General features: G+C 43.2%; 1 protein-coding gene across 9 annotated transcripts; it reads left to right on the top strand.

Moving 5' to 3' along the window:
• Window positions 1-39777: 39777 nt before the first annotated feature.
• Window positions 39778-400999, top strand: fbxw7 (F-box and WD repeat domain containing 7). Of its 9 annotated transcripts, none has more exons than XM_080192746.1 (13): window positions 39778-40363; window positions 50681-50716; window positions 252816-253316; window positions 368342-368424; window positions 371010-371151; window positions 379575-379709; window positions 380085-380208; window positions 380456-380592; window positions 381274-381390; window positions 386424-386605; window positions 386777-387002; window positions 389865-390075; window positions 399167-400999. In XM_080192746.1, the coding sequence occupies exons 1-13, from the start codon at window positions 40187-40189 to the stop codon at window positions 399433-399435; spliced, it is 2340 nt and encodes a 779-aa protein (XP_080048872.1). In that variant the 5' UTR covers window positions 39778-40186; the 3' UTR covers window positions 399436-400999. The 9 variants fall into 9 exon arrangements, with proteins under 9 accessions (XP_080048872.1, XP_080048891.1, XP_080048883.1 ...); XM_080192757.1 differs by having other exon boundaries at window positions 39779-40363; window positions 381277-381390; XM_080192765.1 differs by lacking the exon at window positions 50681-50716.
• The last annotated feature ends 175717 nt before the right edge of the window (window positions 401000-576716 follow it).

Here is a 576716-nt window from a genome sequence, read left to right on the forward strand (position 1 = left end):
TCGTGCAAAGAATAGGAATCATATTGTTTGTGGACTAACAGTACTGGGAAACAGCACTTCAAAACGCTGGAAGCTGTTAATCAAGAAATGGCTGAACTGAGATTATATGCACAACAACCACGATACACAGTAGATTACCAGTTAGCACAACAAGGAAAAGTGTGTACTATTGTAGGCAATAAATGCATAACCCATGTCACAGACGAGTCTTATAACATTACACAAGTCATCAATGACATCAGAAAACAACTTGATAGCTTTAGACAGGGACCCAAGAAAGGAGGTAACTGGCTGGAATGGCAGGTGTGGGGGGATGGGGGGGGTCCTGGGAATCTTATTTATTACATGGATTGGTCATACTCATTTCAATTGTAATTGTCTGTTGTCTGATTGTTGGATGCCTAAAGGTCTGCTGCCAGGTTATGATAACCAGAATTGCGCCGGGAGCCAGTGTATACATTGAAGAAGAAACCACAATGAAGATCCTTGAAGACCTCCAAAGGAACGAAGGAAAAAAGAAGGAAAACCACCTATATATGTGAATTTGCAGCTGTTAGTCTAGAGATTATTAAGAAAGGTAATCCGACTAGAGGGGACTGTAGTGGGAAAAAAACCATAAAGATGGATACCTGGCATAAAATTGGCTGCCCGGCACATGAAGGGTTAAAAGACATTAAGCAGGCACTGACTTTCAATGCAGACAACTACTCAAAATTTAAACCACAGGACAGAAAGTTATTTGAATTAAACATACAGGAAACAAATACTGCAGGGAGCCAGGCATCTTAAAAGATAAAGATCGTCCTAGGACAATGGGGTCTGATAGGCAGATTAGCCACAAGTAGGAACAGGAATACATAAATGCAAGAAAACCAATTACTCTATGAATAAACCGAAACGATATTGAAATGATCATGTCTGTACCTGTCCATAGCGATGTGTTAAATGATGTCCCTGGAGGGAGTGCAGAGGAGGTTTACTAGGCTGATACCGGAGTTGAGGGGGTTGAGCTATGAGGAGAGGCTGAATAAACTAGGCTTGTACTCGTTAGAGTTTAGAAGAATGAGGGGAGATCTCATTGAGACGTATAAGATGATGAATGGGATGGATAGGATAGAGGTGGAGAGACTCTTCCCGCTCAAAAAAGACAGTAGGACTAGGGGGCACAGCCTCAAGATAAGGGGGAGGCGGTTTAGAACGGAGTTGAGGAGGAACTTCTTCACTCAAAGGGTGGTGAATCTCTGGAATTCTCTGCCCATTGAAGTGGTGGAGGCTGCCTCGCTAAATATTTTTAAGAAGCGGGTTGATGGGTTCTTGATAAGAGAGGGGATTAAGGGTTATGGGGAGAGGGCGGGAAAGTGGAACTGAGCCACGACAGATCAGCCATGATCTTATTGAATGGCGGGGCAGGCTCAAAGGGCTAGATGGCCTACTCCTGCTCCTATTTCTTATGTTCTTACGTTCTTATTTGATTACAACAATGTGTTAATGGTGTCCAATCCACCTATTGTGTAAAAGGTATAAAGATGGACCGCTCCTATTGTATCGTTGAGAGAAGGTAGCTGCCCAGCACTGTGGAGTGCCAGTGTCTTTTCTCTACAAAGCTTCGTTAAATAAAACTATGTTGTTGCACCCCCAGTCTGACTCCGAAGTGGTAATTTTCCCACAACACATGACAATAATAAATTAAATCAATTCAATTCAAATGAAATCAAATCAAGAAAGTCACTGATTCAATCCCTTGTCTCACTAAATTAACTGATTTCAGTCTGAATTGCAGTAAAGAGACTACAATTAACTCCACATCCCTACACTGGGAGACTGGAGGAAAATTAACTCCATTCAGATTCCACATCATTATCCCATGACAAAATGTATGGATACATTCCTGTTGGATCAGGTTTGGCTTCAAGATTCCCCCTTCTCCCCCACCCCAACCACCCCTCACAATCCCAACAACCCCGCCACTCCCCCCACTTTATTTTATTTTTATTTAAGTCATTTGTCAACACTTGTTGTGAAGATTCATATAAATTGTAATCCAACAGGATAAGATTGTCTGAGGGCAGTTCCCAAGCCGATGGAACAATAAACTAGCAACAAGTGATTTCAGATTAAATATGGGAAAGGTAAAAAAGCAAATAATTTATTTCTCATCCTTCCATTTTTAGAACAGGATCACAGCTTGCATTCAAATCTAATCCTTGGATTCTGTTTGTGTTACTACAGAGTGATAACCAGTGCCATCAAAGTTTGGGTGCAATGTCAATTTTACAGGTTTTCGTACCTCGTAAGAGTTCTTACAGAAACTGAAGGATGTTACATTTGTCTAATAATGTGTTTGATTTGTTTTATTTTGACATACACACTTGAATGTGGTTCAATTATTTCCAGAACAAAAAAAAAATGCATTGCAAAATAACTGTCATTCAAATCTTTCTCTTTTACAAGCATTTGGGTGCCACAAAAGTGCTCTTATGTGTGGATCGCCTTAGGTATTTCTTTCCAGAGTAAAAGGTAACAAACAATTCTGAGGATCTTCTCATGAAAAATAGATGTTCATGTGAAAATGATTCAACTATTGGAAGGGGAGGAATGCAGCTTATGGAACAATAATTTTACCTTGATAGTAAGTGACTTGACTCTTTTCAGGAGAATGAATGCTTGTTAACTGCTGGCATTACTTAGCATTAAATGCAACGGAATACACAATATAAATACACAAGGAAATTCCTTTGTGCTGTATAAATAGTTTTACATACAATACAAAAAGGAAATAAAAGAAATAAAATTACAAAGGCTGATAAATTGATAATACCTCTCTCTCCAAGGCTGAACACAGAATCACGTTGATCATGAATTCTGAGAGATCTTTTCTCTGATCCTCATTTGGAGTTTGATAGACATCAGTTGCTCTTTGGAGGCTTGCTCAAAGGACCATTTAACAAAATGTCTCTTTTTTCTCTGCTATGTTTCTCCTTTCTTCTACTGACAGTCCTGACACCTCAGCTAAAGCAATCAAATGACAGGAAATAGGTAGCCTTCATCAACCAAATGATTATTAATAATGTGTGAGATTTTACAGTTGGAGCAGACTCACAGTTACCCGAAGCTCAAATAATCCAATGAAAAGACTCAAAGGCTTTGCAAAATATCCTTTCTCCAATGTGGATGGATTTTTGAAATTTTGCTGCTCTTTCTGTGTGATATTTGCCTAGAGAGTGGCTTCTTATGGTGAGAACTGATTTCAGGTAATTGGGAAATCTCTTGGGTTCGGATCTAGTTAGCGTGCTGCTTAAACCAAATATACTATACCACAAGAAATGGGAAATGCATTAGTACACAGGATTTTCACTTACAAATTTTGATAGAGTTCCATGAATTTATATTGTACTGTGAACAGCTGTTTCATTTTCAGATCCAGTTAAATGCAAACTTTTTGTTTAATATTAACAGGTTATTTTTTTTTGTTATTTTCCATCTGCTCTCTTTGAAACACTTCAATAGCCAACATTGTTGAACATCTCCAAGATATGATAAGCAGCTACCCAGAAGATTGTTGCCTTGTTGGATGTTCGAGAAGAAGGGGCCATTTCCGTTTTAAATCTAACACCCCTTAAAACTACGGCCCCTTCTTCTCGAAAGTCCAACAAGGCAACAATCTTCTGGGTAGCTGCTTATCATATCTTGGAGATGTTCAACAATGAGGAGAAATTACTTCACTCAAAAGGTTATGAATCTGTGGATTTCTCTATCTCAGAGTACAGTGGATGATGGAACACAAAGTGCAAAATCATACCAAAAATGGTAGAGTGTACGTTCCAGCAAGAAAATGGCCTGCCTCTCTTCAGATAAACACACTGGTTTTCTCTCCAAATCTTACCACACTCTATCACAAAGAGACAGTGGGTGTGTTTCACACAGTCATATTGGGGTTCAGGAGCTCAACACACCGGCAAAGCCTGGCTGCACTGAGATCAGGGCATCAATTTTAAGGGTGCCCTGATGAGACCAGAAAGTAACCTCCCCCTCTCAACTTCACCTTGGAGGTCTCAGGGTTCACCTCCACCACTATCCCCTCCCTGAATAGCCATTGCTGGCATTCCCACCTCCCATGTTCGCTCCCCCCACAATCACAAATAAAAGAATCAATCATCCCTCCCCATTGAGTGTCCCCCTGGGGTCCACCCCGGCACTGCCTCAGCACAGATGGGCACTGTCTGGTTGATATGGTGTTAACCTGTGCCAAGGAGCAATGTGGAGATGCTGGCGTTAGACTGGGGTAAACACAGTGAGAAGTCTCACAACACCAGGTTAAAGTCCAACAAGTTTATTTGGCAGCAAAAGCCACTAGCTTTCGGGCCTCTAACCCTTCATCAGGTGAGTATGGAGTTCTAATCACAAACAGGGGATGTAAAGACACTCTGTTTACAAAATACTGATTTGGATGCGGGTTTTTACAGCTAATCAAATCTTAAAGGTGCAGACAACGTGAGTGGAGATAGCAATAAGCATAGGTTAAAGAAAGGACAGTAAGTGAGATGTTGCAAGCCCAGGCAAGTCATGGGGGTTACAAATAGTGTGACATGAACCCAAGATCCTGGTTGAGGCTGTCCTCATGTGTGCAGAACTTGGCTATCAGTCTCTGCTCAGCAACTCTGCGTCATGAAGGTCGTGAAGGCCGCCTTGGAGAATGCTTAACCTGAAGATCAGAGGTCAAATGCCTGTGACGGCTGAAGTGTTCCCCAACAGGAAGAGAACAGTCTTGCCTGGTGATTGTCAAGCAGTGTTCATTCATTCGTTGTCATAGCACCTGCATGGTCTCCCCAATGTACCATGCCTTGGGACATCCTTTCCTACAGCATATCAGGTAAACAACGTTGGCCAAGTTGCAAAGTATGTACCGTGTACCTGGTAGATGGTGTTCTCATGTGAGATGATGGCATCCATGTCGATGATCCGGCCTGTCCTGCATTGATGAAGATGAACATCTCGCCAAGGCCATCCCCACACCCCCACTTCTTGCCTTCAAACAAACGCACAACCCCAAACAGCTCATTGTCTGCAGCAAACTACCCAGCCTTCAGGAGAACAGTGACCACAACACCACACAACCCTGCCACAGCAACCTCTGCAAGACATGCTGGATCATTGACTCGGTTGCCATTATCTCTCCTGAGAACACCATCCATCAGGTACATGGTAAATACTCTTGCAACTCAGCCAACATTGTCTACCTGATACGCAGCAGGAAAGGATGTCCTGAGGCATGGTACATTGGGGAGACCATGCAGATGCTACAACAACGGATGAATGAACACTGCTTAACAATCACCAGGCAAGAGTGTTCTCTTCCTGTTGGGGAACACTTCAGTGGTCACGGGCATTTGGCTTCTGATCTTCGGGTAAGCGTTCTCCAAGGTGGCCTTCATGACGCACGACAGTGCAGAGTCACTGAGCAGAGACTGATAGCCAAGTGCCACACGCGTGAGGATGGCCTCAACTGGGACCTTGGGTTCATGTCACGCTATTTGTAACCCCCATGACTTGCCTGGGCTTGCAACATCTCACTTACTGTCCTGTCTGGAGACAATACATATCTCTTTAACCTATGCTTAATGCTATCTCCACTCACATTGTCTGCACCTTTAAGACTTGATTAGCTGTAAAGACTCGCATTCTAATCTAAACTGAGTGTGTGCCTTTATATGCCCTGTTTGTGATCAGAAATACCCTCTCACCTGACAAAGGCGCAGAGCCTCAAAAGCTAGTGGCATTTGCTCCCAATAAAACTTGTCCGACTTTAACCTGGTGTTGTGAGACTTCTTACCAAGAAGCAATGCCGGGGGCATTGGCAGGGCACTAGCTAGCCATATCCCTCTTCCCAGGGGCTATACTCACCTTTACAGTTCTGGGGGGTCCTTACAACAGATTCAAGTCTGGGTGTGTAAACCTGTTGTAAACCACACCTGCATGATGGTTTGAAAATCTGTTTTGGGCTCACAATGCGGCAAAGGAGGTGTTTAATTATATGGTATTGTATGGATAAGTATTGAAATTCTTGTGGATGTGAACCTGATTACATTGCCAGCAAGGAAGCTGCGATCTTGCCAGCAAGATTAATGCCTTCTGGGTTTCGTTGGACCTTGAGCCCCCACCACAATTCATGAATGGGAGGCTCAAGATCACACCCTAACAAGTTCAAGGAGGAGATAGATAGGTTTTAATTACTTGTGGGATGAAGGGTTATGGGGAGCAGGAAGGAAGGAGGAGTTGAGACTGAGATAAGATCAGCGATGACGTATTGAATGGTGGAGCAGTCTCAAGGGACAGAGTTGCCTTCTCTGGCTCTGAGTTCTTACATTCTTATAAGATTGAGATAATTTGCCTTGTGCTTGTTCACGGCATGGTTCACCACTACAGTTAACAAACTGTGGCAGGCAATCATCAGTAAAAATATGAATTAAGCCAATCTGTGGGATATGTTGGAACTCCCTGGTGTTGCCCTATCAGATTCAAATTTTGAAAAATGATTGCTTCTGGACGCGTGGAATTCCAGCAGACTGAATTATTGCTAGTATTCCTATTATACAGAATTCCTGGTCCAAACATAGCATTTCCCACATTCCTCCCACAGGGATCATTTTTAGTTTGGATTTTTAACTATTTAAAAACCTGCCAAAATGTGTTTTAAAAATGAAGTGAATATTTTGATCTACTTGCAGAATGACAGTCATCGACAATTGCTGCCATGTTTGAGGGCTTAGTGTATTCCGGATCTATGATTCACAGTAGAGGAAGAGGTCAGCATGCCATACATCCTAAGGAAGCTATTACTGAATCAGGGACAGGAACTCAACAAAATTAACATAAGCAAAATAACAGTAATGAAGAAATGAATGGCACTAAGGAGCAACAAATCCCCAGAACCAGCATTTTAAAGGAAGTAGATGAGAACATCCTTCCAAAGTTTGCTTGATTCAGAAACCATTCCTTTAGATTAGAAAATTGCACATGTTATTCTACTATTTAAGAATGATAACAGAAGGAAATGAGGGAATTAAAGCCAGTTACCCTAACAACTGCTGTCAGGAAATTACTAGAGATTACAGTTAAGGGTAAGGTGACTGAACACTTTGAAAATGTTCAGCTGACCAGCAAGGGCCACATTGATTTGTAAAGAGTCGGTCATACCTGACAAACCTGATTGAATGTGACTAACATAGTGCACAGGAAAATGGCTATGGTTGTTATTCATTTGGACTTTCAAAAGGCATTTGATAAAGTCCCTCATAGGAGATTGCTAGTTCAATCGAAGCTCATGAAGCTGAAGTAAATTACTGAACTGACTGGGAAATCGGCAGGACAGGACAGAAGTACATTGCTCACTAAAACTTCATGAACAAGTACCAAACAAGATCAAAAAAACTAGCAGGAAACAAACTACTGCTCAAGATAATGCCCAGTCTCAGCCTCAGAGACAGGAGAGGACCACAAGATGGTCATGCCCTTGACATCTTCTGTCATCATAACATAAACACCACTTAGAAAATTCACACGAAAGAAAAGTTTGAATAACTTCTAGAAGAATTCATTCTATGAAAATGTGTTAATTGCCATGAAGTTGAATAGATTACTCCAAAATAGAACAATGTAAATCGCTGTATGAATAATAATTATTTTAGCTAAGATTGAATATGTCTATTTAAGATGTGGAGATGCCAGCGTTGGACTGGGGTGGGCACAGTAAGAAGTCAGGTGATGAAGGAGCAGTGGTCTGAAAGTTCATGATTCCAAATAAACCTATTGGATTTAACCTGATGTTGTGAGACTTCTTACTGTGTCTGTTTAAGAACTGTTGAAATGCTCTGTGTTTAAAGGTGTTGGATACATACACACATTATGCTTGCTCAAGAAAAATGAATGACCATTCCATAAAACTTTGAGTACTTACAGGTCATAGGACTGTGTGCAACTAGCCACTCCCAAACAGGATGTGAAGAGGATGTTTCATCTTGTCAGAGGATCTACAATTGGCAGGGAGGGAGGAAGGTCACTGTTTGAAAATGAGGGATCCCGCCCCTTTAAGACATAGAACAGGAGAATTGTTTTTCTGTTTACAGAGGGTAGTGAGTCTTTGAAACTCCCCTCCTTAAAAGGCAGTGCAAGAAGAGTTTTTGAAAGATTTCAAGGCAGAGGTAGATAGATTCTCGATAAACAAAAAGGTGAAAGGTCATCGGGTAGGTACAGTGAGATCAGCCGTGATCTTACTGAATGGCAGAGCAAGCTTGAAGGCCTACTCCTGCTCCTAATTCATATCTTTTTATGTACTTATGTTCATATTTCTTAAAGTAGCCATAAGTCTTTTCCAATTGTGAAAGAGCATTGGCATGATGTGAAATTCTTCAACTCTTAAACGCGATTAATCACTTTTATGGACAGTCCAAACAAGGAACTATTACTGTAACCAAAAGTGCTTATGTTGTAGGGATTTAATGTTAAATAAATCAAGATGAGTTATAAACTACCTTGTGATATTTTTATTATTTTGTGGCCAAACTAGGCATCAAGATAATAATCCTCTTTCTTTGACAGGTCAATATGTTGAAAAAGTAATAATACCTTAACATGCCCGTAGTTAGTTGCTTGAAGGTATCAGATCAGAGTATTGTGGAATAAAAGAAACATTCTGTTGAAACTTGTCAGGAAAGATCTATGAATACTAAATTTCAAAAGCAATTTATACTGCATGAGAAAAGGGTGCATTTGGTTGGTAGCAGGACTCTGAATGGTCGAGACATGGCCATCAAGAATGCACCAGGGAACCATTATCCCCAAAGCTTTTGTTTAAATTCAAAAAAGGCAAGTTCACTCAGATCAACTGAGGTGTTGCCGAGGGGGAATGCACCAGGGAACCATTGCACCCTCACCCCAATGCTTTTGTTCAATTGAAAAAGGCACAATGCCTGGATATATTCTATTCGGAGAAGACAGAGCTCTACATATGAATGTACAACACTTCTAGCAAGTGCAAGTGAACCACCTTACTTGTCCAAATCCTAAACTTAAATTTGTTGTTCATGAATTCTGAGCACATTTGGAATTATTCAGTAGGTGCTGTCCAATCATAAAATCACATTGCATGTTGGACATTATTACCAGAATTTGACTGCCTTGCCAGCCCCAGAATCAGGGTGGCGCAGCTTGCAGAACAGAATTTTCCACTGGCCTCGGGTGGGATTTTACGAGGCCTTGTCCAAGCAAGGCCGTAAAATACTGGCTTATGGTTGGGATTGAATCAATTGGTACAAGTTCTCAGACTTGTATATCTTTCTCCCTATGGAAGAAGCTGGAAGAGAGAATGTCCAGGTTGATTATGCTGGCTGCTTTGCCGAGGCAGCGGGAAGAATCAACAGTAGATGGATGGAGGCTGGTTTGTGTGGTGGACTGGGCTCCATTCACGACCTTTTGTAGTTTCTTGCGGTCTTGGACAGAGCAGGAGCCATACCAAACTGTGATACAATCAGAAAGGATGTTTTCTCTGGTGCATCTGTAAAAATTGGTGAGAGTCGCATTAGATATGTCAACGTTCCTAGGTGTTTCTCGTAGCTTCAGTCACTGCACAATTTACCATGACTCACCTGGGATTCAGAACAAAGGCAGCAAACTATGAAAAAAATTACCTATACACATGAGGCGGGTCACTCTGTAATGAAATGTTAATTGTGAATATACATTATAACTTATCATAGAATGTCTACTGTGTGGAAGGCAGCCATTCGGCCCATCAAGCCTGCATCGAAAACAATCTCACCCAGGCCCTATCCCTATCAACTCATATATTTACCCTGCTAATCCCCCTGACACTTAAGGGGCACTTTAGCATAGCTAATCAACTTAACCCACATATAGGAGAGAGAAGAACTCCAAGTGGGTCATAGTCAATTGTGACTGAAGCCAGGAGAAACACACAGGAACATTGGCATGTCCGCTATGACTCTCACCAGTTTTTACAGCTACACCATAGAAAGGGAGAACCAGTTGGTGTAGTATATTTGGACTTTCGGAAAGCATTTGATAAAGTCCCGCAAAAGAGATTATTATGCAAGATTGGGATTGGGGGAAGTGTATTGAGATAGATAGAAAACTGGTTGACAGAGAGGAAACAATAAGTGCTTTTCAATAATAGGTGCTTTTCAAATTGGCAGGCAGTAACTGGTGGGGTACCGCAGGGATCAGTGCTGGGGCGCCAGCTATTCACAATATATATTAATGATTTGAATGAAGGAACAAAATGTAACAGCTCAAAGTGTGCAGATGATACCAAGTTGGGTGGGAGGGTGAACTGTGATGAGGATGCAAAGATTCTTCAGAATGATCCGGACAGGTTGGGTGAGTGGGCAAATCAATGGCAGATGCAGTATAATTTGGATAAATGTGAGGTTATTCACTTTGGAAGCAAAAACAAGGTGGCAGATTACTACCTGAATGGCTGTAAATTGGGAGAGGGGAGTGAGCAGCAGGACCTGGGGGTCCTTGTGCACCAGTCACTGAAGGTAAGCATGTAAGTGCAGCAGATAGTAAAGAAGGCAAATGGTATGTTGGCCTTCATTGCGAGAAGCTTTGAAAACAGGAGCAGGGATATGCTGTTGCATTTTATACAGATCCTTAGTGAGACTACACCTAGAGTAGTGTGTGCAGTTTCGGTCTCCTTTTCTGAGGAAGGGTGCTCTTGCTCCAGAGGGAGTGCAACGAAGGTTTACTCGGCTGATTCCAGGACGGTGGGACTGATGAATGTGGAGAAATTGACTAGGTTAGGATGGTTTTTGCTGGAGTTTAGACGAATGAGGGGGGATCATAGAGACTTATAAAATTCTAATAGGACTAGACAGAGTAGATGCAGGGAGGGTGTTCCCAATGTGGGGTGAGTCCAGAACCAGGGGTCACAGTCTGAGGATCCACTTAAGACAGAGGTAAACAGACATTTCTTCACCCAAAGAGTGGTGAGCCTATGGAATTCATTACCACAGGAAGCAGCTGATGTCAAAACATTGAATGTATTCAAGAGGCAGTTAGATATAGCACTTAGGGCAAATGGGATCAAAGGCTATGGGGAGAAAGCAGGATTAGGCTACTGAGTTGGACAATCAACTATGATCATAATGAATGATGGAGCAGACTCAAAGGGCCAAATTTCTGAAAGAAATGGTGGAGGTGATAGTGGATGCCTTGGTGGTTATTTTCCAGACGTCGCTGGATTCCGGGGAAGTGCCGGATGATTGGAAAACGGCTAATGTTACGCCGTTGTTTAAGAAGGGTGCCAGGCAAAAGGCAGGGAATTATAGGCCGGTTAGTTTAACGTCTGTGGTAGGTAAAATGTTAGAACCTGTCATTAAGGAGGAAATTGCGAGGCATCTTGAAGGGAATTGCTTGATAGAGCAGACGCAGCACAGTTTCATTAAAGGGAAGTCGTGTCTGACAAATTTACTGGAGTTCTATGAGGATGTGTCTAGGGCGGTGGATAGAGGAGAGCCGGTGGATGTGGTCTTTCTAGATTTTCAGAAGGCGTTTGACAAAGTACCTCACAAGAGGTTATTGCAGAAGGTCGAGGGACATGGAGTTGGGGGTAGGGTGTTAGCGTGGATAGAGGATTGGTTGTCAAATAGGAGGCAGAGAGTGGGGGTCAACGGGTGCTATTCGGATTGGCGGATGGTGACTAGTGGAGTGCCCCAGGGGTCGGTGCTGGGGCCTCAGCTTTTTACCATTTATATAGATGATCTGGAGGAGGGAACCGAGTGTAGGGTGTCGAAATTTGCTGATGACACCAAGATTGGGGGAACGGCAAATTGTGCGGAGGGTGTGGAGAGTCTGCAGAAGGATCTAGATAGGCTGGGCGAATGGGCCAGGAAATGGCAAATGGAATTTAATGTTGGCAAGTGTGAGGTGGTCCACTTTGGTAGGAAGAATGGTAGGAAGGACTATTACTTACGTGGCGAAAAACTGCAGCAGGCGACGGTGCAGAGGGACCTCGGGGTCCTTGTGCATGAGTCGCAAAAACCCAGCTTGCAGGTGCAGCAGGTGGTCAGGAAGGCGAATGGGATGCTGGCCTTCATAGCGAGGGGGATTGAATATAAAAGTAGGGAGGTCTTGCTGCAGCTGTATAGGGCACTGGTGAGGCTGCAGCTGGAGTACTGTGTGCAGTTTTGGGCGCTGCACCTGCGCAAGGGTATTTTGGCCTTGGAGGGAGTGCAGAGGAGGTTTACTAGGCTGATACCGGAGTTGAGGGGATTAAGCTATGAGGAGAGGCTGAATAAACTGGGCTTGTACTCGTTAGAGTTTAGAAGAATGAGGGGAGATCTCATTGAGATGTATAAGATGATGAATGGGATGGATAGGATAGAGGTGGAGAGACTCTTCCCGCTCAAAAAAGACAGTAGGACTAGGGGGTACAGCCTCAAGATAAAGGGGGGGCGGTTTAGAACGGAGTTGAGGAGGAACTTCTTCACTCAAAGGGTGGTGAATCTCTGGAATTCTCTGCCCGTTGAAGTGGTGGAGGCTGCCTCGCTAAATATTTTTAAGACGCGGGTTGATGGGTTCTTGATAAGAGAGGGGATTAAGGGTTATGGGGAGAGGGCGGGAAAGTGGAACTGAGCAGCGACAGATCAGCCATGATCTTATTGAATGGCGGGGCAGGCTCGAAGGGCTAGATGGCCTACTCCTGCTCCTATTTCTTATGTTCTTATGTTCAAATGACCTCTCCCTGCTCCTATCTTCTATGTTTCTATCTATGGAATGTGGGAGTAAACTGGGGCATCCGGAAGAAACCCACATAGACATGGGGAGAATATGCAAACTCTACACAGACGGTGACGCGAGACCGGAATTAAACCCAGTTCCCTGGCACTGTGAGACAGCAGTGCTAATCACTGTGCTACCCTTATGTGAAAAAGTAGTTTATTTGAACTACTTTCTCCCTCAGTCTGAGGACTATTGTTTCTTAAATGAGAAGGAAATGGGTTATTAAAATTAGTTTGAGAAAACAAAACCTATGAACCAGAAACATTAGATAAGGCAACACTGGTGTTTTCTTTTACAAATTGTGCGCTGATACTTAAAAGCATAGAGACCAGCATTTAACAAATGCAAGAATAAACAAAACATATAGAATTGTTCCAGAATAACTAATATCAGCTCAATAACTGGAGGGGAAGCACTGAAAACTGAGCAAATGAAAGAGAAAAACAGGAATGTGGTGAACGTGGAGAGGATTTCCTTCCAGCTGGGATAGAAGGGAGGGTGAGTTGAGGAGATTGAGGTCCCCAATTAAAACATTTGAAAATTGAGCAAAATATTAATGAGCCAATTAATCCTTCCTAACTAGTGGATTAGATGGGAAAGAAAAAGAAACTTTATTCACCTATAGAGTTCACCTCTCCGCGTGTAGCTGTATTTCTTGAGTGAAGTCAATGGTATCAAGTTAACAATAATTTTAGTCTGAGAGCAGTCTGAACACAAGGCATGAATTCCATGCTTCCAGGCCCCCCACAGCTAGTTCTGCGGTGATGAGGGATATTTTGAATGGGCAGGACTTCCCCTGGGAACCCACTTGCCCAATCCTGGATGCAATTTCACACCTGGGCAGGCAGGAATGGTTGGGGGGAAGGTGGAATCATGGACATCTACACTTTTCCTCATAAGAGTGCGAGGGGGGGGAGGGAGGGGTATCTCCTGGTGAAGGTTTACTCAGAGTTGGGGAGCCCTCCCCTCCCCAGGATAATGGAGCTCCAGGACTCCCTGGCCTACTCCCTGGTTCTGCAATCGCCACCCGCTTCCCCCCTGGACCTGTGGGATTTATCTTTTCAAAGTGTCTGGGACTGCAGCGTTGTGCCATTTTGGGCCACTGCAGCGCTGTGCCTAGCTGGGTTGAAGAATCTGATAGGCCGACAGTCTTCTGTTCAAGGGCAGATGGAAGTGCTGCCCACTGCTAAACAACGCTCTGTGTAGTTAGAGAGTCAGTGACGGCATGTCAAGCACAGACTCTTGGAATGGCAAGTGCCACCCACTCGCCATCCTTAAACAAGTACCCCTGCAGTGTGTACAAAGGTGCATCTTCTCAATTCTCAATGGTGTGGTTTTACAACATTTTAAAAGAGAAATACTGGAGACGATTTTCCCAAAGCAAGTCTGAAAATGGGAGTGTTCCACACTGTATTTTGGGGCAAATTTGGTACTGCAATCTTCCTGCACTCTGTCAGTTTTTCTGACAGCTGGGAGATTTGCATTAGTGGCAAGGGATGTGGAGCCTCACTGTGGGAACTGGCTTCAGAGTGATCAGGCACCATTGCCCAGGGCGCCCCGATCTCTCAGAGAACTGGGATACTTCTTCCCCCCAACCCCTGCCCCTCATCATAGCCCCATCCCCACTCAGGCCCCATCCCCACTTAGGCCACACACCATTGGCACTACCCCAGGCACACTTATAGTACACTGGGCACTGCCAGGGTGCTAGGTGGGCACTGCCAAGATGCTGGTTAGACACTGCCTGGACATGCCCCACAACATCAATGGGCTTCAATGGCCTCTGATCTCCAACCCCTGACACTGGGCTGGCATGGCCATCATGCCTGCTCTCTGCTGGTAGAGACTAGCTGTGATTCTCAGTTAGAGGGGTAGGGGGAGAAGAAGGGTACAAGAAGCTGGAAACAGCTGAGCCGAATGCGCGAATAGGATTGAAGTGAAGTCAATTCTATGTAAATTGACTTTGCGTACTTTTTGGGCATGAAGCTGATTGCACTGGAAAAACAGAGCCAGGAACATTGCGTGTGATGTCATACTGGTTCATGTGTGGAGCGAACCAGATTTTTGGCCTTGCATGCAATCTTACTGGTTCACCACATCAATCACTGCATCAATTGACAAGTGCAGCAAGCACTGAAGCAGTGCTAGCCACTGTCTTCTTTTTGAAAGGGATGCTGACACTGATATCATTGCTTAGCTGGAACTTGAACCAGAACCATTGTCTTGGTTTATTTCAAATCGTCTATCCAAATTTTACCTTGTTGAGAGCCATGACTGTAGCCTCGTGTTAGCATAGTTAAAAACTACAATTTAGGAGTAAAACTAGAATACTACAAATACTGTCTGGGAGAGGCCTATACAAGGGATATTATAGTTGAAAAAAGACAGTCTGGAAACAGAAATATTGGTAAGGGTTACTGTACTGGGTTGGGAAATGTAGTAACAACTAACCTTTTTGTTAGCTGCTGAGGAATTTGAAACTGGAATGCTTCCAATAAAGAGTAATGTGTGGTTAAATAGTAAAACTTGGAAACAGTTAAACAGAGAATTGTTATTAATAGAATGACCAGACAGTTATAAGCACCCCAACAATGGTCACAAATACAGATGGTCAAATAATTCTGAAATGTTACAACAATCTGCGATCTCTACATGTGGCATAAGCTTTGATTTAGGAGTTTGATGATATCAGGTTAATTAATTAATTTGATTTGGATTTAAAGACATTAAAATTTGTGTTCGTAAATTGCTACTTAAATTTTAAGTGCCACTCATCCATTCTCTTTAATGGGATAATATTATCTTTCATCATCTCCACTTTAAATGAATCCGAATGCCTTTCTACAGCAATCTGGAAGCAAAACAAGTAGTGTGGAAATGCCATCATTCTTACATTGATTGTTTTGAAATTTTATGGGATATTGAAATCCTCCTGTAGTCCTCAGAGGCTTCATAAATGATTTGCACATAATTTACCACCCAAAAGTTGAAACTTCACATCCCAAGGCATCTTGTCTGCTTATGAGCTATGACTGCAATGAATTTGTCAGCTCTTCACTGGCCTTCGTAGTAGACTTTTCCACCTTAAAAGGAGAAAAACCTGCCAATGTACACATAAACCCATTCATGGTCATTGAGGAGCCTGTTGCCTGGACACCACAATTTCCTGTTAAATAAGGTCAAGTGGGAATGGGAAAAGTTTTTTTTTGGAAATATCAGACCTGCCATTTTCAGCTGAAAGAGTATCTGTCGCAGCAAATTTTAGTGCTTGATTAATTATCATTACATAGTTTAAAATTAATGTTTGTTTTTCTGTGTCAGTATCAACACTGCAATTATAAATAGCAAAATAATTACTTTATCAACAATAAAAATAACAAATGTGTATAGACACGGCATAATTGAAGAGAAATAGGTTTAAACATCAAAATGTTTCACTGACTTGTGGTACTGACCATAATTCAATCAATTATGGCTTAGAACTTCCAATGTTCTTACGTTGGATTAATCCGTTTTTCTGCAGACTGACACAATTTCTGAGCAAACTGTTATTGATCATTTCACACAGTTTCCTTAGCCTAAACAAAATAGATTTTTACAGTGCTTCAGGTAAAATCTGATAACTCTTTCCAACTCCAGATAACTTATCGTTCTTTGAGGGAACAGGAGGGGTTCCTAGTGGATCACAGAAACTCTGGTTGCACACTGAGGTTTTTCAGGCAATGATCTCGAATCCATGGAAAACACTGAATAAACTGCAACTCTGTGGAGAGAAGATGCACCTGTGGAGAGAAGATGCAGCTAGGCCTACTGAGTTTATCCAGTGTTTTCTGTGTTTGTTTCAGATTTACAGCATCTGCATTATTTTGCTTTTATCTCTGATCCATCACTGATTTAAACCAATGGGACTCAGCAGCTGGCACAATCAGTCTCAGTGCCTCCTGAGTACAGGAAGAAAAAAATGAGATTATGATGCAGTAGGCACTGTTGAAAGGGCACATGTAGATGTTAGAACATAGAACATTACAGCGCAGAACAGGCCCTTCGGCCCACGATGTTGCGCCGACCAGTTAAAAAACAATGACCCTCTAACCTAAACCAATCCCTTTTCATCCATAAACCTATCCACAGATCTCTTAAACGCCCCCAAACTAGGCGCATTTACAACGGCAGCAGGCAGGGCATTCCAATCTCTCACCACCCTCTGGGTAAAGAACCTACCCCTGACATCCGTCTTACAACTACCTCCCCTTAATTTAAAGCCATGCCCCCTCGTGCTAGCTTTCTCCATCCGAGGAAAAAGGCTATCACTATCCACCCTATCTAAACCTCTAATCATCTTATATGTTTCAATAAGATCCCCTCTTAGCCGCCTTCTTTCTAGTGAAAACAACCCCAAATCCCTCAGTCTCTCCTCATAGGACCTCCCCTCCATACCAGGCAACATCCTGGTAAACCTCCTCTGCACCCTCTCCAAAGCCTCCACATCCTTCCTATAATGTGGGGACCAGAACTGCACACAATACTCCAAGTGCGGCCACACCAGAGTTGGGTACAGTTGCAACATGACGCTGCGACTCCTAAATTCAATCCCCCTACCAATAAACGCCAAAACACCGTATGCCTTCTTAACAACCTTATCTACTTGATTCCCTACTTTCAGGGATCTATGTACACATACACCTAGATCCCTCTGTTCATCCACACTATTCAGAGTCCTCCCGTTAGCCCTATACTCAACACATCTGTTATTCCTACCAAAGTGAATTACCTCACACTTCTCCGCATTAAACTCCATCCGCCACCTCTCGGCCCAGCTCTGCAACCTGTCCAAGTCTCCCTGCAAACTATGACACCCTTCCTCACAATCTACCACACCTCCGACTTTGGTGTCATCAGCAAATTTACTAATCCACCCAACTAAACCCTCATCCAGATCATTAATAAAAATTACAAACAGCAGTGGCCCCAAAACAGATCCCTGAGGCACACCACTCATAACTGAACTCCATGACGAATATTTACCATCAACCACCACCCTCTGTCTCCTATCTGCTAGCCAATTCCTGATCCAATTTCCTAGATTACCCCCAATCCCATACATCTGCATTTTCTGCAGAAGCCTTCCATGGTGAACCTTATCAAATGCCTTACTAAAATCCATATATACCACATCAACTGCCTTACCCCCATCCACCTCTTTGGTCACTTTCTCAAAAAACTCAATAAGGTTAGTAAGGCACGACCTACCCGCTACAAAACCATGCTGACTATCTCCAATCAATTCATTTCTCTCCAAATAACTATAAATCCTATCCCTAATAATTTTTTCTAAAACCTTGCCCACAACAGAAGTAAGACTCACTGGTCTATAATTCCCGGGGAAGTCTCTGTTCCCCTTCTTAAACAACGGGACAAACATTCGCTATCCTCCAATCTTCCGGTACTATACCTGAGACCAACGACGACCTGAAGATCAGAGCCAGAGGCTCTGCAATCACCTCTCTTGCCTCCCAGAGAATCCTAGGGTAAATCCCGTCCGGACCAGGGGACTTATCTATTTTCAAACCCTCAAGAATATCCAGCACATCCCCCTTATCAACTGCAATACTGTCTAGTTTACACCCCTGCAACCCAGTGTTCTCCTCAGCTACATTCATGTCCCCCTGCGTGAACACCGAAGAGAAATATTGGTTCAATGCCTCTCCAGTCTCTTCCGGTTCCACACACAACTTCCCTCTGCTGTCTGTAACTGGCCCTAATCTTGCCCTAACCAACCTTCTGTTCTTAACATACCTATAGAACGCCTTAGGATTCTCCTTAATCCTATCAGCCAAAGTCTTCTCATGTCCTCTTTTAGCCCTTCTTAATTCACTCTTCAACTCCCTCCTAGCCAATCTAAAGCTTTCTAGTGCACTACCTGAGCCCTCAAGTCTCATCCGAACATAAGCCTCCTTTTTCTTTTTAACCAACGAATCAACTTTTTTAGTGCACCACGGTTCCCTAGCTCTACCAATTCCTCCTTGCCTGACAGGGACATACCTATCAAGGACTGACAGTAGCTGCTCCTTGAAAAAACTCCACATTTCGGACGTTCCCAGTCCCTGTAGTCTCCTAGTCCAACCTATGCTTCCTAATTCTCTCCTAATAGCCTCATAATTACCCTTCCCCCAGCTAAAACTACTGACCCGAGATTCATGCCTATCCCTTTCCATCACTAAGGTGAACGTAACCGAATTGTGGTCACTATCACCAAAATGCACACCAACTTCCAAGTCCAGCACCTGGTCTGGCTCATTTCCCAGCACCAAATCCAATATAGCCTCACCTCTAGTTGGCCTATCAACATACTGAGTCAAAAAACCTTCCTGCATGCTTTGTACAAAAACTGACCCCTCTAACGAGCTAGAGCTATAGCAATTCCAATCAATATAAGTAAAGTTAAAGTCCCCCATAACAATTACCCTATTACTTTCACTCCTAACCAGGATCGTCTCCGCAATCCTTTCCTCAACCTCTCTAGAACTTTTAGGAGGTCTATAAAAGACTCCCAACAGGGTGACCTCTCCTCTCCTATTTCTAATCTCCGCCCATACTACCTCAACAGACAAGTCCTCATCAAACTTCCTCTCTGACACTGTGACACAGTCCTTGACTAATAATGCTACCCCTCCCCCCCTTCTACCTCCTTCTCTACTCCGACTGAAGCATTTGAACCCCGGAACCTGCAACAACCATTCCTGACCCTGCTCTATCCACGTCTCTGAAATGGCCACAACATCAAAGTCCCAGGTTCTGATCCACGCTGCAAGTTCATCTACTTTATTGCGAATACTCCTCGCATTAAAGTATACACATTTCAAACCCTGCTCCGCCCCACCCCCGCGATGCCGTGCATTGCAGTCCCCATCTATGCCCCCCTCACTTTCACCCCCACTACTCAGGATCCCACCCCTCCTCCGAATCAGTTTAAACCTCCCTGCATAGCCTTTGCAAATTTACCCCCCAGGATATTGGTTCCCTTCCGATTCAGGTGCAGACCATCACTCTTATAGAGGTCCCACCTTCCCCAGAATGAGCCCCAATTGCTCAAGTACCCGAACCCCTCCCTCCTGCACCATCCCCTCAGCCACGAGTTCAAACTTTCCCTCTCTCTATTGCTCTCTAAACTATCCCGTGGCACAGGCAACAGTCCGGAGATAACCACTCTTTCTGACTTGGCCTTTAGTTTCCACCCCAACTCCATAAATCTCTGCTTAATGTCCCCTTCCCTTAACTTCCCTATGTCATGCGTCCCCACATGAACTATAACTTGGGGTTGATCTCCCTCTCCCCTAAGAGTCCTGAATAACCTTTCCGATACATCCCGGACCCCAGCCCCTGGTAGGCAACACACCAGCCCTGAGTCCCTACCATTACTTCCGACTCTCCTATCCGTCCCCCTAATTGTGGAGTCCCCAATCACTAGGCCCAATCTTTTACATTCCCTAACCACCTGAGCTTTCACAATAGGCTCACCTCCAGAGACCTGCTCCCTTTGGCTGTCCCCAGTTGATTCCTCCTCAACTGTAGCCTCCAGGACCGAAAACCTATTTTGGAGGGGAACAGCCCCAGGGGATTGTCCCCCCAATTGCTTCTTTCCCCTCTTCCTGGCATTTACCCAAGACTCATTTCTAGGAGTGACTATCTCCTTATAACTCCTATCGATGTCCGCCTCCGCCTCCCGAATTATGCGGAGTTCCTCTAATTCCACCTCCAGCTCCTTTACACGCTCCTCCAGAAGCTGCAATCGAACACACTTCCTACAAGTAAAATCACCTGAAACACTACTGGAGTCCCTCACCACATACATCCCACAGGAGATGCAGCTTACTGCCTGAACTGCTATCCCTGAAACAATTACCAGCAGGAAAAAAACAAAAGAAAAAAAAACTTCCCACACACTTATAATTAGGTTAGAGGAGGTGGGAGGGTGGGATTCTCTACCAGTGTAGAGGATCGGGTATCCCCTCTGCTCTAATTTATAGGGTCAGGGACCCAAGGAAAAAAAACTACAACTACCGGTAAGTGTCCTAGTGACGACTTCCGGCTTCTAACTAATTTAAAAAAAAAACCGCCGATACTCGCGACTTTAGACTAGAAATAAAAAGTTAAAAAATATAAACAGAAAATGTACCTTTCTTGCTGTCTCCTCACACGCCCAAAAATCGCTGCCTCTCGATGCTGCTCCTCAGGAACAATGTTGGATGAAGTGATCAGAGGACAAGTACCAGCTTTGATATATCAATGTTTGAACAGCTCACATTTGAACAATGGTCTCTGAGGGTGAGGAGAGAGCACCAAGTTGCTGTGAACCAGAATCCCAGGAAGGTGTCAACACATTTTGGGTGGAATACATTTAACCAGTTTTTAGAATCTAGGCAGTTTTACTTTCAACCCTCATATGTGGATTAATTGGCATATGGATTACTTTGTTTCCTTCTCTTATCTGTGTTAAAAAATAATCTTCATGTATTATTACAGGGACATACAGCTGCTTTACTTACTTTGTCGCTCACTAGTCAATACTTTAATTCCTTAAATCAGTTTTGGATCTCTGCTTAGTTAGCATTTTACAAAAAAAAGCCCAATTTAAAGTGATTTACCTTTTCGAGGCAAATATTACAAATGTTTATCTAACAGGTAATGGTGCTTTGAATATGTCTGTATTCTAAATCCCATTTAGTCATTGCCACTCTGCTTGTTGGCCTACATTAGTTTTTGAACCAACAAAACCTCGACTTCAACGTTTTCCTCCTGTTTTCAAATTCCAAGGAGGCCACAGCCCTCCCTGACTCTCTGATGTCCTCCAACCGAACAACCCTCTAAATCTTTGCTTTCCTGCAATCTGGCATCAACTATCTCTAAATTTTATCTCTGCACCATTGATGTCCACGTCATTAGCTGCCCAGGCCCTAATCTCTGAAACTGTTACTGAAGCAATCCATAGCCAAATGCAGCAAGATGTGGATAATATCCTGGCTTGGACTGGCCAAACATTCATGCCACACAAGTGCCATGCAATGACCATATCCAACAAGAGAGAATCTAAGCATCACTCCTTGACATTCAAAGGAATTACCCTGGTTGAATTCCAACATCCTGGGGGTTACCATTGACCAGAAATTGAATTGGATTGGCTATATTAATACTGTGGCTACAAGAGCAGGTCAGAGGCTGGGAATTCTGTGATGAGTAACTCACCTTCTGACTCCCCAAAGTCTGTCCATCTTCTATAAGGCTCAAGATAGGAAGTGGTGGAATACTCTCTGCTTGCTTGGACGAGTTCAGCTCCAAAACTTCACAAAGAACATAAGAACATAAGAACATAAGAAATAGGGGCAGGAGTAGGCCATCTAGCCCTAAGAGCCTGCCCCGCCATTCAATAAGATCATGGCTGATCTGTCGCTGCTCAGTTCCACTTTCCCGCCCTCTCCCCATAACCCTTAATCCCCTCTCTTATCAAAAACCCATCAACCCGCGTCTTAAAAATACTTAAAATATTAAAAATATTTAAATATTTAAAAAATATTTAAAAATAAAGCTTAACACCATCCAGGACAAAGCAGCCTGCTCAATTGGCACACCATCCACACCTTAAGCATCCACTCCGTTCACCACCAATACAAAATAACAATTGAGTGTGTGATCTACAGAATGCAAAGGAGAATCTTACCAAGTCTCCTTCGATATCACCTTCCAAACTTGTGAAGTCTACCACTAACAAGGACAATGGCAGCAAATACATGGGAACACCACCACCTGTATGTCTCCTTCAAACTGTGCACCATCTTGACTTGGAACTATATCGCCTTTTCTTCAATGTCACTGGAAACAAAATCCTGGAACTGCCTCCTTAACATCACTATGGGTGTACTTACATCACATGGACTACAAGAAAGCAGGTCACCATCATCTTCTCAAGGGTGATTAGAAATGGGCAATAAATGTTGGCCTTGTTAATGATGCCCAAATCCCAAGAAAGTTTTTTATTTAAAATCCTTTCCCGAACCTCTACATTGCTATACCTCTTTCTCCTCCTTTCATAAACCTCTCATTTTAACCAACCTGTTTGACTTAGCTTTGAGTCATCTGTCTTAATATCTCCTTAGAGTCTGAGTTTCAATTTTTGTTTGATTATGCGCTTGTCAAGTGCCTTGGGAAGTTTTACTACATTAAAGGTGCTATACAAATGAAAGTTGTTGTTGTAGTAGTGAAGGTAGAAGCAAATTGATTTGCAATGCAATCGATAATGAATAATGTTCAGTCATTAATAAGCTGGGTCACAAGGTTTAGGAGCCATTTGCAGTTTATCTCTTCTTCACCTGTGGCCCTTATTGTAAATGCCTTTCAGCATTCATTCACAGATTAATCGACCGTGACCATCAGCGAGCAGACATTCAGGGATGTCACCACGCTTTTTCTTGTTCTCTGATAAAATAGGGCAAAGGGAACATTGGCGGAAGCAGGTTTAGCTGAACTTATACAAGAGAAACAAAGCAGTTAAAACGGAGTTACTGCTTTGATCATTTATTTGTTTTCTTTGGGAAGTGCTTGTTTGTCATTTGGCAATTGGCCAAGGGGCTATGACTGAAATCAGAAGCTGACTAGGCTGGGAACCGTTAACCCTGAACCATGTCCAATCACTCCATTCCCGATAGAGATCCTGCAGCAGGATGCTGATTGAGATCCTGGCCATTGGCCAAAGGTCAATGAACAAAACTCCCTGAAAACTATAAAATCAAATTTCAACTTCAAAACTGATTTAAATTAATTTCAAGTTAATGCAGTTATAGTGCATTTTATAAATAATTTACTGCTCTGTTAATTTGAGACATATATATGCGAAAGCAACTGTGATATATGGCAATTACTTGTGAAAAAATTATTGACAGAGAATCTTGCTATCAAATCTGTTTCTGTAGTGAGAGAAATTATTCCCACTGTCTGGGAGGATATGTGTGCTGGTTTATCATGTTAAAGTGTATCACGCCATACTGTTCACATTAGCACAACGGAGGCTCCAAGTTTAAACACCGTTCTCTTCTGCAAAAGGTTATAGTTTATTTATTCAGAATAAGGTTCTTCTGCCATATCCATGTGGTCATCATTACGTAAAGGTAGCAGTAGCACTATAGCCCAGATGTTTGCCACAACAGAGAGCGTCTCCATCGTGGGGAAAACTACATAACTGCCTGAGAATTCTAACTCCTAACCCCAAGCATGGCATTTTTCATTTTTGTGGGGGCAGGACACATTTTCATAGAATCATAGAAACCCTGCAGTGTAGAAAAGGCCATTCAGCCCATGAGATCAGCAGCAAACCTCTGAAAGAGCACCGTCTCTAGGCCCAATGCCCACCAGAACCTCATAGCTCCGTGCATTGCTCATGGCCAGTCCACTTAACTCGCACATCTTTGGGCAATAAGGGGCAGCTTAGCTTGGCCAATTCACCTAACCTGCACATATTTTGACAGTGAGAGGAAACTGGAGCACCCGGAGGAAACCCACACAGGCATGGGGAGAACTTGCAGACGCCGCAGTCACCCAAGGCTGGAATCGAACCTGGGTCCCTGGCACTGTGAGGTAGCAGTACTAACCACTGTGCCTGTGCATTTTACATATTTAAATTGGCAGATGCCTCCACTGGAATCTGATTTTGGCAGTCTTGGAGTGTGGATCCTGCAGTATGTGAAGTAGGCCTGGTAAGAACAGATCTGAACTTGGTGTGTTTCTCTGGATAGCCTTTGGAGAGGTAGGGCACCCCTGTGGAATGTACTTTAAAATTTTATTCACAATCCCAAAAATGACAGAACACATATTCCATTTGTCTCCCTTAAACTAAGTCTCATGGGACAACTATTTTTGTCTCGACTGGCTCATGCACCCAAGTGTCAGGACAGGTTTGTGTTGCAGAAGGGCACATTATGTTTAATGCAAAGATGGGTGTGGCACCATCACTTATAGATGCCAAAGAATCCAGTTGCCTTGTACAGCTGGAGACCAGAGTCAGAGCACACATCAGGAGGAACAGGCTGCTACACACACACCAAGAAGGATGAAGACTACCAGGTACTATCCGATGAGAAGGACATACAGACTGTGGACATCCTTCCTCAATGCAACAGTGAACCAGTGTCAAAGGAGATCGAGGCTAGTCGACGAAGTGGTGACAGACGTATATCACATGGTGCAGCAGCAACTCAGGATACAGACACCCAGGTCCTGCCAAAGGCTGGGAAGGTAACCACTGCTCTTCCAGAATCTTTTCCTGGCAGTTGCCACAGCTCCTTCATACTCAGGAGTTCCAAAATCCTTCAATTCTTCAGCCAGCTATGAAGACCCATGCTTGGCCTCCAAGGGACAAGGGTCACCCGAAAGAAGCTGGAAAATGAGCCCCTTTAGGTGCTCTTAAAGAGTCAGAGTGCAACTACAACAGCAACCATATTGTCAGCAGGAGTACCATCGAGAAGACAATTAACATTTTAAACATGTTCTTCAGGTGCCATGATCATCCAGGTTGAAGCTCTGTGATATTCCCCAGCAAGGGTTTCAAGAATAGTGGTGGTGAGCTGCATGCTGCACAACATTGCAAAGCACAGGGACATATTAATCAATCACCACAGCCATGAGCAGTGCTCCAACCTGTGAGGAGCAGAAGGACCGACTGAAGAAAGAGTTTGGGATCAGCTTAAGTGATTGATGTACCAGACAGGTCAAATTCACTTTGGTGATAATAAAAATAGCAGAATATCTTTTAAAAGGTGAGAAACTTGTAAGCATTAATCTACAAAGATGCTGATACAAGGAAGACAGAATTCTCACAAGTTTGCATGTAGATACAGCAAGCAACTAGGAAGACAAATGACATATTGACCTTTATTGCAAGGGGATAAGAGTATAAGAATAAAAGAGTCTACCTACAGCCATGCAGTGTTTTTTTGAGATCACATCTGGAATATAGGGGGGTGATTGTCCCAGCCTGCCATGCTGCTCTAGCAGTGCAACAGGCCAGCAGACATAAGCGAAGGTTGTTTTGCGGGCTCCCTGTTGGGTGCCATGGTCTCCACATGTCTCCAGACACCGGATTTCCAACATAGTCAGTTCTGCGCCAGAAATCAGTGGAACTGATTTAAATATGGTAATCTCAATTTTAATATCATTAGCGGGTTAGGGACTGAAGTCTCCAGGCACGCTAGCCTCTCCCCTGCTCCCGCCAGGAGTAATTCACTCCAGTGGGGTTTACAACAGCTCCCCATTAACTGGGAGCTGGTGGCCTGAAATGAAGGAAGGACATGGAGACCCCCCAGGAGATTGGAGCAAAGGAGGGTGTCCCTGAGGCATTGCCAACCTAGCCCACTGCACTGCTCAAGGGGCACCTTGGCACTGCCCACCAGATACCAAGGGGAAAGGGCCAGAGAGGATGTGGCCATTGGATGGGCGGGGCCTATAGGGGACAATTGATGGGGGTGGGTCCCACCGCCACTCTGCAAAAGGATTGCAGACAGAGGGAGGGGAGAGGGTGATCAGGGCTGGCCACCCAGGTTGGGGGGGAGGGCTCATGGCTGCTATATTGGGTGGGGGGGGGGTTGAATCGGGGAGATCAGGACTGGTGGGGTGGGGGTGGGGGGCTGAGACACTGGGGCTTGCCCGAAGAGGTCTGGGTGGCCAGCAAATGGTGAGGGGGGGTGGGGGGGGAGCGGTCAGAGGGGCACCAATGCGTTTTGCAGGACTGGCCAGTGTGTGTCTCCAGTCACCAGGTTTCTGGCGTCATCAGATCATCTGATCAAAATATTTAAATCACATTTCCCTATCATTAGTGGGCCCGGGACTGAAGTCTCTGAGCCCACGAGCCTCTTCCCCCCACCCCCCATCAGGAGTGTTTTACTCCAGCGGATTTACAACAGCTCCCCACTTATGGGAAGCTGGCAGCCTGATCTGGCTGGAGTGAAGGGAGGCCATATATGCCACCCTGGAAGTTGGGGGTAACGGAGATATCCCCTGGACACTGCCCAAGGGGCAAAGTGGTAATGCCCAGGGGGCACTTTGGCACTGCCCAGCAGGCATCGGGCAGTGTCAAAGGGGGGGGGGCATGGGGGAGCAGGGCCTAATGGGGGACTCTGGGGCAATTGGTGACAGACAGAGGGAAGAGTTGATCGTGGCTGGCCATTGGGGTGGGGGGGGTTGGCCTGCCTATTGGTTTGATGCTGTGGATGTGGTGAAGTGGGAGGGGTTCGTTGGGGCTGCAGGGGGTTCAGGGTTGGCCTGGACTTGTCCAGAAGGTCAGCAAGCTGTGGGGGCCAGCGATGTGGAGTTGCATGTCTGGCCAGCAGTCGTGAGGCTGCTCACTTGCTGTTCTCAGCGCTGATATTGGCGCATGTGCAGTGGCCCACCCAGCACTACATTGCTGGCTTCTCCATCGTGAATAGGCCCCACCCACATCTTATCATCATGGTTCATGCTCGGGCACACTGTGATGCAAAGTGTGGAAGATTATTTTGGAAATCCTGCTGAAAAAACCAGCGGGATTTACTCCAGTTCTTACGTGAATTTGGCACTTTGAATTTTTTTGGGAGAATTCCGGCCACTGTGTGCAGTTTTAGTCTCCACCTTTAAGGATATACTTGCATTGGAGGCGATACAGCAAAGTTTCACTAAATTATTCCCTGGGATGAAGAGGTTGTCCTAGGATGACAGACTGAGTGACTGGATTTAGAATCTCTGGAGTTCTGAAAAATGAGAGCTGAACTTATTGAAACCCACAAAATTCTGAAGGGGCTTGATGGGTGAACGCTGAGAGATTGGGGGCGATTCTCCCATTGCGACCCGCAACCTTTTGGTGGGTCGGACTGGGAGATGCGCATTGTCGGCCTTTTTCCTGGATTTGTGCATGCACCAGGAACGCATGCGCATCTCCCAGAGCTGGAGGACAGTCGGAGTCCAGACCACGCTGGAAATTGGCAGGAAGACAGGTAAGTCATTTGAATCTTTTTTTCATGTAGTTTAAATATGTTTAGCATTTCATTATTGGGGACTTGCTGGTCTGACTGAATCTCCCACTCCGCCAGGAGTACTTCATTCCGGCGGGGTTTAAGAGTAGCTCCCAATGTTTGGGGAATTAGTGGGAGATCCTACCAGAATGAAGGGGGGGGGACAACTTAGACCTCCTCCCCCCCCACCCCGGGGGGATCAGACATTGGGGAATGGTGTCCCCTGGGCATTGGGACTCTGGAACTGCCCAAGGGCCAAAATGCCCATGCAACTTGGCACTGCCCATCAGGCATCGGGCAGTGCCTATTGTGGATGGGGCCCAAGGGCAATTGGTGGGGATGGGAAATCCTGCTGTCAGTCTGCATGGCGATTGGTCTGGGCTGGAGGGAGGCAGTGATTGGAGTGGGCTGGTGGGGGTTGGTCTCTGGGGGGGGCCTGCCTCCAGGGGAAGGTCTGACCCGGGGGGGAGGTGTCAGCAGGGGGATTGAGGTCTGCTAGGGTGAGGGGGTGGGGGATTGCCACTGCTGTGTGCGGGGAGGCTGGACATTGCAGCGTTCCGAGGCCGAGGGAGGGGGTCAGGGCTGGCCTGTGAATTGTTGTGGGGGATGCGATCGGGCCATGGGGGGGCCTGGAGGGGAAACACTGCTGGGGTCCGTGGCTGACCAGCGACCCAGCTAACCAGCGAACAGGAAGTCTGACAGATCAGGACCACTGTGCATGCACAGAGTTCCAGAACTGTCAAACTCCGGCATCAATAGGCCCTACCCCGCTGGGTTTTTAATGGTATTCTCAGCTGTGACCCTTGTATTGCACAGAGTGGGGAGATTCGAGTGTGAAGTTGAACTGAGAGAACAGTCGTGATCTAGAACAGTTTCTCCGCCAATTCAGCACTTTTGGGAGAATCGACCCCATTGTTTCCGTTGCTGGGAAATCTAAAACACCAAGGGCACAATCTCAGGGTAAGGGATTGATCATTTAACATTGTGGGAAGAAATTTCTTCACTCAAAGGATTGTGAATCCTTGGAATTCTCTATCCTGAGAGGGTTGCGAATGCTCCACTGTTGAATACATTTAAGGCACATTTATGGTCTCTCAGAGTTAAGGGACATGGGGAGCAGGTAGCAAAATGGAGCTAAAGCCAAAGATCAACCACAGTTGTGGTGAATGGCAGACCAGGCTCGATGGGTCATGTGGTCTACTCCTGTCCTTACTAGTTATGTTCTTATATAATACAATAAGTAGTAAATAAAATTAACTTGATTGTCTTTTCCCATCCATGTTGTTAATCATATCCAAATTTATAATCATTTTTAATCTCATTCATTATAACAGATATACTGTAACGTTCCAGCCAAAGTATTTCATTTTCCCTCCGCTGAGTAGTGGATACACAGGAAAAACATCCAACAAATCAAGTTGCTGAAGGGCTGATTTAACTCCAACAATAGAAATCAAATAACATTGTGTTAAGAAAGGGATTAAAGTGCAGAATTTTCCAGGACCCTTGGAAGAGGGATGAAATAGGATTTTTTCTGGCTCATTCTGTTCTGTACTGGTCTGTGCTGCAGTCATGTCATTGGCTGATTTTTCCATCTTGTCCTCTCTCGGAGGCCAAACCTTGGTGACTTCCAAATAAGAGGCAAAGGTCCCGCCTTCAGTCAATTGACATGAGTTGGAGCATTAAGTGGCTGCAGGGCTTGTCATACTGGCAAGGGATATGTTTCCCAACAATTCCTCAGATGGCAGGAAGGGAAATCCCACCATCTGTATAAATCTTGGCCTCTGATTTATCAAACACATCCTTGAAATAACATTTGTGTGAATTTGTCATGTATCTTATCCCACTAAGAGTAGATTGCATTTCCATCACGTAAATAGCATCAATAACTAAATCAGAAACTGCGCATCAAATAATCCCACTGTCATATACACCTCTGAATGTAACACTTTATTGTAACATTAAGATACTGAGCGTAATAAATGTAAATATTTCTTGATCATTTAATACAGTGATGGACAATCAAAGCTAGTGAATGGGCTACATGAACTTCATCTCAGTGGGCTGCAAGATTGAAATCAGGTTTGTTCACTAACCATGACCCCATGAATAAGATTAAACACACTTAATACATGATGAATATTTCATAATAAGTTATAGAAAATGCTTAATCATTTATAGATTAGTAGAACTATCATCAACTTCAAATGGTAAAAACAAAATAAATATTTCCACTTTGGACAAAGAGGGAGCATACGGCATCCACCTCACTTCACTTGCTTTAGATGCACATCAACTCAGTCAAAGCAGTAGGAAAAAAACTTCGCACATAGAAATCATTGGAATATGGCAGTCCTGTGTGTGGGCAGCGGTCAACAAAATGTCTCGTAGGCCACACTCAGGACCCAGATGGTCCGCAGGTTCTATTAATTAAATAGATGGCACTTGGAATAAAGAGGTAGGTCCTACCTAAACCAGCAGACACACACCTTAAACTGACAGTCTGGACTGACCAAAAATTACTTATTATAACTATAGAACGTTTGAAAGATTACAGTGCAGAAAGAGGCTATTCAACCATTTGTGTCAGCATCACCCAAAAAGGAAAGAAGAGAAACTAGCTGTTCATTTTAATCCCACTTTCCAACATTGGTTCATAGCCTTGCAATGTTCAGATGCAGATCCAGGTAACTTTTAAATGAATTGAGTGTTTCAGCCTCAATCACCAGCTTGGGCAGAGAATTTCAGACACCCACCACCCTCTGGATGAAAATGCTTTTCCTTATGTCCTCCAATCCAGGCAACATCCTTGTAAATCTCCTCTGCACCCTTTCAATGGCTTCCACATCCTTCCTGTAATGAGGTGACCAAAACTGAGCAGAGTACTCCAAGTGGGGTCTGACCAGGGTCTTATACAGCTGCAACATTATCTCCTGAGTCCTAAACTCAATTCCTTGATTGATGAAGGCCAGTGTACCATACACCTTCTTAACCACATCCTCTACCTGCGAAGCCGATTTGAGAGTCCTATGAACCCGGACCTCAAGATCCTTCTGATCTTCCACACTGCTAAGAGTCTAACCCTTAATATTGTATTCCTTCATCCCATTTGACCTGCCAAAATGAACCACTGCACACTTATCTGGATTGAAGTCCATCTGCCACTTCTCTGCCCAGTCTTGCATCCTATCTATGTCTCGCTACAACTTCTGACATCCCTCCGAACTATCCACAACACCTGCAGCCTTCATGTCATCGGCAAACTTGCCGACCCTTCCTTCCACTTCCAGGTCATTTACAAAAATCACAAAATGATGGGCCGAAAGACCTCTTTCTGTGCTGTAAAACACTATGGCCAGAATGTTACCACCATTCACACTGGTGGATTTTCTATCCCAGTGCAGTGAGCGGAGATTTAGCAGTTCTCCAACATTGCTGCAGTGGGAGCGTGGCATGAACGGCTGGTAAGATCGCACCCTATGACTCCATGCATCAAATTCCCCAAGAGCGGTACTCTGTGAAATGAGACCCATTGCTATTTACTCAACCTGTAAAAAATTGTTTGTATTTATGCCAACAAATAATTGCAAAGACCTGAGTCAGCCCATTAACAGTAATTAACAGTTCTAAATGGACTATTGCCACCAGCTGGCAGTGGCTAACACCATGAAAGAACTTACAAGTTAAATTTAAAGTTAAATGCTATGCAAAATGAGACCCAAGTTTTCAGTGGCACAATGTTAACACAGTTGCCTCAAAGGCCAAGGGCCCAGGTTCAATTCCAGCCCTGGGTGACTGTTTATGTGGAGTTTGCAAGTTCTCCCGGTATCTGTGTGGGTTTCCTCTAGGCGCTACAGTTTCCTTCCACATTCCAAAGAAGTGCAGGTTAGTTGGATTGCCCCCAAGTGTCCCAAGACGTGTAGGTTAGATGGATTAGCTAGGTCAATATGTAGGTTAGAGGGATAAGGCAGGGGAAAGGGCCTGGGTAAGATACCCTGTAAGAAGTCTCACCACACCGGGTTAAAGTCCAACAGGTTTATTTGGTAGCACAAACCACTAGCTTTCGGAGCGCTGCCCCTTCTTAAAGTGGCCCCCGTAAGAAGGGGCAGCGCTCCAAAAGCTAGTGGCTTGTGCTACCAAATAAACCAGTTGGACTTTAACCTGGTGTGGTGAGACTTCTTACTGTGTTTACCCCAGTCGAACATCATAAGATACTTTGACAGAGAAGCAGTGCAGACATGATGGGCTGATTGTCTTCTTCTGCACTGTAGTGATTCTGTGATGATTTACAGAGATCAACCCACAACTTCTCTTACTCACCAAATTTGCTAAGTTTAGCACTCTGTTGAAGCGGTATTCTGTACTCACTGAATTCCCTGAGTTTAGCTGCATCTCCAGGAATTTGGGAACAATGGGTGAACCTGAGCTGGAACTGGCCTGATCCACATGGCGAGTGATGCTCAAACCGTCCACGCAGCCTCACACAAGCCACTATACACAGCAGAACACAACTCTTTGGCATGGCACTCGTTTCCACATGTCAAATCAATTAATGTCCAGCTAAATTCTGTAATGAGAATTATCAGTGGTGCACTTTTATTGGCACGAAAACCCTCACTTCCTGACTTTGTAAACATTGCACTGTCACACTTACAGAACCAATATGCAATCTACAAAGAATAAAGTCACTATGCCAGCAAAGACATGTTGATCCAAATCAACTTGACTAAGCTACCACCAACGTACCTCAAATTTACATGACCAAGTTGGAGAATTGCTGAAATCTTTCAACGATCTTCCTCAACCTTGATGACTGCATGATGCTTGGAAGAACTGCCATATATCACATGGATTTCTTGCAAATGACCAAACATGGAAGGATCAAGGAACCCAAAGGGTCAAGTCTTCTCAAACAATTCCCTCATTTCCAGTCAGTATCACCTTCTCCAAAGATGAAAGATTAAAACATTTCCATTATGTGCTTGAAGTGCTCCTAGTCAGACTCAAGGGTACATCACCAAATGCTGCCTTCAGAGAAACTCATACACAGCCTACAGGATATCCACAGTCATTCTGAAAACTCTTACCTGACTTAGATATTGATACTTGATTTGTTTTTTTTTGCTATTAACATATAAAAGATGAAGATGATTGCATTTTAAAATTCTCAGCTGCCAAAATATTAGCACCCTCCCCGCAACCCCCTCACATCAATATTTTTTGCTATTAACATATGAAAGATGAAGTGATTGCATTTTTAAATTCTCAGCTGCCAAAATATTACCACCCTCCCCCCAACCCCATCAATATTTTTGAAGCTAGTGGTTTGCTCCCTAATTGCTTCATCTCTGACTCAGATGCTCCTGTGTCTTGCAAAAGTCTTCTTGTTACTTATTCGAGTTGTTTTCCCTACTATGATGTCCATGTTTGCGCCCTAATGTCCAAATCAGTGCCAAATGAATTCAACCATCCATTGACACAAATTCCACAAGGCTGTCACTCCCCTGCCAAATGACCCATTGTTTGATCATCGTGGTGAGCAAAGATATCCACAAACTTCTTTTCTGAACTATGAACTGCATCCTTGGCATCTCTCCTACCTTTGCCATTCTTACATCTACAGGTGTTTAGTTCATGGATAATTTTGTGATCAAGTTATCTCTGCTGGTTTCCTCATGCACCTTGCCTATCTAATCCAGCCATAGCTCTGAAATTCCACATCTCTTTTGTCACCATTCCATGCCCTCTCCAGTTCATATTTTTCTAAAGAAGCATATGTTATCTAAATGGTGAGAAATTGCAGAACAGTGAGATGCAGAGGGATCTGGATGTTCCTGTGCATAAATCACAAAAGGTTAGTATGCAGGTACAACAAGAAATTAGGGAAACTAACAGAATGGTATTGTTCATTGTGAAGGGAATTAAATACAAAGTAAGGAGGTTATGCTTCAGTCATATAGAGCATTGGTGTGGCCATATCTGGAGTACTGTGTACAATATTTTTCCTTACTTAAGATAGGTTTACTCAATTATTACCTGGAAATGGGCAGGTTGTTTAATAGCAAAGGCTGGACCAGCTAGGCTTGTCTCTACTGGCATTTAGAAGAGTAAGAGGCAGCTTGATTGAAATGTATAAGGTCCTAAGTGATGTTGACAAGTTGGATATGGAAAGGATGTTATTTATCGTGGGAAAATTTAGAACTAGGGAGTCACTATTTAAATATAAGGGATCACCCGTTTAAGACAGACATGAGGAGGAATATTTTCTTTCAAATGGTTGTGAATCTTTAGAACGCTCTCAAAAGGCTGTGGAAGTCGAATCTTTGAATATCTTTAAGGAGAGGACGATTGACTCTTGATAAATAAAGCGGTGAAAAGTTATTGGGATGGACAGAAAGGTGGTGTTGAAGTTAAAATTAGATGAGCCATGATCTTAAAGAATGGTGGAGTAGGTTTGAGGGGCCAAGTGGCCTATTCCTTTGTATTGTTGAGAAATTGGATAAAATAATTGCAGACTGGTGTTTGTAAAATGCTAGGGAAAGAATTGTATGCTCCCTTTAAAAGATGGTACATTTTCTGTGCTTAGAGAATTTTTAAAAAATCCAAGTACATAGGGAGCCCCAATAACCACATTTGTATTGAAAGGCCAAGCAGCAGCTTTTATCAAGACACCAGGCTTTTGAATGTAGCCAATCAATTTGAATCAGATACCAAGAATTTATTACATTTTAATCTGATGGTTTTGACAACTTAGGACCAATCCTATTGTGGGAAATATTGATATGTCATCACAGGTATAAAGAAGGGGAAAGTGGGACAAAAACCAAGAACAATGCCACCTGCCAGAGGTAACAACTCAGTGGTCACCCTCTCTCAGAGGGAGCAGTCAGAGAGAGAGAATTGCTGGCTCTCATAGCTTCATCTATGTCTTTGAGAAAGCACCATCTAGATAGAAAAGTTAATAGAGAAAAAAGAAGTTCCAGACAGAAGAATCAACAGAGAAAGCCTAGGATATTCCGGAAGACACAAAACCTGGTTGTAATCTAGAGCGTGACTAAATTTTATTCTGTTAATGAGTGGGAATTGTTTGAACAGCATACTATTAGAATCCTGTTTTATTCTGTAATAGTTAGAAGGGATTTATTCAGTTTGTTAACAGTTTAATTAATTTATTCACTTTTAGTTAGATAAATAAATTGATACGTGTTGATTTTAGAGCATGCCTCAGGGACTTATTTAGTGTTTAACCACTAGCAGTTGCTGGAGAGCAGGTCACACCACTTCACACACGCTTTTTACAGGCTATAGGGCAAGGTACTCCTCTTTGGGTGCTTCGGTGTTAGTTCTCAGGGGGGATCAACCTCTGCCTTGTAACAATATTTTTATCTTGTCCATGATGCTGCTCTTCTCCTCATACTGCTCCTTCCACCCATTTGCACTAATTTGCTGAACACAGAACTTCCCTTCCTGGTCGCTTTGGCAGTTAAAATTTTAAAGAGTTCCCTCTCCTGACTGTGTTATTTTGAACTGGGGGGGAAACAATCAGTTTCTTTCTCAAAAAACACAGTGCATTCCTCTTTCCAACTGGTTATCAACCATCCCTAACCTCCCTTCTCTCTTCAGAGACCTTACTGTCTCTCAGATTTATGCCTATCCATCCTCCAAGGAAAGATTAGGAGAAATTAGAACAGAAAAAAAAGCTAGCTAGAAATATATAAACAGATTAGAAGAGTTCCTACAGATATTTAAAGAAGAGTAACTCAGATGAGCATTGGTCCTCTAAAGATTGAGTCAGGGAATTAATAATGGAATATGAGTAAATGTGGATGAATTGGACAGATTCCTCTTTCTCCACTGCAGAAGGTACAAATGAATCCTAGAAATAACTGTGAATCAAGAGGTGAAAGGGAGAATTTATAACAATTACAATTACCAGGCAAAGGATACTGTGAAAATTATTCGAACTAAAAGCTGACAAATCCCAGGTCCTGATGGACTTCATCCTAGCATCTTAAAAGAGGCTGCGGAAATAGAAAATCCATTGGTTTTGATTTTATGAAATTCTGGAAAGGTCCCATTAGACTGGAAAATAATGAATGTAACTCCTCTATTTAAAGAAGAAGGAAAGCAGAAAGCAGAAACCTATAGGCCACTTATCTTAACATCTATCACAGGAAAAAGGCTGGAATCTATTAAGGTGATTATATCTGGGTACCGAGAAAATCTCAATGCAAACAGGCAGATTCAACATGGTTTTGTGAAGGTTTGACTAATCTATTAGAGTTCTTTGAGGAAGTAACAAGCAATGTGGATAAAGGAGAACCTGTTGATGTATATTTAGATTTTTAGAAATGATTTTGCAAGGAGCCTTATCAAAGAAATTAAGATCTCATGGTGTATGGGATAATATATTGATATGAAATCAAGATTGGACAGCTAACAGGAAACAGAGAATCAGCAAAACAAAGGTAATTTTCAGGATTGCAAGATGTTACAAGTGAGTGCCATGGGAAACTAGAGCAATTTAGGATCTCTAGCAATGATTTGGATGAAGGAATCAAATGTAATTCTTAAATTTGTTGGTGACAATTGCACAAAGATGGGTAGGAAAGTAAGTTGTGAATAGGACATAAGAACTACTGATAGGTTAAGTGAGTGGGCAAAAGTTTGACAAATGGAGTTTAATGCGGGGAAAATGTGAATTTGTTCACTTTTGCAGGAAGAATAGAGAAACAGCACATTAGTTAAAGAGAGATTGCAGAGCTCTGAGATACAGAGGGATCAGAGTGTCTAGTTGTATGAATCACAAAAAGTTAGTCTTTAGGTGCAGCAAGTAATTAGGAAGGCAATTGAAATGTTGTCATTTATTGCAAGAAGAATGGAAAGTAAAAGTGAAGTTTTGATACAGTTGTATGGGACATTGGCGGGACCACACCTTGAGTACTATGTATAGTTTTTTTGCATTAGAAGCAGTTCAGAGAAGTTACTGAGACGAATTTCTGGGATGAGGGCGTTATTACATGAGGGAAGGTTGGACAAGCTGGGCCTGTATCTGTTGGATTTTAGAAGAATAAGAGGTGATCTTATTGAAACAAACAAGATTTTTGGGGACTTGACTAGGTGGATTGTGGGATAGACCAAAGGGACGCAGTTTAAGAATAAGGGATCTTCCATCCAAGGTGGAGATGAAGAGAAATTGCTTCTCCCAGAGAGTTGTTATTTTGGGATTCTTTCTCTCAGAGAGCATTGATATATGTAAATGACTGAATTCTTAGAGATTTTTGATCTACAAGGTTACAGAAAGCATGCAGGAAAGTGGAGTTAAGGCTACATTCAGATCAGACATTATCTAATTGAATGTCAAAGAAAGCTTGAGTGGCTGAATAGCCTACTCCTAATTCATATATAGGTATGTAATCCAAGGGGCGGCGTGGCAGTGCAGTGGTCAGTGCTGTTACCTCCCAGGGACCCAGGTTTGGTTCTGACCTTACAGGTGGGATTTTACAGCCTTGCTTGACCCAAGACCAGAAAATAATGCAAAAGGTCAACAGACATTTCCATTGACCACCCCGCACCTGCTCTGATTTCATGGGGGGCAGGGTGGTAGAATTTCAGCCTAGATGTCAGTCTGTGTGGAGTTTTGATGTTCTCTCTTTATCTTTGTGTGTTTTTTGCCAGGTGCTTTAGTTTCCTCCCACAGTCGAAAGATGTGTGGGTTAGGTGAATTAGCCATGCTAAATTGCCCCCCAGTTTTTGTCTGTGAATGTGTGCTCTGTGATAGACTGGCATCCAGTCCTGGGTGCATCCTGCCTAGCACTCAGGGATAGCATCAATTCCCCGCAACCCTGAATTGGAGTAAGCAGTCAAGTGAAGTGAATTATGTAATCCATCAGCATTTTTGTAACTTTTGGTCTGCAGTACTTGTTTTGCAAACTTAAACATTTTTCCGTCTTCGAAATGGCCTCTGCCAAAATACAGGTACCATTTTGGTTCAGAACTTCTATGTTCAATTGCACTTTTCCCAGAACTAGTTTGAATGGACAAGACATCCAAAACCTTTTCTTCTCATGGAGTAAATGAATTTTCTTTACTAGGAATAGAACGAGAAACCTGTCACAGCACAATCTGATCTCATTTCTCTGAGTTATGTTGAACTTTGAACTTGACATAAAACAAGTGGCACCATTGAATCTTCTTGAGGGCTGTAGCCCTCTCCTGGGTATTGGAGCATCCCGATACTGAACCTCCTTGAAAGCACATCTCCATACTGAGTCAGTGAGAGATTTACTCCACTCCCCGGGGTTGGGACATCTCCACACTGAATCAGTGAGAGATTTACTCCCCTCCTGGGGTTGGAACATCTCCATACTGAATCAGTGAGAGATTTACCCCTCTCCCCACGGTTGGAGCATCTCCATACTGAATCAGTGAGAGATTTACCTCTCTCCCCACGGTTGGAGCATCTCCATACTGAATCAGTGAGAGATTTACCTCTCTCCCCACGGTTGGAGCATCTCCATACTGAATCAGTGAGAGATTTACCTCTCTCCCCAGGGTTGGAGCATCTCCATACTGAATCAGTGAGAGATTTACCCCTCTCCCTCAGGTTGGAACATCTCCATACTGAATCAGTGAGAGATTTACCTCTCTCCCCAGGGTTGGAGCATCTCCATACTGAATCAGTGAGAGATTTACCCCTCTCCCCACGGTTGGAGCATCTCCATACTGAATCAGTGAGAGATTTACCTCTCTCCCCAGGGTTGGAACATCTCCATACTGAATCAGTGAGAGATTTACCTCTCTCCCCAGGGTTGGAGCATCTCCATACTGAATCAGTGAGAGATTTACCTCTCTCCCCACGGTTGGAGCATCTCCATACTGAATCAGTGAGAGATTTACCTCTCTCCCCAGGGTTGGAACATCTCCATACTGAATCAGTGAGAGATTTACCTCTCTCCCCAGGGTTGGAGCATCTCCATACTGAATCAGTGAGAGATTTACTCCCCTCCTGGGGTTGGAACATCTCCATACTGAATCAGTGAGAGATTTACCCCTCTCCCCACGGTTGGAGCATCTCCATACTGAATCAGTGAGAGATTTACCTCTCTCCCCACGGTTGGAGCATCTCCATACTGAATCAGTGAGAGATTTACCTCTCTCCCCAGGGTTGGAGCATCTCCATACTGAATCAGTGAGAGATTTACCCCTCTCCCTCGGGTTGGAACATCTCCATACTGAATCAGTGAGAGATTTACCTCTCTCCCCAGGGTTGGAGCATCTCCATACTGAATCAGTGAGAGATTTACCCCTCTCCCCACGGTTGGAGCATCTCCATACTGAATCAGTGAGAGATTTACCTCTCTCCCCAGGGTTGGAACATCTCCATACTGAATCAGTGAGAGATTTACCTCTCTCCCCAGGGTTGGAGCATCTCCATACTGAATCAGTGAGAGATTTACCTCTCTCCCCACGGTTGCAGCATCTCCATACTGAATCAGTGAGAGATTTACCTCTCTCCCCAGGGTTGGAACATCTCCATACTGAATCAGTGAGAGATTTACCTCTCTCCCCAGGGTTGGAGCATCTCCATACTGAATCAGTGAGAGATTTACCCCTCTCCCTCGGGTTGGAACATCTCCATACTGAATCAGTGAGAGATTTACCTCTCTCCCTGGGGTTACAGCATCTCTGTGCTTCCTTCTCTCTCTGACACAGCCGGCCCGGGCTGATGTCATTTCCCCGCGCCGTCAGTGCGAAGGGGTGACTCCCGCTCGCGCTCTCCGGCCCCGCCCCCGCTCTCCCCTTCGCCGCTGCCCGGCCCCGCCCCCTCCCCCCCCCGCAGTCGCTGGCCCCGCCCCTCTCCCCCTCCTCTCCCCTCCCCCACCCACACACCCACACACACACACACACTCTCTCTCTCTCAGCCTGAAGTTCAGTGGAAGGCTCCAGAACAGAGCGTCCGGCTCGCGAGCTCGCTCCAGACACACACAGACAGAGAGCTCGAGCGAGCGAGCAGAGTGCGCCTGCCCGGTGCAGAGTCAGGGCTCCCGTTTCCCCCCCCACCCCCCCTCCTCTCCCCATCCTCTCAATAACACGGCGGCAACAAGCCCTGGTGTGAGGGAGGACACTCACTCTGCCAGCCTGAGGAGGGGGCACCGTGCAGGGAAAGTTTAGAGAGAGCCCGGGCTGCGGTGGGAAGGGAGGCCGCGGACAGGGTCTGCACTACAAAGAGGTGGACTGTGTGTGAACCGGGGGGGAGGCCGGGGTTGGGGGGAGGGGGGTGATGGGGGAGACGGGCATTGCCCCGGACTAGAGCGGGGGACACCCCCCCTCCCCCCGGGACCACTTTTGTTAAACTGATGAGTAGCAACCCCGCCCGCTCTCCCCTGGGCAAAGTCCTGACACCGAGCGGGACCCCCACCCCACCGATCCGATCCCATTGCCGGCTTAGTGCGGGGAGTGGTGGTGAGGAGTCCCGGAGCCGCTGGGAGCTGCATTTCATCTGGAGTCAAAGCGTGTCTCATCCTCCCGCTCGGGTGAGTTACTCATTCACACACATTGTGCTGTTAGCTACAGAGAGAGAGAGGGGGCGGGGGATCCCCCTCACTGTGTATTGGAGTGGAAAGGAGTGAGATCAGTAAATAATGAACACCAAGAGCAGAAAAAAACGCACATCAATCCTGCTCTCGTCCTTCTCCTTTCAGGGGGTTGGCCAGCGCAGTGATCCCATTAGAAGTTAATCCACATGATTGTCTGATTGTCAAGTTCAGATAACGAAATCAATCGGTACCTTTTTAAGTCAAAGTATGATTGGTTTATTGAAATGCCCGTACACCCCTAGAAAAGTAATTCATACTATATCTGAAGATCCAAAGCTTAAATATAATATTTTTGATCCGTTTGTAGAGTGTTTCAAAGCCAATTTGATGTTTACAATCAAGCGTGAGCAGGTTTGTTTCTTCCAATCACCAATGCGAAGTGAGATTTCCAATGTACCGTAACGTTTGATGCCAAGATGATATAATCTCCCAGCTGCTTTCAGTTCTTCAGCTGAAAGTTCATTTTAAGTATTTTTATTGAATGCAGTTATCTGATCTTGTATATATATGATCATGTTGATTCATAGTCTCATGGTATTACGCAGGTGCCGACCATGGATATGTTATGGGTTACGCTGATATTTCTAATTAGTGAATGTCTTTGAGTTCATTGGTTTTTCAGAGTAGATACGGAGGGCTGTCAGGATTATATCTTTCGAAGGGATGTTTCTTTTAGCTTGCATTTTTTGCTGCACTGAGTGGTTATGCTGTGTTGATGAATTGGCAACACAAAAACTAAATTTTATCTCCAAGTGCTGTGCTTTGTTTGGCTTCATGTTTGCAGTATGAATCTTCATTTAAATTTTATTAGAACAGCTCAACATCCTAGTTTTTTCTTAACAATTTGAAAAGTCCTCATATTGCAGCTGGATCTTCCTTGACTTACTTCCATTAGTACTACATATATTTGTAAAGCACAATATTTAGCCTGATGAATATAAAGAAACAGCACAGCTCTGCATTATCTGCTTTCACTGCCTCAACATGTACTTGCAGGTACCTTCGATGTAATGGCTGTATAAAATTATTATCTATAAACTTATATTGCCTAAATTAGATTTGATTGACTTAGCTACCTGAGAGAAAAATGAATTAAATTGTAAATATCAAATTTACCTATTGCCCACTTCGTAAAAACAGCAAACCTGCTAGGTGTACGTGTATTTCATTGAAACCATCCACAACCAATTGGTTGGTATGAGAGCTTTTTTGCAACAAGAGAAGTAGGAATAGGGGGATACACAGAGGAGACCATACTGGAGTAGGATATGGACAATGTGTAGTTGGGATTTTGGTTCAGGTAGTGAGTTCTGGTAAGTTTTATCTCAATTTAAATTTATATTAAGGGTGGTGTGCCATGACTGCAGTATGTGGGAATCTGTGGAATGCATTGTAATCCCAGACAACCACATCAGTAGTAAGTGTCTGCAGTTTAGGCAATCTTGACTCTGAGTTGCTGAAACTATGGGACATCAGGGAGAGAGAGTTGCGCAGACACTTTGATTCAGGAGGCAGTCCTTCGAGCAGAGAGAACTTTAGAGTTATTTCATGAATGACCAGAGATAGGGAGGGTGCGCTGGTGAGCCAGGCAGGTATGGAAAATCAGCTTGTAGAGAAGCCTTAGCCTATGACTTTGTCTAACATATACATAGTGCTTACTATCTGTGTGAATGAGAAAATGTGAGTGCCATTCAAGTGGGAGGAGTGAATAGAAATGTGATCGCCTCCTTAGCGTCCCTGTGTCAAGAGACAATGGGTGCATGTCAGTGGGTTGCTGGAGTAACCTCTCCATGGCATGTGTCTGGGCGAGATATATATACATGGGAGTTGTGGGCTGCCCAAGCATTAGAGCCCCCATATTGACCTTACTGGTGATGTCCAGAGGAGTGCAAAGCTTAACACCTTACACCAGTTTGGCTGCGGGAACATGCACCTTTCCAGGTTGCGCACGTGCACACCTGCCCACACACAAACTATGGGACATCTACGGACACTTTAACTTACACATTTTTGGACTGTGGAAGAAAACCAGAGCACTCAGTGAAAACCCACACAAACACTGGGAGAACATGCAAACTCTATACAAACGCCTGAGGCTGGAAATGAACCTTGGTCCTTGGAGCTGTGAGGTAGTAGTGCCAACCACTATGTAAGTCTGACAGTGATACGACAAAGCACAGTCATGGGATAGATATTGTTTTCTACAGCCTTGAGCAGGAGCCCTGAAGGTTATATTGTCTCCCTGGTGCCAGGGTTAAGATGTGGAGATGCTGGCATTGGATTGGGGTAAACACATTGAGAAGTCTCACAACACCAGGTTAAAGTCTAACAGGTTTATTTGGTAGCAAACGCCACTACTTTTCAGGGCTTTCCCCTTCGTCAGGTGAGTGGGGAGTTCTGACCACAAACAGACCATTTAAAGGCACACGCTCAGTTTACAGAATACTGATTAGAATGCAAGTCTTTACATCTATACGAGTCTTAAAGGTGCAGAGAATATGAGTGGAGATAGCATTAAGCATAGGTTAAAGAGTTGTCTATTGTCTCCAGACAGGACAATAAGTGAGATGTTGCAAACCCAGGCACGTCATGGGCGTTACAAAGAGTGTAACATGAACCCAAGATCTCAGTTGAGGCCGTCCTTGTGTGTGGAACTTGGCTATCAGTCTCTGCTCAGCGACTCTGCATTGTTATGTGCCGTGAAGGCCGCTTTGGAGAATGCTTACCCAAAGATCAGAGGCCGAATGCCCATGACCACTGAAGTGTTCTCCAATAGGAATTCCTGTATGGAGACAACACACATCTCTTTAACGTGTGCTTATTGCTCTCTCCACTTGCACTGTCTGTACCTTTTAAGACTTGATTATCTGTAAAGACTCGCATTCCAACCATTATTTTGTAAATTCAGTTTGTGTTTTTATATGCCTTGTTTATGAACAGAACTCCCACTTGCCTGATCAAGTAGCAGCGCTCCAAAAGCTTTTGCTACCAGATAAACCTGTTGGACTTTAACATGGTGTTGTGAGACTTCTTACTGCCAGGGTTAAGGTCAGTTTATGGCTGGAGAAGTGGGGTGGGTGGATTCAGTTGTCAGGGTCCACATGGAAACCATTGACATAGGTAGAACCAATCCACTAAGAGAATTTGAGGTGGTAAGATCCAAGTTAAAAAGCACACACAAAAAGTAATAATCTCTACATTGTTATCTGAGCTACCTGTCAAATGGCATTGGGATTAGAGAATTAAACATGTGCCTCGAGAGTGGTGTGGTGAGAAGTGTTTTGAATCATGGCACTCTGGCATCAGTACTCGGAGAAGAGGGAGCTAATCCATTCAGATGGGCTGCACCAGAGCCAGGATGGAACAAGTCTCCTGTTCAATTATACAACTAGAGCTATGGAAAGAGTGGAGACCGGGGTTTAGGTGAAGAGAGATTAAGAAATCCAAAGAGATAAGTCAAGACATTGGAACAGTATAATGATACCAGTAAAGACCAGCCGGAAGGGATAGAATTTTAAGAAAAAAAATTGAATAGAAGTTAAAAGATAAAATTAAAAGTCTGAATGCAAAAAGCATTTGCGATGAGATAGATGAATTGTTGGCACAAGTTAGGTAAATGATATAAATGAGCTGCTCCTAACCTTTTTCTTTATATGAACCACTAGGTCATCATCAAAAATTTTTGCGTACGCAAGGCATTTTAAACTATTTTTGCATAGTCTATGGTGGTGGGAGTCAATCTTGTATATCAACAGATATTAAAAATGCAGCTATTTCTAATAATTTACAAATACATTGCACTGATCACAGCACATTCATTTGTAGTAGGCCTACCAGTGGAAACAGATAACACTTCATTTATGAGAAGGCAGATGTTGTTTTGCAGATGTCAAACTCTGGAGGTCAGGTTCCAGGGATGGCCGTCTCAATTGCAGATTAGTTTATTTATTAGTGTCACAAGTAGGCTTACATTAACACTGCAATGCAATTATTGTGAAAATCCCTTAGTCGCCACACTCTGGCGCCTGTCTGGGTACACTGAGGGAGAATTTAGCATGGCCAATGCACCTAACCAGCACGTCTTTAAAACAGTGGGAAGAAACTGGAGCACCCGGAGGTGAAACATGCAGATATGGGGAGAATGTGCAAATTTCGCGTAGACAGTGAACCAAGTTGAGAATCGAATCCAGGTCCCTGGTGCTGTGAGGCATCAGTGCTAACCACCAGATTTGGTTCAGCCTTGACTTTACTCCGATTATTTGGTCTTCAATGCGATAAGCCCTAAAAATCTAATTTCACAAAGGTTGTAGGAAAAGGGATCAGAAATGTTACTGGTTTGTTGGACATTTCTAGGTATTCTGTAACAGCTTTAAGCCAAAGATCAGTCAGGTAGTTATGAGAAAAATCCAGCTTTAAAACACTGTCATAACACAGTTCCACAAGGTTGTCTTGCTCTGGCGAGGATGTCATCATTAAGGCTCACAAATGGGATTTTGTACCCAGTTGAACTTTTGTATGGGGAACAGGGAAGAACTCGCATAGCTGTTTTCAAACTTTGTAGGCGCTCATCGTTGTCATGTTTCACACTGGAAGCTGCGTTTCTGCCGTGGCCAAAAGATCTGAGATTAGCAAACAAGTCATAGTTCAACTGTTCAAGTTATTTGGCCCACATCTCTCTTTTCTTGATCATTGTTTCTATTTTGTATTGCACATGAAATGAAAGACTGTCACTGATTTCCCCTGAAGACTCAGATTGAGACCATTTAAGTGATGGAAAATATCTGCCATATTCAATTTGGCTAGCCACTGAAGCATTGAGAGTTCAAACTGAGTCAAGTAACAAATAAAAATTAACTTCTTCATGCAAAATGTTGCAAAAAAACAGTAGCAAGCCTACTGGAAGTGTTTTAGAAACCAGCCAAGGGTCACCAAAAAGTTGATGAGGGGAAACAAAAGAATAAACTGGTGAGTAATATAAAACAGATTGTAAGATCTTTTATAGGTATATAAAACAGAAGACTGTAACTAAAGTAAGTATTACTTCCTTAGAAGCAGAGACAAGAGAAATTATTATGGCGAATGAGGAAATGATAGGTATTCAACAAATATTTTGTCTGTCTTCACAATAGAATTTGTGGAAGAGTAAAAATAGTCAAAAACTTCTCAGCCTTTTGAGAGTAGGTACAGAGGAGATATCAGGGGTAAGTTTTTCACTGAGGGTGGTGGGTGAGTGGAATCGGCTGCCATCGGTGGTGGTGGAGGCAAATTTGATAGGGTCTTTCAAGACACTTCTGGATGAGTACATGGAACTTAATAGAATTGAAGGTTATAGGTAAGCCGAGTAGGTATGGATATCATCGGCGCAACTTGTGGGCCGAAGGACCTGCTTGTGCTGTAGTTTTTAAATGTTCTAAGATCAGGTGTAGTATCGACATGCTGTGCTTGGTTGAAGTCATTAGGTTACATTTCAGCTTCATTTGAAGCAATTTTTAAAGCGGCATCTTGGCCTTTTGGCTAAGATGCAAATGAGATCAAGCCTTGGAGAAGGAGCTACACCTACTCCAATCAGCTTGGATCACATAGATCAAGCCCAAGACAGGAGGTGAGAGCCCTGTCTTGTCAGCTTGGATTGGGAATGTCTCAACTTGTTGAGACTCTGAATTGGACTTGATTGGATTGAATTTGAATAAAAACAAAACAAAAATTGGTGTGTTGGCACATTCCTGACTTTGATCTAACGTCAGTTTCTCTGAAAATCTTATCCAAGCCCCTGCTACCTCTATTCTAATGTGATTCTGGATGGCCTCCCACATTCTAACCGCTTGTAAGCTTGAAGTCTCCAAAACTCTGCTGTCCGTGTCCTTCCTTAGAAGTCCCATTCATCCATTGCTCCTGTACTTGGTGACTTTTGGTTTCCAATCAAGAAATTTTTAAAATTCTCATCTTTCTTTTCAAATCCCACCATGATCTTGCCCTCCCTCTTTCTGATTTTAATTGCTCTACTATTGGCTTTTTTCTTTAATTGTCCAGACTCTAATTGTCATAATTTCCTCCCTCTGCATATCTACCTCTTTATTTTGCTTTCCTCCTTTAAGACACTCCTTAAAACTTAGCTCATTGACTAAGCTTACAGCCAGTTGCTATAACATTTCTTTAAGTGGCTTGCTGTCAAATTTTGCTTTATATCTCTCTTGCAAAGATCTGTGGATTATTTTATTGCATTAAAGACACAGTATAAATGTGTGATGATTGTCCCGTTAAGGACCACATATTCCGTGGAACCAACTGGGGAGCAGGGTGGACGATCACCCTGGTGGTATGTGCAGTCTTCTGTACTCGGTCATCTCGGGAGCTGATTTGCAGCCTCTACAGTTTTAACCTGTTAATAAACGAGTTGAACGAGCATCTTTACAAAATGGGAGTTGTATGTGCTGGGAAAATGTATAAGTGTGCTCAAATGATGTCAGGCACATGTTTCATTTGTATTGCTTCTAGTGTTAAATCCAGGGGTAATCCTTTAATTTCAAACCTTTGCTAATCAGTTTTCTCTCAACTATGAAATCTTAGAAGAAAATATAATGTAGAAACTATAGGAACTTAGCCACAGGAGTATGTTGTGGCTAAGTTCCTCCTTACATTTAGCTCATGGCTGACTTGTATTTTAACTCCCAGTTATCAAATTGATTCCATATCCCTTCATGTCCTTGCCTAACACGAGTAAGGTGGTGGAAGCAGGCACGCTAGGGTTGTTTAAGAGTCACTTAGACAGCCATATGAGCGGGCTACATATAGGGGGATATAGTAGGCCTTACTAAACATTGTAGGCTTGGGAATACGTTTTGCCTCAGGGATGTTAGTCTTTGCCTGTTTAATAATGAATTTTTTTGTCTCCACAGGCATTTAAGTCCAGCAAGGGGCATGCATGCGGCAGGTTGTAGTGGGCTGCTCTTGGACGTTGCTTCGGGAGTTGCCTATTGCTTCATGTCGTTAGTGTGCTTAAACTGGACCATCTCGAGGGCAACATGACAGCTCAGAGACTATCTCTGTTGCTGTGCAGACACATGGATTTGGGCCTGTGTCTGTGGGAGTTTGCACGTTCTCCCCGTGGTTGCGTGGGTTTCCTCCGGGTGCTCCGGTTTCCTCCCACATCCCCAAAGATGTGCTTTTAGGCTGATTGATTGGGTACTAAATTGTCCCTAAATTGGACCTCCCTGATCCTCGCACGTTAGGCGTAGACTAAAATCATGAATAGGTCACTGAGACAGTGGGACGGCGGCGCGGGCTCGTTGGGCCGAAGGGCCTGTTTCCCGTGCTGTGTTGTTCTTTGTTCTTTGTTCTTTGTAACTCACTTGGTCTTGGCCTCAACAGATTTTTTAGGGGAAAGTTCCAGATTCCTTGAAGTGCTTCCTAAATTCACTCCTGAATGGCCAAGCACTAATTTTCTGGATTCTTTGATCAGAGCAAATATCAAACCTTTAATTATCTTAAACATCTCAATTAGATCAGCCCTTCCCCTTCTATACTCAGGATAATACAAGTCGATTTAACCTATGCAACCTGTCTCGGCTGTGTTCTGGTAAATCAGCACATCATCAGATAGCTATCCAAAATAGCTATATTTGCACTCCCTATCCTGTTTGTTTAGTCTTTTGCATTAAGCTAAGGGTCGGTAATCTATTTAAATACTAAAGGTCTTTGCTATCCATCTCAAGATTAATTGTAATTTCTAATTCTTAGATCTCAACACCCTCTGTTAGGCATATAATTCTGACACAATGTTGCACATTACTGATTAAAGAAGATGCTTGTGTGTCTATCAACAGTGATTATATTGTGTTTCTGATAGCTTTGACATTTATTGTCAAAACAGTAGTTTGTGATTAAAATCTCTGATAGGTGGCTACAATTTTTCACTTAAGTTGATGAAATCCATATTTATTTACTAACGATATCAAGCAATATAGCTGTTATTTCAAACTGAACTTAAATCAATTACTTTAGTGCAAAGGAATTAATTAGAATTGTATCAGAGTTTACATCACATAAAAGAAAATCCATACTTTACAATTAAATTGTACAAGAATATTAGCAATGAAGTGGGAGTGTGAGACATTAATCACTGCTTATGTATTTAAGTTCCACATTGCATTTAGACTGCTGAAACCAGTCACATGTTTCTGTGGTTTGTTTACACTGAGTGGCTTGAACTTTGAATTTTTCAGCAGTCTATTATTTCCATGTTAAGTCACCCTCTGAGCTGTTGAAATTTAAATATTGAAGCATGCAAGTAAGATTTTCTAAACACTTAAAGCCAGATGGTATAAACTTACTCGAGTGGATACTTTTAAATGAGTTTGCTACTGTAGTAGAATTATATCCTATGCAGCATCAGACTTGGTTTATATCTGACCATCTGCAGCAGGATGTCTGTACAACAATGCAACGGATGTGACATAAATCCAAAGAGCATATGTTAAAGGTTGATGTACAGTTGAACTCTTAGTTAACCACATGCTCTTTAAAAGTGGTTAATTGATGCTTTCAGCAAAATATACTCTTGATCAGTAATGTATTAAATTACAGCATTTACAAATGATTATAGTAAGTTTGACTTGGTGGCCCTCTGCTAATTGATACTCCCCAGGAGGTGGCTGATTGTGAAAGCTACTAATTGAAAGTAGTAATATGTTAAGTGAACAAAATTCTGAGGAACCAGGAACAAAATTGTCAGTTGGGTTCCTATTGTATTATGTGACTTGTATAAATATGAAGTGCAAAATTATGACAGCTTGCATACAGTATCATTGTGCATTGCAGAATTTCCTTTGTTTCCCTAAAAGGAAAATCCTGGTGTTTGTGATGTGTTAGATCTCACACCTTGGTGCACTAATTAGTTGCGATGTAGTTCTGTTAATTTTGTATCTTTTCTGTTGTATCTTTAACAGAAGAAAATCCTGCTATGTTCCAAACTCTAAAAGCACATGTCTTCTCTAACACCCTTCATTTATTTAGGACCTTTTTAATTTGGAAAATCTCCTGAAGCTTTAATGAGAAAAATACCAAAAGCCATAGCCAAGTCATCATGGTAGCCAGGAGATGTAATAACAATTGAATAAACTTTTCAAAGCTGGAAGGAACAGGTAGAGGATTTTAGGGAGAGATAAAGTTACAGAGAATGGTGCTGCATGCAGAGATAATGTAGCAATTAGCAACAGAGATGTTATGATGGCTGGAGGAGGAGGAGAAAAACATTTGAAAGTTTGAGTAAATTTGCAGGGAACGGGAAAGGGATTTTTTTTAGGTAGAAATAGAGAAGGGAGAGAACTTGAAAACGTCTGTTGAGCTTACACCAACAATCATTGCTGTAAGCCAGACTCGTGAATGTTTGTGCTATGAAATCCATTGCAATGGTTAAGAAAGCAAGTTGAGAAGAACACAGTACACAAAGGGATATAGATGGTTAAGTGATTGGGCCAAAATTTGGCAGGTGGACAAAATGTGAAGTTGCCCAATTTGGTGGGAAGAACAGGAAAGAACAATTTTATTTAAATGGTGTGAGATTGCAGAATGTTGCAGTATGGAGGGATCAGGGTGTCGTTATATGCTCACTGGATTGAGAAGAAAGAGAGGTGATCTTATTGAAATAGTTAAGATTCTGAGGGGGCTTGATAGGGTAGATGCTGAGAGGATGTTTCCCCTTTTGGGGGAATCGAGAACTAGGGAGTACAATTTCAAAATAAGGGGCTTCCCATTTAAAATGGAAATGAGGAATTTCTTTCCTGAGGGTCAATAATCTTTTTCTACCCCAGAGAGCAATGGACGCTGGGTAAATGAATGTATTCAAGGCTGGGTGAGACAGATTTTTGATCTACAAGGGAGTCAGTTACAGGAGACAGTCAGGAAAGTGGTGTTAAGGCCATATTCAAGTCATCCATGATCTTATTGAATGGTAGGAACAACATCAAGGGACTAAATGACCTACTCCAGCTCCTATTTCTTGTTATGTTACTTGGAAAAATAGAAAATAAAAGCAGGAGTAGGCTACTCAGCCCTTTGAGCCTGCTCCACCATTCATTTTAACCATGGCTGATCATCAAACTTGATTTTCTAATCCTGTCTGCAAGCCCCCATCCTGCCCCGCTCCTTCATCCCCACCCTCATATCCCTTGACCCCTTTAGTCCCAAGAGCCATATCTGATTTCTTTTTGATTCATAATAGCTTGCATACTCAAGCAAGTATATTCTTTCCCCCAGGTTTCTGCTGCCACCACCCGCGCTCCTGCTGCTAAGGTATTTCTTCATACTGTTGAATGTATTGGTGCTAACAACTTTTTGGTTTCTTACCCATCCTCACATTTAAGCTACAACAATGGGTACAAACTATTTACTCATGGAAAGTAATGAGCTTAATTCTGATCTGTTATTCAGCACTGGGCTGGAAGCAAAGATCAGTGTCAACCAGGAGTTTTTCTGCTAGCTTTGCTCCTCAAGATATTGATTATGGTGCTGGGCAGTCATTGGTACATTTCCCAAAGGACCCTTTTCCATGTCTCAGTTGGTTATTCCCCATCACAAGTATCAATCCTCTCCTTTATCTTTTCACAAGATCTAGATTGAAAATGGCAACTTTGGATTCCCCCTTTGTTTTCTCCTCCCCATTAGTGCTGGGGTTAATTATGATGTCCCAGTTCCTTTCTTGATTGAGATGAGCAAATACATCAAATTAAATTTAGGACCTTTTACTCCATTTAGCTTTGGTGCATTTAATCCTAGGGCTAATGGGGAACATTTAGGCAAAACCTTAAGTTTAAGCAATGCTTTAGCCTCAGTTATTTGCAATATTCATTAACAACTTAGAAAATGGTGTAAGTCATTTGTGGATGACATAAAATTGGGCAGCGTTGTAGATAGTGTTGAGGGCAGCATAAAGTAACAGCAAGAGTGTTGATTGGGTGAAAGCTGTGGCAAATGGATTTTAATATAAACAAATGTGAGGTTACCCATTTCAAATCAAAAAAGGATAGATCAGGGTATTTTTGAGAAGGTGCAAAGTTAAATTCGGTGGATGTCCACCGGGATTTGGGGGTTCAGGTTCAAAACTCCTTAATGTCATAAACAGGTGCAGAAGATGGTCAAGAAGCCAAAAGCACGCTGGCCTTCAAATCTAAAGGGCCAGAATATAGGAATGCAGATGTTATGCAGCAGTTGCACAAAGCTGTAGTTAGACCCACTCAGATTATTGTGGGAGTTATGGGCATCACACCTTAGGAAGGATGTTTTGGCCCTGGAAGGAGTTAAACGCAGGTTTACAAGAATAATACCTGGACTTCAGGGACTAAACTATGAGGAGAGATTAGACAAATTAGGCCTTTATTCTGTCAAATTCAGAAGATTGAGGGATGATATGACACAAATCTATAAAATATTTACAGGGAAAGAGGACTGAATGGATAAGGATGAACTGTTTCCACTATTTGAAGATTCTAGAACCAGGCCTTAATCTAAAAATTAGGGCCAAGCATTCAGGAGAGACGTAGAAGTGATTTCTAACACGCGGAGAGTAGTGGAGGTTTGGAACTGTTCCTCAAGTGATGGTGGATGCTGGTTCAATTATTGGTTGCTTTAAGTCCAAAATAGACAATTTTTTGTTGAGCAGGGCTACCAAGGGCCTAGGGCAGGTACATGGAGCTAGGCCACAAATCAGCCATGATCTTATTGAATGGCAGAGTGGGCCCGAGGGGCTGAGTGGCCTAATCCTGTTCTTATGTTCACCAGCTGTAGCACACACACTACGGCTAAGCTTAAAAAATTGATGTGTAAACATGATCCTGCACAATCAGGACTAACTTTTCTATTTTGGATCTAATTTATTAGCAAGGTTTTTTTTGTAGCTTGTTCCTTTACACAGTTAGATTTAATTATGTTTGTTTTAGTCTGTATGTGAAAATGTGATTGGCTCAGTATTATGTTTGTTAATTACCTTTTGCAAGGGTAAGCTTGATGCACCATGAATGTGCTATACCCAGAATAAAATAACAAAATGTAATTTACTGATGTGAGAAAGGAAAGTTACTATATTGTAGTATGCAAAATATTTATCAATGCATTCTGATAGAATTTAAACTATTCTGCGTCTTTGACGTCTTTTCTATTCTAGTTCATTTAAAGTCATTTTTTAAACATTTCAAAACAAATGTGAATCTAAATGTCATGCTCATCTCTTGGCTTCAAAGTGTTGTTTTTTGCTTGGAGCTCTAGCCCGTGACAGCAAGAAATTCTGTTTACTTTCTAGCAACCTTGAGAGAAAAACCCTCATAGCTTAAAATGTAATGGCAAAATATATCTCCAGTATGAGTACTAAAGATTTATTTAATGCTCAAATATATTTTTAGTGACCGGAATTTTTGCATTCCAGTGATCAAAAGTGTGGTTGGTGCTAGATACTTAAAATTCATTATTAGAATATGAATCTGATGGGTGCGAGTCGCCTTGCAGCTTTAAACTTCCATGGAATTTTGAGGGTAAAATATGATTCAAATGTGTATTTAACAAATATCAGTACTTTTGCATTTATTCAATATTATTTGAAAATCATCTTATTTTCACTGTCTATGTGCTAAATAGAACCTACTCATAGTTTGGCTATCCTATATGTGATTGCTGAATTTGCATATATGTCTTGATGTTAAATCCTGGTATGCTTTTTGATTTTAATGGTTCATCATAGCCAACCCCAATCCAATCTACACCCAGTATCCACAGATGCATATTGCTGGCAGTAGTTGCTTGGTAGTGCTCAGAAATGGCATTTGCAGTTGGACTTCTTTTCCTTTTTCTCCAGCCTAGGAGAGCTAAAACTAATTGTTTTGCTTGTATCAGCCAACTAAACACAGATCAGCAATTAAACCTGGCATCTTCTAATCTTTATGACTCAGTTATAAATTTCTCAATACATCAAGGGAGTCACTTTCTTTGATTAAAGCAGTTCAGCTACTTTGAAATAGTTTAAATTCAATAATTCTTTAGAAGCTGAGCCTATGGCTGATACCTATTCCATTTAATTTTCTTTCTGAAGGTATCAATGTGCATAAATCTCTGTTTTTTGAGTTAATCTGGTAATCCTATTAACACTTATTTTGCACCCTTGTTTGATGGATGATTTGCTATGAATATTACCCCCTTTGTGTATCTTTAATTGATCCTTATTTTGAACATTTCAACAATTCATTGGCACAGTAAACCGTTTTTCCTATATCTGTAGAAAAACGGCTCCAAGCCCCATTGTTGATGCATCAGCTACCACTATTGTCGGCAGTTTGTGGGTATAATGTGCAAACACATTCAGAAAGATGGTTCTTTTGCTTGACACTCCTGTAGCATTATTGATCTTAGAAGGACTTGTAAATGTTCACTGATAGCAGAGAAATATGGGATGAATTTCCCCAACTGATTGACCATAGCTAAAGATCATTGTAGTCAGCAACAGTCCTGGGTTGTGGAAATTTTTTAGTTGCCTTGGCCTTTTGGCATCTGTTGTTATTCACTTTTGATGTATAATATGCCCAAAACCTCTGGTGGTCTTCCTAAGCCTGCATTTTTAAGAATGAGATCTGTTTGTTCAACAACTTTCAAACCTTCTGGACTTTGATCACAGTCTTCTTTGGTAGCACCACAGATGAACAGAACAGATTTTCCAAATGGCAAATAATGCCTTCTGTACCTTTGAGGACGTTGTACAAAATGTGTTGAAAGGTTTCTGGCATTGAGGATTTTTCCAAAGAGAAGATGACAAACAAAAACCACTGCAAAAAGTGATAAACTAAATAATCTTGATTCTTGGTTAAGGAGAATCAGCCAAAAATGGCTGAGAGCACCCAGCTTTGTAAAAAGAGTAGTTTTGGGTAGCTTCAACGGACTCATCATTAGAAGATGATGGCTGTATTTCTCTTTGAATGGTGTTATTTAGCTGTGCCAACTCAACACAAGGACTTGGGAGCTCTCACTAGACCTGTGCACTATTTTGTTGGCACCATAACAGGAGAGAAGACCCCTTGATGCAGCACCCTGTCAGTTTGCTCTGACTTTCTCAATCAGCAGGTGTGGTACTGACCTGGGGATAAAGAAGCAGATTGGATTTGCATCTAAGAGTAGACAGTATTGTAATACTCACTTTTGAGCCTTCCCAGTCCATGGAACAACCTAGGAGATTCATAGCCAAATAAGGCATCGCTGTCATCCTGTGTTAGCCCTTCAACTCTTTGTAGAAGACCAAACCCTGAACACAGTGATCTGTTAAACTAAGAAGGCTGCTAATCTTTTAGAATATAAAGAGTTTCATTAACTTATTTATGTCTAATCGTTATTGTGGTCTGGCTCTTCATTTTGAGGTCTGTGTTCCTGGCCCTTGAAGCATTATTTTTATTGTCTGGATCTTAAAATTATTAAGCCAGTCCAATTTGTCAGATGGGTGGGGCAATCAATTTTAGACCCGCATACGGGAAAGACCCCTCCCAAGCCTCAATATCTTCCTGACGTACACTCAGTTCTGTTATTCAACTCAGCCTGCCTTGCAAGTTGTTTGGCTTTCTCTACCATTAAATCCTCTTTAGTTTACAGAATGTCTGACAGCGTGTTGCCGAGCATGCTGACTGCTCTGCAGTCATGAATTGACCCATGCGAATCTTTACACCTAACCTGCTGTTCAAGTCCTAAAGTGCTCCTTCCACACACATTGTCAGCCACTTTAGGACCTGAACAGCAGGTTAGGTGTAAAGATTCGCATTCTAATCAGTAATCTCTAAACTGTCTGTGCTTTATATGCTCTGTCCGACGCCAGAACTCTCCATTCACCTGACGAAGAGGGAGTCCCCTCGAAAGCTTGTGAGTTTACTATCAAATAAATCGGTTGGACTAAAACCTGGTGTTGTCAGACTTTTTACTGTGTTTATCCCAGTCCAACGCTGGCACATCCACATCATGACTGACCTCCAGCCAGAAAAGGACCCTTCCACTACTACTCTGTCTCCTATTGCCCAGCCAGTTTTCAATCCATCTAGCTACCTGTCCTTGTATCCCATGTGCCTTAACCTTTTCTACCAGCCTACCGTGAAGGACTTTGTCAAACGCCTTACTGAAATCCATATAGATGACATCAATGGCTCGCCCATCGTCAACCGTTTTTGTCACCTCCTCAAAAAATTCTACCAGATTCGTAAGGCAAGATCTCCCCTGAACAAAGCCATGTTGCGTATCCCTAATCAGATCGCAACGCTCCAAATGCTTATATATCCTATCCCTAAGAATTTTTTCCAATAATTTTCCTACCACCGATGACAAACTCACTGGTCTATAATTACCAGGGTTGTCCCTACTACCCTTTTTAAACAGCGGTACCACATTAGCTACCCTCCAGTCCTCTGGGACCTCACCTGTGTCCAAAGAAGAGACAAAGATTTGCGTCAGAGGCCCAGCAATTTCGTCTTTCACCTCCCTAAGCGGCCTGGGATAAATACCATCAGGTCCTGGAGCTTTATCTGTTTTTATGCTACATAAAAACCCTAGCACTTCCTCCCTCGTAATGGATATTTCCTTCCACTGATCTACAGCTCCCTCCAAGACATTACACGACACCAAACCCCTCTCCTTTGTGAATACCGACGCAAAGTATTCATTCAGGATCTCCCCCATTCCCTCAGACTCGATGCATAGCTCCCCTTCTTTGTCCCTAAGAGGACCAATTTTCCCTCTAACCACTCTCTTGCTCCTAATATAAGAGTAAAATGCCTTTGGATTTTCCTTAATCCTATCAGCCAAAGCCATTTCATGCCCTCTTTTCGCCCTTCTAACTCCCCTTTTAAGCTCCCTCCTACTCTCTCTATTATTCCTCCAGTGCACTCTCCGTTCCCAGTTGTTTCGACCTAACATATGCCTCCCTCTTCTTCCTGATCAAGTCTTCGATACCCCCTGTAATCCACGGCTCTCTAATCCTGCCTTTCCCATCCTTCCTCTTTGCCGGCACATGCCTTTCCTGCAACATTATCAGTTTGCCCTTGAAAGCCTCCCACTTACCAACCGTGGACTTGCCAGCTAACAACCCCTCCCAATCAGTGTCCTTCAGCTCCCTCCTAATCCGGCTATAGCTCGCCTTCCCCCAGTTCAGCACCCTCCCCTTTCCATTTTTATCCTAAAGTAGACAGACTTGTGGTCACTGTTAGCCACATGTTCGCCTACCTCAACCTCAACCACCTGCCCCGGCTCATTACCCAACACTAAATCCAGTATAGCCCTCTCCCTAGTCGGGCTAGTTACGTACTGCTGCAAGGACCCTTCCAACACACATTTTACAAACTCCTCCCCATCCGTACCCCCAGCTCTAGGCACCTTCCAATCCACTCCAGGAAGATTAAAGTCACCCACTACAACCACCTTATTCTTTCTGCACCTATCTAAAATGCCTCTGCAAATACTTTCCTCCACTGCCCTTGGGCTGTTGGGTGGCCTATAGTATACCCCTAGCATCGTAATCTCTCCCTTTTTATTCCTCAACTCCACCTACAGCGACTCAATCCCTAACTCCTCCATATTGTCCTCCCTCTGCACTGCTGTGATGTGCTCCTTTACTAACAGCGCCACCCCACCACCCCTCTTCAACCCTCCTCTGTCACACCTAAAACACTTATACCCAGGAACATTCAGCTGCCAGTCCTGCCCTTCCTTTAACCACGTCTCCATTACTGCCACCACATCTAACTTCCTCACAAACATCAAGGCCCTAAGCTCATCCGTTTTACCCGTCACACTCCTCGCATTGAAACAGACGCAGTCTAACCCACCAGGGCCACTCAGAACCTCCTTCCCCCTGATAATTTTCCTATCACCCAACTCACTCCCGACCCCAGTGTCTAATGAGCTATCAGTCTCATCCCCACCCCCCCCCCCCAATTAGTTTAAACCCTGCCTAAACACTCCAGCTAACCTCCCTGCTAAGACATTTGTCCCTCTCCCTTTCAAATTTTCCCCATCCCTCCTGTACAGTTGCCCTTCTCTCATAAATACTTCCCAGTGGTCTACAAAAGTAAAGCCCTCTACCTTGCACTAATCCCTCAGCCGTGTGTTCAGCTGCATGATCTCTTTATTCCTAGCCCTGCTTGTACTAGGCAGCAGCCCAGAGAATGCCGCCCTGGAGGTCCTGCTCTTCAGTTTGGACCCCAACTCCCTAAATTGCCTGTGTACATCTGCCCTACTCTGCCTTCCTACGTCCCTCTCACCTACGTGTATTATTACTTCTGCCTGGGTCCCCTCCCCTTTCAAAATTCCCTCTATCCTCTCTGATATGTCCCGTACCCCTGCTCCAGGGAGGCAGACTACCATCCTGGAGTCACGCTTTTGCCCACAGAACCTCCTGTCAATTCCTTTGACCCTCCCATCCCCCAGCACTATCACATTGCCAGCCCCCTTCCTTCCCTCTGAGTCATTCTGGCCCTCCTGTCTTTCCTTTTGTACCCCTGTCGATACCTTTTGGGGGGCCACTGGGGTGGTCTTTGGACCAGGACTATTCTTCTTCTTCCTCTTCTTCCTCTTAACAGTTGTCCACCCATCCTGTTCCTCAGCCCCTGGGACCTCCACTTGTTCATGGGTCCTAGCCATTAACTCCTCATTCTCCCTGACCAGAAATGCATCCTCTAAACGCACCTCTAGTTGCCTGACCCGGGCCCTCAAGCGCTGCAGCTCTAAACACTTGACGCAGATGTGGGCCTTCGGGAGACGTGATGCCTCCAAGAACTCCCACATGTGGCACCTAACACAGCTAACGCTCCTCCCCATAGCCCCTGCCATGTCCCAACCTCACTTGGGTTTGTATGTGCCGAAATGCAACACGGGAAAGATAGAAACTGCAACTCACCTTGTCTAAGTCTGCTCTCGCCTAAGCCCAGCGAGCCAAAGCCCTTATACTTCTCACTCAGCTCCCCACTCACTCCACTGCCCGCTCCCGACGCTGCCCGCTGTCTATCACTGCCTTCTTTTTATACCCCCTGCTCTCCCTTCCCGACTAGCCCCTCGCCTAACTTCCGGAACGGAAGTAAAAAGCACACACAGAAACCCCGCGAACTGGAAATGCAGTTTGGAAATGGTCAATATGTATTTTTAATGAAACTATTTATTTACGCTGTTTACAAAGACCTTATGGTAAGTACATGGTTCTATGGACAGACTGTTTTTTATGTCTTGCCCTCTGAAGTCTCCAGGTCATTTGACCCTGATGTCATACTTGCCTCATTGTGCAAGTAGACTATCCATTAACCTTTTACAGGTAGAGATACTGATACCTGTAAGGAAGTTTGCATCTTTGATTTGGCTTCTGCTGCTTCTACTCCATAGGTCTGATTTTGCTAATTAACATTGCTTTATGAACCATTGTGAGCAAGAACAGACTTTGCTATTTAAAAAAAAAGTTACTCTATTTTTAAAGTTACAAAGCCCATGTGCAAGGTGAACTGGGCAGGCCCAAATCCATCTCCTTGCTTGCTCCAAAAACTAATTCAAATTCATATTGAATCTAGGTAAGAAGTCTCTCAACACTAGATTAAAGTCCAGCAGATTTAATTGGTATCATGAGCTTTCGGAGTGTTGCTCCTTCATCAAGTGAGTCACATATTGAATCTAATTCGTGGTCCACTGTGAGAGAACTGACGCAGTTATACGTGCTCCGGAAGTGTCAAACTGGAAATCTGTAATAAAACAGAAAATGCTGGAAGTATTCAGCAGATCTGGCAACATTTGTGGAGAGAGAAACAGTTAATATTTTAGGTTGATGACCTTTCACGAGAACTGGGGAAGATTAGAACTAAGTTTTAAGCAAATAGGAAATGTTGGGAGAAAACGAAAAGGGAGTTCTGTGAAGGTGAAGAGGCAGAAGAGATTGAATGATAAAGGGTTAGTGGGACACAGCCAAAGGGAGTAGTAATGGGACAAATAAACAAAAGATGTGTGTGGAGGAGGTGTGAGTGGCAAAAGGATGAACAGCTGCCCCAGAGCAAAGAGTGAAAAATCTAGACCCGCAGAGAAAGAGAAAACAATGGGGGCCAAGGTTACAGTTATGAATTGTTGAACTGTTGAATTGAATGTTATCTGAAAGACTTGAAACTAAATAGCATGTATGTAATTTGTGACTTTTTAAAAAAATCCTGAATTCTTAAAAGTTCCAATCATTTGGGAATCATACCAACGTAAATCACAAGACTAGCACAATAAACAGTTCTGGTTTGTAATTCAAACAGCATGTATTTTGATGTAATTTATACACAAGAAATGTTCCCTGAATTTTAAGTTTTGAATTTCATTTTGAAACACTCTTTTCATAGAATGTATTTGCCATGATATCTCTGCGTTCTGGGACAAACTTAAAGAAAAACACACTTTCTTCACTTAAATTGATACATTTGACTGAATTCATTGAATTTTTGAAAAAGCATCATTGGCAAGGCCAGCATCTTTAGTTGTTCCTCAGTGGCGAAGTTAGGAAGAGAGATATTTATTGGATAATTTTCAATCCCCCAATCCCTTGACCTCTTCTCTGATGTACTGTGCAAATGAACGTATGAATTAGGGGCAGAAATAGGCCATTCTGCCCCTTGAGCCTGCTCTGCCATTCAGTAAAATCATGATTGATCTAATTGTGGCCCCAATTACACATTCTGTCTTCCCTTGATAACCTTTGACTCACTTGTTGGTCAAGAATCTATCTGCCTCTGCCTTAAAAATATTCAATGACCCTGTCTCCACTGCTCTTTGGGAAGAATTCCAAAGATTTATGGCCCAGAGAGAAAATTTCTTCATTTCCCATCTCATCTTAAATGGGAGACCCTTTATGCTGTTTTCCCCTACCGTTAGCCTCTCACAAGGGGAAATGTCCTTTCAGCAGCCACCTAAAAACTGGACACCATTATAATATGCTATGCATCAATTTAACTGAGTGGCATTAAAAAAAATGGCTGGATGCTGTACTGGGTAGCATAGCTCCAGATCAGTTATTTTTTAAATTCCAATTCAAACAAATCAAGTCCAATTCAGAGTTTCAACGAGTTGAGACATTCCTGATCCAAGATGACAAGACAGGGCTCTCACCTCCTGTCTTGGGCTTGATCTACATGATCCAAGCTGATTGGAGCAGGCAAAGCTCCTCCTCCAAGGATTGATCTCATTTGCATCTTAGTCAAAGGGCCGAGATGCCGCTTTTAAAATTTGCTTTGGATGAAGCTAAAATGTAACCTAATGACTTCAACCAAGCTCATCTTGACAATATTGGCCGTGATGATTCATGCATTGCTCCAAGCAACCCTTGGTCAACCCATTCGACCTAATTTGACCTGAACCATTTGACCTGAAATCTGGCATGGTATTGATCTCAAGGTTGCCGGATTTGGGAAAATCTAAGAATTTTTTTCAAAATGTATTATTTTTAAGGATATTGTTTTTCAATCAGATACATAGTTACAAAAAACAGTAAAATTACAGCACAGGAACAGGCCCTTTGGCCTTCCCAGACTGCACCGATCATGCTGCCTGATTGAACTAAAACCCCCTACTTTTCTAGGGACCATATCCCTGTATTCCCGTCCTTAATATATATTTGTCAGGACGCCCCTTAAAAGTCACTATTATATCTGCTTCCATTACCTCCCCCAGCAGCGAGTTCCAGGCACCTACCACCCTGTGTTTAAAAAAAACTTGCCTCGTACATCTCCTTTAAATCTTGCCCCTCACACCTTAAACCTATGCTCCCTAGTAATTGACTATCCACTCTGTCTATGCCCCTTATAATCTTGTAGACTTCTGTCAGGTTGGCCCTCAACCTTCGTTCCACTGGGAACAAACTAAGTTTCTTCAATCTCTGTTCGTAGCTAATGCCTTCCATAACAGCTAACATCCTGGTAAATCTTTTCTGTACCCTCTCCAAAGCTCCACATGCTTCTGGTAGTGTGGCAACCAGAATTGAACACTATATCCCAAGTGTGGCCCAACTAAGGTTCTATAAAGCTGCAACATGACTTGCTAATTTTTAAACTCAGTGCCTGGCTGATGAAGGCAAGCATGTCATATGCCTTCTTGACTACCTTCTCCACCTGAGTTGCCACTTCAAGTGACCTGTGTATCTGTGCACTCGCATCCCTCTGCCTATCAATAGTCTTTAGGGTTCTGCCATTTACTATATTTCCCATCTGTATTTGAACTTGCAAAATACATTACCTCACATTTGTCCAGGTTAAGCTCCAGCTGAATGACTTTTACTAGTTTCATTTCTGAAGATAACAGCCTTCTGGTGGATTCACTCTATGTATAATTGTACATTAGTTTCTACTTCACGGTTTCATTAAACTTGTGGATAGCAATCAGTTGTCATAGAGGTTTACAGCATGGAAACAGGACACTTGGCCCAATCTGTCCGTGTCACCCTTTTTTTTAAATCCCTAAACTAATTCCAGTTGCCCGTATTTGGCCCATATTATTCTATATTCATGTTATCCATGTAACTATCTAAACGCTTTTTAAAAGACAAAATTGTACTCGTTTCTACTATCTCTGGCAACTTGTTCCAGACACTCGCTACCGTCTGTGAAAAAAATTGTCTCTCAGGACACTTTTGTATCTCTCCCCTCTCACCTTGAATCTATGCCCTCTAGTTTTAGACTCCCCTACTTTTGGGAAAAGATATTGACTATCTAGCTGATCTGTGCCCCTCAGTTTTTATAGACCTCAATAAGATCACCCCTCAGCCTCCTAAACTCCAGAGAAAGAAGTCCCAGTTTATCCAGCCTCCCCTTATAACTCAAACCATCAAGTCCCAGAAGCATCCTAGTAAATCTTTTTTGCACTCTTTCTAGTTTAACTTTTTACAATAGGATGACTAGAACTGCACACAGTATTTCAAGTATGGCCTTACTAATATCTTGTACAACTTCAACAAGACGTCCCAACGTTGTCAAAGGCCATATTGACTGAAGCGAAGTGGAGTCTGTTTTAGGTCACTCCTCTTTACTCTCATTGGGCTATGACTCCAGTTCAGACTGCACTTTCTATATAACCATAAGTGTTGGTGCAAAGCCAAAGTATTGTTCACTGATTTTATAGCCATAATCTGAACACAGCAATTAATAGCAACTGGGGATCAAGAAGTAATTGTGATAAACAAATAATGGAAAGTAATGATCCATTAAAGAGCTGTAGTTCAAAAAAACAACTTCAACCATATTGTAATAGAGAATTGTTAACAATTTGAACCACTATAATGTACTAATCTTTATATAAGGATAATGGTGGGAAGGCTGCATTTATTGACTTGAGAATGTAATTGGCGGGCTGTTCTCTAGCTCATTATTGGATAAATGTACCCTAGCCTCTTTGGCTCAACTGCTTAAAGCAATGAGACACTGTTCTATACATTCCAGGTAGGTCCCAGGTTTTGTTCTTGACCTCTGCTGATTTTGATTTGAGTAACAGGCCTGCAGCAATTGCTATGGGTTAGAGAGGGCAAAATTGGCTCAGGTTCCTGGCTGTTAGCCCAGAAACCTTGCTCGAATTGCTTTTGAGGGAGTTGAGATAACAGGATTTGTCTTGCTTCGACAATAGAAAAATAACTTGTAGGGCAGGTATTGTTTATGGACCTGTACCCAAACAATCCATCCCGTAGGAGAAAGAATGGTGGAACTGATGGCAAAGAAAAGGATGGAAACTACCAAGTGTCCTGCAAGTTAGCTGAATTTGAAAGAAGTTACCATCCTATTAATGTTCAGTGAAATGGAACAGAGGAAGTAGAGAAGTCATTATTACAGGTGCTTCCATAGTGACAGGAAATTACATAATTGCATTGTTAACTTTACAGTGTGTATAATACTAAAGGTGCATTGCTTCTAGACAATCTTCAATCTAGACTTCAATTTTGTTTCCACAAAAATGATTTACAGTAATGTTTTCGAAGTAGATTTGAATACAGTTTTATGTGCACTTTATTGAAGAAAATGATAACTATCATTGATATATAGGTTCCTTGCTTTATCTTGCTTGCTATCTATGTTTTAGTTGTTTACCTCTGAAATGCTACCTGCCTATCTTTTTGTTTGCATAAGAGTGGCTTTTAAACCAAGAATCAAAATGGTAATTTGTGAAAAGACATAAGGTAGAAGAGGAGAATGTAAAATGGCAACACACAAAGAAAACAAAGAAAGTAAGAGGACAGAAGACTGTCGGACAAAATAAATGCCAGTTTTAAAAAAAACCTTTTTTTTAACTGAGAGGAAATCTGAACTTTGATTTTTCACCTTTGTGGTTATGCTAATTGCCTGTAATTGCATGTTGCATGCTAACTGTGCTCTTACTGCAATCATTTTCAAAAATCATGACGTATGTGTAAACTATATTAGGGGTTCTGGGTTTTAAACAGAAACTTAAAGATGTAGTTTGCGCATGTAGATTCAAACTCTAGCACAGAACAGAAAATGAAACTTAACAGCAGTCTATGAAACATTCTGACGACATCACCATCAAATTATGTGATCAGCTCTTAAAACAATAATGCAACCACTTACATAAATAGGACAATGAATACGATTTCTTTTGACCTGACGATTCTTTGACATAAGCTGTATTTGTCTCACTACAATGATGTTGAATAAGATGCAAATTAAATATGTTCAGTTGAGCACTGAAGGAAGTTGTAGAGCAGATAGACAAAAATAATTTTTCCTGAACTCTGGTGTATTGTGCAGCATAGGAAAGGGGGATAATCAAGGAAGTTATACTAATCTTCTTGTTCAACCACAATGCAGATGACAGAAGATGTTTACGAAAGTTGGGTTAATCAAAAAGAACTGTTGTGGTTATGCTTGACTAATTCAAGATGTTGTGAAGAAACAAAAGTAAGACCAGGTATTTTGTCAGAAGGCATGAACCAATTGCTATATAATCATATTGGTGAAATTGAGATCAATGGTATCCCTGTGAGATAGCTCCTAAAAAAATTGATTTATTTTCTTCTTGGTACAATGACATCTGATGTCCTAGCACTCCTGATTGAGATCAGATGACTCAACACAGATGTGTTCAACCTGAAGCCTTGAATAGAAAGAAAAGGTGCTTCAGCCAATGCTGACCTGTCATTTAAGTATTCCATTGGAGGCTTAGCAATTTTAAAAAGCCTCTCAGAAAATGCAAATTATGCCCAGTAAGTAGATATTGTGTATGGATATCTGGTCACAGGCCAAAGTGGCTCCTTGCTCCACAATGGAGCAGTGTTACTGAACAAAACTTAACGTCAGGAGTCATATAGACTTGAAACGTTTTCCTTGCCACCGATGCTGCCAACCTGCTGAGCTTTTCCAGTATTTTCTGTTTTTATTACAATTCTGAACCCAAGCATGATCCATGAAGAGTTGTGATAAAGAAGCGATCCAGTGGATAATTTTCATTCCAAAGCTGCCTGATCCACCCTAGTAACACTGTCTATCTATATGGACAGTCTTTGATTGAAGGAATGTTTTCCTACTATCTATTAATTTGGATGCATCACTGTCAGAATAAAGTTGAAGTAACTTCAAATCATAAATGGGCAATGTGCCAACACATGTTTTACTTAATCTTTTCACCGAGGCTTCCTTCTCTTGATGACAAGTAACTCCACTTTCTGTCCAATACTCAGTGATGAATGTTTCCTCGTGGCACTCCTGCTAGCCACAGGACTTCTTGCTGGTTATTTTGATATGAAACCAGGGCAAATAAAAACTAGAATTGCAGAGTGACACTTGTTCAAACTGTGTGATTGACCTGGGAATTGGTGATGTAATCAAATAAAGTGGCAGCTCGTGAAATACTTAAGTGCCAAATTCAGATTGCTACTCGGCACAATCGTAGACCTAGTTTTTGGGTCTTTCAGGATATCAGATAAGGGGTCTGGTAACTGTGCCCAAAATCATTTGGGGTCTGAATCGGGTAGTTGGGGAGAATATTTCCATTGGTAGAATTATAGGCAGCATGGCACAGATTTAAGATGGTACAAATGCAAGGTTTTACAAGATGGTTATGTTTTAAAGTTTATTTATTAGTTACAAGTAACGCTTACTTAACACTGCGATGGAGTTACTGTAAAATTTCCCTAGTCCGGTGCCTGTCTGGGTCAATGCACCAAACCAGTCTTTCGGAATGTGGGAGGAAACCAGAGCACCTGGAGGAAACCCATACAGTGACCCAAGCCAGGAATCAAACCTGGGTCCCTGTCGCTGTGAAGCAACAGTGCTAATCATTATGCCACCGTACTGCCCACTGTCACTTTTAATTTAAGGTAATACTGGGTGTTCAGAAGAGGGGAATAGTAATTATCCTGAACTCTGCCTGGAGACAGGCCTATGTGATTTGGGTGCCGGGGAAGAGGATCAGGTCAAAACTGTTAAAGTGCCGGTTTTCATACTATGTCACGAAATAGGGAAGTTGGTCTTCAGACACAAGCTCTTCAGCTCTCGGCAGAGGGGGAGAGAAAGAGCTGCAGTAGAGAGTGATCATTGCATGGTGGAGTTTCTGTTGCAGATGGAGGAGGAGAAAGTGGGTTCCCGGACACGCGTCCTTTGTTTTAATAGAGGGGAGTATGGTAGGATGAGAGAAGAATTGGCGAATGTGGACTGGGGGAGCGCGTTGGAAGGTAGGTCTGCTGAGGAGCAGTGGAGGATCTTTAAGGAGATCTTTCTTGGTGCTCAGCAGAAATTTATTCCGATGGTCAAAAAGGACAGTAGGAGGAGAGGTAATAAGCCGTGGATAACGAAGGAGGTGAAGGAAAGTGTTAAATTAAAAGCGGAGGAATTTAGAGTAGCTAAGAGCAGTGGGCGAGAAGAGGATTGGGAAAGGTTTAAATGTCAACAAAGATTGACAAAGAAGTTGATAAAGGAGGGTAGGAGAAGCTATGAAGCTGGGCTAGCACTTAATATAAAAAAGGATAGCAAGAGTTTTTATAAATATATAAAAAGGAAGAGGCTGGCTAGGGTGAACGTTGGTCCTTTAGAGGATGAGAAAGGGGAGCTAGTGGTAGGGGATGGGGATATGGCTAAGGTCTTGAATAACTTTTTTGTTTCTGTCTTCACGGAGGAGGACGTGAATAATTTGCCGGGTGTTAGCGATGGAAAGGTGGTAGGACTGGAGGGTCTTAATGACATTACTGTTACTAGAGAGGTGGTGCTCGACAGACTGGAGGGGCTGATTGTGGACAAGTCCCCAGGACCGGATGGAATGCATCCGAGGGTTCTGAAAGAAATGGCGGAGGTGATAGTGGATGCCTTGGTGGTTATTTTCCAGACGTCGCTGGATTCCGGGGAAGTGCCGGAAGATTGGAAAACGGCTAATGTTACGCCGTTGTTTAAGAAGGGTGCCAGGCAAAAGGCAGGGAATTATAGGCCGGTTAGTTTAACGTCTGTGGTAGGTAAAATGTTAGAATCCGTCATTAAGGAGGAAATTGCGAGGCATCTTGAAGGGAATTGCTTGATAGGGCAGACGCAACATGGTTTCGTTAAAGGGAAGTCGTGTCTGACAAATTTACTGGAGTTCTATGAGGATGTGTCTAGGGCTGTGGATAGAGGAGAGCCGGTGGATGTGGTCTTTCTGGATTTTCAGAAGGCGTTTGACAAGGTACCTCACAAGAGGTTATTGCAGAAGGTCAGGGGACATGGAGTTGGGGGTAGGGTGTTAGCGTGGATAGAGGATTGGTTGTCAAATAGGAGGCAGAGAGTGGGGGTCAATGGGTGCTATTCAGATTGGCGGTTGGTGACTAGTGGGGTGCCCCAGGGGTCGGTGCTGGGGCCTCAGCTATTTACCATTTATATAGATGATCTGGAGGAGGGAACCGAGTGTAGGGTGTCGAAATTTGCTGATGACACCAAGATTGGGGGAAAGGCAAATTGTGCGGAGGGTGTGGAGAGTCTGCAGAAGGATCTAGATAGGCTGGGCGAATGGGCCAGGAAATGGCAAATGGAATTTAATGTTGGCAAGTGTGAGGTGGTCCACTTTGGTAGGAAGAATGGTAGGAAGGACTATTACTTACGTGGCGAAAAACTGCAGCAGGCGACGGTGCAGAGGGACCTCGGGGTCCTTGTGCATGAGTCGCAAAAACCCAGCTTGCAGGTGCAGCAGGTGGTCAGGAAGGCGAATGGGATGCTGGCCTTCATAGCGAGGGGGATTGAATATAAAAGTAGGGAGGTCTTGCTGCAGCTGTATAGGGCATTGGTGAGGCCGCAGCTGGAGTACTGTGTGCAGTTTTGGGCGCCGCACCTGCACAAGGATATTTTGGCCCTGGAGGGAGTGCAGAGGAGGTTTACTAGGCTGATACCGGAGTTGAGGGGATTGAGCTATGAGGAGAGGCTGAATAAACTAGGCTTGTACTCGTTAGAGTTTAGAAGAATGAGGGGAGATCTCATTGAGACGTATAAGATGATGAATGGGATGGATAGGATAGAGGTGGAGAGACTCTTCCCGCTCAAAAAAGACAGTAGGACTAGGGGGCACAGCCTCAAGATAAAGGGGAGGCGGTTTAGAACGGAGTTGAGGAGGAACTTCTTCACTCAAAGGGTGGTGAATCTCTGGAATTCTCTGCCCGTTGAAGTGGTGGAGGCTGCCTCGCTAAATATTTTTAAGAAGCGGGTTGATGGGTTCTTGATAAGAGAGGGGATTAAGGGTTATGGGGAGAGGGCGGGAAAGTGGAACTGAGCCATGACAGATCAGCCATGATCTTATTGAATGGCGGGGCAGGCTCGAAGGGCTAGATGGCCTACTCCTGCTCCTATTTCTTATGTTCTTAAAAGCAGAGAGGAAAAGATTGTTTTGTTAACCCCAAGCAGAATGTTACTGTGGGATCCTCTGTTTGAAGAAGCAGAACTCAAGGAGATTAAGAACCAAAGAGTTGCTCTCCCACTGAAACGTCAGTCACTTAGCCAGGCTCATTTGCAAATACTAGGTCCAGTATTGCCCCTCTGCCCCTCTTTTAGTTGGGCTATCCACAGTGTTTCAACTGACTTGTGATGATCAGGAATGCGCAGCCTGAGTGTACTGGGGGAAGATACAATTGTGGCATTCAAAAGGAAAATGGATCATTATTTGAAAAGAAGTGTTGGGCTATGGGGAAAAAACAGGGGAATAGCACCAGCTGAAATGCCTTGCAGAGAGCCTCTACAGGATGATGGGCTGAACGATCATCTGTTCTGTAATCATTCTGTGAAGTATTTATCGAATTCCCTTTTGAATGTCCTATTAAAGCTGTTTCCATCTTTTAAGGCTGTACGTTCCAGATCATCACTCAATGCGGACAACAAGTTTTCTCATTTCCCATTTTTGTTCATTTGCGAATTATCTTAAATCTATGTGCCCAAGCTACCAGCGCACTTAGAAGTGGAAATCACTTCACTTCTCCCATTCACTTGATCAAAACCTCTCAGTTTTGAATATCTTGACAAAATCTTCCCTTCCTCCAATTTAAAAAGAATAATTTCGACTCTAATCTGTTTGTGTGACTGAAGTTCCTCATTTGTGAGGCATTCTTGTTCGCCTCTTCTGCATCCTAGTTAAGACCGTTACATATTTCTTGAAGTCCAGTGACCAGATTTGGACTCTCTATTCCATCCTAGCCACTAATTTATAAAAGTTAATTATTCCTTCTTTGTTTTTGTACTCATATTTCCTTTTATGGAAGTAAAAATTCCATCTGTTGTTTGCCATTGATTTGTCCTGCCATCTTCCAAAATTTGTGGTCTCTGTTCCTGCATCCCTTTTAAAATTATGAAATTTAGTTTATATAGCTGCTTCCCTTCTTCCCAGAATGCATTCTTCGCATTTGGTTGCATTAAATTTGCTAAGTGTCTGCACGTTTGTCTGTGCCCTCCTGAAGACTATTACTAACCTCGTCATTGGTTGATACATGAGTTTTTTCTTGCATGTGAACTCAGAAATGATGTCCTGTATATTCAAGACCAGATTCTTACCATATATCAAAAAGATCTGTGGGCCTAATATCCCCTCTCCTCCCTCCCGCCCAACCAATACTCTGCTCTCTGTTGCTCATTCAATTTCTTATCCGTCCTGCCAATGCTCAATTTTTATCCCCTGACCTTCAGTTTTGGTTCATTTTCCATTTTTTGCTACTTTATCAAATGCCTTTCGAAAGTTCTTATGTACATCAACCACACTTCAGCGTTCTTTGTTACTTCATGCAATAATTGTTGGACGTGATTTGTCTTTTTTTTAAATCATGCTGGCTGTCCTATTACAACCTACATCTTTCCAGTTTTATTTTGTTCTGAATTATTATTTCACTAAAGACTTTCCCTCACCACTGTGTTTGATACTGGCTTTGGATGGCTTTCCTTTTATCCCTTAGAAGAATATGTCGAGTATGTACCTAAAGTATCTCCTCTTTTCAAAGCCTCCCATTGCTCCACCATTTTTCCTGCTTACCTTTATTTCCAGTGCAGTGTGGCCAGATCCCTTTTCAGCTCACTAAAATTAGCCACTTTCAGCTGAGTCTCAAACCTTTGAACCTTGTCTCTTTCCATAATTACTCTATATATTTTAATTTTGTTCCACATTAGGGACTGCTGGCTTCATTCATACTTATTTTTGGGTACATTTATTTTGCATATTTAATATAGCTTCATATGTTTTCCATTTTCCTCGGTCAGACTAGTTGTTAGGCATGTGTTCCACTTGGATACTTTTAGCTCGTACCGTGTTCCACTTGTTAGCATTAATGATACCATAAATTTCTGTTTTGATACTTGCTGGCAATGTTTGCCAGTTCATATCAAATCTTGTGATTCCTTATCCATGGGGATTTGACAACTTCTACAAAGTGGTGCTGTCCTAATGCCTTTGAAGAACTAGTTTAAGTTCGCTGGAGTGGGCGGAGTGAAGGAGCACTGAGTAAGGTAAGCGATTACCTTTTAAAATCTAAAATCATTTTCGCGGGCTTTTTCGTGTTTACTGCTTTAAAACTACAAAGGGAGTGGCTCGCGGGGATTTGTGGGTAAGGAGTTTTTCAAACGGCGCTATGTTTAAAAGGAGGCCTGCTGTAGACAGCGGGCAGCGTCGGAGTGGGCAGCGGAGTGAGAGGGAAGCAGAGTGAGCTGTTAAGGCTTAGGATCAAAGGGCTGGGGAGAAAAGGGCCAGGTAAGTCTGACTTGTGCACTGTGTTCAGGATTACTAAAGGGGTATAATGGAAGGGCATGTGATGTGCCGTTTCTGTATGATGTGGGAGCTGGTGGACCCCAGGGTCCCTCCCAGTGACCATGTCTGCAGTAAGTGCAGGTTGCTGGAGGAGCTACAGCTCAAAGTAGATGAGCTGGCCTCTGAGCTTCAGACACTGAGGCTCAACAGGGTGAGGGAGGGTGCCATTGATAATGGGGTGCAAGAGACATCCACTCCCCCTGGACTAGCTCACTCTAAGGGTCTGGAACAAGAGGGGGCTGCTGAGAGGAGAAAGGAGGGTGGGGACCGGAGGAAGGAGGGTGGGGACCGAATGCCTCAGCCTCTCAATCTGCACAACAGGTTTGAGGTTCTTGCTTCCATTGTGGACGAGAACGAGGGCTGTGAGGTAGGTGAGCAAACTGCACACAGTACAGTGATGCAGACACAGAACATTGACAAAGAGAACGTGAAAAGTAATGTAGTGGTAATTGGGGATAGTGTGGTTAATGGTATTGACACTGTCCTTTGTCACAATGACAAAGAGCACAGAAGGGTGTGTTGTCTGCCTGATGCTCAGGTCCAGGACGTCGCACCTGGAGTGGGAGGGTGAGAATCCGGTCATTGTGGTGCATGTGGGTGCCAACAACATAGGTAAAATGCGAACTGAGGATCTGGAGAGGGAGTATGAAAAGCTGGGATTGGAATTAAAAAGTAGAACCGACAAGGTGGTTATCTCTGGATTACTGCCTGAACCGCATGCAGATGGACGTAGGGTAGATAGGATTAAAGAGGTGAATGGGTGGCTCAGGGATTGGTGTGGGAGGAATGGGTTTGAATTTATGGGGCATTGGCACCAGTATTGGGGTAGGTGGGACCTGTTCAGGTGGGATGGTGTTGGTCTGAACCGTGCTGGGACCAGAGTCCTGGCAAATCGTGTAAATAGGACTGTAGATAGGGCTTTAAACTAATTTGGGAGGGGGGGGTGCGAGGGTAGGTGAAATTACGGGGTCTAAAGTAAAGGAGAGGGTACAGGTACAAGAAGAGGCCAAGGATGTCCCAATAATAAAGGGAGTAGGGGGCGTGAGTAAGGTTGGTAGCGTTCCCGGCAAATAGGGTACAGGTGAAGGCTGGGATGAAGACACTTTATCTGAATGTTCCGAATGCTTCGTGCAAAGTGAATGAGCTGGTGGCGCAGATCAGCACAAATGGATATGATCTGGTGGCCATTACAGAGACGTGGTTGCAAGGTGACAGGGACTGGGAGCTGAATGTCCAGGGGTATCAAGTGTTTAGGAAGGATAGATGGGAGGAAAAAGTGGGGAGGGGGTAGCTCTGCTGATTAAGGATAGCATCAGGGTGGTAGTAAGGGAAGATATAGGAGCCAAAGAGCAGAATGTGGAATCGTTGTGGGTGGAGATTAGGAACAGCAAGGGAAGGAAGATGCTGGTGGGTGTCATCTATAGGCCCCCAAATAATGATCTGGAGGTGGGGCAGGCTATTAACGCGCAAATAAATGCGGCGTGCAGGAATGGAACGGCGATAATTATGGGGGATTTCAATCTACATATTGATTGGTCGACCTATGTTGGACGCGGTGGGCTTGAGGAAGAGTTCTTGGAATGCTGCCAGGATAGTTTCCTTGAACAGTGTGTGTTGGAGCCGACGAGGGAGTGAGCTATCTTGGATCTGGTGTTATGTAATGATGATGTGGGTATGCCGGCGTTGGACTGGCGTAAACACAGTAAAAAGTCTGACAACACCAGGTTTTAGTCCAACCTATTTATTTGATAATATACTCGCAAGCTTTCGGGTTAGCCCCTTCGTCAGGTGAATGGAGAGTTCTGGCCTCAGACAGAGCATATAAAGCACAGACAGTTTAGAGAGTAATCTCTAAACTGTCTGTGCTTTATATGCTCTGTCTGAGGCCAGAACTCTCCATTCACCTGACGAAGGGGCTAACCCGAAAGCTTGCGAGTATATTATCAAATAAATAGGTTGGACTAAAACCTGGTGTTGTCAGACTTTTTACTGTGTTATGTAATGAGGCAGGTAGAATTAGGGACCTTGTGGTGAAGGATCCTTTTGGGAAGAGTGATCATTGTATGGTGGAGTTTCTGATGCAGATGGAGGAGGAGAAAGTGGGTTCCCGGACCTGTGTCCTTTGTTTGAACAGAGGGGAGTACAATAGGATGAGAGAGGAATTGGCAAATGTTGACTGGGGGAGCAGATTGGAAGGTAGGTCTGCTGAGGAACAGTGGAGGATCTTTAAGGAGATCTTTCTTGGTGCTCAGCAGAAATTTATTCCGATGCTTAAAAAGGATCGTAGGAGAGATAATCAGCCGTGGACAACAAAGGAGGTAAAGGAGAGTGTTAAATTAAAAGCTGATGCGTTTAGAGTGGTGAAGAGTAGTGGGCGAGAAGAGGATTGGGAGAGGTTTAAATATCAACAAAGAATGACGAAGAAGTTGATAAAGAAAGGAAGGATAAACTATGAAGCTGGGCTAGCGCTAAATATAAAAAAGGATAGTAAGAGTTTTTATAAATATATGAAAAGGAGGAGGCTGGCTAGGGTGCACGTTGGACCCTTAGAGGATGAGGAAATGGCTGAGGCCTTGAATAACTTTTTTGCTTCGGTCTTCACAGAGGAGGACGTGAATAGTTTGCCGGGTGTTAACGATGGAAACATGGTAGGAGTGGAGGGCCTGAATGACATTATTGTTACTCCGAGGGACTGACGGTGGACAAATCCCCAGGACCGGATGGAATGCATCCAAGGGTTCTGAAAGAAATGGCAGAGGTGATAGTGGATGCCTTGATGATTATATTCCAAACCTCGCTGGATTCCAGGGAAGTGCTGGAAGATTGGAAAACGGCTAATGTTATGCCGTTGTTTAAAAAGGGTAGTAGGCAAAAGGCAGGGAATTATAGGCCGGTTAGTTTAATGTCTGTTGTAGGTAAAATGCTTGAATCCGTAATTAAGGAGAAAATAGCGAAGCACCTTGAGGAGAATTGTTTGATAGAGCAGACGCAGCACGGTTTCGTTAAGGGGAAGTCGTGTCTGACGAATTTATTGGAATGTGTCTAGTGCGGTGGATAGAGGGGAACCGGTAGATGTGGTGTTTCTTGATTTTCAGAAGGCGTTTGATAAGGTGCTGCACAAGAGGTTGTTACAGAAGATTAGGGGGCATGGAGTTGGGGGTAGGGTGTTAGCGTGGATAGGGGATTGGCTGCCAAAAGGAGGCAGAGAGTGGGGGTCAATGGGGTGCTATTTGGATTGGCGGTTGGTGACTAGTGGAGTGCCCCAGGGATCGGTGCTGGGGCCTCAGCTATTTACCATTTATATAGATGATCTGGAGGGGGGAACCGAGTGTAAGGTGTCGAAATATGCTGATGACACCAAGATTGGTGGAACAGCAAATTGTGCGAAGGGTGTGGAAAGTCTGCAGAGGGATCTAGATAGGCTGGGCGATTGGGCGAGGAACTGGCAAATGGAATTTAATGTTGGCAAGTGTGAGGTTGTCCACTTTGGTAGGAATAATGTTAGGAAGGACTACTACTTACATGGCGCAAAGCTGCAGTGTGTCACGGTGCAGAGGGCCTTCAGGGCCCTTGTGCATGAGTCACAAAAACCCAGCCTGCAGGTGCAGCAGGTGGTCAGGAAGGCGAATGGGATGCTGGCCTTCATAGCGAGGGGAATTGAATATAAAAGTGGGGAGGTCTTGCTGCAACTGTACAGGGCACTGGTGAGGCCGCAGCTGGAGTATTGTGTGCAGTTTTGGTCGCCGCACTTACGCAAGGATATTTTGGTCTTGGAGGGAGTGCAGAGGAGGTGCACTAGGCTGATACCGGAGTTGAGGGGGTTGAGCTATGAGGAGAGGTTGAATAAACTAGGCTTGTACTCGTTAGAGTTTAGAAGGATGAGGGGAGATCTCATTGAGATGTACAAGATGGCGAATGGGATGGATAGGGTGGGGATGGATAGGGTAGAGGCGGAGAGGCTCTTCCTGCTCAGAAAGGACAGTAGGACTAGAGGGCACAGCCTCAAGATAAGGGGGGGGGGGCAGTTTAGAATGGATTTGAGGAGGAACTTCTTCACTCAAAGGGTGGTGAATCTGTGGAATTCTCTGCCCGTTGAAGTGGTGGAGGCTGCCTTGCTAAATATATTTAAGACGCGGGTAGATAGGTTTTTGATAGGCAAGGGGATTAAGGGTTATGGGGAGAAGGCGGGAAAGTGAAACTGAGCCACTTCAGATCAGCCATGATCTTATTGAATAGCGGGGCAGGCTCGAAGGGCTAGATGGCCTACTCCTATTCCTATTTCTTATGTTCTCATACTCTTGTAGTGAGGTAATTAACACTGAACGACCTGGATATCCCTGTAGTGGTAGGATTGCTGACCTAGAAATGTATATTTTACAGTCTTGTGCACACAGATGTTGCTGTTGCTAACTTGCTTGTTATTCCACTCGTTTTCTAACTGGAATATTTTGCAAAGAAAGTAGCAGCAAATTAGATGCAGAATATACATAATGGCCGTTGAATTGTTATTTTGGAATCGGAGTCATCGAAATATACAGCACTGAAACAGACCCTTCAGCCCAACTCATCCATGCTCACCAGGTATCCTAAACTGAACAGATGTCATTTAGACACCTGAAATGTGGAGTTTGATGATTTAACATGGCAATGAAATGGGAATGCTGGATAGAGTCATAGAGATATAGTACATGGAAGCTGGCCCTTCAGCCCAACGTCCATGCCAACCATGTTTCCTGAACTGAACTAATCCCATTTGCTGGCATTTGGCCCATATCCCTCTGAACCTTTCCTATCCTGGGAAGGCAATGGCCGAGTGTTATTATCACTAGACTATGAATCCAGAAACTCAACTAATGTTCTGGGGACCTGGGTTCAGTTCCTGCAACAGATGGTGGAATTTGAATTCAATAAAAAAAGTCTGGAATTAAGAATCTACTGATGACCATGACACCATTGTTGATTGTCATAAAAACCCATCTGGTTCACACATGCCCTTCAGGGAAGGAAATCTGCCATTCTTGCCTGATCTGGCCAATATGTGACTCCAGAGCTTCAGCAATATGGAGGCCTCTCAACTGCAGTCTGAACAAGGGCAGCTAGGGATGGCCAATAAATGCTGGCCAGCCAGCAACACACACAACAAAAAAAGCTGTGCAAATGTTGTAATTGTACCCATCTTTACCATCACCTCTGGCTGCTAATTCCATTTTATTTGTGAAAAAGTTGCTCCTCAAGTCCCTTTTAAATCTTTCTCCTCACCTTAAACCGCTGCCCTCTAGTTTTGGACAACTCTACGCTGGGAAAAAGACCTTGGCTATTCACCTGATCTGTGCCTTCATGATTTTATAAACCTCTACAAGGTCATACTTCATCCTCCTACGCTCCAGGGAAAAATGCCCCAGCCTCTCCTTATAATTCAAATCATCCAGTCCTGGTAGCATCCTTGTAAATCTTTTTTGCACCTTTTTCTCACATCCTCCTATAGCAGGGCAACCAGTACTCCAAATGTGGCCTTACCAATGTCTTGTATTGTTGTAACATAATGTCCCAATGTACTCAATGGTCTCTGCCTGAAAGCAAGTATGCCAAATGCTGCCTTCGTCACCATAGAATAAATCCTACTAGTTTGTGTAACATAACCTTTTTGCTTCAGTTTCTATTTGTTCATTTAGTTTGTAACCTTTCTTTAAACAAGTGTTACGCCATATATTTTGATACTTATTAACAAGTTTCCTTTTAAAGGCCATTTTCCTTTTAAACCTAGAATTGTAGTTTCAAATTTATTTAGGAAATGTTTCTGTTTAAGATTTTCATGCACACGTTACTAGAAGATGAATTGCAGGATCAGTGGTTGAAAATGAGCTTTGTTAATGCATGAAAGGTCAGGATTTTTACGAAGGCTAAGCTGGACAAACCTAATGAAATTGATTATAGGTCTACAAACTGTGGGGCTGCACAGCTTCAAGTTAATTCTTCTTATTGGTTACCAGTTCTAATGCTGTATTACTTAATTTAATAAGTCGCATCACAGTTTTAAAATTGATTTAATTGAGGAAAGCAGTAAATCCTACACCAGCCACCAGCTATGCAATACTACAGAAGGCATACTGTTCCAAATGTTCATTGCAGTACCGTGTGCATTTAACACTTATAATGTGGTGCTGTGTTCAGATTTATTGTAGTACCTTGCAAATGTTTAACGTAGTACTCTAAAGGCTGTATGTATCGCTCTGTACAGATACATTTAGCACTGTAGTCTATAATGCTTAACATAGTGCCAAACAAATATGCACAAAATACTGGATAAAAGCAAATCTGAAACAAAAAGGGAAAATGCTGGAAAATCTCAACAGGTCTGGCAGCATCTGTAGGGAAAGAAAAGAGCTGATGTTTTGAGTCCAGATGACCCTTTGTCAAAGATTGAGAGGAGAAGTCAGGGTTAAGTTTTTCACTCAGTGGTGGTTGCGTGGAATGGGCTTCCGGCAATGTTGGTGGAGGCGGATTCGATAGGGTCTTTTAAGAGACTTTTAGATAAGTACGTGGAACTTGGTAAGATGGCGGGTTATAGGTAAGCCTAGTAATCTCTAAAATAGGGACATGTTCGGCTCAACTTTGTGGGTTGAAGGGCCTGTATTGTGCTGTAGCTTTTCTACGTTTCTATGTTCTGTGTTTCTATGTAAGATTACGATGGTAGATTTGGGGAAAAGGTGTGCAGTAGTTCAGCTGGAACATAAAGATTGGATTGGACTGGTTGGGTCGATTGGTGTTTTTCTGCGCTGTAATTAGTTTATTTATTAGTGTCACAAGTTGGCTTACATGAACACTGCAATGATGTTATTGTGAAAATCCCCTAGTCGCCACACTCCAGCGCCTGTTCAGGTATACTGAGGGAGGATTTACCATGGCCAGTGCAACTAACTAGCGCATCTTTCAGATAGTGCGAGGAAACTGGAGCATTGGAGGACACCCACATAGACATGAGGAGAACATGCAGACTCTGCACAAACAGTAACCTAAGTGCTAGCTGCTGTGAACCGTGCCACTCATGCAGCTTGCAAAGAATTTATTTCATACAATTTGATAAATGATGCATTTAAAACTTTGTCAGTCTAACCATTTGCAATGAATTATGTTGTTTAGACCAAGTTATTTTCCCCCCCAGAAATGCTCAGATTGTGCCTTTGTAAATGGAAGTAATTGATAGTTAATTGAATTAGATAATCCAAGGAGCTAGGTCAAGAGGATGCTAACAGGCTGTTAACCTAAAATGAATGAATAGCACCAGAAGTGGTGCTCCCTGCAAGTTTCTAATGGTCTTGCATTGTGCAAAACCAATTCCTTGGAGAGTTTTGGCAACCTTTTTTGTCATTTGTGTTGTTTTTGCCATGCTCCAAAAAAAGGTTGTGAGAAATTTGATAACGTATGCTCTTCATCTTGATCGTTTGAGTTATATCTTGTACTAAATATAGCAGGCAGTCAATTGGACAACCTTTAATTGTACAACCTATTAAAGAATGCAAAGGGATCTCCATAGGAAGTTTAAAAACAAAATTAAGTGCATTTTAATCAGTTGTCATTCACTTATAGTTTTCACCATCCTCTCAATGTTACAGTGAACCTTGACACTTGGATACTGCAAACAAAATCACAATGCAGTCCTCCCAATCTGGTCTTGAATGTTCTGAATGGAATCTTGGCACTGCTTGATAAAGGAATAGAACATGAAAGTTGTGAAGTGTTGCTGCTACTGTATAAAACCTTAGTAAGATTGCACTTAGAATATTATGTATAGTTTTCGTCCCCTTACTCGAGGAGGGATGTGGCTGCATTGGAGGTGGTTTAAGGAGGTTCACGAGATTGATTTCAGAGAAAAGGGGTTTGTCTTGCGAAGAGAGATTGGGCAGTTTCGTCCTACACTCCCTGGAGTTTAAAAGAATGAGAGATCTAATTGAGATGTGAATTACCAAGTAGACGTGGAGAGGATGTTTCCTCTTGCAGGCCAATTTAGAGCAGGAGATCATAGTTTTAGGATAAGGGGCGACAGACTTCAGAGATGAAGAACAATTGCTTCTTTCAAAGGTTTGTGAGTCTGTGGAATTCCCATTTGTTATGTAATACTTTGTGATGCTTAAGGATACTAATGGCTCAACACACAATTTTACATGACTGTCCCTTGCTCCCCAAAACAAATTACCTGAACTTTTGTGACACCCCTTTTCCCAGATGACATCCAACATATTAAGTAAGCCGAGTTAAATCCAGCAAATAATTATCATACATTAAGGTGACCACATCTGGGAAATAGGTTCTCGTTCAGCAAAGGTGAAAAATGGCTGCTTTTGGAAGATTGCTTGCTGCAATTCTGAAGTTAGCCCCTCTTTTTCTTGGTGTTATACAGTTGTGCCATTTCATTTCCCCTTTGATTTTTTTATCCCCCTGTGGAGTTGGCTTTTGCCAGCTATCTGTCAGTTTCCTTTCTATCCACTTTGAAGTTATGACTTTTGCAGTCACATACGTAAAACATTTGTTGCCAATTCACATCTTATTTTTTCTCCAGCTACCAGCCTCTAATCAACGTTCTGCTTTTACTTTATAAATCTTAATTTTTCCCGATTCTTAACATGAAGGAAAAGTCATTTAGCTTTTTATTTGTAAGTGGGGTCACCTGCTTGGAAAATGAGGGAAAGTCCATGGATAGGCCAAGCAATATATCAAACAGCCACCATAGTTTCCCCAAGGAGTTCATGCTTAGAATTTAGGGGAGAGGTGGTGGTATAGTGGTAATGTCACAGAAATGATATGCTTTGGGGATATCATTTCATGCCCCACCATGGCAGCTGGCATTAGTTAAGTTCAATTAATCAATCCAGAACTGCAAAGCTAGTTTCAGTAAGAGTGACTATGAAATTATCAATTGTGGTAAAAAACCCATATGGTTCACTAATGCCCTTTAGGGAAGGAAAACTGCTATCCTTAGCTGCTGTAGCCTCCTTGGTGAATCAGTACTCCATGCTGAGCACCAGTTGGAAGACCAAAGAAGGTTTCAAGGGCACAGAATATACTTTCAATGTCCATTGTTAAGAGTGGCTTAGTAGCACCACCATTGACTGAGCTGGCAAGTTCTGAAGGACACATCAGCAAACTGGATTTTTGGCAGGTGTTGAAGGAACCAGCAAGAGAGAAAAATCTACATAACCTCGCCAATCTACCTGTTGCGGATGCATAGATTTCAAACAGATCTGGCAACTCAAAATTGGGCATCCATTTGCGCTGTGGGCCATCAGCAGCAACAGAATTGAACTCAACCACGATCTGTAACCAAATATCCTCCACTCTACCATTACAATCAAGTTGGGGGGTCAAGCCTTGTTTAATTATGACTGCAGGAGGCCATGCCAAGAGGAGCACCCAGGCACACTTAAAAATGAAATGCCAACCTCTCAAAACTAGAATGCATTAGACAGAGCTAAGTGATCCCACAATCAACAGATCGGACCTAAGCTCTACAGTTCTGCTACATCCAGTTGTGAATGATGATGGATAATTGAACAACTAACAGGAGGAAGATTCTCCAATAATAGCCACATTCCCAATGATGGGGAAGCCCAAAATATCTGGATATTGCAAAGGCTATTACTCTAGATTTGCCTGAATGAGTGGAGATCCAACAACAGTCAAGAAGCTCTCCACCACCCAGAACAAGGCAATCCAATTTATTGGCACCTCATCCACCATATTAAACATTTATTCTTCCCTCCACCTCCTCAAAGTTGTAGCAGCATGTCCTACCTAAATGATGCACTGCAGTAATTCACCAAGCCCCAATCACCAGTATCTTCCAAACCCCTGACCTTTACTGTCTAGCAGGATAAGGGCATTAGATTCAAAGGAACACCACCACCTGCAAGTTCCCATCCAGGCCACACACCATCTTCACATGGAAGTAAAAATATGGTTCCTTCACTGTTCCTGGGTCAAACTCCTGGAACTCCCCTCTTTGCAGCACTAAGGGCATACCAACACCCTGTAGACTGCACCAGTTCAAGAAAGCAGCTTGTCATCTTTTCAAGGGCATTAAATAATAAATAACTGGCTTAGCCACATCTGGGTAATGAATAAATAAAATTTGTCAGCAACAGCTACTTGTGTTTATATAATGCTTTTAATATAATAAAATATCCCACGGTGTTTCAAACAAACATTAGAAAACAAAAAAATTACACTGAGCAGTTTAAAGATTAAGTCAAATGACCAAAAGCTTAGACATGAAAGTTTGAAGAAGTACCTTAAACAAGAAAAGCAAAATAATGAACCATAATGATGTACGGAAAGAATTTCATTGCAGCTGAAAGCACGACCCCAGAGATGGGGTACTTAAAATTGGGATGCTCATAGAGCTAGAATTAGATGAGTACAGGTATCTTGGAGAGTTGGACTGGAGGATGTTAGGGAGGATATTGTAAACAAGGATGTTTATTTTAAAATCAAGGTGATGTTTGGGTGAACCAGTGAGGTGAACGGGATTTGGTAGGAGTAAGGATACTGAGCAGCAGAGCTCAACCAGGATGCAAGTCTGGTTTTGGTAGAGCTCCTTATATTCTGTAACTAGTTAACTGAGATCTGTTTTGACGTAGCAACAATAAAAGTGCTGCAGGGATGGCCTTGATATGTTTAGGAACCTATAAACTGATCCAGTGTATACCTTATTTCCATTTTCATAGCTTGAAATATGTGAATAACACATTGAATATGGCAATGTATGAGAGTGGTTGATATAAATGTAAGTTCTGTATTATTCCATTGTAGGCCTTCCTTTTTCTGTTCTAAACCTGAGATTATTGTCGACCCTTATTGACAGTGACATGAAATTGCTAATTTGTGCTCATTTGGGAGCATGAAAGACAAATTTTCACCATATTCTTGATTTTTATAACGCTGAAATTTTAAGATTATGATTATGTATATTGAAGCAAGAATATGACATGCCACAAAATGTTTCCTGCATTCCGTGTTCAGTGTCATGACTGAAGGGACGAAAAGCAAATAGGCAAAGAATTGGAGGAATATTGGTTTCAAGCAACTTGCATTGGTTATGAATTATCACTGATTAGGGAAGTTGGAGATGAATGTTTGAGTGGGGAAAGTGGAGGTAGTCAGGAAGAGAGACTGCAGAATAAAATTATAAATCCCAACTTGAAAATTGTTTTTGAAACTCTTGTCGAGGTAGGCAAATGGTGCACAAGCTACTCTGGAGCTCAGTACTTCTGGTTCATTTGTATGTAGTCCATGGCACATCAAGTATGGTACTAAAGCACACAATGAAAGAGCTGCATGAAGTCAGCTAATGAAGTATTAAACTGGAGACAGTCTTTTTTACACACTTTTATAAGCATTTATTTACGTAGATATTCACTGCAAGCATGTATCTCCTTGCCCTACCACTAAAGTCTGTCTATTCCTATACACAGAGATGCAAGTGAACCCCCAATTAATAATTGCCACCTGCATGCAATCAATAGATTCCCTTCTGTCACTTCTTTAAAATTTTGTACAACCAAAATTATAAAACAATTTAAATCAAAGGCCTCCATATTGTCGACAAAGCATTTCATTGCAAGATACTTCCGTCAACGGTCCCCGTTCTTTTCATGCATGTATTTCTTTCTTGAACAACTTCTCATGGTTAATAATATGAATCGGCCAACTTACTTGAGATTTTCTTCTGCTCAGTGTTTGTTTCAAGCCTGCAAGGTAAATCTTTTCATATAATTTATTATCCCACAATGAACAGTTATCTACATAACACTCTGGGTTTATCATCTTCAGTACACCAGTTGTACAGTATCTCAATTAACATATTTGACATTGCATCCCATATACCTTACCTCCACAAGAGCCACTGTTTCAGTATCCAATGTACTTCATTTTTGTTTTTAGTTTCCAAAGTTAAAGGACAATATTTCTCATTTCATCCTTTAGAAATATGAAACTAACTACGCTGGAATCTCTATTAGGACAGTTGGCGCTGGAAGCATTGCTAAAAATGGATTGCTTTATGCTCTTTTGATGACGTAAAGATGGGAACTTATGTATTCATTTCTCTATTTTGTTTGCCCTCAAAACATTTTCTAATCTTAAGGTGTTCCATTGTATTAATTCCAACTCTCCAAAACTAGTCTTGAGTGTACAACCGATTCAACTGATGAATCAAGCTTTGCAATTGTTCAGTCTCTTTAGATGTACTATCTTCTCGTAATGACCCATTACAAATTAATACAATGTGAATAGCTTGCTCTAAGTAAGAATATTGCTATAAAGTTAGTCCACGCCTGCTTTGCTCCAGAAGCCTGGCTCCCAGTTTTAAATTTTATTCTAATTTCATTCGTGTAACATTTTTCACATTTGATAGTACCAACCCCCCAAGAAATCAGCAGCATGCATTGTGAAAATATCTAACTCCTTTTATGGTATCAATAAAACATTGTAGGATCTTATTTTTAGTTGAACACACTTGATTTTCAGCAAAACAAATCTCACTGAAAAATATCAGACTCTGGAAACATCTTTCAGAATGTAGCCACAGCAACTAAGTAAATGCAGCATTTCTTCTGCACCTGCTGCCTCTTTTTCTGGGGGGTTCCAGAAGCACTTCCGGAGCGCACAACATCCTGTAGCAGTGTGGCTTTTATGTCAATTGATCCTTCTATGAATATGTGACCAAAAGAGTTAAAATGAATTAGAAGATTAATTTTCCAGCTGTAGGAGCAACCACACTAACATCTGAATCACACAGTCACTGTACCCCAGCAGCTCGTCTCAATTTAGTCCCATTCGCAAGGACTTTGAGTACAAACCCGTGAAAGTGATGTGTTGTGAACTTTGACTCCCCTCCAACTATCAAGCTTCCTTTGTTTTACCTCTTATTAATCTCTCCTTCAGTTTATTGGCAACCATCAAGACATGAGGACTTCCAGTTCTGCTCCAGGACTGTTCTGTGGCCTTTGTTTCATCATCTAATCCATACAAATTACAGCAGTCGTTTCCAGACTGTGGGTTGTGGAGCTGCAAAGGATAATATATATTATAGAGGTTAATATGTATATCGAAGTGAGAAAAGTTCTTTCTCAATCTCCGGAAATGCCACGTAGGTAACTGGACCAAAGTTTCAAGAAACAGTACAGGGCCTAGCTTGATCTCCATGGCACCATTATTTCCACGAAACTCATCTTGAAACTCCGTGGCCTGGGCTTGGGCACCTCCCTCTGTGACTGGATCCTGAACTTCCTAACTCACGGACAGCAATCAGTGAGGATAGGCAGCAGCACCTCCTCCACGATCATTCTCAACACTGGTGCCCCACAAAAATGTGTTCTCAGCCCCCTACTATACTCTTTATACACCTATGATTGTGTGGCCAAATTCCCCTCCAATTCGATTTTCAAGTTTGCTGACAACATCACCGTAGTGGGTTGGATCTCAAACAGTGAAGAGAGAGAGAGAATCTGGTGAACTGGTATGGCAACAATAATCTCCCATAATGTCAACAAAACGAAGGAAACAATACTTTTCACTGGTATGTTAATACATGTGACAATAACAAATCAAATCCAAGCAAATTTGCAGCCACCACCTCTGAGTAGTTGCTGTGACTTGTTTCAAGCATGTGATCGTATGGTATGAGAGAGCTGTTGGAACCAGGAGAACTGCTTCTGTGGCTAGGTTAGTACTCACCTGAGTGATTAGGGGCTAGTGGATACCTCTAATGGGGTCCATGCTCTACGAGGGGCAGGTTACCAGTAGGACATGTGCTTCACCTTGGTGCTGAAGTGGGCCATCCACACACCTTGGTTACCCTTAGTGGCATTGACCAGATTGGCTGCCCCTCACAAACAACTGGTGTCTCACGGAACAGCCTCAATGCCACATACACACACCCCTTCCCCAGCAATGAACGAGCAGCATCTTTGCTTTTGGACCATCAGAAAGGCAAGACGCCAGGAGGTAATCTTCCGACCTGCCAGTCTGTAGTCTGAAGGATCACATTCCAGAAGGGCAAAGCTTGTGCAATGATGTGAATGTGGCATTGATTAGACAGGAAAGTGCATCCTAATTGTAACCCATAGCAACAGTTTGTGCAATGTCATTAAGCACTTTGAGGACATGTCAGGCACTACAATTGTTGAACTCCAGCTGCCGATGTATATTCCAATTCTTTATGAGCTGCATGCAATTCTGAAGCCCACCAAACTATGAAGCTCTTGGCGGAGATGAGGAACCCATAAAGGCAGCCATGGAGGCTGGAGTTTTGAAAAGTCAAGAATTGAGGCAGAGAACATTTCTTCAGGCTTTTGGATGAAGAAAACTAACTGAAGCTACTACAGATAAAGTCCACAAACATTTCTGTGCCCACTGTCATATCAAGATTTATAAAAAAATTATCATGAAGAAATGTTAAATTAAATGTATGAAAAAGATGTTTTTTCCTTTCCTCTTCAATGTATTTTGTTATCTCTTGATGGTATTGGCCAGCATGGGACATGGCTGTAAAATAAAAAAATTCCTATAACATGAGTGAATCATTGTCTTTCTTGTAGGTGTTCAATTTGTAGTGGGCATTTATCAAGAATTCAAAAAGGTAGAAGATAAAACACTGAAGTTGGGAATGACATTAATCACTTCATAACAAAGTAATGTAAATATGAGACACAGGCCAAACTGTGCTGATTCTGCAACCTGGACCAGCACAGAGGCCAGGTTTCCGGCCCTGCCCTGCACTTTAATCGGTCTGTCTGAATTGTGAAGTCTGGTACCAACCTTGAATCCGGCAATGATGCCTCCATGTGGCTTGTCTGAGCCCAACCCTGGTTTTACAGAATGACATGGGCTTTTGCATCAACCACTTTTAGACCCTCAATTGCACCTGCACTATGTCTGGCCGAAGTCTGTGGAGCAAAAGAGCAAAGATGGTGAATTAATAAAATAACGTGAACAGGGTAGTCACAATACATACCTTCTTCTGTGTTAACATTGTTACTTTCTGAGGCTTTCCCCTGCGTGGTTGATGATCTGAAACTATAAACTGAAAAATAAATATTTTTATTAAGAGCTTTTGTTTTACTGAGGACCAATACACAACTAACAACCTGCTCTGAACTCTGCTCACATTTTGACAGCTGTGACAAATGTCACTGCAACAACTGAGACTATCCACCCCCAAACATTCTAAAGAAAATAACACAGCGTTCTTTAAAAAAAGTCAAATTGTCTCATCTCCCAATGTTAATGGGTCCTTAAAAAAAAATTCTGGCATCTGGATCCACATTGTTATTCCAAGTTTGCTGACGACATGAAACCTGGCGAGAATGAGTGGTGAGGAGGATGTTGAAAGGCTTCAAAGTTGTTTAGACAAGTTCAACAAGTGGACAAATCCATGGCAGATTCAGTATAACATGGATAATGTAAACTTATCTACTTCGGAAGGAAAAACAGAATGGCAGTATTATTATTTTAATGGTGATAGACTGATAAATGTTGATGTGCAAAGGACATAAGTGTCCTTGTATACCAATAACTGAAAGCAAGCATGCAGGTATAGCAAACAGTTAAAGTAAATGGTATTTTTATATATTGGCTTTCATTGTCAGAGAATTTTTGGAGGAAAGTTTAAAGTTTGTTTGAGTGTCACGAGTAGGCTTACATTAACACTGCAATGAAATTACTGTGATAATCCCCTAACTGCCACACTTTGGCACCTGTTTGGAAGGAAAAGGGATGTCTTACTGTATCTACACAAGGCCTTAATGAGACCATGCCTGGATTTTTGTGTGCAGTTTTGGTCTCGTAGTAAGGGGTCGATTTTTCAGAGACTCACTTAAGTTTGAAGTTGTACTCTGGATGTAACAGAAATGAGCGACTATGAAGAGTATTGTGTTTAAACAACTATTTTATTGAATAATAGTACGACAATTATAATCTATATATAAAGAATATATAAGATAATGGATGAAAAGGAAGAAATATAGCTTTATTGGAAGGAGAAAGCACTTGATAATCACAGACAATAAGCCCCAATTTGGCCTGTGCCATGACCGCTTCCCGAAATTGGTCTACATGTTACCATCCTCAGTACGTACATTATCAAGCTGCTGAGTAACCCAAGGGTGAGCACCAAGGTCATCAACTGAGCTTCTGTCATGTGTAATCTGGCTGCAGCCCTGCATCTCCAAGGCATTGTCTTTTTAAACTGGATTTTTGGCTTTATTCCAGTCTCTGCAAGCCTGTTACATAAAGTGCTTCCCAAAACAAATCTCAGCCCTTATCATTTCTCCTCACAGGGACCGCAAGATTAAGCAGACTTTGCAATAGTCAAGTTGTTTGGGTTGCTCTTGATGATGGTTTCTCATCTGCCATCAATTGGGTGCCAGGCCCACCAATTATTTCATCTTCTGATGTTTCAGGTGACCACAGAGATAAGATTACTCAGCAATTCGGTCTGTAGTCCAAGGGTAACAATGCAATACAACAGTACCTTTAATATATAAACCTTACTTTTGTGTTACTGTTTGAAAAAGTGAAAAGCAAAAACTTAGCCTGAACCACAGCTGTGCGGCCAGTACAGATCTGGAAAAACACGTCATTACGATTAATATTGATTAATCAAAGCACAATCGAGTGGAAAAAATACAAAATCACTTTAAATGTTAAAAATCAAGAAGAGTAGAAATAAAATGCAAAATACAAAATAATAAGAAAGGATATACGTGCCATGGAGGGAATGCAGTGAAGGTTCACCAGGCTGGTTCTTGGGAAGGTAGGATTGTTGTACGAGGGGAAATAGGGTCAAATAGACAACAAGGCCTGAATTTGCTGGAGTTCAGGAGAATGAGAGGCGATCTCCTTGAAATGTAAAAGCATTCTGACGGTGCTGGGCAGACTGAATGCAGGAATGTTATTTCCCTGGGCTGGGAGAGGTCTAGAACAAAGGGTGACAGTCTCAGGATATAGTGTAGCCATTTAGGATTGAGATGAGAAACTTCTTCATTCAGAAGGCTGTGAGCTTGTGGAATTCTCTATCACAGGCTGTAAGGGCTAAGTCATTGAATATATTTAAGGAGGAAATAGATTTCTAGACTCTGAAGATTTCATAGAATCCCTACAGTGCAGAAGGAGGCCATTTGTACTATTTGAGTCTGCACCACCCAGGCCCTATTCCCATAACCCCATGTATTTACATTACTAATTCCTCTGACTCGAAGGGGCAGTTTAGCGTGGCCAGCCAACCAACCTAACCCGCACATCTTTGGAGTGTGGGAGGAAATTGGAGCATAGGGAGGAAACTCACGCAGACACTAGGAAAATGTGCAAACTCCACACAGACAGTCACCCAAGGCCAGAACTGAACCCGGGTTCCTGACGCTGTGAGGCAGCAGTGCTAACTACTGGGCTTTGGGTATGGGAGTAATGTGGGTGAATGGTGTTGTAAAAGGCTTTGAAAGGCTGAATGACCTTCTGCTGCTTCTATTTTCTGTTTCAATGTTGTCGTCAAAAACTTAATAATTTCTTCCTTGGGCCATGCCTATTCTATGTATAAAGTTTTGATGAAATCCATCCATTAGCTTTTGAAATTCTGGACAATTTGCTTTTTGATGTGATAGCTTTGCCATTCTTGTCTTGATCACTCATATTGGCATTATCCAGCCTTTAATTTCTACTGCATTTTGTTCTTCAGGATGTCCATCACTAAACATACGAACACTTGAGGTGCAAGGTGCCGACTGTCAGCTGTCCACAAGTTTCCTACCATCAGCTGCCCAGAATCTGAGATTTTGTGATTAATTTTGACTAATTGTGATGAACAAACCTGAGTTGTTGAATTGTCATGGTGAATGAATATTGTTGCACCATCATGGCCTATTTCCATTCCCTATGACCTTTTCGTAGTACGCTGAATGCCCTTAAGACCTTATATAATGACTGTGTGCTGTCTGAATTTTCTGAACCACAGTCTTGATGAAAGTTTGTCTCCCATGCAGGTAAAGCATTCAAATATGCAAAAAAAAATTAACTAGCTGTTTTATTTCTTGGTGATACCAAAGTGATCGTCAGCTTCTGGCTTATCAGCTATTTTATGTAGCATTTCAATGGTCACTGCATGATTCCTTTCACAAATTCCATTTCTGCTGTGGTATTCATGATCATGATGTTCAGATGTTTGCACATGTCTGAACTCTTGGCAAATTCCACTCCACTATCAGAAACCCACTGGTGTTCTAAAGCTGGTTGTTCCCTAGAATTTCCTCCATGATTTTGCCTATTATAACTCTTTGCTCTTTCTTGTTCATATGATGTGGGTGTAGCTGGCTGCCCATCCCTAATTGCCTTTGAGGAGATGATGGTGAGCCACTGCCTCGAACTGCTGCTGAGCATGTGATGTAGATACAGCCACATGCTGTCAGAAGGGGAATTCCAAGATTTTGACCCAGGAATAGTGATATAGTTTCAGCTCAAGTTGGTGTATGGCTTGGAGTGGAACTTGAAGACAGGAAGCGTGGATAGAGGATTGGCTGTCAAATGGGAGGCAGAGAGTGGGGGGTCAATGGGTGCTATTCGGATTGGCGGTTGGTGACTAGTGGAGTGCCCCAGGGGTCGGTGCTGGGGCCTCAGCTATTCACCATTTATATAGATGATCTGGAGGAGGGAACCGAGTGTAAGGTGTCGAAATTTGCTGATGACACCAAGATTGGTGGAACGGCAAATTGTGCGGAGGGTGTGGAGAGTCTGCAGAAGGATCTAGATAGGCTGGGCGAATGGGCCAGGAACTGACAAATGGAATTTAATGTTGACAAATGTGAGGTTGTCCACTTTGGTAGGAATGATGGTAGGAAGGACTATTACTTACGTGGCGAAAAACTGCAGCATGCGACGGTGCAGAGGGACCTCGGGGTCCTTGTACATGAGTCGCAAAAACCCAGCCTGCAGGTGCAGCAGGTGGTTAGAAAGGCGAATGGGATGCTGGCCTTCATAGCGAGGGGGATTGAATATAAAAGTAGGGAGGTCTTGCTGCAGCTGTATAGGGCACTGGTGAGGCCGCAGCTGGAGTACTGTGTGCAGTTTTGGTCGCCGCACTTACGCAAGGATATTTTGGCCTTGGAGGGAGTGCAGAGGAGGTTTACTAGGCTGATTCTGGAGTTGAGGGGGTTGAACTATGAGGAGAGGCTGAATAAACTAGGCTTGTACTTGTTAGAGTTTAGAAGAATGAGGGGAGATCTCATTGAGACGTACAAGATGTTGAATGGGATTGATAGGATAGAGGTGGAGAGGCTCTTCCTGCTCAGAAAGGACAGTAGGACTAGAGGGCACAGCCTCAAGATAAAGGGGGGGGACAGTTTAGAACGGAGTTGAGGAGGAACTTCTTCACTCAAAGGGTGGTGAATCTCTGGAATTCTCTGCCCGTTGAAGTGGTGGAGGCTGCCTCGCTCAATATTTTTAAGATGCGGGTTGATAGGTTTTTGATAGGCAAGGGGATTAAGGGTTATGGGGAGAGGGTGGGAATGTGGAACTGAGCCACGACAGATCAGCCATGATCTTATTGAATGGCGGGGCAGGCTCGAGGGGCTTGATGGCCTACTCCTGCTCCTATTTCTTGTGTTCTTATGTTCAGGGTTGGTGTTCCCATGCATCTGCTGCCTTTGTCCTTCGAGGTGTTTGAGATCATAGGTTTGGAAGGTGTTGTTGAAGTAGCCTTAGTGATTTGCTGCAGTGCATCTTGTGGACAATACAGATACAAGGAAAATACTGCAGATGCTGCGATCTGAAACAAAAACAGAAAATGCTGGAGAAACTCAGGTCTGACAGCACCTGTGGAGAGAGAATAAAACCAATTCAAGATGACCTTTTGTCAGAACCCTCAGAGCTGTGAGGCAGCAGTGCCAACCACTGTGTCCGCCCATGGGGAATTCAGTTATACTCTGACTGGGATAACTGCAGATGCAATGACTTTGCAGGAATGATTGTTGTAATGCTCCATGTCAGATTTCATTTGCCCCTTTTTGGAGGAGGTTTGGTGTACAGCATAGATCTTAGTTAAGGGAAGCCACTATGGATTTTTTAAGGGCATTTAATAGAATCATGAAAGTTTACAGCATGGAAACAGGCCCTTCGTACAACTTGTCCACACCATCAGTTTTTATTACTAAGCTAGTCCCAATTGCCTGCGTTTGGTTTATACGCCTCTATGCCAATCTTGCCCATGTAACCATCTAAATGCTTTTTAAAAGACAAAATTGCCTCTACTAGTATGTCTGGCAACCCGTTCCAGGCATTCGCCACCCTCTGTGTGAAAATATCGGCCTTCTGGACCCTTTTGTGTCTTTTCCCTCTCATCTTAAACCTATACGCCCTCTAGTTTTTGACTGCCCTACCTTTGGCAAAGATGTTGACTATCTACTTTATCTATGCCCCTCATTATTTTATAGACCCCCATAAGATCACCTCTAAGCTTCCTATGCTTCAGGGAAAAAAGTCCCTGTCTACCCAGCTTCTCCTTATAACTCAAGCAATCAAGCCCTGGTAGCATCCTTGTAAATTTTTTCTGCATCCTTTCTAATTTAATAGTGTCCTTTCTATGATATGGTGACTAGAATTGTACACAGCGTTCCAAATGTGGCCTTACCAATGACTTGTACAACTTCAACAAGATGTCTCAACTCCTGCATTCAGTGTTCTGACCAGTGAAACCAAGCATGCCGAATGCCTTCACTACTTGTGACTCCATTTTCAAGGAGCTATGAGCCTGGATCCCAAGATTTCTGTTCTATAACTCTCCCCAGTGTATTGCCATTCACTGAATAAGTCCTGACTTGGTTTGATCTATCAAAATGCATCACCTCACATTTATCTAAATGAAACTCCATTTGCCGTTTATCAACTCACTGGCCCAATTGATCAAGATCCCATTGCAATCCTAGATAACCTTCTTCACTGTCCAGTGTGCCACCAATCTTGGTTTCATGTGCAAACTTAGTAACCATGTTTCCTAACTTCTCACTCAAATCATTAATATAAATGACAAATAACAGTGGACCGAGCACTGATCCCTGAGGCACACTGCTGATCGCAGGCCTCCAGTTTGAAAAACAACCCTCTTCAACCACCTTCTGGCTTCTGTCGTCAAGCCAATTTTGTATCCAATTGGCTACCTCACCCTGGATCCCGTGAGATTTAACTTTATGCAACAATTTACCATGCAGTACCTTGTCAAAGGTCTTGCTAAAGTCCATTTGGACAATGTTGATTGCACTGACCCCATCTACCTTCTTGGTTACCCCTTCAAAAAACTCAGTCTAATTCGTGAGATGTCATTTTCCCACTCTCAAAGCCATGCTGACTGTCTGTAATCAGTCCTTGTGTCTCGAAATGCCTGTAGATCCTGCCTCTCAAGACCTTTTAACACCTTACCCACTACAGACGTTAGGCTCGCCGGCCTGGAGTTCTCAGGCTTTTCCCTGCAACCCTTCTAAACAAAGACACAGCATTTGCTACCCTCCTATATTCAGGCACTTCACCTGTGGCTGTCGATTATTCAAACATCTCAGCAAAGAGACCTGCAATTTCCTTGCTAGCCTCCCACGAAGTGCTGGGACACATTTCATCAGGTCCGGGGATTTATCTATCTTTAAGGTTTAAGACTTTCAGCACCTCCTTCTCTATAATATGTACAGTCCTCAAGACATCACTATTTATTTCCCCAAGCTCCCTAACATCCATGCCTTTCTCAATCATAAATACTGATGAGAAATATTCATTTAGGATCTCACCCATTTCTTGTGAATCCACACACAGATTACCTTGTTCAGTCTTAATTTAGTTTAATTTGACTGAGTTTTTGTAATAGGGATTGATGAGTATGTTGTGGTTGGTGTGTATATGGCCTTCCAATAGACATTTGATAAAATGTAACATAATTGGCTTCTCAGCAAAGTTCAAGTCCCAAGGAATAGAAAAGAACAGCAGCAGCCTTAAGAACATAAGAACATAAGAAATAGGAGCAGGAGTAGGCCATCTAGCCCCTCAAGCCTGCCCCGCCATTCAATAAGATCATGGCTGATCTGTCGTGTCTCAGTTCCACATTCCCGCCCTCTCCCCATAACCCTTAATCCCCTTGCCTGTTTAAAGACCTTGTACTTAAATGCACACATATTCATGAATTTGATGAACTGAAAGCACAAATAGTGGCAAACGGGGATGACTGAAACATGGGTACAAGCGGAAGGGCAGATGACAAGGAGTAGCAGGTGGAGTTGCTTTGTTGCTTCAGGGTGATATCAAGTCTGTATTCAGAAATGATTTTTGGCAATGGAAACCAGAATGTTGAGTCAGTCTGGGTAGAAGTAAGAAGGAAGGAAAGAAAGGCATTGCTCGGAATAATTTAGAGGCCCCCAAGTAGTACTTTAGAAGTAGGGCATAGTATAAATCAGCAATGAGGAAAGCTTGTGAAAAGGGCACAGTGGTAATTATGGATCACTTTAACATGCATATTGACTGGATTAACCAACTTGGCAAGGGTAGCCTTGAGGCAAGGTTCATAGAGTGTATGAGGGACTGTTTTTAGACCAGTATGTTATGGAGGCAACCAGAGTACTGGTTACTTTAGATATGGTATTATCTAATGAGGAAGGATTGATTAATGGCTTTGTAGTTAAGGATCCACATGGAAGGAATAATCACAGCATGATAGGATTTCAAATTCAGATTTGAAGCAAGAGGATAGAAACACATAATCGAGTTTTAGCTTTGGGCAAGGGTAATTATGCAGGCCTAAGGAAAGCATTGGCCCAAGTGGACTGGGCAAGCGTATTGAAGAGTAGGACTGTAGAAGAACAGTAGCAGTTGTTGAGGGGGATATTAAAGACATCTCAACTAAGGTACATCCCTGACAGGAAGAGGAACTGCAAAAACGTGAAAAAATCATCCATGGCTTAATGAAGAAATCAAAGATAACGTAAGGGCAAAAATGAGAGCATATTATGCTGCAAAAGTAGTGGCAGTGTGGAGGATTGGGAGAACTTCAAATGTCAACAAAAGGTGACTAAATACTATATCTAAAATGGACTATGAAAGAAGCTAGCTGAAAACACTGACACCAAAAGTTTCTATAAGTATATAAAGAGGAGGAGAATAGTGAAGGTAGTTGTTAGCCCTTTAGAGGATGGAAATGATGGGGTAATAATGGGTAGCTTGAAGATGGCAGAGGCACTAAACCAATACTTTCTCTCATCACAGTAGAGCTGCAGTGGAATTTGGTGAAATTACTATAATCAGGGAGAAGGTATTCAGTAAAGTGTTTAAAAGTAGGTAAGTCCCCAGGACCTGATGGCTTACACCCTAGAATGTAAAAGGAGGTGACAGCAGAGATAGTGGATGCTTTAGTTACCTTTCCAGAATCAAGGGAACCATACCAGTGGATTGGAAACATGCAAATGTGATGCCTTTATTCAAGAAAGAGAGGGACAAAAAGTGGGAAACAATAGACCAGTTAGCTTGTCTGGTAGGAAACGTACTGGTGTATATCATTAAGGAGGAGGTGACTGAGCATCTGGAAAAGCAAAGATCAATTCACCAGTGTCAGCATGGTTTTGTGAAGGGTAAGTCTTGTTTGACCAACCTGCTAGAGTTCTTTGAGGATTTATTCAGCAAGGTAGATAATAGAAATCCTGTGGATGTGATCAGTCTGGACTTCCAGAAGGCATTTGATAAGGTGCCACACAAGAGACTGATCCAGAAGGTTGGATCCCAAGGAGTTGGGAGTAGTGGCTTAGATTGAGGATTGGCTGACTGAGGGTTGGGATAAATGGATCCTTCTCCAGTTGGCAATCTGTAAGTAGTGGAGTCCTACAGGGCTCGGTTCTGAGATCACAACTACTTAAAATCTATACCAGTGACCTACAAGCAGGTACAGAGTGTAACATATTGAAATTTGCTGACTACACGAAAATAGGTGGGAAAGCGGGCTGTAATGAGGAGATAAAAAGCTAACAAATGGATATTAATAGGCTCGGGGAATGGGCCAGAATCCGGCATGTGGAGTATAATGTGAATAAATGCAAGGTTATCCGTTTATCAAATACTCAGTGGTATTGATAAAGTAAATGTTAACCAAATGTTTCCCCTTCTAAAACAGTCTAGGACAAGAGATCACTCTTGTAGAGTAAGAGGGGGAGATTCAAGACAGAGATAAGGAGAAACTACTTCTCACAGAGGGTTGTAAATCTATGGAACTCTACCCCAGGATGTTTTCATTCTTTGTGATGTGGAGATGCTGGCGTTAGACTGGGGTAAACACAATAAGAAGTCCCACAACACCAGGTTAAAGTCCAACAGATTTTTTTGGTAGCAAATGCCACTAGCTTTCAGGGCTTTGCCCCTTCATCAGGTGATGGGGAGTTCTGATCACAAATGGGCATATAAAGACACAATCTCAGTTTACAGAATACTGATTAAAATGCGAGTCTTTACAGCTAATCAAGTCTTAAAGGTGCAAACAATGTGAGTGGAGATAGTATTAAGCATGGGTTAAAGAAATGTGTATTGTCTCCAGATAGAACAGTAAGTGAGATGTTGCAAGCCCAGACAAGTCGTGGGGATTACAAACAGTGTGACATGAACGCAAGATCCCAGTTGAGGCCGTCCTCGTGTGCGGAACTTGGCTATCAGTCTCTGCTCAGTGACTCTGCACTGTCGTATGTTGTGAAGGCCGCCTTGGAGAACACTTACCCAAATATCAGGGGCTGGATGCCCTAGGCCACTGAAGTGTTTGCCAACAGGAAGAGAACAGTCTTGCCTGGTGATTGTCCAGTGGCGTTCATTCATTTGTTGTAGCATCTGCATGGTCTCCCCAATGTATCATGCCACTGGACATCCTTCCCTGCAGCATATCAGGTTGACAACGTTGGCAGAGTTGCAAGAATATGTACCATGTACCTGGTGGACGGTGTTCTTACATGAGATGATAGCATCCATGTCGATGACCCGGCATGTCTTACAGAGGTTGCTGTGGCAGGGTTGTGTGGTGTCGTTGTCATTGTCCTCCTGAAGGTTGGGTAATTTGCTGCAGGCAATGGTCTGTTTGAAGTTGTGCGGTTGTTTGAAGGCAAAAAGTGGGGATGACCTAGGCGAGATGTTTGTCTTCATCAGTGACATGTTGAAGACTCGGGAGAAGATGTCGTAGCTTCTCTGCTGCAGGGAAGTACTGGATGACGAAGGGTACTCTGTCCACCTTGTCCCGTGTTTGTCTTCTGAGGAGGCCGGTGCGGTTTTTTGCTGTAGTGCGTCGGAACTGTTGATCGATGAGTCGAGCGCTATATCCTGTTCTTATGAGGGCATCTTTCAGCGTCTGGAGGTGTCTGTTGCAGTCCTCCTCATCTGAGCAGATCCTGTGTATACAGAGGGCTTGTCCGTAGGGGATGGCTTCTTTAACATGTTTAGAGTGGAAGCTGGAGAAGTGGAGCATCGTGAGGTTATCTGTGGGCTTGCAGTGCTGAGGTGACTGCCCTTAATGGAAATACATGTGTGCAAGAATGCAACTGATTCCGGAGAATAGTCCATGGTGAGTCTGATGGTGGGATGGAACTTGTTGATGTCATCATATAGTTGTTTCAGTGATTATTCACCATGAGCCCAACAGAAGAAAATGTCATTGATGTATCTAGTGTATAGCATCAGTTGAAGGTCTTGTGCGGTGAAGACGTCTTGTTCGAACCTGTGCATGAAGATGTTGGCATATTGAAGTGTGAATTTGGTCCCCATGGCTGTTCCATGTGTCTGGATGAAGAACTGGTTGTTGAAGGTGAAGACATTGTGGTCCAAGATGAAGCAGATGAGTTGTAAAATTGCATCTGGAAATTGGCAGTTGTCGGCTTTGAGTACTGAGGCAGTTGCAGCAATGCCATTGTGCGGGATTCTGGTGTAGAGCGCCGAGACATCCATTGTGATGAGAAATGTTCCTGATTAAACTGCTCCATGTGTGCTGAGTTTCTGCAGGAAGTCCGTAGTGTCGCGACAGAAGCTAGGGGCTCTTTGTACAATGGGTTTCAGGATGCCCTCGACGTAGCCGGAGAGATTCCCGCACAGGGTTGCATTGCCCGATAGGATGGGCCAACATTATCTACCTGATACGCTGCAGGAAAGGATGTCCCCAGGCATAGTACACTGGGGAGACCATACAGACGCTATGGCAATGCATGAATGAACACCGCTTGACAATCACCAGGCAGGACTGTTCTCTTCCTGTTGGGGAACACTTCAGTGATCACAGGCATTTGGCCTTTGATCTTTGGATAAATGTTCTCCAAGGCGCCCTTCATGACAGCGCAGAGACTGATAGCCAAGTTCTGCACGCATGAGGATGGCCTGAACCGGGATCTTGGGTTCATGTCATGCTATTTGTAACCTACATGACTTGCCTCGGCTTGCAACATCTCACTTACTGTCCTGTCTGGAGACAATACACATCTCTTTAACCTAAGCTTCATGCTATCTCCACTCACATTGTCTGCACCTTTAAGACTTGATTAGCTGTAAAGGCTCGCATTCTAATTAGTATTCTGTAAACTGCATGTGTGCCTTCGTATGCTCTGTTTGTGATCAGAACTCCCCACTCACCTGACGAAGGGGCAAAGCCTTGAAAGCTAGTGGTGTTTGCTATCAAATAGACTTGTTGGACTTTAACCTACAGTTGTGAGACTTCTTACTCCATTCTTTGTACCAGCCCTAGAATAAGCTAAAGTAAGAAAATCGTTCACCCTGTGTCTATTATACAATGAGTGCAATCCCCTGTGGTTGAATCCTTGGGGCAGCACGGTGGCACAGTGGTTAGCACCGATTCCCGGCATGGGTCACTATCTGTGTGGAGTCTCCCTGTATCTGCTTGGGCTGCCTCCGGCTGCTCCGGTTTCCCCCTATAATTGGTCATGCTAAAATTGCCCCTTAGTTTCACGGGTAGTAGTTAGGGTAAATGCATGTGGTTGTGGGGATAAGGCCTGTGTGCAGTTGTGGTTGGTGCGGACTTGATGGGCAGAATGGCTGCCTCCTGCACTGTAGGATTTAATGGTTCTATGTTTCTAGTGGTCGAACTAAGAAAAATATGTATTTGAAGACAAGGGGATAGGACAAGTTTCTTCATAACTTTTTAAAACTAGCTTACAGGATGGATTCTGCCATTTTCTTTGTTTCAAGCTTTTCTGTTATAAATAGTTCAGTAATTATCACAAATCTTGGTTGGTTTAAATCCAGGGACAGCTACAAATCTTGATTTTTCTTATACATTTGAAGTTGCATATTTGAACTAATCGAGATGCTAATTAGTTGAGGTTCTTACTGCCAGTGTTGCACTGGCTCCGTTGACAGGTTGTACACTTTAATGTCAGTGTAATATAAATATGGGGAAGCAACCTAATCAGCGATGACAAAAATTGCTGTACAGTAGCTATCAGTTTTAATTGCCTAATCCTGCTGGAAACTAAAATGGGGATATCATATTTTAAATGACTGCTTTGCTCTTCTTAAAATCCATCTTCAAGATCAAATTAGTAAGCATTTTAAAATGCTTAGGTTAATTAAGGAAAGTATGAAAAGGCAGCTATTTTTAATGACTTGTAAATTTTGAAAAGGCATTTGAAAAAGTTCCTCAGAAAACTTAGAAACCTACCAAAACTTCTTGACAGCACCTTCCAAGCCTGTACCTCTACCACTGAGAAGAACAATGGCATGAACTGGTGCACGGGAACAGGGCCATTTTCATGGTTCCTCCAAATCCATGTCATCTGACTTGGAACTGTGTTATTGTTCCTTTGCTGTCACTGGATCAAAATCCTGGAACCTGGTGCCTAACAGCAGTGTGAGTTGCATATACACCACGTGGATTGCAACAGTTTACCACCACCACCTCAGGCAATTGGAGATAGCAACAAATGTTGGCCTTGCCAGTGATGCCCACATGCCAGGAAAGAATAAAAAGAAAGGCAGAAAACAGGATTAATATAAATTTATGCAGCAACAGTGGAGATTAAAGCAAAACTAATTGACTCTGCAGGTGCTGCCTGAGTTCGTGAGTATTTCCAGCATTTTCTGTTATTTTCAGACAAACTGGATGACCCATCCCATGTCCAGGAAATAGGAGCCTGAGTGTTAAAAATATGTTTTAAATAAAAATGAAGAACATTTCTCCACATTGATTTTGGGTGGCAAGGTGGCACAGTGGTTAGCACTGCTGCCTCACAGCACCAGGGACCTGGATTCAATTCCGGCTGTGTGCAGTTTGCACTTTCTCCCTGTGTCTGCGTAGGTTTCCTCTGGGCGCTCCTGTTTCCTCCCATAGTCCAAAGATGTGCGGGTTAGATTGATTGGTCTTGCTAAATTGACCCTAGTGTTAGGCTGATTAGCAGAATAAATGAGGGTTATGGGAAAAGGACCTGGATGTGATTATAGTTGCTATAGTCTCGATGGACTGAATGGCCCCCTTCTGTACTGTGGGGATTCTATGATTCTATGAATATCTTTTCAATAAATTGAGATAAATGCCCTTCAGGCTTATGAATTGAATGGATGGGTAATTTAAAGCTGAAAATCAGAACACACAAATATTTCTGTTAAGTAATTTGAAACATTCGTTAGACCCAACCATTTCATTTAACATGACTTCATTACGTTGCACACAATTATTTTAATAATTTTAATCCCATAAACATGAAACACAACTAAATTCACTGTTATAATTCAAAGAATTTTGATTTGTTAAAGTTAATTTACTTTTTGCTTGACAGCTCTAGCTTAATCAGATTAACAATTTTTATTATGATTTCTAATAATCAACCTTAATATCACCCTCCAAAAACTACAGCTGTGCCTTTCTCCCCAATGTTAGTTTTCTGAATATTAAAGCCAATATCTGTATCATTTCCTATATTTTCAGTATCACTGTCTGCAATTTCAGTGTTTTCTTTTTGGATTCTTTCATGGAATGTGGGTGTCGCTGGCTAGGCCAGCATTTATTGGCCATTTGTAATTGCTCCTGAGAAGGTGGTGTGAGTTGCCATTTAGATCTGCTGCAATCCATCTGATGTAGGTACATCCACTCTGTTGTTAGGGAAAAAGTTCCAGGATTTTGACTTAGCAACTAAAGGAATGGTGATATAGTTCCAAATCACATGGTGTGTGGCTTGGAGGGAGCATGCAGATGGTGGTGTCCCCATACATCTGCTACCTTGTCTCCAAGATGGTAAAGGTTGTGGGTTTGGAAGGTGCTGCTGAAGAAACCTTGGTGAGATGCTGTAGTGCATCTTGTAGATGTTACACACTGTTGCCACTGTGTGTCGGTAGTGGATGGGGTGCTAATCAAGCTAGCTGCTTTGTCTTGGATGGTGTCAAGCTTCTTGTGTCGTTCGAAGTGCATTCATCTGGGCAAGTGGAGAGTATTCAATCACACTCCTGACTTACCTTGCAGAGATGATGGACAGGTTTTGGGCAGTCAGGCGGTGTATTTATTTTTGCAGAATCCTCAGCCTCTGACCTGCTGTTGTAGTCATGATGTGGAGATGCCAGCGTTGGACTGGGGTAAACACAGTAAGAAGTCTCAACACCAGGTTAAAGTCCAACAGCTTTATTTGGTAGCAAACACCACTAGCTTTCAGGGCTCTGCCCCTTTGTCAGCTGAGTGGTGATTTCTGATCATAAATGGGCGTATAAAGGCACACACTCATTTTTCAGAATTCTGGTTAGAATGCGAGTCTTTATAGCTAATCAAGTCTTAAAGGTAAAGACAATGTGAGTGGAGATAGCATTAAAGAGATGTGTATTGTCTCCAGACAGGACAGTAAGTGAGATGTTGCAAGCCCAGGCAAGTCATGGGGCTTGTGTGACATGAACCCAAGATCCTGACTGAGGTCGTCGTCATGTGTGCAGAACTTGGCTGTCAGTTTCTGCTCAGCGACTCTGCGCTGTCGTGTGTCGTGAAGGCCACCTTGGAGAATGCTTCCCGAAGATCAGAGGCCGAATGCCCGTGACTGCTGAAGTGTTCGCCAAAGTGCCACAGGGAAAATACTGCACCGACTTCCTCAGAAGACAAACACGAACACGGTGGATGGAGTACCCTTCATCATCCAGCACTTCCCTGGAGCAGAGACGGTATGACATCTTCTCAGGAGTCTTCAGTATGTCACGGATGAAGACGAGCATCTCGCCAAGGCCATCCCCACACTTCCACTTCTTGCCTTCAAACAACCGCACAGTCTCAAACAGACCATTTTCAACAAACTGCCCAACCTTCAGGAGAACAGTGACCACAACACCACACAACCCTGCCACAGCAGCCTCTGCAGGACATGCTGGATCATCAACACGGCTGCCATCATCTCTCCTGAGAACACCATCCACCAGGTACACGGGACATACTCTTGCAACTCGGCCAACATTGTCAACCTGATACGCTGCAGGAAAGGATGTCCCGAAGCATGGTACATTAGGGAGACCGTGCAGATGCTACAACAATGAATGAATGAACACCGCTTGACAATCACCAGGCAAGACTGTTCTCTTCCTGTTGGGGAACACTTCAGCGGTCACGGTCATTTGGCCTCTGATTTTTGGGTAAGCGTTCACCAAGGCGGCCTTCAAGACACGCGACAGCGCAGAGTTGCTGAGCAGAGACTGATAGCCAAGGTCTGCACGCGTGAGGATGGCCTCAACCAGGATCTTGGGTTTATGTCACACTATTTGTAACCCCCATGACTTGCCTGGGCTTGCAACATCTCATTTACTGTGCTGTCCAGAGATAATACACATCTCTTTAACCTATGCTTAATGCTATCTCCACTCACATTGTCTGCACCTTTAAGACTTGATTAGCTGTAAAGGTTCTCATTCTAATCAGTATTCTGTAAACTGAGTGTGTGCCTTTATATGCCCATTTGTGATCAGAACTCCCCACTCACCTGACGAAGGGGCAGTGCTCCGAGAGCTAGTGGCGTTTGCTACTACGTAAAGCTGGATCTTAACCTGATGTTGTGAGACATCCTATTCAGATTGGTTTTCACCAGATGGTTAACACCAGTGATTGTGGGGGATTCAGCAATGATATTGCGTGTGGAGAGGTGATTGGTTTGCCTGTTGTTGGCTATGATTATTGCCTAGTACTTGTGTGGCACAAATATTGCCTACTCGACGTCCCTACTTGACATAATAGGAGGAAGGTTATTGATGAAACTGGACACTAACTTGAGGTGTAAACGTTATATATGAATAATTAGGTAGAATTCAAATGTAGTTAGGATATCTCAATTTAAAACTGAGAGATTGGACGCAATCAAGTATAGCCATTTTTCCCAGAAGTGTTAAAACAGTTGCTGACGGCTTTGTTTTCAATGGGTGTTAAATCAACCCCATCCATGCTAATGCATAACGTAACACCAGGGCCTTTCAAATTCTTTTCTAAGCAAGAAAAAACTTTAAAGTCATTTTCAAAGGAAAGTTAGAAGCTTTTATAATAGTATTACCTATCCTTATTTACTCAGGGCTCATTCTTGAGGCTTGCCTCAGCAAATTAGAAAAATAGACTTTAAGAAATCAATTCTTCTATGAGTGTTTAAAATCACTTCCAGAGAAAATTAAAAACAATTGGTGATAACAGCAAAGATATGAAGGGCATATTTTAGAACATGATCATACTGGTTGAATAATAAAACTGTTGTAACAAATAAGTAATAGCGAATAATAAGGACACATCTAAGGGGAAGAGTTAATCAAAGTGGCAATGCCCATTGTTGCTGAATAATCTAATTTAGTTTAGGCAGGCACAACTGTTCCTGTTTCCTTTTGGAACACAGCAAGAAGTCTCACAACACCAGGTTAAAGTCCAACAGATTTATTTGATAGTGAACGCTGTTCTTTCGTCAAGTGAGTGGAGAGTTCTACTCACAAACAGAACTCTCACCTGATGAAGGAACAGCGTTCCAAAAGCTTGTGGCGTTTACTATCAAATAAATCTGTTGGACTTTAACATGGTGTGTGAGACTTCTTACTGTGTTTACCCCAGTCCAACGCGGGCATCTCCACATCATGATTCCTTTCGGAACAACAGACATTGTAAAATAGGACTGGGGAACTCCTTCAATGTTTCTCTGGTTGTCAAGGGATTGGATATCGTAAAGTTATTCTTTTTAGCTGCTGCAACAACTGACTTACCTGGGATTCATGTAAAGTGTACTTTGAATATTGATGGGTACAGTTAAATTAATATTGGTTGTGACATTTTTATTGGATTTATCGTAGAACTAAGACTGACTTATTGTTTGTAGTCATTAATGTTGCAGTGTATTACATGTTAAATAGTTTTGTAATAAACTTGTAAATAAGTTGATAAAGTATAATGTCTCTTGTTATCTTCTGCATTTGCAGTATAAGAACCCTTCTCTTGTGTTTTCTGAAAGTGGGAAGATACAATTTTTGAACAAAGACCCTGGACCCTTATAATATCTGGGTAATTATAACTTCGTAAGAAGTCTCATAACACCAGGTTAAAGTCCAACAGGTTTATTTGGTAGCAAAAGCCTCTAGCTTTAACTCCCACTCACTTGACAAAGGGGCAGCAAGCGTTCCAAAAGCTAGTTGCTTTTGCTACCAAATAAACCTTTTGACCTTAACCTGGTGTTGTGAGACTTCATACTGTGTTTACTCCAGTCCAATGCTGGCATCTCCATGTCATAATTATAACTTCGCCAACAATTTTTTTAACGGACTATCTGGGAAGAGATAATACTTTTAATAGTCACCTTCCTTGTGGGAGACATGGTTAACTTTCTCAGACCCAAAAAAAATTTTTGTGTGGAGTTGCTGTCTAGAATTTAGGTGAGGGTAGTTGATGAGTGAGTGCTCCCAATCTATATTTGGGACAACAGTTGCAATCTATTACACAGGAATTCCTGCAGTGAAACCCTGGGATTGAAATGATTGATCTCTAACAACCACAGTCATCTTCCTTTGTGCTAGGTATAACTCTAACCTGTGACAAATTCCCTCCCTCCCAATTACCATTGACTCCAATTTTGCTAGGACTCCTGGATACCACACTACTGCCATGATGTTAGGGGTAGTCTTCCTTGCCTCACTCTGGAGTTTAGCTGTTTTTCTCCATGTTTGGAGTGGGCCTGGCAGAACCAAGACTGAGCTGGTTATTGTTGAGCAGGTGCTGCTTGATCGCAGAGTTGATGACACCTTCATAATAATTAAAGCAAAATATGCAGATGCTGTAAATCTGAAGTAAAAAACAAAATGCTGGAAACACTCAGCAGATTTGGCAGTATTCATGGAAAAATAAACAGAGTTAAAGTTTTAGTCCAGTCGGACACTTTTGAAGAAGCATCCTATTGGACTCAATGTTGATATCTTCCATCATTTTGCTAATGATCAAGAGTAGACAGATGTGGTGGTAATTGGCCAGGTGGAATTTGACCTGCTTTTTGTGGATAGGGCATAACTGGGTAATTGTCCACATTGCCAAATAGATGCCAGTGTTGTAGCTGTACTGGAGCAGCTTGGCTCGGGTCTTAGTTAGTTCTGGTGCATCAGCCTTCAGTACTCTTGCCGAAATGCAGTCAGGGCCAAATCATTTGCAAATCCAGTGTCTTCAGCTGTTTGTTGATATTGCATGGAGTGAATCGGACTGGCTGAAAACTGGCATTTGTGATGCTGGGGACTTCAAGAGGAGGCAGAGATGGATCATCCACTTGGTACTTTTGGCTAAAGATTGTTGCAAAATCCTAAGCCTTGTCCTTTGTGCTGAAGTGTTGGGCTCCCCTATCATTAAGGATGGGGATATTTGTGGAACCGCCTCAGATACCAGCATCCGCAGTATATTGCCTTTATCCTCCTCCAGTTAATTGCCCACACCATGGCAGGACTGCAGAGCTTAGAACTGATCTGTTGGTTGAGGGATCACTTATCTTTGTCTGGCATGTGCTGCTTTCACTGTTTGATATGTAAGTATCCTTGTAATTTCAGGTTGACTCTTCATTTTTAGTATGCCTTGCGCTGCTCCTGACATCCCTCCTGCAGTCTTCACTGAACCAAGGTCTAGCCTCTGGCTTGATGGTAATGGTAGAGTCGAGGAATATGTCAGGCCATGAGACTACAAGTCTGCTGCTGCTGCTGATAGCCCACAGTACCTCATGGATGTTAGATCTGTGTGAAATGTATCCCAACTAGCGTTGCGTGGAAGGTATCTTCAGCATGAAGACGGGTTTCCATGGGTATGCAGGGAGGTGATGGTTGGTAACCAACAGGAAATTCCTTGCCTATGTTTGACCTGAAGTCATGAAACTTCATGTTGGGTGAACTGTCATGTTTCATTCCTTTTTGTGGATTTTGTAGTAGTTTAATACAATTGAGTGGCTTGCATGGCCATTTCAGAGGGTACTTAAGAATCAGCCACATTGTTGTCAGGCTGGAGTCACAAGAAATAAGAAATCTCTCAACACCAAGTTAAAGTCCAACAGGTTTATTTGGTAGCACAAGTTTTCGGAGTGTTGCTCCTTCTTAAGGTGAGTGAGGAGTTTTGTTCACAAACAGGGCATATATAGACACAAACTCAATTTACAAGATAATGATTGGAATGTGAATCTTTACAGATAATCAAGTCTTAAAGTTACAGACAATGCAAGTGGAGAGAAGGTGAAGCGCAGGTTAAAGAGGTGTGTATTGTCCCCAGCCAGGACAGTTAGTGAGATTTTGCAAGCCCAGGCAAGTCGTGGAAGTTACAGATAGTGTGACATGAACCCAAGATCCCAGTTGAGGCCGTCCTCATGTGTGCAGAACTTGGCTATCAGTTTCTGCTCTACAATTCTGTGTTGTCATGTGTCGTAAAGGCTGCCTTGGAGAACGCTTACCTGAAGATCAGAGGCTGAACGTTCGTGACTGCTGAAGTGTTCTCCAACAGGAAGGGAATGCTCCTGCCTGGTGATTGTCGAGCGGTGTTCATTCATCCATTGTTGTAGTGTCTGCATGGTGTCCCCAATGCACTGTGCCTTGGGACAATCTTGCCTGCAGCGTATCAGATAGACAACGTTGGCCAAGTTGCAAGTCTATGTACCATGTACCTGCTGAATGATGATCTCGTGTGAGATGATGGCATCCATGTCAATGATCTGGCACGTCTTGCAGAGGTTGCTGTAGCAGGGTTGTGTGGTGTGGTGGTCACTGTTCTTCTGAAGGCTGGGTAGTTTGCTGCGAAAATGGTCTGAGGTTGTTTGAAGGCAAGAAATGCAGGTGTGGGAATGGGCTTGGCATGTTATATGCCTTCAATGACATGTTGAAGGCTCTGGAGAAGGTGTAGCTTCTCCGCTCTGGGGAAGTATTGGATGACTAAAGATACTCTGTCTGTTGTGTCCTGTGTTTGTTTTCTGAGGAGAACCGTGCGGTTTTTTCTGTGGTGCGTTGGAACTGTCGATCGACGAGCCGAGTGCTATTGCCTGCTCTTATGAGGGTGTCTTTCAGTGTCTGTTGCAGTCCTCCTCATCTGAGCAGATCCTGTGTATATGAAGGGCTTGTCTGTAGGGGATGGCTTCTTCATGTTTAGGGTGGAAGCTGGAGAAGTGGAGCATCGTGAGGTTATCCATGGGCTTGCGGTACAGTGAAGTGCTGAGGTGAGCATCCTTGATGAAGATACATGTATCCAAGAATGCAAACAATTCCGGAGAATAGTCCATGGTGAGTCTGATGATGGGATGGAACTTGTTGATGTCATCATATAGTTGTTTCAGTGATTGTTTGCCATGAGCCCAAAGGAAGAAAATGTCATCAATGTATCTAGTGTATAGCATCGGTTGAAGATCCTGTGTGGTGAAGAGGTCTTGTTCAAACATATGCATGAAGATGTTAGCGTATTGAGGTGTGAATTTGGTCCCCATAGCTATTCCATGTGCCTGGATGAAGAACTGGTTGTTGAAGGTGAAGATATTGTGGTCCAGGATGAAGCGAATGAGTTGAAGAATTGCATCTGGAGATTGGCAGTTGTCGGCGTTGAGTACTGAGGAAGTTGCACCAATGCCATTATTGTGGGGAATGCTGGTGTGGAGTGCCGAGACATCCATTGTGATGAGGAGTGCTCTTGGTTCAACTGCTCCATGTGTGTTTCTGCAGGAAGTCATAGCGTCACGACAGAAGCTGGGGGTTCTTTGTACAATGGGTTTCAGGATGCCCTTGATGTAGCCAATGAGATTCTCACACAGGGTCCCATTGCCTGATACGATGGGATGGCCGGGTGTGTTGGCCTTGTGGATGAATGAACACCGGTGTTCATTCGTCTGTCATGAAATGATAGGAATGGACACCGCTCGAAAATCACAGGCAGGAGTGTTCCCTTTCTGACAGGGAACATTTCAGCAGTCACGGGCATTCAGCCTCTAATCTTTGGGTAAGCATTCTCCAAGGCAGCTTTCACAACACATGACAATGCAAAGTCACTGAGCGGAGACTGATAGCCAAGTTCAGCACACGTGAGGATGGCCTCATCCGGGATCTTGGGTTCATGTCACATTATTTGTAACCCCCACGACTTGCCTGGGCTTGCACAATCTCACTAACTGTCTTGGCTAGAGACAATACACGCCTCTTTAACCTGTGCTTAACCCCCTCTCCACTCACATTGTCTGCACCTGTAAAGACTTGATTATTTGTAAAGATTCGCATTCCAATCGTTATCTTGTAAGTTGAGTTTGTGACTATATATGCCCTGTTTGTGAGCCGATCTCCTCACTCTTCTGAAGAAGGAGCGACATTCTGAAAGCTTGTGCTACCAAATAAACCTTGTTGGATTTTAACCTGGTGTCGTGAGACTTCTTACTGTGTTTACCCCAGTCCAACACATCGCCACATCATGGTCACATGAAGGCCAGACCAGGTAAAGATGACAAATTTCCTTTCCGTAAGGATTTTAACGAACTGGATGGGTTTTACAATTAACAATGGTTTTATGGTTACTATTACCAGGACTAGCTTTTAACCCTCCTATCATTTCATGACAGACCACATTAAATGTCTAAGCTTCTTAGCTGTCTTATCTTGTCTGTCCACTATCAAAGACTTTATAGCAGAACATTTTGAAAGCAGTCACAGGATCAGAAGAGTCAGCATGGATTTATGAAGAGGAAATGATGCTTGACAAAGCTGTTGGAATTCTTTGAAGATGTAACTAGTAGAGTTGATCAGGGCAAACTAGTCCATGTGGTATATTTGGACTTTGAGAAAGCGTTTGACAAAGTCCTGTACAAGAGGTTATTGTGCAGGATTGAAGTGCATGAGACTGGGGGGAGTGCATTGAGATGGATAGAAAACTGGTTGGCAGAGAGGAAATGAAGAATAGGAATTAATGGATGCTTTTCAAATTAGCAGACAGTACCGAATGGGGTGCCATAGGGATCGGTGCTTGGACCCCAGCTGTTGCAATATATATTAAGGATTTGGATGAGGGAACAAAATGTAACATCTCAAAATTTGCAGACGATACCAAGTTGGGTGGGAGCATGAACTGTGATGAGGATGCAGAGGTCCTTTAGAATGCTCCGGACAGGTTGGTAAATCAATGGAGTATAATTTGGATAAATGTGAGGTTATTCACTTTGGAAGCAAAAACAAGAAGGCAGATTGCTTACTACCTGAATGGCTGGCTGGAAATTGAGGGAGGGGAGTGTGCAGCCGGACCTGGGTGCCCTTGGCACCAGTCACTGAAGGTAAGCGTGCAGGTGCAGCAAGCGGTGAAGAAGGCAAATGGTATGTTGGCCTTCATTGTGAGAAGTTCCGAGTACAAGAGCAGGGATGTATTGTTGCAATTATTCAGGGCCTTGGTGAGGCCACACAAAGAGTAGTGTGTGCAGTTTTGGTCTCCTTTTCTGAGGAAGGATGTTCTTGCTCTCAAGGGAGCGATGCAAAGGTTTACCAGGCTGTTTTTGGGGATGGCAGGACTGATGTATGAGGAGAGATTGACTAGGTTGGGATTGTTTTCGCTGGAGTTCAGACAAATGAGGGGGAACCGCATAGAGACATAAAATTCTAACAAGACTAGACGCGATAGATGCAGGGAGGATATTCCTAATGGTGGGGATGTCCAGAACCAGAGGTGACAGTCTGAGGGTTCAGGTTAGACCATTTAGGACAGAGGTGAAGAGACGTTTCTTCACCCAAAGAGTGATGAGCCCTTGGAATTCATTACCACAGGAAGTAGTTGATGCGAAAACGTTGAATGTATTCAAGAGACGGCTACATATAGCACTTGGGACGAATAGGATCAAAGGCTATAGGGAGAAAGGTTATTATGGCGTTGGATAATCAGCCATGACCATAATGACTGGCAGAGCATGCTTGAAGGGCCAAATGGCCTCCTCCTGCTCCTATATTCTGTGTTTTTTGAAGCCAAAATAGAGATTTCTTGGCAATCCCAGTCTGTTGTTAATTTGCTGATGTTTTTCAAGCAGATTTGGTTCTGTGGGTCAGGTCAGGTGACTCTCTTGAGTGACAATTGTACTTTACCATTGACACATTGAAGGCATCTCTTGTTTCTACTTTTCCACCACAATATTCACACATTCTGATCTACTGCCGGTATCATTTTCTGGGTCTGATCCATAATTATGATGAAAATTTGCAAATTTGAAGTGATCAAGAGTGAAGGGTGAACATGGAATGCTTCACCAGAGTGAGGCAGATGGCACTGCTTTTAAATGAACATTGGATAAATATTTGTAATGGCAAAGGATATGATCTATGGGACTAGAACAGGACTTGTAGGATGAGTGTTTTGGTGCTAGTTCTTTGGAGCAATGGGTAACACTGTCAAGTTCAGTGGTTCTTTGCTACTTGCATTGCGATGCTGAAAGTAAAATTTGATGAATTAATTGACAGGATTGTTTTGAATAAGTGTACACTTAATGGCATGTTCCATTTTAGAGTCATAGAAGTTTACAGCACGGAAATAGGCTCTTGGGCCCAACTTATCCATGAAGCCTTTTTTTTAAAACCCCTAAGTTAATCCTGTTTGCCTGCATTTGGCCTATATCCCTCTATAACCATTTTACCCGTGTAACTGTCTGAATGCTTTTTAGAAGACAAAATTGTAGCCGTCTCTACTACTACCTCCTGGCAGCTTGTTTAAGGCACTCACCACCCTGGATACATTTAAAGAAAGTTAGTGTTTAGTGGAGAAAGTTGTTTGCACCAAGTAAGTTTCATTGAATTATTGTCCTATTTTATAGCTCATTGCACAATAACTGGACTGATTGTGTGTTTAATGCAATATTGTTAGTAAACTTGAGCTATTTCATAATCTAGCTGTACTGTAGCATTGCTGAGACCAGTGTAATGCTAAAGCTGAATATGGTTTCTTGAATTTGGTATGGCTACATTCAGTTTCTATAATTTAACAATTTGCCAAAATTAAGATTAGAGCGCAAATGCAAGTAATCATCATAAAATAATAAAGTAATTGTCATATTTCTTGATTTTGGTGTCAAATAATGAGAAATTGTAAAGTATTTAACATGGTTGGCAAATGTCTAGGACAGACGTGTTATAATTAGTTAACTTGTTTATTGAAAATTTTTGGAGAGAATATTTACAAATGGGGACAAAGCCATTACTTCTGCCCACCTTAAGTCGTGGAGGTAAGTTAATGCTTAGACCCAAGCGTGAAGTGGAGAAAACGCCATTGATGCTAAGCTTCTTAAATTATCCACCCAAAGCCATTTATTCCCCCTTAAGAATGACGCACCTAATAGTCATACCCCAAATGACATATTCTAGCACAAATATTATTTTCGGGCAGAAACCTAGCTGGTTTGTACTTGAATGAAAAATATTATCTGCTTTCATTAGCACCTGAGGGAGTCTTTTCCAGAGATTGACCCTTGCTCGCTGAAGTAATAACCTGGGTTTTGCAGTTGTAATGTTGGCAAAAGTGTGATATTGTTTTCCGTCATTACAGCTGTGAAACTGACAGCAGCTTATCCTATCAGTTCAAACACAAATGTACAACTTCCTGTCAGTAGTTTCTTGCTCCTCCACTTGGTGCTCTGTTAAGGCCACTGCATACTGTGATTTCAAAAATAGTTGAAGTGACGAGAACTTTCTTTTTTATCCTGTAATATTATTTATATAAATCCCTGAAAGAATATGCCTTGTTAATGAAGTATAACTGAGTTTTAAATGGGTTAGTAGGTCAAAACTGCAACTGAACAAACTCTCTAGCTTTATATTTGTTGGAATTTTTCATTACGGTTTGTCATTTCTGAATATATTTTTAAACTTTGTTTGATATTTCAGCTTCTTAAGTGCATGTCCTAATAAATTATTTCATTTTTTGAAAGTTACAAAAAATTATGACTATTTGGTGCATTTTTCTACCTGGTTTGCAGACTGGGTATGATTGGTTGCTTGAAACTAGCACTGTTGCTGGATAGCTCATGATCCCCTTAACTTGGTGTCAGATTCAAGTGAGCATCAGGAAAAGTGAAATCTATTTCATAGAGATCACTAGATCTTTGTGGGCAGTTTTCTTTAAGGTCTTAAAGTCGCTGAGTATTAAAATCCAGATCAGTGTTTCTGTAGATTTGTTTTGAATATAATTCCCTTTCAAATACAGATTGTGCCCAATGCTTCTACGGTTCCAGTCAAAGTTAACCAACTTGTCAAGGTCTACATTATTGAGACAACTTAGAATCATTAAAATAGCAAGCATATTACCCCTTACCCCTTTGCAATAAATACATGCCCAGTTTAGATAATTATTCCTCTCAATCAAATCATGCAATCCTGTCAATCACTCTTGTTTTTCTCTTTTGTGTACTTTCTATCATTGGAATAGCCTTTTTCTCCTTGAGTGATCAGAACTACATAGATCATTCTAAGTTTGGTGTGCCAGTGATTGGTGAAGTGATAGTAATACTTCACTATTTTGGCTCAACGTTGGCGTTTTAGCAGTGTGACATTAAATGAGTTTTACTTGCTGCCTCCAAGCACTTTTGTGATGGCTTCAATTTATTGTTGATCAGAACTTCTGCATCTTATTAATTTTCTGTTCACATCATTTTCTTGTTCTAAAGCAGTGATGGACAAACTAGGCTTGTGAGGGGGCTACCTGAATGGCCCTCCTTCATCTCAGTGAGCTGCAAGACTGAAATCAGGTTTGTTCGCTAACTATGACTACCTGAATAATATTAAACAGATTTAATACATGTTGAATATTTCATAACGAGTTATAGAAAATGCTTAACCATTTATATGTTAATAGAGCTGCCATCAACTTCAAATGGTAAAAACAAAATAAATGTTTCCACTTTGGACGCAGAAGGAACATATGGCTCTCTGTCAACGTGAGCAATCAACATGCACATCATTGCACCTGCCCCTGCTTTATGTGTGAACCACTTCAGTCTTGGCAGTAAGGAAAGAAACTACATGTACGGAAATCAACCCAAATATGGCAACCCTGTATGTGGGCAATGATCAACAAAACATCTCGTGGGCTTCACTCAGAATCCAGATGGGTCACGTGGCCCCCGGGATGCACATTGCGCAGCACTGTTCTAAGATTTGTTTGGTGCTTCACTGAGAGGTCTGAAAGTTTGTATGTTTAAGTATAAACCATTTACTCATAACTATAAATATACCCATTGTACTGCCAGGCATAGGTGCTGCCTCCATGCCGGTGCCTTCCAGACTCATACTCCATAGACAGCCTGCTATTATGTGACTCTTTACATCACCCTGGATGCCACTGTACTCCAGTGTCACATGCACCCTGACTCTGCCAAGCACTTTTATTCTACTACTCTCCCAATTCCTTATCCAAGTACATGTGCAATGCAATTTTTACTTGCCATCCCCTTTTCTTTCCTTTCCCCACATTCCCACCACCTCCCTCCAAGACTCTGACTTCATAAATTCAAGACAGTCTGAAGACTTAACAATTATTTCAGATCTCTCTTACATATGGAGGAATGGTAGTCTCAGTTGCTTCAAATCGACTTTGTTAGTTTGGCATTGAAATTGTTGTGTTCTGTTCTTGGTACTTGGATATCTTTATTTAATTTGCTTTTTATGCTTCTTTGAGTTGCATTTCTCTATTGACAACCCATCTGCTGTTTTCGGACACCATGAGTTTGAGCATTAGGGAATTTGCTGTACGTTCATAGTGGACTTGGATTTTCTTTTTTCGTGGGGTCAGTCATGATCTTGCTGAATGTTGAAGTTTCAAAAATGGAACCTTCATTTCTGTGTTTCAGCTATTTAATTTTTGACAACCCGTGGTTCTTGGTAAGTTTGAGGCATCCAGTGCTTTTTCTTCTAGTTCTTTGAGCTTCAGCATCGAAGAACAAAGAACAGTACAGCACAGGAACAGGCCCTCCGGCCCACCAAGCCTGCGCCGATCACGTTTACCTATGTAAACCAACTACTTTTAGCCTTCTATTCTCCATTTGTTCATATGCCTGTCAAGATAAGTCTCAAATGTGGCTAACGTAACTGCACCAGTCATCTCACTTGGCAGTGCATTCCAGGCCCCCACTCCTATCTGTGTATAAAAAAAAAGCTTCCCCTGCATAGCCTTATATTTTCCAATCTTATTTCTGTTTTTTTTTGACTGCAGCTAAGTTTGGTCCTTGTCCTTCATTTTGGTTTCTCTGTTAGCCAGGTCAGTCGCCGACAGTTTCAGTTCTGCAAGTGTGCTACTCATGGCTTCATTAACTGTTTGCAGCTTGGAAAGTTCAATAATGGCTTTTTCTTTCAATGCCAAGCCTTTTTTCCGTTCAGTTGGTACTGATCTTCTGCTTCTTTCTTGTACCTCCTGGAATATTGAACACTGAATTTCTGAATTTTGGAAGGCAGTTAGGTACATAGGTGAGGCATGAATTGAAGTCTTGCAATCAAATTTACATGTTATTTGGAGAAAATGTCCCAGGGCTTTACAGACACTGTTGTTGAAATGGGCAAAAAACTTAACTTGGACATTGTACCAGGGGATGTTGATGAGTTGCTGGCATCACATTCTGAAAACTTCACTAATGAAGAGCAACAAATGGCAGAAGAAGAAAATGCACCTCCCGGTGAAGAAATTCATCCTCGTAAAGCCTTTTAACTTTGCACATGTTTGACTGAGACATTACAATATTTGGAAGCTGCCATGTCCCTGTTTGAGGAACATGACCTCAACATTGAATGCAGTGCATCAGTGAATAGGATCGTGTGCAACATGTACAGCTGCCACTGAGAAATTTACAAGGAAAAAAGAGCATCTGTCCACATGTCTTTGGATACTTTAAGAAAGCAGAGCAGACTCCAGAAAAACCTAAAGCCAAGAATCTGAAGAAGACTCCAGCCAGCGTCCGTTCAAAATCCCCAACTGAAGTCTAAACCCACCATGAGTCCAGGAATGAAGAAGACAAATTGCTGTCAGGTGATAAAATTTTATTATGTTTGAAGCCCCCGCCCCCCCCGCGCCTGAGGTCAATGGTAGTAAACTAACTGGAATTGTTTATTCACGTCTGTATCCCAGCACATTTAGCACAAGACTGGCTAGGCAAGTTCCACGCAGTGTGGAGCTCGAGTCTTGGGTCACCTGACCTGCTCTCTTAGAGGGAATGCCCCAATACGCACAACAAATTTGTTTGTGCTTTTTCGATAATTTGTAGGTAATATATAGTGGACAGTACCGTTAGAGATATATCTGTACATTGCTATCATTTTTAATGTCTAATAGGTTACTGTTTATTGTCTATAATTGAATGCGAAATTTTGTGTTTTTAATGTTGAAAATAAGGTATTGGGCTTAGTTCAAGGACTCGCCCTCATCTGTAACATTGTTTCGTAAGTCGAAACTCAGAACTGATTTTCCCATAAGATGTGGTTTTCAGTAACCAATTGTTTTCTAAGTTAGAGGACTGCCTGTATTTGCAGCATTGGCATTGAACAGAACAGCAAAGAGTGATGAATGTCCATCTTCTGAAAATTCTATTTTGTCAATGTTTAACACCATTTCACAATCACTACATTGATAAAGGCCTACTTTGAGTTTTTATCATGGTCTCAGATTGCTACTTCCAAGTATTTCTGCAAAACCAGCTGCCATAAAATCTGCTAAAATTACTTCTACCCCTTGCTATGCTCTCACCAAATCGTGCATTTTTCATTGGAAGACAAGTTGTTGAGTTGATCTCAAACAGTGTAAGCTACCATTGATATTGTCTCAAGTATCTGTGGATACTTGCCAAACAAGTAATTTGAAGTCTTAACATTCTATTAAGTCTTTTGGACATATTGGTGAACTATTGATTCTAATTGATGGTGATTTATTTAAACATAAGTTGTTTGATCAAAGTGTGATGTAAGTTTTAAATTTGCACAGGTGACAGAGATGTTTGTGTTCTTTCTTGATCTGTGTGAATTCCATGTCTGCCATTAATGCCCTTGATACCTATGCACATGATTGTTAATTCTGTATCATTACCGCTGCAAACGGATGCATCACACTATTGAGTGACTGCTTCCTTCCTTGAGGTTATAATACTTACGAGGAAAAGAAATTGCTTTGATTGCTTCATTTAAGTCAAGCGTGCCTGTTTTTGTGATCCCAAAATCATTGTGTCTTTCTGCATTAAATCTCTTGATGGCTTTATTATGTCTGACAAATGTGGAAGAAAACTACTCTAATATTGAGAAAGTTCAATCATTCACTGGATCAGTTAACAAAGAACAAAGAACAACCCAGCACGGGAAACAGGCCCTTCGGCCCAACAAGCCCGCGCCGCCGCATCACCCTACACCTATTCTACCCTGCGTGACTACGAATAGAACCCCTGACTTAGCCAGATTCAGGGGAGAATAGTGTCAATTTGGTAAAACCAATCAGCCTAAGAGCACATCTTTGGGGTGTGGGAGGAAACCGGAGCGCCCGGAGGAAACCCACGCATCCACAGGGAGAATGCACAAACTCCCAAAGACACAGGCCCAAATCCATGTATCTGCACAGCTAGCAGTGCTAGTCACCGAGCTGTTGCGGCGCCTGTCTACCGGTCCAGGATCAAGCACACACACCGACACGAAGTACTAGGCCACTCCTGGAACCTCCAAGAGTAGCCCACGCACGACCCACCGTGTGCATGCCCCTCGTTTGACAACGAGGTGGACCTCCACCTGCGGAATAAAAGACAAAAATGTTAATCACAAGCCTGCCTTTCCGGTGTCTCCCGAGGTTCTAACCCTTACTTAATAACCCCTACATAACCCTCCATCCTCGTTTCACTCATGTGCCTATCTAACTGAACCTTAAACAAGTCCAACGTTCCCGCCTCCACCACCCTACTCGGTAGCGCGTTCCATACCCCCACAACTCTCTGCGTAAAGAACCTTCCTCTCATATCCAAATTATATCTCTCCCCCCCTCACCCTTAAATCATGTCCTCTTGTATTTGTAACCAATCTAGGGAGCAGTCTCTCACTATTGACTCTGTCTATTCCCTTCAGTATCTTATATACCTCTATCATGCCCCCCCTCAATCTCCGTTGGTGCAGACATCTCCAAAACCACTTAAAATTTGGCTGGATCTGCACCTTGCTCTTTTCCCACGCAATTTGTCCAGTAAAAGGAACTTTTACAAAACCACTGCATGACGAAGACCCCTTCTCAGTTTATGTCATGGTCCCAAATTGCTATTTCCAAGTGTTTCTGTAAAACCCAGCTGCCATAAATCTGCTGAAATTACTTCTACCCCTTGCTGTGCTATCACCAAATCGTGCATTTTTGTTGGAAGACTTCAGGTGCTGAATTGGCCCCAAGCAGCATGCAGTGCCAGTGATATTGTCCACAGTTCAGTGTGGATTTTTTTAAACAGTCTGACATCTGCGTATGGAGAATTATGTTCCAATACCCATTTTGTATGTTGAGAACTGTAAAATTTTAGCATCGTGTGGTTACATATTTAATCATTGGTGGAGGGTAATGCTCTTTCTGTCCTTGTCAAAGTAACCAGGTGCATAGTGCACCATCCTTCGTGGGAACAAGTATGATCAAACTGATCAATGTGGTTGGTCATTGTAGGATGAGCAATAATGAACATGCAGAGTTTCTACAGTTTATCTCTTAAATTTATGTACACAGAATGGGATGTGTTGGGACTGGATCTACTGCCTTGATATTCTCCCTCAACTTGTCCTATCTTATTAAATAAATGAGCAATTTCAGTGTGAAATGCTCCTTGGTGAGCGGCTTATAATCATTTATCACTAATGTCTGTAATCCAGTAAATGGTGTCACCATTATCTACAATTGCAAGCTCAAGTGATTCAATTTTTGCGCATCTAAAATTTCTTGGGTTTCTTTTACCCTGCAGCCTTACCTATTTTAAAACTTGGGTAGTTCCCTGACTCCAGCTTAAGTTTAATACCGTGTTGAGTCAATCAAACCAATAGGACAGATTTCATTGACAAAGATTCTTTTATTCTTGTTTCTTTGTCCTTCGCTTTAGCTATCCATCTGGCAGCAGGTGATTATTTTACATGGCATTTTATTGCAAAATGATTGTTCCCTCAAAATTTATCACATCGCTTCCAAATACTGGGCAAAGTTCTCCCTTGCGGAACTCATTTCTTCCTACAATTCTCCAAGTCTGGCAAATTCATTCACAATGACGAGAAGCTTGCCTTTGTGTTATGGTTTCATGAGGCTTGAAAATTCTCCTTTTCGCTCTGTTTCTTCAACTCCCTGATCACCTTAAATTGCTGCACAACGGTCTCAGCTGCATGATTGTATCCACCTTTGATCAGATGAGCTGAACCTCTCGAAGTAATCTATCTCTCTCTCTCTCTCTCTCTCTCGCATCTTTGAATCCACAGGAGTTAGAGTTGAACTTTCACACTTCCAGTGAAGTGTTGCAGTGCTGTACAATACTGGACATACATTTTACCAGCATCCTGAATTTTGCTGTTAATTTTTTATTTCTCTTATGGAACATTCTTGGCTGGTGGTACTGAGAAATATTTCATCAGTATCAGCTCTACTGTTTCATTGTTCTTGGCCCAGTCAGACATTTACTGGATTTCAAGACCCTTAGGTGGTGACGGAGGGCCCCCACTGCCACACTGCATGTTTACAGCCAACGTGTCTCTCACATTGCAGTCGCAAAAACTCTGTAGGGCAGATAGTAGCTGGAGGGTGAGAAATAGAATTGAGTTTCCAGCTCAATGATCTTTTGTCAAACTTTGAAGATGTTTGAGTTTGAACAGATTTTAAACAAATACAGAACGAGGGAACACAATCTGACTATGGGTGAATGAAACTAGAGCAGGCTGAGATTTATTAGCTACTGAAAGCTGATTTTAAAAGAAAACACATCAATTATTTGCCATTTCTAACATCTGGGCTAATCAAAGGTTCAGTGATGTGTTTTCATGTCACCAAGTCACATGCCTTTCTCACTGGTGTGCCTTTGTGCTTGACATTTTGTATGTGGTATTAGCTTAATTGTTTCAGGACTGCTTGCAATCTTCTAACCAAGCTCTCGTATATATTGTGCAAAACTGCTCATTGATATAAGAATTAGTCATTTAACCTCTGAGTAAATGTTCTGATTTCAATTTGGTTAGGTGGCATACGTTTAAAAAATAGATTCTCATGCTTTAATAGTGACTTGCTGTGTAACTGAGTGTGATAACATGCGACCTCTTGAAATCTCAACCTGCTTACATTCACTAATGGAAGTAACCTTCAAGTTCTTCCATGAAGCATATAAACTGAATCTCCAGCAAAAACATTTGGTCTGTACATTCTCTCTTAACTGCTCAATGGTAAAAGCATTGTTTTCATTTCAGCAATGCTAGTCACTAGGAAAGATGTTTAAGTGTGCGCTCAGACTCAAATGTTAGGCTGGGAACCAGACATGAAATTATACACTTGCCATAGTTATGCTGAGAGGGCTAGTATTTTAATGTTAGTATATGATAATCAGAATTTTTTTTTAAAAAACATGAAATTTAGCATAGTCTGAGTTACCATGTTTTCCAACTTCTAAGGCACAAGGTATTTAATGGGATTGTAATCATGACAGACCCTGGTCAATTATTTTCTCCCTTTTTCGTTCTTAGCCACACCTTCCTGTCTCCCACATGCAAGATTGTTATAATATGAAGAGCTATAATTCAAACAGTTGTTAAATGCCTCTCTAAATCTTTTATGCGCATGATGTGCATATTGCATTTTCTAGGAGTACGTGTGAGTGTGATCACAGTGAGAACAATTGTAATACGTGAAGTTGCCACGGCTGAGATGAGCTAATTCACTGTGGACTCTGGTTGGAATGAGTTTCTACACCATGTGGTCCATTTCCAATTTGGACCATTGGGGGAAAATTCATTAAATATTTTCCATGTAAATTGCGGACAGATTTTACATTAGTATGCAATAAAAGTAAAATATTGTGGATGCCGGGTATCTGAAATGACAACACAAAATGCTGGAAAACAGTGAGAAACAGAATCAACATTTCAAGTCTGTCTGACTCTTCAGAGCTAAAGAGGGGGAGAAATGTGATGTATTACGTACTGGGAATGGACCAATGTAGAAGGTCAGTAGTAGGTGAGAGCTAGGAGAAACAGCAATAAAGATGGAATAAATAATGCAATAACGATGCAATAAATAAGGCACAAGATAGTGGAAGTATTAGTGGAAGTGTGAAGGACAATGGTATCTGCTGATAGTGGCATTGAGGTAACGTGTTACTATGAGAACAAAGCTCAGTGCTCATTGGAAGCAAAACTTAAGAGCATATAACAGATGGGGTGCACTGGGAGAATGATTTTTAATTTGCTGTTCCCACGGTGTCGAGTGCCTCCCGTTACTTGTCTGGAGTGTGGCCAGATGGGCGCTGTCTCTGCCTTTACACGCAGCATGTTTGTTGGGAACGTGATGCTAAGATGTTCGTAGACGACCTGATTCTGGCTCAGGGTTTCGTAAGTAGCAGAGCAGCTATCTCGCTGCGATCTATTGAAAGTCATCCCTCTGCAGTGGGGAAACCAAATTCAGACTAGGTGACTGCTTTGCAGAACACCTTCACTTAGTCCACAAGCATGACCCCAACCCTCCTGTTGCTTGCCATTTCATCACGGCATCTTTCTATTATGCTTGTTCTTGGCCAGCTGTTATGTTCCAGTGAAGCCTGACACAAACTGGAGGAGCAGCACCTCATCTGATTTGGCACAGTACAGCTTTTGGTACTCAGCATTGAGCTCAACAACTTTTTATTGTGACCTTTCTTCTCAACTTTTGATTCCCTTTTAGTTTCCCCCCCAGTGCACTTCCCCATCCCCCCCGCCCCCACTCAGCCATCTATCATTTGCTCTTAAGTTTTACTTTCACTGAGCACCAAACTTTGAACTCCTATTAACGCATTCTACTATCTTAATGACACTATCAGCACCTTCCTAATTTTTCACACTGCCATTTGCACTTCCTTTGTCTTGTGCCTACACATCTTTGTTGCAGTCTCTCCAAGCTCCCACCTATTATTGATCTTCTACTTTGCTCCACCTACTCCATCCACTCCACCCATTTTATACGGTATGTAATCCATCATATTTCTCCCGATTTTGCTCTGAAGTCGTACAGACTAAAATGTTTAGTGTGTTTCCCACCATAGATGCTGCCAGACCTGCTGAATTTTTCCAGTATTTCCTATTATTATATTCGTATGTACTTCTTGAGTCAACATACATAAATCGTGTCTGAGCACTTGCTTGAAAAATCATGTTTTATTTTCCCACCCTATTGTCGATGCTGCTTGTTTCTTATTTCCAGAAATGCCTTTAAAGAGTGCTGTGAGAACATTGTATAACAGGAATTAACTGACTTTTTTCCAGCCAGTCACATTTTAGAATTCCTGTATCACCACAATTACATAAAGTATGATAGTGTCAACTTTATTTGATCCAATATCTACAGTTATTAACAAATGTAATGGAAAGCAACAAAATACCAGAATCTGATTAAGTAGTCTTGCATTGTGGAACTGAGGCATATGTATCTTTTCATTTGGCGTATCAGCAGAATGCTGAAATTGAATCTAGGGGAATAGAAAAGGCTTTTAACTTTAGACAGATAAAATAAGTATTGGCTACCGTTCACATAGGTCTATAGTCCTCTTTTTTAGAGATATGCAGTGATATGTAAAACTTAAGGGGCCCCACTCTACAGGAAGGAGCAAAGCAAGGAGGTAGGCCTCCATGAGCTGCCACAACTAGTATGCTGATAAGTAGTATTATGCTCTAGCCATTGATCTAACTGACACTGCCCTCCCCTTCCCCAGACAGATAGTAAATGGGGTAGTTGTTGAAAATGTGTCAAAATACACGTACTCCACAATTAATTATGTAAGGTGTCAGTGATAGACCTTTCACCTCTGTGGCAAAAGATCATGGGTTCAAGCCAAAAATGTGAGCACATAAGCTAGGCTGGCATTTCAGTGGAATACTGAGCGCGTGGCACTGACAGATGCATTCCTTCTGGAATAAGGATTAAATATAGACTCCAATTCCCATCTAGTATGAATTTAAAAGATCCTGTGGCCTCTTTTTGAAGAGCAACAAGGTGGTCAACACTCAACCAACAAAATAAATTACCATTTTGTTTCATTACTGCTTGTGAGATCCTGCTGTGTGAAGTTGGTTAACATGTTTCCCCACAATAAAGCTGAGAGTTCACGTCAAGGATAATTAGTTGTGAAAGTCCTTTTCTTTATTGTATTCCTTATGCATGTAAATTTTGTCTTAGGCTTGCTGTATGTCCTGTTGTGGGTGGGCAAACCTGTTTTAATTGTGATGGCTCAACCAGCTCAAATTTGTGAAGGACAACCAAGCTGAGGTATGTAGATTAGCCATTTTGATTTACTTTCTCAGCAGTGTAGAATGCCTGTTTCAGTTAGATCATTCAACAGGTTTTATGCAATGACCCTCCTTTGCTTCATACTCCTATTTTGATTTGAGTGACAGACTTCAAGACTATTTTAATATGGATGTGGCTCATCCATATTCAAGTATGACCTGATCAAAAACGAAGGAATGTTTTTGTTGCATGCATGCAGCTGTGCTACGCTTTTATCATGTTGTGAACTCTTTCATTGAACTGTTGTGTAATAAATTGACCTTAATTCAACCTTAATGAAACTGTTGGAAAAGCAGTCAGTTCAGAAATTGGTTGGTGGTTAAAAGTTTCCTCTCCCTTATTAGTGGAACATTTTATAGTGTAAATCATGGTGTTATTTGAATCAGAGTGATTGCTTAAATATATTCCGTAGTGGATCTTTTTCTAATATGGTTCTGAAGATAGCTATTTACCAGACAAATCTATGGAATAAAATGAGCCTGCCAAGTATTTCCAGACTTTTCTGTTATTGAAAGAACTATAAAGCTCCATGACACCTGGAGAGGCAAAGGGGTAGTGAAGGAGAGTGAATTGTGAAATTATAATATGCCTTTAAGGGATAGCAGCATATCATCACTAGAAGGGAAGTGTGTCGTATGATCCAGTTTTAGTTTGAATTTGATCTGTGAACAGAACACAGCTCTACTGTTGATGTCTTCATGTTTTCTATCCATGTAAATAAGTTCTTTATATGCTTAATCTAAATGAACCCACAATGCGTTTATCCAATCCCTTACGAGTCATTTGGTGTTTTTATTTCATTATAAAAACAACAGAGTGTTCAGAGGTGTCAGCAAAATTAAGTACAGATATGACATGGTGATTGACCTTAGATCATGCTATGTGTCATGAGATGACCCTTCAAATTCCTGTCAGACTGTGACAAAGCCACAGCATCAGAAAGTGTTGAAATAGCAGCATTGCAACTGGACAGAAAAGAGACAATGCAGAGATAGTGTAAGTGAAAAGCCTGTCAGCAGACTGAACGCTCTTTGTGAGACTGCAGCACGTTACCTATCAGTTCAGTGAGCAAGTGGATCAGCTCTGGCTTAGCTCAGTTGGGAAAAGCCAGGGTGTGGGCCAGATTGATGGCAAGAGAGTCAAGCAATACAAAAAAAACAATTAAAGTCCCCATAAAATTGGGCCAGAGAAGGTTGTGATGATAACTGGTGGCATCGGCAGTTGCTGGATAATAAACTGAATGAAACAAGGAGGAAGGTCAAAAGGATATTGTCAGAATGTCCACAAAATTTTCCAGTTTGAATTGGAAGCAGCTGACTACTACTAACTGAATGCAAATTGTTAAATGGCAAATAGAGCTATGTTTTCTTGATTCAGGTGGACTTGAACCAGGCAAGCAAATCATAAAAATTTGCTTAACAATTGAGAACGAAGGTCTACACATGCTGAAAATGTCAGGATTAACAGCAGAAAAGTTAAAGCATCCCCTAATGATATGAACTACATTGGAAGGCCTGTTTAGAATCAGGTTAAACTTCTGTATTCATCAACTAGAGTTCATGTCATTTTGACAACCGCCTGTGGAATCCATGAACCACTTCAGCAGATGCCAAGAAAAGGGTACATACTTTGATTTTTCAAACGATGCTGACTGACAGCATTTGTGAGTTTGTGATTGCATCCACTCCCAAGGAAGTGTTCCAGAAAGATCATCTTGACAAATTCAAAGCATAAAAAGTTGAAGAGCTTTAAGAATGGTTGCAAGTACGCAGTGATCATCGTAGGTCAATAAAGCTTACAAATCCTAAGTACAAACATAGTTGCAGCTACACTAGAATACCCAAACTGCACAGGATATCTAAGATATGGCCATCAACATGCACTAAGGAAATACCCAACTTTCATGAAGAATGACACTGAAGTCATTCTCAAGAAGTGCGAGACTAGGCTGATACCGGAGATGAGGTGGTTAGCCTATGAAGAGAGACTAAATAGACTGATCTGTACTCGTTGGAGTTTAGAAGGCTGAGGGGGGATGTTATAGAGACGTGTAAGATAATGTTAGCAAGTGTGAGGTTATCCACTTTGGCAGGAATAATAGTAGGAGGGATTACTATTTAAAGGGCAAAAAGCTGCAGCATGCTACGGTGCAGAGGGGCCTGGGGGTCCTTGTGCATGAGTCACAAAAACCCAGCCTACAGGTCCAGCAGGTGATCAGGAAGGCAAATGGGATGCTGGCCTTCACAGCGAGGGGGATTGAATATAAAAGCAGGGAGGTCTTGCTGCAAGTGTACAGGGCACTGGTGAGGCCGCAGCTGGAGTACTGTGTGCAGTTTTGGTCGCCGCACTTGCGCAAGGATATTTTGGCCTTGGAGGGAGTGCAGAGGAGGTTCACTAGGCTGATACCGGAGTTGAGGGGGTTAAACTATGAAGAGAGGCTGAATGGACTGGGCTTATACTCGTTGGAGTTTAGAAGGATGAGGGGGGATCTTATAGAGACGTATATGATGATGAAGGGGATGGATAGGGTAGAGGTAGAGAGATTCTTCCCACTCAAAGGACAGCAGGACTAGAGGGCACAGCCTCAAGATAAGGGGGGGGGGGGAGCAGTTTAGAACAGAGTTGAGGAGGAACTTCTTCACTCAAAGGGCGGTGAATCTCTGGAATTCTCTGCCTGTTGAAGTGGTGGAGGCTACCTCGCTAAATATATTTAAGACATGGGTAGATAGGTTTTTGGTAGGCAAGGGGATTAAGGGTTATGGGGAGAAAGCGCGAAAGTGGAACTGATCCACTTCAGATCAGCCATGATCTTATTGAATGGCGGGGCAGGCTCGAGGGGCTAGATGGCCTACTCCTGCTCCTATTTCTTATGTTCTTATGAAGGGGATAGATAGGGTAGGGGTAGAGAGATTCTTCCTGCTTAGAAAGGATAGCAGTCGAGAGGGCACAGCCTCAAGATAAGGGGTGGGAGGGGGGTGCAGTTTAGATCAGAATTGAGGAGGAACTTCTTCATTCAAAGGGTGGTGAATCTCATTCTCTGCCTGTTGAAGTGGTAGAGGCTACCTTGCTGAACATATTTAAGTCACGGGTGGATAAGTTTCTGATAGACAGGGGAATTAAGGGTTATGGGGAGAAAGCAGGAAAGTGGAAGTAATCCACTTCAGATCAGCCATGATCTTATTGAATGGCGGGGAAGGCTCAAAGGGCTAGATGGCCTACTCCTACTCCTATTTCTTATGTTCTTATGAGACATGTCAAAAGCATTTACGTCAACACACAGCACTGATGCCACATGAAGTTCCTACCTATCCTTGGTCCCGAATTTCATCAGACCTCTTTCATGTCCATAGTACTGACTTCATTGTCGTCATCATCTACTACTTTAGCAAGTACCTCATTATTCAACATTTACGAAGTACATCAAACAAAACTGTCGCTATACTCTTAAATGCCATTTTCAGTTTACTTTTTTACTTGGTGTGCCTCGAGAGATCATTATGGATAATGGTCTGTAATTTATTGGTAAGCTATTTTGGCATATGAGAGCAAAGCAGAATATTGACCACACTACAACTATACCTCTGGTCTTCCTGCTCCTTGGAGATTTGTGGCTGCCAAGCGATTGCTGAAGAAAACATTTACACTGGGCTCACAGCAGCATTCAAACATCTGGGCCCGCCACACACCTATTACCTCCTCTCTCCCCCTTGTTCTCTTCACCACCACACTCCTGCTCTGGATCCACCTCCCCAGCTCTCCTCAGTACCACACTCCCACTCCCAGTTTTTTTTCTTTATCTTTTTTGGGTTCCTGCACTGCTAACTGTTTGAAACCTGCAGCAGGCCATGGCGGCATAGCGGTTGGGAACTACTGTTCTAGACTTAGCTGAACGAATGATTTGCACTGTGAAATCCCTATTCATCAAATGTAGACTGATTAAGCAAGATCTACATATCACAATGCTACATCTGAAAGCAATATCTTTCAAGTGCAAATATTCATCACTGGCAGATCTCATGTTCAGCAGACAATGTGTACCAATTTATCTACTCATAGCCATTGTGCTTTCTCGGACACTAACAACTTTAACAACTGTGAGTGAAGATGACCAACTTTCATGATAAAAATGCAGATATAGAATTTGCAAATTTAGAGTTGGGACAACAAATTCACTTCCAGAATCCCACAGAAGATACTTGACAACCAGGTGAAATGACAAGCATTTGTTTGAAAGCAAGGTCTGAGTGAAGTCATTACATACAAAGGCACAGTGGGGTGAGACATAGCTGAGGACTAATCTGATCCAAACAACCATATAAATTAGGAACATGAGTAGATCATTTTGCTCTTCAAGCCAGATTTACGATTCAATAAGATAGCTGAACTGATTGTAACCTCCTGCCTGATAAACAATGGAGTAAAAGATTGTCAGCAATCTATCTACCTCTTAAAAATATTCAAAGACTCTGCTTCTTCCGCCTTTTTGTGGAAGGGAGTTCCAAAGATACTTAGCCCGAGAGAAAAATATCTTATCGGTCTTAAATGGGTCGCCCCTTATTTTTCAGTAATGACTCCCTAGATCGAGATTATTCCTTAAAAGGAAACATTTTCACATCCGTTGTGTCAAGACTCCTCAAGATCTTGTATGGTTCAATTGAGTCATTTCTTTCTCTTCTAAACTCCACCAGATAGAAGCCTAGCATGTTCAACTTTGCCTCAAGACAACCCATCCATTCAAGGTACGAGCCTAGTAAATGTTCTCTGAACTACAAATACTTCCTTAAGTAAGGAAACCAATATCATACGCACTATTCCAGATGTGGTCTCAGTGTCCTGTATACACAAAATATAACCTCCCTACCTTGATATTCAATTCCTCTTGCTTTAAAAAACATTCTATTAACTTTACTACAGTTACCACAGTAACTTAATTGCAGTGGTAATGTAAGCCTACTTGTAACTAATAAATAAACTTTTACTTTTAACTTTTTACTATTTACTTGCTGCACCTGCACCTGTCTTTTGTGAGTCATGCAGTGAATCAGGACACCTCGATCCCTCTGAATCTGAGCTCTACAATCTCATGATTCAGACAGTATGCTTTTTAATTGTTCCTGCTCTCCATTCCAACTCTTTCAATCACCATGCAGTCCTATGTGTCCCAAGCAAGATTCCAAATGCATTCTATAACATCCAGCAATGCCAGCGCCACAGATCACTGAGCAATTAAAGAGACCCCCAGACAAGGTTACCGTTACTTTTATTATAGCATTACAAGCTATGGATGATCAACAGATTACCTCTTTATTGCTTTAGAGACGCATAGCTGCATCAGTTCTACACAGTTATGTTCATGTTTAGTTACCATTACATGTATTGTAAATAGTTGCACATCTTTGGAAGGGGGAAAGTATATTTAAAAAGAAAGGTGGATGTTGTGTTTTGCCTTTAAGGGATAGCTGCATGCCATCACTAGAAGGGAAGTGTTATCCAGTTTTAGTTTCATTTTGATCTGTGAGCAGAACACAGCACTTCTCTGATGTCTTCAAGCTTGCTATCCATGTATATATGTTCTTATGTGCCTTGTCTATGTAAATAAACCCACAACATGGTTTACCCAATCCTCTTTGAGTGATTAGTGTTTTTCTATCATTATAAAAACATGACAGCAATAAGGTCTGAGAAGTTTTGTCAGAAATGTCATGGCCATATGAAGTTGATAACTTTTCTCATTGAAATAATTTATAAGAAAGAAGCATGACGAATTGAAACCCGAATTGCAGTCATGACTTTTTTAATTAGGGGTTGTTTCTGAAGATTTATCCAACTTTTGCAAAACAAGCTTTCTGTTCATTGAAAGCATCAGATATAGAGGATTACTAAAAGTAAACAGAATATTTCAGGTGTTAGAAACATTGATCTTTCCCATTCTGACCATGAATGATCTCTTTTTCTCTATAAGCCCAACTTCATTCTCCTGCTTCTGGAGATCTTCACTGCATGGTCTCCAACCATGGACTGTCAACAATTCAGAGCCCGCTTCTATTGTCTGCCCAAGATTCACAAATGAGATTACCCTGTTAGACAAATCATTTCTGTCTTTGACACCAAACCTATTCTGTGTACTAAACCTGCTTCCACGTGTGACTCCTCTAACCTCAGGCATTTTAATATTACAGTTGTCTGGTTCTAAGCATTCTTTTCACTAGGGATATTCAACCCCTGTATGCCTGCATCCCTTAGCAGACGCTTGATTTTCTTTGATCAGTAGGCCAAACATTTCCTGCCCCACTCATGGGAGAGCAAGAAGTAGCATGTCAGGTTGCTGACCCTTCATTAAGCTTTGTCTAATGGGGAAATCACTGTCTGAAATGCCCCCCCTCCCCAAATCTATGCATACATTTAGAAATTTAGTTTGCTTCAGATTTCTATCCTTCCCTCACTGTTACTGCTGAATCTTTTCTTCCCTTACAGTTCACCATCCTGACTTGGAACTATATTACCATCCCTTCATGGTTGCTGTGCAAAATCCTGGGAGCTGTCCCTACCAGCAGAGGATGAACCGACAACATTTGGAAGGCAGCAGTAATGACTGCTCGTCACCACTTACTCGAGGGCAATTAGGAAGGGCAAATGCTGACCTTGCCAGCAATACTCTCAGCCCACAATGAATAAAAAATTCTGGGAATAGGTGACCCATTGTCATGTATTAAAAACCTTCTAACTCTTTGCTTCTGAGGTCAAGCTTGACCAATTGATAGCCTGCAGCTGCATTGCAGCCACTAAGCCCTCTAGATTCACCCACCAAAGTTGCTGGACATTGAATTGACTTGCATTAAAAAAATGCTGCAAAGTTGTTTGATCACAGGCTGGTTTCTTCCTGCATTTGCTGATGGGGATATTTGATAAAGTACTGCACAACAGATTTGTGAGCCAAGTTCTAGATCATGGAAAAATTGAATGGAAACTGGAGCACCTGGAGAAAACCCATGCAGACATGGGGAGAAAGTGCAAACTCCACACAGGCAGTGACCCGAGGCTGGAATTGAACCTGGGACCCTGGTGCTGTGAGGGAGCTAACCGTTGCGCCACTGTGACGCCCATGGAATGAAAGTCAAAGTAGCAAAATGGATATGAAATTTGTTCAGTTACAAGAAATGGAGAGTAGCGATTAATCAGTGTTTTTCAGGCTGGAGGAAGGTTCTAACTGAGTTCCTCAGAGGTTAATGTTGGGACCCTTGCTTTATCTGATACATGTTAATGACCTGGACTTTGGTATATAGTGCACCATTTCAAAATTTGCAGCTGATACATAACTTTGAAACATTGTGAACGCAGGAGGATTGTGTAGAACTTTAAAAGAACAGACACAGGAACTCTACAGTGCTGAAGAAGGCTATTTGGCTCATCGAGTCTGCATTGACAACAATTCCATCTGGGCCTTATCCCTGTAACCCCACATAATTACCCTGCTAATCCCTCTAACCTATGCATCCCAGGACACTAAGGGGCAATTTAGCATAGCCATCTGTTCATCTTTGGACTGTGGGAGGAAACCGGAACACCGGAAAAAATCCACTCAGGGATGGGGAGAATGTGCAAACTCCACACAGATTCAAGCTGGGAATTGAACCCAGGTCCCTGGAGCTGTGAGGCAGCAGTGCTAACCACTGTACCGCCGTGCTGCCCAAATAGTGGAATGGGCAGACGCTGGCAGATGAAGTTCAATGCAAAGAAACGTGAAATGATTCATTTTGGTAGGAAGAACATGAAGAGACAATACAAAATAAGAGTACATTTCTAAGGGGGTGAAGGAGCAGAGGGATCTGGGTGTATGTGGGAATAATTCATTAAAGGTATCAAAACAGATTGAGAAAGTTTTTTTTTAATTCATTCTTGGGACATGGGCATCGCTGGCTGGCCAGCATTTGTTGTCTACCCTTAATTGCTCAAGAGCAATTGAGAGTCAACCACATTGCTGTGGCTTTGGAGTCACATGTAGGCCAGACCAAGTAAAATGGCAGATTTCCTTCCCAAAAGGACAGATGGGTTTTTCTGAGAATCAACAATAGTTTCATGGTCATCAGTTGACTCTTGGTTCCAGATTTTTTTTTATTGAATTCAAATTCCTTCACTTGCCATGGAGAGATTCAAACCCAGGTCCCCAGAACAATAGCTACGTTTCTGGATTAATAGCCTAGCAATAATACCACTAGGCCATCGCGTCCCTCAAATGCATACAGAGACCTAGGCTTCATAGGGCATAGAATACAAGAGAAAGGAGATTATGTTGAGATTAAGACACTAGTTCGGCATCAGCTGGAATTCAGTTCTTGACATCGTACTTTAGGCAAGATGTCAAGGCTTTGGAGAGGGTGCAGGAAAGATTCACAATAATGGTTCCAAGGATCAGGAACTTCAGTCAAAAAGACAGATTGGATTCGCCTTGGGTGACTATGTGGAGTTTGCAAGTTCTCCCCGTGTCTGCATGTATTTCCTCCCAGGTGCTCTGGTTCCCTCCCACAGTCTGAAAATGTGCAGGTTAGATTGGCCATGCTAAATGTGTGAATTGGATGGTAGTGGTGGGGGAGTGGGGCGGTTGCCTGGGTAAGATCTTTTGGAGAGTTGGTGCAGACTCAGTGGGTCGAATTGCTGCCTCCTGCACTGTAGGGATTCTGTGGTTCTAAGTAGCAAGTGTTTTTCTTGACGGAAGGAAGACTTGAGATGAGATTTCATTGCAGTATTCAAAATCATGGAGTCTGAACAGACAAGATCGAGAGAAACTGTTCCCACCTATAAAGGGATCGACAATGGGAGAGCACAGTAATTTGCAAAGTAGCAGAACCGAAATGGGAAAAATCTTTTTCATACAGTGAGTAGTTAATATCTGAGATGCACCGACTGACAGTGGTGGGAGACCAGATCAATCAAGAGACTCTGAAATTAATTGAAACATCATTTGATAAGCAAGCATGTTCAGGGTTATGGGTAGAAAGGCACTAAGTAAATCATTCATTAGGAGAGCTGGTGTAGACATGATAGGTCAAATGGACTCATCCTCCACTCAAACAATTCTGAGATTCTATGCCTGGGTTGAGTGCAGCTCCAACAACACAGCTTGATGTCATCCATGAAAAAATAGCCCACTTAATAGGTACCCCATCCATCACCTTAAACATTTACTCCCTCTAGCATTGATGCACAATTACAGCAGTGTGTACCATCTACAAGATGCACTACAGCAATTGACTAAGCCTCCTACAGTATGTTTTAAACTAACAACCCCTCATGATTTAAAGGACGAAGGCAGCTAATGCATGGAAGCACTGCCACCTGCAGTTTCATCTCCAAGGCCTACACCATCCTGACTTGGAACTATATTGATGTTACTTCGTGTTTAACAGCATTGTGGACATACCTACACCTCGTGGATTGAAATGGTTCAAGAAGCCTGCTCACCACTTGCTTCCCAAGGGCAATTAGGGCTGGCTTGCCTTGTCACTGACATCCACATCCTTAGAGCAAATTTAAAAAAAATACTTCTTGCTGGACTTCATTTCCTCCTCCCAATTTCTCTTTTCTGTCATATCAGCTCATATGATTACCAGTAGAGATGGTGATTACCTTTTTTCATCTGATGGTGATTCTCCTCTACCACAGTTAAGAATTCATAGACAAATTCTCATTCGCAAATGTCCCCCCCTCCACCCTTCACCCCACCCCACCTAGGACATCCCTTGTCCTCACACTAGGGGAGGGGGATCACCTGCAGTCGATAGAGACTGCATCTTCCATCATTTCCGCCACCTCCACTGTGACCCCTCCATCAAAAAACATATCTTCTCTCTCAGCATTTCCAATGGATCATTCATTCAAAAGCACCTGTTCAATCTTTAAATGTCTCCATTGACTACTTGTTTTCTTGCACTTTCCTATGCAGATATTGAGATGCAACATCTGCCCAAAGATGCATCCTCATGCCATTGTCCAGGCCCTAACCTGTCTTGAGTGAAACAATCTACATATCCTCCTTCAATTGAATATATAAAAACGTTGCACGCTGTAGCCTCTTTTACAGTGGATAGGTGATCACTTTGCTTAACACCTTCATTCGGTTCAGAAGTGCACCTTTCACAAGTACAACTCAATGGCTTGCCATTTCAATTTTCAATCCTACTCCCACCTCTGTCATTGGCCTTCATTGTTCCAGTGAAACTGAGCCGAAATTCGGCGAACAACACCTTGCTTTTTGGTTAGCCCTTTGCCACCCTTGCCTTCTTTGTGACTTTAACAACTTCACACCTCAACTGAATGTTCCATTTTCTCTTCAGTGCAGCTAATGCAGGAAGTGTGTGCTGTTATTCCTGGAGAATGTGGTATTTGGGGATGGCAGAGTGCTGTCCAGTTTTTCATGTTTCTCTTTCTATATATAGCTCTTCAGATTAGTGCCTTGTATAGAATCATGGGATAGCTACAGCAAAGGAGTCCTTCAAGGAGTTTCTACAAAGACAAGTTAGCTAGTTCCTCTTCACCCAATGGAACCCTCCAAATGTTCTCTCTTCAGGTGCTTATCAAATTTCCTTGAGTTGAGGCCAGCATATTGTTTAGTTCTTGAGTTATCTCATTATGCTGCCTTTTAATTTTTGCTAACATCATGTCTATCTTCATCTCCTGATTCATTTCAGATTATTTTCCAGCGTGCATACATTTTTTTCTTCCTTCCACTTTGTATTTTTCAGAAATACTTTTTCTAATATCTCTGTCTTAAGAAAAGATTTAAGACTTGAAACATGGACTGCAGTTTTTCTATAGATTTTGCCTGATCAGCTGAGTGTTTCCAGCTTTTTTTTCCACTAGGTGCTGATTCAATTGAAGGCTACGTGATCCCTACAATTGAGTTCTATGCCAGCTTTCTCAGTATAATAGAGTTCTTTGCAATGCAGCAATACTGATAAATCCTTTTGAAAACCTGAAGGAAAAGATCTGTGGAGGGTTTTTTAAAATTCTGTCTACAGAGCAATTTTGTTGGAAGTTTTTTTTGTATAATACAACTCAGATGGTGAGATAAAACCAAATGAAAAGAAAACAACTGTGCTAGTTGTACGTGGTGTTGTCATTTTGTTATAAATGTCCTGTTGTACCAGAATCAATGATACATTCTATATATTGTTGCATGATTCACTGTACTCTGTATAATAAACCCTATAATTCTTTCATGTACTACTAAGGTTCCAGTTGCCTTTTCTTGCAGATTACCATATCACAAGAAAATGGTGAAATAACGGAGTATTGAAAATCAAATTTCTCAAATGATTAAGGGTTACTTTGGCATGATGGTATCAACCTAAACCATGTGTGTTTATCTGTTTATTTGCTTTTGCTAATTTTGACAAATCAGGGATTAGTTGAATTACTATTAGGCTTATGGTAGCCCATTATTTTAATAAGTGTTCTGAATGTTGAAAGATGTGCAACAAAGGAAGCTTTTGTTCCCTACAAATTTTATCTTGACGTGTCAAAACTGTGATAGCCACAAGTTTAATTTACTTTCTATATTTTTTGGCTTTTTTTTAATAGTCTCTTTCTTTTCAATACAAATGAGGCTATCTATTCAGCTTGCCAAGAATTTTTGTTGTTGTCTGTAAGCTAACTAATCAATCAAGTAATACATTATTCTTTTCTAATTCAGTTTTCCCATGCAGATCAACATCATCAGCTGAGAGGTTGCCCAAGAGCAGCAAGGGTTGCTTGCATATTATATTGTTACACATGAGGTCTCATTCTGTATTGTCTCTTGAGAGCATAGCCAAGATTAGAAATGTATGGTGGTAGTGAGACTGGTGTAAATGTGTCTGATCACTGGCAAAATGTGGTGAAATACCTTTTGTTTGTTCATACAGTTTGTAGTGAAGCTTTAAACATGCCTTCCTTTTGTTGGTATTCTTTTCAATATAAGGGAAAGCTGGCCCTAATTGTACAGTTTACAGATAGTCATTTTGACCTATTTCCTTATTTTGCATTAACTTAGTTTTCTTGCACTGCAGGATTGTTGGAGCAGGCCTTGAAATCATTGCATAGTAATTGTAAATGTTGCTTTGTGTTGGGAGTGCCATTGTTGTCATTTTTGTTCTGTCTTTGTGCTTACCCAAGTTCTCTAAGTTATCTGAATATATAAATTAGGTTGATGAAGCTGCATTTTTGATTGGAGTCCAATTTAGACATATAAAAAAATACATGTAGATGAATTGGCAAAATAGATGTTTTTGTAAGGTGTTGCAGAAGTTTTGTATATACATTATCTTGCCAGGATTGCAACTAAAAAGGGAAGCATTCAAATGAACGTACATATTTTATTTGAAACTTGTCCAAATTTCGTTACTGCTAGCAAGGAAATTTAATGCAGAAAGATCAAGTTAAGGTTTTGCCTTGTTTCTTGTCCTGCCTCATTGTGATTTTGTTCTTTTATCCTCAATCACTGTAATAACAGTCTCCTGATTCTTAAGCTATGTAACATATAGGTTACTGTGCACCTGTAAAATTTGATGCTTGCCTACAATATGGAAATTATCATTACTATTACTTACGTGGCGAAAAACTGCAGCAGGCGACGGTGCAGAGGGACCTCAGGGTCCTTGTGCATGAGTCGCAAAAACCCAGCCTGCAGGTGCAGCAGGTGGTCAGGAAGGCGAATGGGATGCTGGCCTTCATAGCGAGGGGGATTGAATATAAAAGTAGGGAGGTCTTGCTGCAGCTGTGTAGGGCATTGGTGAGGCCGCAGCTGGAGTACTGTGTGCAGTTTTGGTTGCCGTACTTAACGCAAAGATATTTTGGCCTTGGAAGGAGTGCAGAGGAGGTTTACTAGGCTGATACCGGAGTTGAGGGGGTTGAACTATGAGGAGAGGCTGAATAAACTAGGCTTGTACTCGTTAGAGTTTAGAAGAATGAGGGGAGATCTCATTGAGACATATAAGATGATGAACGGGATGGATAGGATAGAAGTGGAGAGACTCTTCCCGCTCAGAAAGGACAGTAGGACTAGGGGGCACAGCCTCAAGATAAAGGGGGGGGGGGCGGTTTAGAACGGAGTTGAGGAGGAACTTCTTCACTCAAAGGGTGGTGAATCTCTGGAATTCTCTGCCCGTTGAAGTGGTGGAGGCTGCCTCGCTAAGTATTTTTAAGACGCGGGTTGATGGGTTTTTGATAAGCGAGGGGATTAAGGGTTATGGGGAGAGGGCGGGAATGTGGAACTGAGCCACGACAGATCAGCCATGATCTTATTGAATGGCGGGGCAGGCTCGAAGGGCTAGATGGCCTACTCCTGCTCCTATTTCTTATGTTCTTATGTTCTTATGTGCACTAATGTCATAGTTGAGCACATAACCCATTCTTTATCTTTCACTTCCACGTACCAGGCAAGTGATTGCAGTTGTCACCCATACCAGTGACAGATTTTGCCCTGCACCACCTCTAATAACACGGCTCATTGATCACCACAGAATGCTGTCAAATGCTGCCTGTATTTACTTTGGTTGAGTTCATCATCAGCCAGTGGCAAAACTTCTGTATATTGTGGTTGGAAGTTATAGTAGCAATATCACAACTCAGCATTTCAGTTTTTTGTGTATGACTTGGTCTGAGTCTGGCTAGACCACAGAAGTTGAAAGAACAAAATAACATTTTTCCTTCCTGATTTATTTTTAACTAACATCTAAATCAATTTCCAAGTTTCATTGCTGGTAATTTGGCATACTTGCCAGAAGTTCTGCTGCAGATTGGCATAGGACAAATAAGGTTAGATAAATGAATGAGTGGCTAGTCTGGGGGAAGTGGGTTCCATTTCGTGGGGCACTGACACCTGTGCTGGGGAAAGTGGGATCTATACATTTGGGATGCTCTCTACCTGGACCATGGTTGGACTGAAGTTCTAGTGAGCTGTATAACTAGGGAATTAGAACTGAATAGTAGGGCACAGGATCAAATTTGGAAAGATGTGGCCTACCAGAAAGAGGCAAGGCAAGTGAGGAAGTTAGTATGGGAAATGATAAATAGGCAGTGACAAGAAGGGGCAAAGAGTGCAAATTAAGAATAAATCAGATGAGGCTGGATGTGACAAAAATAATAAAAGGGCAAAACTAAAGGCTCTGCACCTAAATGCACATAGCATTTGAACAAAACAGATGAACTCAATGCAAAAAGAAATTAATAAATATGATCTTATAGCTATTATAGAGACATGGCTACAAGATGACATAAATTGGGACCTCAATATTGAATGGTATGTGACATTTGAGAAGGACAAGACGGTAAGGAATGGTGGAGGGGTGGCTGTATTAATTAATGATGGTATTAGCATAATAGGGATGATTTAAGTTTAGGAAATCAGCGTGTAGAAGCAGTTTGGATTGAGATGAGAGATGAGAAATGACAAACCCAAGTCGTCACTTAAGAGTGATGAGACAAGGCCCCCTCATTGTAACTACGCAGTAGCACATTGTATAAAAGAGATGATGGCAACTGATCAGACTGTCATGGAAAATGTTAATCTACGTAAATATATATGACCAGGAAGCAGGCTTTACTGGATCTGTTATTGTGCAATGAGGTAGCATAAATTGATAACCACATAGTGAAGGCACCCCCAGACAGCAGTGATCATAATATGATTGAATTTTGCATTCAATTTAAGGGAGAAGAGTGCATCCAATACTAGTATTTTAAACTTAAATAAGGGTAATTATGATAGTGTGAAAGCGTAGTTAGCTAAAATGAACTGGCAAATGTGCTTGGGGATAGACCAGTAGAGGTTCAGTGTCAGACATATCAAGGAATATTTCAGAATATACAGAAAATACACATTTCAATGACAGAAAAATTCCAAGGGTCCTGTCATTCATGGTTAACAGTAAAGATGAGTAAAGTTGAATGGTAGGTCAAAAAATTGGAAAGAATAAGGAACATCAAAGAATGACAAAAAGATTGAGGAAGGGAAAGATAGAGTATGAGAAAAAGATAGAATCATAGAATCCTACCGTGCAGAAGGAGGCCACTTGGCCCATCGAGTCTGCACCGACCACAATCCCACCCAGGTCCTATCCCCACAGCCCCATGCATTTACCCTAGCTAGCCCCCCTGATACTAAGGGGAAATTTAGCATGGCCAATCCACCTAACCTGCACATCTTTGGATTGTGGGAGGAAACCAGAGCACCTGGAGGAAACGCATGCAGACACAGGAAGAATGTGCAAACTCCACACAGACAGTGATCCAAACAGAGAAAAACTTGATTGGTAATATAAAGATGGATAGCAAGAGTTCTATAGATATTTAAATAGAGAAAAAAATAACACAGTGCAACTGGGAAATGAATCGTGGAAAATAGGGCTATGGCAGATGAATTAAACAGGTACTTTGCACTGATTTTCATTATAAAGGGTCCAAGTAACATGCCAGAAATATTTGTAAATCAGGAAATGGAAAGGAGGGAGGAAATCGGGGAAAATTATCATAATCAGGAAAGTCGTATAGCAAATTGTTGAGGCTGACAAATCCCTGAGTCCAGATGAATTACTTCTTCCAAGATTTTGAAAGAAATGGCTAATGAGATAATTGGTGCATTGGTTTGATTTTTCAAAATTCCCTGGATTCGATTAGGGTCCATTAGATTGTAAAATAAGAAATGTAACTCCTTTCTTAAAAAAGGGAGGGAGATGGAAAGTAGGAAATTACAGGTCAGTCAGCTTAATGTTTGTCATAGGGAAAACGTTAGAAGCCATAGCAGGCCACTTGGAAAATAATCAGGCAGTCAGGCAAAGTCAACATGATTTTGTGAAAGAGAAATCATTTTTAACCAACTTATTGGAATTCTTTTGAAGATGTAGGGTGAATGTTGGTCCTTTATAGGATGAGAAAGGGGACCTAGTGGTAGGGGATGAGGATATGGCTAAGGTATTGAATAACTTTTTTGTTTCTGTCTTCACAGAGGAGGACGTGAATTATTTGCCAGGTGTTAGCGATGGAAAGGTGGTAGGACTGGAGGGTCTTAATGACATTACTGTTACTAGAGAGGCGGTGCTCGACAGACTGGAGGGGCTGATTGTGGACAAGTCCCCAGGACCAGATGGAATGCCTCCGAGGGTTCTGAAAGAAATGGCGGAGGTGATAGTGGATGCCTTGGTGGTTATTTTCCAGACGTCGCTGGATTGTCTAGGGCGGTGGATAGAGGAGAGCCGGTGGATGTGGTCTTTCTAGATTTTCAGAAGGCGTTTGACAAAGTACCTCACAAGAGGTTATTGCAGAAGGTCGAGGGATATGGAGTTGGGGGTAGGGTGTTAGCGTGGATAGAGGATTGGTTGTCAAATAGGAGGCAGAGAGTGGGGGTCAACGGGTGCTATTCAGATTGGCGGATGGTGACTAGTGGAGTGCCCCAGGGGTCGGTGCTGGGGCCTCAGCTTTTTACCATTTATATAGATGATCTGGAGGAGGGAACCGAGTGTAGGGTGTCGAAATTTGCTGATGACACCAAGATTGGGGGAACGGCAAATTGTGCGGAGGGTGTGGAGAGTCTGCAGAAGGATCTAGATAGGCTGGGCGAATGGGCCAGGAAATGGCAAATGGAATTTAATGTTGGCAAGTGTGAGGTGGTCCACTTTGGTAGGAAGAATGGTAGGAAGGACTATTACTTACGGGGCGAAAAACTGCAGCAGGCGACGGTGCAGAGGGACCTCGGGGTCCTTGTGCATGAGTCGCAAAAACCCAGCTTGCAGGTGCAGCAGGTGGTCAGGAAGGCGAATGGGATGCTGGCCTTCATAGCGAGGGGGATTGAATATAAAAGTAGGGAGGTCTTGCTGCAGCTGTATAGGGCATTGGTGAGGCCGCAGCTGGAGTACTGTGTGCAGTTTTGGGCGCCGCACCTGCGCAAAGATATTTTGGCCTTGGAGGGAGTGCAGAGGAGGTTTACTAGGCTGATACCGGAGTTGAGGGGGTTGAGCTATGAGGAGAGGCTGAATAAACTAGGCTTGTACTCATTAGAGTTTAGAAGAATGAGGGGAGATCTCATTGAGACGTATAAGATGATGAATGGGATGGATAGGATAGAGGTGGAGAGACTCTTCCCGCTCAAAAAAGACAGTAGGACTAGGGGGCACAGCCTCAAGATAAAAGGGGGGCGGTTTAGAACGGAGTTGAGGAGAAACTTCTTCACTCAAAGGGTGGTGAATCTCTGGAATTCTCTGCCCGTTGAAGTGGTGGAGGCTGCCTCGCTAAATATTTTTAAGACGCGGGTTGATGGGTTTTTGATAAGAGAGGGGATTAAGGGTTATGGGGAGAGGGCGGGAAAGTGGAACTGAGCAGCGACAGATCAGCCATGATCTTATTGAATGGCGGGGCAGGCTCGAAGGGCTAGATGGCCTACTCCTGCTCCTATTTCTTATGTTATGTTCTTATGTCATGTGCTGAGGATAAAAGGGAGCTATTGGATGTACTGTACATAATTTTCTAGAAGGCATTTGATACGGTGCCACATCAAAGATTATTGTGGAAAATAAAAGTGTAGGTGTAACTTTGCCATGTATTGAAGATTGGCGAACTAACAGAAAAGAGAGTTAGCATAAATTATTCTTTTTCTCGTTGGCAGGATGTGGCGAGTGGTGTCACAGCAGGGTCCATTTGGGGCCTCGAGTTTATGTAAGTGACTTGCATGAAGGACTGGAAGTATGGTTGCTAAATTTGTTGACAACACAAAGATAGATATGGAAGTATGTTGTGAAGAGGATGAATGGAGGCTACAAAGGGACATAGATTAAGTGAGTGGGCCAAAATGTGGTAAGTGGAGTATAATGTGAACAAATGTGAAATTGTCCATTTTGGCAGGATGAATAAAAAGGATCTTATTATCTAAATAGTGAGCGATTGAAGAGCTCTAAGATGCAGAGGGATCTTGATGCCCTCATGCATGAATCACAAATAGATAATGTACAGATATAGCAAGTAATTAGGAAAGCCAATGGAATGTTATCATTTATTGTGAGGGGAATTGATTACAGAAGTAGGAAGGTAATGTTTCAGTTGTACAGGGCATTGGTGAGACCTCATTTGGAGTATTATGAACAGTATTTATCTCCTTGTTTAAGGAAAGATGTAAATGAGTTAAAAGCAGTTCAGAAAAGGTTTACCAGGTCTGGGCAGGTTGTCTAATGAGGTTTGGAGAGGTTAGGTTTGTATCCAGCAGAGCTTAAAAGAGTAAGAAGCAACTTGTTTGAAACCTTTGAGACTGAGGGGTATTGGCAGATTCAATACTACTTCTTGTTGGAGAATCTTGATTAAGGGGTCTCTCATTTAAGATGGAAATTAGGAGATTTTCTGAAGGCCATGAATCTGTGGATTTCTTTCTCAAAAAAGGTAGTGGAAGCAGACTCTTTAAATATTTTTAAGGCAGAGCCTGATAAATTATTGATTAACAAAAGCATGAAAGGTTAAGAGGTTAGGAATGTGGGGTCTGAGGTTGCAGTAAGATCATAGCTCTCTCTGTGCGTGTGTCTCTCCCCCTGTCTCTGTGCGTGTGTCTCTCCCCCTGTCTCTGTGCGTGTGTCTCTCCCCCTGTCTCTGTGCGTGTGTCTCTCCCCCTGTCTCTGTGCGTGTGTCTCTCCCCCTGTCTCTGTGCGTGTGTCTCTCCCCCTGTCTCTGTGCGTGTGTCTCTCCCCCTGTCTCTGTGCGTGTGTCTCTCCCCCTGTCTCTGTGCGTGTGTCTCTCCCCCTGTCTCTGTGCGTGTGTCTCTCCCCCTCGGGCCCACGCGCCCGCACCCCTCCCTCTCCCTGTCACCCCTCCCCCATTCATCCCAGCTCTGTTTTACTGGCGAAATCAGCTTTGTGGCAGAAAGGGCACAGAGCCGATTTCAATATAAGTAACTTCATTAGCATGTCATTAGTGAGCCCTGGACCTTATTGTCCAGGCTCTCTTGCCCTTTACCTTCTCAGTGGTCGAGATTCTTTCCAGCGAGAATTGCAAATGATCTCCACCAGCGGGACACCAGATGTGATGGCCTTGCTGGGGGGATCAGAAGCTATTGAAGCCTACAGTCCAATGCCAGCATCGCCACATCATGATGGCCCTCACAGGTCAGGGGCATGGCTGGACAGTGCCCATGGTGGGAGGAGGAAAAGGGAACTCTGCCGGGGTGGGTGGGAGGGAACTCTGCACCCTGCTGGGGTGGCGATTGGAGTGGAGGGAGATTCCCCCTCGTTTTCTTGCTTGTTCAACACTTGGTTTTTTTTTGGAAAGATCTTGGTGTCTGACTTTCCCATTGTTAAGATAGTTTCACTTGTATTTTCTGCATCAACGGTGGAAACCTGTCCTCGAACATGTCGTTGCCTGAGAATTGTCTGTATTGGGGCAGTGAGATGCTTTGGAACTTGAAGCAAAAGACAGCATTGATGGATGCTCAGTATATTGAGGGGAAAAATACCATTGCATTCTGAAGATTCGTGCAATAAGTTGATAGATGTGCTGCATTTTGTGTTGTTTCTTTACTGTTCTTACTTAAAAAGAGACTTTATCTGTTGGCTGTTTGGTATGATTGCAAGAATTCTGCATTTTACGTAAAAGGTCAAAGGAAAATTTAAATGTTTATACACCCTTCAATTTGTATACATAGTAAAATATCAATTTTTTATAGTTGTGTGGAATGTTGATCTGACCATGTTCTTCAGAAATATTGCCTTAAACCAACTGGAACCTGTTCAAAAATTGAAAAACTGTAAAAGTTTAATTCCGTACCTACCTGCTTAAAATTCAACTTCATTTCTTTAGGATGTGTGCATGTCAGATTCATAATTGGTACTGAAGTATGATCTGTGATACTATAATTAATAAGTATTAGATCAGATAATGCATCAATGCGGAATAAATACTGAAATATAACATTTATTATATATATATATATTTGATTTCTTTCTTTCTGACAGTCTGTCTGAAACAGTTCCTTTCATTGCATTCCAATCTGAAGTTTTAGGTAAGCTTCTGAGTATTGTTGTTACGAATGATTTTGGCTGTACAGTATCTAAAAATAAAATTGTAGCTACGTTTTATACAGTGAGGCTACTATTGATTCTGAAGACTAAGTTAAATGCAACATTGAAAAAATGCTTTTGTAATAGTCCAGCTTTTGTTCACTTTCTTTCATTGTTTTATTAATTGATCACGTAAATTATCTAAACATGTTTGAACTATTAATTGCATCACATATGATGGTTGTGCATCTACTGATTTATTTTCAAACCAACAATGCCTATAAAGTATTTAAATTATTTTTAAACCGTTTATGGGGCATTTGCCACCGAAGACATGATTCATCAGGCAGTCCGCCATAATATTTTGTTGTATAATCCAAAAACTAATGTGATTTTGCTAGCAGTGCGTGGTAAAAAAGGGAAATGACCTGAATCTAGTCCAAAAAGATTGACCTCCAAGTTCTGTTACATTGCTTGGCAGACTTCTGCAGATGGAGTTGCCAAGCAGCAGGATTGTGCTTCGCTCAAATTAAGTCTGCTCAATTAACCCTTGATGTGCTAGATATTACCTCTGGCAGCTTTCAAGGTTCTCAATATTTTGGTTGCAACTGCTGTGAAGAGAATGTTTTTGCAAACCGTTTGATCATGCAGTACATGCCTACCTTTGTTCCCGTCTGATTCTAGGGATCACTGGATAGAGTAGGACTGCTGCATGATTTGATTTCCGCTTTGGGGCCTGTCTGACACCACTTGCCCTTGTTCCAGTTCAGATTACTGGTTTCTGCACTTCAGTTCTGTGGTCATTCCATGTGTGTTCACTGAGTTATAGGGAACCTGGTTTTACTGATTGGTTTAAAGGTATTCAGAAGAAATGTGAGAATTGCTGTATGGACTGTCACTTGATGAATAATCCTATTTTTCGAAAGCCACATGTAAGCCAGAGCAGGTAAGGATGGTAGATTTCCTTCCTTAAAAGGAAACTAGTGAACTAGATGTGTTTTTACAACAATTGGTTACAATTTTATAGTCACTATTATATGCCAGAAAGTTGGTTCAAAAGCTTGCAGTAAAAGAAATGCTGGAAATACTCAGGATGTGGAGACACCGGCGTTGGACTGGGATAAACACAGTAAGAGGTCTCGCAGCACCAAGTTAAAGTCTAACAGGTTTATTTGGGAGCACAAGCCACTAGCTTTCAGAGCGCTGCTCCTTCATCGTGTGAGTTCTGTTCACAAACAGGGCATATAAAGACACAAACTCAATTTACAAAATAATGGTTGGAGTGAGTTGATTACCTGTAAAGACTCGCAGTCTCTGAAAACTAAAGTAAGAGGGAAGCCAAAACATGAAAAAAAGAAAATGAGACAGAGATTATGCTTTGAATTTGTTCAATTCAGTGCTGACTCCAGAAGGCTCCAAAGTGTTTGATCAAAAGATGAGATGCTGTTCCTTAGCTTCACTGGAATAGTACAGTAGGCCGAGGGTAGAAGTTTCAGCATGAGAACATGGTCGGGAATTAAAACAGCAGGTCATTAGAAGCTGGTACTCAGGCTAGTAGACTGAATGAAAGTATTCTGCAAAATGGTCACCCAACCTGTGTTTGGTCTCCCCAGTGTAGTGAAGATTGCACTGAGAGTTGTGAGTATATTACATTAAATTGAAAGATATACTTGTAAATCATTACTTTAGCTGAGTAAATGTTTGGGGTCTTGGATAGTAAGAAGAGAGAGAGATAAAAGGTGCTTTGAATGGAATGTGCTGTGGAAAGCAGATGGGCTGTAGGTATGAATGAGGAGTGCCACAAGGATTTATGGAGGGAATGCTGAAAAAGGAGGGAAGAGGAAGATATTTGGGGTGGCACCATGCTGGAGGTGATGGAAGTGGTAGAAAATGATTTATTGAATATGGGGGCTGGTGGGGTGGAATGTGAAAGCAAATGGGAATCCTGTTGTGGGAGGGAGGAGAGAGCAAAAGTGTGGGAAATGAGTCCAATACAATTGAGGTTAAGGAAAAGAAGTCATATTAAAAGAATGATGCGGAAAGCTGCAACACTGGAACAGATGTGATGGAGAAACTTGGAGAATGGAATCCTTACAGGTTGTAGGATGTGGGGAAATGTAGTCAAGATTGCTGGCCATGGACTTATAATGAATGTTTGTTGTTTGTTCATCCCCAGAAATGGAGACATAATTTGAGGAAGAATCAGAGCAACCATGAGAAAGTAAGAGAACGGTGGAAATTGGAAGCAGTGTAAAAACCGGGTTCCAGGTTGGACAAAGCAGGAAACTGCACTGAAACAGTCATCAGTGTACTGAAAAAAGAGTAGGAGGAGGGAACCTGAGTAGGACTGGAACAAGGAATATGCCTCATATTCCACAAAAAGAGAGGCATGACTAGGACCCATGCAGATATCCACACCTATTATTGGAAGATATAAGATTAATTAAACAAAAAGTTGTTCAATGAGTTCAGCTAGGCAGAGGAAGATGGAAGTTGATGGAAACTGGTTGGGTTCCCATTCAGGGAAGAAACAAAGGGCCCTCAAACTGTCCTCGTTTGGATTGGATGAGGAAGAGGTTGGATGTTCATGGTGAAGCTGGTGATTGTTTGGGTTCAGAAATTGAAAATTGTTAGTAATGAAGGGAATCAGAAGAATCATCAATGAAGGTAGGGAGAAACTGGACGAAGGGAGAAAATAAGAGTTAATAAGATGAAATCAGTTCATTGGGATAGAAACAGGAAAAAGTCTTTCAGAGCAGCCCTGTTTGTGGACCTCGTGAAGAAGGTAGATGTGGGCCATGTAGGGTCGGCAGACTGAGGTGAGAAGCCAAGGAGAGAAGATCTCCTGAGCGACAAGATCAGTGACTGTCCTGGAAACAATGGTTTGATGTTCAGGGTCATAAGCCAGGGGAACAAATGTAGAATACTTCTTAAAAGGCGTGAAATTTATAAATCTTCATGCACAGAGAGACTTGTACAATGAATATAAAATTAGTATATAGGTAATAGCAGTTAATTAGGAAGACAGATTGCATGTTGTCCTGTATTGGAGTGGATTGCAGTACAAGAAAAAGGAAGTCTTGTTACAAATGTTGCAGGGTTTTGGGAAAACACCTGGAAAACAATGCACAGTTTTGGACTCCATATCTAAGGAAGGATATACTTGCATTGGAAATGGTACAGCCAAGGTTCATTAGATTTGTTCCTGGGACTAGAGGGTTATTTTATGTTGAGAGGCTGAGTAAATTGGAGCTATTCTCTCTGGAGTTTAAAAGAATAGGAAATGATCTCTTTGAAACATACAAGATTCAACACAGTGACACAGTGGTTAGCACTGCTTCCTCACAGTACCAGGGACCTGGGTTTAATTGTGGCCTCGGGTCACTGCCTATGTGGAGTTTGCACTTTCTCCCCATGTCTGAGTGGGTTTCCTTCCACATTCCAAAGATGTTAATTAGGTTGGCCATGCTAAATTGCCCCTTAGTGTCAGGAGGTTAGCAGGGTAAATACGTGGGGTTATGGGGATAGGGCCTGGGTGGGATTGTTGTCTGTGCAGGCCCGATGAGCCGAACAGCTTCTTTCTGTAGAGAGTGTGTGATTCTGAAAGGCTTGATAGGATAGATGCAGAGGTGATTTTTCTCTTGCCTGGAGACCCAATCAGACTTGCACAATCTCAAGGCTAGGGCTTGATCATTTCAGACTGAGGTGAGGAGAAATTTCTTCTCGCAAAGTATTGTGGATCTTCGGAATTTTCTACTCCAAAGGCTTCTGGTTCTCCATTTTTGGTTATACAGCACTGAGATAAACAGATATTTAGGGTCTCGAGGAATCTAGGGATGTGGAGATCAGGCAAGGAGTTGAAGCATATGATTGAACATGATCAGATTGAATGACAGAAGCAGGGTCAGTGGACTGTATAGTATATTCCTATTGCTTATGTTCTTGAGCTCTTCTGAGCTTGACTTTCATTATGGAGGCAGTCTGCTATTAAAGTGACCATATCCCAGCTTGAGGTGCTGCTTTTATAAGGAGGATGGGTAAAAAATGAGTGTAGCACAGTTTCAATTGAAAAGAATGTGATTTTGATATAGGGCTGCTATAAATCCTTCCATCTCAAACCATTTGAAACTTATTTTGAGTCATCTAAGCATGTAGATGGCGTTCAGTTATACCCTGCAGGAGAATTATCAATGAACAAAATCCCATAGATTGGCATTTGTTTCATTTTGAATGCTGATCAGATGATATCTGAGCCGGGAAGGTTGGTGCCAGTAGACTATCCCAGCTGGTACTGAATTTTCTTGGCTCAGTTGTGTCCTGATTAGCTTCTAAGAATGGAGAACCTGCCAAAAAGTGGAATATCTTGTAGATTTTCTTGTTGACATTCCTGTAACTGAAATTAGTGGAGCAGCTCAATGTGGAGAAAAGGGAGGGGGTGGGGTGGCTTAAAGAAATAATGAAGATAAAAATGAATGCCTCAGCAGATATCGTTCACTTCAATTGATTATTTTGAGGCAAATGATTTTATGAGAGGGACAAGACACCTTAAGTTATCTTTTGTATCCATGTCAGATGGATGCTATATGTTTCTCCCAGCTGAGGAAGGCTATACTATAAAATTGCCCATAATGTAGTGAGTTGAGTTGGTTTAATTTATTCAGCAGTGTTTTAAGGTACAATTTGTTTGTAAAATGGGAAGGAATTGTGCTACAATAAGGAATGCTCTTTGGAGCTCATTTACTGTACATTTTTAACTATGAACTTCATCTCAATATTATTCCTACCCTAGGCATGCAGCTAGATACAAAAGGAAAAGATGCTTTACTATCCGAGCATTATCATTACAAATAATATTTTATACTGATGTGCTTTTGCACCCCCACTTAGATTTTTGTTTATTTTTAGCGCAAATCTAACTCAATGATGTGGATTCAAATCCACTTTACAGCTGACCCCTTTGTGTCACATTTGTCACTGCATTATAATTACTTAAATGCCTCCATTTGTGATTGGATATATTGTTCACACACGTGCTGTGGATTTCTAGTTTTGCATCTTCTGTCAACACCATTTGTGAAAGCACTGCATTGATCAATAGTGAATTATGGGACTGACGTTGGCCAGAAACACAGATTTATGTAACTACTTCAGTGCTGCTTTACTGTTACTAGTGATTTGATACTTTCAAATGAGGCCCTATTTATGTAGAAAAAAAATCACTGCTGTTTTTAAGGGTATTTCTGTATGACAATATGGTCGTGGAGCTTTTGTAAATGCTCTTTAAAATAGGTTGATTTCCTATGAAGCACATCAGTCCTGCTGTAATGTAGCTAAAATGCATTTGTAGCAAAAATTGCCAGAATACCTGAAAACCTCCAAATACATGTATGCCTGCTGTTAATGAACATTTTCTGGGAGCTGCTGTCAATTTAGGCTATATGTTTTTCTTTAGCATTGCACAGTGGCTGCTTGAATGTGATGTTGCATAGATGTGCTAGGTGTTCTGTTCTGGGAGGTGGTTTGCAGTAATGAAGCTGGTGACCAGAATCATATAAAATTAGCAATTTTTCCCTCAAATTTTACATTACATCACAGGTATGTGTTTTGATAAAATTAATTGAATCACAGCTAAGACATCTGATTCGTGTCTGCAGATTAAGGCATAGAATTCTAGGCAACATACAGTCAGCATACTAGCAAAAGGTTAAATCATTTTCCTCTTTATATTCACACTGTTAGTGTGGTGTTTTAAATAGATGGAGTAAAGGTGCCATTTGCAGTTTATTGAAAGCAGGCTGAATCTTGGTTTTGGAGAGAGGTAAAGACAGTGCTGGAAATTGGCCTGAGGACAAAGTTGCATGTTTTTAGTGCTTTTGCTATTTGGGCTACTGTTCACTAGAATGCAGTGTTTTTAAACAATGTTTGCCTTTAAACTGAGATAACCACTATATAAGCTTAATCATAATATTACTAAAATAACTATGATGGGTTTCTGTTGTAACAGAGCTTTAAGGAGTTCTGCATGGAGAGCACTAGTTATTTAAAATCAGGTTATCTACAGAGTAATCGGGTTAAGTGTCTGAGGCGAGATGAAGGCTCTAGCTGTTGTGAATTTCTAGGGTGGGGTGAAAGAATCACTTGAAACCTGAACAACATTGATTTGTGTGACCTATTGTTAAAAGACAGTTTAAAAGATCTCTGTGTAAGCTTTTCTTTTTTAATGTGTTCATGCATTCTGAGTAATTTCAATGAGCTGTGTACAGAGTAAATTTGATTAGTTGTGAATTGTAACTTATTAATTGCAAAGTAGCCATGTAACTAGGTTTGTTTTATTGAAGGTTAATTTTTTTTGTTGAAATACAAGCTGTTTCAACACAGATTCTAAGGTGGAACCATATATCTTGTCTGGTTCTGGCTCTGATTGACAGTTGTTCAAAGGGTAATGTCAGGAAGAGGTGCTTTGGCTGGGGGAGGGGAGGGAGGTTAATATATTCAGTGTTTTCCTGTTGCTTCAAGGACTGCAGCAGCAATTCTCTTTAAGATATCGAGCTGACTCTGGGTAGGGGACAGAGGGGTGTGGCCTATTTCGATTGAATGTTGAGAATAGTAAGAGTCCAGTGACTGAGGGAAGTGGTTAGGTTAACTGTGCTGGAGGAGCAGACAGCTGGTGAGGAAGCTTTTGTTAAGGGCAGTGTTGATCATCGACAGTAGCTGGAAAGAGCACTCTTGACTTTCAAAGTCTTCAAATTAATTCTAGCAACAGATCTTCAGCTTTTGTTTCCTGATTGCAGTGTTGGAGAGAGCCAACACCACTTTGCCTCCCCCAGCTGTGATTAGCCAATCCATTTTTACTGACAGTTAAATTGACAATGAGATTACGGCTGCTACCTTTCCTGGAACTGTGGGGTTTTCTCTTTGTCAGCTATGATTTAAGCTGGAAAGCCGTGGAACGAGGCACTTGGCCATTTTATGCGCGTGGGATGAAACTGATGCTGATTTACTGAATATCTGGCCAGGGTTGCCTGCATGAGTAAGTCGATGTGTGGCTGTGGCTGCAGTATAATCTCTTCTCTAATGAAGAAGCTGGGGCGCTCAACCTGCTGTAAAGATCTTCTGTCTTGCAGCTTTACATCAGGACAACTGGAAAGACTTTCCAATGGATTGTCTACGCAACAAAAGGTAACTGCATGAAAGTTCATTAAATCTCCTCAGTGATTTCCAATATATTCAGTGTAGGATGAAATGAAACAAGTTTATTAAGGGATACATTCCAGTGCCCTCTGACCTTGCTTGTCGCTGTCCAGTATCATATTTGACCATGATTAGTCTATGAGCAATGGAAATATACTGAGTAATTGATTTTGTAATAGGATCAGGTGATTTATTGACCTTCCGCACGTATTCTTCCTGCTGGAATTATGCATCACCATATTGGATTCTGTGATTTGATATCACATTGTTATTGTTCAGAAATGTGATATGAGTTAAATTTCTGAAAGTTCAGATTTGTTTCATTTTGTGTAGCCTATAGTATTTTCTTATGTTAATATGTGTTTGAAATGAACTCAGCTGTCATGTTTGTTTTTTGAATGAACTGTGATTAAATTAACTTTCTCAATGTCTAACAGAGTATAAAAGTTGAGGTATTTTCAGCTGGAATGATAGTAAGGCTACCAATGATTGGTAGTATTACAGAGTAATCTTGACATCTTCCAGTGTCAACATGTGTAATTAAATTTGAAATCATAAGTAGCTCTTCTGCAAGCTTATCTTGCTGAAAAACATGGCTTTTAAACACACAAGTTTGTGAAATTGCAAAACTGACTCACTTAACTACCAGAAAGTTTTTCAGGTTGTCCATTTAAGTGCAGGTGAATTTGTAATGGTATGTTTAGTCTCAGTTGCTATCAACCAACCTCTCTGGCACTGAAAATTAACTTTTATATGTGTGACAGCCCAATCCTTCAGATTTTGATATTGGGGATGCTATAAAAAAAATTTTTGTAATTTTTCTATATATCTCAAAAGGAGGAAGGACATGGGAATTTGCTTTCTGTACAAGATTTAACGTCGCAACTATTCTAACTTAAATTATTTTTTAGTTTACACTTTGCAAGCCTGAGTAGGTATTTTTAAGTCTGATTCAGGGGATATGCTGTTGCTTGCCAACTCTGACAGACGCCTGCAAAAGTAGATCCCTTGCAAATGATATTGTGTTTAAATGGATCAAATTACCATAAAGTTTATTTATTAGTGCCACAAGTAGGCTTACATTAATACTGCAATGAAGTTACTGTGAAAATCATTAATCACCACATTCCGGCGCTGGTTTGGGTACACTGAGGGAGAATTTAACATGGCAAATGCACTTAACCAGCTTGTCTTTTAGACTATGGGAGGAAACCCACACAGACACAGGGAGAATGTGCAAACTTTGCACAGATAGCAACCCAAGCCAGGAATTGAACTTGGGTCCCTGGCACTGAGAGGTAGCAGGGCTAACCACTGGACCACTTCAAAAGCTTTGCTAAAACAGCTATAGGTCAGTGGAAAGTTGTAAGCATAATGAATGATGACTCCTGTTTATTTGCTGCTGATGACAAATCCTGGACCAATAGGTTGTTTTGTTGCACCAGACTGAGGAACTTCTTTTGCAAAATTATTTCCATCTATTGTATATGAACACAGAGGCATCAGATTTAACCTTGGTAGCAGCAACAATGGATATTGCTGAAATTTGGAATTAATTCACATTCTTTCACTTAATTTGTGTACATGTATGTATATTTAAAAATGGCTGTGGTTGTTGCATGTAGTGGATGTTATTGAAGTTTAAACCCAGCCATAGTTGCTACAAATAAAAACAACTTGTAAAACAGCATTAGCCCCTATGTAAAAACAATTATGACGAGTAACTGATTCTAACAAAGTTGTCATTGTCAAATAGGTATCTCTTGCATCTACAATTTTTTGTTAATTCCTTGGCAGAAGTTATAACTTCTGAGTTGAAGAGAAAAGGTACTAGTTGTGTATGCATAGCTGTCATTGTTGGGCCATTTCTCATCTGCATAGGAAGCTGAGGTGTCCTGTCAGCTGCACTATTGACTAAGTAACTATTTCTGAATGTAGCAGGAGCTATTTTCAGGGTGATTGGGGGTAGAGAGATTTGGATGTACAGTTTGTGTATTTTGTTATATTTCCCCACATCAGGTGTACCAAACACCATTGAAGTATATAGTTGCATTCACTCACCTGATGAAGGAACAGCGCTACAAAAACTTGATTCCAAATAAATCTGTTGGACTTTAACCTGGTGTTGTGAGACTTCTTACTATATAGTAGCAATTAAATTTACCTTTAAATTTACATTTCTCTGTGGGTCTCCTTCCAATTCTGCAGGTGGCAATATTTTGAAATTAAAGGTTGTAACTTGCTTCCCTCTGGGGGTGAAATGGGAAGGAATAATTCTGCCTCAGAATATTCCCCAACCCCTTAGCATGACTAAAGGGTCCAGAAACTTTTGCCTCAGTATAGGTGTGTCTTGAGCCTTTTCATTCGTAACATCAGTTGGGATGGTAACAAATGGACAGTTAGATTCCAGACCAGCTTGTCAAATCCTAACTTTATTTTTTGCGGATGAATGGATTCATAGGATTGCTCATGAACTTTTACAAAAGAATAAAATATATTTATTAAACAAAAAACTATAATTCACCACTCCATTACCTAGTTATTCCTTCAGATTTGTAAGGATAACACGAGTTGCAAAATATACCTTGCTGTCAGTAAGTACACTTTCCATGTAAACCAATAACTGAAATGTAGTCAGACACACGACGTGGTCTGAAACCAAGCGACAGGTACCACCCGATATAATTTCTTATCAAATGCCTCCCAGATGCTTGTGACATTGGGCTAGCAAGACTCACTGAAACTATGATTCCCATATAAGGGTTTCCAAACTGCACATTCAGAACACGTATGGAATCTTCCCTAACTAATGCTTTTTTTCAGATGCTTTCACGAAGGACCCCATCTCCAGGTTTTCAACCTCTTGTTTTGTTATTCCTCTGCCTTAGGTTGCCACTTGCATTCAAGCTTCCATGCAGGTACCCAGTCATGCTAACAGAACACTACTGCTTCACAGGCTGTATTAAGGTGTCACCAACCTTGGAATTACTTCAGATGCTTGGCTTTTCAGCTAATACCACTAGTTCTGCACTTTGCAGCTCTCTCTCTAACTGATATCACTCTCTTTAACCTCAGTGAACAGCATTTTAATTCGATTCAGCTTCCTTGTCCCTTTGACTGCAGTCTTCCTCTTTTCAACATTCCCCGATTTCTGATTGTTCTTTAGCTTCTGGAACTTGCTTTCTGCCCAATTCTCTCTTGTCCTGCCTATACCACCATTTTCTCCGTTACCTGATTCCAGCTGAATTCAAATGCTTCTATTTCAGTGTGGGCCTTTGGTCGTCAAGCATCAGCTTCATTTCTTTTACCCATGTAATTGTTTACAAATTGTAAAACCTCAGTTACAATGCATGTAAAGTTTTAAGTGAATCTAAAACCTCAAGTTGTGCAGACAGCTTTGTTTAACATGAAGCTAAAGTTTTAACCTTCAACACACAATTACAAAAACACTTAAGATTAAACACAAAACTTGTACCTTAGTTTTAATGCATGTAATACAAATATAAATTATTTAAACCATCTCGATTTCATAACACACTGAAATAGACCTGTCTACTAATAGCATTTTTTTGCTGGAAGACTATAGTATTGAGTTCCCCAACATCAACTAGGAATCAATTAAGTATATCTTCCAATGCCTTTGTGCGCTGTGGCTTAACTCTTACAGATTTCTTCTCATATCCGTCTTTTTTGAGATTTTGTTACTGTTGATGACAGCATTAAATAATGATCAGTCATACTTCATGATGCACAAAACCCATTTGATTTCTAGATTAAATTACACATTGCACAATTAATCTGTTACAAACTTGCAAAAACAGAAACATGATCACTCATGGGGTAGGCAAATCAAAAATGTCAACAGAGATGCTGTATTCTCTTTGGATCCAATTTTAGTGGCAGGCAAGCTGTGCTCCTGCTGCAGCAAAGTTGGATGATCTGGCATCCAGCCTAATCTCTGTTCACTGCAGCAAGTGAATAGATTCACTTGAGGTGTGCAGTGGGCTACTGGCATTGCCATTGAGGGAAGTTCAAGGCATTCTGTTGGGATGGGCTTCACTTAAACCAGGCTGGGAATGATGTCCTAGTCAATGGTTGAATAGGGCTTAAAACTAACACATTTATAGAAATATTGAAATACATGGATTCAGACCTGGAGGTAACTAGTTACACAGGTCTTTTGGGCTGAAACAGAAACCACACTAGCCAATGGCCTCACTTGCGCTCATTTACACATGCTCAATCCACTAAAGACATCAATATATACATCCTAATAGGAAGATGCTTACCATGACATGATAACAAAAGTAACTAAATGAACAGGATTAGAGTAAACAAGCAAGTAATCACAGAGGCCCAGTTCTTGTAACAAATGATTTTATGCTATAGAATCTATTTTGACAACATTATACACCTTTACATAAGAATTTAGCATACTTTCAATTCTTGTCTACGTTGGCCATTATAAACATAAGAGTAGCAGGAGTAGACCACACAGTCCGTTAACTCTGCTCTACCACTCAACATGATCATGGTTGATCTTTTATTTCAACTCCATTTTTTTGCCCACTCCCCATATTCTTTAATTCTGAGACCCCAAAAATATCACAGTCTCACCCTTAAATGTATTCAGCAATGGAGCATCCACATCCCTCTGGCATGGAGGGTTCCAAAGATTCAGAACATTTTGAGTAAAGAAATGTCTCTGTACTAAAAGATCAACCCCTTACCCTGAGACCGTGCCCTAGTGTTTTAGATTTCCCACCAATGGAAACAATCTTTCAGCATCCAGCCCAGCAAGCTCCTTCAGAATTTTGTAGGTTTCAATAAGTTTGGCACTTGTTTTTCTAAACTCCGGAGAATATTAGTCCAGTTTGCTCAATCTCTCATTATAGGATAACCCCCTCAAGCCAAGGATCAATTCAGTGAACCATTGTTGTACTGCCTCCAATGCAAGTATATCCTTCTTAAATGCAAAACCAAAAAGGCACACATTACTCTCACCAAAACTCTCCACAACTGTAGCAAGAATTATTTGTTCTTGTATTCCAATCCTGTTACAAAGGCCAACGTGCCATTTGCCTTCCTAATTGCTTGCTTCCTCTGCATGCCAGCTTTCTGTGTTCTTTGTACCAGCACACCCCAAGTATCTCTGAACATCAACATCATCTTTTAAAAAATATTCTGCTTTTTCTCTTAGTTTGGCGTCAGCATTAAACTATGATACATCACGAGACAGTGTGTAATGTTAGTCATTAATGTAGGTCATAAATAGCTGAAGCTCCTACAATGATCCTTACTCCATTATTTACTGCCTGCCAACTTAAAAAACCCATTAATGCCCAGTATTATCTATCCATTAACCAATCCTCTTTTCATGTCAATATATTATTCAAGTCCATGAGCCCTTATTTGGCCTACTAACCTTCTGTGCTGCATCTTTTCGGATGCCTTCTTGGAAATCCAGTTATACCACATCTACTGATTCTCCTTAATCTAACGTACTCATCAGATCCTCAAAAAAAATCCTAAATAAATTTGGTAAACAGGGCCTTTCTTTAATCAAACCACATTGTCTTGTCAAGTGCATTGTTAAGACTTCCTTAATAATAGATTCCACCATTTTCCCAACAACTAATGTTAGGCTTTTGTTCCTTCTTGAAAAGCAGTACAACGTTTGCTAACGTCCAGTCTGGTGGGATTGTTCCTGAATACAAGGAATTTTGGAAAATCATAGCTAGCACATCCATATCTCTGCAGCTATCTCTTTTAGAATACTAGTGTGTCGGCCATCAGGTCTCAGAAATTTATTGGATTTTAGTCCCTTAGGTTTCTTGAATTTACCTCTGTTGGTATTAATTTCATTCATTTCCTCATTGTTTTTAGCCCATGAAGGTAAACCAAAATTATTATTCCATGTCTGTACCAGGTTCTCATTCCCCATGATGATTTCCCTTGTCTGCTTCAAAGGGACCAATGTTTGCTTCAGCTACTCTCCCTTTTCACAGAATTGTAAAAGCTCAGTCTGTTTTTATATTTCTGGTTGGTTTACTCTTTCATTTTTTTCCCTCATCAACTTTTTGGTGGCCCTTTGCTGATCCAAAATACTCCCTATCCTCAAACATGCTACTGTTGGTTGCAGCCTTTCAAGTCTCTTTCTATAATCTAATACTATCATTTAGTTCCAGAATGAGCCACAGACAGGGATCTTTCTGGCTTTTTTTTATTCTACAATAGTATGATGACATGTATTTTTGTTGAACATTTTGAATTACATTTAAATATTTCCCACTGTTCATTTACTTCATCGAATCATAGAATCCTTACAGGACAAAAAAAAGTGCCATTCAGCCATCGAGCCTGGACAACAGTCCCACCCAGGCCCTGTTCCCATTACCCCTACTAATTTCCCTGATACTAAGGGTCAATTTACCATCAAACTAGCTCGCACATCTTTGGCTTGTGGGAGGAAGCTGGAGCACCCAGAGGAAACCCACACAGACACAGTGAGAAAACTCCATAAAGGTAGTTACCCAAGGTCGGAATTGAACTCGGGTCCCTGATGCTGTGATGCAGGAGTGCTCACCACTGTGCAACCCTTCTATACCTTGTAGTCTATTTACCTAACTAACTTTACCAGTTCTCCCCTCTTGCCCATATAATTGACTTTATGTTTAAAAAATGTATTTGTGATTGTATTATATCATTTTCAAATTTAACATGAAAGTGAATAGTACCCTGGTCATTATTTCCCAGTGGATCTTTACCAGTGAGATTACTAATTAACCCTGCTTTAGTCTAGTCGATTCCACTGCATGTTTTGCCAGGAAACAGTCACAAAAAATTCTACAAACCCACCTTCCAGAACATTCTAGCCAATTTGATCATCTCAGTCTATATAAGATTAAATCCCCACAATTATTGCATTTCCTTTGGCACAAACTCCAGTAAATTCTTTTTCAATCTCAGCCCAAATGGGAACTATAAACTACTCTCACCAGTGTTTTTCAAAGGCTAATGGTGGTGCACAGTCGTGTGCAATTCACCATAGAAACATAAGATAGGAGGAGGCCATTTGGCCCTTCAAGCCTGCTCCACCATTCATCATAATCATGGTTGATCATCCAACTCATCACACTAATCCTGCTTTCTCCTTATAACCTTTGATCCCATTCACCCCAACTGCTATATCTAGCTGTCCCTTAAATACATTCAATGTTTTAGCATCAACTACTTCCTGTGGTATTGAATTCCACAGGCTCACCACTCTTTGGGTTAAGAAATGTCTCTTCATCTCCGTCCTAAATGGTCTATCCCGAATCTTCAGATTGCGATCCCCTGGTTCTGGACTCGCCCATCATTGGGAACATCCTCCCTGCACCTACCCTATCTAGTCCTGTTAAAATTTTGTAAGTCTCTATGAGATCGCCTTCATTCATGTGAGCTCCTGAGAAAACAATCCTAACCTTGTCAATCTCTCCTCATATCTTAGTCCTGCCATCCCTGGAATCAGCCTGGTCGTGTAAAGAAAGGCTGCAAATAAAAAGCTAAAAACAGTGAAATGTCTCAGGTGTGGAGGGACACACTATGCAAATCATTGAAAATTTACGTTGTCACCATTGCAACAGAAGTGGTAATTAAACTAAGAAGTGCAGGGATGCTAAAACCAAATCAAAGATTGATCAGAGAAATTCAAATTTTAAAAAGTCTCAATCAGGCACATGTCCTGAAAAGCTCAGCAAGCAGAGGAGCACAAGGTGTTTAATGTGCATGAAGGTGCGTGGAGCCTATCTATATTCAGTGCAGGTTTATGGAAAAGCAATCAAAATGGAGGTGGGCATGGAGTTTTTGCATCTGTAATCAGTGAGGAGAGCTACAGGAAGATTTGGAGCTCAGTAGGCACTTGCCCTTAATCAGGCAGGGATCCAATTTTGGATCTACATCGTAGAAGAAGCTAGACCATTTCTTGGGATGTTAGAGGTGGACATTGCATACAACAGTCATAGTCATTGAGGTTTACAGCACGAAACAGGCTCTTCGGCTCAACTTGTCCATGCTGCCCAGTTTTTACCGTTTAAGATGGCCCATATTCCTCTCTACCAATCTTAGCCATGTAACTATCTAAACGCTTTTAAAAGACAAAATTGTACCCACTCTACTACTCATTTCAGACACGCTCAACAGTCTGTGTGTAAGAATTGCCCCTTTGGATCCTTTTATATCCCTCCCCTCTTGCCTTAAACTTATGCCCTGTAGTTTTAGACTCCGCTACCATTGGGAAAAGGTGTTGACTAATATCTACCTTATCTATGCCCCTCACTTCATAGACCTCTATAAGATCATCTCGAAGTCTCCTATGCTGCAACGAAAAAGGTCTCAGTCAAGAAGCAAAAGCATGGCTCCTGGTGGTAAAAGGGAAAGGGCCTGGTGTACTAGGGAATGACTGGCTCAGTAAAATTCTTTTGAACTGGAGTGAGATTATGAGGTGATTAAGAGTCATTCAGAAATATCCCAAGGTTTTCAAAAGAGGAACTGATTACATTGTGTGCCATTACAGTTAAGTTGTTTGAAGATCCTTGGGCTATTTACTCTTTCAAGCCCAGAATGTGCCCTATGCCATAAAAGGCAAAATGGAGGAGGAGTTGGAGCAGCTGCAGAGGCTTGGAATAAATGAGTTCATTCAATTCTCACAGTGGGCAGCTCCAGTTGTTCTTGTTCTTGAAAGTGATGGTACTGTGCGAATATGCGGGGATTACAAACTTGCTATTAATCAGGCCACCAAGCTGGATGCTTACCTGTTGCTGTGGTTGGAAGATCTGTTTTCAATCCGTGCTGGAGGCTAGATATTTCCAAAACTTGACATGAGTCACGCCTATCAGCAGTTTTTGTTAGAGGGTGACTCGAAACAATGTGTCGCAGTCAGCACTACAAGGGTTTGTTCAAATACAACAACCTAGTTTTTGGGGTATCTTCCAGTCAGCAATCTTTCATAGGGCAATGGACGATCTGTTGCAGGTGATTCCTCATATAGCAGTTTACTTGGATGACATTCTGATCACAGGGAAAACTGAGGAGGAGCACGTCCGCAACCTCGATCAAATGTTAGAGAGATTTTTAGAGGCAGAGCTATGCCTGATGTGTAGCCAATGCATCTTCCAGGTACAGAGTGTGGGATATTTGGGTCACAGAATCACAGTGCAGGGTCTATCCCCTGTGGAAAACACAAAATCAGAGCTATGAAGGAAGCTCCAAACGCCAGAAGTGTTTTTGAGCTTAGGTCATTTTTGGCTTGGCAAATTAATACAGGAAGTTTCTGCCAGTCCTTTCAACAGTGTTGGCGTCACTGTATCTCCTCTTCACAAGAAACAAAATGGAAATGGGGGCTCGTGCAAAAGAAAGCTTTCAAGGACATAAGTGCTGCTACAGTCAACTGTTAGAGCAATGTGCTGGCACAGTGGTTGGCACAGTGGTTAGCACTGCTGCCTCACAGCGCTAGGGATCCACATTTGACTCCTGGCTTGGGTCACTGTCTGTGGGAACTCTGCATGTTCTCCCCGTATCTGCGTGGGTTTTCTCTGGGTGCTCTGGCTTCCTCCCACAGTCCGAATGATGTGCTGGTTAGGTGCATTGGCCATGCTAAAATCCTGTCCCAGTGTACCCGAGCTGGCACCAGAGGGTGCCAACTAGGGAATTTGCACAGTGATTCAATTGCAGTGTTAATGTAAGCCTACTTGTGACAATAATAAACTTTAAAGTAAAAAAACTTTGATCTGCTGGTTTACTCTAATCAACACAGAACTCATTCTGTCATACAATGCCTCACCCTACATTGTTGGGGCAGAACACACACTTGATGGAGGATGGTTGAGAAAATTTATTAGTTTTGCATCACTTACACTGACACCAACTGAGAGGGGATATTCGCAGTTAAACAAGACAAGAAGTGTTTCGAAAGGCTAGTCATGGCATGAATCAATTCCAGCCTCCCAGACTACCTGGATCCACTACAGTTTGCTTATTGCCGCAACAGGCCCTCAGCAGACGCCATTTCTCTGGTCATGCACTCAACCCTGGGATACCTAGGTAACTAGAACACCAATGTTAGACTCCTATTTATTGACTATATCTCAGCTTTCGACACTATTATCCCCACGAAACTCATCTCCAAACTCCGTGGCCTGGACCGGCACCTCCCTCTGCGACTGGATCCTGAACTTCCTAACTCACAGACCACAATCAGTAAGGATGGGCAACAACACCTCCTCCATGATCACCCTCAACACCAGTGCCCCACAAGGCTGTGTTCTCAGTCCCCTATTATCTTCCTTATATACCTATTACTGTAAGGCCAAATTCCCCTCCAATTCGATTTTCAAGTTTGCTGACAATACAAAGAACAACACAGCACAGGAAACAGGCCCTTCGGCCCAACAAGCCCGCACCACCATTTTAAGATTGTGAGTGCCCTCTTCTACCTATGACCTTTGTCTACGCCTATTGGACTCCACAATAAAGGAATTATAACCAGATTGAGGGACACCTAATTTAGGGACAATTTGTTAACACCAATCAGCCTAAGAGCACGTTTTTGGGGTGTGGGAGGAAACCGGAGCGCCCAGAGAAAACCCATGCAAGCGCAGGGAGAATGTGCAAACTCCCACAGACACTGGCCCAAATCCATGGATCTGCACAGCACAGTGATAGTCACTGAGCTGTCATGTTGCCCGTCAGCTGGTCCAGTTTAAGCGTACACTAACAACGTGAAGCACTAGGCGACTCTCAAAGCAACATCCAAGAGCAGCCCTCGCATGACCCACCGTGTATATGCCCCTTGTTGGACAACAAGGCGGACCGAATCACCTGTGGATGTAGAAAAAAAAGACATCAATAAACATACACAACTTATACAGACATTCACGGAATCCCCAGAAGCTCAAACGTAAGACAGGTGAGCCATAAAATATGTTGGACGGTCCATAGCAATCTATTGATTCTCAGGAACGTCCTGAGGCCCTTGATCCTTATTTAGGACAATCTTTTGTATCCCTCCATCTCTAGTCTGTTCATATGCCTATCTAGGTAAGCCTTAAACAACTCTAGCGTGCCTGCCTCCACCACCCTACTTGGCAGTGCATTCCAGGCCCCCACAACCCTCTGGGTGAAAAACCTCCCTCTAACATTTGAATTATACCTTGCCCCTCCCACCCTAAGCCTGTGGCCCCTTGTAATTTTCGTATCCAACCTGGGAAAAAGCTTACCACTGTTCACTCTATCTATACCCTTCATAACCTTATACACCTCTATTAGATCTCCCCTCATTCTCCGTCTTTCCAGGGAGAACAGCCCCAATTTGCCCAATCTCTCCTCATAGCTAAGACCTTCCATACCAGGCAGCATCCTGGTAAACCTCCTCTGCACTCTCTCCAGGGTCACCACGTCCTACCCGTAGTACGGCGACCAGAACTGTACGCAGTACTCCACATGCGGTCTAACCAACGTTCTATACAACTACAACTGCAACATTAGACGCCAGCTTTTATACTCTATACCCCTTCCTATAAAGGCAAGCATACCATAAGCCTCCTTCGCCACTTTCTCCACCTGTACTGCCACCTTCAAGGACTTGTGTACTTGCACACCTAGGTCCCTCTGCGTTTCTGTACTCTTAATAGCCCTACCATTTATCGCACAACTCCCCCCTACATTATTTCTTCCAAAATGCATCACCTCACATTTATCTGGATTAAATTCCATCTGCCGTTTCTCTGCCCAATATACCAGCCTATCTATATCCTGCTGTATTGCCTGACACTGCTCATTACTATCAGCGTCCAGCCATCTTTGTGTCATCTGCAAACTTGCTGATCACACCAGTTACTCTCTCTTCCAAGTCATTTATGTATATTACAAATGGCAAAGGCCCCAGTACTGAGCCCTGCGGCACACCACCAGTCACAGACCTTCAGCTAGAAAAACACCCTTCCACTACTACCCTCTGTCTCCTGTTACCAAGCCAGTTCTCAATCCATCTAGCCACCTGTCCTTGTATCCCATGAGCCTTAACCTTTTCCACCAACCTACCATGAGGGTCGAATCTCAAACAATGACGAGACAGAGTAAGAAATGAGATGGAGAATCTGGTCAACAAAACGAAGGGGATTGTCATCTCCAGCCTCCCATCCATTGACTCTGTCTACACTTTCCACTGCCTCGGCAAAGCAGTCGGTATAATTAAGGACTCCATGCACCCTGGATGTTCTCTTCCACTTTCTTCCTTCGGAGAAAAAGGTACAAAAGGCTGAGGTCACGTACCAACCAACTCGAGAACAGCTTCTTCCCTCCTGCTGTCAGACTTTTGAAGAGACTTGCCTTGTATTAAGTTGATCTTTCTCTACATCCTAGCTATGATCGTAACACGACATTCTATACACTGTTGTTTCCTTCTCTATGAATGGTATGTTTTTGTCAGTATGGCACACAAGAAACAATACTTTTCACTATGTTAATACATGTGACAATAATAAACCAAGCCAAATCAAAAGGTCGAGCCATCATCTTTTCTGTGAAATGGTTTCATCAGTACCTTTATGGTTTTTCATTCATTATGTGTACCAATCACAAGGCATTGATGAGTCTATTTAGTGAATGCAAGGATATTTCTCCCATGGCCTCAGCACTGGGCTCTCATATTGTCAGCTTACAGGTATAACATTATGTATGGTGCAGTGAAGGGCAATGCAGATCTGCTGAGTCATCTTTCTTTATCAGACATGTGAACCAAGAATTTTTTTTGTCCAGAGACAGTTTTCTTGCTTGAGAGACTTCCACATTCTCCAGTGAAACCGTTTGAGCAGTTGATGGATGGGGATCTTGTCCAATTTTCTGGTGAAGCGATTTCTTATGCAGGAATGACCTGCTGTTACAGAGGATGATGTATTGAGATCATATGCATTGCGGGATGATGAGCTGAGTGTGTAGAATGGCTGTATCCTTTGGGGCCTAGAGTCATCCATCCCACCCCCTGCTCATTCAGAAATCTTGGATGATATTCAAAAAGCTCAGCTGGGTGCCTCCCAAATGAAAGGTTTAGCCAGGTTGTATGTTTTGCGGCCTAATTTCGTGGGTCATGTGTGTCTTGTCATCGTGGATGAGCATTCTGAGTGGTTAGAGGTACATATCATGAACAACTTTACAGCTCCCATTATGATAGAAGCTATGCCAAGATTTTGCAACTAGTTGGTTACTGGATTCTCTTGTTTCTGGTAAGGGTAGAATGTTTACAAGTGATTTGTTCCAAGAGTTCATGCAAGGCTATGAAATACAATCTGTGCTGCTCTTTTTCACCCATCTTCAAATGATTCAGCAGACCAAGCTGTTTAGACACTGACAAAAGGATTTGGGAGAACGGGAACCAAGCTCACATGGTCCTTGTTCCACTATTATATCACGCCACAAACAGGGCTAGCACCAATTTGATTACTGATGGATAGAAAGCCAAAATCTTAGCCGGATCTCCTACATCCAGATGTCAAAGCAAGAGTGAGACAGGAAAAGCAGTAGGAAAGACATGACTATCATGCTAAAGAGAAACATTTCAACCTGAATACCAGAACACTCCACATGGAGAGACAGTAACCAATGATAGCTGCTGGGAGTTATTCTTCACCAAAGTGGTCCAGTATCTATTAGTATTGAAACTGGCCAGTGAAAGAGTTGTTTGCAGACAGCCGGATCATTTTCATAGACCCCTTGGCTCTGAGACATCAAAATTACCAGATAATATGATAGAAGGAAATACTGTTGTTGACATTTGGCAGGAAGTGGTTGCCATTGTACAAGAACTTTCAGTGGACTCTACTGCGTAGGATGAGGGACATGTATGCACAAATACCTAACCTACTCTTGTACCCACAAGTCCAGCTCCACTGAAACAAACCTTGCCAGTGTCTACTGAGTCACCAAGGGTACTGCGCAGGTCACAGCGTAGTTGTGAAGTTCCTGAAAGACTGGCATGTTGTTGAGATGAGTTTTATCCTTACGGAGGATTGAAATTAAGTGGAAGAGAAGTGTTATAGTAAGCGTCTTACTAATTGTATGTATGTACTGATGTTTTTAGCGAGTATGAGCATGTGCAAGTGATGTCATTAGTAGTGTGGGCGTTCGCATGTTTAGTCATACCATGAAGCACTTAAGTAACTAGCCACCTCCAGATTTGAGTTCATGCTGTATTGTTCTTCAATATTTTTAGAAGATGATTGCATATCCCAAAGTATTTGGCTACCTTCTTGTGGACAAGTTACCACATTTTTATCCTTTAAATTTTGTTTGTAGAAATGTATATGCTTTGTTGTGCAGGTCTTGAAGTGTTCTATGCTTTAAAACTCACCTTTTCCAAATAATTAATATGCTCTCTGACAGCTTCTATTAATGGAGGGATAAGATACAACAGTGGCAAGTGAGGGAGTTTGGACTCTTTCTACAGACTTGAACCCAGTGGGCCAACAAAACAAATGGAATTGACTGAAAATAAGTTAAGAATATGTGTTGGAATATGCACTGCAATATACATATAATCACTTGCATACCTCCACTTTTACCATACAGTTACTGTGGTTGTTGTTTTTAGAACAGTTGTTTTTTTTTTCCTTTGCATTCTTGACCCTGAAGAGAAGTGATTCACCAATTTTCTCCTGAGGTGCCAATGGCTTGCTGAAATTTCAGTTTTTGGTTCCTCACTCGAATTGGCACTTGGTCTGTTAAATTTCTCATCCTTGCTTTTCAGATCTGTCCATGGACTCGGCTCTCCTTCCTGCAGCTTTACATCCTCTGGAATCTTTGCACTCCTCCGATCACTGATTTTCTTTGCTTCACTATCGATAGCCATGCCATCTGTTACCTGAGCTCTAAGCTCTGGAATTTGCTTCCTAAGCTTCTCCACCTCTGTCTTTTGCTCCCTTCCTCTTAAGGTGCTCTTTAAAACTTCCTCTTTGACCAAGTTTTTGTTCACTTGATGTGGTGTCTCATAATGTGGCTCATTGTCAACATTTACTTGATATTTTGGCAAAGGGCTTTGGGACATTTTTACTACATTACATAGAACATAGAACACTACAGCACAAACAGGCCCTTCGGCCCACGAGTTGCGCCGATCACATCAACACCTATCTATAACCCCCAATCCCATAAAACCCCATATACTCATCCAGAAGTCTTTTAAAAGACCCCAGCGAGTTCGCCTCCACCACCACTGACGGCAGCCGATTCCATTCACTCACCACCCTCTGAGTGAAAAACTTACCCCTAACATCACTTCTGTACTTTCCTCCCCGCACCTTAAACCTGTGTCCTCGCGTAGCGACCATTTCAACCCGGGGAAATAGCCTCTGAGAATCCACCCTATCTATTCCTCTCAACATTTTATAAACCTCTATCAGGTCGCCTCTCAACCTACGTCTCTCCAGGGAAAAGAGACCCAGTTCCCTCAACCTAACTTCATAAGGCATGCCTCCCAGTCCAGGCAACATCCTTGTAAATCTCCTCTGTACCCTTTCAATAGCTTCTACGTCTTTCCTATAGTGAGGCGACCAGAACTGCGCACAGTACTCCAAATGAGGCCTGACAAGGGTCTTATAAAGTTGCAGCATTACCTCCCGACTCCTAAACTCAATCCCTCAATTTATGAAGGCCAGTACACCATACGCCTTCTTGACCACCTCTTCCACCTGCGAGGCCAATTTAAGAGTCCTGTGGACCCGGACCCCAAGATCCTTCTGCTCCTCAACACTACCAAGACTCCTGCCCTTGATAGTGTACTCATTCATCCCGTTGGTTCTGCCAAAATGGACAACTACGCATTTATCCGCATTGAAGTCCATCTGCCACTTCTCCGCCCAGTCCTGCATCCTATTTATGTCCTGCTGCAACTTTTGCCATCCTTCCAGACCATCCACAACACCACCGACCTTCGTGTCATCAGCGAACTTACTTACCCATCCTTCCACTTCCTCATCCAGGTCATTTATGAAAATGACAAACAGCAAGGGCCCTAGAACAGATCCCTGGGGCACTCCACTGGTGACTGACCTCCATTCAGAAAAAGACCCATCCACAACCACTCTCTGCCTTCTGCAGGCAAGCCAGTTCTTGATCCACAAGGCCAAAGGCCCTCGGATCCCATGCCCTCTCACCTTACTAGGCACTATATAAATACAAGTTGTTGTATTGTATTCATGTATAACTCTCATTGGGGAGGATAATCATGAACGAATCACAGCTTAGTCCAAACCTGTTGTCACCTGATACCTGCAAATGTGTGCATCTCTAGACAGTACCTCGAGTGAGATATTTTTACCCCCTTTGCTTAAAACGATTACTGCCAGAGATGATCTGTGTTTTACTTAAGACATGACTTCTCTGTTGTGTCTCGTGTCAATTTATTGTCTAATTGGTATTTTCCAGGGTGCAATCCATGGATCAGATGTGTCATATGCATTTCTTTAATCCAGTCCACAACACCATGGCTAGTTCCCTCTTTGTACTATTGTCAAAGCCAACTAAAACCATCAAGTCATTTAAAATGAATGGGAGTAGGAAACAGGAAAATAATTTAAAAGGAGTGTCCCCAGCGACACATCCACAAAGGTGGTTTCATTCGAAATGCATCCTATGTCATTTTAAACCATATATGTATGCTTCCTGCAAGAGCATTATAATGATGCACACTACAGATATTGTCAGGAACACAAATGGTATTTATTAACCATTTGACACTGCTGCTTCACTAGCATCAGGTTCAATTCCAGCCTCTGGTCACTGTCTGTGTGGAGTCTGCAAGTTCTCCCTGTGTGCGTGGGTTTCCTCTGGGTGCTGCAGTTTGCTCCCACACTCTAAAGATGTGCAGGTTAGGTGGATTGGTCGTGCTAAATTGTTCCTTAGTGTCGGGGGATTAGCAGGGTAAATGGGCCTGGATGGGATTATGATCGATGCAGACTTAATGGACCGTAGGGATTTTATAAACAAAGGAAAAATTGTACGGAAGTCAGCACCCACTCTCTGCCCTGGAGCTGCCCGCTGGATGCTTCAGTCCCGACATGCCCTCTGTGTGTCTTCTAGATATCCTCTGCCTCAGAGGACTCCACCCGCTGTGTGATTACCCAGTCTGTCCCAATTGGTGTCTCAAGCCATGTGACCCTCTTCTGCTGTGCTTTCCTTAAAGGGACAATCACCACAAGCACACAACAATGAAGAACATTAAAGTAGTACAAAGTGAGCACTACTGGAGGTAATGATGTCAAACTGCCAAAACTTTTACTCCATGTGCACTGTAAGTTTAATGCTTAATAGGACTGTAAAATAGCACTCCATTTTTATAGATGCTAACTTGTGCAACTGAAAATGAAGTGCTTCTCTTGGATTGTATAGGTGATAGCCTGGGATTGCTCAGACCTCCTTCGATCTTTTGTTAGACAAGAACTATTTTTATGTCTTGAACACTGTTGCAGCTATATTTTGTTGTTCTTTAAAACACCATTTACTTTCCTATTGTAAACCAGCCATAGCTTGAAAGTAGTCCACTCCAAACATTTGAGATCTAATCTCTTGGGTAAATGTTTTTAAAGAACAACAGGGGAGTTCTAGTTTGCTGGCTACTATTTATCCCTCAACCAACAACATAGAGACAGTGGGTGACAGAAGTGACAAATCACAAGCAGCTGTTAGGAGAAAAATAATCGGTAATTAATACTAAAGAAACCCACAGAGTTATTGGCTGTGCTGAGAAATTGCCCCTTAGTGTCCAGGGATGTGTAGGTTAGAGGGACTAGTAGGTGGGATATGGGGGTAGGGCCTGGGTGGGATTGTGTTCGGTGCAGACTTGATGGGCCGAATGGCCTCTTTCTGCACTGTAGGCTTCTATGATCAAATATTGAATTTGTTTGGTTGATTCTTTAAAAAGTTTTGCTTTGTTGGGGGAGATTATGGGAGGCAAAAGAATCAGAGTTTATCAAGGATAGATGAGGAATGTGGAACTCAACACATGATGTGGATGTGCCGGCGTTGGACTGGGTAAACACAGTAAAACGTCTGACAACACCAGGTTTTAGTCCAACCGATTGGACTAAAACCTGGTGTTGCCAGACTTTTTACTGAACTCAACACAAACAGACCAATCATAATCTTATTGAATAGTGGAGCAGGCTCGACAAGTCAGATATCCAATTTTACTCCTATTTTGTATGGTTGTATGTAACACTTTTTTAAAAAATATCTGGTTGTTGCTGTTTGTGGTTCCTTGATGTGTGTACACATCAAGGCACCACATCATACCCTCAATGCCTATACCTCAGAAGTATTTCATTGGTTGTAAGTACTTGGGGGCCTCCTGAGATAATGGAAGGTCTTTCTTAAAAGGGATTAATTACATGTGCATGAGAAGATTAACTACCAACAGTAAAGGATACCCAAAAATCTTGCATAAAAGTATAAACTGGTGGAAAAATAGTCTAAAGGAAGTGTACAGCTGATTAAGAACCAATAAATAAATGATCTTGGAAATAGTGGGCATGCCTGTGTATTAAATGAGTACTTTGCAACGCTCTGCATAAAACAAGAGGGTGCTGCCAATATCAAAATAAAGGAGGAGATTGAGAAACATAACAGCTTAAAAATAAGACAGGCTTAAAATTTAGGCGAAACTCAAAAGTAGAAAACTCACCTGGACCAGATGGGACGTGTCCAGGGCTGCTCAGGAAAGTAAGGATGAAAATATAGAGGCTTAGGCTGCAGTTTTCCAGTACTCCTTGGATATAGGAGTGGTACCAGAAGACTGGAAGATTGAAAATATTATATTACTACTGAAATAATGGAGAGAGATAAACATAGCAATTTTAGGCCAGTCAGCCTAATGTCAGTGGTGGGGTAAGTTTGAGACAACAATCCCAAATGAAATATGGATGAATAAATGAAAGCCAGAATGGATTTGTTAAAGGCAATATTAATGTTTGATTACCTTGATCGTGTTCTTTGAAATAACAGAGGACCAGTGAAGGTAACATGGTTATTGTAGTTTTTGTGGATTTTCAAAAGGTATTTGATAAAGTATCACAATATGCTGGTCAGCAGAATTGGAGTCTAATGGGAAATATAATTGATTAAGGAGTAGAAAGCAAAGATTAGTGGTAAATGGTGGTTCTTCAGGCTGGAGGAAGAGAAATATATGGTTGTATTATCCATGGGTCAAAATTAGGTTTACATCTTTTTGGATATGTATTTGATTATCTAGGCTTGGACTTACTAGGCATGATTTTCAAGCGAGACAAAACTTGAATGGAGTGAACAGGGAAGAGAGTAGTGACAGATTTCAATAGGATGTAGAGTGAAATGAGATGACACATTTTTAAAGTTTTTGGTGCAGAGAAATGTGAAGCATTGATTTTGGTAGGAAGGGTAAGGCGAGGTTAGAATAAACAAAATGGCACAGTTTTAAAGATAGTGTAGGAACAGAAAGTTCCTCAAGATTATGTACACAAATCTTTGAAGCTGAGATGAAAGTCTGAAGAACTTTTCAAAAGTATATGGGATCCTTGGTTTTATAAATAACAAGCATAGAGTACAAAAGCAAGAAAGTATGTTAAACTTTTTAAAACACTGGTTTGGCCTTAACTGGAATATTGTATTCTGTTCTGGGCACCAAGATTTAGGAAGGATGTGAAAGTTTTGGCTTAGAAAAGGTTCACAAGTTGGTTCCATAAGAGTATGATGGAGGCAGATTCAGTCGACACATTCAAAATTGAATTGGATCATGATTTGAAAATGAAGAATGTACAGGGCTACAGGGAAAAGGCAGGCAGTGGCAGCAAAAGTGAACTTCTCCTGCAGAGGCCAGCACAAACATGACAGGCTCAGTGGCTGCCTTTTGTGTGATAATCATTCTATGATCCTTTTTGGGCACACTTTAGGAAAGATGTCAGCCACATAAGTGCTGTGGCTACAAGAGCAGGGCAGAGGCTAGAAATTCTGCGGCAACTAATTCACCACCTGACTCCTCAAAACCTATATACCTTTTACATGGCACAAGTCAGGAGTGTAGTGGAATACTCTGCACTTGCCTGAATGAGTGCAGCTCCAACAGTCAAGACATTTGAAATCAATTGCGATAAAGCAGCCCACTTGATTGGCACTCCATCCACCACCTTAAACAATTTACTCCACCAGGGGCGCAGAGTGTGCTAGCTACAAGGTACACGGCAGCAATTCACCAAGGCTCCTTCAACAGCACCTTCCAATCCCATGACCTCTACCACCTTGAAGGACTAACTGCACGTTCTGTCCCAAACCACATCGCATCCTGATTTGGAAATGTTCCAAAATCTTTGAACTCTCCCTTGTAGCACTGGCACTACAGCTGTTCAAGAAGGTCGCTCACTACTACATTCATTAGGGCAATTAGGAATGTGGTGCTCATATCTGGTGAAAGAATAAATCATGTTACGGGGCAGAGAGAGTGTAGTGTACTAGAATGGTAATGTGGATTCAGGGCTTTAATTAAGTTGGGTGGAAAAAAGGCTTGCATTTATATCGTCCCTCTCATGATGCCTGATATCCCAAAGAACTTCAGAACTAAGCATAATCTCAGTTGTAGTGTTGGAAACAAGGTAGCCAATTCACACATGGAGCGTTTCCATAAATAGCAATGTGTCTATGGTGTAGATGAAATGATGAATATTGGCTAGGACACCAGAGAGAACTTTGGATATAGTGTCATTAAGGCCTTTAATTCCCGCTTGAGAGGTCAAACAGGGTTAACACCTCATCTGACATCCCTGTCAATTAAGCACTCCCTCAGTTCTGCACTAGTGGCTGGCTTTTGTGCTTATGTCTGCACAGTGAGTCCCATACTCCTCTGACCCACAGTCAGTGATGTTACCCATTGAACCGCACATTTAAGGACTAGAGAGGCTGGGATTATTCTCGTTGGAAAAGGTTAAAAGGAAATTTTACCCATGTGTTCAAATTTGTGAACAGCTTTGATGGAGTAAGGAGAAACTGCTTTCAGCAGAAGGAAGGTTGGAGCTAGATAACACTGATTTTAAATTGATTGTCAAGAGCACCAGAAGTGACATGATATTATACAGGAAATTATTCTGCTCTGCCTGTAAGGATAGTGTGAGCAGATTCAGTGGTAATTTTCAAAAAGGAGCTAAATACTTGAAGGGGAAAAAATTGGGCTACAGGGAAGGACCACGGGAATGGGATCAATTGGATAACTCTTTGAAGTACAGGTCATTTGGCAGCCTCCTGTGTGGTATGACTGTCAACGTCACTTGCAGAGGATGAAATGTTTGGCTGTTTGCAACTATGTAATTAAGGATGGTTCAAGAACAATTATTTAAGAAAAGGTTTCATTTGGTCCAATAGAAATATGTCTAAAATCATTAATAGTTTTGAAGAAAATATAATGATTTTAGTGTGATAAGATTTATTTGAATCAGTATTATCTTAATCAGTAAACTAAAACTTGGGAAAGGTAATGATAAATGCATTATATTTGTGCTGGATTCCAGTTCTAACTGCTAATGTGTTAGGGTAACTCTAGGAGTTATATGCAGCCAGAAAATAGGCTTGTTCTGTTTTTGAGTGGAACTGCTATTGATAAATGCTAGAGAAATCAGTCATTCGAAAACAAGCCTATGCAAACCTGAACAATTCAGTCTGAAATGTGCCAGCAATGAAGTTCAGCATTCATTTAAGAAAATGTTGTTTGTATTTGGTATTGTATCTTTTTTGTGTTGGTAGATTGTGGTTATGTAGTCTGCTGAATAAATTTTTTACATTGTAAACTGGCATTAATGTAAAAACCAGATCATGTACAAATGTTAAATCAGATCTACCTGTGTAATTTAAACGTTGCTCAACTGAAAGACATAACACCAAGTTGGACAAGCAAAGACAACTTTGAAAGAAGCTTCAATTAAGTTGAAAAGCAGGATTAGAAAATGTTTTCCCTGGGCCAGGATTTGCACCCTAATGTTTCCAAAGTAAAAATGATCTGTCTAACTGTTCTTCTTAGAATCATAGAAACCCTACAGTGCAGAAAGAGGCCATTCCGTCCATTGAGTCTGCACGAAGGTGCAATTTAGCACGGCCAATGCACCGAACCCCCACACCTTCGGACTGTGGAATGAAACCAGAGGAAACCCATGCAGACGTGGAGAACATGCAAACTCCACACAGGCAGTGACCCAAGCCAGGAATCAAAATCAGGTCCCTGGAGTTGTGAGGCAGCAGTGATAGCCACTGTGCCACCATGCCTTCCAAGATGAAGTTCTTACAACTTCTTCCCATCTTGCTCCAATTGTCTTGCAGTTTTCTACCCACTTCAGTCTACATCCCATCTTTTTCCAATTCCTCACCTATTTCTTCTACCTTGTCTGAAACTCATCTCCTCCATAAGATCCGTACTTTACTCCCTTGGCCTCCTTTTGAATCAAGGCATTGCCATGCAATTCTTCTTCATGGGCTCAGACCAATTCACATCCAAGTGGTTTCCACCCCAATGTTTCTCTTCTCCCCACCTACTCTCCACCCTCAATCCTTATGAAAATCATTGCCATTGCGGCTTCCTTGACGCACATCGAGAATTATGTTTTCTATAAGGACTCATTCGTGTCTAATTTTCCATCAGCCACCCACTCCAACCTCACCAACCCAAAATGTAATGTCTACCTTCTCCATCTCTTCTGCAACTACTTATTTGAAATTCTGCAGTCTAACCTTTCCCCATAAAAGCAAACTGAAGTTACAAACTTTGTTCTTGGTGACTACGGTACACTGTCCTTATTTGACTCTTCTGCATTATTCAGTAGTTGTCCCTGCCTTTGTTGTCTTGCTGCGTGGAGTGATCTTGTAAAGTTCTATTTATGGCTATCTGAATGCGATGGCACGTCTTTGGCAACTGCTTCAGTTTTTTCCCTTGCATTATCACTTACAGGACTTTGGTCCACTATTTTACCTTTGCAAAGGTGTTGAGCATTGACATCTGCAACCACAATGTCAGTTTTCACCTATTCATTGCTCATTTCTACTTCCATCGCCTTGTTCAATCTTTAATTGCTTATGTTTTTTTTAAGTCAAGTTGAGTTTTCAATTTCTCCACCTTGACATCTGGAACATATTATCCCTGATCCTCAAGATAAACCCTGCTCCTTTGTCACTGACTCCACCCACTTCCTGGACATGCACTCAAGTTGAAGCAGATAAACCAGCTTGTTCAAAGCTCTGAACATATCCTGTCCTGCACTATGTGTACTCCCATATTCCTTTGAACTCCCTTTGATCCACAGTTGTTTGCAAAGCCATCAACTGTTTGAAACTTACATTCAAATAGTTTGTTCACGTTTCATAAGCCTGTTCCTTCAAAGACTTTTCATCCCCACCCCAATCTCCCCTCTTTTGGCTTGGCATTCTTTTTCATTGTCTTATTTGTGAAGGATCATCGGGTGTTTGTTTTGTTAAAGTTGCTATATAGAAAGCATCGTACAGACCTTTGAATATGTAATTTTCCCTTGCACCACTAATCAACAATTTACATCGTAAGACCTTGCATTTAATCTTTCCCCATTTGAATTCCTGAATTTAGTTGGGTTGGTGTGAGGGGGGGGTGTGTAGTGTATTTCTAGAGAAAGGAATGAGGGGAGGGAATATTGGCAGTTAGGTAACGCATGCAATTGTACACTTTCTGACAGGTGACAGAGCTGCGGTGGCCGAAAAATTGAGTGTTGGTGACTCTTGTGAACAGATATGCTGACCTGTACAATTTAAATGATCTCAGGTGAGGAGACTGCAGAAGTTTTGTAGGTTTGTGCTAGTCTGCAAGAAAAAACACACTATTTTTGTCTCTTGACACTTTTCTTATTGGCCGATGGGTTGTTTTGGAGGCAAAGTGGGTGCAAGGAATAGAAAGCACTTGTGGCTGCCAATGCTTGGTGGAGGAAAAGGAACAAATGAAGGTAAGGATAGATGAAAGAGAAAACAACCATAGCTGGAGGGGTGGGGGTGGTGTGGAGTTGACATGGGAGGAAGAGTTGATGGTGGGAGCAGCAGCATGTTCCAGGAAAGGAGTTCATTCGCATCATGGCAGCTGATGGAATTTAAAGTTAATTAATTTAATCTGGAATAAAATGCTCATCTCAATAATCATGAAACTATTAAATTGTTACTAACTTCCTCTAGGGGATGAAATCTGGCATCCTTGCCTGCTCTGAAGTGTGCATGACTCCAAATTCATTTGGTTGATTTTTAAGTGCCCTCTGAAATGGCATAGCAAACCACTCCACTTTTTTAAATTGCTTCAGAAAAGGGCATCGTCAGTGTACCTATGCCATATAGATTGCAGTGGCTCACTACCACATTGTCAAGGTCAATTCAGATGGACAATAAATGACTGCAGCTCTCACATCCCTGGAAACCTGAATTTCTAGTAATACTTAATTTCATAACATCTCTTGCCTTGTACCTGTCAGTCTCATTCTTAAAGTACATGTTTATATCATCAGAATATCTAAAGATTCCCATTTTGGGAATATTATGTAACATCCACCAAATTCCCTTTAGGTAATTACTGGGAATTCCTCAAAAAAAATCAATCAAACTAACTAATGAGCATAAAATCATGTAGTTCATACTCTTTCTACTCCCACCTTCCTGCACCTGGACCATAGCCCTCTAACCTACAGCTCTTTTGAATCCATGTTCCCTTCCCTGTCAAGGGAAACAATTTTATTCTATGCACTCTCCTTACTTCATAATTTTGTACAACTCAATCAAGTCAGCCTTCTTTGTTCCAAGGAAAATAACCCCAACCTATCCAATCCTTTCTCATAGCTACGCTTTTCTAGTCCAGGCAACATTCTTGTAAACCTCCTCTGCACTCTTTCCACAGCAATTACGTCCTTCCTATAATGTGATGACCAGAACTGCTCACCAGTGTTCTATACAATTCCAACGTTATATCCTTTCATATTTTATCCTCTGTCAATGAAGGAGAGCATTCCAGATACCTTCTTTATAACCTTGTCTACTTGAATTGCTGCCTTTAGGGACATGTGCACTTGTACACCAAGATCTCTCACTTCATCTACCCCTCTTAATATATTCCTATTTATTCTGTATTCCCTATAACTGACCATCCCTAACTGCACGACCTCACGCTTCTGTCACTTTACCGTCACTCCACCAAACCGTCTATATCGTTCTGGAGATTATAGCTATCCCTTCATATCCACTACTCGGTGAATCTTTGTCATTTGCAAATTTTCCAATCCTGCCTCCACACCCTTCACATTCATGTCCAAAATCATGAATTTTTTAAATTAACTTGTGGGAATTGCTGGCTGGTTGGCCAGCATTTATTGCCCATCCGTAGTTGCCCTTGAGAAGGTGGTGGTAAAGCAGCTCACCACTGCCTTCTTGAATCACTGCAGTCCACTTTTATATAGTTTGTATATAATACAAACACTAAGGATCCCAATATCAAGCCCAATGGGACATCGCTTGAAACAACTTTCCATTTGTAAGGGCATCCATTGACCATTACCCATTGTTTCCTGTTACTAATTCAAATTTTTATCCAGTTTGTCACATTACCATGTATACCCTGGGCTTTCATTTTTTTTTACCAATCTGCTATGTGGAATCTTGTCAAGTGCTTTGCTAAAATCCATGTACACAACATCCACAGCATTACCTTCATCAACCCTCCTTGTCACATCTTCAAAGGATTCAATCAAATTTCAGAGACAAGATCTTCCTTCAACAAATCCATGCCATCCCTGACAAGCCCATGCCTTTCGACATGACAGTTAAGATTGATTCTACTAATTTGCCCGTCACCGATGTAAGACCAACTCACCGATAATTGTTTGGCATTTTCTTCAACCCCTTTTTAACAATGGAACCATATTTGCATTTCTCCAATGTTGGTTTGATTTGGTTTCCTTTGATTTATTATTGTCACATGTATTAACATACAGTGAAAAGTATAGTTTCTTTCACACAATACAGATAAAAACATGCCATTTATAGAGAAGGAAATGAGAGAGTGCACAATGTACTGTTACAGTCATATCTAAGGTGCAGAGAAAGATCAACTTAATGGAAGGTAGGTCCATTCAAAAGTCTGACAGCAGCAGGGAAGAAGCTGTTCTTGAGTCGGTTGGTACATGACCACAGACTTGTGTATCTTTTTCCTGAAGGAAGAAGGTGGAAGAAAGAATGCCCAGGGTGCCCTTAATTATGTTTTGCCAAGGCAGCAGGAAATGTAGACAGAGTTAGTGGATGGGAAGCTGGTTTGCGTGATGGATTGGGCTACATTCACTGTCTTTTGTAGCTCTTTGCAGTCTTGGGCAGAGCAGAAGCCGTACTAAGCTGTGGTACAACCAGAAAGAATGCTTTCTATGGTGCATCTGTAGAAGTTGGTGAGAGTCATAGCTGACATGCCAAATTTTGTTAGTCTTCAGAGAAAGTAGAGGCACTTGTGGGCTTTCTTAACTATAGTGTTGGCATGAGGGGACCAGGATAGGCTGTTGGTGATCTGGACACTTAAAAACTTAAGCTCTGACCCTTTCTACTTGACGTAAACAGGGGCGTGTTCCCCTTTACGTTTCCTGAAGTCGATGACAACCTCCTTTGTTTTTTTGACATTGAGGGAGAGATTATTGTTGCTGCACCAATTCACCAAATTCTCTATCTCATTCCTCTACTCTGTCTTGTCGTTGTTTGAGATCTTGCCCACTACAGTGGTGTCATCAGCACACTTAAAAATCGAATTGGAGGGGAATTTGGCCACACAGTCATGGTTGTATAAGGAGTATGGTAAGGGGCTGAGAACACAGCCTTGTGGACACCGGTGTTGAGGATGACCTTGGAGGAGGTGTTGTTGCCTATCCATACTGATTGCGGTCCTCCAGCACCTCCCCTGTATCTAGCGAGGATTGGAAAACCATCTTCCGAGTATCTGCTGTCTTCTCTTTGACTTCCTTCAGCAGCCTCGGAAACAATCCATCTGGCCCTGGTGACTTATCAATTTCGAAGGATTGAAATCGTTTGAGTACTTCCTCTCTATGATTATCCTTTCAAATGTCTCGCAGTGTTCCTTCTGGACTATATCTGCATCATCCCTTCCCTTTATAAACACTGAGACAAAATATTCATTTAAAACCCTTTCCACAACCTCCGGACCTATACACAAGCCCCTTCTTCATCACTGATGGATCCTACTTTTTCCTGTTAGATTCTTTTATTCAGTAAAAACTATCAATCTGACTTGGGTACAGACAGCCCAACACCATTTAATTTTGACCCCCATCCCTCCTTATTTTATATTTTCCATGTGATAATAATGAGGTAATGATCAGGTTTCCTCCAGGTATTCCGCTCAGTTGCCTGTCTTTCGTCGGAATCTGGATTAATGCCCCATCTTTAGTTATTGTCCTGTATGTCCAATAAAGTATATTCTTAAAGCATTTTCCCTGACAGCATAAATTCTTATCTTGATCTATCTTAAAAGGTAGCTTAAAGTACCTATTTTGCAACTTTATTAATACTACCAATCTTTCAAAATCTAAGCCATTATTTATTTTCTATTGCAGTGATTTGTAATGTACTCCAAATACGTCAATAGATTCTTTATTAAATATATTGAGATAGATTCTCAGGGTACTATCAGTGTACACTTTCTTTTCTTTATAGCTTTGAATTTCCTCAGCATTTATGCGGGCATAAGCTGGATGACCTGGGGGGAAAATGGTGGGGCTGGCCATACTGCTTCATGGTATTAGATGTATTTATATTTAATAAATATATTCACTTATACAGTGACATTATAAGATATGTTATTATGCAAGTTAGCCAATAATTTGCACCCTAACAACACTGCTGGCAAGAGATGGCCCTGCATCAGTGGCGTCCAACATTCCTGTGGGTTGGGAGTTATTTTTCCTGATGTAGTAAATAACAAAATGATTAATTGCATTTTGCAAATCCTAAATTAATAAACTTACAAAGGAAAAAGTACCTTCACAGCAATTTTTCCCTACTATCATTTCAGTTGGGTGCCTCAGCATGCCTCGTCTTCAGTGTGGTGATAACTGTTGCCTGAGGAAGTATCATGAGTTGGGAAAGCAGGTGATTGGAAATGTTATTTCACTGAATAAATGTCTGCACTCAGGCTGGGAAAAAATGAATAAAATGTCATCCATCCTTTTTTCTACCGTCTTTAATTCTATGAACTTATTTCTAATGTATTGCACATTTACACATAAACACAAATCCTGATACATTTATACTCTTCCCATTTTCTTATTTTGCAAATTTTTAAACCCCTCCCATCCTGGCCTATTCTATTCCTTGCCAACGTTAAGATAATTATTTGAACAGCCTTTCTCCATTACTACTAATTTCCCACAAGCCCACGCATATTCAAATAAGTGGAACTCTCTCCTCTATGCTCGATGAAGCTTTCTACATTTTCCTGCTTGTAGAGGTATTGAGAGTCTTTCTGTCTATCAGCTTTATTTGCCCTAGAGCTTGTCCCAATAGCCTGTGAATTTTAAACTACAATTTATACCACATTTCTAGGCATCCAGTGCATATAATCAGTTCCCCTCTACCCCTTTGAATGCATACAGTGAGTAAATTTGATTATTATACTTTGCACTTCAGTCAGGAATACAGAGTGCAGCTTCTTAAACTCCTGCTGAAAGGCTTTCATTTGTGGTGGTCTGTATGGGAATCATTTGGTTTTCTTTGGGTCCCTTCTCCTGCCAAGGATTGGATGCAGTATTGGCGTAGTTTCTTTTACCATGAGCAACAGCACTTTTTGATGGTTTCACTGCTAATCGTGGGATAATAACTGGTAAGGTTTCAATCATAACTGAGGACTCTGGCTGCAAATCCACTTTGTCAGAAGAGTGTCCTGGATGAGTCACACTTCCTGCTGATGATTCCCTTTAGAGTCATTGTCCTTTTGCTGGGACTATTTGCCTGTTCTGTTGTTCCAGATTTCCTGTACAAAGAGGATTGATGTCCCCTTTTTAAAAAAAATCATTCATGGGATGTAGGTATTGCTGGCTGGACCAGGATTTATTGTCCATCCCTACTTGCGCTTCAAAAGATGGTGGTGAGTTGTCTTCTTGAACTGCTGCAGTCCCTGAGGAGCAGGTATTGTGGAAGTGAAAATGCTCAAATTTTAAAAAGTCATGCCATTTACATGTGCTTACCGAAGGTCTTTCTCCCTTTACCCAGCCTTCCCTTCTGATTCGTATGTTAGCCAGTACTGTAAACGATTTTTTTTAGGAGCTGACCCTCTTTAAGTTTGCTGTCATCACCCCTCGCAAAAAAAACACTTGTTCTCACCTTGCAAAACTATCTTACAATCTCCAACCTCCCTCTCACCTTCAAAATCCTTGCCCTTGCTGTTGCCTCCCAAAAACCATTTCCATTTTTCCTGGAACCCTTGAGTTTGAAGCTCCTTTTATTCAGGTTTCCATCTTGCCACTGAGTCAAAATGATTCTTATTAAGGTCACAAATGCCATCAATTGTGACTGGAAATGGTAAACCTTCCCTCATTGTCCTTCTCGACCTGCCTTTGGCACAGTTGACCACACCATTCTCCTCTAATACTTTCCTGCTTCCATTTGGATGGACTGCTGTTGCTCGGTTTCATTCTTACCTATCCATTTGTATCTAGGGAATCATTTGCAATGGGTTCCCTTCCTGCTTCAGCATTATTACCTTTGGTGTGCCTCCAAGAATCTATCCTTGGTCCCTTCCAATTTCTCATCCACATGATGCCTCTCAATGATATGTTGAAAACATAGCATTAGTTTCACATGTACACTGTACACATCACCACCACCTCCCTTGACTCCTCCATTGTTGCTAAATTAGAAGGCTCATTATCCAGTGCTGGATGAGCCAGCAATCTTCTCCAGTAATTTCCCCGCCACTGATGTAAGGCTCACAGGCTTGTAATTTCCCGGATTGTCTGTTCTGCCCTTCTTAAACAGAGGAACAATGTTAGTTACTCTCCAATCCTCTGGTATCTCGCCCATGGCTAAAAAGGATACAAAGATTCTGGCCAAGGTCTCAGCGATTTCATTCCTTGCCCCTCTCAGTATTCTGGGATAGATCCTATCTGGCCCTGGGGACTTGTCCACCTTAATGCTTTTCAAAACCTCCAATGCCTCCTCTCTTTTTACCTCAACATGTCTTAGAGTACAACATCCTCCTTTCTACACTCACCATTCATCACATCCTTCTTTGTGAATACTGATGCAAAGTACTCGTTAAGGGTTAAGGACCTAACCCACTTCATCTGGCTCCACACACACATTCCCTCCACTATCCTTGAGTGGACCTAAGCTTTCTTTAGCCTCCCTCTTCCTCCTTGTATATGCATAAAAAGTCTTAGCATTCTCCTTAATCCTGCCTGCCAAGGACATGTCATGGCCCCTTTTTTTCCCCCTCCTAAGTCCCCATTTAAGCTCTTTCCGACTACCTTTGTATTCCTCAACAGCCTTATCCATTTTTAATTTCCTGAAATTTATGTATGCCCTTAAGCTCATAATCTCTCTTATGTTCCAGGGTTCCTGAATCTTGCCATCAATATCCTTCATTTCTACAGGGACATACTTGTCCTGAATTGTTAACAACTGACTTTTAAACAACTCCCACATATTGGATGTGGATTTATCTTCAAACAGCCGCCCCCAGTCTACATTCCTTAGCTTCTGCCTAATACTGTCATAGTTAGCCTTCCCTAGTTTAGTACTTTCACTCTGGCACTTCTATCTTTTCTGCAAGTATTGAAACTTATAGAATTGTGATCACTGTTCCCAAAATGGTCCCCCACTGAGGCATCAACCACCAGTCTGGATTCATTTCCCAGACCAGATCTAAGATAGCCCTTTGCCAAGTTGGACTATCTACATATTGCCTTAAGAAGCACTCTTGGACGCACAGAACAAACTCTGCCCCGTCCAAGACCTGGCACAAAAGGAATCCCAGTCGATGTTGCGGAAGTTAAAATTGCCCAGTGCAACAATCCTGTGGTTGTGTTGAGAGATTGCAGAGCCCTGAAATGCAAAGAGATCTGTTTTTCAAGTGCATGAATCACAAAAATGTTAGTATGCAGATACAGCAGAAAGGTAATGGAATGTTGATGTTTATTAAGGAAAATTGAATACAAAAACAGGGGAGTTATTTTTCAGTTATTTAGGGCATTTGTAAGTACTGAGTACAAATTTGGGGTACTGAGTACAATTTTGTTCTCCTTATTTAAGGAAGGATGCAAATGTATTGGAAGCAGTTCAGAGAAAGTTTACTCAACTAATACCTGGAGTTGGCAGTGTTGATTTAGCTTGTAGTTGCTGGGCTCAGCTTTACACCCTTTTTTTGAACCGACATGAGACATTTATAGTTTTGTAGTCCTATGACTACACCCCTGAGTCTAAGAAAGATTGGGAAAATTATGGCCAGTGCCTTTGCAATTTCCGCACTAATTTCCCTCCAAACCCTTGGTGCATCTTATCTGTTCCTGGTGTCATACCAATTTTAAATACAGCTGGTCTATCTCATGCCCTCTTCCTTTTCAATTTTGAATCCTTCAAGTGTCAGAATTACCTCCTCTTTCACCACAACCTGGAAAGCAACATCTTCGCTGCAAAGTATTCAATCAATACCTTGGCTCTGCCCCCTGCTTCCGTGCATAAATTTTCTTTTTGGCCTGTAATTGGCCCCATCCCTCATTTTACCACTGTTACTATTCATATGCCCATTTGGATTCCCTTTTTGTGCCAGCTGTCAGCCTCTTTTCATATTAAGTCTTAGCTTCTCTACTTTGCTTTTTTACCTCCCCTCTGAATTGTACATAGCCTGATTCTTGGGTGTATTATCTATCTGACATTTGTCACAAATGTATTTTGTCATCTAGACAACTCTGGATTTGTTTATCCTACATTTCCCTTTCAAGAGAATATGCCTTGACTTTGCCCAAACTATCTTTTCCTTCAAGGTATCAAATTGTTCAGTTGCTGTTTTCCTGCGAACCTTTGACTGTTCCTTCATCAGGTGTCAGGTCACACACCCGACGAAGGAACAGCGTTTCTGAAAGCTTGTGGGTTTACTATCAAATAAACTGGTTGGACTTTAACCTGGTGTTGTGAGACTTCTTACTGTGTTTACTCCAGTCCAATGCCGGCATCTCCACATCTTTAGCTACTATCCTAGTCCAAACATGGATAATTGAAATCTTCCGTTCTAACTAGTCTAATTCTTTCATTTCAGAACCATAGAATACCTACAGAGCAGAAGGAGGCCATTTAGCCCATTGAATCTGTGCTGACTCTCCGCAAGAGTAATTTACCAAGGCCAAACTCCCCCCATTGTGCATTTACCATGGCTAATTCACCTAACCTGCACATCTTTGGACTGTGGGAGGAAACCGGAGCACCTGCAGATAATGGGAGAATGTGCAAGCTCCGCACAAGCAGTCACCCAAGGCTCGACCTGAATCAAATCTGGGTCCCTGGCGCCATGAGGCCGCAGTACCACCCTGTAATTCCCATGGAAATCTGATCGTCGGCATATTTCTCTTTAGTGGGAGCCTGTAGACTACACTATGCAATGTCATTGCACTCTTTTACTGCCTAAGCTCCCGCTAAGTATCCTTGACCTTCCTGGGACAATACTTCTCTCCAGCACTGCAATGCCAATACCATCAGCCCTCCACCTCCTCCCTTTGTTTTTCATCTTTCTGGAACAACTTGAATCCCAGGAATATTTAAAACCCAGTCTTACCTTTCTTTCAACCAGGTCTCTGTTACACCCCCAAGATCATAGTACATGACAGTCTGTACCTGTAACATGCAATCTTTATAGCCATTCTTCGTGTCTTCGCATACGTGTGTAGTAACATTGATTTTGCCTTTAATACATTCTCCTTTACTCAGAACTCATCTCATCTTTAAAATTAGTTTGTGTGATGTTGGTGTTGCTGGCCTGGCCAGCCTTAATTGCCCATCACTTGTTGCCTTTGAGAAGGTGGTAGTGATCTGCATTCTTGAATAGCTGCAGTCCACATAGTGTGGGTAAATCCACAGTGCTTTAGGGAAGAAGCTCCAGAACCTTGACCAGCGACAAATAAAGAAATGGTGATAATTTCCAAGTCAGGATGATGAGTGGTTTAGAAGTGCACTCTAGGTAGGAGTGCACCTATCTCTGCTGCCCTTGTCCTTCTAGTTGGTATGTAGTCATGGGTTTGGAAGGTGCTGTCTAAGGAGCCGTGGTGAGTTTCTGCAGTGCTTTTTATAGGTGGTATGCACTGCTGCCACTGTGCATTGTTGGTTGAAAATGCATATGTTTTTGGAAGGAGTGCCAGTCAAGCTGGCTGCTTTGCTCTGGATGGTGTCAAGCTTCTGCAAAGTTGGAGCTGCATGCATCCTGGTAAGTAGAGAGTATTCCATCACACTCCTGACTTGTGCCTTGAGAACCAAGGGATTGATTAAGAACGGGAAAATAAGGATGAGATGTGAAGGAATAGGACTTATAAAAGGTGAAGGGGGAAATGTCTGTGGGAACCGGTAGAAATGGCAACTTTGCCTCGGTATTCACAGTGGAAAATGATCTGGGTGGTTGTACTGCAGGTTTGCGGTGGACTGAAAAGATTGAGTATGTGGACGTTAAGAAAGAGGCTGCGTTGGAACTCTTAAATTCTATCAAGATAGATAAATTGCCGCGATCGGATGGGATGTACCCCAGGTTACTGTGGGAGGTGAGGGAAGAGATTGCAGAGCCTCTGGCGATGATCTTTGCGTCGTCAATGGAGATGAGAGAGGTTCCGGAGGATTGGAGGATTGCTGATGTGGTTCCTATTTTCAAGAAAGGGAACAGGGATAGCCCAGGAAATTACCAACCAGTGAGTCTGACCTCAGTGGTTGGTAAGTTGATGGAGAGGATCCTGAGGGACAGGATTTATGAACATTTAGAGAAGTTTAGTATCATCAAAAGTAGTCAGCACGGCTTTGTCAAGGGCAGGTCATGCCTTACGAGCCTAGTTGAGTTCTTTGAAAATGTGACTAAATGCATTGACGAAGGAAGAGCGGTGGATGTGGTTTATATGGACTTCAGCAAGGCATTTGATAAGGTCCCCCATGCAAGACTTCTTGAAAAAGTGAGGGGGCATGGGATCCAAGGGGCTGTTGCCTTGTGGATCCAGAACTGGCTTGCATGCAGAAGACAGAGAGTGGTTGTGGATGGGTCTTTTTCTGCATAGAGGTTGGTCATCAGTGGAGTGCCCCAGGGATCTGTTCTGGGACCCTTGCTGTTTGTCATTTTCATAAATGACCTGGATGAGGAAGTGGAGGGATGGGTTGCTAAGTTTGCCGATGACACGAAGGTTGGTGGTGTTGTGGATAGTCTGGAGGGATGTCAGAAGTTGCAGCGAAACATAGATAGGATGCAAGACTGGGTGGAGAAGTGGCAGATGGACTTCAACCCAGATAAATGTGTAGTGGTCCATTTTGGCAGGTCCAATGGGATGAAGGAGTATAATATCAAGGGTAAGACTCTTAGCAGTGTAGAGGATCAGAAGGATCTTGGGGTCCAGGTCCATAGGACTCTTAAATTGGCCTCGCAGGTGGAGGATGTGGTTAAGAAGGCATATAGTGTACTAGCCTTCATTAATCGAGGGATTGAGTTTAGGAGTCGGGAAATAATGCTGCAACTTTATACGATCCTTGTCAGACCCCACGTGAGTACTATGCGCAGTTCTGGTTGCCTCACCACAAGAAGGATGTGGAAACTATTGAAAGGGTGCAGAGGAGATTTACAAAGATGTTGCCTGGATTGGGTGGCATGCCTTATGAGGATAAGTTGAGGGAGCTAGGTCTTTTCTCCCGGAGAGACGAAGGATGAGAGGTGACCTGGTAGAGGTTTATAAGATGTTGAGAGGTATAGGTAGGGTGGATTCTCAGAGGCTATTTCCCAGGGCTGAAATGGTTGCTACGAGAGGAAATGGGTTTAAAGTGCTGGGCAGCAGGTACAGAGGAGATGTCAGGGGTAAGTTTTTCACTCAGAGGGTGGTGGGCGAGTGGAATCGGCTGCCGTCGGTGGTGGTGGAGGCGAACTCACTGGGGTCTTTTAAGAGACTTCTGGATGAGTACCTGGGATTTAATGGGATTGAGGGTTATAGATAGGCCTGATAGGTAGAGATATGATTGGCGCAACTTGTGGGCCGAAGGGCCTGTTTGTGTTGTAGTGTCCTATGTTCTGAAATGAAAAAAAGCTTACAGGGAATATTAAAACTGACTGTAAAAGTTTCTATACATATGTGAGAAGAAAAAGATTGGTGAAGACAAATGTAGGTCCCTCACACTCAGAATCAGGGGAATTTATAATAGGGTAAAAACAAATGGCTGGCCAAGTAAATATAAACTTTGGTCCTGTCTTCACAAAGGAAGGCACAAATAACATCAGAAATGTTGGGAGCACAGTTTAGCGAGAGAGAAGAACTGAAGGAAGTCAATATTAACAGAGAAATGGTGTTGGGAAAATTGATGGGATTGATGGCCACTAAATCCCCAGAACTTGATACTCTACATTTCAGAGTACTTGGAAACGTGGCCCGAGAAATAGTCGATGCATTGGTGGTCATCTTCCAAGATTCTATAGACTCTCTGATTGGAGAGTAACTAATGTAGCCACACTATTTAAAAAGAGACACAGAGAGGAAATGGGGAGTTATAAACCAGTCAGTCTGATGTTGGTAGTGGGGAATATTCCAGAGTTCTTGATCAAAATTTTCATAGCAGGGCATTTGGTAAACAGTGGTAGAATCGGGCAGAGTCAGCATGGATTTATGAAAGGGAAATCATGCTTGATACATCTACTGGAATTCTTTGAGGATGTAACTAGTAGACTTGATGAAGGGGTGCCAGTAGATGTGGCTTATTTGGACTTTCAGAAGGCTTTCATCAAAATCCCACGTAAGAGATTAGTGTGTAAAATTAAAGCATCTGGAATTGGGGGTAGTGCATTGAGATGGATAGAAACTGGTTGGCAGACAGGAAACAAAGAACATGAATAACTGACTCATTTTCTGAGTGGCAGGCAGTGGCTAATGGGGTACTGCAGGGATCATTGCTGGAACCCCTGCTATTCACAATATGTATTAATGATTTAGGTGAAGGAACTAAATGTAATATCTCCAAATTTGCAGATGACTCAAAGCTGGGTGGAAGAATGAGCTATGAGGTGGAAGTAGAGATGCTTCATTGTGATTTGGATAAGCTGAGTGAGTGGCAATGTGCATGGCAGATGCAGTGTAACATGGATAAATGTAAGGTTGTCCATTTTGGTAGCAAAAGCAGAAAGGCAGCTTATTATCTGAGCGGCTATAAATTAAGAGGAACAATGTGGCTATCAATGGAGAGGGGAATGTGCAGTGAGACTTGGGCATCCTTGCTCATCAGTCGCTGAAGGTATACATGCAGGTGTAGCAGCCAATAAAGAAGCGAATGGTCCATTGGCCTTCATACAGAGAGGATTTAAGCACAGAAGCAGGGATGTCTTGCAATTATATAAGGCCTTGGTGATGCCACATCTGGGATATTGTGTGCAATTTTGATCTCCTTATTTAAAAAAGGAATAAAGAGAGAATGCAGCAAACATTTACCAGACTGATTCCTAGGATGGTAGGACTGACTTGTGAGGAGAGATTGAGTCAGTTAGGATTATATTTGCTGAAGTTTAGAACAGCAAAGGAGGATCTCATAGAAACCTTTAAAATTCTAACAGGTTTAAACAGGGTAGATGTGGGAAGGATGTCCCCGATGATGAGGGAGTCCAGAACCAGGGGTCATAAGGACATGAGGTAAATTTCTTCACACAGACAGTGGTGAGCCTGTGGAATTCACGGCCAAGGAAGGCAATTGAGGCCAAAATGTTGTATGTTTTCAAGGAGGACATAGCTCTTGAGACAAAGGGCATCAGTGGATGTGGGGTAAAGGCAGAATCAGGGTATTGAGTTGGATGATCAGCCATGATCATAATGAATGGTGAAGTTGGCTTCAAGGGTAAAATGGCGTACTCCAGTTCCTAATTTTCTACATTTTTATGTTCCCATGTAGATAGTGAATAGGCTTTAGGGAGTCGACAGGTGAATTGCTCACCGCAGAATTCCTAACCTCTGACCTGCTCTTGTAGCCATAGTAATATATGGAGACTCCAGTTCTATTTTTGGTCAGTCGTAACCCATAGGGGATTTAGCAATGTGATGATGGCAGCTTTGGAAGAAAGGGGGATACTACCTGAGGACCAATAATCATTTACAATATCAGCTTACATGATGGCCAAGAAGGTGGTTAGTCAATAGTTCAGTAAGAAACAGGCTGAGGGAGCAGATGACAAGATGAGCTTGGAAAGGACGCAGGGAGATGTGAGAGAAACTAGAGGAGGATGCCAGTTCAGTGATGGGTGGGAGGATTGTTTGAGAAAGTTTGATTTTGTTTAAAAGATAGATACTTGGAAAGTAAACTTGTAAGAAATTGGTGTAACTGCCATTCCTTATGAAAATTGCAGGGCTTGATTGGCGGAACAGCCGCCACCTTTTTCATGTCCCTTTGCTAAGTTAAAGTAGAATTTGCAGTAATAGTTGTCTAAGCAACTCTTATTTATAGATCAACAAAAATGGAGTGATATCTACAGACTGGTTCTCAGTAATTAGGGCTGTGAATTATTGAGCTGTTTTAGTAGTAAGTACTGCTGCGTAAGCCAGGTTTCTTTCTTGTGTTACCATGGTTTTGAAGTTTTAATTGCAGAAGAAGTCATTAGCAAATTCCTAGTATGCAGTTTTCTTGAAAAATAGACATAATCGAGATCATGTACTGAATTAAACATCTTGAAATTTTGAGTTTAACCACCATAAGCCAGTGATGGGCAACCTCGTAATCCATCCTTTATCTCAGTGGACCATAAGGTTGAAATTGGGGTTAGTAATCATAATTCCATGAATAAGATTACATACATTTAATAAATGCTGAATATTTCATAATGACTTGTAGAAAATAATATGTATTGTATATATTGATAGAATTATCATCAACTTCAAATGATAAAAGCAAAATAAATATTTTGGATGCTGAGTGAGTACATGGTTTTCACAGTCAGTGTTATGTGCAATCAAAATGCACCTTCACTTGACCTCGTTTTACGTGCATATCACTTCAGTTGTACTTGTGGGGAAAAAAATGAACGAAAATCAGCAGAATGTGGGTAGCAGTCAATAAAACGTCTTGTAGGCTGCGCTCAGAACTCAAATAGGCCACATGTAACCTAACATCAACATTTTAACTGCTTATTTCTATGACTTGTATTCAGTTAGTGTATTTGATAATTGAAAAGCAGAACACTGTCCACTGGAATACTGAAAAACAGTAACTACTGAAAATATTTTATAAAAGGTCATCAACCTGAAATGTTGGGCAGGATTATTCTGACAAAATAAAATGTAGCAAAGAAAAAATAAATCAATTTGTCCATAAAATTAGTTAATGTCTCTCCTGACAAAGAGAGAAATGCATGTCTCAGTGCAAGGATCAAAGCTCATTCATGGGGCACTGGCATCAGCACTGGGGAAAGCAGGATCTGTACCATTAGGACAGTTTATACCTGAAAATGGTCCTGACAATTTTTTGGGTCACATCTTGTGAAAGGGTACCATTCAATTTATGATCTTGGTTCTCATCAAGTTGACTGCTTTCTTGTCAATGCACAAGGATGACATGAGAAACAATTTGAATCTCAACTTGGGAATGGAAAATGCTCTCCGATGAAGTGGTTTCACCTCAGGCAACAACTCTTGAGGTTAATTTTGACATGAGTTAAAATATATCTGATGTTTGGGTATAAACTTTTTAAAAGGGAAATGTCAAAGGAGTGCATCAAGAACTTAAATGATTCATTTGAGGCTAGATTGAGTTTACTAAACATTTTAGTACAAATATACCTAGGAAATTAATACAAGCTTCTAAATGAAATACAAAGTGAAGTGAAGAAAAAAATATTGGGCAAAAGGTGAAGGAGATCACAATGACCAGAAAGGAGTACTTGAAAAGGAGACAAAGAATGGAGAAATGGAATGAGGCTTGCATCAGATCATACTCTTGCCTTTTAATCAGAAGGTTCAGAAATAGAAATTCCAATTTGAGCTTGTAATTTGGGCTGACACGACTGAAAGTGTTTTGCATTTTTTGGATGAGATGTTAAACTGAGGCCCTCTCAACTATATACCAGAGATCCCTCAGGGTGGCATGGTGGCACAGTGGTTGGCACTGTTGCCTCACAGCGCCAGGAACCCAGATTCCGTTCTGGCCTTGGGTGGCTATGGAGCTTGCATGTACTCCCCAAGTGGGTTTCCTCTGGGTGCTCTGGTTTTCTCCCATACCCCAAACATGTGCAGATTAGGTGGATTACTAAATTACCTCTTAGTGTCATGGGGATTAGTGGGGTAAATAGATGGGGGTTGCAGGAATAGAGCTTGGGTGGGATTGTTGTCGGTGCAGACTCGATGGGCCAAATGGCCCCCTTCTGAATTGTAGGGACTCTACGATTCTATGATTAATCAAAGTTTTATAAAGGGGGTATCCAGTGTCATAAAATCATAGAATCCTTACAGAGAAGGCCATTCAACCCATTGAGCCTGCACCGACAGCACTCCCAGCCAGACCCTATCCCCATAATCCCACATATTTACCCTGCTAATCCCCCTGACACTAAGGTTGATTTTGCGTGGTCAGTCAACCTGTCAATCAGTCTAACCCACACACCTTTATACTGTGGAAGGAAACTGGAACACCCGGAAGAAACCCATGTTGACATAGGGACAGCATGCAGACTCTGCAGCCACCCAAGGAGCAAATTGAATCCCGGTCCCTGGCGCTGTGAGGCAGCAGTGCTAAATGCTGTGCCACCATGGCTAGAATTTTTCCTTCAACCAACATATAAAATACATGACCGTCATTTTTTATTTAAATTGTGGGTTTGCTGTTTGCAAAATGGCTGCTGCATTTCCTACATTACAATGTAAAATCTTTGTAGTGACTTGGAGGTTATGAAGGACATGATACAAATGCAAAGTCTTTCTCTTCAATTGCCAAATGACTTTGAGCTGCAGTTATTAAATACAAACTGCAAGTAATTCTTCTAGATCTATTCCTTTTAAAAGATTATCAAGCTAGAAATTAAATTGCTTTAAGGATGCAATGAGGTTGCTTGAACAAAGGGGAGTACGATAGGATGAGGGCAAAGTTGGCTAATGTAGACTGGGAGCGCAGACCAGTTGGCAGGACAGCTGAGGAATGGTGGAGGATTTTTAAGGAGATTTTTCTCAGTACTCAGCAAAAGTATATTCCAGTGAAAACGAAGGAATGTAAGAAAAGGGATAGCCAGCCATGGATAACTAAGGAAATAAAGGAGAGTATCAACTTAAAAACCAATGCATTCAGAGTGACCAAAATTAGTAGGGAACTAGAAGATTGGGAAAGCTTTGAAAAACAACAAAGAACTACTAAGAAAGCGATAAAGAAAGGAAAGATAGATTATGAAACTAAACTAGCACAAAATATAAAAACTGATTTAAAAAAAAAAGTTTTTACAAATATATAAAACGGAAAAGAGTGGCTAAAGTAAATGTTGGACCCTTAGCAGATAAGGAGGATTTAATAATGGGAAACGGAGAAATGGCCGAGGCCTTAAACAAGTTTTTTGTGCTGGTCTTCATGGTAGAGGACACACATAGCGTACCAATAATTGATGGTCATGGGACTGTAGGGGGTGAAGATCTTAAAACGATTACTATTACTAAAGAGGTAGTGCTTGTAGGCTAATGGGATTAAAGGTAGACAAGTCCCTGTATCCGGATGGAATGCATCCCAGGGTACGAAAAGTAATGGCAGATGCGTTAATTGTAAATTATCAAAATTTGCTGGACTCTGGGGAGGTGCCAGCTGATTGGAAAACAGCTAACGTAACGCCACTGTTTTTAAAAAAGGAGGTAGATAAAAGGCGGGTAACTACAGGCCAGTTAGCTGAACGTCTGTAATTGGGGAAAATGCTGGAATCTATCATTAAGGAAGAAATAGCAGGACATCTGAGAAAGAATGGTTCAATCAAGCAGACGCAGCATGGATTCATGAAGGGAAAGTCATGTTTGCCGAATTTACTGGATTTTTATGAAGATGTAACGAATGTGGTTGACAGAGGAGAACTGGTGGATGTGTTTTTAGATTTCCAGAAAGCATTTGATAAGGTGCCTCACAAAAGGTTGCTGCATAAGATGAAGGTATACAGAGTTGGGGGTAAAGTGTTAGCGTGCATTGAGGATTGGCTATCTAACAGGAAGCAGAGAGTTGGAATAAATGGGTGCTTTTCTGTTGGCAGTTGGTGACCAGTGGCATGCCGCACGGATTGGTGCTGGGGCCTCAACTGTTTACCATATACATAGACGATCTGGAGAGGGGGGACCGAGTGTAGGGTAATAAAGTTTGCGGATGACACGAAGATGAGTGGGAAAGCAAATTGCGTGGAGGACGCGGAAAGACTGCAGAGAGATTTGGATAGGCTGAGTGAGTGGGCAAGGATCTGGCAGATGGAGTATGACGTTGGCAAGTGTGTGATTATCCACTTTGGAAGGAATAATAGTAAAATGGACTATTATTTAAATGGTGAAAAATTACAACATGCTACTGTGCAGAGGGACCTGGGGGTCCTTGTACATGAATCACAAAAACTCAGTTTGCAGGTGCAGCAGGTGATCAAGAAGGCAAATGGAATGTTGGCCTTTATCGCGAGAGGGATGGAATATAAAAGCAGGGAGGTCTTGTGGCAATTGTACAAGGTATTGGTGAGGCTGCAATTAGAGTACTGTGTGCAATTTTGGTCCCCTTATTTACGAAAGGATATATTGGCTTTGGAGGGAGTGCAGAGACAGTTAGCTTATGAGGAGAGATTGAGTAGACTCGGCTGTACTCGTTGGAGTTTAGAAGGCTGAGGGGAGATCTTGTAGAAACATATAATGAAGGGGCTACACAGGGTAGAAGCAGTGAGATTATTTCCACTTAGAATGGAAACAAGAACCAGAGGGCACAGCCTCAAAGTAAGGGGGAATCAATTTACAACAGAGTTGAGGAGGAACTTCTTCTCCCAGAGGATAGTGAATCTTTGGAATTCTGTGCCCATTGAAGCAGAGGAGGCTACCTCGTTAAATATATTTAAGTCACAGATAGATTTTTGACCAAATAAGGGAATTAAGGGTTATGGGGAGCAGGCGGGTAAGTGGAACTGAACCACTGTCAGATCAGCCATGAGCTTATTGAATGGCGGGGCAGGCTCGAGAGGCTAGATGGCCTACTCCTGCTCCTATTTCTTATGTTCTTATGAAGGCAGCATTACAACATTCAAAGCTGACACCTAAAGACACCTCTGGAAGTTGAAGAGTAAGTGGAAGGAAGAAAGTTTGAGAAATCTAACTAAATTCTGATCATCATGAGGTTTTTGAAGCCAGCTAAAACCAGGTTAAATAGACAAAACCCTCTTTGCAGAAAGAACATGAATTAACACTGCTCAAGTACGAATCCACAGCTGAATCTTTCCAGGCCATTCCCCATTACTCTGTTGTAGAATATATGGATCAACCACCACTGATGGGAGAACTACAAAAGGAATTAAACGCATGAAAAGCAATAAAGCTGGTGGTTTCAACTGTATTCCAGTTGAGATTTCAAAGCTGGTAGAAATTTGCTTATGTAAAGATTCCACGCACTCATTCTCAAGATTTACGAGGGAAAAATAACTCCTCATACCTGACTTCGGGAATGCGATAATTGTAACTATCTTCCAAGATGGAGGATAAATCATACTGTGGAAAGCTACTGAGGTATTTCCCGCTTGTTCATTGGGTAAGTCCTATCACCCATTCATCACTTGCCACCTGTGGTGGAGGAAGTCCTCCTAGTCTGGTTTTAGACATTTCAGAGAAACCTCTGAATATTCTTTGTTGCCTGGCAAATCCAAGAAAAGCGTTAAGAGCAACACCAGGAATTCATTACATTTATTAACTGGACCAAACCATTTGACTTTGTAAACTGTGGATTGTTGGTACAGCATAGGAACAGGCTCTTTGGCTCACCAAGTCTGTCCAACACAGATAAGAACATAAGAAATAAGAGCAGGAGTAGGCCATCTAGCCCTTCGAGCCTGCCCCGCCATTCAATAAGATCATGGCTGATCTGTCGTGGCTCAGTTCCACATTCCCGCCCTCTCCCCATAACCTTTAATCCCCTCTCTTATCAAAAACCCATCAACCTGCGTCTTAAAAATATTTAGCGAGGTAGCCTCCACCACTTCAACGGGCAGAGAATTCCAGAGATTCACCACCCTTTGAGTGAAGAAGTTCTTCCTCAACTCCGTTCTAAACCGCCCCCCCTTTATCTTGAGGCTGTGCCCCCTAGTCTTACTGTCCTTTCTGAGCGGGAAGAGTCTCTCCACTTCTGTCCTATCCATCCCATTCATCATCTTATACGTCTCAATGAGATCTCCCCTCATTCTTCTAAACTCTAACGAGTACAAGCCTAGTTTATTCAGCCTCTCCTCATAGCTCAACCCCCTCAACCCCGGTATCAGCCTAGTAAACCTCCTCTGCACTCCCTCCAAGGCCAATATATCCTTGCGTAAGTACGGCGCCCAAAACTGCACACAGTACTCCAGCTGCGGCCTCACCAATGCCCTATACAGCCGCAGCAAGATCTCCCTACTTTTATATTCAATCCCCCTCGCTATGAAGGCCAGCATCCCATTAGCCTTCCTGATCACCTGCTGCACCTGCAAGCTGGGTTTTTGCGACTCATGCACAAGGACCCCGAGGTCCCTCTGCACTGTCGCCTGCTGCAGTTTTTCGCCACGTAAGTAATAATCCTTCCTACCATTATTCCTACCAAAGTGGACCACCTTGCACTTGCCAACATTAAATTCCATTTGCCAGTTCCTGGCCCATTCGCTAATGTTCTTGCCTCTATATGGTCCATATCTCTCTATTCCCTGCCTCGAACGTTGTTATAGAACCTGCTTCCACAGATTGTGCTGCAAAGATTTGGATGTCCAAGAAACTTTTGTTTTCAATTCTTTCATGGAATTTAGGCTCATTGGTTAGGGCAGCATTTACTCACATTCCTAATTGCCCTTGGGAACCGCTGCAGTGTAACTACACCCACAGTGTTGTTAGGGAGGGAGTCTAAGATTTTGACCCAATGATAGTGAAGAAACAGAGTTTTATCTCTAAGTCAGGATGGTCTTTGGTTTTGAAGGGGACTTGCAGGTGATGCATCTGCTGCCCTTGTCCTGCTGGGTGATAAAAGTCGCAGATTTAAAAGTGTTGTGAAAGAAGCCTTGCTTTGTGATCTTATGACCGCAGCTGTTGAGTTGGAGGTCCAAAACAGCCACCTTCAAAATCTGAATTGCATCCAGCAAGACTGTGATATCCATCATACTAATTACCATTTACCTGATGGTGGCTATTCACCTCAAAGATCAACTGCCCTCTGGTGTCAGTATTAATTACTGCCTAGATGCGAAACTGTGACCCCAGTCACCTTCATGCAAAAATGAAACTGACCACCATAGACATGCATAATCTACAGTTTGTGGGTGACTGCAGTGTTATTGCCCCCTCTGCGCTTGCTTTGCAAGCCGTTCTTGATCTCTCAATTCTGCACACAAGCAACTTGGCCTGTTCTTGAATGTTGTTTGAGAGACTCAGAGCAGTGACTCATATTATCCTCAAGATGAGAAACTGTCAATGATGATTGTTACGTAACTATAAGAAAAGTACTCTCGTCTAGCTCCTCAAAGCTTTTCAAAAAGTCCATGTTGAGTACCAGGGTAGGGAAAATGTCAGGCTCAGCAAAAGCATGGAATGGAGTGCCCAGGATTGGTTTAAATAAGCAAGCTGAACAATGAAATATAGAATGTGTAAATTTGCAAATGATATCAGCTGTGGGCACTTGTCTCTGATACATCAACCATGAAAATGCAAAAAAACTGAGAAGCTGAGCCCAGAAAAAAACAGATGAAGTACATTTCAGACTACTGCATTTAAAAGAAAGTGACACGCTTTTGACAGAGATAAAAGTGAAGTAGCAAATTTTGGTAGAAAGAGTAAGAAGATCATTACTTTGAAAGTGCAAGTCTTGGTGAGGTGGAGGCACAAGGGGAACTCAGAGTACAAATAGACCAGTCATGACAAGGTGCACCACAGGTTGTTGTAACAATGCCATTGAAAAAAGCACACACGCTATGCCTAGAGGGACAGAATTGAAAGATAGGGAAGTTATGGTAAGGAAGTATCAAACTATAGCTTAGACTATGCTTTAGTACTGCATGCAGTTCTGGTCAGCATATTGCAAAGAGGATAGAAAGACACTGCTGAGGGTGTAAAAAAGATTTGCAAGGGTTATGCTGGAAATGAGTGGGCATACACTTCCGCAAAGGATTGATGGGCTGTTTTCCTGCTTGGATACTGAATGGCATGTTTCTGCATAGTTTTTCTTTGCATAATCCTATTGCAATTATGAGGTTTATAAAATTATATTTTGGGACTTTCATTTCAAATTTAGGGTCAGAGAATGAGGTTATAACTTGTTCTGCAGCCTGTCTGATACTAAGCCTGGAGGCTTGATTGTTAGAGATTATTTTCCTGAAAATAAGGTGCAAGTTATTTGAACTTGGAGACTGAGTCTCCTAAAGTCCCAGTAAAGTATCAGGTTGTAAACAGTTGTTTGAACTATCATTTCCTTGTCAGGATGAAAGGAAGTTGGGATCGAGGATGGCTAATTAGCATTTTTTTCTGGATGCAATGGTACATTGTTTCACTGGGGTATTTCACATCATGGGGGCAGAGGAAGTCATTTTTGAGATCAAATTACCAACTTCCCTGCAAATCTGTGATAATGTCAGATAAACAGCAGAGAGAAGAGATCACTTGGCTTACTGTAGCTGGATGTGGGAGGAGTCGAAAAGACTAATTTCGTGACCACCTAAAGGTTCTGGGAGATGCATCCTGGCATGGCCAAGGGGAAAAAGGCTCATTGGAATGCTTTATTGCTGATGAATGAGCAGTGCTGTGAAAGCTCGTGATTCTACATAAACCTGTTGGACTTTAACCTAATGTTGTGAGACTCCTTACAGCATCTGTGGAGATAGAATTAATATTTTGAGTTGAATATAACTCTACTTTGGATCCCTGCAATGTTGGGAAGACCTTATGGATTAACATGCGATCCTTAATGAACAGGTTGTTGTAGATGGATGGCTTAGATGGGCCAAATGGCTTTCTTCATTTGTATGAATCTTTTGATCTTGAAATCAGAAAGCAATAGTAAATGTTGATTTTAAAATATTTAATATCCCTGCATCTGAATAGATGGGCAAACTTGAACCATCCTAAAAAGATGTGCACCCTTTTTCCTTCATGGGCCATGGCATGATTGAAGCATTCTGTTTACAAAATTGTGCATTGACAAGATCATGAATCAGCTGCCTAACATTACAAATACTTAGTTGATGAACTGCAGACTTTACGCTTTATTGTGCTCCTTGGATGCACAGTGCATTGTAATCAATACTTTGCTGTGATTTATTAAAATCCAAGCTGGCGACTTGACAAATGTCAAGTGTTGGTCAGTTAGTTCCTTGGAGGCAAAGGGGTTGAGTAATTATTATCAAAGTGGGTGGGTTTGATTGCTATTGTATTCTTCTTAATGCGTACTTTCAAAGGATTTATTTTTGAGGAACCCCCTTTGTTGTAATTTGTTCTGGGAGATGTACTAGAAAGTTTGCCAGAAAATTTAATGCCATAAATGCACAGAATTTCCTTTTGTGGTGGAAAACATTTCAAAACGTTGTCAAAGTGGTATGCAGTGATTTGTTTGCTCCAAAAGATTTTTAAAAAGCCAGCAGTTTAATTTCAACTTTTAAAAAAAATTCAAGAATATATTGCCTTATCTTGGATATTCTGCACCTAGCCCTTAAAAACTAGGGACACATAACCAAAATTAACCATCCTCACAATAGTCACTGTTTTCAGCACTAACCTCGACAATACTGAAGGTGTGAAGAAGAGATGTCTTCGTTCTTCCTCTTTGAAGTTAATTTCATATTTGAAAAGGTACGATGAAGGACTTCGCCACTTGATTATTTCCATTTCCTCTTAATGTTACTGATTTAATTTCTTTCCTTTTAGCCCAACTTCATTTTGATCAATCTCTATTTTCCTTGAATTCTATTGTTTCTTCTTGTCTCAATTTTTGCTACCACATTGCAGATTTTGTTTCTCTTAAGCGAATTTCCTTTACTGTTGGTTTTAGTGTGTTTTCACACAAATGCTACAGAAAAGTTTTCGCTTTTTTCTTCCAAGATATATTCCTTTTTCAAATTCTCTTTAGTTGGCTGCTACAAGAGACAGTATAATCCGCAGTGACTAGCGCAGTTGTATTTTTCCAAATTCTTAGCATTACTTGACTATCCAATCTGAGGCAGGCTCATTACTTAAATGGTTAGCCCTTAATTCTTCTGTTTGTTGGTGCTGCAAATGCTCAGTTTTAAAATCTTAATGATAAGCTGAAGTTGTGAAAAAGGGATAGGATTTAAGCACTGTAGTGATTAGTTTTTAAGTAGAATTGATGACCGAAAATAAACAATATTGTGGTGTCAGGCTTGATTCATTAAGGCAAATCTGATATGTTGCAGTCACAAGTATAATGTCAGTATGATGAGAATGACACACCTGTAGCTAGGGACACTGCTGCTGGTGATAGCCAGCAATAAGACATCCTTATGGGAACAACATGAGAGCCATCAATAATTTCTGAAACCTTCTGCAGAGTAATGAAGAGTTTCAATGCAGACTACAACTGTTAAAAGTCAAGATTATTCAGTGCATCTAGAAGTTAAATAACCTTGGCTCCAAGGGCAGGGTCTAAAATTAAAGCAAATAAATGAATATATAAACACACACTTTGAGATTATTGGAGATATATTTATAAAACTGAAAACTGTACATTTTACAATGTTTTAGTTTTGTTTCTGTTACACTTGTCACATTCTGTCATATATCATTCCACATAGAACTGAAACGGAGAATTTTATCACTAATTGTGAATACGAGCAATTTAAGTGCATAGATCTAAACTTAGAATTAATTGTAATCAATTGGTTAACTACCATTTTTAAAAATGTAGAAATACTACTGCTATTGGTTTCATACAATTTTTATGTTGTCAGCAAGCATTTATTGATATATCAATGTGTTTATATAATCTGCAAGTATATACACATACAGGCACAACAATTGTAAATCATCAATATTATGTAGTTAATTGAATAATGTGAAAAGGATATTTTCTGTTTTATTTCTGAAAATATATGAATATAAAAAGTTAGGAACCTATTGTTATAGTGCTATAGTAAGCATCTTTCTATTTGAATGCATACACTGATTTTTTTTAGCCGATATGAGCATGCATGAGTGATGTCATTGTTAGCACGGACTTTTGTGGGTTTAGTCTTACCTCAAGGGACCTGTGTAACATGCTTTACTGTATTTTAATATTTTTATAAATAGAGTGAATATGATAACGCACTAGACTATCTTGTAGTGGCCAAGTGGCCACATCTTTTTGGCAACAAGGAGAAAAGAGCAAATAAAAGGACCAAAGCAGTTCAAGTGCAAGCAGGGCCCAGACTGTCCTGTCGCTTGCCATTTCAACACACCACCCTGCTCTCTTATTCACATGTCCAACCGTGGCCTTTTGCAATGTTCCAGTCCAGTGTAAACTGGAGGAACAGCACCTCATTTTCCGATTAGACATTGTACAGCCTTCAGACTGAACATTGGGTTCAACAATTTCAGAGCATGAACTCTCCTCCACCTTCACCCCATTTCCATTTATTTTGTCATTTTTTTCATGTTGTTAATCCATTTTTGTTATTTTGTATTTTTATTTTCCACTTTTAAATTTGGCTTTCCATCTTTTATCATCATCACCGCACCCCCCCCCCCCCCCCCCCCCCACCCACCCCAACACACTCGGGCTGTTTGTCACATTGATAAATTCTGCACCTTTATTCTTCCATTTGTGCATTCTGATCTCTTAATGGATGTTCTCAGTACCATTCCTAGCCTTTATCTTCACCATTTACATTCACTTTGTCTTTTTGTCTCTGCCATCCCTATCAATTACAGCACCCACACCCTCACAGTATAAAACTAGTCCTTTTTCCCTTGTCTTCGGCTCTGACAAAGGATCATCCAGGCTCACAACGTTGGCTCTATTCTCCCTCCACAGATGCTGTCAAAACTGCTGAGATTTTCTAGCATTTTCTGCTTTTGTTTCAAATTCCAGAGTCATTTGCATATGGTGGGACAGTCTGTAGCTAACTTTGTTGCTGAATTAAGACAACCCTCTGAAAATTTGAGTTTGCTCCTGGACAAATTAGTCTGTAGCATTAATGAGGATAGCATTCCAACATTGTTTGTTGGGTGAAGCTGCACTGACTTTCAAGAAGGCTCTAGAAATTTCTTGGCATGGAAATGGCTGCCAATGATGCAAAAAATATTACAAAGACCAGTGGTAGCGCTCAAGGCGGTGCAGGTCATCATGTAAAGAAAGAGGCTGCAAATAAAAACATGAAAGCAATGGAATGTTTCAACTGTGGAGGGGCACACTATGTGAAACATTGCAAATTTATGGATGCTGTTTGTCACCATTGCAACAAAAAAAGATAATTTAGTTAAGAAATGCAAGTCACAAGCTGAGCAGGGAAATTCAAATTCTAAAATCTTCAGTCATCCTTGCATGATCTGAAAATTTCGGAGCAGACAGAGAGCATTCTTACAATATGTTTATTGCGAGTGAAGGACAATGGGAGTAAAGGGCGCATGGAGCCAATCTATGCTACCATAGAAGTTGATCGAAAATAAATCAAGATGGAGATGGAAATGGGAATCTCCGATCTATCTTCAGTGAGGAGACTGACAGAAGACTTGGCCCTGGGCTGGCATCAGCCTTTACTCAGGCAGAGATCCAACTTCAGATATACACCAGAGAGACTATAAACCATTTCCTGGGGCATTAGGTGTGAAGTTGCATACAACGGCCAAGAAGCAAGAACACAGCCTCTGGTGGTAACTGGAATGGCTCAGTAAATTCCCATGGAACTGGGATGAGATTAAGCACACACTAAGGATGCCAGTCAGAAATATCCTGAAGTTTTCAAAGATTAACTGGTACATTGCATGATGCTAGAGCTAAGTTTGTAGATCCTCTGGCTACTAGCATTTTCAAGTCCAGGACGGTACTCTACACCATGAAAGGCAAAGTGGAAGAGGAATTGGAGCAGCTGCAAAGGTCTGGAATCATTGAGTCCATTCAGGTCTCTATTGGGCAGCTAGTTTTGTTCCTACTAAAAAAAAAGTGACACCGCACATTGCAGAGATTGCAAATTTACCATTAATTAGGCTTCCAATCTGGACGCTTATCCATCACTGTGGGTGAAAGATCCATTTTAAACTCGTGCAGGAGGCAACGCATTCTCAAAATCTGACATGAACCACGCCTGCAAGCAACTTCTGTTCGAGGAGGACTCAAAATAGTTGCACTCAACACTGGAGTTTGTTCATATATAACTGTCTGGTTTTCAGGATGTCATCAAGTCTGGTGATTTTTCAGAGGGGAAAGCACAAACTATTGCAGGTGATTCTTCTTATAGCACTTAAGAAAAACAGAAGTAAAGACATGGCTATGTTAAGGAGAGACTTTTCAACCCAAATTATTGTGCCTATGAAAGGGATTTTGGCAGTAACCAACAATGACTACCTGGAGTTTTTTTCAACCGAAGTGACCCATAAGAACATAAGAAATAGGAGCAGGAGTAGGCCATCTAGCCCTTCGAGCCTGCCCCGCCATTCAATAAGATCATGGCTGATCTGTCGTGGCTCAGTTCCACTTTCCCGCCCTCTCCCCATAACCCTTAATCCCCTCTCTTATCAAAAACCCATCAACCCGCGCCTTAAAAATATTTAGCGAGGCAGCCTCCACCACTTCAACGGGCAGAGAATTCCAGAGATTCACCACCCTTTGAGTGAAGAAGTTCCTCCTCAACTCCGTTCTAAACTGCCCCCCCTTTATCTTGAGGCTGTGCCCCCTAGTCCTACTGTCTTTTTTGAGCGGGAAGAGTCTCTCCACCTCTATTCTATCCATCCCATTCATCATCTTATACGTCTCAATGAGATCACCCCTCATTCTTCTAAACTCTAACGAGTACAAGCCTAGTTTATTCAGCCTCTCCTCATAGCTCAACCCCCTCAACTCCGGTATCAGCCTAGTAAACCTCCTCTGCACTCCCCCCAAGGCCAAAATATCTTTGCGCAGGTGCGGCGCCCAAAACTGCACACAGTACTCCAGCTGCGGCCTCACCAATGCCCTATACAGCTGCAGCAAGACCTCCCTACTTTTATATTCAATCCCCCTTGCTATGAAGGCCAGCATCCCATTCGCCTTCCTGACCACATGCTGCACCTGCAAGCTGGGTTTTTGCGACTCATGCACAAGGACCCCGAGGTCCCTCTGCACCGTCGCCTGCTGCAGTTTTTCGCCCCGTAAGTAATAGTCCTTCCTACCATTCTTCCTACCAAAGTGGACCACCTCACACTTGCCAACATTAAATTCCATTTGCCATTTCCTGGCCCATTCGCCCAGCCTATCTAGATCCTTCTGCAGACTCTCCACACCCTCCGCACAATTTGCCGTTCCCCCAATCTTGGTGTCATCAGCAAATTTCGACACCCTACACTCGGTTCCCTCCTCCAGATCATCTATATAAATGGTAAAAAGCTGAGGCCCCAGCACCGACCCTTGGGGCACTCCACTAGTCACCATCCGCCAATCCGAATAGCACCCGTTGACCCCCACTCTCTGCCTCCTATTTGACAACCAATCCTCTATCCACGCTAACACCCTACCCCCAACTCCATGTCCCTCGACCTTCTGCAATAACCTCTTGTGAGGTACTTTGTCAAACGCCTTCTGAAAATCTAGAAAGACCACATCCACCGGCTCTCCTCTATCCACCGCCCTAGACACATCCTCATAGAACTCCAGTAAATTTGTCAGACACGACTTCCCTTTAATGAAACTGTGCTGCGTCTGCTCTATCAAGCAATTCCCTTCAAGATGCCTCGCAATTTCCTCCTTAATGACGGATTCTAACATTTTACCTACCACAGACGTTAAACTAACCGGCCTATAATTCCCCGCCTTTTGCCTGGCACCCTTCTTAAACAACGGCGTAACATTAGCCGTTTTCCAATCATCCGGCACTTCCCCGGAATCCAGCGACGTTTGGAAAATAACCACCAAGGCATCCACTATCACCTCCGCCATTTCTTTCAGAACCCTCGGATGCATTCCATCCGGTCCTGGGGACTTGTCCACAATCAGCCCCTCCAGTCTGTCGAGCACCGCCTCTTTAGTAACAGTAATGTCATTAAGACCCTCCAGTCCTACCACCTTTCCATCGCTAACACCCGGCAAATTATTCACGTCCTCCTCCGTGAAGACAGAAACAAAAAAGTTATTCAATACCTTAGCCATATCCCCATCCCCTACCACTAGGTCCCCTTTCTCATCCTCTAAAGGATCAACGTTCACCCTAGCCTGCCTCTTCCTTTTTATATATTTATAAAAACTCTTGCTATCCTTTTTTATATTAAGCGCTAGCCCAGCTTCATAGTTTCTCCTACCCTTCTTTATCAACTTCTTTGTCAGTCTTTGTTGACATTTAAACCTCTCCCAATCCTCTTCTCGCCCACTACTCTTAGCTACTCTAAATTCCTCCGCTTTTAATTTAACACTTTCCTTCACCTCCTTCGTTATCCACGGCTTATTACCTCTCCTCCTACAGTCCTTTTTGACCATTGGAATAAATTTCCACTGAGCACCAAGAAAGATCTCCTTAAAGATCCTCCACTGCTCCTCTGCAGACCCTCCCTCCAACGCGCTCCCCCAGTCAACATTCGCCAATTCTTCTCTCATCCTACCGTACTCCCCTCTATTCAAACAGAGGACGCGTGTCCGGGAACCCACTTTCTCCTCCTCCATCTGCATCAGAAACTCCACCATACAATGATCATTCTCCCCAAGAGGATCTTTCACCGCAAGGTCCCTAATTCTACCCGCCTCATTACGTAGCACGAGATCCAAGATAGCTCTCTCCCTCGTCGGCTCCAACACGCACTGTTCCAGGAAACTATCCCGGCAGCATTCCAAGAACAACTCCTCGAGCCCACCGCGTCCAACATGGGTCGACCAATCAATATGCAGATTGAAATCCCCCATAACTACGGCCGTCCCATTCCTGCACGCCGCACTTATTTGCGCATTAACAGCCCGCCCCTCCTCCAGATCATTATTCGGGGGCCTATAGACGACACCCACCAGTGTCTTCCTCCCTTTGCTGTTCCTAATCTCCACCCACAACGATTCCACGTTCTGCTCCTTGGCTCCAATATCATCCCTTGCTATCACCTTGATGCTATCCTTAATCAGCAGAGCTACGCACCCCCCCCCCGCCCCCCCCCCCCCCGACCCTCTTTCCCTCCTGCCTATCCTTCCTAAACACTTGATAGCCCTGTACATTCAGCTCCCAGTCCCTGTCACCTTGCAGCCACGTCTCTGTAATGGCCACCAGATCGTATCCATTTGTGTCGATCTGCGCCACCAGCTCATCCACTTTATTCCGAATGCTTCGTGCATTCAGATAAAGTGACCCAGTCACATTGGTAGTGAAACTGACCATAGGGGAGTCGTTCGCAGACATCAGAGTCATATTTGATACACCACTGACTCAGAGAATGTCCAGATCGCACGACAGAAGAAAATGCTGCTATGGATATTTTATAATTTATAAATATTTATAAAATATTTATAAATATTTTATAAATATATAAAAAGGAAGAGGCTGACTAGGGTGAACGTTGGACCCTTAGAGGATGAGAGGGGGGACTTAGTGGTAGGGGATGGGGAAATGGCTGAGGCCTTGAATAACTTTTTTGTTTCGGTCTTCACGGAGGAGGACTTGAATAATTTGCCGGGTGTTAGCGATGGAAAGATGGTAGGAGTGGAGGGCCTGAATGACATTATTGTTACTAGAGAAGCGGTGCTCGACAGACTGGAGAGACTGATTGTGGACAAGTCCCCAGGACCGGATGGAGTGCATCCAAGGGTTCTGAAAGAAATGGCGGAGGTGATAGTGGATGCCTTGGTGATTATTTTCCAAACGTTGCTGGATTCCGGGGAAGTGTCGGAGGATTAGAAAACGGCTAATGTTACGCCGTTGTTTAAGAAGGATGGCAGGCAAAAGGCAGGGAATTATAGGCCGGTTAGTTTAACATCTGTTGTAGGTAAAATGGAGAAAATAGCGAGGCATCTTGTGGAGAATTGTTTGATAGAGCAGACGCAGTACGGTTTCGTTAAGGGGAAGTCGTGTCTGACGAATCTATTGGAGTTCTATGAGGATGTGTCTAGGGTGGTGGATAGAGGTGAGCCGGTGGATGTGGTGTTTCTTGATTTTCAGAAGGTGTTTGATAAGGTGTCTCACAAGAGGTTATTACAGAAGGTCAGGGGGCGTGGATAGGGGATTGGTATCAAATAGGAGGCAGAGAGTGGGGGTCAATCGGTGCTATTCGGATTGGCGGTTGGTGACTAGAGGAGTGCCGCAGGGGTCGGTGCTGGGGCCTCAGCTATTTACCATTTATATAGATGATCTGGAGGAGGGAACCGAGTGTATGGTGTCGAAATTTGCTGATGACACCAAGATTGGTGGAACGGCAAATTGTGCGGAGGGTGTGGAGAGTCTGCAGAAGGATCTAGATAGGCTGGGCGAATGGGCCAGGAACTGGCAAATGGAATTTAATGTTGGCAAGTGTGAAGTTGTCCACTTTGGTAGGAAGAATGGTAGGAAGGACTATTACTTACATGGCGAAAAACTGCAGCAGGCGACGGTGCAGAGGGACCTCGGGGTCCTTGTGCATGAGTCGCAAAAACCCAGCCTGCAGGTGCAGCAGGTGGTCAGGAAGGCTAATGGGATGCAGGCCTTCATAGCGAGGGGGATTGAATATAAAAGTAGGGAGGTCTTGCTGCAACTGTATAGGGCACTAATGAGGCCGCAGCTGGAGCACTGTGTGCAGTTTTGGTCGCCGCACTTACACAAGGATATTTTGGCCTTGGAGGGAGTGCAGAGGAGGTTTACTAGGCTGATACCGGAGTTGAGGGGGTTGAACTATGAGGAGAGGCTGAATAAACTAGGCTTGTACTCGTTAGAGTTTAGAAGAATGAGGGGAGATCTCATTGAGACGTATAAGATGATGAATGGGATGGATAGGAAAGAAGTGGAGAGGCTCTTCCCGCTCAGAAAGGACAGTAGGACTAGAGGGCACAGCCTCAAGATAAGGGGGGGTGGTTTAGAACAGAGTTGAGGAGGAACTTCTTCACTCAAAGGGTGGTGAATCTTTGGAATTCTCTGCCCGTTGAAGTGGTGGAGACTGCCTCGCTAAATATATTTAAGACGCGGGTTGATAGGTTTTTGATAGGCAAGGGGATTAAGGGTTATGGGGAGAGGGCGGGAAAGTGGAACTGAGCCACAACAGATCAGCCATGATCTTATTGAATGGCGGGGCAGGCTCGAGGGGCTAGATGGCCTACTCCTGCTCCTATTTCTTATGTTCTTATATTTAACAGGAAGTAGATCCTGTTTTATAAGAATTTCCAGTGGGCATGCGTTCAGAGATACTCAACCTATTATGACGCCCAAAATTCCAGCTCAACTAAAACAAACCTCACCAGTGTCTATGGAGTCAGTATGAGCACGTGAGTGACGTCATCAGTAGCACAGGCTTTTGCAGTTTTCGCCTTACCATGATGGACTTGTGAAGCTAGCTGCTTCCAGTTCTAAGTCCATGCTGTACTGTATTTCAACATTGTTATAATATCACAATGCATTTGACTACCTTTTTGATGCCAAGCTACCACAATTATCAAGCTAGTGTACAAATCCAGTAACTCAGTTGCTAGCAGAATTTTCCATACTACAAAATGAAAGGATGTGGTGTAGCTGAACATTACAAACCAGCATTTGAGTCAAAAAAAAATCAGTGAATGTTAGATCCCTTATCCAAGTAAGTCTTGATACTTTTATGGCTTGCTGTGGTGTAAAATTGCTATTGAAATTGGCAAGCTTGATTTTAAGTCTTTTAGCTGTAACTGTAGTTCAGTAATCAAATGGCTTTCTCAGATATCTGTATAGTACTGTGAACAGTAAGAAACAATACAATGTAGTTGTACTATAGGACATATAGCTACAAGACCTAATTGTCAGTCTGGATCTTCGCATTGGTAGACCCACAAATCTGATAGCTATGTGAGAACAAGAAATTGAGCAATGTGGTTGAATCGGCCTATATAATTGTGATGTTCATGCCAAAATGAACTCTAGGGAAGTCTATCTCATGTTGGAAAATGTTTAAATTAATTTTCTGTGCTTCTGAAGCAGCTGAACTTAGAACTAACAAATAAATGTAGCTGACTCTTAAATGTCCTCAGAAATGGCCAAGCAAGCATTTCAGATGTATCTAACCACTAACGAAACAAAAACAAATTAAACTGAAAGAACCCCCGAGCATCTACCTAGACCCTGAAACAGCAACGACAAATCCAGCCCTGTTGACCCTGCAGAGTCCTCCTTACTGACACCAGGGGGCTTGAGTCAAAGTTGGGAGAGCTGTCTCACAGACTTGTCAAGCAACAGCCTGACATAGTCATCTTGACAGAATCATACCTTACAGATGATGTTCCAAACATGAGCATCACCATTCCCAAGTATGTCCTGTCCTGCCTGCAGGACAGACCCAGAAGAGGTAGTGGAACAGTAGTATGTAGTCTGGAGGGAGTTGTCCTGGGAGTCCTTATGGCACCAGATCAAATGTGGGCAAAGAAACTTACCAACCACAATGTAACGTGTCTCCTCAGAATCAGTATTCCTCTATCGTGAACACAGTTTGGAGGAAACACTGAGTGTGACAAGAATGTACTCTGGGTCGGGAATTTCACTGTCCATCACCAAGAGTAACTTGGAAGTACCACCTCAGACTGAGTTGGCTGGGTCCTAAAGGATGTAGTTGCTAGACTGGGACTTGAGGCAGGTGGTGAAGAAACCAATAAGAGGGAAAAACATACTTGCCCTTGTTTTCACCAACCTGCCTGCAGCAGATGCAACTGTCCATGACAGTAACGGTAGGACTAACCATCGCTGAGTCCTTGTGGTGCCAAAAATCCCATCTTCAAGTTGAGGATGGCCTTAATTGTGTTCTGTGGCACTACTATCCTGCCAAATTGGACAGGTTACATAGATCTAGCAGCTCAACACTGAGCACCCACGAGCTGCTGTGCTTCATCCAGTTTGGACTTTAAATTGGTGTTGTGGGATTTCTTTCTGTTTTACCCCAGTCCAACGCCAGCATCTCCACATCATCCAGCAGCAGCAGAGTTGTACTCAACCACAATCTGTAATGTTGTGGCCAAGCATATTCCCCACTCTACCATAATCACCAAGCCAGGGGATCAACGTTGGTTTAATAAAGAGTGGAGGAGGGCATGTCAGGAGCAACACCAGGTATAAATAAAAATGCAGTGTTAACATGCTGGCAACACAAGGTGTGCCAAACAACACAAGCAGCAAGTAATAGACAGAACTATGTAATTCCACGATCAACAAATCAGATCTAAACTCTAATCCTGCCATATCTAGTTGTGAATGGTGATGGACAATTAAATAACCCATGAATATTCCCACCTTGAATGATGCAGGAGCCTAGCATATCTGTGCAAAGGTTGAAGCACCACAACAGCCTTCAGTTAGAACTGCCCAGTGGAGGATCCACCTCTGCCTCCTCAGGAGGTTGCCAACATCACAGATGCCAGTCTTCAGTCAACTCAATTCACTCCATGTGATATCAAGACACGGCAAAAGGCACTGGATACTGCAAAGGCTAAAGGCTCTGCCAATGTTCTGGCAACTATACTGAGGACTTGTGCTCCAGAAGGTCCATGCGTCTGGCCAAACTGTTTCAGTAATGACTGGCATCCACCCAGCAATATGGAAAATTGTCCAGGTATGTCTGTGCACAACAAAGAGGACAAATCCAACCCAGCAATATCACCCTGTCCGCAAAGTGATAGAAGGGGTCATCAACTGCACTCTCAAGCAGCACCAAGCATTAACGTGTCATCAGTGCCAGGTTTTGGTTCCTCCAGGATCACTCACTCCTAACCTTATTACAGCCTTGGTTCAAACCTGAACAAAAGAGCTGAACACCAGAGATGAGGTGAGGTAGACTGTGCTTGACGTCAGGGCAGCATTTGACTGAGTTTGGCATCAAGGAACCCTAGCAAAGTTAGAATTAGTGGGAATTAGGGGGCAACCTGTCCGCTGGTTAGAGTCGTAACTGACACAAACAAAGATGATCATGGTTGTTGGAGGATGATCATCTCAGCCTAGGACATCACTGTAGTAGTTCCTCAGGGTAGTTTCCTAGGCCCGACCATCTTCTGCTTCATCTGCTTCCACCAAAAGTCAGAAGTGGCAATGTTTGCTGATGAGTGCACAATATTCATAAGAACATAAGAAATAGGAGCAGGAGTAGGCCATCTAGCCCTTCGAGCCTGCCCCGCCATTCAATAAGATCATGGCTGATCTGTTGTGGCTCAGTTCCACTTTCCCGCCCTCTCCCCATAACCCTTAATCCCTTCTCTTATCAAGAACCCATCAACCCACTTCTTAAAAATATTTAGCGAGGCAGCCTCCACCACTTCAACGGGCAGAGAATTCCAGAGATTCACCACCCTTTGAGTGAAGAAGTTCCTCCTCAACTCCGTTCTAAACCGCCTCCCCTTTATCTTGAGGCTGTGCCCCCTAGTCCTACTATCCTTTCTGAGCGGGAAGAGTCTCTCCACCTCTATCCTATCCATCCCATTCATCATCTTATACGTCTCAATGAGATCTCCCCTCATTCTTCTAAACTCTAACGAGTACAAGCCTAGTTTATTCAGCCTCTCCTCATAGCTCAATCCCCTCAACTCCGGTATCAGCCTAGTAAACCTCCTCTGCACTCCCTCCAGGGCCAAAATATCCTTGCGCAGGTGCGGCGCCCAAAACTGCACACAGTACTCCAGCTGCGGCCTCACCAATGCCCTATACAGCTGCCCTATTCAGCACCATTTGCAATTTCTCAGATATTGAAGAGTCCATGTCCAAATGTTTCAGGACCTGGCAATAATCCAGGCTTGGGCCACCAAGTGGTAAGTAATATTTGTGCCACACCAGTGCCAAGCAATGACTATTTCTGACAAGAGGATCTAATGATCACCCCTTGACATTCAATGACATTACCATTGCTGAATCCCCCACTGGTGTTTGCCATCGACCAGAAATTGAACAGGACGAGCCATACAAGTGCTGTGACTACAAGAGCAGGTCAAAGGCTAGGAATCCTGTGGCGAATAGCTCACCTTTGATCCGCCAAAGCCTGTCCAGCTTCTACAAGGTGCAAGTCAGGAATATAATGGAATACTCTCCATTTACCTGAATGAGTGCAGCTCCAATACTGGAGAAACTTGACACCATCCAGGACAAAGCAGCTCACTTGTTTGCAACCTCTTTCACAAACCTTCAATCTCTCTGTCACCAACACACAGTAACAGTAGTGTGTAACATCTATAAGATGCACTGCAGGAACTCACAACAAGGCTCCTAGGTAGCACTTTCCAAAGCGAAGACCACTACCATCTAGAAGGACAAGGGCCATTGATAGTTGGAAACACCACCTGAAAGTTCCCATCCAAGTCGCTCACCATCTTGACCTTAAGAAATATATTACCATTCTTTCGCTGTCCGTGGATCAAAATCCTGGAACTCCTTCCCAAACACTGTGGGTGTACATATGCCTTAGTTCAGCACCACCTTCTGAAAGGCAACTTGGGTTGAGCAATAAGTGATGGCCTTATCAGCAAAGCACATATGGGAAATAAATGAAAATTTTAAAAAATGTTTGTTTCACACTGCAATGAGAAGTGTGGGCTATAAAGGGAGAACAAAACAAAATAATTGTGTTGATTCAAAATGGAAATGGAAGTCTGGAGGATAAAGGAAGAGTGGAGGTACAAGTTGGTACTAACCTCCGTTTTCATGGAAGTGGTGATAAAAGCGTGTAGGAAGGAGATGGAACCATAGAATGGTTACAGTGCAAAAGGAGGCTATCTGGCCTGTCATGTCAGTGCTGATTCTTTGAGGGCAATTTGATAAGATGACCAAAAGTATCCATGGGAATGGGACCAGACTCAGATGGTGCATATCCTGGATAATTGTGGAAAAGCAAAGAAAAATGCAGTGATAACCTTTCAAACATCTTTCAACAGGGAAGCTATTATAATAAACAAGAAAGAAAGAGAAAGGATAATCCAAATAATTATTGACTTGTCAGCCTCACATCAGGGACCAGAACATAGGAAAACATATATCAAGGTATGGTTTAGTTGAGGACACAGTAAGAAGTCTCAACACCAGGTTAAAGTCCAACAGGTTTATTTGTAGCAAAAGCCACTAGCTTTCAGAACTGGCTGTTCCTTTGTCAGGTGGGTGGGAGTTCTGATTATAAACTCAATTTACATGAATAATGATTGGAATGTGAGTCTTTACAGCTAATCAAGTCTTAAAGGTTCAGACAATATGAGCGGAGAGAGCATTAAGCATAGGTTAATAAGTTGTGTATTGTTTCCAGACAGGAAAGTTAGTGAAATTTTGCAAGTCTAGGCAAGTTTTCGGGGTTGCAGATATGTGACATGAATCCAAGATTCAGGTTGAGGCCGTCCTTGTGTGCGGAACTTGGCTATCAGTCTCTGCTCAGCGACTCTGCGCTGTCGTGTGTTATGAAGGCTGCCTTGAAGAACGCTTGCTCGTAGATCAGACAGACAGCATGGATTTGTACAAGTCATTGTGTGTCTCAAAAATTCAAGATTTACAATAGAACATATTGGCAAGGAAATCACTGAAATCCATTGCTAAGTAAGTGTTTACATGGCACTTAATCATATGATTCAGCAGAGTCAACATGATTTATGAAAGCTAAATTATGCTAAGTCAGTACCTTGCTTACATCTTCAACAGACTTTAGATAAAGGGGAACCAGCAGTTATATGTTTGGAGTTTCAAAAGATGCTACACTAAGGTGCTACAAGATGTAAAACTGACATTGGACACAGGATTGGTTGAAAGCAGAATACAGAAAGTAGGAATAAACAGTAAGTTTTTGGACAGACTGTAACTGATGAGGTCTAGAAAAGGTCAGGGCTTGGACCTCCGCTATTTACAGTTTGTATCAATGACTAAAGTGAAGGGACTGAGTTTATTTTATCCACGTTTGTTGATGCTGCACAGCTAGGTAGGAAATTGAGCTGGAAAGAGAACGATGAGTTTGTAAATGAACTTGTGTAGGTTGAGTGAGCAAGGAGTAGCAAGTGGAATATACTGTGGACGGATGAGATGTAGGAAGTGTAGAATAACAATATTTTTTAAATGGTAAGTTATTAAGTGTTAGTGTTGAGGGGTTTTAGCTGTGCATCCAAGAACCACAAACATTCAAGTACAGCATGTAATTAGGAAAGCAGATGGTACCTTTTTATTATAAGGATTTTCCTTTATTCATGAGATGTGGGCATTGTTGGCAATTTCACCATTCATCGCTTATCTCTAACTGACCTTCTGGAGATGGTGGTGAATTATCATCTTTGAACTATTGTGGTTGAGGTGCTGCTGTGAAAGTTGATGGGGAAAAGACGGTTAGCTCCAAGTGTAATATTGGTGGGAAATGGTTCTCTGAACTGATGAAACTTCTGGAGATTTAACAACCAAGGAATTGCCAGAGGGATGCCGTCTTGTTGCATGTGCTGGAAAACTGAGTGAAAATACTTTCAAGAGATCACAGGAAACCTCACCCTGACAGAGCAGGGAAAAGGGAGCCTAAGAACATAAGAAATAGGAGCAGGAGTAGGCCATCCAGCCCTTCGAGCCTGCCCCGCCATTCAATAAGATCATGGCTGATCTGTCGCTGCTCAGTTCCACTTTCCCGCCCTCTCCCCATAACCCTTAATCCCCTCTCCTATCAAAAACCCATCAACCCGCGTCTTAAAAATATTTAGCGAGGCAGCCTCCACCACTTCAACGGGCAGAGAATTCCAGAGATTCACCACCCTTTGAGTGAAGAAGTTCCTCCTCAACTCCGTTCTAAAACGCCCCCCTTTTATCTTGAGGCTGTGCCCCCTAGTCCTATTGTCTTTTTTGAGCGGGAAGAGTCTTTCCACCTCTATCCTATCCATCCCATTCATCATCTTATACGTCTCAATGAGATCTCCCCTCATTCTTCTAAACTCTAATGAGTACAAGCCCAGTTTATTCAGCCTCTCCTCATAGCTCAACCCCCTCAACTTCGGTATCAGCCTAGTAAACCTCCTCTGCACTCCCTCCAAGGCCAAAATATCTTTGCGCAGGTGCGGCGCCCAAAAATGCACACAGTACTCCAGTTGCGGCCTCACCAATGCCCTATACAGCTGCAGCAAGACCTCCCTACTTTTATATTCAATCCCCTTCGCTATGAAGGCCAGCATCCCATTAGCCTTCCTGACCACCTGCTGCACCTGCAAGCTGGGTTTTTGCGACTCATGCACAAGGACCCCCGAGGTCCCTCTGCACCGTCGCCTGCTGCAGTTTTTCGCCTCGTAAGTAATAGTCCTTCCTACCATTTTTCCTACCAAAGTGGACCACCTCACACTTGCCAACATTAAATTCCATTTGCCATTTCCTGGCCCATTCGCCCAGCCTATCTAGATCCTTCTGCAGACTCTCCACACCCTCCGCACAATTTGCCGTTCCCCCAATCTTGGTGTCATCAGCAAATTTCGACACTCTACACTCGGTTCCCTCCTCCAGATCATCTATATAAATGGTAAAAAGCTGAGGCCCCAGCACCGACCCCTGGGGCACTCCACTAGTCACCATCCGCCAATCCGAATAGCACCCGTTGACCCCCACTCTCTGCCTCCTATTTGACAACCAATCCTCTATCCACGCTAACACCCTACCCCCAACTCCATGTCCCTCGAGCCTGCTGGAAAATTTGGCAAATGTTTGGACTTGAACTACAAGTCAATATAAGAACACAAGAACAAGGAGCCGGAGTAGGCCATCTTGCCCCTCGAGCCTTTTCCACCATTCAGTAAGATCATGACTAATCTTTTTGTGGACTCAGCTCCACTTAGCCCCTGCTTACCATAACCTTAATTCCTTTACTGTTCAAAAATGTATCTATCCTTACCTTAAAAACATTCAATGAGCTAGCCTCAACTGTTTCACTGGACAAGAAATTCCATAGATTCACAAGCCTTTGTGTGAAGAAGTTCCTCCTCAACTCAGCCCTAAATCTGCTTCCCCTTATTTTGAGGCTATGCCCCCAGTTCTAGTTTCAGCCGCCAGTGGAAACAACTTCCCCGGTTCTATCTTATCTACTCCCTTAGTAATCTTATAAGTTTCTACAAAATCTCCCCTCGTTCTTCTGAATTCCATTGAGTATAGCCCCAGTCTACTCAGTCTCTCCTCATAAGCCAACCTGGAATCAACCGAGTGAATCTTCTCTGCATCCCCTCCAGTGCCAGTATAACCTTCCTCAAGTAAGGAGACCAAAACTGTACACAGTACTCCAGGTGTGGCCTCAGCAGCACCTTACACAGCTGCAACATAACTTCGCTGTTTTTAAACTCCATCCTTCTAGCAATGAAGGACAAAATTCCATTTGCCTTCTTATTTATCTGCTGCACCTGCAAACCAACTCCTCGTGACTCTTGCACAAGGACATTCAGGTCCCTCTGCACAGCAGCATGCTGCAATTTTTTACCATTTAAATAATAGTCCATTTTGCTGTTACTCCTACGAAAATAGATGACCTCACATTTACCAACATTGTACTCCATCTGCCAGACCCTCGCCTACTCACTTAGACTATCTATGTTCCACTGCAGACTTTCAGCGTCCTCTGCACACTTTGTTCTGTACCCATCTTGGTGTCATCTGCGAATTTTGACACACTACACTTGGTCCCCAACTCCAAATCATGTATGTAAATAATGTAAATAATACATACAGGCTAACAGTGTAGCATAATATATAAATGGGTTGTGGAGTATTTTTGGTTGTGTTTGGTTGTTAACAGGGAGGAGATGGTGTAGTGGTAATGTCACTGGACCAGTAATCCAGAGGCTGGGCTAATGTTCTGGAGGCACAAATTCAAATCCCACCATGGCATCTGGTGAAATTTAAATTAAATTAATAAATCTGGATTAAAAAGCTAGCTCTGCAATAGTGACCATGAAATTGTGGTTGATTGTTGTAAAAATCCATCTGATTCACTCATGTCTTTTAACAGAATCGTACTCAACCCTAATCTGTCACCTCATGGTCTAGCACAGGGATCTCCAAACTACGGCCCATCGCCACATCTGTCCCGCAATGGGCGGCATCCGGATCGGAGTTTGGAGATTGCTGGTCTAGCATAACCTCCTCCACCAAATCATTATCATCAAGCTGGGGATTAACCCTGGTTCAATGAAGAGTGTAAGTGGGCATGCCCAAAGCAGGACCAGACATACTTAAAATTAGATGTCAACCTGGTAAAGCTACATCACAGAACTAATTGCATACCAAACCACGAAAACAGCATATGGTATACGGAGCTAAGCAACCCCTTCCAGAGCCACCACACCCATCTAAGCCCTGCAGCCCCCTTGCATCATGTCATGAATGGTGGTTAATGGAATTAAACATTTCAGTGGAGGAGGAAGTTTCATATATATCCCCATTCTCAGTTTTGGGGAAGGTCAGCACATCAGTGCGAAAGTTAGGGATGTAGCATTTGCAAGAATCTTCAGTTAGAAGTCCTGAGTAGTTGATCTATCTTGACATCCTTTTGAGAATCCCAGAATTGCAAATGCCAGTGTTACATAGAACATAGAACATAGAACATTACAGCGCGGAACAGGCCCTTCGGCCCACAATGTTGCGCCGACCAGTCTTATTTTTAAAAAAAAACATTGACCCACTAATCTAAACCACTCCCTTTTCGTCCATAAACCTATCCACCAATCTCTTAAACGCCCCCAAACTAGGCGCATTTACAACTGCAGCAGGCAGGGCATTCCAGTCCCTCACCACCCTCTGGGTAAAGAACCTGCCCCTGACATCCGTCCTATAACTACCCCCCCTTAATTTAAAGCCATGCCCCCTCGTGCTAGATTTCTCCATCCGAGGAAACAGGCTATCACCATCCACCCTATCTAAACCTCTAATCATCTTATATGTTTCTATAAGATCCCCTCTTAGCCGCCTTCTTTCCAGTGAAAACAACCCCAAATCCCGCAGTCTCTCCTCATAGGACCTCCCCTGCATACCAGGCAACATCCTGGTAAACCTCCTCTGCACCCTCTCCAAAGCCTCCACATCCTTCCTGTAATGTGGGGACCAGAACTGCACACAGTACTCCAAGTGCGGCCGCACCAGAGTTGTGTACAGTTGCAACATGACGCTGCGACTCCTAAATTCAATCCCCCTACCAATAAACGCCAAGACACCGTATGCCTTCTTAACAACCTTATCTACTTGATTCCCAACTTTCAGGGATCTATGTACACATACACCTAGATCCCTCTGCTCCTCCACTCTATTCAAAGTCCTCCCGTTAGCCCTATACTCAACACATCTGTTATTCCTACCGAAATGGATTACAGCTAATGTGTTCAGCTAATTCAATTCATTCAGGTGATATCAAGAAACACTGAAGGTACTGGGTACTGCAAAAGGCTTTGGGTACTGACAACATTTCAGCAATAGCACTTAAGATTTATGCTCCAGAACTACCTGCACCCTTAGCCAAGCTGTTCCAGTATAGCTACAGCACTGGCATCTAACTGGTAACATGGAGGCTACCCTAGTATGTCCTGTTGTGCTACTTCATGTTCTTTGCAGTTATATGGAGCTTTGTGTTTTTTCATTGTGGTGCCTGATTAAATGTCCTTTTATTGCTGCTTAAATGAGATTTGTTTATTTTTTACTCTGGGCCTAATGCACTTTCTTGGAGTTTAAGACCCTTTGAATTGTTGTGGGAAGAATGATTGACAGGTCAGGTGGGCAGTTTTTTCTGCCAAGAGTTCTTTCACTTTCAGTTTTGGCTGCTGGCTAGTTAGAAGGTGTTCTGTCTCTCTCTCCCTTGTGTTTTGGGAAGTTGTTTCGACTTCTAGCTTGTCAGGGTGTATGTCAAGAAAACTGCAGAATTCAACAGCATTTTCTGTGCTAATTCCAAAAAGAGTTTATTTATAGGATTTGTTTGATTGGAACAGTGCATTTAGTTGTTACAGTTTATACAATATTGTGGTTGTTTGTTTCTTGTTTGTAATTGGTAAAAAAAAATTATTGCTAATTTTCTTTGTACATTAACTGTATTTTTAAATAAACTTTGATAAAACGTCTGTAGTGCATCACTTGAATCATACCTGTAGTCAAGCATCTTATGCTTACCCTAGCTAAATTAAAAGTCCAAACCTTATGGTCTAGGCTAACTTCATAAAATAACTTGGAGTTTCTGACGTGGATTATAACACTGTCCACAAAACGCAGGACCGATCCCCACTGGTGGGCTTTTGATCACAGTAAAAAGTCTGACAACACCAGGTTTTAGTCCAACCGATTTATTTGACAGTAAACTTACAAGCTTTCAAGGTTTCCCTCTTCGTCAGGTGAATGGAGAGTTCTGGCCTCGGACAGAGCATATAAAGCACAGACAGTTTAGAGATTACTGATTAGAATGCGAATCTTTATACCTAACCTGCTGTTCAAGTCCTAAAGTGGCTGACAGTGTGTGTGGAAGGAGCTCTGATCACAGGTTAAAGAGATGTGTATTGTCTCCAGACAGCACAGTGAGTGAGGTTTTGCAAACCCAGGCAAGTCACAGAGGTTACAGATAGTGCGACATGAACCCAAGATCCCTGTTGAGACCATCCTCATGTGTGTGGAACTTGGCTATCAGTCTCTGCTCAGCAACTCTGCGCTGTCGTGTGTCGTGAAGGCCACCTTGGAGAACCCGAAGGTCAGAGGTTGAATGCCTGTGACCACTGAAGTGTTCGCCAACAGGAAGGGAACAGTCTTGCCTGGTGATTGTCGAGCGATGTTCATTCATCTGTTGTCGTAGCGTCTGCACGGTCTCCCCAGTGTACCATGCTTCGGGACATACTTTCTTGCAACGTATCAGGTAGACAATGTTGGCCGAGTTGCAAGAGTATTTACCGTGTACCTGGTGGATGGTATTCTCACGTGTGATGATGGTATCCGTGTCGATGATCCGGCATGTCTTGCAGAGGTTGCTGCAGCAAGGTTGTGTGGTGTTGTGGTCACTGTTCTCCTGAAGACTGGGTAGTTTGCTGCAAACAATGGTCTGTTTGAGGTTGTGTGGTTGTCTGAAGGCAAGAAGTGGGGGTGTGGGGATGGCCCTGGTGAGATGTTCGTCTTCATCAATGATATGTTGAAGACTCCGGAGAAGATGTCGTAGCTTCTCCGCTCCGGGGAAGTACTGGATGACGAAGGGTACTCTGTCCACTGTGTCCCGTGTTTGTCTCCTGAGGTGATCGGTGCGGTTTTTCGCTGTGGCGCATCGGAACTGTCGATCTATGAGTCGAGCGCCATATCCTGTTCTTATGAGGGCATCTTTCAGCGTCTGGAGGTGTCTGTCACGATCCTCCTCATCTGAGCAAATCCTGTGTATACGGAGGGCTTGTCCATAGGGAATGGCTTGTTTAACATGTTTAGGGTGGAAGCTGGAGAAGCGGAGCATTGTGAGATTGTCTGTGGGCTTGCGGTTCAGTGAGGTGCTGAGGTGACCGTCCTTAATGGAGATGCACGTGTCCAAGAATGCAACCGATTCTGGGGAATAGTCCATGGTGAGTCTGATGGTGGGGTGGAAATTGTTGATATCATCATATAGTTGTTTCAGTGATTGTTCACCATGAGGCCAAAGGAAGAAAATGTCATCGATGTATCTAGTGTATAGCATCGGTTGAAGATTCTGTGCAGTGAAGAAGTCTTGTTTGAACCTGTGCATGAAGATGTTGGCATATTGAGGTGCAAATTTGGTCCCCATGGCTGTTCCGTGTGTCTGGATGAAAAACTGGTTGTTGAAGGTGAAGACATTGTGGTCCAGGATAAAGCGGATGAGTTGTAAAATTGCATCTGGAAACTGGCAGTTGTCAGCATTGAGTACTGAGGCAGTCGCAGCAATGCCATCGTTGTGGGGGATGTTGGTGTAGAGCGCCGAGACATCCATTGTGATAAGGAGTGTCCCTGGTTCAACTGCTCCATGTGTGCTGAGTTTCTGTAGGAAGTCCGTAGTGTCATGACAAAAGCTGGGGGTTCTTTGTACAATGGGTTTCAGGATGCCCTCGACGTAGCCGGAGAGGTTCTCACACAGTTCCATTGCCCGATACGATGGGACGGCCAGGTGTGTTTGCCTTGTGTAGCTTTGGGAGGCAGTAGAGATCTCCAATGCGGGGAGTACGTGGAATGAGAGCACGGAGGGTGCTCTGAAGGTCCGGATCAAAGGTCTTGATCAGATTGTTGAGTTGACGGGTGTGTTCTTTGGTCGGATCTGTGGGTAACTGTCTGTAGTGTTCCTCATTGTTTAGTTGTCGGTACACTTCTTTACAGTAATCCGTTCTGTTCAGTATGACAATGGCCCCTCCTTTGTCTGCTGGTTTGATGACAATGTTGCGGTTGGTCTTGAGAGCATGGATGGCGTTGCATTGTGCTTGGGTGATGTTCGGGGCTGTCTTGTGAGTGCAGCTGATGAATCTGGTGTTAACGCACCTCCTGATGGTTTGGGCATACAAGTCCAGTCGAGGGCAGTGGCCTCCTGGAGGAGTCCAATTGGATTCCTTCCTCTTAGGTTGTTGCACTGCGGATCTCTCTGTCGGCTGTTCTGGTTCATCGGCTGTCTCATTGTGTTCGCTGCTGGCCTCTTGGGGTTTGTGGAAAAACTCCTGCAGCCTCATTCGCCTGATGAATTCCTCTGTGTCTGCTACGTCGAGGGCATCCTGAAACCCATTGTACAAAGAACCCCCAGCTTTTGTCGTGACACTACGGACTTCCTACAGAAACTCAGCACACATGGAGCAGTTGAACCAGGGACACTCCTCGTCACAATGGATATCTCGGCACTCTACACCAACATCCCCCACAACGATGGCATTGCTGCGACTGCCTCAGTACTCAATGCTGACAACTGCCAGTTTCCAGATGCAATTTTACAACTCATCCGCTTTATCCTGGACCACAATGTCTTCACCTTCAACAACCAGTTTTTCATCCAGACACACGGAACAGCCATGGGGACCAAATTTGCACCTCAATATGCCAACATCTTCATGCACAGGTTCAAACAAGACTTCTTCACTGCACAGAATCTTCAACCGATGCTATACACTAGATACATCGATGACATTTTCTTCCTTTGGCCTCATGGTGAACAATCACTGAAACAACTATATGATGATATCAACAATTTCCACCCCACCATCAGACTCACCATGGACTATTCCCCAGAATCGGTTGCATTCTTGGACACGTGCATCTCCATTAAGGACGGTCACCTCAGCACCTCACTGAACCGCAAGCCCACAGACAATCTCACAATGCTCCGCTTCTCCAGCTTCCACCCTAAACATGTTAAACAAGCCATTCCCTGTGGACAAGCCCTTCGTATACACAGGATTTGCTCAGATGAGGAGGATCGTGACAGACACCTCCAGACGCTGAAAGATGCCCTCTTAAGAACAGGATATGGCGCTCGACTCATAGATTGACAGTTCCGATGCACCACAGCGAAAAACCGCACCGATCACCTCAGGAGACAAACACGGGACACAGTGGACAGAGTACCCTTCGTCGTCCAGTACTTCCCTGGAGCGGAGAAGCTACGACATCTTCTCTGGAGTCTTCAACATATCATTGATGAAGACGGACATCTCGCTAGGGCCATCCCCACACCCCCACTTCTTGCCTTCAGACAACCACACAACCTCAAACAGACCATTGTTTGCAGCAAACTACCCAGTCTTCAGGAGAACAGTGACCACAACACCACACAACCTTGCTGCAGCAACCTCTGCAAGACATGCCGGATCATCGACACGGATACCATCATCACACGTGAGAATACCGTCCACCAGGTACACGGTAAATACTCTTGCAACTCGGCCAACATTGTCTACCTGATACGTTGCAAGAAAGTATGTCCCGAAGCATGTTACACTGGGGAGACCGTGCAGACGCTATGACAACGGATAAATGAACATCGCTCGACAATCACCAGCAAGACTGTTCCCTTCCTGTTGGTGAACACTTCAGTGGTCACGGGCATTCAGCCTCTGACCTTCAGGTAAGCGTTCTCCAAGGCGGCCTTCACGACACACGACAGCGCAGAGTCGCTGAGCAGAGACTAATAGCTAAGTTCCACACACATGAGGATGGTCTCAACAGGGATCTTGGGTTCATGTCGCACTATCTGTAACCTCTGTGACTTGCCTGGGTTTGCAAAACCTCACTCACTGTGCTGTCTGGAGACAATACACGTCTCTTTAACCTGTGATCAGTGTTCCTTCCACACACATTGTCAGCCACTTTAGGACTTGAACAGCAGGTTAGGTGTAAAGATTCGCATTCTAATCAGTAATCTCTAAACTGTCTGTGCTTTATATGCTCTGTCCGAGGCCAGAACTCTCCATTCACCTGACGAAGAGGGAAACCTCGAAAGCTTGTGAGTTTACTATCAAATAAATCGGTTGGACTAAAACCTGGTATTGTCAGACTTTTTACTGTGTTTACCCCAGTCCAACGCCGGCACATCCACATCAGGGCTCTTGATCATCAGCATAGTGATGGAAGAGGTCCTCGACAGTGCTACGAAGTGGCACTTACCAGCAATAACTTGCTCACCGATGCTCAGTTTGGGTTCCGTCAAGGCCACTCAGATCTTGACCTCATTACAGCCTTGGTTCTAGCATGGGTTAAAGAGCTGAACTCCAGAGGTCAGTTGAGAGTGACCGTCCTTGTGATCGAAGCCGGATTTAAATGAGCACTGCATTAAGGAATCCTATCGAAACTGGAGTCAACGAGCATCGGTGGAGGGGTTGTGGGGTTGACGCTGCTGGTTGGGTCATATCTAGAAGATGGTTGTGGTTGTTGGAAGTAAATAATTTTAGTTGCAGGCCATCACTGCAGGATATTGTCCTTGGCAAAACCATTTTCAGCTACTTCACCAATGACCATAAAGTCAGAAGCATGGATGTCCACTGATTGTGTTCAGCACCATTTGTGACTCTGATACTGAAGTAGTCTCTGCCCATATGCAGCAAGACCCAGACAACTTTAAGGCTTGGGTTGATGTGTTGTGAGAATGTTATTTGCTACTTGCCACGTAAGTGCCAGGCATTAAGAGTGAATCCAAGCATCTCCCTTTGACTGCCAATGGCATTCCAATAACTGAATCGTCCACTATGAACACCCTGGGGGTTACCATTGACCAGAAACTGAACTGGATCAGCCCTGTGCCTACAAGAGCAAGTCAGTGACTGGAAATCCTGTGGAGAATACCTTGCCTCCTGATTCCCAAAGCCTGTCCACTATCTACAAGGCGCAAGTTAGGACTGTGGTGGAATACTCTCCACTTGCCTGGATGAGTGCAGTGTAGCCCCAACAGTACTTGACTTCAATACCATCCCAGCTGAAGCATTTTAGAGATTGGTTCCCTATCCACCACCTGCATCATCGACTCCCTCCACCAGTGTTGCAAAGTGGCAGCAGTGTTTGCCATCTACAAGATACACTGCAGCAACTCGTCAAGATGCTGTAAACAGCATCTTCCAAATCCACGACTTTTACGACTTAGAAGGATCAAGGCAGCAGATATATGGGAACTTCTTCATCTCTAATTCCTGACTGAGGCACATATCCTGACTTGGTAGGATAATAGCACTCCTTCATTGTGGTTGGGTCAAAATCCTGGAACTCACTTCCTGACTCTGCTCCAGTTCTAGAAAGCAGCTCATCAACAGTTCTTTGAGGGCAATTGGAAATGGGCAACAGAAATGCTGGCCTAGCCAGAACTACCCATGTCTTGTGAAAGAATAAAGAAATGAAAATAAGGTTGGATCATTTCCATAGTTTGATGAATCTAATTGTCTATTAAGTAAAGTTTAATCTATGTTGATTTTGGTGTGCTTGTACAATAAATGTCTTAAAACGCAAAATCCTGTTTGCAATGCTTTCCATTGGTTGCAGGGAAATTCACATCCTTTTTCAGTTCATTAATGTAGGGATTGTGACAAATGTGGTGGCGGCATGAGGAAGAACTTTCAGATATTGAATGGTTAGCTTGTGAAGAGATTGAGTAGAATCAGTTTAGGGAGATGAGAAAAAGTGGAGGTGATCTCATTGAAATGTATCATTATCCCAGAGGGTAATGGGTGCTCAGCTATAAAGTCTAAATTTGTTAGGTTTTTTGACTCTAATGGAATTGTGGGATTTGCCAGGAAAGTGAAGCTGAGGTTGAGAATCAACCATGATCTTACTAAATAGTGGAGTAGGTTTGAGGGGCCATTTTGATCTTCCACTATTCCTATTTTTTGTTAGTATCCATGTATGTGCCCCATCTTCAGCTCATCTACTGCTGAAACCCTCATCTCTGCTTGCATTACCTCCAGAGCCTGTATCTGAATGCTCTTTTGACTAGTCTTCCACCATCTCTAACCTTCTAAAGTTGAGCACATCCTACTCTGTTGCTGTTATTGTGACTCTTAGCAACTTCTGTTCACCCTGTGCTTGCTGAACAATGTTGGCTCCTAGTCCAACGATGCCTCTATTTAAGACAAAAGGATGAAAATTTTGAAACCCCTACTAATCTCTAACTACTTTCAGCCCAATAGCCCCTTCAGTGCTTTGCATTCCTCCAGTTCTGGCTTCTTGGACATTCTTGATTTTTTTCTTTATCACTCCAATGATAGCCATGCTTTCAGTTGTCTGCGTCCAAAGCTCAATAATTTCAACCCTTAGCTCTTCCAGTTTTACCTCTCTCACCTTTTAATATGCTTCTTCAAACTTACCTCTTTGACCAAGCTTTTGATTATATGTCTCCTGATATGGCTTGATATCAAATTTTGTTTGATCTTGTGAAGCATCTTGAACTGTTTTATTACTAGGAAAATTGCTGTGGATGTTCTGTATGTGAATTTTCAAAAGGTGCTTGATGAGGTGCCACATGAGAGACTTTTTACTAAAATTCAAGTATTTTAAAGGATATAGTAGCAAAGATAAAAAGTTGGCTGATGGATACTTCTTTTAGATTGAAGAGATCTGAATATCGGTGACCCTAAATAGTCAAGAGCTGATGGATTTACGATTTAAATTCAGTCCCAGGGTGGGGGGAGAGAATTTCCACAACAGATGGGGAGGGATGATTTGTAAGACTGTTTTAACTGTATATATTTTTATTGTGGGCTTATGCTTTACTTTCTTATATCCTTTAATTTTTCAAGTTACAAATTTCTGGGATTCCATGCTCCTGGTATCCATATTCCACCCCCCCCCCCCAATTGTTTTCAGAATACAAAAAAAGGATTACAATCAGTAAGACAAGTTTCCCTTTGAGATTTGGCTTACTCGGCAACTGGTGTTGCTGTATGATAAACAGAGCCATGTTAAACCTACAATAATTGGTTGGGTCACTTACAATACCTGAACCTTAGTGAAGGAAGACAGCATCACATGTGAGAAACTTCGACTTGGAGGTGAGGTCGCAGTTTAGTAAGCAGTAGTCAGTACAGATTCCGAAAGCTTGCTGGTGCTTGACCAATTTTATTGAATTCTTCGAAGAAAGGACCGCAAGAGTAGACAAAGATTGTGTAGTAGAGGTACCACCTGGTAGATTTATGATAGGGTCAGTGTACGGGAAATCAGGGTTTAGGTAGCCAAATGGATAGCCAGCTGGGTACAAAACAAAGATTGGTCAAAGGGCGACCCCTTGAAAGTGATTAGGAATTGGTGATAGTGTCAACCATTTCTGACTTACTTGCTGGAATTTTACTGCCTCATCTGCTCTAAAATTGTAGAACTGAATTCTCTCTTGGCCTTGGGTGGGATTTTATGAGTCTCACCTGTGCAAGGTCACAAAATCCCGGTGAATATCAGCACATTTTAAAGCATCCTAAAGAAGCTGGTGGTCCTTTCAATTATTACTTGTAGGAGTTACTTGGATGGGGCACCCATTTGTTTTCTGTTTTTAAACTAAGCAGCTATTGTATGAAAGTGATCCTGTGCATTTTGGTATATAATGACCATAAATTTACTGAAGCATAACCTATTGTCAAAATGTTGAACCTTAATGCGGATAGCAGCAGTGTGCGTCTTATGATGAATATGCTCCATGACATGAGCCTTTGAAATCATTTTTTAGTTGACATTTTTTTTCTTATCAGAATGAGAATTGATGGTTCTGGTAAGTGAAATTTTTTTGCAGTTTAGACAGAGGCCAGCATGAAATTTCATCTAGTTGCATCAGTTGTCCTGTTGCTTCACACATCACTGGTTTAGTTCTGAATTAGTCTGTTTCATATTGTTTGAAACTGGATTAAAACTGCCCTAACTCACTTCACATGCATCCTTAAAAACTAATATAGGAAAATTTCACCTTGATGGTTGAATTTGAATCCATGTCAGACATGAGAGCGCTATTCAATCTATTTCAATTGTTTTTGAAAATACCAACCTGCAGGAATAATAGGCCGTATTGTTTTGAAATCTAGCACATTTTCTAATCTTTATTCATAGTCCCGAACCAAGTCCTATGTACAATCTGTAAAAACTTGAATGAGTGTAGTAATGGTCAGTCAAAAAATAGCAACTTGCTTTCCTTAGACCAACAGAATAGCTGGAACTGATACAAATATAGTCCAATTCCTCCAGTGTAGAAAAATGTCCAAAGGTGCCTCATAATAGTAGAATCAGGCAGAAATTGTTAATGGGCTAAAGGAGCAAATATTTGGAAAAGTAATAGGTTCAGAAGCAGCCAAAATGTGTATGTGTATGTGCATGCAATGCTCTGGGGTACCAGAATCCAAATATGTAGCAGTAGTGAAGTTAACTAGAGAACATTTGTGTTGTCCATTCCACCTGTTCTGTCGGTCAGATTGCAGCATTGAAATATATTTTTTGTAAAATGGTTGGATCGACGCCCTTCCACTGCCCATTGGCACCCTTCCTCAGCGCCATGGACACTCTTCCTCAGGGTCCTTCCCCAGCACTGTCGAGACCCTTCCTCAGCATCCTTCCCTAGCGCCATTGGCACTCTTCCTTAGTGTCTTCCCCCCCGGTGTCCTTCTCCAGCACCGTCGGTGCCCTCCCCGTCTTGGCAAGATTGCTGATGGAGCTATGTACTAACTGCGCATATCAGAATCACAAAAGTACAGTTATTGTTGCTTAACTTCTGCAGTGTAAATTGGACCCATTTGGCAGCAAAGAATGTGGGCTATAGTACAGGAATATCAATGCATGAATATGATAAAGTTGAGGGCTATATATAAACTTGTGAAACAATTTTTTAAATGAATAAACTCATGAATGGAATTACACCGTTTATTTCATTCCTGCTGAATCGCAACTTGGTATAAATTAAACCATTATGTGTGAATCTCCTAAAAAAAAACCCAACAGAGATTTGGTTTCCTTTGCATTACCAATTGTATGCTGCTGAAGTTGATGAATCATTTTACGGATTTTAATTTCTTGCAGTTTGTAAGCAATGCATCAGTTTGGGTAAGAGAGTTGATTCATTAGGTCTTGGAAGGAGCCCAAGAACTAATTGCACGTGAAGCTGATGCAGACAAATACCATTCAGTGAGCAGCTGGGGACACTTAAAGCAGTGAAGAATTGGATAGATAACAGGAACCTGCAAGGTGGCAACAGTTGTGGATTTCAGCTAATATCTAAACCATAAGCAAAGCTTGAGTACTTTTTATTTATCAACTGAACTCCCAGGATTTCCTGTCTTTGCTGTCTTCACACAATGAAATATATAAGTACCTTTTTCCCACTTAATACAAGTGTGCCTTAACGGGAAACACGAAGCTTTTTTTGACTGTGGAGCTATAGAAATAAAGTTGCTGATGGTCTTTGAATGGACCAAAAATTGTATAAGATCACAAGAGTGAAGATTTTACATAGAATGAATGACAAAATATGGGATTTTGTTTTGCTAAAATTATTGAAAGCAACAATTTCAAAAAGCTACCAGATCTGCATTTCAAGTTTCTGATCTATTTATCTTCCAGAGCTCTGCAGTCTTGCAGAGCTCCTAATGTGTATAAACAGCCAAACAGTTGACTAATGAAGAATTTCAAGGCTGCATCTTTTCAAGTTATCTCCAAAACTATATATGAAATTCTCGATCGTAGAGCATTTACGTGAAACATGTGTTCTCCAACACTGCACTTTAAGAATATAAGAACATAAGAAATCGGAGCAGGAGTAGGCCATCTAGCCCTTCGAGCCTGCTCTGCCATTCAATAAGATCATGGCTGATCTGAAGTGGATCAGTTCCACTTTCCTGCTTTCTCCCCATAACCCTTAATTCCCTTGTCTGTCAAAAACCTATCTACCCGTGACTTAAATATATTTAACGAGGTAGCCTCCACCACTTCAACAGGCAGAGAATTCCAGGGATTCACCACCCTCCGAGTGAAGAAGTTCCTTCTCAACTCCAATCTAAACTGCAGCACCCCCCCCCCCCCCCATCTTGAGGCTGTGCCCTCAAGTCCTGCTACCCTTTCTAAGCGGGAAAAATCTCTCTACCTCTACCCTATCCATCCCTTCCATTATCTTACACATCTCTGTAAGATCCCCCCTCATCCTTCTAAACTCCAATGAGTACAGACCCAGTCTATTTAGTCTCTCTTCACAGTCCAACCCCCTCATCTCCGGTATCAGCCTAGTGAACCTCCTCTGCACTCCCTCCAAGGCCAAAATATCCTTGTGCAAGTGCGGCGACCAAAACTACACACAGTACTCCAGCTGCAGCCTCACCAGTACCCTGTACAGTTGCAGCAAGACCTCCCTACTTTTATATTCTAGCCCCCTCGCTATTAAGGCCAGCATTCCATTTGCCTTCTTGATCACCTGCAGACTGGGTTTTTGTGACTCATGCACAAGGACCCCCAGGTCCCTCTGCACCATAGCATGCTGCAGCTTTTCGCCCTTTAAATAGTAATCCCTCCCACTATTATTCCTGCCAAAGTGGATAACCTCACACTTGCTAACATTGTACTCCATCTGGCAGGTCCTCGCCCACTCGCTTAACCTATCCGGATCCCTCTGCAGACTTTCCACACCCTCCACGCAATTTGCTTTACCACTCATCTTAGTGTCATCAGCAAATTTCGTCACTCTACTCTCAGCCTCCTCCTCCAGATCATCTATATAGTTGGTAAGTAGCTGAGGCCCCAGCACCGATCCCTGCGGCACTCCACTAGTCACCAGCCGCCAATCAGAATAGCACCCATTGATATCAACTCTCTGCTTCCTCTTAAACAACCAATCCTCTATCCACACTAACACCTTATCCCCAACTCTGTGCACCCTAACCTTCTGTAGCAACCTTTTATGAGGCACCTTATGAAACGCCTTTTGGAAATCTAAAAATACCACATCCACCGGTTCCCCTCTGTCTACCGCACTAGTCACATCCTCATAGAAATCCAATAAATTTGTCAAACACGACTTCCCCTTAACGAATCCGTGCTGCGTCTGCTCTATCAAACCATTCTTTTCTAGGTGCCTTGCTATTTCTTCTTTGATGACAGATTCAGCATTTTTCCAACTACAGACGTTAAACTAACAGGCCTATAGTTCCATGCCTTTTGTCTGCTACCTTTTTTAAACAGCGGCGTAACATTAGCCGTTTTCCAATCTTTCAGCACTTCCCCGGAATCCAGCGAATTTTGGTAAATAATTACTAAGGCATCCACTATCACCTCTGCCATTTCCTTCAGAACCCTGGGATGCATTCCATCTGGTCCTGGGGACTTGTCCACCTTCAATCCCATTAGTCTATCAAGCACTACCTCTCTAGTGACAGTAATCGCATTCAGGCCCTCAACTCCTACTATCCTTCTATCTTTAATATCCGGCAAACTATTCGTGTCCTCCTCCGTGAAGACCGAGGCAAAAAACTTATTTAAGGCCTCCGCCATTTCCTCACCTCCCACCGCTAAATTCCCCCTCTCATCCTCTAAGGGTCCAACATTCATGAAAGACTTTTTACTAGCCACTTTGTTATCGTGGTTTTAAGAAAATCTTTTTAACTCTGGTAGCATTTGTTTTCATTGAATTTGTATGTTATTTTCTTGGTGTTTATATTTATATTGTCATTGCTCTGCACCGTTTAGTAGTAATAACATACAACTTTAAATCTTATTACATTAAGTACATTTTAATGGTTGATTACACTATATATAAAATGGATAACATTTGATATTTTGTCTCTTATTTTATCAATTTAATGTTGTTTTTGAACTGTTCAATCACTTTTAATAATTTACCTGTGCTAATTAGGTTAATTCAGTGATATGCCTGCTTTGCTGTTACATTGCATCACTTTATTTCCAAGCACTCCAGGTGAATTCAGTTTGCACAAGATCATTAGGATTATTCTCCTAATTAGAGATTTATGTAATTTCATGCATATTCTAGTGGGGGAGCAGGCTCAAAGGACTGCGTGGCCTACTCCTAATTCATATATTCGTAGTCATTGGATGTTATATATTGAATAAAGATTTGCATTTCTCTGAAACATATACAGACCCATCATAACATCGACTCATCCACTGATGTGCCTTTGTTACCTTTGTTACCTCTGAGCTTGACTATTCCAAATGCCTCTGGCTGGATCTCCCGTGTTTCCTGTGTAGTATCTGGAATATTTTACCACATTAAAGCTGCCAAAAATGCATGTTGTTGTTTTGGTGCTGATTTGATTGCATTTCAAAAGTGAGTAAGTGTTCCTCAGATAATGTTATTTTGAAGTGCAGTCACAGTTGCATTTTAGGCACAAAGATGGGCTCTTTGGCTCATTGTGCCTGTGGCTATTCTCTGAAAGAGCAATCCACATAGTTTTATTCCCATACCCGTTTTATTCCCAAACCCTTTTCCTGTATATTTTGAGCTTTCGTTTCAAAAGCTATTATGGATTCTATTTCCACCATACTCTTAAAGCCATTCCATTTAAAAGAAATATCTTGTTTATTTGATCTTAGACTTGCAAGTGCTGCATCATTAAAAGGAGTTTCAGGTGATGTAATATTTCACTTGCACCTCCTCCAATTTGGTCTACTGTATTTACTTCTCCCAGTGCAAACTCTATATTGGCGAGACTGAGCACAGACTGGATGATCGTTTTGCTGAACATCTTCACTCCGTATTCAAGCATGACCCCAACCTTCAGGTTGTTTGCCATTTTGACTCAGCGTCTTGCTCTCATGCCTGCATGTTTGTCCTCAGCCTGCTGCAATGCTAAATGCAAATTGGAAGAACAATACCTCCTCTTGCACTTAGGCTTGTTACCACCTTCTGGGCTTAATACTGAGTTCAACAAATTTAGACTGTGAACTTCCCTTTCCCCTCACATGGCCCTCCCATTCTTCAGATTTGCTCCTACTGAGCACTGACCCATGTTCTCCTGTTAACACATTCTGCTATCCAACCTTTGCCACTATTAAACTCTTCTGTCCCTAATGTCACATTAACATCCCCTTTGTCTTCTGCCCAGGATATCTTTGTCAATCTCTCCTTTGCTTTGATCTATCTCTGACTTTCCATTTGGTTCCACCACACTCCAAGTATATAATTCATCAATTCTGTAGACATGTCAAAAGAACTCAAACGTTAACTGTTTCTCTCTCCACAGACACTGCTAGACTTGCTGAGTTTATCCAGCATTTTTTGTTTCTATCTAGTGACTTCACTGCTTTTGAAGTTTGACCATTTAATGCATGTGTCCCCTTGTTATTCCTCCTCAAAATGTATCATTGCTCACTTTCCAATCAGTGATGTCATGAATATCACTTCTCCCAAGCCAAACACAATCTTGCCTCCTACAATACATTGATTACTGGGTCAGAATCCTGGATTCCCAACCTAACTGGTCAATGACTGGATGTACTATCACCAAGGGGCTGACTCACTGACATCACTTCAGAGCAACTCACAATGGCAGTAAATATGGCACTGCTGCTGTCAGTTTGAGAAAAATGTTTCCTCTACATATCTGTGTCAGTGGTTCCTAACCTTTTATCTGTCATGGCGCATCCTCATACTATAAAAATATTGAGGCATACCTCTGGTATTCTCCAACTGAGCAGTCTTTGAGCAAGTTTTTTTTAATCTATAAAACCTTATAAAAATACGTCAAGGCACCATTTAATCAACTTTGATTAGTTTGGAAGATTATCACCATTTCACGTGAACTGCAATATTTTTATCTAAAATGTACACATTTGTACACATGAACGTTTGCACTTTGTCCTTGGTTTCTCTGCCTATCACTTCTTATTCCCTTTTCTACCTTTTGTTTTTGTCCTTGCTCCCTCCTTCAGTGACCCCTTACGTAGGTTCCTTTTCCCCTGGCACATTAGTTTAAACCATCCCCAGCTGCTCTAGCAAACAGTCCCCCTAGGACATCAGTCCCAGTCCTGCCCAGTTATAACGTGTCAAAGTTGTACAGGTCCCCCCTCCCCGAAAACTAGTCCCATTCCCAATGCCCCAGGAATCTGAAACCCTCCCCCGACACACTTTCTTCTGCCATGTATTTATCCGATATATCCTGTCATTTCTACTCTGACTAGCATGTGGCACTGTCAGTAATCCTGAGATCACTATCTTTTGAGGTCCAATTTCTAGGATTAAGAGATTTTTTTTTAAGATTGAAGGGTTCTTTTTTAGACTAATGACCTGTAACCAGTGGGATTCTGGATTCTACATTCCACAGACATCAGTTTCGGGACTGCAATTGTTCACAATATAGATTAATGACTTAAAGTTTTGCAGCTTTTTTCAGAGACTAAACGTTAAGCCAACTCAGCTAATACAAAGACTCGCAGAAACAGTACTGTTTAAAGACGTTTCTTTATTTTCCAAGCTTGATTCAACTCAGCGATGAAGGGTGATTCTGGTGGCAATCCGCAATCACTCTAAAAGTACATCGCTTTCAGTATTACAGTTATACAATTTTCAAAAGTCATTTGCCCACATCTCTGCTCACCCCCACTGGGTGTGAGCCAATCATTATTAGTATGGATTATTTACCGTGGCCAATAATATTTACCCTCTGACGGCATGGGAATAGCAAGTTCGTGGACTTTGAAAGTTTTCTCACAACCTCCTAACATTCCTTAGACTTTCCCTTATATTAAGTAATGTATGGTCTATTCATTTGGATTGTCTGAGAACTTTAGCAGCCCTTGGAAGACTGCCTAGAGATGTTGATAAGAATTGCTTTTTTTCCTTCATTTGGTAGCTGTATTGTTTCAAAGAATATGGTTCTTTCTACTTGACTAAGTCCCATCATGCCTTAGAGCATTGTGACATTGGCCAAAGTATATGTCTTTAACACAGAATATTCAGAAATACATGTCGAAATTCTCTAACAGTGATTATATGTGTCTCTGTGCAAACAGGTACCATTGTAAATTATATTTCAGGCACTTTGTGACTTCACTAAATTAACCTACTCTGATCTATTAGTCTTTTAGTCCTAAGTTATTCTAACCCCCCTTTTATATGGAGGAAGAAAGTGAATGCACTGTTAAATTTGCAGACAACATAAAAATAGGTGGAAGGGCAAGTTGCTAGAAGGATACAAACAGTTTACAAAGAGATATTGATGGGTTAAGCATGTCGGCAAAAAGTTGGCAAATGGAGTATAATGTGGGAAAATGAAGTTGTTTATTTTAGAACAAAAGAAAAGTATTTAAATGGAAGAAAACTGCAATACAAAGGACTCGGGGGTAGTTGTGCTCAGTAGACAGAAAGCGAGCACATAGGTGCAGTCGGTAATCAGGAAGGCTAATGGAAAGTTGGTCCTTATTTCAGGGGGTTGAGCAAAAATGTGCACACAATGTCATTATGGGTTAAAACAGGAGAAACTGTTAAAAACAAATATTGGCTTAAGTGGTCCTAAACCTGTGGAATGAAATTTGTGCGAGATATAGGATGGAGAGCAATCTTGTTTTGCTCTGTGACATACCATGAGAATATAATCGTGGTGCCTAAGAATTGGACGTTGGGACAGGAATGGTAGAAAATCCCATTTGCGTCCAGTGCAAACATGGCAAAAGCTGAAGCTGTACAGCTCTGCAGACTCAGAGGGGACAGCTGTCAACACATCTCCAAAGCTACTGAGATTTCAAAGCAGGTCGCAGCACTGGTTGAAAACTACTGACTGTGTCATGCTGAAATCATCTAGAATCCTCTTCACAGTTAAATATGCTTCCTATTAGTTTGTGTGTTGCCGACAAATATTTGGCAAAATATATCTCATAGAGCTAAATCGAGATCGTTTCTATACACTGCTCATTTTCAATGACCTCAGCCCCGTATCCCAGGGAAAATCATTGTTTATATCCCAACATGTGGGAAAAAAATAATTTTCTACCCTGTCCTTTTTATCTTGATTTCTATCCATTCTGCCAGACTTTCTTAATACAATATGCACAAATTTTACGCATCGTGTAAATCCATATGTGCAACATACATTGTAGATTGCATTATCGAAAGGAATACACAGAACTGTTTTGTTAGACTCAGCTTGCGTTTTGTAAATTCATGATTCTGATCTTAATTAACATAATCTTTCTATGTGAATATTCATTTTAAGTTGTAGTATGGCATCAGAAGTACTTTATCCCTGTCTCCCTTTTAGAACAAAACTGTTACGTTCCTCGATGCAACTTGCAGCACTGTTTATTGCATGTACAATATTTCGAGATGTTTACTTTTTGGGATGAATACTTTTTCCCCCCCCACTTTGAATTTTACCAATTCTTTTCAATAATACTTCAGTATCTCTATAGCTGCTTAATTGCATGACTTGCTCCTCTTGCATCAATCATTCCAACTACAAGCTACTGTAGATTCCAAGCTAAAATTAAGATCAAAAGTTAAGATCAAATCCATTTAGTTTATTGTCATGATTTCACCTTCCATAGTATTGTTGCACTGGCCTTCAGCTCCCTTTAACTATTTGACTTTGTGTACAGAATATTTTTTGATTTTATTATACCTCCCAGTTTTTTTGTCATTCTCTTTGGGCTTTCTTCTTGTTTCCCTTCTATATTTTTAATGAATCAAGGACAACCACAGATTCAAATTGACAAAAGTCTAAAAACAGACAAATCTGAATTTACTTTTCTGAAAATTTTAACGCATATCGAAAGTGAAGAATTGAAGAATTTAAACCTGTTGGTTTATAGAGTGCAGATCACATGTTCAAGGACTTTGAGCACTTTGCCACTGAGCTCATTATATAAAAAAAATTAACATGATGCAAGCAAATGTGACAACCAAATTTGCACATCGTAAAATCACACAGATAATAAGATAGATATACAGTTAATCTGTCCAGTTATGTTGTTTGAGGAAAAAGTATAAGCCAGAACACCAGGTAATAGTGATCTGATTGAAACACTCAGATTCTGAAAGACTTGAAAAGGGAGATGCTGAGAGGATGGTATCCCTAGATGGGAATCTAGAGAGAGGAGATTCAGAGTGGGATTTTATGCCCTCACTCAAGCAAGACTGGAAATCTCCACCCGAAGTCAATAGAAATTTCTGTTGTCTGCCCTCACCCTCTCCGACTCTGGTAGGCGGGGCAGTAGAATTCTGGCAACAGTTTGAGTGAGGGGTCTTCAGTATAAAACTGAGGTGAGTTCTTCTGAGGGCCATTACTCCTTGGAATTCTGTAAGCAGCAGTAGAATCTGGGTCATTGAATATATTCAAGGCTGCATTGGGTGGATTTTTGATAAAACTGGGAGTTGAGAATTATGGAGGCAAGCAGGAAAGTGGAGTAATGAAATTGAGGGTATGATCAGATGTACCATGATCATCTTCAATGATGGAGCAGGCTTGAGAGAGAGAGCTAATGGCTTACTCTTCCTACTTATGTTCTTAATTCTCTTGCTTTATTTAAATCATGACATAAACTCCTTTATATTCACCTGAATTAACAGGTCTGTGTGCATTGTTGGAAATACTGAGTGATGGCACCTCTGACAGAGCAGTGTACTCAGTTCTGTATTGAAGTGTTGAAACTAAATTGTGTGTTCAGATCTCTGGAGTGCACCATGAACACTCCATGTGATTCAGAAACAAATGTTACTACTGAGCTAAGTGAAAATGCAGATTATTTATTTGAAGTGGAAGAGTTCATTAGCAGAGCTTGTTGCCTGTAAAGAACAACATGTTCTTGGAGGTGTTTCGTTAATCTTGCCTTTTTAACTTTGCATTGATGCTATGAGATTGGCATTGGAGTGAAGCGCTTCTTGGCCTCAGACTGCTGCTACATTTGTGTGCAAGTCAGGTGGCAAGGCACACTCTTAATCTAAAATCAGTGAAACTGCCTCCTGTAGGAAATATCTATTTCCTGTTTATTAGTTTACCCTGACCTGATAACGCTGCAGTTATGTTTCCTAAACTAAGCCTTAGCTGATACGCTTTCCCTGAATCAAATGAGTATTATTAGCATTTGCAATCCAATTAATTAAAAATAGTTATTTAAATTGACATGGAAGGTTAGGAATATATTTAGTGTATTGAGAATGATGGTGATGTATGCAGATATATTTCTCAATTTAACAGTTGAAATTGCAGTTAGAACGAGCATTGTTATACAACCCAAGAAAGGCAAATTGACTTAAAACACAAATTATTAATACTCAATTTATAAAGAATAAATTAGTATTTCACTTCTTTTCAGGAAGTATGTATTTAATTGAGGTAAACAATTTATTACAATTTGAGCAATAAAAACAAAATGCTGGAAACATTCAACTGATCTGGCAGCAACAGTGAGCAAAGGAGTTCGTGACCCAGATCTTCTGGTGAGTGGCAGAGTGGGAATGCAAGTACTGACAGTGTTCAAAAGCATAGCCTTTTTTTTATGCTGGAGTTTTGGGACCTTCCTGTCCTAGCTGCAGTGTGGGTCCATAACAAGGTGAATCTGGAGACCTGGTGGTGAGATGCAACTCCAACGACACCACACCTCTTTTTCATACAGGAGCTGCCTTCAGTTCAGCGAATTTTACGGTGTTACATATACCCATTATGTTTTTCATACAGGTTTCACCCTTAATCCTGCTTCCTGAACCTCTGAAATTTCTCGCTCTGTCAATCCCTCAACACTGCCTCCCTCCAACTGACACTGCTCACTGCCCCCATCCATATGAACAGCGGTTGGCCTTTCCTGACAAAGATTTGTCAATACATGCTGTCCAAATGTTCATTTATCTCTAATCTTAGCTTATTAAAAATAGTTTTGAAACTAATTTTTATGGATGATATAGTTGGATTGCTGCAGTAAGTCTGAAGTCAAGTATGTCTCACTTTGCAGATTTTCGCAACATTGACTTGTCTGCTGCTATAGCTTTTCACAGTGGAAGACTTCCACTTCTACAATATGACTTGATTTGCTGCATCCTAAAGTATAATTTTCCTTGGAGTTCATTTAAGTGCACTGGGGGAGCAGCCAAGAATGTTAAGTATTTTTGTGTTCCATGTTTTGTGTTCCATGTCTGTGTATACTATCCACAGGGAAAGAAGGATTATGCAATTTGAGAAATATAGAATGTTATAAAGTTACATTTATCAAAATTTTCATCCTGATACCAGCATGCTTCCTTGCCTAGTTTTAATTTTTCCTTTTGTCTGACTTGTTTGCTCTTTTCACAAGGGTATGACTTGCACTAAATTATTTTACCAATGAATGAAGTAGATTACAGTATTTAATGAAAATTTAGTTTCAAAACTGAAATTGGATTTTAGACTGTAGTACAAAGGTTTACAAAAATCCTGTGTTCTGGTTAATGTTCTTTTAGATTTGTATAATTTATGCTTCTTGGATATATTCTGAGGGTGTTGTTTCTGTGTTTGTAATTTTTCTGTTATATTTTGTTTTGAGATTTTTAGTAAATGTGATAGTATACCATGAGCAGACTTTATTTTAATGGCAAATATTGTTCCTGACTGTTTCAATTGATCTTTTGAGGAATCTTCATAGTCTTGAGCTGGTTAAAATTATCTCTACAAAAAATTGCAATGTTTACATAATTTTGGCAAGAGTGCTCTTGTGGAATTTTTCTTACCGTAATGAATTTGAAGGAAAGCCAGCTGAACAACAAAATCACAAGATCACTCTTCAGTATTGATATTGAAATTGTATTGAGCACTGCTATTGATTTAACATTACAGTTGGCATCTTTTAATTATTGTTTTATGTGGTTGATGCAATGATATTAATATGTAGATGCGAACTGAACAATATTTAAAGCTTGTACTGTATTAATTTTATCTCATTTGGCAAATATATTAAAAGTATTTATATTTCAAAAGATCTATGTCACTTAATTGTTCAGGAAACTGGTTTGTCAACTCAGCTGAAGTGAAGATCAGGAAGAAATGCTGATCTTCAAAATCACAGTATGATGGAGCATTTGAATGGAACACTTAATTCCTTGACTCCCAATGTAAACCACAATTAATTACAAATATCACATGGTGAGTGGGCTGGAATCTCTGTATGCTGCTCTATATGTCTGACATACTATAAAACAGTCAAAGTCCATACAAGCGTAATGTCCTCTCTATGCTGCATCATCAAAATCCCTGAGCCCCAACCCAAGAGGATCATCCACTGTTGCAGAAGTGTGACATTTACACTTCCCAAATCAGTTCCCTCTGTGGCATTGAGAAGATTGCCATTTATAGCTGACTCAACTGTGCAGAACTAATTTGTCTAGTACATCCAAGATGATGGACAAATCAGCTTGGTTGTTCGGGATAGTGAACACACTCTTGACAATCACAGATCTCTGAAGGTTGCCATTCAAGTGGATAGAGCTGTGAAAAAGGCTTATAGCGTATTAGCGTTTATTAACAGAGGGTTTGAGTTTAAGTTGTGGGGTTATGCTGCAACTATCCAGGACCTTGGTAAGACCACGTTTGGAATATTGTGTGCAGTTCTGGTCAGCTCGCTATAAGAAGGATGTGGAAGCATTGGAGAGAGTGCATAGGAGATTTACCAGGATGCTGCCTGGTTTGGAGGGTAGTTCTTATGAGGAAAGGTTGAGGGAGCTGGGGCTTTTCTCTTTAGAGCGGAGGAGGATAAGAGGCGACTTAATAGAAGTTTATAAGATGATAGGGTGGACGTTCAGAGAGTATTTCCTCAGGTGATGTCGTTGTTACAAGGGGGCATAACTATAAGGTTCATGGTGTGAGATATAGGAGGGTTATCCGAGGTAGATTGGTTGGTGTGTGGAATGCACGGCCTGCTGTGATAGTGGAGTCAGACACTTTAGGAACTTTCAAGCAGTTATTGGATAGGCATATGAAACACACCAGAATGATAGGGAGTGGGATAGCTTGATCTTGGGTTTGGACATAGCTCGGCACAACATCGAGGGTCAAAGGGCCTGTGCTGTGCTGTACTGTTCTATGTTAATCATCAGTAGAGATAACTGGATCCTACTCATCTAACTGCTGTGTGGTCATTTTGATTGCATACCCTACAGATCAAATGTATGCTTGCTTTCTCCATGATATTTCCATAATATACCATGCTCAAACAGTAAAACTTGATTATTTTAGAGTATTAATTCTGGGAAGAGAAACAGACAAATTTACATATTTGGTTTGGGTCAATTCATTGAGCATGTGATGTTACTCTAAATTGAATGCATTGGATAGATTTTCTGCTAATTCAAATCATAAATTTGTGGTGACACTTAAGATTTTGAGGAGATTTTTTGGTCAATTGATGTACATAAAACAAAGCAAGTAATGCAAATTGAAAATAAACATTGTGCTAGGTTTTAATTGAAATTATGCAGAAATACTTTGAGGAAAAAGAACCTCATCACATCAGATAATGTAATCCACTATAATTTTACAGTATCGCTGATTACTTCCATAAATATGTTGAATTTGTAGCATATGGACTCTTGCAGTAAAGAATTTAATGAGGGTTAATTAAAAATAGGGAAGAATAGCTAGTGTAATGCTAAAAAGGTTACTAAGTAGAAATACAGAATCATAATCATGAAGTGAAGTTTTTCTATTAAGATGGATAGTAAATCATTTATATATTGAAAGAATTTGCTAACTAGCTCCTGCTTCAGGCACTAGTTGGAATTGCACATATGAAATGTGAAAAGCTTAAAGTACTCTTCGCCTGATTGCTTTGAGTCTTTTTAATGTGGATAGAGCATCAACACACGCCTGTTGTGAATTTAAAATGGCTGGGCCATCTTGTTCGGCAGTGAAGAAAAATTAGACAGCATGGATCTATCATCCACTGGATATTGGTCTTGGAAGAATTCTCATCGTACTAGTTTGTGTGTTGAACCCTGCTCCAATTTTGTTTTATACATGGTTACTTGCACTTTCACAAGATGTGACACCAGAGTTGAAAGGATGGTGTTTTTCCAAAATGCCACCCATAGCTCAAATCTATTTCAGCGCAATTAACATTGGAAAGCATGTTTTAATACCTCACATTGAAGATAATTTTGAGTACCAGCATTTCACTGAACAGCCTAGTATCTGTTTGTAATGCCGAGATTTGTGATGTATATGAAGATTATTTCGCATGTAGAATTGTGATTATAAATGAAGACGGTTCACAAGTAGTGAATTTACTGAGCTTCAGAGCAAATTAATATGAAGAACTTGAGCTCTTGGTAAACAGGTGTATTGGCAGGAAGAGTTACCTTCTACATTAACACTTTGTTCAAGCAATCATATTGTGATGCCAATCTAAGTTACATATTTGATGATGACCACCTAAGCAATGATACCCCAGCAACCACAATTGTGTTATCACTGATGAAGCTGTATGTTATGTAGCGCTTCTATAAATTCCCCCCTTTATCTCCAAGTTCCAGTCATTTGACTTTTTAGATTTTTTTCTTTAATAGATTGCTAATATTGTAGGAGAATATTTTCTTCCTTGATCATCATATTTGTGTGCCAGTAAATGAGAATGTAAAGCTCTCTCTCACCTAGAACCCATTTAAAAGTGGACAAGTACAACAATTGCAGAGAAAACTTACCCTGTAACCAATATTGTAAAATCATAGATTAGTAAACACAGAAGCTGGTCATTTGACTCATCAAATCTGTCAACTCATTTAAAGAAGAATGTAGATAGTTTCAATTTCCTTTAGAAAATTGCTGTTAATTCTGTATCAGTCAGAACATTCCAAATTCTAACCACTCAATTCGGTATGAAGTTTCTAAAAAATCATTTTGCATCTCGTGCTTTCGTCTGTCTGTGTTATTGACCCTTCAGCCGTTGAAAACAGTTTAATCTAGTTTAACACTTAATAATCTTGGTGCCTCCAGGAAATCTATACTTCACCTTCTCCAGGTTTACCCACACTACTATAATCTCTTATACCTGGAACGTTTTAGTAAACCTTCTGTGTACCCTCTCTCAACTCGTCAGGTCTTTCCTAAAGTGTTGTGATAGAATTGGACACAATGTTCCATCTGGACTTGTGAACTAGTGTTTTATTAGGTTTAGTATAATTTGGCTTTTGTATGCTATAAGTCTATTTTTAAAAACTCACCTCTGTATGTTTTACTAACTATGAAAACCTGTCCTGTTGCATTCTAAGATTTGTACATTAACAGGAAAAATTACGGTGTTTTCAGACTCTTTAAAACTGTGGTATTTATCTTATTTTTGTGACTGTTTATGTATCAACTCACATGTTTCTGTCTGTTGAATTTCTTCTGCAATATAGCTGTGACTGCACTTCAGAAGTACTTCATTGGCTATCGAGTATTTTGAGATGTCCAATGAAAAACGCTATACAAATCCAAGTCATTTTTTTGCCATTCCACTAACTTATCTATGTGGTTTTGAAATCTATTATTTTATTCCTCACAGGCTATAGTTTCATGTCACACTCAAATTTCAAAATTGTACCCTGTAGACCCGGGTGCAAGACGTTAAGGAATATTAAACACATCAGTGGTCCTAATGCTGAACCGCTGTGTAACACCCTCCAGTCTGAAAAAAAGCTATTCATCTCAACTCTTGTATACTTCAGCCAATTTTGCATCCTAACTGCAACTACCACTTTTCTCCCATTTTCAGTTTTGCTAATGAGCCTAGTATGAAGTATTTTATCATACGTATACCTTCAACCGTTGCTGTTTTCACCAAAAAATTGAAGTTAGTCCAGACAAGATTTGCCCTTAACACATCCCTGCTGACTTTCCTTTGTTAGTCCATACTTAAGTAGCTGATAAATTTCTCCAGGATTATTGTTTCCAAAGGTTTCCCATCACTCTTGTTATACTGATTGGCTTGTAATTGCCACGTTTATCCTTCTCTCTTTTTGTTTGAACATCGTCACTGCTCTGATCCTCTGGCACAATCCTGTATATAAGGAGGATTGGACAAGTGTAGTCAGTCTATTAGGATAACTTATCACTTTAAGTATTGCTCATCTTTCTGGTATGCCCTATTCAATAATTTTTATTTCATTGCGTATCCCAATCTTTACATTTACTGAAGCTTCAGCAAAATTTGCTTCCTCGATGCATGTCGATGCAAAATCCTAATTTAATACTTCGTCATCTCATCTTCTATTAATACAGTACATTAACTTTTACCTTTTACCATTAATATATCTATAGAAGATATTTTTGGATTATTTTATGCTGCAACCAATCTATATTAATGCTTGAAGCTGTAGTTGTGTTTTTGAAAAGTACAACTTTTCCCCATTAAAACTAATGTAAAAGCTGAAGTTAAGTTCTGTAGGATCTTTCTCATCAGACAAAAGCATTGAAACGTAAGCTATCATTAGTTTACATTGCTATATTGATAAATTCCTATATTGGTAAATGAAGTAAAATAAATAAAATATAAAATTAAAAATAAAGCAGATAAACAAAATATGCTTACTATTTAATTGCTTCCTGTTCATGAGTCTCCAGCTCAGTGCCTATCCTGCTTAATAACTCTCTCACTTGCCACCCACCCCAACTCTGATCTTCCCTCCTGCTCCAGGCCTCTTCTGCTCCCCCACCCTACCAGCTGTTGAAAATCGTTCCTCTTGTGGACTTTCTTGCTTTCTTACCCTCATGTTTGCTGTGGACTCTTTCTTTTGCTGAACCACCTATTCCCCACCTCTCCCACTCATCTCTTCCCTCTTCTGAGCTCCAGCTGTAAACCACGGCGATGGAAATGAGCAACGAGAGGCAAGAAGAGCAGTTCTGATTTGAAGGAGGTAAACGGTAAATTGGAGGGTTGGCAGCAAGAGTGTTTGTGCCTTTTATATTGAGTCTGTCAGGAAACAGGTAGTTTTGATATTAGTATATGTGGGAGTGGTATTACGAACAAGATATAACTTTAAGTTTTATTTTGTTTCTGCATAAGAAACAATTAAAACTTCAGTTAGCTTCATGCTAAACAAAGGTACCTGCATATGTGTGAGTTTTAGTCATTTTGAATTGTCCAAAATCAATTCTCTTCTTGCATTTAGAAGTGCACTAAAGCAGAATCATAGAATCCCTACAGTGCAGAAGGAGGCCATTTGGCCCATTGAGCCTGCATCAACAACAATTCCACCCAGATCCTATCCCTGTAACACCACATATTTACCCTGCTAATCTCACTGACACTAAAGGGCAATTTAGCATGGCCAATTTACAACTTAAGGGTGCTATTTCCGCATCAAGCATAGCTGATCAGGAGTCTCTCCCACTCTTAGCACCAGCCGTTGGCGTGTTGGAAGGATTCGCAAGTTGACACTCAATCTGTTTGGCCATATTATGAATGCACCTTGGCCACCAAGTCCTAAGGTGGGACTTGAACTAGGGGTTTCTGGTTCAGAGGCAGGGATGCTATCCATTTTGCCACAAGACTACCATTTTACAGATTGTAAAGTGGTTTGTAATTATCAGATTATATTGTAATTAACAGGTTTACAGCATGAAATAAAACAGCATTTAAGGGAAACCAAGGCTGTTGGTTTTGAGTTTAATTTTACACTGGACCCAGGACTCTCCAAATGAACAAAAGAAAGTCCAGAACCCAGGGAGTTGGCTAAAAAGTATTTCTAAGGATGACAATTAATGAAAAGTTGAATAAGGTTCTGTTGGGTGAAGCGAAGTAACAAGTATAGAAAGTCCTTTGAGTTAAAGAGACAGCTGAAGAACCAGATTGGTCTCAGAGTATGGCGTGTCTAACCACTTCTGGCCTATTGGCTTACATGGACTGTGCACTTACCAAGAACATTAAATTTAAGATATTTTGTAATTTGTGGAGTCCTTATAAATCTACGTTTCCCTGCAGATATAGTAGGAATGAGGGAGTAATGTTTTACAGTTAATCTTGTTTAAGAAATGTTTTATTATTTTGTTAAAAGTTAATCGGCAATCCTAAGACTCTTCATCCACGTCATTAAAACGATAAAAAATGGTATGATCTATTGAGCCAGAGTTGCCCTGTGGGATCAGACTGTCCAGTGGTAATATCAGCTGGGATCATAATGAGTGATTTCCTATTGTGTAGCATAGGTCTTTTTTTTTTGTTTCCTCTTCCATTTTAATTCCATCATCCAGGAGCTCTGACTTTGATTTCCCAGAAGTGACAAGTGAGGACAAATACCTGTCCGTAGCTCAAACATAGATTAGAATAATTGAAAGGAAATGCCACCTCACTTGAAATTACAAAATAAAAATGAAGTGTATTTACTTCAAAGTTGGAGAAATCCAACTTTGAGATGTATGAATTTGTATATATTTACATTTTGGGTAAAAGGGGCTATTTTAATTTTTTTCCTTTTATTCATAGTCTTCCAGCAAATTGTATACCAGCTAATAGGATGGTAGCCCACACTGGAAAGTTTTATGGACTCCCATAATCCATATAATGATTGGAGCCAATATGAATCCACTGGAGTACTTCACTGAACGTCAAACCAGAGGTTCAAAGTTTATTCACTAGAGCAGTCTGAAAGGCAGGTTGAACCCTACAGTTTTTGACCTGCTACCTCTCCACCAAAGATTTCCTTCCTGGTTTTGTGGGTTATCTATGATCAAAATCCATTTCGTATTTCTTCGTCTATATATGCTCCCAAAGAGAAGTTTCATTTTAAGTTGTACCAGCTTTTTGAGTATGCAACAAAAGTTTGGAAAGTTATGTCATTTTCAGATCATCTTTGGAGTACTGTTACATTGCAGCCTGCCTTCGTTAGCCAGACTTGAATCAACCTTACAATGGCCGTTGGCAGCCAGAAAATGTTAAATATATTTGAATGTCAGAGGCGGCCTGAGTGATTGTTGTAAAAGATACTTTAAGTATAATATTTCATTGGCAGGACTGGAAAAGTGGTTCTGGAGAGTGCAAGTGGCTAGGGGCTAAATTTAAAAGTGGAACCTTAAAGGTAATTATTTCTGGATTATAACCTAAACCACAAGCAAATTGGAGTAAGGTAAATGTGAGTCTGAGATTGGTGTCGTAAAAATAGTTTGATTCGTTGGCCACTGGCACCAGTACTAAGGAAAGTGGTCTATGTGTGGCAGGAAGGAGTGGGGTGTACAAATGTAAGATTGCACCCTGCAGACTAAACTAGAGGTTGTGAAAATAATAAAAGGACAGAATTAAAAAAACCACTGTCTGATGGCACAAATAGAAATAAAAAGGTATAATCTAGTTGCCGTTCTGAAGGTGTGGCTGCAAAGTGGCCAAGGCTGAGAACTGAATATTCAAGGGTGTTCAGTATTTAGGAAGAATCGGTGAAAAGGAGCTGGGGTAAGTACTGTTAGTGAAAGATAATAAGGATTATACTAATGTATATTAGTGTGAATGAATCTTTGATCAGAAGATAGAGATGTAGAATTAATTTGGGTCGAGTTAAGAAACAACAAGGGCAGCTAACATTCATAGACATTTTTAGGGTACCAAACTGTAGTGGCAATATAGTAAGTGCACAATAAAAATCATGAAGTTAAAGGTGCATGTAACAAGTGCAATACAGTAATAGTGGAGACGAAAGTCTACATTATTGACTGGGTAAACCTAATTAGCATCCTGTGGAGGATGAATTCCTGGAATGTATGCAAGGTGGTTGTCTAGAATGCTATATTGGGGAACCAAATGAAGAACAGGCTATTTTAGATCTAGTTTTTTTTTTAGCTGTATCTAACTGAATCCAATCAAATCCAATCAGGGTTCAATTCAAAGTCTCAGGTAGTCAGACATTACAGATCCAAGCTGACCAGACAGGCAAGCCTTTTCCTGTCTTGGGCTTAGTCTACATGATCAAAGCTGATGGGAGCAGCATTGCACCCCCTTCAGTGTTTGATCTCATTTGCCTCTTAGCCAAAAGGCCAAGATACCATTTTAAAAAATTGCTTCAAATGAAGCCTCAGTGTTACCTCATTGGTTTCAATCAAATGCAGGACAGCAAAACTATACTTGATCTTAGCTAGAAGATCTAGTATTGGTATAACCATACCAGATGTTATTTGCTGAGCAAACCAAATTCCAGAAGGAAATTTGTCTTACTGACCATAACCCTTTTTTTTGTAGGATCTTTAGGAGAAACCTACTGATCTCAAGAACATGGAATTCCACTCACACTTCTGTGATTTTTAAAATTGGAAGATTTATTAACAGGAAGAAAAGAAAACCTAAGCGCACAAGTTCAAAGTTACAGTTTAAAAACACTTATACAAAATCTCCCCATCCATTCCCTAATGCAAATTTCTAAACATACCCTATATATATGAATCCACTTCACCATGGCCTCCTAATATAAATGTATGCATTTAGCACCATTGCCTGTTTTACCCCTGAACTCATCCAAACAAGTTGTAATTTTTCTCCAGTTTAATTAAATCATTATACACACCTAATCTTCTTTACAGAATAACACCATATTCCCAAAAAATATATTTTTAAAAAATCCATCCTCTCCATATTGTGCAATGAGAAAGGGTAAATTGATAAACTCCTTGTAAAAGAATCTCCTTGGGTGAGTAACCGTGATATGATAGAATGTTGTATTAAGTTTGAAAGCATTGTTGATCAATCCATAACTAGGATCTTAAATCTAAACAAAGGATGAATGAAGGCACGAGGAACAAACTGGTGGTGGTAGATTGGGAAACTGCATTAATGCAACAAAGTTGGTAGATCTCTAGGATCTGATGATCCATATCAAAAAGTGTTAGAAGAGGTGACTGTAGAGATTGTTGACATGTTAGTGGTAATCTTCCAAGATTCTCTAGATTTAGGAATTATTTCTGCAGATTAGAAGGTAACAAATGTAACTTCACTGTTTAAGAAAGGAGGGAAGGAGAAAATGGGGAACTACACACCGGTGAGTCTGACATCAGTAGGGAAAATGCTAGAATTTATCATAAAGAAAATGATAACTCAGCACTTAGAAAATAATGGTAGGAAATAATGAATGGATTGGGTAGAGTCAATATGGATTTATGAAGGGAAAATTACATTTGACAAACCTGTTAAAGGTTTTTTGAAACTTTTCAGTGCAGAAAGAGGCTCTTCAGCCATCAAGCATGCAATTGACTTTCAAAGAGCATTTTACCCAGACCCACCGCCCTGTCCTATCTCTATACCCCCATGCATTTACCGTGGCTAATTCACTGAGCATGTATATCTTAGGACTGTGGAAGGAAACCACAGCACCTGGAGGAAACCCACAAGGATGCAGAATACAGAAGGGAGCATCAGTGGATTTTCAGAGGACTTTGATAAAGTTCCATGCTGAGGTTAGTAAGCAAATTTGGTGCACATAATACACCAGTAATGAACGGGCACAGATTGAGAATTGGTTAATGGACAGAAATTGCAGTAGAAATAAACAGGTCATTCTTAAGTAAGCAGGTTGTGAATTAGTGGGTTATGGCAAGGGCCCAGCTATTATAATCCATTTCAATGATTTGGGCCTGAGGACCAAACGTAATATTTTCAATGACACAAAACTATATGAAAAGGTGAGTTGTGTGGAAGATGCAAAGGGGGACCAAAGAGGAAAAATTGCATTTTCAGACTGAATTCATGATGCAAATCAACATGAAACACCCTGCTAACCTGGTAACGGAGGTATGGAAAAATCTTATGCTTCCACCTCCCCGTCACTCCTTTTGTTCCCTATTAGTGAGGAATACTTCTGTTGACCATCTTACTTAATAATTTCAAAAATTTTCATAGTCATCTGCCCTTTGGAATTTGAGTATTTTTTTTCTCATGATGACTTTAGTCCAACGGATGAATCTTACAGTCATTTCATTGCAAAGGGAAAAGTTATGAAGGTTGTGTAATTATCATTTGGCAAATGGAAATAGCTTCTGTAAACTTGGGAGGACAACTTTATTTTGCTAATTGTTGAAACAAGGAGAAATTTGGTTATGGAAGAGCAATTCCAAAGCAGCACGCCCAGTTAAACATGAAATGCATTGGATATATTTCTTCTGTGGTTTGTAATTTCCTTATTGGTGACAGACCAGCACAACTGGATAGTACTGTCTCCCCTTAATGAAGCCCTATTCTGGACTAACGGATATAGTAAAGCTTGGCACTTCAGTGCATGGCTTGGATGTTACTGTATTGTTCGAAGTGCCATGTTCTGGTATGCTATATGGGGCATCATCTGCTTGTTCAAATGCACATAATGAATCTTATGTAATATTACAGGAAGAGCAATATGTTCTCCTGGTCAACATTCTTCCTTAAAACAATATCAGAAACAATGACCTGCTAATTAATTAATTTTTCTGTTTGGCAGAAGCTTGGCAGTTTACTGTTCCATGGTGCGTCATTTTTTATTCATTCGTGGGACATTGTTGTTACTGGCTAGCCAGTATGTATTGCCCATTCCTTGTTGCCTGAGGGCAGTTGAGAGTCATATATAAGCCAGACCAAGTAAGGACGGCAGATTTCCTTCCTTAAAGAACGTTAGTGAGCAATCAACAATGGTTTCGTGGTCATCAGTTAATCCTTAATTCCAGATTTTTTTAAATTGAATTCATATTCCACCATCTATCGTGGTGGGATTCGAACCCGGGTCCCCAGAACATTATGGCACAGTAATTAGCACTGCTGCCTCACAGCACAAAGACCCAGGTTCAATTCTGACTGTGTGGAGTTTGCACATTCTCCCTGTGGCTGCGTAGGTTTCCTCCCACACTTCAAAGATGTGTGTGTGATAGGTGGATTGGCCATGCCAAATTGTTCTTTAGTGTCGGGGGGTTAGCGGGGTAAATGGATGGGGTTACGGGATCAAGAGTCTGGGTGTGATTGTTGTGGATGCAAGCTTGATGGGCCGAATGACCTCCTTTTGTACTGTAGGGATTCTATGATTAACTGTGTTTCTGGATTAATAGTCCAACAATATCACGAGACCACTGCCTCCTTTAATTCTCCATGACAATGTTTCTATTAATCCAAGTCTACTTGCCAACCAAGTCAGCACTATTTTCATGCTCCCTAAATTATTGTTCCCTGGTATTATTGTGAACTGTCCCTGTAAGTTCAAGGTGAAAAATTTCAATGGCATGTCTCCCCTTCCTCCTAGGTGGTTTTAAGGTCACTATCATTGCTGACTCTTGTTTTAAGTATTTAATGTAGCGCTGCTTATATCTGCTATTGAAATTCCTTCAAACTTATAGCACCTTAAGTGTGTTTTTATTTCTGACATGGGATATTTCAACTTTCTTCATCCACAGAATTTCAGTATTATTGCTGGAGTGATTGCATCGACACCAAACTTCTTATCGAACTACTATTATGTTGAATGAATGCTCAAATATTAGTATCTAATTGAAGATGAATGAAACAAGATGAAAGAAAGAAGAACTTGCAAACTTTTTTTTTTATCAGCAAATAGGAAATAGGGGCAGGAGTCTGGATACTAGTTTTGAGCCTGCACCACCATTTATTAAGATCATGGTTGATGCTCTATCTCAACTCCACTTTACTGCCATAACATTATATCCCTTGATTCTATTGGAGTTTAAAAAAAAACCTTGTCAAATTTATCTTTGAATATATTCAACGACTGAGCATCCGTAGCCCTCTGGGGGTAGAGAATTCCAAAGATTCACAACCTCCTGAGTGAAGAAATTGCTCTGTTTCCATCCTGTTCCTTTATCCTGAGGCAATGACTCATACTTCTAGACCTTCCTGTCAATGGAATCATCCCATCAATATCGCTACTGCTAAATCCACTCAGAATCTTACATTTCGATGAGATCATCTTACTCTTCTAAATTCCAAAGTTTAAGCCAATTCTACTTGATCTTTCTTCATAAGATAGCTCTGTAATTTCTCTAATCCCAAGAACAATCTAGTGAACCTTTATTGCACTCCCTTAGGCAAATATAGGTGACGAGGTAGAACACAGATCAAACGTGCTCTCATCAAAGCACTTGAAATTGCAGCAAGATTTACTACTTTTGTACTCCAAAATGTGGCACACCAACCTGGTAAATGCATAATCTAGGACTTGCGCTCATGCTGAGCAGAACAGAGCTAATGATCCCACAACCAATGGATCAGATCAAATTTTTGCAGTTCTGGCACATGCAGTTAAGAAGTGGACATTAGTTGTTTAATGGAAGGAGGAGAAGGTGGCATGAACACCTCCACCCTCAGTGATGTCAAACACCAAGGCGTACTTGGATGTATACTTTCTTGAGTTTATAATAGCAATACTAGCAATGTTAATGGAAAGCATTTCTTGAAATTTTCTTGTGCTTTAAAATGGTTGCCATCCACAATCTTGGTCTTGGAGGAAATATCCACGGTATATAGGAGTTTGTTCTGCTCTAGCTGTCCCTCGTTGACTGCAATCACATGATTCAACATTTCACAAGGTTTAATTTTTCTTTAATGTATTTGATAAAGTATTAAATGGTTATAAATTTTTTGCTTTGCATTACCACTTCTACAATAGATACTTTTCCTTAAAGGAAAGATGAAAAGGCGCACAACTAAAGCCAAATCAGCCATTGATGCTGAACTACCACTTGGCCCACTTCATGTTAAATCTTCAGCCTTAGACTCTAATTAGCCTATCGGCTATTTTTGGGACACCACAATCTGAAAACAAATCTGAAAAAAAATCAGTAAAAATGTGTTTCTTCCTCTCAGTCTCTCAAACCCTATACAAATCAGTAAAAAAGAAAGATGCACATACTGAAAAGGTATGCACTATGATCTCTCAATTGTTGTGAAGCCAAGCTGTGAGCATCATATTGTTTAAAATCCAGATTTTAATTTTAATGGCTAGGCTGTCAACTATGAAATTTACAAGGTAAAAAGAAGGTTTGCATTTATATAGCACCTTTCACAACTTTAATTTGCAAAGCATTTCATAACCAATTATTTTTAAAATGTAGCTGCATTTGTAGTGTGCAAATAGTTTTAAAAAGAGTTAATCTTGATGTTTTGAATTAAGAGTACTTCTGCAGGAATTGAAGTCCTCTTATAAGTGGCATAAAAATGATTGCTTCTTACAATGATTTCAATGTTTGCACAGAGGGGCTGCCCAAGCTGTCCAATTTTCTACTGCAGCTTTTGACTCCCTAAGGAGTTCTTTGTGACTTATGGGCATATGACGGACAAGATTGCAATGCAAATCCTCGCTTCTGTTTATGAAAAGAGGATTTTTACATTATGTGTGTACTTTGCACAGCTGTTTTTTTAAAAAACATTTTTGATCCTCCTGTAAATGTAAGACTAATATACAACATCTGACACTAGAATTGTTATTTCCTTTCTGGTTGCAATAACTGGTTTAGGAAGAACTGCTGCATTGATAAATATTTCATACAGCACACAAATGAGGTTTTAGTTGTGATAAGATAACCTGTCAGTATGCTTCATGTGGTGAAATGCATGCTGGGTAGACTGTTAGTCAGATTCACACTGAGCCTGATGCAATGGCTGCTAAAAAGGCAAAATGAGACTGGTTGCTTATTTGCTGATCTTGATGCTTCTAGGGGTTTAGATGTGGCAATCGTATTCCTACTGAGAAGCATGCAATGGTTAGGAAAAGGAAATCTGAATATCCTTTTCTACACTGAGCGAAGGAGAATTGCACAAGTCTTGATGCCTACTGGGAAGGGTAACTGGGCTGTTTAGTCTTTATTATTGATTGGAATGTACAGGTAACCTCTCAGTTAAAATTCTGTCCCTGTGGAATGCTGATACTATATTGGTTGGAGAGTAAATTCATTCATGCTTTATTTATTGAGTCCAGAGCTCACTGTGATCATGAGTGGTTAAAATGTGATGCTTTTCTGTTGTCTTTCTGTATATCTTTATAATTTTTAAAATAAATACTTTGGCTAATTATAGACTCATGTCTCATTTGCAATTTGCATTGGACACTACTCACTAAAACCAGGATCTGTCATGAGGAATTTCTGATTTTGTGTCAGATGTTTGAAATGAAATGTTTTTACTAACATACCATTGACAATTTTTTAAAAATACTTGAGCATTTTGAGGGACACAAAGTAGTGTCTATAAAACAGTTGGAATGAAAGAAAACAACCTGTCTTTATTTGATGAATATATAGGTACATCTGTTTTGTGCCATTTTTGCAATTTGCATAGGTGTGCAGTTTTGTATATTAAGTTTAAACTGTTAGAAATACGTAACTGCAGTATAGCTATTTAGAAAAATGTTGCACCTTATACAAAGAACGTAGAGAAATTAATTTCGCTAGTACAACAATGTTCTCTTTTTATCCAGAATACAAAACCAAAAGTGAAACATTTAACGGGTGAGTCATAATGATTTTTAAAAGTGAAATTGTGAAAACTTGGACGATGTATGCTGTACTTTGTTTCACTCATTGACCATAACTAATTTCAAGTGTATTGATGTAAAAAGAACCACTTGCGTGCTTTTAATTTCAATTCCAGGGCTAAAGCTAAATTGAAAATATAAAGATTGTCTTAAAAAAACATTTTTTCCCTGAAACATTATACATTATGTCTGAAATTCTGACATTTAGAAATTCTGCTATTTAATGTATACTGACCATCAAGATCTCAATCTTTCTGGTGTTTTACCAGGTTCTCCTCTTCAAGCATTTACTTCATTTAAAAATCTTCAGGCAGAGTTGCTGACACTTATTAAAGCTTTCTGAAAAGTATTACCATTCTTTTTGAATAGTTGTCATAGAAGCAAATAATTCATTTGGCATGTTTATGATTGTGTGACATCAAAAATTAAATTGTTGATATTATTATGTATTTGAAATTATGAATTTTTGTTTGAACCTTAAGCTGATTAGATGCTTTGCCTCACATAATGCAATGTGTACAAAGTACTAGATTTAGTGGCAGTGGAATGATTGTAAATAAGAAACTGAACATATGCTTGACAAGAAGGATTGAAGTGGGAAAAGATATAACTTTAGAATCTAACAGCATAGTTTTCTTTTGCTATAATCACGTTGCAATGATGGATCGCTTCATATTTCATGTTGACAAGTTAAATTGCACATTTATCTTGCCCTGGGCGAGTACCAATATTTCATTGCATCCATCCCCAGGTGGATCGCAATTGTGTTTTCAGGCAGCCTGCACCTAACTAACTAGTGACTTTTGTAAGCTAGTTTGTTAATAAAACATGAATTCACTGCAAATCTGTATTCTGTAAACCACAAACTGAGAAAGTTGGTTTTAAGATACTTTTTTCTATGTGGTACAGCACATTCTAAAACTGTAGTTTATGGAGCAATATTTTAATGTATAATTTTCTTATTTGAGAAGCATTTATAAAGCTTCTGGATTTGTATTTAAATGCTTTCATAGATCAGAACTCCTCCTATGACATGCAGATTCCCTATCTTTATGATAATTATTAGTATCTACTTAGCAAATTATAGGAGAGCTGTACTGTGTATACACAATCCACCATTAGAAGCCAGATGTTTAATACTGCTTTGTGTGAACATTATATCATAGTGTGAAATAATATTTGATTGGGGTTATATGGTAAGCTTTGAATCCTTATCCTTGCTATTCTGAGGTGCTGTACTCAACATTCAGATAAATTAATTATTAATGTAGTTGAAAGTGACACTGTGCAGCAGATATTGACACTTCCATTCTCAAGTTGTACAGAAGGCTTTGTTGGTACGTAGAATTATTGGAATGGTGTTTGCAATTTTCACTCAAGGTTTTATTTTAGAAAATGTTATAGAAAGTGGAAATTGAATTGTTTCAGTATCAGATGATTTTTGTTTCCTATATATGGGGTAATATTTTAACATGTACATAAATTGAAACCTGATCACATTTTTCCATTGAAGCATAGGAATAAAAAAAATCACCATTTAAAAAAGCATTTTCATGAATGACCTTTCTAACAGTTCCTTTGATTGTTCAGTGAAGAATAAAATCACTACATCTGAGTTATAGAAACCAGGATGATGCATGGTTTGAATTAGCTGACTGTAGGGGGGTATTATAATTGGTCACACTATCATGAGGTTAAGAAAAGAATTACTTGTCTGGCTGCTATTCCTTACTGCTAAATCACCATCCTTGCTGCAAGTATCTTGCAAGGATAAGTTCATTTGTGGCTTAGGTGTCCTCCATATTTAAATAGCCCACCAGCACTCAATGTTGTGGTTCAAGTTGTGAAAACTAATCACATGAAGGGCACTTATGGAGCATCTCAATACCTGGGGAGGAAGGGAACAACATTGTAGTTGAAAATAATAAAAGTGGGTAAAAGTTTTTGGGCAGGTTGATCAATAATTCTATTCTAGCATCTGCATTTTAGCCATTTACATGAAAAGATATTGAAGTATGTGTACATGGATGTAATTTGTTCCATAATTTTTTTGGTGAAATTCTAATTAATGCAAACAGATTTTACTATGAATTTAGTTCTGTGAAAATTCAAACTTCAGTTATTTGTATTCCCTAACATTTTCTCTGGATCAAGTCATAGCAAAGCTTACAAATATTTTAAAAGCAAAAGACTGCGAGTGCTGGAAATCTGAAATGCAAATATTTTATTTGTTTTGTGTGATATCTTTGAAAATAAATTGAATTGTACTTGCCTACGTTTAGCCCACTAGACTATGATTAAAAAATTAGACCATAAAAGTTATTAACCAAACATACTTTAATAAATAATCAGAATAGAATTTTAATTCACTGAAATGATTTGCAGTAGACAAAGAAATTGTTTTAATTTTAAGTTACATCAACTTAAAACATGTGAATATGTTAGTTCAAAACTTGTACAAGTGTGTTAGGGGAGTGCAATTTTTGATTTAATCTCATGTCCTCTGTTCTCAGGTTTCAGCAACTTGTACACCGTCTGCCAATCTGGTGAAGGTTCAAGAAGTAGCAAGCTGGCTGTTGGAAATGAACCAGGAATTGCTGTCTGGAGGCAGCAAGAGACGTCGAACTGGGGGATCCCTTAGAGGTAATGCCTCATTGAGTCATGGAGAGGAGGAGCAAATGAACAGAGTGGTGGAGGAGCAAGAAGGGCATTGTGTAAGGAATGCTGGTGACAATGGTGCTGAGGCAAGCAGCAGCACCAATGATGAAGCCCAAGTTGCTACAGCAGAGAAAGAAGAAAACAACAACCAAATCACAGTAGAGGCAAAGGAAGAGAACAAAGAGGAGGAACAAGAGGATGGTGAAGAGGAAATGGACCAAGACAGTGATGACTTTGAACAATCGGATGATAGTGGTAGAGAAGAAAATAGCACAAGTGGAAATGATATAACTGATCAAAATTATAATATTGATATTGCCATCCAACAGCCACTGGCACTGTTAACTAAGAATCAGGTAAGTGAGTATTTGTTTATGATCGTGTAAAGCTGAACTGAACATATGTTAATGTCTTATAATCAATTGAATTTATAGTATAATGCTATCTATAAAATCTATAAAAAGTCAATGACGAGTCTGTTTTGTTGTAAGCACAACTATCGTTGTAAACAAATTGCAAATTGATATTGATGGATTAAGGATCAACTGGGTAATATTTATGTGCTAGTATGTTGCAAAATATCACCACATCATTGCTTAGGTCTAGGGCATGACCCTTTTTAGCTTAAGAACTTTCTTTAAAAAATTGTTCAAAATAAAAACTCTTGAGATGTGCAAGATTGGAAAAACTAAAGAATGAAGTAAAGGCTACTTAGAGTGGAAAAATATTTATTGCGAATCTATGGAATGTTATGCACTTACATGATGGCTGCGAAAAGTCATTTGCTTAAACTTTCTGATACATATAAGAATGACTTCAGTTTTTATGGAATTTCATTTAATTTCCCTCTTGTATGTAGAGCAAGCAAAAATCCAGTTTCTCCATCCTGGCGTTGGGTATTTTAGTTTTCAAGTTGGATCTTGAGGCTAGACAAATCTTGAATTTGTCTTTGACTTGATCAGCCTTTTCCTGGACAAGCTTAATGGCACATTTTTTCCACTTTAAGTTGAATGTTTGTTGGCAAAGGCTTTGAATTTTGTTAACTTGTTCACTGTTTAACTACTGTTTTATTTAAACTTGTCGGATTTTAAAATTCATAAAGGTACAATTAAAGTTAAACCAGGCCTTGAATTAATTAATGCAATGATAGCTTGAACCAGTAAGTCTTTGTTTTGCTGCTTGAGTGGATTGAATTGCACATGTGGGTAAGGAAGAGTTTGCTAAAATATAACTCATTTTCTGTTTCAGTAGAAGCAGAAAAGTTTGTGACTAAATAAATTGTGACAATAGTCCAGTAGAAGCAGAAAAGTTTGTGACTAAATATAACTGCACCATTGTAGATTGGTAATATAAATACTATTAAATGGAAGCTGCATATAAGATGTTAAACAGTCAGGTGTGACTCCAAAGTTGCAGGTTGCGGACTCTTGGTTTAGCTGTTAGAGTATTAAGTTAAATCAGGTACTGATTAAAGTAATTTCCCAGTTTTAAGTCTTTTTTATGGCTTGTGATTCATTTGCTCAGAAATGCCAATTTGGTATGGACATCTTATTGATGCTTCAATATGTAGGAGTGCAAATGGTTTTCCTGTTTTTCCTTGCTGTGGCTTGGTATATTGTGTTATAAAAAATGTTTGAATTTGAGAGTTAAGCATGGTCACATGAGCCATTGCAAAATTCTTAACTAACAATGTAATATTGGATTCTGCTCAAAGGTATGAAAACTATGTCCATCAAAATTAACTTTGATATTTGTAATCAGCTGAGTGAAGTTGACTATAAATGCTGTCCAGTTATTTGCCAAATGGTTTTGTTTTGTAATACAGTTAAATAACTATCTTCTAATTTAGGATTGGGCATAGTAATGAAGAACACCACATGATTATGTTTAATTGCCTGTGGGATCCGGGATATATAGTTGTTACTTTTAAAAAATGCGTTGATTAGGAAAAGCCAGCGTGGAATTCTAAAGTGGTAGTCATGTTTAATTTCCTGGAGCTTTTTGAGGAAGTAACAAAGTGTCGATGAGGGTAATGCTGTTGATGAGATGCACATGGACTTACAGAAGGCATTCATTACAGTGCCACACAACTGACTTGTGAGAAAAGTTATAGCCCGTGGATTAAAAGGTGACCAATGGGAACAAGATGCAAGGGTCAGCTGACCCAGTAAAACATGGAACCAATCACAGAGTGATGTAATAGTCAGCTGACCAACTGATTCACTATAAATAAGGAACTATGTAGAATTGTGGGAAGCTTGGAGAGGCCCAGGTTTGAAGTAATGATGTTTCTTTATGAAACCCTTTCTTTGATTTATAAGTTGGAGTAAGTTTTGTTGTTGTTTCATTGGCTGCATTTTGAAGAGTTCCTTCTGAAGAAGCATTGGTAGCAGAGGAAAACCCATCGTAATTTGGTGTTTGTTTTTGAAAAACTGCTACAATCATGGCGGAAGTAAACCATTGGGAATTGATTGTCCTTCTGTCTTTTCAGATGCCAAACCATATTGGCAATGGAAGGCAGATGTTGAAATGTGGATCCTTGTTATCACAATAGATCATAGATCATACTGAAAAAAAGCAAGCTATGGCATTAGCTTTGTCACTTCCAGTAAGGGGCGAGATAAGAAGCAGAGTATTTTATGATTGGACAGCAGATGCCCTAAATAGAGAAGGGCTACAGGTCCTGCTACAATACTTAGATTTTACCAGAAAGATGAGTTCTTGGAGAATTGTAAAGGATGGGTGATATTTGACAGGGCTAGGAGACAAGACACCCAGTCCATGGAAGAGTATATCATGGATTTTGATAGGGGGCCGTAACAGGCTAATAAAATTTTAATTTGGAGATTCCAGATGCAGTGTTTGCCTTTAAGGTGTTGGACTGTGCATGTCTGCCGCATATGGATACTCTTTTAGTAATGACTGAAATACAGTTAAGGAGAACAGAGTCCTTCTGTGATCAAATGGCAGCATCATTAAAAAAAGTTTTTTGGGAAACGGTCCTTCCCCACCATCTTGTTCAATGCAGACCAGAATGCCATAGCACCCAGAACAAAGGAATCAATGGTGACTCGAGCACGTGCCGGACCAAATGGTACACTAAGGCCTTTAAGTAGAGACAGTTACCTTAATAAGAGACCTAGTGTTGAAACCGGTTATAACCGATTTGAAAATGGGAAAAGAAGACTCGTGGGACGCTGATAAAAGATGTTTAAATCGAAGGAATGCTAGAGGGAGTGTGAATTGCTGTTTCCAATGCGATTTCCCCACATCACTAGATTGTAAACTGTCCAAAAAGAAGAAATCATGCCTTTGAAACCACATGTGACACAGAAACATGGAAACCAATAGTGACGAGGATAAGGACCAGGAAGCCTTTGTTTTGGTGGCAGAAAAATTGAGTCCCATAATGAGCGTTCTGATGATGGACTCTTTCAGCTGTGCTGTTTTAGATGGTGGATGTATGTCCATTCTCTGCAGCCAAGATTGATTAGATTGTTATTTAGGGTCGCTTGATCATAAAGACCAAAAGAAAGTAAAAGAACATGACAGTTCTACTTGCTTTAGATTTGGAGATGACAACACCAACATCCTCCAAAAAGACAATACTTCCCTGTAAGATGCAGGAATCAGTTTAGTTATAAGCACAGATGTAGTTTCCAGTGATATACCTTTGTTGTTAATCAGATTTGTGATGAAGAAAGCTCAGATGACCATCAGTTTGAAATGGGATAAAGCTGTGGTATTTGGGAAATCTGTGGAGCTACATTTTACAAGATCCGGCCATTATTGTCTTCCTTTAAGTGAACCAAAATGATCAGGCCAAAGGATTTATGAGGCATTAGCGTCGCTAACAGACAACAGGATGATGGACAAAAAGAAGATTATTTTGAAACTCCATAAGCAGTTTGGTTATCCAGCACCACAGAGACTGAGAGCACTGCTGCAGGATGCAGATGCGCTAGACAAAGCATATAATGATCTCATAGAACAAATATCAGCCTAGCGTGAAATTTGCATAAAATATAGAAGGACACCCCCATGTCCAGCCGTGAGTCTACCCCTAGCACAAGATTCCAACGATGTGTTGGCGATGGGTCTAAAGGTATGAGACAAGGCAAAGACGTCTGTCTATGGCATTTTGTGGACATGTCTACCTGGTTTAGCATTTCCATGGTGACTTGCAGCAAAGGTAAAAAGACCACTATAGATAAAATTATGGCCCACAGGACACTGTCTAATTTTTTGACAGACAATGGGGGCAAATTTGCATGATGAGTTTCAAAATATGTGCAAAAATTTAAATATTGTAATAATGCACACTATAGCAGAGAACCCATTCAGCCGCTGTGAAAGGAATCAGGTGGTTATTGATGACATGTTGCATAAAATTTTGGCAGATCACACGGGCTGCAAACTGCAGGTTGTATTAGCATAGGCAGTGCATGCGAAAAAATTGTTACAAATGATGGGGAAGGGCTATAGTCCATACCAGTTGGTATGTGGGAGGAATCCAAAGTTATCGTCAGTATTAACAGACGCTCCCTTGGCACTAGAAGGGACAAGCATTAGTTCCATGTTTTCTGCATGCTTAAACACTATGCATGCAGGGTGAAAGGACTTCATTAAGACTGAGGTTTCAGAACGGATAAGAAGGGCCCATAAGACCATGGGGGTATTGAGAAAGGGGATTGGATCTACAATAAAACAGAGGGCAAAAAAGAGTGAAAAGGGCCCAGGAAAGTGATAGGAACAGATGGCAAGGAAGTTATAGTACAGTATAGTAACCAGTTAGTGTGGGCCCACTCTTCGAGAGTAGCAGCACTTGGGTAGGAATTTGGAGCATCTGAGCAAGATGCAGAAGTGCAGGAAGCACTTAATTCAGAGTATGCACATACTCTGAATTATTATGAGGAGCAGTCAACAATAATCTGATCAACAAAGTACCAGTGAAGCAAAGGATGAAGCTGCTACATCAAAGGTTCAGCTATCCAAAGTAGGCACAGTGGTATCATACATACCTGAAGGGTCAAGAGAGTGGAGGGAGGCCACTATAACTGGGAAAGCAGGAAAGGCCTCAGGAAAGGCCTCAGGGTCCTTGTGCATGAGTCGCAAAAACCCAGCTTGCAGGTGCAGCAGGTGGTCAGGAAGGCGAATGGGATGCTGGCCTTCATAGCGAGGGGGATTGAATATAAAAGTAGGGAGGTCTTGCTGCAGCTGTATAGGGCATTGGTGAGGCCGCAGCTGGAGTACTGTGTGCAGTTTTGGGCGCCGCACCTGCGCAAGGATATTTTGGCCCTGGAGGGAGTGCAGAGGAGGTTTACTAGGCTGATACCGGAGTTGAGGGGATTGAGCTATGAGGAGAGGCTGAATAAACTAGGCTTGTACTCGTTAGAGTTTAGAAGAATGAGGGGAGATCTCATTGAGACGTATAAGATGATGAATGGGATGGATAGGATAGAGGTGGAGAGACTCTTCCCGCTCAAAAAAGACAGTAGGACTAGGGGGCACAGCCTCAAGATGAAGGGGAGGCGGTTTAGAACGGAGTTGAGGAGGAACTTCTTCACTCAAAGGGTGGTGAATCTCTGGAATTCTCTGCCCGTTGAAGTGGTGGAGGCTGCCTCGCTAAATATTTTTAAGAAGCGGGTTGATGGGTTCTTGATAAGAGAGGGGATTAAGGGTTATGGGGAGAGGGCGGGAAAGTGGAACTGAGCCACGACAGATCAGCCATGATCTTATTGAATGGCGGGGCAGGCTCGAAGGGCTAGATGGCCTACTCCTGCTCCTATTTCTTATGTTCTTATGAAAGTACAAACACTGGCTGAATATACAAGAGCGCCGGCAAGAAGCCAAAGCTATAGATTGGGAAAATGTGGTGGACAGATGGAAACAAAAATAACAAGACCTAAGTCCTGAGGATGAGGCAATAAGCATTCGTGAACCCAGGAAAAAGTCACGAATTTGTGACCAAAGGGACGTCAACAGAGAACAGCAGTCTGAGAGTACCAGCCCCAATAGAAACAGACGTGGCAGTAGAGGCTGGAGCTTAACGGGCAAGGCTAGGAATTAAACCAATGATAAGAATAAGAGCAGAAGCCCCCATGATAAGGAAGTATTGATCGCTGCAAACAAAATGGAACTCATGGTGGAAGGGAGCTAGATAGTTGGAAAGAGTTTGAGGTGTACACCAAGGTACATAAGAAGTAGGAGCAGGAGTAGGCCATCTTGCCCTTCGAGCCTGCCCCGCCATTCAATAAGATCATGGCTGATCTGTCGTGGCTCAGTTCCACATTCCCGCCCTCTCCCCATAACCCTTAATCCCCTCTCTTATCAAAAACCCATCAACCCGCGTCTTAAAAATATTTAGCGAGGTAGCCTCCACCACTTCAACGGGCAGAGAATTCCAGAGATTCACCACCCTTTGAGTGAAGAAGTTCTTCCTCAACTCCGTTCTAAACCGCCCCCCCTTTATCTTGAGGCTGTGCCCCCTAGTCCTACTGTCCTTTCTGAGCGGGAAGAGTCTCTCCACCTCTATCCTATCCATCCCATTCATCATTTTATATGTCTCAATGAGATCTCCCCTCATTCTTCTAAACTCTAACGAGTACAAGCCTAGTTTATTCAGCCTCTCCTCATAGCTCAACCCCCTCAACTCCGGCATCAGCCTAGTAAACCTCCTCTGCACTCCCTCCAAGGCCAAAATATCCTTGCGTAAGTACGGCGCCCAAAACTGCACACAGTACTCCAGCTGCGGCCTCACCAGTGCCCTATACAGCTGCAGCAAGACCTCCCTACTTTTATATTCAATCCCCCTCGCTATGAAGGCCAGCATCCCATTAGCCTTCCTGATCACCTGCTGCACCTGCAAGCTGGGTTTTTGCGACTCGTGCACAAGGACCCCGAGGTCCCTTTGCACCGTCGCCTGCTGCAGTTTTTCGCCACATAAGTAATAATCCTTCCTACCATTATTCCTACCAAAGTGGACCACCTCGCACTTGCCAACATTAAATTCCATTTGCCATTTCCTGGCCCATTCGCCCAGCCTATCTAGATCCTTCTGTAGACTCTCCACACCCTCCGCGCAATTTGCCGTTCCACCAATCTTGGTGTCATCAGCAAACTTCGACACCATACACTCGGTTCCCTCCTCCAGATCATCTATATAAATGGTAAATAGCTGAGGCCCCAGCACCGACCCCTGGGGCACTCCACCATAAAACATTAGGTATCAGATGGTATCATAAGATATCAGATGAAGAGCAGCCTGCTTTGTCTCATAGGTGGGTTTGCATAGAGAATGTTTTGCCAGATAGAACGTATAAAGAAAAAACCAGATTAGTAACCCGTGGGTATGAGGAACATTTGGATGGGAGAGACATTAGGGTTGATTCACAGCAGGGAAAGTAAGACTGAAATTTTTCTTCGCTGTTCTAGCATCTCATAATTGGATGTGTAAGTCAATTGGTATCAAAGGAGCATTTCTGCAGGGTGAAACATTTCAAAGAAAAGTTTTTTTAAGGCTGCCCAAAGAAGCAGGTAATACATAGGGATATTTGTGGAAATTGAATAAATATGTATATGGGTTAAGTTATTTCTTTGTACGTTCTGTGTTGCTAAAGACTGACTTCCAGTTAAAAGTAGATCCAGCAATGTTTTATGGAATGCTAAAGGAAAATTAGCTGGAATTTTTATAATGCATACGGATGATTTCCTATGGGGTGGCACAGGAGAACTTGAAAAAAGGATAATTGAAAAGTTGAAAACAGAATTTAAAGTAGGGAGTCAAGCAGCTGGTGCTTTTCAATATCTTGGTCTTGATATCCGACAAAATACATCTGGTGTAACGATAAGTCAACAGGGATATCTGAACAGTATTGATCCCATTCCCATCACTAGAGGAAGGTCACTGGTTTTAAAAAAAAGGAATGGGCCAACGAAAAAGTAAGAGTTATTGAGAAGTATGATAGGACAGCTAAATTGGCTATGCACACAGACAAGACCAGTTGGGAGCTATAATGTTCTCGAGCTCAGTAATATGTTGAAGTGGCCACAGTTAGAGAGATTTTGCAGGCTAATAAAGCATTAAAAAAAGTTAAAATTAGAGGAGTGTGTAATTAAATTCCCAGCACTAGGAAAACTGGAAGATATGAAATTGTTGTATTTCATGATGCTTCACATGTCAATCTACAAAATGGACATTCATGCTGGATTCATAATTTTCCTGGTAAGTAAGGAAGGAAAATGTTGCCCCTTGGCCTGGGAAGCAAACAAAGTAGGAAGGGTAGTCAAAAACACATTGGCGACTGAAACCCTAACACTACTGGAAGCATTGGATATGGGGATATATTTGTCAGACGCATTAACAGAATTATTTTTTATGGGCACATCGGAAAAGAAAGTGTTATGTGGACAATGTTCACTCAACAAAAAATGTAGTGGAAAAAAGATTAAGAATTGATTTGGCCAATACTAAGCAAATGCTGAAAAACAAGGAAGTTTTCAAACTTAACTGGGTCAGTGCTAATCTACAGGTATCTGACTTTTACGAAAGGTACTGGAAAGTCATTAAGAATACTGGAGGATGGTTGTCTTAAATTATTTTGGAAAAAAAATAAAGAGAATTTGTTAGAATGTAACAAGTGACTAATTTGCATGGGATGTAATGTGACCAATGGGAACAAGATGCAAGGGTCAGCTGACCCAGTAAAACCAACAACAGTGATGTAATAGTCAGCAGACTAACTGATTCACTAAAAATAAGGAACTATGTAGAATTGTGGAAAGCTTGGAGAGGTCCAGGGTGAGACCCAAGTTTGGAGTAATGATGTTTCCTTATGAAACCCTTTCTTTGATTTATAAGTTGGAGTAAGTTTTGTTGTTGTTTCATTAGCTGCATTTTGAAGAGTCCTTTCTGAAGAAACTAAAGGGACTGTAGCAATGTAGATACAAAATTGGCCAAATAGTAGGAAGCAAAGTGTAATGTCAGTGGATGTTTGTTGGGCTGGAGAAAGGTTTGTAGTGCTGTTCAAAGGGGGTCAGTATTAGGGTCTTTGTTTTTCCTGATGTACATTAATGATCTAGATAAGAACATAAGAAATAGGAGCAGGAGTAGGCCATCTAGCCCTTCGAGCCTGCCCCGCCATTCAATAAGATCATGGCTGATCTGAAGTGGATGAGTTCCACTTTCCCGCTTTTTCCCCATAACCCTTGATTCCCTTATCTATCAAAAACCTATCTACCCCTGACTTAAATATATTTAGCGAGGTAGCCCCCACCACTTCAACGGGCAGAGAATTCCAGAGATTCACCACCCTTTGAGTGAAGAAGTTCCTCCTCACCTCTGATCTAAACTGTCCCCCCCCCCTCCCCCCCCCCCTCCATCTTGAGGTTGTGCCTCTAGTCCTGCTATCCTTTCTAAGTGGGAAGAATCTCTCTACCTCTACCCTAAGATTCCTTTCATTATCTTATACGTCTCTATAAGATCCCCCCTCATCCTTCTAAACTCCAACGAGTACAGGCCCAGTCTATTTAGTCTCTCTTCATAGTCCAACCCCCTCATCTCCGGTGTCAGCCTAGTGAACCTCCTCTGCATTCCCTCCAAGACCAATATATCCTTGTGCAAGTGCAGCGACCAAAACTGTACACAGTACTCCAGCTGCGGCCTTACCAATACCCTGTACAGTTGCAGCAAGACCTCCCTACTTCTATATTCTATCCCCCTCGCTAGAAAGGCCAGCATTCCATTCGCCTTCTTGATCACCTGCTGCACCTGCAGACTGGGTTTTTGCAACTCGTGCACAAGGACCCCCAGGTCCCTCTGCGCCATAGCATGCTGCAGCTTTTTGCCCTTTAAATAGTAATCCCTCCTACTATTATTTCTGCCAAAGTGGATAACCTCACACTTGCTAACATTGTACTCCATCTGCCAGGTCCTCACCCACTCGCTCAGCCTATCCAGATCCCTCTGCAGACTTTCCACACCCTCCACGCAATTTGCTTTTCCACTCATCTTCGTGTCATCGGCAAATTTTGTCACCCTACACTCAGCTCCCTCCTCCAGACCATCTATATAAATGGTAAATAATTTCACCATCTCTTCTGGTCTGGAATAAAACTGCCATATCTCCCCCATGGCTAAAGCAGTTTCCAAAAATCTTTCTCCTCCCTTTAGTGCTGAACACTTGCCCCCTCAATAAATGTTAATTCTTTGAAATCCAAGCCTTGAATATTCATCCCATATATTGGGTGGAGAGAAGTTGTCTTAATTTTGTTTTATTTCACCCTTAACAATAAAATAAATACATGCTACAAGAAACAGTTTACCTGATCCATGTAATACTTTGATTTAATCTCTCTATTTCTGCATCTCTTCTTGCCTATTTTATTGACCTAGCTTTATATTTTTCTTTGCACCCTGCAAATACGTGATACAACACTGGTCTGCTCCTCCACTTCCCTACTCCATTGATGTGAACACTCAATATACTGAAGTGGTCTGTACCCCTCTCCTCCCTGACTATTCATGTATCTGTCAAAATGCCTGTTAAACAATGCTATTGTATCTGCTTCTACCACATCCTCTGGCAGCACATTCCAGGCACTTACCATCCTCTGCATAAAAAACTTGCACCCTTTTGTTTTTATCCCCTTGTAATTGACATTTCTACCCTAGGGGGGAAAAAAACTCTGACTATCCATTCTATCCCTGCCTCTCATAATTTTGGGTTACCCCTCAGCCTCTGGCATTCAAGTGAAAACAAACCAAGGTTGTCCAATCTCTCCTCTTAGGTAATACACTCCTGGGAAACCTTTTCTGTACCCTCTCCAAAGCCTCCACATCCTTCTGGTAGTGTGGTGACCAGAACTGTTTGCAATATTCCAAATGTGACCTAACTAAAGTTCTGTACAGCTGCAAAATGACTTGCCAGTGTTGTAGGTAAAATAATACCTCTGAGACTGTTAGTGAGTCAAAATACAGTGGTTTTTATTTCAAAGCTCTGGTGTTCATTCAAGAGCTTTGGGAGAAGCAGGGACTAGCAGACTTCTCATAGAACACAAACACAAGTGGGCATTTATAGTTCATTAGTCTTAGCATCAATCATGATTCCAAGTTTTCCATTCTGGCCAGAACTCCGGGTCTTCCTTCCTTGGTCGTGATACACCCCCAGATTTAATCACGATTTACCGTCCAGCTGGCAGCTGCAGTCATGACTCCAGCTTAATCTGTCACAATTCAAAACCCTTCTGCAGCAGTACCGGCATCCCTGTCTTTGAAGTTACTTGTGCAATCGTGGCTGTCCCAGCAGGACTCTTCCTGTTAAAAGCTGGTGTCACGATCTACCATCAGCAGCTGTCAAAAGCCAGTATCATAAGCTGGAGAAGTGGAACATCGTGAAGTTATCCGTGGGTTTGTGGTACAGTGAAGTGCTGAGGTGAAAGTCCTTGATGGAGATGCATGTGTCTAAGAATGCTACCGATTCTGGAGAGTAGTCCATGGTGACTCTGATGGTGGGATGGAACTTGTTGATGTCATCATATAGTTGTTTCAGTGATTGTTCACCATGAGGCCAAAGGAAGAAAATGTCATCCATGTGTCTAGTGTGTAGCATGAGTTGAAGGTCCTGAGGGTGAAAAGGTCTTGTTCAAACCCATGCATGAAGATGTTGGCATATTGAGGTGCGAATTTGGTCCCTATGGCTGTTCCGTGTATCTGGATAAAGAACTGGTTGTTGAAGGTGAAGACATTGTGGTCCAGGATGAAGCGGATGAGCTGTAAAAATAGTACCTGGAGTTTGGCAGTTGTCGGCATTGAGAACTGAGGCAGTTGCAGCAATGCCATCATCGTGGGGATGCTGATGTAGAATGCCAAGACATTCATTGTGACGAGGAGTACTCCTGGTTCAACTGCTCCATGCGTGCTGAGTTTCTGTAGGAAGTCCGTCATGTTGCAACAAAAGCTGGGGGTTCTTTGTACAATGGGTTTCAGGATGCCTTTGACATAGCCGGAGAGATTCTTGCACAGGGTCCCATTGCCCAATACGATGGATGGCCGGGTATATTTGCCTTGTGTATCTTTGGGAGGCAGTGGACATCTCCAACGCAGGGAGTATGTGGGATGAGAACACGGAGGGTGCTCTGAAGGTCCGGATCAAAAGACTTGATCAGACTGTTGAGTTGATGGGTGTATTCTTTGGTCGGATCTGCAGATAACTGTCTGTAATGTTCCTTTTGTTCAGTTGTTGGTACACTTCTTTGTAGTAATCCATTCTATTCAGTATGACGATCGCCCCCTCCTTTGCAGGTTTGGTGACAGTGTTGCGGTTGGTCTTGAGAGCGCAGATGGTGTTGCATTGTGCTTGGGTGATGTTTGGGGCTGTCTTGTGAGTACAGCTGATGAATCTGGCGTTGAGACACCTCTTGACGGCTTTGGCATACATGTCAAGTCGAGGGCAGCAGCCTTCCGGAGAAGTCCAATTCGATTCTTTCCTCTTCAGTTGTTGCACTGTGGATCTCTCTGTCGGCTATTCTGGTTTATTGGCTGTCTCATTGTGTTCACCTTTGGCCTCTTGGGGTTTGTGGAAGAGTTCCTGCAGCCTCATTTGCCTGATGAATTCCTCTACCTGCTGAGAGACTGAGGTTGAAGTGTGTAGTCCAACAAAGAAGATTCTGGTTGAAGTGTGCAGTCCGGCAAATTGACAGTGGACTTCCCTGCAGTGGTATTGTTTTCTACTGTGGCACAGGGGAAGGTTTGGTTGCTGCTGGTGGTGATGCCGAGTTTCTCAAGCTTTTCCTGTTCTTGGTGTGCATGTAGGTGGTGCAGTTACTTTGTCTTCGCTGCTTGGCAGAGTTTTGCAGTTGGTCTGCGTCCTGAGCGCGAGTTGAGAATATGGACTCTATCTTGGTTTCCAGGATGTGGTGTTTGTGTAGAGCTGGTGTATGAGGTGGTTAAGTGCGATGGTGAAGTCTCTGTGTAGCCTATGTTATAGGTTGACCTGAGAGGGTTTGTGATCTGTAATCCTTTCGGTATCTTTATATGCTTTCTTGCATCTTTGTAGAAACTTGATGTCTGTGTCAATATGTGCGATTTTCTTTCTGGGATATCCTCTGCACAGGGAGCCAGCAGTTTGCGGTATTGATAGTAGCCATGATATGGAGATGCCAGCGTTGGACTGGAGTAAACACAGTAAGAAGTCTCTCAACACCAGGCTAAAGTCCAACAGGTTTATTTGGGAGCAAAAGCCACTAACTTTCAGAGCACAGCCTCTTCATCAAGTGAATGGGAGTTCTATTCACAAACAAGGCATGTAAACACACAAATTCAATTTACAAAATAATGGTTGGAATGTGAGGTTTTACAGGTAATCAAGTCTTAAAGGTACAGGTAGTGTGAGTGGAGAGAAGGTTAAGCACAGGTTAAAGAGATGTGTATTAACAGGACAGTTGGTGAGATTTGCAAGCCCAGAAAAGTTATGGGGGTTACAGACAGTGTGACATGAACCCAAGATCCCGGTTGAGGCTGTCCTTGTGTGCAGAACTTGGCTATCAGTTTCTGCTCAGCGACTTTGCAGTCGTGTGTCATGAAGGCCGCCTTGGAGAACACTTAGCTGAAGATCAGGGGCCAAATGCTCATGACCACTGGAGTGTTCCCCAACAGGAAAAGAGCACTCTTGCCTAGTGATTGTTGAGTGGTGTTCAGTCATCCGTAGTTGTAGTGTCTGCATGGTCACCCCAATGTACCATGCGTCGAGATATCCTTTCCTGCAGCATATCAGGTAGACAACGTTGGCTGAGTTGCAAGAGTATGTACCGAATACCTAGTGGATGGTGTTCTCACGTGAGATGATGGCATCCATGTCGATGATTCAGCATGCCTTGCAGCGATTGCTGTGGTAGGGTTGTCTGGTGTAGTGGTCACTGTTCTCCTGAAGGCTGGGTAGTTTGCTGCAGACTGTTTTGAGGTTGTGGGGTTGTTTGGAGACAAGAAGTGGGGGAGTGGGGATGGCCTTGTTGAGATGTCTGTACTTTTAAGACTTGTTTACCTGTAAAGACTCACATTCCAACCATTATTTTGTAAATTGAGTTTGTCTCTTCATATGCCCTGTTTGTGAAAGAACTCCCACTCACCCGATGAAGGAACAGCGCCCCGAAAGCTGGTGGCTTTTGCTACCAGATAAACCTGTTGGACTTTAACCTGGCGTTGTGAGACTTCATACTGTGTTTACCCCAGTCCAACGCCGGCACCTCCACATCATGGCTATCCTAATCAGACCATTGTTTGCTGTATGTCAGTCAAACTTGCAAATGGGCCAAAGGCTTTCACTTTCAGACTTCAAATTACCCCTAAAAGGCAAAGTATCTCAAAAATTTGAACAACAGGTTAAGCAAGTCATTTCAGGCTGCTATTATGCAGTAGTTATGTGAGTGGCATTTTTCATTAACAGGATGCTGCCGTCAATCCAAAAAAAATTCTGCCTACCACACAGTTAAGCAGCATTGAATGTGAATTTTAGTGCCAGTGCGATGCCACACGTCCCAACGATAAACTAATCAAGTCAAACAGCATATCCCTTTGATTGCTTTTAATAGACAGAATGCAGACCGTATTGAAACAGCCATACTTGCAAAACACAAAACTAAACGTTCCCTGTTAGATGCAATTCTGCAATTGGGCAACCACTTCTGAACAATCCTGCATTCACAAATAGCTAAACTTAAGATAATCAATTGAGCTCGTAACGTGAATCATTTATGCTTGCTAGAAGCAACATAATTGACACTCAGGTACCTGTACTCTGCAAACAAAAAAAAATGTTCAAACCTTGCACCTTTTATGAATTACCTGGGAACTTGTAGAGCCTCTAGTTTTCTTTCTTTTTGGCAATCCTTGACCAATTGAGTTGACTCACCAACCAATCTGCACCCTTTTCTCCTGTAATATAAATTGTCAGGATAATTCAGCATTTTTGCATTTGTCCTAAGGAGTGCAAGATGAAACATTTTGGTAACATGCCTTCTCTTTTCAGTGACATTTCTCATTTTATGCATACTTATTTTGTAATTTATTTTCTGTTTCAGCAACTTCTGTCTGTTTATGATCTCTTGACAACAGACCTTTATAAATGATTTGCATAAGATCATGGCTATCTGTATTCAAGTTGTTGTGGAGTAAAGTTTCCATGAGCATTGCTCACATTCTTCTTTCTGGTTATGGCCTTTAATAGAATTTGATTTCAGGAATGGGGAGATGTGGTGTGGACTTTTGGATGCATTTCTTAAATATTTTGTATTCCAGTTGTTGCAGACAGTTGATTGAAGAAAATAGATGTCAGTGTTCAAATTAACTTGTACTTCTGTCTTAAGGATACTTGGGTTATCAAAGATGTTTTACCATTTCTTTCATTCTGAAAACCTGTATTGATCCTATTTACTCTAACTACATAAGCTAATCGGAACCATAGCTTGAGGAATTGCAGATAGTGAACTTGCAGTTTTATTCGTATTTAATATGGTATTGACGGTCACTGAATTGTGTTACATTCGCATACAAGTAGAAAATGAATTGTGTTAGATTTGTGTGTGCAGTTTTATTATTTATGTTAGATTTGTGGTGGGTCTAATTATTTTTTCTTCCCTCTTCAATGTATTTTTTTATTCAATCTATGCCAGAACCCCCAGCCAAGAAAATGGCAAAAACCCCTTTCTGCTCAAACTGCTCTGCATCTGCACATTATGGGGGGAAATAGGTGGGATGGCACACTCTATCTTGTTTCTAAGTTGAAGGGAAACCTCCCTTTAAAAAAGCATCTGGAAGTCATGTGATGCAAATGTGAGTGCCTGTGTTTTCTCGAGTTCTAGTGCTACTCATTTTTTTGACCTGTTTTTTATACTTGCGCACAGCTCGTGTTTATTTCATCCTGATGTGTGTAATCTGTGCAATGATCCTAGAAGGGAGAGAGTGGGGCTTCTTAAGTATCAACGAGGTCATCTATATGTGAATCCACAAGAGATGGGTGAGATCCTAAATGAATTTTTCCCTACAGTATTTACTGTTGAGAAAAGCATGGATGTTAGGGAACTTGGGGAAGTAAATAGTGATGTCTTGAGAAGTGTACATATTACAGAGAAGGAGGTGCTGGAAGTCTTAAAGCGCGTCAAGGTAGATAAATCCCCAGGACCTGGTGAAGTGTATCCCAGGACATCGTGAGAGGCTAAGGAGGAAACTGCGGGTCTCTTAGCAGAGATATTTTAATCGTCGATAGTCACAGGTGAGGTGCCTGAAGATTGGAGGGTGGCAAATGTTGTGCCCTTGTTTAAAATGGGCTGCAGGGAAAAGCCTGGAACTACAATTCAGTGAGTCTTATATCTGTGGTGGGTAAGTAGTTGGAAGGTATTTTGAGAGACACAGGATCTGCAGGCATTTAGAGATGCAAGGACTGATTAGGGACAGTCAGCATGGCTTTGTGAGTAGAAAACCATGTCTCTCAAATTTGATTGGGTTCTTTGAAGGGGTAATCAAGAAAGTAGATGAGGGCAGTGCAGTTGATGTTGTCTCCGTGGACTTTAGCAAGGCCTTAGACAAGGTACCACATGGTCGGTTGTTGCATAAGGTTAAATCTCACGGGATCCAGGGTGAGGTAGCTAAATGGATACAAAATTGGCTTGATGACAGAAGCCAGAGGGTGGTTGTAGAGGGTTGTTTTTCAAACTGGAGGCCTGTGCCTTGGGGATCAGTGCTCAGTCCAATGTTATTTGTCATTTATATTAATGATTTGGATGAGAATATAGGAGGCATGGTTAGTAAGATTGCAGATGACACCAAGATTGGTGGCATAGTGGACAGTGAAGAAGGTTATCTTGGATTGCAGTGGGATCTTGAGCAATTGGGTCAGTGGGCTGATGAATGGCAGATGTAGTTTAATTTAGACAAATGTGAGGTGATGCATTTTGGCAGATTGAACCAGGGCAGGACTTGCTCAGTTAATGGTAGGGTATTGGGGAGAGTTACAGAACAAAGAGATCTAGGGATACATGTTCATAGCTCCTTGAATGTGAACTCACAGGTGGACAGAGTGGTGAAGAGGGCATTCAGCATGCTTGGTTTCATTGGTCAAAACGTTGAATACGAGTTAGGGCATCTCGTTGAAGTTGTACAAGATATTGGTAAGACCACACTTGGAATACTGTATACGGTTCTCATCGCCCATTATAGAAAGGAAATTATTAAACTGGAAAGAGTACAGAAAAGGTTTACTAGGATGCTACCGGGACTTGATGGTTTGAGTTATTGAGAGAGGCTGGATAGACTGGGACTTTATACTCTGGAGCGTAGAAGGCTGAGGGATGATCTTATAGAGGTCTGTAAAATAATGAGGGGCATAGATCAACTAGATAGTCAATATCTTTTCCTAAAAGTAGATGAGTCTAAACTAGAGGGCCTAGGTTTTACAGTGAGAGGGAAGAGATACAAAAGGGAAGAGATACAAAAGTGAATAGAGGGGCAATTTTTTCATACAGAGGGTGGTGAGTGCCTGGAACAAACTGCCAAAGGTAGTAATAGTGGTAGGTACAATTTTGTCTTTTCAGAAGTATTTAGGCAATTGCATGGGTATGCAAGATGGGTATAGAGAGATATGGGCCAAATGTGAGTAATTGGGACTAGCTAGTTTTAAAAAAATGGCAGCATGGGCAAGTTGGGCCAAAGGGCCTGTTTCCATGCTGTAAACCTCTATGACTCTGAGATTGTAGATGTTGGTCAGTCATCCTGTCATGGCTTTGACAAGATCCGTGGATGTTGTATTATTCTGCAGTTCATCATTAATCCTGAACTTTCTTCCCTTGAGATTTTAATCCTGATTTTGTGATATTGTCTATCATCCTGACAAGGGTGTACGTTCTTTGAGCGTGTTGCCTGTTGTCCTGTTATGCTGTGAAAATCAAGATTATTTATTATTACTTTGATGGTGCTCATCCACCGGTGTGCTGCAACAGTGGAACGAGGGAGGCTGGGGTTTAATTGTTTGTGGAAGAGTATGCTAGTATGCTGACTTGGTTGTGTGACGTGAGAGATGTGCAGTATTTATCTGGTTTGTCTTTTTCTGTAATCCTTGGTGGTGGTGGGGGTGGGAGTGTGGGCAGTGGTGTGTACAATTTTAGCATCCTTCACTTTTTTTAAAGATTAGTAGCCTGAGACAGATTTGCAATGAAACACATGCCTAAGCACAAGGTGGCAACCAACAGGGATAGTGATCAGCGCCTGATGGCTCTGTGAGCCTTATCAGCTAGCTGCTGGTGCAGAGCAATATCGGGCTCTGTTTGATTGAGTTCCCTTAAAGCGAGAAAACATTGTCCAAGATCAATAAGAGGTGATAGTGACTTGGAGGGCAAGAGAGCAGTGATGAGGATCTCTGAAAAATATGGCTTAAAAATAGCACAGCCAGATTTCTGATCCAGAACACCGGAGGCCAGATAGCCAGGGAGGCAGCCTGAGCCAACAGTGAGGCCGACGAGCTCGCAACGGGCTGTGAAGGCCAAGCAAGGAGGCCGGTACAGGCTGCAGTCATCAAGAGGAGAAGTGGGCAACTCTTTATCCCCAAGCCAGGGCTGAGGAGGGTGGGCAGGCAATCTAAAAGTATATTACCTAAAAGTAGCAGCAACAATTTCTGACTCAGTGCCAGGGAGGCTGAGGAGGCCAGGTAGTCAGCCAGCACAACTGTGAAGTTGTCATCAAGCAGAACATGAGGTTGGGTACAAGGGTTGAGGAAGTGTAGGCAGTCATTGAAGTGAGCAGTGCAGTGGAGTGACTCGACTAAGCCAACAGGGTAAGGAGAGCCTGGCAACAAACTTGGGGTGAAGCAATGTGACCAGATAGCCAGGCCAGCAGCCTGAGCCAGTAATGAGGCAAGCCAAGGCCGTCACACTCATAGGGAGCAGCAGCAGACTTGACTCCCAGACCAGAGCTGAGGAACACTGGGCAACCAAGGGCAAGGCCATACATGGCCAGGCAACCTGCACCAGCAGCAATGTGAACAGGACAAGTTGAACCCCAGGGCTGAGGAGGGCAAAAAGGCCCGCTCTTGAAAAAATTAATTTGTTGAAATTGAGAAACATCACACAATATGAAACAACAATATTAATCTGGCAGCCAGAGGTGCAGCAATGTAAGGTGAGGCAAGAGGATGAAGCGAGGCAAAAAGTTTGTCATTTTACTTTTGAAAGCTCAAAGTATTGAGCAGTGCACAAACTGTGCATTCATCCTCATCCACCAAAAGTATGGGTGAATTATCTGATGATTTAAATTCCCTGATTTCTGGACCACATAACCTGAAAAGTTGAACAAGAACAAGAAGTTGACTGAAATGGGAATGGATCTACAGTACTGCTGATTCTTCTGCCTACCCTGAAGATATTGCCTAATGGTCAAAGTCTGTTCCACTGGTTATGATGGAAATCAGAAAACACAAGTAATATGGGAAATTTGGAAAAAGGCTTTGAGGTTGAAAAGCAGGTTCCATTTTCTGAGCAGGAAGTCAAACGGGATGACAAAAAGTAGAAATTGGTTAATTTTTTTTCCTGGAAACCTTTAAGGCAGCCTTTTGTTAATTATTCCCTGACCCTAGTGAAGGGAAACAAGCTTTTGTCAATGGGTTTTCTAACTGTAGAAATGTTGGAAGAGAACATGGTGATCATGAAACTTGTAAAGCTCACAATAAAGCTGTGTGTATTTGTTCAAGCATGTAAATTATCTGAAAGAATTGATTCTGCATTGTTGGTTTGGCTTGGTTTGAAAAGGAGTGTCCTTATTGGAGGAGAGTGCTGAAATGTGTTGTTGCCACAGTTAAACTGCAGTCTTCTTTGGGATTTGTCAACTTGAAGAGGTTTTTTTTTCACCACAGTGAATACAGTGAATTTGATGAGCCTAGAATCACACCATAGAACCATAGAAATGATACAACATATTTGGAGCCATTCATCCCATCTTATCCATACCAATCCAAAGATTCCCAAGTGCCCTTTCTAATCCCATCTTCCTGCATATGGTCCATAGTCTTGCAACTTAAGGTGCAGATTGAGGTACTTTTTAACCATGGGATATCATAGAATCCCTACAGTGCGGAAAGAGGCCTAACAGCCCATCAGATCTGCACCAACTCTCTGAAAGAGCCTCCCCTCCATCCTATCCCCATAACTCCACAAATTTACCATGGGTAACCCACCAACCTTTGTACTGTGGGAGGAGACAGGAGTGCCAAGAGGAAACCCACTCATGGGAGAATGTGTGGAGTTTGCACAGTCACCCAAGCCAGAATCGAACCTGGGCCCTTGGTGCTGTTGGGCATCAGTACTAATCACAATGCTAAATCAGTACTATGTGTTGACCAGTACCCGAGGACCTGTTCTCTGGATTGTCTCGTGATCAAAGGTTTCATAAGATAGATTTGTTCCAAGCATACCTCCCAGATGAAGGGTGGCAAGTGAATTGCAATGACTAATTTTTGATTTGATTTTTTTTTAACATGTATTGGGATACAGTGAAATGCATTGTTTGTTGCACGCAATACAGACAAAGCATACCGTGCATAGAGAAGGAAAGGAGAGGTGCAGAATGTAGTGTTACAGTCATATCTAGGGTGTGGAGTCAGATCAACTTAGTGTAAGGTATGTCCATTCAAAAATCTGATGGTACCAGGAAAGAAGCTGTTCTTGAGTTGGTTGTTATGTGACCCCAGCCTTTTGTATCTTTTTCCCAATGGAAGATAAAAGAGAGAATGTTCAAGGTGCATGTGGCCCTTGGTTATGCTGGTGGCTTTTCTGCAGCAGTGGAAAGTGTAGACAGAGTCAGTGGATGGAAGGTTAGTTTGCATGATGGACTGGACTTCGTTCATGATCCTTTGTAGCTTTTTGCAGTCTTGGACAGATCAGGAGCCTTTGCAAACTGTGATACAACCAGAAAGAATGCTTTCTATGGTGCATCTGCAAAGGTTGGTGAGAGTCGTAGCGGACGTTCTGAAATTCCTTAGCCTCCTGAGAAAGTAAAGGTGTTGGTGTGCAGAGACCAGGACAGGTTGTTGGTAATGATATACCTAGAAACTTGAAGCTCCTGACCATTTCCACTTCATCTCTGTTGATGTAGAAAGGAGCATGTTCTCCACTACACTTCCTGAAGTCAACCATGACCACCTCTGTTTTACTGACATTGAGAGATTATTGCTGTCGGTCCACCAGATTCCTGTACTCTGTCTCATCATTGTAGTGGGGTGGAACTCAAACAATGATATCATCAACAAACTTGAAAATTGAGTTGAAGGGGAATTTGGCCACACAGTCATAAGAGTATAGTAAGGGGCTGGGGACACAGCCTTGTGGTGCACATTGTTGAGGATAATTGTGGAGGCGGTGATGTTGCTTAAACTTACTGAATACAGTTTGTGGATTAGGAAGTCTAGGATCCAGTACAGAGGCAGGAGCCAAACCCTAGGCCACAGAGTTTGGAGATGAGTTTTGCGAAAGATTGTTATCCACAGTTGTTCTGGTATAAACGCCTACTGTTCAGAATAACGTTGACACCGGCCATATTCCAGAAATCAATGGACCAAATCTTATATGGCTTCAATAGTGTCAGTGTTATTTGGATGACATTTTGATCACAGGCAAAACCAAAGAAGAACGTTTACAAAAGATAGAGGAAAGACTGGACCATCTAGCTAAGTACAACCTCCACATGAAGAAAGAAAAATTTGAATTTTTCAAATCATCTATTCATTATCACGGTCGTCTAATAGACAAGGATGGTCACCACAAAGAACCTAAGAAAATGACCATGATCTTGGATGCCCCACAACCACAGAACATGTCATAGTTGCGATCAATTTTCAGACTAATAATTGTTACAGGAAGTTTATTCCATCCTTGCAATGCTACTAAAGCCACTTCATATTTTATTGTATGCTAATCAACAACGGAATTGGACAAAAGTGTGTAATATAGCAATGCAAACGAGTTAAAGATATGCTCAAGCAATCCAAGGTATTGGTCCACTTTAACTCGAGTTGAAAACTCAATTGGCATGTGACACATCACCCCATGAAGTGGGTTCTGTTGTATCTCATATTATGACAACTGGTAATCAATAGCATTCACACCATGAATGTTATTAAATGCAGAACAAAATCATGCACAACCTGAACAAGAAGTGTTAAATATAATTTTTGGCATTAAACAATTTCACCTGTACCAGAATTTACTTTGTTGTTCAACCATAGGCCTTTGACAATTTTTGGTCCATACCAAGTCATTCTATCATTGGTTGCAAGTTGTCTACAAAGATGGTCATTGATATTATCAGTGTATAGTTATGAAAGAGTATCGGAGATTAGAATAGCATGCTGACTAAGATACGTCATTTTGATTGCCGCTTCAGGACAAAATCTAATCACAAGGCAGATAAATCAACATTATATTTCTGCCAGGCAGAGTATGTCCAAAAAAATTGTTTCAGGTGCAAAGGCACAGGAGGGTATGGTTTTAACATTGGACAACAACATCATTGGACAACCAAAAGAAGAATCCTGAATACAGACCTTGTATAGTGAGGGAACTTGAAATGAGTGTCCAGAAATGGAGCATTGCTAATGGGGGATAAATGTGATCATCTCACCATGCTTATAAAGCCAAATCTTGGATCAACTGCATGAAGGTCATCCACGGGTAGTATGGATGAAAGAGCTTGTATGAAGCTATTTTTGGCTGGGACTTGACTTCAACTAGAAGAAAATGTAAGATAATGCTATTCATTGCCTAAGATATAGAGTACTTCACCTGTAGAGCCACTTCATCCATGGAATTGACCAAAATAACATTGGCAGAGGATACATATCACTTTTGAGCGAATGATTAAAGATTACATGTTTCCAATCCTAGTGAACATGCATTCAAAGTGGCCCAAAGTCAGGGTGGTGAAATCCACACAATGGAAAGCATTGGATAGGTTGTTTGTAAGATTTGGACAGTGCAAACAATTAGTCAGCGATAATGGAATGCCTTGAGAATTACCTTAAGAACAAATCCAGTCACATCACCTGACACTGCTGCAATCTAAGAGTGACCACAAGGACAAAGAATTTACATGAGAGACTACTCTACAAGTGAGAAGTACATATCTGCAACCATTCTAGCCAAGACATGGCCAATTTCTTATACAACGTAACTTGATGGCGAGAAAATATGACAGGGACACATTGTTCAAATCTTCACTTCAAAATGTGAATTCACAGTGACGGCATCAGAAGGACTTATGACAGACACCAAAGATTGTGAAACCCCTGAACCAAGGAGTATTACAGAACCAAGTCCAGATTTTATGCCAGTAGAAGCTGACAACAAAGCAACTTAAGGTGAAGTACCTGATATTTGTGAGGAACAGGCTATTGAGGATATCAAAAATCAGATTCTGGAATGTCGTTTCTTCCCAAAACAAAATATCTGTTCATTAAAATGATTCTTTTTTTAATTGCACTTATGTAGATGATAGTTAATTGTGGATAATCATTAATGTTTAAAAGTTTGTTGTCACACTACTGAAGTAATGGTTGGAGGGCAGGTATCAATTGTGAAGTAATGTATCTCTGTGCGCTTAGTTACATGGCGTGCTGTGATGTTTTTAAAGTTTTAAGTTTATTTATTAGTGTCACGAGTAGGCTTACGTTAACACTGCAATGAAGTTACTGTGAAAATCCCCTAGTCGCCATACTCCTGCACCTGTTCGGATACACTGAGGGAGAATTTAGCACAGTCAGTGCACCTAACCAGCATGTCTTTCAACTGTGGAAGGAAACTGCAGCACCTGGAGGAAACTCATGCAGACTCCGTATGGTCAGTGACCCGAGTCGAGAATTGAACATGGGTCCCTGGCACTGTGAAGCAACAGCGCTAACCATTGTGCTACCATCTACTGTAAACCAGAGGCATTAGTGGCATCCTATATCTCTTCCATCTTGAACTAGGATGAAGTAAAACCTATGATGTGGCTACCTATTCTTTTGCTCTGCCCTGTAGAAGAAGCTAAAGCCCCAGAACGTGATGGTTTCAAAATATGGGCTGTCCCATTTAATACAGAGATGTAGAGCAATTTCTTCTGAGCGTCATGAGTCTTTGGAATTCTTTTAAGAGCAACTGGGTAATTGAATTTATTCATGATTTTGTTGGATAGATTTTTGACTGACAAAGGAGTGAAGGATTAGGGAGGCTCTGGAAAGAGTGAAGACAATTCAAAGCTGAAGGCCCATTCAGAAATATGTTTTCTGTTGGGGCTCTCGGGAGCTTGTAATTTTGAGTAGTTGACAACAGAGATTGTTTTGATTTCTTTCACTTTAAGGAGGTTCAGGATAACTGGCATCTCTGGTCAGAAGAGAAAAAGGATCATGTTTTTCCTTAAAGGTACCAGAATTATGCCTATAACCAAAACTCTAATTCCTTAGAATGATATGTCTGTCATTTGTAGTCAGTGGTGTCTCAGCTGCAGTTGCTTGCCTGAGATGACCATTTTACTGGGTCCTGTGTCAGACTGAAAGTTTGTGAGATGACCATAGTTGCAATCCACAACAAAAATCCCAGATTTTTGACCTTGCCTGAGAAGTATGGTTGTGTTTTTGCTCTTGGTGTCGTGGTGGTGAATCTCTGGAATTCTCTGCCCGTTGAAGTGGTGGAGGCTGCCTCGCTAAATATTTTTAAGAAGCGGGTTGATGGGTTTTTGATAAGAGAGGGGATTAAGGGTTATGGGGAGAGGGCGGGAAAGTGGAACTGAGCCACGACAGATCAGCCATGATCTTATTGAATGGCGGGGCAGGCTCAAAGGGCTAGATGGCCTACTCCTGCTTCTATTTCTTATGTTACCTCGGCCCCCTGGATCACCTTGTCATCTTGGGATTATCTGTGCATCTGGTTGTTTTTGCTTGGTGATGCTTTCGAAGTGTCCTATGCAGTTGTAATTGAAACTCTTGTGTTGAGACTGCAGGACATTGATTGTGATCACTGCTGTTGGGTCACGTGGCTCAGTGGTGCTGACATGGTTGCCCACCCTCCAGTGGATAATTTGGGTATTGCTTCCCTTGACCTGGAGTATTCCTACTCTTTTACAATAGAGTAGGCATTGCTCTGTACTACGGCTTGATTTCACCTCTTAAGACGGATCCATGTTATCAGCAAATTTTGGATTGCCTGACAATCTGTATGGTCTTTTCATGGATCAAATCATTCTTGAAGCATGCCTGAGAATGTGTACGTTCGCCACTCTGATGATAATTCTGTCCAATTAGCTATGATTTCTAGTCACAAGTCACATCCTTTAGCCAATCTGTACAGGTCATTAATGAAGAAGTCAACAGGTTTGCCAAGCTGTTAGACATATTGGTTAAACATTTCCCTTTCAAGGATCTTGTTGCTTATATTAAATTGTGTCAAATAATTTTAGTATTTTTCAGATTTTGCCGAGGATTCATTGCTTCTGTGTCTAGCTATTATGTTGTCAGCTATTGGACCTACTGAATAACCAATATGTCAACTTGTTTAGATTTCTGTCTAGACCTGAAGCAATCATGTACTAAGGAACCTCCTTGTCCAACATCCCCAATTTTGTGGCTGGTCTGGACCTTGGATGAGTCCAAACTGGTCTGGTAAGGTACAATTTTGATCCGCAATGATTTAGAATGAAGTAGTGGAGCGTTTTAAATGCTGCAAGAAAATTCAAGATGGCGCTGTCCTACACTTATTAATGAAATTTCCCATGCTTGTCAATTTGGTGGGCTCCAGCAGTAATGGCAGATGCAATTTCTGTGCTTCACTATTTTTAGCAGACTCCCTGAATTGATTGTTTTGTTTCTTCTGTATCTCCAGTACAAGATTGCCTTCTAGACTTGATCTTGTGTTCATTTGCATCACAGTGTAGATGGTATTGTGCTCTGTCCCACATTAACCCTTCCTATGCCAGGCCCTTTATACTACATTAACTGCTTGGACTTTTTAAAATGCCTCAAGCAGAACAAGTTCTGTGAATGGAGAAAACTAGAGAGAAGAGAATAAAGTAATAGATAAGGAATGAATACAGCCACGGAGAAAATGATGGGTTCACAAAAAGTTTAGTTTGAAAAAATTCATAGAGATCGTTCAAAGATATGGACAGGAAATTGTGCTGAATAGGGAAAATGGCAGAGGAGGTGAAGTTGCCTTACTGATTGGAAACAAAATGATTTTAGTAGTGAGGGAGGATATAATGAGGGGAAAACATCCAATGAAGCACAGATCCCCTCGAATGGGGAAGATAGAGACCTGCAAAGCCGCTTATAAGAGCGACTAAGAGGAATGATGAAAGGCACGGTAGCACAGTGGTTAGCATTGCTGTTTCACAGCTCCAAAGACCTGGGTTCGTTTCTCGGCTCGGGTCACTGTCTGTGTGGAGTTTGCACATTCTCCTCGTGTCTGCGTGGGTTTCCTCCGGGTACTCCAGTTTCCTCCCACAGTTCAAAGATGTGCGGGTTAGGTTGATTGGCCATGCTAAGAAATTGCTCCTTAGTGTCCAGGGATGTGCAGGTTAGAGGGATTAATGGGTATAATAGGTAGGGATATGGGGGTAGGGCCTGGGTGGGATTGTGTTCGGTGCAGACTCAATGGGCCGAAGGGCCTCTTTCTGCACTGTAGAGTTCTATGGGACTTGCAAGGGACATCAAAATCAATAAGAAGAAATTTTATAGCTACATAAAGGGAAAGCAGGTGGTTAGGAACAATGATTGTTCACCAAAGACTGAAAGTGGAGATATTGTAATGACCATGAGAAAATGGCAATCATATTGAATAATTGCAGTGGCATAGTGATTAGTACTGTTGCCTCATAGTACCAGCGATCCGGGATTCAATTCCAGCCTTGGGTGAAGAAAATGAAAATCATGTTAATGTAGGGAATGAGAGGGCTGCTTGAAAAAAATAATTCCGGAAAATAACTATCCTGAAACCTAATTATAATCAGAGAAAGACATGTAATGGCTTTTTTTCTGAATCCCATGAAGGGGATCTTATCACTGGAGGAGTTCTTCTGTGACCGACTGTTCTGTCAACATGACTGAGTTGACTTCTCCAAGAATGCTCCTCTGCTGCCTCTGTTGAAGAAATATTGTCATGAACAAAGACCAAAGGTGAGACAGTTGGGTTTAGAAAATCCAACTGTAAATGTATTGGATGGAGAATATATTAATCCACGAGATGGCACATAATCAAGTAGAGTTAGATCATGGAAAGGAGATATGCACTGAGAATGATACAAAGAAATAATCAAAGATGGCCTTATCTATGACGAATTCAATCGGAGTACCAAAGCCATGTGGGAAGGTGGCTGTAAATATGGGCTGTGACCCTATTGTCAGAATTCTGTTGCCCCACCCACCACAGAATGGAGCGGGCAAGGGACAGACAATGGAAATATCTGTTTACCTCGGACGTGCTTTTCTGGTCTCGGGTCAAGCGAGGCCATAAAATCCTGCCCTGTGTCTTCAAATTGCTGTAGAATTGAGGGGTTTCCACAAAGATCTGGTTGTTTGAAACCATTTTGATTTATTAATTATGTCATTAAACTGAAACAAATAATTCTATCAACTATGCTTTTCACTCCAACACAACGTCAATGTTTTATTGGGGTGTTGACCTGCTCAGAAATTATTGTTCTGGAAGGATTAATAGTGCAGATACCATTTATATGAAGGGGAGGGGAACAACCAAATGATTAGCTTTGTGCCAGGGTCAGTGTCAGTACCTTGACAGGAAGCAGAAGTTAGCTTTTTCAAATATCTCCTATCTTTAAATGCTTATTAAATACTTGAGCTTGAATCAAGAAGGAGTTAATGTTTGCAGAAGCAGCTGAGTAGCTAAAGAACAACTGCAGAAATTGTTAACAGGTGGGCCAATCCAAAACAGATCTGAAAGTGAAATTCCATTGAAACTGTGGGCACACACAATCCTCTTAACTCGAGTATTGATTGGTTAAACAGTTTAGGAATGCTGAATAAAAGCTGGCAGCTGTTTAATCCCTTACACAGTACTTCTCTCTGTAACTTTTGCGGATGTACATGGATAAAATTAGTTTAAGGGCATAATCTTACCAAAAAGTTCTGAGTGCCAAATGAGCAAGAAAATGGGAGAGTTTCAGACCTTTTTTGGATGAGTTTTAAAATGCAATCTTATGACACTCTTGTTACTTTTTGGAGACACAAGTGAGAGTTTCACCAATAAGGGGAGGGGGAAGAGCCTAAGCTTGCTGGTGAGGCTGGCTGAAGACTGCTGGGGCGCCATTGTGCAGGCGGCCTGATCTTCCAGACTTCATGCCAACCGACTCCACCATTGATGGCAGTGTAACCTCCACCTCCCATGGCAACATTGTTCATGGCATCTGGACATCAGCCCACCCTACATGCCCCACACCCACTCTGCTGGTCACTCCCAGTGCCAGTCTTCCTCACTTCTATTCAAGCTCCAATCCCCTTGGCACTGACCCTGGCACAAAGCCAATCTCAAAGGCAAAAGAGGGCCGGTAAGCTTGCATGCAGCGAAGAACTAGTTCGCAAGCCAGTAAGATCACGGCCTAAGCGTCTGCCAAGACAACGCAATTCTATCTGTCTTCCAGTTTCTAAAATCTGTTATTCTGTATCTCATTACTTTACTCACTACTTTAAAACCTGCAAAAATAAGACATAAGTTCTTAATCCCTCAGAAATCTTTTGGATTATGGACAAAGGCATTCACTAGCGGATTTATGCCAGTACTTGAATTCAGAACTACTTATCTTCACCAGAGACCTGTGAAGGATACTTGATGTGTACTAATGATATAAAATACAGAAGACTTTTCAGTCCATCAAGTCTGCAACAGTTATTCTGTTGAGCAATCCAGTTAGTCCCACCCTTTCCGTGATGCTCTTATTTTCAAATGAGCTCACTCATGCATTTTGTTGCAACTGCATGCTAGCTTCATCAGAATGAATATTGATCAAAGCCACCTATGACCTAACCTCCTTCAGCCCCTGTCTTGACAATCCAAAGTCAGCTGCCACTGAAGTAACAATCATGTGGTGTTCCTATTGACATGGTATTCCAATAACTCTTCAATGATGATCTCAAAAGCAATTCCAGTATCAGCTACCATTGGTGCTTTAGCAGTGAGCCAAACTGTAGCTGCTGATATTGAATAAAGTTTGGAGTTCATCTTTTATAACTGTCTCACTTCTCAAGAGCTTGAGCTTTCAAGTTCTGCGATCATGCTTTTTTGTTCAAATCACCATTGCCTTTTCCATCGCCTCATTAAGGGCGGCACAGTGGTTAGCACTGCTGCTTCACAGCTCCAGGGACTTGGGTTCGATTCCTGGCTCAGGTCACTGTCTGTGTGGAGTTTGCATATTCTCCTCGTGTCTGCGTGGGTTTCCTCCGTGTGCTCCGGTTTCCTCCCACAGTCCAAAAATGTGCAAGTTACGTTGATTGGCCATGCTAAAATTGCCCTTTAGTGTCCTGAGATCTGTAGGTTAGAGGGATTAGTGAGTAAAATATGTAGGCAAATGGTGGTAGGGCCTGGGTGGGTTTGTGGTCGGTGCAGACTCGATGGGCCGAAGGGCCTCTTTCTGCACTGTAGAATTCTATGATTCTGTGAAAATGTTGTGACTTTTGCCAATAGTTGTCTGTGCCTGAATTGGCACATTTCATCTGGTCTCATTACACTGATGAGGTATTTCTTTGAAGTGCTTATATTGGCTCTGAATGAAGCAGTCAACTTGTTTTGCTACACATGAAAAACCAAGAGTCAATCTGTCTGGAGGTATTCAAGCTTTCCAGGGATAGCTTGAGACCTAGGTTGAAAAGAATCATGCTGATAGGAAAGAACGTTAAGAAATAGCATGCTGTACATTACTGCCACATCAAAATGCAGTTGCTGTTATTTCTAATACTGATACATTGTCAGATAGGCAGACTAGATCCAAAACTTTTCAAATGAGCAAAACCTGGTTGATTAAAGAAACATTATATTCCAGAAATTTATTCCCCATGCTTCACCTAAATTAATTGCATTTTTCTTGTTTCTCCAGTCCATGAGACTAGTTCAGAAATTCAGAATTTTTTCTAAGCTGTAGCAAAGTTTCCCCTCATGCAGAAAAATCTGATGGATGGGTTGCAGGTAGGGAAGGATGATTGCTGATGTAGCGTACATTTATGCACAGTTGAACTTTTTAAAATGTTCAGCAGTGCTTACTTCGATTATAAGCCTTTTTTACAGATGTTCTTTGTTTTCAAAGTCTAATATGATGAGGTGTAATATGGTTTAACAGTAAAGCTTCTGGTCCCTCCAATAATCACTTGTGATGCAACAGGTAACTAGTATTCACGAATTAGGGGAGGCGGTGGCATAATGGTAATATTATTGGACTAGTAATCCAGAGGCCCAAGCTAATGCTTTAGATTCAAATCTCACCATGGTGAAATTTAATTAGTAAATTGAATTAAAATGCTAGTGTAATTGTTACCATAAAACCATTGATTGTTGTTAAACACCGATGTGGTTCACTGATGTCACTTAAGTCTGCCATCCTTACTTGATCTGACCAACATCTAATTTCAGAGTCTCAACAGTGTCGTTGATTCTTAATTGCCCTCTGAAATGGCCTGGCAAGCCACTCAGTTAAATCAAACTGCTAAAATGTCTGAGAGGAATGAAACTGGACAGACCACTTGTAGTTGATCTAGGTACCCAACCCCGTGACCCTTCTAATTCTTCCTCTCTAACATCTGGGGGCTTGTGCTAAAATTGGGAGAGCTATTGCACAGACTAGTCAAGCAACAATCTGACATCGTCGTACTCAAATCATCATACCTTACAGACAATGTCCTAGATATCACCATCACCATCCCTAGGTATGTCCTTTTGAGCGCCCAACAAGAGAGAAACCCCAATTGTTCTTGACCAATCTACCTATTTCAGTTGTTCTATCAATGACAGTATTAGTAGGAGTGACCACCGCACAGTCCTTACGGAGGCAAAGTCCTGTATTAATATTGAGGACCTTCCATCATGTTGTGTGGTGTTACCACTGTGCTGAATGGGATAGACTTGAAACAGATCTAGCAACTCAAAATGGCATATCCATGAGGCACTCTGGGCCATCAGCAGCAGTAGAATTGTACTCTACCACAATTTGTAACCTTGTGGCCTGGCATATCCCCTACTCCACGATTACCATCAATCCATGGGTTCAACCCTGGCTCAACGAAGAGTGCAGAAGGGCATATCTAGACATAGGATGTCAGCCTAGTGAAGCTACAAAACAGGACTGCTTGTTTGCCAAATAGCCTAAGCAGTTTGCAATATACAGAGCTAACTGATCCCACAATCAATGGATCAGATCCAAGCTCTGCCTTATCTGATCTTGAGTAGTGGTGAATAATTAAACAGCAACTAAGGAGGAGGCTTCACAAATATCCTCATCCTCAATGAATAGAGAGCTCAACACATCACTGCAAAAGGTCACGCTGAAGCAATTGCAACAATCTTGAGCTGGAAGTCGATGATCCATCTAGACCTCTTCCTGAGGTCCCAGACATCTCAGATGCCAGTCTTCAGTCAATTTGATCCACAGCATGTGGCAGCAAGAAATAGCTGAAGTCACTGTATACTGCAAAGGCTATAGGCCATGTCAATATTCAGCAGTAGTACTGAAGACTTATGACCCAGAATTAGCTGTTCCCCAGCTTAGCTGTTCCATTGCAGCTACAATACTGGCATCTATCTCGCAATGTGGAAAATTGTCTAGGTATGTCCTGTACATACAAAGCAGGGCATATTCAATCAGTTACCACCCCATCAGTCTTGATCATCTTGACCACATTACAGCCTTAGTCCAAACATGGACAAAAGAATTGAACTCCAGAAGTTACTTGAGAGTGATTACCCTTAATATCAAAGCAGCATTTGACTATGTAGCTTCAAGGATCTCTCGGGAAACTGAAGTCAATGAGAATCAGCAATAACGGAGCACAAAGGGTGATGTTTACGATTGGAGAATACTTATCTGGCCCTGGTTCAAATATTCTGAGATTGTGAAATTAAATGAGTCCTTTTGGCATGATGTAACACCACAACTAAGTCATGCAGTCAGCCTGGGATACTGAGTTGGAGAAGTAAGGGATCTGTTCTAACAGGGGTGCTAGGAGTGGGGAACGTGTGCAGGATCTAATCTTCATTGCTACATCCCATTTAAGTTGCAACACTTAGTTTTTTTTGGGGGGGGAGCGCGGAGGAGAAGTTATTTATGTCTTGCAATGTTAAAGTTTTGAATTACTAGAGTAACTCTTTAAACTTGGGTCCCCTGTGAAATTGTTTAAAAAGATCAAATACAAATGTTATTACTGGGATATGTTGCTAAATTAGGTTGTAGATGACATAAGCATTTTGTGGTTATAACTGATACTATTGAATCACTCCACTATACACTTTAAAGATCTAACAAAACTGGTTTCATTGACTTGTAGATCAGGTAATTTATGAGAAAAGGGCAAAAGACTAGAACTGAATAGGTAACTTTTTTGGAGACCTGCAAGTCATGAAAAGATTTACAGCTAATTGCTGTGTTTTAAATTTCATTTTATTAATTGTATCTGACAATTCTGAAGAGATTGATTTTTTTTTTAAAACATTGCCCTTTCAAATTATTTAAAATTACTTCAGTGGTGTGCAAAGAAAAGAGATGCCCACTTCGCCCTTTAAAAAATGCATTTGTCTTTGACTCTAATCATATATACATGATAGAAACATAGAAGACTGGAGCAGGAGGGGGCCATTTGACCCCTCGAGCCTGTTCCACCATTCATTACGATCATGGCTGATCATCCAGCTCAATAGCCTCATTCTGCTTTTCCCCATAACCTTTGATCCCATTTGCCCTAAGTGCTATATCTGGCTGTCTCTTGAATGCATTCAATATTTTGGCGTCAACTACTTCCTGTGGTAATGAATTCCACAGGCTCAGCACTCTTTGGGTGAAGAAATGTCTCCTCACATCTGTCCGAAATGATGTTACATAAATTATCAGATATGTGCCTTTTCATCATGTTTTGTGAGCTTTCCTGCATTTGACCCCTAAGTTTCACTGACATTGAAAAAGCTAGACACCCAGCAGTCTCTGCTGTGGTGTTTGGTACCTGGGTGAGCCGTGTGCAGGCTATGGAGTGGATGCTCACATGTTGATATCACATCAGTAGGAATTTGAAACATAACCAGAGAGCATACATTCCTTGGCTAATAAACCTAGCTTGTCCAAAATACTGTATGCTAGATGGATGGGTGGCCCTTGTGGATGGCATGCTTAAAGCGTATCAGCTGCAGGATTGGCAGTCATTTCCAATGATGTCAGCTACAGAAGTAGTTTATAGTCATTCCGCCTGTGTTTGGCTGTGCTGTGAGAATCTGAACTTCAAAGCTTATTGACTGGGGAGTGAGTTGAACTTTGTAGCTGTTGGGAGAAGATCTTGAGAAAGGCAGCAGGCCTTGGGATTCCCTTGCCCTTTTATATATCTGTGTTTATACATAAAATAAAACCACAATGGCTTGCAAAGTGGAACTTGATTGCAAGTCAATTAAATAAGCCTCAGTATAGAAAAATTACCATTTCAAGCCATGGTTCAGTTTTTGCTTACTTGATGAGTGAGAAGGAACCTTTATCGCACCATACGGTGCTCAGTATGTTTAACATGAACATTGCCATCAATATCATCACCCAGGGCCTTCCCTGCTGTCGCAGACGGGTGAGTCAAGTGTTGTTGCTATAAAACTGCTTCTGTTGCTTCATATTAACTCTACCGTACTTTATACTGTGAAACATGAGTGTTGTATAATTACCTTACCAGTTTGGAGACTTGTGATAAAAAGAAGCATGTTAGTGTAACAGTCGTGCCTGTTGAGGGTGGAGGGGAGCTAACCCATTTTTTAGATTCTGTAACTTTTAGATCTAATGTTTTTGTTTAATGGACGTATGCTTTGTTTAGTAGTACTTAATGATTTCTTCAGATCTGAAATCTACATTGCAAATACTGCTGACCATGAACAATATATTTACAATTTTAATAGTGATCAACATTATAGAATTAACAACTTTGAAAAGTGCTCTATTTATATTCATGTTAATTCAAAAGATATAAATTAATGTCTGCCCCAAGACTTGATCAAAATAGCTTTTGGTAAAACTAGTGATGTTTATGTCTCCATTTAAGCTAATGTTGTTGCAGTGAACAATATTTTGTATTTGGAACTAGCAAACAGTCATATAGAAAACATACTTTCCAGTAATTGCACTGATGCATTGTGCGTGGGAGGCTTTAAAGAATACCCAGCATTTTTGTTTATTTGTGTCCTATGTTATCAGTCACAAGATATTTATAATGCTGTAAGAGACACTAATACATTTGGGATTGTTTCTTAATGTGTCCAATTTACACTGAAAAAGAATATTTATTTACTGAGTATGAATATTAAGTACAGCATTTTCATTGTCGGCTTTATAGTTTATTCAAAACATTTGAAAAGCGGAGGCATTTTATAGATGTCTCTCTTGGATAAAAGTGGTGTTTTGCAGACTGCTGTCCAAAATGAAAAACAAAAAAAAACTTAGCCTGATGCAAATTGATTAAAACCTTTTTTCAGCTTGCTGTACTACAGTTACTAAAATTGGAAGAAGTATATTGAATAGAATTAGCATATTTATCCTGGCAACTCTTACATGTTTGGTACTGTCCAACTCGGCTGGAACTCAACAGCAGTCATGTAATGGGAGTGACAGAACGTTGTGGAGTATACAGTCGTGTCTGACATGATGACATTTATATTTCTAAAATCTGATTGCTTCAACACTGATGATTACTTGTACTGGAATTGTGTTGTGAGCGCTTAAGAACAGTTAATCTAACCTATTTTAAACCTCTTCTGTTGTAATAGGTGAGAAATATGCTCTTGCATTTAATGAAATTGGTATAGAATTGGCACTGAACAATTTAATGCATTTGGGTTCATAGGGTTTTTTATATATATAGTTCTTGGTAAACTTGAGCTGTTACTGTAATTTTAAAATGCACCACCAAAGCGTATTGACTACACAGCCATCTGCACTCAATTTGCTGATATTCTCTTCTATTAATAACCTGCATTAGGAGATCATAAGTATCCCACGATACATTATAGCAGCTGACAGAAATAACTGCGATTTTTGCATATCTTTGCGGAACAGTGGGATGATGCTAACATTGCACTGAGTTTCATTGTTAGTCTATTTAAAATTGCAATATCTGTAACCCATCCTTAATCCAAAGCCTAAAACTAGATCTAGAAAAATAAGCTTTTAAAGTTGAATTCTTAAATTTGATATGTTAAATTCACATTCTGAATTGGCCAGTTCGGAAACGTGTAAGAAATGCCAACATGGCTCGATGATTAGTTTGATGACATATATTAAGCACAGATATACACATTTTCATTTAGTTCAGAAATTCACTAAATTGGTAATCATTGACCATTTGTACTTGCAGTGATTTTCCACTTAATTAACCATAAAATAATTTGCCACTCATCACTTCCATAAATTGACAAGTAGCATCCTTTAAACTTAAACGTCAGCCTTATTATTTTTGATGTCAGTCAGAATATAAAATGTTGTTCATTGGTAGGTATTAGAACAGTTGAACCACTTAGTACTCATTTGTATCCCATTCTACCTAAACTGGTGTTCTGAACTATCCAAGTGACAAAAATTTACTCAACATGCCATACCATACATAGTTATGTCTTCTGTGTGTTAAAATATAAATAGGTTTAATGCTTTCAAAAAGGGTTTCAGATCAAAGCTGACATCTGCAAAACAATGATAATGTGGAATTAAACTTCTCCAATCCCACATTTGAATTCTGGTTTATGGTTGAGAAAGAAGTATCATGGCAGAATTAAATGTTGCAGTCTACATTTCCCATAGCTTTTAGCCTCCCTTGTGTTCATAAGCTTCTTTTAGACAAAGTTACTTGCCTGTTAGAACCTCTTAGAACCATTTTCAGAAATTTTTCCTAAGGCTGGCAAATAGCCAATCTAGGCAACTTTAATTTGGGCTGTCACTAACTGAGACTTGGCACAGCCAAATCCAATATAAAGTTGACTAAACTCTTCTTCGGAGTTGTTGCAGAAATCTTTTGGGGTATTGAAAGAGAAACATTGTCAAGTTTGATCTAGATTGTTTAGTTCATTTCTCAAAACTGGAGATCGACATTTAACATGAGCAGCTTCATCACTTCAGCTTGGGTACTCAAACTAGTCCCAAGGTGTCCAGGTATTGAACATAAGAACATAAGAAATAGGAGCAGGAGTAGGCCATCTAGCCCTTCGAGCCTGCCCCGCCATTCAATAAGATCATGGCTGATCTGTCGCGGCTCAGTTCCACTTTCCCGCCCTCTCCCCATAACCCTTAATCCCCTCTCTTATCAAAAACCCATCAACCCGCGTCTTAAAAATATTTAGCGAGGCAGCCTCCACCACTTCAACGGGCAGAGAATTCCAGAGATTCAGCACCCTTTGAGTGAAGAAGTTCCTCCTCAACTCCGTTCTAAACCGCCCCCCTTTTATCTTGAGGCTGTGCCCCCTAGTCCTACTGTCTTTTTTGAGCGGGAAGAGTCTCTCCACCTCTATCCTATCCATCCCATTCATCATCTTATACGTCTCAATGAGATCTCCCCTCATTCTTCTAAACTCTAACGAGTACAAGCCCAGTTTATTCAGCCTCTCCTCATAGTTCAACCCCCTCAACTTCGGTATCAGCCTAGTAAACCTCCTCTGCACTCCCTCCAAGGCCAAAATATCTTTGCACAGGTGCGGCGCCCAAAACTGCACACAGTACTCCAGCTGCGGCCTCACCAATGCCCTATACAGCTGCAGCAAGACCTCCCTACTTTTATGTTCAATCCCCCTCGCTATGAAGGTCAGCATCCCATTCGCCTTCCTGACCACCTGCTGCACCTGCAAGCTGGGTTTTTGTGACTCATGCACAAGGACCCCGAGGTCCCTCTGCACCGTCGCCTGCTGCAGTTTTTCGCCCCATAAGTAATAGTCCTTCCTACCATTCTTCCTACCAAAGTGGACCACCTCGCACTTGCCAACATTAAATTCCATTTGCCATTTCCTGGCCCATTCGCCCAGCCTATCTAGATCCTTCTGCAGACTCTCCACACCCTCCGCACAATTTGCCGTTCCCCCAATCTTGGTGTCATCAGCAAATTTCGACACCCTACACTCGGTTCCCTCCTCCAGATCATCTATATGAATTGTAAAAAGCTGAGGCCCCAGCACCGACCCCTGGGGCACTCCTCTAGTCACCATCCGCCAATCCGAATAGCACCCGTTGACCCCCACTCTCTGCCTCCTATTTGGCAACCAATCCTCTATCCACGCTAACACCCTACCCCCAACTCCATGTCCCTCAACCTTCTGCAATAACCTCTTGTGAGGTACTTTGTCAAACGTATTGTCTATGTAGGTTGCATAATTGAAGGCTAATAAACCAAATGTAATAGTTTTTTATTTACTTGTTGTAGGATGTGGGTGTTGCTGGCTAGGCTACCATTTATTGCCCATTCCTAATTGTCCTCAAGATTTTGATGGTGAGTTGCTTTCTTGGATCATTGCCCAAGTTGTATAGGAATACCCACTGTTCTTAGTTCCACGATTTTGAGTGACACTGAATATTGCTCCGGGGACAGCGTGTGTATTGGAGGGAAACTTGCAGGTGATGCTATTCTTATGCATCATCATCCCTTATCCTACTAAGTGGTAGAAACCACAAGTTTGTAATATGGTGATTTGCTGCAGGACATCTTCTAAAAGGTACGCACTGATGCTCTGTGTTGGTGGTGGAGGGTATGAATTTTGACGGTGGTGGATGGGATTTTAATCAGGTGGGCTGCTTTATCATGGATGGTTTCCAACTTTGTGTTGTACAAAGAACAAAGAACAACACAGCACGGGAAACAGGCCCTTCGGCCCAACGAGCCCGCGCCGCCGTCCTACTATCTCAGTGACCTATTCATGATTTTAGTCTACGCCTAACGTGCGAGGATCAGGGAGGTCCAATTTAGGGACAATTTTAGTACCCAATCAATCAGCCTAAAAGCACATCTTTGGGGGATGTGGGAGGAAACCGGAGCACCCGGAGGAAACCCACGCAACCACGGGGAGAACGTGCAAACTCCCACAGACACAGGCCCAAATCCATGTGTCCGCACAGCAACAGAGATAGTCTCTGAGCTGTCATGTTGCCCTCGAGATGGTCCAGTTTAAGCACACTAACGACATGAAGCAATAGGCAACTCCCGAAGCAACATCCAAGAGCAGCCCACTACAACCTGCCGCCTGCATGCCCCTTGCTGGACTTAAATGCCTGTGGAGACAAAAAAATTCATTATTAAACAGGCAAAGACTAACATTCCTGAGGCAAAACGTATTCCCAAGCCTACAATGTTCAGTAAGGCCTACTATATCCCCCTATATGTAGCCCGCTCATATGGCTGTCTAAGTGACTCTTAAACAACCCTAGCGTGCCTGCTTCCACCACCTTACTCGGCAGTGCATTCCACACCCCCACTACCCTTTGCGTGAAAAACTGCCCTCTAATATTTGTCTTATACCTAGCCCCCCTCACCCTAAGCCCGTGACCCCTCGTTCTATCCATTTCTTGTAGCGGAAAAAGCTTACCACCATTTACTCTATCTATCCCCTTCATAATCTTATAAACCTCTATTAGATCCCCCCTCAGCCGACGTCTCTCAAGGGAAAACAGCCCAAGTTCATCCAATCTTTCCTCGTAAGACAGCCCTTCCATACCAGGCAACATCCTGGTAAATCTCCTCTGCACTCTCTCCAGGATCTCTACATCCTTCCGGTAGTACGGCGACCAGAACTGGACGCAGTACTCCAAGTGAGGCCTAACCAACGTTCTATACAACTGCAACATCAGACTCCTACTCTTATATTCTATACCTCTTCCTATGAAGGCTAACATACCATACGCTTTCCTCATCACATTCTGCACCTGTACCGACACCTTCAGGGACTTATGCACTTGCACCCCCAGGTCTCTCTGCGTATCTATACTCCGGATAGTTCTACCTTTTATCGTATAACTCCCCTCCACATTATTCCGGCCAAAGTGCATCACCTCGCATTTCTCCGGATTAAATTCCATTTGCCATCTATCTGCCCAATCTACCAGCCTGTCTATGTCCTGTTGCATTGCCAGGCACTGCTCCTCAGTACCCGCCAATCCAACCATCTTGGTGTCATCAGCAAATTTGCTGATCACACCACCTACCCCCTCTTCCAAGTCATTAATATATACCACAAATAGAAGAGGTCCAAGTACCGAGCCCTGCGGCACACCACTGGTGACAGGCCTCCAATTGGAAAAGGAGCCTTCCACTACTACTCGCTGTCTCCTCCTCCCAAGCCAGTTCTCCACCCATCTACATACCTGGCCTTGTATCCCATGAGCCTTCACCTTTTCTATCAGCCTACCATGAGGGACCTTGTCAAACGCCTTACTGAAATCCATATAGACAACATCAACGGCTTGTCCTTCATCAACCGTTTTTGTCACCTCTTCAAAAAATTCCACTAGATTCGTAAGGCATGACCTCCCTGTAACGAAGCCATGCTGCGTATCCCTGATCAGATTGCAGCGCTCCAGATGTTCATACATCCTATCCTTGAGGATCCTCTCCATTAGCTTGCCTATAACTGAAGTCAAGCTCACCGGCCTATAATTCCCTGGGTTATCCCTCTGACCCTTCTTAAACAACGGTACTACATTTGCAATGCGCCAATCCTCTGGGACCTCACCTGTGTCCAAAGAAGAGACAAAGATTTGCGTCAGAGGCCCAGCAATTTCATCCCTCACCTCCCTTAACAGCCTGGGATAGATGCCATCAGGCCCCGGAGATTTATCCGTCTTTATACTGTCTAAAAGTCCCAACACCTCTTCCCTCGTGATGACTATATCCCTCAACGGATCCTCAAACTCCTCAAGCACAGCACCAGACATCAGGCCCCTCTCCTGCGTGAATACCGACGCAAAGTATTCATTCAGGATCTCCCCCATTCCCCCAGGCTCCAAGCATAGTTCCCCTCCTCTGTCCCTGAGAGGACCAATCTTCCCTCTAACCATCCTTTTATTTCTAACATAGGAGTAAAATGCCTTAGGATTTTCTTTAATCCTACCCGCCAAAGCCATTTCATGGCCCCTTTTTGCCTTTCTGATGCCCCTTTTAAGTTCTCTCCTACATTCTCTGTATTCTTCTAACGCTATCTCTGTCCTCAAATGCCTAGATCTAATGTACGCATCCCTCTTCCTCCTGACCAGGTCCTCAATATCCCTAGTTACCCACGGCTCTCTAATCCTACCCTTCCCATCCTTCCTCTTGACCGGCACGTGCCTTTCCAAGCAGTACTCATCCAGTAAGTAAAGTATTTCATCACACTCCTGATTGGTGTCTTGTAGATGGTGGGCAGACTTAGGAGAATCATCCACAGAATTCACAGCCTCTGACCTACTGTTGTAGCCACAGCATTTATATGACTTGTTCAGGTCTTGCTGTACATGGATACGGACTGCTTCAGTATCTGAGGAGTTGCAAATGGTAATGAACATTGTACAGTCATCAGGTGAACATATCTGCTTCAGACCTGATACAGGAATGAAGATCATTGATGAAGCAGCTGAAAATGGTTGGACCTAGGATATTATCCTGCAGAATTCCTGCAGTGATGTCCTGGAACTGAGATGAATAACTCCAACCATCTTTCTTTGTGTTAAGCATTAGTGGAATTAGTGGAGTGTTTCCCGTTTTGATTCCCATTGGGCGCCTTTATGTCACACTCAGTCAAACGCTGCCTTGATGTTAGTGCAGTCATCTCTGGAGTTGAACTCTATATCAATGTTTAGACCAATGCTGTAATGAAGTCAGGAGCTGAGTAGTTCTGGCATCAGTAAGTAGGTTATTGTTAAGGTAATACCGTTGGATAATATTGTCAGTGCGTTAGTGGATGATCTCCCACATTCTACCCTCAGTAAACATAGAAACATATGGAGCAGGAGTAGGCCATTCAGTCCTTAAGGTCTGTTCTGCCATTCATTATGATCATGGCTGATCATCTAACTCAGTAACCTGTTGTTGATTTCCGCGATATCCATTGATCCCTTTATGCCCAAGAGCCATATTACTTACTATTACTTACGGGGCGAAAAACTGCAGCAGGCGACGGTGCAGAGGGACCTCGGGGTCCTTGTGCATGAGTCACAAAAACCCAGCTTGCAGGTGCAGCAGGTGGTCAGGAAGGCGAATGGGATGCTGGCCTTCATAGCAAAGGGGATTGAATATAAAAGTAGGGAGGTCTTGCTGCAGCTGTATAGGGCATTGGTGAGGCCGCAGCTGGAGTACTGTGTGCAGTTTTGGGCGCCGCACCTGCGCAAAGATATTTTGGCCTTGGAGGGAGTGCAGAGGAGGTTTACTAGGCTGATACCGAAGTTGAGGGGGTTGAACTATGAGGAGAGGCTGAATAAACTAGGCTTGTACTCGTTGGAGTTTAGAAGAATGAGGGGAGATCTCATTGAGACGTATAAGATGATGAATGGGATGGATAGGATAGAGGTGGAGAGACTCTTCCCACTGAAAAAAGACAGTAGGACTAGGGGGCACAGCCTCAAGATAAAGGGGGGGCGTTTTAGAACGGAGTTGAGGAGGAACTTCTTCACTCAAAGGGTGGTGAATCTCTGGAATTCTCTACCCATTGAAGTGGTGGAGGCTGCCTCGCTAAATATTTTCAAGAAGCGGGTTGATGGGTTTTTGATAAGAGAGGGGATTAAGGGTTATGGGGAGAGGGCCGGAAAGTGGAACTGAGCCACGACAGATCAGCCATGATCTTATTGAATGGCGGGGCAGGCTCGAAGGGCCAGATGGCCTACTCCTGCTCCTATTTCTTATGTTCTTATGTTCATATTGAATGCCTCCTTACAATGTTTTGGCCTCAACTGCATTCTGTGGTAGAGAATTCCACAGACTTGCCACTGTCTCTGGGTGAAGAAATTTTTCCTCATCCCAGTCCTACATGATTTACACAGTGTCCTTAGACTGTGACCCCTGGTTCTGGACACCCTACCATTGGGAACATCCTTGCTACGTCTACCCTGACCAATCCTGTTAGATTTTAAAATTTTTCTATGCGATCCCCCTAATTCTTCCAAGCTCCAGTAAATCTAATGCTAACCAACTCGATCTCTCCTTGTACGTCAGTCCCACCATTCCAGAAATCAGTCTGGTAAACCTTTGCTGCACTCTCTCCAAGAACATCTTTCCTTAGATAAGGAGACCAAAACAGTGTGCACACTATTCCAGGTATGGTCTCATGGAGGTCCTGTATAACTGCAGCAAGACACCCCTGCTCCTGTACTCATTCTCTTGCTATGAAGGCCAGCATACCATTTGCCAACTTCACCACCTGCTGCACCTGCCTGCTTACCTTCAGCAACTCAGTACAAGGACACCCAGGTCCCACTGCACTTCCACTCTCTCTTGCTCTTTAGCCATTGAGATAATTTGCCTTCCTAAACTTGGCATCATCCATACTCTACCTTCATCTTAATTCACACTAAGTCCACTTCATTTATCACTCCTGTGCTTGCTGAACCACATTAGCTCCAGATCAAACAACAACTCGATTTTAAAATTCTTCCTTGTTTACAAATCTCTCTATGGCCTCATTGCTCCCTATGTATAAACTCCTCCAAACCCACAACCTTCTGAGATATCTTTGCTCATTTAATTCTGGTCTTGAGTACACTCAGTTTTAATTGTCTTTACCATTGGTGGCCGTACATTCAGTTGTTGACTTTAAGCTTTGGAATATGCTCCCTTCACTACTTTATATCTCTAACTTGCTTTCCTTTTATTAAGATATTGTTAACCTACCTATTTGATCAATTTTTTGGTCATCTGGGGCCTCATTATCTTAGGTGGATCAGTGTCATCCTTTGTTTTATAATGTTCCTTTGAAGAACCATGGGACTATTAATTATATTAAAGGTGCTATATAAATTTGCATTCTGTTGTTGGTCAGTCAGTTGCCAAACTGCTGATGCACCCAGATTTATGTGCTTGATACAGAGTGCACATTTCCTATGAAGGAATCACTTATCCAGACTCAGAACTTGGCGCACAGTTGGGAGAACCAATGTTTAGAAATCCCAGTTTTTCATAGAATCACAACATCCCTACAGTACAGAGCAAGGCATTAGGCCCATCAAGTCTGCACCGACCACAATCTCACCCAGGCCGTATGCCCTTAACCCCACGTATTTACCCTGCTAATCTACCAACACTATGGGGCAATGTAGCATGGCCAATCAACCTAACCTGCACATATTTGGAGTTTCCTCTGGATAGTGATGGAATTTAACTAGGTAAAGCTCTTTACATTACAAGCATACATCACTGACTTTGATTTTTGTTGTCTATCTAGGACCTAGTTATCTATTAGAACAGTGGCTTAGGAGTTGTCTGGAGAATCCTTAATGATGGCCAGTATAAATGCAAAATGCTTCACACCTATCCAATAGGTGGATAATCGTCAGATAATAGTTTTAGCACCAAAAGATGAAATGTTTTCCGTTCACTGCTGAGAGGGGATTTGATGGTGCGTGCAGGTTGCACTGTATATCAATGGGGTAGGCTTGATGAATTTGTTTATCTTATCCTGTTATTTTTGTATGTTAATAAGGTGATCATTATGATTACCTCAGATTTGTCACCCTTTCAGGACTAATAGTAGGAACACAACATTTAAGTGCAATATGATGCGATTGATTTGGACAATTGCAGACATCATTTTAAGTATTTGAACTGACCTTAACTAATTAATAAAACTGAAAACCTCATACCACAATGATAGGTAACTGAGGATACAAAGCATGCCAAATTTTTGCAAATGTAAAATCGATAAGATCATGTTTTAAGACTGTCTCTTTAGTTCCAGGTAAATGGAGAAAATGAAAGGAGTCGTGCGCCCTGCTCCAAATTCTGTCCGACAATGATTCTGGGTGGCTATGATTGCTGTGGGATCATGGGGCCCAAGCTTGCTTGCTGGGGAGAAGGTACAGGATGTTCACACCTGTCATCAATGACGAGCAGCTGTGCTGACTTTCAGTCTCTAAGTTTTGGGCAAAAGAGAGGGGGACGAATACCACGCTGATGAGACAAGACACTGCAACCTGTGTGCACCTTTTTCTGTGGACATTTGGGCAGTATGTGGGAGGGAGCTCTGGTTAATGAGATGCATCCCATGGCAATCTGAGGAATCCAAAAGATTTATCCAGGCATGGGCTAGGGGGAAAGAATCACTGAGATAGGCCCAGCTGCTAGTATTCCATTATGACTTTGAAACTGAGAGAAACATCTTTTGACAGTCACTAGATGTTACAATTCAACAAAATGTGGAGAGGCAAACTCATTGGAACCTGAGAGTGATGATAGACTGGTTCTTAAGAAAACAGCACGGTAGCACAGTGGTTAGCACTGCTGCTTCACAGCTGCAGGGTCCTGGGTTCGATTCCTGGCTCGGGTCACTGTGTGGAGTTTGCACATTCTCTTCGTGTCTGCGTGGTTTTCCTCCATGTGCTCCGGTTTCCTCCCACAGCCCAAAGATGTGCAGGTTAGGTTGATTGGCCACCCTAAGAAATTGCCCCTTAGTGTCCAGGGATGTGTAGGTTAGAGGGATTAGTGGGTATAATATGTAGGGATATGGGGGTAGGGCCTGGGTGGGATTGTGTTCGGTGCAGACACAATGGGCCTCTTTCTGCACTGTGGGGTTCTATGGTCCTTCTAAAACTGTTCTTCAGCTGAGAGCAGGATGTAAAATATCACTCTGGCATGAGGTTTATGGCTGTGCTAAAAATTGAAGGAGGTATTACTTTCCTATATTTTAGTGTATAGTTGGTCACTAAATAGTGTTTAGTTGCTTTTAGTTCATTAGATATAGTAAAGCCATAAAACTTAATCTTATCATATGACTCTTCAGTCAGTCACTGGGAATTAAAATATTTCTTTTGAGTTAGAGTCAGAGGTTTACAGCATGGTAACAGGCCCTTCGGCCCAACTTGTCCATGCCACACTTTTTTTTTAAAACCCCTAAGCTACTCCCAATTGCCCACATTAGGCCCATATCCCTCTATACCTGTAGTACCCATGTAATTATCTAAATGCTTTTTAAAAGATAAAATTGTACCCGCCTCTACTACCACCACTGGCAGCTCGTTCCAGACACTCTCCACCCTCTGTGAAAAAATTGCCCTCTGGACACTTCTGTATCTCTCCCCTCGCACCTTAAACCTATGCCCTCTAGTTTAGACTCCCCTATCTTTGGGAAAAGATATTGACTATCTACCTTGTCTATGCCCCTCATTATTTTACAGACCTCTATAGGTCACCCCTCAGCCTCCTATGCTCCAGGGGAAAAAGTCCCAGTCTATTCAGCCTCTCCTTATAACTCAATCCATCAAGTCCTGGTAGCATCTAGTAAATCTTTCTTGCATTCTTTCTAGTTTAATAATATACTTTCTATAATAGGGTGACCAGAATTGCACACAGTTTTTCAAGTGTGATCTTACCAATGCCTTGAACAACTTCAACAAGACATCCCAACTCTTGTATTCAGTGTTCTGACCGATGAAACCAAGCATGCCGACTGCCTTCTTCACCACTTTGTCCACCTGTGACTCCACTTTCAAGGAGCTATGAACATGCAGCCCTAGATCTTTGTTCTGTAACTGTGCCCAATGCCCTACCATTAACTGAGCAAGTCCTGCCCTAATTCAGTCTACCAAAATACATTACCTTGCATTTGTCTAAATTAAACTCCATCTACCATTCATCAGCCCACTGGCCCAATTGCTCAAGATCCTGCTGCAATTGGAGGTAACCTTCTTCACTGTCCACCATGCCACCAATCTTGGTGTCATCTGCAACTTACTAACCATGCCCCCTATATTCTCATCCAAATCATTAATATAAATGACACTCATCAGTGAACCCAGCACTGATCCCTGAAGCACACCACTGGTCACAGGCCTCCAGTTTGAAAAACAACCCTCTACACCCACTCTGGCATTGGTCAGTTTTGTATCCATTTAGATACATCACACTTGGTCCCATGAGATTTAACTTTATGCAACAGCCCACCATGCGGTATGTTGTCACAGGCCTTGCTAAAGCCCATGTAGACAACATCAACTGCATTGCCCTCGTCTATCAGGGTGAGGTTAGGGCCAGACAAGGATAGTAGTGGGAACTTGTGCATGGAGTCAGAAGAGATAGATGAGGCACTGAATGAATACTTTTCTTCAGTGCTCACTAAGAAGAGGGGCCATGTTTTTGAGGGTGTGTGTGAGATACAGGCTGGTAGGATGGAGGAGGTAGATGTTCTGAGGGAAGATGTATGAGCAATTTTGAAAAACCTGAGGGTGGATAAGTCCCCTGGGTAGGATGGGATACATCTTCGGACACTTTGGGAGGCAAGGGATGGGATTGCGGAGCTTTTAGCTTTGATCTTTGGGTCCTCACTGTCCACAGGGATAGTGCCAGAGGACTGGAGAGTGGTAAATGTTGTTCCTCTTTTCAAGAAAGGAAATAGGAATGATCCTAGTAATTATAGGCCAGTTAGTCTTAGTTCGGTGGTCAGTAAGTTAATGGAAAGGGCCCTGAGAGATAGAATTTATGACCATTTGGAAAGATTCAGTTTAATCTGAGATAGTCAGCATGGTTTCCTGAGGGGTAAGTCCTGCCTCACAAATTTGATTGAATTCTTTGAGGAGATAACTAAGTGTGTGGACGAAGGTAGAGCTGTTGATGTCGTATACATGGATTTTAGTAAGGCATTTGATAAGGTTCTCCATTGTAGGCTCATGAAGAAGATAAGGAGGTGTGGGATAGAAGGAAATTTGGCCAATTGGATAAGTAACTGGCTGCATCATAGAAGACAGAAGATGGTGGTGGAGGTAAAATTTTCAGACTGGAGGCCAGTTACCAGCGGTGTACCACAGGGGTCAGTGCTGGGTCCTCTGCTTTTTGTGATTTTAATCAATGACTTGGAAGAAGGGGCTGAGGGGTGGGTTAGTAAATTTGCTGACGACACCAAGATTGGTGGAGTAGTGGATGAAGTGGAGGGCTCTTGCAGGCTGCAAAGAGACATTGATAGGATGCAGAGCTGGGCTGAAAAGTGGCAGATGGTGTTTAACCCTGATAAGTGTGAAGTGATTCATTTTGGTAGTACAAACTTGAATTCAGATTACAGGGTCAACGGCAGGGTTCTGAGGAATGTGGAGGAACAGAGATCTTGGGGTTCATATCCACAGATTTCTGAAGGTTGCCACTCAAGTGGGTAGAGTCATGAAGAAGGCTTATGGTGTGTTAGCGTTTACTAATGGGGTTTTGAGTTTAAGAGCCGTGGGATTATGCTGCAACTATACCAGACGTTGGTGAGACCACATTTGGAATATCGTGTTCAATTCTGGTCACCTCATTATAAGAAGGATGTGGAAGCATTGGAGAGAGTGCAGAGGAGATTTACCAGGATGCTGCCTGGTTTGGAGGGTAGGTCTTATGAGGAAAGGTTGAAGGAGCTGAGTCTTTTCTCTTTGGAGCGGAGGAGGATGAGAGGCGATTTAATACAGGTTTATAAGATGGTGAGAGGGATTGATAGAGTGGATGTGCAGAGACTGTTTCCTTGGGTGGAAGGAGCTGTTACTAGGGGGCATAACTATAAGGTTCATGGTGGGAGATATGGGAGGGATGTCTGAGGTAGATTCTTCACTTAGAGAGTGGTTGGGGTGTGGAATAGACTGCCTGCTGTGGTCGTGGAGTCAGGCACTTTAGGAACTTTCAAGTGGTTATTGGATAAGCACATGGAGCACTCCAGAATTATCGGGAAGGGATGGCTTGATCTTGGGATTGGACATAGCTCGGTACAACATTGAGGGCCGAAGGGCCTATACTGTGCTGTAATGTTCTAATGTTCTAAAAAAAAAACCTAATGTACCTTCTTGGTTACCCCTTCAAAAAACTCAATTAAATTTGTAAGACATGATTTTCCACTCTCAAAGCCATGCTGACTATCCCTAATCAGTCCTTGCGTCTCTAAATGCCTGTAGATCCTGTCTCTTGAAATACCTTCCAACAATTTACTCACCACAGATGTGAGGCTCACTGGCCTATAGTTCCCAGGCTTTTCCCTGCAGCCCTTTTTTAAACAAAAGCATAACATTCGCCACTCTCCAATCTTTAGGCACCTCACCTGTGACTTGGTGATTCAAATATCTCACTAGGTGACCTGCAGTTTCCTCCCTAACCATGGATATATCTCATCAGGTCCCGCAGATCTGTCTACCTTGATGCGCTTTAAGACTTCCTGCACCACTTCCTTTGTAATATGTACACGCCTCAAGACATCAATATTTAATTCCCCAAGTTCCCTAACATCCATGCTTTTCTCAACAGTAAATACTGATGAGCAATATTCATTTAGGATCTCGCCCATCTCTTGTGGATCCGCACATAGATTAACTTGTTGATCCTTAAGAGGCCCTACTGTCTCCCTTGTTATTTTTTTGCCCTCTATGTATTTGTAGAAGCTCTTTGGATTCTCCTTTGCCTTATCTGTCAAAGCAATTTTGTGTCCTCTTTTTGCCCTTCTGATTTCTCTCTTAACTCTACTCCTGTACCCCCTATACTCTTCAAGAGATTCACTTGATCCCAGCTGCCTATGCATGTCATGTGCCTCTTTCTTTTTCTTGACCAGGGCCTCAATATCTCGAGTCATTCAGGGTTCCTGACGTCTGCCAGCCTTGCTCTTCACTCTCAGAAGAATGTTTACCCTGAACCTTGGTTAACACACTTGTGAAAGCTTTCCACTTACCAGATGTCCCTTTTCCTTCCCACAGACTCCCTCATCCCTATTTCTATAGGGATTTTAATGGACAGTTCTTTTGAAAATAATCTAATGTTCAGTTTTCATGTGTTTAAGGAGTTTTTGCACAATTATCAAAAGCATGAGTAACTTTCTCCTCACAACGACACATTGTATGAAACCAAATAAAATAACTGGAACTGAAACACAAAATCTAGGGTGACGCAGTGCAGTACTAAGAAAGTTCTTCACTTTCAGAACTGTTGTCTTTCAGGTGAGATTTAAATGGAATACTCTATATTCTTTCAGTTGGACGTTAAAGACTCTAATGTTATTTTGAAGAAGAGTCCTGTGTCCTGACCAATCTTTATCCTTCAAACAACATCTAAACAACAGATTATCTCCTTGCTGGTTTGCTATTTGACAATCAGTAGGATCATGTAGGGTTTGACTATTGATTTTCAGACGTCAAAATATGTTGGAGCAGATGGCAGAACCAAGTTTGATTTCATTACAAAATACAAAACCTTGCAGAGAAACTTGTTTGAGTTCTATAGAGGGTGCTTCATGAAACCAGTTTAGTGTGGCTCAACTGTTCACAGACTATTATGTCATATCTCAAAGACCAGTGCAAATTGTGAGAAATTGGAGCTTCTGCATTATGTGTACCATGAACAGTAAGTCCAGATGTTAATGCAATAATAATTTCATAAATAATTTAAAGTTGTACAATGGAAAATTCCATATTTCAAAGTTAGAGGATCCAACTCCAAAAAAAACCTGTCTTCAAAAAATAATGATTTTGCAAGGAACCCTATTGTGCATTGTATACTGGTTTTCATGTTATTGATAAACTACTCCATGTTGTGTATATAGCACACTGCGGTGCAGCAAAATAAACTGATTTATTTAAATGATTTTAAAGGGTATATGCTGCGCAGTATAAGCATTGAGTTTATTAAATTCATTCAGAAGCTATTGCAGTGCAACAGTAAAACTAGTTTAAACATTTACAAAATAATGTACAATAATGTACAGGCTTGAACATTGACAGCATGATTTCTGGAATTACTATACAGTAGGTAAGGCAAAACTTGGATCAAAAAAATCTATTATCTGCCTTTTTTTTCTAGTCATTTATTCTTTGCAGTGTCTGTGGTGTACTCAGGCACATTAGTACTTTGGCATCATTAATTGTTGGAGAAAATCTAAACTACGCTACTGCCAGTCCATTGAGTGCAAATCTGGTTCTTCCATACTGTTGGCCCCTTTTTAATCACGGATGTTTAGAAACGTGGCACAAACATTCATATCTTCATGAAAGTCAGTATCTGGAATTGGATGTTAATGTCTAGTTGGAATTCTTATTAGGCTCCGTTTCATTCCCGACTTGCGAAACCATAGCAGCAGCAACAACCGTTTCTGATCTCATTACATGCATGGTGATCAACTAGGATTACCTTCAAGATATTGATGTCTGTTACCTCTTTCTCTCCCTGCAAATGTTTGCATTTCTCGACAGTCTCGGCACTGCTTGGCTCACATTTGTTTGGGGCAAATATAGAAAAGTTTTATTTATCTATATCCTAAGCTGTCATTTTTTTTTAGGTGAGCAGAGTATTGTTCCTCTTGCCTTAAATCCATTCCAAGTTCCCTTTCTATCTCTGTATTTTGAACTTTTGCATTTTTTACATGATTATTGTCAATCTGTATTGGAGAACATTTGTCATTCACTCCGTTACATACCTGAAATATAAAGTACAATTCATTTTTCTTGCCTGAGCCTTTTGAAGTCATTTTTTAATTAATATTGTGAGGTTTTTTAAGATTTACTAATGCAGAACTTGGGATGTTGCTAAGTTTATTAACTCTGGTAAGATGAAGTCGACTTTACTACTGATATTTTGAAAGGCTGTTTTGTGAAGTAAATGCTGACTGAAATCATCCCCAGCAAATTCTAGGCTACTGAGTGAACTGTCTTTGATATTTCACCATATCTCATATTGGTAAATATATTTTTAATAAAAACGGAACATGTTGGGAGTACTCAGAAGGTCAGTCAGTACTTGAGGAGAAAGAAACAAAGGTCAACATTTCAGTTTAATGATGTATCATCAGAACTTGAATATCAGCATCCACAGTATTTTACTATTGCACTCATCGTCAACCTTGCAACAATGGAATGTTGTCTCCAATTGTATTGGCACACTATTTGGTAGCATACCGTAACTATTGGCCAACCATGGGATTTGTTTTTATGGCTGGATGCCATTTCATGAACCTCCTCAACAATAACTGTTGAAATTTCTGTATGCTTTTGCTTTGCCTCTTGAGTTTATTTCTGATTTAAGAAAAACATGTATGAAATGGGTATAACCTGCCCCGTATGCATAGCAACTTATTAGTCATTGACCAGGTTTAAGTCTGCTTTCAAAGAAATAAGTTATGTGACTTGGCGTATAAGATTCCATTAAAATGTCAGGTTTTCTTTATACAACGCACAAATAACTTGAGGAATAGAAAACCATTTCAATTTCCACATATGACTTAATCGTAGATGACTGCATTGTTTGAAACTAATGAAACTAAATTGCCTCACCCACCCCCTCCACCTCGCTTTTCCTTCTCCATTGACCTCTTTCACTTCGTCCCATCACCACACTGCCTTATTCTTCATCTGTTGACCTGCAGACTTGCTCTCCTCTTGCATTGGCCCAGTTATCACTGCAGCTGTGTATCTCTATTTAATCTGAATATTGCATGTTTCTGACTCCCTACATGCTACATCATAGGAAATAATGTAAATTGAATTGCATTGATGTGAACAGAAGCATTTATATAACTTGTGTTTGTTCCATTTATGAATTCTTTATAGAAAATTCTACTATTGGGGAACTTTGACATTGTTTAATCTACCAAAGAACATTCTACTTCAGTCTGTGTGGTCTGTTAGATGTTCTTTCACGTAGGTTGTTGATATGAAACTGATATTTCCTGTGGCTTAGATGAATGCTTCAGATGCAAAGAATAGTTAATGGTCTAATAATGGTCACAAGGCATACGTAGCCCAGGCATCAGTTCACCAATCACAAGCAAGCACACAGATAGAACATTGCTTCATTTGTTGTTAAGAGGGGCAAGGAGAAGTAAGTTTGACATTGTGAGGATGACCAATGGGGTAGTTAATTGCAGAATTGAATGTTGAAATGATTTAATTTTTTTATTAAGATTTTGTAAGTTGTAATCTACAATTCTTGGATTAGTACTGTTACTAGGCAGAGAAAAAGTTGTTAACTTATTTGTGGAGGTGTAAACTGGACGTTCTGTACTTTTGAGTTTGAAATGCAACCAATGACTCAAAAGCGGTTTACAGGTTTTCCAAGAATAGTGCAAATTATGTTGAACTTTTTTATAGTTTTGTGTAAGATTATCATATGAATTAATTTTCAGTTTATTTTCCTTCATTTTTAATGGAGTAGGGAAGGGCTGAGGTTGCAAGAGAGTCACCATGAGATGCACACAACTGCATTGATTATATCTTGTGTCATATATAGAGTTTTGCCTCTTCCATTGAGTTTTTAGTTTTCATTGTGTAAATCTTAAATTTTGATCACATTTTTGCTACTGCTTTTTCAATAAAAATGCCTTTTTCAAAATAATGTTTATTTTTGTTGGGATTTGTTTTCATGTGTAATAGGATTTGTGCATTTCCTTTGCTATTTCTCTTTACCCCTCAAACTCTCCAATGCTTTTCTGGAAATTGCTAACAAGGTCTAGGGCATAAAGTTTTTCTAGGACTGTCTTAAAACCAGCCCCTCTATTGCAAATGTCCATACATGACATTAGACATGTCATGTCTAACTATGTCTAATATATCTTCATTCTTTTAACAGTGGTCTTCACAAACTGTACCTATTAATGCAGTCACTCTTTTGAGCCTATTAAATCTGCATAAACCTGCAATTTATATTGTTAAAACCACTACTAAGTATCAAACATAAACTACTTAACATGGGCAAATGCCCTGTTTCCTGCACCAGCTTTAAAGTTGAACAATTTAATTTGCATTGCCCTCCTCATTCTTCACACCACTTCACACTTGGGCTAAGTTTCATCTCCCAAATGTCGCCCATTTCACTAGGGTTGATGTCATTCTAAAGTCAGTTGCTTTCCTCCTTACTGTTTGCTACATTTCCAACTTTTGTATAATCTGCAGATTTTGAAAATCTGCCTCAAGTATCCAATTCCAGATCATTAACATGTATGAAAAGAGCAGTAATCTCATCTTGGGACACCACTGGGTATTTCTGTCTGAAAAACAACTGCTTGCCATTACTCTCTGCTTTTTGTCCATAATTAATTTCATACCGACTGTCTCTTAATTGCATGGTCTTACGTTTTGTTAACAAGCCTATTAAGTGGAAACAGAGGGGAAATTTAGCTCTCAGAGAGAAGGTGGAGAAGAACTGAAAAGAATTGAATCTGAAGAGTATCTCAGCCAACAGAACAATTGACCTATTTCCATAATGGTAGGACCAAGGTCAGGTGGTAGTGTAAGGATATGTGGCAATTATAAGGTAACCATAAACCAAGTAATGTAATACACTCAATACTTTGCCAAACGTGGTAGGTCTGTTCACAACGTTGTGAGGGGCCAGATTTTTTTCAAAGTTGGATCTGAGAAATGGCTGTCTGCATTTTGAGTTAAATGATGAGTGTAGCTCGACTATCAATACACACAAGGGTCAAATTTAGAATATAGACTGCTGTTTGGTGTTTCTTCAGCCTGTGTGCACTGTTTGGATGGTATACTCCAGCTCCAAACAGGCAGACCCAGGATGATGGGCTGAATAACGTGTTTCACCATTTGGAAAAGCATGGAGTTCAGATGGCGACACATATGAAGTGTTTCAAAACTCAGTAAAATATTTGGGTCACAAGGTAGACAAAGATGGGTTACATCCTACCAAGAGTAAGGTTCAAGGAATACAAAGTGTACCAACCATTAAAAATATCTCTTGAGATCAGACCTTTTTGGGCTGAGTGAATTGCTAAGGCAATTTCATACTAAATTTGGAAATCTTGTTGCATTGATTGAATGAATTTTTAAGAAAGAATACTCTGAGGAATTGGACATGTGATTGTATGTCAGGGAGGGTCATGTGAACTTGGGAAATTTGCACCCCCCAATGGGACACTGTTAGGCAGTTTTAGACTTGACTGTGAATAAGTGCACACCTAAATAAAGAGCTCCCATTGTTCAAGTTATGAAGATTATCTCATGATTCTTTATGCACCTCAGTCCACTGGGGCATACATAATAGGACAGAGGATTGTTACAAAGCTTTCAAATTGTGTAAGAGTCAACTAGCAGATGCATAGTTGGTCCTGTGATCTTGTGTGTTGGATAATGATGACAAGAGAGTGATTGCATTTGTCTCATGCACCCTCAGTACCTGAGAGTAAAATTATGTTCAGAATGTGAAGCATTGTGTTTGATTTTTGGAGTAGGGTTTGTGTATTTGTCCGGTCATTGTTTCACAATCAATACTAATCATAAGTCACTAATATTTTGAATCCAAAGTCTCCAGTACCCACTTTAGCTGCAGCCCAAATGCAGAGGTGGGCTTTGATTTTTTTTTTGGTGCTCATCAAAATGGCATCAAGTATAGACAATTGGAAGCTCATTGTGATGGTCGTGTGATGATCAGATGACCATCCCCATCAGAGCTAGATCCCAATATGTCAGGTGTATTTTTCTTTTCACACATTTGAGTTGTCAATCACAGCAGAAGACATTGATAGAACAACTTGTAGGAGTAACATATTGACAAGAATTATGATATAGCAAATGTCTGGCCAACATAGATACTGGATTTCAAAATAAGGCCAATTGTTTTGTGTCAGATTGAATTGTCAGTTGATAAAGGTGGTCTGTGAGGAACCAGAGTTGTAATTCTTGAAAAGTGCAGATCAAAGTTGCTGCCTGATCTTATATGGTCAACATTTGGGCATGAGCTTGTCAAAGAGTCTTGCAAGCAGCTATCGTATAGCCAGGGTTGGGTACGGACATAGAAGACACAACGAAACACTAAGTCCAACAGTAGAGCAGAAACTGCCACAGGTACCTTTACAATCATGGAAATAACCAGCTGAAGTTTGGCAAAGACTACACTAAGATTTTTCAGAATTCAATAGCCATTCCGAATGGATTAAAGGGTTCCCAATGAATCAAACAGTTAGGAAAACCCCAGCTATTTTGTGCAGTTTGTTTGATGCTGATTTGTTTCTAGAGAAAATTGTGCCCAACAATGGGCCTCGGTTGAGAAGATATTGCACAATTCATGAGAATGACTGGGATAAAACATAAAGGGTAAAATTCCACTGATCCTGCTTCAAATGGAGCAGCAGGGTACACTACAAATTAAGCGCACTTTTGTTAAGAATTGCTCGATATAAATTGGCAGAAACATCAATTGTCATTGAATCACAAACTGGCATTTTTTTTTGTTTATCATAACACCTCCCACTAGCACCAGCAAAACACTAGCTCACTTGTTAGAAAACTGCCTAGAACAAGATTTTCTTGCTGAAGTCACATTTAGCACTCTGCATTCAGAGAGAGAAACAATCCAGGCAGAGAATCATAATAGAAGTAGAGTGGCAAAAGTCTGAAGTTGAACCAGATGGTTAATGTGGAGGATCATCGTCATAAGTGGTTGAAGAGGCTAACAGGAAAAGTTGTGAAAAAATGTCATCCTCACACATATTTGTTTGAATGTTTGAAGTTAAATGATTAGGCTTGTGCATAAAGATCATTTTACCTTCTGAAGTTCATGAAGGGGGAGGAAGTTGGAAGAATCAAATAAGTCTGATGAATTGGATAGTTGGGATATACGAGTAGAATACCAATGGTTAGAATGTCATGCTTAAAGTCAGACAAATTCAGATCCAAGTTGGAGTCCACAGATGTAACTGAAGAAATAGAAGATCCCACTGAAGTCATGGTTAAAATCGGTCTTTGGAGAAAATGCCTTCAGACACAGGTCAAGGTCCTTCCCCAAGCTCTGAAAATTTGGGTGAAGAAAGAAGGTTTCCTGTTGGAAAGAAGAAGCCAGTGGTTGAGTTTGATTTGTAAAAATGAAATGAAAAACAAGATACTCGAGAGGTAGTGCTTGATCGACTCGCGGGACTGATGGTGGACAAGTCCCCAGGACCAGATGGAGTGCATCCCAGGGTTCTGAAGGAAATGGCAGAGGTGATAGTGGATGCCTTAGCGATTATTTACCAAACTTCGCTGGATTCTGGGGAAGTGCTGGAGGATTGGAAAATGGCTAATGTTACGCTGCTGTTTAAAAAAAGGTAGCAGGCAAAAGGCAGGGAATTATAGGCCAGTTAGTTTAACGTCCGTTGTTGGAAAAATGCTGGAATCCGTCATCAAAGAAGAAATAGTGAGGCACCTAGAGAAGAATTGTTTGATAGAGCAGACGCGGCACGGATTCGTTAAGGGGAAGTCGTGTTTGACAAATTTATTGGATTTCTATGAGGATGTGACTAGTGCGGTAGACAGAGGGGAACCGGTAGATGTGGTATTTTTAGATTTCCAAAAGGCGTTTGATAAGGTGCCTCATAAAAGGTTGCTACAGAAGGTTAGGGTGCATAGAGCTAGGGGTAAGGTGTTAGCGTGGATAGAGGATTGGTTGTCTAAGAGGAAGCAGAGAGTTGGTATCAATGGGTGCTATTCTGATTGGCGGTTGGTAACTAGTGGAGTGCCGCAGGGATCGGTGCTGGGGCCTCAGCTATTTACCATTTATATAGATGATCTGGAGGAGGGGGCTGAGTGTAGGGTGTCGAAATTTGCTGATGACACCAAGATGAGTGGAAAAGCAAATTGTGCAGAGGGTGTGGAAAGTCTGCAGAGGGATCTAGATAGGCTGAGCGAGTGGGCGAGGACCTGGCAGATGGAGTACAATGTTGGCAAGTGTGAGGTTATCCACTTTGGCAGGAATAATAGTAGGAGGGATTACTATTTAAAGGGCGAAAAGCTGCAGCATGCTATGGTGCAGAGGGACCTGGGGCTCCTTGTGCATGAGTCGCAAAAACCCAGTCTGCAGGTGCAGCAGGTGATCAAGAAGGTGAATGGGATGCTGGCCTTTATAGCGAGGGGGATAGAATATAAAAGCAGGGAGGTCTTGCTGCAACTGTACAGAGCACTGGTGAGGCCGCAGCTAGAGTACGGTGTGCAAGGATATTTTGGCCTTGGAGGGAGTGCAGAGGAGGTTCACTAGGCTGATACCGGAGATGAGGGGGTTGGCCTATGAAGAGAGACTAAATAGATTGGGTCTGTACTCATTGGAGTTTAGAAGGATGAGGGGGGATCTTGTAGAGATGTATAAGAAAATGAAGGGGATGGATAGGGTAGAGGTAGAAAGATTCTTCCCGCTCAGAAAGGACAGCAGGACTAGAGGGCACAGCCTCAAGATAAGGGGGGGGAGGGGAGGGCAGTTCAGAATGGAGTTGAGGAGGAACTTCTTCACTCAAAGGGTGGTGAATCTCTGGAATTCTCTGCCCATTGATGTGGTGGAGGCTACCTTGGTAAATATATTTAAGTCAGGGGTAGATAGGTTTTTGGTAGGCAAGGGAATTAAGAGTTATGGGGAGAAAGCGGGAAAGTGGAACTGAGCCACTTCAGATCAGCCATGATCTTATTGAATGGCGGGGCAGGCTGGAAGGGCTAGATGGCCTACTCCTGCTCCTACTTCTTATGTTCTTAAGTTCTAAGAGATGTATTTGAATTGAATGGAACCTGAACATAGTTCAGCTTCGTTAAGAAGGGAGTTATTGTCACCTCTTGTGACTATTTGTGTATGAATTTCTATAAATCAAACCAGATTGAATCAAATTTCACTTGTGTGCTCGATTCCATGCTGCATACTGTTTTGATCCTGCGAAGATGTCACCTTTTTGAGGGGAAATTGAGGCAAAACTTATTTTCATAAACCTTACAGTAGGGAAGTTGACTGAACTTCTCTGTACCTGTGTTTCTGCTCCTGCTTAGCGTTCCCCTCTAGCTTTCCCTTCAATACATCTCTACTATTTGCCTCAACTACTCATGTTCCTCATTTTGACCGCTTTCTTTTCTCGGTCTTTTTTTTCAATCTCCATCTTGGCAAATTAAATTCTGCATACTGAGTGATTTTTAAAAAATTGGAGAGATCAATTCCAGTTTGCAGTTTCTTTTAAAAGGTAAACTGTACAAGTATTTTGTTTTTACAAATCAGGTTTATTAAGCCAGTAAATATTCAATACAAATCTGTTGCAAAAGATTAAAGGATTTAGAGTTGCAAATACTGCCTGACTAGAATTATTAAAATTAACCAGTCTTCAATCCCAGTTAGAATATGCCCAAATCTTAATCTTTAACCATTTAATTTGTTAATTTATGATTGAGTCACAATTGGGATTTACAGACTATAACTAACTGTAATTAGACTTTGACTTAAACTGGGATACATATAAAAAAAGCTGCTTGAGTGGGTTAGGGGGCTCTTTTTGTCTGCAGAATATTACAAACTGCAATCTTTTTTGTGGGTGCAATGTTGGACTGTAACACCTGTACAGTTTTTTGTTTAACCTCTTTGCTCTGGAAAGTACCTGATTTTTTTTTAAATTAAAGGCATCATATAAACTGGTCATGCACAGAGCTAACAATTAATGTGATCCTGGATTGATAGGGCATTGGCAAAAGACAGTGTCACCTTTAAAATCAATAAAACAGAGGGGTTATATATCTGTATAATTTTTGAAGCAGTGCCAAAAATACATTCGTAGGGAATGAATTTTGTGCACATTAATGAGTGCATGGCAGAATCCTGTAGTCAACAAACAGATGATGGCTAGTTAATGTTTTAAGTTCTGGAGTAGAGCTGAAAATTGGGAGCAGGAATAGACTATACAGCCTGTCAAACATGCTCTGCCATTCAATATAGTCATGGCTGAACTGGGGCTTCAACTCCAATTTCCTGCCCACTAACCATATCCCTGGATTTCCTGAGACAACAAACATTTGCCTATCAGCATCGCGTGTATTCAATGATGGAGCCAAATACGGCCTTCTCTGGGGTAGAGAATGCTAAAGGTTTCATTTTGTACCTGAAAGGAAAGGCTTAATGGATTTTGTATCTAGAATATGTCACAAACGTAACCCTTTCTCATGGCTGATCTCCTTTAGCTTTATACTGCTCTTGGAATTAATATAAGTTATTTGTACATGTATTACATGTCTTAACTCTCATTTTTATAAGACAGATAGTTTAATGTGGCTGTTATTTTGTAAACTTTGCAACTCTTACCTATTTGTGTTAGTTGGACATTGTTACACATCGTTACACAGATGGTAGTTTACGATACCAGCTTTTGACAGCTGCTGATGGCAGATCACGAAACCGGCTTTTAACAGGAAGAGTCCTGCTGGGACAGCCACGATTGCACAAGTAACTTCAAAGACAGGGATGCCAGTACTGCTGCAGAGGGGTTTTGAATCGTGACCAGATTGAAGACTGTGTCATGACTGCAGGACTTTGATTCCTGATTGAATCTTCGGCTGAATCACGACCATGGAAGGAAGACCCGGAGGTCCGGCCGGAATTGGAACTTTGAATCGTGATTCCTGCTGGTGCTCATGATGTACAAATTGTTGCAGTAAAGAAATTTCCCCTCATCTCAGCCCTAACTGATTATACCCTTTTCCCATTTTCTAGATTCCCCAGAAAACAGAATCAACCTCTGTCTGCTCTATCCAGCCTCTTCAGATGGTTGTATATTTCAATGCGACCACTTCTCCTCCTGCATACTCAAGAACATAAGCCCAGTTCACTGCTCCTTTCATCGGAGGACAATCCTCTCATCCCACAAATCAACCTTTGTTGTGTTGTTTCAAATGCAAGTGTATCCTTCCTTAAATATGGAAAAGTATTTGTTGCAGTAAAGAAATTTCCCCTCATCTCAACCCTAACTGATTATACCCTTTTCCCATTTTCTAGATTCCCCAGAAAACGGAATCAACCTCTGTCTACTCTATCCAGTCTCTTCAGATCGTTGTATATTTCAATGCGACCACTTCTCCTCCTGCATACTCAAGAACATAAGCCCAGTTCAAAAGTATACACAGTACCCAATGTTTGGCCCCACCATAGCCCTATATAATTGTAGCAAATTGCTTTATTCCTTAATTCAGCCCCCTTCAAATAAAGACCAACATGCCATTTACCTTCCAAATTGCTTGCTGTACCTATCTTGAGCTCCTTGTATGAGCCCACCCAGGTGTCTCTGAACATCAACATCTGCAAGTTTTTTTACTTTTTAAAAAAATTCTGCCTTTCTATTCTTGGGACAAAGTGAATAACTTGACGGTTCCCCACATATACTCCATTTGCCATCTTGTTGCCCACTCACTTAACCTGTCTATATCTCTTTTTAGCCTTTGTGTACTCCCCACAAAACTAGGTCGAAATGCAAGTTGTATCGTTAGCAAAATTCAATACATTACTCTGTCTTTTGTCCAAGTCATTAATAGAGATTGTAAATAGCTGAGGTCCCAATATTAATCCTTGTGATACTCCACTAATTTTAACCTGCCAACTTGAAAATGCTCTGTTTATTCCAATTTTATGCTTGCTGTCGGTTAACTAATCCTCTATCCATGCTAATGCATTAACCCGACTCTGAGATTTATAAAATAATGTGGGGTTTAAAGCCACAATCTCTATACTTGGAGAAAAAAGGATTTTTCGTTGGGCAAGCTGACACTTATTAGATCAAGCATAGATGTTCAATGAAATTTGGTGTGAAGGAACATAAGGTGACACCTTTCGAGTGGTAGAAGAGGAAAAATTAAAATAAACGGTAAACTTTGGGTTGAGCTATACAAATCTTGTGAGGTGAGAGGGGCTGTTGAGAAGTTGGAAAAATTAAAAGCACCTTGTACCTACTCCTGACAATCAGACACAAGTAGTGGACATTGTGGTGCTCCTAGCATTTGGTTACTATTTGCTAAAAATGTTGATGTATAATTAAGATGTAAAAAAAACTTAAGCCAGTTTTCTTGACCCACAAATTGTCAAAAGAAAGGATTTACTCTTCAAATTTTTATTTACTACAGTGGAAAAATCCACAAAATTGACACCTTATTAATTTTTGCCATAGCATCTATACACCAGTTTTTAGTTTAGACAGAAATCACCAAGGTACCATTGTACTTCATACTAGGCACTTTTTTTTTGTTACAACTCTTGTGCATCACCTGGTGGCCATTTCATGTTAATCCATTTTGTAATGAAACAGCAGTATTTTTAAACCAGCACAAGTTATGTTTCAGCTGTGGAGAGGTATTAATTGAAGACCAGTTATTTACTTTCAGGCATAAGATACTCTGACTACCTCTTGCATACTCCTTAGTGACTCAACAAACGTGCCTGGTAAACCTGTACTGTCCACAAATTACTACATAGTGTGAGCTAATTGGCTTAACCGCCGCGAATGAATGGCTTTGTTTGACATGTCAGTTAAATGTATTTGGCTGATGAGGTAAATTCATAGGGCATATAAAGAGGCTATTGTAAAGTTAGATGTAATGGTAATACCTGTACCAACCTGCAAAACATTGAAACTGAAATGTCCACATTTCATATTAAACAATTTTTTGTAATGATTGCCATATTTGTTTCCTGCAACAGTCCAGCATTTTAGCTCAAAGGTGGTGTTGTAGATAAAATAATACCTCTGAGACTGTTAGTGAGTCAAAATACAGTGGTTTTTATTTCAAAACTCTGACGTCTATTCCAGAGTTTTGGGAGAAGTAGGGACTACCAGACTTCTCATAAAACACAAACACAAGTGGGCATTTATACATCATGAGCACCAGCAAGAATCACGATTCAAAGTTCCAATTCCTGCCAGATCTCCGGGTCTTCCTTCCTTGGTCGTGATTCATCCCCAGATTCAATGAGGAATCAACAGTCCTGCAGTCATGACACAGTCTTCAATCTGGTCACGATTCAAAACCCCTCTGCAGCAGTACTGGCATCCCTGTCTTTGAAGTTACTTGTGCAATCGTGGCTGTCCCAGCAGGACTCTTCCTGTTAAAAGCCGGTTTCGTGATCTGCCATCAGCAGCTGTCAAAAGCTGGTATCGTAAACTACCATCTGTGTAATGATGTCCAACTAACACAAATAGGTAAGAGTTGCAAAGTATACAAAATAACAGCCACATTAAACTATCAGTCTTATAAAAATGAGAGTTAAGGCATGTAATAAATGAACAAATAACTTATATTAATGCCAAGAGCAGTATAAGCTAAAGGAGATCAGCCATGAGTAAGGGTTACGTTTGTGACATATTCTAGATACAAAATCCATTAACGCTTTCTCTTAAGGTACAAAATGCATTCACCCTTTCCCTACTTCACTCCCTCCTTTTGGTCTGGGCCAGCCCAAGCATGGCCCCAAAGCCAAATGTTACCAGCAAAAGGGCCCACCCCCAGTTTAAAAAAAAAAGCAAAAGACAACTTGGGGTTCTTTGTGCCCACACAATCAATAAGTACCTACTCAACCAACAATAAGTTATCTTACAAAAAAATACCGAAGTTCAAGTCCAATACAAGACCTTGACTGAACTTTGCGTGACCGGCAAGTACCCAAGCTAGCACTGGCCTTTATCTATGTATCGGTCTGGGCCGTCCTCTGCATAGTATAGTTCTTTGGTCTGGCCGAGCACTCTGGCTTTGGTTTCCTTCCTTCCTTCTCGGGTGTGGTGGCTCTCCAACTGCTGGTCATCGCTGGCAATGGTTACCATTGTTGTAACCTGTTCTTGGTTGGGTTTCACGCCCTTTTTGGTCATTGCTTGGACTTGATTCTTCCCCGCCCCCGATCGATAAAAGTCCTGTCAGGTGCTGCCACAGCGATCTCTTGGTATCGGCCATGTCTGTAAACACTGGAGGCACACAGGTCACATATCTCTCTTTCATCCTGAATGCGAAGCATGACGGATCACAAACTCAGGACCAATGTCTGTCAGGAATTTCCCAGTCACTCAACAGTCTAGCAAGGCCCAGACATTGGCATGCACAGTAATAATACATTCCCACAACATGTTGATATTCCAGAAGCTACAGACAACAACACGCTACAAATACAAATAATCACATATTCTAAACATTTTAGGTTCAGAATTATGCATAGGACAATAATAAATCATTGATACAAATGCAAAGGAAATAACATTCAAATTTGCACCCAAAAGTGCTGAAGAGGTAGTTTTAACTCTCCAAAGTATTCGTCATTTAAAAATGAACCAAATTTGCACAATAAACACCTCTTGTCACAGTTACTATTTCAGATTTAAACTTCTACAATTACAGATCAAAATCTATCTCCTTCTAGCATACACATGCTATGATCGTCTATGACCCAATTAACACAATGTAACCAAAGTAGAAGCTAAAAGTAATTCAAAAGTTTTCCTTCAGTTTAACAAATTATAGAAGAAACTCTTCCATCGTTCTGTCTATTTTACCAGTTTTATTTATGAATAACGTAACTTGCACAAATGGTTTATTTGTTCCCCTTTAAGCATTTTAACTCTTGTAACCCCAGATAACTAAGTACTTGGAAAAATCCCATCATCTGTTGTAAAGTCATTGACACTCTCCAGAGCCCTTAACTTTTCAGAAAACATATTAGCATTTACATAGATTGAATCAACAAACTTTACATGTGAAATGAGGATTACCACAGATAACATCTGCTCAGTATGGGAAAGTCACAAAACAAACAGATATTACTTTGTAACATTGTCTCATATTCAAATGGTTACCTCACAAACTGAGAACATGTTGCAGTACATCCCTCTTTGAAACACAAAACCCATACAGACTTTATTTCCATTACCTTTTATTTGTTCAAAATTAAACTTATTTACCTCTTATAAGTTCAGGCAATTTCCCATTTATAAGTTGGTTATTTTGTGCACTCAATTTATTCTATCAATTTAAATGTCAGAAATGACAACATGCACTAAAATACGTGACATGTAAAACTTCAAACCAAAGGCTTTTTCTTACCTCAATAATGTTTTTATTACTTAGTACTTCAGCCCTATTTATTTGCTTCTGAATTAGATGTCTCTACATCATAAAGAAGTAATAAGTATTTGAAATTATTCTGGATGTCCAGTTACAATGCATCTATTGGAATGCTTTAACAGCATATTTTTGTGGCACTAAAGTTTGTTTATTAGTCACGAGTAGGCTTACATTCACACTGCAGTGAAGTTACTGTGAAAATCCCCTAGTTGCCACACTTCAGCGCCTGTTCGGGTACACTGAGGGAGAATTTAGCATGGCCAGTACACCTAACCAGCACATCTTTCGGACTGTGGAAGGAAACCAGAGCACCCGGAGGAAACCCACGCAGACATAGGAAGAACATGCAGACCCCACACAGACAGTGATTTGACCTGAGTCCCTGGCACTGAGGCAGCAGTGCTAACCGCTGTGCCACCATGCTAGGAAACATCATGCAGAATGAAAATGCACTTTAACACCTATACAAGAAAATCTAGTAATGATTTGCAGAATGAAGCCTGGTTTTTCTCAGATTTTCTTTTTTTAAATAGTTTTCAGGAACCATGTGAATGAAAGGGCATCCTGTTAATGACTTAAATAATAGTAAAGTACTGTGGATGCTGGAGATCTGAAGTAAAAACAAAAAGTGCTGGAAAAACTGAGCAATTCTGGTAGCATCCATGGTGTGAAAAACACAGTTCAATCAGAACACGAAAGTGAAGAATAGTCATATTTGACTCAATGTCAACTCTGTTTATGCCGCCATAGATGCTGTCAGCACCACTGAGGTTTTCAGCACTTTTTGTTTTCTTTCATATTAATGACTGTTGTCCAATGGCCATACAAATTGAATGAACCATTTGAGGGAGGCTCAAACATCTACTTTCTTCTGATGGGATATGTTAAGGAGGAATGACTAACTGAATGTATGACAAATGGAAATAATTGTGCTTAGAAATTAATTAGTGAGGATAAGAAAAAGCAGGGAGGGTGGGGGGAGATTTTCAGGGCCCATTCACCATGGGCTCAAACCCATTATGGCGGGAAGCTCTCGCAGGTTAAGGTCTAGTGAGGGCATGCACCAGATTAATTCTATTCAAATTGATGGTAAATGTTCACCATTATTCTAAGCTGATGCCAGTGTGGTGTGTATGTTGGGGGTGGGGGGCAGTGAGGGGTAACCCCTATATTAAGTGTTGGAGAGAAGGTTGCCCCACCCACCCCCCCACCCCATTGGGGGTGCTCCCCTTGTCGGCCCTCCCCTTGTCGGCCAGGAGTCCCGATGTCTGTAGGGAGGGTCTTTAATTTAAGATTGGGACTAACCCTGACCCTTTAAAAAGTGCCCCAATCTCTCTGAAGATGGCCATGCTGGTGTCTTCAGGCTCTGCCCCCTCAAGAATGATGGCGTAAAACACATCCGTTGATTTTTTTTAACTGACGAGAGAACCAGTTTGTTTTTCTGGAAAGATAGCTGGGTTTCAGTCAGCCCCTGACACTTCCTCCGCTCAATGTGTATGATTTACACTCTCAAAATGAAATACATTGAGTCCTCACTTAAAGGCTGCAATTAAGTTTCTCAAAAGTGCAGTGAAACAGCTTTAAGGATTTCAGATTTTCTTATTAAAATCAACATAACCATTGTGGTGAGATATAAGAGGACCTTTCCCATCAGCAAAAGATTGAAGCATTAGATCTTGAGTTATAAATCCACCTTCAGCCAGAATCTCAGTAGTATAAATGAGAGGTTAAATGCCCTGGAGCTGCAGTTGGTTCTGAGTGGAATTACTTGGTGAGGAGAGAAGGGTAGTGCTATTTCTTTTTCCTTTTTCTTTCTCTATTTTTCTCAGCCTCCAGGAGACAAAGGATTGAAAAGCTGCACCAGAGGGCTGAGTTCGAAAAGATCCAAGAGGGCATCGTGAGATATATAAATTTGTCAGTTTGTGAGCTACTGCTGTTAGGACAGGCCCTTAAGTAGCTAATATGAGAAAAAAACACAAACAAAAAGTTAAGTCAAGGCCAGGTAAGATAAAGTTGTCTTAAGCAAACCAAAATAAAATAAAGGAAGTAAATTGAAGCCATGGCAGCTTGCTTGTGTGGAGTGAGTGTCCAGTAATATGTGGGAAGTCGTGAATGTTGTCAGTGTCCCAAACAACCATGTTCTTAGGGCTGTCAGCTGCAGAAACTTGAGCTCTGGGTTTTAGAGCTTGAGCGGTGGCTAGAGTCACTGTGGCACATCGGTGAGGTTGAGACCTACATTGATAGAATGTTCACGGAGCAGTAAGCCAACAAATCCAACCCAGCCAATTATCAGACCGTCAGTGTAGGCTCAATCATTAGTAAAATGATGGTATGTGTTGTCCACAAGGCTGTCAGAACTTAACACAGCAATAACCTGCTCATTGGTTAGTTTAGGTTCTGCCAGGACCACTCGGCTCTGAACTTCATTATGGCTTTAGTTAAAGCATAGATGAAAGAGCTGAATTCCAGAGAAGAGGTAAGAGTGACTACCATTGTCTAAGGTTGTCAGCTCTGACTGGATGTATTTTAGGAGTCATCGGCGGAAGTGACATCTCGGAAATCCAGTAGCATAGTGGCTTCTAGGTTCAAGTGGGAAAATGTTTTTTTGGCAGGAGATTCTTGATTTAGAAAATGATTGATTGATTAAAAACAGTCAAAAATTTGCTCAAGGAAGGTTGTGCCTAACATTAAACATTTTGAGGAGGTAAGAAGGAGGATTGGTATGTGCAGCATATTTGTGTGTAATTGTAAGGAAATTTGTACTCAGTATGTAAGCATGTTAGTACTTAGAGAATTTGTACTGAGCAATTGTACCTAAACTGGGTATGAAATATGGAATCACGGATAGTATTAGAGTGTCTTCCTTGAAGTAGAATTAGGATGGGTAATCAAGTATAGCTGATTTGTAACCTAATATAATCAAGTGTAGCAAATGTGATCAGAGCAGGAGACCCAGAGAAGTAGTATAGCAGTTACTTATTAGCACATGCAAACAGCAGTCACTTGGGGAGACAATGGGTACTATTCAGCTGTCCAGCTTAATATATGATCGTAACAAGCAAGAAAGAATAAAGTGAGCATGTTTTTCTTCACATTCGGCCTAAGTCAGCTAAACCACTATTGTTGTACAAGCAGAGTCGTAAAGATAAGGGCAAAGGATGTAACTACCATGGTTTCGAGAGGAAAAGAGACGTAACAATGGGTGACCAATCTCAAGCAAGGTAAATAAGGGGTCAGTACAGAAACAATGGTGGCTAAACGAGGTCGCATTATAAAGACAAGATAAGAATCTTGAGATATGGAGCTGAAATGTGCATAAAAAGACTGTAAGCCGAGGGCTCTGTGGAGTGTTCCGGACATCCCGGCTTTATTCTCTTGTACTGGAAAATAAAGTCTACTGCTTGGAAGATTACAACTCAGACTCTCTGTTTCAATCGGGCTACATAAGTTGTCGTCCTGGGGAACCACGACATAATCTGCATGAATTTTAGCAAGACTATTGATAAGGCCCCATGTGGAAAAGTGCCAGTTGGATCCAAAATTTTCTCTGATATAGGAAGCAAACGGTAATTAATATTTGATGGCTGTTATTTGTGGGGTTCTGTAGGACTCCATACTAGGTCCTTTGTTGTGTATATATCAGTGATATTACTTGAATAGAGTGGGTCCATTTAAGAGGCTTTCTGACGATACAGAAATTAACCATATGGATGATGATGAAGACAAAAGCTGTTTACAATAAGTTATCAATGGACTAGTCGGGTAAATGGAACTGTAGCAAATAGACTGTGAAGTAATGCATTTCAGGAGGGCTGGCAAAACGAGAATACAAATATAATAAGATACTGAGAAGTATAGTTAGGCCACAGATGGAATACTGTATGCAGTTCTGGCCACCAAACTATAGGAAAGATGTGATTGCACTATGGGAAGTACAGAGGGAGATTTACAAGGATGTTGCCAGACTAGGGAATTTTTGTTATGAGAAAATATTGGGTAGATTAGCGATGTTTTCTTTGGGCAAGGCCTAACTGAAATATATAAAATTGAGGGGTCTCAATATAGCGGATAGGAAGGTCCCTTCCTCCTTGGTTGAGGTGTCCATAATCAGGGGACATAAATGTATATGTAAGAGGTTTATAGAAGATTCAAGCAGAAATTAGTCTCACTCAAAGGGTGGTGGAAATCTAGAATTCAGTTCCCTGAAAGGATGATGGGGACAAAAACACTCAGAGGATTTGGACTAACTTGAAGTGCCGTAAGTATAATGTTATGAATTAAGAACTTGAAATTAGGATGAGGCTGGATGCCTCCTTGTCAGCTGTTACAGACGTGATAGGCTGAATGACATCATTTCATGCTGTAAATTTCCATAATCCTGTGAATTCCTGCAACCCTGATCTCCTTGTGTATCACTCCTCCTTTTGTCATGCCACTTTTTTTTATTCATTCATGGGACATGGGCATCACTGGCTGGCCAACGTTTATTGCCCACCCCTAGGTGCCCTTGAGAAGGTGCTGGTGAGCTGCCTTCTTGAATCGCTGCAATCCATGTTCTGTGGGTTGACTCAAAATGCCATTAGGGAGGAAATTCCAAGATTTTGACCCAGTGACTGTGAAGGAACAGCAATATATTTCCAAGTCATGATGATGAGTGGCTTGGAGGGGAATTTGCAGGTGGTGGTGTTCCCATTTATTTGCTACTCTTGTCCTTCTAGATGGAAGTGGCCATGGGTTTGGTAGGGCTGTCTAAGGCTGTTTGGTGAATTGCTGCAGTGCATCTTGTAGAAAGTACACTTTGCTGCTACTAAGCCTTGATGGTGGAGGGACTGGATGTTTGTAGGTGTGGTGCCAATCAAGCAGACTGCTTTGTCCTGCATGGTGTGAAGCTTCTTGAGTATTGTTGGAGAGCTCCGCCCAGCCAGGCAAATGGGGGAGTATTCTATCACACTCCTGATTTGTGCCTTGTAGATGGTGGATAGGCTCTGGGGAGTCAGGAGGTGAGTTACTCACTGCAGTATTCTGAATCTCTGACCTGCTCTTGTAGCTACTGTGTTTATATGGTGAGTCCAGTTGAGTTTCTGGTTAATGGTAACCCCAAGGATGTTGACAGTGGAGGAGTCAGTGATGGTTACACCATTGAGTGTCTCTTACCGGTGATGGTCATTGTCTGGTACTTGTGTGGCGCAAATGTTACTTGCCATTTGTCAGCCCAAGCCTGGATATTGTCCCGATCTTGTTGCATTTGAAAATGGACTGCTTCAACACCTGAGGAGTTGTAAATGGTGCTGAACATTGTGCAATCATTGGCGAACATTCCTACTTCTGACCTTATGAAGGAGGGAAGGTCATTGATGAAGCAGCTGAAGATTGTTGGGCCTAGGGCACTACCCTGAGGGACTTTTGCAGAGATGTCCTGGAGGTGAGATGATTGGCCCTCCACAACCATAACTTTCTTCCTATGCACCAGGTATGACTCCAAGCAGAGGTGAGTTTGCCTCCTGATTCCAGTTTCATTTGGGCTCTTTGATGCCACACTCAGTTGAATGTGGCCTTGATGTGAAGGGCTGTCACTCTCACCTCGCCTCTGGAATTCAGCTCTTTTGTCCATGCTTGAACCAAGGCTGTAATGAGGTCAACAGCTGAGTGACCCTGGGAAACCCAAACTGGGCATCACTGAGCAGGTTACGGCTGAGCAGGTTCTGCTTGACAGCACTGTTGATGATCCCTTCCATCAGTTTTCTAATGAAGAGTAGACTGGGTGGTGCCAATCAATATTGGCAATATCTCTTTGCTGAAGTAATTGGATAATGAAGCAACCTGTTCCTCTATTCTGATTTAAATTCCAATATCTCATGTGGCTCAGCATCTTGGGATGGCTTCTACATTAAAAAGGTTGTATACATGCAAGTTGTTACTTAGCTATAGATTAATTTTAGTCATATGGTTGGTAAGCTGATGGAGAAGATCCTAAGGGACAGGATTTATGAACATTTAGACAAGTTTAGTATGCCCAAAAGTAGTCAGCACAGCTTTGTCAAAGGCAGATCGTGCCTAACAAGCCTGGGTGAATTCTTTGAAAATGTGATTAAAACACATTGACGAAGGAAGAGCAGTAGATGTGGTTTATGTGGACTTCAGCAAGGCGTTCAATAAGGTCCCCTGTGCAAGACTTCTTGAAAAAGTGAGAGGGCATGGGATCCAAGGGGCTGTTGCCTTGTGGATCCAAAACTGGCTTGCCCGCAGAAGGCAGATAGTGGTTGTAGGTGGGTCTTTTTTTGCATGGAGGTTGGTCACCAGTGGAGTGCCCCAGGAATCTGTTCTGGGACCCTTGCTGTTTGTAATTTTCATAAATGACCTGGATGTGGAAGTGGAGGGATGGGTTGGTAAGTCTGCCAATGACATGAAGGTTGGTGATGTTGTGAATAGTGTGGAGGGATGTCAGAAGTTGCAGCGTGACATAGATAGGATGCAAGACTGGGCGGAGAAGTGGCAGATGGACTTCAACCTGGATAAATGTGTAGTGGTCCATTTTGGCAGGTCAAATGGGATGAAGGAGTATAATATCAAGGGTAAGACTCTTAGCAGTGTAGAGGATCAGAAGGACCTTGGGGTCCAGGTCCATAGGACTCTTAAATGGGCCTTGCAGGTAGAGGATGTGGTTAAGAAGGCATATGGTGTACTGGCCTTCATCAATCAAGGGATTGAGTTTAGGAGTTGGGAGACAATGCTGCAGCTTTATAAGACCCTAGTCAGACCCCACTTGGAATACCGTGCTCAGTTCTGGTCGCCTCATTACAGGAAGGATGTGGAAGCTATTGAGAGGGTGCAGAGGAGATGTACAAGGATGTTTCCTGGATTGGATGGCATGCCTTATGAGGATAGGTTGAGGGATCTTGGTTCTCTCTCCTTGGAGAGAAGAAGGATGAGAAGTGACCTGATAAAGGTGTATAAGATGTTGAGAAGTATAGATCAGGTGGATTCTCAGAGGCTTTTTCCCAGGGCTGAAATGGTTGCTACGAGAGGACACAGTTTTAAGGTGCTGGGGAGTAGGTACAGAGGAGATGTCAGGGATAAGTTTTCACTCGGAGGGTGGTGGGTGAATGGAATCAGCTGGTGTCGGTGGCAGTGGAGGCAAATTTGATAGGGTCTTTTAAGAGACGTCTGGATGAGTAGATGGGACTTAATAGGATTGAGGGTTATAGGTAAGCCTAGTAGATAGCGATATGATCAGTGCAACTTGTAGGCTGAAGGGCCTGTTTGTGCTGTAGTTTTTCTATGTTCTATATGTAATCGTGAGGTAATTCTGGAATAGTTTTAGTTCAATTTAGTTGAGTGTATTAACTTCGTACATAATGAATGTTCTTCCAGCTCTTTAACTTCTGTATTGTTAGAAATGCATTTCCAGTGACTCAGATTTATCTTAATCTCTAATGAAAACATGGTTTGTCTGGAAAATACTAGGAGCAGGAATGGACCATTCAACCCATTGAGCCTGCCCCACCATTTAATAAGATCATGGTTGATCTGATTGTAACCTCAACCCCACATGCCTGCCTATCTCTGATGAGCTGTCACCTCCTTGTTAATCAAGAATCTCTCTAGCTCTGCCTTAAAAATATTCAAAGACTCTGCTCCTACTGCTTTTTGAGGAAGAGTTCCAAAGACTCAAGACTCTGAGAGAAAAAAATGTCATCTCATCTCTGTCTTAAATAATTGGCCCCTTATTTTTAAACAGTGACCCTAGTTCTAGATTCTCCCACAAGAGGAAGCAACCTCCCTACATCCCCTCTATCAAGATGCCTGTAGATCTTAAACGATTCAATCAACTCTTCAAAACTCTTCTAAAGTGGATATAAGCCTAACCAGCCGAACCTTTCTAATAAGACAACCTACCCATTTCTGGTATTAATAAATGTTCTCTGAACTGCTTCTAATGCATTTACAACTTTCCTTAAATAAGGAGACCAGTACTGTATACAGTACTCCAGTTGTGATCTCATCAGGGCCCCATACACCCTCCCTACTTTTATAATCAATTCCCCTCACAATAAACAGCTTTCCATTAGTTTTCCTAATTACTCACTACTTTTATACTAGTCTTTTGTGATTCATGCACTATGACATCCCCATCCCCCTCGATCTCAGAGCTCTGGTGTTTCAATAATATATTTCTATGACATGTTACATTAATGTACTTCCTATATTGTTTTCAAAGAGATAATGATACAGATCATAGTTATTTTTTATTTCAGAATCCACTGACCTTTCGTGAAGGCCAATGGCAAGTCACTTTTGATGCTGACTTTGTTACAGCACTGCAATACCCATTCTTGACACTAAATGGCACTGTAATAAACCTATTGGACATAATCCCTGATAACACTACACAGAAATGGAACTCCTATATACCATAGAAAAACATTTTAATTATTTTCTGCACGAGGATAGCTCTAACCCCAATCTCCTCTTTCTGTCCTCTGTTCCAAAGTACTGCAAATCTGAATTAGACCCCTTCTACAAGCCCCCACCCCCCCCCCACCCCTGAACATGAAATAGGGAAATCTAGAAATAACAATGATCTCTTCAAATAAAAATGTAATCAAATAATAAGCTGTAGAATGGTGTTTAAAAAGTAATAGTATAATTTATTGCACAGAAGGAGACCATTCAGCCCATTGAGTCTCTGTAGAAATAACACAGTGACAATCCACCCTTACCCCATAACCCTACAAGTTTATTTCCTTTTGAAATTGTTCATTGTCTTTGCTTCCACCATCCTTGTGGGCAGCAAGTTCCAAGTCATTATCACTTATTGTGTGATCAAAAAAATTCTTCCCCGCGTTCCCCTGCATTTTTTACCCAAAACCTTACATATGTACCTCTTTATCCTTCAGCTAATGGAAACATATTTTCTTTGCATGCCTTGTCTAAATCTGTCATAATTTTGCATACTTCTATCAAATTTTCCCTCAATCTCCTTTGATTCAAGAATAACCCCAACTTCTCTGACCCAACATTATAATTAAAATCCCTCATCCCTGGAGCACTGGTCAATCTCTGCACCCTCTTTGAGGGCACTTGCATTTTTGCTGAAGTATGGTCACCAGAACTGGATGCAATCTAATTTATGGACTGACCAGAGCTTTATAACGGTTATACTTTCCTGCATTTGTACTCTGCTTTTACTTATCAAGTTCTCAATCCCATCTGAGTTGCTAACTACTGTTTCAAAATGTCCTGCCATTGACAAACACCTATGTGTATGTAATGTCAAGTCCCTCTACCCCTGGAAACAGTTTAGAATTGTGCCAATTAGTTCATAGACCATAGAACCCTACATTGCAGGAAGAGGCCCTTCGGCCCATCGAGTCTGCACCAAATACAGTCCCACCCAGGCCCTACCCCCATATCCCTACATATTATACCCATTAATCCCTTTAACCTCCTCTACCCTGGACACTAAGGGGCAATTTCTTAGCATGGCCAATCAACCTAACCTGCACATCTTTGCACTTCATGGTTCCTCTCATTCTCCCTTTTGACATACTTCTTTGTATTAAATTCCATCTGTCTATTCTGCTGTCTGTTTGTTGCATCTTTGGTATTTGTCACTTCTACAAATTTGGCATCATCAGTAAATATTGATGTTTTACTTTGTATTGAAATCTACAAAACAGTAGCCCCAGTACTACCTTTGGGAACACCACTGACTACTGTCCAGCCAGAAAAATAACCATTTGCCCCAACTCAGTTTTCTGTCCTCAAGCCAGTTCGTTTTAACCCAAGTTGACAAAAACCTCTATGTGCATGTTGATTTTTTTCCCCTTGATTAACCCAACATTGAAGTTGATCTAACTGGCTAGTGGTTGCTGGGCATGTCCTTGGACCCCTCCTTTAATAAGGATATCAAACTTGCCATTCTCCAGCCCTCTGGCACTACCCAGTATCTAGTGAAGATTATGGTAGACTCTTGCACTATTTCTCCTCACTTCCCTAATGACCTGGGATGCAAGCCATTCAAAACAAGCAACTTATCCACTCTTGATATGGCTAGCCTTTCCAGTAACCTTTACCTCTCAACTTAATCCCAGCCTCTACCTCTGCTATCTCTGCTTCTACCTACACATTTTCAGCTTCTTTTTCCTAGAAAATGCCTGTAGAAAGTGCTTAACACTATTCTTGTCTTACTGTGTGCCTCTAAGCATACAATGTCCATTGTCCCTAATAAGTCTTCAACTCTTTGCTACCCACTTACTGTTTACTTGCCAGTAGAAAAATTTTGGATTTTTTAAAATGTTGACTGTCATTCTATTTTCATATTTTCTCTTTGCTGTTTTACACTTTTCTTCCCCTCTCTACCTATTGTTTTTGTCCTGGTTCTTTCTTGAAGAATTCACCTGACATGCATCATGCACCGTCCTTTTTCATTTCATCATATTCACTATCTCCCTTGTCATTCATAGAGGCCTTGGTTTAGGTGTTGGAACATTCTTAACCAATACATGCAGCATTTCTTCTATTAAGGATCACTGTTGTTCTGTTTTCCTTTCCTGTGGTTGCATCCCAGTGAAATTATCCCTCTTACAATTTCAGTGTTCTACTTTAGATTGTCCGTTGCACTTTAGAGTTCTTCATAGCAAGAGACCTGAACTCAGCAATTCGATCCTGATTGTTTACCTATCTAATTCTACATAATGTGAACAGCTGCCAATGCAAGAAATGTATTCAAGTACCTTGGGGGAAAAAATGTTAGCCAGTTGGAATAACTTCGCAGTGCAACCCTTGGAACATTTGCTCCAAACTATTAATGCTTCACACCAAGGACTTGGGGCAATGTAATTAATTAAATCAATGCAGGTTAGAACTAACTGCAAACTGAAGTGAACTTCCTAAAAAAGAATCCAAAAGCTGCTGTCTTGAAATCTAAATAACATGAGTGGTGATGCTATTAGACTAAGCTGTCTCTTTCTCACTGCACTTAACATTGTATTCCATACACGAGACTAGGCGACTCTCTGCTGTTAAGAGCAAATGTTTTTTGAGTGAATTTCTTTAAAAGTCAGATGAGTATCAATAATACATCAAAAGATACTGCAATTTAAAAAAAAATATTTTGCATGTCTCTCAAAAATGACCAGGACATCATTAATGCAAGTATTGTTGGTCAGTTTTTAAGTAGGTGACAGCTTCATTGTTTTGAGCTACAAACCTGATGTAATATTAACCTAGTTTAAATAAAACCAATCCAAACTTTCACTGGGAATTTTTTTCAGTAAATTGTTTCCATCATTTAACAAGAGTTTTTGTACCCATGCAGTTACGTACAATCACCAGGTGATGAAAGGACCCAAAATATAATAAATCTTGAGTATTCAGTTCCTTTATTACCTGCAAAATCAAAACATTTTTGTCTTTTGTACTCTTTACATCTCATTTATTTCTATCTGTGGACATTAAGCGAGTGACTGAATTCGAGCTAACACTAAATGAGAATGTGGATGTCATGTAGTATCAGGACTTTGGATGTGTTGGTTCAGACTGGCCACTGCTGCTAGGGAATGGTAGGAAGAAAATTTTTTTTAAACTTTATTCCAATCCAATCCAATTCAGAGTCCAAACAAGTTGGGACATCCCGATCCAAGCTGACAAGACAGGGCTTTCACCTCGGTGTCTTGGGCTTGATCTACATGATCCAAGCTGATTGGAGTAGGCATAGCTCCTCCTCCAAGGCTTGATCTTATTTGCATCTGAGCCAAAAGGCCGAGATGCCGCTTTAAAAAATTACTTCAGATGAAGCTAAAATGTGACCGAATGACTTCAACCAAGTGCAGCATTTCGCTACTACACTTGATCTTAGCCAAAAGGCCAAGAAGAACAGATACTACACTTGATATTAGCAGGAATGGTAGAAAGAAATTCCAAAGATGCTGGACCTCTGGTCCCTGAGACCTTAGTGGCCTATAAAAAGGGTGAAGTGCTGACAGGTTCCAGCTCCTTCTTTATGAACCTGCCTCAGTTGGTTTCTCCAATATTTTGTATTTTCCTTCTGTTTCCTCAGTAGTACAAAGCCAGAGATGAATGAATTGAGCACTATTAATGAAAAGTGTTCATCTCTCAAAAAACCCAAGCAACAGCAAGAGATAATCTGTGACTGGGTTTGTGGCTGACTTTTATGAACAGGAGTTGCATGTCAATCCAGCAGCCTCTGTTAAGCTGCCTGAGAACTTTGTTTATCAATGGGAAGGATCAAAAAGTTGAACTGGCAGCTCAATTAAAATTGGAAAGCAGATTGGATTCTTAAGTTACCCATTATTTATTGCCTGAATTAAGACACATAATGAAAAAAACAAGGCTTTCTATACAAAAGCAGAACCAATATTATTGGAACACTTTTGTGAATTAAAATAAATTATCTTATCAGTAGAATTTGGAGGAACTATTTTTAACCCCAAAGTTTACTTTATATTTTGGAATTTCTATTTTTTGATAGAAAAGTCAGACTGAAAGTAAAGAGAGCTCATTTAGTAGAGGGCAAAGACTTGTACCGCAAATAAAAGTTGGTTAAAACGTATGGTTACACCATGAAAGACTGAGTGGTTGCTCCTACCAGTACTATCATGGGCATCTACAGCAGGTAGGTGGAGAAGGGTAAATTCAAGTTTTTCCCCACTTGTTAACTCCTTCACTACCTGTCACAGGCCCAGCCTGACAGGATATGTCCTCCAGGACTTGGCCAGTTTGGTCAGTGGTGACGTGTCTTGGTGAAGATGATAGGTTCCAACATTGACTTTGGAACCTATCAGGGCCACATTCCTCCCAACTATATACTGTTGTGCTGCCACCTCAGGTGGACCTGTCCTACTGATGGGATAGGACATAGTTGGGGTTGGTAATGGAGGAAATGAGTGATAGATTTGATTTATTGTCATGTACTGGTGAAAAGTATAGTTTCTTGCAAAACATACTGCTTATGAAGTACATAAAGGAAAAGAATGGAGTGCAGAAATAACTTAGCTACAGAATTTTGAAACTTATAAGATATGTTGCAATCGGTAAGTATGTGTGTGTCTGAGGGGGCTGTAGCATTGTGGTATTATTGTCAGTGACCTAGTAATCCAAAGACCCAGATCTAGGTTTGAATTGCAATGCAGAGGATGATGAAATTTAAACTTAAGAAAAATCTGGAATTAAAAGTATATTAATGACCATGAAGCCATTGTTGATTGTCATAAACACCCCTTTAAACACTATCCACCAGGTACATGGTACATACACTTGCAACTCGGCCAACATTGTCTACCTGATATGCTGCAGAAAAGGATGTCCCGAGGCATGGTACATTGGGGAGACCATGCAGACGTTACGAAAACTGATGAATGAACACCGCTCAACAATCACCAGGCAAGACTATTCTCTTCCTGTTGGGGAACACTTCAGCGGTCACAGGCATTTGACCTCTGATCTTCGGGTAAGCGTTCTCCAAGGCGGCCTTCACGACACACAGTGCAGAGTCGCTGAGCAGAGACTGATAGCCAAGTTCTGCACGCATGAGGACAGCCTCAACCAGGATCTTGGGTTTATGTCACACTACCTGTAACCCCCACTACTTGCCTGGGCTTGCAAAACCTCACTAACTGTCCCAGCTGGAGACAATACACATCTCTTTAACCTGCGCTTAACGCTCTCTCCACTCACGTTGTCTGTATCTTTAAGACTTGATTACCAGTAAAGACTCGCATTCCAACCATTATTTTGTAAATTGAGTTTGTGTCTTTACATGCCCTGTTTGTGAACAGAACTCCCACTTACCTGACGAAGAAGCAGCGAGCGCTCCGAAAGCTCGTGGCTTTTGCTACCAAATAAACGTGATGGACTTTAACCTGGTGTTGTGAGACTTCTTACTGCATTTTCCCTAGTCCAACGCCAGCATCTCCACATCGTAAATGTGGAGGCCCGACAGGCTAAGGATGCCAGATTTCCTTTGCCAAAGGTGGGTTTTGTGAATTCAATAGTTTCATGATCATCACTACTGAAACTAGCTTTCCATTCCAGATTTATTCTTCTTTATTCTCTCCCCCCATCTAGAAAAACGTGAGGCAGACAAAAGTGCATGTATACATCTGATCCTGTATTTGGTTTTTCCTGGAATAGGACGCGAGCCTGTCACCAGAGACTACAGTTTGAGGGACACCATTCCACATTAAATATCTTACTGCCTGCATATTGGAAAAATATGCAGGTTGATAACCAGCCTGATAGGCCATGTTGTAAATGCATCTTCAGTGGCCATCCAAGTCATGGAGTGGAACTCAAACCCAGAGCTCCTGGATCAAGATGCCATTACCCACTGTGCCACAAGACCTCCAGATTTATTAATTATCTTTAAATTGACCCAGCTACCATGGTGGGATTAGACTGGGCCAAGTACTAATCCAGAGCTAACATTCCCATTGGCCTACTGAGTGAGGAAGGCTGTTCCTCTAGTGGTGCTGATACAGTGGTTAGCACTGCTGCTTCACAGCACCAGGGACCCAGGTTCAATTCCAGCCTTGGGTGACTGTGTGGAGTTTGCATGTTCTCCCCATGTCTGCATGGGTTTCCTCCGGGTGCTCTGGTTTCTTCCCACCGTCACAAAGAAGTGCAGGTTAGGTGAATTGGCTATGGTAAAAATTGCCCCTTGGTGTCCCAAGATGTGTAGGTTAGATGGATCAGTTATGTTGAGTGTGGGATTAGGGGATAGAGTGGGAGAAAGGACCTGGATAAGATATTCTGTCAGAGAGCCAGAGCAGACCCAATGTGCCGAATGGCCTCTTTTTGCACTGTAGGGATTCTATGACTCTATGATACTTGATGTTGCAAAATTGTTATAGACATAACACAGTTTATCTTGGATCTATTGTTTCAGTATGTCATAAAGGTGTGCCTACGTAAAGGTGTGCATACATATTTTATCTACAAAGATGGGAAATGGAAACTGAAGCTATTGCTTCATGACTTCCGAAACCGCTTTTGGTTTGTAATGGAGACAGTAGGCAAGCTCAAACTGCCAGTTATCATCAATGTGTCTGCACCGTGTAAAATGTCAGTGAAGTCACACGTGGAAAGGCTGTCTGGAATGTCTTATCTTCTGTGGTTTAGTTGATGGTATCCGCTGTAAGGCTGGATTACGAGTTAGAGGGACCTGCAGACCTCAAACTCCAGAGTGGATTACTTTATTTGATGTTGTATTATTGAGTTGTGTTTGTTCTCCTTTATTCTTTTTCCATACTTGTATGTTGCCAGTGTTTATTTCTAATGTACCAAACTAACACTATTTGCCAAAATATTTTAAGAAATGAAAGTAATTGAGGCTAATTCTAAATTAAGATCTGAAACTGAGTCATTTGAACAAAGTTTCTTGTAAAACTAGTTTAAATTTTGCATTCCTGCAACCTTGGGTGATTTTAATACGTACTGGCTTTGATTGCTGTTAGTGCATACTTAATATTTATATTTTTCATTTTTCCTGAAACATTTGTATGCAGCAAGTGTATTATTATTTTCCTGAATAGCTCTTGGGTTCATAACTAAGGGTCTGTTGAATGTGAGTATTATTCAGGGTGCTTCATACTGGGCTTATTGCTCCACAGTGTTTTTCAGCTGTTTCTACTCATTACCATACAGCTGGCCTGTAGAGTAAAGTGGCAGGCAGTGGCTAACACTGTCTGTCTGGATAAGAAGCATTTAAGCAACATTGGTGGTGGCAGATGGAGTCTTCAATTGAAAGTGATTATACAGCTAACAGACTACATTAAGAATCGGTCTTTTGAAGTTGAGGTCTGCTGTATAGATTTTGCATTGCAGTTTTATAGATTCTCTTTTTTTTTCAATTCTGAAGAACGTAATTCTGGAGATGGGTCAACACGTACGGAGAATGAGCGTGTCACAATACAGAGAAAGTTAGAAATATTAAAACTTCGCAGTAAACTCATTATCTGAACAGCCACATTTTTTAGCTTCTTGCATTTTTTCATTGCTATCACTGTAGTAATGAATAAAACAATATGTTGTACACCAGTTGCAACCATCTTTATTATGGGCTGGAAAAAATTAGCCAAGCCATTCCCATTGAAAATTCAAATTTTAATTAGCAAACATTGAAAAAGTCAGAAGGCTGCAGAGCTGATAGTGTCATCTGGATTCTTATTTTGGAGTCCATTATAATTTAGGAAAAAGTGCATTTGACTACCATCTTAGTGTTAGATGAGCCTTTGGCTGGGAAAAAAAAAACTACAATTTGTCAGGGTTTTAAACTTTTTGTTTGATATTTTTATTAAATATTCAAGGTAGTACTGAGGATTACAAGATTCGTTTGCAGCCTATAAGCCAAGATTTACATTAAAATATTCATCAAAAGTTCAAGCATATGTTTTTGTGGTGATGTGTCCTACTTAATTGTAACAGGTGTTATGCAAACGAATCTGTTTGTAGATGGTTTGAAAAATATTAAAACAGATTTAGCTACATATGGAATAAGAACATAAGAACATAAGAAATAGGAGCAGGAGTAGGCCATCCAGCCCTTCGAGCCTGCCCCGCCATTCAATAAGATCATGGCTGATCTGTCGTGGCTCAGTTCCACATTCCCACCCTCTCCCCATAACCCTTAATCCCCTCGCTTATCAAAAACCCATCAACCCGCGTCTTAAAAATATTTAGCAAGGCAGCCTCCACCACCTCAACAGGCAGAGAATTCCAGAGATTCACCACCCTTTGAGTGAAGAAGTTCCTCCTCAACTCCGTTCTAAACCGCTCCCCCTTTGTCTTGAGGCTGTGCCCTCTAGTCCTACTGTCCTTTCTGAGCGGGAAGAGTCTCTCCACCTCTATCCTATCCATCCCATTCATCATCTTATACGTCTCAATGAGATCTCCCCTCATTCTTCTAAACTCTAACAAGTACAAGCCTAGTTTATTCAGCCTCTCCTCATAGCTCAATCCCCTCAACTCCGGTATCAGCCTAGTAAACCTCCTCTGCACTCCCTCCAAGGCCAAAATATCCTTGCGTAAGTGCGGCGACCAAAACTGCACACAGTACTCCAGCTGCAGCCTCACCAATGCCCTATACAGCCGCAGCAAGACCTCCCTACTTTTATATTCAATCCCCCTCGCTATGAAGGCCAGCATCCCATTAGCCTTCCTGACCACCTGCTGCACCTGCAGGCTGGGTTTTTGCGACTCATGTACAAGGACCCCGAGGTCCCTCTGCACCGTCGCCTGCTGCAGTTTTTCGCCACGTAAGTAATAGTCCTTCCTACCATTATTCCTACCAAAGTGGACCACCTCGCACTTGCCAACATTAAATTCCATTTGCCGTTTCCTGGCCCATTCGCCCAGCCTATCTAGATCCTTCTGCAGACTCTCCGCGCAATTTGCCGTTCCCCCAATCTTGGTGTCATCAGCAAATTTTGACACCATACACTCGGTTCCCTCCTCCAGATCATCTATATAAATGGTAAATAGCTGAGGCCCCAGCACCGACCCCTGGGGCACTCCACTAGTCACCAACTGCCAATCTGAATAGCACCCATTAACCCCCACTCTCTGCCTCCTATTTGACAACCAATCCTCTATCCACGCTAACACCCTACCCCCAACTCCATGCCCCCTTACCTTCTGCAATAACCTCTTGTGAGGTACCTTGTCAAACGCCTTCTGAAAATCAAGAAAGACCACATCCACCGGCTCTCCTCTATCCACCGCCCTAGACACATTCTCATAGAACTCCAATAAATTTGTCAGACACGACTTCCCCTTAACGAAACCGTGCTGCGTCTGCTCTATCAAGCAATTCCCCTCAAGATGCCTCGCTATTTCCTCCTTGATGACGGATTCTAACATTTTACCTACAACAGACGTTAAACTAAGCGGCCTATAATTCCCCGCCTTTTGCCTGGCACCCTTCTTAAACAACGGCGTAATATTAGCCGCTTTCCAATCTTCCGGCACTTCCCCAGAATCCAGCGACGTCTGGAAAATAACCACCAAGGCATCCACTATCACCTCCGCCATTTCTTTCAGAACCCTCGGATGCATTCCATCCGGTCCTGGGGACTTGTCCACAATCAGTCCCTCCAGTCTGTCGAGCACCACCTCTCTAGTAACAACAATGTCGTTGAGACCCTCCAGTCCTACCACCTTTTCATCGCTAACACCCGGCAAATTATTCACGTCTTCCTCCGTGAAGACCGAAACGAAAAAGTTATTCAAGACCTCAGCCATTTCCCCATCCCCTACCACTAAGTCCCCCCTCTCATCCTCTAAGGGTCCAACGTTCACCCTAGCCAGCCTCTTCCTTTTTATATATTTATAAAAACTCTTGCTATCCTTTTTTATATTAAGCGCTAGCCCAGCTTCATAGTTTCTCCTACCCTTCTTTATCAACTTCTTTGTTGTTCTTTGTTGACATTTAAACCTCTCCCAATCCTCTTCTCGCCCACTACTCTTAGCTACTCTAAACGCCTCCGCTTTTAATTTAACACTTTCCTTCACCTCCTTCGTTATCCACGGCTTATTACCTCTCCTCCTACAGTCCTTCTTAACCATCGGAATAAATTTCTGCTGAGCACCAAGAAAGATCTCCTTAAAGATCCTCCACTGCTCCTCAGCAGACCTACCTTCCAACGCGCTCCCCCAGTCAACATTCGCCAATTCTTCTGTCATCCTACCGTACTCCCCTCTGTTCAAACAAAGGACGCGTGTCCGGGAACCCACTTTATCCTCCTCCATCTGCACCAGAAACGCCACCATACAATGATCACTCTCCCCAAGAGGATCCTTCACCACAAGGTCCCTAATCCTACCCGCCTCATTACGTAACACCAGATCCAAGATAGCTCGCTCCCTCGTCGGCTCCAACACACACTGTTCAAGGAAACTATCCCGGCAGCATTCCAAGAACTCCTCCTCAAGCCCACCGCGTCCAACATGGGTCGACCAATCAATATGCAGATTGAATAGAGTCCTTCCAATCTTGCGCTTCATTACAGTATGAAATGACAAGTCCTATGTCTTCCATTCGTGCTGCAAAATTTGTTTCTTTTGTCTTCAAAATGATTACCTCTCTTTTTGATGTGCCTACCTTCTGAATCTTTTCCAGGTTTCACAACTATCATGATCTGTAATTATCCCTTCATCCCACAACCAAACTTTCTTCTCACATGAAATGTCCTTGAACTAAGCTCTTGTTCACCCAAAACTTCAATTCAACATATTTTAACTTAGTAAATATGGTTTTTACTGCCAGAATAAATTCTGCTCAAAATCTATGGTTCATGGCTCATCCAGTTCGATTAGACTAATTAAGAAAATAGCTGTGTACAGCTGTTGCTAAATCGAATGTATTCTTCACCTTCATGAGCTCCAGACCATGCCTGGCGCCAGTGTATTTAACATTTCAGAAGGAAAGGGAGAAACGAAAAGACTGTGGGGTAGCTCCATTTATAAAGGATGAGATCAGTACATTAGTGAGTAATGATTATGTATCAGATCGCACCAAAGTATTGTGGATAGCATGAAGAGAGGTGATCATACTGAAGCTAAGACTCCACAGGCTAAAACTCACCTTCAGGAGGAATAGGACCTACAGCAGATATTCGGAGTGGAGAGAGAATAAATACAGCCTGAGAGCACAGCCTACATCCCTCACCTTCCGGAGGGTTGGAGAGGATGACCTGCAGGAGATATTCAGAGTGGAGAGAGGAGTTCCCAAGTGCCTGGGAATGCAATGTGTTTGAGAACAAAATGAACAGTGACATCACAGGAAAGCCATAAGTTGAATGGTTGGAGCTGACCAAGGCCAGAGTGCTGGGAGATGAGCTGCGGCAGCCGGAGAGTTGCTCCATCTCAATACATTGTGCCCAATCCCATGTGCGTTAATATTACATGCAAATCTCTTATGCGGGACTTTGTCAAAAGCTTTCTGAAAAGAGCGAGTCTGGAGCTCCTGAGGTGATCTGAATTCAAAAGTGATGCTGGGCAAGAAGAAGCAACTGATTGGTTGAATACTATCGTGTAGTGGTGATGTTGAGAATGGCATTAAACAGGAAATTAGAGACGCATGTGATAAATGAGCATCTATAATTATGATTGACTTTGAGCTGCATATAGGTTGGGCAAATCAAATTGGTAACAATGCCATAGAGGAGGAATTTACGGCGTGTGTATGGGATGGTTATCTGGATCAATGTGCTGAAGAACCAGTTAGAGAACAGGCCATCCTAGAATGGGTCTTGTGCAAAGAGAAAGGAATAATTGACAGTCTAACTGTGCGAATCCCCTTGGGGATGTGCAACTATAATCTGCTAGAATTCTTTATTAAGATAGAGTGTGATGTAGCTGATTGAGACTAGGGTCCTGAATCTAACGAAAACTGTGATAGTATGAGGTATGTGTTGGCTATGATGGATAATGGAATGTTACTTAAGTGATGATGGTTGATAGGCAATGGTAAAAATTCAAATAGCACATGAGTGAACTGCAACAATTGTTCATTCCTATCTGGCGCAAAAATAAAACAGGAAAGGTGGCTACCATAGAAAGCAGTTGAGGCCAGGAAACTATAGCTTAGAACAGAAATTAGAGCTAGTATTAGGTCCAAGGAAGAGGCATACAAATTGGCCAGAATTAAAACACAAACCTGAGTATCGGGAGCCGTTTGAAATTCAGCAAAGGAGGACAAGGGGATTGATTGAGAAGGGAAAAATAGAGTACAATAGTAAGACTGCGGGGAATATAAACACTGATTGTAGAAGTTTCTATAGGTATGTGAATAGAAAAAGATTGGTGGAGGCAAATGTGGTGCTTTACAGTCAGAAACAGGAGAATTTATAATGGGGAACAAAGAAATTGCTGACCCAATAAATACATACTTTGGTTCTGCCTTCACAAAGGAGGGCGCAAATAATGTACCAAGATGTTGGGGAATACAAGGTTTAGTGAAAGGGAGGAACGGAAGGAGATCTGAATTAGTAGGGAAATGATGGGAAAATTGATAGGTTTGAATGCTGATATATTCCCCAGAGCTTGATGACCTACATCCCAGATAACAGAAAGAAGTGCCATTGAAATAGTGGATGCACTGCTGGTTATCTTTCAAGATTCTATAGACTCTGGAACAGTTCCTGCATATTGGAAGGTAGCTAATGTAACCCTGCCCTTTAAAAGGGATGGTACAGAGAAAGCAGGGAATTATAGGCCTGATATCCGTAGTAGGGAAAATGCTCGAGTCCATTATAAAAGTTTTAATAGCAGAGCACTTGGAAAATAGGATCGGACAGTACAGAGTCCGCATGGATTTACGAAAGGGAAATCATGCTCTGAAATTCTTTGAGGATGTTACAAGTACAGTTGAAGATGTGGTTTATTTGGACTTTTGGAAAGCTTTTGACAAAGTCCCGCATAAGAGATTTGCATGTAAAATTAATGCACATGGGATTGGGCAGAATGTATTGAGATGGATAAAAAACTGGTTGGCTGACAGGAAACAAAAGAAAAGGGTCTTTTTCCAAATGGCAGGTAGTGAGTCATGGAGTCCCGCTGGGAACAGTGCTAGGGCTCCAGCTATTCACAACGAGGGAACCAAATGTGATATCTCCACATTTGGAGATGACACAAAGCTGGATGGAAGGGTGAGCTGTGAGGTGGAAGTAGAGATGTTTCAGTGTGATTTGGACAAGTTGAATGATTGGGCATCTGCATGGCAGATAAGCTATAATGTGAATAAATGTGAGGTTGTGCACTTTGGTAGTAAAAAGACAGGCTGGCAGTAATGAGGGATGGCTGCATTGTCAGGGATGCTGTTTTGGATGAAATATGAAGCAACACCCTGTTTGACTCTGAGAATGATCTGGTATTTCAGGCAGTGTCCTGAACAGTATTAATTGCCTCGCAATTATCAGGTCAGTTATCTCATTTGCTGTTGTGAGACCTTGATGTGTGCAAATCAGCCAACAGTGATGTATTTTAAATTAATTGATTGCAGGTGAAACACTTTGGGGTATTTTGAGGACTTAAAATGTTACAAATGCAGGTTTGTTATTCCTTGCAAACTGTGTGTTTGTTTGGAAAATTGGAAACTGCCAGCATAAATTCATACATTCAGAATGAAACTTGTAACTTCTCCAACATATTTACATTTACTTGCACAATCTGGTAGAGTTCTGTGCACACAATTATTGGAATGAGTCTGATGCCAGGACCAATCTGAAAGCAGCATCAACTGAAAAGTTCTATTGTGAAATACCTCCTATGACTATTGTCTATATAATCATATTAAAGCTTTTTGATTTCCATCTGTATATCCAATAAAACAAAATTATAGCCACTGAGAACTAATAAGTATAAACATGGCATCTCCATCTTTGCATATAAAGGGACTCATTGATTCATTACATACTAGTGGTGAACTAAACTTCAAAAGTTTCACCTGGACGTTAACTTAAATTTCAGCAGGTCTGACAACATCTGTGGAGAGAGAAAAGATGTGGAGATGCTGGCGTTGTATTGGGGTAAACACAGTAAGAGGTCTCTCAAGACCAGGTTAAAGTCCAACAGGTTTATTTGGTAGCAAACGCCACTAGCTTTCGGAGCATTGCCCCTTTGTCAGGTGAGTGGGAGATCTGTTCACAAACAGAGCATATAAAGACACAAACTCAACTTACTGAATAATGATTGGAATGCGAGTCTTTACAGCTAATCAAGTCTTAAAGGAACAGACAGTGTGAGTGGAGAGAGCATTAAGCACAGGTTAGAGATATATGTATTGTCTCCAGACAGGAAAGTTAGTGAGATTTTGCAAGTCATGGGAGTTACGATAGTTTGACATGAACCCAAGATCCTGCTTGAGGCAGTCCTCATGTGCGAAACTTGGCTATCAGTCTCTGCTCAGCGATTCTGCGTTGTCATATGTCGTGAAGGCCGCCTTGGAGAATGCTTACCCAAAGATCAGAGGCCGAATGCCCGTGACTGCTGAAGAGTTCCCCAACAAGAAGAGGTCTTGCCTGGTGATTGTTGAGTGGTGTTCATTCATCCGTTGTTGTTGTGTCTGCATGGTCTCCCCAATGTACCATGCCGCGGGACATCCTTTCTTGCAGCATATCTGGTAGACAACATTGGCCGAGTTGCAAGACTATGTACCGTGTACCTGGTGGATGGTGTTCTCATGTGAGAAGATGGCATCCATGTCGATGATCCAGCACATCGTGCAGAGGTTGCTGTGGCAGGGTTGTGTGGTGTCGTGGTCACTGTTCTCCTGAAGGCTGGGTAGTTTCATGCAGACAGTTGTCTGTTTGGGGTTGCACAGTTGTTTGAAGGCATGAAGTGGGGGTGTGGGGATGGCCTTAGCAAGATGTTCATCACCATCAGTAACATGTTGAAGGCTCCGGAGGAGATGTCGTAGCTTCTCCACTCCAGGGAAGTACTGGACGACAAAGAGTACTCTGTCCACCGTGTCCCATGTTTGTCTTCTGAGGAGGTCGGTGCAGCTTTTCGCAGTGGCACATCAGAATTGTCGGTCGATATCCTGTTCTTTATGAGGGCATCTTTCAGCATCTGGACATGTCTGTTGCACTCCTCCTCATCTGAGCAGATCCTGTGTATACGGACGGCTTGTCCGTAGTGGGTGGCTTCTTTAACGTGTTTAGGGTGAAAGCTGGAGAAGTGGAGCATCATGAGGTTATTTGTGGGCTTGCGGTACAGTGAGGTGTTGAGGTAACCATCCTTAATGGAGATACAACCGATTCGAGAAAGTGGTCTATGGTGTGTCTGATGGTGGGGTGGAACTTATTGATGTCATCATATAGTTGTTTCAGTGATTGTTCACTATGAGTCCAAAGGAAGAAACTGTCATTGATGTATCTAGTGTATATCATCGGTTGAAGGTCCTGTGCGGTGAAGAAGTCTTGTTCGAATCTGTGCATGAAGCTGTTGGCATATTGAGGTGCGAATTTGGTCCCCATGGCTGTTCTGTGGGTCTGGATGTAGAACTGGTTGTTGAAGGTGAAGACATTGTGGTCCAGGATGAAGCAGATGAGTTGTAAAATTGCATCTGGAAACTGGCAGTTGTCGACATTGAGTACTGAGGCAGTTGCAGCAATGCCATCATCGTGGGGGACGCTGGTGTAGAATGCTGAGACATCCATTGTGATGAGGAGTACTCCTGGTTCAACTGCTCCATGTGTGCTGAGTTTCTGTAGGAAGTCCGTAGTGTCACGACAAAAGCTGGTGAACAATCACTGAAACAACTATATGATGACATCAACAAGTTTCATCCCACCATCAAACTCACCATGGACTACTCTCTGGAATCGGTTGCATTTTTGGACACATGCATCTCTATTAAGGATGTTCACCTCAGCGCCTCATTGTACCGCAAGCCTAGGGATAACCTCATGATGCTCCACTTCTCCAGCTTCCACCCTAAACACATTAAAGAAGCCATCCCTTACATACAAGCCCTCCCTATACACAGGATCTGCTCAGATGAGGGGGATCGCAGCAGACACGTACAGACGCTGAAAGATGCCCTCATAAGAACAGGATATGGCGCTCGACTCATCAATCGATAGTTCCGACGCGCCATAGTGAAAAACTACACTGACCACCTCAGAAGACAAACACAGGACACAGTGGACAGAGTACCCTTCGTCGTCCAGTACTTTCTCGGAGTGGAGGAGTGGACATCTCCTGCGGAGCCTTCAACATGTCATTGATGAAGACGAACATCTCGCCAAGGCCATCCCCATACTCCCACTTCTCACCTTCAAACAATTGCACAACCTCAAACAGACCATTGTCTGCAGCAAACTACCCAACCTTCAGCAGAACAGTGACCATGACACCACACAATCCTGCCACAGCAACCTCTGCAAAAAGTGCCAGATCATCAACACAGATGCCATCATCTCACATGAGAACACCGTCCACCAGGTACACGGTACATAGTCTTGCAACTCACCCAATGTTGTCTAACTGATATGCTGCAGGAAAGGATGTCCCGAAGCATGGTACATTGGGGAGACCATGCAGACGCTACAACAGATGAATGAACACCAATCGACAATCACCCGGCAAGACTGTTCTCATCCTGTTGGCGAACACTTCAGCGGTCATGGGCATTCGGCCTCTGATCTTCAGGTAAGCATTCTTCAAGGCAGCCTTCATGGCACACGACAGTGCAGAGTCGCTGAGCAGAAACTGATAGCCAAGTTCCGCACACATGAGGACAGCCTCAAGCAGGATCTTGGGGTCATGTTGCACTATCTGTAACCCCCATGACTTGCTTGGGCTTGTAAAATCTCACCTAACTGTCCTGTCTGGAGACAATACACATCCCTTTAACATGTTCTTAATGCTCACTCCACTCTCATTGTCTGTACCTTTAAGACTTGATTAGCTGTAAAGATTCACATTCCAATCATTATTCAATAAATTGAGTTTGTGTCTTTATATGCCCTGTTTGTGAGCAGATCTCCCACTCACCTGACGAAGGAGCAGCATTCCGAAAGCTAGTAGCGTTTGCTACCAGATAAAGCTGTTGGACTTTAACCTGGTGTTGTGAGACTTCTTACTGAGAGAGAAAAGAGCCAGTGTTTCATGTCTGGATGACCCTTCATCAATGCTGTCAGACCTGCTGAGATTTTCCAGCATTTTCTGTTTTTGTTTCACATTCCACCACCTTCAGTATTTTGTTTAATTACTTGATTGATTTAATTTAGACTACAGGTTATAATGGAACTGAGATATGTGATTTACCCTCCATGAAGTAGCTGAGCTAATCAGACATGCACGACAAGTGAGCAATATTGTACATGTAAAATTTGATTCTATCTCATTGCTGTACTTTGTTTTTATCACAAATGTTCAGAGAATAAATTGTTGACATTGCAGGTAAATTCACATATAGCTATGCTGGTTCCTGTTATTCTTGTTTCTCTTCCCATATCTAGTGATGCATAAAGCAGACTTTCATCTGAATGTAACTGAATTTAAATATTAAAAAACTGGTATCAGTGATCATAACCAAATATTCCAGGATTACTCAAAATTTATCTGGTTCACAAAGATCCTTCAGGGAAAGAAATCTGCCATCCTTACCTCGCACAGAACTTTGGATTTCACACCTAGAGCGATGTGGTTGACTCAACTGCCCTCTCAAATTCCCAGAAAGCTATTCAGTTGTACCAAATCTTTACGCAAAACTGAGACTGTCGGCGTAAAAACTGCAACAATTCAAGGGGAAGGTGGCTCCTCCCCACTTTCTGAAGGGCAATTGAAGATGGGCAATAAATGCTGTGGTTGCCAGTGATACCCATGTGAATGATATTAGTAATGAGTATATTGTGAAATTAATTATGCATTATACAAATTCAGTCACAGTAAGTTTTTCATCTGAAGGGAAAATCAAATCTTTCACTTCAATTTCTTCAAGAAAAATTTGAAACACCATTGGGGAAAAAGGCCTTGGGTTGGTATTTTTTTCTGATCAGTTTGCTGAAAAATTATAAATGGCTTAAAGATGTCATAATTCAAGCCATCACTTAACACTTCACTCATGTTCACTGTAAAGGCAGTTCATATAAACAAACCATTCCAAAACCATGATCATGCGTTTTAGGGCTAACAATCTGTCATACCAACAAGCTACATCATGTATATAACAAATTATCTATTTACCTCCTGGGGTGTTCAGGATATATGACAAAAGATGTATGCATTTTGAGCTAAACTGTGAATCATTTATTACTAGAAATATGTGCAGTGCAGTAATATTTCTATTACTAGAAATATGGTTCCCTTTCATTATATAGCAACATGGTTGATCTGACAAACTGAGGAGCTGGTCAGTCGCTTTCCAGTATTTATTGCAGTTGGGTTCTGATTAGGGCTCTGAGCTCATGGCTGTCTGTCAAGCCAGTTTCAAAGAGACAACTTGAATATGACTAATTTGATTGAATAACTCTTCAAACTTTGCTCAGGTCTTCAAAATGCCTTGTAAATATTCTGTACCTCATGATTTGCAAATCAAAGCAACCAACCTATGTACTGTAGAGCTTAAAGTTGTGCAATGTTACGTCATCAGTGATAACCCCCTGTGACTGTAAGCCTGCATTCTCTGGCAACTTTTGGATGGATCCTGTGAAATAAAATTAGCATTACCTTCAAGAACATGCTGTTTGATATAGTCCAGATCCGTTAAATGCCAATCAAAGTTTTTCACAGACAGACATGGATTGCAGCTATTAATCATAGAATGACTGCAGCATCAAAGGAGGCCAGTAACTGTGACTATGCTGGCTGTCTGGTGGAGCAGCTCACCTAATGCCATGCTACTTACCTTTACCCCATAGCCACGCACAATATTCTTTTCAGGTAATGATCCAATTCTCTTCTGAATGCCTCAATTGAACCTGCTTCCACCACATACTCGGGCAGCAACATATTCCACATCCTAATCACTCACTAGGTAAAAAAGTGATTCCTCATATCCTCCGTTGCTTCTTTTGCCGGTTATCTTAAAATCACATGGTCTACACAATTGCAGCAAGACTTCTTTACATCTGGACTCTCGCTCGCTTGTATTTTATCTTGCTTCTTCATGTTCTTCTTGCCAGAATAAATCATTACCTGTCTGCACATTTGACCAATTTGTCTTTGTCTCTTTAGAATTCTGCACCATCCTCCTCAGTTCACAATTCTTTGAAGTTATCCATCAAAAGATTTTGAAATTGAGCCCTGTACACACAAGTCTGGAATATTTATGTCTGTAGGGAAGAACTGGGATCTTGCTGATCCCCAGGGGAATTCTACTATGAACCACCTTCTAGTCCAAAAAATAACCATTCACCACTACTCTTTGTCACTCATCAATTTCTTACCCATGTTGCTACTGTTCCTTTTACTCATTGAGCTCTAACTTTGCTCATGCAAAGTCTGCTATGCAGCACTTATTAAATGACTGCGAAAGTCCATGTCCATCATATTAACAGCATTATCTTCATCAACCCTCTCTGCTATTTCATCAAATATGCAATGCAAACAGATTGTACATACTTTTGAAAAGAAAATGCAATACAACCCATTTTCCACCCCTGCTCCCCAACATGGAAGTAGTTAGCAGAAATCAGTTTAAATTTGCCAATGTTAGCATTAATACATTTAGAAGGAAAAATTACAAGCTAAATAGAACTTCTTTTCTTTAACCAGTGGGAAAGATAAAAGCATATTTCCTAATGGCAACCATTTCCTTTATTATGCTTCTGATTCAAAAACGAATTTGTTTTCTATACTTATATTTCATTTGGGAGGTTTGTCAACATTATGCAAGATTTAAGTGAAAATTAAACGTGTTTTTCTATGGATAAATTGGTTAATTCCTGTTTCTTCCATCTAATTATTCTGTGAATTTAAATATCCTTCTAACCAGCTATTCCCACACACAAAACCTAACTTCACCACCTCTTCACTGATTAAGGCAAAGCATTTTTTAATTTGGAAAATAGAGCCACAAAAGCATAAACTTGCATTGTTTCAAACATTAGGGAGAGAAAGACATTTCATTTAACTGGTTTCAACCCATACATAAATTATGACTTTGAAATTTATATTTCAACAATCATGGCCTACCTTGTTGTAAACAAAAATCTGGTTATTCCAGAGTTTACTAATGCCACTTAAATTGAATTATTGTATGAATGCAAACTACAAGATCGTATTGCTAGGCTGCAAACATTAGCACACGTCCTGATCATCCTGGTGATAATGGAGAGGGCAACTAATCCAGTACAGGACTCAATTAAAACATTGTTCAAGATCACTTTTGCTACTGAAGTGGCTGTTTTTTGCACAATATGATTTTAACAGCGAATGGAATTGAACAAATAAAATTTCCTCACATAAGAACATAACTAGGAACAGGAGTAGGCCATCTGGCTCCTTGAGCCTGCTCCGCCATTCAATAAGATCATGGCTCATCTTTTTGTGGACTCAGCTCCACTTACTCGCCTGCTCACCATAACCCTTAATTCATTAACTGTTCAAAAATTTATCTGTCCTTGCCTTGAAAACATTCAATGAGGTAACCTCAACTGCTTCACTGGGCAGGGAATTTTACAGATTCACAACGCTTTGTGTGAAAAAGTTCCTCCTCAACTCAGTCTTAAATCTGCTTTCCCTTATTTTGAGCCTATGCCCCCTAGTTCTAGTTTCACCCACCAGTGGAAACAGCTTCCCTGCTTCTATCTTATCTGTTCTCTTCGTAATCTTGTATGTTTCTATAAGATTTCTCCTCATTTTTCTGAATTCCAAAGAGTATAGCCCCTGTCTACTCAGTCTCTCCTTATAAGCCAACCCTCTTAACTCCAGAATCAACGTAGTGAATCTCCTCTGCACCCCCTTCAGTGCCAGTATATCCTCACAATGCACAATAAAACACAGAAGAACAAGATTCTATTTTTTTAGACAAAATTATAATCCAGAGAAGAATGGAGAATGAACACTTCGTGAAGCAGCAGGAAAGTTGTGTGAAATGCGAGTGCTTGTGAAGCAGAGTGAGGGAATTATATTAGCATGAAGACCAAAAAAAAGTTAATGCTTAATTGTCAACTTTGTTAATTATTGATGAATAGCAGATTGTTTCCAAAATCATTACTTTAAAAAAAAGTGCAACTTTGATGCTTACAACTGGGTCTTTCTATTTGCAAACTGAAGGTACCAGATATGAAGTACCTCTCGAAACAACTTTGTCCTCAGAAAGCACTGCTCTGCTTCCTTTAATTTATGCTAAGGTTGGCCACATTGAAAAAGCATTTGCTATGATTGTATAGTTGTAACTAACAATGAAAATAATTCTCTAACTGCAAAATGAAATTTGTAGGCATGTTGCGCTTAAAATTTTTTTAGTAAACTTTGTTGGACATGGAAGAATATGATGACATAAGTTATAATCTTGAACTTTTGAGGCACTAAAAGACGACATGATAAAAACTTCTCAAAACAGAACTGCTTTGGATTTTCTGCTTTTCCAATACCTTGTCATGAAGACAGCCCATACACCCTCTACTGCATTGTTCACTTTATGGCTTCATTAGAGCATGTTTTAATTTGATTGCTTGCTCCTCTTAGTGGAGAGGATGTGTTTGGCCCAACAAACCCATCCATTTTCTTTGTTTTGCCAAATTCTCCCATCCCCCTATACTGAATGCATTCACTCCTTGTTTGGACATAGTTTTACATGCCCAAATGATAATTTTTCATATTTCTCAATCATAAGTATCATGTTATGTGATTGCTAAAGGAATCATATCCAAGGCTGATTTTATGAATACATGTCCATGTGATAATGGAGTCAGAAGTAAGATACTAAACAAACCTTCTTCTGTAATCCTGTATACTCAGGCTAATTTGAATGTCTGTGCTGCTGTCCTGTCTGAGAGGAACTAACTCAGTAAAGAGAAGGAATTGAATCAGTTACAGCAAACTTCATTGGCTAGCTATTGATTGATTTCCAACTCGAACCCATACGTTACAGCACAAGCACAGCTGAGATCACCCAGACTTCGAATTGTACCTGTCGCTGCCTTGGTCTGCATAAATCACCTCACTGAATAAACATTTTTTTAATTCATTTATGGGACATAGGCACTGCTGGCTGGCCAACATTTATTGCCCATCCCTAGTTGCCCTTGAGAAGGTGGTGGTGAGATGCCTTCTTGAATTGCTGCATACCATGTTCTGTGAGTTGACCCACAATGCCATTTCCACCCTCTCTCTTTCCCCTCTCCCTTTCCTGCTCTCCCTTCCCCCCTCCCTCTTCCCCCTCCCCTGCACCCTCTGCCCTGCCCTTCTGTAGCCCCACCTGCCCTTTCCCCCTTTCACCTTAGGGAGGGAATTTCAGGATTTTGACTCTGACAGTAAAGGAACGGCGATATATTTCCAAGTCAGGATGGTGAATGGTTTGGGGGGGAACTTTCAGGTGGTAGTGTTCCCATTTATCTGCTGCCCTTGTTCTTCTAGATGGAAGTGATCATGAGTTTGGAAGGTGCTGTCTAAGGGTGTTTGGTGAATTGCTACAGTGCATATTGTAGATAGTAGATACTGCTGCTACTGAGCGTCAGTAGTAGAGGGATTGAATGTTAGGTGTGGTGCCAGTCAAGCAGACTGCTTTGTCCTGGATGATAAGCTTCTTGAGTGTTGTTAGAGCTGCAGCCATCCAGGCATGTGGGGAGTATTCCATCGCACTCCTGACTTGAGCCTTGTAGATGATGGATAGGCTCTGGGGGTCAGGAAGTGAGTTACTTGCTGCAGTGTTCTGAGCTTCTGACTTGCTCTTGTAGCCACTGTGTTTATGTGGTGAGTCCAGTTGAGTTTCTGGTCAATGGTAATCTCAAAGATATTGACAGTGGGGGATTCAGTGATGGTTACACCATTGAATGTCAAGGGGTGGTGGGTAGAGTGTTTCTTATTGATGATGGTCATTGCCTGGCATTTGTGTGGCGTGAATGTTACTTGACACTTGTCAACCCAAGCCTGGACATTGGCCATATCTTGTTGCATTTGAACATACACTGTTCTGTATCTGAGGAGTCGCAAATTGTCCTGAACATTGTGCAATCATCGGCAAACATCCCTATTTCTGACCTAATAATGGAGGGAAGGTCATTGATGAAGCAGCTGAAGATTGTTGGACCTAGGACACTACCCTCAGGGACTCCTGCACTGATGTCCTGGAGCTGAGATGACTGATCCTCCACAACCACAACCATCTTCCTACATACCATGTATGACACCAACCAGCAGAGAGTTTGTCTCCTGATACCCATCGATTCCAGTTTTGCTAAGGCTCCTTGATGCCACGTTCGGCCGAATGCGGCCTTGGTGTCGAGGGCTGTCACTCTCACCTCGCCTCTGGAATTCAGCTCTTTTGTCCATGTTTGGACCAAGGCTGTAATGTGATCAGGAGCTGAGTGACCCTGGCAAAACCCAAACTGGGCATCACTGAGCAGGTTATCGCTGAACAGGTGCTGCTTGATAGTACTGTTGGTGACCCCTTCCATGACTTTACTGATGATTGAGGGTAGACCAGGCAGTAATTAGCCATGTTGGGTTTGTCCAACCTGGGCAATTTTCCACATTGTTGGGTAGATGCCAGTGTTGTAACCGTACTGGAAGAGCTTGGCTAAGGGAGCAGCAAGTTCTAGAGCACAAGCCTTCAGTACTATTGCCGGAATGTTATCAGGCTCATTGCCTTTGCAGTATCCAGTGCCTCCATCTGTTTCTTGACATCACATGGAGTGAATCGAATTGGCTGGAGACTGTTCTCTGAGATGTTGGGGACCACTGGAGGAGGCCAAGATGGATCATCGACTTGGCACTGCAAATATTTCAGTCTTATCTTTTGCGCTGATGCATTGGGTTTCTCCATTATTGAGGATGAGGATATTATGGAGTTACCTCCTCCAGTAAGATGTTTAATTGTCCACCACCATTCTCAACTGGATGTGGAAGGACTGCAGAACTTGCATCTGATCTGTTGGTTATGGGATCACTTAGTTCTGTCTATCACTTGCTGGTTCTGTCATTTGGCATGCAAGTAGTTCTGTTTGGTAGCTTTACCAGGTTGTCATCTCATTTTTAGATATGCCTGGTGCTGCTCCTGGCATGACCTCTTGCATTCTCCATTGTACCAGTGTTGATCCCCTGGCTTGATGGTAATGGTTGAATAGGGATATGCTGGGCCATGAGGTTGCAGATTGTGCTGGAGTACAACTCTGCAGCTGTTGGTAATCCACAGTGCTTCATGGATGCCCAGTCTTGAGCTGCTGGATTGGTTCGAAGTCTGCCCCATTTAGCATGGTAATAGTGCCAAGCAACACGATGGAGATTATTCTCAGTGTGTAGGCAGGATTTTGTCTCCACAAGCACTACTGATACTGTCATGGACAGATGCATCTACAGCTGACAGATTGGTAAGGATGAGGTCAAATATGTTAGTTCTTCTTGGTTCCTCCACCACCCTACCAAAGACCCAGTCTACCAGTTACCTTTAGGACCCGACCAGCTTGATCAGAAGTGCTGCTGCCGTGGCACTCTGGGTGATAGACATTGAAATTTGCCCACCCAGAGTACATTTTGTGCCCTTGCCACCTCAGTGCTTCCTCCAAGTGTTGTTCAACATGGAGGAATACAGATTCATCAGCCAAAGGAGGATGGGGCATGGTAACCAGTAGGTTTAACCTGAAGCCATGAGACTTTATGGGGTCCGGAGTCAATGTTAAGGATTCCCAGGGCAACTCCCTTCTGACTGTATACCACTGTGCCACAACTTCTGCTGGGTCTGAGCTGCCGATGGGACAGGACATATCCAGGGATGGTAAGGGTGGTGTCTGTGGTGTTATCTGTAAGGTATGATTCCGTGAAAATGACTATGTCAGGTTGTTGCTTGACTGGACTGCGAGACAGCGATCCTAATTTTGGCACTACCCACCAGATGTTAGTAAGGAAGACTTTGCAGGGTTGAGACTTTGTAGCAATTGTTACAACTGAGTGGCTTGCTAGGCCATTTCAGAGGGCAGCTAAGAGTCAACCCCATTGCTGTGGCTCTGGAGTCACATGTAGGCTAAACCAGGTAAGGATGGCAGTTTTCCTTCCCTAAAGGACGTAAGTGAACCAGATGGGTTTTTCTGACAATCGACAATGGTTTAATGGTCATCAGTAGACTCTTAATTACAGATTTTTTTTATTGAATTCAAATTCTACCATCTGCTGTTGTGAGATTCGAATCCGGGTCTCCAGAACATTACTTGGGTTACGTGCTAATAGAGAGGCTGATATGCTTTTGAAGACTAAACTGACACACAAAAACAATAACTGAATCTCTCATCTAATATTTCTGTAAAGTAGATCATATAAAATAGTATTTTATCTTTAGAGTTTGAATTCGGGCCCACAGATACCCAAGATAGGCAGTCAACTATTTGCAAGTAGTTTTAAGGTGGCTTATTTAGTTTATTAAGAAGCAACCAGTTTTGATAAAATGCATTAATTCATTAGACAAGGAAAACTACCACCCATGTAAGTTGAAATGAATGGCGATGAATGGACAGATGGTTGGCACAGTGTTAATCTCAGTAACTTGTAATGGCAGCATTCTATTCACTAGTCAAAGTTTTAGGGAATGTTTTCCTCAGTTTTCCTCTTCCTCTTCTATCTGAAGAAAGCAGCAGCCTGATGACCACTGCCCCCAGTCTCTGAGCACTTGTTAATACACCATTTTTCTGGGGGTTTACCTAATGCTGACCAAAAGACAGGAGACATGTACCCAAAATGGCAGGGAAGTTACCTCATACCCTGCATGAGGTTAGCCTTCTGATTTATATCATACTGAGGGTCATTTCCTGACACTTCCTAAACACTTGCACAGATAACGAGATACATAAGAAATCATCCTACCAACTTAGGAATGACAACATGGTAGCTTGAACCAAGTGACCATAATGTTTCCAGAGACTGCTTAGGGAGTGTTTAGACACAGCTTTTCCAGAGAGAGACGATCAATGATGTTTAAGCTAATCTCATTGTACTGTGTAGAAAATATCAGTCTAGTGAAGATCTTAGTTTTGTACAATTGGTGCAATGTATGTCTTCTGATTGAAGCTAACCTTGAACATTAACTTTGGCACAATTATTGCTTATTGAAAACTTTTCCCAATACACTGCTTTGGCAACCTGAAATATAGTCAGGAATTGCAATTTTTGACAGTGTCTACATGGAAAATATCAAACATGAAAATCTGGGCTGGTGTGTCATACCTGGTCCATACTGTTATGCTGCACAGGTCCTCCCACTACATCCACCCCAATCCCCAAGAGGCAAATTTGGAAACACGAGGCTCAGTCTCATTATGAGACAACAGTTCATTAGTGGTTTATTAGCTGGTGGATCTCCCATTGTTGCATTCTAGAAGTCAACATAAATTTCAAATGGAGAATGGATCTAGTGCTGGTCATAGAAAGCACTGAAAAAGTTTCAAAGGAACTGCTGAGTGTATAAAGTGGCGCCATATACCAATTAGGCTGGGGACCTGCAGTTAGCCGTGGTGCCAAAACCACCGAAGCAGCTGCAAGTGGGAAACATTTCCAGTCACCCACAGAAGTAAAAGATATAGCAGAGGCAATCGGGCAATGATTCTTCAGGTGAAATGTTGCCAATGTTAGGGTAACCACGTTCTTGAATCATGTAGGTTTAAGGATACTGAATGCCATTATCATCACAATTTGATAAAACAGTGCAGAGCTAAGTCAAGACTATGAAGTAACTATCGACCAAGATGTTACAAGGGCTCAAATGTGAAAGAACGTGACATCATTGATTCTGATATTTAGTGTATTTTCAATCTAAGAGCTATCAATTACTGTCAACAGTGCCAGCTGCAATTCCACCACACCCTTGGGGATGGTCTGGCTTGCCATGGGTATGGATCCATATCAAATGTGTTGGTCCATTCCTGGGAACAATGTTTTTGCTCATGATGGCCATATGCTCTAAATGGATGGAGAGGTTTAAGGTGAAGTGGCCTACATCACATGCTACCATCGAAGATTATTTCAGATGTAATTTAGGGTCATTCCAGAATCACAAAGGTCTTATAATTGCTTTAGTTAACCAATGTAAGTCACAATAAATTGACCTGGGACACTCTGGATTATGACTGGTGGTTTCAGTTGAAAATGACCTTTCATCAAATCCACAAGATCGTTGGATGATTTGGAGTTGGACACGCTTGGGCTATGAGACTGTGAATAAAATGGTAGGTCTGATTTCAAAAGTTGCTTAGGATAATAGCTTTGCCTCTTGGCCTGTTTGCCTGGAAATAAAACCTGAGACGCTCAATATATTGACTCATTCCTCTGTGGAGGAGTCAAATGGTCTCAAAGAGAGGCATTCCAGTGAGTATATCTTTTTTTCCTTCATTCTTCATTTAAAATGCGATATGTGCAGGTGTAGAGGTGGAGGCAGCGCCAGGATCATTTATCTTCAACACTAAAAGTGAAGATGTACTTCCAGAGGCTGTTTGAACAAGCAAACTTTATATACAAGGTTGCTTCATTTACAGTATGATTCAACCTAGTCCATAGTACACATGACACTTATTTAGTAAGACTGGTCCTAAAGTAACAATCACCACACCTTGGTAAGGGATTCGGCAACATTCACCTTGGTAAAATACATGACAAATGTAAGATGAAAGCACTCAATAGTTGATCAGTCTCTCTTAATTATGCGTAACCAACTAATTATGGAAGATTAAAAGAACTTTCTGGGCTGGGCAATCAGTGGAGCTATCTTGCAACCAAACCATCGTGTTGTCGTCATATAAAAGTGATATAAATCTTAATGAAAAAGACAATGACGTCAGGTGCCAGTCTTATGTCAATATTAGAATCCAGGCAACAATTCAGTCTTGGTCATTGCCACCAAGGCTGCATCTTGAATGCAACGAATTTATAGTATGGTTATTTAAATCTGCAGTTCTGTGTTTAATTCATCAGCTTCATGTACATATTTATACAATCCAGACTATCCTTTGAACAGAATATTGTGGCTGAGGAACAGCTTTTATGTGAATCCAAATTATTATATTGAGACACAGATTGAAGTGATAATGAGCCCCTCAGACTTTGGTCAAGTGTCTAGTCTTAAGTGCATGAATGAATTGACCAAGCCAGGAAAACCTACTAATCTAAGGAAATGTCCCAGACTAGAAAGAGTTTAAGACTCAAAAAAAAGTTTCCACATATTAATATAATTAGAAATGCACTTTGAAGTACTAGTACATGGAAGAAGAAATAGTGACCCATTAATCAGTATTACAGGACTGATCTGACACATAGATGGCAAAATCTTGTTTTTTTGCAATATGAGATGGCTTTTTATAAAATCTATTTTCCACTGTTCAAACAAAAGAAAAATCTTTTGGTGTAATTTGTGTGAAAGGTCAACGTGACCCATTTTTCCATTCACCTCAAGATGTGTCTGTTGAAGAACACATTTCTAAATGGAATTTGTCCCTGGAAGGACATTCCTCTTTGAATTTACCCATTTTGGAGAAGCATTCTGCGTTTATTAATCATTATCAAAATTCTAAGATAAACATTTGTTGACTTTGAAGTATTCAACAAACAAACATGATACTCTATGTGAAGTTTACCATATTCCAAAATGACTTAAATCAATGCTTTATATGTTTTACGTCCTGTGTATTGTACCTGCCTTGCTAATGTTCACTGTATCTGAAACATTCCAATTCAGCTTCCTCGGGAATAAGATCATTCAGCATGTACACCTTCTAGAGACTGTCAACCACAGACCTGTTTGTGCCGCTATAAGACTTAGCTGGTGACTTTTATAAAGGGGGAGCTCAGGTTTTATTGCTTTAATCTTCCCTTTCCTTCAAATTGTTCCAGTTACTTTTTACATCAAAAGCTGGTTACCCCAACGCTACTCTGCAGATCAGCTCAGATGAGATTAGTAACTCAGCATTTGGGACAAAAACAAATGCCTGATTCCTTTTTGAGGTTACATGAGCCTTCCTTTGGATTTGGACAGTGAAAGGCAGTGTACCATGTGTCAGTAAAACCCAGTTTTATGTTGACAAGTGGAATTAACACCACGCATGACCTCCCATGCTCTTACAGGATGATGTAGAAAGAGCAAGTTATGTTCTCTTTGATTGGACCAAGTGAAGTTTCTCTGAGTACAGTTTCACTCTGTATTGCCAGCAACAGATGCTGAATTTCCAGCTTCCTGTTGAAATTTTGAATTGGGCTGTTATTATGGTTGTGTTATATTTTTGAAAGGAGTATAAATGGCTTATAACAATTGTGAAAATGTAACCTTTGAGCCATTGGCACTTTTATTTGTTTCTTCCAGAGGTGCTCTAAATCCCAAAGGCACTACATCATGGTATTTGATGTTTTGCTACTGTGGCTATAATTCTGCAATTCAGTTATTGCACTTTTGATCAATGCCTGTGTTTATTTAACCTGTAAATATCAAAAAAAATCAATAAAACCTACTAGTCAATATTTTTATCATGTTTTTAAATTTAAAACATTAAATAATTGCAGAAATTTTAACTGCCCCTGGTGCTTCTTTCCCTGCCCCAAAAATACCAGTGATGCACTGAAGCAGTGATACAATTTAAATGTATTTAGCTTCCCTACTGGTATTGCTTGATATTTTCCATTTTTTTTTAGTTTCTTTGCCTTTGTTTTCTGATACAACGCACAGTCAATTGGAACATTTAGCTGCTGTTAAATCGTGATTTCACATGCTGTGATAATTTATTTGTAAAAGGAAATTGAAGTAGTTGGCAGATTTCAGCTTTAATCATCGGTCAGTTCTCATTGGCCATTTCTCTGGTTTTTATATCTACTTAAATGTTTTAGAACAAAGAACAAAAACAGCCCGGGAAACAGGCCCTTCGGCCCAACGAGCCCGCGCCGCCATCTCAACACCACCAGTCCCCCTCTCCACCCACGACCCTTGTCTAATGTTTTATGGCCATCCAGATTGAGGGAAACTGATTTAGGGACAATTTATTACTGCCAGTCAGCCTAACAGCACATCTTTGGGGTGTGGGAGGAAACCGGAGCACCCGGAGAAAACCCACGCAAGCACGGGGAGAATGCGCAAACTTCCACAGACACCGGCCCAAATCCATGTGTCTGCACAGCAATCAGCGATAGTCACTGAGCTGTCATCTTGCCCAGTATCTGGTCCAGTTTAGGCACATACTAACGACATGAAGCACTAGGCCAATCTCGAACAACCAAGAGCAGCCCCAGTACGACCCATCGTGTGTATGCCCCTCGTTGGAGACAAGGCGGACCGACTTAAAACCTGTGAATGAAAAGGGAGAAAAAACATTATTATTGTACCATATCCATTTACCTTACCAGGGACGCCCCAATGCTAATGACCCTTATTTAAAACAATCTCCTATATCCACCCATCTCCAACCCACTCATGTGCCTGTCTAAGTTACTCTTAAATGACTCTAGCGTGTTTGCCTCCACCACCTTACTTGGCAGCGCATTCCGTACCCCCACTACCCTCTGTGTGAAAAACCTCCCTCTAATATCTGTGTTGTACCACTCCCCCCTCACCTTAAGTCCATGGCCCCTTGTCCTATGTGTCTCTATCATAGGAAATAGCTTACCTCTGTTTACTCTATCTATACCCTTCATAATCTCATATACCTCTATTAGATCCCCCCTCAGTCGGCGTCTTTCAAGGAAAAAGAGGCCCAATTTCTTCAATCTTTCCTCATACCCCAGTCCTTCCATACCAGGCAACATCCTGGTAAACCTCCTCTGCACTCTCTCCAGAGTCTCCACGTCCTTCCGGTAGCAAGGCAACCAGAACTGGACGCAGTACTCTAAATGCGACCTAACCAACGTTCTGTACAACTGCAACATTAGACTCCAGCTCTTATATTCTATACCCCTTCTCATAAAGGCTAACATACCATAGGCTTTCTTCACCACACTCTCCACTTGCACTGCCACCTTCAAAGACTTGTGCACTTGCACCCTCAGGTCTCGCTGCGATTCTATACTCCTTACGGGTTTACCCTTTATCATATGACTCCCCCCTACATTATTCCAGCCAAAATGCATCACCTCACATTTATCCGGATTAAACTCCATTTGCCATGTATCTGCCCAATCAGCTAGCCTATCAATATCCCGCTGTATTGCCAGACACTGTTCCTCACTGCCTGCCAATCCAGCCATCTTGGTGTCATCAGCAAATTTGCTGATCCCACCACCTACTCCCTCTGGAGACTTATTATTCATTCTTAGAATGTTGGCATCTCTGGCAAGGTGATATTTATTGCCTGGAGTAGGTGGTAGTGGACTTACTGCCTTGATCTGCTGAAGTCTACCATGTGATTGGATACAATTAAAAAGGCTTGTTAGACCTTTTGGGTGAGGTTGAGTGAAACACATTATTGACGGACTGGTGACATTTAAAGGCTAGACTGGTTAAGAGCTTGTTTTATCCTCAAAAGCGTATTAGAGCCATTTGGGTTTCATGACAATTCAATAGCTTTGTGGTCACTTTTTAGCTGATACGAACTTCTAATTTAAGGTTCTTTATCAAATTGAAGTTAAATTCTTAAACTGCTATGGTGCAATCTTAACTTGCATTCCTGAAGGTATTTCTTGTCCAATAACCTAAGCACTACATTGTACACTCAGTGTGATCGGTCAAAATATTTTTGCAATACTGTTCAATTTAGTTGAATAAATAGGTAATAAAACTAAAATGGTTCTTTAAATGTAGAAGTAGAAACATTGGTGAAGTTTTTCTGGTTTCTGTAATTGCCAAATACGTATTCAATTTCTGTAGAAAGATTTGAGAATTTTCAAAATTTCAGTATAGATCATTGTAATTTTACCTGGGGAACCTTTGGTACATTTGTGGCTGTAGTGGGCACCTTATTTTGAAAAATCGCACAAGTTCTTGCCGTACCTGTATTGTGTGTTCCAGTTCATGTCATTTTATTTTGAAAGGGACATCTCCTCTATTTAAATTGATAAATCCAATAGATCATTTTTTTAAATAACCATAGCCTGGGTTTTGTAATAAGAGTAACGCTGAAGCAATCACCACTTTATAAAGAAATTTTGATAGCAACTTTAGGAGTCTGCACATAATCATTTAACTGAAAATCAAGAAGTTCCTGTCCAATTTGCCGTGCCTGTCCACAAGTTTCATTAGACCAGTACCTCGCCAGTGGGTATCCAAGCAACATGAAGGGTGTGAATTTGGAATACTTACTAAAAAACAAATAAGGACAGCAGGAAAAGTTAGGGCTGTAAGTGATGTTTTTTTAAAATGATGTCATGAGCCTTTCTTACTGACAATGCCCACTCAAACCCTGAAAATTTTACTTAACCAGTTGGTTTCTTCTAAATTTTATTTTTTTATTTTGTCTTTCATCTCGACTCCATCTTCATTTACCTCTATTTTGTTTTCTGTACAAGTTTTTATGTTGAATTAAATATTCTAATTTGATTTCTCTCTTCAGTGAGGATTCTTCAATCTTTTTAGTTGAAGAGGCATGCTGTGGCTTGTTCTGCTCAAAAATTCACAGAAATCTTGTTAGAAAGCTGACCAGCACTGCTCAGTCTGCAAGCACGACATATTTGTCATTTTCATTCTCCTTGCTCCCACTCTGACTGTTCTGTCCTGGGCCTGCTGCAATGTTTCAGTGAAGCTTAAGGAACGTCACCTCATCTTTCAACTGGACACTTAACAGCCTTTGACGCTCAACGTGGAGTTGAATTCTTTTAGTCCCAACCCCTGCACCATACTCACCACACCTTCCATGCGTCCCCACGCTCCCCGCACGTGTAACTGTTACACACTACGGGATAAGGTCCTTACTCCAATGAAAACAAAGTCTGTTTGAACTCAACACTGAGTTCTGTCGAATTGGAGATAGGACTTCCAAATCTTGATCCCGCCAACCAGTTTTAACCATTCCCAGAGTCTCCACGACTCCTAGACCTTCGTGTCTGTTTTCCTTGCAGAAGATGCACATTACACATCAGAATTGGGTAACCAAGGCCTAATAAGGCCGAGGAACTTAAAATAATATTAACAGAGAAGAAGTATTACATAAACTTAAGGGACAAAAAGCTAACAAATACTCAGGAACTGGGTACATACAGTTGGCCTATATCATGGGGCTGCTGCAGAGATGGAAAATGCTCTGATTATGACTTTCCAAATTTCCCTAGATTCTATATCAATCCCAGCAGATTGAAAGTTAGCAAATATGATATCATATTCAAGAAAGGAAGAGAAGATATGTTATTTGACAGTGGGAAAATGCTGGAACCAAGTAGAATTCAATAGAAAATCAAAGTGTGATTAGATAGAGTCGAAGGGAAGTTGTGTTTAACAAATATATTAAATTTTGGGATTGTAATTAGATTAGAGAAAGGGAATACGGCTGAAATAGGATACTTGGATTTTCAAACAGCATGCAATACAGAACCACACAAAAGATTAACACAGAAACGTCTTCTGGACTCATGAAGTTGCATGACGTCGCATGGCTACAGGGTTAGTTACTAACAGAAAACAGAGTGGGATAACCTAGCAGAGACCTGCAAAAAATTGCAGTCCAATTAGAATCTTTATTGCAATAGAACTTATTAAAATAGAGGATTTTTAGTTATTCTTTCACCAAAAACTTCAGAATCAAACTTTTCTCTGTTAAAAAGCTATATAAAGCTTCCCATGATTAAAATCAGACCTAAGAATATAAATAAAAATGTTTTCAAGATTTGTTTATAGTCATCAGAGAAAGCAGTTTGCAATTAGAGTTTCATAGTCTGAGTTGCAAAGGCAGGCTCACCTCCTATCAGCTGAATATCATTCAGCAATAAACACATGTTTTCCTTGAAATCTGCCAGTTAAAATTTCAGCATCGATCATTGAAAAAAAAAGCCTTCTAACTACCAATCTTATTCCACAATAAAGTACTTCTCTTGGATTGATATTTCATAGCGACATTATAACTGTCCCTTCTTTGAGTTTATTTGTGTGGTGGTATTCTATAGAGCTAGACTTTGTAGAAATTCCGGAAGGTATTAACTTTTTCATCATCTTCATCTGCAGAAACAACACTGATGTATTATTTTAATTTACTCGAGCTTTTCTAAAACCTTTACCTCCAGATCTCGCAAGTATTCATTTTTAGCAAAAAGAATAGCTTTCAAATAATAAGTTGTATCAAACAATTGTCCCCACGGATAATTAAATCCATCACCTCACCCAATCCTTCAATCCCACTCATGCTATCCCCATCACGTGCTTGCCATCCCTCACATCCCTTCCGTGAAACACATCCCATTCCTCATGGAACTGTGGATAACTTTGTTGTTGGGATTCCCATGTCTTCTACTGTTTATGACCTCCACCAACCCTTCTTCACCCCACCACCGCTGCCACCACCTTTAGCAGCCATATGTGTGTCATGCATGCAAGTCCTTGCGTAGCCAAGTGTCCAACATGTGCCAGGCACCTTCCATCAACTAAATCCCCAACAGACACACTGACCAGACCAACTAAAAACTGAGTATTATTAATATTGCTGGAACATTCTGAAGTTGGAAGGTTGTAACTAGTGAATTGCCACAAGGATCATTGCTGAGGTTTGAACAGTTTGCAACCTATAGTATTGACTTGGACAATGAAATCAATAATAATGTATTCTCATTAATAAAGTTTGCTGATGATACAAAGCTAGGTGGGAATGTGAACAGTGAGGAAGACACCAAGCTATAGATAGGTTAAATGTGTGGGCAACGAGCTGGCCGTTGGAATGTAATGTAGGGAATTGAGGTTATTAAGTTTAGGGATAGAAAAGGGGAATCATTTTTTTAAAATGTGGAACTTCTAAGTATTGAAATTCAGAGAGACTTGATGAACTTGTGTGAGGAACACAAGTAATTAAGAAAGCAGATGGCATGTTAGCAAGGAGACTGGAGTACAAGATCAAGGGAGTCTTGCTACAATACTTTAGGGCTTTGATGAGAGCATACTTGGATGTACTCTCTGAAGTTCGGAAGGATAGAGATGTAATCTCATTGAAACATGCAAGATTCTGAAGGACCTTGACGGAGAATACAAGGGCACAGCCTCAGGATACGGAACTGATCATTTATTACTGAAATGAGGGGCAATTTCTTCACTTGAGGGTTGCGAATGTTTGGAATTTAGTATCCCTTGAGGGTTTTGGATGTTCCATAGTTCATTCAGGGCTGGTCTGTTTGCTTTTTTGATGTTGGGGAAAGAGAGATGTGGAACAGAAAGGTGGAAAGTGGGGTTGATGCCCAATCATGGTCATATTGAATGGCAATGTAAGCTTGAAAGCTATTGTTCTACTTTTTTTATGTTCTGTCACAAATGTTTGATAGTTCCCTGCTGACATTTACCACTTGGCTGTGTTAACGTTTCCCATTTATTGTTATGTAGTTGCACCTTCAGGCCACAAGGTGACTCTGGTGCAAGGTTCTGGAGTATCTCAATTCTGCTGCCACCTTTTATATAAAAAAAGACTTGTATTCTCTCTCAGATTGTGGATTATGCTACAGACATTTTATTGTGTGTAAAGCAATGCTCTGGAATCAGGTATAGGAGACATAATGTCAAAGCTTTCAGGCAAAACAAAAATAGAGAACATTGTTTACTGAAGAGGATAGCTAGTGATGTAAAGCAGGCATAAGTTAATAGATTGGGCAGAGGTTGGGGTTAGCTTGCACGAAATGTGAGGTGATACATTTGGGGGAAGAATAAGAAGAAAATTTATATATTGAATAGTGAAACTTTAAAAGGAATAAAAAAACTAAGACTTGATGCATACACGTTCTTAAAAAGTAGAAGGGCAAGCTGTTACAAAACATAGAAGATCTAGGATTTTATAACCAAAATCAGAGATTGCACAAGTAAATAATGCAAAGCCTATGCAAATCTTTGGTTAGGCTGCAGTTGGAATTTTGTGACCAGTATAGGATGGTGCTCATTGTATTTAGTTATTAGAAGGGACTAGAAAAGTTGTCCCTCTCTCTCAAATCATAGAAGGTTAAGAAGCTTTAAGACAGGTATTCATCATTTTAAAAGTCTGATAAGGTAATGATGGGGCTAATTATTTTAAGTCCATGCATCAGTAATTAAGGGACTTAAAGAAAACATTTAATTCTTTTGAAGAGGATTAATAGGAATGTAATGGACAATCTGAATCTGTGTGGAAATGGAATAATTTTACAAAAGAATTGCATAATCAACAACTTGTATTTATACATCACCTTTAATGTAATCGAGCATCCCAAAGTGCTTTGCAGGATTATTATCAAACAAAAAATTGAACCAGAGATGATGATCGGCTATATGACTAAAAACCTAGTCAAAAACTTAGGTTTTGAGGAACAAGTGGCAGAGAGATTTAGGGAGGGAATTCCAGATACTTAAGTCCTTGGCAGCTGAAGACCTGGATGACAGTGGCAGAGTATTTAAAACGGAATGCTATGGAAAGGCACATGCAGCAACACTTGGAGTGGATGCATGAGCAATATCTTGGCCGATAGAGGGTGTTAGCCTTCCTCAGTAGCCTGAAGCAATCCACTTGGAGTGTGAGCGCTGACATCCATGGAATAAATGAGATGCTGTATACTCTTAGTCCAGCAGTTGGACAATAGCTGTGCACCAGCAGCCACCCCCACCAACTCCAACTGAAGGTCAACCCTGTGGGGATAACAGGAGAGGGTGAAGAAGTTAAGAGTTTCTCAGAACTGTCATTCTTCTCCGTCTCCCAGTCTCTCCAACAGAGCCTCATCTGCTCCACGTGTGCCAGTGACCAGGGCTACCTGTCCAGAGATGTAAGGCCACAGTCTCAGGGAGGACCCCAGTATTTCTCATTGCCATTTACATAAATATAGGACATTTGAACTTGTTCAATATGTGTCTTTTCACTTCTACGTAACTCTGTGCATGTACATTCGAGAGTGCAAAAGGAATGATAAAAATGGCACAAAGGCTAGCATTGCTGCCTCACAGTGCAGGAATCCAGGCTTTGTTCTGGCCTTGAGTGACTGTGTGGAGTTTGCACATTCTCCCTGTGTCTGTGAGTTTCCTGTAATGCTCCGGTTTCCTCCCATGATCCAAAAGTGTGCAGGTTAGGTGGATTGACCATGCTAAATTGCCCTTAGTGTCCAAAGATGTGTAGCTTAAGTAGATTAACCATGGTGAATGGGTGGGCTTACAGCAATAGGACAGATGGTTGGGCCTGTTAAGATACTCTTTTGGAGAATCTGTGCAGACTTGATGGGCTGAATGCCCTTCTTCTGCACTGTAGGGATTCTATGATTCTGTCACATAAAAATCTTGCCTGGCAGACCAGCAGCCCACCCTTCCACTTTCTTGGGTCAGGAGCGAATAATGGGAATTAGGTTCCTGGCATGTCTGGGTCACTAAATGAAAAAAATGTAACTTTGCAGCATTCCACACCTATCCAAGGGGCTGACCTGAATGTTCAAAACTAATGGACAGAAAACAGATGATCTGAAATAAAATCAGAAAATGTTGGATAAACTCAGCATGTCTGACAGCATCTGTGGAGAGAGAGAGACAGCTATGTTTCGTGTCCATACAACTTTTGTAAAGAACTGAAGAGAAATAGAAATTAAATGAATTATATTGTTGAAGAATGGGATGGGGCAGATTAGAAGGTCAGGGATAGGTCCAACATGGTCTGCTCTGTGCACATCGGATTTGCAGCTACTGTGTAAAAATCACAAGTCAGTGGAGGCATCTGGTGATTTAAATGACCAGTTGCCTCTGCAAATTGCATTGATGCAAACTTGGCCAACTCCAGTCCCACCCCCACAGAGATGGGAAATGCTGGGTTCAGGGATGGGACTGAGAAATTTCAGCCTTTTCCAGCTTGTCCATCATGGTGAAAATCTGGGTCTTTGTTTTCTTTCTTCCCCAGCCTTATATTTGCCTATAAATTACTTCATTGCCATTTCGCTCCCCATGTTTGCAGCATTTTTCAGTACCAAATTCCACCCCCCTCTGACTAGCAATCACGTTCCTCTAACTCTGATCTTTTGTCAAATTTGATCTTTATTCCTCCATTGGCAGCAGAACAACTATAGGTCATTCCCTGAATATTATTTTTAAATAAGATTTGTTTCCAACCAAAGTATTGGTGGCTAACCTCCTTCCTAACTCTGGTTCTGTTCTCACTTGTCTGTGAAGTGCCTTGGGATACTTCAGCTAAAGGTGCTATAGTGAATTATAATTAGAGATCTGTCATGAGCACTTGAGTGTTTGCACTTTAGTTAATGTGTTGCTTCATTTCTGCCGTTTTCGCATTCTAACTTGTCAGCTGTTATTGCAGGAATTTTAGGAAATTACTTTTTAAGTTTAAAAATGCTTCAGATATTTCAGCTGACAAGTCAACACATTTTATTCAGGCCATCATTCTCTCTCCCCGTTTGCCACTTCTCACACCTGCAGCTACTGGATCATCTTTGAGTATGGTTACATGGCAGCCATCAAATACTAAAATAGCCATTTCTTATGTATGCCAGATTGTTCGCATCCCCTGTGTTCTATTTGACCCCGAGCTGAACTTCTAATCATATGTCTGCACCATCACCGATATTGTCTATTTTCACCTCTATAACACTGTCAGATTTTGCCCCTGCTTCAACTCATCTGTTGAAACTCTCAATTTTACCTGTAAAATCTACCTTTTTGGCTAAGCCTTTGGTCACCTTGTGTGGCTTGATTTTGCTTTATAATACATTTGTAAACTGCTGTAGGAAGTTTTATTACGTGGAACGTGCCATGTAAATACAAGTTCCTGCAGAAACTTATATTCTAGGTAGTCACCATTTGATCCACAATGTAGACCATGGACAAATCCCACTACATCCCATTCATCTGATGCATGTCCCAACATCCAGACTGCTAATTGTGATAGAAGAAAAGCTTGAGGATATATTGAGTTACCGTCCTGAACCTCCAAGTGGATGACTCCAGTGGCAGTACCAGCAGCCCCTCTCTGTGATAGTTTGTAATAATGAAGGTTTGAACGTGAACAATTTAAAAGGCCCTTTCTCTCACAAAAATGCATTTCGTATTTTAGACAAGCAATATAAATCTTCAATTTCTTTTAAACTGCAAATCTGACTGGTAATATTCTTTCTGTTGATATGTTGTATGTAAAGGGTTAATGGCATCATTATATAAGTGTAGGCCAAGCTTTCTATTCTACCAGCTAAATAAAGTTGGTCTCTAGACCTCCTGTGCAAATATTTGCATTGACTTACACAGATTATTTAGAAAATGAAGTGAGTTTTTGATTGCCGCTTTGAAAATGCTTTAAGAAGCCTATTCATTGAAGGAAGGCAGAGAGAAATTGGGTGTGAAATTGATTTTGAACTGATGAGGTTCAAGTAGACACCTGTTTTGTAAAGGTTCCTGCCTGGTTGTGGAGTTTTCAGCTTGCCATCTCAAATCTTGGCACCGTTGAGCAGGAATTGCACAGCAGAAGGTTAACGACAATGGGTTATGGGCGCTTCAAAGAGCCAGCGTGACCCCTGCATGCTTGGCATTCCTCTCTGCCGTGTAAAGGTTGGGAGTTGACTCCCAGGGGTTCCAAGAGCGCGCTTAAAGCAAAACTAACTCCAAAGTAGGTGGCCGACCTCTGCACTTCAACTCGAAAATTGCCATGGCAATGGGAGGAGATCATTGGCAGATGGGGAGCCCTCAGTTCACTCCCACATACCACCTGCATTATATTTACTGTGAAGAAAGACAGGTGAAATGATATAAACAGGGCAAAGAGGCGAGACCCGATTTACATGTCCTTCGATATATAGACTGCAAAGTAAATAGCGGAGGGGAGAAATGCTGTTTAAAAGAAAACGTCATTTAACGTGATCCAGTGAACGGTAGAGACATAATTGTCGGATGGTACAAATCTTATTAGTAATTCCACACATTCCACTTGGCCGCAGAATGCAGGCAGGCAAATTGATGGGGAGGCGGGGTGGTGGGTGAACTGAATTCAATCATGAAACCAGCTGTATTCCTTCTTCCGTTTCGCTCCCCCTCTGCTTACAGGCTCCCTGGGGCTTTGTTCATCTAATTGACGTGCAACTCACATTGTCGGTAGCTGGACTCTGCCATTTCTTTTTTCCCCAGGCAGGGGGTGGAGCGCAGCGCAATTTGATCCATCTGCCAGACACCAGGGTCTGTTCATTGGAGAACAGATTCTCCCAAGCAAGCTTTCCTGTCTCCGCTCCCCCTTTTTGTGTGTGTTTTTTTCCCTTGACGCCCCAGTGCAGCTTTCTGTCTGAGATTTGGTTTGCCGGCGAACTGCGGTTTGCTGTTTAGAGGCCGGTTTTCTGGGTTGTACGCTTTTCCATTCTTTGATGTGCCTGAGCATGTCCATGTGGGGGACATGGCAGGATCTGGTTGAAGGTACACACTCTCAGCAATCGGCAGCCGAACGTACAAGGATTTGAACCAGCAGCAAAGATGGGTTTCTACGGCACTTTAAAAATGATCTTTTTTAAAGTAAGTGCACATAAATACATATTTTACATGGTGCCTCAAGTAAACGCAGCCATATCACGGCTTTTATTAATCTGTACTTTGTAAATTATTGGTAATAACTCATCACTAAACATTAAGGTTAATTAATTGGCGGAAAGTAGGGAGACAATCTTCACCTTCAAAATAAAAAATCTTAAATCGTAATCGTGAATTTTAGTAATAACTAGTAACAAAACCAATAAAAAAGTCAGTTTTAAATCATGCTACCTGTTACCCGATATCTGCATCTAATTCATTTTAAAAGGGAGGAGTATTGCCAATTTACCTATGGAAATGATTCCAGTATGTAATAAATGCCATTATTGCTATTTTTATGTTGCCACAATAGATTTTTATTCGGAAGCACTGATCGATCGTGGTTAAAATTAGTGTTGGATAGAACGTTTATGAAAATGTTTGTTTTCTTGGTAACTACGGTTAAATGTTACTGTGGCCATGGTTTATGTGTATGGTTAAATAGCTGGTCGAGTTACGACTTTACAGCAGCTCACAAAATTTGTCGCAGCTTCGCAAATAACTGGTAATATTCCCATCATACAGCGATAGATGGTGAAATCACAATGTCTGTTGCTGTTCTCGAGAATGTCATGGTTTATCTGCAGTTATGTAACATCACTGTGGAGTACTAGTAATAAACTGGCAATTAGGTTTTACCCTTGGTATGAAGAATGAATTGGTTACAGTGGTGCTGCAGAGTATATCTTATGGCTTCACTCAGGCTGCAAAAAGCGGCAAGCGTTTACAAGCAGCCCTATTTGGAACATACTGGAGTTAGGAATGAACACTTTTTTGCTGCAGTCTGTTTCACATTTGTGTTGTTGCAGTCTAACCATATGTATCAATGTAATTCAATGCAGAAAACCCAAATGGCCATTTTTTCTGTTATGGCTAGAGGTAGAATATTCCTAATCAAATTAATGAAGGTTAAACAAGAATAAGTACATTCTCTGAAAAAAGAAACCAAAATGGCCAGGGAATGTAGTTTAAACGCAATAAATAATGACATTGTGGTTGGCATCTTTTGAGCTGGTTAAGTGACTCATACCTTTTGCTGAAAATTTTAGGGGGCACTGTCTCTATGTCACGCATGGATTGAATCAGAGGTCAGGTGTAAACATCCAACCATTGAATAAACTGATTTGTAAGATCATCCTTAGAACTGCATTTTAATTATCAAGTCTCTAAGAGTAGGAATAATGTGACCAATTTTGTAATTTTTTGGAAGACTGAAAATCCAACAAAGAATTAAATGCTTCACTGTATTTAACAATTTGCAGTACCTGATGTGTATCGAGTAGAAACAATTAATATGCCTTTTGGCCTCCTTGTTTGAGTATTTTTATTTTTAAAAAGTTGTCATTCTGTGATTGTTTGTGGAAGCTAGATGTGCACCATAGTAATATTTCCCACATCGGGAATCTGAAACTTTTTCACAAACAATATGCATTGAGATAACTACATATTTTAAAAAATTGAATTTCCTCTAGATGTTTAAAAATACAAAAAACTTGTATTTTTCTAATTTTCCACACAAACACATATTATTCATTTTTGCTGATTAGTTATTTTCTGTCCCAGTCTATTAAGTAATTTTTATTTGTAATATGTGGAAGCCCAAAAATGTTGTAATGTTGAAATAGGACTGAATCCACTACATCATAACACAAGTATGACTTTTAGTCGCAACGGGTATTTAAAATAGCTCATTATGAATTCCGTATACAGAACACTTTGATGGCTATGAAATACTTAATCTTTAATGAATGCTGTTTGTTTAATATGCAGTTATTGCTTATAAGACCAGCTAGCATAATGCCATCTAGATTAGTTTAGCACTGTGAGATTTTAGCAATAATGACCATTAGTTAAGATGTAGAGAATAGTTGGATAACTGACTCAAAGATCAGAATTTGAGAATTTTATTAAAAATTCATTTTTTTCTCTTACAGATGAAGAGAAAATTGGACCCTGGCCCTGAGGTCCGGTCTTTCTCTTCGGGGAAGAAACCATGCAAAGGCTCAGAGTACAAGAGGTAAACAATGCTTTTGATGCATTTCAGGCCATAAGAAGATTCTGCATCCAACCATATATATTTCAGTGCTTCTGTTTTGAAAGTGAACTGAACTTGGTCACTAATGACAAACTTGAGTTTGAAAAAGGAATTCATGGAATATGTATGCAACCCAATTATTTGTCAGTCTATTATTCCCTCAGTCTTGCATGTTGCCCATGTTCCTTGCAGGCAAATAAAGCAGGCTGAGATGTGGCAGTTTCTTGGCATAAAATGCAAAGCATGAAAATTGTACTAATTTTTGCCCAATTATAATTTGGCAGTGTGGGCCACAGGGTAGAATCCTTCATGTACATCAACAAGCAACAATTACTGACATGGCAACAGATCTTAACCCATAGACACAAGGCATACCCTCATAAGAGATGGTTTTTATGATTTGCTTTCTCAGATCTGTGTTAACACTTCCATTATTGGCAAATAAAATCATTTGCTAATGTGATAATATTTTAGTCTATCATGTCCTCAGCTGCCATGCACTTAAAGATAATCACCATAAAGCATTGATTAGGCACTCAGTATATGCAGATGCACAGCACTAAATAGATGAGTTAAATCTTCAAGAATTTTTTATTTTTTTTGTGTTTTTTGCCAGTTTGTAAAACTGTTTTCCTTTTTGTTTTTTTTCCCTTGGACAAACACAAAGCTTGGGGTTCTTGTGTGATGACAAATTCTAGGATAGGTACTAACAAAATTCTATTTCTGTTTTAATAATTATACCGTAATTCTGAAATCTTACAATGAGATCTGACACAAAATTGACAGAATAGGATTTTTGAAATTTGCTTCAGAACGCTTGTTGTTTGCTTCTATTACATTTTTAAAGTTTATTTTAAACTGAACGTTTAGCTGAACGTTGTTTTTGTACAAAGGATTATGGTCTGAACATGACAACGTCCATAACTGCATTAATTGAGTACTGTATTGTTGTAAAGTAGATATTGAAAAGGATAGCTAATAGGTTAACTATTATTTGAATTGGCTCATGCCTATCCTTTTGGTGTATTCAACATAACCTTTAAATTGGTGTCGCCATAAATGTGGTGTGTCTCCACGAGCAACAAACTCTCCCCACTCCATCATCCTTCCGTTCCTTCCCTAATCTTCCAGTATATCAGATTATTACGGCAGTTCAGTGTTACATAGTGCAGGCTTTAAATACAGTTCTCCCTGACCGGCTGTCTGTGATGGCTGTTCTCTTGCCACACTGTTTCACTGCTGCTCCCTGCACCAGTTGGAATTAATGGAGATCATGGTTGAATAAGCACACTACTAAAATTGTTGAATGTGTAAGACACTTGACCCCGCAGAGAAGACTCTTTGGTGCAACTGAAGACTTTCGCATTGTAATTTCAAGTGGGGGCGGTCTTGCACGTGGGAAGCACCAGTACACTCCAGGCCTGTTTCTTGGAAGGGAAACAATTATTCAGCATTTTGTTATTTTGAAAATTGATTATGCATTTAAAGTAATTCAGTGTTTCTTGCTTCTGATATCTCTATCAAGGTAACAGTACAGTAAGTTCCAACAAGACAAAGGGTGCTTAAAAATGTAAAAAGACACCTTAATCATTTAGTCCTTTTATTTCTATCTGGTATATTTTTGGTGATGAGGTTTTGTATTCATGTAACAATTGCCGTTGATATTCTGAGGCACGGTAACTGAAGCGTTATCAGTTCACCTATTCAGAAGGGTAATATTGAATTAGTTGTCAAAAATCATATGATTTTCAGATTTTGATTTTTGTTGAAAGGATATTTACTTTGATATTTTTGTCAACTGCCACCACTTTCTGACATCCTGGGAATAAGAAAGTTTAAACATAAATGCAAGCCTTCCCTTCTCACTCCATTCCCCTCCCATCATTTTATGAGCAAGTTTATCTTTTATTTTCTGTTGAAGTGGCTCCAATTAAAAAGTATTCTTTTAACAATGTTCTAAAACTTTCCTGAACTTGATATGTTGGCCAGAATTTTATTGGAATGCTCGCCTAAGACTCTTAAGATCATGCCCGAGGCATGCTGTTCTTCAAGCCTCACCCGCCCCAATAAAATCAGGGCTGTTTTTTTTTCCAAGTGCAAAAACTGCCATTTTTGACACCCACATTACTTCTCCTGGCCAGTTTCCCTTCATCCATTCTCTATAAAGGTAAATCATCCAAAATGGATGACTATGTACGGGATAGGATTAGGAAGTTTGCAAATGACACAAAGATTGGCCAAGTGGTTAACAGTGAGGCAGAATGTCTTGAGCTACAAGAAGATATAGACAGAATGATCAAATGGGCAGATAAGTGGCAGATGGAATTTAACCCTGAATAATGTGAGGTGATATACGTTAGAAGGATTAATTTGACAAAGAAGGACTCATTGAATGGCATGACACTAGGAACTTCTATGGAACAAAGGGACCTTGGCGTGTTTGTGCAGAGACATCTGAAGATGGAAGGGCATGTTAGAGAAAACTCACGCTGATCTGTGAATGCTTATGAAAGGTGTTTTTCTATTTTAAATCAAGGTCTGCTTTAATTATCTATTTTTTTCAACAGCACCACAGGGCTGGTTCCATGTTCAGCAACACCTACCACCTTTGGCGACCTGAGAGCTGCAAATGGGCAAGGGCAACAGCGGCGCAGGATCACAACTGTCCAGCCCCCTCCAGAACTCCAAGATTGGTTGAAGACTTTCCAGGTTAGGATGTACTAAAGTAACAGCAGGACATGTATCATGAAGAATTATTATAGCCAAAAAATATTGTATTGCGAAAGGGAAACCTGAACCTCTGCCAGGCTAATGTCAACCTCTGTTGACTACATTAGTTCATCACTGTGGGTTTTAAAGAAAGATGAAGCCTGTAGATTCTGCAGCGTAATGCTACTTTCAGATCTTGGAGAATAAAGTACATGTTCTTGTTTGAGGTAATATTTTTCTGTTAAATACATGTGAATTGATGCTCTGCTCTTGAATTTGTCAAGTATTGGGAGCTTCATTTGCACTTTGATTTTTTTTCAATTTTATTCCCTTTTGCTGAGACTAATAACTTAAAGATGACATTCAAGATAAAGCAGAGTACTGTATATCCATCATTCAGACGTAGAGTCAGACTTAAAGCAATCATAACACAATTGGTTCCCTAATGTCACCAGATAAGCTTCTGTATGTACATAATGTTCTGCGTTGCACATCCTCATTTCTTGCCTTTCTGTTTTTGTAATGAGTAACGTACATATACATGTCAGCGTATTTCTGAGCCTGTTGTGTTCAAATTGTATGTATGGAATTAGTTGAATTCCAACATCTGATTTGTATGAAGTGCTGCATAACCCTCAGTCGACCAGAAACTGATATTTTCCATTTAAGAGAGCGATTTCAAGCAAACATTCAATATAATTTCACTTATCAATCAAAAATAAATGCTTTAAGCCACTGTGCCCATGTGGGAGTGGGGCTGAGGTTGAAAGATTTTTATCAACCTAAACAACACATCCATCTAGTAAATGTAAAATAAATACAAAAAACTGCAGATGCTGGAAATCTGTGAAATAAAAATAGAATATGTTGGAAAGAATCAGCAGGTCTGGCAGCATCTGCGGAGTGAGAGAAAAGAGTTGTTTTAAGTCCTTCTGACTCTTCAGGGCTCAGTTTAGTAAATGCACTTTTCAAAACTGCTATAAATTGCCATCATTTAAGCTTAATACTGCCGGGGCTGCACAAGTCATCAATAAGCAAAAGTGTAATGCAGTATTGAGCTATGTTGATGAGAAAGCTCACTTTACTAACTTCTTGTCTGGATGGTGTAAACAGTCCAGGAAGTGCTCATATGTACCGATGATGCCCAACTCTATACCTCAACCACTTCATTCAACCTTATGATCATTTAACACCATTATTGTTCATGTTTCTGGTTGTTTATCTGACAAAAAGCCATTCAGTAAAATCATGACTGAACTTTAGCATCAACCTCACTATCCATCCATACCCCTAAACCCCATGATTCCTCAATTGCCCAAAAAATATCAATTTGAGTCTTGAATATACTCTGAGTATGGGGAGAGAAACAGAGTTAACATTTCAAATCCGTATGGCATTTCTACAGATATGAGAAAGGTAGAATTGTGAAGAATTATATAGTAGAAAGGGGATAGAGGAGGTGTGTCAGAATAGAAGAACAGGGATAGGTTGGGGCAAAGCAGAGATAGATAACTGTTATCGGAATCCAACTATATAATTCAAAATGTTCTTATTTTGGATTACAGTCTTTTTTCTCTCCTTCCTCCTTTCTTGAAGAGTGGGTTATCCTTGCTGCCTTCCAGTCCACAAACACCATTGTAGAAACTAGAGAATTCTGGAAGGTCATCCCATTAATTGTCAATAACTGTCATTGATGCTTGGTTCCTCACACTTTTCAGCATGTTCTTCATGCTGCTATGAAGATAAATGCAAGGTATTTGCTTATGCTTTCAGTCATCTCCACATTCCACTTTATAACCTCTCCTGTCACTTCTGAGGGGCCCATGTTTCATTTAAGATCAGTAACCAACTGGCAATGGAAAATGGAGTGAGGGGCCTGAAGAAACTGTTGTTGGGTTAACACAGGAAGCTGACTTGTGGTAAGATAATTATGGAGGAGAACAGCCAGAGTATGCCAAGGAAAAGTTGGATCTTGTTCTTCTATACTGCGCTTCCTCTCAACATTGCAAATCCTATCCACCCCAATGTATTTTAATCCTGCTTTCTAGGACTTCTTAATAGGGAATCACCATATCCTCTGGTCACATTTCAGGACAGCTGCCAGACCTTGAAGTGCAATGGCTCCACAGGCCAGGCCCTCCCAAAGCTTGGAGTACGCCTCTCATCTCCTCCCACTGCCAAATACTTTAACTCTGTCTCAGTATCATCAGATTCCAGTGCTGTCTCCACTGTGGATGACCCAATGAACCTAACAATCCAGTTGCAAATTGAAATGTTTGCCATGGTTCCCTTATTGAACAATAATTTAACTCTAAATCACCAGGGCCATTCATTACTTAATGATTAGTTTCTGATCCTGACAGATTTGGTTAAATCATAACAATGTAATATAATGTGCATTTCATGATTTAACACTCAACATCAAAGTAGGAGTTCTTCAGGATTGTGACCCGTCCAGTCTTCAGCTATTGACTTCTTTTCCGAGCTAAGTGGAACATTTGCCATTTCCTAGATAATGAAGCAGGCCATGTTCACATACAGCAAGACCAGGACAACATCCAGATTGGGCTGATATGTGGAGAGTAACGTTTGCTTCACACAAGTGCCAGGCAAAAACCATTTTCAACAAGAGAGTATCTAATCCCCTCCTGTTGAGAGTCAATGGCATTATCATCAAATCCCCCAACGTAAAATTCTTGGTTACACCATTAACCAGAATCTTAAGCAGGTGCATAAATTCTGTGCTTCAAAAGCCAGTCAGAGGCTGGATATTTCACAACTTACCTCCTGAAACCCCAAAACCTTTCCACCACCTACGAGACACTCTCCTTACACAGCTTTAATAGCACATGAGAAACTCGACACAATCCTGACGAAACAGTCAGATTGATTGGCATCTGCCATCTTAGGCATTTACACCCTCTACCACTGATGCACCATGGCTACAGTGTGTACCATTATACATTACAAACTGTCACAATTTGCATGGTTTCTATGCCAACACCTTCTAAACCCGTGCCCTGTACAACTTGGAAGGATCATTGCATCAGATTTTTTAAATTCTTTCTTAGGATATGGGCACCACAGGCTAGACCAGTGTTCACTGCCCATCCCTAATTGCCCGTGAGAAGGTGAGCTGCCTTCTTGAACACCATGAGAACACAACTTTCCATGTCTCCCACCCGCCACCCCGAGCATCCCCTAATCCTGACTTGGGATTATATTACCGTTCCTTCATCATTGTTGAACTCAGCTCTCTAAAAGCCGTACCTCCCTCAGTTCTGTACCTTCATCACACAGCCTACAGCTGCTTCAAAAAGCAAGCTTACCAACATCTGCTTGGGGGCAACTAGAGATGGACAATAAATGCTAGTGTTGCCAGCCATGCCCACATTCAGTGAATATTTTAGAAGTATTGATCATTGATAAACTGTGTAGTAGCAAAGTGATGAAGAGCACTAGAGATCTCTGGTTAGAATTTCTGTAGAGATTCTCCTGATCAACTCCCATTGATTCAGCAACAGAATAAAAAGTTATTTATGACATTTCTCCAGGCTTTCTGGCACAGTTGTTACGTACAATCTGGAATTCTATCCTCTGGTGTCTAGCTCTCTTTAGCTGTCACAGTTTACCATAGATGTAGAATGACTCTAAATGGTGAGAGCTTCTGAAAATGCCAGTGACATTACCATTTTAATGTTCCCTTATCAAACAATTGCAGAGGCATGTAGAGGAGACAAATTGTGATGTCAGTCAGTTTTATAGAATTCATAGAGAGCCTACAGTAGAGAAGGAGGCCATTCAGCCCATTGAGCCTGCACCGACAACAATTCTGCCCAGGCCTTATCCCCATAACTCCACATATTTACCCTGCTTAATCTCCCAATCCTAAAGGACAATTGACCATCAATCTAACCAGCACATGTTTGGAGCATGGGAGGAAACGGGAGCACCCAAAGGAAACTCACGCAGACACACAGAGAATGTGCATACTCCGCACAGACAGTCACCCAAGGTTGGAATGAATCAGGATCCTTGGAGCTGTGTGACAGCAGTGCTAGCCAAGTTCCTTTTGGACCTTGCTGCTTCAGTCAACTCTTTCTTAAACACTGTGCATTGAGCAGCACAAAAGACCCTCCCAATCAGGGATCATGAACATCTTGAAGATGTGTTGCTAATTACTTTTATTGAGTTTTTGTAAATATTGGGTATTTCTAGGGTGTTCAAATATTTGGTAAAGTCTTCAGTAAGTTGTGTTGCACATGAGGAAGGGTTTGGTTGCTAGTGCAAGGGCTGAGAACATCACTTTCGCCCAATTATAGGAGCCACACTAGCAGTCACCTGAGCAGCATCGGTTAGCTATAGAGGCGACACAGCAAAGATCACAAGTTTCTGGCAGAGGGATGAGGTGGAGAAGGGCTCTCGACAAGAGGATTTAACCATTCAGAGTCTACAGGAGCACTCCTGCCTCTACCTACACCAGGAATTCTTATGGTTTCACCAAGGTAGTGGTCAAAGAACTCTACCATCTCTTGGTACTAGACCTGCAAACTCAGATGAAGATGGTGCTATCAAAGTTGACTGTGGTCCTGATTTCCTATGCTGCTGGATCCATCCAGGCTGACAATATAACTAACGTCTTGCAGTTTGCCATCCATCTTGTATCCAGAGGCACTGTATTCCAGGAGAGGGGACATCCTTACCTTTCCTCTCAACAGAGAGAGGCAGAAGGAGCATGCACGTGGCTTTGCCATAAAAGTGGGCTTCCCCATGATACAGGGTACCATTGACTGTACACACATGGCTTTGCGAGAGCCACGTCTCAGTGGTGAGATAACCATTTAAAGGCACTTGTCACTGCAGTCAGTCTGCAACTATTGTGCAAGTGAATGCCTGCTGCTCCAGCAGCAGTGATGATGTGTTCATCCTGTGTCAGTCCACAGCTCTATAGTGAGCTAGAGGGTGCTGCTCAGCAGTGTGGGCTGGCTGATACCTCTCTGCAACTAATAGTGGCTAACACGCATATAATGAGGAACATCATCAAGCAGACAGTTGGGGTGTCAAAACAACAGTTCCACTGTTTTTACCAATCTGGAGGTGCTTTCAGTACTCACCAAAGTGGGTGTTCTTTTTCATTGCAGTCTGCTCTACCCCCCCACAAGTTAGTCACCATGAGGCAATAGAGTTGCCAACACCAATTCAGCAAGCCTCTCAAGAGGAGGAAGGAGCTAGCATATTAGAGTTCTGGATAGGCTATCCAAGAGCACATCATTCAACTCTGGACTCCCTGATTTAAAACTCTGAAATCTCATTGAACAATTCCACATCATTGCTTTGTTACAGACCATTACAACATTCTCATGGCTACAATCCTGAAATGAAAGTGACCAAAAGCAATCATTCCATATCAAATTCACCCAACAAAATATCCAGCACTATAAACAAAACCACCTAATGACCGTGTGGATTTTCTTAGTTCATGTCTAGAGGGTGCCTTTGCCTAACTTTGCACTCCTAAGCAGTGAATATAACATGACTGGCGAAAAGCCCCTCCATTCTGCCCTCGGCCCCTGTACAACCCCTCTCCACTCTACCCCCAGCTTCTCTAACACCCCTTTCCACTCTGCTCTTGGCCCCTGTAACACTCCTGTCCACTCTGCCCTCAGCCTCCCTAACACTCCCCTCCACTCTGCTCTCACCCCCTGTACCACCCTTCTCCACTCTGCTCTCAGTCCCTGTAATACCCCTCTCCACTCTGCTGTCAGTCCCTGTAACACCCCTCTCCACTCTGTGGCTTTGGAGTGAATTTGTTGATCTTTATATTGAGTGTGAGCAGGACACTGTACCTTGAAAAGATATTTGTGATTTTATGTGGATTGTTTTGAGATGCAGACTGCCACGTTCGTCATAAAATGTGTTCCTTCAAAGAATCTTACTATTGTGCATAAAACATGAGCACACAGTAAACCAGTCATAAAAAAGAGAAAGTTGATTGGATTTGTGACCTATTCCTTGAGAAAAATGAACTTAACCTTCATTTAAATTAATGTGGACTCTCAAATACATTGCTGTTGCTTGCACGTTGTATATTGAATCTCCATAATCATCAGTCATCTAGTTTGATGTCAATAATCCATGGATGAAGAGGATTTCTGAAATCAGTTTATAGACTCATAAGCAGCTTTCTGATAATGCTTCAAAAGTTTTTTAAAAATAGGCAGCTGTTAATTGAGAAAATTTGAGTATCAATTGGAGCACTTTAATTGAATAATTGGGTTGACTTAATTGTAAATATGCATATAAATTACATTTAATCGTTTTAAAGAGACGTGTCAAGTTCATTTGTACTACAAGTGCCTGCTGCTTGTTTTTTCTTTCTTTGTTTTGTCCCCTTTTGCTGGCCTCTTACTGTATTTAATTTTTCTTTCTATCCTTCATTCTAAACACTTTGCTGTTTCTATTTGCCACTTTATTATATAGGTGGCACACTTATCTTTAACTTTCATTTTACTATGCCTTAGTTTTCATAGAAAACATAGAATCCCTACAGTACAGAAGAAGGGCCGTTTGGCCCATCGTATCTGCACCAACCACAATCCCACCCAAACCCTATCCTCAAAACCGTCTGCATTTACCCTAGCTAGTCCCCCTGACAGTAAGGGGCAATTTAGTGTGGCCAATCCACCTAATCCACACATCCTTGGGCTATGGGAGGAGACCAGAGCACCCAGAGGAAACCCACACAGACACAGAGAATGTACAAACTCCACACAGTCAGTGACCCAAGCTAAAATTGAACCAGGTCCTTGGCACCGTGAGGCAGCAGTGCTAGCCACTGTGCCACTGTAACCCATTGCTTTCACTTCCTCATTTTCTAACTCTTAATATCCTCCAGTTTGTCTCAATGACACTTAATGTGCTGCCAAAATAATGGTGTGGCTCATAGCACTCAGCTTTATTTATGTGAAAATGTTATAGAAACTTGAGGTTAAATGTGGAAACCCAAAGGTTGATGTCTGAAATGCAACTCTCTGCTGTAAGCTTCGCAAAAAGCTCATCTTTACTGCCCCACTGTTGAAGCATGAAGTTGCTATATTCGCCTGTTAGTTGCACAGTAAACTCACCACAAAGACGAGTCTTTTCATTTTCAGGACCCTTTTAATGATGTCATGATGGCTGCCAGTCAACCTCTCTGTCACTGACAATTAATGTCTTCCTGCTGTCCATTATCAACTCCGGCATTCCGCAACTTTGCAGGCAAAATTTTAAAAACATACTTGTGTGAGGGCATCCCTAATGGCGGAGACTGTTAGGTGCACTGCCATAACATATTATGGTTCCAAACCCACAGCATCTTACTACTATCTCTTAAGAGCAATTAGGGATGGGCAACAAACACTGTCCTTGACAGTGGTGCTAACATCCAGCAAATGAACGGAAAGTTTGTTTATATGGATACTCCTGCTCGGTTTCTATCTGGGATGGAACGATTACTGGCAATGTGTCGGATAGCAAAGAAAATAAGATATACATTGTGACACAACAAAAGTGGATGAAGTTTTGGTCTTTTATTATTGAATAAATGAAAGTAGCCCTGCTTTCGGGAACAGCAAAATATGCATCTAGAGACACAGAATGATCAAAGAACCCATTTCTAATATAACAAGGTTTGGAAGATGCTGTCGAAGGAGGCTTGGCAAGTTGCTGCAATGCATCTTGTAGATGGTGTACACTGTTGCCACTGTGCACTAGCGAACATTTAATTTGGTGAATGGGGACCCAGTTAAGCGGGCTGCTTTGTCCGAGATGATGTCGATTGTCGGTTTCTTTTTCCAATGATGCAATCACTGTGGCCTGCTGCTTACTGATTGTCTTGTGCCTAACATTTGTGGGATAACCACAACAGCATTTGGGGGAAAGTGTGTTCCAGATTCCCATTACCTGCTGTGTGAAAAAGTGTTTCTTCACATCATTGTGAGTGTTACGTGTTTTTGGTGCGATGCTAATCCAGGCAAGTGGATAGGTATTCCATCACACTCCTGACTTAAGCTTTGAAGATATTGGACAGGCTTTGGGGAGACAGGAGGTGAGTTATTCACTGTAGAATTCTCAGCCTCTGATCTGCTCTTGTAATCCCAGTATTTAAACCGTCGGTTCAGTAAAGTTCCCTGTCAATGCTACCTCCTAGGATGTGATGATGGAGACTTCAATGATGGTAATGCTAGTGAATGCCAAGAGGAGATGGGCATTACTATGTGGGGTGAATGCAAGTTAAATAGAACATGTCCACAGCCTGTCTTTAGTGCACCCTCCTGTGTCTTCCCAACTACTCCCTACCACACATCCAGAATTTATTTAGTTCATACATACTGTCTGTTGCCATCGAAGTATGATTTCACTAAATGTGTCTTTTTTTCTTTTAGAGTTGGAGTGGACCAGAAAGATTGCTTGCGTTAGATGAATTAATTGACAGCTGTGAACCTACCCAAGTAAAGCACATGATGCAAGTAATAGAACCCCAGTTCCAACGAGATTTCATATCACTGCTCCCAAAAGAGGTGAGAGTCTCTAAACTATATTGTAGAGTTTGATGATTTTATTACTAATTGCTGAATGCAGCATTGGCAGTTTAATGCAACAGGTGTTAAATAAACAAGGTTAATCAAAATTGTTTTAAGTTTCTGAAATATGATTCTGTAATACACACATTACAAGAATTCTATTTTTTTAAATCAGGCTTTGAAAGTTGAATTGTTAATTTATCTCAGAATAAATAAAAGTTTACACAGTCCTGTGGTACAAGAATGGAAGGATTCAGCTTTTCATTGCCCTTCATTCAGTTTTTTTAACCTTTTACAACTATAGTTTTAGAGATTAATCTTTACCCTGGTAGAAAGGAAAAACTAGTAATTTTCAATTTGTGTGTATTGCAGTTGGCGTTGTATGTTCTCTCATTTCTTGAACCCAAGGACCTGCTGCAGGCAGCACAGACCTGCCGCTACTGGAGGATACTGGCTGAAGACAACCTACTCTGGAGAGAAAAATGTAAAGAGGAAGGTAAAGATATTGAAAGAAACTTTGTGTAGGTAGTTGCACCTTTATAACAACAGTATTATTACTGTGGTTGGATTATTTAATACTGTATGTGGGGGTGGGGGGCAGGGAAGGGAAATGAAAGAAATGTTTGCCAAATACATAATTGGCATCAATATGTTTATACTTTTAAAGGCAAACTGTTTTTTTATTTTGAGAATCTTAGCAAATTACTTCCCAAAAGTGAGCGAGTGAAACCTTTCTTCTCCAGGAATTGACGAACCTGTATATATCAAAAGGAGAAAAGTGATCAAGCCAGGCTTTGCTCACAGCCCTTGGAAAAGTGCTTACATCCGACAGCACAGAATAGACACTAACTGGCGCTGTGGAGATCTAAAAACCCCAAAGGTACTGTCTCATAAGAATTTAGGTGATGAAATTTTGAGAATTTTCAGCTGTATGGCTGTTTGTATCTTGATTAAAATATATATCAAGTATTAGTGAAACACATCATAAATATTGATGAATTCCAAAAGTTATGTGAAAAATGATTTACTTTTGCCCTAAAACATGGGAAGAGCCAAATTTAAATGCTCCTTTAATCAAAATGTTTAGACCAAAAAAAAACTTACCTGAATTTCTCAAATGGGAACTGCTACCCAAAGTGGAACTGAGTCATATAAACCTGGAATCTTCATGTTCAGTCTTTGGTTGTGCTCAGCTCAACATGAGTAGCAGTGGAAAGTACTAAAGTTGGCCGCATTTCCTCTGATTTTATATTGTGTTGGGTGGCGTTGCAAAACAAACTAATCGGGATCCCAGCTCAATTTGCTATGCAATGATGTATTCTTAAAGATCCACATTTGCAGGTGTGGTGAGGACTGACTTGGACGTGTCCATGATTAATTAGTTTGTGAGGACTCACTGCATGGACTCCCAATGTGAAGGATGGTACATTGCCTAGGGAAGGGGGTGCTCAGGGAACCTGTTTTTTGTGGTGAAAGAATTCAAATGTTGGAAGCATCAGTTTAGTAATAAGTCATTAATCCCAATTTGTCCTGGCTCTGAGTGTGAAATGTTCTTTATCAGCAGGTGCTAAAAGGTCATGACGATCATGTGATCACCTGCCTCCAGTTCTGTGGTAACCGAATTGTCAGTGGTTCTGATGACAACACACTAAAAGTGTGGTCTGCTGTTACAGGAAAGGTGAGTTTCATGAGTTCCACCCATATCCTGATCTCTTCCTGAGCCTGAGAGGTTATCAATAAGAAATTGTTCAGAGAAATTAAAAGTTAAAATTAGAACTGTTCTATTTTCAGAAATTTTGTTTGCTTTCCTGTTTTTTATAACTAAGCAGCCACACCCTGCCTGTCAAGAAAGTGTAGATGAGGCAAAAGGACATTTGTCTTAGCATTTTTCAGCCTGATTAATCACTGTATTTCCTGTACCCTCCTCTTTCTTGTCCAAAGTAAATACAGAAGGCGAGAACATGCTTCGAAAAAACAGATGCTGAACATATTTTTCAATAATACTTTGATCTAAACCTTTCATTGCTCATATCTTGAACTTGCCCATTTCACATCTGTTTTAAATTGAGATGTTTTAATTGGTAGCCTCTGCATTCAGACTGATTGAGCTGAGGGCCAACATTAAATAACAGGTTACAATAAAATTTGCCGTGACTGTGAAATGTTTAGGATGAAATAGTTACAAAAATTCAGAAGAAAATAATGTGCTTTAATTAATTTAACTACAGACTATTGAAGCATTTTTAAAATTGCATATATTATAATCTGAATGAGAAGGCAGAGTTGTTTGAGAATATTTCAACAAAAATCTATGAATTGTGAAACGCTGCATCTAGGATAGGAAAATCTCTCTTCGCAGCAATACGGTGAATTGGTCTACTGATTCCCAGAATTGATCAACATAGTGGATTCCTTATCTTGAGTGGAGGTTGCCAACCCATTTGCCAATCAGCATTGACCAGGTCTGGAAGTACGCCACGGTTTTTCTTTCAGTCAAGAGACAGTCACATGACACTGAGGATGTAATTGAATTTTGGCAATTCTTTATCAGAAAAAGTTGAATATATGCATGGCCATGCTGTGTGCTGATTTTGCTGATCTGAGCAATTAGTGATAGTAATTTCATAGTATTGCCCTAAGATCAGCCAGGATTTCCATTCTGAATTATTATCCAATGGCTTCTGCTGGGAACTGCATATATTTGCCAAGTGAGGATAAGATTTTGCGGTGATACTGATCTAATCAAATACATACATGAGGGATGACCATTTCAGCAAGACATCAAAAATAACTTGTGTCCAAGTGCTTGAGTCACTGCTTTCAGGAGAAATGGGGTGCAAATTGGAATCGCATTCATTGTGGTATCCTACCAGGTGCAGGAAAAGAGTGTGAGGAGGCATGACTGGTATTACAGAAGTCATGAAACTTAAGAATCAATTCCCCACAATGTCAGTGATATAAAATATAGATTTTCAATTGAAATATAGAATGTTGGGGTACTCAGCAGATCATACGCATTCATGGAGAATGAAACAGACTTTAAGATTTCAGGTTGATGATTCTCCTTCAGATCTTGGGGAATGCTAGATGAATAGGGCAGCTTGAAACCCCGGAGGGTGGCTAAAGAACCAGGAATGGGAATTGAAGGCCTAGTCAGATGGCTGGCAGCACCGTTGGAGCAGAGCAGCCCCCTGGAGAGAGAGCAGGACTGTAGCCAGGAGCTGGTGCAACAGTTCAAGCTGGTGATTCACTGTATTGGGGAGCTGAGATTCTGAATATGGCAGAGGTCATGAATATTCAGTGTACATAATTTGTTCCTTGAAGTTAAATTTTCCTTTGAGGGCTTATGCAGCTTTGATGCTGATGGAATAAAGGAACCTCGTTTTGTGTGTTTAAATCGCACATTACAGTGGAAAGGTTTGACATTTCACGAACATAAAATGAGTATGTCTAAGTCAAAGATTGTTCAACAGTAATTATAAATGCAGACAGTTTTGCCATCAGTACAACTGCAAAATTGAGGCATTGGTTTTACAATATGTTTTGATTCATTTTCAAATATGAGGATATAAAAATATTTCCTATTATAATGACTGAATTCTGCCTGAGAGTTTTGTGTCGCTATGCTTATTGTCTGACGTGACCTAGTCTGGCATTTCCTGTGGATTTCTTGAATATAGTAAGAAGTCTCACAACACCAGATTAAAGTCCAACAGGTTTATTTGGGAGCAAACGCCACTAGCTTTCGGGGCTCTGCCCCTTCGTCAGGTGAGTGGGGAGTTCTGATCACAAATAGGACATATAAAGGCACACACTCAGTTTACAGAATACTGATTCGAATACGAGTCTTTACAGCTAATCAAGTCTTAAAAGGTGCAAACAATGTGAGTGGAGATAGCATTAAAGAGATGTGTATTGTCTCCAGATAGGACAGTAAGTGAGATGTTGCAAGCCCAGGCAAGTCATGGGAATTACAAATAGTGTGACACGAGCCCAAGATCCCGGTTGAGACCGGCCTCACGTGTGCGGAACTTGGCTATCAGTCTCTGCTCAGCAACTCTGCGCTGTCATGTGTCGTGAAGGCTACCTTGGAGAACGTTTACGCAAAGATCAGAGACCGAATGCCCACGACCGCTGAAGTGTTCACCAACAGGAAGAGAACGCTCTTGCCTGGTGATTATTGAGTGGTGTTCATTCATCCACTGTCATAGCATCTGCATGTTCTCCCCAATGTACCATGCCACGGGACATCCTTTTCTGCAGTGTATCAGATAGACAACGTTGGCCGAGTTGCAAGAGTATGTACTGTGTATCTGGTAGATGGTGTTCTCACATGAGATGATGGCATATGAGTTGATGATCCAGCATGTCTTGCAGAGGTTGCTGTGGCAGAGTTGTGTGGTGTTATGGTCACTGTTCTGAAGGCTGGGTAGTTGCTGCAGACAATGGTCTGTTTGAGGTTGTGTGGTTGTTTGAAGGCAAGAAGTGGGGGTGTGGCTTTGGCAAGATGTTCGTCTTCATCAATGACATGTTAAAGACTCCAGAGAAGATGTCATAGCTTCTCCGCTCTGGGAAAGTACTGGACGACGAAGGATACTCTGTCCACCGTGTCCCATGTTTGTCTTCTGAGGAGGTCAGTGCGGTTTTTCGCTGTGGCACGTCGGAACTGTCGATCGATGAGTCAAGCGCCATATCCTGCTCTTATGAGGGCATCTTTCAGCCCTGGAGGGGTCTGTTCCAATCCTTCTCATTTGAACAGATCCTCTGTATACGGAGGGCTTGTCCGTATGGCTTCTTGTTGTTTTGGAGCAGCTGTTTGTGCAGCTCAAACAACCTCAAACAGTCCACAGCAAACTACCCAGCCTTCAAGAGAACAGTGACCACAACACCACACAACCTGCACAGCAACCTCTGCAAGACATGCTGGATCATCGACATGGATGCCATCATCTCACATGAGAATACCATCCACCATGTACACAGTACATACTCTTGCCAGACTGATACGCTGCAGGAAAGGATGTCCCAAGGCATGGTACGGTTGAGGAGACCGTGCAGATGCTGCGACAGTGGATGAATGAACATCGCTCGATAATCCCCAGGCAAGGCTATTCTCTTCCTGTTGGCAAACACTTCAGTGGTCACGGGCATTCGGCCTCTGATCTTCGGGTAAACGTTCTCCAAGGTGGCCTTCACTGCACACGACAGCGCAGAGTCGCTGAGCAGAGACTGATAGCCAAGTTCCGCACACGTGCGGACGGTCTCAATCGGGATCCTGGGTTCATGTCACACTATTTGTAACCCCCATGACTTGCCTGGGCTTGCAACACCTCACTTACTGCCCTGTCTGGAGACAATACACATCTCTTTAATACTATCTCCACTCACATTGTCTGCACCTTTTAAGACTTGATTAGCTGTAAAGACTGACATTCTAATCAGTATTCTGTAAACTGAGTGTGCGCCTTTATATGCCTTGTTTGTGATCAGAACTCCCCACTCACCTGACGAAGGGGCAGAGCCCCGAAAGCTCATGGCTTTTGCTACCAAATAAACGTGTTGGACTTTAACCTGGTGTTGTGAGACTTCTTACTGTGTTTATCCCAGTCCAACGCCAGCATCTCCACATCATGACTACTATCAATTTCTTGAATACCAGAAATGGTAGAAGTCAATACCACACAGCAAGAACGTACTGAAGACTTTATCAAGATCTTGGCAATTGGGCTGCCATTGCTAAGATAGGTGATCAATTTGTTATATAGAAACAATAATGAAATCTCCATTCTCTTTTTTGTGGTTCTCCTGTGAACCCAATATTAATACCTAAACTGGAAAACAGACCAATGTGCAGAACTGTATTCATCTGAATGTCCAACCAGTGTTCCTCACTCTGGAATGATTTGGCCAAAATGACATGGGAAAATGGTTCAAAATTGTTGATGCCCTAGAGATACAACTTTGAGAAGGTCATAACGTGTGCTTTCGTTGTTCAATGGTATTTTAAAACCAGGCTTTAATGCCAATTTTGTTCTTGTAAAGAGGCTACATTTAAAAATTCAAATATTTACAGTATTAAAGCAGGTGGATTAATATAATCAGTCTAAATGTCTTGCTGGTTTGATGGTATGCAATCAAATAAACTAGCCTGTTATTTACATGTGGAAGCCTTTTAGTACTCAATGCAGATGTCTTTTAAAGATCACCATTTAAAGATAACTACTTTGGACCAAACTCCCTCAATATTGTTGACATTTATTCAGGATTGTGAGAATCAGCCACGTTCTTTACCATTGAATGTATATTTTGAGTTCAAAATGAATTTTCTGGCCAGTGTTTCAGATTTCAGGATCTGTTTGGCATTGGAAGAATTCTTATGTTCTGATTGAAGCTGTTCAGCTTGCAAAAAAAACCCAGCTTAACATAAATACTTACAAGCAGCACAGATGAAACCACTTTTGGCACTCAAAAAGCACTTATCCAAGTGATCTCCTTTTGAGATAAGAAACTTTTAAGGCTTTTCAATCTTGCATTGAAAAGAAAATGATAGCAGAGACTAAGACCTAACAGCTAGTGAATCACTTCATTACATACTTAAAAGATTTGAGGATTAATTGACATCAATTTTCAGAACTCTAGAATGTGCATAAATTAAAAATGTTGCGTATTCTGTAACAGCTACTTCTTTTTAATTCCCCCATTTATTTGCAGTGTTTAAGAACGTTAGTAGGACATACGGGTGGTGTCTGGTCATCCCAGATGAGAGGCAATATTATTATAAGTGGATCCACTGACCGGACATTGAAAGTATGGAATGCAGATTCTGGTGAATGTATTCACACACTATATGGTCATACCTCTACTGTGCGCTGCATGCACCTCCACGAAAATCGGTAGGATTATATCCCTACTTACTGAAATGACAATATTCCTGAACACATTCCTAATTGTATTGGTATTAAGTAAATGTGCAATCTGGAAATTATTTCTTCAACAAATAATTTATGATTTGAAGCAAACAATTTGGGTAATTGCCTCTGTTCTGCCTTGGTTTAACTCTGCAGAGTTGTGAGTGGATCTCGAGATGCTACTCTTCGTGTCTGGGACATTGAAACAGGACAATGTTTGCATGTGTTGATGGGTCATGTTGCAGCAGTGCGATGTGTACAATATGATGGACGAAGAGTTGTTAGTGGGGCTTATGATTTCATGGTTAAGGTGTGGGACCCTGAAACAGAAACATGTCTACATACCCTACAGGGACACACCAACAGGGTCTATTCATTACAGGTAAGAAACTGGAATCATTATTTGTAAAATCTTAGCTTTCAAAATGGTTTGTTTTATGTACAAAGACGTTACGTATATTTGCACATGATTTAGGAGTAATTTGATTGCTACTATTTAGCATGTTGATGTGCCACGCTACACTTGGCTCCACGTGGCTCAGCAATTTTCGTACAACTGACAGCTGATAGACAGATGCTTTAGTGTTCCGCGTAGGTTGAATGTCTTTGGCAGCAATTCATGACAAGGTGATCTTGCCTTTAAAGCTATACTTCCAAGTAGATGATGAGCTTTTCTGACCCATATGCAATATAAGAAATACAGCAGCACAAAATGGCAATCACGTTATCCTGGGCACCTCCCAGCTCCAACCAGTACTCTTGTCTGCTCAGTTTAGTTCAATCCCTACAGACTTGTTTTCATGTGCTGTTTTTTATGCTACTTTTGATACCAGTGCAAAAATGCTGCTTCTGAGTTCTGTTTGATCTAATAATCCAGCATGGTACAGTTCTCGGATTTTTTTGGCATCAAGTTGTGCATTAGGGATGAATATAGCTTTGTAAATAGTAGTTGAACAAGTAGGTAATTGTTAAAGGTGAGGTCACATAGAAAGGTCACCACAGTGTTGGATATCAATTAGACGCACCTTCTTGCAGGCTTGCTACAATACTAACCCTATTAAGGTTTTTTTTTGTGAAAAATCATAGAGGACTACTATCCATACAAACCTCTCCCACTTAAGCTATTGAACAAAAGTTTGTACCTGGCTCCCATCTCATGCTTGTTGTTCACAACTGTAACTCAGGCTTTCCTTTTTGGATATTCTAGTTCCAGAAAGCATCTCAGAACTATTTTCAGAAACATGCTTTAATCATATGCTAGTGTTTTAATGAGAAATAACTAGCAGCCTACATTCTTTCTTGTTATAGATGTGTATAATTAAGTTTTGCCCAACTTTGTGTGTGACATAACTGATCCATGGAAGTAGCTGAAATAACACGTCTTTCCACATTTATTTGCTGTGCTTTTTGTAATGTTAATTTATATCCCTAGTTTTGGAGTAAAATATACTATAGTCGTACATAAACAAAGATCAATCTTTATTACTTGTTGTATCAAAACTATTTTTTTAAAAATGAAAAGAGATTTTTGAAAGAAGACAGTTGCATTCTGTGAGTAAATCATAAGCCACTCGCCATGCTACTAGTCAGATTTTCATTATGTATCTTAACAATGTGTGTCTAATGCTTCGTATGCTTCAGTGGAGGCAGCTGAAGTCAGTAACCTAAACTTTTAGCTGGAATGGCTATTAATAAGTTTTAGTCAAACTCCAATGGAAGTGTGCTGTTTTCCCACTTGTCAGCTAATTGACATAGCTTGAAGTGCAGATTTCAGGAGATCTAGGGAGGACATTGAGTGGGAGTACAAACATACGCAAGTGAAATTCAAAAATAGTAATGGAGAAAATGTTACAATAATGTGACAAATCTTGAAAGACTTTAAAGATCTTCTTTGGATAGATCAACCTAAAGGGACAGGGATTAAGAAGTGACAAGCAAAATTAAAAGGAAAGAAAGCCTGAGTTACAGTTGTGAACAACAAGCAACTGAGATGGGAGCCAGGCACAAATCTTTGTTCAATAGCTGGAGTTGAAGAGGTTTGTATGAATAGTGGTCCTCTATAATATTTCACAGAAAGATCTTAACAGGGTTAGTATTGTAGCAAACCTGCAAGGTGCAGCTAGATTTTGAATTAAATATTTTTGTTGCAACAATAAAGCTTTTTGCATTTATATAGCATCTTTAACATTATAAAGCAGCCCAGGGTATTTCAGAGAGGCATTATAAAACAAAACACAAGATGCACAGTGATATTCACGCAAATAAACACAGTTTTATCAAAGACACAATAAAATACTACTGGAAATCAAAAACGGAAACAACAAAATGTAGAGCATCATGGTTAACATTTAATCTTCCATTGATAATTCTGTTTCTCCCTCTATGAATACTACTTGACCTATTGATCTTAAGCAAAAAGGTATGACTTAAGGAGTGTTTTGAGAAAGGAAGGTAAAGAGATTTAGGGAGAGGATCCAAGGTAAACAATGGTGGAGTGCTTAAAATTGTGGATGTTTAAGAGCTGATATTGGAGGAGCACAGACATCTGAGGGTTGCAGGAGACAGAGACTGGGAGGGAACAGGCCAAGGAAGGATTTGAAATTAAGGATCACAGTTGTTAAATTGAGACATTATTTAACTGAAAACCAGCTTAGGTCAGCAAGCACAGGGATGATGAGTGAACAGCATTTGACATAAACTTGGACTCCTTTTTATAGGTCTCCTCTTATACTGTGTTTTGAACCTTACATTGGTCAAAAAGATCCTTGTTCTTTCTCATTTACACTTTATATCTTCAATCATCCAGAAGACTTTAGCTTTGGTTGACTTTTCCTGAACCCCTCATCAGAGGGACTGTGCCTGAACTCCCCTCTCTTTGAAGGCATTCTGTTGATCAATTACAGTTTTGCCTACCCATTTTTGATTACAATGTATATGGGCCAAATCACTTTTAACCCTCTAAAGTTAAACTCTTTCGATTTAGTATTTTTATGCTGGATTCTCCTAACTATTCTAATAAAACCTCATTTCCCAGAACTGTTTGGGCAGGAAACATGCAACACACTTCAGGATTTATGACTCCCCTTAGCCCTTCACACTGGTACAGTATATGGTGGATTACAATACTTGTTGCAGTGACGTGGAAGTATAAAGATGCAGTTTAAAAAATTGAAAACTATTTACTGCTGTTTCCCTTCAAATTTAAAAGGAGTTGGTGCATTTCTTTTCTCCCTTAACTTTATAGTTTGATGGTGTCCATGTAGTAAGCGGTTCACTTGATACCTCTATTCGTGTATGGGATGTGGAGACAGGGAATTGTATTCACACATTAACAGGACATCAGTCATTAACAAGTGGAATGGAACTGAAGGACAACACACTAGTGTCTGGAAATGCAGATTCCACTGTGAAAATCTGGGACATCAAAACAGGACAGTGTTTACAGACATTACAAGGTGAGTCTGAAAAAGCATCTTTCTGCAACATGACTTGTTGGATTGAAATTGTCTTAAATATTAATATTTTCTCTTCAGTGATGGTGAATCCTATACTTAGTTCCAGTATCAGTAGCACAGCTTATCTTCCAATTCTTGTTTTGAAGAAGAACAGCAACGCTGCACTTATATAATGCTTCATAGGAGCATAAAACAAAATATGACACCCAATCACAGGGAAATATTAGGTCAGATATCCAAAGTTTTCATCAAAAAGGTAGGTTTTAAGCAGTACCTTAAAGAAAGAATGAAAGGTAGAGAGGCGGTGGTGACATATAACAAAGGGATTCTAGAACTTGAGTCTAGACAACAAGTGGTTTTGTCTAATTGGAGAGATCAAAATTGGGATGCTCAAAAACCCAGAATTAGATGAACAAAGAACAACACAGCACAGGAAACAGGCCCTTCGGCCCAACGAGCCTGCGCCACCATCTTAACAATGTATTTTTCCTACACCTCCCTTGACCCGTGTCTATGCTTATGGTACCCCCTTTGGAAACCAGATTCAGGGGAGAATAATTTAGGGACAATTTGTTACACCAATCAGCCTAAGAGCACATCTTTGGGGTGTGGGAGGAAACCGGAGCACCCGGAGGAAACCCATGCAACCACGGGGAGAATGCGCAAACTCCCACAGACACTGGCCCAAATCTATGTATCTGCACAGCTAGCAGTGATAGTCACTGAGCTGTTGTGGTGCCCATCTGCTGATCCACTTTTAAGCATACACAAACGATGCGAAGTACTAAGCCACTCTCGAAACATCCAAGAGCAGCCCACGCACGACCCACCGTGTGCATGCCCCTCGTTAGACAACAAGGTGGACCGATGCACCTGCGGAGTAAAAGAGACAAAACATCAACACATGTAGCGTTAGATTTCCAGGAACGTCCCGAGGCTCTGACCGTTATTTAAAACTGTCTCCTATGACCCTCCATCCCTGTTTCGTTCATGTGCCTATCTAAGTAAACCTTAAACAAGTCCAGCGTGCCTGCCTCCACCACCTTACTTGGTAGTGCATTCCATACCCCCATGACCCTCTGTGTGAAAAACCTCCCTTTAGCATCCAAATTATACTTCTTCCTCCTCACCCTAAGCTCGTGGCCCGTATGAGTTCTAAGCTCGTATGAGTGCTGATATCTTGGAAGGTTTTGGGGCTGGAGAAGATTACAGAGATAAGGATGGGCAAAGCCTTAGAGGGATTTAAAAACAAGGATGTGAATTTTAAAACCAACACATTGCTTTGACCAGGAGCCAGTGTAGGCCAGCAAACATGAGTTTACAGATGTTAGAATGTAGGCCAGTCAGAGGTATGTTGTCAAGTTTAGAGGTAACAAAGATGTAAATGAGGGTTTCACCAGCAGACAATTAGAAATATGAACAGGAGTAAGACATTTGGCCACTAAGTCAAATTATTGTTATTCAGTAAGGTTGTGGTTGATTTGATTGTGGCCTTAACTCTACTTTCTGCCTTCCCTAATAAACTTTGACTCCTTTACAGATCAAAAATATGTCAAATTCAGCCTTAAATATATTTAATGAACCAGCTTCCAATGTTTTCTGGAATAGAAAAGTCTAAAGACAAACAACCTTCTGAGAGAAGAAATTTCTCCTCATCTCCATCTTAAATGAGACACTCTTTACCAATAGTACTAGATTCCCCCACAAAGGGAAGCATCTTCACGATCTAGCCTGTCAAGCCCCCTCAGAATGTTACAAGTTTCAATAAAATCACTTCTCATTCTTTTAAGTTACACTGCTTACAGGCCTATCATGTTCAACTTTCCTTATATGACACCCTGTCCAACCCAAGAGTCATCCGAATGAACCTTTTGAATTGCTTCCAACCTAAGTATATCCCACCTTGTGTAAGGAGATCAAAACTATACACGGCACTCTAGCGCAGTCTCACCAGTGCCCTGTACGATTGTAGCAAAGTTTCCCTTTCATACTACGTCCCCCTCACAATAAACACCAACATTCCATTTGTCTTTCTAATTGCATTTCTGTACTTGCATGTTAACTTTTTGGAGTCCTGTACAAGGGCACTGAGATCCCTCTGTACCACAACCTCTTTCCATTTAAACAACATTTTGCTTCTGTATTCTTTCTGCCAAAGAAGACAACTTCTTTGTCCACATTATATTCCATCTATCAGACTTTTGCATATTCATGTAACCTATCTATATGCCTTTGCACTCTCTTTGTATCTTCCTCACTTGCTTTCTTACTTGTATTTGTATCATTAGCCAATTTGAGTATAAAATACTTGGTCCTTTCATCAAGTCATCATTTAAATCATGGTTGTGGCCCCAACACTGATCCCTGTTGCACTCTACTAATTACAGTTTGTCAACCTAAAAATTTATCCTGACTTCTTTCGATTTACAGTCCCAAAAGTCTTTATCCTTTGATCTAGCATTGAGCACTATATCATTTTGCGTAGTAACTATTTCCACGTCAAGTCCACTGCTTTCTTCAAACACTTGCTGAAATTCTGCTGTCAGTTCTCCAATGTCCATTTGAACAGGATTTAAGACAAACATAATGGATTTGTTCCATCTTGTCTAACTCCTGAAATTGTCTGTTGAATTCTTTTTCCAATTTGTTCAGGTGGTCATAGAATTTGTTTTTTGTTTGAGCTGTTGTTGGATTTTCTCCAGATTTGGGAAGTTTTCAGGAATTTAACTGGGAGGATGACAAGCCACAGTTTGAACTTGAACATATTCACTGCACTGATCATGCCTGATATTCTCTGTCAATCCCCTGCAATTCATGGTTCAGCTCATTCAATTTTGACCTTAAGACCATAAGAAACACCAAGTCTAGCAACCATGCATTATCAATACACCTCATATCTTGATTTAAGAAAGGTGACTATTTCAGGGAGCAGATCTTAAAAATCTCTGGAGGACATTTCTTCGATTTAACCACCTCATGCCTGCATCAAGGATTAGCTCAGCGTTGGTGCATCAAACTCATCAAATAATGATTTAAACAAGCAATGCTGTGGCACAAATTGAGTTGGTGAGCTCGAGAACAACTGTCATATGAGAAAAATCAATAACTTTGCTCACTAGTGTTTGTTGGTGGATAACAGTGGTAACTAACATAGGAGGGGAATTCAGGATCATTTCTGCAAAATGCAACAAAGCCTCCATTGACGGTGCACCATCAATTGTGATTAAACAAGTTTCTTGATCGGAATATTTTTCTCAGTGACATATCTTTTTAATTCATTGTGGACGTCCTTGCCTCTTGTCCTCTTTGAGTGACATGAAAAGTGAGAAGTCCTCCTTTGTTGTTGCATCTTTGTTTTCATTCACAAGGCATTCAATTAGCTGAGCCGTATCTTCATGTCTATTGACTCATTAAACTGCAGTGACAAACAGTCACAGCCTATCAAGTCTTTGTGTATTGGCTGAGACACATTTTCAGTCAACAATTCCACCCTTCTGGCTACTGTTAAAGCACCAAGCTGCCTGCTCTTGATGCCTGTCATAATTTCATCTTTTTTTTAAGTGTTTGAACAAGGCAACGGCAGCAACAATCATAGCCTCCTTGATAACTTCGCCATCGATGAACAGTTTCTTACGATTTGCTAGTAAGTGGCTAATTTGAAAAGGTGCCTTTTTGCTAGCCTTGGCTTTAGCCACAGGTTTTGAAACCTGTGACTATTGAGCTTCCAACATTCCCTCTAACTCCCCAACTTTCTTTTCTCAACATAAGAACATAAGAAATAGGAGCAGGAGTAGGCCATCCAGCCCTTCGAGCCTGCCCCACCATTCAATAAGATCATGGCTGATCTGTCGTGGCTCAGTTCCACATTCCCGCCCTCTCCCCATAACCCTTAATCCCCTCGTTTATCAAAAACCCATCAACCCGCGTCTTAAAAATATTTAGCGAGGCAGCCTCCACCACCTCAACGGGCAGAGAAAGGGAAATTTTCTTGAAATTTTGGATACATTGTCTTGTGATGCCTTTCCAAATTTTACTCAAGGCTACATTCTGTTGACAAAATGGGTTCCTTTGACATTCATAAAAATAAATTCACTTTCCCACTCCTGGTGGAAATGGCAAGTTTTTGCCCTTGTTCCTCACTTATCACTATCTTCAACCAGCTCAGTCCACATTTTGGCACATGCACTTTGACAGTCAATGAGCTGATTCACTCGTCCTCACAAGTTTTGCACATTTGTGGCTCAGTTCAACAATGCTGTTAGGGAGGCCATTCCAGGATTTGACCCACAAATTTAACTAGAGGATTTTCACAGTAACTTCATTGCAGCCTTCTTGTGACACTAATAAATAAATAAACTTTAAAACTTTAACTTCCCCAGCATATAAAATCCTTCTTGTTCTCCCATTCTTTTGGGATAATTGACTTTTGAGTCAAATAAAATCAAATAACTTTTCCTTATTTATTTATTGTTGTTTTCCAAGTTGTAGAACCTTATTTATCTCCAAATACAAATTTTTACCCACTGCATGTTTACTTATGAAAAATTCACTTGGCCATATGTAAAACAAATGCATGTCTTTAATGCTGCTTTCATGTCTCTCATCCTACCAATCAGTCCCTAGCTTAATTAAATTATTTTCTCTCTCAGACCCACGAGCCTGCTTCGCAGAATAACACAGTAGACCCCCAAACTATTTTTAAAATAACTTTTCTCATCACAATACTGTTGATGGTTCTGTTCACCTCGGTTCCAGCTGTCCTGTTGCTCTTGCTGCATGTTTTCCAGTTCAGTAACTGTGGGCAAAACATTTAAAAACCCAAACATACAGGAGTAGGTCAAGGTGCCCCACTTGGGCATAATCTAACTTATACTGTTTTGTAACTAAAATTTGAAAAATTCTGTGTTGTTTTTGAAAGATAGTGAGCAATCTGAAATATTGTTCCCGACTTTAATAATTATCAATAATTACTAAATATTAGTTTACATAGTTAAATGGAAATGGCCATTGCTGCTCGTTTCTCACTCCAAGTACATTAAATTGTTTTTTTCTAACCTGTTGGCACCTGTACACAATTATCTATCTTCAAAATCAAAAACAGAGTTGTTAACTCAAAGTGTATTGGAATTTGTTAACCTTACATTTCTGATAGGAAAATGTGATGCACCAATGTGCAGTGCATCAGGGTGCCCTCAAAAGAGAAAGGGTGTATCTCTAAGTAATAAACCAGCTCAACTAGTTTATCGACTGGAGGCAAAGCAACTCTGAGGGAGGGACAATTGTTGTGAATCCCCCTTACCAGATTTAACCGCTTAATACACTACTGAGAGTAGTGAACGAAGTCCCTGATTTACAGAATCATAGAACGCTTATAAGCATAGAAGGCAGGCTTCACCTGTTGAAACCATGCGAGCACCTTACAAGAGCAATTAAGCTAGTCTTATTCTCCTGCCCTATTGCCCGTAGCCCTTCAAAATATCCCCAGTCAAGTGCATATCCATTTCCCTTTTAAAGACCACATTGAACTTACCCGCGTACCCTCTCGGGCAGTGCATTCCAGATCTTCACCACTTGCTGGTTTAAGAAGTTTTTCTCATGTCACTCACGTTTGTGTGTTATTCTCAAATTAGTGTCCTTTTTGCCCAAGGGAGCAGTTTCTCTCAAACCACACTGTCTAGATTTTGAACCTCATCAAATTTCTCCTTCTTCTCCTTTGCGAAAGAGAAGGCCAACCTCAGCCTCCCCAATCTATCTATTCATCCTGGAACCATTCCTGTAAACCATTGTTGTATCTGCAATGCCCAGAATTGGATTGAATACTCCAGTTGAGGCAAACCAGTGTTTTATAATGGTTCATTGTAACATTTTTACACTCCATGCCCCACTTGTAAACCTTTAACTGAGGAACTTAACTGACAGGTATTGGTATATATAAGTATGTATGATAAAGATGGGCCATTTTCTCTTATTGGAGTAGGAATCATTTCATTAATTTAGTTTAAGATATTGGTTGCAAATTATTTTTGTGCTGTGCATATTTCTATTTCCAAAAGGAATATCAATCCTAAGCCTAAATTTAATGAAAAGCTAATTTATATATAAAAAAATTGTGTTGGGGCTATTGACAGTGAAGAAAGACTATGAAATTAGTGCTTCCTAAACTATCTTGTCCTCCAATCCCATTTTAACAGTTGGAAATTAGCCTGACCTTGGGTGCAAAGAAAAATAAAGCAGTATAGTAACATTTGGTGTATAATATCGAAGTTTGCATAGTATAGATTAGCATGCAATACAGCAAAAAATATAAAATCTGTGTTTTACAGTACCTTTTAAAAATGGTATTTGTCTACTCACTAATCCATTACTTCATCTGAGCCACTCAATGGACCATGCCCAGAAAGCAGCAGAGATACAGATTAAGGGTCTTATGATTTTGGAACCGAGGCCATTCTACAGTACCAGAATGACGGATTTGAGCACAGAAAGGCCATAGTGCAGCAGAGGAGTTTACCAGTGCGATGAAGGTCGGAACTGGGCTTTGACACAGTGAAACAGCCATTTTCCAGAGAGAAACTAAAAGCGAAAAGGGCAAGGGCAGGTTCAAATGCCACTTAAACCTCTGTACCAGTGCAAGACGCATTCTCAGAGGAGCGATTACTCAGCCGAGGTCTCAAATCCCCTAATCCAGAGCAGAGTAGTGTCATGCCTGGCTTCAGAGTTTTTAAACTTTTTTCCTGAGAATTGTTACAATCCCAGTTGATGTTATAACTGGACAGGAAGATCGCAGAATCTCAGATCTCTCAAAAGGCCGTAACTACGTTTTTTAAGAAAACATGGAGGAACAGAGTCATACGGCCGCTAATAAGTTTCAACAACAAGAAAAAGAAAGTTTATTAACCATGAAAACTTTTATTATCATACACTATCCTTCATTAGCTTCATAAATATACTTTTACGGTTAGCACGGATTAAAAGTATATCTTAAGCTACCATGATCTGAGTAACACAAAAGTCCCTTTAAGCACATAGGCTGGCTGTGATCAGATATTCTCTATACTCTGAACCCAAGTGAATTTCTCTGGATTTCTCCTCAAAGTCCTTTCAGATGATTATCATATGAGAGTTTCCAAACTCCCCTTCCAAAAGAACATGCTTTAACAACTTCTTCCATCACAATGCTGTCTTTCCATTAGCGGTTTACATTCCAAAATCCGGTCCAGATTTTCCAGATTACTTTTTCAAACAAAGCTTCTATAGCACTTAAAAAGAATCCTGCACCCCGGTTTTACAAATCCCCTTTCGGGATTTATTTGTCTTGGCTGTGTTACAAACTGTTCACAATTGCTCTAATTAGTGATTCCTAGACTCTCGAAATAGCATCAAGCTTTTAATTTAACTCTGAAGTCTGCTTTCCCACTTTAACTCTGGTTACTACAGCTGTCTTTTCACTTATAATACTTGCCTACTTTACCCTTGAATTCTCCCAAGAAATACCTCAGTATCTGTTTTCTTAAATATAGGGTGGGATTTTCCAGCTGTGCTCACCCAAGGGTCGGAAGATCCCACCTGAGATCAAAGGACCTTTGCATGGTTCATGTTGCTCCTGCTACAATTCCCATGGTGGGCAGGATGGGAAAAGTCTGCACATTCCCTGGTTATCTGGACTGTATCTGGTTCTTTGGAGTGTCTGCCCCTTTGCAGCCTGCTTTGTCCTGTTCAGCTTGCCTTTTCCTGGAAAAGTTGAGAGATGTTCATTCCCCGGTGATGTATCTCTAAGTGCAAGCAGAATCAGTTAAGAACTAAAACTCAAAAGCCTTCCAACCTTAAAAGGGCCCCCAGTTGCTGAGCAATAGTCATGTGCTCCTGCTAGCTTACTTACACGCCGTAACCTTCTCTAAGCAGAATAAAAGCACAGTTTGAATTGATCTAACCTCCCCCCCACCCCCACACATAGATTAGGTTTCACCCTTCCTTCCACAGAAAAATTAAATTAAACCCACTTAAATCGACACCATATCTCCAAATATTCACCAATACAAATATAAATCCCATAAAACTACCTTTGTTTTCCTAACAGAATGCAGACCATGACAAATTGAACACCTGGGTGAATGGCAATGCATTCACCCGTTATCGAAATTTTTTTATTAATTTGATTGCAGCCATAACCAGAAAAAAGAACTGCAATCCTTAAAAAAATTCTTGCAACCCTATTTGTTGTTTCTGTAATCCAGATGGGATCAGGAACTAGTGTTTTACAGTTAAGCGGTTTCTGGAATCAATGAAGTGTTATAAAACTTGAATGGTTAATTAGTTTGTGAGGTAATCTGTACAGATTGGCACAATAAAGGAATTCAGCTGCATGTTTCCGCTGAATATGAATTAAGTTGAGATTAATTTTGCACATCACTAGTGATGTGGACATTTTCAATGAAAAATTAAAATCTAAAATTAACATCTTAGGAATTGATTTTGTTTTTAAAGTAGGGGTTCATAGTTTTTTCAAAATTTTGAAACATTAATTTTTGATAGTAAATATTTGAAATTTATGTAAAACAGTTTGAATGACTTGCATTTATATAGTGCCTTACATGACCATAGCATGTCTCAAAGTGCTTTATAGATAATGATGAACTTTGTAAAGAGTATATAGGAATATAGGAAATGTGACAGTCAGTTTGTGCATAGCAATCTCCCACAAAAAGCAATGTGATTATGATCAGATGATGTCTTTGTGATCTTGATCAAGAGATAAATATTGGCCAAGACATTTGAAAGATATTCTGACTCCCTCGGTGCTGCAATGAAGTGTCATCGTTTTAAAGTTTGCCCTAGAGTCCTGGGGTAGAGCTTGAATCCACCACTTCTGACTTTAAGGCAAGATTGCTACAGCTACAGCTGAGATTATTAACCCATTAATTTGTATATTTGGAAATAACTTGGAGGCATAAGTTCAAAGTTGATCATGCTGTGTGAATTATTTTTCCTGCCAGTCATAAAACTATGATGTTGTTACCCAGCTGATGGATATGAGACTTTCTGGGGAATGGCTTATGGATTCAGATTCATCTCCTTTTGTTTTACTCACTAGGTCCTAATAAGCATCAGAGTGCTGTGACATGTCTCCAATTCAACAAGAACTTTGTGATAACTAGCTCAGACGATGGGACTGTAAAACTTTGGGACCTGAAAACAGGAGAGTTCATTCGAAATTTAGTTACACTGGAAAGTGGAGGCAGTGGAGGCGTTGTATGGAGAATCAGAGCATCCAATACAAAGCTTGTGTGTGCAGTAGGTAGCAGAAATGGAACTGAAGAAACAAAGCTGCTTGTTTTGGACTTTGATGTGGACATGAAGTGAAGATGTGGAATAGGAATTTGCCTAATGTGAAGTCAATGTACGTCACCATGCTTTGGTGGGTACAGAATGTTGGCTCGGGACAGCAGGATGCATGAAGAAGACACAGATCACCAGGAAAGGGAGTAAGGGGTGACGTGTTATAACTGACAAAATCTGACTTGTTCGGGTGCACATATTGTCTTGTTATATCTGGCTTCCCCTTTGACTCTGGGCAGTTTTTGTGCAGAAAGACTTGATACAAAGCCTAGTGCAATGATTATTTTTTTAATGATTATCAGCAGCCAACTCTCAGCAGCAAGGCGTAAAAAATTTTATTTGAAAAGTTATGTTTTAAAAAAGCTGCTTATCAGGCCAAGAGCTGGTTTTCTTAAAGACTTGGGTTGTCTAAATGTCTCAGTTTTGTCCTCCCAGGTTTCAACATTTGGAGCCTTACTGTGAATTTTGTACAATTTTTTTTATATATATATAAAATATATATATATAAAAAAGCATAATGTTGCCAACAATCGGTCACAGTATTAACATATATTTCTCTATTTATTCACCACTGCTTCCAGATTCTTTTAATGAGGGATTATATAGTTCTTCAGAGGCAAATTATCCTGAGTGATCTAAGTACTTAAAGAACTCAAAAGCTGGAAGAGTTCTTGTGGTTGTTATTCAAATAAGCCTTCAGGCTTGTTAAAATTGTCCCAGCCCTGTACTGTAATTCCAGTGGCCAAATAACTTGCTGCTAAGTCGTCTTTTGTGACATTTCACATCCAGATTCTAGTTCTAATTTGATCTGGTATGGATGATTTTTGAGTTTTAAAAAAGGCATTTGCCACTGAAACTTGAGCCAACTGTGCCTCTGAGAGGCTGAAAGAAGGAAGGAGATGCAGAATGGCATAGTAAGATTTGCTTGCAAGAAGGAAATTGAGAAGTGTTATGTGCTACATTGGAATGTTTTTTTTTGTTTCCTAACAATGTTGAACACATTCCTTCAGATGGGAGCTCTTTCAGCCTGTATTGTGGACAATTTCATTGTGAGGACTATGGTGGAACAGACAAAAACACAATTAGAATTATTCACATAATGCAAAAAGAACAAAAAATGTAAGTGAGATGTGCATACAAATAAGAGGTGTTATTGCTGGTCAGTCTTAGTGTAAACAGTATTGAAATATCCAATTGTTACAGTTATTGCTGTGAGCAGCTGACGAAACAATACCAAATGTTTTGTACTGAACACAGCACAGGCAACAACAGTTAAATTGTTTGCCTAATTATTATTCAAGATCCACAACGCAACATGAACTGTGAAAGTGGTTTAACACTGTATACTAAACAATCTTGAGTTAGATATTTTGTTTTTCTTTTTATTTTTCCTGTTAATTTATAGTCTGGTTTTTAAAACAAAGCAAATACAAAAAAATCAGATTTCAGATTTTTTACTTTACAGTATGTAACTGCCTGATGTGATGGAGAAACCTTAAAGGGATTGTGTCTATGGTTTGATTCACTTAGAATTTTTATTTTCTTATAACTTAAGTGCAATAAAATGTGCTTTTTCATTTGAAACTTTTACTTGTTTAGCTTTCATGTTGTACTGTATGGTTCTTGTGAAATGATATGTTCCTCATTGTTCAATTCAACTTTGTTTGCTGCTTTTCTCATATTCCTTTCCTAAAGTGCAACAATAAGAGTTAAAATCATCAGTTCTCACTAGCACCCATTTTATGTATTTAAGTTTTTGGTTTTTAAATGCAGCTGCATTGAAGATACACCTGTCGGCATGAGCTGTTTTGATAGGGAAACAATCAGTGTTGATTTACGGAGTTGAACAGGTTTTACATGCCTTATACAGAGGAACATAAATGAGAAAATATTCTTTAATATAGCAGTTTTTTTAGCATTAAATTTTCAGCCAACTTTAAAATATGTTATTTCTAAATTTTATTAAGTATCAAAACTAAATCATTGTTGCTTTTGCCAGCATCATATTCGCATGAGCCTTTCCCTTGCTGTAAGGTTCTGTGATTGCATGGATGAGGACTTTCACAATTGCCTTAATTGATCAAAATATGAGGCGGCTCACTGAATTTCTCCAATGAGTATTTGAGTTATAAAAACCAGCAAGGTTTTTATTCCATGGGATGTGGGCTTTGTTGGCTAGGCCAGCATTTGTTGTCCACTCCCAATTACCCTTGAGAAAGTTGTGGTCTGCTACCTTATTAAACTGCTGCAGTCCATATGATGTAGCTGTATCCATAGGGCTGTTGAGAAGGACTGGAGCTGGGGATTTTTTTGTGAAGTTTTCAAGATATGCCTTGCTGAACTGAGTCCTCTCCCTATGGCTATTGTTGTGAATCTGCTGTATGTGCTCTGGGCATCAATATAATAACTACATCAGAGATTTTCCATTTAAGCCACTTGGGCTCAACCTTGTAATCATTGGTTCTAACTTATCTTGCACACACATTAGGACTCTTGATACTCAATGAAACTTGCCTTTGGAAGTAGTTGCCTTCAAATATACGTGAAAACATGGTGTTCCTAAACAAACATTTGTGATCAGGAGTGCATCCACTGCATGTAAAGTTGCAATCAGTGAGTGTTGACAACCTAATTCAGTCCATATTTTGTCAGAAAACAAACATCAACAAAGGTCTTCACTGCTTTTGATGAGAATATGATATCCAGAAGATTATACAAGTAACCAACTCAACTGATATTATCGCACAATGCAACTAGCAGTTGCCAGCCAGAGTTTCACAATAAAATCGCAAAGAGATTAAAGCTCTTAGTATCATGTTAAGACGATGCATATGAACATAGTCAAAGTAGCAAAACTGTTAAATTTTCCAGTGAGTAGCTCTTAGGGTGGGTGGTAAGTTGATCTTGACTACAACTTAGTTCAGTTGGTAGCACTCGGGTCAAGGTTCAAATCCGACTCCAGAAACATAGAATGGTTGCTGCACAGAAGGATTCTTCGTTCATCAAACCCATATCAGCTCTCTGCAAATAAATCCACCTAATTCCAATCCCCTTTTCCTGTAGCTCTGCAATTTCTTTCATGAGCTTAACTAATTTCCCTTTGAAAGTATTGGTTGAACGTCCCGACCCCACCCTTCTCAAAGAAATGCAGCCTTTAGTTATTTTGCCAATCACGTTAGGAGGTGAATATTCCCATTCTGCTCACTACGGGAATCGGAGCGGATAAGGGGCAGACCATGTAACAACCAGTCCATTGATCTTGGGTGGGTTTTTCCAGTTTTGGGGTGAGCATTGCTGGAAAATCCCACTCTATGTCTGTCCTCTGATTCTTAACCCTTGAGCCAACAGAAACAGTATCTCCCTATTGACTCTGCAGATTGTCCATGATATTGAACAGATCTATTAAACGTTCTCTTCAGTTTCTGTCAGGGGAACAAAAATAACTTCTCCAATCTATCCACTTAAGTACCTCATCCTGGAACTATTTCTGTAAATCTTTCCTGTACCCTAAGGCCTTCACTTAGGGTTGCAGCTCTGGCTGACCATATTCCAGGAATGTTAGAGGAAGTGGTATGGTGCAAGCTCTTTTTAGGTTTGAGTTGGTTGAACGAACAGTGATAGATAAATACAAAATTCTCTTTCTGTCAACGTACAGTATTTGAGGGGGAAGGGGTGGAGAAGAGATATAGAAAGCATCAACACATGAACATCTCAATCTTAAATGAGCTGCTACTTGCCCCCTCTGTCATAGCCATGTCCAGCTGCTACTCTTACCCTTTACCTCAGTTGACAAGTCCTGTCACAGCACTTGCTCCAACCATACTATCCTTGGAAAGTTGTAGCCTGCCCTCCCCCCAGTTCCTTATTCTCTGCCCTGCAGGGATGGAGAGACTACATTTCACAGTCACTGAGTGGGGCCCTCCATTCTGTTCTGGGGGGTGGGGTTTGTGATGATGTTTTGGACCCAGCTGACTCAATTTATTCGATGGCATCAATTAAATATTGTTTTTAAATCTCCCAGAAGGCTTTCTTTGGCCACTAAATGATTGATGCAAATTCCAGGAGATTCCCAGACATTCTGGGAGAGTTGGCAACCTGAGCTTCATGTTCTCCCTGAGGTGTAGTGTTAAAATTGCATATCAAACCAGTGTTTTATAAAGGTCCTTCATAACTTTGCTGAGAGTGAGTGGCATGGTGGTACAGTGCTAAGTCACAGCACCAGGGACCCGGGGTCGATTCCCTGCTTGGGTCACTTCTGTGTGGAGTTTGCACGTTCTCCCTGTGTGGGTTTCCTCCGGGTGCTCCAGTTTTCTCCCATGTTCTGAAAGACGTGCTGGTTAGATGCGTTGACCCCAACAGGCGCTGGAGTGTGCCAACTAGGGGAATTTCACAGTGACTTCATTACAGTGTTAATGTCAGCCTTACTTGTGACTAATAAATAAACTTTAACTTCCTTGCTTGTATCTGCCCATTTCACCAGCCTGTATGTCCCCTGAAGTCTATCGCTGTCCTTCTCTGTTTACTTCAAAGTTTTGTCTTGTTTGCAAATTTTAAAATTGTGACCTGTACTCCTAATTCCAAGTCATTAATATACATATAAAGAACAAAGAAAAGTAAAGCACAAGAACAGACCCTTCGGCTTCCAAGCCTGTGTCAATCATGATGCCCTAACTAAACTAAATAAAACTTTCTGCCCTTACTCGGTCCATATCCCTTCATTCCCTCCTGGATTTGGGCCAGTGTCTGTGGGAGTTTGCGCATTCTCCCTGTGCTTGTGTGGGTTTTCTCCGGGTGCTCCGGTTTCCTCCCACATCCCAAAGATGTGCTGTTAGGCTGATTGGCAGTAATAAATTGTCCCTAAATTAGTTTCCCTCAATGTGGATGGCCATAAAACATTAGACAAGGATCATGGGTGAAGGGGGAGGACTGGTGGTGTTGGGATGGTGGCACGGGCTCGTTGGGCCGAAGGGCCTGTTTCCCGGGCTGTTTTTGTTCTTTGTTCTTATTCATGCACCCATCCAAATGCCTCTTAAGTGTTGCTAATGTGCTTGCTTCCACCACCTTCTTTGGCAGTGCGTTCCAGGCACCCACCACTTTCTGCATGAAAAACTTCCCCTGCGCATCTTGGTTAAACTACCCCCCCCACCCTGAATCTGTGCCACCTTATAATTTTCATTTCCACCCTAGGAAAAAGCCTCTGACTATCTGCCCCTCATAATTTCGTACACCCCCATCAGGTCTCCCCTCAGCCTCCTTTCCAGTGAAAAATCCTGGTTTACTCAATCTCCATTGTAGCATCTTATCCGGATCCTATTCCTGCAACCCCACATATCTGTGCTACTAATCCCCCTAACCTACACGTCCTGGGACACTTAGGGCAATTTAGCATAGCCAAATCCACCTAACCTGCACTTTTTGGAATGTGGGAAGAAACCCACTCAGACATAAGGAAAACATGTAAACTCCACACACAGTCACCCAAGGACACGATTGAGCCCAGGTCCCTGGCACTGTGAAGCAGCAGTGCTAACCACTGTGCCACCATGTCACCCTAATTACTGTGAACAAAGATGGACAACCGTCTAAACTATCATTTTTACTAAGCTGTTCTGGCAATTTCTAAAGCCCAGTATGTTAGTAACTATACCGTCACAGCAATAATCTTTTTAGAGCTAAACATTACTGCTGAAGTAACTGTTGGGAGTTTTCTGTAGGCCTCTGAAAAGTTCCAGAGATATAGAGGAAAGATGATTCTGGATAGCAGCAAAAGTAACAGGGTAGTTGTTATGGGGGATTTTAACTTTACAAATATTGACTGGAAAAGCTATAGTTCGAGTACTTTAGGGTCAGTTTTTGTCCAATGTGTGCAAGAGGGTTTTGTGATACAGTATGTAGATAGGCCAACAAGAGGTGAGGCCACATTGCATTTGCTACTGGGTAATGAACCAAGCCAGGTATTAGATTTGGAGGTAGGTGAACACTGGTCACAGTGGCCACAATTCGGTTACGTTTACATTAGCGATGGAAAGGGATAGGTATATACTGCAGGATAAGAGTTATAGCTGGGAGAAAGGAAATTATGGTGCAATTAGGTGGGATTTAGGATGCATAGGATGTGGAAGGAAACTGCAGGGGATGGGCGCAATTGAAATGTGGAGCTTGTCCAAGATGTGTCCTTGATAAGTATGTACCTGACAGGCAGGAAGGAAGTGGTCGAGCAAGGGAATCGTGGTTTATTAAAGTTGAATTGCTTGTGAAAAGGAAGAAGGAGACGTATGTCAAGGGCGCTTGAGAGTTACAAATTAGCCAGAAGGACCTAAAGAGAGAGCTAAGAAGAACCAGGAGGGGACATGAGAAGCCTTTGGCAGGTGGGATGAAGGAAAACCCTAAAGCTTTCTTTAGGTATGTCAGGAATAAAAGAATGACTAGCGTAAGATTAGGGCCAGTCAAGGACACTAGTGGGAAGTTGTGTGTGGAGTCAAAAGAGATAGGAGAGGCGCTAAACAAATATTTTTCATCAGTATTCACACAGGAAAAAGACAGTGTTGTCAAGGAGAATACTGAGATACAGGCTATTAGACTAGACGAGATTGAGGTTCATAAAGAGGTGGTATTAGCAATTCTGAAAAATATGAGAATAGTTAAGTCCCCTGGGGCGGATGGGATTTATCCTAGGATTCTCTGGGAGGCTAAGGAGGAGATTGCAGGGCCTTTGGCTTTGATCTTTAGGTCATCATTGTCTACAGGAATAGTGCCAGAAGACTGGAGGATAGCAAATGTTGTCCCCTTGTTCAAGAAGGGGAGTAGAGACAACCCTGGTAATTATAGACCAGCGAGCCTTACTTCTGTTCTGGGAAAAGTTTTGGAAAGGATTGTAAGAGATAGGGTTTATAATCATCTAGAAAGGAATAATTTGATTAGGGATAGTCAACATGGTTTAGTTGTACCTCACAAACTTTACTGAGTTCTTTGAGGAGGTGACCAAAGAGATGGATAAGGGTAAAGCAGTTGATGTGGTGTATATGGATTTCAGTAAAGCATTTGATAACGTTCCCCACAGTAAGTTATTGCAGAAGATATGGAGGCATGGGATTGAGGGTGATTTAGTGGTGTGGATCAGAAATTGGCTAGATGTAAGAAGACAGAGGGTGGTGGTTGATGGGAAATGTTTATCCTGGAGTTCAGTTACTAGTGGTGTACTGCAAGGATCCGTTTTGGGGCCACTGCTGTTTGTCATTTTTTATAAATGACCTGGATGACGGCATAGAAGGATGGGTTAGTAAATTTGTGGATGACACTGAAGTCAGCGGAGTTGTGGACAGTGCGGAAGGATGTTGCAGGTTACAGACGGACTTAGATAAGCTGCAGAGCTGGACTGAGGGGTGGCGAAGAGGAGTTTAATACGAAAAAGTGTGAAGTGATTCACTTTGGAAGAAATAACAGGAATACTGGGCCAATGGTAAGTTACTTGGTAGTGTGGACGAGCAGAGAGATCTCGGTGTCCATGTGTATAGATCCCTGAAAGTTGGCACCGAGGTTGATAGGGTTGTTAAGAAGACGTACGGTGTGTTAGCTTTTATTGGTAGAGGGATTGAGTTCAGAGCCATGAGGTCATGTTGCAGCTGTACAAGGCTCTGGTGCAGCTACATTTGGAGTATTGCGTATAGCTTTGGTCGCTGCATTATAGGAAGGATGTGAAAGCATTGGAAAGGGTGCAGAGGAGATTTACCAGGATGTTGCCTGGTATGGTGGGAAGGTCTTATGAGGAAAGGCTGAGGGGCTTGAGGCTGTTTTCTTTGGAGAAAAGGTGGTCAAGAGGTGACTTAATAGAGGCATATAAGATGATCAGAGGATTAGATAGGATGGACAGTGAGAACCTTTTTCCTCAGATGGAGATGGCTAGCACAAAGGGACATAGCTTTAAATTGAGGGATGATAGATATAGGACAGATGTCAGAGGTAGATCTTTACTCAGAGAGTAGTAAGAGTGTGGAATGCCCTGCCTGCAACAGTAGTGGATTTGCCAACATTAAGGGCATTTAAATAGTCATTGTATAAACATATGGATGATATTGGAATAGTGTAGATTAGATGGGCTTTAGATTGGTTTCACAGGTCGGCGCAACATCAAGGCCTGAAGGGCCTGTACTGTGCTGTAATGTTCTATGTTCTCTTAAATATTGCACTTATCAGAACAGATTACAAGATAACCATCAATAAAAGAAACACTTTCATATAAAATCCTACAGAACAGGAGGAGGCTATTCGGCCCATCAAGTGCATTGACCACAATCCTATCCAGGCCCTATCCCCATAACACCAATCATTTACCCGAGCTAGTCTCCCTGACTCGAAGGGGCAATTTAGCATGGTCAATCCACCTAACCCACACATCTTTGGACTGTGGGAGGAAACCCATGCACACATGGGGAGAATATGCAATTTATACTACATGAGAAAAGAATGCTAATTGGTTGGTCGTGGATTTTAATTGGTAGAGGTGTTGCCATGGAGAATGCAGCAGGGGACAGTTAACTGTAAAGATCTTGTCCAAATTCAAACCATGCACATTGACTCTGGTTAAGGCATTGCTATGGGGAATGAACCAGGAAATCATTCAACTCTTGTTGAACAATGTATAGCTCATTTTAGCTGCAAAGTACGAGGCCCTGTGTGTCAATAGATATGGCTTTTACCATGTGTAAGTGAGCCATGCTTTAAGTTCAACTTATCAACTTAAAATGGTTTTCAGTGTAATGCAGAATCAGAATCCTAATGCACCGCAATCAGAATTCTTTAGCACATGTTGTCCAAATGTATCTAATGTTACACACTGTTTGCAAAACTCAAAACATCCAGGACATTACTGTAGGAGCTCCTCAGAGTCGTGTCCTAGACCCAGCCATCTTCAGCTTCATAGACTACAGCTCATGCTTTAACACAATTAGTCCTACGAGCCTCATCTCTTAACTTTGTGCCCTGGGACTCAATTCCTCCCACTACAACTGGATCCTGAACTTCCTAACCCACAAACTGCTGTCAGTGAGGATAGGCAAAAATGCCACCTCCAATCACCCTCAACACCATTGCTCCATAAGGCTTTCTCGTCAGCCCCTTACTATACTCCTTATACACCTTTGTGTGGCCATATTCCCCTCCAACTTTATTTTCAAGTTTGCTGATGACACCACTATTGTGGGTCAGATCCCAAATAATGACGAGACATGGTATAGGAAAGCAATAGAGAATCTGCTGAATGGTGCAACGCCAATAATCTTTCCCTCAATTTCAACAAAACGAAGGAGATAGTCATCGACTTTAGGATGCGTAGTGGAGGGCATGTCCCTGTGTACATTGATGGGGATGAAGTAGAAATGGTCCACAGCTTCAGGTTTTTAAGTGTCCAGATCACCAACAGTCTGTCCTCACCTCTCCATGCGGACACGAAAGTCAAGAAATCCACCAATGCCTCTACTTTCTCAGGAGAGTAAGGAAATGTTGGCATGTCTGCTACAACCCTCACCAACCTTTACAGATGCAGCATAGAAAGCATTCTTTATGGTTGTATGATAGCCTGGTATGGCTCCTGTGTTGTCCAAGACCGCAAGAAACTACAAAGGGTCATGAATGAAGCCCAATCCATCATGCAAACAAGCCTCCCACTCACTGACTCTGTCTACACTTCTGGCTGCCTCAGCAAAGCAGCCAGCATAATTCGGACATTCTCTCTTACACCTTCTTCTGTTGGGAAAAAGATACAAAAGCCTGAGATCACATACCAACTGATTCAAAAACAATTTCTTCCCTGCTGATGTCAGACTTTTGACAATAATAAATCAAACCAGCTTCCCTCGACTATAACGTCTGACATGGATATGTGCACAATGTTCAGTTCCATTCACGATGACTCAGTTACTGAAGCAGTCCATGTCCATATGGAGCAAGACCTGGAAAACATTCAGGCTTGGGCTAACAAACCACAGAACCAGAAAATCACTACAGTGCAGAAAGAAACCATTCAGCTGTTTGCATTGACTTCTCTGAAAGAGCATCTTATGCAGGCCATCCCCTCAACCCATACCTGTAACCCTGTATATTCATCATGGCTAATCCATCTGACCTATACATCTTGGGACACTAAGGGGCAATTTAGCATAGCCAATCTACATAAGCTGCACATCTTTGTGCTCCGGGACAAAAGCTGAGCATCCGGAGAAAACCCACACAGACACAGACAACGTGCCAATTCCACACAGTCACCCAAGGCTGGATTTGAATCTGGGTCCCTGGCACTGTGGTATTGGAGCAAGTAATATTGGCACTAGACAAATGCCAGGTCGTGGCCATCTCCAATGGAAGAATCTAAATATCTCCCCTTGACATTACAACACGGAGGTCAGTATTGACCAGAAACTTATCTGGACCAGCCATTTAAATACTGTGGCCCTCAAGTGCAGGACAGGTGGAAATTTGTACTTAGTATCTTGTCTCCAAACCCCTCAAAGTCTAACTCCTTGAACTGCTGCAGTCCATGTGGTGAAGCTGCACCCACAGTGCTGTTAGGAGAGAGTTCCAGGATTTTGACCCAGTGACAGAGAAGGAAAGATGATACAGTTCCAAGTAAGGATAATGAGTGATGTAGCAGGGAACTTACAGGTGGTGATGTTCCAGTGGTGGACTATGCACCATTTACAAGGCATATATCACATGTGTGATGGAATACTTCTCAGTTCTCTGGTTGGAGTGTGGCTCCAACACAAGAAGATTGACACTATGCAGGGCGAAGCAGCTTGCTTGATTGGCATCCAAGCACCACCTTAGGCATCTACTTAGACCACCACTGGCTCACAGTGGCAGAAGTATGTCCCATATACGTGATGCATTGGAGCAACTTGCCCAGCCTCCTGCGAGAGCACCTTCTTGCTGGATGTGCTGGATATTCTTGAGGGTTTGAAAATAGATAAGTCCCCTGGGCCGGACGGGATTTACCCTAGGATTCTCTGGGAGGCAAGAGAGGCGATTGCAGAGCCTCTGGCTCTGATCTTCAGGTCGTCGTTGGTCTCAGGTATAGTGCCGGAAGATTGGAGGATAGCGAATGTTGTCCCACTGTTTAAGAAGGGGAACAGAGACTTCCCCGGGAATTATAGACCGGTGAGTCTTACTTCTGTTGTGGGCAAGGTTTTAGAAAAAATTATTGGGGATAGGATTTATAGTTATTTGGAGAGTAATGAATTGATTGGAGATAGTCAGCATGGTTTTGTAGCGGGTAGGTCGTGCCTTACTAACCTTATTGAGTTTTTTGAGAAAGTGACCAAAGAGGTGGATGGGGGTAAGGCAGTTGATGTGGTATATATGGATTTTAGTAAGGCGTTTGATAAGGTTCACCATGGAAGGCTTCTGCAGAAAATGCAGATGTATGGGATTGGGGGTAATCTAGGTAATTGGATCAGGAATTGGCTAGCAGATAGGAGACAGAGGGTGGTGGTTGATGGTAAGTATTCGTCATGGAGTTCAGTTACGTGTGGTGTGCCTCAGGGATCTGTTTTGGGGCCACTGCTGTTTGTAATTTTTATTAATGATCTGGATGAGGGTATAGTTGGGTGGATTAGTAAATTTGCTGATGACACCAAAGTCGGAGGTGTGGTAGATAGTGAGGAAGGGTGTCATAGTTTGCAGGGAGACTTGGACAGGTTGCAGAGCTGGACCGAGAGGTGGCGGATGGAGTTTAATGCGGAGAAGTGTGAGGTAATTCACTTTGGTAGGAATAACAGATGTGTCGAGTATAGGGCCAACGGGAGGACTCTGAATAGTGTGGATGAACAGAGGGATCTATGTGTATGTGTACATAGATCCCTGAAAGTTGGGAATCAAGTAGATAAGGTTGTTAAGAAGGCATATGGTGTCTTGGCGTTTATTGGTAGGGGGATTGAATTTAGGAGTCGCAGCGTCATGTTGCAACTGTACACAACTCTGGTGCGGCCGCACTTGGAGTATTGTGTGCAGTTCTGGTCCCCACATTATAGGAAGGATGTGGAGGCTTTGGAGAGGGTGCAGAGGAGGTTTACCAGGATGTTGCCTGGTATTGAGGGGAAGTCCTATGAGGAGAGACTGAGGGATTTGGGGTTGTTTTCGTTAGAAAGAAGGCGGCTAAGAGGGGATCTTATTGAAACATATAAGATGATTAGAGGTTTAGATAGGGTGGACAGTGATAGCCTTTTTCCTTGGATGGAGAAAACTAGCACGAGGGGGCATAGCTTTAAATTAAGGGGGGGTAGTTATAGCACGGATGTCAGGGGTAGGTTCTTTACCCTGAGGGTGGTGAGGGATTGGAATGCCCTGCCTGCTGCAGTTGTAAATGCGCCTGGTTTGGGGGCGTTTAAGAGATCCGTGGATAGGTTTATGGATGGAAAGGGATTGGTTTAGGTTAGAGGGTCATTGTTTTTTAACTGGTCGGCGCAACATCGTGGGCCGAAGGGCCTGTTCTGCGCTGTAATGTTCTATGTTCTATGTTCTTGCCACCTCCATCATAAAGAATAGAGCAGTAGATGTATTGCACATCACCACCTGCAAGTTACCCTCCAGGTTGCTTACTATCCTGACTTGGAATTATGCCACCTTTCCTTCTCTGTCATTGGGTCAAAATCCTGGAACTCCCTCCTAGCAGCGCTGTGGGTGTACATACACCACATGGACTAGAGCAGTTCAAGAAGACAGCTCACCCACCACTTCTCAAGAGCAACCAGGATGGAGAATAAATGCTGCCTTTACCAAGAATATATTTTTAATTGATTGCCACATTTTTCTATGTGGAAACAGTAACTGCACCTCAAAACTTCTTGATTTTAAAAATGCTTTGGAATATCTGAAGCTGTTAAATAAATTTGTTTTCTTTGTCTTTGTAGAGATGCACAAGAGTGCACAATGAATTTAATATGGATGGTGGTCATCTTCTGAAAAATCTGTTGTCCAAAAAAGTTACTTTGTCAAAGGCCTCCTGCACTCCATTCTGATGTGTGTCTGGGATTGTTTAAGAAATGTTGCATTTTATTTTGCATTTTAACCCACATAGAGTTTGAATACATTTCTTGAGTATTTAAATATAGTTAGTTCACAAATTATTCATTGACCTTGTTCTAATCAAATGGACTGATTGCTGCATTTATATTCAGTCAACAACAGTCATTATAGAGAGGTCTGGTTCCTCTGAACCTGGAATTAATAGTGCTTAGATTCCAATTTGCTTCTTGGATAATCTCCCAGTCTGAGAAATCATTGCTATACAGCCTGAGGCATTTTGTTACTGACAATTCATTCAGGATGAAATGTCCTGACATTGATGGCTTTGGTTGCAGCCAAGCTTGAGGGGACTTCAGTTTAAATTTATTGCACTCATGTTTGCTGAAATTTTTTTTCCCTCAACCAAAATGTTACCCAAAGCCCCACATCTCCTTCATGCTGCAGCCAGCAGTCGGTCGAACATATATAACAACCGTGTATACTGTCACTTACGAATTCTTCTGTTGCTAATTTTCTCCCTTTGTTGAGCACAATTCCAGATTGTTTGTTTTGAACACCTTGGCCAACTGGTCATTTTGCAATTCTGAGCATTGGTGAATTGTACAAAGCCAGTCAGAGTGCCCTCGAGCAGCCAGTGATGAGTTTCAAGATTTTGAACATCCAAGGTCACTTTGATTATAATAACTATCCGCAAATTTTCTCAATATTGATGCTTTCTTCCAGAAAGACTTACTGACAATACGACCATGATTGCCAGTCAAACTCTAATAACAGAAGTTGTTGTTTGTCCATCGTCATCGATGAGGGCCTCAACACCATTGGTCATTTTGAGGCTGGTTGCGGTGTGTCCGAAGATGACTGATCAGACCAATTCAGGCACAGAATGTCCTGGACGTATCGGACAGACTTGTGTAGACGCTGTAGTTGTTGCACTGGTGGCTCTGGACTTGCGCAACTCGCGCTTAAGTTGTGCTTCAACAATGCACCTTGCTTCGTAAGCTTGACAGCCTTTGTGGATGAGGCAGTGCCAGGTAGGGCGGTTTTGTGCCAGCGTTTCCCAGGTGGTTGTGGTCGTGTCAATGTGAAGCAGCTTCAGGGAGGCCTTGAGTGTGTCTTTGAAACGTTTCTTCTGCCCTCCATGCGAGCATCTTCCAGCAGAGAGTTCCCCAAAAAGGAGCTGCTTGGGTATACGCTCGTCTGACATACGGATGTCATGACCTGCCCACCGAGTCTGCACTCTCACCAGCAGTGTGTGGACTCTTGGGAGACTTGCTGTAGAGACAACTTCAGTGTCTGGTACTTTGTCTTGCCATCTGATGTGTAATATTCTGCAAAGACAAGCCATGTGGAAATGATTGAGCTGTCTTGCATGCCTTCGATACACAGTCCACATTTCACAGGGACACAGGAGGGTAGTGAGTACCACGGTGCTGTAGACCTTCAGTTTTGTTGCTGGGCTGATTCCTTGACATTCCCATACAGTGGAACGCAGCCTACCGAAAGCAGAACTTGCCTTTGCTATTCTGCAGTTAATTTCTGTGTCGATAGTCACTGCTTGGGAGAGGGTGCTGCCAAGATAAGTGAACTGGTCCACTGTCTAGTTTCTGCCCTTTGATTGTGATTATGGGTTCTGTGTACGGTGCATGAGGAGCAGGCTGGTGCATGACTTCGGTCTTTTTAATGTTGATGGTGAGTCCAAAGTTGTCACAAGCCATGGAAAATTTATCCATACTGACCTGCATCTCTGGCTGTGAACAGTATACAGGGTGCAGTCATTGGCAAAGAGGAAATCTCTCAGAACAGTCTCCTTCACTTTGGTAATAACTTGAAGTCTCCTCAGGTTGAAGAGCTTCCCATCCACTCTGTACTAGAGGCTGATTCCAGCAACACTATCCCGGAAAGCATCATTCAGCATGGCAGTAAACATCATGCTGAACACTGTGTGCGAGCACACAGCCCTGTTTGATGCCATTGGTGACTGGGAATGCCTCAGAGGATACTCTGCCATCCAGTACTCTGGCCATCACGCCATCATGGAACTGGCGTACCATCTGAATGAATGTGGGGGGGTAGCCGAACTTTGACATGGTCCTCCACAGGCCTTGTCGGCTTCGTGTCAAAGGCTTTCGCAAGGTCAACAAAAGGTTGTGTAGAGCTTGCGATTCTGCTCCTGACGCTTCTCCTGAAGTTGGCACACAGCAAAAATCATGTCAATGGTCCCACGACCTTTGTGGAAGCCACACTTTGATTCTGGAAGCAGGCCCAGCTCCAGATGAGTGAGCAGACAATTCAGCAGGACTCTTGCGAGGGTTTTTCCTGTGATGGGGAGCAGCAAGATTCCTCGGTGGTTGTCGCATACTTGTCGTTTGCCCTTCCTCTTGTAGAGGTGTACGATGGAAGCATCTTTAAGTTCCTGAGGAGTGGATCCTTGCTTCCAAAAGGACTGGAACAACTCGGTGAGCTTCTCAATAAGTACAGGACCAGCAGCTTTATAGATCTCTGCAGGTATGGCATCTGCCCCTGGGGCTTTGCCACTGGATAGCTGGCTGACAGCTTTCGTGACTTCGGCTACTACCGGTGGGTCATCCATGGCGCTGCTGATATTGACCTGGGGAATCCTGTTTATTGCCTCATCGATAACAGATGACGGTCGGTTGAGGACGGCTTCAAAGTGGTCAGCCCATCTCTGCAGGATCTGAACCCTCTCTGTAATGAGAGTTGTACCATCTGTACTCAGGAGAGGGGACCTCCAGAGAGATTGAGGTCCGTAGAGAGTGTTGAGGGCTTCATAGAACCATTTCAAGTCGTTTCTGTTAGAGTATCCCTGTATTTCATTTGCCTTGGCGCTCAGCCAGGCATCCTGCATTTTACGCAGTTTATTCTGGACTGTCCTGCGAGCACTGGTAAAAGCATTTTTTTGGCAGCTGATGATGGGTCATTCTGACAGGCCCAATGAAGACGGTGCTTTTCAACAAATAGAGCCTGTATCTCCTCATTATTGTCATCGAACCAATCATGCTGCTTGCGGGTAGAGGGCCCGAGCATCTTCAGCACAGGTGTATGGATAGCATCCCTGAAGCGTTCCCAGTCGTCCTCAGCGCTGCCTGCGAGGTGTAGGTCAGCAAGCTTGATTTTTAAGTCTACAGCCAGTGCTGAAGCTTTGCTGGGGTTCTTTAGCTTGGCCGCATTGATTCTTTTCATAACCTTGCTTCCTTGTGGTCGCCTCTTGGGTCTGATGCGGAGCCTTATTTTGGAGACAATGAGCCTGTGATCTGTCGCGCAGTCAGCACCACACATGGCCTTGGTAACTCTGACATTCTCCCTGTCTTTTCTCCTGACAATGACGTAGTCGATAAGATGCCAATGCTTAGAGCAGGGGTACATCCAGGAGGTCTTGTTATGGGTAGGCAGGCGGAAGGTTGTGTTGGTGATGAGGAGGTCGTGTGCTGCACAGATCTTCATTAAGAGTAGGCCATTACTGTTATACTTGCCCATTCCATGCCTCCCAGTGACTCCCTGCCAGATTGCAGTCACAACCTACACTGGCATTGAAATCGCCAAGCAAGATCAGCTTGTCGGTACTGCTCACTGCTGATAGTAGAACGTCTAGTTCTTCGTAGAACTTGTCTTTCATCTCGTCCGGGTTGTTCCTTGTGGGGGCATAGGCACTGATCAGGGTGGCTTGACTTCTGTTCTGTAACGGAAGCTGTAATGTCATAAACCGGTAGTTCACACCCTTGGTTAGATTGGCAAGTTTCCGAACAAGGTGACTCCTGACAGCGAATCCAACTCCAGCATTACAATGTTCATCGCTGCTGTGACCACTCCAGAAAAAAGTGTATCCACCTCCAGTTTCAGTCAACTGATCTACAAATTTCACTCAGCGCTGCAATGTCAATATTGTATCTTGAAAACTCTCTGGCAACTAAGGCTGTTCTTCTCTCTGGTCTGTCTGCTGTAGGGTTGTTCAAAAGCGTGCACATGTTCCAAGTGCCAATGGTGAGCGGTGTCACCTTGTGTTTTATTTTGTTTGTTCGGCTGCAAGATGGGATCCCTGCCAGCCACAGTAAACTGGCCAGAGTGTGGAAACAGGCAATGTTTAGGGCACCTTTTCTAAACCCTTCCTCGTTCTCTGGAGTGAGCAGTGCATTCCTGAAGAGGGCTGCTCAGTCGCCCAGGTAGATGCTGAGTTTCACTGCTGCTTCAGTCAGCGGAAAACAGCCATTAGACCTGAGCTGCCTGTGTGTAGGTCCGTGACTACAGCTCCCAGTGTATCCACACCTGCTGCTTCGCCGCTCGCCCATCGCCACAGGACTTCAAGGGTTGAACAGGACACTGATGACGATGATGATGGTGTTGAGACTAGCGCTTGATTTGGATTAAAGTGAGGGAGAGTTGCGCAGCATCAGCCTCACTCTCTCTTCCCAATTCCCATCTAGATCCAATGGCAAGACAAGAGTCAAGACGGCTGGAGATGGGACTAGGTGCAGTGGGTGACCAGGACATCTTCTGTGTCTTGTCCTGCTCTTTGTGTTCCACGACACTTACAGAGACTGCCTTCTTGACCATTGGACCTTCCATTGGTCTCGTCCTCTCAATCTGCCGGAGTCTGTCTTCACATGCCGGGATAGACATCTCCCTATCTCACCGAGGGTTGGGACCCCTCGGCTACCCTCACCTGGTTTAGCCGGCTTGTCGAAGCCGTTGCCCGGGGTGCGGCCGCTGTCCCATGCAAACAGCTACGGGGAGCCACAGATGAGAGCTGAGTGCCAGGTGGGGACAAAGAGTGGACAAACCACCCTGAAAGAACGTGACATGTTCTTGCACCAGAGGCGCGACCCCTCCCTGACACCCTCTACAGCCCAATAACAGAAGTGGCAGACAAGTGGAAACAGTTAATGGAGTTGAGACCTTTGTCTTTAGGCTTGTGAAGGCCACCATCAGCCCTCGAGTTGCTTTCATTACATTAAACTTCAAGACACAAGTTGTCCCTCCTAGAAAATTACAATATCATTCAGCATACTTGTTTGCTGGGCTGATCAGTGAGTTGTAGTTTTAATTAGATTTGATCTTTTTACCTGGAATTGAGTCAAGGGATCGGAGTGGTTTCATAGACTGTGTGGTTACAATGTGCAATCACTGGCAGTATTGTCTGATGTGATTATGAAATTCTGGAGACTGAGCCCTTCCCTTTGGGGTTGATTTCTGGCATCTTTATTCAGAATGTGGTTTCCTGTTAACTAGTAAGTTCTGAATCAGACCCTGCCAATTTCTTTGAAGCTTATGGTGACTCTTCATTTAGTTCTTGCTGGTGGTTCAATCTAACCCGTGTGGCATCTCTCACCACTGCACCCACCAGTGCCTGAGGGTGTCTTGGTTCAAAACCAATGCTTTGTCTCAGACACAGATTTGCCTCGATAGCTGGCTTTCCCCAGCTACAGGGCAGTGGTTTACTGCATGCAGATTGGTATATCATCACCGTTTACGCAGTGACCACTGCAAGAAGGTTCCTGCATGTCTGCAAATGTTACCCTGGCAGTTACCATGATTCACTTATTTCATGGGAATTATTGAGAATATTCGGACCAACCCACAGGTTCCAGGATGGATATTCAGGATAAGTGCTATCCCCTAAGGAAGTGCCACCTCAACCTGGGTAACTCCAGACAGGTACCCAGAGAAGGAACACCAGAACAAATCTACCTCCATCACCTCCATGTAAGGATTCTAACTAAAAAAATCCTTGATCTGCTTAGAGTACAGTTCTACAGAAGCTGCAAGCTCAGGAGATTCCACTGAATGCACCTCCCAGGGATCTTGATTGATTATAGCATGTTGCATGTTCCATAACTTGGTGCAGTGGAGTCAGAGGAGGATGAGGAGCAGACAATGTCCTTGGATGAGGAGCAGCAGGTAGGAAAAAGGCAAGGAGTTTCAGGAGGAGAGTGCAGAGGGAGGCCCAAGGGAAGAACCCCAGAGTTGAGGCAGATGATCTCGCTATTGAGGGGATAAAAATCCATGGTGGCAAGAAACCTGTTCACCCAAAATGGTTTAAGATAATGGTTACTTTGTGAGAGTGTGAAACAAGAGCTGGAAGGCAGAGCAGGAAGCTGTGGACACCAGGGGCAGGACATTGGAAATATCATTCATCTAATCACATGAGGCTTGAGCAACAGTAACTGGAAGCTATGTTCAGCTGGCAGGTTAGAAAGTAAAGACAATTGACCACCTTTAAACTGCAGCATTTTATAAATATAAAATGAGTTTAAATGTTCAACGAACACATGTTTTGTACAGTAGTTTACACTGCTACACTTACCAAACCTCATCATCATCCAGTTAGTGTTCTAATGTAAGCGACCTCATTCACTCTACGACACTCCTATATGGTTCTCCACTTACTGTTTCAGAGGAGAGAGAAGCAGCCTACTTATTCCTCTGGCTGAGTAGGTTATTCTAGTCATCGTTATTGTGCCTGGACACACTGGGGCCCACACTGGGACTACAGTAACTGTATCTCTGTGAGGCAGCCACACTCACCTGGACCAGCTAGCACATGCTGCTTCTGGCCCAGGGGCCAAGCAATTTGTGGAGAGTGAGATTGATGTGCTGTTGTAATGGCTGGATGGGGTGAGCCAATGGACACAAATGCCCTCTTCCCAAACCCCCAGTCTGCTATCTGTGGAGCAAAGATTATAAAGGTTTACAAATTGATAGTATTGTGCTACACTCTGTCGCGGTTGCTGAAATATTATCCCCTAGCAAGAACTCATGCCATTGGCCAGGTGATATTGCACCTCCTGTATGCACTGTATATGTTGTGTGTGGGGCTCACTGTGGGTTTAACCACCCCCTGTGGCTGCTAGTCATATTCTATACTACCAAGACATAGCCAAGGCCATGACTACCATGGAATGCTCCATTCAAAATTTATCAGCTCACAGTGTCTCAGAGAACTCAGCCAGATGGCCACACTAACACAACCCAGATACTCAGCCCCAAACAAACGTTCCTGAACCTCTCCCAAAATCCCAGTGACTCTCAACATCCCTGTGACTCTCCTCACTGACACTCTCAACATCCCAGTGGCTATCTTGCCATCAATCACCAGGGCCTGGAATTCCAGGCATTGGGAATATACAGTACTGTTTAAAGAGCTGCCAGACTCTAATTGGCCTGCAGTTTTCACCAATAGGATTTCAGTCCGGGGAGGTCCTTGATCCCAGAGAAGTCCCTTCACTGGCCTCTTTGCCCAAGGGGATTTAGAGTTGGTGAGCCCTCCTACAAGACAAGGATGCCGACCCTCCCACCAGCTCACCATCTGAGATCCTCCCATTGTGGCCACAAGACAAGATGCAGGGCACAGCAGGCAGTCAAGACGGCAGATGGTCTGTTGGCCTTCATAGCGAAAGGATTTGAGTATAGGGATAGGGATGTTTTGCTTTAATTGTACAGAGTGTTCGTGCGACCAAACTGAGTCTTGTGTGCAGTTTTGGTGTCCTTATCTGTGGAAGGATGTCATTTCTATAGAGTGAGTACAGTGAAGGTTTACCAGGCTGATTCCTGGTATGGCAGGTCTGTCATATGAGGAGAGACTCAGTCGGTTAAGATTGTATTCATTGGAGTTTCGAAGTGTGAGAGGGGATCTCATAGAAACTTACAAAATTCTACCAGGGTTTGACAAGGTAGATTCAGAAGGTATGTTCTTAATGGTGGGAGAGTCTAGAATTAGGGATCAGAGTTTGATGATAAGGGGTAAACCTTTTAGCACTGAGGTGAGGAGAAATTTCTTCACCCAGCCAGTGGAAGTATTGAAGTCAAAGTGTTGTCTGATTTCAAGAAGAAATTAGATATAGCTCTTGAGCTAAAGGGATCAAGGTATGGGGAGAGGGGGAGGCAGGGTCAGGGTACTGAATTTGATGATCAGCCACAATCAAAATGAATGGCGGAGCAGAATTGAAGGGTTGAATGGTCAATTCCTACTTCTAGTTTCTACGTTCCTATATACCCCAATATCCATCTGATCCTCTACTTCCTAGCATCCTACCACTCATTGTTTTAATAGCCTTGTCTTGTTAATCCTCCCAAAATGCATAACCTCACACTTTTCAGGACAAAGTTCCATTTGTTCTGCCCATCTGACCAGCTTGTCTATACCATCCTGTAATCTAAGGCTTTTTTCCTTGCCATTTACCACATCACCAATTTTCATGTCATCTGCAAACTTATTGATCATATCCCCATATTCACATCTAGATCATTAATGTACACTACAAACAATGCCTGCGGTACACCAATGTACACAGGCTTCTAGTCACAAAAACAACTTTTGACCATTACACTCTGCCTCCTACTAAGCCAATTTTGGATCTAATTTGCCAATTCTCCCATGGGTTCTAACCTTCTTGATCAGTCTCCCGTGCAGGACCTTGTCAAAAACATTACTGTAGCCCATGTAGACTTCATCAACTACACTGCCCTCATCTACACACCTAGTCATCCCCTCAAAAAAATCAACCAGTTACAACAATAGTTACAGTGCAAAGGTCAGAGTCTCCTCCAGTGCTCAGTACGGCTTGTATCTGGGGATACCATTGTCAAGAGTGCCATTAAACTATCCCTTTACTGGGCACAGGATGTCAAGCACCCACTTCTGCACCCAACCTCTGCTGGGCCCACAGCCAATCATCATGTGCAAAGTGCACCAAGGATCCACCCACATCCCTCCAGGACTGAACATATTCCACTAAAGTAGCTGGGAGACTGCTTGGATTTTGGAAGTTAGATAATGTTTTCCCATCTTTCCCACAATAATCCATCTCTGGCGTCCAGGTAGATTATATGACAGCAAGCTGCAGCTATGGTCGATAATGAGATGCCTCATTGTGGTTGGTTGGAGAAATTATTGTGGGATAATGGGTTTGATATCATTTATTGTTGTGTTGTCCATGGCTTATTATTTTGTCAACTATTTCTTATTACCGATCGCAAGCATGGTTTTTTCACAATTATACATGTTCAGTTTTGACAGCACATTAAGTAGGATTTGGAAATGTTGTCACAAAACATAGGAAGTCCAAAGCAACCCTTTGCATGAGACCACTGCTTGCTGTTGATAGCCTGCTGTTTTATTCCTTTAATTGACTGAAGATTGGTATGTTGATGTAGTTGGTTACCATATGAATAGAAAGGGTTCTTGACGCATCCTCTGCATCTTCGTTTGATCTTCTGCTCTTAATTACAAGCGAGAATCAAAAACATTGAATTATATTGGGCTACCCAAAGGGAAAAAGACACCCCTCAGAAAGAATGTTTACAGATACTTTTTCGTGTGAATTTACCAAACTACGTAATCTGCCTTTTAAAATCTATTCACTTTGATTTCACCACCATAAGCCTCGGAAGCTGTTTTATTTGCATGCTTGTTTTGGTGAGATTCTGAGAAACTAATGTCACTCAGCAAGCTCCCTGTGCCTGAGTTAAATTATATCAGCCTTGCCTAAACTGCTGGCAAAATGATAAAGGTAGTTTTATTGCGCTCCATGTAACTGGAATAACGTAAGAGGTTTTGGTGGAATTAAACAGCACCTCTTACAATCGGATCTAAACAGGTATATGTACACAATCAGCTGAAGAGTTCCTTTTCCAATGCTGATCTTTCACAACAACACTTTAACATTCTCCTTATCTCTTGAGTACAAAATGGCTACCCGCACTGCACTTCAAAGCAGTTCATTATATAAAAGTGTCAGGGCAGTTCTGAGACGCAGTAAGACATTATATCAGTATAAATCTTTCTTTCAAATCAGAACAAGTACACGCTTGTTTGATACGTGCTCCACCCTGGACGAAACTTGTATTTTGTTGATTATTTACTGCAGTCTTTAAAATGATTGTGGCTACATGCCTGCACGTTGCTCTGTCCAATTTGTCAACAGCAGGATTTCAATATAAAGCATTGCATTTTTCTTCTTTAGTCTGTTACTTGGAGCCAAATTTTAACCCCTCACATCAAGATAGATGCTCTTCAGCTCGTCACAGATTGCATTTTCCTACATGTTTTGGGAGGGAGAGTCAGAAATAACCCTTTATGTTTTATGGCTGATGTGCCTGATTTTACAGCATCCAAAATAATAAATAGCAACCAAAAAAAGCACAATCACAGTAAATCTGCAATTAGGAAACATTTAGCACTTGTGTAGCTATCGGCCATTTGTAACCAACATAAATCTCATCAAACATGCTAATTCAAAAACATACACTGAACTCACCAGTCCCTGGAAAATAAATGAATTCACCTTTGTTATATCTCACAAGACTCATTCTGCACAGAAGAGATACATCAGTCACGTAAAAGTAAACTGAGCAAAGCATATGCTTTGTGTACTGTTTAGCAGCAAGCAGGTAAAGGTCAAGCTGTTTGTGACTGCAAATACTGTTGTTTCTATAATAGTTTCCAGTTACAAAGCTAACAAGAAGCATTGGGAAATGTAGCAATCTCTCTGGCTTCATTGCTGACTTGATCTCCTACAGCTTAGACACTCCTTATTCAAGTTCATGTTGAGATTTCTATCCATGACGGAGTGGAGCACACTACAATTAATTTGTAAACTTTTATAATCCTTGCTCCACAACCAGCCTCCTCCCTCCCGCGTTTGGTCACTGCTTTAACATTACAATCTTTTCTTCCTTACTCTCTTTTTAATTCTTTCCCTTACTCCAGTTTCCAAGCTTGGCTTTTAACAAGGCTTTACTAAGCAGGACATTGTCCCCTGTTTTTAGAAAGGAGAAATTATCCTTTCAGTCGTAATTGATCGCTCTAATTAGTGACCAGCGATAAGTACGCTTCAAAAAAAAAGGACGTTCAAGATCCTAAAGTAATAATCACAATTCAGCTTTTCTATCCTTTTAACTGTCTTGTAGGTCGCTAAGACCACCTCACAGATAACACTGAGGGGAACTTATCCTGAGATACTTGCGTCTTTGAGTGCAGGAATTGTGTTAAAAGAGGCAAAACTGTCAGCACACTGGAAAGTTAGGATCTAACTCACCAGTTCCGGTTTTAACTGGAGTGCATTTGGCTTCTTACATGCTGCCCTTAAGAAGTTAACCTGTGCTATTCGCTGACTTAGATTTGCAGCTGAGAACAAAGTGTGAAAAGTTAATTTATTAGTCATAGGTAGGCTTACCTTAACACTGTAATGAAGTTACTGCGAAAATCCCCTAGTCACCACACTCTGACGCCTATTTGGATACACTGATTAGCATAGCCAATTCACCTAACCAGCACGTCTTTCAGACTGAACACTGCAGAAATTGAAGGGTGAATTGGGGGAAATACTTCACTAAATACTCAGTCTGTTTTCTTACCCACTAATGAGAAAGGGTTTCTTCACAACATTCTTGGTCACTTCTACAATTTGGAACTTTCCTAAATCTCAGCTGGATGAAAACCTTAGACAGCTGCAGAGATTTGTTACTAGACAGTTCTAGGAGGAGAGTAGCTCTGTGTGAAATAGGGTCTATAACATTTAACATACCATGCCCCTTGCTGTTAGTAATCATGCTAAATGTGCAGGGTTATGAAGAGAGGGTGGAAGAGTGGGGCTAGGTAGAGTACTCTTTTGGAGAGTCAGTGTAGACTTGATGGGTCGAATTGCTTCCTTCTGCAGTTTAGGAATCCCCAGAACAGCAGCATCTTGGGAGGTCTGGTGGTTCCATCAGACGTGGGCAACCTTCAAGAGGAAGGCCACGCTGGAGCTTCAGCCTATCAGTGACTGTCAAAGTAACAACCACCCAAAACTATTGTGCTTCTCAATCCCTACAAGGTGCTACTGGAACTGGAAACAGAATCATCCAGTCAGTGGCTCAGAAATGCATAAAACACATAACTGATGGTTTGATCTCCAGGGCCAGTAATTCTCCTGCAATCAGACTGAGTGGGCACTCAGATTTGTAACCCCGATTGGAGCAGAACATCATTAACAGCACACATGGGCCAATCCATGCAGCCCCGGTTTAACCAGAAGTTCTTGTGAACCAGAAGGACTTCCACTCCATCGATGTGTAGCTGGTATCCAACTACAGGAAGATAGTCCTGTAGCTGTGCCACCGGATTCCCAGCAATTAAGCTGCCATGATGCTTTCATCTTGCAGCAGTCCAAGTTTCCTGTCCTCTCTCGAGCTGAAAATACAGGGACGGTGGTAGCCTAGTGGTATTGTCTCTGGACTACTGAGCTGGAGACCCAGGGCCCAATCCCACTATGGTAGATGGTAAAAATTGAATTGAAGAAAAAATAATCTGGAATTAAAAATCTAATGATGACCATAAAACCATTGTCGATTGTCAAACTCTAGCTGGTCCTTACCTGGTCTAGTCTACACATGACTCCAGATTTGACTCTTAACTGCATCTGAAATGCAAGCCAGTCAGGTCAAGAGCAATTGGGAATGGGCAATAAATGCTGGCTCAGCCAGTGACATCATTCCATGGATCATTAAAAAGAAGGAAAGTGGTTGCTAGGAGACCAAGGTTATTGATGCCTGCAGGTGCAGCAGGTGGTCAGGAAGGCGAATGGGATGCTGGCCTTCATAGCGAGGGGGATTGAATATAAAAGTAGGGAGGTCTTGCTGCAGCTGTATAGGGCATTGGTGAGGCCGCAGCTGGAGTACTGTGTGCAGTTTTGGGCGCCGCACCTGCGCAAGGATATTTTGGCCTTGGAGGGAGTGCAGAGGAGGTTTACTAGGCTGATACCGGAGTTGAGGGGGTTGAGCTATGAGGAGAGGCTGAATAAACTAGGCTTGTACTCGTTAGAGTTTAGAAGAATGAGGGGAGATCTCATTGAGACGTATAAGATGATGAATGGGATGGATAGGATAGAGGTGGAAAGACTCTTCCCGCTCAAAAAAGACAGTAGGACTAGGGGGCACAGCCTCAAGATAAAGGGGGGGCAGTTCAGAACGGAGTTGAGGAGGAACTTCTTCACTCAAAGGGTGGTGAATCTCTGGAATTCTCTGCCCGTTGAAGTGGTGGAGGCTGCCTCGCTAAATATTTTTAAGAAGCGGGTTGATGGGTTTTTGATAAGAGAGGGGATTAAGGGTTATGGGGAGAGGGCGGGAAAGTGGAACTGAGCCACGACAGATCAGCCATGATCTTATTGAATGGCGGGGCAGGCTCGAAGGGCCAGATGGCCTACTCCTGCTCCTATTTCTTATGTTCTTATGTTCTTATGATATCCATTAGACACACAGCAATGAAACCAAACCACAATGAACATCCACCAGATGTATGATCGAATAAGACAATTTTGTGCTATTATTAATGTAAGGTTTACTTGGGCTGCATCCAGTGAAACAATGTCAGCAGCTCTTGCAACAACCACTCTTCCATCAATACAACCTCTTCCCTCCCCCAACAATGCCAACCACCTTTGATCTTCTCTCATTGCTCTCACTCCTCCCCAATCTCCCCAAACAACTTTAAATGTAACCTGCCACCCAACACCCAGAATAAATAAGTTGGGAAAGTGGTGTTCCACACTTCAGCTGCCCAGATCCCTGCTCCAGCTGCCCGGATCCCTGCTCCAGCTGCCCGGATCCCTGCTCCATCTGCCTGGATCCCACTCCAGTTGCCTGGATTCCACTCCAGCTGCCCGGATCCCTGCTCCAGCTGCTCGAATCCCCGTTCCAGCTGTCGGGATTCCTGGTCCAGCTGCTGGGATTCCTGCTCCAGCTGCCAGGATTCCTGCTCCAGTTGCCAGGATCTGCACTCCAGCTGCTTGAATCCCTATTCCAGCTGCTCAAATCCCTGTTCCAGCTGCCGGGATTCCTGCTTCAGCTGCTGAGATCTCTGGTCCAGCTGCCAGGATCTGCGCTCCAGCTCTCGGGGTCCCTGCTGCAGCTGCTGGGATCCCTGTTCCAGCTGGCCAGATCCCTGCTCCAACTGGCCAGACCCCTGCTCCAGCTGCCCGGATCCCGCACCAGCTGGCCAGATCCCTGCTCCAGCTGCCGGGACCCCTGTTCCAGTAGCCGGGATCTGAGCTCCAGCTGCTCGGATCCCTGTTCCAGCTGTTTAGTTCCCTGCTCCAGCTGCCCAGATCCCTGCGCTAGCTGCCCAGACCCCACTCCAGCTGCCCAGATCCCCACTCCAACTGCCTGGAACCCCGCTCCAGCTGCTCAGATCTCTGTCCCATCTTCTTGGATCCCTGCTCCAGTTGGATCCCCATTCCAGCTGCTCAGATGCTCTTTCCAAACAATGACTAGGATTCGGAAATCCTGAGCATTCCGCCAGAGGTTTTTGCACTGTACATGATGAACTCAGACATTGGGTACTGACTGAGGGACCTGGGGGTTGATGGATAGGAAGTGGAGATTCTCTGAGCACAAGCTTCACTTTCTTTCACCACCATTCCTCTCAAGAACCATCCACACTCTCTGTTATCACTCTGCTGGAGACGGTTTGGTCTAGATCTGTGTGCCTCTGTACAATGATTGCTAAGCTATCTGTAAACGTCAGATGTGCAGAGCTGTGGTCCAGGATGGAAGCCATGATGTGGAGATGCTGGCGTTGGACTGGGGTAAACAGAGTAGGAAGTCTCACAACACCAGATTAAAGTCCAACAGGTTTATTTGGTAGCGCAAGCCACTAACTTTCGGAGCACTGCTACACCTGTCCCTATCTCCTTCGTCGAGTGTTGCTGTGGAGTGTGAATCAGCAGGTGAAGGTAAAATATCTGCCTTAGTCGTTGCACCAAAGTGTGATTATTTGAGCTAGTGCCTGGTTGGCATGATTCCTGTGATGGGCTCAGCTCCTCTGAGGAATTGTTAGTGAACTCCACAAAGTGCTGCTGCATACGTGGTGACCCTGTGGGATACAAGAGACGGGGCTACAGTGGCAAAGTAAGAATGTTTCAATTTATCATTGTGAAGATGATTTGCTTTCCACAATGAGTGAAACATGGCCAACATGATTGCACACCATGATTGAATATCAGATGACTTAGTCACATAGGTCACTAATATTTTGAATTTATATTTATTGTGTCACCCGGTAAATGGAAGCTTCCAGCTTTCCTCCTTGAATAAGCAGTGATATTGAAGCTCCACTCTTCTTCAAAGCCAGTGCTTTGTATTTGCTCATTGGGAAAAGCATAAAGGATGGCCTTTGGTATTACCTCTGCCTCATGTTCTGTGCTCTATCCTCCTGAATCAAGAGAAAAAAACAGATCTATGAGTGACTTCAATAGCATCAGTTGACCTGATGGATTCTGTTTATTGGATTAGGGTAATGATGAGTGAGGGCATGACCTTCCACAAGGAGGAGATGAGTCACATTGGTGGAGGTTTGACTAACTGAGTGAAAATTTGAAGCTATTCACATGGCAGGATACAGGTCAATGTGGAACCATACTTTGCTGGGCTGGTTAGGTGTTAAACTCTTCCTGTGCCGAGTCCAGGAACACAACATAATGCTGCTGCTGATCTCTCAGCTCCCTCCAGCCACACCCTTTTTGTCGCAGTAGCTGCTTTCTTTCTCCCATAGTGGAGATAGATAATCTTCCCCAGCATCTTCAGTGCACCTGACAGTGTATCAAGGGAAAATCAATTCCATCTTCTACAAATGTTGTCCCCTATACAAACCTCCCAACTCTTCCAAATTACACCTGAAGTTAGCTCTTTAAATACTGGAGTTGAGATCACGTCACGCAGAGCCTGATCACACCCACTGTCACAGATTGGATGTCAAATATCAATGAGCTAGTTGAATGACAAAGGACGGGCTGAAATGATTTTTCAGTTTCATGTATGATATCAGACATTACCACCACCCCCCTCAACCCCCAACATTTCCCAATCTGTCACCCTGCTTTCTACGCTGAGGGCTCAAATCTCTTTAGTGCTTCCTCAGATCTTCAGCACTGAGGACCAACGTTTTGACCCTGCTCTGCACTTCTTCCTGTTCTTGAATATCTCTCTCATGTCCTGGCAACCAGATTTGGACATGATATTAAAGGTGCAGCCTTATCAGACCACCACACAATTTGATCACCATCCCATTTGATTTAGATTTCACCAGTTTGGTTCTGTAATTCAACATTCTGTTGTCTTTCTACTTGCTACTTGCCATTGGTTAGAGAGGTGAGTCCACACACACTCCTGGTTTCTGCCATTCTCAACCTTATCTATTTCAGCATTATTCCAGGAGGATGAAAGTTGCTGATATCTTCTTATTGTTTATAGTCTTGTTCTCTGGTTCACATTAAATTTCATCTGCAATTGTTATTCCCATTTAACATTTCTCATTCTGTAACTTCTCTGCTGGATACACTGCCTCACCATGTTTGTTATCAATTGTAAATTTGACCAAATCTCAATGAGTTTCTAAGTCCAATGACTGATGGCTTGAAGAACTTTGCACAAGTCTTTCTGCACTTTACATAACTCTTCCAACAAGTGTTCATCGTTTTCTACCCTTCTGTAAGTTTGTTTTACCCATTTCCATACCTTACTCTGACTGGGTTTGATGATTAATGTTTTTGTGTGTGGTACTTGTCAAAGACAGTTTCAGCTTAGCTGCATCATGGGGCTTATCACAGGTCAATTAGAGTGTGAACTTCTGCAAGAATTACACAGTAAGGCAGGGTCAATCCTTTCCAAATTCATGTCCACTACTGTCTATTAAGTGATTAGTGCCCAGATACTCTTGATAATTGAATATTTTACAATGAAATGGAAGTGATACCAATGGTTCTGTAATTGATTCTGTATTACTCTCTTTCTTTGAAGTTAGTTAGTTTTCAGTAACTTCCCTACTGTCCATTGACTCAGGACATCACGGTGGCACAGTGGTTAGCAGTGCTGCCTCACATCAGGGGCCTGGGTTCAATTCCGACCTCAGGTGAGTGTCTGTGTGAAGTCTGCACATTCTCTCCCTATCTGCGTGGGTTTCCTCTGGATGCTCTGGTTTTCTCCAATAGTCCAAAAGGCGTGTAGGTTCGGTGGATTGGCCATGGTAAATGCAGTGATGGGGTGGGGAGGTATGGGCCTAGGTGGAATGCTCTTTCAGGACTCTTTGGGCCAGATGGATTCTGGAGAGACAGTTTAAAATTAAGGATATAATCTGAGGAAGATCTGAGGAAGCATGAAAGAGATTTGAGTCCCTCAGATTGGAAAGCAGGGTGAGATATTGGGAGATATGGTGGAGATTGGTGTGTCTGATATCATACATAAAACTGAAAAATCATTTCATTTCTGGCACTGTAGGGTTTCTGTGGTTCTATGGTCTCCTTCATACTGGTTAACAGTATCTCGCAAATCTCCTCCCTGGTATTTCTCGGCACTCTGAAGTAAGCAGCAAAAACTTTCAATGATTTATTTTGAGCCCTTTTAGTGTTTCTAGGTCTTTGATATCATTGATATCAAAGTCATGAAGCTTTCGTCATCTGTGCTTGAGGAGAGCAGTATATCCACATCATTCTTGTGAATATTTGAAGGAAGTAAACATTTAGAATGTTAATTATCAGGCAAGTCACCTTTAGTTTTGATTCCAGTTGTACCTAATTCCTGACTGCCCTCACCCCTCCTACTATTATATTAATGAAATAAATCTTTACTGTTTTGCTGACAAAAACTTTGCATTTTTGTCAGCTTTTTAACTTGATTCTGTATTTTTATGCTGTTAGGGATAAAGGTCTGAAATTTATAGGTAAGACAATGGTTGAACAGACTATTGGATGTGTGAGTGTAGACAGAGGGCCAATGACTAGACTCCTGGCAGTCTGATAGTACTGCTGTAAATCACCGGGAGAAAGGTTTTCCAGGGTTAAACATAGAGGAGGTGTAAATGAGAATGGAGATGTGGAGTGTGAGAAAATGATTTGGAAATGACTAAATTAGTGAACAAGACCAGGAGAGAGGTCATGTGAAATGGTAATATGGAGAGGAGGGCTTATTTTGGATGGAGAGAGATTGAAGGAATGTCACAGAAGGAGGAGGCCATTCAGCCAGTCGTGTCTGCACCAGTTTTCCAAGTGAGCAACTCGCCAAGTTCCATTTCCTCACCTTCTCCCTGTAACTCCTAACATTCTTCCTTCTCAAATACCAGTTTAATTCCTTTTTCAGTACTTCAATTGAATCTCTCTCCCACCCCCTCAGCCAGTACATTCCAAACCCTAACCATTCATTGCATAAAGATGTTTTTCCTCATGTTGTCATTGCTCATTTCACGACTTTAAATCTGTGCCCTCTTGTTCTCAATCCTTTCACCAATGGGAACAATCTTCTTCTATCTACTCTGTGCCGACCCCTTATGGTTTTGAATACCTCTATCATATCTCCTTTCTGCCTTCTCTCCTCCAAGGAAAACAGCCCTAAATTTTCCAATATATCAACATAACTAAAATTCCTCTTCCCTGGAACCATGCTCATGAATCTTTTCTCCTCTCTCTCATGCCTTCATATCTTTCCCAAAGTGTAGTGTCCAGATCTGGATGTAATATTCTAGCTGAGGCCAAACTAGTGTCTTATACAATTTCAATATGACCACCTTGTTCCTGTACACTATGCTCATTTAATAAAATCTAGGATACTATATGTTTTATTAACCGATTTCTCAACCTGTCCTGTCACCTTTAATGATCTATGCACATATACACCCAAATCCTCTGCTCCTGCACACCTTTGGAATTATACCCTTTGTTTTGAATTGTCTCTCCATGTTCTTCCTGCCACCTGTCCACCCATTCAACCAACCTGTCTATGTCCTCTATAGCCCTTTGAAGTTCTACACTGCCTTCCTCACAGGTCACAAAGCTTCCAAGTTTTGTGTCATCTGCAAACTTTTAAACTGTGCTCTTATGCCAACGTCTGGGTCAGACAAGATAATGTGGAGGTGCCAGCATTGGACTGGGGTAAACAGGAATCTTAGGTTCATGTCACACTATTTGTAACCCCCATGACTTGCCTGGGCTTGCAACATCTCACTTACTGTCCTGTCTGGAGACAATACACATCTCTTTAACCTATGCTTAATGCTATCTCCACTCACATTGTCTGCACCTTTAAGACTTGATTAGCTGTAAAGACTCGCATTCTAATCTAAACTGAGTGTGTGCCTTTATATGCCCTGTTTGTGATCAGAAATACCCTCTCACCTGACAAAGGCGCAGAGCCCCAAAAGCTAGTGGTGTTTGCTACCAAATCAACCTGTTTGACTTTAACCTAGTGTTGTGAGACTTCTTACTCAGGTAACATAGTCAAGATAAGCAGGAATCCCACCTTGGTGAACTCCACCACAAACTTTCCTCCAGCCTAAAACTTCCACTAATCACTACTCCCTGTTTCCTGTCACTTAGCCAGCTTCATATCTACATTGCTGCTGCCTCTTTTCTAACTTTGCTCACAAGTCTGTTGTGCGGCACTATGACAAATGCTTTTTGCAAGATTTTTTCACCAAAGGCTGATGTATATTCAGGGGAAAGAGATCATGGAGAACACAAGCTGGGATTCTTTATATTGTGCACGAGAAAGCAGTAAAATAATGTTAAGTGCTAAAAGCTGTATGCTTTACATGCCTTAGGAGTCTGGACGTTTTGACAGATGCTTTTTCTTTATAACATTTTCATCCTTCCACACTGTCAACACTTATCAGTTTTGCCCAACCCAGCTCACCTGGAGCAGCTGTTCTAGTTTGCCTTTCATAATCATTTCTTTGTACTCTGGTAATTGTAAGCTCTGTGCAAATGACATGATCTAACAAAACGCCAGAAACAATTGTGCAGAACCCAGTTATTATTTTGCATATTATTAGGAAATATGTTTTGCTTTTTAACACTTGACATTCTGGCGATGTATTTCTATAAATATGTAATAATTTTAGAATAATTCATTATTGTGTCACATCATTTCCATTCCTTTTGAAGTGATGGGTGAACATTATAAGTTCCTTGATAACACATTGAACAACATGGCATCAGGTGGTACAGATCAGGAACCTGGTAGATTCCATTCCTGGGCTATGCTGATTACATTCAACATGTTGTGGTATCGCAAATACTCAATATTCTCCAGGAAAGGAAAGGAAGGAAAAGATTGTCCAAAGTTTCTGTGCCTGGTACTTCCCTGCATGGACGTTCAGTGAGGGCACATTTGGGTCTTTATCTGAGGAAGGATGTCCTTGCTATAGAAGAAGTACCAGGTTTACCAGGTTGATTCCTGGGATGAATGGCAGGTCTATCATATGAGGAAAGACTAAGTCAGTTAGGATTATATTCACTGGAGTTTAGAAGAGTGAGAGGGGATCTCATAGAAACTTATAAAATTCTAATAGGGTTTGAGAGGGTAGATTCAGAAAGAATGTTCCCAATGGTGGGGGAGTCCAGGACTAGGGGCCATAGTTTGAGGATAAAGAGTAAACTTTTTAGAACTGAGGTGAGGAGAAATTTCTTCACCCAGAGGGTGGTGAATGTGTGGAATTCACTACTACAGTATGTAGTTGAGGCCAAAACGTGTGATTTCAAGAAGAAATTAGGTATAACTCTGGGGCTAAAGACATCAAGGGAAATGGGAGGAAGGGGGAATCAGAATATTTAATTCAATGATCAGCCTTGGTCAAGATGAATGGCAGAGCAGACTCGAAGGGCCAAATGGCCTATTCCTGCTTCTAATTTCTATATTTCTACCATCTCACACACAAAGAATGGCTGCTTAGGTGAAATTGTAAAGGATCTCAGCACTTTCCTATGAAACCATGCCTTAGGATGTGTCACAGGAGGCTCAGTTGGCTAACTGCCAGAAACAGCAATGGAACTCTCAGTATCTGATTTACCCAAGCCTGTCCATTGCATTGAGGTGCTGCCTGCTGTGAGATTGTATTTGCTACTGCAGCCAGTGCCTCCTGTATTGTTCTCCAGCTGCGTGCCTTAACAGGAATGCAGTATCGTGAGTGGTAAACTGCAAATCAAACATGGACAAGCACTCTGACTAAAAGGAATCATGGGAAGTGTTTGAAATGTGAACTAGGGGTCATTTATTAGCTTGGATACAGAGTGGCTAACTGATAGAAGGTAGAGAATTGGGATAAATGGGTCTTTTTCTGGTTGGCAAGCTGTAACAGGGTTTGGTCCTCAGGCTCTAACTATTTACAATCTATATTAATAACTTGGGCAAAGGGCTAGAATGTATTGTAGACAAATTTGCAGCAATGGACCCTGACAATATTTCAGCAATATTGCTGAAGACTTCTGCTGCAGAACTTGCAGCACACTTAGCCAAGCTGTCCCAGTACAGCCACAACACTGGCACCTACCCAACAATGTGGAAAATTGCCCTGTCCACAAAGACCAGGACAAATCCAACCTGGCTAATTACCACCCCTATGATAGTCTACTCACTATCATTATCAAAGTGATGGAAGGGGTTATCAATAGTGCTATCAAGCAGCACTTACTCAGCAATAACCTGCTCAGTGATGCCCAGTTTGGGTTTCACCAGGGTCACTCAGCTCTTGACCTCATTACAATTCAAACATGGACAAAAGAGCTGAATTTCAGAGGTGAGGTGAGATTGACAGCCCATGACATCAAGGCCGCATTTGACTGAGTGAGGCATCAAGGAGCCCTTGTAAAGCTGGAATCAATGGGTATCGGGGGCAAACTCTCCACTGGTTGGAGTCATACCTGGTTCAAAGGAAGATGGTTGTGGTAATTGGAAGTCAATTATCTCAGCTCCATGACATCACAGGATAGGGTCCGAGGCCCAAACATCTTCAGCTGCTTCATCAATTACCTTCCCTCCGTCATAAGGACAGAATATATGATAATAATGTTTTTTCTCTTTTCACTCACAGGTTTAAAGTCAGTCCGCCTTGTTGTCCAACGAGGGGCATACACGCGATGGGTCGTACTTGTGCTGCTCTTGGTTGTTCGAGATTGGCCTAGTGTTTCATGTTGTTAGTGTGTGCTTAAACTGGACCAGATACTGGGCAAGGCGACAGCTCAGTGACTATCACTGATTGCTGTGCAGACACATGGATTTGGGCCGGTGTCTGTGGGAGTTTGCGCATTCTCCCCGTGCTTGCGTGGGTTTTCTCTGGGTGCTCTGGTTTCCTCCCACACCCCAAAGATGTGCTCTTAGGCTGACTGGCAGTAATAAATTGTCCCTAAATTAGTTTCCCTCAATGTGGATGGCCATAAAACAATAGATCAGGGTCATGGGTGGAGAGGGGGACTGGAAATGTTAAAATGGCGGCGCGGGTTCGTTGGGCCGAAGGGCCTGTTTCCCGGGCTGTTTTTGTTCTTTGATCTTTGTTCTTTGTTAGAAGTGCAGTGGGGATGTTCGCCGATGATTGCACAATGTTCAGTGGCTCCTCACATACTGAAGCAGTCCATGTTCAAATGCAGCTAGGCCTGGACAATATCCAGGCTTGGGCTGACAAATGGCAAATAACATTTGCCCCACACAAATGCCAGGCAATGACCATCTCCAAAAAAAGAGGACCTAACCTTAACCCCTTGAGATTCAACAGCATTACCATTGCTGAATCCCCCACTAACATCACCCTGGAGGTTACCATTGACTAGGAACTCAACTGGACTAGCCATATTAACACTGTGGCTACGAGAGCAGGCCAAAGGCTAGGAATCCAGTGGTGAGTAACCCACCTCCTGACTCCCCAAAGTCTGCTCACCATCTATAAGGCACAAGTCAGGAGTGTAATGGAATACTCCCCACTTGCCTGGACGGACGCAACTCTCCAACTACACTCAGGAAGCTTGGCACCATCCAGGACAAAGCAGGCCACCTAATTGCTACCCCTTCAACCCCTCCACTACTGACAAACAATGGCAGCCCTGTTTACCATCTACAAGATGCATTATAGGAACTCACCAAGGCTCCTTAAACAGCATCATCCAAACACATGAGCATTGCCAATCTAGAAGAATAAAAGCAGTAGATACCTGTGAACACCACCATTTGGAGGTTCCCCTCCAAGTCACTCACCAGCCTGACATAGAAATATATTGCTGTCCCTTCACTGTTGCTGGGTCAAAGTCCTGAAATTCTCTCCCTAACAGCACTGTGGGTGTATCTACACTTCAGGGACTATAGTGGTTCAAGAAAGCAAATTACCACCACCTTCTGAAGGGCAATTAGGGATGGGCAGTAAATGCTGGCCTAGCTTGAGAAAGGAAATTTGTATGGATGAGAACTACAGCTGGGGGGGAAGATGGGCAGCCACGTTACATCAGACCCCACTGACATGGAGGGAGTAGAAAGGAATGTATTATTAATGGAGAGTGTAGCCAGGGGATAGATTCTTTCTTCGACAATCACAATAAATGGGAGGTTGAAAGGGTTGTGTCGCCTGACTGTGTCAGGGTAAATGATGTCTGACAGTGGCTGGAAAAGACCTTGGAACACAAGAGGAACCTATTACATGTGAAGAATTAGCTATGATGTTCTGCTGAGGGGTTTAAGGAGTTACCATCCAAATTAATAAGCGAAACCTCCAAAACGTAACCATCTGGTTTACTGCCTGGGTTATGCATAAAATGGCAGAGATCAAATGATCAATTGTGTGGCTCAAAGTGTGCTATGGGAGGGAAAAGCTTTTATTCGTGAGCACAGGAAGGAAGAACTTACTGCAACTGGCTTCATTTCAAATCAAACTGGGATCGGTGTCCTGGCGAAGCCAATGAATAGGGCCAAAGATAGGCCTTTCAAGCAGATACATCAGGCAGTGACCGGGGTGGGGGAGGTGAGGGAGGAGGGGGTGGCAGGGCTGTGGGGGTGGGGAGGTGAGGGAGGAGGGGGTGGCAGGGCTGTGGGGGTGGGGAGGAGGAGGCGGCAGGGCTGTGGGGGTGGGGAGGAGGGGGTGGCAGGGCTATGGGGGTGGAGAGGTGAGGGAGGAGGGGGCGGCAGGGCTGTGGGGGTGGGGGAGGTGAGGGAGGAGGGGGCGGCAGGGCTGTGGGGGTGGGGGAGGTGAGGGAGGAGGGGGCGGCAGGGCTGTGGGGGTGGGGGAGGTGAGGGAGGAGGGGGTGGCAGGGCTGTGGGGGTGGGGAGGAGGGGGTGGCAGGGCTGTGGGGGTGGGGAGGAGGGGGCGGCAGGGCTGTGGGGGTGGGGAGGAGGGGGCGGCAGGGCTGTGGGGGTGGGGAGGCGAGGGAGGAGGGGGTGGCAGGGCTGTGGGGGTGGGGAGGCGAGGGAGGAGGGGGTGGCAGGGCTGTGGGATAAGAGAATGTTTACAAATCTAAAAGAAAAGCCAAAGCCACAGAGCGGTGCAGGTAAAGAGAAGGCAGCTGTGGCAGGAAGGGACAGACAATTTAACAGTAACAGTACACCAGTGAATATGGTCAAATCAGGAAAATATGGTAACCGGTTAAAATGAAAGACTCTTTATCTGAATGTACAAAGCACTTATAATAAGATAGATGAATTAATTTCAGAAATAGGGTTTGATCCAATAACCATGACAGATATACGGTTGCACATTAACCACGTCTGGTAACTCTATTCCAGGGTGGATGATATTTCAAAATATGCAGACAAAACAGAAAAGGAAAGTTGAAGTTTATTTATTAGCGTCACAAGTAGACTTGCATCAATGTAGTTACTGTGAAAATCCCCTCGTCACCACACTCTGGCTCCTATCTACATTTCCCGCTGCCTCGGCAAAGCAGCCAGCGTAATTAAGGACCCCGGACATTCTCTCTCCCACCTTCTTCTATCGGGAAAAAGATACATAAGTCTGAGGTCATGTACCAACTGACTCAAGAACAGTTTCTTCCCTGCTGTCGTCAGACTTTTGAATGGACTTACCTTGCATTACGTTGATCTTTGATGATGAATGGGATGGATAGGATAGAGGTGGAGAGACTCTTCCCGCTCAGAAAGGACAGTAGGACTAGGGGGCACAGCCTCAAGATAAAGGGGGGGCGGTTTAGAACGGAGCTGAGGAGGAACTTCTTCACTCAAAGGGTGGTGAATCTCTGGAATTCTCTGCCCGTTGAAGTGGTGGAGGCTGCCTCGCTAAATATATTTAAGAAGCGGGTTGATGGGTTTTTGATAAGAGAGGGGATTAAGGGTTATGGGGAGAGGGCGGGAAAGTGGAACTGAGCCACGACAGATCAGCCATGATCTTATTGAATGGCGGGGCAGGCTCGAAGGGCTAGATGGCCTACTCCTGCTCCTATTTCTTATGTTCTTATGTTCTTATGTTCTTACACGCTGGCTATGACTCAAACACTACTTTCTGCACTCTCTCGTTTTCTCCTCTATGAATGGTATGCTTTGTCTGGATAGAGCGCAAGAAACAATACTTTTCACTGTATACTTATACAGGTGATAATAATAAATCAAATCAGAAAACTTCGTTCGAATGGTTAAGCTAATCTGCTACAATATTTTCTTCATACTACTGACATATAAGCTGGAATTCTCCAGATGGTCATGCTCCGCTGCCAATGCCAGAGAGGACACAGAATTTGGCACAAAGCCAAATCTCCATTCACTGCAGCAGGACAGGAGAATCCTGCTGGTGTGAATGGCCGGAAAATCCCGCCCGCAATATTTTTGCTAATTCTCCACACAGATGACCAGGAAAGGAGTTATTGAATGGGAGCCAGTTAGAACATGGGTTTAAACACAGGAAACTACACAATGCAATAAATGTTACACGTCTGAGATAAAGGTTTTGAACTGGAAAGAAATTGGAAATGGGATACCCAAATGATTGGGTGAAACACACACGTAAATAGGACTCAAACATAATGTTAAAATTTACAGATGGTACATTTGTGGAATGGATAATGAAGAATAATGAATTCAGATCCATAAGGATTAGATATATTTTTCTCATCAGTTTCCTTTGCTCCTGTCCTAAAGGTATTTACCTCTGAGAGGTACAGTTCCATATTTACTCAAGTAGATTGATCATGCGTTAGTCAGCAGTTTATTTTAATGGGGGAGACATCATAAATGAATCCAAACCCTGTCCCAATCTCATATCCGCACACACGCCTCACACTCTGAATATCCCAGGATATGCAGCAAGCTCCGTCTCTCAGCATAACAGGAGAAGGAGGGATCTTATTGATACTTACAGGATTCTGTGAGGTCTGGATAGAGTGGACATGAGAGGATGTTTCCTACTAGTAGGAAAGACTAGAACCAGAGGCACAACCTCAGCCTAAAGGGACAGTCCTTTAAAACAGAGATGAGGAGGAATTTCTCAGAGAGTGGTGAATCTGTGGAACTCCTTGTGCAGAAGGTTGTGGGGGCCAGGTCATTGAGTGTCTTTAAGACAGAAATAGATAGGTTCTTGATTAATAAGGGGGTCGGGGTTATGGGGAACAGGCAGGAGAATGAGAATGAAAAAAGTATCAGCCATGATTGAATGGCGGAGTAGACTTGATGGGCCAGGTGGCCTAACTCTGCTCCTATTTCTTGTGGTCTTATAGACGTATGGTGGATTTGTCTCCTTGCTTTCAAAGTCCCCCAGAATGTTGTCTGTTGTGTTCTCCTCTCTCTATCCTCAGTATGGTTACAATCTTCAGTTCATACAATGGGGCTTCAGTTCCGCTTGGCTGCAGCCCAGATGGCTTCGATCAGGATCTTATTGTATAAAAAATTGAAAGGACAGCTCATGTACAACAACATTCCTCAGCCTGGGCACCAGTCCATGTGCTATTAATATTCATATTGTTATCATGTACAAGTCATATTCAAGAAAGGATATGACATGCTTTGCTTTGTCTGATTTCATTGCTAAATTTAATCTGAATAATTTCTAGTTTGGACTCACCAGAAAAAAACCCAGCACAACTGAAAGCAGAAAATTGAGAATTTCATACTTTTAATGTTGAATGAATGCTTTCATGGTCAATATTAAAGTTCATCCATCTCAAGTCCAACTTCCACCAGATGGTAATAAGGCAAGAGAAGCCAAACATAAAAGCGATACCTAATCCACGAAATAGAGAGCTAAAAATCAGTATAAGCTATTTTTGAACCAGGGGGACTTACCTGTCTCCTTGCGGGAGCACCCACCACACTGCTGGCTGCCTCAGTGTTCAGCAATGAGCTGAGCACCACAAGGTAATGGCATATGATTCAACCAGACTTCTGTTCTGAAAGGCAGTCTTTCTACCTTAAAGGGAAGTTGCATTACATTAGAGGCTGCTCCTGCTAAATACAATTGCTGCAAGTAAAATTAAACACCAGCACAGAGAGGAGGGTGGTGGGGGTGGGCTTCAGCGTCACACCAGGCGTCTCAGCGGTAGACATGGACAGGAGGAGAAACAGCATTAGTCTGTTGGTGGGTCCCAGCTTAAGGAAAACCCTTGGAAAGGATTGTAACAGTTGGCCAGGCAGATCAATCCCCAACATCTGGATTCCAAGGACCGGGCATCAAAACTACAAGACCTCAAATAACCTCATGCAAGTGGCCAAGATTAGGATTGGACCTCAAGGGCAATTAGGGATGGGCAATAAATACTGGTCCATCCTGCAATGCCCACATCCCATGAATGAATAAAATAAACTCCTCCAAAAACACTCCATGATACCCCCAGAGATTTAGCAATGGCCGTATTATTCCTAATTGCTTTATCTGCATGTCGAGTGCCTGGCCCTTTAAGAAACACTGGTGCTAGGCCCCTCTTGAAACTGAACGCTTGTTTTATGGGTGAGTAAAGCGAATTTGATTAGTGCAAATTTGAAATTGTACATCACACCAGGGAAACACCACTCCACAATGTTCCCTGCGTGCAGGGAGCATCAGCACGCCTGTCCTTCTCAGCATGGGAACCAGATGGGCCTTGGCACAAATCACTAGAGGTGTGCGGTATACTGCAATAGGATGGCGTTCAGTGTCTGTAACACTGTCTCAGTGATGTTACACATCTGAATGTTGCACCCAGAGACTATTATTAATATGAAAATATCTCCAAATGTCTCCGCCTCGCCAGCAGTCTGATCTAAGCAACAATTAGCTCAAAGGCATTCAACTAATACTGGGTCTTAGCCTGGCCTTCTGCCAAAGTGTCAGATATGTGTACACCTTTTGAACTGCTTATTATTATGCTGACTTTTTATCATGTTTTCCTTTGCTATCAAAGATCCTACTCCCTTCAGAGCTGCAGCACTGAGGGCAGGTATGAAAAGCTGAGACATTGCACTCAAGCCATTGACCCCGTCTTGCTAACCTTCCTGTAAAACAAATTGGAATGAATGCACCAGTTGTAAATATTGGACAAAGTAAAAACACGAAGGGACTGCTGCATTACTTTCAGCTTCAAGTGGCTACTGAATGGAATGGACACATTTTGTTTATTTAAACATTAGCTCCAGCACCCGTGGTGAAATACTTTAGACATTTGTTTTGCATCCCAGTGAGGGGCAAGACTGAAATCTGATTGCTTCTCCTGATGAGTATTCAATGCTTCTCAGCAGGACTGGTGAATATGTTGTCTCTATTGTGCAATTTGTCCTTCTTGTCTTGTGGCACTCCTCCCTCCTGTTAGCTAAGCATAAAGCAACACTCATATTGAAACGCACAGAGCAATTTCCCTGCCTGTCCCAGCTGATGGAGGCAAGTTGCTACAATGCCAGGAAAGAACAAATTGGAATGAAAATCATGCACAGTTAGTCTAACAGCACATTAGCAGCCGCCCAGCCACATGATTACAGCATTCAATCACAGAGTTGTTTGTCACTCAAGCCCACTTGTAACAATTGAACTGTTTCAGCAGTTCTTGACCTGAGCGATAACATTTCTGGCAGTAGCTGGGAGTGTTCCACAACACGGAAAGGAAAATCCTGACACGTCAGCCATGTCCCCACACAATAGTACTTCCTGTTGGCAGCAAACAGGAGTGAGTCAGCTGGAGAAGGTCTGGGCACTCCTGCTCCCCACAGAATGTGGACACAAAGCCCGTGGCCAGGATGAAAAATAACAAAATAACTTGTAAGTGTAAACCTAAGTGAGGTTTTCCATGACTGGTTTCAGGTGTTAACACTGCTTCACATATTGGTGCAATATGTTGTCTTTATTGTGCTATTAGTCACAAATGGGGGAGGTGATGGGTTAATGGTATTATTGCTAGACTATTAATGCAGAAACCCTGGTTTGAATCCTGCCACGGCAGACGATGGAATTTGAATTCAATTAAAATTAACTGGAATTAAGAATCTACTGCTGACCGTGAAAACATTGTAAGAAAAACCCATCTGGTTCACTAATGTCCTTTAGGGAAGGAGATCTGCCATCCTTACCTGGTCTGGCCTACATGTGACTGCAAACCCAAGCAATGTGGTTGACTCTCAACTTCCCTCCAAGGGCAACTAGGGATGGGCAATAAATGCTGGCCAGCCAATGAGGCCCACATCCCACAAATAAATTTTAAAAAGTACACATTTGCTTACATAAAATTTTATGGGCAGCTTGTGTCTAAATTGTGCATATTTATTACTAATTTAGTTATATGAGAAATAGAAGCAGGAGTAGGCCGTTAGGCCCCTGAAATCTGTTCTGTCATGTAATAAGATCATGGCTGAATTTCTATGTAAAGTCAACATTCCTGTTCTATCCTTTGATACCCTTAGTGGCCAAATTTAATACATTCATCACCAAAGCAGCTGGCTGCCACTGAGACTTTCAAATACTCAAGCTTCTGAGTGAAGAAACATCTTCTCACCTTAATGATAAATATTTGATCTCTTGATCATGACCCCCAGTTCTAGAAGAGGGTGTTTAAACCCTTTCACGTGAGGGGGCGAGATATCAAGTTTTTCCTCACTCACAGGACCAGTGAGCAAATTTTGGAAAGATATATGTCAGGGGGCTAAGACCTCACACTCTATATTTTTATGATACGTACGTACCCTCCTGGTTAACTTCTACAGTTTTAAAAAACTGGACAAAGACCTTTTTTTTAAATGGCTGAAGATGATCTGTCTGTGATCTTGAAACATCAGAAGCTATCTAACAATACCAGGGAAATTCACACCTCATTATCACTGAAGAAACCTTAATTTTTAGTTTTTAAAATATTTATTTTGTTCATGTCACAAGTAGGCTTACATTAACACTGTAATGAAGTCACTACAAAAATCCCCTAGTTGCCACACTCTGGCCCCTGTTCAGGTACAATGAGGGAGAATTTAGCATGGCCAATGCAAAGATGCAGTCTTTTGGACAGTGGGGGCAGGGCGGGGGTGGGGGGAAACCAGAGAACCCAGAGGAAACTCACGCGGACATGGGGAGAGCGTGCAAACTCTGCACAGACAGTGACCCAAACTGGGAATCAAACCCAGGTCTGTGGACAGCAGTGCAAATCACTGTGCCACTGTGCTGTCCATACTAAGTATCCACTGTGGGCTACAGAGACCAAATACAAAGGTCATTTACATTTCATAAGCCAGGTCTGGATAATCAAAGCCAATTCATCTGCTTGGACAAAGGAGCCTGCAAACTCCCTTTAAGGTTGGAACATGAACTATCTCAGGGACTGTAATAAAGGGATACATGCCTTTGGAACCAGTGGAGCCGGTAATAGAGCCTTGTGGAGTCGCAAAGCTCAGTCTGCCACCTTTCCATCTACCTGGCTGCAGCACAGAAAAGCTATACAGCCAGGCTGAATACAGCTTTTTGACTGGGATTTCTGTCGTACCATCTATCTACAAGACTGATTCCTCTCTGCGAACCCCTCTCATTGTGGAACTCAACTCCACTGGAAAAACGAATTATCCAACCTCTACAACCTGCCGATCTGATATACACCAACAGAATCTGATTCTGGACTCTGGAGATACATGAAACAATAATTCTTATCTCTGTGATCTTTGTCCCTTCAATCTTTCTTTCGCAATCCCTCTTTTACTCAAAGAATAAAAGAGTGTTACTATCGTCCTCCCATGTTTAAGTGTATGCAAATAAACTAACCTTCTGAGTTTATCCTATGTTGAGTTTGCTGTGGGGTTATTAATAGAAATTGGATCACACGAAAACCAAGCGGTTAGGAAGTACACCGTCACTTTATAAAGGGCGAAGCAAATCAAATGCCTTTCTCTTTATGGATGGGTAGTGAAAGGAGAAATTGGCTCTGGCATTCAAAATTGATCGTGCTATTAATCAAAACAACAGTAAATGTACATTCTTTTGAACAAGCTCCAAAAGAGAAGTCTAATTTATTAGCTGACTTTCTCATCATAATATTGAATACTGATTTAGTGATTTAGTGATTAGCATTGCTGCCTCACAGCGCCAGGGATCAGGGTTTGATTCCTGGCTTGGGTCGTTGTTTGTGTGAAGTTTGCACATTCTCCCCATGTCTGCATGGATTTCCTCCCACAGTCTAAAGATGTGTGGATTAGTTTGATTGGCCATGCTAAATTGCCTTTTAGTATCGGGGGGCCCAGCAGGCTAAATACTTGGGGTTGCGGGGATAGGGCCTGAGTAGGATTGCTGTCGGTGCAGACTCGACCGATCGCCTCCTTCTGCACTGAAGGGATTCAATGATTCAATGAGCCATCTGGCATTGTAGCCGCTACATCAGGATGGTAGGTAATTGCTAAATGACCTGACGTTAAAACAATTGCCCATCATACATTTGAATCACCTCTCACTCACCTATGCATGCATAACCCAGACCATGTGACCCTTACTTTGCTGTGTTGCCCTTAAAGGGACAATCACTACACCTCCCTAAATCGCTCTGCCTCCTTTAAGACAGAATATCAGTTAATCAGGAAAAAAATAAATAAATGTTAACAGGAACCTAAATGGAAATGTGACCTAATAACAATAGTGACTGATCCTCACAGCATTAGTCACGGGTTTCACACCATTCATAGAAGTTTTCGAAGGTGAGTAAAAACCGAGGACACTATTCTGCCACATTGAAATCAGAGGCAGACACTAAGTAAAAGCAAAAGAACCAGCCTTCAGATATCGCCGAAGTGTTTTGTTTTAAACTTTACCTACAATCTTATCATGCTGTCATGTTTTGTACAATAGGGCACTCACTCATTTTGTGACAATGATGTATCGGTTCATGTCATGCATTTATTCCCAAGGCCCGACAGAAATAACATCTTCAAAACTCAAAGCTAAAGATACAGCATTGGGCAGAATCATCTGACATAGACAAGCAAGATTCCACAGTCTAGAGCTGACTCAGTAATCTGAACTTGGCCTCACACAAACTGTTCTATAATTGGATAAAAGCAAATTACTGGATGCTGGAATGTGAAAGAAAAACAGGAAATGCTGGAAAATCTCAACAGGTCTGACAGCATTTGTGGAGAGAGAATAGAGCCAACGTTTCGAATCAGGTTGGATGAGCCTTCGCTTAGCTCTGACAACTCAAAATGTTAACTCCATTCTCTCTCCACACATGCTGCCAGACCTGCTGAGATTTTCCAGCATTTTCTGTTTTTATAATTGGCCTCATTATTACGGACTTGGTGAAGTGAAAGAAAAAAAATCATTCTGCACTAAAGCAGTGTTCAGTGACTCGTGCTGGAAAGGGATCGATTCGGAGAGGACTGGACTTGACTGTGAGATTCTCAATGGCCGAATACTTTTCATTCACAATGTGTATAGAAAATCACAAGAGGACAACTTGCTGACTGCTGCCTCACACTCACCTCCACCCTCCCCCATCAGAATACAACCTCTCCCTCACAGCCCCCTTCCCCCTCACTCCTCACAGCCCCTTCCCTCTCACTCCTCACAGCCCCTTCTCCCTCACTCCTCACAGCCCCTTCCCCCTCACTCCTCACAGCCCCTTCTCCCTCACTCCTTACAGCCACTTCCCCCTCACTCCTCACAGCCCCTTCCTCCTCACTCCTCACAGCCACTTGCCCCTCACTCCTCACAGCCCCAAACTCTGTATCAATCAGGAGATTGTTGAGCCCGATTAGACATGTTCTTCCTAGCTTGACTCTGTCTCAAAGGAGGAGGATTAGTGACTCTCCAGGTGTCTCCAGGAGAAATCCCCCGGACAGTGCTATGGCTCCAAAAACCCAGGGTAAAATCATTGAGGCATAAATGAAATTGCAATTTTTAAACATTTCCTCTGAACACTTTAGTTTCTTAGTTGCAAGATCATTGAAAATGGGATGGAAAAGAAGTCCGCTAGATTGGGTAGGGTGGTTGAACTATGTCATGTGATGAAATCTCTAGGAATACGTCCAACCAAAGTTGGCAACTCTACTTTCTCTTCTTTAGCTCCCTGCCTGAAGGCAGATGTGACCCCCAATACCAGGCCCACCACCATGAGGAGGGTAAGAAGGTAGGTACTGAATCCCCCAACCCGGACAAATGGGGATAAAATGCCATGCTATTGGCACTAAGTTTATCCACACCAGCCAACTAAGATAACCATTCCCACAAGGAATTCAAGTTACTGTGGTATGCATGTTGTAGCCTGGACATATGGGTGGTGATGTTAAAGGCTCCAATTTTTGCCATCAGGATTCTGACCAGGAATCTCTCCGGCTCATTAGCACATGTTGGGAGGATTTACAAGTTACTGCTCTACCTGTTTGACCGCATTATTAACACACCTTCCTTTGTCATCAAGTCCTGGACTGGGACGTGAATCCGGAGATCCTGGTTTAGAGGCAGAGACACCACCCTCTATATCACAAGACTTCCACTTAACCCAACTTTTGAGATGTGGTATGGTGTTTATTAGCAAGTTCTTGTTAAATAGGCTTTGAGCAAAGAGCTTTAGGTTGCTTGATTTCTTTTTCAGAGAGGACTGATATTGTGGAGACCGAGAACTTCCAGTTAATAGCTGAAAGAATTACATGATTCACATTTTAAGACATTTGATGTAACAAAAGTCTAAAGAACTATTAACTAAACATTGGCTACTTTCTAATGGCTGGGCAAGCTGTGGGTGCAAATCCCATAATGGGAGAGGCCAAAAATGGAATTTGTGTCAACAGCATTTCCGTTTGGGATCTTCCTTGTCCCCACCAATGGAGTGAAAACTTGGCTGCACATCTGGAGAATTATTCGTTGATTTTCATCTGACCCTGACACTCTGCCAGATGTTGGGAAAATTCCGCCTGCTGTATTTAGGACATAGAACATAGAACACTACAGCACAAACAGGCCCTTCGGCCCACAAGTTGCGCCGATCACATCCATACCTACCAGGCCTATCTATAGCTCTCAATCCCATTAAATCCCATGTACTCATCCAGAAGTCTCTTCAAAGACCCCAACGAGTTCACCTCTACCACCACCGATGGCAGCCGATTCCACTCACTCACCACCCTCTGAGTGAAAAACTTACCCTTGACATCTCCTCTGTACCTGCTCCCCAGCACCTTAAACCTGTGTCCTCTCATAGTAACCATTTCAGCCCTGGGAAATAGCCTCCGAGAATCCACCCTATCTATATCTCTGGTGGTGGTGCTCCCCTGGTCAGCAGGGGAGGGGGGGGTGTCACCATTTCCGTTACGGGAGTAGGGGATGCCTATCAGCACAGAGATCAGGGGGCCCTTTAAATATGCATCACCAGGTGCGAAAATCGTACCTCTTATCCACTCCTGATGCCAGCAGGAAACACTCCAGTTTTACACATCCTTCCTATAAGCAGAACTGCACACAGTACTCTACTTGTGGCCTAATCAGTGTTTTATACAGTTCTAGCATGGCCTCCCTGCTCTTGTATTCTACACCTCGGCTAATAAAGGACAAGTATCACCTATGCCTTCTTAACCACATTATCCACCTATCCTGCCACCTTCAAGGACCTGTGGATATGCACCCAAAAATCCCTCTGACCTTCAGTAATTTCCAGGTTGCTATCATTCACAGTCTAATCCTTTGTCTTGTTAGCCCTTCCCTCCTCAAAGCATTACTTCAAGCTTTTCCGGGTTGAATTTTTGTGGGCCACTTTAAACCACAAACAGAACATTCCCCTTTATCTTTTAGTGAACCTGAAAAAAACCCTTTACACTGTCCTTTAAGAAGACATTGAAGCCACCCAGGACCAGTCCAAGATAATTCTTTGCTCCCAGGTGTTTATTTCTGTTCTTTTCTTTACTCAGCCTGAGAAATTTTGATCTTAGAATTGTCTTTCACAATAAGGTTTTTCCAGGAGATTCTTCCTTGAATGCAAACTAGGCGAATCTTTAACTCCTCATGAATTTGGTCTTTTCAGTCTGAGTGAGTCGTCCTGTGTGTAGTGAACTACAACATCTCACTGTCTATAGCTGCTCTCCTTCTTCTGGATCCTTCAAATAGCCCTTTTCTGTGAGTTTTCAGGGGTAGCTTAGTCCCTTCCCTCTCAGAGCCCATCTCTAAGGTAACGTGAATCACATGAGCCTTGTATCCAGGTAAAGGTGTTGTTTAGCTACCCCTGAGACCCTAACTCATTATTATCTTGGAAGTAACTACGCAATTTAAAGCACAACTGTTTACAAGCCGCCATTCTCAACACTTTTCAGGGACTGTAAGGACTCACAGTTTATCCACTGTTAGTACGCAGATGGCTGCCATTGGTTCTAAGTTTAACCACCTTGCAGCTACTTCCCAGTAAAGCACTCAGGATCCTCTTTCATCTCCAACTATCGATCCACCCAGGCTTACCATCAGGCACACTTCAGAACATGTCACTTGACCCTTTCATCTTATGTTAAATTGAAGATACTGTCCCAAATCAGAACAATCTTATAAACCTCCTCATTGGAACAATTGTTCCAGCTGAGATATTTTGAATGACCTTTATTCACATATTAATCTGGAGAGCGAGGGGACTCACCTTTGCGAAGAGGATGCAATACCCTGCTAGCAGCATTGAAAATAGTGTTTGTGAAAGTGTGATGGAGGATCCCCTGTCCCTCAACTTGCAGACAGGTTTTTGACCTGTTTGTGTTCAGGTAGGAGGCTAATGAACCTTGGGCCTGATAACAGTTGTATGATACATTATTGACCAAAGGGTATGCAGCATTTTATTATACACCTCCAATTAACATCAGTATTAATTTGGGCACCATGTGTCATAAAGTCCAAATATTATTATACATTGAGTTTGGGGGGGATCTATGACATCTGAAAGGAAAACTGTGCTCTTATAGTTTTTTCAAAGCAATCCAGGTTGAAGAATATAGGAATGATACATAAGGAAATGTAATGGCAATCAAATATGAATTACTAGTTACAGTGGCCAAACAAAGGACAGTTCATGAGTTTAATGAGACATTGAAACAAAGTGGTGAAAAATAATGAGTCACACTGAAATATCATGAAGTAGTTTTCTAGTTTGGCATGATATAATGTTTTATGAGATTTCCTTCCATCTCATTGCTCATATTACACTGGAGTATGAAGCCGAGGCCTATTTACAAAAGACAGGCTAATCACTCTGTATCACACAGAGGTTCATTATCACAGTGGAATCGGATTAGATGAGGGAGAGATAGTATCTGCTAGAATCATTAATATTGTACACAACCAAAATATTGTTCTTAATGCATCAGCTATCAATCAAATTTGAGAACTTTCACAAGGAAACACACTGCAGTTTGGGAAAACTCACCACAGAATTACTGACGCTAAAAATCATTTTAATGTTCAACATTTAAAGGACCTTAAAATGGTAATTTCCCACAATAACTCATTTTCCACTAAATACATGTAGTAAATGCAATAATTGGTGACCACCAGTTAGCTAACAATTACTATTTACAACTACATACGAGACGCTACAGCAGCCTCCCATCCATTGACTCTGTGTACATTTCACACTGCCTTGGAAAAGCAGTCAGCATAATTAAGGACCCCACGCACCCCAGACATTCTCTCTTCCATCTTCTTCCATCGAGAAAAAAATACAAAAGTCTGAGGTCACATACCAACTGACTCAAAAACAGCTTCTTCCCTGCTGCTGTCAGACTTTAAAATGGATCTACCTTATATTAAGTTGATCTTGCTCTTCACCCTAACTATGACTGTAACACTACATTCTGCACTATCTCCTTTCCTTCTCTATGAATGGTATGTTTTGTCTGTTTAGCATACAAGAAACAATACTTTTCACTGTATGCTAATACATGTGACAATAATAAATCAAATCAGGTCAAAAAAAGTTATCATTTTCAGTTCCAGAATCAATCTGGCTACAAAAACCTGCCCTCTGCCCCAAAGAGCTCTGCACTCATTCCCCATTGGGTGATCAGGTCACATGACCCTCTTGAGGCACATCTCTTAAAGGGGCTAGCTATTACATCTCTGCCTTTAAGTCTGTTGTTACTAGTACATTGATAACTTATGCAATGTTCAAAGCAATAGCAATAATGAACATTTTTAACGCAGTTTATCAGAAACTCAGTCTGTCTGGGGAATTTCTATTTTTCGGGGATTGACGTGGCTCAATGGTCGAGGTTTTACTGTAAAGGTTGTTTCGATCGAACTTACTTCACTGGAACTCGCTCATCATTTCCCATTATTCCCTCAGTCTATTGAGAACATCACTTTGACCTGCTACTGGCTGATCAGACACTTCATCCCTTGAACAAACAACATTACTTGGTGACATAAATGGATTAGCTGACACTGGTTCTTGGGAACCATCTCAACAAATGATTTATGTGTTTTTTTCAAATCCATGTCTTGCACTTTCACTTCAGAGGACAGTGACCTCGTCCTGGTCACAACAACTCCTGGGACTCAACTTGGTCCACTTCCAAAATACTCCTCAAAGACTGGATTGTCTATCTCAAACGCTGTTTCCATTTTTGAGAAATCATGATTTCTTTTCTGACAACTCTGCCTTACCTCCTAATGCTCCACCAAATTTGTAACTACCAGGTTCAGCCTGGTTGTCAAGCATTGACCCATCAGCAGCTCAGCTGGAGTTATTCCAGTAGTGGTATGCTGGTGGTTTCTATGGGCTAACAGGAATTGCGCTATCTTAGTTTCCAGTGATGCAGGTGATTGTTTCTTCATAGCAGCCTTGAAAGTCTGAACCGTGCACCTTCCCAATCCATTGGATGAGGGATGAAATGGTGCAGTTCAGGTATGCTTTATTAAATGTTATGAACTTCTGGAACTCAGTACTTGTGAATGCCGTTCCATAATCTGAGACAAGTACTTCTGGTACACTGTGGATGGTGAAACATTGGCGCAGTTTCTCAGCTGTGGTATATGAAATTGTTTCAAATGGGCATCCACCAGCTAAAGGAGAATCGAGCCTATAAACAGGCCAATATGAACTCTCACCCATGGCCAACATGGCCATTCCCAAGAGTGTAAAGGGGCTGTAACAGGTACCTTCTGCTGTAATTGGCACAGGTCACATTGTTTGACAATACTTTCTATATCAATACTAATGCCAAGCTACCAAACATAGTGTCACGCTTTTCATCTTTGACATGCCCAGTTGGGCACTATTCAATTCTTCCTGCAGTAATTCTCTTCCTGATATGAGACTAACCATTCTCATTCACCAAAGGATTGCACCATCCTTATCATTGAGCTTAAACTTCCTGAGCACTCTCAGTCTGTCATTCATTCAGCATCATATATTTAATCTTTAATAGTAGTTGGTCTCTATTAATCCAGGGTTTAATGTGTTGTGCTGTTACAGGTAAAGAGTCCAGAAAGTTTAAGGCTGTTACAATCCCTTGCTTTACTAGAAGGGGTGGTAAAGGGAGGCTACATAAGGCATTTGCATTGGTGATGTCAGCCCCTGGTTGATGTTCGAAAGTATATTCACGAGTTGACAAGGTCAGTGTCTGTTGTTGTATTTCAGCAGCAATTAGTGGAATAATTTTGTCTATCTTGAAAAATCCTAAAGATAGCTTGTGGCCTGTGATGATAATAAAATGTCTCCCATAGAAGTATTGATGGAACTTATTGATAACAGCTAAGCCTTCCTCTTCTATTTGGGAGTATCCACTTTCCACTGGGTTCTTGATACATATCTGAATCCTAACCCCATATGGTGATGCATCTCTTATGTCAGGACTATCTTCTTAGAGGGGTCAAAGTGCACTAATGAACATGTTGACCCAAGTATAAAAACAGAGGATGCTGGGGAAATTCAGCAGGCCTGACGCCACCTGTGGAGAGAATGTTTTGAGTCGGGGTGACCCTTCAGCACAGCTGAACAAAGTGCCTGCCTAATGTAGTTAAAAGCCTCTTTTGTCATACTTTCCAAAACCACCTCTGGTGCTTCTTTAAAGGTACATATAACAGCGCCCATAATATTAATAGATTCAGGAGGAATCACCCATAGTAATTGACCACCCCAAAGATGGATCTGAGTTTTGAGGTGTTCCTGAGGCTTATGCCTCCTTAATTGCTCTCATTTTGTCCTCCATGAGCTGTCTTCCATGAAGTGTCCTCCATGAAGTGTTCTCTGTGAGGTGTCCACCCGATAACCAAGGTAACCCACCACATTTGCTGGAAGGTGCACTTTTCTCTTTTTAGGCACACACCTGCCTTCTGTAATCTCCTCAAAACTTTGTCCAAATGGCTGAATGTTCCTCTTCAGTGGATCCTGTAATCTGAATGTTGTCCAAATAAATGACAACTCTGGGCAAACACTGCAGTAAATTCTCCATAGTTTGCTGGAAGCTGTTGAAACCCCAAATGGTAGACAAATGTATTGATATAACCCTCAAGTGAGTATTTATAGTGACATATTCTTGTGATTCATCATCCAGTTCTAACTTGGTAAGCATGGCTCATGTCCAATTTGGTATATGTCAGACCCCCAAACAACTTCACATACAGATCCTCTATTTTAGGTATGGGGGTAACTATCCAGTTTGGCAGCCTGGTTTACCATCAGTTTGTAGTCCCCACAGCTTCAGTCTTGTCTGGTTTAACTACTGACATCAAATTGATGATGCCCAAGTCTTCCTGTCATTTTACCTGCAGGGTTTGCCCAGAATTGTCATTTATTTGGACAATGTTTTGATAACAGAATCCACTGAAGAGGAACATTCTGTCTTTATCTTCCCAATTAGAGAACTAGTCTTGCTCTCCAATATCTCAGGCTAGCTTCCAGATCCACATGGACTTTTGATCCAATTTTCCAAAGCGAGGCATGTCTACTTTTTTTTCTATTGCAGGCTGGATTCGATTGGACTTGTTCTGTAACTCTTGCAAACTAACTTTCCTCAATTCATTTGTTGGAATCTGAGAGTTGCTGTTGTTTTCCTCATCGCCAATGTAGTAAGTGCAGTAATTGGAGACCACCAGTTGGTAATAAACAACAGTGGGTTTGTTCCTATTTACAGCTACATACAGAGTGCTACAATCAATGTCTTCATTCTCAACTCAAGGAACAAACTGGCTGCAAAAACATGCACTCTGCCCTGAGATTCCTGTCTTCGTTCCCATTGGGTAATGATTCTTCTGATGAATGCCCCTTATAGGGGTTAGCTACTACAAAATCAATGTCCTTGTTGTAATTATTTAGCCCCACACAGGGGTCACGGTATGTGTGCAGTGTGTGTGACAGGCACTCTGTTTCTAATGGCGTGTCTACTATGGGTCCCCGAAGTTCAGCTCTTCATTACCTATAGTCACAGGTTGGCACATTGTAAGAATCAAAAGCAATTCAAACTTCCCAATAAGATACTTCAGCAGGAACTAAAATTGCAATTTTAATGGCTGCAGTTTCAACAAACAGCCAAACCATTGCAGTTCAAAGATAACCACTCCTGTGCTAACTTCAAATTACAACTGCCTACTCAAATTACATTTCCCTGTCATTCTTCCCGTGTCCTTTGATATTTGTCTTCTTCGAGTACTTAGTTAAGTCCCTCTTAAACGTCATTGTAGTCTCAGCCTTAGTAGCCACTTGTAGTAATGTTCTATCAAGACAATGATGATGCAAATACATTGGATAAAACGTTTATTAATTGTACACTTAAGTCTCTGTGAGCAGTTAAATGAGCCTTTTGGCTGCTGGTTTTGATTGGAGTCACATGTTTAATACATAAGGTAAGGCAAACACAATGAATGCTTACACCCAGTTTCGATTACTCTGTCATCACTTGCGTATGATCTCATTGCAGTGGTTACTTTGCTGCAGGCAAGAATTAAGTGATGAGGATAGATTTGTCCACTTTGTTGTTGCTAGCACTTGATGTTCTGACATAGTTAGAAAATTACACCTTCTGGAGCAAACAAAGCAGACATTATGGGAACAGCAATCAGAGGCTTCACTTGTATTTATGTATATGCTAGACTTTATAGCCCTTATTAAAAAATAAATCCAATCGATTTGCTTCCCTGGATATAGGAAATTACTTTTTGAAACACGCCACCATTCTTTATTTTCATGGACCAGAATATTATTAATTATTTTATATTTATATTCATTTTTTGCAACATTCAATTTATATTCATCTGCATCAATGGCTTGTGTGAAAGAAATACTCATCATTTATCACTCCGGGGCTCTTTAGTTTGGGCACATTTATGGCAATGTCTCCCAGCAGATCAGTGTGTTTGTATATAGTCAGCCATTTACTGTTACGGTATATCAAACACAATATTTGCTGTTCAATTTGAACTTTCAACAAGCTGAAAGTCAGGATTTCAATTTGTGTATGTTGTAATATGTCACATATAGCAAACAGCAGGCTAAATACAGATGTGTCAAAGTCAGACATTCATTTGATTAAATAAATAAAACATGACACCACATGACTGTTTATTTGCCCTGCATATATTCATATTAGTCTTTAAGAAATTTAGAAAATATTCGTGCGCTGAAACTTGTCCAAGTGGCCCCAATTCAAATCGGAGCTAAGATAATGAATGCTGGCAGGCTGTTTAACTTTGGAAGGGATCATAGCCAAGCCCAATTTTGTCCTCACTGCTGCCATCAACACATTCACACTTCCAGTCATCCGATAGTTATCAGAGATATTGAGTATGTCACTCCTCCTTAACCCAGGCGCTGAAGTAATTTGTCCACACTGCTATCCTGGTTGAGATGAGCAAAGTCACACAAACCAGAAATTACTCTGAACCTCCTGGCCTGTTTGCCTCAGTACCACACCAGCCGCTGCCCCAACCACCAGGTCACTGGGGAAATCTCAATAGATTCAAATGGTGTGCAGCAAGTTCCTCCCACAACTTTGCTTTCTGAGGGCAAGACTCCATGGTCTAAAGTCTTAAATTAAATCAGGATTGCAATTTTCCCATTACTGTGCGGTAGAATTAACAGTGATGAAGTTTATAAGTTTATTACATTTTAGGCCTATGAGTGGAATTCTCCCAAAAGTATACAAAATGCAACTGTACAGGGCACTGGTGAGGCCGCAGCTGGAGTACTGTGTGCAGTTTTGGTCGCCGTACTTACGCAAGGATATTTTGGCCTTGGAGGGAGTGCAGAGGAGGTTTACTAGGCTGATACCAGAGATGAGGGGGTTGAGCTGTGAGGAGAGGCTGAATAGACTAGGCTTGTACTCGTTAGAGTTTAGAAGAATGAGGGGAGATCTCATTGAGACGTATAAGATGATGAATGGGATGGATAGGATAGAGGTGGAGAGACTCTTCCCGCTCAGAAAGGACAGTAGGACTAGGGGGCACAGCCTCAAGATAAAGGGGGGGGCGGTTTAGAACGGAGTTGAGGAGGAACTTCTTCACTCAAAGGGTGGTGAATCTCTGGAATTCTCTGCCCGTTGAAGTGGTTGAGGCTGCCTCGCTAAATATTTTTAAGAAGCGGGTTGATGGGTTTTTGATAAGAGAGGGGATTAAGGGTTATGGGGAGAGGGCGGGAAAGTGGAACTGAGCCACGACAGATCAGCCATGATCTTATTGAATGGCGGGGCAGGCTCGAGGGGCTAGATGGCCTACTCCTGCTCCTATTTCTTATGTTCTTATGCCGAATTTGTGTAAAAACTGGAGGAACTCTCAGTGTTTTCTTCAGTGGGATTTTCAGAATGAATCTCCCACACTTTGCATCGCAGAGTGCCCGAGCGAGATTCACAATGAAAATCAGGGAGTGAGGCCTATTACCGCTGGAGAAGCCAGCCGCATAGCGCTGAGCAGGCTATTGTACATGCACTGATCCGCCAGCGCCAAGATCGGCACATGCGCGGTGGCCCCACACTGCCGGCCTCCTGATCGCTGGCCAGCTCCGCAACTCCGAATCGTTGGCCCTCCAACCCCACCCCCACCTCCAGGTTGCTGGTTCCCAGACCTTCCCAGGCCAGCCTTGACCTTCCCCCCACCCCCAGCCTGCCTCAATCTCCCCAACATCCCCCCCCCCCCCCCCGACAACTGCAAACATGGCCCTCCCCCCCGGCAGGCCAATTCCCCCATCCCCACACTCTGATGGCCAGCCAAAATCACTGTCCACCCTCCCTCTGTCACCAGTCCCAGCTGCAGAGTGGGACCCTCCCCACCCCATTCAATCTCCCCACTGGGCATTGCCACTTTGCCCTTGGGCAGTGCCAGTGGGCCAGGGTGGCATTGACAAGCTGGCAATGCCCAGGGAGCACCCCCGCTTACCCCTGATCTCCTGGAGGGCCCCTATGGCCTCTGTTCCCTCCAGCAGGGTTGGGCTGCCAGCCCCCGGTTAGTGAGGAGCTGTTGTAAACCTCGCTGGATTAAACACTCCTGGTGCTGGTGGGGATGGGGGTTGTGTAGGGGTGGGGGCAGAAGGAGGTGGAGGAAAGGTAAGCAGACCCGGAGACTAATGATATTGAAATCCAGATTTCCAAATGGCAATCAGCTCTGTGCTGCAGAGCTGACGGCACTGTAAATCCAGTGGCAGGAGATGCACGGAGACCGTGATGCCCAGTGGGAAGTCCGGCACACGGCCTCTGCTTACATCTCCCAGCTGGGAGACTTGCCCTCGATATCTTTTGATTTATAAGAGTTATTGTTTGAGATTGTATCTTTAAATTTAGAGTGATTGAAAAGGATCATGTGACTGTGCTGGAGTCTACCTGACAAGAAATCTTGGTGGTTTTGACTTGTTAGGGTTCAGAAGAAGAGTCAGATTGTCTTAGTGAGAGGGGGCAGAAGGTATTAACACCGATTGTACAATGATAGCGGATCCAACACTTCCAATAAGTGGACTCTGCATCTCTCAAAGTCCCAGAAAGGTGATATCGCTATCAAATTGTAATGATTCTGTTGGCACATATCCCTTTATTTTGAAGGAAAAGGCAGTTGTGATCAATGATAATAGGTCAGCATTTCTACTGAGACACTGCAGGAATTCAGCTACATGCTGGTTTCTATCCCCACCTCCTTCACTGTGCACTAAAGGGAAAGGCCGCTCTTGCCACTTACAGTCAGGTAATCTTCATCTCAGGATCTATAGTCCGATCCGGGTAAAGTTTCAGGCTTAAGAGCAGCCGCTGGCTATTGGTCAAACCTCTGCTCGCTCAGCAAGACAGCTTGTGCTCCATGAGCCCACGGGTCGATCTATCAATGAACCCCATAGTCTTGTGGTCATCATATCATCCCAACCTGTTTAGGTCAGTCTTTCTTGGCATTTGACACTTGGGCAGATATCCGTTGAAGGCTGGGCTGGGTCAGGGGGTGTGTACCAAAAAGGGGACCTATTTTCTTAGGAGGGAATCTCACAGGGTTACAGAACAGGTTTCTCCTCAATCTCCATTTCAGCCCAGAGGCCTACTTTTTCAGCCTTCATCTTTACTATCTGGAGGGGCCAACGTGGAGCCAGCTTCAAGCTGCAGGCTGGCATTGGTAGCAGCTAAATCCACAGCTCAGGCAAGGATTTCCTGGCACTGAGGTGGTCAAGTCTTTCTTTGGCAGCACATGGAATGGAGGAAAACACTCAGAGATCAGTTTACAGGCTTCCCTATGAACTTAGAAACATCACAGACAGGAGGGTCATTTGTGGTCTGCAACCAATTGAAATGTAGAAAGACAAAACTAGCTTGGCCTGCACCTTAAGAAGGTAAGATGTTGAATCTATCATTCATCATGCAGAGCTTGGGCAGACGTTCATGCTCAGTCTAAATAGAGGTCATGAGGAGGTAAAATAATCTAGAAGATTTGCCAAGCTTGGAACTAAAGGAAGAAATCTACAGTGTAACCCTTATAGGGAGATTCAGTTCTTGGATTAGAAGATATTTGGCTGGGAAAGGATAAAGGAAGCAACCCACTGACAGCTGGGAGCAGCTATGAACTGTTTGCTTTGAGGCTTCTAATTCCAGGGAGAATGATAAGTAGCAAGAAATTGTCTATTTCTGCAGTTTAAAGTATGAGTTGAGGGGGTTGAGCTATGAGGAGAGGCTGAATAAACTAGACTTGTACTCGTTAGAGTTTAGAAGAATGAGGGGAGATCTCATTGAGACGTATAAGATGATGAATGGGATGGATAGGATAGAGGTGGAGAGACTCTTCCCGCTCAGAAAGGACAATAGGACTAGGGGGCACAGCCTCAAGATAAAGGGGGGGCGGTTTAGAACGGAGTTGAGGAGGAACTTCTTCACTCAAAGGGTGGTGAATCTCTGGAATTCTCTGCCCGTTGAAGTGGTGGAGGCTGCCTCGCTCAATATTTTTAAGACGCGGGTTGATGGGTTTTTGATAAGAGAGGGGATTAAGGGTTATGGGGAGAGGGCGGGAAAGTGGAACTGAGCCACGACAGATCAGCCATGATCTTATTGAATGGCGGGGTAGGCTCGAAGGGCTGGATGGCCTACTCCTGCTCCTATTTCTTATGTTCTTATGTTCTTATGAGGAAATGTTTCTTTAGTCAGCAGTGTTTTTTGTCATTTGATACAGTAAATTTTTTTTAAATTAAAATCTGGACATGTAATCCTGATTGTCTCACCATTACACAATCTGGGACAGTGTTACACAAGCTCTGGAAATAGTGATCATTTCTTATTTTTATGAAAATTTAACAATAATGTGACAATAAGTATTCAAAGGTCTATGGTGGGGGAGAGGATTCTCCAGCCCCTTGGACAGTCCACAGGAATTCCAATCCTCTGCTGAGTGCGGTGTTGGCCAGAAACCAGGATTCCCACTGGGTGTGAAAGTAATCGGGATTCAGCTGACCCATCCCCCAGACCGGATCGGGCTCCCACCCACAGACAGGAACCACAAGCAGCTGTAGGCAACTTTGAATGAGCCAAGTGCTTTTCACTTCCTCTTTTGTGGAAACATTGTGGTTAGGAGCAATGGGGGTTCAAGTGTGAAGAGAAAGGTAAGTAAACACAACTAACTGGAGGCTGAGTAAAAAACCATTAAGCTGTCAATCAAATGAGAGTTCAAAGGACTGGACTGAAATTAAATGGAAATAAAGGTTTTCAAAGGTTTGGAATATATTTCAAAGATGCTGAGCTTTCTAGGAAGGTTCAGAGGCTTCAGATAAATGTTGTGTGAATAGAATAGGGCTGAAGAAGCAGCTGTGGAAAAGGGACCCACCCCAGTGAAAGTGACATCTCCTTTCTGCCAGAGGACTTCAAAGAGGTCTGCTTACACCTGCAGTTCTGAAAGTGAGGAAGGGAAATTCCTGATGCTTAATGGAGTGCTGCTGTGATTTTGAAACCTGCCAGGTGACAGGGGGCATGGAGATTAAAATCACCAGGCCACTTCAAAGTTCTGACAGACAGGAAAGAAGATATTGAACAGACAGCTGCCTGAAATCACCACCCAGCCCTTAGGACCCTTGGAAGACCCTTCCTCTGCAGCCTGGAAATGCAGAGGGCACATGGTTACTGCACTTAGCTCCTTAACCCTCCCTTGGAGTCCAAGGTGCCAGACCAGGTTGTCAGTGTCAGACTGCTAGGTGGCAATGCGCTATTGGCTCTGCTCAGACAAGGGGTCAGAGGAGGGTCTGGGTGGGGGTGGGGGGGGAGCTGAGTCAGGGCCTGAGGGGGAGAGGACTATGGGGGTCTGGGGAGAAGTGGAGAGGGGCTGTGGGGGTCTGGGGAGAGGGGGCTGTGGGGATCTAGGGAAGGGCGGGCTGAGTGAGGGTCTGAGGGGGAGGGGGCTGTGGAGATCTGGGGGAAGATGACTGAGTGAGGGGGTTTGAGGGGGAAGGGGGGGCTGAGGGGGACTCTAAGACGAAAGGTCGGGTCTATCATGTCTGCATGATGTGGGGAGGCTGACTATTGTTTGAGTGTTGGGGGGAGGATGTCACTTTTTGACGAGGGGTTGGTGGTGCTCCCCTGGTCAGTGGGCACGGGAAGGTGGGGGGGGGGGGGGGGTTACCATTTTGCTTTTGTGGGGGCAGCGGACCTGTTTCTGACAGCACAAGTCGGGACGCCCTTTTTATAGGATATCCCAGTCTCTGAACAGGCGGGCTGGTCAGTGTGACTCCCGAGATGCATTACTGTGCATCCATTAGGTGGGAGATTCCCACCAGCACCGGAGGGAAACATTCTGGTTTTCCCATTGATGTGGGCGCATTGTGCTGATTCAGGAGAATTGGGACCAGAATATTTTGTTAAATCTATCAATATAAATGGGAACAATTTGTAACTCTGCAGTATGAAGGACTGGTGATATCCAATAAATGGGAAGGCATTGGGGAGATAGTTTAAACATAATCCAATTATTTTAGAATTGATGGTACTTTTCAGAGATGCAATGTGTCCAGGTGTATTTATTGCAAAATAAAAAGAATCTCTGTTGGCCATGTATTGTAGGTGCCTAGGGAGAGTGTTGTGAAGCTCTCTCCATTGGTAATCAATGGAAGTTTTGTGAGTTTAACGCAATCTGTAACAAAACTGTTTTATTGCTACATCTGAATAAATAGAGTAAGCCACTGGCTGAATCATAGCACTGAAAACATGTTTGTGTCTATATACTGGCCCAGAATTTACTGAGCGTTTAATGCTTATGTTTTAGTTAATGTGTAAATTATTCAGCAACTTATAGCAAGAAGCAGGTAACTCGCAAATCACCACATTAAATCTCTGTGTGAATTTTAAGTAATTGTTGTTTTGCATGGTAAAAATGATTAAAATCAACCTAGAAAGTTAAGCCTGGTAACTAACAGAGTAAGAGCCCTTCTAATGGCAAGGTTTAAGCTCCTGCAATGCCAACCAATCTCTCATAAAAATCCGTCGGTCATACAGGTAGAAAATTATTCTTAGAGATTTTTTCTTGCTTTTCCTTCCTTTTCTTTATCTTTCTTAATTTTATCTTTCATTGTTTCTCTTTCTGTATCTAATATTGGCTTTGTTTCCCCCAATTCCTATCATGTTTTCCCTATCTCTCTACTTTTCTATCTGTAAATCTTATTAGTGAGGAGATGTTGGCCCTGTTATTCACCAAGGCATCCCCATTGTCTGTTGCACTCAAGATGTCCTCAAAGAATTCCAGTAAGTTAGTCAAACATGACCTTCCCTTTATGAAGCCATGCTATGTCTACCCAATGGGACAATTTCGATCCAGTTATCTCACTATTTCTTCCTTGATAATAGATTCAAGCATTTCCCTGCTACAGAAGTTAACCTAACCGGCCTATAGTTACCTGCCTTTTGTCTATCTCTTTTTTAAAACAGTGGTGTCACATTTGCTGTTTTCCGATTTGCCAGAAACACCCCAGAGTCCAGGGAATTTTGGTAAATTACCATCAATGCATTTGCTCTTTCCCCTGCCATTTCTTTTAGTACCCTGGGATGCATTCCATCAGGGCCAGGAGACTTGTCTATCTCTAGCCCCATTAGCTTGCCCAATACTACCTCTTTCATGAATAGTAGTTTCTAGGTCCTCACCTGCCATAGCCTTTGTGAAGACTGACACAAAATACCCGCTCAATTCTTCAGCCATTTCCTCATTTCCTATCATTAAGTCCACCTTCTCATCCTCTACTTTAACCACTCTTTTTCTTTTCATGTATTATAGAAATGTTTGCTGTTTTTATGTTCTGAGCTAGTTTACTCTCATAATCTATCTTACTTTTCTTTATAGCTTTTTTTGTAGCTTTCTGTTGACCTTTAAAGATTTTCCAATCCTCTAGTTTCCCACTGAACTTATTATGCATTTTCTTTCAATTTGATACCATCCTTTATTTCCTTAGATACCCATGGCTGATTAATTCTTTGTCTACAGCCCTTCCTTATCACTGGTATATACTTTTGCTGAGCGCTGTGAAAGATTGCTTTGAAAGTCCTCCACTGTTCCTCAATTGTCCCACCATAAAGTTTTTGCTCCCAGTCTACCTTAGCCAACTCCTCCGTCATCCCTTTGTAGTCTCCTTTATTTAAGCACAAGACACCGGTATTGGATTTTATCTTCTCATGCTCCATCTGTATTTTAAATTCAACCGTACTGTGATCGCTCCTTCCGAGAGGATCCCTAAGATCATTAATTATTCCTATCTCATTACTCAGGACCAGACCAAGGATAGCTCCCTCTCTCGTAGGTTCCATTACATACAGTACGAGGAAATTATCACAGATACTTTCTATGAACTCCTTCTCAAGGCTGCCTTTATCGACCTGGTTTGACTAATTGATTAAATGTAGACTAAAGTCCACCATGATAATTGCTGTACCATTTTCACATGCATCTCTTATTTCCTTGCTTATTGCTTGCCCCACTGTGATGTCATTATTTGGCGGCCTTTAGACTACACCTATCAGTGACATTTTCTCCTTAATATTTCTAATTCCTCTCAATGGATTCAACACTTTTCTCCATAGAACCTATGTCATCTTTCACTATCGCCCTGATGCCATCCTTAAATATCAGAGCTACATCAGCTCCCTGACCTTCCTGTTTGCCCTCCTGAATGGTCTAATAGCCCTTGATATTTAACTCCCAGTCATGACCACCCTACAACCCTATTTCTGTAATATTCACTAAATCATACTTGTGTGCTGAGTTATCACTCTTAACAATTAGTTCTAAGATTATATTTTTACGGTAAAATGTTGCCACTGAGTAGGGCACATATGAAAAATTGGAGCAATCATCATATATTGACACTGTACCAATGTAACGTCACATTGTCACAGTTTACAACAGGTCCACACAGAGGTGAACCTGACCCGGGGATCTCCCCAAGGGCATAAAGGTAAGTATAGCCCCTGGGACAGAGGGACATGGTCAGGCAGTACCTTGGCAACGCCCCCTGGTACTGCTTCTTGGTAAGAAGTCTCATAACACCAGGTTAAAATCCAACCAGTTTATTTGAAGCTTTCAGGGTTTGCCCCTTCGTCAGATGAGTGGAGAGTTCTGGAGAGTTTAATGATGACTCCCCAGTCACTGGGCAGTTGGGTTTTTCCAGCGTGATGAGGCCCTGCCCTCTATATGATGACATGAAACACACGCCCTAGATTTTTTTTGGCAGAGTGCAGTAAGATCAGGGGAGAAACATGCCAGTTTTCCCCCTGAAAACAACACTGACATATTTTTGTAAGATTTAGCCCAACAGGGAAGAACCTTTTCACAACTATTTAACCACTGGGTAGCTGTGTCCAGTTGATAATGCATAAAACATTGGGCAATGCTGCAGTTTAACACTCCTGTCTGATTTCCCTGTTTCTGCTGCAGGTATTTAAGAAAACAATAAGCCGTTGCTGACTCACTGATGGTACAATTGTTCCACTGGGATTCTGGGCAGTATCAGCAGCAGGGACAGTAAGTGCTGCAGTCACCTTCACTGGCCTCAGCTGTGTAAAATTCATTCATGTGAGGCTGAAACACAAATCCTCTGTCAACTCCTCACACAAATAATAAAGCATTTGTTTATTATGTCAAAATCTTGGAAAACACTGGGTGTCCTAACAATGTGTAAATTAAACATGACACTTGTAAATCTGGAGGATTGGCATCTTTCCTTTATTGTCCTGCCAGCTCTCATCAGCCATTGTAAAATCAGCACAATCTACAAATATCAATTTTGGTTTGTAATAAAGGCACAGGAATCACCCTAAAGCGTGTGCATGTATTTGTGTGTGACTGTGATTTCGTGTCTGTGTTTGTATATTTGTGTACGTGCCTGTGTGTTTATGTGTATGTGTGTGTGCATTTATGTGTATATGTGCTGTGTGTGTACATTTGTGTGTGTATGCATGTGTGTGTGTGTTTGTGTGTATATTTGTGAGTGGGTGTTGTATATATGTGTATGTGTATATGCTTGTGTGTGTGTATTTGTGAATGTGTATGTGCATGTTGATGTGTGTACATCTGTGTGTGTACATTTGTGGATGTGTGTATATGTGTGTGAATATGTGTATAGTTATGTGTGTGTGTATGCGTGTGTGTGTGCATATGCGTGTGAGTATATCTGTGTATGTATGCATGTGTGTGTATATGTGTATATTTGTGTGTGTGTGTGTGTGTGTGTATGTGTGTGTATATGTGTATATTTGTGTGTGTGCTTGTGTGTGTATGTGGTGTGTGTGTGTATATTTGTGTGTGTGTATATGTGTGTGTTGGTGGTGTGCGGTGCTAGTGATAGCAGTGCCGAGAGATCTGTGTCCTCCCGGGAGTTGTGGTGTGAGGTGCTCTGAGGGAATGGGTAAGGTGGCTGTGAACCCAGATGGGCTAGCTTCATTGATGGTGATCCTGGAAGCGAAAGCACATGCAGCCAGCTTTCGGGAATCTCAATGGTTGGGAATTGTTCGACTCATTTGATTTAGCTCATCCTGATAAAGGTGCTTTGGAGCTCACAGTCAGACACTGCCCACTCTGGGACCCCCCCACCCTCAGCAATTGCCAGTGGCCTTTCCTCAACTCTGGTATGCCAGTGCCCATCTCCCCTCACTTCCTCCTGCTTTCTACAGTCTTGTCCTGGGCGGAAACAAAGAGGAAATTTTGAGATGGTGGCCAGGTGGGTATGAGAGCTTGACAGCAGAGACATGTGTGGGAAGTGGGGAAAGCCAGTGAAGGATAATGATGGGATTAATGTAGATGGAGAAGGCTGGGCGAATGTGTGTGGGAGGAGCGGGCAAGAGGGAGCTCTGAGGGGAGTGCTGGTAGCTGGTGATTGAAGGCTGGAGGTGTAGATTGGTAGCTGGCAGAGCTTGGGTGTGGGAATGATGCCATGGGAGTGCAGGCGGGTACTCACCCTTGCAGCCCATTCAGCTTCTTCTGGCATTGAGCAGCGTTCCTCCTAGGCATGCTCTTGCTGCTGACTGCCTCTGCCACCCTCTCCCCAGCTACCATTAACAGGTAATCTGCTGCTTACCCTGGGGAACAGGGGTAACCTCCTCTTCTCAACAGCATCCAACATGTGGTCTACATCAGCATCGAGGCATCTTGGGGCTGCTCTTCTTCCTGCTGTCTTCATTGCTGCACAAAGTATTTATAAGCTGCTCCCACATGTTACTCCGGGAGGTGATTCCCAACTCCAGTGACTCAGGTGCAGCCGGATCCGGAGTCTCCATGTGTTTCCCGTGGGGGTGGGGGAGGTGGGGGGATGGACGCCCATTTAAATATGGTGGATGACTTCGGCTGAGCAATGCCAGCGGCAATGCCAATCACTGCTGGTTTGATACCGGCAGGAGCACCTAGAGTCAAAACAGGAAAATTCTAGCCATAGGAATAGGAGTAGGCCATTCAGCCCATTGAGTCTGTTCCACCATTCACTATGATCATGACCAATCAGACATTTCAATGCCTTTTACCGATACTAGCCCCATAACCCTTTATATTATTGGTAATCTGACAACATTTACATTAAACATACTCAGTGACTGAGCTTCCTCTGGGATACAGAATTCCAAAGATTCACAATGCTCTGAGTAAAGAAATTCTCTTCATCTCGGTCCTAAGTTAGTTCACCCTTATTTTGAAATTGTGCCTCTTGGTTCCCCAACCAAGGGAAACATCTTTGCCACATCTATTCTGTCTATTCCTTTAAGTACTTTGTAGGTTTCTATGAGATCACCTCTCATTCTTTGAACCTCTGAAGAATACAAGCCCTGTAAGCTCGGTCTCTCAGTCTCACCATCCCTGGAACAAGTCTGGTGAATTCTGATTGCACTCCCTCTATGGCACTTTTTGAGGTAAGGGGACCAAAATTATACACCGTGCTCCTGGTGCGGTCTAACCAAGTTTCTGTACAATTGAAGCAAGCCCTCAGATGTGTTGAGTATAGGGCTAACGGGAGGACTTTGAATAGTGTGGAGGAGCAGAGGGATCTAGGTGTATGTGTACATAGATCCCTGAAAGTTGGGAATCAAGTAGATAAGGTTGTTAAGAAGGCATACGGTGTCTTGGCGTTTATTGGTAGGGGGATTGAATTTAGGAGTCGCAGCGTCATGATGCAACTGTACACAACTCTGGTGCGGCCGCACTTGGAGTATTGTGTGCAGTTCTGGTCCCCACATTACAGGAAGGATGTAGAGGCTTTGGAGAGGGTGCAGAGGAGGTTTACCAGGATGTTGCCTGGTATGGAGGGGAGATCCTATGAGGAGAGACTGAGAGATTTGGGGTTGTTTTCGCTGGAAAGAAGGCGGCTAAGAGGGGATCTTATTGAAACATATAAGATGATTAGAGGTTTAGACAGGGTGGATAGTGATAGCCTTTTTCCTAGGATGGAGAAAGCTAGCACGAGGGGGCACGGCTTTAAATTAAGGGGTGGTAGTTATAGGACGGATGTCAGGGGTAGGTTCTTTACCCAGAGGGTGGTGAGGGACTGGAATGCCCTGCCAGCTGCAGTTGTAAATGCGCCTAGTTTGGGGGCGTTTAAGAGATCTGTGGATAGGGTTATGGATGAAATGGGATTGGTTTAGATTAGTGGGTTAGTGTTGTTTTTTTTTTAAAAGCTGGTCGGCGCAACATCGTGGGCCGAAGGGCCTGTTCTGCGCTGTAATGTTCTATGTTCTATGTTCTATGTTCATTACTCCTATGCTCAAATCCTCTGGCGATAAAGGCTAACATCCCATTAGCCTTCCTAATAGCTCGCTGCACCTGCAAGTTAGCCCTCAGTGATGTATGAACAAGGACACCCAGCTCCCTTTGTACATCGACACTTTCTCATTTCTTGCCATTTAGGAAACACTCTGTGCATCTGTTCCTTCTACCAAAGTGGATTACCTCACATTATATTCCATCAGCCATGTTCTTGCCCACTCACTGAGTCTGTCTAAATCCTCCTGTAGCCGCTTTACATCTCCCCCACTGCACACATTCCCGCCTAGCTTTATATCATCTGCAAACTTGGAAATATTACATTCGGTCTGTAGAAGGATAATTTAATTTGAAAATGTTATATGCGTTTGTCTCTCCCCAGATACTGCCAGACCTATTGGCAGGGCCAGAAAATCCCATCTGAGGTCAAGGGAGCTTGGCAGTTGTCCACCCTGCCCGCTATGATCATCATGGCGGGCAGGATAGGAAAACGCCACCTCTTGAGTTTATCCAGCATTTTCTGTTTTTATTTCTTTTATTTCCTTAGGTTTACTCTCTTTAAACTTTACTCCTTTGTGAAGATCGAGTTTGACCTCACTGAACAATGTTCAGTTACGTACATTTGGACATATCATGATATAGGGAGTGATGGGGAATTTTCACTCTCATCAATGTTCCAGAGTTTCCTGTCTCCACAGCAGGATTATAATGTTCTTCTTTGTACAGCACATTGACAGAAGCTGCAGTAAAAGGAAGATGTTTTTAACCTCTGATGTTTAAACAGGGATGAAAGGCAACAGATGAATCCTCTATATCGTGTGCATTCTTAGCTTGGAAAAATAGTAATTAGAAACATTTGTGCAGGATTGGAGCAAAAAGCAATTGAACTTGGAATGTTAAAGGTCACTACTGTACAGCATTCCACAGCTAGGGAAGCGCATCAAAAGGTGAATATTTGACCAAAGTTCATGGCTAACATAAATAAGAATTATAAACATTTATGTAGCTTACATCAAGTCTCTGAGATGTCCCTCAGGCATCAACAATGAGTTACTTCAAAGCGCAATGTCCTTTGCATTTGCTTTGAAAAGATACAGCAGCAGAGCAGCCACTGTGAGCAGGAGCACTGTGTGGGGATTTTACTGCCAAGAACTGTGTGGGGGTCTTGCTGCCAAGCTCTCCCGATGAGCTCTACTCATGCACTCAGTTTGCCAACCCAGTTCTACATTTGTGGAGTATTTCATTTTTAAAAATTTGTTTGACTTTTCGCCTGCTTTGCACAGTAAAATGTTACTTTATCATGTCCATTCCTTTCCAATTCACTTCCCACACCTAGTATTACACTAAGGCACACTTTCGGCTGTTTCCATAGCTGGTAATTCCCAGAACAGGGTGCTAGTCTGTCACTAGGGGCTTCTAGCTTGAGGGACGCCATACCACATCAAGCGTGCTGACCAGGAGTCTCTCCTGCTCTTACCACCAGCTATTGGTACGTTGGAAGGATTCGCAAGTTGACACTAAACCTGTTTGGCCACATTATGAACACACGTTCTTTGGCCAGCAAGTCCTGGGGTAGGTTTTGCACCTGGAGTTTTGGAATGAGAGACGGGACACTACACACTATGCCAATTTATTCAAGTGGGCAGTAAATTCTCCTGATAGTTCAATGGATCAAAGCAATGAATAGCTAATTCCCAAGCATTGGGAGGGCTCAATCTCCATTATAACCATAGAGTCCTTACAGTGCAGCAGAAGGCCATTCAGCCTATCGAGTCTATACTGACAACAATCCCAACCAGGCCTATCCCTGATTACTCCATTAATCCCCCGACACTAAGGGCTAATTTAGCATGGCCAAGCCACCTAACAGTGACAGGCAACTTGTAATGGATTGCAACTTTGATTTAATAGTGCTAATGTACATTTTGTGCTCCCTTCTCCCTAACCAATGCCATGATATTGCGCCCATGCCAACTGTGTGCTCCTACAGCATCTTAACCTTTTAATCTTCCCATTTCTTCTAAATGTTCCCTCAGATTGCACAAAAACCTACAAAGTACTTCCAGTCACCCAAGGCGAGAATTGAACCCGAGTCCCTGGCGCTGTGAGACAGCAGTGCCATCCACTGTGCTGCTGTGCTGCCCATTGTTAATGTTGAGTCAACTAATCTGAGCCAGGGCTGTAATACTGGCACCACTCTGCCCCTGCCACACAGCACTGCCTCCCAGTTATCAAAATCCACGATGAGGCCTTGGAGAGCTGGTCTACTTACCGTACCCTGTCAACAATAGCAACATCGATGACAAAGTTCACTACTGCCAGGAATACTGTTTGAAGACCAGGCCCTCAGACCCAGCACCAAGCTCATGGTCTACACAGCAGTAGTAATATAACTCACAGATGTGGACTATGTACAATAGGCTGGAGAAATACCACCAATGCTGCTTCTGTAAAGGTCCTGCAAATCCATTAGCAGGATAGCAGCACCAACGTCAGTGTTTTTCCTCAGACCAACATCCCCAGCATCAAAGCAGATCCTGCTCGATCAGCTTCATTGGCTGAGCCACATCACCTGCATGCCTAACACAAGACTTCCAAAACAAGTGCTCTACTTGGAGTTTCAACAAAACAAGCAAGAGGAAATGCCTCAGAGCCTCCCTGATAAGGTGCAACCTCCCCACCAAAACCTGGGAATTCTTGTCAAAGATGTCTCAAGTGGAGGGAAAGCACCTGAGAAGGAACTGAACTCCCAAGTTTCATCGCTGCGAGCAAGCTGAAGCCAAGTGCAACAGCAAAAGGAATGTGCGACAACCTGGTCACGCCACCCAACCTGAAACACCAGTGAATGCACACTGAAGAGAGAGTGTTCAGCCGCTCGCAGTGTGGGAGAGGATTCGCTCAGTCATCCAACCTCACATTACACCAACAAATCCACACTGAGGAGAAGCCATTTACCTGCTCCCAGTGTGGGAGAGGATTTAGTCGGTAATCCAACCTAGCAAGTCTTTTAGGGATGGCACAGTGGCACTGTGGTTGGCACTGCTGCCTCACAGCACCAGAGATCTGGGTTCAATTCCGGCCTTGGGTGTCTGTATGTTGAAGTTTGCACATTCTCCCTGTGTCTGCGTAGGTTTCCTCCGGGTGCTCCAATTTCCTTCCACAGTCCAAAGATGTGCGGGTTAGGTGAATTGGCCAAGTTAAATTAGTGGCAGGGAGATTAGTGGGGATACGTGGGTTATGGGGATAAGCCTGGGTGGGATTGTCATTGGTGCAGATTCAATGGGCCAAATGGCCTCCTTCTGCACTATATAGATTCTATGATTCACTGTCTGCCCCTCCTGTGACAGAGACTGAACTCCTCAGTCACCTGAGATCTCATATTTAGTGTGAAAGCAAATTATCCTTGACTCTGAGGCACTGCCCAAGAAGGGGAAGGACTGGCACCACAACAGATTCCTTTATCCTGGAGCTCGGAGGGGGAAAATTGATAGAAGTGCCCGTATGGCTGGCAGGGGAGGATTGCCTTTGGAGGTGATGCCCCTGCAGTTGAATAATTGGATGACATTCACACGCATACACATGGCTACTTGGAAAATGCGCTGTAGGTCAACTGTCACGTTTGGAATTGTCGCACAGCGAAGAGTCACACAGCCATGAAGGGTGACAAAGAGACCCTAACAGTGTAAGTGTTGAAAATGTTTGGCAGCTGTATTTACACTTGTGTATTACATATCAATGTATCCAAGCACCAAGCCTTCCCCACTACACCATCATTAGATGACAGTTTAGCTGTCAGGCTGCAAAGACCTGTCATCAGTACAGAATGATAAAGCACAGGAGGAGGTTCCCTGCTCATTGTTTCCTTTGATGTCTCTTCAAAAGATCTCTCCATTTAATTCCACCACATTGCACTTTCTGCAAACTCCTATTCCATTTTTCTCCTAAAGTCTTTATCCAATTCCCCTTTGAACAAAAGCCAGGGTTGGATCAGCTTCCATCATCTCTTTCAGGCAGATGCATTCCAGACCAGAACACTACATGATGCGGAGATGCCAGCATTGGACTGGGGTGGGCACAGTAAGAAGTCTCACAACACCAGCTTAAAGTCCAACAGGTTTATTTGGAGTCACAGGCTTTCAGGGCGCTGCTCCAAACACTCACCTGATGTAAAACAAATCATTGCATCAACGAATTTCTTCTCCTCTAACCTCTGGTTCTTTTGTCAGGTATCTTTAAACCGTGTCCTCTGGTGACTGAATTTTCTGTCACTGATTCACTGGTTCAAGTGGCCCGAGCCGGCCCCCACGTGGATCACACAGATTCCCCAACTCCGGCAGTGCCCGTTTCACTGGAATCAGGAATTAGCACTCAGCCATGATAAGCAGGAACAGAGTATAAACACTCCCTGCAAGCCCTACTCTCACACCAGCCAGCAACAGGGCTGTGAAAAGAGCTGCAACTCACTTCCTGGATGTAGACATTGACAGGATGCCGGACACCATTGACGAGAGAAGGGGCACCCAGTTCCCAAAGGCTGGCAGGGGACCCTGTGCCAACCCATGGTAGCAGATGCCTGGGAGCTGGTGGTGAGGTGATGAGTTGCACCAGCCTTACTAGGAAGATTGCACTTGGGACACCCAGGTCCAGACTCAGGCCCTCCAGAGGACACCCACCAAGGGCATCTCAGGCCAAAGGGCACAGGAAGGCGCAGGCCACCTGCACTTCAGAGGAGCAATCTGGGGGAACATCTCGAAGGAGTGGGAAGTTAAAAGGTTAAGATGCTGCAGGCGCATGTAGTTGGCATGGGTGCAATGTCATGGCATTAGCTAGGGAGAAGGGGGCACAAAATGTACATTAGCACTATTAAATCAAAGTTACAATCCATAACAAGCTGCCTCTTGCTATGGGGGCTGGGTGGGAAACGTGCTGTGGGGGTCTTCTGTTTCCAGTTCAAACATCGGACCCTCCCATAGGCCCGACAGCCTTACCCTCAGTGGGAGGCCAGGAGAGCCGGGGTCTGTCAATGGCAGCATCAGCATCCACTAAAGCAGAGGCTCTCTCCATTCCCAGCACCAAGCCCGACATCCCGCTGCCTTAACTGTGTCCCGGGTGAAAGCACCTCCATCGCGCACCGAGCTGGGAGGTCAGCGGGATGTTATCAGAAAGACAGGAGTCAGCCATTTTGTGACAATGAGGAGTGAGTCATCATCACCTTCCAGCTGACACTGCCAACCCAGGCCCATCACCCTGATGCCATGCTGACCTTCAGAGGGGATGAGGCAGAACACATTCTGTGGGAAAGGGGGGAGGAGACAAGGAGTGAGAGAGAGAGAGGGAAAGGTCTGGGGATAAGCAGGGTACTGGGGATTAAACTGCCAGACATTATTCCTCCTAGGCAGCAATTCTGGAGGTTATGAGGGTGTCCCTGGTCCTCCAGCCCTGTAGCCCCCTAGAGCTACAGATGTGTGCAGCACCCTCCTGATCACCCTCAGACTCCTCCTCCTCGTCCTCATCCAATAAGACCTCATTTCCTCCTCCTCCACCACTGCCACATTGCCCCTGGGCAAAATTGTGAACACACAATAACCATGACCCGCTGGGGTCAGGATTGTAATGCCCACAACCCCCCCACCCCACCCCACCCCCACCCCCACCCCTCCCCAGAGCAGTCCAGACAGTGGAACAGCACTTTCAGAATTTGTTCTGAATAATTATCTCTAGATTCTTCTCCACCATTGGTGTAAGGCTAACTGGCCTGTAGTTGTTAGGTTTCCCCATCTTCAGTTTTTGAACGGCAGTGTAAGTTTTGCAATGCCCCATTCCTCCGATGCTGTGGTTGCTTGGAGTCAGTGCTTACTACAGCAGGGCTTACCACTGTGTGTGTTGGTGAATGTGATTCCACAGGAGTGCTATCCATTGTCAATCCATTGCACTGTGGTAATCCACATGCCACTGGAAGAGAGTGTCTCCTAACAACACTCTGCCTGAGCAAAGGGCACATTGGAGATGCCAGAATCCTTCTGTCATAGCTGTAACTATTCGCCATGTGAGTGTTACCCAGCCATGGCATCAACGTAGAATTTTATTACAAGATCTCCATAGCAACAATATGAGAATTTATTATAGGAACTCCCACTGTGCGTATAGGCTGTGTTAATGAGGTTTCCACTCTTGGTGGCTCTGCTATCAGCATCGGCTCAGGGACAAATTGAAATGCAAACAAACTGCAGGAGATCATTCGTGTTGAAGAGTACAATGCTCATCGAGGGATTGGCTTCTACGAACTGCAAAGGCCGTCACCCAATGTCAGAGATACAAGATACAACTCAATTAGAAATCATAGAAACCCTACAGTACAGAAAGAGTCCCTTTGGCCCATCAAGTCTGCACTGACCACACTCCCACCCAGGCCCTACTCCCATAGCTCTACATATTTTACCCACTAATCCCTCTAATCTATGCATCTCAGGACATTAAGGGGCAATTTTAGCATGGCCAATCAACCTAACCCGCACATCCTTCTCCTGTTGTAGCCAGGGCTGCTATCCATCTGTGTCCCTTATAACCTAGTTGGGAGGACCTTCACTGAGCGCCTCTGCTGCTTACCTTCCTGACCAACCCTCGTCCTCATCAATCTGTGCTTCTTTCCGTGTGTGAATTAGTGCTGATGTCTGGTGATGATGGTGCTGAGGGCTGTGATATTCTCGGGATCCTCCCTGATCTGTGCAGAGAGGATGTGGGACACTGAGTACAGGAGACCATCCTCAGTTTTGTGCCATTTTACCATTATACAAATGGGAAATACAGATCTGATATTGAAATTTTGTGGTATTCCAATCTCCACAGACAGTCCCTTCTAGAATGTTCCTGCCAAACAAATCCACTATCCTGTCTTCGTTTGAAGTTTATATTCATGCGAGAGGGTCCATCATGCTCATTTCTTCCCTTTATGTGAGTTTTAATTTTAATCGGGTGCAATGGGCAGTTGACTGGAGAAATTCCTGCTCATTCACTTCATTCTCTCTGAATGAGATGGAATTATAAACTGGTTCCAGTGCAGAAAGAGACCACGTGGCCTATTGTAACTGGACCGGCTCTGCGAAGCTCAAACACTCAGTGTGTCACCTCTCATTCATGCTTAAAGAATGTAACTATTACAAATCACAAGTTAGCTTCAAATCATTCAACTAACAGTCCAAAGGGATTTCCAGTTGTGTCTTACTGCCCAGCCGCTGTGTAATGGGAACTGCAGCGCCCTATTTCTGACACCCAACATTGCTGACACTTACCTTGTCAGTGTAACACTGCTTTGCCCAGAGAAGCTGCAGTGGTACAGATCCAAGCTACTGCTCCGCTGGGACAGGTTCCCACTTCCCCAATCTAACAATGTATCATCCCAGCAAAAACAGGCTAAACTCTACCAGGATCAATAACAGAGGTGGGAACAGGTGATCCTATCTCATCGCGTCCATCGATCAGCATGGCAAGGCAGGGAAATGATGTGGGTATGCCGGCGTTGGACTGGCGTAAACACAGGTGTTGTCAGACTTTTTACTAAGGCAGGGAAATACAATGCTAAAAATCCGATTGGCATCCATGTCAAACAGCTTGCCATCTTCCCAGGCCCTTTTTGCTGACATGAATCACCTCACCTTCACTGAGCGGATTAGCAAGGATTTGACTGGATTCCAGTATTATTAGCGAGGTTGGCATGCAAGCTGCCCCCTCCCAGGTGTTGCCCCCTCTGGATGCTTCCCCCTCCCGATGCTCCCCCCTCCGGATGCTCCCCCCTCCAGGATGCTCCCCCCTCCAGGATGCTCCCCCCTCCGGATGCTCCCCCCTCCTGGATGCTCCCCCCTCCAGATGCTCCCCCCTCCTGGATGCTCCCCCCTCCCGGATGTTTCCCCCCTCCTGGATGCTGTCCTCCCTCCCGGATGCTCCCCCCTCCCGGATTTTTCCCACCTCCCAGTGAGACACCACACTGCTACGAATCATGACTGCTCTATAAACATGTGTCTCAGGAACAGTACAGAGGTGAGTACCGCTCAGCACCAACCTCCGGAGTGGTTTCAGACACTGCCATGGTGCAAGCTGGGGTGAGGTTTTGCGTGGGTGCAGATAAATGTTGCCCTGGTTACCCTGCTACCTGCCCACTGGACAGGCTCTGCCCCAGACCCCACTAAAGGGTACAAGAACCAGGGGCGCAATCCTATCAGCCACTCACGCCCCACTGCCGCTACACGTGAGGATGGGGTATTTGGCCCTCAGCCAAATCTCTGTTCACTGCAGCAGGATGGGAAAATCCCATTAACGTGATTGACACCCGTGGTCTGACAGCTCTTGCCCCAGTCAATGGAGCTCGGCAGGCGTTACCATGGCTCCTCATACTACACGGACTCTGCAGTGCCACCTTCGATGCAAACCCAGCTTGTGCCAGTCAGGAGGCAGCCCCTCCCCTGTCTCTCTGAACTGCAACACATACCAGGCAGTCACTGCGCCAGATCTCCAGATGGGTTCACCCAACACCATGCTTCAAGGGTTCCCAGAGGAGACTCTCACACTGCCACCTTTATTCTCCCTGTGCCCGCCCATGGTCAAGATGTGACAACCGTCAGCAGCCCATTCAGGTAGTACATGGCAGTGGGGATGGTGTCAGGTTGCCCGCGTCAAGACTCATGGAGGCTGGAAGAGCGTGAGGGGCCCGGGATGGATAGCTTCTCTCACTTCACCGCATCCACCAACACCCTCCCAGAGGGCATGGTGGAGACTGGGTTTACCGAGGCCCGTGCTGCCACCCGATCCATCGTTGCTGCTGCAGGTATGGTTCCGCTGCCTGGACCGCTCTGTCATGCCCTCCAGTACAACCCCCTGAGGGTCTCCCACATCACTGTGGCCTGCTGTGCACTCCATAACCTGGCGCAGCAGTGGGGAGACTTCCTGGATGTGGAGGAAGACCAGGGGGATGATGCTGAGGTGGTGGAGGGTGCTCTGGAGGATGTGGAGGAGTAGGCCGAAGATGAAGGACAGGCTGCAGCAAGGGTCCAGCAGGGTGATGAGGGAGGCCCTCTTTGCTACAAGGGTCTCTCAGTGTGAGGTGTGGGATCCACCAGGACCAATCACTCACCCACCACCCTGGGGGCCTGCAGCCTCCTGCCATGGGTCCCAGTGATATTACACCAGTGAGATGGCCCTGGGTTGGCCATGTTAGCAAGCTTCCAGTCCAGGCTGATGACTGTTCGCTCCCTGGTGCAACACAAGTCTGACTCCTCCCTGTCTGCACAGCACCAATGTGTGAACCAACGCCCCTGTGGTGAGGGTTGGTGCTGGGTTTAACCAGTGCTTGGGTATGGTGGGTAATGAGGATGCCATACCAGGCTGTTACTGTGGGCCTACTGGGCACCCACTGCTGGAGGTACTTGGGAGGCTGGTGGGGAATGGGGGTAGCAGTGTACAGACTGCTGAGCACTCCCCCTCCACTGGCCTCATTGCCATAATGGTGCTTTCAGAGTAGCACTTGGAATACCTCAGGGAACTGGTGGTTGCAGAGTGGGTGGGCCGAAGGGTCTCTCTTGTGCAGGACAAGGTTCTGAGCTGCTATGTGTCTGGTCGGGACACTGATATCCCTTTTGGACATGAATCGCAGATTGAGAAGTCACAGCTGTAACATTTATGAGTGAATTTTAACAGTGCATATTACCCTGTCCCTAACCACAGTGCATTCCTTCACCTGTGCCCTCTCGGTGATCCTAAAACTGTTTAATCTTCCGTGGCCTTCTACTTCATCTAGGTGACCCCTCCCAGGATGCACTTCAGAAGCGGAGGCAGTCAGCTGTCTTCCACCCATGGCCTGTGATGCCCTTGGCTGGCATCATCTGGGGGGGGCTGGATGTACCCGTGCCACCTTGTTCATCCCACTGTCTATGGGATAAACCGGTGTGAGGAAAGGGGGATGCCGGAGGACCAGTAATGGCCGGAGTCTCCTGGGTGGAAGGCCCTGGTATGGGCTCCAGTCTTCCCCTTCCCTCAGGGTGCCTGTGGACCCCTTGGACACTCCATGGGATGGAGGGACAGCTGGAATAACCTCCAGAAGCCTCAGCATTACCTGACACTGCCAATTCTGGAGGCCCAAACTGTGTCTGCCCACAGAGTGCGGGCCCTTGACAAGTGCCCTAGGGGGTGCAAACCAAAGCAGAGGTAAATTACCCAGACAGGAACCAGAGAGTAGGGCCAGTAAGACTCAGAGGAACAGCAGGCAGGGTAGGATTGCTAATCAGAGAGGGTCTGATGGACTGAAGTACATTTGTTTCAATGTGAGAAGTGTAACAGGTAAAGCAGATGAATTTAGAGTTTGGATTAGCACTTGGAACTATGATGTTGCCGTTACAGAGACTTGGTTAAGGAAAGGACAGGATTGGCAGCTTAATGACACAGGATGCAGATGTTTCAGGTGGGATAGACGGGGATATAAAAGAGGGGCGGGTGTTGCGCTACTGATTAAGGAGAATATGACAGCTGTACTGTGGGAGGACACCTCAGAGGGCTCATACAGCAAGGCAATATGGGTAGAGCTTAGGAATAGGAAGGGTGTAGCCACAGTGTTGGGAGTTTACTATAGGCCTCCCAACAGCCAGCGGGAGATAGAGGAACAGATATGTAGGCAGATTTTGGCAAGGTGTAAAAGTAACAGGATTGTTGTGATGGTAGATTTTAACTTCCCATATATTGATTGGGACTCACTTAGTGCTAGGGGTGTGGATGGGGCAGAGTTTGTAAGGAGCATCCAGGAGGGCTTCTTGAAATAATATGTAAACAGTCCAACTAGGAAAGGGGCCATACCGGACCTGGTATTGGGGAATGAGCCTGACCAGGTGGTCCATGTTTCAGTGGATAAAGATAAGTGTAGTCCTCAAGTGAAGGTGCTAAACTGGGGGAAGGCTAATTATAACAATATTAGACAGCATCCGAAGAATGTAGATTTGGGGCAAATGTTTGAGGGCAAATCAACATCTGGCATGTGGGATGCATGTGTAAGTTGATAGGGATTCAGGATTGGCACATTCCTGTAAGGATGAAGGATAACTATGACAGGTTTTGGGAACCTTGGATAACGAGAAATATTGTGAGTCTAGTCAAAGGGAAAAAGGAAGAATTTGTCAAAGCTAGGAGGCTGGGAACATATGAAGCAAGTGTGGAATACAAAGAAAGTAGAAAGAAACTTAAATAAGGAGTAAGGGGGGCTGAAAGTGGCCATGAAAAATCATTGGCCAGCAGGATTAAGGAAAATCCCAAGGTTTTTTATACAAATATAAAGAGCAAGAAGGTAGCCAGGGAGAGGGTTGACCCACTCAGGAACAAGGGAGGGAATCTATGTATGGAGCCAGTGGAAATGGGTGAGGTAGTAAGTGAATACTCTGTGCCAATATTCACCAAAGAGAAGGACTCGATGGATGAATCTGGAGAGGGGTGTATAGATAGCTTGAGTAATGTTGAGGTCCAAAAGGAGGAGATATTGGGTTCTTGAGAAACATTAAGGTAGACAAGTCCCCAGGGCCTGATGGGATATATCCCAAAATACTAAAAGAGGCCAGGGAGGAAATTGCTGGGGCCTTGAGAGAAATATTTGTATCCTCACTGACTACAGGGGATGTACACACAGTAAGAAGTCTCACATCATCAGGTTAAAGTCCAACAGGTTTATTTGGTAGCACAAGGCACTAGCTTTTGGAGCGTAGCCCTTCATCAGATAAGTGGGAGTTCTGTTCAGAAACAGAGCAGATAAAGACACAAACTCAATTTACAAAATAATGTTGGAATGCGAGTCTTTACAGGAAATCAAGTCTTAAAGGTATAGACAGTGTGAGTGGAGAGAGTGTTAAGTACAGGTTAAAGAGATGTATAGTGTCTCCAGCCAGGACGGTCAGTGACATTTTGCAAGCCCAGGCAAGTTGTGAGGGTTACAGATAGTGTGATATGAATGCAAGATCCCAGCTGAGGCCGTCCTCATGTGTATGGAACTTGGCTATCAATTTCTGCTCAGCGATTCTGCATTGTCATGTGTCGTGAAGGCAGCCTTGGAGAACGCTTATCAGAAGATCAGAGGCCAAATGCCTGTGACCGCTGAAGTGTTCCCCAACTTCAGCGGAAGAGAATGTCGAGCGGTGTTCATTCATCCGTTGTTGTAGTGTCTGCGTGGTCCCCCAATGCATGTACCATGCCTCGGGACATCATTTCCTGCAACGTATCAGGTAGACAATGTTGGCTGAGTTGCAAGTGTATGTACTGTGTAGCTAGTGGATGGCATTCTCACGTGAGATGATGGTATCTGTGTCGATGATCCAACACATCTTACAGAGGTTGCTGTGGCAGGGTTGTGTAGTGCCATGGTCACTGTTCTCCTGAAGGCTGGGTAGTTTGCTGCAGAAGGCCCCTCAGGATTGGAGAATAGCCAATTGTGTTCCTTTGTTTAAGAAGGAACAATAATCCAGAATAATCCGGGTAGCTACAGGCTGGTGAGCTGTATGTCAGTGGTAGGGAAATTATTGGAGAGGATTCTTTGAGACAGGATTTACTCTCACTTAGAAATAAGTGGATGTATTAGTGAGAGGCAACATGGTTTTGTGAAAGGGAAGTCACGTCTCACGAACTTGATCAAGTTTTTCGAGGAAGTAACAAAGATCATTGATGAGGGTAGGGCAGTGGATGTTGTCTACATGGACTTCAGTAAGGCCTTTGACAAGGAATAGGACCTATCAAATGTGACAGTGGGAAAGTTTGTATAGAAGTGGTAGAAATTGCAGAGGTGCTCAATGAATACTTTACTTCAGTATTCACAGTGGAAAAGGATCTTGGTGGTTGTAGTGCAGGCTTGCAGTGGACTGAAAAGTTTGGGCATGTAGACATTAAGAAAGAGGATGTATTGGAGCTTCTGAAAAGCATCAAGTTAGATAAGTGGCCGGGACCGGATGGGATGTACCCCAGGTTACTGTGGGACGTGAGGGAAGAGATTACTGAGCCTCTGGCGATGATCTTTGCGTCATCGATGGAGATAGGAGTAGTTCCGGAGGATTGCGGATGTGGTTCCTTTATTCAAGAAAGGGAGAAGGGATAGAGCAGGAAATTATAGACCAGTGAGTCTAACCTCAGTGGTTGGTAAGTTAATGGAGAATCCTGAGGGACAGGATTTATGAACCTTTGGAGAGTATGATCAAGAATAGTCAGCACGGCTTTGTCAAAGGCAGATCATGCCTGACGAGCCTGATTGAATTTTTTGAGGATGTGTCTAAACACATTGATGAAGGAAGAGCAATAGATGTGGTTTATATGGACTTCAGCAAGGCATTTGATAAGGTGCCCCATGTAAGGCTTATTGAGAAAGTGAGGGATCCAAGGGGACATTGCTCTGTGGATTCAGAACTAGCTTGCCCACAGAAGGCAGAGAGTGGTTGTGGATGGGTCTTTTTCTGCATGGAGGTCGGACACCACTGGAGTGCCCCAGGGATCTGTTCTGGGACCCTTGCTCTTTGTGATCTTTATAAATGACCTGGATGAGGGAGTGGAGGGATGGGTTGGCAAGTTTGCCAATGACACAAAGGTTGGAGGTGTTGTGGATAGTTTGGAGGGATGTCAGAAGTTTCAGTGAGACATTGATAGGATGCAAGACTGGGCGGAGAAGTGGCAGATGGACTTCAGCCCAGATAAGTGTGTGGTGATTCAGTTCAGCAAGTCAAATATGGTGACAGATTATAATATTAAGGTAAGACTCTTGGCAGTGTGGAAGATCAGAAGGATCTTGGGGTCCAGGTTCATAGGACTCTCAAATCAGCTTGACAGGTAGAGGATGTGGTTAAGAAGGTGTATGGTACACTGGCCTTCATCAATCGAGGAATTGAGTTTAGGAGTTGGGAGACAATGCTGCAGCTGTGTAAGACCCTGGTCAGACCCCACTTGGAGTACTGTGCTCAGTTCTGGTCACCTCATTACAGGAAGGATGTGGAAGCCATAGAAAGGGTGCAGAGGAGATTTACAAGGATGTTACCTGGATTGGATGGCATGCCTTATGAGGATAGGTTGAGAGAGCTCGGTCTTTCCTCCTTGGAGAAACAAAGGATGAGAGGTGACCTGATAGAGGTGTATAAGATGTTGAGAGGTATTGATCAGGTGGATTCTCAGAGGCTTTTTCCCAGGGCTGAAATGGTTCCCACAAGAGGACACAGGTTGAGGATGCTAGGGAGTAGGTACAGAGATGTCAGGGGTCAGTTTTTCACTCAGAGGGTGGTGGGTGTGAAGAGTCGGCTGCCGGCAGTGGTGGTGGTGGCGGACTCGATAGGGTCTTTTAAGAGACTTTTGGATAAGTACATGGAACTTAGTAAGACGGAGGGTTATAGGTAAGCCTAGTAGGTAGGGACATGTTTGGTGCAACTCGTGGGCTGAAGAGCCTGGTTGTGCTGTAGTTTTTCCATGTTGAAATGTTTCTAAGGTCCCTCATGGCAGACTGGTACAGAAGGTGGAGTTGCATGTGATCAGAGGTGAACTGGCAAGGTGGATACAGAACAGGCTCAGTCATAGAAGACAGAGGGTAACAGTGGAAGGGTGCGTTTCTGAATGGAGGGCTGTGACAAATAGCGTTCCTCAGGGATCAGTGCTGGGACCTTTGCTGTTTGTAATATAAATAACTGATTTGTAGGAAAATGTAACTGGATTTATTAGCAAGTTTGCGGACAACACAAAAGCTAGTGGATTTGTAGATAGTGATGAGAATCATCAGAGGATACAGCAGGATATAGATCGGTTGGAGACTTGGGTGGAGAGATAGCAGATGGAGTTTAATCCGAACAAATGTGAGGTAATGCATTTTGAAAGGTCTAATATGGATAGGAAATATACAGTAAATGGCAGGACCCTTAAGAGTATTGATAGGCAGAAGGATCTGGGTGTACAGCTACTTGGGTCACTGAAAGTGGCAATGCAGGTGGAGAAGGTAGTTAAGAAGGCACACGGCATGCTTGCCTTCATCAGCCAGGCCACTGAGTTTAAAAACTGGCAAGTCATGTTGCAGTGTTATAGAACCTTAATTAGGCTGCACTTGGAACATAGTGTTCAATTTTAGTCACCACACTACCAGAAGGATGTGGAGGCTTTGGAGAGGGTACAGAAAAGATGGTATGGAGGACATTAGCTATGAGGAGAGATTGGAGAAACTTAGTTTGTTCTCATTAGAATGATAGAGGTTGAGGTGAGACCTGATAGAAGTCTACGAGATTATGAGAGGCATGGACAGAATGGAGAGTCAGAAGCTTTTTCCCAGGGTGGAAGAGTCAATTACTAGGGGGTGTTGGTTTAAGGTGTGAGGGGCAAGGTTTAAAGATGATGTACGAGGCAGGTTTTTTACACAGACGGTGGTGGGTACCTGGAAGTCGCTGCCGGGGGAGGTGGAAGCAGATACGATAATGACTTTTAAGAGGCATCTTGACAAATACATGAGTGGGATGGACATAAAGGGATATGGTCCTCAGAAGGATGAGGGTTTTAGTTCAGTCAGGCAGCATGGTCGGTGCAGGCTTAGAGGGCCGAAGGGCCTGTTCTTTGTTCTTCTTTGTTCTTTTGAGACTGGGCCCAGCTTTGGAGCCCCTCACTGATAGACTGCTGTAACTGGGCCATGCTCTCGAAACCTACAGCCATGACCCTCTGTGTTTGCAGTATGCTCCTAAGGCTCTGGGCCACGGTGCCCAGTGACTCAGCTGTACATTAGACCTCACCACGCACAGCTGCCATTTCCTGTCCCGGGCTTTCCATACTGGGCACTACGCTTTCAATGTTGGCCTGGGTTTCACACAATGCTGACACAACCTCCTGTATTTGAAGGGACTACTCCAGGCAGCCTTGCAGTTGCTGCAGTGTTGCTGACAGCACCTTGTGCAATCCCCACTCTGCTGTTGCATCTCTAGCAGCTTTGGGAGAACTGATCCCAGCGGCCTGGCACCTGGCTGGAAGGCCAGCTGTGTCCCTGGCTCCAGGGAATCTCTGTCTGCCCGAGCCCTCAGACATTCCCGCCTCCACCTGCTGTGTGGTGCTCACCAGAAAGTCTCACCGCTGATGTGTTCCACTGAGGTGACCATATCTGCGCTGGTGAATGGTGTCAGTGATGCTTGTGTCGACTGCAATGTGTTCTCCTCAGAGGTGCCAAGGGGCATCTCGGTGGGAGAAGCAGCAGGGAGCCTCAATGCCAGTCTTATTGAGGTTGTTTCCTGCAACAAAGGACACAAATGGTTTAGTGCAAGAGAGGGATAAGTACCTGGGTAGATCACAGCGTCCTGGAGATTGGTCACATGGATGAAGGTTTTGTGGATCCTCACTCCATGGTATACGCCGACCTGACTGTCCGTCACAGAGTCCTCATCCTCCCCTGATATCTCCAGTGCATGCTCCTCAAATGGGAGAAGGCCGGAGATGAGCTTCCTGAGCTGTGTCCTGAGCAGAAGATGCAGCTCAGGAAGCCCAGCTCCAGCCTTCTCCCGCTCCCGGAGGTTATGGACAGTCTTCTCCTGTGGAGACAACAGGAGGATTGAATGCTTGATGGCTGGAAGGCTGCAAAGTGTTAAGGGTGTTGGGGGTGGGGGCAATTGGGTGGTGTATGTCAGCAGTGTGCCACGGCAGGCAGGGTTTGCCAACTGGGTGCCAGAGAGGTTGGAGGAAGATGCTGGGGGATTGGCTGCAGGGGTCCGCGGAGTGTCAGGGAATGGCTCGACATGGACATTCTAGGCACGATAGATGGAATCAATGTCAGGGTGGGATGGACACTCACTCTCGGGGAGAGATTGGTGGGGGTGAAGGGTACTTGCTGCCCAAAGGAGGTCAATCTTTTTTTTGGCATTGGGCTCCAATCCTCAGTGCCAGTGAGCGGGCACTGACTGCTGCTGCCATCGCCTCCCAGGTGACATTGTTGGCCCGACCTCTGGGTCATCGACTGTGTTGGGGGAAGATGATGGTCCTCTTCTCCTTTAATGGGGTGATTCTCCCAAAAAACCTAAGTGTTGAATTCATGTAAAAACTGGAGTAAGTTCAGCTGGTTTTTTCAAAATGAATCTTCCACACTCTGCACCACAGGGTGACCCAGCATGAATCATGGTGGTCCCAATCTCCCCACCCCAACAGTCCTGATCACCCCCAGAGGCCCCACCCCCATTAGGCCCCACTTCCTTGGCAATGCTGATGCCAGATGGACAGTGCCAAAGTGTTCCCTAGTTATTACCACTTTGCCCCTTAATCAGTGCCAGGGGCCAAGTTGGCACTGCCAAGCTGGCAATGTCAAGTGGATACCTCCCAACCTCCTGGATGGCCTCAATGGCCTCCCTTCACTCCGGCAGGGTTGGAAGGCCCAGCTCCCCCGCAAGTGGGGAAATCCAGCGCCCTGAGGCACCCAGTGGGGAGCCTGCTAGATGACCTCTGCTAGAATCTCCTGGCCTGTTGCACTGCTAATGCAGTGGAGCAGGCTGGGAGAATTGCCCCATTATTGTATCCAGTAGCGGTCCCAGCTTCTGCTCTGTAAACTGTAGAGCAGCTTTACGAGGTGCCATCTTCCTGCTGTGACTGACTATGTGTGCATCGTTAGTGTTTAAATGGAGCTCCCGTTGCTTAACGATGCACAGCCGTGACCACTTTGGGTAAGTCTCGCGTCTGGAGCCTGCATTCCGCCGTGAATCACATGGGGGCTCTTTCATTGCACCAAGTGTCAGAAGATTGCAGTGTGGGTCACGACAAAAGGACCTGTGCAACAGAAACCCGTTTTCTTGCTATGATGGCATTCAGAAACTCTTTGGTAAAATTTGGCCTGCCATGGTTTAAGGAACTGGGCAGAGTAAAGCTACCCGCCTGTGGCACGTGGCAGGCCAATGGCTACAGAAATGTCACCCATCAGCGGATTAGGCCGATCCATGCCAAGCTCTGACACAAACATTTCCCTGAATCTCACACATCCCCGCACTGTAGCAGGACACATGTTCAGTGCTTCAACTGGAAAGCTTTGACATAATGTCCATGGGTATCACACATCAAACCTGTTGTAATGCAAACATGGAGATAATATTTGGCAGCTGTGTCATTATTACTCAGTGGGAAAGAAGATGAAAGTGCTGCCTATTGCTGACCTGTGGACACATGAGTAAGCGGCACTAGCTGGGAATAAAACACTGACATAATAGCTGAGGTTGGCAGTAACCTTGTCAACCTGTCACAGTGCTATCCAGATATTGCAAGTTAACTATAGGTATCCTTACCACAGATATCCTGAGCTGCTTTGCACTTACTGAGGGTGAGGCAGTTATCTTTGACAGGGAGGTACTGATTTCTTTGGCTTGCCAGCTTTCCTCTTGTGTCATGACAACAATGAAAAATCGTAATGAATAAAAGCTTCCCTTAAAGAGTAAAAACAAAATCCTTCAATTGTTTTCTTCAGTATTAACATGAATTAAAAATTAGACAGTCTGGGAAAATGTCCCAGAAAAACAAAATTGTAAGAGTGGGTTACTGTAAATGGAGCAAAGTAAATAGCGGGCGATAATTTCTCCTATTTTAGGAAGGGATTGAGTAAATCATGCTGAAGTGTGAAAGGCATGCTAAATGTTATTCTTCCCCCACCCCCAGCACGGTGCATGATTATAGATACACCCACATCTTTCCTTCCATATCCTTCCCAGCTTCCTCCTCAGTGATATTAGATTTACACTGTATTCTTACAGACATTTCAGACCATTATACTGTCATCCCCAGACAGACCCCAAATTTGCCGGGGCCAAGTGTTTCAAACGTTTGAAAGGATGGTTACTGTAGGACCAGTGATCTTGAGGGGAGGGAGCCTGTTCCCCCACCCCACCCCCCAACCCCCGCCACCCCGTACCTAACCTACCATGCGCCTGACCTCAGCTCCACATTATAATGTTGCCTTTTAATGTCCTCCGGGGTTATCCAACCATCCTGTTGTAAAACTGAACAGCAGCAACAGCAGCCATCGCTGCCGACCCTGGGGAACTCGGGACGGGCAATGAATGTCACTGCACTAAGAATTGTTAAAATTGTCTAGCAATATATCTACAGTGTGATTGTTGTGGGGGTTTTTTTTTAGGTATGTTTCTTTAGACATGCTTTTTATATACTGAGAACTGTCAGGCTGATTTGTTTGATTGGCTCAAGGGTTAACAATCATGGGCATTATTTTCATTATGCTGAAGCACTGTGCCCTTAATTGGGACAAATGTCAACAGACACTGGTTTGTCTCGGATAAAGCTGAGCGGTTGGCAGTTGGAATGGTGGGGGGGTTGAGAAATTGTGGAGCGCTTTCCTTTCTATTGGTACCAGACAAGCGTTCAGCGAAACTTCCAAGGATGCCTGTGTGTAAGCAGTCCCTGCAAACATCACTCTCAGCCTCCTGCACCATGGCAAAGAGGAGGAGGCAAACAATGAGCCCTCTCTTGAAGCACAAGGGGACTAGTGTAACAAAAAAAACAAGGGGAACAGCACGGCTGTGTTGCAGCCAGCACTGTCCTGCATTGTTTTGACAATATTTCCTGTTTATAAAGAACAGACTTGCCTATTGTTTAGGGAGGAGTGTAATGTGGTTATCTGAAACAATCAGTCTGCAAAGGAAACCAGATAAAAATAACATCGGGGAACAAGGGACAGCACACATGTCCCAGTTTGTGCACAGCTCTGTTGTTAACTTGACCCAGGCACACAGCTCAGCCAGCTGCCCTGCTTTTGTTCCCTCTGATACACATAAGCCAGAGTTTGTAACACGGGCTAGTGCTCTGCCCCACACTTCTGCTCCATTTCTCGAAATGAACTTGAAGGAAATCAGCCTAGATGGTACTTCTGAGCTCGAAACTGAGGTAAAACCTCTTGAGTCATGAGAACACTGGGCTGTTCTGACTGGTGGCTTGCCTCCATGGTAACCAGCAGATTCTTATGCTAAGTGCAGCCTTCGGAAGCCTTCAATTTAACACAGGGAAGAAACGTTCTTGATGCAAGATGAACAGAATAGAATTTCAGGAAGGTCAGCCTGCTTTGTGAATAGAAAATATAAACTCCTAAACTGGCACCCTGCTCTGGATGAACGTATTCTGAAATCGTTAACCTTGGGCACTCTTAATAAGAAATGGAGACGTACATTGCTGTCACCTTCCACTTCTCTGTAGAAATAGATTAAAATGGAGAGAGGGTTACGTTTGACGTACTCAGAGATGAGAGCACAGGCATTGAGATGTGGGAGTCATTTAGTTATGGGATGATTTATTTCTATTCTGTATACAGGTGGGAGCCAGTACATCTAATGACTGAGCTGAGGCATTTTGTGTGGGTGGATTGAAGGCGTACAGTGCCATCCAGGCATTCAGCCAAAAGCACTGACTTTTTAGCTCAGGCGTTTTTAATATTTCTCCTTGAAAAGGTATATTTTATTGAACAATTATGGTTCTTTTTCATTAGCGAACATTAACGCAGTTCAGTGTAAACCCTAACTGTTGGAGGGGAAGCAGAAATAAATGAAAGAAGGTGGGATTCAGAGCACTCCGGGGATAATTTAGAGTAGGTGGGTTGCAGATACCTCCAACAGAAACAGGATAATTCTGCCTTATGTGCCCACTGTCAACAAATTATTTGATTGAATTCTTTGAGGAGGTGACTAAGTGTGTAGATGAAGGTAGAGCAGTTGATGTCGTATATGGATTTTAGTAAGGCGTTTGATAAGGTTCCCCATAGTAGGCTCATGAAGAAAGTAAGCAGGTGTGGGATTGAGGAAAATTTGGCCGACTGGATGAGTAACTGGCTGCATCATAGAAGACAGAGGGTGGTGGTGGAGGGAAAGTTTTCAGACTGGAGGCCAGTTACCAGTGGTGTACCCACAGGGGTCAGTGCTGGATCCTCTGCTATTTGTGATTTTTATCAATGACTTGGAGGAGGGGACTGAAGGGTGGGTTAGTAAATTTGCTGATGACACCAAGATTGGTGGAGTAGTGGGTGAGGTGGAGGGCTCTTGTAGGCTGCAAAGAGACATTGATAGGATGCAGAGCTGGGCCGAAAAGTGGCAGATGGAGCTTATATTGTATTAGCATTTATTAACAGAGGGTTTGAATTTAAGAGCCGTGGGATTATGCTGCAACTATACCGGATGTTGGTGAGACCACATTTGGAACATTGTGTTCAGTTCTGGTCACTTCACTATAAGAAGGATGTGGAAGCATTGGAGAGCGTGCAGAGGAGATTTACCAGGAAGCTGCCTGGTTTGGAGGGTAGGTCTTATGAGGAAAGGTTGAGGGAGCTGGGGCTTTTCTCTTTGGAGCGGAGGAGGATGAGAGGCGACTTAATAAAAGTTTATAAGATGATGAGAGGGATAGATAGAGTGGATGTTCAGAGACTATTTCCTCGGGTGAATGTAGCTGTTACTAGGGGGCATAACTATAAAGTTCATGGTGGGAGATATAGGAAGAATGTCCGAGGTAGATTCTTCACTCAGAGAGTGGTTGGAGTGTGGAATGCGCTGCCTGCTGTGATAATGGAGTTGGACACTTTAGGAACTTTCAAGTGGTTATTGGATAGGCACATGGAGCACATCAGAATTATAGGAAGTGGGAAAGCTCGATCTTGGTTTCAGACAAAGCTCGGCACAACATCAAGGGCCGAAGGGCCTGTACTGTTCTATGTTCTATGTATGGTCAGCACAGTTAGCATATGATAACATTCAATGCGTCGGAGACTGCCCCCTACAGTCCCTCAAATCTGTCTCCACCTGAAGGTGGTGGCCTTTGTGATAACAGTGGTACAATTGATATAGGCTTTTTTTTATGTTTAAGGGGAAAGTTTAAAACTTCAGTTTTATTCTATAGGCAGTCGCTATGTCTAAGAGAACATTTAGCTCAGATGCTGTAAAAGCAGGATAATTACTCATTTCATCTTGGAGTTTGTTACTTTGATAGAGCTAATGGACTTTTGTTTACACAAAAGATTCTGTGGGAAATTGACTGAGGGGGTCATGTGATGATGTGGTTAATGGGCAGAACCAGATCGGTAGCAGAGGAAGAAGCTTTTGCAGTTTGGAGCTAAAATTCTAGCTGGGGACTGTTTGAAGACAGAGGCTTCTGCAAGAGGCTCTGAAACTCATTTTTCTCTCTGAAAGCTTCAAGACTGTCTATGAACATTATAGCATGTATACTTATGGTTGTTAACTGTATTTAAAGTGGCATTTAAATCAATAAGTGGAATGTTGCTTTCTGAAACAGTGATAAGTTTGAAATCGAAGTCGGGATTGTCCAGCCACACACACCCCAAGGCTGGAAATTCCTGCCCAAAGTCAACGGACCTTTAAATGGCCCACCAAATTTCCTGTCCCGCACGCTATGATTCCCGTATCGGGCGTAACGGGAAATTTCCACCCATTGTTTCCTTTTTTCATTTTTGAATATTGTTCAACTATTAATAGTTAAGTTGCTTCATTTGTTAGAGTTATATTTAAATTGTGTTATTAAATAAAGTTTGTTATACTCTAAAAAGTTTCTAATTTGTCAGTGGAATTACTCCTGGAACATCCAATCCTCACATTTATGGCAAAATTCAAAAATTGTTGGGTCCATTCTGGTTTCATAATTTACCCTTTTGGGTCCAGTAGCCTAACACCTAAATTGATTTATTTTCCTCTGCACATACCGCTGTTTACTGTTTGTAGAAAAGCTCGAGAGCTCCCACCTATAATGCAGAGAGGGAGCAGCCATTAGTACTGGAGTCATATTGAAATGAAAGGAGAACATAGCCAGGAACAGATGAAGAAAATGGAGTGGTGGGAAGAAGCTGGGAGTGTTGGGTCTAGATGAGAGGGAGAGTGCCAGCATAAATTGAGGGGGGCAAAATATGTCAGCGCACACCCTGAAGGGGAAATTGAAAGTGCACACAGAGTATGATGTTAATTGGGTTGGAGACAGAGGAATTCCAAATAAAAATGAACTTGGAAGCTTGGATGACAAGAAAGTGTGGCCAAAATTGTTCGGCACTTCTGATGCACACTTGCCAACAGTTCAGCAGGTGCCCTAAAGAGGTGCCCATGTTGTAAATTCCTGTTAGGCCTAGTATCCATGGAAACTCTGAATCCTGTAGTGATGGCAAGGAAGTTGATCTGGCTCCAGGGAACCTCAGGTTGTATTTTCTTGGTTTTAGCCTGTTAGAACCCTGGCATAAGACTGGAGTTTGATATGCTCATTGTGAGAAGGTTTAAAGGTCAGTGGCTTACAGCGCCAGGGAACCGGGTTCGATTCCCATCTTGAATCACTGTCTGTGTGGAGTCTGCATGTTCTGCCGGTGTCTATGTAGGTTTCCTCTGCATCCAGTTCTGGTCGCCTTACTACCGGAAGGACGTGGAGACTCTGGAGAGAGTGCAGAGGAGGTTTACCAGGATGTTGCCTGGTATGGAAGGACTGGGTTATGAGGAAAGATTGAGCAAACTGGGGCTGTTTTCCCTTGAAAGATGGCGACTGAGGGGGGATCTAATAGAGGTATATAAGATTATGAAGGGTATAGATAAACAGAGGTAAGCTATTTCCTATGTTAAGAGACACATAGTACAAGGGGCCACGGGCTTAAGGTGAGGGGGGAGAGGTTTAACACAGATATTAGAGGGAGGCTTTTCACACAGAGGGTAGTGGGGGTACGGAATGCGCTGCCAAGTAAGGTGGTGGAGGCAAGCACGCTGGAGTTGTTTAAGAGTAACTTAGACAGGCACATGAGTGGGTTGGAGATGGGAGGATATAGGAGATTGTTTTAAATAAAGTTAATTAGCAATGGGACGTCCCTGGTAATGTAAAAGGGATATGGTATGATAATAATGTTTTTTCTCTTTTAATTCACAGGTTTTAATTCGGTCCGCCTTGTTCTCCAACGAGGGGGATACACGCGATGGGTCGTACTTGGGGTGCTCTTGAATGTTCGAGATTGGCCTAGTGCTTCATGTCATTAGTGTGTGCTTAAACTGGACCAGATGCTGGGCAAGACGACAGCTCAGTGACTATCACTGTTTGCTGTGCAGATACATGGATTTGGGCCAGTGTCCGTGGGAGTTTGCGCATTCTCCCCATGCTTGCGTGGGTTTTCTCCGGGTGCTCCTGTTTCCTCCCACACCCCAAAGATGTGCTATTAGGCTGACTGGAAGTAATAAATTGTCCCTAAATTAGTTTTCCCTCAATGTGGATTGCCATAAAAACAATAGATAAGGGTCATGGGTGGAGGGGGGTACTGGTAATATTAAAATGGCGGTGCGGGCTTGTTGGGCCAAAGGGCCTGTTTCCTGGGCTGTTTTTGTTCTTTGTTCTTTGGATGCTCTGGTTTCCTCCCATAGTCCAAAACAGGTGCAGGTTACATGTATTGGCTGTGCTAAATTAGCCCCAGTGTACCCGAACAGGCGTCAGAATGTGGCAACTAGGGGATTTACACAGTAACTTAATTGCAGTGTGAATGTAAACCTTACTTATGATTAATAAACTTTAACTGCAGCCTCACAAAATATGATAGAGTGTTAAAGGGACACTAGTGGATAAATTACACTCCCAGAACAGTCAGAATCATGGCAAAAAGGATTCTCAGAGACAACAGGGAGAATTTTATTCTAACTGACCCACACACAGTGGGGAGGCCTGCAGTGAGTTAGGATTGAACCTTCCGAGATTCCTGAGCAAACAGAGAAGGTGGGCAGCAGGATACACCGAGTCTGTCAAAGGAAGGATTTGGAATGAAACGGGTCAGAGTGTCTGCAGTCTGCATTAATCCCAGAGGCTGCAGCAAGCACAGCAATGGCAAGGGGAGCTGGCAAGGCTGCTCCTCCCCCACCCTCAGCTCACAGGCTTTTACCCACTGCAGATTCTGAGGCACTGACGTTTGTTGGTATTTGCCAAGGACAGGAGGAAGCCAGCCTCTCAAAGCTAACAGATATATGTATGCAGGAGGCTCCACCTGGAGACAGTGCTCCAACAGGGCCAGGGAGCGCAGGATGCGTGTGACTCAAATACTTGCAAGTGCCCAAGCCCCACACTTTGAAATTCACAGCATCAATTCTCCAGCACAGAACTCCTCAGGAAAAGCATGTCACTGCCTTTATTCCTCTCTTTACAGGCACCTCCCACCAGTATCTGAGCAGTCAGCTCTCATTTTCACCCTCGCCCATTGCTAGCTCATTTCTATCAGTCACCCTCCACAAATACTGTCTGCACAGCCATTCCTCACAGATAGAAAGCACACAACCGCAGAGAGAGGCTGACATGAGTGTAGCTGCTGAGCTGGATAAGTGGGATGGAGGGGCGTGCAGATTCAGAAACAGGCACCTTGATCGACACTGGCAATGAGCAACAACCTGTATCACACGAGGCAGCTCTCACTCCAGATGCAAATATCAACAATATTCACTCCTCACCCTGGTTTCATGCCAAACATCAACAGAGCTGAACAGCTCAATGTCTGTGGATCTCATCATGTGGGTTTCACACAACCTGACAGGTATTGTTGTTGCTGCTGCTGGGATTGTTACTGCTGCTGGTACTGTTTGTTGCTGCTGGTATTGTTGCTGCCGTAGGTATTGTTTGTTGCTACTGGTATTGTGTTGCAGCTGGTATTGTTGCTACTGCTGATATTGTTGTTGCTGCTGGTATTGTTTGTGCTACTGGTATTGTTGCTGCTGCTGGTATTGTTGCTGCTGGTAATGTTTGTTGCTACTGGTATTGTTGCTGCTGCTGGTATTGTTGCTGCTGGTAATGTTTGTTGCTACTCGTAATGTTATGTTGCTGGTATTGTCGTTGCTGCTGATATTGTTGCTGCTGCTGGTAGTGTTGTGGCTGTAGTATTGTTTGTTGCTACTGGTATTGTTACTGCTGCTGGTATTGTTTGTCACTGCTGGTATTGTTGTTGCTGCTGGTTATTGATATTGTTGTTGCAGGTGTTATTGGTGCTGCTGGTATTGTAGTTGCTGGGATTGTTGCTGCTCCTATTGTTCCTGCTGCAGGTATTGTTGTTGCTGCTGGGAATGTTCTTGCCACTGGGATTGTTGCTGCTGGTGTTGTTGCTGCTGCTGGTATTGTTGTTACTAGTATTGTTGCTGCTGGGATTGTTGGTGCTGCTGGGATTGTTGGTGCTGCTGGGATTGGTGCTGCTGGTGCAGTTGCTGCTGGTATTGCTTTTGCTGCTGGTATTGTTGCTGGGATTGTTGGTGCTGCTGTGCTGTTGCTGGGGCTGGTACTGTTGTTTCTGCTGTTATTTTTGTTGCTGCTGTTGGCATTTTTGTTGCTGCTGGCACTGTTGCTAGTGGTATTATTGTTGCTACTGGTATTGTTGCTGCTGCTGGTATTGTTGCCACTGGTGTTGTTCTGCTGCTGGTATTGTTGCTGCTGTTGACATTTTGGTGCTGCTGGTATTGTTGTTGCTGCTGGTATTGTTGCTGCTGTTGGCATTGTTGCTGCTGCTGGTATTGTTGCTGCTGTTGGCATTGTTGCTGCTGCTGGCATTGTTGCTGCTGCTGGTATTGTTGCTGCTGTTGGCATTGTTGCTGCTGTTGGCATTGTTGTTGCTGCTGGTATTGTTGCTGCTGTTGGCATTGTTGCTGCTGCTGGTATTGTTGTTGCTGCTGCTGGGATTATTGTTGCTGGTATTGTTGCTGTTGCTGGTATTGTTAATGCTGCTGCTGCTGATAGTGTTGCTGCTGTTGATGTTGTTGCTGCTGCTGGGATTATTGATATTGGTATTGTTGCTGCTGCTGGTATTGTTGTTGTTGCTGTTGATGTTGTTGCTGCTGCTGGTATTGTTGCTGCTGGTATTGTTGCTATTGCTCGTATTGTTGCTGCTGCTGTTGCTGTTGGTATTGTTGTTGCAGCTGGTGGTATTGTAAATGTTGCTGGTATTGTTGTTGCTGCTGGTACTGTTGTCGCTGCTGGTACTGTTGCTGCTGGTATTGTTGCTGCTGCTGGTATTGTTGCTGCTGCTGGTATTGTCGCTGCGGGTGTTGCTGCTGCTGCTGGTATTGTTGTCGCTGCTGGTATTGTTGTCGCTGCTGCTGCTGGTATTGTTGTTGCTGGTATTGTTGTTGCTGCTGCTGGTATTGTTGTTGCTGCTGGTATTGTTGCTGCTGCTGGTATTGTTCTTGCCGCTGGTATTGTTGCTGCTGCTGGTATTGTTGCTGCTGCTGGTTGTATTGCTGTTTTTGCTGCTGGTATTGTTGCTGCTGCTGGTTGTATTGCTGTTTTTGCTGCTGGTATTGTTGCTGCTGCTGATATTGTTGCTGCTGCTCGTTTTGCTGTTGTTGCTGCTGGTATTGTTGCTGCTGCTCGTATTGCTGTTGTTGCTGCGGGTATTGTTGCTGCTGCTGATATTGTTGCTGCTGCTCGTTTTGCTGTTGCTGCTGCTGGTATTGTTGCTGCTGCTCGTATTGCTGTTGTTGCTGCGGGTATTGTTGTCGCTGCTGCTGGTATTGTTGTTGCTGCTGCTCGTATTGTTGTTGCTACTGCTGGTATTGTTGCTGCTACTGCTGGTATTGTTGCTGCTACTGCTGGTATTGTTGTTGTTGCTGGTATTGTTGCTGCTGCTGGTATTGTTGTTGTTGCTGGTATTGTTGCTGCTGCTGCTGGTATTGTTACTGCTGCTGGTATTGTTGCTGCTGCTGGTATTGCTGTTGTTGCTGCTGGTATTGTTGCTGCTGCTCGTATTGCTGTTGTTGCTGCTGCTGATATTGCTGTTGTTTGCTGCTGGTATTGTTGCTGCTGCTGCTCGTATTGCTGTTGTTGCTGCTGGTATCGGTGCTGCCGCTGGTATTGCTGTTGTTGCTGCTGGTATTGTTGTTGCTGCTCGTATTGTTGGTGTTGCTGATATTGTTCATTGCTGCTGGTATTTTTGCTATTGATGGTATTGTTGCTGCTGGTATTGTTGCTGCTGCTGGTATTGTTGCTGCTGCTGGTATTGTTGCTGCTGCTGATACTGTTGCTGCTGCTGATACTGTTGCTGCTGCTGGTATTGTTGCTGCTGCTGGTATTGTTGCTGCTGCTGGTATTGTTGTTGCTGCTGGTATTGTTGCTACTGCTGGTATTGTTGCTACTGCTGAGAATTTTGTTATTGCTTCTTTTATTCGTCATCTAATTCCAAGATGGTAGTATATAAGCTACTTTATGGTTTAGCCAAAGTCAGTGTTATATGTTTAAAATTCACCGAATGTGATGTGACGTCCATGGCCAGGATTCTTCCAAAAGCTCTATGTGTTGAATTTGTGTGAAAATTGGATTATTTCCAGTTTCCACTGAAGAGGCTGAAGTCAGCGTGCTGAGCGAGCCACCGCACATGCTCCAATCTCCGGTAGGTTGCTACACTCATCCTCCCAGCATTGAAATTGCTGATCTCTCAGTCCCTCATGGACATCTCCCCGACCCCCCCATTCACCCACAGAGAGCTGGTCTCGCTGCTGCCTTTCACACTGAGAGTACTCGCCTGCTATGCACATCCCCTGCCTGCGTGCATTCCCCTTGTTGAGTGAGACTCTTGAGCATTGCACTCTCCCCATTCCACCCCATCCCAGACCCAGCAACTTTGGAGATGGCTCACCCTCTGTTGAAAGCAGATTGCCTGTATATTATTCACCATGAAATTTAACTAATGGACCCATGAGTGGCCCAAACTGACTGCACCTGGGCTTCCATAACAAGGCAGAGCTGTAAAGTATGGACACGCAGGAGTCACGCCAGGAAGATGGTACAGAGGAGCTGTGCCCCCAGATTCTCCAAGTCTGAGCAGGCCCTGGATGCAATGGAAGAGAGGCACGAGTTGCTCTATCCCACTGAAGGTCATCGTACAAGGGGTCACAAAGCAAATGCCATCTGGGTGGTTGCAACATAAGTGCCCAGCACTGGCACAGCATTCTGGAGACCAGTGCTGCAAAAAGATGAACGAGCTTCTTCAGGCAGCAAGTGCAGTACATGTGCTGCGCTTACAGTGCAAAACCATCCCCAGGTACCAGCCGCCACCCTCCAGCACTACCTCCAACTCCCGTGGCAGTCTTCCCCAGTCAGCACCCCAATCAGTGGGTGAGGCAGTGCCCTGAAATGGTCCATCTGAGCGCCCCCACCCTGACACACATGGCACCCCATGTCCTTCCATAGGTCATGGGGGTTTCAATCTCTCTTATGTCCTCTCAGGATAAAAACGCACATAACCGCTGCCAAGAGGGAGAAAACTGGCGGTATATCAGAGCAGCGCCTGCTCATGGGGTTTGGAAGCAGAGCAGAGGATGGTCACTGACAGCCAGGTCAATGTCCGGCATGCAAGCGGGCATCAGCTGAACCTGATTGCTAAGGTCTTCTTTGAAGTAAGTGCCATACGGTGTGAGCTGTTTCTCCTCCCTCACACTGACCTGTGTCCTTTCTTGCAGGGTGGATCCTGATGCTTCAGGCCTTTCTGCTTTCACCTCACCCCCTGCAGTTCCTGAAGAAACTCCCCTGGACACCATGAGGGAGGCCCTGAAGATTCCTCCTGGGACAGCACAGACATCAACCATGTAACCCACCCACACAGAGATCACCACAGTGGGCCATTTAATTGATGAGGCTTCTGGGTCACTCTCTGGTGTGTACTTCACAGCCACTGATACACATCGGGTGGAAGCGGGCACATCCGAGGGCTCGGACATACAGACATCTGCTGGCGGCCGGGATTCAGCTGTCCCAAAGTCAGATGCTGGGTCTCAGGGTTAGTTCACCCACAAGCTGGTGGAGATGTATCAGGAAACCCGCAGAGTTGTGGAAGGGCTGTCAGCAACCAACATTGCAACTGCAAGGCTGTTTAGGGAGGCCAACAGAGCGCTGTCACAGGGGTGGTGTCAACACAGCCTGGTGTTAACCAGGCCAACACGGCAAGGGTGGCGTCCGCATTGGAAAGTCTGGCTCATGGATTTGGCCTAATGGGTGACAGAATCCAATGTGGAGATACATTAGGCCATAGCTGCTGATGTTGGAACTATGTTGGAGACACAGCAGGTCGTGGCTGTGGCTCGGCGACTTAGCTCAGTCTCAGAGCGCTACTGCTGAGGTGCTCCAGAGCCTGGCTCACTCACAGAATGCTGTAGCGGAGGGGCTCCAGAGCTTGGCCCAGTCTCAGAGAGCCAGGGCTGAGGGATCCCAGACTCCGGGGCAGACACATCAGGGCCTCCAAGTCTGGTGGATCCAGGTGACGCCGGAACTTCTGCAACTCCGAAGGGAAGGCTTGAGCCCAAGCCGGGCCTTCCGGCCAGGAGATTCTGGATGTCCTGAGACATTCAAATTCCCCCCCTCTTCACACCAGGGCATCTCAGGCCAGCTGAATGAACAGGGTGGCACAGAAATATCAAGAGTCACCTGCAATTCTGCCAGGGCCCTCCAGGTTTTGATGCGCCCCCCCACCCTCCCCCGGGCATCACAGGCCAGGGGGGTGGTACACAGCTGGGTGCCTGCACCTCCAACGTGCACCCTGGGGGAGCACCTAGACAAAGCTGGAGGCCCGTAATGTTAGAAAGTTGTCAGGTCATTAAGAGGGCAGAGGTGAAGGTCAGCATGTATTCAGAGTGAAGGTTTCTGTCAATGTAAACATCACCATGAACTGTAATTTGCCCCTCACAGCAGTGACTAATCTGTCTCTGATTCTCCCCCCACAGGACTGAGTGTACCCCAGTCCCACACATCGAGGCACAGACTGCTGCTACCGGGGAGTGGGGGGGGGGGGGGGGGGGGGGAGTGGGACGAAAGATGGTGGGGGAGGCAAAGGGTGCTGGGGTGCAAGCAGGTGGGGGAGGGAAGGGGTGGGGTAAAAGCGAATGGGGGAAGGGGCATAGTCAGTGGGCAGCTTGGCACTGGGGAGAGGGCGGCTGCAATATCTCCTGGGGTGTGGTGGAAAGGGGCTAGTTGCAGCCGCCACACTGCATGGCAGTAACGTGGTGAACCTCGCTGCAATTAAATCATTTCTTGCTGCCCTGCCCTACCGAACCCTCACCATCACCATCTATACTCCATCCTCTGGGAATTTGTAAGGCACCTCCTCCATACTCTGCAAGTGGCAATCTCCCTCCTTGCCTTCTTTCTCTCCCTCCCTGCCCCATCCTCCCGCTCCTCCTCCTTTTCCTCTTCCTCCCCATCCTCCTCCCCCTTCTCCCCCTCCTCACCCTCCACCCTCTCCTCTTTCTCCTCCTCCTCCTCCCTCTCCTCCTCTTCCTCCTTCTCCTCTTCCCCCTCTCCACTCCTCCTCTTCCTCCTCCCCTCCTCTTCCTACTCCTCCCTTCCTCCTCCTCCTTCCCCTCTGCATCTCTCCTCCTCTTCCTCCTCCTCCTTTCCCTCCTCCTCCTCTGCATCTCTCCCCCTCTTCCTCCTCCGTCCTTCTCTTCATCTCCTTCTCCCCACTTCCCCCCTCCTCTTCCTCCTCCCCTCCCCCTCCTCCTCTCCCCTTCTCTTCCTCCTCCTCCCCCCTACTCGCCCTCCAACCTCTCTTCTTTTGCCTCCTCCTCCTCCCCCTCCACTTCCCCCTCCTCCTCTTCCTCCACCCCTTCCCCTCCTCCTCCCCCTCCTCCGGATGGTCTCCGCTGTGATATTGAGCAGATTGCAGCACACAGTGGTGATGGGTGAGGCCCGCACAGGGCCGTATTGGAGAGTACCTGCCGAGCGGTGCTGGTATCAGAACTGCATTTGCAGTTGGCCTGGACACTGCTCCTTAATGGACCGGGTGGCATTGTGAGTCTCATTATAACAGCTCGCTGCCTCAGGCCTCCACACTGGCACCATTGGCCATGACCTCAGTGGGTAGCTCCCTGGGTGCAGTGTGCACACCTGTATAATGATCAGTCTGTGGTCACAGACCATCTGCACATTGAGGGAGTGGAAGCCCTTCCTCTTTATAAATGGTTGTCCTTCACCTCGCAGGAACCACAAGGTGATGTGTGTCCCATCCACAACCCCAGCACATGGGCCATTCCAGCTATGGCAGCAAAATCCGCAGCCCAGGCCACATGCTGCACCTGGCCAACACCAAAGTGTATATATAGGCTGCCCGGGGGCACAAGGCATCCGTATCCTGGTGCACACACCAGTCCACAGAGGCCTGTGATATGCCACAGATGCCCCCACTGGGTGTCTGAAATGATCATGTGGTGTAGAAGTTCAGAGCTGCCATCACCTTGCCTTCCACTGGGAGAGGGTGCCCTCCGCTCACCTGAGGTACCAGGTGAGCCAGGATCAGACACAGGTGCCTTGAGCAGGAGGAGCCGACGCTTCAGACAGTCCCTCAAAGGATCTCCTTGTCCTGTACAGTCTCTGTCTCTGCACCCCCTGCGGGAGACTACATTCCCACTTCCTGGGCCTCCCGGGCAGCCCCTGCCCTCCTTCTGTAGGTTTTGCCACTGGCTGCTCCTGCAGTGGCCGCGCAACTCCGTCCTCCTCCTGAGCCGCCTCCTCCTCCCCCTCAGCAGCTGCCACCATGATGGGCAGCTCCAGACCCATCTGTCCAAATCCCATCTGCACGGTGCGGAGAGAGATAGAGAGAAACATTCCTTTGCTTTTCACTATCCCAGCACCACCTGCCCCCCCCGCCACCACCACCATCACCACCACCCACTTCCTCACTGGGACCATGCTCCCACTTGTGGATTCTGGAAACACAGCACAATCTGGGCTGCCATGCCTCACCTGATTAGATTGCCTGCCATTGGCATCGTGGCTGGCAGGGAGAGCTTACAAGTTGGTGGGCGGGCATGCCCATTGCACACCCATGAACTTTTGCCATGGGTGCTAATACAGCATTCCTGTCCAGGTATGTGCTGCAGGTCGGGCACACGGGGCAGGAACAGACTCCTGATGATCACAAGATGGGTTCCGATTTACTGCAGAGCCCGGGCAGTTTGAGTGTTGGTGTTAACCTGAGCTCCCCTCCCTGGAGCACCAGCTGCCTGAACTGATGAGCCCTCAAGCAGCACATGGCGCCCTTCTCCCTGACCCCACCCAGAAAGCCCAGCACTCAGTGCAGTCCCTCACCTCACCCCACTGCCAGCACAATGGAACATTCCTGGGCTTGGGGACGCGCACCCCCCTCCAGGACTCAATAAACTCTCCCCTCCCACAGAGAGAACAATGGAACATTCCTGGGCCTGGGGATTGCTGCGGCCCCCCAAGTACTCGATAAACTCTCCCCTCCCACAGAGAGAACAATGGAACATTCCTGGGCCTGGGGATTGCTGCGGCCCCCCAAGTACTCGATAAACTCTCCCCTCCCACAGAGAGAACAATGGAACATTCCTGTGGGCAGTGCTGACAAGCACTCAATGAACTTCCCATCCATCCACCCAGAAAGTTTCCAGCCCCCTCCCCTGCACTCTGGGGGGGGCTACAGCTCCATAACTCTCACCTCCTCGCTCCTGTTCAGCGCTGCCACGGCCGCTCCCAACTTTTATGGCATCGTCAGCGTGTCGACCCGCCAGAGCCGGGGGAGACGTGAGCGGGGCGGGGGGGCAGAATTCAGTCGTGAATCTGCTAATGATTTGGTAAGTTATGGTAACGGATGTAAATCGTGTGATTTTCAGCACAAATTTGTGCTGAACAGCTTCGGCCAGGAGGCCAAAGGCCCAGTCCAACACGGAGCACGGAGGCCCAGTCGAACAGTGGGTAGCCTGTAAAATGGCCATGTAGTGAGCAGTGCAAGAGGCTGGGAGAGTCGCCCACTAAGTGCTTGGCCAGGAAAGCGAGAGGACTCTGTGAAATGCAGGGCTGTGGTTTGCAGCCTCTCACCTGGCCAAGGCTACAGCTCTCCCATTTCACTGATTAAATGCTTTCCAATCTATCAGTTCCACCAAAGTATTTCTACTTGCTAAACACACATCTGGATGACACTGCTGAGTTTCTGACTGCCCATGAAATCCATGAGCTGGGTATTAAAGACAAAAACATGTATTAAAACGTGAGTTAATGACTGATGATTATTTACCCTGCATCTCCAAGGATTTCCTCGCTTATCTAGAACCGTGCCAGGTGAAACCTGGAAAAGCCTGGGATGATACTGCAATCCCGATCTGACATCACTTCCAGGGGATACAACACATCAAAACCACCTGAACCCACTGCTGTTGGGCAGTTAATATTTTACCCCTTATGGAAACATGGAGAGTTGGATGGGGGCAGTGCCTCTGTGCACTGTGTCTAGAGGGGGTATCGTGCTGAGGTGGAGAAGAGTTGAACGTTGGGCAGTGACTATCTTAGGTAAATAATTTTCTGGATAAACTTTTTTTTATTTATTCATTGTACATGGCTGGTCAGCATTTATTGCCCATCTCTAGTTGCCCTTGAGAAGGTGACGATGAGCTGCCTTCTTGAATCGCTGCAGTCCATGTGCCGTGGGTAATCCACAATGCCACTAGGGAGGGAATTCCAGGATTTTGACCCAGGACTGCGAAGGAATGGTAATATATTTTCAAGTCAGAACAGTGACTAGCTTGGAGGGGAACTTGCAGACGGTGGCATTCCCATGTATCTGCTGTCCTTGTCCTTCTAGATGGAAATGGTCATGGATTTGGAAGGTGCTGTCTAAGGATCCTTGGTGAATTGCTGCAGTGCATCTTGTAGGTAAGACACACTGCTGCTACTGAGTGTCGGTGGTGGAGGGAGTGGATGTTTGTTAGTTGTGGGCTGCTTTGTCCTGGATGGTGTCAAGCATCTTGCATGTTGTTGGAGCTGCACCCATCCAGGGTGGAGAGTATTCCATCACACTCCTGACTTGTGGATTGGCTTAGGGAGTTAGGTGGTGAGTTACTTGCCACAGTATTCCTAGCCTCTGACCTGCCCTTGTAGCCACTGTGTTTATGTGGACAGTCCAGTTGAGTTTCTGGTCAAGGGTAACCCCAAGGATGATACTGGGGGAATTCACTGATGGTAACACCACTGAGTGTCATGGGGTGGTGGATCAAATGTCTCTTATTGATGATGGTCATTGCCTGGAATTTGTGTGGCGTGAATGTTGCCACTTGCCAGCCAAAGCCTGGATATTGTCCAGATCTTGTTGCATTTGAACATGGACTGCTTCATTATCTGAGGAGTCACGAATGGTGCTGATCATTGTGCAGTCTTCAGCGAACATCCCCACTGCTCACCTTATGATGGAAGGAAAGCCATTGATGAAGCAGCTGAAGAAGGTTGGGCCTCGGACACTACCCTGAAGGACTCCTGCAGAGATGTCCTGGAGCTGAGATGACTGATCCTCCACAACCACAACCATCTTCCTTTGTACCAGGTATGAATCCAACCAGCGGAGAGTTTGACCCCCAATACCTATTGATTCAAGTTTCGCCAGGGGTCCTTGATGCCTCACTCAGTCGAATGTGACCTTGACCTGATGTCAAGGCCTGACACTGTCACTTCACCTCTGGAATTCAGCTCTTTCATCCATGTTTGAACAAAGGCTGTAATGAGATCAAGAGCTGAGTGACCCTGGTGAAACCCAAACTGGGTGTCACTGAGCAGGTTATTGCTGAGCAGGTGCTGTCTGATAGCACTGTTGATAAACCACTTTACTGATGATCGAGAGTAGACTGGTTGGTAATTGATGGGGTTGGATTTGTCCTGCTTTTTGTGTACAGGACATACCTGGGCAATTTTCCACATGGTTGGGTGGATGTACTGGAAGAGCTTGACTAGGGAAGCGGCAAGTTCTGGAGCACAAATCTTCAGTATTAATGCCGGAATGATATCAGGACACATTGCCCACATGGAGTGAGTCGAATTGGCTGGAGGCTGGCATCTGAGATGCTGGGGACCACTGGAGGAAGCCAAGATGGATCATCCACTCAGCACTTCTAGCTCAAGATTGCTGCAAATGCTTCAGCCTTATCTTTTCCACTGATGTGCTGAGCTCCTCCATTGGGGATGGGGATATTTGTGGAGCCTCCTCCTCCAGTGAGTTGTTTAATTGTCCACCACCATTCATGAGTGGATGTGGCAGGACTGCAGAACTTAGATTTGAGCCGTTGCTTGTGGGATTGCTGAACTCTGTCTTTCACCTGCTGTTTATGCCGTTTGACATGCAAGTAGCCCTGTTTGATAGCTTTACCAGGTTGACACCAATTTTTAGGTAGGCTTGGTGCTGCTCCTGGCACACCCTCCTGCACTCTCCATTCTCCAACATTTACTGTTACCCTAACCCTTTCTTCATTGTCTTTCCCATCTCCTTCCATACCCTCTCTAAACTCACTTTTTCCATGACACCTTTTTGTTGCTCCTTGCCCCTGTTCCCAATACACTACCTGGATCCCATGTTAGTTAATATCATGAGTGGTTTTCTCTCTCATCCCCCAGCTCCAAATCTTCTGTTATCACTCCTCTGCTCCAAAAAAAGCCACCCTTGAACACGCTGTTCCCCTGTCTTTGGAACTACCACTCCATCCCCAATGTCTTTCCTTTTTCCTAAAGCCCTTCAATTTGCTGTTACCCTTCAAATCTGTCCCCATCTTTCACATAATTCCACCTTTGGGTCTTTTCAATCAGGTTTCCATTCCTGCCACTACATTCAAACAGCCCTTATCAAAGCTACAAAGGACTGTGACTCCCAGTCGGGCAAAGTATTGGGGCGGGATTGGGTGGCGTCGGTGACAGTGTGGGGGCTGGGACCGGCGTCGGTGACAGTGTGGGGGCTGGGACCGGCGTCGGTGACAGTGTGGGGGCTGTGCTGGGGGTATTATCGGGGGAAGTGCCAGAGAGCAGTGTCAGAAGCAGTGACAGTGTGGGACTGGGAGCAGTGTCAGTGACAGTGCAAGTGTGTGCTGGGGGTATTATCTGGGGCAGTGTCAGGGAAGTGCCGGGGGCAGTCCATGGGCATGACCCTCTACCCTCTAAATGATACCCTCATTCTGGCAGGTTTAGATTGCCAGATGCATGCCTTGCAAAGGTGTTGTAATTGATGTTGGCATGCCCTCTCGCCAATCTGAATGGATTATGTATTAGGGGGGTTGTGGATTGTCAACTGGTACGTAGGACCAATTATGTCACACCTTCACAATTTGGGTGTGTGGGTTTTCCCCTCCCGTCTCCAATCCTGCCCACCAGAAAATCCCTGCCCCTAACTTGACTTTGAAATTCTCATCCAAATTTTCAAATGTCTCCATGGTCTTCCTCTCTGTGTAATCTTCTCCAGCCCCACAAACTCCAGCGTTACAGTCTTGCTCCAGCTCTTGGCGATCCAGATGTTTCTTGCCGCCCCCAGTGGAGGTGATGCCTTCAGCTGCCAGGGCCCTAAGCTCTGGGGTTGAGCCTCTGTATCTCAGTTCCCCTCTCTCTGCCTCTTACAGGAACTGGAAACCCGTCTCTTTAACTAAGCTTTTAGTCATCTAGTGTAATAACCCTCCTTTGAGGATTGGTGTCAAGTTTTATTTTGTGAAACATCTTGTTCACGCTGCTGTACAAACATCAGTTGCTGTTTTAGTTGGTTTGCCTGCTGAAAGTCCATACATTTTAATCTTGAAAAAGGAAATGAGTGTTAGTTGCAAAGCTAATGAAGCTCTCAAAATCAACCCGAATTTCTTGACCGTAAATATTCAAATCTTTCTGCAGGAACTGTTCCCCAGTGTCCAATCCCACAAGAAATGGACAACACATTGATTTTTTTCAATTATTGGATACTGCTGTCATGTACTTTTACAGAGGAAATGTTTCTTTCCATCCCACCAGCTCTCTCCTCCTCCATGTTGTTGCCATGGCAACTCTGGCAGGATCCCAGCTAAGTGAAGCTGGGTTTGATCTGGGTTACCAGTGTCAGCATACGGATGAGGTGGGGCAGGATAATCCGTGCCCTCCCTCTGTGTGCCCATGCAGCGTGGTGCCCATTCCTCCCACCCCTGCATCATTTCTCCCTGTCGAGGGCCTGTAGAGAATCCTCGCTGAAGAAGCCGCAGCCATTTTTCCAACCCTCCGGAATATTGTGTAAATCTATCAAACTTTCAAAGCCTTTGTAAGTATTCTGCATGCCTGACATGCTGTCAAATTGTCAGCTTTCTCTCATCCTCCATGAGAACAAAGTCAAGGGGTGTGCAGAGGGGTCCATGACCTCCCCATTCCCTATTCCCCTGTCACCAGCTACTCCCACCACCCCCTGCTCAGGATTTCGCCTTTTCCTCCAAGTGCTAGTCATGTCTACCCACATAGATTTCACAGCATGAACTCCCCTTCTCCCCAATTCCATTTACTTTACTTCATCTTTCCATCTCATTCATCCATTCTTATCAGTTTTTATTCTTATTTTTATTTTTCCACTTCTGAAATCTCACTCTCCATGTTGTCTCTGAACGCCCCCCTCCCCCTGGGCCAACTGCCACATTCCTCAGGAAGCCCCCTAACAATCTGTACCTTTGCTGTGCTATTTACATGTCCCAATCACTTAATGAGTGCTTGTAGCTCCTTTCTCAGCCATTTACATTCCCTTTGTCCAATTATAGCACCACGCCGCCACCCCCCCCTCCCCTGTCCCGCCACCCTCATAAGATAAATTTTGTCTTGAGTGTCCTTCTCTCCAGCTCTGAGGAAGGATCATCCAGACTCTAAACATTAGCTCTATTCTCTCTCCACAGATGCTGCCAGTCCTGCTGAGGTTTTCCAGCGTTTCCTGTTTTTGTGCAATAGATTTCTCACTGACTCTGCAAGGTGGGTCAGTGCAAACTGAATTTCACTCTGGAGGTCTATTGGCTGCTTGCTGCATTCCATTGTTCTGAGTGGGAAGCCAGCCACAATTATGGACAATAGTGGATTGTGTCTTTACATACATGTGGTTTTGGAACTAAGGCCACATCCTCGCCCTAAGGACTGATTAAAGTGCCTGTTGATGTGAAAATCCGTGCTGTGTAATGTTCTTTTTTTAAAACAATGTGGCTTGTTTTGCTCTCCAAATCTTTGTCAATGTTCTCAAATGGTTTCATTTATAGTCAGAGTCACACTTCATGATGGCACCATTGCCACTCGATTGTATTCATGACTTCCTGTCTATTCAGTTGCCTATATATAACTCTCCAGCTCTTACAGATCAGCTTCATCGTTAGCAATTTCCATGCTTTTCAATTTGTTTGACAAAGCGAAAACATTTCTGTCAAAGCTTGGTCAACGGAGGAAGAGGCAGGGGACTATTTACCAGGATACTCACAGGTGAATGGTGGAGATCTGGGGGTTAGTGGTAACCTGGTAATGGTACAGTAGCTTTGCCCTTTGTTCTTCTACCTTTACTGGGAACATTGAATAGGTTGGCAGGAGGTTTGGCTGGGGTAGGAAGCTTCTTAAACCTCTATGAAGTGGCCATATTTCACTCTCCATCTTGGTCAAGTAATCAAAAGAGACATTGAAGAAAACCTCATGACTGCCTTAAGTATTCACATCCTCCTTGTTTCTTTAATATCACTCAGTCTTTGTAACAAATGATTATGTTCATTTGTCAGAAAGAGTTGGGTCACATGTATCGAGGCTCATCAGTACATGCTGCCACACAGTATTACGCTCTCTTCCTTCCCAAGTACCAGCTCAGGCAGATCAAGCCTGAGATTACTGAGTTAAAAACAGCATGATTAAGTGGAAGGACAACTCGAATATTTGGGGGTTGGCATCTATCACACTCCAGCTAACATACCTGGAGATCTGAGTTTCAAAGATCCTGCTGTTAAAGGAAGGAAGTTGCAGATATATCATAAGCCCTTGATCCCACAGGAGCCATAAGGCAACTTACTTACTTTGCATAGCTGAATATTGGTGACATACCTGCCAGAAAGATCAAAGCCTTGCTCTCATGATGTGCTGGCAATGATTCTAGAGGGCCTGTACGTTGGGACAATGAATTATTTGTGCTTCAGCAAGTCACATGCATTGCTTAATGATTAATGTATTTGGGGATAATTGACAGCTTTGGGAACCCACTTGCTTTAAGATTGTGGGACACTCTGGTGTTGCATATCAGTGCCCTTTGAAAGGGAGGTGAACTGTGCTGCTTGAATGGGCAAGTACCTACACCCTTTTCATACACTCGTCTGGTGCCTGAATACACCGCTTGCCCACTGGTCTCCTGAAAAGAGCTAAATGCATAAGGATTGAGTCAGCCTAAATCCTCCACAGCCCCTGGCACTGCCACTGCTGTAGCAGGGTTACACAGTATGGCACAATCAATTGCTGGCTTCCCCACTAAACAAAACCTCCACAGCCACTGCTCCTCAGACAATCTGTTTATTCTAATAAAATAGCAGGATTAAAAATTACAGCAATATAATATTCACAGTCTGCAAACGTGTCAGTGGCAGCAAGAGAAAAGTACAAGAAAATATAGCAGAAACATCTCCAAGTGCTTCACAGGAACTTAATCGGGGGGGTGGGTGGGTGGCAAGGAGAATGAGCACTAACGATATCAAGAGACATAGGACAAGCAATCAAAACCTTAGTGAAAGATGGAGGTTTTAAGGAGCAACTTGCAGGATAAGAAAGAGGAAGTGGAGGGGTGTAGGGAATTCTGGGGAGTGTAGGGCCTAGGCAATTGCCGGCATGGCTGCTATTGGTGGATCATTGAAAGGCAGGATATTAATTGGTCAGAATTGGACAAGCACAGAGATCTCAGAAGGTTTTAATTGTAGAAGGTTACACAGATAGCAGTGCTCACTCTACGCTTTGTGCTTTTCTCTCTCACTGCCATTGACATGCTTTGACACAAAAATGTTAATTTTAAAATCAAGGCAATGCTGGAGCCAGTGCCAATGCAGCTCAGCAAACACGGGTGGATGGGTGAATGGGTCAGACTCAGGATACAGGATGTAGAGTTTTGGATGAGTGTACAGAGAGTGGAGGGTTGGCTAGAAAAACAAAGAGCAGGGAACGGTACAGCACAGGAACAGGCCCTTCAGCCCTTCCAAGCTTCTGCCGATCACGTTTACCTATCTAACTCCTTCTATTCCCCGTTTGTTCATATGCCTATCAAGATAAAGTCTTAATGTTGCTAAGGTATCTGTCTCAACCACCTCACTTGGCAGTGCATTCCAGGCCCCCACCACCCTCTGTGTAAAAAAAACTTCCTCTGTGCATCTCCAATGAACTTTTCCCCCCTTCCCTTAAACTTATGCCCCCTTGTAATTATCATTTCTGCCCTGGGGAAACGCTTTTAACTGTTCACCCCATCCATACCTCTCATAATTTTATAAACTTCTATCAGGTCACCCCTCAGCCTCCGTCTTTCCAGGGAGAACAATCCCAATTTATTCAATCTCTCCTCATAGCTAATACCTTCCATACCAGGCAATGTCCTAGTAAACCTTTCCTGTACCCTCTCCAAAGCCTCCATGATCTTCTAGTAGCATGGTGACCAGAATTGGACCATTATTCCAAATGTCGCCAACCCAACATTTTATATAACTAAAACATAATTTGTCAACTTTTATATCCCGTCCGATGAAGGCAAACATGTCATATTCTTTCTCACCACCTTTTCCACCTGTGCTGCCACTTTTAAGGATCTTTGGACCTGAATTCCCAGATGTCTCTGTATCTTTGCTTCCTGATTGTTCTGCCATTTATTTTATAGGTCCCACCTGAATTGGATCTACCAAAATGCACCACCTCGCATTTGTCCAGGTTAAATTCCATCTGCCATTTCTCTGCCCAATTTTCCAGGATATCTATATCCTGCTGTAAACGTTAGATAGTCAAGCGTGGAAAAATCAAAACCACGGATCAGGGTTTCAGAAACAGATGAATTGAGGCAGGGATGAATGATATCCTAGAGGTGGTTGTCAGCTCATTGTCAATTGAATGGTCATGTGTTCAGAAGATTTAACTCAAGGTTCAATAGGACGGCAAGGTTATACAGAGTTTAAATCAGGCTCAGATCAACTTCCACACACACCACAACACCTAATGACCTTAAATATCCACATGGAGAGATAAAGAAAATAATGTTAAAGGATGTAAATGATGAAGCACTGGGCAAATGATGGCAAATTTAGGCTTTATACATGTGGGAAGATCACCTTGCTATTTGTTAGGTCGATGGAGATAAAACCCTGGAATTATGCACAGATATATTGGATGTAAAAAAGGCTAGAGTTTTCTGTTTTACAAATGGACACAGATGGGGCCAATGACAGAAATATCTGCAGGGACTTTCTCTAAGCAACAGTGGAACCCGCATCCACCCCCACCCCCCAGTTGTTTCAGACAAGGTCATCTTAAAAAATTCCAAAGACTGATTACCATTTTTATTAAAAGCAAAGGAACATAACAGTTCTCTCATCCAAAGTCCCTGGTCTAATATTTAGACTGACTCGTGAACTCCCATTCAAATACAAAGAGATGGTTAAAAACCAGCCAAAGGAGCTGCCCAGTGTCTGTCCGTCTGTTTGTGTGTGCGTGTGTGTACATATGTGTGTGTGTTTGTGCGTGTGTGTGTGTGTGCATGTGTGTGTAAATGTGTGTGTGCGAGTGTGTCCGTGTGTGTGTGTGTCTATGCATGTGTACGTGTGTGAGTATATGTCTGCTGTGAGGAAAACAACTGCATGTTTGCCACGCTGAAGGTGATGCAGTAACCAATGCTGGGCCCCTGCAAAATAACAAGCTTTTGCAGAAACATCTAAAACTATCTCTCCGACCGTGGAAGTTAATCACCCAGCAGAAAGACCAGAGCTGGCAAAAGAACTGAAATCTCTACCAAAACATCAAACACCTGAACTGAAGAATGAACTATTCAGCAGCAGAAATTGTCTTTTGTAATCAAGCTACATCAGCCACAACACTGAGCATCTATTTCTGACAACTCAAACATATTCTATATAACTTTTTTATATTTACTTTCTTCTGGACTCAGTCTGACTTCCAATCCATATGAATGTAGATGTATGTGCTTTAACATTTCTCCTTCCCTCTTTAGTCATTAATAAGCTTACTCTGTCTTAACTCTATCTTAACTCAAGAAAGCCTGTTCGAATTGGATCCTTTTTGAACATAACAGCCGGGTCTGGAAAAGGCATCCAAGTGGATGGGAACCTTGTTCAATTAAACCTGTGTTGCTACCAGCAGAGGATGTGTTGAATAAAGATACAGAACCAGTCATCCCACCTCACCCTGGTGTTTATAATTTGGGGACACCCAGCTGTATGGTGACAATTAAGGGGTCTCATCTGGATCAATAACTTTTGGGGAAACTCCCCTGGGTTACAGTACTGTGATGTGGATGTGCTGGCATTGGACTGGGGTAAACACAGACTTTTTACTGTGTTTACATTACTGTGCTAATTATAGCCCTCCAGCTGGATAAGCAGTCAAAACATCTGGAACCAAATTCTCCTGTTTTGAGGCTAAGTGCCCACGCCAGTGGGAAATCTGAGTGTTTGTCATTGGCATTGGCAGGGTCTGAAAGGTGGCATTCACCCCCTTGAAAGATGCTAATGAGTTCATTTGAGCAAGCTGCTGGCCAGACCCACTATTCCAAGACCAGGGTGCCATTTCTGAAGCTCAGAGTCAGCACCACCCCACCAACCCCCACTGCAAGAAATGAAATAATGCCCTCCCCCCCTCCCCCAGACTACAGGAGCGATGCTACCTCTCAACGAAGAGGGACATCCTCATCTCCACCCAAAAATATTGGGTAACCACCCCCTGCTCCCCTCCCCCCCCCCTCCACACACACCATGCAGGCTTCAGGGTGACCTGACCCAACACCCTGCCCCAGACCTCCTACTCAAGCACTCCCATATATCAGACTCTTTCACACAGCTCCCTCCCCACTCAGCCCCCTGCTCAGTCTCTGTTCACCATACACCTTGGCAATGCCCACGGTGCATTGTCATCTGGCACTGATACCCTTACCTGGCACCTTGGGCACAATGGGAGCTCAAAGGGGTAGATCTAATAGCTATTTGCCCCTCTGATGCTGCCAGGCTGCAGAAGAAGAGTCGTTCAGGGGTTCTGGGGGTTGAGTGGGCTCAGGTTGGGGGTAAGTGATTGACCTTGCCACTCTCCCTCAGGACAGGGGTGTTGTGCCGCCCATTCCAGCCCAGGCAGACCTGAAGTTCACGCCTGGCAGGGTAATTTCAGGCAGCTCTGTGATCAATATCCACACTCCTGCCTGTCAGCTGTGTATGTTCTGAAGTGGCCGGGTCACGCCCCCTAGTCACCTGGCAGGATTTTAGATAACTGTAGCACTCCATTCTGCAGCAGAGATTTTCCTTTCTCCCTGTCAGAAGCTGCAAACGAGAGCGGACCCAGCAGCAAGGTGGCACATGGTTAGCATTGCTGCCTCACAGCTCCAGGGACCCGGGTTCAATTCTGGCCTTGGGTGGCTGTCTGTGTGGAGTTTGCATGTTCTCCCTTGTCTGTGTGGGTTTCCTCCAGTTGCTCCAGTTTCCTCCCATAATCCAAAGGTGTATGGATTAGGTGGATTGGCCATGCTAAATTGTCCCTTACTGTCAGGAGGGATTAGCAGGGGTTACAGGTATAGGGTCTGGGTGGTATTGTTGGCAATGCAGGTCTCCTTCTGCACTATTATTCTATTATTCTATGAGACTCCTTTGAAATCCTCTGACAGAGAGGATATGTTAGTTACAGATGGTGGGTGGCACCAGGGTGGGGGGGTAGGTTCCAATCTGCCCAGCTGTGCACTCAGCCCCTCTTGTATGCCCACAGCTTTGATTTGAAGTTGAAATCTTTGAAACCGTCTCCAGTCAAATCAAACCCTTTAATCTCAATCAAATTCAACATGTGGTGCCTTGAAAAAAGATTCCATTGACATTTCAATGGATTTCTGCTCAAGCAACCTGTGTTTATTTTTATTTCCCTTCATGCTTGAATGGATCTCAAGTACCCCATTGATCCTGACTGCAATGTTGACAGAGCCTAAGCCTGATTGACAATCTGTGATTTCTTCAAAGGATTGTGATTTGCAAAAGAAGTGAAACCACAAACTGCCAATCAGGCTGAGACTCTGTCAATGTTGTGGTCAGGATCAATGGGATACTTGAATTACATTCAACTGTGAAGAGAATTGAAAATAAACACAGGTGGCTAGAGGATGATAGAAATCCACTGAGCTGTCAGTTCAAACTTTCAGTAGGCATTTCTCCTTGAATTTGTTACAGGTCAAAGGTTTCCATTGGAATGGAGGGGGTTTCAAAGATTGCAACTTGCGAGGAAGCTTCAGCAACTTCAAATTAAAGCTGTGTGCGTGCACTGGGTCTGAGTGCACAGAACCCCATTCCCCCCAGCAAACCACCCGCCCCCCCCCCCCCCCCCCCGCGCACCATCACAACTGCAGCTTCTCTGCTGCAGAATGGAGTGCTGCAGTTATCTAAAATCCTGCCAGGTGACCAGGGGGCATGGAGATTCTGAAGTGACCTGGCTACTTCAGAACTTGTACAGCTGACAGGCAGGAATGTGGATGGTAATCACAGAGCTGCCTGAAATCACCACGCCACGGGTAATCTTCAATAACTTCATGCAGCCTAATGTAAGCCTACTTATGATGAATAAAAAAATAATAATAATAATAAAAGATCTGTCAGGGCTAGATGGGGCAGCACAACACCCCCATCCTGGTGAGGTTAACCCTTTGCCACCAACCCGAGCCCACTCATCCCAAGATCTCCTGAGGGACCCTTTCTCTACAGCCCGGCAGCAGCAGAGGGACAAATGGCCACTGGACCTACCTCCTCAAGCCCCCTTAGCACCCAAGGTGCTAGGCCCCTTGGGTGTCAGCGCTAGGGTGTCAGACAGTGCACTGTTGGCCCTTAAGAGTGTGTGGTCTAAAGGGGGGCTGAGGGAAGGGGTGTGAGGTGGAAGGATGCTGAATGGGGGTCTGAGCAGGAAGGGGAGCTGAAGTTTCGGGTTGTATCATCCTCATGCTTGTGTAGTGTGGGGGGCGGGGGGAGGATGTCCCTCTCTCCTGAAGAGTTGGTGGTGCTCCCCTGCACCCTTGGGGTCCAACAAGCCATGTTCCCATTTGTGGGTAGCAAGTGTAAAGCCCACTTGGCGCTGTTCCCGCTGGCTGGCCGGGTGAATATTGGGAGGCTGGTGAAAGGCCTGTTAAACCCACAAATGACTTTCAAATTAATTATTAGGGATCAGGGCCTTCACACCCATCAGGAATCCCAATTTTTAACTGATGCCCCGTTCAATGAGGCATCAGGTTACCCACTGGCAGTGGAGGAGGTCGGAGAATCGCCCCCCTGAGTTTCAAAAAAATTAACCTGTCAAGGAACCCTCTGAAATGGCTGGAAAAGCCACCTGATTGTCCCCTTCACAACATCTTCCTCATCAAATCAATAAAGTAAAAACTTCATGGTGAGTGGTGCCTGGCCTGCTTTATATCAGAATGGATTCGAATGCTACAGGTTGACAGAGTCAGCGGAATGCAAATTCCATTTGAATTAAGTCATATTTAGGAACTCATGGTCTGGGAGAGGGGGGTGCACAATGTGCAAAACACCGAGGCCTGTGTCTCAGGGCCCTCGGGATTAACTCACAGCTTAGTCTTTGCCTCTACTGGCAGGATCACTCCTGTCTCGAGTGGTATCCACACCTTCAATGTGGTTACACACAAGAGCTACTCCATTCTGGGACAAAGTTCCAGCTCTGCAGGTCCAATTATCCCGGAGTGAGTTTTGACAACTGGGGTGCATTCTGGGTGATGTAGCCTGCTCTTGGCCACGTTCCCACCCTCCCACACCAGGTGTCAGCCCACTAAAGGACTACAGGGGCTGCCCTCAGAGTAAGGCCAGGAGGAATGGCCTTCGGGGACAGCAAGACCCAAGGCAGCTGGAGTGTTAGACAGGGCAGACAGGAAGGGGGTCTTGTCACCTTCACAGCCATCCTGAACTCCCCAGCGATATTAATCTCCAAACCTCCCAGGAGTGGCTGGGGAGGGGGAGGGGAGTGAAGGAGTGTTTAAGAGGGAGTGTGAGTGAGTGTAAATGACGCGAGCATTACTGAGAGTGAGCAATTGAGACTGAATGACAGTGAGAAACAGATTGAAACAGAGAAGGAGAGAGAGCTCCAAAACTAGACACACACACGCTACTCTCACAGACAGACATGGGGCCAAGTCTGTCTCTCTCTGATTCTACTTCTTAAACAGAAAGATAAAATAGATGGCGTTGTGTGTTTTAACAAACAGTAAAGATGTGGTTTGCACAGGTAGATTCAAGTTAAGAACTGAAGATTTATTGAAGGAGCTGTTGTCAGCACAGAGAACAAACTGAAAGTAAAACAGCAGCATCATGATGACATCACCATCAAATCACATAATCAGCTCTTAAAACAACTGTTTAAAGATATATGACTGGGGAGGGGTGGAGGGTAATTCTTCCAGCCCGCTGTGCTGCTTTCATAATGTAGCAGGCCGGGAGACTCAAGCAGAGGCCATTTCACGCTGGGCGCCATCGCCTCCGCACATCTCCAGCAGCTCGATTTCCGGCGCCATCAGCTCTGGGCCAAAAACCAGCATGAAGCTACATAATGTATGCAAGTCTTCATTTTAACATCATTTAAATGTCCTTAGCAGGGCTGGGACTGAAGCTCCCCACTTGTGGGAGCTGGTGGCTCGACTCCACTGGAGCAAAGGAGGGGCAATTGAGGACCCCCCCCCACCCCTGGTGGGCAGGGGGTACCCTCTAGGCATGGCCACCTTGGCAGTGCCAGCCTCGTCCCCCTTGCACTGCCCAAGGGACAAAGTGCCAGGGGGCATCTTGACACTGGCCATCAGGCATTGGGCAGTGCCAACGGAGTGGGGCCAAATGGGGGCAGGGCGTCATGGGGACAGGGCCACTGGGGGTGTGATCTGTGGGTGGGGGTTCCCGCTGCCACTCTGCAATTTGGGCTGAGTGAGAGAGGGAGGGAGGGAAGTGACTGCGGTTGGCCAACGGGGTGGGGTGGGTGGGGCAGCCTGCTGGGGGTGCGATAGGGGCTACGGGGTGGGGAGGTTGGGGCTGTGTGGAGGGGATTGGGGTTGCTGGTGGGGATGTGGGGACCCAAGGGGCGGATCAGGAGATCGGGGCTGCAGGGGGGGCGGGGGGGCGGTGTCAAGTTTGGCCCAGGCATGTTCGGGGGCCGGCAATTGGGCCATGGAGAGCAGGAGTCGCATGGCCAATGATGCGGGGGTTGCAGGGATGGCCAGCGATCGGGCTGGTCACTGATCCGGAAGCCGGCAGAAAGGGGCCACTGTGCGTGCGCCAATCTCGGCGCTGACAGATTGGGCATGCACAATGGGCCACTCAGCGCTATGCTGGCGGCTTCCCGGGCTGGGTAATGGGCCCTGGCCACAGTTTTTTGGAATGATTCATGCTAATGCACTTAGCAGTGCACAGATTGTAGAAGATTCATTTTGAAATCCCCACTGAAAAAATTTAGTGGGAGTTACTCCAGTTCTTACGGAAATTCAACACTTTTTTTGGGAGAACCACTCCCATAATATCTTTCCCTTTTTTACTTCTGTGGTCATGACAACAAATCACCACAGTGTTACACAAAGGATCAATAATACTCTAGACAATGCATCATTAATTATTATACACAGTTAATAAGAAAGTTGAGCAGGGAACATCTATTCCTCTTTGGATGCATGCAACATTTTGGAATTTGGCTGTCCTTCACCCTAGAAGTATGATTTGGAACGTCAGTAGACATTTCTTCTGTTGGAACTAATTCTGCATCATTCTCCCGTAATACAGTAGCTAAGAGACAATCACTAGGCAACTCAGATTCAACTAATGTCGTATTCAACAGTGGGGACAAAAGAAGTTGATACTTCTGGAGATGATTTGGAGAAATCATTTCAAGATGACAAACAATTGTCAGTGTCACCAAACTAGTTCTTTTTCCGATATTAATAGAACTACATAATGGCCACCCTGGAATAAGGGAGATGAAAATACTGTCTCCGAGCTATGTCAGGAGGCCCAGCCTCGGCTCAGGCATCACTGACTTGGTGAAGCAGTGCACTATTTGCCAAGAGAATCAAAAACTCCCTTCCTCAATTTCCTTCCATCCATGGGAGTGGCCTGGCAAACCAAGGGGATGCATGGACATGGAATTTTCCCCAGCTCTTTATGTGTTCCATGTAATTAATCATGATAGATGCACATTCCAAGTGGTTAGAAATGCACCATATGGGCTCCACAATCCTTTATGCTACAATTGGGAAATTACAACACAGTTTCTGCACACACGGAATATCAGAAGCCCTGGTTTCTGGTAATGCACAGCCTTTACTAGCAGTGATTTCCAGAACTTCATGCTCTTTAATGACACCCGAACAGCACCGTATCAACCCTGGTCAAAGGGACTGGCGGAACAGTCAATGCAAATTGAATAATGGCATGAAAAAACAACTGGCGGCATCCATGGAGACCAAATTGGTACAATGTTTGTTTGACTATAGGACCCTACGTCACACAACAACAGGAATTGCCCCAACAGAACTGCTAATGAGACAGCGGCTTTGAACAGACTGAACCTACTGTTCCCAACCCTGACAGGGATGGGCAGTCCCAACAAGAAAACCGGAAGGTGATTTCCGATTCTACAAGAACAGAAAGAACATGTGAATCTGGTGATCTGGTTCACATAAGACATTTTGGAGATGGTCCTCGTTGGTTCTCTGGGATCACTATGGAGAAAAGGAGCCAGCATTTTATAAAGCTAAAGTCCAGAGCAAAATTGTGAAGAAATGCCTAGACTATCTAAGCGGCAGGGAGGCCATTCCAGCGCAGGTCTCAGTACCAGCCACAGAGGCGGCCTCTGCCAGTGTCTGCCCACAACTCAAAGCCAACCCTGTGTTAGCCCCTCCAGATAATGAGGACATGGTCTCTGAGATGGAAGCCGAGGAAGCAGGAATCCCGGCTGAAGCAGAACTCGAGAAGGAACCCCATTGGTAACCCTGCAACATTCCCTCTGGAAATGAAGGTACCCTTTTCGGTTCATATTGTTAGGACCAGCCGTGCATTCGATGGACCTCAGGCTGACTGCCAAGCTGCAGAAAGGACCATCTCATTGCAGGGGTATTGGGGGAGAAGCTGACCCAAGGAGGGAGGGATGTTATGCCAGCCACGAAGGGCACAGTGGCTCATCAATAGATCTCTTTGTAGCCTAAGTGGATACAAACTCCCTTATTGAGTGAGTGGAGGTTCACCCAATGGCAAGTGAGCAGTGGGGGTGTTAAATCCCATTGCTTTAACGCAGATCAGTATTCTGTACAGCAAGGTATTGACTTGCTTGCTGAAAGCCACAGGTACAGCTCTTTCTTGTGTTATCATTAAAGAGTTTTGGTGGTGGAAGACTGGCTTTGGCAGAATTGTTGCAATTTGTTTTGCTCAGCAAATTGTTTGTATTTTCTTCCTTTCTTAACTGTTTTTCTGGAGTTCCTGTTTAACATTGTTCCCAAACCAGGTCTCAGGTGGCTGCTGCTGGATTTCTTGCTGAAAGGAATGAGAGGCTCACAGGGTCTGATTGTTTTTTGGCGGGTGGGCAAAAGGGGTTATTTTTAATCCAATAGAAATGGGATGTTTTAGAAATACTCAGCACATCTGGCAGCATCTGTACAGAGAGAGGCAGGAGTTGGTGACCCCTCATCAGAACAAGCATGGATTGTGGACCTGAAGGTTAGACTCTTGTTTCTCTCCACAGTTGCTGCTGGGCTTACTGAGTATTTCCAGCATTTCTGTTTATTTTTCAGATTTCCAGCATCTGCAGTACTTTACTCTCCTATTATTTGCTCCATGCTTGGTATTTATAAGTGTGCTTCGTTTCAATTTATACTGAGAAAATAATTATCACTTAATACAGAGTGTAATTTTTCTGTTGACAAAGGTCACTTGCATGGACAAAAATAGTTGATTATTGCGGGGAGGATTGGTTGGTGCTAGTTTACTAGAAGCTTTTTGCTAGATTTAAATTTGGAAGTGAAATCTCTGCCCAACACCAGAAGGCAGGCCAAGGAGGCAGTGGCAAAGCGGCTCCTCTGAGGAGCTCAATTTGGGAGGGTTCCCCTTATGAATGGGGCTGCAAGTGCCCTGGTGTTTGTGAGGGGTGGGTTGCCCCAGTGCTTGTGGGAGATTGGTTGGGGGAAGGAAGGTTCCCCTTCCTTGGGTGGTGCTCTAGAGAGGGGGTGGTGGTGAAGGGGGGGTTGCCCCAGTTCTTAGGATGGGGGTTGCTGGTTGCTTGTGGGGATTTGGCGGTTTAAAAATGGAGCCCCAATCTCTGTGGAGCCAGCATTGATAGCTCTACAAGGCCCTGCTCCAACATCATGACAGTGTGGACCACACCTCCAAATCTGTTGTGCACAACGTGCTGGAGTATATTGGAGAGAAAACCCAGTTTTACAGCTGGAGAGCTGTACACCGGTTTTCTTGCCTCAGCCTGCACTCTGTGCTCTAAGTGGAAGATTCCACCCTCAGAATCATGCACCAATTGGATCTATCACTGTTGGTTAAGGCATTCTCATTTTTGGAATATAATCACAGACCTGGCTGAAGATGTAGTTTAAGGGCTTAATACTAAATTATTCTGAGCTCAAAACATTAACTGTTTCTTTCTCCAAAGCTGTGACCAGATCTGCTGAGTTTTTCCAACATTTTCAGTTATTATTTCAGGTTTCTAGCATCCACCGTATTTTGCCTTTAACCTTAAGAGTTAATTCTAACTGTGAAATGTGCGAATGAAACACAGCGGACATCATCACAGTAAGGGGGTGTAATGTCTTATGATCTTGCTCTCTCTTGTAGGCCTCATGGCAACGAAGACATAGGCCGGAACTTTCCAATCATTCACACCGGCAGGATCTTCCAGTCCCGCTGACAGCCCACACCCGCCGTGGATTTCACAGTGCTGAAGAGTGCATTCGATGGGGTTTCCCATTGAAAATGGCCGGCCAATGGTGGGCTGCCTCCACCAGCGCAAAACCCACAGCAGGTTGCATGGAAAATCCCGCCCATAGTAAATGATAGTCCAATGAAGTGGTCTAGACAAGGATGTGTGAGGTATAATCAGGATGTTCACAAATGATACTTTAATTAGTAAGTAGTAAATAGTGAGGAGGAAAGCCTTAGATTACAGGATGGTATAGGCGGGCTGGTCAAATGGGTAGAACAGCGGCAAATGGAATTTAACCCTGAAAAGTGTAAGGTGATGCATTTTGGGAGGACCAACAATGCAAGGAGAATAAACAATGAACAATAGGACATTAGGAAGCACGGAAAGAATCAGAGGGACATTGGGATACCTTCCCAAAAATCTCTGAAGACAGCAGAACAAGTAGATGAGGTGGTTCAGAAGGCATTTGGAACTCTTGTCTTTATTAGCCGAGGCACAGAATTAAGAGCAGGGAGGTTATGATGGAGTTGTATAAAAGATTCGTTAGGCTACAGCTCAAGTGCTGTGTGCAGCTCTGGCCATTATAGGAAGGATGTGATTGCATTAGAAAGGGTGCAGAGGAGATTCACCAGGATGCTGCTGAGATGGAGTGTTTCAGATGTGAAGAGAGGCTGTTAAACATGGATTGATTATCTTAGAGCAGGAAAGGCTGAGGGGGGAATTTGAGTTCCTCCTCATTCTTAATCCAAAATGGCTCCCCCCTTTTTCTAAGACTCCCCAGTTCAAATTCCTCCGCCAGTGGAAACAATCTTGCAGCATCAGTTCTGTCAAGCCCCTTGAGAATTTTATACACTCAATATGAGACCACTCTCTATTCTTCTGAGATCCTGAAAGTCTATCTGATTCTACTCAACGGGTGGGATTTTCCTACCTCTCCGGCTGGTGGGATTTTCCTGACCCATCAAAACCATCTCACGTACTCCGCTCAATATCTCAACATAGGAGATTATCCCCAGAAGCAGTCTAATCAACCTCTGTTGCATGCCTTGAAAGCAGGTCATTAAGAGGTGGGATTTTCCAGCCCCAGGTGTCTAAACACCAGGAATTCCTGCTGAGATCAACAGACCTTTACCAGATCGCCGGATTTTCTGTCCTGTCCGCTATGCTCCCCGTAGCAGGCAGAATGGGAAATTTCGAGCCAAAATCGATGGCCTTTTATCTGAGTCTCTCAGTCTCTCATTTTAAAACAATCTTCCTTGCTATTTTTCCTTCAAAAGGAGCTAAACTTCACCTTTCCCACACGATGGATCGGATTTTACCATTTTGATTCTAAGTGCTGAATCTGGGTGCAATTCAGGTCCAACTTGGAAATCTGCTTTCAGGCGCCCCTATACACACTTAGCCTGGAAAAGAAATCACAAGTCTGAATCGTGCTGTGGGCGAGGCTTATTGCACCCAAAACGGAGCCTTCAACTGTGCATGTGCAGTGAAAAATAAATTTGAAAAATGCACCCCTGCCACATCGCTCCCGGGCTGCAAAAAGCGGATAGAACGGCCCGGGAGTGATGGCCCCCACAGACATCGCCCCACCCTCACAACATAACTGTCCCCCTTATCCCCCCACCCCTCCCCCCATTATCCAGACTGATCGCGTCCCTCTCACCCCCTTCCCCCCACTGATCGCCCACAGAGTGGCAGCGATCCCCCCTGCCCTTGCCCCCCCATCTGCCTTCTCACCAGAGATCCATCTGGCCTTTCTCTCCCCCCACCAGAGAACGATCAGGTCTCCCTCATCCCTCACAGAGAATGACCTGGCTTGTTCCCACACACCCCCGTCCCCACCATCCCTCCACACCACCGATCAGAGTCAGAGAGCCATCGGAAGCTCTGAACTTACCTCTTCAGAAGCTGGAGTGCCGGAAACAGACCTTTGCCGAGCAGGTCTGTTTCACGCCAAATCTGGACGAGCGAACACAACGGTAAAGGGGGAATTGCTGGTAAAGTTGGGCGGGCAGCCCATTAATTCAATTTAAATGCATTTAAATCGCCATTGCACCCGTTTTGGCTGTGGTTCGGATCTTGGCCATTTTCAGGCCTTGGTTAAGTGGGCATCTGCAAGGACATGGGCACGGGTCACACTAATCGCCTCACACCCAATTTTACATATTTAACAAAGAACAAAAACAGCCCGGGAAACAGGCCCTTCGGCCCAACGAGCCCGCACCACCATTTTAACAGTACCAGTCCCCCCTCCACCCATGACCCTGATCTATGCTCATGGCATTCCACATTGAGGGAAAACTAATTTAGGGACAATTTATTACCTCCAATCAGCCTAACAGCACATCTTTGGGGTGTGGGAGGAAACCGGAGCACCCGGAGAAAACCCACACAAGCATGGGGAGAATGCGCAAACTCCCACAGACACTGGCCCAAATCCATGTGTCTGCACAGTAAACAGTGATAGTCACTGAGCTGTCGTGTTGCCCAGTATCTGGTCCAGTTTAGGCACAAACTAACGACATGAAGCACTAGGCTACTCTCGAACATCCAAGAGCACCCCTTGTACGACCCACCACGTGTATGCCCCTCATTGGACAACAAGGCGGACCGACTTAAAACCTGTGAATTAAAAGAGAAAAACATTAGTATCATTCCACATCCTTATACATTACCAGGGACGTCCCAATCTAATGAACCTTATTTAAAACAATCTCCTATATCCACCCATCTCCAACCCACTCATGTGCCTGTCTAAGTTACTCTTAAACAACTCCAGAGTGCCTGCCTCCACCACCTTGCTTGGCAAAGCATTCCATACCCCCACTACCCTCTGTGTCCAAAAATGGGTGCGACACAGTAGTAAAATTGGGCCCGATATTTCAACTGCCACATTCATTCAATTTGTCCAGATCATATTTTTACCTTTTTGCATCCTCCTTACAGTATACTTTACTTTGTATCTTCGGCAACTTGGATGCATGACACTTAGTCTCCTCATCTTAGTTTTTTTTAATTCACGGGATGTGGGCATTATTGCCCATCCTTAATTGCCCTTGAACTGAGTGGCTTGGTGGCCAATTCACAGGGCAGTTGAGAGTCAATCACATTGCTGTGGGTTCTGGAGTCACATGTAGACCAGACCGGGTAAGGACGGCAGATTTCCTTCTGTAAAGGACGTCAGTTAACCAGCAAAAGGGTTTTTCCGACAATCGACAATGATTTCATTGGTAGATCCTTAATTCCAGATATTTTTTATTGAATTCAAATTCCACTATCTGCTATGGCAGGATTCAAATCCAGGAGCCCAGAGCAATAGTTGAGTTTCTGGATTAAAAGCCTAGCAATAATGCCAGCAGGCCAATTCCCCCGTCATGGGCATGGATTATAAATATCAGTACAGGCCTGGTGCCCTGCTACTGACGGCCAGCCAACCTAAAATTGGCCCATTTATGCCTACTCTCACTTTTCTGCCCATTAACCAATTCTCAATCCTCAATCTTACTCTCCAACCCCAAAGGCCCCAATTTTGTGAAATAACTTCTTATGTTGGACCTAATTAAATGTGAAAATCCAAAACCACTCACTATACTCCCTGTAAGATTTATCTATCCTGCTAGTTACTTCAAAAACTCTAATAAATTTGTTGAACACAATTTCTTTTTCACAGATCCCTGTCACCATGTTCCTAATAATAGATTTCAGTATTCTCCCTACATCAAAAATACGTCAAACCTTACTTGTTCCATATTTTCTCTCTCCCACCTTTCTAAGAGTACTCTGGTTATGTTTGCTATCTTCCATTCTATAAGGACTTTTCCAGAATCGAAGGAATTCTGGAAGGTCAAGGGGAACCTTAGTTTATCCACTGTTATATTTTGAAATCTTTTTTACCATTTTTTCACTGCGATGATTTCAAAGAAGAGTTGTTATGAGTGTGGTGTTTTAACGCAGACAGTATTCTGTGATCTGAGATGATGGGTGGTTAAGACACTAATGAGCCAGCTTTGATGTTGTCTCCTCACAGACCGTAAATAACAAGCAAATCATTAGCTGTGTTGGAAAGTCGCCGATCCTCACTTCATAGCAGGAGATCTGACAGACCTTCCCTTTCTGACAGTGCACAGGGAGCGATAAAAGCACAGAGATACAAGCAATCAACTATGTGGTTTTTGAAACACAAAATAGTTAGGTTTTTAAACAGACACCTGTAAAGCACTGAAGCCAACAAAAGATTGTATGTTATGATGTAGGGAACAGTTAAAAATGTGCTTATTTAAAGTGATCTGCTACAGTGATCATAGTCTTTGTGTAATCACAATTAAACTTAAAAAATTGTTCATCATTGATCCTCTGATTCTTTTGCTGTTTATTTTTTCTTCTGTTTGTTCATGGGACATGGATGTCACTGGCGAGACCAGGATTTATTAACCATCCCTGATTGCCAGTGGGCCACCTTCTTGAACTGCTGCAGTCCACATGTTGGGAATATTCCCAAAATGTTTGTTAGGGAGGGAGTTCCAGGTTTGTGAGCCAGTGATAGTCAAGGAATAGTGATATATTTCCCAGCCAGGATGGTGTGGGACTAGGAGGGGAACTTCCAGGTGCTGGTATTCCCATGTGAGTCCTGTTCTTCTTCCGGGTAGTTGAAATGGAAGGTACCATCTAAATAGGCTTGAGATTCTGCAGAGCATCTTGTAGATGGTACACACGGCTGCCCCTGTGTGCATTGGTGGTGGAGAGAGTGGAATTTAAAGATGGCGGATACACTTGCCAGTCAAGTGGGCTGTTAATCCTGGATGGTGACAAGCTTCTTAAATGTTGTTGGGATAAGGGTATGAGATGAAGTTGGGAAGATAGACTGAGGTGAAAGATCAGTCATCATTTTCTTAAATGCCTCAACAGGGTCATATGAGCTCCCACTTCTATTTCTTATGTTCTCATGAAATTAGTTACTTACCACAGCATGACCGATCTTTGATTTCCATTTGCAGCCACAGTATTTATATGGATGGTCTAGTTCAGTTTCTGGTCAGGGTGCTGACAGTGGGGGATACAGAGATGTTGGATTTCCTCTTATTGGAGATGGCCGTTGCCTGACCATTGGATGTGGTAATGTTACTTGCCACTTATCAGCTCAATTACAGGCCTTTCTGCATGCAGGTAAGGACTGTTCCAGTATCTGAGGAGTGGGAAGTGGTATTGAACATTATGAACATTTTCACTTATGATGGAGGGAAGGATATTGATGAAGTAACAGAAGATGGCTGGACCTTGGCCACTACCCTGAGGAAATCTGGCAGTGCTGTTCTGGGACTGAAATGATTGACTTCCAACTGCCACAACCATCTTCCTTTGTGTTTGATGTGACTCCAACCAGTTAGTCCTGCTGATGGGACAGGGCATATCCAGGGATGGTGCTGGAGGAGAGTGGGACATTAACTAAAAGGTATGATTCAGTGAGTATGACAGTATCAGGCTGTTGCTTGTCTAGTCTATGGGACAACTCTACAACTTTTGGTGCAAGTCTCCAGATGTTAGCGAGGAGGTCTTTGCAGCAGTTATACCTCTGTAGAGTTTGGTGCCTGGATTGATGCTGAGTGATTTGCCTGGTTCTATTCTTCTTAAATGTTTTTCATAGTAGTTAAATAAAATGAGCGGCTTGCTTGGCCATTTCAGAAGGCAGTTAGGAGTTAACCACATTGCTGAGATTAATTCAGCTAACTCAGTACAGAGGGGGAATTGAGCTTGTGACCTTCCTTGCCTGTAAAGCTTAGCTACTCCCACTCAGGAATCTCTGGTGCATACCTTTAACTTCGTAAGGAGCATTTTAAAGAAAGGAACAGGGGTGTATCAGATCTCAGCATTCCTACCCACCTAGCCCCCCACCCCTTTGAATTTAACAGAAGGTCTGATCTTTGAGTAGTTGGAGAAAAGCATGTTTTAAAAATGTTTTTAATTCCCTATCTAAATGAGCACAATGTTTATTTCCATTGAAAAAGCAGGACAAAGAAGAAAAGGACACAAACAGGGAGTATTTATGGGACTATCACACGGTGTCACTGTGAGAAATTCCCTAGACTCCAGATAAAACACTTTGCTTCACGTTAACCGGGCTGACAAGCAGATGACTTTTAGTTACACCACCTGACTGCTGACACGACTAAAGTTGCTGTTGCGGCAAAGTCACATTTTCCAGCAAGAACCATTCATTTGGCTAACAACTGGAAGAGGTTTTTATATTTAGAACAATGTCATGACAGTAAAGGGAACACAACCATTACTTCTCAGCATTGCTCAGGAAACATTTCCTCATTAGCTTCTGTCCAGTCAGGACTTGTATCATACTGTTTGATTAATAAGATAGACAAAGATAGACATACAAATTAGGAGCAGGAGGAAGGCCATTCGGCCCCTTGAGCCTGCTCTGCCGTTTGGCTGATCTGACTGTGGCCTCATTTCCACCTTCCTGCCTAACACCAATACCAGGCTTCTCCGGTCTTTAAGCTCGGTGGGCCACATTTCCACCTCTTCCAGCAAATTGTGGAAAAAATAATGTTTGGCATGAAATTAAACTGTATTTCAAAAACAAGTTGAGGTAATAAAGAAAGAAACCATTGCAGAGTGAAAATAAGGCAATGTAATAGCAATAAATTGTTAAGTTAAAAAAAGAGTAATTAATACAAATGACCAGAGTGTGAGAGGGTGAGAGTGTACGCCAGGCTCACTTCCAGTCTCAAGGTGCTCGCTCACTCACCCTCACCCATCATGAATAAGTGTGTGTGGGATGCTGAGAGTGTGTGGGAGTAAGGCAGATACGTGCATACACATGCACATGTATGTGTGCACACTCTCTCACTCCCACACATATCACTCCATTATTCCCACACACACACTCACTCATTTCCACACGCACATACAACACACAGACACACACACACACTCACTACACACACACACAGACACACACACACACTCACTACACACACACACAGACACACACACACTCGCTACACACACACAGACACACACACACTCACTACACACACACACTCACTACACACACACAGACACACACATACACTCACTACACAAACACAGACACACACACACACTCGCTACACACACACAGACACACACACACTCGCTACACACACAGACACACACACACACTCACTACACACACACAGACACACACACACTCGCTACACACACACACAGACACACACACACTCGCTACACACACACACAGACACACACACGCACTCACTACACACACACACAGACACACACACACTCGCTACACACACACACAGACACACACACACTCGCTACACACACACACAGACACACACACGCACTCACTACACACACACACAGACACACACACACTCGCTACACACACACACAGACACACACACACTCGCTACACACACACACAGACACACACACGCACTCACTACACATACACACAGACACACACATACACTCACTACACACACACAGACACACACACACACTCACTACACACACACAGACACACACATACACTCACTACACAAACACAGACACACACACACTCGCTACACACACACACAGACACACACATACACTCACTACACACACACAGACACACACACACACACACACACTCCCATACACACACTCACTCCCTCATTCCCATGCACACACTCCCACACACACTCACTCCCTCATTCTCACACACACTCACTCATTTCCACACACACTCACTCCACAAACACACACTCCCTCATTCCCACACATACACACACATTCACTCCCTCACGCTCACACACACATTCACTCATTCCCACACACACTCACTCCCATGTACACACGCTCCCTCACTCCCACAGACACATTCACTGTCTCACACAAAAGGGCCCCCTATTTTACCATTTTGATTCTGAATGCTAGGTGAACTTGAAACTGGGGGGGGGTGGGGGGGGGAGTGATTCAGATCTGACTTTAAACCTGTTCTGAGCTGCCCACATATGCACTTTGCCTGAAAAAATATCAGCAATTCTGAATTGTGCTGCACAAGCCTGTGGGCGGTGCTTAACGCACGCAAAACCCTGCAGCTCCGATTGGCGCCTCCAACTGCGCATACGCAGAAATAAATGATAGAATGCAGCTCCCCCGTCACATCCCTTCCAGGCTGGATAATGTCTCTCCCTGGCCCCCACCCATTGCCCCACCCCCACAACATTACTGATTCCCTTATCCCCCCCACCATCCGGACCGATCACCGGCCCCTCCCGCTTCCCTCCCCAATCTCAGGCAAAGTGGGAGTGGACCCCCCCCTTTCTCCCCCACCAAGTTTGGACACTTGGCATTTACCTCCTGACTAACTGGAGCACCCGAATTGCACTTTTGTAGAGCATGTCTGTTTCGTGCTGATTCTGGATGGGCGAACGCTGCGTAAAGGGGGAAATGCTGATAAAATTGGGTGTGCAGCCTATTAAGTTGATTTAAATGCATGCAAACGTATTTAAATTGCTATGGCACCTGTTTTGGGCACAGTCCTGATCATGGACATTTTCGGGCCTTGGTAAAGGGGGAGCTGGCACAGAGGCTACTTGCCTCACGTCCAACTTTGCTAGATGTTTGTGCCTGAGAAGGGGTGCGACTTGATGGTAAAATTGGATCCATACTTGCTCACTTTCACACTTTTACACACTCACTGGGCCCTATTTTACCATTTTGATTCTCAGTGCTGGGCAGATTTGAAACTGGGAGTGTTTCAGATCTGACTTTTAGACCCATTCTCAGGCACACGCTGCCTGCAAAAATATCAGCGAGTCTGAATCGCGCTGCACAAACTTATGGGTGGGGTTTAACACACCCAAAACCCTGCAGCTCCGATCAGCGCCTCCAACTGCACATACACAGAAAAAAAAATGATAGAATGCTGCTCCCCTGCCACCTCTCTCCCGGGCTGGATAATGCCTCACCCTGTCACCTCACAGACATTGTCCCATCTCCCACAACGTTACTGACTCCCTTATTCCCCCCCACCTCCCGGCTACCCAGACCGATCACAGCCCCCTCCACCCTTCCCGCTCACTGATCACAGGCAGAGTAACAGCGGACACCCGCCACCGCTCCCCCCCCCTCACCCCCCACCCCACCACCACACCGATCTCAAGTAGGGAACTGTCAGATGCTCAGCACTTATCTCCTCACTAACTGGAGAGCCTGAATCGGACTTTTGTAGAGCGTGTTTCTTTTGCGCCAAATCTGGATGGGTGAACACGGTGGTAAAGGGAGAAGTGCTGCTAAGGTTGGGCATGCAGCCCATTAAGTCAACTTAAATGCATGCAAATGCATTTAAATGGCCGTCACACCCATTTCGGCTGCGGTCCCAATCGCGGCCGTTTTCAGGCCTTGGTAAAGGGGGAAATGGCGTGGAAGCGGGCGCCCATCGCGCGACTTGCTTCACGCTTGACTTTACCAAGCTTTCACACCCAAAAATGGACGATGGTAAAATCAGGCCCACTCAATCTCATACACACCAGGCAGCCTTTTCCCAACACCTTCCTCCGACCCATACTCTGCAATATCTAACTCTCCCAGGCCCTGAGCCCGTCTTCCATCCACCCCAGAGACCCTGGCAGTCCGGTCCCTTCCCATAAGATCACGGCACTCTCATTCCCCACTCTGGGCCCAGGGCCTCAGACCCCTCACACCCATTTAAAGTTAAAGTTTATTCATTAGTTTCAGGTAAGGCTTACATTAACACTGCAGTGCAGTTACTGTGAAATTGCCCTAGTTGCCACACCCTGGCGCCTGTTCAGGTCAATCCACCTATCTTTCAGACTCTGGGAGGAAACTGGGTGCACCCAGAGGAAACCCACGCAAGAAAAGGGAGAACGTGCAAACTCCACACAGATAGTGACCCGAGGCTGAGAATTGAACCCAGGTCCCTGGCGCTGTGAAACAGCGATGCTAACCACTGTGCCACCTTGTCACCCATACCATACCAAATGCCCATTTGCTCCAACCACCCACTGACCCCAACAATCAAATCTTCTGTCACTATTGCTCTTCCTGTTCTTTTTTGTTCCCTCCTGTACAGCTGAGCCAGCTGTGGTGCCACAGTGATGATGCAAGCTGCACTCCCGAGATGATCATCAGTGTTCAGAACTGCCTACAGCTTGGAGAGCGGGATGCATTCGTGGGACTCTTATCTTCCCTGTCCTTTTCTTCTTGACTGCCTGGGGAGGGTTACCCTCTCTCCCAGCACTCTCTGAAGATGTGGGGTGATCATATCTATAAGCACACAATCCAAAAAGCTCTCAACCTCCTGAATGCTCCAACATTTATTCCTGTAGATGAAAATGTCAGCCATATTTCACTTGGTGCTACCTCCTGGCAACTATGTACAATATATTTTGTAGATTCTGTCCTCTTGCTAGATATTCCCCCAGTCAGAGGTAGTGGGTAAAGTGGTTGGCTGCCTTTTATGAATGGAAGCCTCCTGAAATTTGGGGTGGTCCCCTCACCCCTTGTGCATGGTGATGAAATTGTTCTGCCGCAGTCAGTAATAGGGTGGCCCATATTCACATGAACAGAGGTGCTGAATGGCTGGTTGTGACAATTTTTTGAGGAGACAGCCACACGTTGCCCCAGCTCCAGTGCTGTTTATAGATGTGTTATAGGAGTTGGGACGGAGAGGCTGGGCCCTCCTCACCGCTGCCGCCCAGAGACCCAAACAACAGGGTATCGTCACAGCTCCTTCCCAGGTGGGGGCAGGGCAAGGCACGGCAGAGGCATTCCTTCACCACTTCCAGAGAGGTGAGGGAGCAGAGCTTTAGCAATAATAAAAGTTGTGAATCACACAGTAAACTTTCTCCATTTGATTCCCCCTGTTAATTGGAGCAGAGAATTCATTACATTTAAGATCCGCATGCTAGCAGTTATGAGGCATGCCCTCCTATGTTAATATTACTTGGCACTGGGAGTTCCTCTGCTGAGACTCACACTCTTGTGGCTAGCTGCACAGAATAATGGGCCTGACGTTTTTGTCATTTGGCAGACCTGGATGTGGGTGTGAAACACATTTTCAGTCGTGGCCTGCCCCAGTGGTCAATTTCGTGCTGGCTGGCTAGTCAATGACCATCCAGTGTGAACCATAAGCTGGGAAAGACTCAGCCCTGCCAGGGGGTCAGTAAGAGGGCAAGCATCAAGCAAAGGGTAGGCATGGGCTGGCACTTTGCTCCCTCAGCAGGACAGCCGCTATGGAACTGGCTCAGGGAGCTGCAGACCTGTATACAATAACTTGCATTCTGCAAATTGTAACTGTGAAGAACATCTACGTCAGCACATCCTGCACTCCAGTGAGTGTGTGAGTAAACAAACATGCATCATGCAGCTTAATTTCAGTGGATACTTTCTGGCTACACACACATTGAAACTGGAATTTGCTTGGCCTCTATGGCAAAGTCACTCAATCTCCTTAAACATGCAGAAACCTTTGCAATAACATTCCTGGGCCCAAGTGCAATGTAAGAACAAGCATAGCATTCCAGTGTGGGGGTGGTGGGGTGGGGGGGGCGGGGGGGTGGTGCCCCGACCCCAAGCAGAAAATTCAATTTGACACAGAATCTCTGCAGAAAATTACCACGCTTTTTATTCGAAGATCCTGTAGCTTCCAATTACCTGAGCTCTGCACTTATGGGAGGATGGATATAAGTTGACCATCTGACCAGCAGGTCCTTGCTTAGCGGCTGTCAACTCTCACCTGCTGCACTCACCCAAGCTTTATAACTGACCTCTTGCTCCTTCCCCAAAATGACTGAATCCCCAGGGATTAATGGCTAATGTGCTAATGTTTATAACAAGTGGAGTGTGCAATGCTTGGTGGCCAAGGTGGCACAGTGGTTAACACTGCTGTCACAGCACCAGGGATTTGGGTTCAATTCCTGACTTGGGGTCACTGTCTGTGTGGGGTCTGCATGTCCTCCCTGTGTCTGCGTGGACTTCCTCTGATGCTCCAGTTTCCTCCCACAGTTTGAAAGACGTGCTGGTTAGGTGCATTGGCCATGCTAAATTCTCCCTCAGTGTATCCAAACAGTCGCCAGAGTGTGGCAACTAGGGGATTTTCACAGTAACTTCAATGCAGAGCGAATGTAAGCCTACTTGTGACACTAATATTTAAGCTTTAAACTTTAAGGTGCTATCTGTTACATTGGTAGCTCATGCCAGTTCTTGAGTTATCCTATACAAACAGCAGGATGTACCAATTGCAACAATATCTACATAGTGGTTACACTGTAGGAAGGTTTTCCCAAATCTATTATTTTGATCTTGAGCCTCACCCACAAGCAGTGCATAGTGTGAAATTGTGGACATGTTCTTCCTGATTTTCCATGAATGAATGTTTTGATAAGTGGTATTGGCACCGAAGCTTCATGGCTCCACTGTGCATTCTGCAAATTGTAACTGTGAAGAACATCTACATCGGCACATCCTGCACCCCAGTGGGTGTGTGATTAAACAAACATGCATCATGCAGCCTGATTCCAATGGATGCTTTCTGGCTACACACACATTGAACCTGGAATGTGCTTGGTCTCTATGGCAAAGTCACTCAATCCCCTTAAACGCACAGAAGCCTTTGCAATAACATTCCTGGACTCAAGTGATAAAATACTGTGCAATATGTTTCTTTGCAGGGATTTATTTAACATTTCAAACAAATGTTTAGAACAATTCCTGTTTTCTATTACTTAATAATATTCAGCTGTCCTCAGCTATTTAACCTAAAATAGAGAAATGCCAGTCTGTAAATATAAATTATTGCCATTGCTTACCCAAAGCATGAAGTGGATTGATTTTTTTGCTCACATCTCCCCCTCCCCGCACCCCACCTATCAAACCACATCACAACACAAACACCTTGATTATACGGGGGAGGTGAAATGCCTGTTTTCATCTGTTACTAATGCTTCTCTTTGGTTAACCGCTGTACTACAAAGCTCTCTTCTATACCCGAACCAGTTTTCCACACCCAAGTAATCAATCTGTCAAAACTGAGACTCACCTTCAGGAAGTCAAAGACTAGAGGCAATTGAGATCAAGATTATAGATAACAGTTATTACCTCAGTAGTGATTTGTAGTGAGCAAATCAAGCAAATAATTGATGTTGAGACAAATAATGTTGAAATGACGTAAGGTGAAAGTAAATGGTGCAAATCTGGTTTGGTCAGTTATCTTGTCATCAGTTGCATATTACATGAATCACAGACAGGTTGGACTTATCTTCCATACTATCATAATGCTGACACGGGACAGAAGGGGAAGGGGGGGAGGGATGTGTATTTTCGCAGAGAACCCATATCATAGAATCATAGAATAGAATCATAGAATCCCTTCAGTGCAGAAAGGAGGCCATTCAGCCCATCCAGCCTGCACCGACAGCAGTTCCACGCAGTCCTTATCCCCGTAACCCTACATATTTATCCTCCTAATCTTCCTGACACTAAGGGTCACTTTAGCATGGCCAATCAGCCTAACTCGTACATTTTTGGACTGTGGGAGGAAACCGGAGCACCCAGAGGAAACCCACGTAGACACAGGGAGAAAGTGCAAACTCCACACAGACAATGATCCAAGCCTGGAATTGAACCCAGGTCCCTGGCACTGTGAGGCAGCAGAGCAATTATACGGCTGCCCAATGGCTCTGGTGAGAGATCAGATCCAGTTTCAGGATTCAGATTCATTAGAATGGAATCAGTCAGTTGTCAGTGCCCAAAGAGCAGCAATAGATGGCCTGGCTAATGGAGAAATGAGTGGGCAATCTGGCAGCTCCACCATGGAGCTAAGCCACTAGCTCTAAAAGGCTGTGGGTGATAGAGTTGGTAAGCCAGTGGGCCCGGTTGAAGGTTTTGTTGCTGAGACAAGAGGAACGTTGAGGTGATGAGAAATTAGAGCCACTGGTATTTTCCTGAGCATTTGAGAGCACTTTCTAAAAGTCCTATTACGTATGATGCTGATTTCAATATTTAAATAAGACTCCCATATCCTTCAGATGGCCAATGGACAGATTTTTAAAAAATGTTGTGTGTCGACAATTTCATTTTTCAGGGCAAGCTTTTCCAGCTCCCTCCCCCCACGGGTGTGTTTTCCAGCAGTGGGAGCCACCTTGCCATGGGCTAACCAAGGGATTTTCCAGACCCGCTATCGCCTATGCTGTTTTGCATGCCTCACCCATCCTGCCACCAGGTAACCTGCTGCAGGTGTCCTGCCTTCAGTGCCATTGGAAGATCCCAACAAAGGGAAGGGCTGGAAAATCCCATCCTCAGCTTTGACAGTTAATGGACGGATAGAAAAATCATCCCCTTGTAATTTTAACATGTTGTTATTAATATTTGCAGCCATCTGGGGGCAGGCTAATTAAAAAGAATACTGAACTCAATGCGTTGAATGAACATGCCAACTTGTATATCTGAGCAATCAACAATAAGTCTTTATCCATCAGCTAAAAATGTATCTGAAATTTCTTCATATTGTCTCCAGTCCATTGATTCCCATATTGAGCTTGTGTCCTATTTTCAGATGACTGATTAGCACTGGTAGAATCTACTTGTCCTATATCTGGGACAAAATACTATCTATACACACATGATAAACAAGAGATTTAGGTCGTTGCCTGAAGGTTAAAAGGAATTAAGTTGGTGTTGGGGCGTGGGTTTGCAGGAACTTGTCTTAAGCAGGAGGCTGATCACATCTCCTAGCCCAATTCCATTCTCCAACCTGCTCTGGATTCTCCAACTCACTTTTCCCCTCCTCTTGGCTTCCACCGCTCAGCCGCCAGATTTCCTGACACCTGATATCCCAGTTTGGTCCTTCAGTCCCTCTGTTCTCCATTTCTAAATCCCTAAATGATATTCATGTCTCATGCAACCTGAGCATGGGAGAGAACTACAGCGGCTGAATCCAGATCTGCTGGTTATTCACAACTGTTTGTGCCCACAACACATCAGCACAACAGGAGCACAAACAGTGGTGAAGTGATGTGAGCAATAGCCCAAAATATCGACATTACATGCCATTTGGTCCGACTATTATATGCCAATGTTTAAGCTTCATGTGAGCACCAATTCATACATCTTCCCACAACCCTATCAGCATTTATCTCCAAAAAAGCAAAGATCATCCTTAAAGCCAACACTGCTGGTTTCGATAAGGGACACAGCACATGTGACCAAGAACTGGCACCACCTACATCAAAAATGGCTTCCAGACGACAAGCATAGTGCTACTGGCCCTCAAAGATGTTTGTGATGCAGTGTGTTATACTTGCCTCCCCCCCAACTCCCTGTCCTCATAAACATCACTCTCCTACACATTTATCAAATGACGAAAAACACACACAAGCTGGTTGAAACCATCTGTTCTGCAACACACTTACCACATGTTCATCCCACCCACTGTCCAGCTTCCAGCCAATACCACACATATAGAAACCTCCCTGAACAAGATCTACCAGCAGAGATCCTTTAGAATAAGGAATGTGGAATACAGGAAGTCACCAGCAAGTTCCTTTCCACTGTCTTATATTGCTGGCCCCTAGTTTAGGAACCAACATGACGTCGAGCCATCACATCACTTCAAAAAACCTCTGTCGTATCATCTCTCAGTCTTCTCACTACCAGGGTAAAGACTACAGGCCTGTTCCCTGCCCTGCCTCGCACTCCTTCCGGTCTGCCTCGCCCTCCTTCCGGTCTGCCTCGCACTCCTCCCGGTCTGCCTCGCACTCCTCCCGGTCTGCCTCGCACTCCTCCCGGTCTGCCTCGCACTCCTCCCGGTCTGCCTCACACTCCTCCCGGTCTGCCTCACACTCCTCCTGCCCTGCCTCACACTCCTCCCGGTCTGCCTCACACTCCTCCCGGTCTGCCTCACACTCCTCCCGGTCTGCCTCACACTCCTCCCGGTCTGCCTCACACTCCTCCCGGTCTGCCTCACACTCCTCCCGGTCTGCCTCACACTCCTCCCGGTCTGCCTCGCACTCCTCCCGGTCTGCCTCGCACTCCTCCCGGTCTGCCTCGCACTCCTCCTGCCCTGCCTCACACTCCTCCCTGCCCTGCCTCGCACTCCTCCCGGTCTGCCTCGCACTCCTCCCGGTCTGCCTCGCACTCCTCCCGGTCTGCCTCGCACTCCTCCCGGTCTGCCTCGCACTCCTCTCGGTCTGCCTCACACTCCTCCTGGTCTGCCTCGCACTCCTCCCGGTCTGCCTCGCACTCCTCCCGGTCTGCCTCACACTCCTCCCAGTCTGCCTCACACTCCTCCTGCCCTGCCTCACACTCCTCCTGCCCTGCCTCACACTCCTCCCAGTCTGCCTCACACTCCTCCTGCCCTGCCTCGCACTCCTCCCGGTCTGCCTCACACTCCTCCTGCCCTGCCTCACACTCCTCCTGCTCTGCCTCGCACTCCTCCCGGTCTGCCTCGCACTCCTCCCGGTCTGCCTCACACTCCTCCTGCCCTGCCTCACACTCCTCCCGGTCTGCCTCACACTCCTCCCGGTCTGCCTCACACTCCTCCCGGTCTGCCTCGCACTCCTCCCGGTCTGCCTCACACTCCTCCCGGTCTGCCTCACACTCCTCCTGCCCTGCCTCACACTCCTCCTGCCCTGCCTCGCCCTCCTCCCGGTCTGCCTCACACTCCTCCCGGTCTGCCTCACACTCCTCCCGGTCTGCCTCACACTCCTCCCGGTCTGCCTCGCACTCCTCCCGGTCTGCCTCACAGTCCTCCTGCCCTGCCTCGCCCTCCTCCCGGTCTGCCTCACACTCCTCCCGGTCTGCCTCGCCCTCCTCCCGGTCTGCCTCACACTCCTCCCGGTCTGCCTCACTCTCCTCCTGCCCTGCCTCACACTCCTCCTGCCCTGCCTCACACTCCTCCCGGTCTGCCTCACACTCCTCCCGGTCTGCCTCACACTCCTCCCGGTCTGCCTCGCACTCCTCCCGGTCTGCCTCACACTCCTCCCGGTCTGCCTCACACTCCTCCTGCCCTGCCTCACACTCCTCCCGGTCTGCCTCGCACTCCTCCTGCCCTGCCTCACACTCCTCCTGCCCTGCCTCACACTCCTCCCGGTCTGCCTCACACTCCTCCTGCCCTGCCTCACACTCCTCCCAGTCTGCCTCACACTCCCACTGCCCTGCCTCACACTCCTCCTGCCCTGCCTCACACTCCTCCCAGTCTGCCTCACACTCCCCCTGCCCTGCCTCACACTCCTCCTGGTCTGCCTCACACTCCTCCTGCCCTGCCTCACACTCCTCCCAGTCTGCCTCACACTCCTCCTGCCCTGCCTCGCACTCCTCCCGGTCTGCCTCGCACTCCTCCCGGTCTGCCTCACACTCCTCCTGCCCTGCCTCACACTCCTCCCGGTCTGCCTCACACTCCTCCCGGTCTGCCTCACACTCCTCCCGGTCTGCCTCGCACTCCTCCCGGTCTGCCTCACACTCCTCCCGGTCTGCCTCACACTCCTCCCTGCCCTGCCTCACACTCCTCCCGGTCTGCCTCACACTCCTCCCGGTCTGCCTCACACTCCTCCCGGTCTGCCTCACACTCCTCCCGGTCTGCCTCACACTCCTCCTGCCCTGCCTCACACTCCTCCTGCCCTGCCTCACACTCCTCCCGGTCTGCCTCACACTCCTCCCGGTCTGCCTCACACTCCTCCCGGTCTGCCTCGCACTCCTCCCGGTCTGCCTCGCACTCCTCCCGGTCTGCCTCGCACTCCTCCCGGTCTGCCTCACATTCCTCCTGCCCTGCCTCACACTCCTCCCGGTCTGCCTCACACTCCTCCCGGTCTGCCTCACAGTCCTCCTGCCCTGCCTCGCCCTCCTCCCGGTCTGCCTCACACTCCTCCCGGTCTGCCTCACACTCCTCCTGCCCTGCCTCACACTCCTCCTGCCCTGCCTCACACTCCTCCCGGTCTGCCTCACACTCCTCCCGGTCTGCCTCACAGTCCTCCTGCCCTGCCTCGCCCTCCTCCCGGTCTGCCTCACACTCCTCCCGGTCTGCCTCACACTCCTCCTGCCCTGCCTCACACTCCTCCCAGTCTGCCTCACACTCCTCCCGGTCTGCCTCACACTCCTCCCAGTCTGCCTCACACTCCCCCTGCCCTGCCTCACACTCCTCCTGCCCTGCCTCACACTCCTCCCAGTCTGCCTCACACTCCCCCTGCCCTGCCTCACACTCCTCCTGCCCTGCCTCACACTCCTCCCAGTCTGCCTCACACTCCTCCTGCCCTGCCTCACACTCCTCCTGCCCTGCCTCACACTCCTCCTGCCCTGCCTCGCACTCCTCCCAGTCTGCCTCACACTCCTCCTGCCCTGCCTCACACTCCTCCTGCTCTGCCTCGCACTCCTCCCGGTCTGCCTCGCACTCCTCCCGGTCTGCCTCACACTCCTCCTGCCCTGCCTCACACTCCTCCTGGTCTGCCTCACACTCCTCCCGGTCTGCCTCACACTCCTCCCGGTCTGCTTTGCACTCCTCCCGGACTGCCTCACACTCCTCCCGGTCTGCCTCGCACTCCTCCCGGTCTGCCTCACACTCCTCCCGGTCTGCCTCACACTCCTCCTGGTCTGCCTCACACTCCTCCCGGTCTGCCTCACACTCCTCCCGGTCTGCCTCACACTCCTCCCTGCCCTGCCTCACACTCCTCCCGGTCTGCCTCACACTCCTCCCGGTCTGCCTCACACTCCTCCCGGTCTGCCTCACACTCCTCCCGGTCTGCCTCACGCTCCTCCCGGTCTGCCTCACAGGGAGAAGTGTGAGGCAGACCGGGAGAAGTCCAAGTGAAAGTGTGGGTCAGGGAGTAACAGTGGTAATAAGTCGAAGGGTTGTCAGGGAGAGAAAGGGTCAGGGAGAGTACCAAAATGTACCCTTGCAAGCATATGGTGCTCATTGTTTCAGTGGCCACCCGATTATGACAAGGGTGCAGTGAGTGGGACTGAAGGGTTCTCCTTGAAGGTATATTTCCAGTCTGCCTTCTCTTTCTAATAGCTACAAAGGATCAGCTGAAAATAAAGTGGTCATTGAGCTGCCAGACCCTGTGCTACTGCTGCTATCTACACTTCAGGAGTGGAACCTTTTAGTGGTGCATGAACATGATTACATTCCATTAGGGATCTGAATGATTTAATAATCCCCTTGACTGTGTGAAATGTTGAACAGGGTAAGAGAGACAAACAGAAATCTCATTGGCGAGAAGATTGCAGCTTTCCAGCCATGTTTTGCTTTTGTCTTTCATTTTCTCCTGTGTCACTGTGGGAGCCAATCTGATAAAATTGTTTGTCTTGTGAAGTATGCATCAATGATTGACTTGATGCATCTCTACACTGGAGATGCACTGCAAATATCCCTTGAAAGCATTTGGACACAAATTAAAGCAGAAAATTCTGTAGCAAATGTTGTTAATGTCTGCAAGGCAGATGTCAACAGATGGTATAACTCAGTCACTTGCTCCCTGACGCAGCAGATTCCCATCAAAACAGTTGTCTGCAAACCCAGACTGACCAGTATACAGCTGGGGTTCCAATAATTAAGGGCCACAGTGGGTCCAGTTCAGGGACCTGAGAAGTGTCTCAAATATGTTTCCTTGTACCTCCAGCAAACTCACCAAGGAGCACTCATCACAATTCCCATTTCCCAAATTTAGGTTGTAGCAGTCAAAAATCTCACAATTCATTTTTAATGAATTGCTTCCTAAAGACAGAACATTCCCAACTTTCAACATCCATTTCAGTTGGGTGCACTCACCACAAAGCATGTGAAAGGGTAATTTACATAGAATTTCCATTTCTCTGATGATGGTAATGACATCCTTACCAAGAGGCTTTGAGGTCAGTCGAATACATGCTCCACAATTTGAATAAGGATTTGTATAATGACCCAAAGTCCCGTTCCATGCACTCCCATTTCACAACCCCTTCAAAGCCCCCTTTGTTAACCACTGAATCCAGATAGTGCAGGGGAGGCCTCTTGACCTATTGAGTCTGCACAGACAACAATCCTTATCGCTGTAATCCCGTATTTATTCTGCTAATCCCACTTACACTAAGGGGCAATTTAGCATGGCCAACCCACATCACAAGCATATCTTTGGACTGTCGGGAAAAACCAGAGCACCTGGAGGAAACCCATGCAGACACGGGGAGAAAATGCAGACTCTGCACAGACAGTGACCCAAGCTCGGATCCCTGGCATTGCCAGGCAGCAATGCTAGCCACTGTGCCACCATGCTGCCCTAGATCAAGGCCTAAGGTTTGTTGTTTTCTAAGTGTAATTATATATCTGAGTGCGGCTGGTGAATGAGGATTGAGAGGGAGCAGGCCGGCAGAGAAATGGAAGTGGAAGTCACAGCAGGAGAATGGGAGGAGATTGTGGGGACTGTCACGGGGGAGAGATAGGAAGAAAGGACAACTATAGATGTAATATGGGAATAGAGATAAAGGAATCGTTATAGCCGATAAAGAGTGGGAGAGAACAGGGTTGGTGATGAGCCAGGGAATTGGGTGGGTAGTCTGCTGCTCACTGACTGGAGGTTACTCAGAGAGGGAAAATTGAAGTATTGAGCAGTGATGGATATCTAATAGACAGGGAAATAGAGGGTCAGATAAGGAACAGGAAGAAAATGGATGCAATGAATGACTGGGCTGGCAAAAGGGGGTGCAATGGGAGTGATGCCATGCCTGGAAGAGTTATGGGGACTACATGAATGGGCAGTATTAGAGGACGAGAAAGGAAATAAAGAAGAGGAAAAAGAACGTGACAGAAGACCTGGGAGCTGGCATTGGGAGGGGTTCACATTCAGCATCATAGCTGGATGAGGCAAGTGAAAATACAAGGTGCCTTTCAAAATGGCAACCCGATCTCATCCTCACTGTCACAATGTGAAACCTTCCTCAAGCACTGATCACAAATCTCCCTTAACCTATGACCTTACTCTCTCCCAATGGCTCTGAATGGATCAGCCACTCCACACCATTCTATTCTTATTACTCCCACTCCTACTGTTCATCTGTAGCCTTCCTCACAGTGTTACAATCTACCGTCAGTGTTCTGAATTTTATTAATGCTGCTCCTCAGTGTTATCTTGATTTGTGTAGCCTCCTTCTGCATCTGTGTTTTTCTTAGCCAAACACCAATATTTTGGTTTTATTTTTAACCCCAGCTGTGTTGTTCATACTTCTTTTAACTGAGGCCCGCTTTTAATGTTTTCACTTTTATGACTGTGGCTCCTGGTGTCTCTCTTTTTAACAAGTCCCACTGCTACTTCCTGTGTAGCTTCACACAGTTGTGTTTTTTTATTCGGTTTTTACTGTTGAAATGTGTGTTTTAAGTTCTGCCAGCGATAGACAGGAAAGATTGGTTTTCCTGAGACACTCTCACTTATCCCTCAGTCGGTTGTTCAAGGGCAGATCAGGTAACTTCATCTTGCCTCCTTCAACTGAAGGATGATAGGTAGAATAAGGAAAATGGAACAGAAACAGCAAGTGGAATTTTCCATGTATGAGACTAAGTGCAGCGGCAGGCAGTTTCGGTGGCAATGGTGGGTTGGAGCGGATTCATCCCTCTGCCATTGGCTGGTGAGGTCAGAAGTCCAGACACCGTATTTATTAAACACCAGTCAAACACATACATCGTACTTCCTCCAGCCCACCCATCTGCAGGAGACCATTACAGATGTTTCCACCCACAGGAACAAGACGGTAAGCCTCAAGATGGAGGCAGCACCCCACCTCACCCACCAGGCCCTCAATGTGAGCACACAGGGATAGGTTCAGGAGACACAACAGCCTCACCTCTCTGGCTTTGGAGGTCATCGCAGAGCAGGTCAGCGCAGCTGGGAACTGTGCTTGAACCACCATCCAGTACAGGAAGAAGATGAATGATCTCATCCACTCTTCCAGGGTAAGTCATCCTTCAAGTCCCTCCAATATCAAAGCCTCATCATGGCATCATGCACTTGACGGATTACTCTCTGCATGGATCTCGCACAATCATTAGCAGGAGATACATTCTCACTGAAACTTTCACATCCCACCTATCCTGTTGCTCACATTCCATTCTCTGGCCTTTCTGGGGAGGGATCGCCACACACAGGGAACATGCATTTCTCTTCACATGCCTTTCTTTCATACAGACCAAGCTGAAATAAACAGAAGGGAAAGAGTGCAGACTACCAGAGGGATGACCCTGACTGCTCTCACTGAGTCCGAGGAGGCTAGGCTGAACTGCCTGGGGAGGACTGGGGTTGCTCCTGTGGGAAAGGGGAGGTCCGATTATTCCACCAACCTAGTACAGGTCACACCTTAATCAGTTCATCACATCCTGACATTGAATGGGAATTTTCCCAACCCACCCACCATGGGAATTGGAGCAGGCGGGGTTGTGGGGGAAGGTGGTGGTAGGTGAATATGTGAAACTCTCATCCATTGGGCCATGTGCGTCTTGTATCACTCACAAAACTCTTCTCTGGGCAGCAGATCAAGGCCCACAAGGTAGCCCACTATTAATCCTTGCCCCCGCACCACATTAGAAAAGGAAGTTCTGGAAGGACCTTCATTGCACTCAACCCCATCCTCCACTAGCACAGGGACACATGCCATGGTGAGTGCAGCTTTAGATTAGGCTTGGGGGTCACTTTCTGGAGAACTCCTTACTGACACATCCCTGGCAGCAGTCAGAGGTAGGGACAGCCCAGATCTCCAGCTGGAAAATAGCCACCCACTCAGTCGCAGTCAGGTCAGCCTCCGGAAGTAGCTGCCAGCTGAATGCAATAATGCTGGAGATGCAACAACAGGCGGCAGAACATCAGGCAGAAATTCGACAATCACTCAGCAGACTAGAATGAAGGATAAAGGAGTCAGACTGTGGTCTGTCTGATGTTGTAGTCCCAATGTGTGAGCGTCTCAAACACACCATGGGAAAGTTGGTGACCACCATGAACACTTTGGTCCAGGGGATCCTGCGGGATTTGTGCTCGACCCTGTGGTCCATTGCCACACATCATTGTGTAGATGACGAGGGGACGAGGCACCCTGATCTTCCTCCTTCCAGATGCACTATTTCCTCAAGGAGTTACCGTGGGACCTCCTCTCAGGACACTCCAAGGGTGCACTGTCGCTCAGAATCCCATCTGCCTGTGACCCCCATCCACTTCAGCTACTTAGACTGATGAGGGTCACTTGGCAGAAAACCCTTATCAGGCCAGGGCCCACTGGGCTCTCGGCCACCACTGAATGTCCATCAGGTTCATAGGATGTAGCAGTCAGCAGGCTGTCTCCACCTCTACCTCTGCTCAAGATGTCAGGACTGTACTCAGGCGTAGTGGTAGGATTAGGAAAATTAAGGCATTTTCTTTTGGGTTACAGTGTTCTAGTGTTAAGAATTTGCATTTTTGTGAATACATTTGATGATTATGTAAATATCTTGGTCAACTGAAGGTGTTGTGATTTTGTACAATGGAATCCTCTTATGTCATAGTTTAGTCACCCCCCCTCCCCCATTCAGTGATAGTGTTCCAATCTGAGATTAACATTCATGTGGTGTCAATCTCATCTGAACTAGTCTCCATACCCTTGTGTGATGTCAGGGAGGTATGTTTAAATCTTTGTTAGAAGTGTCTGATGCAAGATGTTATATATTTTAAAGCGTTGCAGGTTGCTTTAAAAGCTAATCCCGTGATTTGACAGTGACGCCATCAGGGTGTGCTCTCATGCTACTATTTTACTTTCAGTTTTGTATTCTGATGCAGAGCAAAGAACAGCTCTTCAATAAAATGTCTTGAGTGTTAGTTTGAACGCAAACCACGTCTTTTCTTTTTCTGGTAAAACTCACAATCGCTAACATAGTTTGGACATGACAGATTTTGTTTCATCAAATACATTGAGAAAAGATCCTAAGTAGAAGAGGAAGACACTGTGGGACCTCACACTTCAAATATTAGAAGGTTGAAGAGAAGCAACAATAGGATTATAGATTGAACTGTCAGTGAGGAAAGACCAAGTAAGAAATAGCTCTGTGTGTGATTTTAAAAGAGAAGGTTTTCCAATCAAAGAAAGGTGAGATTTCAGGAAATATCTGGCACATTTAAAGAGAGTGGATTGTCTGCTGTACAGCTGGGGTCATTTGAAACAAAAAATACATCAACTCAAGGGTCTCCGGGTTAAAAGGGGAAGTATTGGGAAGACAATAAAATAACTATACTGAGCAGCCTCAAATTGTTAGTGTCTGCAACAGAAATGGCTCATCCATTAGGATCCATTGGGTCTTTCAGTGAAGAAACTGAAGCATGCGTTCCCATGCCAAGCATTTGTAACACTTTGAACAAGTAAATAAATGAGTTGCTTGTACCAGTTTTTCTCAGTACAGTAGGAAGTAAAACATATAATTTGCTCCCGAACTTGGTTTATTCAGCAAAGCCAGGAACCAAAACTGATGATAGCTTGATAAAAGTCCTTGAAGAGCATTACTCTCCAAAGCCACTAATCATCGCGGAACAGTTCGAAGGACTCAAGTGGAAGGCGAAGGCATTGCTCAGTTTATGGCAACACTAAAAAGGCTGGCACAAGATTGTGAGTTTGACATGTCATTAGAAGGTTCTTTTTGAGGTCATCTAGTTTGAGGTATTCAAAATGAGGCTATCCAAAGAAGATTGCTTACTGAACATGCTTTGACTTTAAAGACAGCAGTAGAAATCGCAGTGTTGATGGAACTGGCTGCTAAAGCAGCTTCACAATTTGGTGCAGGATTGAAGATCCACAAATTGGGAATTGACCATAAGAAGTCAAACCAGCAAGAAGCATGTCACAGATGTGTTAAAATGTGAACGCTGGAGAAAGAATAGTCAATGCAAGAATTGTGGTAAAATGGGTCACATTGCAAAAAGCTTGTTGGGCTAGATCAGCTTTCCCTGAGAAGAATATTCAGAAGAAAAAATTGGGTACCTTCAAGAGGAGCAAGTTGCAGTCTACAAAATGGGAGAATTACAACATGGAAGAAAAAAAATTATGACAGTGAAGATCAGAATGTCCAGGAAAATATGAAGATCTCCAACTGAACATCTTATCCATACAGGGTAGATCATATAGAGTCCAATGGTTCCAAAGTTAAATGAACAATATATAGCATGTATGTTGATATTGGTGCTGGCAATATCTTTAATTCCTGAGACTGCATACCAACAAAAGCTGAAACATCTTGCTTTAAAGCCAGCTACTGTGATTTTTAAGGACATACACAGAAAAGATTATGTTGTTAAAAGGTTACATCATGGTCAAAATAGAGTTGAGCAGACAAATAGCGGAGTTTTCCATCTTTATTTGGGAGATCACGGATGGAGAAGATAAAGCTTAACTGGAGTGCTGTCAACAGATTCATTGATGCCAAAACAGACCTACAGCACCTTCTGGATAAATACAAGAGTGCATTTGAAGAGGCACTTGGCTCAATGAAGGGAGTTCAAGTAAAACTTAAGATATAACTGAATAGTCAGCCAAAAATTCTCAAAGCAAGAGTGGTGCCATATGCAATTCATCCTAATATTAAAGAAGAGTTAGTACAACTTGTTAACACTCGTACGTTAAAGTCGGTTACAATGAGTGACTGGGCTACACTCATTATACCTGTGATGAAACCAGATGGTTCAGTTAGTATTTGTGGTAATTTTAAAAGGACTATGAATCCAGTGTTCTTTGCTGATCAATATCCACTTCCTTTAATATCAAGTGGGCAGAAATTCAGCAAGATTAATCCTACACAGGCATATTTACAGATGAACGTAACCACTGAATCACAACGATTGCTTACCATCGTTAGTCATAAAGATCTTTTTCATTATAGAAGATTGCCTTTTGGAATAACATCCACTTCAGGCCTATTCCAAAAATCGATAGCTCAGATTTTAAGTAGTGTCTCTGACATACGATATTACCTAGGTGATATTCTAATTACAGGGTCCAGTGGACATGAGCACTTGACTAATTAAGAAGCTAGATTAGAACATCTTCTAGTGCATGCTCTACAAATCAAGAAAGAAAATTATAACTTTGCCAGGTGTTAATCCAGTATTTAGGTCACTTTATTGATATTAAAGGCCTACATAAAGCACCTAAAAAGATGGTAGCTATTTTAGAAGCACCAAAACTGTCACATGTGACACAATTGAGGTCTTTCCTAGGATGAGGATTATTATGGTAAATTTGTTCCTAACTTGGCTACATTATTGAAGCCATTGCATATTTTACTATGTGTGAAACAGTCACAGGACTGGAGAACAGAATGTAAGAAAGCTTATATGGATGCCAAAGATGCTATGCAGAAGTCTTAAGTATTGGTTCATTTTAATCTGAAGCTACCATGACTGCTTGATTGCAATGCTTCACCTAATGGAGTGAGGGCAGTTGTTTCACGTATCATGCCTTTGAAAAAAGAGTGACAAATGGTTTTTGCTTTGTGTACTCTGACTCATGCTGATCCTAACAATGCTCAGCTAGACAAAGAAGCATTGAGTATAATGTTCATATGCAAAAGTTTCATCCGTATTTACATGGGTGTCATTTCATCATCGATCCTTAACTACTATTACTAGGCCATATAAAGGAATACCATCACCAGTTGCTGGCCGATTGCAAAGATGTCACTGATCCTATCTGCACACTGTTACAATATAAAATATCGTCAAAGTGCCATCCTAATGCTGATGCATCATCACACTTACCTTTACCTATTGAGCAGATACCACTATCTAGTTTAGCTAATTTTCTTTATTTTCCGTTTGTAAATCATTTGCCAGTTCTCAAGTTCAGAGACATACTAGAAATGATCCCGCGATTGAGAAGGTGATGGATATGATGTTGAAAGAAACAATAGCTGGAGTGCATCGTACGCATCCTGATTTTAAACCATATGCGTCAAGAAAGCTTGAATTGACTGTCCAAAGTGGGTGTTTGTTTGTTGGGAATCTGATTAATCATTCTTCCTGGTCTGCATGGAAGAGTCCTTGAATAACTACATGAAGGACATCTTGATATAATCCAGATGAAGGAATTAGCATGTGGTTATTTTTGATGGCCAGATCAGGATGCTCAGATTGAAGAAGAAATGGGACAGTGTCAATCATGTACACGAATAAGAATTACACCACCATTGTCTCCATTTCATCTTTGGGAGTAGCCTAAAATGCCATGGAAACAATTATTTGTAGATTTTGCTGTTTCATTTGAAGGTTACATGTTCTTAGTCATAACTGATACATCATTGTAGTGGCCAGATGTTGCTTCCATGAGATCTTCTATATCTGAACAAACCACTGAATAGGTTGTTGAAATGTTTGCAAGATTTGGTAAACCAGAATAGGTTATTAGCGATAATGGTTCACAGTAAATGGGGGTATTCAGCATATAAAATCCCCACCTTGTCATCCATCAACTAATGAATTATCTGAAAGATTTGTACCATCCTTGAAACATTCTTTAAAATCTTCAAAAGATCAAGGTAAATCATGTGAATAGCTTTCTAGCATCTTACAGAAAGACTATTCATGTGACATACCAAAGCTCCCCTCCATCACTACTGTTGAGAGCTATGTGAGAGAACTAGTTGAGAACTACGTGTGATTTGTTATTACCTCCAGAAACTTCAGAGATAGTAAAGCACCAACAACAATCCCAAGTTGCTAGTTGAGAAGTGAAAGCAAAACAACACTCATTTCAACAAGGAGGTTGAGTGTTAGTGTGTAATTATGCCATGAGTGAGAAATGGGTACCAGCCATAACTTTTGCATTAATAGGTCCAATTTCTTACATGGTTCAAATTAAAGATGAATTAGTTAGGGATGTCATGCTGATCAGTGTTGGCATCTCAAAATAATTTCTCAGAATCATCTCCAGAAATATCAACTTCTTTAGTCGCTAGTGTTGTGAATACTACTATGGGTGATTTAGTTGAATCTGAGTTGCCTGCTGAGTGTGTTTCTGCCACTAAACTACATGGTAATGATACAGACTGAATTCCAAGAGAAGACATTTCTAAAGAAGTTCCAAATCATACACTTAGGGTCAAGAACAGCCAAATTCCAGAGTGTCGGATACAAGCAAGGGGGAATAGATGTCCTCCTGATTGACTTTTTGATTGACTCTGTATAATGATTAATGATGCATTGTACTGTGTTTAGAGTAGCACTGAGTAGTTTGTAGAGCATCATAGCAATTTGTTGTCATGACAGCAGAAGGGGAAGGGGTATTGTATATTTAGAAAAGGTTGCAGGTTGCATTAAGAGCTGATCACATGATTTAATGGCGATGTCATTAGGGTGTTTCAGTTTTGTATACTGATACAATGCAGAGAGCAGCTCTTCAATAAAGCCAGTTGTGTGTTTGTTTGTCTTACGGACCGAGTAAGGGCAGAAGGTTTTTTGTTAGTTTTGTTAGGGCATCATGATCGGCACAGGCTTAGTGAGCTGAAGGGCTGTACTTTTCTTTGTTCTTTGTTCTTTTCTTTTTCTGTTAAAACCCACATCCCCTAACAGAGTTAGGACATTGCATAAGCTTTTCTAGCCCTTCTTTTGGCTATCAACGTGAGGGAAGATCATCAGCCTTGATTTTCTAACAGTATTTTTGTCTCCTCAGTAGTATTGGCAGAAGACATGATATGTATGGGAGGAGGGGATCATGAGGTACGTCCTCATCTCTGTGGCTGCAGTATTTGATCATTAGATGGCAGTGAATACTTCAAGTCTTGAAGTGGCCGCTTGGTGGCACAGTGATTAGGACTGCTGCCTCAGTTCCAGGGACCAAGGTTCAATTCTGGTATTGGGCCACTGTCTGTGTGGAGTTTTCACGTTCTCCCTGTGTCTGCATGGGTTTCCTCCGGGTGCTCCAGTTTCCTCCCACAGTCCAAGATATGCAGGTTGGGAGGATTGGCCAAGCTAAGTTGTTCCTTAGTGTCGTAAGGTTTGATGAATTAGCCATGATAAATATGTGGGGTTATGGGGAGAGGGCCTAGATGGGATGTTTTGTCGGAGAGTTGGTGTAGACTTGATGAGCAGAATGGCCTCCTTCTGCACTGTAGGGATTTAATGAATCAATTGTTCATGGTCAATGGGTGAATGCCCTTTGGCCATTATGAATGCCAGTTCTATTAGACATGTGACCAGCCTTCATTGATGGAATGACATATATAATGCAGCTGCACCTCCTTCACTATCTCCTACATTCTCAAATTTTAAATTCTTTTGTGTTATTCTTGAGATGCGGTAACTGTGATGTGAAACCACTGAGTTCTGAGTATCCCTTTAAAATGCTAACGCTAATGCTAATGACAGCATTGGCTTTCAGTTGCTTTCTTCCCAAGGAAGGCATCTTCCTTTCTTCCTAAGCAGGCTCTTGTGCATTCTTGTAGCACCAACTAGTTAGAGGGCAACGCCTAGAAACAGCCCTGTTTTAATATGTGTTTCCAAACCACTGGCTGCATTTGCCTCCAACTACTAACAGCTTTCCATCTGCAGTCCAGTACAGAGACAGCCAAGCCTGAGGACAGTGACTGTGAGACACATCTACATACCCAGCTGAGCTTTCTCCCTCTGGAATACATAGCCGTCACCCCTCCCTGCAGCTGGAATGCATTGTGCTCCATGTAACGGCACCTGCAGTATGTCCACTGCACCCCAGGGCTGCCTCCAACCTCTGACTTCTCACTATGATGTCCACATAGCCCCTGCATTGTCTCCACTCTCCAATTCCTTTCCACATCTACACACTGTAATCTCTGACTGCAAGTCCCAGGCTATGGACTTTGACTTTTACAGCATTCCCCATTGTCCTGATGACTGAGGACCACAGTATCCCCTGCCAAACCAACCTTCCTGCCACTTCTCTGTGCGACCCATCCCTCTTGTGCCACGCTGACGCTTCTTATTCCAGAGTCTGGGTACATCCGCTTTCATTCAAACGTGTGAGCAGTCAGCTCTTTGTTTGTCAGTGTTTCAGGTACACGTTTCGGGCTTCAGATTCCCACTCCTTCCACCTTCCAGTGTTGCCATCCTCCTCCACTTCCTTGCCCTGGATTACTCATCCAGTGACAAGGCCGCTATGCCATCACCCCCCCCCCCCCCCCCCCCCCCCCCAGTTTACAGAAATGAATCTGGTAACTTTATTACCAGTGCAGATACGACAGGCCAAATAACCTCCTTCTTTCGGTGCTGTAACCATTCTGTGATTCCATGATTTTAAGACTTTCAAAATAATTTTCAATTTTAGGCTCTCAAGTTTTTCTTAAAGGGACTTCCTTGAACCAAAAGATAACCCAGCAGTACAGAAACTCTGGAGACCCGAAATGCTGAAGCTCAATATATCTGTTCTGCATAACCATGATGTTAGCTTCTGAAGCTTTCCATAAGCAGTGGGCAGCACAGGATACAAATTGATTTATCAGCTCTGATTTTACAACAGTGAGTGACAAGTCACTGAGATATATTTGGCAGCCAGCTATTTATTAGAAGATTCCCACTTGCTTGGAGTTTAAAATAATTTTGATGGTGACAGGTGAAGCTACCAACTCGGACAATTAAACACTTTCTCAGCTCTGATTTACTGTTCATTTAACGATTAAACTCTCAGGGCCAGTAAAAATTGAGCATTAAGTGCAAAGGTTGTTTTAATAGATATTAATACATTGAAAAGATAGTTCTCACTTGGATCAATTTTGAACTTAGCATGTATATCAAGCTTTGTGACAAAATGAACTTAACTACATTACTGTTTTTGTTCAACAAACGCATTGTATATCCTGAGTATTCACAGTTGAGTGCTGATGACCAAACACTGGGGAGGAAAGTAGGGGAATGATAGACAGCACCAACATTCAAAAGGCCCACAAGCACTCTTCCGATTTAATTACAGTACATTAAATGTCAGGAAGACTGATTTATTGCATAAAGAATGCTGATAGTTTTAAAACTGTGAATAAAGGGACGCTATGTTATTATTTATAGATCAACACTGATTGTCCACCATGGTGGTGTAAATTTAAGAAGATACAAAGCAGCTGCTGAGGAACAGCATTGTGTTAAACTGGCTGGTATGGAAACCACAGACAGTCCACATTTCATAGGCCCCAGATCTTCTTCTTACTTATACAACTACATAGTTAACAAAAACCTGTTCAGAAAAACATGATAGGTATATAGCTCAAACATCTTGGAACATCAAAATGCAAACCGCGAACGATAATAAGAAATTCAGGAATACTCATGTTTGGAGTGTCAGAGCCTGTGCAGGCGACGGTCTTCCATAAAATAGTGTGCCTTTATCATCAGTTATTGTTGTGGGAACATACTTTGGACTGATACTGTTCCAAAAGACTGATGTGCTTTTATCATCTGATCTTTCAGAAATATTGTTTGAAGTAATGAGAAGAGAATTAACATCAGCAATTCTCCATGTGTTGAGAAGGAGGTAATTCAGCCAAGATTCCCACTCAGTGCCTCTGTCAGAAAGCCCACTGTGGGGTGAGGCCAGGCTCAGGCATACTGTGATATGATTCATGGTTGAACTATTTCATGAACTCATTGCGGCTGGAATGTTTCACTTTGGTGGTCTGGGTGCACACCACCGAGGGAACATATCAGAAAAGTCGACATTCACAGCCCTTCACTTTTTGACCATTTGGTTGAAAAATCACAGGCTGGAAGAATGGAATTTCTTGATGTGTGCTCCAAGCATGTGCAACGATAACTGAAGTGGAAAATTCTGATGATTATTTCACGTCCACGTTCCCCGATGTTTACTAACTTCAGATCAACTCTGGAACTATGAGCAATGGAAACTTTGTGTCTCACAAGAAGCACCTAACACCACATCTGAACCTGTATTTTTCTTACAATAAGCCATTTTGATCCTTTGTTGCAATGCCAATTATAAATGCTATCCACCTTTTCTGAGTTTGTCCTAAATGAATTTATTCCTCCTGCATCTAAATTTTTGTTGCTACTAATGTTGGGAGGGTGTTAATTACAGAGCAGTTTCTTAGAGAAATCTTCATAGTCTTCAGTTTGTTGGCAACACTTGTAACTATATACACATAACAATAAAGGTTACAGGCAAGGAGCTGCCTCCATGTCTATATCTTCACATGTCTTAACCAAACTGAGTCTAGGTCAGGATCATGTGCTTCCTACTTTACTGTGTGTGTGGTACTGTATTCCCACATTAACCCTGTATACACCAGACTCTTATACCACACCTCCCCCCAAATCTTCATCCAGTGTATATGAAGTTACATAATTTTACTTCATGCCTTACATCAGTGTTAGTCTTTCTTAAATTGATTCATGGGATGTGAGCGTGACTGGCAAGGACACCATTCATGGCCTATCTGTAAGTGTCCTTGGGAAGATGGCGGTGAGCTGCCTTTTTGAACCACTGCAGTTCATGCGCCATAGGTGTACCCTCAGTGGAGGGTAGGGAAGGAAGTTCCAGGATTTTGACTGTGACAGAAAAGAAACAGCAATATATTTAAAGGTTAAAATTGAGTTTATTTATTTCTGTCACAAGTAGGCTTACATTAACACTGCAATGAAGTTACTGTGAAAACTGCTAGTCACCACATTCTGGCACTTCTTCGGGCACACTGAGGGAGAATTTAACATGGCCAATGACCCTAACCAGCACGTCTTTTGGATTGTGGGAGGAAACCAGAGCACCCAGAGGAAACCCACGCAGACATGGGGAAAACATGCTTCCAAGTCAGAATGGTGGGTGTCTTGAAGAAGAACTTCCAGTTGGTGGTGTTCTCATGTATCTGCTGCCCTTGTCCTTTTAGATGGCAGTATCATGGGTTTGGAAGGTGCTGGAAGAGGCTTGGTGAGTTCCTGCAGTGCATTTAGTAAATGACACACACTGCTGCTACTGTGCTTCAGTGGTGGAGGGACTGAATGTTTGTGGACGGGTGCCAATCAAGTGGGCTGCTGGATGGTGTCACTTATCCAGGCAAGAAGAAAGTATTCCATCATACTCCTGATTTATGCCTTGTAGGTGGTGGACAGACTTTGGAAATCAGGAGGTGGGTTATTCACCACAGGGTTCCTAGCCTCTGACCTTCTCTTGTAGCTATTGTGTTGATATGGCTAATCCAGTTCAGTTTCTGGTAAATGGTAACCCCTGGGATGTTGATATCGGGAGATTCAGTGATGGGAATGTCATTGAATGTCAAGGGACAATGGTTATATCCTCTCTTGTTGGAGATAGTCATTGCCTGGCACTTGGGTGATATGAATGTCATTTGCCACTTGTCAGCTGAAGCCATGGACTGCTTCAGTATCTGAGAAGTTGCAAAAGCTGTTGAACATTGTGCAGTCATCAATTAACATATCCACTTCTGGCTTTGTGATTTACAGAAGATCATTGATGAACAAGCTGAAGATGGTTGGGCCTAGGACCCTACCCTGAGGAATGTCTGCAGTGATGCCTTGGGGCTGAAATGATTGACTTTCGTTAGCCACAAACATCTTCATTTGTGCCAGGTACGACTCCAACCAGTGGGGAGTTTTTCCACTGATTCTCATTGACTCCAGTTTTGCCAGGGCTACTTGATGCCATACTCAGTCTAATGATGCCCTGATGTCAATGGCAATCACTGTCACCTCAATTTTGGAGTTCAAGTCTTTCGTCCATTTTTGAGCCAAGGCTGTAATGAGGCCAGGCACTGAGTGACCCTGGCAAAACCCAAACTGGGCATCACTGAGCAGGTTATTGCTGAACAAGTGTTGCCCAATTGCACTGTTGATGACCCCTTCCATCACTCTACCGATGATCGAGAGTAGACTAATTGGATGGTAATTGGCCAGGGTGGACTTGTGCTGCTTTTTTGTACAGAACCAAGTTGGGCAATTTTCCACACTGCCAGGTACTTTGTCATTACCACATTATTGTTATTACTATATTATCACTACCACAATATCATCACTACCCCATCAAATCCTTGAATTTAGAGGTTCAGGTAGCCTGGAAGCCTTATAAACTTTCCATGTTGCATTTTGAATTGGAGGACTGGTACACTCTGGTTCCAGTTGTTAATTTGGAGATTGGACTGGCATTTGGGTATGCTTTCGTCCTTTTGTTCAGTTGTTTTATGTTGAACTAGATCCTTCCAGTTTGTCTGTTGTGGTGATCCATAGTTCCTGTTACTTTGGATCTTTTCTCGCAGGGTGGACACACATGGTATTCACTTCCTCAGTATTTCTTTCTCTTTTTCTTTTATCGTGTAGGCCAACACAATTCCTGCTGTGATTGAGGACATGTTTATGTTGTGAGGGGAAGGTTTCATGATATGCTCACCTCTGTTTGTTGCGGTGGGAAATTGCTACCTTGCTGCAGCATCTCTTGTGGTTGTGGAATGTTTGCTGGGGGCTGCGGTATATGCGTGGAGATTGCTGTGCTGACCAGCTGTACCCATGCTAACTGGAGGTGGAAGCTTCTCAGGCTGCTGATCTTTCTGCTGTACCATTTCCACTGGAGGCGTCACGGCTATCACATGGCTCTCTGACCACTGTGCTTTTCCTGGGACTTGCAATGAGAATAGACCAAGCTGCTCCACAAAGAGAGAAGTGAATTCAGAGCTGAAATCGAAGCTGCGTTGTTTGGGTATTTGGGACTGTGCAGTTATGGTTGGCTGATGAAGGTGTCTTTCTAGACATCCTCCTCCATCTGGAGCAGACCCAAGGCTATACAGGCATCTCTACTCAGGAGGGAGAAAGGCGTACATCAGCCCAAAGATCTGTTTTCTGCCATTTCTCAGTTGTTCCAGGATCATTCCAATGGACTGAAAGTCCGATTCCTCCTGCTCCATAAAGTGTCCATGTTTGAAGCCTTTGAGCCTTGTTTCTGTGTCTAATGGGATTGTTATGCTGCAGCTGAATCTAAACTATAATTTGTTCGATGACCATTTCCCAGAGTGTCAGTGTTCCAAAATGAAGCACCAAGAAACCTGGCTGAGTGTCTTCTGGATTTGAGGCAGCACAGTGGTTAGCACTGCTGCCTCATAGTGCCAGGGTCCCGAGTTTGATTCCGACTTGGGTGACTGCCTGTGTGGAGTTTAAACTTTCTCCCCAAGTCTGCATGAGGTGCTTCAGTTTCCTCCAAAGATGTGTGGGTTAAGTGGACTGGCCATGTTAAATAGCCCCTCAGTGTCAGGGAGGCTAGCTAGGGTAAATCCATTGGATTACAGGGATAGGGTGTGATTGTTGTTGGTGCAGACTCAATGGGCTGAATGACCTCCTTCTGCACTGTAGGGATTCTATGATTTTGGTCTTGACCTAATGAATAACCTTTGGGTATCTGTGTGGTGCTGGGATTTTGCCTTGCACAGTTCTCCATGTCCAATCCTGTTGCAGTGGAAGCATTGAGATGTATTTGCAGGACATAGGTCTCCCCTGTGAGGGTGCTTTACACCTCTAAGTTGGCAATGTCGCTCTGCTGGGTGGTTCAGCCACCGCTTTCCGCAACTTGGATTGTCCCTGTGTTCTTGTGACCGGATATACTGGGCTGAGGATTGGCTTCTATTCCATGTTTTATTCTGTCTGCTCACGGTGTTGCTCACACATTCAGACCCTGTAACTAGATTGTCTTGTCTAGGGTTCGATCCTTCGCTTGCAGATGATCAGAGAGTGAATCATCTACAACACCCACCACTGTTCTATCTCTGATGAGTTCAGAATTCAAAACTCCATATTCATACCTATCTGCCATTGTGTAACAATCATTTATGGAGGAATGAACAGGTTCCCCAGGCAATTAGACTCTCTTATTGAATTCAGCTCTCTCTAAAGTTTTGTTGTTGAAATAAATGTCAAACAATTTTTAACCCACTTCAAATTTGGTGGATGATTTATTAATGCTCTGACTTGCAATGATGTTATCTGCAATTGGCCCTATTGAGTAAATAAACATGTACACTTGCTTTTCTGTTAATTTTTTTATTGAAACCAGAAGTGACACTATATCTTAAAAATCTTTCCTTCTAGTGACCCCAATTTTGTCACTGGTCTAGGCCATGGATTAGTCCAAATTGAGCATGAGGTGTTGAATGGTGATTCGTGCTAAAGATTTTTAAAGTGTGGGTAAGAGCTTTAAGAGCTTACAGCTTTTCACTATGGCATTGCCATTCACTGCTTACGTAGGATTTTCCATGTGTGCTGGTTTTGACAGGTTTTGCAAAATAGTGATGCTGCAATTCTTGAAGGAAAATATTTAACAATGACTGCCTGGGTCAGCTGTTTGCTGACTTCTTTTGTTCAGCAGTTTGCTTTTTTGAGTAACAATATGTTCAAATTTAAATGTAAGCTTGCTGTTTTCCAAGTTGGACAGTTATAAAGTTCCTAGAGATTTAATATCTATTTTTCTTTTACAAGCTTGAAAGCCATATTTTGGAGCTCTAAATTGGGGATTAGGTTTTAGTGGCAGGTCTTGTTAAAGTTGCAATTCTGACACTGGATTGATGAAGACGCTCTCTGGATGAACTGCAGCCAGAAACATCAAAAGATTTAGTTCACCCTTATAGGTTCTGTCAATTCTGCACTCTGAAGCTGCTGCAATAAGGAATTTTCAAACTCCGCCTTTGGCACCCAAGCCTTCTCTCTAGAACATTTTTTAGTGATTTTTTAAAATCTGTGCCTTCTTCTTTTAGGAATTTCTTCCATGTCCTAAAGCTTTGTTGAAGTTTTTCTTAGTCAGCATTATGGTTTGGTTCAAGTGGGTTTTGGACCCCTTCTGCCACCATATTGGGAAGATATTGGTGACAGAACAGTGTCTCTTAGAAAAGTATTGTTGTCTTTAATAAGTTAAAAGCAAGTCTTTATTAACTACTTGTAACTACATCCATATATACAGTAAAAGTTATAGGAAATGAACTATCTCCATGTTTCTGCTCAACACCACACTGACCCTTGGTCTGGGTCATGTGCTTCTTACAATGTGTGGGTTGTACTGTACTCAGTCCACATTAACCCTGTATGTGCCAGACCCTCATACTACAGCTAATATTATAGCTTTGCTGCAGTCGTGTTCCATTGTGTGCACAAGATGGTTGTTTCCAGAGAATTAAACATCTTTATTGATATCCTGCTGCACACAGCCTTTCCCCATTCTCTTTCTTCAATCTGTGCCCCACTTACGACTTTCTTCACTTCCTGCATGACAACTCTTCCCAACAAAGTGTCCTGTATTCTTTGGAACCTGTTTTTCGACATCCGGATACTCCACCAAAGCCTTCCTTCACTCTCTGCTGCTCATCCTACATTAAAGCTTTCTGCTTCAAACTGGGCATCTTTCATTCAACCCCTGTCCACTCCATTCACCATTCTAAATCCCTCTGATTCCACCTTGCTTCCCACAGCTAGCTTCCTAAACTGTATCCTCACTCCCCCTGCTCGCACCCTCAAATCTCCTGAGTCCCTCTCCCGAACAAGTCCGCATGCATTTCCCTTCTCTTAACCAGTAGTTCTCAAGCCATTCTCCTCAATCTCATTGTACTTCAGAAATGTTTGTAAGCTCCTCCCCATCTATGATTTAGCCCTGCAGAAACATGGTGATCTTTCTGTTCTGATCGATATGTAACTCATCAATCTTGCTGAAATAATTCTGGTTTTACACACACTGTTTACCACCCAAATTTACTTATTGTATTTACTGCTTTAAGAATTGTGAGGGAGTGATTATCAGGCAGTTGTGGCCCATCAGCTTTAAATCAGCGCCAAGTTTAAAAGGAGGCCTGGTGTAGATAGCGGGCAGCGTCGGAGCGGGCAGCGGAGTGAGAGGGAAGCAGAGTGAGCTATTAGGGCTTAATATCAAAAAGGGCTTGAAGGTAAAAAGGCCAGGTGGAAAGAACAAGGAAAAAAAAAAATTTTTTTTTCAAAACTACTACAGCAAAAAACAAGGAAAAAATTTTTCCCACAACAAATTATATTGAATAATGGAGGGACATGTGATGTGCGGTTCCTGTATGATGTGGGAACTGGTGGACCCCAGGGTCCTTCCCAGAGACCATGTCTGCAGTAAGTGCAGGTTGCTGGAGGAGCTCCAGCTCAAGGTGGATGAGCTGGCCTCTGAGCTACAGACACTGAGGCTCATCAGGGGGAGAGAGGGTGTCATTGTCAATGGGGTGCAAGTGACATCCACCCCCTCTAGACTGTCTAAATCTAAGGGTCAGGAACAAAAGGGGGCTGCTGGGAGGAGGAAGGGGGGTGAGGAGCGGAGGCCTCAGCCTCTTAATCTGCATAACAGGTTTGAGGTTCTTGCTTCCACTCTGGAAGAGGACGAGGCAGGTGAGGTTGGTGAGCAAACTGCACACGGTACAGTGATGCAGCAGGACATAGGCAAAGAGAAGGGGAAAAGGAACGTAGTAGTGATTGGGGATAGTGGGGTGAAGGGTATTGACACTGTCCTTTGTCACAATGACAAAGTGCACAGAAGGGTGTGTTGTCTGCCTGGTGCTCGGGTACAGGATGTCGCAGCTGGGCTGCAGAGGAATCTGGAGTGGGAGGGTGAGAACCCAGTTGTGGTGGTACATGTGGGTGCCAGCGACGTAGGCAAAGTGCAGACTGAGGATCTGGGGAGGGAGTATGAGAAGCTGGGAATGGAATTAAAAAGTAGAACCGACAAGGTGGTCTTCTCTGGGCTACTGCCTGAACCGAGTGCAGACGGGCGTAGGGTTGACAGGATAAAGGAAGTGAATGGGTGGCTCAGAGATTGGTGTGGGAGGAATGGGTTCGAATTTATGGGGCATTGGCACCAGTATTGGGGTAGGTGGGACTTGTTCGGGCGGGATGGGGTTGGTCTGAATCGTGCTGGGACCAGAGTGCTGGCGAATCGAGTAAAGAGGACTGTAGACAGGGCTTTAAACTAATTAGGGGGGGGGAGGGTGCGAGGGTAGGTGATGTTAGGAGGTCTACAGTTAAGGATAGGGTACAGGTAAGGGAAGAGGCTGAGGATGTCCCAAGTGGTGGCGTTACGGCAAATAGGGTCCAGAAGAAGGCTGGGATGAAAGCGCTTTATCTGAATGCACGAAGCATTCGGAATAAAGTGGATGAGCTGGTGGCGCAGATCGACACAAATGGATACGATCTGGTGGCCATTACAGAGACGTGGCTGCAAGGTGACAGGGACTGGGAGATGAATGTACAGGGCTATCAAGTGTTTAGGAAGGATAGGCAGGAGGAAAGAGGGGGTGGCGTAGCTCTGCTGATTAAGGATAGCATCACGGTGGTAGCAAGGGATGATATCGGAGCCAAAGAGCAGAAAGTGGAATCGTTGTGGGTAGAGATTAGGAACAGCAAAGGGAGGAAGACGCTGGTGGGTGTCGTCTATAGGCCCCCGAATAATGATCTGGAGGTGGGGCGGGCTGTTAACGCGCAAATAAGTGCGGCGTGCAGGAATGGGACGGCAGTAGTTATGGGGGATTTCAATCTGCATATTGATTGGTCAACCCATGTTGGACGAGGTGGGCTCGAGGAGGAGTTCTTGGAATGCTGCCGGGATAGTTTCCTGGAACAGTGTGTGTTGGAGCCGACGAGGGAGCGAGCTATCTTGGATCTGGTGCTATGTAATGAGGCGGGTAGAATTAGGGACCTTGAGGTGAAGGATCCTCTTGGAGAGAGTGATCATTGTATGGTGGAGTTTCTGTTGCAGATGGAGGAGGAGAAAGTGGGTTCCCGGACACGTGTCCTTTGTTTGAATAGAGGGGAGTATGGTAGGATGAGAGAAGAATTAGCGAATGTGGACTGGGGGAGCGCGTTGGAAGGTAGGTCTGCTGAGGAGCAGTGGAGGATCTTTAAGGAGATCTTTCTTGGTGCTCAGCAGAAATTTATTCCGATGGTTAAAAAGGACAGTAGGAAGAGAGGTAATAAGCCGTGGATAACGAAGGAGGTGAAGGAAAGTGTTAAATTAAAAGCGGAGGAATTTAGAGTAGCTAAGAGCAGTGGGCGAGAAGAGGATTGGGAGAGGTTTAAATGTCAACAAAGATTGACAAAAAAGTTGATAAAGGAGGGTAGAAGAAGCTATGAAGCTGGGCTAGCGCTTAATATAAAAAAGGATAGCAAGAGTTTTTATAAATATATAAAAAGGAAGAGGCTGGCTAGGGTGAACGTTGGTCCCTTAGCGGATGAGAAAGGGGACCTAGTGGTAGGGGATGGGGATATGGCTAAGGTCTTAAATAACTTTTTTGTTTCTGTCTTCACGGAGGAGGACGTGAATAATTTGCCGGGTGTTAGCGATGGAAAGGTGGTAGGACTGGAGGGTCTTAATGACATTACTGTTACTAGAGAGGTGGTGCGCAACAGACTGGAGGGGCTGATTGTGGACAAGTCCCCAGGACCGGATGGAATGCATCCGAGGGTTCTGAAAGAAATGGCGGAGGTGATAGTGGATGCCTTGGTGGTTATTTTCCAGACGTCGCTGGATTCCGGGGAAGTGCCGGAGGATTGGAAAACGGCTAATGTTACGCCGTTGTTTAAGAAGGGTGCCAGGCAAAAGGCGGGGAATTACAGGCCGGTTAGTTTAACGTCTGTGGTAGGTAAAATGTTAGAATCCGTCATTAAGGAGGAAATTGCGAGGCATCTTGAAGGGAATTGCTTGATAGGGCAGACGCAACACGGTTTCATTAAAGGGAAGTCGTGTCTGACAAATTTACTGGAGTTCTATGAGGATGTGTCTAGGGCGGTGGATAGAGGAGAGCCGGTGGATGTGGTCTTTCTGGATTTTCAGAAGGCGTTTGATAAGGTACCTCACAAGAGGTTACTGCAGAAGGTCAGAGGACATGGAGTTGGGGGTAGGGTGTTAGCGTGGATAGAGGATTGGTTGTCAAATAGGAGGCAGAGAGTGGGGGTCAATGGGTGCTATTCGGATTGGCGGTTGGTGACTAGTGGGGTGCCCCAGGGGTCGGTGCTGGGGCCTCAGCTATTTACCATTTATATAGATGATCTGGAGGAGGGAACCGAGTGTAGGGTGTCGAAATTTGCTGATGACACCAAGATTGGGGGAAAGGCAAATTGTGCGGAGGGTGTGGAGAGTCTGCAGAAGGATCTAGATAGGCTGGGCGAATGGGCCAGGAAATGGCAAATGGAATTTAATGTTGGCAAGTGTGAGGTGGTCCACTTTGGTAGGAAGAATGGTAGGAAGGACTATTACTTACGTGGCGAAAAACTGCAGCAGGCGACGGTGCAGAGGGACCTCGGGGTCCTTGTGCATGAGTCGCAAAAACCCAGCCTGCAGGTGCAGCAGGTGGTCAGGAAGGCGAATGGGATGCTGGCCTTCATAGCGAGGGGGATTGAATATAAAAGTAGGGAGGTCTTGCTGCAGCTGTATAGGGCATTGGTGAGGCCGCAGCTGGAGTACTGTGTGCAGTTTTGGGCGCCGCACCTGCGCAAGGATATTTTGGCCTTGGAGGGAGTGCAGAGGAGGTTTACTAGGCTGATACCGGAGTTGAGGGGGTTGAGCTATGAGGAGAGGCTGAATAAACTAGGCTTGTACTCGTTAGAGTTTAGAAGAATGAGGGGAGATCTCATTGAGACGTATAAGATGATGAATGGGATGGATAGGATAGAGGTGGAAAGACTCTTCCCGCTCAAAAAAGACAGTAGGACTAGGGGGCACAGCCTCAAGATAAAGGGGGGGCGGTTCAGAACGGAGTTGAGGAGGAACTTCTTCACTCAAAGGGTGGTGAATCTCTGGAATTCTCTGCCCGTTGAAGTGGTGGAGGCTGCCTCGCTAAATATTTTTAAGAAGCGGGTTGATGGGTTTTTGATAAGAGAAGGGATTAAGGGTTATGGGGAGAGGGCGGGAAAGTGGAACTGAGCCACGACAGATCAGCCATGATCTTATTGAATGGCGGGGCAGGCTCGAAGGGCCAGATGGCCTACTTCTGCTCCTATTTCTTATGTTCTTATGTTCTTATATCCTATTCAAATTAAGCTAAGCTTATTTCCACTAATAGCAGGATAGCTTTATTCCACCTCTACAAAATTGGTTGGCATTGCCTTTATCTCACCCTCACTGCTGCTGGAACCCTAGTGCAAGGCTTTCATTATCACAATGTCTGTCCACACTGTAGATTGTTTTTTGATTCCTTATGGTTCTTGATAATTACCTCATAGAATCATAAAATCCCTAGGCCCCGATTTTACCCTTGCATTGTGCCAATTTTTGGGCATGAAAACTTTGTAAAGTTGGGCATGAGGCGAGTAGCATGATCTGCCCACCTCCGTGCCAGTTCCCCCTTTACCAAGTCCCAAAAATGGCCACGATTAAGACAGTGTCCACGTTAAATGCGTGCATTTAAATTGACTTAATGGGCTGCACGCCAACTTTCCTGGCTTTTCCCCCTTTACCACCGCGTTCGCCACTCCAGAATCAGTGCAAAGCAAACGTGCTCCATAAAATCCCAATTCGGACGTTCCGTTAATGAGGATTAGTGAGGAGGTAAGTGGTTAGTGTCCGACAGTCCTCTGCTTGAGATTGGTGGGGAGGGGTGAAGGGAAGGTGGGTGGGCTGCCACTCTGCCTGAGATCAGCGGAGGGGAAGGGGAGTCCACTGCCACTCTGCCTGAGATCAGCGGAGGGAAAGGGGGGGTCCGCTACCGCTCTGCCTGAGATCAGCGGAGGGGAAGGGGAGTCCACTGCCACTCTGCCTGAGATCAGCGGAGGGGAAGGGGGAGTCCACTGCCACTCTGCCTCAGATCAGTGAGGGGGAAGGGGGGGTCCGCTGCCACTCTGCCTGAGATCAGTGAGGGGGAAGGGGGTGTCCGCTGCCACTCTGCCTGAGATCAGTGGAGGGGAAGGGGGGGTCCGCTGCCACTCTGCCTCAGATCAGTGAGGGGGAAGGGGGGGTCCGCTGCCACTCTACCTGAGATCAGTGAGGGGGAAGGGGGGTCCGCTGCCACTCTACCTGAGATCAGTGAGGGGGAAGGGGGGTCCACTGCCACTCTGCCTGAGATCAGTGAGGGAGGAAGGGGGGGTCCGCTGCCACTCTGCCTGAGATCAGCGGAGGGGAAGGGGGGTCCGCTGCCACTCTACCTGAGATCAGTGAGGGGGAAGGGGGGGGTCCGCTGCCACTCTGCCTGAGATCAGTGAGGGAGGAAGGGGGGGTCCGCTGCCACTCTGCCTGAGATCAGCGGAGGGGAAGGGGGGTCCGCTGCCACTCTGTCTGAGATCAGTGGAGGGGAAGGGGGGGGTCCGCTGCCACTCTGCCTGAGATCAGTGGAGGGGAAGGGGGGGGTCCGCTGCCACTCTGCCTGAGATCAGTGAGGGGGAGGGGGGGGTCCGCTGCCACTCTGCCTGAGATCAGTGGGGAGGGGGGTCCGCTGCCACTCTGCCTGAGATCAGCGGAGGGGAAGGGGAGTCCGCTGCCACTCTGCCTGAGATCAGCGGAGGGGAAGGGGGAGTCCACTGCCGCTCTGCCTCAGATCAGTGAGGGGGAAGGGGGGGGTCCGCTGCCACTCTGCCTGAGATCAGTGGAGGGGAAGGGGGAGTCCACTGCCACTCTGCCTCAGATCAGTGAGGGGGAAGGGGGGGTCCGCTGCCACTCTGCCTGAGATCAGTGAGGGGGAAGGGGGGGTCCGCTGCCACTCTGCCTGAGATCAGTGGAGGGGAAGGGGGGGTCCGCTGCCACTCTGCCTGAGATCAGTGGAGGGGAAGGGGGGGTCCGCTGCCACTCTGCCTGAGATCAGTGAGGGAGGAAGGGGGGGTCCGCTGCCACTCTGCCTGAGATCAGTGGAGGGGAAGGGGGGGTCCGCTGCCACTCTGCCTGAGATCAGTGAGGGAGGAAGGGGGGGTCCGCTGCCACTCTACCTGAGATCAGTGAGGGGGAAGGGGGGTCCGCTGCCACTCTACCTGAGATCAGTGAGGGGGAAGGGGGGTCCACTGCCACTCTGCCTGAGATCAGTGAGGGAGGAAGGGGGGGTCCGCTGCCACTCTGCCTGAGATCAGTGAGGAGGAAGGGGGGTCCGCTGCCACTCTGCCTGTGATCAGTGAGGGAGGAAGGGGGGGTCCGCTGCCACTCTGCCTGAGATCAGCGGAGGGGAAGGGGGGTCCGCTGCCACTCTGTCTGAGATCAGTGGAGGGGAAGGGGGGGGTCCGCTGCCACTCTGCCTGAGATCAGTGGAGGGGAAGGGGGGGGTCCGCTGCCACTCTGCCTGAGATCAGTAAGGGGGAAGGGGGGTCCGCTGCCACTCTGCCTGAGATCAGTAAGGGGGAAGGGGGGTCCGCTGCCACTCTGCCTGAGATCAGTGGAGGGAAGAAGGGGGGGTCCATGATCAGTCTAGGTAGCAGGGCAGTGTGGGGATAAGGGGGTCACTAATGTTGGGGGGAGGGGTGTGGCAATGCCTGGGGGGGCCAGGGGAAGGCATTATCCAGCCCAGGATGGATGTGAGAGCCGCATTTTATCTATTTTTTCTGCAGATGTGCAGTTGAAGACACTGAGCTGCGGGGTTTCGGGCACATTGAGCCCTGCCCACAGGCTCCTGCAGCAAGATTCAGAATTGCTGCTATTTTTTCAGGCAGAATGTGCGTGGGGGCCGCTTGAGGATGGGCCTAAAAATCAAATCGGAAACGACCCTTGAAACACTTTGTTTCAAGTCCACCCAGCACTTAGAATAAAAAGGGTAAAATAGGGCTCTTAAAGTGCATGGGCCCATTAAGTCTGCACTGATCACAATCCCACCCAGGCCCTATTCCCATAACCCCTCATTTTTACCCTGCTAATCCCCCTGACACTAGGGTCAATTTAGCATAGCCAATCCATTCAACCTGCACAGCTTTTACTTATTTCCCCATTTTGCGGACTTCTCATCTTAAGTATTCTGAGCCTCTGCCAATACGTTCAATAACTGCCATTTGGAAGTATGCCAAAGTGGCCTAGGATGATTCTTTGTTTCCCATAGTAGCAAGGCTGAGGTCGGAACCTGTGTTCGGAACCACAAGCTGAAGATCTAACTCCGTCGGTGTGATGCAGTAATGTCCCCCAATAGCTTTGTCACATAAAAATGTTACAAGCAATTAACTTGCATCATTTCCACTTAACTATCATTACATTTGAGAATGGAAAGAGTCTTAATGGTTTTAGAATAGAATAAAAGGAGGAAAATAAAAGGAAAAGTAAACTGATAAACACCACAAACCATCTATTGATGAAACAGTATCTGCAAAACCTGGCACAGGATTTTCCTTTGGCTTCACCTTCAGCTAAAGCCCACAGGTTTAACTGTGGGTTCGAGCACACTGCTGTGTGGAAATAATCGCTCACTCTCTGTGAATTCTCTCATCAGGCAACTAGAAGTCAGTATGTGGGTTCTTGAGGCTTTTGTTTTGATTTGATTTATTATTGTCACATGTATTAACATACAGTGAAAAGTATTGTTTCTTGCGTGCTATACAGACAAAGCATAGCGTACATACAAAAGGAAACGAGAGAGTGTCGTATAGTCATAGCTAGGGTGTAGAGAAAGGTCAACTTAATGCAAGGTAGGTCCATCCAAAAGTCTGACAGCAGCAGGGAAGAAGCTGTTCTTGCGTCAGTTGGTACATGATCTCAGATTTTTGTATCTTTTTCCCAGTGAACGAAGGTGGAAGAGAGAATGTCCGGGGTGTATGGGGTCCTTGATTACGCTGGCTGCTTTTCCAAGGCAGTGTAGAGAGTCAAGGATTCTTCAGCTTCAAAGCAGCAGCAGGATGTAGGAGAAAGGATGTCCCTGAATCGAGGTGCCCTCTCTCCAACCTCTCTCCTTTCCATTTACAAAATTCAAAAATGACTTTTGAAGTCCAACCACGATCTGTGGACAGGCCCCTCTCTATGGGGTTGTTGCTGAATCAAGGCAGGCCTGGAGCGTGGGGGAGAGGGATGGGGGGATTCTAACCCTGCCTGGAGCGCAGTCTCCCTGGTGCATCTAGGCAAATGCATTCTCTCCCACCCAAAACAACACAAAGTCAATTTAAATAAATTTGCATCTATTTAAATCCACTTAATGAGCTCCATGGCCCAAATTAACAGCACAAATGTCTTTATCGGAATCAGTCTAGAACAGACATGCTACCATCATTGAGGGTTAATGAGGAGGTAAATGCCCACTGTCGACAGCTCCGCGCCGCTTAGGTGAAGAGGGGGTAGAAGGTTCCTTTCGTGGTGGCCATGCTCCGTTTTGGGTCGGGAGGACTCTACAAGGGTGTTTGGAGGTAGGGGGCTGTTGCTCATTACAGTGTCTGATGTCCGATTTGCAGCATAGACCAGGGTCTCAGCACTGACCATGGATCTTGGGGACGCTGCTGGGTCCTAGTGCATACAGCACTCTTCCAGCTGAAGGATATGCCTGAAGACCTTTGAAATTGCACTGCTGCAGCCTCAGAACTTTTCAAGCAGCAGTGTCCATGCTCACTACTGCATGAGTTCCGGCTGTGTGTGTTCCTGGGGAGAGGATGGGGGAGGGGGAGGGGCTGTGTTGCAGGGGGGCTGTGAGTGGGGAATGGGAGGCTGCATTGTGGGAGGGCCTGTGAGTGGGAAATGGGGGCGGCTGTGTTGTGGGGACGGCCTGTGGGGGGGGAATAGGAGGCTCTGTTGCAGGGAGACTGTGGGTGGGGAATGGGGGGCTGTGTTGCGGAGGGCTTGAGGGTGGGGAAGGGGAGGCTGTGCTGCAGGGGAGCCTGTGGATGGGGGATGGAGAAGCTGGGTGAGGGATGTGGGGCCTGTGGTGGGAGACGGAGGGCTATGGAGAGGGGATCGGGGGCTGTGTTGCTGGGGGTCTGTAGGGTGGGGAATGGGCAGCATGTGTGTTGGGGACCAGGGGCAAGCAGCGCTCCTTAACTTCTTTGCGTGTTTCTCCTTTTCTCCAAATCCCCCCTTCCCCTTCAGAGTGATGAATGGCATTTGCTATGTAACCGATCGATCTTGCTGTTCTTTTGGTTGCTGCTGGAGCTGAGGAGGAGAGCAGGAGGAAGAATTATGGGCACAGGAGGCCCGGCCTTACCACTCATAGGATTAGAGGGTTGACAGCCACTGGAGGCAGGAAATGGTCAGCACTCGCCCAGAGGGGGAATGCAGGAAAAGGAGGGAGTGAAGACTCCAGCAATTCCACACATGAGTGTCGTTTGAACAAATGTGAGACACCATGTGCCACTGACAGGTCCGCCTCCAAAAGGACACAGTGCAACACCTGTGTCACTTAGAACATAGAACAGTACAGCACAGTACAGGCCCTTCGGCCCTCGATGTTGTGCTAATCTATGTCTGAACCCAAGATCAAGCTATCCCACTCCCTATCATTCCGGTGTGCTCCATGTGCCTATCCAATAACCACTTGAAAGTTCCTAAAGTGTCCGATTCCACTATCACAGCAGGCAGTGCATTCCACACCCCAACCACTCTCTGAGTGAAGAATCTACCTCGGACATCCTCCTACACTTCCCACCATGAACTTTATAGTTATGCCCCCTAGTAACAGTTACATCTACCTGACGAAACAGTCTCTGCAAGTCCACTCTATTTATCCCCCTCATCATCTTATAAACCTCTATTAAGTCGCCTCTCATCCTCCTCCGCTCCAAAGAGAAAAGCCCCAGCTCCCTCAACCTTTCCTCATAAGGCCTACCCTCCAAACCAGGCAGCACCCTGGTAAATCTCCTCTGCACTCTCTCCAATGCTTCCACATCCTTCTTATGGTGAGATGACCAGAACAGCACACAATATTCCAAACGTGGTCTCACGTACGTCCGGTATAATGGCAGCATAACCCCATGGCTCTTAAACTCAAACCCCCTGTTAATAAATGCTAACACACCATAAGCCTTCTTCACAGCTCTATCCACTTGAGTGGCAATCTTCAGAGATCTGTGGATATGAACCCCAAGATCTCTGTTCCTCCACATTCCTCAGAACCCTGCCGTTGACCTTGTAATCCGCATTCAAGTTTGCCCGACCAAAATGAATCACCTCGCACTTATCAGGGTTAAACTCCATCTGCCACTTTTCTGTCCAGCTCTGCATCTTATCATGACCTGGTACCTTAGCACAAGGGTGGCAGGGAAGGGGAGGGGAGGTGGGTTGTATGCCAGAGGCATCAGATAATCCCTCCTCTACCTGATGTACAATTTCAGATGTGTCGTGCTCACCAGAGAGTGACCCAGAAGCCTCAACACTAACTGGACCCACTGACGTTTCAGCATCTGGGATGGTGAGTTGTAAGGTGGAAGCTAATGCCAAAAATGTGCCACCCTCGGAAGTCCCTTCACTTGCTTCCTCTGAGGAATCTTCAGAGCTGACAGCCTCAGGGTGGCCAGGAGCTGCAGTATGTGGTTTGAGTCCCAATGGCCCCGGGTCATTCAGATCTGCTCCTGCAACACAGAACACAAGGTTAAGTGCAAGGGAGGGAGAGGAATCCAGATGCCAGAATGTGGCTTGACATTTCGCCATTGAACATAGAACAAAGAAGATTACAGCACAGGAACAGGCCCTTCAGCCCTCCAAGCCTGCAGCAACCAATTTGCCCAACTGAATTGCAACTGCCTACCCATCCAGGGACCATATGCCTCTATTTCCATCCCATTCACATAGCTTAAAAGGGGACATACCCCTTAAAAGTCACTCTCGTATCTGCCTCCACAACTTCCTCCGGCAGTGAGTTCCAGGCACTCACCACCCTCTGCGTAAATAAACATGCCTTTACATCTCCTTTAAATCTTGCCCCTCGCACCCAAAACCCATGCCCCCTCGTAATTGCCTCAAATTGAGTAGAGGATTGACAGGTGCTCACACCTTGATGGCAGTCCGACCATGCTGTTGCTGACACATCTCCCCTTCTCTTGACAGCTCCAAGGCCCAAAGGGAGTGAGGACCCAGAGGTCTGGCTCACCACCCCCTGTCTTTGCCCTCTCACAGGTGTTATGGTTGGTCTTCTCCTGTGGGGACAGAAGGAACCATGGAAGAAATGATGGCACGACTCCTGCAGAGTATCAGGTGGTGGCCCTTAGAGGGCAAACAAAATGGCACTCATTATGGGGGAGGAAGGAGGTGCTTGAGGGTGAGGAGCTGGAAACATGCAGGGTGCTGGGGGTGGGGGGATCTGGGGTTGATTTACTGGAAGAGGCTAGATGGGGTTAAACACTCACCTTTGCTGCCTGGATTAAGTCTTTCTGTGATGCTACTTCCCTGTTCTGGAGCGGCGACTGTCTCTCAGGCCGCATTGCTATCAGCCCCAAGGATCTGCGTCCTCCTGGGGGAAGAGGTTGCCCCACCTCCACTCTGCCACATCCAACAATCTGCTGAGTTCACCCTCTGCGAACCTGGGCACAGGCCTCTTGGGCATTTCTTCCTGCACTGCACTGCCTGCCTGCCCATCCTTGGAGTTTTAATGGAGCTGCCCCTTGTTAGGACAGATCAACTGCAAGCAATTTGGCAGAGCATTCCCGCAAGTTACATGCAGCTCGCTTGTTAGCATTGAGGGAAAGGCAAGTGAGAACTTGCAGATGTGGTGGTGGGAGGAAGTGAATCAGTGCCTCGGTGATATTTGGGGACAGGGGAGAGAGAGGGAGGTGTCACATAGCATTGGAATCAGGGGGAGATGGGGGCCATATGCAAGTGGCTCTGGGATGGGGTGGGGAGCAGGGGCTGCTGCCACTTTGTCTGCGACCAGTGAGGGAGAGGGGAGCTGCTGTCACTATGCCTGTGATCAGTGGGAGAGTGGGCGGGGCTGCTGTCACTATGCCTGTGATCAGTAGGGGAGAGGGCGGGGCTGCTGTCACTATGCCTGTGATCAGTGGGAGAGTGGGCGGGGCTGCTGTCACTATGCCTGTGATCAGTAGGGGAGAGGGCGGGGCTGCTGTCACTATGCCTGTGATCAGTGGGAGAGTGGGCGGGGCTGCTGTCACTATACCTGTGATCAGTGGGAGAGTGGGCGGGGCTGCTGTCACTATGCCTGTGATCAGTGGGAGAGTGGGCGGGGTTCTGTCACTATACCTGTGATCAGTAGGGGAGAGGGTGGGGCTGCTGTCACTATGCCTGTGATCAGTGGGAGAGTGGGCGGGGTTCTGTCACTATACCTGTGATCAGTAGGGGAGAGGGCGGGGCTGCTGTCACTATACCTGTGATCAGCGGGGGAGAGGGCGGGGCTGCTGTCACTATGCCTGTGATTAGCAGGGGAGAGGGCGGGGCTGCTGTCACTATACCTGTGATCGGTGGGGGAGAGGGCGGGGCTGCTGTCACTATGCCTGTGATTAGCAGGGGAGAGGGCGGGGCTGCTGTCACTATACCTGTGATCAGTGGGAGAGTGGGCGGGGCTGCTGTCACTATACCTGTGATCAGTGGGAGAGTGGGCGGGGCTGCTGTCACTATGCCTGTGATCAGTGGGAGAGTGGGCGGGGTTCTGTCACTATACCTGTGATCAGTAGGGGAGGGCGGGGCTGCTGTCACTATACCTGTGATCAGCGGGGGAGAGGGCGGGGCTGCTGTCACTATGCCTGTGATCAGCAGGGGAGAGGGCGGGGCTGCTGTCACTATGCCTGTGATCAGTGGGGGAGAGGGCGGGGCTGCTGTCATTATGCCTGTGATCAGCAGGGGAGAGGGCGGGGCTGCTGTCACTATGCCTGTGATCAGCAGGGGAGAGGGCAGGGGCTGCTGTCACTATGCCTGTGATCAGCAGGGGAGAGGGCGGGGCTGCTGTCACTATACCTGTGATCGGCGGGGGAGAGGGCGGGGCTGCTGTCACTATGCCTGTGATCAGTGGGAGAGAGGGCGGGGCTGCTGTCACTATGCCTGTGATCAGCAGGGGAGAGGGCGGGGCTGCTGTCACTATACCTGTGATCAGTGGGAGAGTGGGCGGGGCTGCTGTCACTATGCCTGTGATCAGTGGGAGAGTGGGCGGGGCTGCTGTCACTATGCCTGTGATCAGCGGGGGAGAGGGCGGGGCTGCTGTCACTATACCTGTGATCAGCGGGGGAGAGGGCGGGGCTGCTGTCACTATGCCTGTGATCAGTGGGAGAGTGGGCGGGGCTGCTGTCATTATGCCTGTGATCAGCAGGGGAGAGGGCAGGGGCTGCTGTCATTATGCCTGTGATCAGCAGGGGAGAGGGCGGGGCTGCTGTCACTATACCTGTGATCAGCAGGGGAGAGGGCGGGGCTGCTGTCGCTATGCCTGTGATCAGCAGGGGAGTGGGCGGGGCTGCTGTCACTATGCCTGTGATCAGCAGGGGAGAGGGCGGGGCTGCTGTCACTATACCTGTGATCAGTGGGAGAGTGGGCGGGGCTGCTGTCACTATGCCTGTGATCAGCAGGGGAGAGGGCGGGGCTGCTGTCACTATGCCTGTGATCAGTGGGGGAGAGGGCGGGGCTGCTGTCACTATGCCTGTGATCAGCAGGGGAGAGGGCGGGGCTGCTGTCACTATGCCTGTGATCAGTGGGAGAGTGGGCGGGGCTGCTGTCACTATACCTGTGATCAGTGGGAGAGTGGGCGGGGCTGCTGTCACTATGCCTGTGATCAGCAGGGGAGAGGGCGGGGCTGCTGTCACTATGCCTGTGATCAGTGGGAGAGGGCGGGGCTGCTGTCACTATGCCTGTGATCAGTGGGAGAGTGGGCGGGGCTGCTGTCACTATGCCTGTGATCAGCGGGGGAGAGGGCGGGGCTGCTGTCACTATGCCTGTGATCAGTGGGAGAGGGCGGGGCTGCTGTCACTATGCCTGTGATCAGTGGGAGAGTGGGCGGGGCTGCTGTCACTATGCCTGTGATCAGTGGGAGAGTGGGCGGGGCTGCTGTCACTATACCTGTGATCAGTGGGAGAGTGGGCGGGGCTGCTGTCACTATGCCTGTGATCAGTGGGAGAGTGGGCGGGGCTGCTGTCACTATGCCTGTGATCAGTGGGAGAGTGGGCGGGGTTCTGTCACTATACCTGTGATCAGCGGGGGAGAGGGCGGGGCTGCTGTCACTATGCCTGTGATCAGCAGGGGAGAGGGCGGGGCTGCTGTCACTATGCCTGTGATCAGTGGGAGAGTGGGCGGGGCTGCTGTCACTATGCCTGTGATCAGTGGGAGAGTGGGCGGGGTTCTGTCACTATACCTGTGATCAGCGGGGGAGAGGGCGGGGCTGCTGTCACTATGCCTGTGATCAGCAGGGGAGAGGGCGGGGCTGCTGTCACTATACCTGTGATCAGCAGGGGAGAGGGCGGGGCTGCTGTCACTATGCCTGTGATCAGCAGGGGAGAGGGCGGGGCTGCTGTCACTATGCCTGTGATCAGCAGGGGAGAGGGCGGGGTTCTGTCGCTATGCCTGTGATCAGCGGGGGAGAGGGCGGGGCTGCTGTCACTATGCCTGTGATCAGCAGGGGAGTGGGCGGGGCTGCTGTCACTATGCCTGTGATCAGCAGGGGAGAGGGCGGGGCTGCTGTCACTATGCCTGTGATCGGCGGGGGAGAGGGCGGGGCTGCTGTCACTATGCCTGTGATCAGCAGGGGAGTGGGCGGGGCTGCTGTCACTATGCCTGTGATCAGCAGGGGAGAGGGCGGGGCTGCTGTCACTATGCCTGTGATCAGCAGGGGAGAGGGCGGGGCTGATGTCACTATACCTGTGATCAGTGGGTGGGCGGGGCTGCTGTCACTATGCCTGTGATCAGCAGGGGAGAGGGCAGGGCTGCTGTCACTATGCCTGGGATCGGCGGGGGAGAGGGCGGGGCTGCTGTCACTATACCTGTGATCAGCTGGGGAGGGCGGGGCTGCTGTCACTATGCCTGTGATCAGCAGGGGAGAGGGCAGGGCTGCTGTCACTATGCCTGTGATCAGCGGGGGAGAGGGCGGGGCTGCTGTCACTATACCTGTGATCAGTAGGGGAGAGGGCAGGGCTGCTGTCACTATACCTGTGATCAGTAGGGGAGAGGGCAGGGCTGCTGTCACTATACCTGTGATCAGCAGGGGAGAGGGCGGGGCTGCTGTCACTATACCTGTGATCAGTAGGGGAGAGGGCAGGGCTGCTGTCACTATGCCTGTGATCAGCAGGGGAGAGGGCGGGGCTGCTGTCACTATACCTGTGATCAGCAGGGGAGAGGGCGGGGCTGCTGTCACTATGCCTGTGATCAGCAGGGGAGAGGGCGGGGCTGCTGTCACTATGCCTGTGATCAGCAGGGGAGAGGGCGGGGCTGCTGTCACTATGCCTGTGATCAGCAGGGGAGAGGGCGGGGCTGCTGTCACTATGCCTGTGATCAGCAGGGGAGAGGGCGGGGCTGCTGTCACTATGCCTGTGATCAGTGGGAGAGTGGGCGGGGCTGCTGTCACTATGCCTGTGATCAGCAGGGGAGAGGGCGGGGCTGCTGTCACTATGCCTGTGATCAGCAGGGGAGAGGGCAGGGCTGCTGTCACTATGCCTGTGATCAGTGGGAGAGCGGGCGGAGCTGCTGTCATTATGCCTGTGATCAGTGGGAGAGTGGGCGGAGCTGCTGTCATTATGCCTGTGATCAGCAGGGGAGAGGGCGGGGCTGCTGTCACTATGCCTGTGATCAGCAGGGGAGAGGGCGGGGGCTGCTGTCACTATGCCTGTGATCAGTGGGAGAGTGGGCGGAGCTGCTGTCATTATGCCTGTGATCAGCAGGGGAGAGGGCGGGGCTGCTGTCACTATGCCTGTGATCAGCAGGGGAGAGGGCGGGGCTGCTGTCACTATGCCTGTGATCAGCAGGGGAGAGGGCGGGGCTGCTGTCACTATGCCTGTGATCAGTGGGGGAGAGGGCGGGGCTGCTGTCACTATGCCTGTGATCAGTGGGAGAGTGGGCGGGGCTGCTGTCACTATGCCTGTGATCAGCAGGGGAGAGGGCGGGGCTGCTGTCACTATACCTGTGATCAGTGGGAGAGTGGGCGGAGCTGCTGTCATTATGCCTGTGATCAGTGGGAGAGTGGGCGGAGCTGCTGTCATTATGCCTGTGATCAGCAGGGGAGAGGGCGGGGCTGCTGTCACTATGCCTGTGATCAGCAGGGGAGAGGGCGGGGGCTGCTGTCACTATGCCTGTGATCAGTGGGAGAGTGGGCGGAGCTGCTGTCATTATGCCTGTGATCAGCAGGGGAGAGGGCGGGGCTGCTGTCACTATGCCTGTGATCAGCAGGGGAGAGGGCGGGGCTGCTGTCACTATGCCTGTGATCAGCAGGGGAGAGGGCGGGGCTGCTGTCACTATACCTGTGATCAGCGGGGGAGAGGGCGGGGCTGCTGTCACTATGCCTGTGATCAGTGGGGGAGAGGGCGGGGCTGCTGTCACTATGCCTGTGATCAGCAGGGGAGAGGGCGGGGCTGCTGTCACTATACCTGTGATCACTGGGAGAGTGGGCAGGGCTGCTGTCACTATGCCTGTGATCAGTGGGAGAGTGGGCGGGGCTGCTGTCACTATGCCTGTGATCACTGGGAGAGTGGGCGGGGCTGCTGTCACTATGCCTGTGATCAGTGGGAGAGTGGGCGGGGCTGCTGTCACTATGCCTGTGATCAGTGGGAGAGTGGGCGGGGCTGCTGTCACTATGCTGCAATGAGTGGGGGGTGGCATGATCAGTCTGGGTGGAGGGGGTGGGGTAATAAGGGGGTCAGTAATGTTGGACAGGGGGAAATGTCTGTGGGGGCCAGGAAGAGGCATTATCGGCCTGGGAGGGATGTGGCAGGGGAGCAAGTGCACAGTTGGAGGCTCCATTCAGAGCTGCAAGGTTTTGGGTGCATTAAGCCCCGCCCACAGGCTTCTGCAGCGAGGATCGGGCCCGCTGATATTTTTGCTGGCTGAATGCGCTTGGGGGAGGGCCTAAAACAGGCCCAAAAGATGGATCTGAAACTCACCCAGTTTCAAGTCTGTCCAGCACTTGGACAGAAAATAGCGCCTATTGTACTAGTGTAACTATTGGTGCTCTATTCATATCCCAACTATCCAATTCATCAAACTCATTTCATTCTTCCCAACTTCACTCCTTTGTGAACTTTCGTAAAACATGATCAATGTGTATAAATCTAACCTTTCTACTACCAAATATCCAGACCAAATATGTGTGAAGGTCAAATATTTTTGCAACTTTTCCTATTAGCCACTTCATTTATGATGATCTTTCCCCTTAACCTTCAATTCAACTTCAGATTCTTTCTCTCGCTCTCCCATGCTCATGACTCTCTTTCTGTCTAGATTGTTTTCTCTTCTCCTGACTGTGCTAAATGTGGTTTGTGGTTTCATTCTAGTCTGTCTTCAAAGAAACAATGCAGCTGATTTTCTGACAGTAGTAGTTTTTTAAAGTTTTATTCATTGTTGTCACAAGTAGGCTTACATTCACACTGCAATGAAGTTACTGTGAAAATCCCCTAGTCGCCACTCTCTGCACCAATTTGGGTACACCGAGGAAGAATTTAGCATGGCCAATGTATCTAACCAGCACATCTTTCAGACTATGGGAGGAAACTGGAGCACACGGAGGAAACCCAAGCCAGCATGGAGAGAATGTGCAGTTTCCGCACCAAAGGCTGGATTTGAACCCAGGACTCTAGCACTGTGAGGCAGCAGTGCTGACTATGGTGCCATCCTGTAGTATGACATGTGTTTCAATAAATAAACAAAAAAATCTCCAGTTTGTGATTCAGCAACAACTGACATTTCCTTAGTTTGTATCTAGCATTTGCTTTCCAATAGCACACTTAACAATTTGTACAATGCTCTCTATTGCTCCATTTGAAGTAAAATGTCATATTGAATTCCAGTCTGTTCTATCTCCCTTCCTCCTGTTTATCACTGGAGGGGTTCTTCCACAACTCACTGTTCAGTCCAGGTGACTGAGTCAACTTCTCCCAGAATGCTCCTCTGCTGTCTCTGTTGGATAGAAGCAATCTGTTGCCCAAGGCTGTATTTTTAAACATACTTCTCAGCAAAAGAAACCTCATATTTCCTCTGCTGGTTTGCTGGAAGATTGTCCAATTCTAATCAGCTTGGAACATCCATGATCCCACCTGTAACGACTTTAATCAGGCAATTGAGGTTGGCCTGTTAGAATATGAACTCCCTGATTAAGGGCCAGATTGATGGGCCCATCGGGGAGCCTCTTCATAGAATCCCTACAGTGCAGAAAGAGGCCATCTGGCCCATCGAGTCTGCACCGACCACAATCCCACCCAGGCCCTACCCCCATATCCCTACACATTTACCCGCTAATCCCTCTGACCTATACATCTCAGAACACTAAGGGGCAATTTTAGCATGGCCAATCAACTTAACCCGCACATCTTTGGACTGTGGGAGGAAAGCGAAAGCGAGCACCCAGAGGAAACCCATGCAGACACGAGGAGAATGTGCAAACTCCAGACAGACAGTGACCCAAGCCAGGAATCAAACCCAAATCCCTGGAGCTGTGAAGAAACAGTGCTAACCACTGTGCTACCGTGCCGCCCTGTTTTGCTTTGTATTTAACCAAGAGTGTCAGTTCTTCTGGGACTCCTAGTGTAAATTGCTAACTGAAAGCACTCTGTGTGCAGTTGTCAGACTTTTAAATAAATAAAGGAATTCTGGTAAAGGGACTTCTATCTCTGAGGACTTATTACACCACACTTGTCACTAGACTGTCATAACTTGGTAAGACAAAAGTACCAGTGCACACACATGTACTCTAGTACCCAACTGAGCTAGTTTATTCCAGTTTTGGTTTATATATGTACATACACATATAAATGGCCACAAGAAAGTACTGTTAACAATTAGCACCTCCGAGGACGGTCAGAAAATCTGTGTTATTCCCTGCATATTGCATATTTCTGTGGTTCTGTGGCCCAAAATCAGATACTAGCAGTCTTTCGTTTAGTGCTGCAGCTTCCCTTTAAGAATGGCAGGCTGCTTTTAGGAGCAGGGGGCACTACGGGCACCATTGGATCCCCTACTGTGTAGCCGGTCAGCCAGTGGCATGACAGACACTCAGCCCTGTGCTATAGCCATTCAAATGGGGAGGTTGCACAAAATATCCATGCTGCCTACCTCTGCGCAGCCTCCTACAAACCTTATACCCAAAAACTGAGCTATTGAAAGCTTCAATGAAGGGAAAAATTGGATGTGGCCAATTTTGTAATGCTTCTATTGTCAAATGTTCAATTTACACTTCCACCTCCACCAAAGCAAGTAAAAAAGTATCGATTGTAATCTGTTAGGGAGAAAAATACAGCTATTTGGCTTTAGTATAGTCCACTCTCTCACTCCTGAGAAAACCAGACAAAAACTCCTGGATTTTCAGATGAACACGGCTGACTCCAGTGCTCCAACTATTGGTTCACCAAGGTGAGCCCCAATCCAAGAATTTTATAGACATTCATAGTTAAGATCCAGTTATAAGGAATTAGCATGTACCAGTCAAAGATATATATTTGCAGAGAAGCTATCTATATCTACTCACAACTCTTGTTTACATCATGCATTCCATAAGGGTGTAGTTGTCCACTTACAACTTGTGTACATCTACCTGAATGTAATATCACACAGCACGTATTTCTTTCTACTTGTCCATTTCTAACTGTAAACACACAAATAAATGATGCGTGCAGGGCTATAAACACACAAATAAATGATGCGTGCAGGAATGGAATGGCGATAATTATGGGGAATTTCAATCTACATATTGATTGGTCGACCCATGTTGGACGCGGTGGGCTTGAAGAAGAGTTCTTGGAATGCTGCCGGGATAGTTTCCTTGAACAGTGTGTGTTGGAGCCAACGAGGGAGCGAGCTATCTTAGATCTGGTGTTATGTAATGAGGCAGGTAGAATTAGGGACCTTGTTGTAAGGGATCCTCTTGGGAAGAGTGATCATTATATGGTGGAGTTTTTGATGCAGATGGAGGATGAGAAAGTAGGATCCCGGACCTGTGTCCTCTGTTTGAACAGAGGGGAGTACGATAGGATGAGAGAGAAATTGGGAAATGTAGATTGCGGGTGCAGATTGGTCTGTAGGACTGCTGAGGAACAGTGGAGGATCTTTAAGGAGATCTTTCTTGGTGCTCAGCAGAAATTTATTCCAATGGTAAAGAAGGATCCTAGGAGAAGGGATAATCAGCCGTGGTTAACGAAGGAGATAAAGGAGAGTATTAAATTAAAAGCTGATGCGTTTAGAGTGGCTAAAAGTAGTGGGCGAATAGAGGATTGGGAGAGGTTTAAAAATCAACAAAGATTGACTAAGAAGTTGATAAAGAAAGGAAGGATAGACTATGAAGCTAAACTAGCGGTAAATATAAAAAAGGATAGTAAGAGTTTTTATAAATATATAAAAAGGAGAAGGCTGGCTAGAGTGAATGTTGGACCCTTAGAGAATGAGAGGGGGGATTTAGTGGTGGGCGATGAGGAAATGGCTGAGGCCTTGAATAAGTTTTTTGCTTCGGTCTTCACGGAGGGGGACGCGAATAGTTTGCCGGGTATTAACGATAGAAGGATGGTAGGAGTGGAGGGCCTGAATGACATTATTGTTACTAGAGAGGCAGTGCTTGACAGACTAGTGGGACTGATGGTGGACAAGTCCCCAGGACCGGATGGAATGCATCCCAGGGTTCTGAAGGAAATGGCAGAGGTGATAGTGGACGCCTTAGTGATTATTTTCCAAACCTCGCTGGATTCTGGGGAAGTGTGGGAAGATT

The sequence above is a fragment of the Carcharhinus amblyrhynchos genome, chromosome 1, assembly GCF_965287045.1.
Source record: "Carcharhinus amblyrhynchos chromosome 1, sCarAmb.v2.hapA, whole genome shotgun sequence".
Classification (NCBI taxonomy): Eukaryota; Metazoa; Chordata; class Chondrichthyes; order Carcharhiniformes; family Carcharhinidae; genus Carcharhinus; species Carcharhinus amblyrhynchos.

Coding starts and splice junctions, on each gene's coding strand:
- fbxw7 (XM_080192746.1), top strand. CDS start 40,187: ATGAGTAGCAACCCCGCCCGCTCTCCCCTGGGCAAAGTCCTGACACCG. Junction 253,317..368,341: donor CACTGTTAACTAAGAATCAG/GTAAGTGAGTAT, acceptor TTTCTCTTACAG/ATGAAGAGAAAATTGGACCC. Junction 380,593..381,273: donor GAGATCTAAAAACCCCAAAG/GTACTGTCTCAT, acceptor GTTCTTTATCAG/CAGGTGCTAAAAGGTCATGA.